The 570983-nt window shown below is 43.5% G+C and overlaps 10 protein-coding genes, 3 long non-coding RNA genes and 2 pseudogenes across 39 annotated transcripts; 6 read left to right on the forward strand and 9 right to left on the reverse strand.

Annotated features, from left to right (window-relative positions):
• Positions 1–10154: 10154 nt before the first annotated feature.
• Positions 10155–123064, forward strand: top3b (DNA topoisomerase III beta). 5 transcript variants are annotated; one of them, XM_088377362.1, is made up of 19 exons: positions 10155–10311; positions 27949–28080; positions 33963–34069; positions 34157–34231; positions 34812–35005; positions 38543–38699; positions 38777–38890; positions 47261–47351; positions 47498–47652; positions 52793–52898; positions 55756–55902; positions 56023–56196; positions 57583–57711; positions 60520–60669; positions 93736–93836; positions 112782–112983; positions 115812–115999; positions 122185–122368; positions 122825–123064. In XM_088377362.1, the coding sequence occupies exons 1-19, from the start codon at positions 10242–10244 to the stop codon at positions 122905–122907; spliced, it is 2559 nt and encodes an 852-aa protein (XP_088233488.1). In that variant the 5' UTR covers positions 10155–10241; the 3' UTR covers positions 122908–123064. The 5 variants fall into 5 exon arrangements, with proteins under 5 accessions (XP_088233488.1, XP_088233486.1, XP_088233491.1 ...); XM_088377360.1 differs by having other exon boundaries at positions 122185–123064; XM_088377365.1 differs by lacking the exons at positions 112782–112983; positions 115812–115999; positions 122185–122368; positions 122825–123064 and adding exons at positions 99656–99779; positions 99845–100266.
• On the reverse strand, positions 18934–20576 carry LOC148398443 (interleukin-17A). The gene is made up of 3 exons (XM_088376559.1): positions 20266–20576; positions 19934–20109; positions 18934–19387 (listed from the first exon to the last, which is right to left on the reverse strand). The coding sequence occupies exons 1-3, from the start codon at positions 20278–20280 to the stop codon at positions 19159–19161; spliced, it is 420 nt and encodes a 139-aa protein (XP_088232685.1). The 5' UTR covers positions 20281–20576; the 3' UTR covers positions 18934–19158.
• LOC148398444 (uncharacterized) lies at positions 66858–67587 on the reverse strand. The gene is made up of 3 exons (XR_015858757.1): positions 67503–67587; positions 67270–67417; positions 66858–67127 (listed from the first exon to the last, which is right to left on the reverse strand). It is a non-coding gene; the product is annotated as an uncharacterized LOC148398444 (long non-coding RNA).
• A 1490-nt stretch (positions 123065–124554) lies between the features above and the next one.
• On the forward strand, positions 124555–131290 carry LOC148398445 (uncharacterized). Its single transcript, XM_088375390.1, has 3 exons — positions 124555–124560; positions 130078–130476; positions 130577–131290. Exons 1-3 carry the CDS (start codon positions 124555–124557, stop codon positions 131213–131215), a joined length of 1044 nt encoding a protein of 347 aa, XP_088231516.1. The 3' UTR covers positions 131216–131290.
• Positions 131291–134522: 3232 nt separating this feature from the next.
• stxbp1b (syntaxin binding protein 1b) lies at positions 134523–250164 on the forward strand. Of its 7 annotated transcripts, XM_088376292.1 has the most exons (21): positions 134523–135019; positions 135678–135754; positions 141807–141856; positions 141942–142023; positions 159281–159357; positions 164884–164962; positions 167295–167398; positions 168095–168243; positions 172072–172156; positions 172684–172814; positions 183892–183999; positions 184146–184206; positions 189831–189896; positions 190743–190823; positions 192737–192875; positions 196355–196464; positions 201367–201468; positions 210839–210924; positions 220690–220847; positions 225686–225804; positions 249282–250164. In XM_088376292.1, exons 2-20 carry the CDS (start codon positions 135718–135720, stop codon positions 225793–225795), a joined length of 1815 nt encoding a protein of 604 aa, XP_088232418.1. In that variant the 5' UTR covers positions 134523–135019; positions 135678–135717; the 3' UTR covers positions 225796–225804; positions 249282–250164. The 7 variants fall into 7 exon arrangements, with proteins under 7 accessions (XP_088232418.1, XP_088232417.1, XP_088232415.1 ...); XM_088376291.1 differs by lacking the exon at positions 134523–135019 and having other exon boundaries at positions 135539–135754; XM_088376289.1 differs by lacking the exon at positions 134523–135019 and having other exon boundaries at positions 220693–220847.
• A 1705-nt stretch (positions 250165–251869) lies between these two features.
• Positions 251870–273395, reverse strand: noxa1 (NADPH oxidase activator 1). Of its 6 annotated transcripts, none has more exons than XM_088376299.1 (17): positions 273238–273395; positions 273001–273149; positions 269506–269666; positions 267116–267198; positions 266208–266316; positions 265758–265874; positions 265303–265410; positions 262879–262938; positions 262753–262790; positions 261938–262076; positions 261773–261841; positions 258596–258683; positions 257720–257829; positions 256590–256750; positions 256272–256380; positions 255603–255726; positions 251870–254260 (listed from the first exon to the last, which is right to left on the reverse strand). In XM_088376299.1, the coding sequence occupies exons 3-17, from the start codon at positions 269629–269631 to the stop codon at positions 254172–254174; spliced, it is 1530 nt and encodes a 509-aa protein (XP_088232425.1). In that variant the 5' UTR covers positions 269632–269666; positions 273001–273149; positions 273238–273395; the 3' UTR covers positions 251870–254171. The 6 variants fall into 6 exon arrangements, with proteins under 6 accessions (XP_088232425.1, XP_088232426.1, XP_088232423.1 ...); XM_088376300.1 differs by having other exon boundaries at positions 251870–252112; positions 269506–269684; XM_088376297.1 differs by having other exon boundaries at positions 269506–269684.
• A 26568-nt stretch (positions 273396–299963) lies between these two features.
• On the reverse strand, positions 299964–351853 carry dpp7 (dipeptidyl-peptidase 7). 3 transcript variants are annotated; one of them, XM_088375224.1, is made up of 13 exons: positions 351600–351853; positions 350675–350798; positions 350456–350595; positions 344146–344309; positions 337815–337950; positions 337135–337216; positions 336127–336293; positions 330157–330217; positions 329081–329199; positions 311722–311878; positions 300530–300594; positions 300393–300463; positions 299964–300313 (listed from the first exon to the last, which is right to left on the reverse strand). In XM_088375224.1, exons 1-13 carry the CDS (start codon positions 351678–351680, stop codon positions 300202–300204), a joined length of 1479 nt encoding a protein of 492 aa, XP_088231350.1. In that variant the 5' UTR covers positions 351681–351853; the 3' UTR covers positions 299964–300201. The 3 variants fall into 3 exon arrangements, with proteins under 3 accessions (XP_088231350.1, XP_088231352.1, XP_088231351.1); XM_088375226.1 differs by lacking the exons at positions 330157–330217; positions 336127–336293; XM_088375225.1 differs by lacking the exons at positions 329081–329199; positions 330157–330217 and having other exon boundaries at positions 351600–351851.
• A 356-nt stretch (positions 351854–352209) lies between these two features.
• On the forward strand, positions 352210–357038 carry LOC148398449 (uncharacterized). Its single transcript, XR_015858478.1, has 3 exons — positions 352210–352573; positions 356212–356329; positions 356445–357038. It is a non-coding gene; the product is annotated as an uncharacterized LOC148398449 (long non-coding RNA).
• A 14103-nt stretch (positions 357039–371141) lies between these two features.
• On the reverse strand, positions 371142–428490 carry ehmt1a (euchromatic histone-lysine N-methyltransferase 1a). 8 transcript variants are annotated; one of them, XM_088375272.1, is made up of 22 exons: positions 428337–428490; positions 424030–424156; positions 423641–423723; positions 422665–422854; positions 422426–422562; positions 419890–420033; positions 416967–417232; positions 416804–416869; positions 415723–415811; positions 415499–415605; positions 411374–411496; positions 410223–410324; positions 408389–408493; positions 401399–401553; positions 396986–397153; positions 374954–375098; positions 373961–374038; positions 373742–373857; positions 372521–372607; positions 372358–372436; positions 371924–372099; positions 371142–371688 (listed from the first exon to the last, which is right to left on the reverse strand). In XM_088375272.1, exons 2-22 carry the CDS (start codon positions 424115–424117, stop codon positions 371595–371597), a joined length of 2598 nt encoding a protein of 865 aa, XP_088231398.1. In that variant the 5' UTR covers positions 424118–424156; positions 428337–428490; the 3' UTR covers positions 371142–371594. The 8 variants fall into 8 exon arrangements, with proteins under 8 accessions (XP_088231398.1, XP_088231393.1, XP_088231395.1 ...); XM_088375267.1 differs by having other exon boundaries at positions 424030–424153; positions 427829–428490; XM_088375269.1 differs by having other exon boundaries at positions 371924–372006; positions 427829–428490.
• On the reverse strand, positions 391374–392172 carry LOC148398451 (uncharacterized; annotated as a pseudogene).
• A 17193-nt stretch (positions 428491–445683) lies between the features above and the next one.
• Positions 445684–492278, reverse strand: arrdc1a (arrestin domain containing 1a). Of its 3 annotated transcripts, none has more exons than XM_088375081.1 (8): positions 492038–492263; positions 484578–484688; positions 483394–483444; positions 479284–479438; positions 478721–478903; positions 462277–462453; positions 454026–454545; positions 445684–445805 (listed from the first exon to the last, which is right to left on the reverse strand). In XM_088375081.1, exons 1-8 carry the CDS (start codon positions 492153–492155, stop codon positions 445768–445770), a joined length of 1353 nt encoding a protein of 450 aa, XP_088231207.1. In that variant the 5' UTR covers positions 492156–492263; the 3' UTR covers positions 445684–445767. The 3 variants fall into 3 exon arrangements, with proteins under 3 accessions (XP_088231207.1, XP_088231208.1, XP_088231209.1); XM_088375082.1 differs by lacking the exon at positions 492038–492263 and adding an exon at positions 491555–491943; XM_088375083.1 differs by lacking the exon at positions 462277–462453 and having other exon boundaries at positions 492038–492278.
• Positions 492279–502768: 10490 nt separating this feature from the next.
• nelfb (negative elongation factor complex member B) lies at positions 502769–547801 on the reverse strand. The gene is made up of 13 exons (XM_088376102.1): positions 547563–547801; positions 540705–540865; positions 535959–536058; positions 522649–522879; positions 522333–522518; positions 519149–519261; positions 518969–519071; positions 516825–516920; positions 516581–516723; positions 509116–509222; positions 507288–507429; positions 507040–507148; positions 502769–503496 (listed from the first exon to the last, which is right to left on the reverse strand). Exons 1-13 carry the CDS (start codon positions 547674–547676, stop codon positions 503338–503340), a joined length of 1764 nt encoding a protein of 587 aa, XP_088232228.1. The 5' UTR covers positions 547677–547801; the 3' UTR covers positions 502769–503337.
• Positions 523318–524070, forward strand: LOC148398454 (uncharacterized; annotated as a pseudogene).
• Positions 547802–553663: 5862 nt separating the features above from the next.
• On the forward strand, positions 553664–559002 carry fgf17 (fibroblast growth factor 17). The gene is made up of 5 exons (XM_088377486.1): positions 553664–554194; positions 554291–554327; positions 554517–554694; positions 555664–555770; positions 558590–559002. The coding sequence occupies exons 1-5, from the start codon at positions 554163–554165 to the stop codon at positions 558890–558892; spliced, it is 657 nt and encodes a 218-aa protein (XP_088233612.1). The 5' UTR covers positions 553664–554162; the 3' UTR covers positions 558893–559002.
• On the reverse strand, positions 554852–557954 carry LOC148398456 (uncharacterized). Its single transcript, XR_015858832.1, has 4 exons — positions 557632–557954; positions 555644–555736; positions 555424–555519; positions 554852–555146 (listed from the first exon to the last, which is right to left on the reverse strand). It is a non-coding gene; the product is annotated as an uncharacterized LOC148398456 (long non-coding RNA).
• Positions 559003–570983: the final 11981 nt, after the last annotated feature.

Raw genomic sequence — 570983 nt, forward strand, 5'->3', positions numbered from 1 at the left:
AAATGACAAAATTGAAAGAATGATGAATGGCCGGTGTGCGACAGAGGGCGAAGTGGATGTATGTGCAAGAATGGTTTACAGGAAGGACACTTAGAGATAAAACCGGTAGAGGTGCCAGAGAGCAGAAAAAATGACTTGGGACTTACTTGAGACTTGAAGGTTAAGACTTGAGACTTACTTGAGACTTGCACATGTGTGACTTGGTCCCATCTCTGGATCAAACAAATCTATCAACCCTAATAGGTGCCAGAGAGCAGCAGGAGGAAAACAACCAAGAACCCGGCCAAAGGTGATCCCCAAGGCCGAAAGACGGGATGGAAAACAACAGCCCCCACACACACCGAATCGCCCATACTCAGCACCCACCCCCACGGAACCAGCTCTCACCGAACCAGCACCCACTTCCATGGAATCAAACTCTCCTGCGAACTTGCCACACCCCCTGACTCATCACCCATCAAACTCGGCCCACACTGGCATGTGCAACTGAATATAAGCTGACCAAAGATCCTTGAACGTTGCCTTTTCTGAATGTAGACTTTCTGCTCTTGAGCATGGTCGCACGAAAAAGGCTTTCCTGAAAGTACTTTCCTGAAAACAGAGCTTTCTCAACAAGAATTGTGATTGAACTCAACCAACCTGTGTAAGTCTAAATTCTGTTTCGGTGTCTTAGCCTTTTCCTAAAACTGAAGAAATAAAACGAGCACGCAGTGAGTAAATTGGATAACAGGTGATTGGCTATAGCTTTTGCCGTGAGGCGCAAATAGCACGCTTCCCAAATTGTGGACCAAATCCAACAGTCAGAATTTGAAAGGTCCAAGTGGGATCATTTAATCCGATTTCACTCCTTGCTCGATTGCACAACAATGCTGTTTACTCGCTGCCGGTCAGAGTAAAACCACCAGCGGCCACCTTACGTTTCCAATCACTAAATCTGTCTAATTCGATTACAATGATTTCTCTGCCTTTACACGTTATTGTCTTCCTCTACGATAAAAATGCAAATGTTAACGGCATGCAGTTGGGAATGAGTTTGGGAAAATTGGGAAAATTTAATTTTGATGTTCTGTTTAAAGCTACGTATATCTCTGAGGGCTACTTAAATACTGTATTGGCCCAAATATAAAACAGTGTTTTTTGCATTGAAATAAGAGTGGGGGTCGCACTACATTCGGAGTCTAGACATTAAAGTCAAAGTCTGCTTTATTGTCAATTTCTTCACATGTCAAGACACACAAAGAGATCGAAATTACGTTTCCCACTATCCCACGGTGACAAGACATATTACACAATATACCGTAATTGCCGGACTATAAACCGCACCGGATTATAAGCCGCACCAGCTAAAATTCAGGGATATTTCAGTTTTTTTCTTACATAAGCCGCACCGGACTATAAACCGCACGTGCACACGAGTTTTTTACAAAGAAAGACAATACATAGAAAGCCTTTTTAACGTTTTAATAACATACTTGAACATGTCTTTCTAAACATTGCCTGTGACGCAGCAGTAGTACCGCAGCAACGCGGAAGTGTGCACGTGAGTTATTAGCAAAGAAAGACTGGACACAGAACGTTTTTTTAAAGCTTTAATAACATGCCTTTCATTACATAACACATAACATTTCTTTCCAAACACTGCCTGTGACGTGGCAGTAATACCGCAGCAACACGGAAGTAACACAGCAAAGTCATTGAGACGCGGCGGTAACACAGCAGCAACACAGCAGCAACACGGTAGCACAGCACTAACAGGGCTGGTTAAAAAAAACATACTAGTAAAAGTAAAAAAAGAGCCGTCTTCATCTTCCTCCTGTGCACTGAAACCATCGAAGTCTTCCTCCTTAGTGTCCGATTGGAATAGCGTTAGATATCCTTCGCCTCACACTTTCTCAGTCTCTCTTTCGTTGTCGGTTTTATGCATTTCTTCGAGTGTGAAGTGGGTCTGTTCATGCTAATCTTATTCATGCACGAAGCTCTAAATTACATTAAACTAGCGAGCGACACGTATAGCTTAAAAGCGGGATCGTATGCATTTCTTTTGTCTCCCATAATGACGGTTTGTGTATAAAAGCTTCCTGTCTTTGTGTGAATGCGGGTGTGTGCGTGATGCGCGAGACGATCACGTCTTCTTCGGCGCATTATCTCTTCTTCGTCTGTCTCGCTCTTGCTTCCTGCTAGAGCGCCCCCTGGAGACCGGAGGCCGTAAAAATCCATAAGTACGCTCCAGAGTAGACACAAGATAACAACATCGACTGCCTTTGGCTTAAAAGCGGCATCATATGCATTTCTTTTGTCCCCCATGACGACGGTTTGTGTATAAAGGCTTCCTATCAGTAATGTCAGTAATGTCCGACTTGATCGCGTTCTGCGTGATGCGCGAAATGTAAACGTAAACTAGCGCGTCTTTTTCGGGCATTATCTCTTATTCGCCTGTCTCGCTCTTGCTTCCTGCTAGAGCGCCCCCTGGAGGCCGGAGGCCTAAAAATCCATAAGTACGCCCCGCCGCCGTTTAAGGTTCAAAGTAACCTTCTGAATAAAATTAAAAGTTCACATTCATTACAACTTGTTTTTGGTGAGCAAAATGTCAGAAGAATTGAATTTAAATGCTGATTTATTGGGTTTTAATACAATGCAGATGGTCCAAACAGCGCCACTGCTTTGTGTAATCTCTGACTGATATGGCAGAGTAAGAAAAAGGGTTTAGAGCACAGGTGTTTCAAGACTACAGTTACAGTTAGACTTCACTTTGATAGTTAATACAGTTATTGCAATTTTGCTGTTTTATCACAGTAGATTGGTTTATTTACATTCTTCTGCTGTTGCCTTTGCAAGACCAGTTCATATATGCGTTATCGCGAATTTACACGACATTCAGGTGTGTTCGGCCATCCACGGTGGGGGGGGGGAAGGAATAACATACCAGCTCTGCAGAACCCCTGAAGCCGACTCACCGAACCCTTGGGTTCGATCGAACCCAGGTTAAGAACCACTGCCATAGTGTCAGGTGTCAGGAACTGTGGCAACGCAACATGGCTGTCCCTTGCCTTCAGGCGCGAGGGGCTCCGCGAGGTTTGCAGTACTTCCGTGTTGTTGCACGTCACGCCACGATTGGTTAGACCAGGGTACGGCACTTTAACTTGCTTTGCGTGGGTTTTCTTGGTGTTGAAATTCTTCTTGGTTGTCGCATGAAAATGGAGATTAACTTCGCTGTTCTTCTGAAATCACTGGTATATTTTCTGTTGTGGTCACATTTTGAGGGAAGAGAGACGGATTTCTTTATCAGCTGATGGATGAAGGCGTGGCTCACCTGTCAGATTTGACAGGTCAGTCACGCCCTCTGCTGTCCATTCACCTCTCCAGAATGCTGTTCCAGGTTGTAGAGAGCATATAGGCTCCCTCATCCCTGTTGATGGTCCTCGGGTCCCGCTTGCAGAGGGCGTGACTCACCTGTCAAATCTGACAGTTGAGCCACGCCTTCATCCATCAGCTGATAAAGACGCGTCACTATCACATCTGTGACACTCTGATAAAGGCGGAAGAAACCGCCGAAACATGTCAGGTAATGAACCTAAAACAATTTGTTTGATATAAAAGAAACCAGTGAAGTGATTAAAAAAAGGAAAAACAAGATGAACTTAGTACAATTATTACGAAAAAGTCATGGAGAGAACTGCGTCAAGGAATTTCACAGGTCCCCAACTGGCATCTTCATTAAATAGTACCCGCAAAACACCAGTGTCAACATCTACAGTGAAGAGGCGGCTGCGGGATTCTGGGCTTCAGGGCAGAGTGGCAAAGAAAAAGCCATATCTGAGACTGGCCAACAAAAGAAAAAGATTAAGATGGGCAAAAGAACACAGACATTGGACAGAGGAAGACTGGAAAAAAGTGTTGTGGACAGATGAATCGAAGTTTGAGGTGTTTGGATCACAAAGAAGAACGTTTGTGAGACGTAGAACAAATGAAAAGATGCTGGAAGAATGCCTGACGCCATCTGTTAAGCATGGAGGAGGTAATGTGATGGTCTGGGGTTGCTTTGGTGCTGGTAAGGTGGGAGATTTGTACAGGGTAAAAGGGATTCTGAATAAGGAAGGCTATCACTCCATTTTGCAACGCCATGTCATACCCAGTGGACAGCGCTTGATTGGAGCCAATTTCATCCTAGAACAGGACAATGACCCCAAACACACCTCCAAATTGTGCGAGAACTATTTAGAGCAGAAGCAGGCAGCTGGTATTCTATCGGTAATGGAGTGGCCAGCGCAGTCACCAGATCTGAACCCCATTGAGCTGTTGTGGGAGCAGCTTGACCGTATGGTACGCAAGAAGTGCCCATCCAACCAATCCAACTTGTGGGAGCTGCTTCTGGAAGCGTGGGGTGCAATTTCTCCAGATTACCTCAACAAATTAACAGCTAGAATGCCAAAGGTCTGCAATGCCGTAATTGCTGCAAATGGAGGATTCTTTGACGAAAGCAAAGTTTGATGTAAAAAAACCTTATTTCAAATACAAATCATTATTTCTATTCTTGTCAATGTCTTGACTCTATTTTCTATTCATTTCACAACGTTTGGTGGTGAATAAGTGTGACTTTTCATGGAATACACAAAATTGTTTGGGTGACCCCAAACTTTTGAACGGTAGTGTATGTCCCTACTGCAATTTCTCGATGCACTCGTATGCTCTGAATGTTTTTTTATCTTCCAAGACTTTTTAAATAACACACATTCCGGGTTAACGCAATTCCCTAATTTTGGACCCCAAAATCCTCGTAGAATCGAGGCTTAGGTGAATATGATTCAGGCTCTTGATTTTAAATTGGCCTTTGCAGTGTGTCAGCAGAGTATAAACACATTTAGACAACCTACGTGGGACTGGAGATTGTCTTCATCACCGTATATGTTGTAGTTTCATGGTTGTGGGATACATTTGTTTAGATCCATGGTCACTACAGTTGTCCTTGTGTGTGCGTGTATGTTAGGAAGCGGACAGCAGTCTGTCACTGGAGTAGAGAGTGCAGATGATGGCAACAGTTATTGGCAGATACGAGGAAAGGCTAATCATCCATGCCAGCGTGGGACAGCAATTAAGTGTGGTCAGGCTATACGCATCACACACATGAAGACTGGCCGCAACCTTCATACACACCACTTCAGCTCCCCCTTATCTAATAATCAGGTTTGTTATATGTTCATGTGATATGGACACAATTTCATATCCTGATATGCTGTAGGTCAGGGGTTCTTGACCCTGTTCCTTGAGGGCCAGTGTCTTGCATGTTATAGTGTAAGTCAGCAACACATCAGATTCAAATACAGGAGGTCCTCGGTTTACAACGTCGATCCGTTCCTATGTATGCGACGTAAACCAAATTTTTGTACAAGTTGGAACATTAATAAAACAGTAATAGAAATAAAATTAAACAGTACAGTAATAAAAGTAATAAAATTAAAGTAGGAACAGTAAAAAAAACATAATGCTATATACGCGAGAGAGACGATGCAACAGTCCAAAACGGCATATGTATACCATTTGAGTGGGTAACCCCGTCTTCCTCTGTCCACAGCCGCTTTCGTGGTGTGTTCTTCCGCCGCACGCACCAACTCGTTCCCTAGTACGATGCTTATGACGCAAAAAAGGTCGCTTAGGTCTAAAAAAGGCTTTAAATATGTATATGAGATGAAATACGAAAAAATAATATAAATAATATAAAAAAGGATATATGCGACGTGTGTCGTAAACACGAAACGTCATAAACTGAGGACCCCCTGTAATCAGATAATCAGCGAGGTCTGCAGAAGCTGGAGAACGACTCTAATCTTGTTGTAGGTTATGTTCTATCCCGCTAATGACTGGCCTGCTTTATGAAACCCGCAACCGGGGTGAATACAGCAAATGTCCTCAAGGGAGCTGTCACCAATTTAGAACTTGTTGGCCAAATCACTTGAGAGCGTTGTCGATCACAAGTATTGATGACAGTAGCACGCTGTAAACTTGAATGTAAACTTCAAAATAAACCTTGGCATACCAGATAATACATAGGTGTTAATTACCTTACTTTGCTTTTATTTTGAAGGTTTCCCAGCAGCGTTTGGTGGCGTGACAGCTATCTTGACTCGTAGTTCGGACTTGTTTACCACCAACTAATAAACAAAATGCCATCCCCAAATCATCTTATATTGCTAATTCACGACGCAAAAATTATTTATTACAAATAAATACATAATTCGGCTGTCTTTGGCCGATATATTTAACAGGTTTTGAAAAAAGATGGTTTTAGAATAAACTCGAATGCAATATGTGTTTGTCGTAATTATTGAATTATCAGTAGAATACTTGATTCTAAAACCAATTTACTCTAAGAATATTCAAGGTATGAGTTATATACATCATTGTTTGCATCCGTGTTCCTCTGGCGGTGAATCTAGTAATTCAGGGTGTTGTTAACATGTTACAGCTAAATATTAGCCATGCTGCAGTTACATCAACCTTCATTCATTACTGATACAAGTTAGTGTCACGTTCAATGTATAGAGCTTTTAAAGATTTTTCACTCACAAACTAATGCATGTTAAGGGCATGTGAGTTTCAATAAATCAATATGGCAAAGTGGCTGAGTATCTGATGATGACTAGTGGCATATTATGTCATACAATTTACTCAACTGCTCTGTCTACAGGAGGTCAGTGCATTCGGAGAGAATGGCAAGGGCGATGACCTGGACGTTTGGACAGTGCATTGTGATGGTGTCCACTGGGAGCGCAATGATGCTGTGCGATTCAAACATGTAGGTACCAATGTTTTCCTGAGTGTGACAGGTGAGCAGTATGGCCCCCCCATCCGTGGCCAACGGGAAGTACACGGAATGACCTCAACAAACCAACATAACTGGTGGCAGGTTATGGAAGGCGTCTTCATCCAGCCAAGCAAGGATCCACTCTATCAATCAACCCATCACGGTGAACTCTAAAATCAAAAGCAATCGTCACAAAATGATGGCTGCCCCTTGGTAAATTATTTCAGTTGAGTGATGATTTATTTTTTTTGTTCATGTTCTCAAGGAATTGCGATGAGTTTTATGTAGAGATCATGAATAAAGATGTGCAATCCCAAGGGAATTTGAGCATTTATGGTGAAATGGCTGCTATATATATGGCACATCCATGAAAATGAAATCAATGTTTATTTCAACAGACCTAGGGTTTGAGCTCAAATATCCATCTCTAAGCTCCGCCTTTGCATGTACTGGCAATACAAAGTCTTGATTACATTAGTGCATCCCAAAGAGATACGTGGGTGAGCAATAACTCACTGACATGAGCAAAGATAGCCTGATCAACCTCCACAAACTGGTGTTGTCGGCATATTTTGTGACGTGTGACCTCCAACCTGTGACATGTATACCAGTGGTTGGAAAATTACGGAAGAGAAAGGAAGAGTCTGACGCTCCCATATGTACTGTAGGTGTCGCTTCAAACCTTTTGCTGCTGGGAAGGATAAAATAAAGCCCCAGTTTGAATATTTATTTCATGTGTGCTTAAATCACTGGAGTACGTTCACAGTTTGCCACTCAATACAGTTCGGAGCTGAGAACACAGATCTGAAAAGATAACAGTTCTGTCAAATGAGGGCATTTTGTTAAACCGTCATTCTTGATCCTTGATGTATTCTTGATCCTTGATCTATATTGCCTCCTGTATGTTACAGCCATTGTATCTGGACACCTAGGAACAGGAAAAATCTAACAGTGATTCTTTGATATGTCATTTGCATGTGTTTTAGAAAAAATCTGTGAATTTTAAATAAAACAAAAACAATGGTTTATGAAATTTTCTTAGATATTTTTTCAGAAAAAAAATTTCCACAGTTAAGATCAGCGGCACAATTAGACCGACACATCATGAAATCTCAAGATTCTCTGATTAGCCATGCATGTGCGATTAGCAAGTGAGTGACCAGGCCTTGCGCTATCTGACCTGTAGTTTGGCGATCCTATTTACTATGCACTCCATAATTACTATTGGACAATATCCCTTGGCACAGCTGAATGTCTCTCACGGCACCTGGTGTGCTGCGGCACAGTGATTGTCAAACACTGCAATAGAGCATTCCTTCACAACACAGACGTTGGAAATTTTGGGTTTTGGAAATAGTTTCATGTTGTATGAAGTATGCTATACATATAATTAGCTCAATTATTTTATATGAAACTCTTTCTCTCACAATTAGAGAAATTGATACTATATTAACTAAAATGCTCCAATGTTAGAAATACATTCTGTAGCTATAATAAAATTTCTCCTGAAGGAAGGTCTTTATTAGAATTCAGAATCAAATAACATAAATTGATGACAAACATGGTTATGCCTGTATAAATTCTGTATTTCAAATAAAATAAGAGAGCTTCAATTTAAAGTACTACGCACTGGTTAGCACGTCTGCCTCACAGTGCAGATGTTGTGGGTTTGATTCTGGCTCCGGCCTCCCTGTGTGGAGTTTGCATGTTCTCTCTGTGGCTGCATGGGTTTCCTCCGGATATTACGGTATCCTCCAACATTCTAAATGGTAGGCCAGTTGTCAACTCCAAATTGTCTGAGAGTGTGAATGGTTGTTCGTTAATGTGTGCCCTGCGATTGGCTGGTGACCGTTCAGGGTGTACTGCCCAAAGTCAGCTGGGATAAGCTCCAGCACGTCCGTGAACCTCGTGAGGACAAGCGGTTCAGAAAATGGATGGATGGATATTCATCCTCGCAATTATGTACTCTCCAAGTTCACTGGCATGGAAGACAAATACACCTTCTGTGGGAGGGATTGGGAGACGATTCTACATTTCTTTTGAACTTGCTCTGTGTCATTGAAAGTTTGAAGAGATTTTGAGAATCTAGATGTGCTAAAATTGGTCATTCCATTGCAATTCATTCAAAATATATAATAAATTTTTTTGTACATGGTCAGAACTTTGTAAACAATCTTATGCAAGTTTTCCTTGTACACTTGCACAAAATAATGTTTAAATCCCTTCCAAGTTCTCAGGTATTTCTAGTTGAGTTTGATATTTATGTAAATTCTTTGAAATTAATGAGAAAAAACAAGGACATTTGTACAAGTACATTGCGGTTTCCAAGTGAATTGACTTCAGTTGATCTCGAACGAAAGTTTACTATACCTTTTGTTTTTGTAATTCTGTTTGTATGTTTGTGTGAGTGTGCGTTGCTTAATGTGCCCTATTTTTTGTTTGTTTATTTAAGTGTGTCGCCACAGCAGATTAATCGTTTTCATTTCACTCTGTCCTCTATATCTTCCTCTGTCACACCAACCACGTGCACATTCTCCCGGATCACATCCATAAACTTCATTTTTGCTTCCCTTTCATATACCCTGGGTCCCTCCTCTTCTATCTGACTTTGTCTCCAAAGCCTCCCACCTGGGCTGTCCCTCTGATATGTTCATTCCTAACATCATCTTCATCTCTGCCATCTCCAGCTCTGCCTTCTGTCTTTCTGTTAGTGCCACCGTACAAGCTGAACAACGTAGCTGGTCGCAATACTGCCTTGAAGAGTTTTCCCTTCACCCTTGCAAATATTATTCGATCACAAATCACTCCTGCCACCTTTCTCCACCCACTCCACCCTGCCTGCACTCTCTTTTCCACCACTCTGCCACACTCTCTATCACTTTGGGCAGTTGACCCCAAGTATTTAAACTTATCTACTTTCACCACCTCTACTCCTTGTAATAGTTTTGTTCCACTGAGTTTCTCGAATAAATTGTTGGGGATATGATACTAGAGAGAGAGTTGTTATTTAGGGAAGAGTTTAATCAAATGGTCTTTGAGGCTTCTGTCTTTTTATTCATTGGTTATTTCAATATGTACAATTTTATTATAATGATAATAATTTTCCTCCATATATTATCAAAATTAACTTGGTTGATTTTCTTAATGGCTATACAACATTTTATAGATACATCGTGAAATTATTTCCAATTTGGTCAGGAGGTGATGCACCATAAAACAAATGTCCCAAGAGTTAAGCGGTTCGGAAGCTGAATGAATGAATAATTATAATGTACCATACCCCCAGACCAGCAGATGGGAGTAATGCATTTTTAAGGAGGCTGCCAACTGTCAGTTAAATTAGAGTAAGAATCAGCCGAAGAAGATAGCCTTCAATTCATTGTAACGATTACCAGCAGCTATTCGTATTGCATTTAGTAAAGTTTATGCTAAGAAATAAGAAATGAGGACCGTTCTGATGGTGGCAGAAAAGCCTTCCCTGGCTCAGTCAATTGCCAGAATTCTCTCTAAAGGTCTGTACAGCAATAATAATAATAATAATAATAATTTGTATTACAAAGTTAGGCATTTCATATGTTGGATATGTTGGGTGAACACAAATGTGCAATTCTTTCCTATGCACTTTCTAGCCAGGTCACAAAATTTCGGAAATTTTCGTCTCTCAATTTCTAACTGAAAACGTTTTGGCAGCTTTTATTCTTTTAAACAAAGACGTTATAAATATGATTTAAATTAGGGGGTTTGTTGTTTGTGGTGCAATTGCTTGAGGGAGAGAAGGGAGTAACAGACACACCAAGCCGTCTTCCTTTTTCACTCGGTCAAGCCAGCCGCTCCTGAATTTCAAGTGTGCCCTTATTTTAGGCATTGCGGTAAAAGAGAGCGAAGGAAAAGCAGAGCAGTGCGATACCATATAAATATATAAATGATGGTGTAGGTGTGCACTTGCTTGCTTTGTTTTCCGACACCGTGAGTTCGCGTCCCACGTATGACGGTGTGAACGTGTGTGTGAGTGACGGTGCGAGTGAGACGAAAATAAATATATATATATATATCCATCCATTTTCTGAACCGCTTAGTCCCCACGGGGGTCGCGGGCGTGCTGGAGCCTATCCCAGCCGTCATCGGGCAGTAGGCGGGGGACACCCTGAACTAGTTGCCAGCCAATCGCAGGGCACACAGAGACAGACAACCAATCGCACTCACACTCACACCTAGGGACAATTTGGAGTCTTCAATCGGCCTACCAAGCATGTTTTTGGAATGTGGGAGGAAACCGGAGTGCCTGGAGAAAACCCACGCGGGCCCGGGGAGAACATGCAAACTCCACACAGGGAGGGCCAGAGGTGGAATCGAACCCGCACCCTCCTAACTGTGAGGCGGACGTGCCACCAAGCCGCCTTTATATATATATATATATATATATATATATTGGTAGTACCGAACCCCATCAGTTTCATATGCGCATTCACCGAACCCCTCTTTGGAGGAATTGTGTTTTCACCGGAAAAAATAACAGGTGTCAGGAACTGTGGCAACGCAACATGGCTGTCCTTCAGGCGCGAGGGGCTCCACGCAGTTTGCAGTACTTCCGTGTTGTTCCACGTCACGCCACGATTGGTTAGACCAGGGTACGGCATTTTAACTTGCTTTGCGTGGGTGTACTGATCTCCCTGTGCGTTATGTACTTCATGTACGTTGTCACAGTTCATCAGCCAGCCAAACTCATGTATAGAACACTTGAGCCAGGATTCAGAGCGTCTTGCTCCCTTTATTTCAATTCAGTGTTAAACACAATGGGTGAAACTGCAAGTGAAACAACAAACACACTTAGTTTCTTCTATAAGTTTTCTTCTTATCTTATAAACAATAATTAAGTTATCCAATAAAACAATGATAACTTACAGCCGTTGATTCCGTGAGCATAAGGAGAGGAGAAAGTTTCGCTTAGATGACGCGAGTAAGGCCAACGTCTCTCAACTCATCAGTTGTCAAGTCGCTTCAATAAAAACATGCGCAGCTTCCGGTGCGTTTCAAAATACATTTCCGGTTTGCTTCCGAACGACAAATAACCATTGTGTATGCTTCTTTACATAGAAAACATTTCTTACATCATGAAAACAATTCTGAGGGCAGAACACTCCCCGTCTGGCATGTAATGCCACTAACCTTTGAAACTACTTTCCTTTTTCTCAGTCCACTTTTAATCCGCCTTTTCCATGAGAAGGACCACTTCAGAAATGGGCCACAGGTAAGTTTTTGAGATGCCTTGGGATGATGTCCTCACCTCAACCTTCCGGACCTTTCCATCGCTGCTCTCGGGGGTGGATATGACCATAGCCATCGGCCACTCATTCCTTGGCACTTGAGTTTGCTTTAGCAGCACAATGTCCCCAGGTTGAAGATCGCGGTGTGGCCTGTGCCACTTACGTCTTGGATGAAGAGTGCTCAGGTACTCATTTCTCCAACGGTTCCAGAATTCGTTCGCCAGCACCTCCACTGGCCTCTCAGAAGGTCTTTTCCCGCAAACTCGCTCGGAGGAGCAAGCAGGCCTGGCTTCTGTGTCAGTAGCATGGAAGGAGACAGCAAGACTGAAGCAGAGGGGTCTGATGAAATAGGGACCAACGGCCTGGCGTTGATTATTGCCGACACTTTCGCCGTCAGCGTGCACAGGACCTCATGTGTCAGGCGAGTATGTTTGTTTTGGAGAAGCATGGAATCTAATATTCTTCGTGCCACCCCAATCATGCGTTCCCACACACCTCCCATGTGGGAAGCGTGTGGTGGGTTGAACTCCCACGTGCAGTCTTTGCTGTGGAGATAATTCAAGATCTTGTTCTGCTTTTCATGTGAGGGCCTCGTCCCTAGTTCTTCACTAGCAGCCACGAAATGTGTCTCTCTGTCTGACCTGAACTGCTTTGCTGGGCCCCTGACGGCAAAGAATCTCCGTAGCGCATTTATGCAACTGGCAGTATCCATCGATTCAATAATTTCAATGTGTACTCCTCTGGTGCATATGCATGTGAACAGAATGGCCCATCTTTTGCTTTCTGCCGCACCTCCACGAGTGCGTCGGGTCACCACTGTCCACGGTCCAAATACATCCAGCCCCACATAGCTGAAGGGTGGAGAGGTGTCGAGTCGCTCCGGAGGGAGGTCAGCCATTTTTTGCACTTCCACCTTCCCTCTCAGCTTACGGCATGTCACACAGTGATAGAAGATAGAGCTGACCAGCCTTTTGCCAGCGACAATCCATAGTCCAGCTGCCCTGATGCCAGAGGCCAGTTTTTCAGGTTCAAAAGCTTTCATCACAGTCACACTGTTTGATGCAATTTTGTGCAGCTTCAAATTAGACTCGGCGAGTGAGGCACAGGTACGTTTCAGCAGGTCTATGGCAGCAGACTCGGTGGGCAGTGACACGAGTCCATCATCAATGTAGAAATGTCTATGAACAAACTGTTGTGTCACCTTGCTTCACCTTTCTTGGCAGCACGCCGTAGTCCATAGATGGCTACTGCAGGCGATGGGCTGTTGCCGAAGACGTGTACCCGCATGCGGTACTCTTGAACCTCTTTAGACAGGTCATTGTCTTTGTGCCACAGAAATCTGAGGTAATCTCTGTGCTCATGCCTCACCAGGAATCCATAAAACATCTGCTGGATGTCCGCAGTGACAGCAATGAGATCTTTGCTGAAACGCAGCAGCACGCCAAGCAGAGTGTTATTCAGGTCGGGCCCTGTGAGAAGCACTGAGTTGAGGGAGAGGCCGTTCGGTTGGGCGTTTGAGTCAAACGCGACCCGTATTTGCCCAGGCTTCTGGGGATGGTACACACCAAAAAAGGGCTGGTACCAGCATTCTTTTGTGTCGTCAATGGATGAGGCAATCTCTGCATGGTTGTTTTCAAAAAGCTTTTCCATGAAGGAGGAAAACTGCTCTTTCATCTCAGCGTTTTTTCTCAAAGTGCGCCGTAGAGAGCTGCGACGAGACAGGGCTTGCGCTCTGTTATTTGGGAGCCGAGGTCGAGGTGACTTAAATGGTAGGGGAGCTACCCAGTTATTCCTTTCATCCTGGGCGACTTCTTTTTCCATAATTTTCAAGAAGAATTCGTCCTCAAAGCACATGGCACACTTGTTGTCACTGTCTGTTCGTTGGAAAACAGTCTGCCCGAGCTGATCCTCGACTGGCAATGCTTGTCCTCCCCGCCGTAGCATGGTTTCTCTTTCACACTGATGCTGTTTTGGCAAGGAATGAGAAGTGACGGACGTCCATTTTGAAGCACAAGAGTTTTGAAGACGCTCAGGGTTGGCTTGTGGGCGTTGTCCAGGCAGACTTCGCCTATAATGACCCAGCCTAAGTCCAGGCGCTGGGCAAAAGGTGCGTTATGAGGACCGTTGACTTGATCTCTCACTTTGTGTGCACATATCATATCTCCCCAACAGGATCATCATCTCTGCATCAGGATCCAGCTTGGGAATGAGAGGAGCGAGATGTTTCAGGTGTGCATGTGTGAGGGTTACCTCTGGAGTTGGAATTTCAGATTTGTTATTCATTATTTCATTGCACTCAATGAGAGGTGGAAGGTCTAGGCACACACCTCCGTTCACTGCTTCGATCTGAAAGCCCGCTGCCTTCCTGCCGATCATCTCTGTGGTGCCGGCGCAGGTCTTCATCAGGTAAGGGGAGAGGCTGCTCTTGACTTTGAAAAGGTGGAAAAATTCAGAGCGGGCCAGTGAGCGGTTGCTCTGATCGTCAAGTATGACATACATCTTGACAGAGCGATCCGGCTGTCCCCGAGGGAAGACGCGCAGCAGGCACACCTTTGAGCATGAATGTGGGAGGTTGCCCTTGCCACAAACTTTAGTGCATCGTGACGTCACTTTGAGTGGGGAATTGCCTTGTGCCACTGTGTCTATTTGTGGAAGGGCCGATTGATCGGGAGGCAGAGAGGTGTCTGGGTGCATCGCAGAGCTGTGTCTTTGGCTGTCCCACTTACCACATTTCAATGATGCCTGACAATCCTTGGCAAGGTGGTTTGGGGCGCAGCATTTAAAACAGCGTTTATGTTCTTTAAGAATGTCTTTTCTTTCCTGTAATGTTTTTGCTCTAAATGATCTGCATTTTTCCAATGGGTGTGTTTTCTTGTGCACAGGGCAATAACGAGCCGGATCATTGTTTTCCTTTCCATCGTCCGTAGAGTTTAAGGTGTTTGCATCAGTGGTACCAGACACGTCTGTTTTGCGCACAGATACAGCAGTCTTAAATTCACTTGGCTTGAATGGAGCTTTCTCACCTTTGCCGTACGGCTGGCTACTGATGGACAGGCTGAAGTTTGGGTCGTTTCGAGCCTTGGCTTGGCCATACACAAAGTCCACAAAAAACGAAAAGGGAGGGAAAGATGTCCTGTAGCGCTCCTTGTACTTTGAGCCCACACTGAGCCATTTCTCCTGCAGGCCTGAAGGTAACTTCTCCACAATAGGCTTTATCCCACGAGGCATGTCGGGGTATGCAAGGCCAGGAAGATATCCATCGTTTTTGGCTGCTAATAGCTCCATGAGGAGATCACTGAGCAACCTTAGCTTCGTGTTGTCTCTAGCAGACAGACAGGGAAAATCGTCCACTCTTTTGAACGGGGCATTTTCAATTATTTCTGGTGCGCCATAGCATTCATGCAGTCTATCCCAGGACAGTTGTAGAGCAGCTTTGGGCTTGGTGACTTAAACAGCACGGATCCTCTTTACATGTTCAGACGAGTCTTTACCGAGCCACTTCACCAAGAGGTCCAGCTCCTCACTATATGATAAACCTAAGCCTTGTGTTGCATTTAGGAATGAGGACTGCCATGCCCTAAAATTCTCTGGCATATCATCAAATTTTGTGAGGCCAGTAGTCACTAATTCTCTGCAACCAAGAAACTTGGCAAAGTCTATCATGTGTGGAGGGCTAGCATGAGGAGGAGAATACCGACCTTATTGCATATGTGGACTGTCAGGTGGCTTTGGGGCAGATGTGTGCCTTGCTGCATGTAAAGACTGAGTCGGGGTTCCGATGTCACTCTGAAGAGGCCTGAGGTTATCACGCAAAGGCCTGAAGTCATCCATGCGTGGTGGTTTCGTACGTGTGGGTGATGACTGTCGTAGGAGGCTGTACTCCCAAGGTCTGACTGGACCATGAAATGGGGGGGCCATAATACGGAGTGTTGATTGCCTCTTGGAACTGCTCCTTTACCTCACGTTCCTCATTCACTGATGGTCTGCAGACGTTGTGTGAGGACTTCTCCTCAGCTGCCGCAGGTGGTGGACTATGCGTGGGTTCGTGGCGCCAGACTCCACTGTAGGCTACAAGGGACTGTGCGTTGAGCTGTGTTTGGCTTTGCACATAATCTTCAGTGCGTTTTTGAGCCACATGTGCTGGCAAATGACTTTTTATGCTTAGCACATCTTCATTTTCTATAGCTGCAGCTGCTTCCAATACTTCTGCTCTCACCCGTGCCACTTCTGCTTCCTTTTCAATTTCTAATTCTTCTAAATCTATGTCTAGCCTAGCTCGTTGCCTTTTAATTTCCAACTGCTTCCTTGAATAGGCTACCTTGGTTGCCGCTGCTTCAGCCGAAGCTCTGGCTCTGGCAGCTGTCTCCAGAACGGAATTGTAGGATGACGAGTGCTTGGTGTTAGCACTAGCTCTCGATCGACTGTGGACTGATGACTTGGAAGATGAAGGTCGACGTGAATTCTCTTCAAAGTCCACCGTCTCCATGTCGATAACACTGGATACATCTTCGGCGGCCATGTTTGAATCTTTTGTTGGTTCCTCAACTCACTGTGGTACGGCTTTTCACTGTACTGATCTCCCTGTGCGTTATGTACTTCATGTACGTTGTCACAGTTCATCAGCCAGCCAAAGTCATGTATAGAACACTTGAGCCAGGATTCAGAGCGTCTTGCTCCCTTTATTTCGATTCAGTGTTAAACACGAGTGAAACTGCAAGTGAAACAACAAACACTGAGTTTCTTCTATAAGTTTTCTTCTTATCTTATAAACAATAATTAAGTTATCCAATAAAACAATGATAACTTACAGCCGTTGATTCCGTGAGCATAAGGAGAAGAGAAAGTTTCGCTTAGATGACGCGAGTAACGCCAACGTCTCTCAACTCATCAGTTGTCAAGTCGCTTCAACAAAAACATGCGCAGCTTCCGGTGCGTTTCAAAATACATTTCCGGTTTGCTTCCGAACGACAAATAACCATTGTGTATGCTTCTTTACATAGAAAACATTTCTTACATCATGAAAACAATTCTGAGGGCAGAACAGTGGGTTTTCTTGGTGTTGAAATTCTTCTCGGTTGTCGCATGAAATCGAACCCAGGTTAAGAACCACTGTATAAGATGTATCAGTCCATATAGGTCCCAGTCCATATAGGATTATCCTGCACTGTCCAATTTATTGTTCTTGCTTGTCTGAGACAAAAATCAAATTTACACAGGATGGTCTGAGTCTGAATCCAATTCTTGTTGAAAGGCACACAAAGATGGGGGCCAGTTCGTCTTCCATAATCATTCCTTGGCGGCCCTTGTAGTTGTTCTCGTTCTTCTCCCTGCTCCTTGGTTTGTTTTCTCCAGCTCCTGCAGATATGATACTCACACCCGTTCCCCATTGGTTCTCTCCGTCAGCTCTTTTTATCATTTTGTAGCACTTCTGGCCGACTATTATGTTTTGTTACTTATGTCCTTGCTATCCGTATCATCCCTCATACCCAAGCTCATTGTCTCACATTCTGCGCAAACATTCATTTTCTCTGTCCAACTTCAAAATGCCGCACATTGTTCCTTGTTAATTGTACAAAAACCTCTAGCAGTACAAACAAACATCAAGCAGGAAAAGAAAGCATCAGGCAGTAGCTATGATTCTAAAACATTATTTGGAGCCATTGAGCCATATGTATCGTCGATGAACGTTTAGAAGTCATTCAAATACATTCCCAAAAGATGTCTAATAAGAGAAGTTGTACAGGTAAAGTGATTTCAGTATTAGAATATATATTGGTGCATTTTAATCAATAATTGTGTGTATGTAAATGTATGCTTTTGCCCTTTAATAAAATATATATATAATATATATTGATTTTCTAGCTAACTGGGAATCTGAAACTCATAGTCATATGCAAAAGTTTGGGCAGCCCTGATCATTTTCATGATTTTCCTTTATAAATCATTGGCTGTTCAGATCAGCAATTTCAGTTAAATATATCATATAGCTGACACACACAGTGATATTTGAGAAGTGAAATGAAGTTTACAGGATTTACAGAAAGTGTGCAATTATTAATTGAACAAAAGTAGGTAGGTGCATAAATTTATATAATATATATATATATATAGCATAAATTTACATATATAAATTCCTTGCATACATAGAGAGAGAGAGAGAGAGAGAGAGAGAGAGAGAGAGAGAGAGAGAGAGAGAGAGAGAGAGAGAGAGAGAGAGAGAGAGAGAGAGAGAGAGAGAGAGAGAGAGAGAGAGAGAGAGAGAGAGAGAGAGAGAGAGAGAGAGAGAGAGAGAGAGAGAGAGAGAGAGAGAGAGAGAGAGAGAGAGAGAGAGAGAGAGAGAGAGAGAGAGAGAGAGAGAGAGAGATGAAAAATGGATCTTTAAATGTGCTTAAGTAGGGCTTAAGCTTAACTGACAATGTTTTCTCAATATAAGTATAAAGTATAAGTACAAAATAATTCTGTTAAACCACAATTCATTCGTTAATTATCATCAAGAATGATTTATTTTGTCTGATTTAAGTTATTTTTTTGACCACTTGGGTTTTTACCTTAATTATCTGAGGGGTACCACTCACTCACTCACTCACTCACTCACTCACTCACTCACTCACTCACTCACTCACTCACTCACTCACTCACTCACTCACTCACTCACTCACTCACTCACTCACTCACTCACTCACTCTTTTTCTCTGTCTTTTTCTGACCAACTTGATGAAATACTGTACTGATTGTTAAAACATTTTTCAAAATGATGGTTAATGAACCATTGATTACATGATTAAAAAAAAGATCAAATCAGTATATTAAACGCTTGACAGCACGTTCGCCATGACACATTGCGTAATCAGATTGCAATGAAAAAAGAGATTCATTTGAGTGAGGCTTTTATTTCTTTGACACCAGGTAGGATAGTCTAAATGTGAGAAAATAACTAAGGATTTCCAGTAATTTATATTTTCAGTGTATATTGAAACTTTTAAATGAATATAAATTCACTATAATTAAATTACAACCCTTACATGAATCCTCTCAACAGACACATGCATCACAATCAGCAATGCCATTAGATGACAATGGTACCACATGCCCTGCTTAGCTTTGCCTGGCGATAGCACATATACATGCTATAGTGATTAGTTCAAACTCTAAGGAGTAACTTGCCGTTGGTAAACAGCTGGGGTTCTTCTTGAGGACGGGCATCCACAGGGCTATTGGTATGGTCTCAAGACCAAAAGCATTGTCCAGCCCTCTGCAGGAGTGGCTTGTGTGGCAACTGGCTTCATGGATCACTTGAGGTACCCGGTTCACATCAATGTTTTTACTATGTATAGGGATCAGAGTAAAACCAGAAATACGTAATGAGCATTCATGTACAAATTTTAATCAGGGATGTCTTGTGCCTTTAATGGCTTTCAATGTATTTTTTATGCTGATTTAAAGATGTTTTTACTTTTTCCTAGCACATCAGATTTTTGAAATATTCTTATTTTTGTTTAGGACCTGTAAGCGCTTGTGCAATACGGATTTTACCATGCGTTATAATTTACTGTATAGTAATGACATTTCAGGTAAAAAACATTTTGCTGTTTTTAACCCTTAATAAATATTACCAAATACAGGATTATATATTATCGACCCTGAACAGGATAAGCAATGTTGAAAATGGATGGATTATTGTTATGATGATGATTGATGACGACGACGACAATGAAAGCCTGATGTGATAGAGAAATAATGAGAGCATATTCGGAATCAACACATACACTTTTCATCTAGAAAACTTTACTTGCATCTCTCATTTAAAAAAAAAAAATGTTGACAAGTGTTAAAAAACAGTCTAATCTTTCAGGCTGAGACAAGTACTCACACATAATTCCAGGGGGCAATACTGCGCTCATTGATGTCGCTGGGCATATTGACCAACTGGCTGCTGTAATCATGCAAGCTGTATGTACAGATTGATTCATCAATACATTGGCTCTGTGGTGGCATAGCCAGGCACCAGTGGACAGCCAGCAGGTATAGCAAAAATACACGCAGCAGCTGCACACAGAAAAAGAATGGAGCTAAATTTTGTGGTTATTCCGTTGCAATATATACTTTGTGCTGTGATTGTTGTATTAGTTCCCTTCAACCCTGCACACAATAAGGAGTATAGATGATGGATTTCTGAACAATAGTAATGTAAATCTCACATACCTGAATCCTTTCCATTAGTGATTTTCAGGGGTAAGACAGGACACTCTAATCCTAGATTATTAAGCCTTGTTGATGATGTTTTAGCCTGTTTTTTTCTCTTTGTCTTGGTTTCTTTGTCCCTCACCACATCCTTTTGCTGGAGTTTTGAGAATTGTTCTTGATGTAACCCTTTTTATATGTATGTGTATGTGTACATGTGTGCAAGTCGCATGAATTTTAAAAACGTTTTGGTGATTTGTCATCAGCGAGTCTGAATTGTTGGTGAGGGCACACGTTGGCCACTCTAGTTCACATTCACGTCCTTTGTCAATTAATATTCAACCTTGAGGGAATAATTGTATTCACAGAGGATGTAAGAATGTAGCAAATGAAAGAGCCCTCTTCACTACCCCCTCACAATCCTGGAAATGAACATAGAGTATCTCATCAATAACTCTAAATCAGCCTTGGGTCATTCTAATGAAGGGTAATGTGTGTGTGCAAAAAGTTTCCTTGCCCACCTAGACTAGTGCCTTCAAGCTTAGGTTCTCTACCATCTGCTGGAACACTTCATCCAGTTTGGGGGTAACTGCTCCTGAATGCCAAGTGACACTACTGTTGCCTTTACCCTCCACACTTTCTCCAGTTCTTCAGCCCTTTACATTTCTCCAGATTTTAGTGTCCCTTTTTTTTGGATGTTGCTGTCATTCTGTATTATTACACCTAACATGACTGCTGTCCTCTCATGTTTATTATCCACCTCTATATCAGGCTGGTTGAATATCACCAGTTTGTCAGTTTGGATCTGTAAGTCTCACAGGATCTTGGCCTGGTTGTTCTCAACTACTTTTGGAGGTATCTGCAATCTTGATTCTGTTATTGATGTGCCGGTACACTAATTGTGCTACCTCGCTATGCCCCTCCATTTATGCCTTGCCCACGTGCATTCACCCTGCTGTGATATGCTGCACCATTTCTGTGTCTTCTTTGCACAGCCTACACCTGGGTTCCTGTCTGATGTGGTCTATTGGTCATGTTTTTAGGGCAGGTTTTTGTGCTACCATGAATAGTGCCTCTGCACTGACTTTCAGTCCAAGTTTTTCCAGCCACTGATATGTTTTCTTGATGTCAGCCACTTCTTCAATTTGACAGTGGTGCATGCCATTCAGCGGCTTCTCTTTCCATGACTGTCTGGCACCTGCGTGAAGCTGGCCCCCCACCCCACGCAAAATTTAAGGAAAATAGTCTGTTTTGTTTGTGCTTCGTTTGTGCTGGATTGTGCCGTAAAATGTTTAGTTTGTGCTGCAATGTTTTTTAGTTATGAGAGATTATTTTTTTAGGTCATCCAGAGTTCACTCCATATGAACCCAAAACGATACCGTTCGTTTGTGCTGGTTTGCGCTGCAAAAACGTCTGAGCAATGTGCTACACTGAGGCTAGCTGACGCGCACATAGGAAAAAAACACTGCCGTCCAGGGATCGCAACAGCGGCGATGAGCCTTGATAACGATTGGTCGACAAGAAATCCAGACAGGTTAATTAAAGGCCATGGCATAAAAAATTGTCTTTAATCGTGCCTTGAATGTTTCTACTGAGGTAGCAGTTCATATATCTATCAGTAGGGCATTCCAAAGCTCTGGATACCGAATAGAGAATGCTCTAGACCAGGGGTGTCGAACTCGTTTTTTTCGCAAGCCACATTGTAGTCTTAATTTCTTTCGGAGGGCCATTATGACTGCCAACCCAAATAAATGTATGTACACCTCATATTATATACAGAATAAGCGACAAAACAAACTGACAAATAACCAGTTTTCAAATCAGACTAGTAAAACCTGGTCAAATATTAAAAATATCTATTTTTAAAAGTGAAGACAATTTGTAATTTTAGCAATGACACATAAATTTAATGCACAATTTGTATCTGCCCCCCGGGCCTTGAGTTTGACACCTATTCTCTAGACCCTGTGGACTTCTTTTTGGCCCTCGGGGTCACTTAAAGACTAGCGTTTTGCGAGTGACGGTTACGGGATGGAACGTAAGGTACAACAACTAGGTCGACGAGATATGAAGGTGCTAAGCCATGCAGTGTTTTATAGGTTAACTAGAAAATGCAATTTCTGGAGAAATTGCGTGTGAAGGCGAAGACTTTAAATAACTTCTTGGGGAATGATGCCGAATGATGTTGAAATGAGTTGAATTACTTGAGAAATATGGAAAATAGAAGTGTAAAACGAAATTTTGGAGAATTTGTGGTGAAAATTTGTAATTTTTAGTAAGTGGGAAGTTGTGGAATACGTACGAAAATTATAAACAGTTGAAAATTTGAATGCGTTGAATCGGTTGAAAAATGTAGAAATTAGAGTTGAAAAATGAAATTTTGGAGAATTTGGTTGAATTTCAAATTTGAAAGTTTAGAATTTTCGGTAAGTGGGAAGTTGTGGAATAGGTAGGCAAAAGATGAAGAGTTGAAAGTTGGAATGGGTTGAATTGGTAGAGAAATGTAGAAATTAGAGTAGCAAAATGAAATTTTGGAGAATTTGGTTGAATTTCAAATTAGACATTTTCGGTAAGTGGGAAGTTGTGGAATGGGTAGGCAAGAGATGAACAATTGAAAGTTCGAAGGGGTTGAATTGGTTGAAAAATGTAGAAATTTGAGTAGAAAAATGAAATTTTGGAGAATTTGGTTGAATTTCAAATTTGAAAGTTTGGAATTTTTGGTAAGTGGGAAGTTGGGGAATAGGTAGGCAAGAGATGAACAATTTGAAAGTTGGAATGGGTTGAATTGGTTGAAAAATGTAGACATTAGAGTAGAAAAACGAAATTTTGGAGAATTTGGTTCATCCATCCATCCATCTTCTTCCGCTTATCCGGGGTCGGGTCGCGGGGGAAGCAGCTTCAGGAGGGACTCCCAGACTTCCCTCTCCCCAGCCACTTCATCCAGCTCATCCCGGGGATCCCAAGGCGTTCCCAGGGCAGCTGAGAGACATAGTCTCTCCAGCGCATCCTGGGTCGTCCCCGGGGTCTCCAACCGGTGGGACATGCCCGGAACACCTCCCCAGGGAGGCGTCCAGGAGGCATCCTGATAAGATGCCCGAGCCACCTCATCTGGCTCCTCTCAACGTGGAGGAGTAGCGACTCTACTCCGAGTCTCTCCCGGATGACCGCGCTTCTCACCCTATCTCTAAGGGAGAGCCTGGACATCCTGCGGAGAAAACTCATTTCGGCCGCTTGTATCCGGGATCTTGTTCTTTCGGTCACGACCCATAGCTCGTGACCATAGGTGAGGGTAGGAGCGTAAATCGACCGGTAAATTGAGAGCTTTGCCTTTTGGCTCAGCTCTCTCTTCACCACAACGGACCGGTACAGGGTCCGCATTACTGCCGACGCTGCACCGATCCGCCTGTCGATCTCGCGCTCCATCCTCCCCTCACTCGCGAACAAGACTCCAAGATACTTGAACTCCTCTACTTGGAGCAGGATCTCATCACCGATCCGGAGAGGGCATTCCACCCTTTTCCGATCGAGGACCATGGACTCTGATTTGGAGGTGCTGACCCTTATCCCGACCGCGTCACACTCGGTTGCGAACCGTTCCAGCGAGAGCTAGAGATCACGGCCTGAAGAAGCCAACAGCACCACGTTATCTGCAAAAAGCAGAGACGCGATGCTGAGGTCCCCAAACCAGACCCCCTCAACGCCTCGGCTGCGCCTAGAAATTCAGTCCATAAAAATTATGAACAGAATCGGTGACTAAGGGCAGTCTTGACGGAGTCCAACCCTCACTGGGAACGATTCCGACTTACTGCTGGAAATGCGGACCAGACTCTGGCATCGGTGATACAGGGACCGAACCGCCCTTATCAGTTGGCTCGACACCCCGTACTCCCAAAGCACCCTCCACAGAACCTCCCGAAGGACACGGTCGAATGCCTTCTCCAAGTCCACAAAACACATGTGGACTGGTTGGGCGAACTCCCATGCACCCTCGAGGATCCTGCCGAGGGTGTAGAGCTGGTCCACTGTTCCACGGCCAGGACGAAAGCCACACTGCTCCTCCTGAATCCGAGGTTCGACCTCCCGACGGACCCTCCTCTCCAGCACCCCTGAATAGACCTTACCGGGGAGGCTGAGGAGTGTGATTCCCCTGTAATTGGAACACACCCTCCGGTCCCCCTTTTTAAAGAGGGGAACCACCACCCCAGTCTGCCAATCCAGAGGCACTGTCCCCGATGTCCACGCAATATTGTAGAGGCGTGTCAGCCATGACAGCCCCACAACATCCAAAGCCTTTAAGAACTCCGGACGGATCTCATCCACCCCTGGGGCCTTGCCACCGAGGAGTTTTTTAACTACCTCAGTGACTTCGACCCCAGAGATTGGAGAATCCGCCTCAGAGTCTCCAGGCCCTGCTTCCTCAATGGAAGGCGTGTAGGTGGAATTGAGAAGGTCTTCGAAGTATTCTCCCCACCGACTCACGACGTCCCAAGTCGAGGTCAGCAGCACGCCATCCCCACTGTAAACAGTGTTGACGTTGCACTTCCCCCTCCTGAGACGCCGAATGGTGGACCAGAATTTCCTCGAAGCCGTCCGGAAGTCATTTTCCATGGCCTCACCAAATTCCTCCCACGCCCGTGTTTTTGCCTCAGCAACCGCCGAAGTCGCGTTTCGCTTGGCCATCCGGTACCTGTCAGCTGCCTCCGGAGTCCCGCAGACTAAAACGGCCCGATAAGACTCCTTCTTCAGCTTGACGGCATCCCTTACCGCCGGTGTCCACCAGCGGGTTCGGGGATTGCCGCCACGGCAGGCACCAACGACCTTACGGCCACAGCTTCGGTCGGCCGCCTCAACAATGGAGGTGCGGAACATGGTCCACTCAGACTCAATGTCCCCCGCCTCCCCCGGGACGTGGGAAAAGCTCTGCCGGAGGTGGGAGTTGAAGCTCTTCCTGACAGGAGATTCTGCCAGACGTTCCCAGCAGATCCTCACAGATCGTTTGGGTCTGCCAGGTCGGACCGGCATCTTCCCCCACCATCGGAGCCAACCCACCACCAGGTGGTGATCAGTTGACAGCTCCGACCCCCTCTTCACCCGAGTGTTCAAAACATGCGGCCGCAAATCCAATGAGACGACTACAAAGTCGATCATCGAACTGCGGCCTAGGGTGTCCTGGTGCCAAGTGCACACATGGACACCCTTATGTTTGAACATTGTGTTCATTATTGAAAATCCGTGTCGAGCACAGAAGTCCAATAATAGAACACCGCTCGGGTTCAGATCGGGGGGGGGGGCGTTCCTCCCAATCACGCCCCTCCAGGTCTCACTGTCATTGCCCATGTGAGCATTGAAGTCACCCAGTAGAACGATGGAGTCCCCAGAAGGAGCGCTCTCCAGCACTTCCTCTAGGGACTCCAAGAAGGGTGGGTACTCTGAGCTGCCGTTTGGTGCATAGACACAAACAACAGTCAGGACCCGTCCCCCCACCTGAAGGCGGAGAGAGGCTACCCTCTCGTTCACCGGGGTGAACCCCAATGTGCAGGCGCCCAGCCGGGTGGCAATAAGTATACCCACACCTGCTCGATGCCTTTCACCGTGGGCAACTCCAGAGTGGAAGAGAGTCCAACCCCTCTCGAGAGGGCTTGTACCGGAACCCAAACTGTGCGTGGAGACTAGTCCGACTTTATCTAGTCGGAATTTTTCTGCCTCGCACACCAGCTCGGGCTCCTTTCCAGCCAGAGAGGTGACATTCCATGTCCCAAGAGCCAGCTTCTGTAGCCGGGGATCAGACCGCCAAGGTCCCTGCCTTTGACTGCCGCCCAGCTCACACTGCACCCGACCCCTTTGGCCCCTCCCATGGGAAGGGGGACCCACGTTTCCTTTTCGGGCTGTGCCCGGCCGGGCCCCATGTGCGAAGGCCCGGCCACCAGACGCTCGCCTTCGATCCCCGCCTCCAGGCCTCGCTCCAGTCTGGCCCCTCACCTAGGACCCGTTTGCCATGGGTGACCCTACCAGGGACATGAAGCCCCCGACAACATGGCTCCTACGATCATAGGGGCACGCAAACCCCTCCACCACGATAAGGTGACGACTCACGCATTTGGTTGAATTTCAAATTTGAAAGTTTGGAATTTTTGGTAAGTGGGAAGTTGTGGAATAGGTAGGCAAAAGATGAAGAGTTGAAAGTTGGAATGGGTTGAATCGGTAGAGAAATGTAGAAATTAGAGTAGAAAAATGAAATTTTGGAGAATTTGGTTGAATTTCAAATTTGAAAATTTGGAATCTTTGGTAAGTGGGAAGTTGTGGAATAGGTAGCTAAGAGATGAAAAATTGAAAGTTGGAATTGGTTGAATCAGTTAAAAAATGTAGAAATTAGAGTAGAAAAATGAAATTTTGGAGAATTTTGTTAAATTTCAAATTTGGAATTTTTGGTAAGTGGGAAGTTGTGGAATAGGTAGGCAAAAGATGGACAATTGAAAATTGGGATGGTTGAATCGGTTGAACAATGTAGAAATTGGAGTAGAAAAACGAAATTTTGGAGAATTTGGTTGAATTTCAAATTTGAAAATTTGGAAATTTTGGTAAGTGGGAATAGGTAGATAGAATGGGGATGGAAGTCCACACCGCCACACGCCTGGAAGTCCACACCGGTGCTGGGAGCCATGTGGCGGTTAACTATTTATGTTATAGTTATTTGATATATTTAATTTCGTGGAGCAACTTGTATATGTTTGTATCGTTACAGTTCAGTAGTTGTTGGCTCGTTGAACTCTTGTTTTGTTAAATAAAGAGCCGTTTACCAAACCCACGTCTTTCCTTGTACTTTGTTAACGCTACAATATAGTTATATACTAGATCTGTGTAATAACGACGAGGCTGAAGTCAGGGTGCACGTGCGGCGTTGTTGACAAAGGACGAGGAATTTGATCGATGGATTTAATGATTTGGAGTGACACAGATGGTTTGATAATATTATTCCTCATATAATAGTTATTTGATATATAATTTATATACCGTTATATGGGCCTGTAGAATATTTTGAAGTGCAAGCGCCGTCAGCGGCGCGCACCCATTGTTGACAAAGGACCATCGATGGATTTAATGAATTGGAGTGACAGAGATGGTTTTATAAACGTGTTATTTATGTAATAGTTTTATTTAATATCTGTGAATGTTACGTCAGGCCCGTTCCCAGCTCTTCGTTTGTGTTTATGTCACGTTAGCATACCTATAGTTTAGCCTGTTGTTGCGCATTCATGTCTGTTCTTGGTGTTGGATTTTGTCGAATAAATTTCCCCCAAAATGCGACTTATACTCCGGAGCGATTTATATATGTTTTTTTTCTTCACGTTATTGTGCATTTTATGGCTAATGCGACCTATATTCCGGAGCGACTTTTAGTCCGAAAAATACGGTATTTAACTTATCCGCCTTTTGGATGCGCTACCCGCCAATATCAAATTTCTTGTTTTGTCATTGCTTACAGTGCTTAATAATTGCCATTTTTGACATTGTTTTGATCAAGTTTTTTAAACACCTACTTTGATTTATCCTGTCCAACAATTTGATTTCCTTGATGCTTTTTATGTTTTTTCTGAAACCCGGTTTGTAGATGCAACCACATAAATTATCCATGGTAATCATCATAAGGTCATGCATTCTTGATCAATACACCAATGCCTTTTTTTTCTCCTTTTTTATGTTTAGGAAATTGTACGAGCCGGAAGGGTCTCAATGCATCATGTTTTGTGCATGAATTCACTGGAATCTTCCAGGGCCAATCTGTACATTATAAGATGACTTCTGTTTGTGGACATGTGATGAGTCTGGATTTCATTGGTGGGTATTATTTGCATTCTATCATTCTAATCCTTATTTTTATATATATATATATATATATATATATATATATATATATATATATATATATATATATGCGACTATATATATATATATATATATATATATATATATATATATATATATATATATATTGTTAGAGAATTTCTCACTCAAACAATATTTTGCAAGAACCACACGGGAGACAAGCAAGTTCTTTTAGACACCTGCAGGTGGAGAGTTCACTCACTCCAGAATGAAGTCTGAACCCTCGTTCCTGCGAGGGGATATTTATTAAGAGAAACAGAGTGGGGGTTTGGGTAAACTGGCTAAAGCCCTTGTCCTCTAGTCTAAACATGTCAGGGGATGTTTTATGACCTTGTGATAAGGAGGACAAGGTAAGGTATTTATTACCTGTTGCATTCCAACATAATCCTATGATAAAGATAACCTGGAAAACCCTAACATCTATATATATATATTATTTTTTTATTTGATGCCCATTTAATCTTTAAATGTTTTAATAGTGTAAACACCTAGTTGTTTCAAATAAGTTTGTGTTGTATTGGTAGCATAGTGTTATTTTTGTATCATGCTGTCGGAAATGTGAACCGAACTCTGGCATTGATGGTACAGGGACCGAACCGCCGTTATCAGTTGGATCGGCACCCCGTACTCCCGAAGCACCCTCCACAGAACATCCCAAGGGACACTTTCTCCAAGTCCACAAAACACATGTGGACTGGTTGAGCAAACACCCATGCCCCCTCGAGAATCCTGCCGAGGGTATAGAGCTGGTCCACTGTTCCACGGCCAGGACGAAAACCACACTGCTCCTCCTGAATCCGAGGTTTCACCTCCCGACGGACCCTCCTCTCCAGCACCCTTGAATAGACCTTACCAGGGAGGCTGAGGAGTGTGATTCTGCTGTAGTTGGAACGCACCCTCCAGTCCCCCTTCTTAAGAGGCGAACCACCACCTAAGTCTGCGAATCCAAAGGCACTGTCCCCGATGTCCACGCAATGCTGTAGAGGCGTGTCAGCCATGACAGTCCCACAACATGCAGAGCCTATAAGAACTCCGGGTGGATCTCATCCTCATCCTTGCCTTTGAGTTTTTTTTTTAAACTACCTCAGTGACTTCGACCCCAGAGATTGCTTCCACAATGGAAGGCTTGTCGGTGGAATTGAGGATGTACCGAGTCGAGCTCAGCAGCACGCCATCTTAACTGTAAACAGTGTTGACGGCGTACTGCTTCCCCCTCCTGAGACGCCGGACGGTGGTGTAGAATTTCCTCTAAGTCGTTCGGAAGTCATTCTCCATGGCCTCACAAAACTTTTCCCATGCCCGGGTTTTTGCCTAAGCAACCGTCGAAGCCGCATTCCGCTTGGCCATCCAGTACCTGTCGGCTGCCTCCGGAATCCCACAGGCCAAAACCGCCCAATAGGACTCCTTCTTCAGCTTGACGGCATCCCTTAATACCGGTGTCCACCAGCGGGTTCGGGGGTTGCCGCCACAATAGGCATTGACTACCTTACGGCCACAGCTCTGGTCGGCTGCCTCAACAATGGATGCACAGAACAGGGTCCTCTTGGACTCAATGTCCCCCGCCTCCTCCAGGATGTGGGAAAAGCTCTTCCTGACAGGGGATTCTGCGAGACGTTCCCAGCAGAACCTCACAATACGTTTGGGTCTGCCAGGTCGGACCAGCATCTTCCCCCACCATTGGAACCATGATCAGTTGACAGCTCTTCACCCAAGTGTCCAAAACATGCGCCCACAAATCCGATGACACAACTACAAAGTCGTTCATCAAACTGCGGCCTAGGGTGTCCTGGTGCCAAGTGCACATATGGACACCTTTATGCTTGAAGATGGTGTTCATTATGGACAATCCGTGTCGAGCACAGAAGTCCATTAATAGAACACCGCTCGGAATCAGATCAGGGGGGGGGCATTCCTCCCAATCACGCCCTTCCAGGTCTCACTGTCATTGCCCATGTGAGTATTGAAGTCACCCAGCAGAACGATGGAGTCCCCAGAAGGAGGGTTCTCCAGCACTTCTTCCAAGGACTCAAAAAATGGTGGGTACTCTGAGCTGCCGTTTGGTGCATAGACACAAACAGTCAGGACCCGTACCCCCACCCGAAGGCGGAGGGAGGCTACCCTCTCGCTCACCGGGGTGAACGCCAATGTGCAGTCGCCCAGCCGGGGGGCAATAAGTATACCCACACCTGCTCGACGCCTCTCACCATGAACAACTCCAGAGTGAAAGAGAGTCCAGCCCCTCTCAAGAGGACTTGTACCAGAACCCAAACTGTGTTTGGAGGCAAGTCCAACTTTGTCTTGTCTGAACTTTTTTGCCTCACACACCAGCTCGGGCTCCTTTCCAGCCAGAGAGGTGACATTCCATGTCCCAAGAGCCAGCTTCTGCAGCCGGGGATCGGACCGCCAAGGTCCCCGCCTTTGGCTGCCGCCCAGCTCACTTTGCACCCGACCCCTTTTTTCCCTCCCACAGGTGGTGAGCCCATGGAAAGGGGGACCCACGTTTTCTTTTCGGGCTGTGCCCGGCTGGGCCCACGGGCAAGGCCCGGCCACCAGACGCTCGCCTTTGAGCCCCAACTCCAGGCCTTGCTCGAGAGGAGGGCCCCGGTGACCCGTGTCCGGGCGAGGGAAAATGAAATCCATTTATTGTAGACATCATAAGGGGTTTTTGTGAGACGTGCTTTTTACTGGCCCTTCATCTAGGACCCTTTTGCCATGGGTGACCCTGCCAGGGTTATAAAGCCCTAGTCAAAAGTCAAAAAGTCAAAGTCTGCTTTATTGTCAATTTCTTCACGTCAAGACATACAAAGAGATCGAAATTACGTTTCCCACTATCCCACGGTGACAAGACATAGTACACAATATACATACAAGCAAACAACACAAAAAATAAAAACAAGAATGCACAAACAATGAATAAATAAGAGCGATGAATAAATAATAAATAAACAAATAACATAATAATTAAGAGGAGCAGACAGCAGAATATAGCGCAAAAGTAGAGGACATTACGTAGGAGGGGGGAGAGAGTTCAGGATCCTAACAGCCTGGAGTATGAAGCTGCTTGTGAGTCTGGTGGTGTGGGAGCGCAGGCTCCTGTACCTCTTCCCAGAGGGCAGAAGATCAAACAAAGAGCGAGCGGGGTGACTCACATCACACACAATTGTGGTCGCCTTGCGGGTGAGATGGGAGGTGTAAATGTCCTTCAGGGAGGGGAGTGAAGCACCAATAATCTTACCAGCTGTGGTCACTACGCGCTGCAGGGACTTCATGTTGTATTCAGTGCAGCTACCACCCCACGCAGCGATACAACTGGAGAGGATGCTCGGAATGCTGCCACGTTAGAATGAGGTCATGATGGCCGGAGGAGCACTTGCTTGCCTGAGTTTCCACAGGAAGTACCAGCGGCGCTGAGCTTTCTTCGCCAGTGATGCAGTGTTGGTGGTCCAGGAGAGGTCCTCACTGTTGGGCACTCCCAGGAATCTGGTGCTGCTCACTCTCTCCACCACAGCACCATTGATGGTCAGTGGCAGGTGTTGGGTGCGACCCTTTCGGAAGTCAACAACAATCTCCTTGGTCTTGTTGACGTTCAGTAGGAGGTTGTTGTTCCTGCACCACGAGGCCAGAAGGTCGATCTGCGACCTGTATTGAGTCTCGTCGCCCTCGGTGATGAGACCCACCAGAGTCGTGTCGTCGGCATATTTCAGCACGCGGTTGCTGCTGTAAGTTGCAGTGTCAGCAGGGTGAAGAGCAGCGGACTGAGCACGCAGCCTTGGGGGGCCCCCGTATTCAGCGTGATGCTGGTGGAGATATTGTCGCCAACACGTACTACCTGAGGCCTCTGACAGAGGAAGTCCAGTAGCCAATTGTGGGCCTCAGTACCTACATCAGTAGGTACTGAGGTCCAGCTTGTCGAGTTTGCAGATGAGTTGCTGTGGTACAATGGTGTTGAATGCAGAACTGAAGTCCACAAACTGCAATCTCACATACAAGTCCCTTCTCTCCAGGTGGGTGAGGGTTGAGTGGAGGGCAGAGCAGATGACATCCTCAGAGGAGCCCTCACCCACCTGGAGAATAGAGACTCGTATGTGAGCTTGCAGTTTGTGGACTTCAGTTCTGCATTCAACACCATTGTACGACAGCGACTCATCTGCAAACTCAACAAGCTGGGCCTCAGTACCTACCTCAGCAATTGGCTACTGGACTTCCTCTGTCAGAGGCCTCAGGTAGTACGTGTTGGCGACAATATCTCCGGCAGCATCACGCTGAGCACGGGGGACCCTAAGGCTGCGTGCTCAGTCTGCTGCTTTTCACCCTGCTGACGCATGACTCACTGCAACCTACAGCAGCAACGGCGTGCTGAAATATGCCGACGACACGACTCTGGTGGGTCTCATCACCAAGGGTGACGAGACTCAATACAGGTCGGAGGGCGACCTTCTGGCCACGTGGTGCAGGGACAACAACCTCCTGCTGAATGTCAACAAGACCAAGGAGATTGTTGTTTACTTCCGGAAGGGTCACACCCAACACCTGCCACTGACCATCGAAGGTGTTGTGGTGGAGAGAGTGAGCAGCACCAGATTCCTGGGGGTGCACATAAGTGAGGACCTCTCCTGGACCACCAACACTGCATCACTGGCGAAGAAAGCTCAGCGCCACCTGTACTTCCTGCAGAAACTCAGGCCAGTAAGTGCTTCTCCGGCCATCATGACCACATTCTACCGTGGCACCATTGAGAGTGTCCTCTCCAGTTGTATCGTTGTGTGGGGTAGTAGCTGCACTGAATACAACATGAGGGCCCTGCAGTGCATAGTAAACACAGCTGGTAAGATTATTGGTGCTTCACTCCCCTCCCTGAATGACATTTACACCTCCCATCTCACCCGCAAGACGACCACGATTGTGTGTGTTGTGAGCCACCCCGCTCGCTCTTTGTTTGATCTTCTGCCCTCTGGGAAGAGGTACAGAAGCCTGCGCTCCTGCACCTCCAGACTCACAAACAACTTCATACTCCAGGCTGTTAGGATCCTGAACTCTCTCCCCCCTCCACCCCCGGCTGCATAACGTCCTGTACTTTTGCGCTATATTCTGACTGTCTGCTGTATGCACACTTGCTCCATTTTTGCTCATCTTATTTATTTATTTATTTGTTTATTCATTATTCATTCATCGCTCTTATTTGTTCATTGTTTGTGCCTTCTTTTTTTTACTTTTTGTGCTGATTACTTGTATGTATATTGTATAGTCACCGTGGGATAGTGGGAAACGTAATTTCGATCTTTTTGTGTGTCTTGACGTGAAGAAATTGACAATAAAGCAGACTTTGACTTGAATTTGACTTTTGAACCGCTCCTCCTCATTTGCCTTATCAACATTTTATGTTTCTGAATGTTGAGGATTAATTTTCAGTACCCACACATATAGACATTTCCTTCTGGCATTTAATTCCTTAGTTTTTCACTCACAAAGTAGTGGCAACACTACATATCACCTTGTCTAGATAAAGTATGCATGCATAATGCCTTTATTGTGACACTGACAACTGGCTGGTTGGCCAAAGATTTCATCATGTACACGCCTTAATCACCTGATGTTGAATGGTTGGTTCAGATGTTGGTTGATGTTGCTTCAGATGTTGGGTGGTCTTGAAAAGTCTTTGGGCTACCTTCAAAATTACATACTTGTAGCAGCAAAACAGAAGAATATGAACACAAAACAATTCACATAACATAACGAAGTCCATTTCCTGTTGGCCTATATGGTCATTCTTCCTTTAACGAGAACAACAGTCTTTTAGGTATTATAGCATTAACTGAAAATTTTTCTTTTTTAAGCTAAGTACAACAACTGGGATAAGGTGGACCCTGCAGAACTTTTCAGCAAAGCCCCAACAGAAAAAAGGGAGGTCAACCCCAAGCTCAACATGGTGAAATTCCTCCAAGTATGTTCAATGCATGTCTGATGCTGCGCTTAAATCAGAGTGTTTATTGCACTTTGTATCTGACACTTTTCTATATTCTTTTATTAGGTTGAAGCCAGAGGCTGTGACTACTTAGTTTTATGGTTGGACTGTGATAGAGAAGGCGAGAACATCTGTTTTGAGGTCAGAACATTTCATTCCACATCATTTGCGTTTTTGCATGTTCTTTCATGTTGTGTGTTAGCAGGTATGGAGTACAATGTATATGTTGTTGTAAAACACTAGAACAGGTGAGAGCTACTTCTTGGGTACTGATTTATGCGAGGGGCTACATGTTTTGCCAGTGTTTACATGATGAAGCTCTATTGTGCAATATTCCAGGGCAGTGTGGCTCAATGGTAGTCTCGAAGGTCATCTCCAGGTTTGTAGGTCTGAACCCTGACAACCATGTCAAAGTATCCGTGAGCAAGACACTGAACCCTAATTTGCTCCCTGTGGACCCGTGTATTTTTAATATTTTAAATGTAGATTTTCATTTAGAATTTCAGTTACAAGACTGTGGATATATTTCTTAAGTTGATAATGTCGAGTGGCCCCTGTGTTCAACTGCTATTCATACATGAGAATGAAAGTGTTGGTACCCCTCTGGTAAAGATAGAAAAAGCCACACCATAAAACAAAAGTAATGGTACATAAAAAAATGAAAATGAATCAATGAAAATCAGGGGCTATTTTTTTAATTATGGTCTAATCTTTTTCCAAGGTTATGGAGTCTGTACAGCCAGTGATGAAAGGGGCCGTTCTGGAGCAGACAGTTTATCGTGCCAAATTCAGCTCAATTACTGACACTGATATCTGGAAAGCTATGAATCACCTTGGAGAGCCCAACCGCAATGAAGCCCTTTCAGTGGATGCACGCCAGGAACTGGATTTACGCATTGGCTGCGCCTTCACTCGGTACATTCTCTTCAGAATCCTTCAGATTACAGTAAAGGGATCAAACATGTTTTAACTGTGGACATGTGACTGAAACCATTATATACCTGTACAGTGGAGCCTCGGTTTTCAAACGTCCCGGTTCTCGAACAAATCGGTATTCGAACAAAAAATTTGAGATTTTTCTGCTTCGGATGTCGGATGAAATTCGGTTGTCGAATCTCGCGAGATGAGCCGAGAGGACCCGCATACCAACTGACTCCGTTCGTTATTACATTCTTGTTACTCTGAGAATTGCATCAACTCTTATCATGCATCCAAAGGAACCAAGTGGGAGCAGAAAAGCCATCCTAAAACACAAAGACGCTCTTAAAACAGTGCGACAGTGAGCGCCCAGCACGCTGCGGTTGCGCGATCGGACCAAATTAAGCTCCTTGCGCACGAAGTCCACTTAAATTTTGGAAAGTACATCAGGACATTAAAAATATTTCATAAATTTGAGCGAAGGCTCTGTCACAATAATGCGACCAGGGCGGTGTAGTCACGCGGTCGGCGACGCGCTACGGTTGCGTGTTCGGCGGCGTGCTGCGGTTGCGCGATCGGACCAAATTAAGCTCCCTGTGCACTGAGGTCTACTTAAATTTTGGAAAGTACATCAGGACTTTAAAAATATTTTCTAAATTTCAGCGACGGCTCTATCACAATAACGCGATCAGCGCGGTGCAGTTGTGTGGTTACGCTACGGTTGCGCGTTCGGCGGTGCACTGCAGTTGCGCTATCAGACAAAAATGCACGCAAAAAAAATGCTTAAAAAAGGTGTTTTTTTTTTGCTTGGAACGGATTACATGTTTTTCCATTATTTGTAATAGGGAAACATGATTCGGAATTCGAATGATTCACTTCTTGAACAGCCTTCTGGAACGGATTGTGGTTGAAAACCGAGGCTCCACTGTATATCAGTTTACATAATTGTCCCATTTATTATTAATTTGTTTACTTTTGGCCTCCCATAGGCTCAACACCTATGGGAAGGACCAAAGGGGTTGGGTGCAGAGTGAGCTGGGCGGCGGCCAAAGGTGGGGAGCTTGGCGGTCTGATCCCCGGCTACAAAAGCTGGCTCTTGGGACATGCAATGTCACCTCTCTGAGAGGAAAGGAGCCCGAACGGGTGTGCGAGGCAGAAAAGTTCGGACAAGACAAGGTCGGACTTGCCTCCACACACAGTTTGGGTTCTGGTAGAGTCCTCTTGAGAGGATCTCTCTTCCACTCTGGAGTTGCCCACAGTGAGAGACACTGAGCAGGTGTGGGCATACTTATTGCCTCCTGGATGGGCGCCTGCACCCCGGTTAACGAGAGGGCCTCCCTCCGCCTTCCTGACTTGTGTCTTTGCACCAAATGGCAGCTCAGAGTACCCACCCTTTTAGGAATCCTTGGAGGAAGTGCTGGAAAGTGCTCCTTCTGGGGACTCCATCGTTCTGCTGGGTGACCTCAATGCTCACGTGGGCAATGACAGTGAGACCTGGAAGGGCGTAATTGGGAGGAACAGCCCCCTCAATCAGAACCCGAGCGGTGTTCTATTACTGGACTTCTGTGCTCGACATGGATTGTCCATAATGAACACCATGTTCAAACATAAGGATGTCCATGTGTGCACTTGGCACCAGGACACCCTAGGTCGCAGTTCGCTGATCGACTTTGTAGTCGTCTCATTGGAATCGCTGCCACATGTTTTGGACACTTGGACGAAGAGAGGGGCAGAGCTGTCAACTGATCACCACCTGGTGGTCGATCCACGCTCCTACCCTCACCTATGGTCACGAGGTATGGGTCATCAGTCTGAATCCTTGAAAGCAGTCTCACTTTCGCCTCTTGCAAGAGCCTTTTTAGTGAAAGAAAGCAGGGTGGGGGTGAGTGTGAACAGGTTTCAGGGTTGCCTCTGCACACTGGTTCAGTCAGTGCAGACGGGTCTTATCTCTGTCTTACAAGGTTTTCCACAGATACTGGTCAAGCATGTTTGGACAACTAGCTAAGCAAGGACGTTTTCACAACACACAAAGAAGGTGGAAAGTTTTAACATCTCAAGAGTTTTGGCAAGCACTAACACAATTACTGATTCTTAGTCAGCACTTCACAATAATCATAAGATCAAAACAAGTTGTCAACCATTTCCCTCTTGTTTATCATATGATTATTCCTTCCTCTGTAACAAGCATAAGCAAGAAAACATAAACACAGTATCATTGTATGTATCACTTACTAGGGATCATTTTCAATGATAAATTCATCAAGTCCCTGTAATGCATGTTTGTTTACACAGCATCCTCACAGTCATTGCAATCTTTCTTTGGTGTGATATAGTCATCACTTTTGACATGCCTCATGTGTTGTATTTGTACCTGTGTTACGGTAAAGGACACAGACCTTGATACTGCAGACTTTAAACATTGAATAACCTAAGGTGTAAATAAGCATAACAATACCAGAACAGCAAACACAGATTACAGATTTTAACATCCGCTGCCACCAGATAACCAGAGGTTAATTATGAGAAATCCCACTGTTGTGGGACTCTATCTTCTGAGAGGTTGCTGCCATGTCACTATGTGCAACTAACTGTTCTTTTTCTGTACTTGGCCAACGGTGTGTATGGTTTGGTCCTCTTGTACCAGTTGTCCTGCTGTTATCTCTCTTGTGCTCCTTCAGAATACAACAAAGGACAGCTTGGGTTGGTACAAATCGCGTGTCATTATCTCCTAGTATGTAGGTGCAATAGGAAGTCCTAATAATGTGGCATACGCCACCTAGTGCTGCAGTCACCAAGTTCAGGACCTTCCTGTTTTGTAATATCATTAGTCTAGTAGCCTGAATCTCTCTATTTTGTCCATCATTGACCTGCAGAGAGAGGTTCAGTAGTGAGGGGTCGTCAGCAAGACTTGGAATGGTTCCTCCCACCGTGGGCTGGCCCAGTTTTTCTTTTTGACGACTTCAATGTAGTAGACCCAGTCTACAGGCTTGATTGGATTGTCGACCTGTGAGGGAGAAAGATCAGAGGGCAGTAGACTTGCATTTGACACATCTTTCTGTTTTAGCATTCTGATCTTGTAATCTGCTAAGGTCTGTTCTTCATCTGCTTTTTGGATACCTGCAGTGAATACAGGTAGTCTAAATGGTATCCCATGGATGGTTCTAAAGGGTGTCAACCCTTCTGAAGTGGGGGTGATTCTCATTTAGAGTTTCACAAAGTCTATGTCAGTTTTAAGCTGAAGCGTATGTTGTCCTGAAAAATGTGACATAAAGCATTTCTTTCTATGCCCAAAGAGTAACAGCAGAAATAGAAACATTCTTACCGAGGTTGTCATAATTCATGCATGAAAGGGTTCATACATTATCTGTAACACTAATCTGACATGGATTGTATCCTTGAATTACATGACTTCCTATACATCTAAATAGAGTGCGCTAATGAATACAATCGTTTTCGTTCTTTTAGTCTGAGGATAATAGTTGAATACAGTATATGAAGTTTAAGCCTCCTTTCTGAATGCCAAATTGTTTTTAGGTTCCAAACCAAATATTTCCAAGGAAAGTATGGAAATCTGGACTCTTCTTTAATATCATTTGGACCCTGCCAGACTCCAACTCTTGGCTTCTGTGTAGAACGCCATGACAAAATCCAGTCTTTTAAACCAGAGAACTACTGGATTATACATGCGAAGGTACACCAAATGTGAACCTTTATTATCAGTAAATATGGTGGTAGTACAGTATATTGAGAAGCATTTTCTTTTGCCAGGTGTTCAAAGGGAAGGATAACCCATTGACTCTTGATTGGAACCGGGTTAAGGTCTTTGACAAGGAGGTGGGCCAAATGTTTGTAAACCTGGCCAAGATATCCAAAGAAGCCCAGGCAAGTACAAACACACATAATTCCTTTAAAATTGATGTTTTCTGGTGAATGTTTGCCACTTTTCTACCGTATGCTTAGAAAATATTCCAAGTAGGGCTGTCAATTTAACATGTTAGATTAATTACCGCAAATTAACACACTTAAAAAATTAATATAATTAATCTTGGGTGGCAAGTCAATGAGCATGCAATTTGAACGTGCGGGACCTGCATCTTGCAATGGTCCTGTGCCCACTAGCTGTACGATATCTGAGATTTTGGGATCATCAATCCAGAAGATCTTTAGAAAATATGTACCATATTTTTCGGACTATAAGTCGCGTTTTTTTTTCATAGCTTGGGTGGGGGCGACTTATACTGAGGAGCGACTTATATGTGAATTTTTTCACAAATTTTCAAAATAAAAAAAAAGTGAAACCGCGATAAACGAACCACGATGTAGCAAGGGATTACTATAATTTAAATTTCAAGTCACGTCAGCGGCGCGCTGCATTGCGGCAGTTGTTTACATAAAGGACAAAGATTCGATCACGGGATGACAAAGATGATGTAGCGCCCCACGTACGACCGGCAATATTAGTGGCTTTGTTTGTAAGTGACACGGAGGACGAAGAGTTTGAAGGATTTAATGATTTGGAGTGACACAGAAGGTTTGAAAAACTATTATGGCTTTTACGCATGCCCAGTCCTACTCTACGGAGCTCTCTTTCACCTCCGTGGATGGAAGTTGGTGGCCGGCGCTTGGCCGGGTGGCTGCCCGGGGACGGTAGATGGGGCTCGGACATGGCTTTTACGCACGCCCGGTCCTACTCTACGGAGCTCTCTTTCACCTCCGTGGATGGAAGTCGGGGGCCGGCGCTTGGCCGGGTGGCTGTCCGGGGACGATGGTTGGGGCTCGGAGATGGCTTTTACGCACGCTCGATCCTATTCTATGGAGCTCTCTTCCACCTCCGTGGCCGGAAGTGCCACCTCTGGGGATGGAAGTCCACGCCGCCACATGCCTGGAAGTCCACGCCGGTGCTTGGGGCTGTGTGGCGGTGAACAATTTATGTTATAGTTTTTTGGTATATTTTATTTCGTGTAGCAATTTATATATGTTATCATTGCAGTTCAGTAGTTGTTGGCTCGTTGAACTCTTGTTTAAATAAAGAGCCGTTTACCAAATCCACGTCTTTCCTTGTACTTTGTTAACGCTACAATATAGTTCTATACTAGTTCTGTGGAATAACGACGAGGCTGACGTCAGGGCGCAGTTGTTGACTTAAAGGATGAGGAATTTGATCGAGGGATTTAATGATTTGGAGTGACACAGATGGTTTGCTAATTTGTATATCGTTAAATGGGCCTGTGGAATATTTTGAAGTGCAACCGCCGTCAGCGGCGCGCACCCGGCCGGCATTGTTGACATAAAGAACGATCGATGGATTTAATGAATTGGAGTGACACAGATGGTTTTATAAACGTGTTATTTATGTAATAGTTATTTGAATAACTCTGAATGTTACGTCAGGCCCGTTATCAGCTCTTCGTTTGTGTTTGTCACGTTAGCATACCTATCGTTTAGCCTGTTGTTGCTCGTTCATGTCTGTTTTTGGTGTTGGATTTTGTCGAAATAATTTCCCCCAAAATGCGACTTATACTCCGGAGCGACTTATTTATGTTTTTTTTCCACGTTATTGTGCATTTTATGGCTAATGTGAACAATATTCCGGAGTGACTTTTAGTCCGAAAAATACGGTATTCTGATATTTCTTGGCCCAGTCTCGACGTTTCAACATGTATGTCTCTTTCAGTCGTGGTCGTTTGTACCACGTCTCTGAGCACCAAACACTGTGATATAGGGTGTTTATCTCCTTCGGCCCTACCATCCCTCATTATATAGATACACATCACTTCATATGCTTGTATCGAGTAAGCATTCAAGCTTATATTCAAGCTGCGTGCTCAGTCCATTGCTCTTCACCCTGCTTACGCATGACTGCACTGCGACCTACAGCGACAACCGCATAGTGAAGTTTGCTGACGACACGACTCTGGTGGGTCTCATCACGAAGGGCGACGAGACTCAGTTCAGGTCAGAAGTTGACCTTCTGACCACGTGGTGCAGGGACAACAACCTCCTGCTGAACGTCAACAAGACCAAGGAAATCGTTGTTGACTTCCGGAAGGGTCACACAAAACACCTGCCGCTGATCATCGACGGTGCTGTGGTGGAGAGGGTGAGCTGCACCAAGTTCCTGGGGGTGCACATCAGTGAGGACCTCTCCTGGTCCGCAAACACCGCGTCACTGGCAAAGAAAGCTCAGTGCCGCCTGTACTTCCTGCGGAAGCTCAGGTGTGCATGTGCTCCTCAAGCAGTCCTGTCTACATTCTACCGTGGCACCATTGAGAGCGTCCTCACCAGTTGCATCGCTGTCTGGGGTGGTAACTGCACTGAACAGAACTTGAAGGCTGTCAAACGCACCTCTTTCAATAAGGTGCCCTCGGCTTCCCGGTAACGGGTTTGTCTTAGCCGGGTTCGGAGATTCGTCCGTAATCTAACCACCCGAGTTAAATTAACTCCACCGAAATCAATCTAATTTCTGTACGACGCCAATCCCTCTCAAGTCACCCGAAGCTCGAGCCGAGTAACTCAATTCGAGGCAAGACTTCGAAGTGACCGCATCGTATTGATGGCTCCCCGCTACTGTTTGAAGTTCTTATTATGTTACGGATATTTTTAGATGTCTTTGTTAAGACCTCAGGGATTCGTTTGTATAGCGCACCCTAGCACTAGTTTTGCCGAAGTAAATGTTGATATGGGTCCGTTCCACTTGGTCGCTCAAGTAGCAAGCCGACCAACTTGTTTATTCGAAAGAGAATCGAATTAATAAAAGTGTGACAATAATAGCATTTGAGAAGAAAGTTAATGCACTTTATATTATTAATTCTCACTTCTTATACGTAGATCCAGCACTTACTTGTCGGAGTGCTTCAACCCACTCGATTGCTTTAAAAAGAATAATAACTCTCTTAAAACGAATCAAAATGTCCTACTCTAATTAGATTTGCCCAGTAATTAATTTGGAAGGCAAGTCTATTTTTCGATCGTGTCCTGTTTAACTTTTGACGCGGCCCGACAAAATTAGGAACTGGCCTGCGCCCGACGGACAATCGAAGTACTTTTATCCTTCACCAAATCAAACAATCGGATTTAACCACCGTCGTTATTTTATTTAGAGGGAGTAAATTTTCAAACGAATTAACATTTAACGAAATTCACTCTTCCCTTAAATAATTACGAAGGCTATTTAATTCTCTAACATGTTCGGAGTTACTTTTTACGCGGCCCGTCAAAAAGGGAAACGGGCCTGCGCCCTTTAAAGAATTAAATTACTTTAAATTCTATACCAAAACAATAATCCGATTTAAACACTTCCGTTAATTTATTCAGACGAAGCAAACTGTCAAACGGATTGAAATTCACTCGTGTCTCAAATAACTACGAAGGTTATTTAATTCTCTGAAATTGTCTGATGTTGCTTTTATTTATTATGGTCCTATGTTATACCATAATAACCACCCGCACATTAATCAAATTGTCAAATCAACCCCAAACAATCGATTGCACATTCCGTACAGATTAGCGCACAACGAAGTAGATGAATATACAAAACATATTTATTGAAGAAACATGAAATAGAATTACAAATCTCAATTACTCCAGAAACCGAACAATTTCACTCACTGATACCCGTGTTAATAAAATCATTCAATCCCAGAACAATTCGATTGCAAAACACAGTTCATGAAAGAGGGAAAAAGTAGATACCAGTTGGGTGCTATTTTTGGTGGAAGCAAAGTCGAGTGATCAGTTCGATCTTACTTATAAAATCCAAATTAGAGAAACAGGTTGGCCTCGAGGGGACCGACGACCCGATGGCTATTCCCCCCCTCGCGTAAATACAGAAAAGTCGTTCCCCTCACCTAGTTCCTCATGCAAAGTTGTCCAGTCCAATTCTTTTGAGTAAATCCAAGTTAATCCAAGCAAACGATCCTGCGTCTCACACAAAGATTCCGGGACTTTGGAAAAAATCTTGAAACTCCTTCGGGCTTCTTCACGTATGAGCGCTCTTTGGGGGAAAAAGCCCCGTAGCTGCCCCTGCAGGTCTTTTTATAGACTTCTCTGTTCCCCCCCCCCCCCCTTTCTTTCTTCTGGTACCTAAACCACCCTATAGGGTAAGATTGCCCAGTTTCCCACGCTCCCATAGGGTAAGATTGGTCAGTTTCCCACGCCCGTACACCTGTTGCCTTTCAGCAGCTGTTTCCGCCCTGACCACGCATTACTTTCCACCAAATATACAGCTAGCCCCTGGTAAAACCTTTCACTTCCTCTTTTCTTCACTTCCTGTTTCATGAGGATAACTCTTTAAAGTTACACTTCAATTAACTCTGAAATAAAAATTCAAACCTTTGATCTATTTCTTTAAACAATTTATGTCACGCCACTATTCTCACAGTGGCGGGCCCCTTGATCGAATTGACTAACAATATTGCTTTAAGCTGTTACAGAATACATTTTTAGCCAAGCAAAGAAATCAAAAAGTAAAAATCACATTTGTGCTTCTCCAAACAATTTATGTCACGCCACTATTCTCACAGTGGCGGGCCCCTTGATCGAATTGACTAACAATATTGCTTTAGGCTGTTACAGAATACATTTTTAGCCAAGCAAAGAAATCAAAAAGTAAAAATCACATTTGTGTGGTTCTCCAAACAATTTGTGTCACGCCACTATTCTCACAGTGGCGGGCCCCTTGATCGAATTGACTAACAATATTGCTTTAAGCTGTTACAGAATACATTTTTAGCCAAGCAAAGAAATCAAAAAGTAAAAGTAGCTGGTAAGATTATTGGTGCTTCGCTCCCCGCCCTGAAGGACATTTACACCTCCCATCTCGCCCGCAAGGCAACCTCGATTGCGAGTGATGTGAGTCACCCGGCTCACTCTTTGTTTGACCTTCTGCCCTCTGGGAAGAGGTACAGGAGCCTGCGCTCCCGCACCACCAGACTCGCCAACAGCTTCTTTCTCCAGGCTGTTAGGACCCTGAACTCGCTACCCCCTTCTGCGTCGCGTGCGGCACTGATGCGCTATTTTCTGGAATGTCTGCTGTACGCTCACTTGCTCCTTTTTGCTCCTCTTATTTATTTTTTTGTTCTGTTATTTATTCATTATTTATTCAGCACGCTGTTGTTTACTTGTTTACTTGATTGTCTATTGTGGGCCATATCTTGTCACCGTGGGATAGGGGGGAACGAAATTTCGGTTTCTTTGTGTGTCTTTGGCATGTGGAGAAATTGGCAATAAAGCTGACTTTGACTTTTGACTTTGACTTTGACTTATACAGAAGGGAGTTGGAAAATATGCATAAAAATGATCAAATGGTCAAAATACACACTTTCCTAATAATTGTGCACACAGTGTAGTCCAGACACCTTCGCCTAGCTTGTTTTGATTTTATTTGTTATATACCGTAATTGCCGGACTATAAACCGCACCGGATTATAAACCGCACCAGCTAAAATTCAGGGATATTTGAGTTTTTTTCTTACATAAGCCGCACCGGACTATAAGCCGCACGTGCACACGAGTTTTTTACAAAGAAAGACAGTACATAGAAAGCCTTTTTAACGTTTTAATAACATACTTGAACATGTCTTTCTAAACATTGCCTGTGACGCAGCAGTAGTACCGCAGCAACGCGGAAGTGTGCACACGAGTTATTAGCAAAGAAAGACTGGACACAGAAAGTTTTTTTTAGAGCTTTAATAACATACCTTAACATTTCTTTCCAAACACTGCCTGTGACGCGGCAGTAATACCGCAGCAACACGGAAGTAACACAGCAAAGTCACTGAGACGCGGCGGTAACACAGCAGCAACACGGTAGCACAGCACTAACAGGGCTGGTTAAAAAAACATACCAGTAAAAGTAAAAAAATCATCTTCCTCCTGTGCACTGAAACCATCGAAGTCTTCCTTCTTAGTGTCCGATTGGAATGGCGTTAGATATCCTTCGCCTCACACTTTCTCAGTCTCTCTTTCGTCGTCGCTTTTATGCATTTCTTCGAGTGTGAAGAGGGTCTGTTCATGCTAATTTTATTCATGCACGAAGCGCTAAATTACATTAAACTAGTGAGCGACACGTATAGCTTAAAAGCGGCATCATATGCATTTATTTTGTCCCCCATAATGACGGTTTGTATAAAAGCTGCCTGTCTTTGTGTGAGCGCGGGTGTGTGCGTGATGCGCGAGACAATCAAATAACAACCTAGGACGTCTTCTTCGGCGCATTATCTCTTCTTCGTCTGTCTCGCTCTTGCTTCCTGCTAGAGCGCCCCCTGGAGACCGGAGGCCGTAAATATCCATAAGTACGCTCCAGAGTAGACACAAGATAATGTCATCAACATCGACTGCCTTTGGCTTTAAAGCGGCATCATATGCATTTCTTTTGTCCCCCATGATGACGGTTTGTGTATAAAGGCTTCCTTTCAGTAATGTCCATCTTGATCGCGTTCTGCGTGATGCGCGAAATGTAAACACAAAATAGCGCGTCTTCTTCGGCGCATTATCTCTTCTTCGCCTGTCTCGCTCTTGCTTCCTGCTAGAGCGCCCCCTGGAGGCCGGAGGCCGTAAAAATCCATAAGTACGCCACGCCGCCGTTTAACGTTCAAAGTAACCTTCTGAATAAAATGCATTAAAAGTTCACATTCATTACAACTTGTTTTTGGTGAGCAAAATGTCAGAAGAATTGAATTTAAATGCTGATTGATTGGGTTTTATTTTACTTGATTGTCTATTGTGTGCCATGTCCTGTCACCGTGGAATAGCGGGGAACGAAATTTCGGTTTCTTTGTGTGTCTTTGGCATGTGAAGAAATTGACAATAAAGCTGACTTTGACTTTTGACTTTGACTTTTAATACAATGCAGATTGTCCAAACAGCGCCACTGCTTTGTGTAATCTCTGAGTGACATGGCAGAGTAAGAGAAAGGGTTTAGAGCACAGGTGTCAAACTCAAGGCCCGGGGGCCCAGATACGGCCCGCCACATCATTCCATGTGGCCCGCGAAGACAAATTGTGCATCAAATTCGTGTGTCATTACTAGAATTGCAAATTGTCTTCACTTTTTATAATATCTGTTTTTTTAAATATTTGACCAGTTTTTACTCGTCTGATTTGAAAACGAGTTATTTGTCAGTTTGTTTTGTAGCTTTTACTGTATATAATAGTGTTAAGAGTAAAAGTGATCGTCATCACAAAAATCACGAAAAAAATCTTATATAAGCCGCACCTGACTATAAGACGCAGGGTCCAAAATTTTGGAAAAAAGTCGTGGCTTATAGTCCGGAAATTACGGTAAGCTAATCAGTGCACTTTATTTACCATTGTTTTGGTTTCTTTACCACTGATAATCAGAACACAAAATTTGCACACTCGCCTTGCAGGTAATTTACTTGCAGTTAACTTCAAGCTATTCTCACTCAAACAGTATATTTTATGTTTTGCTACAATAATGAATAGCTAGTTGGTAGGTAGAAAAGCTCATACAAAACATAATATTACTCTTAGTGTAAAATTTCTATTACGGTCCACAATAATTATTTGAAAATAACTGAAATCATAGAAATAATTGTAAAGAATCGATCCTACCCGTTTGATACTCACAGTAGCATTGATTCTATTGATACAAGGATTGATCTGCACCCACCTCCCCACTAGTCAATTGCAAACATTACTCAGCATTTCCCCAAATGTCGCACTTTCATTCTAAATGACTTACCATGAAAGAATATTCTGTTCATGAATATTCTTTTTTCTTCTGCAGTACCTTAGTCTCAGATACACGGATTATATGAACAATCACAAAATAGTTCACAACATGGTTGGCAGTCATGCATTGTCCACCAGAATGTAGCAGTGAGTAAACATGAGCCGAAGTGATTAATCAACATGCCTATTTTAGCTGTGGTGCAAGTCTAACCAAATTATTTGATTTTAACAAACACAAAATTTCAAGTGGTAAAACACACGTTTTACTAACATGCACACACACAACTAACACCTCTATTTTGGAACATGAAATAAAGGGAAAAGATTTAATCTTAAACAGTGGTATCCATGTTTCCTCCAATATTTATTTGGACTTTGATTTGACATTGCTTCATTAGTCCCACACAGGGAAATTCCAGTATAGACCAGCCAACAGCAGTTAGAAAACAGTGGAGCTGCTGTGAGAGGCTGCTGCTCATCCAGGACTGGAAGTTGTGGTATAACTTTGTATATGTCAGGGTACTTCTTTGATACTCTCTAATCTGCACCCCCAATATAGGTGGAGTCGGTGACTAAGAAGGAGAAGACGAAGCAGAGACCCCTGGCTTTAAATACCGTTGAGATGTTGAGAGTGGCAAGCTCTTCCCTAGGTATGCTGCACCAATTTAGCCTACGAATAAAGTAGCCCAGTTTAAACAAAATTGTAACATATGTAAAACAATGTATAATGTTTTATTCTTGTCTTTACTGTTACATGTGTGGTCTTAGATATCTATATATATTTTTTATGTCTCAGGTATGGGTCCTCAGCACACTATGCAGATTGCTGAACGTTTGTACACACAGGGTTACATCAGCTATCCTCGGACAGAAACGACCCACTATCCAGAAAACTTTGACTTGAAAGGAACGCTTAAGCAGCACACCAACTCTCGTTTGTGGGGAGAGGAGGTGAGAGATTTTGGCCTTATGACGGCGGTCGATAAGGCCGGGGGTCGCGGTGTTACCATGAACCCTTTTCATTATGAAGTTATACAGACAGAAAAAAGCGTATCTAATAAATCAAGCAATGCACTTTTTGCATGCACCTCTGTTGCAGACATTGGTGGTGGGGCCCCAATGTGTGGTCTCTGTGGCATCGTAGCGTGTATGCTTCAAAATGCAACAGTGTTAGGGAGAAGAGCCAGGGGCTCTGAACAGAAATTTTGTATGACTATTAATGTATTATTTTATTCTAGACATAAAATAAGACGACGACTACATTAAAAAAACACCGGGATATGCTAACGTCTGATGTCAGCCATGACAAAGAAATTGATGTTAAAAAACAAAATTAATAGCAGAAATGTTATTTGCTTATTTTTGCACTATTTCGCACCACAGCGTACAGAATACAGAGTTCTACACAATAATAGGACTCAAAATGATTTACATTTAATTTAACTTTGCTGAGGAACTGATTTTTTTCTTCCAAAACGCTTATCCTCATGAAGATCACGGGCGTGGTGGAGCCTATCCCAGCAGTCTTAGTACTAGGCGAGGTACAACCTGAAATGACAGCCAACTGCAGGGCACACAGACAAACAACCATTCACACACACAGCCACATCTACGGATAATTTAGAGTGGACAACTGGCCTACTATGCAGGTTCTTGTAATGTGGGAGGAAGCCGAAGTCCCCAGAGAAAATCCATGCAGCCACGGGGAGAATGTGCAAACTCTACCGGAAGGCTGAAGCCAGAATCGAACCCTGCATCTCTGAACAGTGAGGTGGACGTGCGAATTAGCGTGGCACCGTGGTGCTGACTCTTTGTGTTGTTAAACATATTTCATTACATAAAAGAAAAAAACTGCTGCTTACAATGTTTATATGTAACTGCAAAATTGAAATGAAAAGAAACAGAGTGAAAAATGAATACTGTAATTTCTGATCACTTTAAATTTACCTTCCACATTTACATATCCCAATTAGCAATATTCCCATTTTGATTTTACACTTTCACACTGATAATTTTCTGTCAGTACCAAAATAATCTATTAATACCGCAAAAGACCTCAGTTTATGTTTGAAGCAGTTCATTTGGGTCATTGATTTTAATGTAAATTGTGAATAGTGCACTGAAATGCGAACAGTTTTTGACACAGAAATATTGAGGTATGGTACTTGTCGGATCTAAGTACCATCAGACATGAATCCACACGCTGAAACAAAGAGGAGAAGACAACCAGGATTGGTTTTACTCACGAGGAGAATGACGGAGAAAGCTCAGTTACAGTCTCCATCAATTCTGAGGTCTTACTCTGCGTACTCCTCTTTTTAATGCTTTGGTTTCCCTGGTTACAAAGGCGTTGCTACACTAAAAGGAGGGGGGTTTGGAGCTGTAGCAACGCTGCCTATCTAAAGAATGTAGTGTGGTGTGATCCGGCATTAAATTGTTGACCCGTGACCCCAGCACTGGAATTGCAGTCTCTCTCCTGTTTCCTCAACCGGTTGGCTACTCCATGGTTGGCTGACTCGTCCTTGACAAGATAACTTGAAGCACGTTGAATGCCGCTTTCCTGTGGAACAATGCAACTAAAACTTTGCTAAGTTTATCCTCTTGGTAAACTAAGACAACACACAATAATAATGAGTAAATAACCCTAAACACTTCAACGCACATTAAGTACCGTATTTTTCGGACTATACGTAAGTCACGTTTTTCTTCATAATTTGGGTGGGGGGGCGACTTATACTCAGGAGCGACTTATATGTGAATTTTTTCACAAATTTTTACTTGATCATTAACACTTGACTTACTAGTATAGTTGATCACTTCACATGTTATTTTCACTTTAAACCGCATGAGGGCGCACTTTGGCTGTGGAATAATTGGAGCCTCACTGACAATGAGTTCCATTCACTGACTTCCGAAGTCGGGAGATTTAATGATTTGGAGTGACACAGATTATGCAATAAACCTGTTATTTATGTTATAGTCATTTGATATATGGGGGGGGGGGGGGGGGGGGGGGGGGGCGATCCAGGGCGCTTGCGTGTGTTGGCTCACATGTTGAGCTCTTGATTTCTGAAATAAAGAGCCGGTTACCAAACCCACGTCTTGCCTGGTACTTTGGTAACGGTACAATATAGTTATATACGTAGATCTGTGGAATAATTGGAGCCGCCAACTGCCAACGAGGCTGACGTCAGCGGTGCATGTAGGTCCGGAATCTTTGACACAGAGGATGAATATTTCGGTGGATTTAATGATTTGGAGTGACACGGATGATTCGTTAAAATTGTTGTTTATATTACATTTATTTGATATATCCAGTCTGACGTTAGCGGTGCATGTAGTTCCGGTGTCAACAGCTGTTTTTTTTTTTTTTTTTTTTTTAAGTGACACAGAAGACGAAGATTCTGATGAATTTATTGATTTGGAATGACACGGATGGTTTGATAAAATTGTTGTTTATATTACATTTATTTGATATATCTAGTCTGACGTCCGCGGCGCACGTATGGATGGTTCTATAAAATTGTTGTTTATATTATAGTTATTTCATATATAGTTTATATATTGCTATATGGGCCTGTAGAAAAATTTGAACTGCAACGCACCACTGACGTCGGACTTGTTTACATAAAGGAGGACCAACTCGATCGATGGCTTTAATGATTTGGAGTGACACAGATGGTTTGATAAAAGTGTTATTTATGTTATAGTTATTTGAATAACTGTTATTGTTACATCAGGCACGTTCTCAGCTTCTCGTTTGTGTTTATGTCACGTTAGCATACCGTATCGTTTAGCCTGTTGTTGCTCGTTCATGTCTGTTCTTGGTGTTGGATTTCGTCTAATAAATTTCCCCCAAAATGCGACTAATACTCCGGAGCGACATATATATGTTTTTTTTCACTTTAATCTGCATTTTATGGCTGATGCAACGTATATTCTCGAGCGACTTTTAGTCCGAAAAATACGGTAAATGTGAGGCAATTTATATTCAGTTCCTTAAACAAACATTGAGTAAATATGGGATAACTTATATGCAACTACTTTAAACTGTATGTCTTATCCATAACACTTACCAAAGAAAAACAGTTCTGATCAACAACAATCTATGAATCAAAACTACAGAGTTAACAAAAAGGAAAGAAGTTCCTTTGAACTCAACAAAGAACATTTTGCCTGTGTGAAGGAGCTCTGCTCATAGCTAGTGAAGGCCTCTTACAGGAACAAACAGAAAGATAAGAAAAGGACAGGAAGGATACATAAAACTGATTGGGGGGTTTAAAGACATCCCTGGAACTAGATAAGAAGAACTTTGTTGAACGAAAGGAGTTCAACTCGTAAAATATAAGGCCCCAGGTCAGGCAGGCCAAAGCTTCACCGCTAAATTATTCCAACAGTACTGGTATGCCATGCAACACTCGTGGCAAACCCCCGGAGGTGGATGAGATCTGCCCAGAGTCCCTCAAGGTTCTGGATGTTGTGGCACCGTCATGGTTGACATGCCTCGACAAAATCACATGGACATCGAATCACATGGATTGGTACACCGAGGTAGTTGAGGGGCACCGGAGTATTTGTTCCAACTACTCTGGATCCGTTTAGTCCCGGAATGTTTGATTTGATCCACATTGTAAGGCAGTAAGTTGAATTAGTTTCAAGTGAGGATTGGACTCTGCAAAGACTGCCCTTTCCCACAGATTCTTTTCATAAGCTTTGTAGACAGAATTTGTAGGCACACCCAAGGCGTTGAGCGGGTCCGGTTTGGTGGAGTCAGTATTGCGTCTTTGCTGTTTGCGTCAACCGAAATCTTCAACTTTCACTGGAGCGGTTCGTAGCTGAGTAGTCGGAATGAAGATCATTACCTTCAAATCTGAGACCATGCTCCTCAGTCGGAAAAGGGTGGAGTGCCCTAGAGATGTGATCCTGCCCAGAGTGGAAGTTAAAATACACTAGTCTTGTTCATGAGTGAGTGAAGGATGAAAGGGAATATGGACAGGCTGATCGTTGCAGCATCGGCATCGGCTCTGTCTTAGTTTGTTGTTTTAAAGAAGGAGCTGAGCCAAAAAGGCTACGCTCTTGATTTACCGGTCAATCTAAAAGTTAAAGTTAAAGTCCCAATGATTGTCACACACACAACTGGGTGCGGTGAAATTTGTCTCTGCATTTAACCCATCCCCGAAGGGAGTAGTGAGCAGCAGCGGTGCCGCGCCCGGAAATTATTTGGTGATCTAACCCCCCAATTCCAACCCTTAATGCTGAGTGCCAAGCAGGGAGGCAATGGGTCCCATTTTTATAGTCTTTGGTATGACCCGGACAGGGTTTGAACCCACAACCTTCCAGTCTCAGGCCGGACACTCTACCACTAGGCCACTGAGCCTAATCTACGTTACGAAAGGTTAAAATCCTGCCAACACGTAGCTGAACACAGTTTTCTCCCCAGTCCGGGGGCTCTCTCTTAAAGATAGGGTGAGAAGATTGTTCATCTGGGAGGAGATCCTTGAAGAGCTACTGATCTGCTATGTCTCCCTGTTGACTTGGGAGAGCCTTGAGATTCTCCCAGCAGAACTGGGGACGTTTGGGCATCCCTGTTAAAGCTGCTGCCCCGCAACTCAACCCTGGATAAGATGAAAGAAATGAATGAATGTATACTGGCAACCTGTTTTAAGATTTTTATATTACAAATACCTTTTCTCACCTAAAAATTGCATCTTTTCTGTAAGATGTAGACATACAGTGTAGCTCTGGTATCAAATCTACAGCAGTCCGTCTTCAATCCTGTTCTACGAGGGCCATTGTCTTGGATGTTTTATATTACATTTCTTTGTGTTTGCAACACTTCTAATTCAAATGATCATATAATCAGGAAAGTCTGCAAAAGCTGGAAAACAACCATGGTCATTTGAATCGGGTCTGTTGCAGCAGGGAGACATAAAATATCCAGCACTCTACAGCAAATAAAAAGGGATTGGTGTCATTGGCCCTCACCAATGATTTTGGAGGGGGATGTTAAATTGTAATGTGTACATTATTTATCATGACTACATGACAACTGTATAATCAAAATTATATGAGGCTGTTTTTTAATTACTAGGTGAAAAATCTTCTATCAAATGGTATAATCCATCCCAAGAAAGGAGTTGATGTTGGCGACCATCCGCCTATAACTCCCATGCGTGCTGCCTCAGAAGAAGAATTGGGTGAGTCTGAGCTAATAAACATCAGATGAAAATATCTGGGACACCTACACTGAGACAAGGACACCCGGACAAATGTGTTAATGCACTTGTGAGCTTAATTGATGTGTTCTGTTGATGTTTGTGCTCTTTTAAAGTCATACTAAGTAAGATTCAAGAAGTTTATTGGCCATGTTTGGGCATGCCAAACAAGGAATTTGACTCCGGTAGATCTAAGCCTCTGTTCAACATTTAGGTGACTAACAACATTCAGGACATGTCCGAAAATTGACAATTATTCTCAAACATCCCCTGATCTTAAACTCCCAGGAGGGCAAGGAAAAACTCAAAACTCCTCCTCGGGGAAATGAGAAACCTTGAGAGGACACATTGTACACGTAATATAGACAATTCAAAGATAAAGCGTCGAGAGCAGGAAGTTATTGCACAGCAATGACTCTGAGACTTTATGAGTGGTGTGAGTTCATCGGAGCGACAGCCTGGGGAAGGAAGCTGTGTCTGCTGGATTTGGCGTACAGCGCTCTGTAACCCTGTCCGGAGGGGAGCAGTTCGAACAGACTGTGACCTGGGTGAGAAGGGTCTGTAGAGATGTTTCTTGCATGTTTCCTGGTCCTGGACAGGTACAAGTCCTGGATAGATGGGAGGTTGGTCCCAATTATCTTTTCTGCAGTCCTGATTGTCCGTTGCAGTCTATGCTTGTCTTGTTTGGTGGCCAATCCAAACCAGACAGTGATGGACATGCAGAGGATAGACTGGATGATGGCAGTATAGAAGGTCTTCAGCAGCTCCTTTGGAAGGTTGAACTTCCTGAGCTGTCTCAGAAAGAACCGCCTCTGCTGGGCCTTTTTCCGGGCAAAGTCTATGTGGCTGGTCCATTTCAGGTCCCGAGAGATTGCGGATCCCAGGAACTTGAAGGTGTCTGTGGAGGGAATAGCATTAGTGAGGATAGTGAGAGGTGGAAGTGGTGAAGGGTCTATCCTGAAGTCCACTGTCATCTCCACGGTCTTGAGCGGGTTCAGCTCCAGGTGGTTTTGGCTGCACCAGTGGACCAGCCGCTCCACCTCCTGTCTGTACGCAGTCTCGTCACCGTCCCGGATCAGTCCGATAAGAGTGGTGTCATCTGCATACTTCAAGAGCTTCACAGAAGAGTCGCTCGAGGAGCAGTCATTGGTATAGAGCAGTGCTTCTCAATCATTTTCTGTGATTGGGAGAAGAAAACATTTTGCGCCCCCTCATGTTATTAACATTAAAGAAAACAAAAAATAAATAAAAAAGAAAGACTAACTTACAATAAAGAAGAACTTTAATAACATTGTTTTTTAGTCTGTAACAGATCAGATTCAAAGTGCATCACTTTGCCTGAAATTAAAAAATAAATTATAACAACATTAACTCAGGAGCACAATATATAAAACATTTTAACCTTCAAAACAAAAATGAATAAAACAATTTCTGCAGTTTTTTTAATCAAAATGAGGCAACATGATGGAGACCATATCCATGGCTGCAGGTAGTATCAGCTCTTCTGCAATGGTGTGTGTTTTTTTTTTTTTTTTTTTTTGCACTGAGCAATTTGGCCTGACCGTTTGTCTCCATAACATCTGACACACCTCCTCCTCGCGGATCTGGAGTGCAGGCGCGGCTTCTGAAAGAGAGAGAGTAGATGATAACGATGATGGAGGTGTGGACAGAGGGGTTGTGGGTGGAGGTGTGTATGTTGATTGTACTGCAGGAGGTCCTGTTGTGTGGGTGGACCATTCAAACCTGCAGTAAAACCTGTTTAGCTGGTTTGCAAGCCTTGGGTTCTCTACAGGACGGGGGTTGGTTTCTTGAAGCCCGTAATGCTCTGCAGGCCTTTCCACACTGTTGAGGGATCAGGATTGGCAGCGAGGTGTCTCCCCAGGCTCTCCCCATAAAACCTCTTGGCTTTCCTGATCTCTCGGTTCAGTGTGTTCCTGGTCTGCCTTAACAGGTCCTGGTCCCCACTCCTGTAGGCCTCCTCCTTGGCTTTGCGCAGCATCCTGAGGTTTGGTGTAAACAAAGGTTTGTTGTTGTACGTGCAGAAGGTCTTAGTCTGCACACACAAGTCCTCACAAAACAGAATATTATCGTTTTTTAGGACAAATACGTATGTGTTTTTAATAACTGTTATTTATAGGAGCATTTCTAGGTAACTCAATGACACTGTACAAAGTATAAAACTGTCATGCACCGGTGTCGTCCAGCCACGCCCTCTTGTCACCGCGATCGCTGTCACCTGTCGCGGGCTGATTGGGAGCGCCATATTAGCGCGGCCAGCGCAACAATTCATGTCAGCTTGTCTCGTGATGTCTGCGTGCACACCGGTCCCTTCCACAGCTGCTCGACTTCGAGATCACCCGTCTGCCACGTCCAGTCCTCGCCAGTGCGAAGCCCAGGCAACAGCTCCTTCACCTGGCTTGCCATCCGGCTAACCACCCCCCGACGACCGCAGCCTCGCCCGATTGTCGCTTCAGCTCCCCAGCGTTCCCCTCTCCCTCCACAATAAAGACTGCTTCACTTGCATTTGGCTGTACTGTCCGATCTCTCACAAAAACAGTAATGCAGTACAATAACTGCCTGGGATTAATGTCAATTAAAATCAGCAAGAAGATAAAGTGAGCAAAAATAAGATACAATAAATACACAAGGTTAAACAGAGTAAGCTTTTATCAGTAAGTAGCGTTTGAGTCTGGATTTGTAAAAAGTAGATTGTACAGCGCAGATTAGGTGTTAAGGGTTTCATATGCGCAGGCCGAAGCAACTAAGGGCTCTGGCCCCCAAGTTCAGCTTTCAACTGTTTCACACTAATAAACAGCTCTGCTATTTTTTCTTTCCAAAGGAAGTGACGGCTGGCGCCTTTATGAATATATCACAAGACATTTCATTGCCACAGTCAGTCAAGACTGCAAGTATCTACAGACAACCATTGTTTTCACCATTGGAACAGAAGCTTTCACATGTAGCGGAAAAACCCTGATCTCATCAGGTAAATGATTTAATACAGACAATTGTTTTCACCAATGACAGCTTTACCATTGCCTGAAACACTTGATATTTGGGATTATTTTGTTGAAGAATTTAACACAAAAAGTTGTTTTATTTACAGGTTTTACTGCTTTGATGCCATGGCAGGGTATTCCTCTTGAAGAAGCCCTGCCTATCTGTGAAAGTGGAGACATTTTCACAGTAGATGAGATCAAGTTGATGGAAAAACAGACTAGTCCACCAGACTACTTGACTGAGGCCGAACTCATCACTCTTATGGAGAAACACGGCATTGGTAATTCTCAGCACTGCCTGCGTGCTCCAAATGTTTTCATTCATTTGTGTGATGTGGCTCTGAAAAAAAGTAACAACAGCTTTGTTGACTTTTGTTCATGTAGCTAATGACAGAATGTGGTGGCAATAAACCGCATAATATCAACCCTGGAATAGAATTATGGTACTCCTTGATAGACTATATTTTATCCTTTTAATATTTACACCGGTTGACAATGACCCATAACTTGAAGCTTTATCACAATGTCCATCCATCCATCCATCCATCCATCCATCCATCCATCCATCCATCCATCCATCCATCCATCCATCCATCCATCCATCCATCCATCCATCCATCCATCCATCCATCCATCCATCCATCCATCCATCCATCCATCCATCCATCCATCCATCCATCCATCCATCCATCCATCCATCCATCCATCCATCCATCCATCCATCCATCCATCCATCCATCCATCCATCCATCCATCCATCCATCCATCCATCCATCCATCCATCCATGCATCTCTCCCTCCCTCCATGCATCCCTCCCTCCCTCCATGCATCCCTCCCTCCCTGTACCGCTTTGTCCCCACGCTTCGTCCCTTCCGTACTGCTTATCATGAAGGTCACGGGCGTGCTGGAGCCTATCCCAGCAGTCTTTGGGCAGTAGGGGGGTACGCTCTGAACTAGTTGCCAGCCAATGGTAGGGCACACACAGACGAACAACCATCGCACTCGCACTCACACCTACAAGCAATTTGGAGTGCTCATTCAGCCTACCATGCATGTTTTTGGGAAGTGGGAGGAAACCAGAGTGCCCGGGAGAACATGCAAACTCCACACAGGGAGGGCCGGAGGAGGAATCAAAACCGCACCCTCTGAACTGTGAGGCGGACGAGTTAACCAGAGTGCCGCTGTGCCGCCATTATAACAATCTCTTCGTGATATTTTTTGTGCTAGTAAGATGACCAGGAGGTTGATTCCTCAGTTAGCTTTGAGTGATAATACCACAAATATGTCTATTTTGTCAAGTCGTAAAGTCTCCCTCTGGTTTGTTATGAACTGAACTCTTTTGGTTTCAGCCAGTCCCTCATCAACCTTCTCCAGTTAGCGGAAAATATTTTTTTCTCAGATGAGATGTTGTGACGTTACCTGAACTGCCAGCGTTTGCCTCGAGGACTATTTAACGTGTGCAATAACTGACCCAGATTCTAACGTTGGCCACAATGCAATGTGAAATTCTACTTTAGGTGGCCTAACAATAACTTGTATTTAGAAAATAATACACTTTTAATCTTCGTAGCTCAAGTCCATTCATCTCTATTACTTTGTAATAATGTCACTAAATTCCAAGCATTGTAATTGAACAATGTGTGACTCTGCTATTTTGCACCTGCAGGTACTGATGCCAGCATCCCTGTCCACTTAAACAACATCTGTCAAAGGAACTATGTGACAGTAGAGAATGGACGCAAGTTGAAGCCTACCAACTTGGGCATTGTTCTAGTACATGGGTATTACAAAATAGGTATACGGCCTCAGATTATGTCAAGCCTTCTCTTTTTTTTAAAACATGTTTTTATTGACAGAAGATTCAAATAAATTTGTAAGCGTACAGCAACATTTATCAATATTACTCCACAGAGCTGAAATACCAATTTCAATGACATCCAAAGACAACCACACCAAAACAACACATAGACCTCTCAATTACCCAAACACAACAGCAAAAAAACAAATTTATAATAATAAAACAATTCACAAAACACTATCTGCAGTTAGTGAATAAGTACGCTAGGCGACACACGCTCGGGGAAGCCCTTGATGGAGAGCCTTCTTTCCGAAGACCACAAACAAAATTAGATTTAAAACAAATAAAAAATTACACAAGTAGCAAAGGTCAAAGTGAGTAGGAAAAAGAAAAACCTGTATACATTTGACATCATTTCAATCTGTACCATTACCAGTTTTAGCATCACAGGTTATTTCATTTTATAATGCACCATGACCTAGTACGTATATACCGTAATTGCCGGACTATAAAGCACACCGGATTATAAGGCGCACCAGCTAAGATTCAGGGATATTTCAGTTTTTTTCTTACATAAACCGCACCGGACTATAAGCCGCACGTGCACACGATTTTTTTTACAAAGAACGACAGTACATAGAAAGCCTTTTTAACGTTTTAATAACATACTTGAACATGTCTTTCTAAACATTGCCTGTGACGCAGCAGTAGTACCGCAGCAACGCGGAAGTGTGCACGCGAGTTATTAGCAAAGAAAGACTGGACACAGAAAGTTCTTTTAAAGCTTTAATAACATACCTTAACATTTCTTTCCAAACACTGCCTGTGACGCGGCAGTAATACCGCAGCAACACGGAAGTAACACAGCAAAGTCACTGAGACGCGGCGGTAACACAGCAGCAACACGGTAGCACAGCACTAACAGGGCTGGTTAAAAAAACATACGAGTAAAAGTAAAAAAATCATCTTCCTCCTGTGCACTGAAACCATCGAAGTCTTCCTTCTTAGTGTCCGATTGGAATGGCGTTAGATATCCTTCGCCTCACACTTTCTCAGTCTCTCTTTCGTCGTCGCTTTTATGCATTTCTTCGAGTGTGAAGAGGGTCTGTTCATGCTAATTTTATTCATGCACGAAGCGCTAAATTACATTAAACTAGCGAGCGACACGTATAGCTTAAAAGCGGCATCATATGCATTTATTTTGTCCCCCATAATGACGGTTTGTATAAAAGCTGCCTGTCTTTGTGTGAGCGCGGGTGTGTGCGTGATGCGCGAGACAATCAAATAACAACCTAGGACGTCTTCTTCGGCGCATTATCTCTTCTTCGTCTGTCTCGCTCTTGCTTCCTGCTAGAGCGCCCCCTGGAGACCGGAGGCCGTAAATATCCATAAGTACGCTCCAGAGTAGACACAAGATAATGTCATCAACATCGACTGCCTTTGGCTTTAAAGCGGCATCATATGCATTTCTTTTGTCCCCCATGATGACGGTTTGTGTATAAAGGCTTCCTTTCAGTAATGTCCATCTTGATCGCGTTCTGCGTGATGCGCGAAATGTAAACACAAAATAGCGCGTCTTCTTCGGCGCATTATCTCTTCTTCGCCTGTCTCGCTCTTGCTTCCTGCTAGAGCGCCCCCTGGAGGCCGGAGGCCGTAAAAATCCATAAGTACGCCACGCCGCCGTTTAACGTTCAAAGTAACCTTCTGAATAAAATGCATTAAAAGTTCACATTCATTACAACTTGTTTTTGGTGAGCAAAATGTCAGAAGAATTGAATTTAAATGCTGATTGATTGGGTTTTATTTTACTTGATTGTCTATTGTGTGCCATGTCCTGTCACCGTGGAATAGCGGGGAACGAAATTTCGGTTTCTTTGTGTGTCTTTGGCATGTGAAGAAATTGACAATAAAGCTGACTTTGACTTTTGACTTTGACTTTTAATACAATGCAGATTGTCCAAACAGCGCCACTGCTTTGTGTAATCTCTGAGTGACATGGCAGAGTAAGAGAAAGGGTTTAGAGCACAGGTGTCAAACTCAAGGCCCGGGGGCCCAGATACGGCCCGCCACATCATTCTATGTGGCCCGCGAAGACAAATTGTGCATCAAATTCGTGTGTCATTACTAGAATTGCAAATTGTCTTCACTTTTAATAATATCTTTTTTTTTTAAATATTTGACCAGTTTTTACTCGTCTGATTTGAAAACGAATTATTTGTCAGTTTGTTTTGTAGCTTTTACTGTATATAATAGTGTTAAGAGTAAAAGTGATTAAGTCATCACAAAATACACGAAAAAAATCTTATATAAGCCACACCTGACTATAAGCCGCAGGGTCCAAAATTTTGGAAAAAAGTCGCGGCTTATAGTCCGGAAATTACGGTAATCTTTTTTACTCTTTCTTGACAATTAAAAGTCCCGTTAAATTGTCAACCATCATTACATACTATCACAGTTTTCACATGGACTAATTTTGATCATGATAGACTTGAAACATTGCATTAGTAGGATCGATTTCATTTGTTAAATACAGTAATTTGAAACCGTGAAGATCCTCATAATTGTGCGTCTCTGTCATAGACTTATTAACCACCATGACCTATGTATATAATCTTTTTTACTTTTTCTTGACTGTTAAAACTCCAGTTAAATTGTCAACCATCATTACATGCTATTAAAGTTTGCACATAGACTAATATTGATCATGCTAGACTTGAAATATTGCATTTGTAAGATCGATTTGATTTATTAAATATGGCAGTTTGAAACCGTGAAGGTCCTCATGCATGTGCATTTCTTTCATAGATGCTGAGCTGGTACTACCAACCATTCGCAGTGCTGTTGAAAAGCAACTGAATCTAATTGCACTTGGTAAAGCCCACTTCCAGCAAGTACTCCAGCATGCATTGGATATCTTCAAGAGGAAGTTCCACTATTTTGTGGATTCCATCTGTGGTAAGTACCACAAATTAAACCCACATCTGACATAAATTTGCTCAAGGGCTTTTTTTTCTGATGAAGTTTATGGCAATTTCAAATGGGCAGCGCCAGCATTATACTGTCACTCACATTTGTAGAATCCAAGTTCAGTCAAAAGATAAATGCCCCTGCGGTTGTTCAATTAGGATTTCAACCAGTCCTGATTAGACATACAGTCACAAAACATTTTTAGGAGACAACTTTGCCCTTGAACTCCAGACTTCATGCAATTGTTGACTGCAAAGAATTTTCATTGAAATTGATGGCCCCTTGTCAGGTTTGTTCCCAGTTCTTTATCTTTAATGCTCGATATGCTAACAGTAATTACCAAGAGGCAGCCTTCACAGTTTAACTACTTAATGTATGCCAGAATTATTGAGACACAGCTGTGGAGCCTTCTCTGCGAGATGCGGAAGAAGGTCTAACTCCCACCACCAGGGTTCCTGCTCTTATACTACTCTGGGCCGCCCTCCTGCAAGGAAGTGACTCTGCCGAGCCTGTGTGATAATGTGTGACCTTTTAGTCTTAACTGAGAGCGACCTCTACGTATGTGCAAAGAGTGTCAGAAGAGAAAGCTAATGAAGCAAGAGAAGGGTTACAGCGATATAACGACATAGCTCAAGCTACCTAGCTAATCACATGTGCCAAAGAGGCCTATTCTAACAATCCACCTGTTTGAGTGACCTTACTGGTCACTCAACTAAACTTGAGCTTTTGATGAAATATATGCATCTCCCCCTGTTGAACTTGCCTAACTGCCAGACCATCCCACCCTCTGTTTGTGCGTGCAAGAATCCTACTTATATGTCCACGTGGCCCCCTACACGGCAAGGCTCTTACCATCAGGTCCGTCCCCTCGGACCTTTTATTGAGTTGCCACTAACTTCAGGGCCACTAGTGTGGTGCATTACAGAATGGAAACGTCTAATTAGTACAACAAAAATGTGCATATAATGTAGTGAGTATGTGTCATTTATTGGCGTACCCGGTGCGAGCGATGAAATCTGTGGAGCACCATGAGCAAGCAAAACAACTATACATATACTCATCATCAGTTATCGTGGCCTCTACATCTGACTAATCACACAACATCATCCTCCTCGACCACATTCTCCAATCCGGGAACCGGAGGGACCGGCAAAATCTCGTGCCTGCCCCACTGGGCGGCCTGGAATGTCGGGGGCCTTCCATGATCACCCACTAGACGCTCGACGGTCCTAATGATCAAGACACTAATACAAGGAACACAGCAACAACCACAAAAGACAAACGCTCCCAATATCATCCCACCAGAAATAATTACATTACTGACTACCCCTTTCCACTTCCGAACCATTTTTCTAACATGTCAGTAAACTAGTTAGACACACCAGAGTATGATTTTAATTCATTAGATAGTTCCCTCAATCCCTTCAACGCTGAAGTGAAGCTTCCATTAAGAGCCGTATTGTTGGGGATATAGGTAGTACAGTTTTCTCCAAACATCGAGCAAACGCCCCCACGCTCAGCCAAAATAGAATCTAACGCTACCCTATTCTGATATGGCATTAGCGAAGTGGCTGTTAATTGCGTATGTATGGCACCAAACCCAGCCCTTGTAAAATTTGTCAGACGTTGTACATTGTAGTGAATATAATTTATTCGATCGACATTTTTATAAGGGGTAATCCAATAATATAGACTCACACCCTGCTGCAATTTGATCTGCCAGTTTGTATTCATTAGGGACACCCATTGGTACCCCAATAGCATCAATATAAGCAGGACTACCATAGTACGGGTCACTAAGAGCTCTCGTAACTCTCTTCATCAATTGGTTTGAACCCGATGCAAATATTGACAACAATTGCCTTATCTCCCCGACCCCCACTTCATAAATCTTTATTGGTGATAGCAATGGAACCAGACCACATGTCCCACTCCAATCAGAAGACAGATATCCATATAGTGTCCCTCCCCTGCAATACCACTAGATGTCATTCCTTGCCACCAACAGTTTGGTGGCGTCCTCATTACCTGTCATATTGATTGTGTGTTCACAAACTTGAAGGGGGAGGTCACCCATCGGCCGAAGTTTAGCTCCCCGATTCCTCATCACACAGGTCATTTCTTGCTGGAGTCTTGGAGCGAAGACTGGCGGAGTGTAGTTCATCGGGGACATGGGGTACACCATATCCCACCCAATAGATTCATCTTTAGGTGTAATGTGACTCATGACGTTTACCATACATACCCTAGCATTAGACCGATTTACCAACACATTTTTATCTTCCATAGCTGATGGAACTAACACAAGTGTGGGCCTGCTTGTTGAACACACAACACAATTAGATTCACTAGGGTCGTGTACAGCGGACCTCATCATTTTCAACCATACATTTTTTGCAAAAAGCCCGTTTCCCGTGTACCTCTGTAACCCGACGAAATTACATCTGTGTTGTTCATCTGGGCATCTCTTACCACACTTCGCAATTTACCCCCTTGCTCTGCAATTTTCATTAATTTCATGGGGTCCCTCCCAGCTGTATCTTCCCCAATAATCAGATAAAACGACCGGCCAGTTTTATCCCCACATGAGCAAGCCTCAAGTGTTGGCAACCTGTCAAAAGGGTTCCTTGTCAAATTAGTAATGGTTAACAACATCGGGTTCAATTTCAAGGGGTTATTTGCATCAAACTGCCCACGCATAATAGACAAGGAGTCTTGTATCACTCCGAGCCAAAAACCATTGTGATTCCCCCAATACCCATTATCTTTAGTCGCTGTGGGGGAAGTGGACTGTAAAACATCACAGTAATAAGGACACCACCCCTTGTTTGTTTTTCCTGATTCCAACCTACTCGGCCCCCCGTGAATAAACCCACATAAATATACATCATAATATCTCCAAATCATGTCAGACCCACCACAATCCATTACATCACACAAATCAAAATGATAGTTGACAGTTTCCCCATAAATGTAATTCAGAACCAGCCACCAATAAGTAATCAAACACTCATCCTTTTCATTAACTTGAAGATGCACTGAAGACAACATACCATAAAAAATACACGTAAACAATATATTTACAACGACAGGTTTACAATTCTCCATCTTCTTGCCCGCCCCCCCGTTTCTTTATCTTCCCCAATTAAAGCGTATGTAAAGCACCTTTAAGAAGTTTTAAAAACCACTCAAAATGTTCGATTATATGTTAAGGATCGGACAGTACAGCCAAGTGCGTAGCGACGGACTTTATTGGAAGGGGATGATGGGAACAGCTGGCGCTGGAGCGGCGATCGGGCTGGAGAGGACAAACGATTCTGCGGGGGTTTCGAATAGTCAAGCGAGTCAAGTTTCTCCGGGACTGATGAGCGAAGCAGCATCAAGGGACAAACTGGCACTCGGGTCTGCGCTGGCGGCGCTGATATAGCGCTGTCCATGAACCCGTGGCAGGTGACGGTGATTCCACTGACATGGGGGCGTGGTCCCGTCGCAGGTGGCACCAGCACGTGACAGAACCCCCCCCACAAGGGACGGCTCCCGACGTCCCCAGGAACCGAAAACAACAAAACAAAAAAAAGGAAGGCAATACCCCGGGCGGCCAGGTGGAGGGGTCAGCACACCGCTGAAACGTCCGACACCTCGCCAGACGCAGGATCGACGGGCGCGGGGGCAGAAGACCCCGGTACCGGTGGGCAAGACCTCCCCGGACCCTCACCCCTGGTCCCCTCGTCCCTCCTCGGGCGCCCGCGCCGAGGACCCGGTTGGTCCGGATGACAGCGATGGAACTCCGTGATGAGCGAACGGTCGAGTATCCAGCGGCTCGGAACCCAGGAGCGGTGCGCGTCGTCATAACCCTCCCAATCCACGAGGTATTGTAGGCCCCGACCACGCCGCCGCGATCGGAGCAGGGAGCGGACAGCGTAAGCCGGGCCCCCATCGACGAGCTGGGGCGGCGGCGGCGGAACGGGCGCCGGCGCCAACGCGCTCTCATGGATGGGCCGTACACGGGACACGTGGAACGTGGGATGAACCTTCATGGAGTCTGGAAGGAGCAGACGGACTGCGGCCGGGCCAATCACCTTCTGGATAGGGAACGGTCCAAGAAAGCGGGGCGCCAGTTTGCGGGATCCCGCTCGCAGCGGCAAATCCCGCGTCGAGAGCCACACACGCTGCCCCACTCTGTACTCCGGAGCCGGCGTCCGGTGCTTGTTCGCCTCGTGGGCGTAGCCTGAAACAGAGCGGAGAAGAGTGACCCGGCCCCTCGCCCAGGCACGATGACAACGGCGGACACAAGCCTGGGCCGACGGGCACGCCGCACCACGCTCCTGGTGGGCGAACAAGGGTGGCTGGTACCCGAAGACGCAGTGGAAAGGCGAAAGTCCCGTGGCCGAGCTGGGAAGGGAATTGTGAGCATACTCTACCCAGGGAAGCTGTTGGACCCACCCGCGCTGGTCCCCGGCGGCCATGCATCGGAGAGACCTGCCCAGTTCCTGGTTCAGGCGCTCCGCTTGACCGTTGGACTGAGGGTGAAACCCCGAGGAGAGGCTGGCCGTGGCGCCGAGGAGTCGGCAGAACTCCGTCCAGAAGGTGGAAGCGAATTGAGGTCCTCGGTCTGACACGATGTCTTGTGGGAGACCGTGGTGACGAAACACCTCCCGCACCATGATGGACGCCGTCTGCTTCGCAGATGGGAGCTTAGGCAGAGGGATGAAATGCGTCATCTTGCTAAAACGGTCTACCACCGTGAGGACCACCGTGTTTCCCTCTGAGGGGGGGAGGCCCGTGACAAAGTCGATTGACAGGTGAGACCAGGGACGCTGGGGAACCGGCAAGGGTTGAAGCAGCCCGGCCGGAGGACGAGTAGACGTCTTGTAGCGGTTACAGATTGAGCAGGCTCTGACGTAATCGCTGGTGTCCACTTGCCAGGTGGGCCACCAGAAACGCTGTGCCACCACGTACCTCGTGCGTGCAGCGCCGGGATGACAGGCCAGGCGTGAGTCATGCGCCCATTGCAGCACGGCCGATCGCAGGCCTTCAGGGACGAACAGGCGACCCTCCGGGCAGTTGCTGGGGCCGGGTTGATCGCGTGATGCGGCTTCCACTTGGCGTTCGATCTCCCATGTAAGAGCCGCCACCCGAACCGAGCTCGGGAGGATAGTGGGAGGCGGACCCTGTCCCTCCTCCCCACCAGGAAACAAACGCGACAGGGCGTCTCCCTTCGCGTTACGGGAACCCGGTCTGTAGGAAAGAGAGAACTCAAACCGGTCAAAGAACAGAGCCCACCGTGCTTGTCTCGCGTTCAGTCTCTTGGCCGATCTCAGATACTCCAAGTTGCGGTGGTCGGTCCAGACAATGAACGGAGTGGTGGCGCCCTCCAGCCAATGCCGCCACTCCTCCAAAGCCAACTTGACGGCGAGGAGCTCCCGATTACCGATGTCATAGTTCCGTTCTGAGGCTGACAAACGGCGAGAAAAGAAGGCGCACGGGTGGAGACGATCGTCTTGGCGGCTACGTTGAGACAACACCGCCCCGACACCCACGTTCGAGGCGTCCACTTCGACCACGAACTGTCTGTCGGGATCGGGGACTCTGAGGATGGGAGCGGATGTGAACCTCCTCTTAAGCTCCTGAAATGCCTGTTCCGCCCGTTCTGTCCATTTGTATGGGGAGGCGGGGCTGGTAAGGGCGGTGAGTGGCGCGGCCGCCGTGCTGTGTCCACGGATAAAACGGCGATAAAAGTTCGCGAAACCTAAGAATTGTTGCAGCCGCTTGCGTGTCTCGGGAACAGGCCATGACGTGACCGCATCCACCTTCCCAGGGTCCATTTCGATGGATCCCTCACGCACCACGTAGCCGAGGAATTTGACAGAGGAGGCGTGGAACTCGCACTTCTCTGCCTTCACGTAGAGCGAATTCTCTAGGAGGCATCGCAGCACCGCCCGAACATGCTTGATGTGCTCAGGAAGCGAGCGGGAGAAGATGAGGATGTCGTCCAAATAAACGAACACAAATTTGTCCAGCATGTCTCGTAACACGTCGTTTATCAGGGACTGGAAAACTGCTGGGGCGTTGGTGAGCCCAAACGGAACCACCAAGTACTCGTAGTGTCCACTCGGGGTGTTGAAAGCCGTCTTCCACTCGTCTCCCTCCCGGATGCGGATCAGGTGGTAGGCGTTGCGAAGATCCAGCTTTGTGAAGATGGTGGCACCCTGAAGGCTCTCAAAGGCGGAAGAAAGAAGAGGCAGAGGGTATCGGTTCTTTACAGTGATCTCGTTTATTCCCCGGTAGTCGATACACGGACGGAGAGTGCCCTCCTTCTTCTTCACGAAGAAAAACCCCGCTCCCGCAGGTGAAGAGGACGGCCGTATGATACCGGCTGCCAGGGACTCCCGGATGTATTCCTCCATAGCCCGGCGCTCAGGAGCGGACAGGGAGTAGACGCGTCCCTTGGGAGGGAAGGTGCCGGGCAACAGGTCGATGGCGCAATCGTAGGACCGGTGTGGAGGGAGAGAAGCGGCCCTGGCTTTACTAAAAACCTCCTTGAGTTCGTGATAAAATGCTGGGACATTGGAGATGTCGGGACTGTACCTGGGCGGGGCTCTGCCGAGTGGGCTGGTGGCCGCCTTCAGGCACACTCGATGGCAGCGTTCACTCCACTGCCGTACAACCCCCACCTCCCAGTCCAGCACCGGGTTGTGCTGCCGCAACCAAGGGTGCCCCAGTATGAGCTGCTGTCCTGGGAGGGAAAGAAGAAAAAACTGGATGGTCTCGTGGTGATTGCCGGAGAGCAGTACCTTAACCGGTTCCGTCACGAAAGCCACCTCGCCAATCAGACGGCCATCAATGGCACGCGCGGGAATGGACGGGCTCAGAGGGAGGAAGCCGACACCCCACTGACGCGCCAGGCCAATGTCCATGATGTCCCCCTCCGCGCCGGAATCCACCAAGGCCGCCACGTTCTGGTCGCCCGCTGCAAGCTGGACACGTGCCTGTAGCGTGAGCGTGCTGGGACTGGGAGAGCCGGTGCTGGTCGAGCTCACGCGGATCCCCCGACGCCGCGTGAGCTCCGGCCTTTTAACGGGCACCTCGCCACCCGATGACCCCCTTCCCCACAGTAAAAACACAAGCCCAGTGAGAGGCGTCGACGGTGCTCCTCCGAGGGAACCCGAGCCCCTCCCAGATCCATGGGCTCGGCAGGTGGTGTGGTTGACGGGTCCCCAGCAGACGGAGGAATGTGGCCACGCGGATTCCGCGGGGACCTCGTCTCCCGATCGCGCCGCCGCGTCCGGATCCGCCGGTCTACTCGGGCCGCCAAGTCCATCGCGCCCTTCAGGGTTCGCGGGCGATCGTAAGACACCAGTTCGTCTTTCATATACTCAGCGAGGCCGTTTAGGAATGTGCTAATGAGCGCTGGCGCGTTCCATCCGCTGCTGCCGGCCAACGTCTGGAACTTAAGGGCGTACTCCGCGACCGATCGGCTACCCTGACGCAGCGTCGCCAGTTCCTCGGCGGCGTCTTCGGCGGCGGATCCCAGGTCGAACAGGCAGAGCAATTCCTCTGCGAAGGCGTCGAAGGAATCGCATGCCGGGGCCATCCTTTCATACTCTGCCAAACCCCATAGCCGCGCCTCGCCCGTGAGGTGGGTTAGAACGAACCCGACCTTGGCTGATTCTGACGCAAACGTGACGGGCTGGAGGCTGAATATTATGCGACAGTTGGTCACAAACGCCCTCACGTGCTTGGGATCGCCGTTGAACTTTTTGATGTTGCCGAGGCGGGGCTCCGGGACGTCCACGAGCCTCCTGGCCTCGGCAGACGGGCGGTGCGGGGGTGCCGTGACAGCCGGGGACGCAGCCACCGACAGTCTCTGGAGGGCTTGGGCCATCTCCTGCTGCTGCAGCTGTTGTTGCTGACCAACCTCGATCAGGTGCCGGATGTCGGCGGACAGGCTGCTGATGGCGGTCTCGGCTCGCTCCAGTCGGCTCAATGCCGTCTCGTCGTTCGCTGGCTGCATAGCGTTGGCCAGTCTGTACTGTTAAGGATCGGACAGTACAGCCAAGTGCGTAGCGACGGACTTTATTGGAAGGGGATGATGGGAACAGCTGGCGCTGGAGCGGCGATCGGGCTGGAGAGGACAAACGATTCTGCGGGGGTTTCGAATAGTCAAGCGAGTCAAGTTTCTCCGGGACTGATGAGCGAAGCAGCATCAAGGGACAGACTGGCACTCGGGTCTGCGCTGGCGGCATTGATATAGCGCTGTCCATGAACCCGTGGCAGGTGACGGTGATTCCACTGACAGGGGGGCGTGGTCCCGTCGCAGGTGGCACCAGCACGTGACATTATATTCACCTGTATCCAAATAATATTATAGAATTTGAAATAAAATTGCATTCGTGAGCCAAACGCAGTCAATTTGTGTGTATTTCTCGATCTTTCCTGCCTCTGTCATGAACCGCGCCATTCTGGATCACATGCTACCGTGACGTAGATGATAGGACTCCCCCCATTGTTTACCGATTGATAGCGCAAAGATCCATAAAATTTCCTGGTTTTTTGTCTCCAATACTTCACATATAAGCATAATAGAGACAATGGAGCCCCCCCAAGTTCACCCACCCCCCCTCGAAAGTGCCAAGACAGAGCCGTGCAATTGCCAAAAGGGAGATTCTTGGGGTATGAAAATGTTACCTTAATGTCATTTGAAAAATAAAAAAGTTTAGGCTTATAACTATAGGTGTAACTTCGGTAGTAACATTCTGTGTGCAAAGGGAAAATAAGAATTAGCACACCAAAGTAATAATCCTTCATGGGTTTTCCCAGTCCTAAAAATTAATTTTCCTACTGTTTTCTACCCTATAAAAAATATGTTTGCCGAAAATATTATTAAAAGAAATTTTCATTGCAACTTTCTTATAATTTATTAAATTGGACACCCAAAACAATATCAGTATATAGCCATTGATTTTCTCCAGCTGTACCTTCCGCGCCTTCGTTTTGCGATGCTTCAGTCGCTGGGGTACTTCTCACTGGTTCAAATTGGTAGCCTTGTACCCCAAGAAAGAAATCATACTCTTCTTCATTTTCAGCAGAAGGTGAAGAATCATCTGAGTGAGATTCGTCAGACGACATCGCTTCCACTTCTGTATCCGCCATCATGCATACATGGGCTAAGTAACTCGGCAACGCTCGGCCTCCTATAATCTACGTCACAGTCACTTCGGCAATTTCCGGGATGAACTTCAACGATCACATACAAACCGTTGATTTTTCATCGATTACTCCTCAATTCGCAATTTTATTCAAAAATTCACAACAGTTTCCAAAAATGCAAGTCCATCTTTATCAAATACATTTTGGGACCCCATAGTGTCTTTACATGCCCTTTAAAGCCAAGTTGGCTCAAGTCTCTCGAAGTGTGTGTTCCAAAGGTTGTGTTGTCACCAACAATGCGACTTGTGCCAATACCTACCGTGTTTTCCGGACTATAAGTCGCACCAGCCATAAAATGCCCCAAAAAGTGAAGAAAAACATATATAAGTCGCTCCGGAGTATAAGTCGCATTTTGGGGGCAATTTATCCGACAAAATCCCACACCAAAAACAGTCATGAACGAGCAACAACAGGCTAAACGATAGCAACAACAGGCTAAACGATAGGTATGCTAACGTGACAAACACAAACAAAGAGCTGAGAACGGGCCTGACGTAACATATAGAGTGATTAAGGACAACTATTACATGAATAACATGTTTATAAAACCATCAGTGTCACTCCAATTCATTAAATAGCAACAACAGGCTAAACGAAAGGTATGCTAACGTGACAAACTCAAACAAAGAGCTGAGAACGGGCCTGACGTAACATATAGAGTGATTAAGGACAACTATTACATGAATAACATGTTTATAAAACCATGGGTGTCACTCCAATTCATTAAATAGCAACAACAGGCTAAACGATAGGTATGCTAACGTGACAAACACAAACAAAGAGCTGAGAACGGGCCTGACGTAACATATAGAGTGATTAAGGACAACTATTACATGAATAACATGTTTATAAAACCATCGGTGTCACTCCAATTCATTAAATCCATCGATCGTTCTTTGTCAACAATGGGTGCGCACGGCTGAGGGCGCTTGCACTTCAAAATATTCCACAGGCTCATATAACGATAGATAAACTATATTTCAAATAAGTATAATACAAGCCAATAATATTATCAAACCATCCGTGCACTTTAATTCCATTAAATCCATCGATCAAATTCCTCGTCCTTTGTCAACATCGCCGCGCGTGCACCCTGACGTCAGCCTCGTCTTTATTCCACAGATCTACTATATAACTATATTGTAGCGTTAACAAAGTACAAGGATAGATGTGGGTTTGGTAAACGGCTCTTTATTAAACAAAGCAAACTTCCAAGCGTGTGGCGGCGTGGACTTCCAGACAGACCGGGCGTGCGTAATGGCCATGTCCGAGCCCCGCGCATCGTTCGCGGACAGCCACTCGGCCGAGCGCCGGCCCCCGACTCAGTAGAGTAGGACCGGGCGTGCGTAAAAGCCATAATAGTTTTTCAAACCTTCTATGTCACTCCAAATCCTTAATTCCTTCAAACTCTTTGTCCTCCGTGTCACTTGGAAATGATCACCGCTAATGATGCCGGTAGTCCTTATGTGGGCACGTTTGTATGTAAACAACCGCCGCGCCGCGCTACTGACGTCACTTGAAATAGTAATCCATTGGTACATCACGGTTCTCCAAACTTTCTTTCTGCTGCTCGATTACTGTTTTCAGCTGCATATTTTACAACTTGGAGTTTGTAACCTGCAAAATATGAGTTTCTTTTTGGTGCCATTTTTCTTAAGCCCACCCAGTTGATGAGTCACGGCCAACGGTGAAATTTAGAGCGCCCTCATCCAGTTTCGTCTGAAAATATAATTTTTTTTGGTTGTTTTATCAAAGTCAAAGTCTGCTTTATCGTCGATTTTTTTTTATATATACTAAGACACACAAAGAGATTGAAATTCCGTTTCCACTATCCCTCGGTGAGATAGTACACATATGCATACAAGCAACACAAAAAAAAACCAAGAAGGCACAAACAATGAATAAATAAGAGTGTTGAATAAATGATAAATAAACAAATAATAATAAATAATAATAATAAATATAAGAGGAACAAAAATGGAGCAAGTGTACATACAGCAGACAGTGGACTTGGATGTGGTGCTTTAAAGTGTTAATTGCTTTATTTGATGTTTTCTCTATTTTTTATGTTTTGAATATGTTCAAGATAAAGATATAAAAGCATGTGAAGTGATCAACTATACTAAAAATAACATGGGAAGTGGTCAACTATACTTGTAAGTGATGTCTTAATGATCAAGTAAAAAAACATATATAAGTCGCTCCTGAGTATAAGTCGCCCCCCCACCCAAACTATGAAAAAAAACGCGACTTATAGTCCGGAAATTACGGTACTCTTCCTTGTTTCTGCCGTGTCTAGCCAGACACGCAAAGAGTGAGTTCTAGACTCAGCCACCTTGAATGGACCCGCCCAGTGTGGCTCACTCCATTCCCGGCGCAAAACCCATGAACCCGGAGGCACCTCTGGGGGATCGGGACTGGAATTATCAGAGTGAAGGAGGTCAGTATTCTGAAAAGAAAGAAACTGGACAGCAGCATGCAATTCTTTCAAATGTTCGCGTCGGACTTTATCTGTGATTTCACAACACACCCCTGGTGCATCTGCCAAGGACGGTGCAGCTGGCGCCGAGTACGTGGTGGAGCGCATTGAAAACAATGCAATGGGGAGTGCGTCAGGCCATTTCAAATTTGTAGAGCTAATTATCTTCGCCAACTGTCCTTTTAGTGTCCGATTCGCTCTCTCTACTAGCCCTTGCGACTGTGGGTACATTGCTGAGCCCGGACTTCTTGAAATCCCAAACATCTCCTTTATCTCATGCAAGTCTTCCACTGTAAAATGAGTGCCGTTATCAGATCGAATTGTCAAAACGGGGAATGTGGCTGTGTAATAACCAATTGATCACCTCAGCCAACCTTGTCGTCTTACATTCAAGATTCAAGAGTTTTTTTATTCGCCATGTTTGAGCGTGCCAAACAAGGAATTTGACTTCGGTAAATCACAGCCTCTGTTCGACATTTAGGTGGCTAACAACAACACTCAGGACATGTGAAGAACGAAAGATATTCTCAAACATCCCCTGATCTTAAACTGATCTTAAACTCCCAAGAGCGCAAGGAAAATCTCAAAACTCGAGAAGAGACCACAGATGGGAGGGTCCCTCTTCTAGGATGACCAGGCTGCAATGGATGCAGAGAGGACACATACTAGTACAAACAGTGTAGACAAAAAAGGTGTGGAAAGCGGGATGTTATTGCACAATAATGACTCTGAGACTCTAAGAGTGGTGTGAGTTCATCAGAGCGACAGCCTGGGGGAAGAAGCTGTCTCTGTGTCTGCTGGTTTTAGTGTACAGAGCGCTATAACGGCGTCCGGAGGGGAGTAGTTCAAACAGGCTGCAACCTGGGTGCGGAGGGTCTGTTGAGATGTTAATTGCACGTTTCCTGGTCCTGGACAGGTACAAGTCTTGGATAGATGGGAAGTTGATTCCAATTATCTTTTCTGCAATCCTTATTGTCCGTTGCAGTCTATGCTTGTCTTGTTTGGAGGCCGATCCAAACCAGACACTGATGGAGGTGCAGAGGACAGACTGGATGATGGCAGTGTAGAAGGTCTTCAGCAGCTCCCGCGGCAGGTTGAACTTCTTGAGCTGTCTCAGGAAGTACAGCCTCTGCTGGGCCTTCTTCCGGACAGAGTCTATGTGGCCGGTCCATTTCAGGTCCCGAGAGATTGTGGTTCCCAGGAACTTGAAGCTGTCTGATGAGAGAATAGTATTACTGCGGATAGTGAGGGGTGAAAGGGGTGAAGGGCCTCGCCTGAAGTCCACTGTCATCTCCACGGTCTTGAGCGGGTTCAGGTCCAGGTGGTTTTTTAAAGACAAAAGAATTGACAAGGAGAAAACATTTCTCTTTTACAATCTGCCTCATCGCAGCCCTCCTGGCTAAACTGACCGCTTCCTTTCACACGATAGTTCGCCACACATTTGGCTGCTAGATCAGCAGTGTTGCCATTTACAACAATAGTTCCAGTTTTTTGATGTCCCGAACATTTCAAAATGACCACACGTTCCGGCATTTTAATAGCTTCTTCCAACCATCTCATCAACGTTTGGTGTTTAGTTGGGATCCCCTTAGTTTTTAAGTACCCAGTTTTCATCCAAAATTTTAGGTCATAGTGAGCCGCGGCAACTACATATACCGAGTCACTATATATGGAAACAATGTCCCCTTGAGACAACTCAAGCGCCCTGCACATCTCCTCTGCTGCTTGTGCAGATAATGAGGCAGGCATCAATGCAGCCTCAACAGTCACAAAAGGCTCCAAGTCAAACTCATCCACTTGTTCAACCACAGCGTATGACGCAACAAGAGAACCCTCCCTATCCCTGTGGCTGTGTCCGTCAACAAACAAAATTGTTGAACCCTCTATAGGTCTTGTCCGTCAAATTGGGAAATCTCTCTGTGGGGTGCCATCCGCCAAATCAGAGGTCATTTGTTTCTCACAGGCCTGAAATGAGATCCTTGGGTTGTCCAAGACAGCCAAAACTGTCAATTTTCGTTTAGCACTCAAAATAAATTTTTGACTGTTTATGAAAGACACAACTGCGAGAACTACAACCGGGACACCCCTAGTCACTTTCAGAGCGCGCACAATAGCACACATCATTTGAATGCAATGCGGATGTCCCTTCTCCGGGTCATCCAAGGAGCAGCTGTAGTATCTCAGGACCTTTCGGCCCAGAGGCCCCTTTTGCCATAATATTGAATTAACAAAATGGCAGTCGACCTCTACCTCAAGATAGAAGGTTGAGGTTGGGTCAGGTTTGTGCAATTCGGTGGCCAATTGAAGTCTTTTCCTGATTTCTATGAACGCCTCATCTGCTGTTGGTGTCCAATCCAATTTAGCCTGCAGTGTGGTAGCCCCCGCAGAGCGAATGAGCTCTCATAACGGGGCCACAATCGCAGCATAGTCACTGACGTAATTTTTGCTGAAAATCGTCATACCCACGAACTTCATCATTCCTTGAACCGTAGCTGGACGTGGGTGTTTAAGGATATCTTGACGGTGTGAGGTTGACATGCCAACACCTGTACCTGATACTGTGCGTCCCAAAAAGCTTACTCTTGGTCGACAGAGCTGAAGTTCGTCCCTTGAAACCTTCAGACCTTTAGAATGAAGGTAGATCAACAACGCAATGGACAATTCAGCAGTTCGTGCCTCTGTGGGGCCGGCAATGCAAATGTCGTCTACATACACCAGAATCACACAATCTTCCAAACATCGGTGTTTAAATTTCCCTAGCACATGCAACAGCACATCATTAAACAGCGCAGGCGAATCAGAGAAGCCCTGTGGCAGTCTTGTGTAAGTGTACTGTTGTCGTTTGAATGTAAAAGCGAAGTATGGCCTTGACTTTTCCGCAAGTCGTATGCAGAAAAATGCATTCGAAAAATCCATAACAGTGAACCACTTATGCTCTGATGACAAATCGGCGAACATTGTGTATGGATTCAGGATCACAAATGTTACATGTTTGACATGCGCATTTATAAGTCTCAGATCATGAACCAATCAAGCATGTGGTTTACCTGTTTTTTCAACTGGATTTATGGGAGTATTGTAAGGTGATAACCAGGGAACCAAAACACCTGCTGCGAGCATCCCCTGGATTGTCAATTAATTTTTTTTAGTCATGAGACTGCTGATCGGGTATTGAGCGCGATAAATTGGTGCTTCTGTGTCCAGTACAACCACAACTGGCTCCGCGTCACAATAACCTACATCAAAAGGCCCCTTCGCATACACCCCCTCGGGCACAGAAGATATCATATGTGCCGCTATCACGGAGTCAGTTCCTTCTCGCCCATGAGTCCGTGAGCGGATCACTCTATCAAGTTTTGCCTCTATCTTCTCACATACCAAGATTCTAAACAAGTCAGCCGCCTTGGAATGTTCCAAAACATCCTCAGCTGGAGAACAATCAGTTTGTTGCAATGCTTGCGCCATCATAGGCTTGGGCCTGCTCACCCTCCGCCACAAGAAGTGTTATGTGAGGTGCCATTTCAGGATTTATTTTGTACAATTCAACCAGCTCCATATTCCACCTTGGGTGAGCAGCCACATCTGCTTTCCCAATTACAACAAAATATTGTTTAATTTTTTTAGCTCTGCCTCTCCCACGACCCCCCCCCCCCCCCGCCACCATAGTCAAGAGTTTGTGTCAATTGCAATCTTGAACCATCCTTCTCCTTTTTCTCAAGTTGTTCTTTCAACACTTGCAGCTGCATGTTTTTTATTTTGCGATCAATGAATAGAATAGAATAGATCTTTATTGTCATTGTCACACATGTACAAAATAAAATAGAATAAAATAAATAGAATAAAAAGATAAAAAATACAAGCTAAAAACCACACAGAAGAACATACCTCAATTTCCGGACTATAAGTCGCGTTTTTTTTCATAGTTTGGGTGGGGGGGGCGACTTATACATGTTTTTTTTTCACAAATTTTTACTTGATCATTAAGACATCACTTACAAGTATAGTTGAGCACTTCCCATGTTATTTTTAGTATAGTTGATCACTTCACATGCTTTTATATCTTTATCTTGAACATATTCAAAACATAAAAAATAGAGAAAACATCAAATAAAGCAATTAACACTTTAAAGCACCATATCCAAGTCCACTGTCTGCTGTATGTACACTTGCTCCATTTTTGCTACTCTTATATTTATTATTATTATTTATTATTACCGTATTTGCCGGTGTATAAGTCGACTCGGTGTATAAGTCGACCCCATAAAATTCGACGGAAATTTACGATTTTATGATATATCCTTTATATCCATTATATTAAACTTCAAAATTCAATCAGAAATATGCGAAATGTATTGACGAAATGTGTAAAAAATCCGGGAGGCCGTGCCCATGCGCAGTGGCCGGAAATAGCTCCAGCCGAGCGGATCGGCTGTTTATAAGCACCGCGGAGGAGATCGCGGAGCCTCATTCGACTTCCAGCGGCCGGCGAGCTCGCGCATGCCGCCCGGCACCACCGGAAGGCCGGAAATAGCTCCAAGCCGAGTGGATCGGCATTTTATAAGCACCGCGGAGGAGATCGCGGAGCCTCATTCGACTTCCAGCGGCCAGTGCACTCGCGCACGCCGCCCGGCACCGCCGGGAGGCCGTGCACACGCGCCAAGTGGCCGGAAATAGCTCCTGCCGAGCGGATCGGCTCTTTATAAGCACCGCGGAAGAGATCGCAGCGCCTCATTCGACTTCCAGCAGCCGGCGAGCTCGCGCACGCCGCCCGGCACAGCCGGGAGGCCGTGCGCACGCGCCGGATGGCCGAAAATAGCTCCGGCCGAGCGGATCGGCACTTTATAAGCACCGCGGATGAACAGCTCTTGCGCCATAAAGAGTCCGCCTCGGCTGGTTCCCCATGTCGGCCAGAACAAGTGAAAATTCAGCCTCTTCCCCTGGAAGTCTGGCCAAGTTTGGTGAATATTTTCTAAGTGCCAACGACTCAACCGCCGTAAAGTGTCCGCCTCGGCTGGTTCCCCATGTCGGCCACCACAAGTGAAAATTCGGCCTCTTCCCCTGGAAGTCTGGCCAAGTTTGGCAAATATTTTCAAAGTGCGAACGACTCAACCGCCATAAAGTGTCCGCCTCGGCTGGTTCCCCGTGTCGGCCACCACAAGTGAAAATTCGGCCTCTTCCCCTTGAAGTCCGGCCAAGTTTGGCGAATATTTTCTAAGTGCCAACGACTCAACCGCCGTAAAGTATCCGCCTCGGCTGGTTCCCCATGTCGGCCACCACAAGTGAAAATTCGGCCTCTTCCCCTGGAAGTCTGGCCAAGTTTGGCAAATATTTTCAAAGTGCGAACGACTCAACCGTCGTAAAGTGTCCGCCTCGGCTGGTTCCCTGTGTCGGCCACCACAAGTGAAAATTCGGCGTCTTCCCCTGGAGGTCCGGCTAAGTTTGGCGAATATTTTCTAAGTGCCAACGACTCAACCGCCGTAAAGTGTCCGCCTCGGCTGGTTCCTCCGGTCGGCCAGAACAAGTGAAAATTCGGCGTCTTCCCCTGGAAGTCTGGCCAAGTTTGGCGAATATTTTCTAAGTGCCAACGACATTCATTTAGACATGGGGATTGAATGTTTACGTACCGGTAGTTATTGTCGCTGCTTGACGCGCGATGAGTCGCACATTCGCTCAATACCCAGTACTTCCCCCTAGCAGTCATCGTCGCTGCCTGGCTTTCGATGTCAGTTATTGAGGTGAGAATATTTGAAATTGTTGCTGAGGATGCGTGTTAATGCGACGAACGCTTTATAATGATTCAGTTTCTCGCTGTTTGATGAGCCTGACGGACGCACACCCACGCACAATGAGATGCATGAGAAACGGCCTCGGTTACCATCACATTTGAAGCAATGAATACGAAGTTAAATTTTATGACTCGGTGTATAAGTCGAGGTCGATTTTTTTCGGTCGATTTTGGATCAAAAAAGGTCGACCAATACACCGGCAAATACGGTATTTGTTTATTTATCATTTATTCAACACTCTTATTTATTCATTGTTTGTGCCTTCTTAGATTTTTTTGTGTTGCTTGTATGCATATGTGTACTATCTCACCGAGGGCTGGTGGGAACGTAATTTCAATCTCTTTATGTGTCTTGGTATATGAAAAAAACTCGACAATAAAGCAGACTTTGACTTTGATAAAACAACCAAATAAACAAAACAAAAAACTACATCTGAAAAAAATTATATTTTCAGACGAAACTGGATGAGGGCGCTCTAAATTTCACCGTTGGCCGTGACTCATCAACTGGGTGGGGTTAAGAAAAATGGCACCAAACAGAAACTCATATTTTGCAGGTTACAAACTTCAACTTGTAAAATGTGCAGCTGAAAACAGTAGTCGAGCAGCAGAAAGAAAGTGACTTTGATAAAACAACCAAATAAACAAAACAAAAAACTACATCTGAAAAAAATTATATTTTCAGACGAAACTGGATGAGGGCGCTCTAAATTTCACCGTTGGCCGTGACTCATCAACTGGGTGGGGTTAAGAAAAATGGCACCAATCAGAAACTCATATTTTGCAGGTTACAAACTTCAAGTTGTAAAATGTGCAGCTGAAAACAGTAGTCGAGCAGCAGAAAGAAAGTTTGGAGAACCGTGATGTACCAATGGATTACTATTTCAAGTGACGTCAGTGGCACGGCGCGGCGCAGCGGTTGTTTACATAAAGGACAAACGTACCCACATAAGGACTACCGGCATCATTAGCGGTGATCATTTCTAAGTGACACGGAGGACAAAGAGTTTGAAGGAATTAAGGATTTGGAGTGACATAGAAGGTTTGTAAAACTATTATGGCTTTTACGCACGCCCGGTCCTACTCTACTGAGTCGGAGGCCGGCGCTCGGCTGAGTGGCTGTCCGCGAACGGTGCATGGGGCTCGGACATGGCCATTACGCACGCCCGGTCCTATGCCATGGAGCTCTCGAGTCTGGAAGTCCACGCCGCCACACGCTTAGAAGTTTGTTTTGTCTAATAAAGAGCCGTTTACCAAAACCACGTCTATCCTTGTACTTTGTTAACGCTACAATATAGTTGTATACAAGATCTGTGAAATAAAGACGAGGCTGACGTCAGGGCGCACGCGCGACGATGTTGACAAAGGACGAGGAATTTGATCGATGGATTTAATGGATTTAAAGTGCACGGATGGTTTGATAATATTATTGCTTATATTATAGTTATTTGAAATATAGTTTATCTATCGTTATATGAGCCTGTGGAATATTTTGAAGTGCAAGCGCCCTCAGCCGCACGCACCCATTGTTGACAAAGAACGATCGATGGATTTAATGAATTGGAGTGACACCGATGATTTTATCAACGTGTTATTCATGTAAACGTTTTCTTTAATAGCTCTATATGTTACGTCAGGCCCATTCTCAGCTCTCCGTTTGTGTTTGTCACGTTAGCATACCTATCGTTTAGCCTGTTATCGTATCAAACGATCGATGGATTTAATGAATTGGAGTGACACCGATGGTTTTATAAACATGTTATTTATATAATAGTTGTCCTAAATCACTCTATATGTTACGTCAGGCCCGTTCTCAGCTCCTCATTTGTGTTTGTCACGTTAGCATACCTATCGTTTAGCCTGTTGTTATTGTATCAAACGATCGATGGATTTAATGAATTGGAGTGACACCGATGGTTTTATAAACATGTTATTTATGTAATAGTTGTCCTAAATCACTCTATATGTTACGTCAGGCCCGTTCTCAGCTCCTCATTTGTGTTTGTCACGTTAGCATACCTATCGTTTAGCCTGTTGCTATCGTATTGAACGATCGGTGGATTTAATGAATTGGAGTGACACCGATGGTTTTATAAACATGTTATTTATGTAATAGTTGTCCTTAATCACTCTATATGTTACGTCAGGCCCGTTCTCAGCTCTTTGTTTGTGTTTGTCACGTTAGCATACCTATCGTTTAGCCTGTTGTTGCTATCGTTTAGCCTGTTGTTGCTCGTTCATAACTTTTTTTGGTGTGGGATTTTGTCGAATAAATTGCCCCCCAAAATGCGACTTATACCCCGGAGTGACATATATATGTTATTTGCACTTTTTGGGGCATTTTATTGCTGGTGCGACTTATACTCCGGAGCGACTTATAGTCCGGAAAATACGGTACCCACTTATCACTGTTGTTTAAAAAATGGCACAAATGCTTTCCCCAGCTCTCCAGAGATAATGAGTTTGGGTCCACAATGCCATCTAATGCATTCTGTATCTTCTTGGGTTGAGTTTTGTAAATTGCCTGCTTCATCAGAGACTATAGTGTGCCCGACAACGGGTATTCACCTGTCTAAGCCTTCCATAAAAGGCGAACACGTTCAAAATACTTGGCAGGGCTTTCCCCCTTCTCACACCCGACTTCCCCCATAGCTTTGGTAGAGGGCCGGCAAGGGTACATCAATTGAACTGCATCCCACACACATTGAGAAATTGGGGAGAAAGGTTGATTGTCCCTTAAATTTGCAGTGTTAGCTTGCTTCTCAAGAACCTGCAAATCTCCTGGTGTCATATGCGCTAAAAGACATATATGTACTGTTGGATTTTGTCCACAATTTAGGGAGCACGCTATCTGCGCCTCACGGCAAAAGCCATTGCCAATCACCTGTTATCCAATTTACTCAATGCGTGCTCGTTTGATTTCTTCAGATTTAGGAGAATGCTAAGACACTGAAGCAGAAATTCGACTTACACAGGTTGGTTGAGTTCAATCACAATTCTTGTTCAAAAAGCTCTGTCTTCAGGAAAGTACAATACAGCGCTGGGCCTTTTTGGCGACAATGCTTAAGAGCAGAAAGTCTCCGTTCAAAAAAAGGCAACGTTCAAGGTTCTTTGGTCACCTTATATTCAGTTGCACATGCCAGTGTGGGCCGAGTTTGATGGGTGATGAGTCTTTGGGGCAGGACAAGTTCTAAGGAGAGTCTGATTCCATGGGAGTGTGTGCTAGTTCGGTGAGAGCTGGTTCCGTGGGGTTGGGTCCTGATTATGGGCGATTCGATGTGTGGGGGCTGTTGTTTTCCTTTCCGTCTTTCAGCCTTGACGATCATCTTTGGCTAGGCTGTCTCCCTCTGGCACCTGCTGGTTTTATCTCCAAGCGACCTTCCTGTAAACATTCTCCTCCATTCTTGCACATACACTGTTCCACCTCATCCATTCATTATTCTTTCAATTTTTACATTTTGTACGGAATTATGTGAGCTTTTGGCTGTGACATCATCTATGTATTTATTAATGTTCCCTGACTATGCAAAGTTTGTACTCACCACTTACCATGTTTTTGTTTGTTTGTTCTTTTGATCTCCATGTACTTGCTTACGTCATCATATTCTTAGTTTAATCATGCTTTCAACCATATCTTTTCTTTGTAAGGCAAAATATTTCCCTCTGTCCAGAACGTTTAGTAGTAATCGAAAACTGGTGTCTAGCATTAGTCAAAACATAAGATACAATCAGTACTGAACATTTTTAGACGACTTTGGCAGTGTCCGTGATTTAGAAAATCATCAGGCATGCATTAAACAGTTCCTTAAGGGTCATTAAGCTATTCAGGCAATATATCAAAAAACATTTGTTATTTTAAAGTGCTTAGAAATATATATCAGATCCTAAAGTTATAAGTTTCTCATTACCACTTATCAAAAATGTCTAGTTATGTCTTCTTTATTGATTTGGTGTGTAGGTATAACTATATGCTTAAAATGTTTCTTTTATTTATTTAATATGTGAATATACTTGTTTGCTTATGTACTTTATTCAATGAGGTTTGAGCATATCTGTTTTGTAGCTCGGCAGGACTTATTTTATTTCGACCCCATTCCTTCACTACATCTCCCAGTGCAGCGTTCGTAGGCAGCACCAGTTTACAAAAAGCTGCTGCCCATTTTGTCCCCCCTCCTGAAGGAGGGGGCAACTGGCTATGCAACATATTAGCCTCAGTCAACGAAAGAGGATTATATTGTCTAGTGTTGCATGTTGAGCTAGGAATAATAAAGATGTGGACTATAGAGTTGGTTCTTTATTGGCAAGATCTTGGGTTGTTTAATGGCGGCCAATGCATGAGGCACGACAGCAGATGACACAACTGCTTCCTTCTCCACGTCAGCCTCTTTTATACTGCCTGGAAAGGCGGGAACTTGTCACATGACCATTTGGTACCTGAGTGTGGAGGGCGTCACCCCCCTGTGTGTGCGTGGGTGTGTGCGTGCCTATGTGTGTGTGTTCATACAGTTATGTGTGTTGTATTCATGTTCTGATTGAGCAGTTATGTCTATATAAACTAATAAAGAGAATTGTACAGATCTAAACGTACATGAGATTGTCTAACCTAACAGAACATGTACAAATTGCTGTTGCCTCTCTTCAATCCCCGTTTTGACCTAGAAAGAGGTCAACAACAACAAAAAAACATGCTCCAGGAGTGACAGCGAAGAGAGCAAGAGCACAAAAAACTAGCACTAAAAGAGTAAATGATAGGGGACGGGTTGGGATCGTGAAGGGTGATGCATGATAAAAACAACAAACAATGACAGCAATAATTCCCAGTGAAGGCGAGGTTTTGCCCCAATACTCCAGTTCAATTTTAGTGCGTGAGTGAAAAACCTGCAGCAAGATGTTATAATGCAGGAAAAGTCTCACACGGTCCCTCTGCCTTAGGTGACCAGAATGTTATCAATAACAACAGTTCAAGACAAAAATTGCTCGTGATTGTTCAGCCATTGGGGGCTTGGCATGCCCACTGGTGGAGTGCGAGCACAATTCTCACCCCCTTCGCAGCTCTGCTCTGTCCGGGGTGAACTTGGAAATGTCTGCCGCGTGGTAGTTTTCTTCAGTGGCTCAGGGTGGACTACCTGGCCACCAAGGGGGAAGAGGATTATTCTGCCTCTGTTTGAACTGGGGGCGGGGATGCTGTCGATGATGGATCTGGTTCCTTGCAGGAACCCTTCACTGGGGCGCACTGGGACAGACGTGTCTCCTTTGCCGGTCAGCCGGATGGTATGTGAGATGCGCTCCACCACTTTATAGGGTCCAGTCCACGCAGGCTCCGTCCCCCTCCTTCTTGGGACCTTCAGCCAGAATATTGGGGTGATCTGGACCACAGTCTTTGCTTCCGTATCCGCAGTAGTTTGCTGAGCAAATCCCCATCTGGATCCACCACCGAAAGAGCAGCAGCACGTCCGGAAAAACAGTAAAAACAGCACCTTTTCTGCAACCTTTGCATTAGTCATTTGAGATGATTCTTCTGCTCCTCTCATCACTGTGTGTTGAATTCTTATATGTCCTGTTAAGACTCCAAAAACAATTACATTTGACAAAACATTGAATCTTACAGTAGACTAAATTATTCTACTCCCCCCTCTGTTCCTCCCCCCCACCCTTTTGACACATTCACGTAATGTGTCAATAGCATCGTTGGGGAGCGAAAGGGACCAGCAAGGTGTCCCGGACACATTATCATACCCATCCCGGCTGGACTAGATGGTGCTGTCTTGTCCAGCCACAGGAAACGGGCCTTCTCTATTGAACCATTTGACGTCAATGGTGCCCTTGAGTAATCATCAAATCCTATTCATCTCAATTTGTACTATACTTACAGGCGAGAGGAATTTTATCTTCAATTGTGATCACGTCACCTCCACATCAACCTACCTAGGCCATTCATATGCGCGCACACACGTACAAACTCACAGACACAAAGGCGCCCATTCATTCACCATCACAGCCACTGTCCCACAACATTTAACTTCATGATGGCCGTGAGCAGGCAGACATCGAAGTCCACCGGGCCTCAGTTACAGTCGTACACATCCCATGTCGTACATGCATTCCCTGCCTGTCCTCATTCATTCTTCCATCATCCTGTCTTAATCTCACTTGCTACCACACCCTCAGCACACACCTGGAGTGGGTACGACTCCACTCCGCACGCAGCCACTTCAAGAGAAGCAAGAGGGGGGGCCCGGCATTTCCATACTGATTTATCCCAGCCTGGCCAGTACTGGGACAATCAATACCGTCGTCCCCCACCCGCGCCAACCCAGCAAATAGCTACTCGCAGAGTCCAGAGCCCCGCACCTATATCAGTCTGCCCCACAATCAAATTACAATATTAATCGCCCCACCCACATTCCAACATCCGTGGAGACAATGGAACAGAACGGTCCAGGTGCAACACCACAGGAGCCGGCTCATACAGCCTTTTCACAAGCAAATTACCACAATACCACACTCCCCCTTCCACAGTGAAGACAATGGAAGGCAGAAAGGCACAGGTGAGACACTGGAGGAGCAAGCTCCTGCAGTCCTTTCGCAAGCCAATTACAACAATCGCTCTCCTCTCCCCCTCACGGTCCAGCAGCAATGGAGACAATGGAAGACAGAAAGGCACAGGTGAGGCCCAACACACAGCCCCCCTTCCATCACACCAGGCCAACTCCGGGGCCAGTGCCACGCCCGCACAGAGGCAACAAGAGAGGGAAAAAATATCAAAAAATAACAAACAACAAAAGCCCAAATCAGTTATGTCTGCCGGGAGGTTCACAACGGCCAAATGATTACATACACATTCAAAAAATGCCGGGAGAAAACACAGCGGCTAAACGGTCACACATTCAGAAAATGCCGGGAGAAAATGCAGCGGCTAAATGAGCACACATCCACATTCAACAAATGCCGTGAAAAAACGCAGCGGCTAACTGATAACATACACATTCAAAAAATGCCGGGAAAAAATGCAGCGGCTTACTGATCACACATACACATTGAAAAAATACTACGGCCAAAATTTTACAAATGACAAACCACAAGACGCAGGTCTCGGAACCACATCGACGACCGCCGAACGCAAAGGCCGGGTACAGTCAACGGCCAAAATTTCACAAATAACAAACCACAAGACACAGGTCTCGGAACCACATCGAAACCGGCATAATTTTACATCAAAACATGACGAACAACGGGACACACACAACAACAGCGCATATGTAACCCAACAAATAACCAAGTCCCCTCCACAGACGTCAGTCTTATTTTACCAGGAGAACAAGTTCATGTACACAAACCCGTTGAACTCATGGCAAAATACAAAAATAATAAATACTGCCCGGAAAGGCGGGAACTTGTCACATGATCATTTGGTACCTGAGTGTGGAGGGCGTCACCCCCATGTGTGTGTGCGTGTGTGCCTATGTGTGTGTGGTCACACAGTTATGTGTGTTGTATTCGTGTTCTGATTGAGCAGTTATGTTTATATAAACTAATAAAGAGAGTTGTACAGATATGAGCATCTAAACGTTCATGAGATTGTCTAATCTAACATAACATGTACAAATTGCTGTTGCTCTCTCTTCACTAGAAATGATTCTGCCCGTTCTATCAGTGGATTCAACTAACGGGTCTTGGAAATGCCTGTTTTAGTCATCATCTCTTTTCGCATTCATTGGTCTAGTAATAACCCGTGATGCACGTGTCTTAGATACCGAAGGTTCACCTCTGTACGCATCAGGCATGCTTGGCTTCATGCCCGATAAAGGATATGCAGTGAAGCCAGCGCTAGACCGTCCCTTATCACGTTTTTGTTGTTTTAATGGCGTACTAGTGGGGTCTCTATGAGTCTTATCTGGTTGTCTCAATGGCACAAAACAATTGGCAGTCGCCCGGCCCATCCGTTTGTTGTTACATCCTGTACCAAAAACACTTTCTCATCCGATGCACCTTCTTCTGCCACAATTTTGTAAATATCTCCTTTTCGGAGAGGAATAGTATTATCATCGCCGCAATCTATGTTGCCTGTGACTGTTACTAAATCGTCGACAAATGGTTCATCCAGCTCCATACAATGTGGTCCCCCATCGTCACTGTCATCCAGCCCAATGCAGGGCCTTCATCCCTCTTTTCTTTTGTCAATTCTCTCATTTTGTCACTTAGATGGCGTACCGTTTCAGATAAGGTGGCCAGTTCATCTTTGTAGTTCCCTTGGCCCCACACTCTGTAGTGATTGGGCCTTCTATCTCACACGTCAGAGTCCCTTGCTTAATGTCAATCACAGGTGCTTGCATCACATCAACAAGCAAATGACCCTGGGCCTTCAGCACCTCAGGGCCACGCTATACAATAATTTGACGGTTACTTCTACCAACTATCTGCCCTTCCCCTCGTTGAGCGGAACCTTCAAGCTCACTTTTAATTTCATCCCCCTCACAAAAAGCTGGATGTGTAAACACATCCCGACAAAATCTGATCAAATCCTGTATGTTTCCGACCCTCTTTTGTTTTCTCGCCTTCGATCCCCTAAGTTTGCTTTGATCATCTCATTGATGTTCTTTGTTTCTTACCTCCCTTAAAATGGCCCTTCTGGCCTCCTTATTTGGAGGTTCCCCCTCCAGGGGACCGACCCCTCCCAACTCACAACAACATCAATTTTCTCCCCTAGCGTTCTCTTTCCACCTTCTGTCACTCTATTTCTCGCCGCCATTTTTTGACTGCACTTGCAATCTCTCCTACACTTTTTCCCAAGTCTTTCACTTAAAATTTACACCAAAGTAATGATAATTCGATTACCAACGGTCAAATGTATTTAATTTAATTTTATTTTTTTAACCTCAAACAATAATCGCAAAACAAGTCAAAAGTATACAATGAATTTTAACTTGAGCAGACCTCACACAGTGGCCTTGACCACACACGGAAATCACAGAGCTCTTTTAACTTGACCACACCTCATACAGTGGCCTTGACCCCACACAGAAGTCACGAGCTCTTTTAACTTGACCAGACCTCACACAGTGGCCTTGACCTCACACAGAAGTCACGAGCGCTTTCAAAAAACATAAACGTCGATCATTCTGGCATTTACCATCACTCACACTATTTTATGTTACTACAGTATTTTTAGTAGTTCTTAGCAGATTTTTGATCACACACAAACACAATCCTCGTTCTCAGAAATTTCAACAATCTACCTCCATAGGGTTAGGCAGAAAATTTTCTTATCAAAAAGAAGGTATTCTGGTCACCTTTTGGGCCCAGTCAAAATTGTTGAAATTTCCGCGGGGATGTTAGTGATGTTGTACAAACAGGATCAGCGAGCACAAGACCACGGGTCACGGCACCATCTGTTAGGTTTGTTCCCAGTTCTTTATCTTTAATGCTTGATATGCTGACAGTAATTACCAAGAGGCAGCCTTAACAGTTTAACTATTTAATGTATGCCAGAATTATCGAGACACAGCTGTGGAGCCTTCTCTGCGAGATGCGGAAGAAGGTCTAACTCCCACCACCAGGGTTCCTGCTCTTATACTACTCTGGGCTACCCTCCTGCAAGGAGGCGACTCTGCCTAGCCTGTGTGATGATGTGTGACCTTGTAGTCTTAACTGAGAGCGACCTCTACGTATGTGCAAAGAGTGTCATAGAGAAGAGAAAGCTAATGAAGCAAGAGAAGGGTTACAGCGATATAACGACATAGCTCAAGCTACCTAGCTAATCACATGTGTCAAAGAGACCTATTCTAACACCCTGTATGCTGGTGGACTAATTCCACCAAAATATACAAGTGTAAATTAATTATCCCTCCATGTACTGTATCAAAATTAGTTGAGTACTATTTTTAATCCTGAATTTAACACTGAAAGTCAAAACCCAAGTCACGTCTTGATTTAATTTTAAATCCATTGGAGTTACGCATAAAATGGCAAAGAAAACCACAAACAACTGTATTTGCATGAAGTGGGACCACATTAAAGTATTTTACGTGCTTTACATTTAAGCAAGTATGATCCAATTTCCCTCACAAGATAAATTAAGTATTTACCATTTACTGTACCTACAACGTGTATCATATCTAGCTGTCTGAGTAAAATGCCTGGAGTCAATGGTTCTCAAATTGGGGTACAAGTGCCCGTGTGGTGGAAGCTCACAGGGTACTTGAGATTTTGAAACATTTGGATGGGTGGATGGTTATGGATGGATGGACGGACAGACTGACGGACACTGATGACACAGGGCTCAGTTTATGTCTTTTTTTTTCCCTGTCCAAAAATGTGTCACGCTGGTTAGGGGTACTTAACTCTTTAAATGCCAAGCATTCTCAGAAAAGAAAACCCCTTAAATCCAAGCCAATTTTGAGCATTTTCACTCATTTTCCAAGGCCTACAGAATATTGTCTGCTGGGGCTATGTAAACATGGGTAGGACCGAATGAAAGATTAGACTCTGTTCTTTCAATTTGATAATAGTTTCACTCAAATCAGCAATCTTAGAGAAATTGAGGAGATAATTAGGTTTTAGTGCGAGACCTTTTCTGCACAACTGACTGACAATAATATTTTTTGGTTTAGTAAAATCTCAACAGCCCTTCTCTTCTATAAAACATGAACAAAAATAATGAAAATTAGTTTTGTGAGTCGTCACCTTACCGTGGTGGAGGGGTTTGCATGTCCCAATGATCCTAGGAGCCATGCTGTCTGGGGCTTCATGCCCCTGGTCGGGTCACCCATGGCAAAAGGGTCCTAGGTGAGGGGCCAGACAAAGCACGGCTCAAAAAGCCCCTTATGAAGAAAAACATATGGACTCAGATTTCCCTCGCCCGGACGCGGGTCACCAGGGCCCCCCTCTGGAGCCAGGCCTGGAGGTGGGGCTCGAAGGCGAGCGTCTGGTGGCCGGGCCTTCGCCCATGGGGCCCGGCCGGGCACAGTCCAAAAAGTAAACGTGGGTCTCCCTTCCCATGGGCTCACTACCTATGGGAGGGGCCAAAGGGGTCGGGTGCATTGTGAGTTGGGCGGCGGCCAAAGGCAGGGACCTTGGCGGTCCGATCCCCAGCTGCAGAAGCTGGCTCTTGGGACATGGAATGTCACCTCTCTGGCCGGAAAGGAGCCCGAACTGGTGTGCAAGGCAGAAGAGTTCTGACTAGACATAGTCGGACTTACCTCCACACACAGTTTGAGTTCTGAAGAAAAACATATGGACTCAGATTTCTCTTGAGAGGGGCTGGACTCTCTTCCACTCTGGAGTTGCCCACAGTGAGAGGCGTCGAGCAGGTGTGGGCATACTTATTGCCCCCCAGCTGTGGGGTTCACCCCAGTGAACGAGAGGGTAGCCTCCCTCCGCCTTCGGGTGGGGGGACGGGTCCTGAGAGTTGTTTGTGTCTATGCACCAAACAGCAGCTCAGCGTACCCACCCTTCTTGGGGTCCCTGGAGGAAGTGCTGGAGAGCGCTCCCTCTGAGGATTCCATTGTTCTACTGGTTGACTTCAATGCTCACGTGGGCAATGACAGTGAGACCTGGAAGGGCGTGATTGGGAGGAACCATGTGGACCATGTTCCGCGCCTCCATTATTGAGGTGGCCAACTGGAGCTGTGGCCGTAAAGTCGTTGGTGCCTATCATGGCGGCAATCCCCGAACCCGCTGGTGGACACCGGCGGTAAGAGATGCCGTCAGCTGAAGAAGGAGTCCTATCGGGCTGTTTTGGCCTGCGGGACTCCGGAGGCAGCTGACAAGTACCGGGTGGCTAAGCGGAACGCGGCTTCGGTGGTTGCTTAGGCAAAAACCCGGGTGTGGGAGGAGTTTCGCAAGGCCTTGGAGAATGACTTCCGGACGGCTTCGAGGAAATTCTCGTCCACCATCCGGCGTCTCAGGAGGGGGAAGCAGTGCAACGTCAACACTGTTTACAGTGGAGATGGCGTGCTGCTGAACTCGACTCGGGACGTCGTGAGTCGGTGGGGAGAATACTTCGAAGACCTCCTCAATTCCACCTTCACGCCTTCCATTGTGGAAGCAGGGCCTGGAGACTCTGAGGCGGACTCTCCTATCGCTGGGGTCGAAGAAAAAGCTCCACGGTGGCAAGGCCCCGGGGGTGGATGAGATCCGCCCAGAGTTCTTAAAGGTTCTGGATGTTATGGGGCTGTCATGGCTGACACACCTCTACAACATTGCTTGGACATCGGGGACAGTGCCTTTGGATTGGCAGACTGGGGTGGTGATTCACCTCTTTAAGAAGGGGGACTGGAGGGTGTGTTCCGATTACAGGGGAATCACACTCCTCAGCCTCTCTGGTAAGGTCTATTCTGGGGTGCTGGAGAGGAGGGTCAGTCGGGAGGTCAAACCTCAGATTCAGGAGGAGCAGTGTGGCTTTCGTCCTGGCTGTGGAACAGTGGACCAGCTCTACACCCTCGGCAGGATCCTCAAGGGTGCATGGGAGTTCGCCCAACCAGTCCACATGTTTTGTGGACCTGGAGAAGGCGTTCGACCGTGTCCCTCGGGAGGTTCTGTGAAGGGTGCTTCGGGAGTGCGGGGTGCCGAACCAACTGTATCACCGATGCCGGAGTTTGGTCCGCATTTCCGGCAGTAAGTCGAATTTGTTCCCAGTGAGGCTGCCCTTTGTCACCGATTATGTTCATAATTTTTATGGACAGAATTTCTAGGCGTAGCCGAGGTGTTGAGGTTTTGGGGATTTCAGCATCGCGTCTCTGCTTTTTGCAGACAACGTGGTGCTGTTGGCTTCTTTAGGCCATGATCTCCAGCTCTCACTGGAGCGGTTCACAGCCGAGTGTGAAGCGGTCGGAATGAGGGTCAGCACCTCCAAATCCGAGTCCATGGTCCTCGGTCGGAAAAGGGTGGAATGCCCTCTCCGGACCGGGGATGAGATCCTGCCCCAAGTGGAGGAGTTCAATTATCTTGGGGTCTTGTTCACGAGTGAGGGGAGGATGGAGCGCGAGATTGACAGGCGGATCAGTGCAGCGTATGCAGTAGTGCGGACTCTGTACCGGTCCGTCGTGGTAAAGAGAGAGCTGAGCCAAAAGGCAAAGGTCTCAATTTACCAGTCGATTTACGCTCCTATCGTCACCCATGGTGACGAGCTATGGGTCGTGACCGAAAGAACAAGATCCCGGATACAAGCGGCCGAAATGAGTTATCTCCGCAGGGTGTCCGGGCTCTCCCTTAAAGATAGGGTTAGTCGCTCGGTCATTCGGGAGAGACTCGGAGTAGAGTCGCTACTCCTCCACGTTGAGAGGAGCCAGATGAGGTGGCTCGGGCATCTCATCAGGATGCCTCCTGGACACCTCCCTGGGGAGGTGTTCCGGGCATGTCCCAACGGTAGGAGACCCCGGGGACGACCCAGGACGGGCTGGAGAGACTATGTCTCTCAGCTGGCCTTGGAACGCCTTGGGATCCCCCGGGATGAGCTGGATGAAGTGGCTGGGGAGAGGGAAGTCTGGGAGTCCCTCTTAAAGCTGCTGCCCCCGTGACCCGACCCCGGATAAGCGGAAGAAGACGGACGGACGGATGGCAAAGACATTTAATTACATATTTGATAATGTGCGCAAACAGCAACATTTTCACATTTGACAACCTATTAACAAATCTTGAACCATTTACTGAGACGTTTCCGTGTGTGCTCTCATGCGTGTACGTGTTTTGCTATTTACAAGGGATGTATTTATGCGTCACTGTATACTCCATCAGAATACTCATCAGATGTCAGAGATTCATCTGAACTGTGGCACAAACAATTGCCATTCACTATGTGAATGCCCGAGCCTTCGGTGGCTTTTGAAGCAGACTTCGTGTCTGTCGCGTACTCACATCCATCTCCTCTAAATTCGCTTCATTGTATTGCGTTACCGCACTCACGAAGAGCAATAGTTTGCTCGATTGTAAGCTGCTTAAGAGCCGATCGCTTTCGTTTTGCCATTTTCTACACCACACTCTCCATTGTGCTCCCATTTGGGCTGGACTTTCGGTTACATCACCTCTCTATGAGCCAGCAAGAGCAACTCTGGTCTAAGTTAACAACGACAATGCGCTATAGACTTGATTTTAAGTGGAGAGGTGACTGAGAGTCTATCTACCCATTAAGAAAATTTAAGTTGACGAGAATACTCGTAGATGGGGATATTCTGTAATTAATGTCAATGACGAGTATTCTCGTTGCTGGCATACAAACAGTTAAAAATATTTTACAAGGGAAACATGGCTGAAAAAAGGTTCAGTGGCCTAGTAGTAGAGTGTCCGCCCTGAGACTGGAAGGTTGTGGGTTCAAATCCCAGCTGCTATTGGAGCTCTGTACTGAGGTGCATAAGGTGGGGCACAGCTCTGGCTCGGTTCTGGTGGAAAAGATTTCTCGCACTTATTGGCACCCGAATTTAAAAGACATTTGCAAGTACCATGTGGAGACATGTCCAGCTCAGTGGCCCAGTGGGCGACTGTCCGCCCTGAGACTGGAAGGTTCCCGGTCGGGTCATATCAAAGACTATAAAAATAGGACCCATTGCCTCCCTGCTTGGCACTCAGCATTAAGGGTTGGAATTGGGGGGTTAGATCACGAAATGATTCCCGAGCGCGGCACCGCTGCTGCTCACTGCTCCCCTCTCCCCCAGGGGATGGAACAAAATCACATGGGGATGGGTTAAATGCAAAGGACAAATTTCACCACACCCGGATGTGTGTGTGACAATGATCATTGGGACTTTAAAACCACTGTTTTCAGTCATCAGTGACACAAATTATCTTCGTATTATGCTTTTGCCATTAGATTTGAGCCTGGCTGTATTGTATTATTTTGTGACCTATGGTGACAAACAACAAGGAGGCAACACAAATTGAGCCCTGCATCCAAAAGGTTTGGAATTGTCTCGAGATGCTACAATGTGGCAGAGCACAACTTTTGGCAAAATGAAGCGCTTTAGATAACCTCTTTTTCTGATAATATTCTTACTCAACAAAACAAACATAACACATTACTAAAAAATGAACAATAAAACATATTATACACAATCAGGAGGTCAATTATCACTTACATTTGTGATAACACTCATACACAACAAAGTTTTCCGCCCAAAAAAAGAAAAATGTAAGAGATACAGATATACAGTAAAAGACTTTCTGTGGATATTTTTCACTAAGAAGTTCTTTATTTAACTTCAATATAGTTACTTGCCACCAAGATACCACAAGTGCCAAAATAATTAAATTGTCTCATGCTATTGCCTAATCTTCCCTCTGGACACCTTTGCAGCCAGAAATGCTACATTGACTGTCATTAAAACCACAGTCTAACCGTCTAAAACCATGCATTCTATCATCTCAAAATGTAATTTTGAAATAAAAGGAGTCATATTTGATATTTCTGGTGATTTACACATTTCAGATAACAACAGTATCATTTTAGGCAGGCTTGTGAAGCTCTACAAGTTTAAGAATATAAACTCATTATGATTTTATTGCATTTTGTTTGCATGTCCAGATTTGTGCAGATGTACCAAGGCAAACTCCTTCTTGAAATTCAATAATATGCTTTCCTAATTTGCAGGTATGGATGAATTGATGGAAGTGTCCTTTTCACCAATTGCTGAATCAGGCAAGCCAATGTCTCGCTGTGGCAAGTGCCGTCGATTCATGAAATTCATCCAGGTAAGCATATTACCTGCTATATATAAATCAGTGGTTCTTAATCTTGTTGGAGGTACCGAACCCCACGAGTTTCATATGCGCCTTCACCGAATCCCTCGTTTGTGAAAAAATATTTTTTTTAAATTCAAGACATAGATGTTTTTTACTAATGCACAAAATGAACTGTGCATGAACATCACCTTGTTCAAAGAACAAAACCAACAACGCATGAACTCGCAACAAATTACATACTGGCAAATCAGAAGCTACACGATAAAACAGGTTTGTTCGGACCTCCTCAGTGGGGACTCTGTCGAACCCCTGAGACCGCCTCACCGAACCCCTAGGGTTCGATCGAACCCAGGTTAAGAACCACTGGTATAAATATATATACAGTGTGTGTGTGTGTGTGTGTGTGGGTGTGTGTGTGTGTGTGTGTGTGCGTGCGTCGGTGAGTAAGCGTGCGTGTGTGTGTGTGCGTGTGTGTACACACAATGAAATCTATTAATTCAAATGAATAAGGAGAAAATCTTTTGTTCATATAGTATAAGATGTACCAGTCTATAAACCGCAGGTGTTTTAATGTTTAATTACCAATTCTAAGAGAATACATTAATCCCTCGCTACTTCGCGGGTCACCTATCGCGGCCTTGGTGCAGTGCGGATTTTTATGATTGATTGATTGATTGATTGGTTGATTGATTGAACATTTATTGATCCCGGGGGTGGGGAAATTCAAGCCCCAGCAGTATGCATACCACAGAGCGGGTATACAAAAGACACACAGATGGCATGAACGCAACTCAATAGGCTCTCATAAGGCTGCCACACAACGGTGCCACAAAGAAAGCCAGAAAGTGCGAAAGATAAAAGCCATCAAAGCAAAGCAAAGCAAAGCAAAGCAAAACAAATACACAAAGGAAAAAAAAGTAACAGCGGCCAACCAGCACCCCTCAATATCAGAGAACACCCCAAAACACACAAAATAGCCTCCACGGGGTCCATAGACAGGTGTAAGGGCAGTCCAGTTCAACGGTGCCCAATGGACCGTGGTCGTGAATCGGTGAAAACATCACAAAGCGGGCAAACGTGTGAGCAGCGTCCTGGGCACCCAGTCGGGGCACGTGCTGATGGTCACCACGGGGCGAGCACGGCGAACGTTTTTGGTTCCGATGAGCATGAGGGAGCAGACTCCCCACAGGGATCGCGGCTGCGAGGCCAAGGTGAGGGACCCGGTCAGCACCTTGCAGGAAGCCGTCGTAGAGTTGCACCGGTCTCGACCGATGTGCGCAGCTATCCCGGTCCCAGGGGAAAATATATATATATATATACATATATATATATATATATATATATATATCCGATCCGAAGCGATACCGAGGTGCGGTAGAAAGCACCAGCATCGCCGAATGGACAAAAAGACAGAAAGAAAAAGGAGAAAAGAAGGAAATAAAGAGAAAAAAAGAACACTGCTGGGAGGCTGCCACTCACGTCGGCGCCGTACCAAAAACAAAAACAAAAAAAACAACAAAAAAACAAATGTGAAAACAAATATTGCGGATCTATTCGGTGCCATCCATCCATCCATCCATCTTCTTCCGCTTATCCGGGGTCGGGTCGCGGGGGCAGCAGCTTTAGGAGGGACTCCCAGACTTCCCTCTCCCCAGCCACTTCATCCAGCTCATCCCGGGGGATCCCAAGGCGTTCCCAGGCCAGCTGAGAGACATAGTCTCTCCAGCGTGTCCTGGGTCGTCCCCGGGGTCTCCTACTGGTGGGACATGCCCGGAACACCTCCCCAGGGAGGCGTCCAGGAGGCATCCTGATAAGATGCCCGAGCCACCTCATCTGGCTCCTCTCAACGTGGAGGAGTAGCGACTCTACTCCGAGTCTCTCCCGGATGACCGCGCTTCTCACCCTATCTCTAAGGGAGAGCCCGGACATCCTGCGGAGAAAACTCATTTCGGCCGCTTGGATCCGAGATCTCGTTCTTTCGGTCACGACCCATAGCTCGTGACCATAGGTGAGGGTAGGAGCGTAAATCGACCGGTAAATTGAGAGCTTTGCCTTTTGGCTCAGCTCTCTCTTCACCACAACTGACCGGTACAGGGTCCGCATTACTGCCGACGCTGCACCGATCCGCCTGTCGATCTCACGCTCCATCTTCCCCTCACTCGTGAACAAGACTCCAAGATACCTGAACTCCTCCACTTGGGGCAGGATCTCATCCACCACATTCCACCCTTTTCCGATCGAGGACCATGGACTCGGAGGTGCTGACCCTCATCCCGACCGCTTCACACTCGGCTGCGAACCGTTCCAGCGAGAGCTGGAGATCACGGCCTGAAGAAGCCAACAGCACCACGTCATCTGCAAAAAGCAGAGACGCGATGCTGAGGTCCCCAAACCGGACCCCCTCAACGCCTCGGCTGCGCCTAGAAATTCTGTCCATAAAAATTATGAACAGAATCAGTGACAAAGGGCAGCCTTGGCGGAGTCCAACCCTCACTGGGAACGAATCCGACTTACTGCCGGAAATGCGGACCAGACTCTGGCATCGGTGATACAGGGACCAAACCGCCCTTATCAGTTGGCTCGGCACCCCGTACTCCCGAAGCACCCTCCACAGAAACTCCCGAGGGACACGGTCAAATGCCTTCTCCAAGTACACAAAACACATGTGGACTGGTTGGGCGAACTCCCATGCACCCTCGAGGATCCTGCCAAGGGTGTAGAGCTGGTCCACTGTTCCACTGCCAGGACGAAAGCCACACTGCTCCTCCTGAATCCGAGGTTCGACCTCCCGACGGACCCTCCTCTCCAGCACCCCTGAATAGACCTTACCAGGGAGGCTGAGGAGTCTGATTCCCCTGTAATTGGAACACACCCTCCGGTCCCCCTTCTTAAAGAGGGGAACCACCACCCCAGTCTGCCAATCCAGAGGCACTGTCCCCGATGTCCACGCAACGTTGTAGAGGCGTGTCAGCCATGACAGCCCCACAACATCCAGAGCCTTTAAGAACTCCGGGCGGATCTCATCCACCCCCGGGGTCTTGCCACCGAGGAGTTTTTTAACTACCTCAGTGACTTCGACTCCAGAGATTGGAGAATCCGCCTCAGAGTCTCCAGGCCCTGCTTCCTCAATGGAAGGCGTGTAGGTGGAATTGAGGAGGTCTTCGAAGTATTCTCCCCACCGACTCACGACGTCCCGAGTCAAGGTCAGCAGCACGCCATCCCCACTGTAAACAGTGTTGACGTTGCACTGCTTCCCCCTCCTGAGACGCCGGATGGTGGACCAGAATTTCCTCGAAGCCGACCGAAAGTCATTCTCCATGGCCTCACCAAACTCCTCCCACGCCCGGGTTTTTGCCTCAGCAACCGCCGAAGCCGCGTTCCGCTTGGCCATCCGGTACCTGTCAGCTGCCTCTGGAGTCCCGCAGGCCAAAACGGCCCGATAGGACTCCTTCTTCAGCTTGACGGCATCCCTTACCGCCGGTGTCCACCAGCGGGTTCGGGGATTGCCGCCATGACAGGCACCCACGACCTTACGGCCACAGCTCCGGTCGGCCGCATCAACAATGGAGGCGCGGAACATGGTCCACTCAGAGTCAATGTCCCCCGCCTCCCCCGGGACGTGGGAAAAGCTCTGCCGGAGGTGGGAGTTGAAGCTCTTCCTGACAGGAGATTCTGCCAGACGTTCCCAGCAGACCCTCACAGAGTGTTTGGGTCTGCCAGGTCGGACCGGCATCTTCCCCCACCATCGGAGCCAATCCACCACCAGGTGGTGATCAGTTGACAGCTCCGCCCCTCTCTTCACCCGAGTGTCCAAAACATGCGGCCGCAAATCCGATGACACGACTACAAAGTCGATCATCGAACTGCGGCCTAGGGTGTCCTGGTGCCAAGTGCACACATGGACACCTTTATGTTTGAACATGGTGGTCATTATTGAAAATCCGTGTCGAGCACAGAAGTCCAACAATAGAACACCGCTCGGGTTCAGATCAGGGGGGCCGTTCCTCCCAATCACGCCCTTCCAGGTCTCACTGTCATTGCCCACGTGAGCATTGAAGTCACCCAGTAGAACGATGGAGTCCCCAGAAGGAGCGCTCTCCAGCACTTCCTCCAGGGACCCCAAGAAGGGTGGGTACTCTGAGCTGCCGTTTGGTGCATAGACACAAACAACAGTCAGGACCCGTCCCCCCACCCGAAGGCGGAGGGAGGCTACCCTCTCGTTCACCGGGGTGAACCCCAATGTGCAGGCGCCCAGCCGGGGGGCAATAAGTATACCCACACCTGCTCGACGCCTCTCACCGTGGGCAACTCCAGAGTGGAAGAGAGTCCAGCCCCTCTCGAGAGGGCTTGTAGCGGAACCCAAACTGTGCGTGGAGGCTAGTCCGACTATATCTAGTCGGAATCTTTCTGCCTCGCACACCAGCTCGGGCTCCTTTCCAGCAAGAGAGGTGACATTCCATGTCCCAAGAGCCAGCTTCTGCAGCCGGGGATCAGACCGCCAAGGTCCCTGCCTTTGGCTGCCGCCCAGCTCACATTGCACCCGACCCCTTTGGCCCCTCCCACAGGTGGTGAGCCCATGGGAAGGGGGACCCACGTTTCCATTTAGGGCTATGCCCGGCCGGGCCCCATGGGCGAAAGCCCGGCCACCAGACACTCGCCTTCGAGCCCCGCCTCCAGGCCTGGCTCCAGAGGGAGGCCCCAGTGACCCGCGTCCGGGCGAGGGAAAACAAAGTCCATTTATGTTTTTCATCTTAAGGGGCTTGGGTGAGCCGTGCTTTGTCTGACCCCTCACCTCGGACCCGTTTGCCATGGGTGACCCTACCAGGGGCATGAAGCCCCTGACAACATGGCTCCTAGGATCATAGGGGCACGCAAACCCCTCCACCACGATAAGGTGACGACTCGCGGAGAGGTCTATTCGGTGCATCGCAGCTTTTTGCGGCGTCACTTGGAGCATGAGGCTTTGTCTGCCCATATGATTTTACAGCACACTATTGGCCGGTAGGAGACGAATGGGAATATGTTGATCTGTATCCTTGCCGATAAGAGCAGCTCGAACCAGGCTTTATCTCAATCTCCTATACGTATCCAGTTGTTTACTCCATTTTTGTCAGCAAAATCGGCAACATCTCTGAATTGCACTTTGTTTTGTTGTCACAAATGAGGCAGGACAACCAAATGCAACATGGGCTTATTTGGGCAAAGTTTAAAGGAAACAAGGTGGTCTGGAATGCCGGCGAAGCAGGACTACGAGGCAAGCTGACGAGCAGGTCAGCGAGCTTGCATCATGCATCATCGAAGCAGAAGGGCATAGCAAGCTTTTTAAAGCTATTTAAGAAGTGTTTAAAGATACAATAAAGTGTTTAAAAGTTATTACTTGTACTTTATTGTATTTAAAAATAAAATTATAAAAGTCTTGTGTGGATGCCCTCGCGCTGGGCTGCGGGGGTGCCTCAGCCGGTCAGCACCGCAAGAGCGGAGCGTAGCCGTGACACGTTCACACTTTAAAATGTTTAAAAATACAATCAAGTGTTTAAAAATAAAATTATAAATGTCTTGTGCGGATGCCCTCACGCTGAGCAGCAGGGGTGTGTCAGACTGTCAACACTGCAAGAGCAGAGCGGACCCGTGACGGTTAAAATGTTTTAATACCGTAATTTCCGCTGATCATCGACGGTGCTGTGGTGGAGAGGGTGAGCTGCACCAAGTTCCTGGGGGCGCACATCAGTGAGGACCTCTCCTGGTCCACAAACACCTCGTCACTGGCAAAGAAAGCTCAGCGCCGCCTGTACTTCCTGCGGAAGCTCAGGCGTGCATGTGCTCCTCAGGCAGTCCTGTCTACATTCTACCGTGGCACCATTGAGAGCGTCCTCACCAGTTGCATCGCTGTCTGGGGTGGTAACTGCACTGAACAGAACTTGAAGGCCCTGCAGCGCATAGTGAATACGGCTGGTAAGATTATTGGTGCTTCGCTCCCCTCCCTGAAGGACATTTACACCTCCCATCTCGCCCGCAAGGCAACCTCGATTGCGAGAGATGTGAGTCACCCGGCTCACTCTTTGTTTGACCTTCTGCCCTCTGGGAAGAGGTACAGGAGCCTGCGCTCCCGCACCACCAGACTCGCCAACAGCTTCTTTCTCCAGGCTGTTAGGACCCTGAACTCGCTACCCCCTTCTGCGTAGCGTGCGGCACTGTTGCGCTACTTTCTGGAATGTCTGCTGTACGCTCACTTGCTCCTTTTTTTTGCTCCTCTTATTTATTTGTCTGTTGTCATTTATTCATTATTTATTCAGCACGCTGTTGTTATACTTGTTTACTTGTTTGTCTGTTGTGGGCCATGTCTTTTCACCGTGGGATAGGGGGGAACGAAATTTCGGTTTCTTTGTGTGTCTTTGGCATGTGGAGAAATTGACAATAAAGCTGACTTTGACTTTGACAAGCCGCGACTTTTTTCCAAAATTTTGAACCCTGCGGCTTATAGTCAGGTGCGGCTTATATAAGTGTTTTTTCGTGATTTTTCTGATGACTTGATCACTTTTACTCTTAACACTATTATATACAGTAAAAGCTACAAAACAAACTGACAAATAACTTGTTTTCAAATCAGATGAGTAAAAACTGGTCAAATATTTTAAAAAAAGATATTATTAAAAGTGAAGACAATTTGCAACTCTCGTAATGACACACGAATTTGATGCACAATTTGTCTTCGTGGGCCACATAGAATGGTGTGGCGGGCCGTATCTGGACCCCGGGCCTTGAGTTTGACACCTGTGCTCTAAACCCTTTCTCTTACTCTGCCATGTCACTCAGAGATTACACAAAGCAGTGGGCGCTGTTTGGACCATCTGCATTGTATTAAAACCCAATCAATCAGCATTTAAATTTAATTCTTCTGACATTTTGCTCACCAAAAACAAGCCGTAATGAATGTGAACTTTTAATGCATTTTACTCAGAAGGTTACTTTGAACCCTGAGGCTTAAATGGCGGCGCGGCGTACTTATGGATTTTACGGCCTCCGGCCTCCAGGGGGCGCTCTAGCAGGAAGCAAGAGAGAGAAAGGCGAAAAAGAGATAATGCGCCGAAGAAGACGTGCTAGTTTGTGTTTACAACATTTCGCGCATCACGCAGAACGCGATCAAGACGGACATTACTGAAAGGAAGCTTTTATACACAAACCGTCATTATGGGGGACAAAAGAAATGCATATGATGCCGCTTTTAAGCTAAAGGCAGTCGATGTTGATGACATTGTGTTGCGGCACCCTTTTCTTTATTTTGTGGTCCCGTCTACTCCGGAGCTATACGTGTTGCTCGCTAGTTTAATGTAATTTAGCGCTTCGTGCATGAATAAGATTAGCATGAACAGACCCTCATCATGGAAAATGCTAGAAGAAATGGATAAAAACGACAACGAAAGAGAAACTGAGAAAGTGTGTGGTGAAGGATATCTAACGCTATTCCAATCGGAAATTGAGGAGGAAGACTTCGACGGTTTCAGTGCACAGGAGGAAGATGAAGACGATGAAGCTCTTTTTTTTACTTTTACTTCAACCAGCCCTGTTAGTGCTGTGCTACCGTGTTGCTGCTGTGTTACCGCCGCGTCTCAGTGACTTTTACTGGTATGTTTTATTTAATCAAACCCTATTAGTGCTGTGTTACTTCCGTGTTGCTGCGGTACTACTGCCGCGTCACAGGCAGTGTTTGGAAAGAAATGTTAAGGTATGTTATTAAAACTTTAAAAAAGTTTTCTGTGTCCAGTATTTCTTTGTTAATAACTCGTGTGCACACTTCCGTGTTGCTGCGGTACTACTGCTGCGTCACAGGCAATGTTTAGAAAGACATGTTAAAGCATGTTATTCAAACTTCAAAAAGGCTTTCTGTGGACTGTCTTTCTTTGTAAAAAAACTCGTGTGCACGTGCGCCTTATAGTCCGGTGCGGCTTATGTATGTAAAAAAACTAAAATATCCCCGAATTTTAGCTGGGGCGGTTTATACACCAATGCAGCATATACACCGGAAATTACGGTAAGCGTTTAAAATACAATTACATATTTAAAAGTACAATAGAGTGTAGAAATCATATGTTGTACTTTTTATTCTTGGGAAGGAAGTGAAACCAAAATTTGGGATGGAACTTGTCCAAATCTATGAGAAAAAAAAAAAGACTTACCGTATTTTCCGGACGATAAATCGCTGTTTTTTTTTTCATAGTGTGGCTGGGGGGTGCGACTTATAATCAGGAGGGACTTATATGTGAAATTATTAACACATTTTTCCTTGATCATTAACATTACTTACTTACTAGTAGTTTATCACTTCACATGTTTTCACGCATGAGGGCGATCTAGGCCTGTCGAATAATTGGAACTGCAACTGAATATGAGTCTGAATCCATCCGCTGACTTCCAGAGTAAGGTGAGTTGTTTATAACACAGGACACAGATTGACAAAGAGGACGAAGATTTCTATGGATTTAATGACTTGGAGTGACACGGATGGTTCAATAAACTTATTTATGTTATAGTTATTTGAAAAATACAGGACCGTCTCAGAAAATTAGAATTAGAATAAAGTTCTTTATTTTCTGTCATGCAATTAAAAAATAAAAAATGTCATACATTCTGGATTCATTACAAATAAACTGAAATATTGCAAGCCTTTTATGATTTTAATATTGCTGATTATGGCATACAGCTTAAGAAAACTCAAATGTCCTTTCTCAAAATATTAAAATCTCATGAAAAAGTATACTAGTAGGGTATTTACCTAATCACTTGAATCATCTAATTAACTCGAAACACCTGCAAGGGTTTCCTGAACGTTGAAAAACACTCAGCTTGGTTCAGTAAACTAAATCACACGTATGGGGAAGACTGCTTATCTGACTGCTGTCCAGAGGACCATCATTGACCATCAGGGGAGTAAGACACAAAAAGAAATTTCTCAAAGAGCAAGCTGTTCACAGAGTGCAGTATCAAAGCACATCCACAAAAAGTCTGTTGGAAGGGTGAAATGTGGCAGGAAACGCTGCACAACCAAGAGAGATGAGTCGCTTCCAGAATTTGGGTGAGCTTCAAAGACAGTGGACTGAGGCTGGAGTCCAGGTATCAAAAGGCACTGTTCACAGACGTGTCCGGGAAATGGGCTACAATAGCCGTATTCCCATGGTCAAGCCACTTCTGAACTCAAGACAACGGAAGAAGCGTCTGACTTGGGCTATGGAAAAGAAGCACTGGACAGTTGCAGAGTGGTCCAAAGTCCTCCTTTCAGATAAAAGCAAGTTTTGTATTTCATTTGGAAGTCAAGGCGCCAGAGTCTGGAGAAAGGCTGGAGAGGAGCAAAATCCAAGTTGCTTGAAATCCAGTGTGAAGTTCCCACAGTCAGCGATGGTTTGGGGAGCCATGTCAGCTGCTGGTGTTGGTCCACTGTATTTCATCAAGTCCAGAGTAAATGCAGATTTTAGAGCACTTACATGCTTCCATCTGCTGAAAAGGTCTATGGAGATGGTGATTTCATTTTCCAGCATGATCTACCTGCCCACAGTGCCAAAACCACCAGTAAATGGTGAACTGATGGCATCACTGTCCTCGATTGTCCTGCCAATTCCCCTGACCTGAACCCCATAGAAAATTCGTGGGGTATTGTGAAGAAGAAGCTGAAAGACACCAGACCCAACAATGCAAATGAGCTAAAGGCCAGCATCCTGGGCATCCATAACACCTCAGCAATGCCACAGGCTGATTGCCTCCATGCCACGCCACATTGGTTGCAGTAATCCGTGCAAAAGGATTCCCAACCAAGTACTGAGTGCATTAATGGACATTTTCAGATGTTTAATTTTGTTTTGCTGATATAAATCTTTTTTTTACTTGGTCTGAGGAAATATTCTAATATTTTGAGATATGATATTTGAGTTTTCTTAAGCTGTATGCCATAATCAGCAATATTAAAATAATAAAAGGCTTGCAATATTTCAGTTGATTTGTAATGAATCCAGAATGTATGACATTTTTGTTTTTTTAATTGCATTACAGAAAATAAAGTTAAAGTCCCAATGATCATCGTCACACACGCATCTGGGTGTGGTGAAATTTGTCCTCTGCATTTAACCCATCCCCATGTGATTTTGATCCATCCCCTGGGGGAGAGGGGAGCAGTGAGCAGCAGCGGTGCCGCACTCGGGAATCATTTGGTGATATAACCCCCCAATTCCAACCCTTAATGCTGAGTGCCAAGCAGGGAGGCAATGGGTCCCATTTTTATAGTCTTTGGTATGACCCGGCCGGGGTTTGAACCCACAACCTTCCAGTCTCAGGCCGGACACTCTACTACTAGGCCACTGAGCTGGTAATAAAAATAAAATAAAGAACTTTATCACAATATTCTAATTTTTTGAGACAGCCCTGTAGTTTATAGTGTAGCAACTTGTATATAGTTAAAATTCTGTAGTTTCCGATTGCGGTAAGAGAGAGCCGGGGCATGTTGTTAAAGTGAGGGTACACACACTATGTCTTGGCGCGTATGTTGAACTCTTGTTTTGTGAAATAAAGAGCCGGTTACTAGCCCACGGCTTGCCTGGTACTTTGGTAATGCTACAATATAGTTATATAGGCCTGTAGAATAATTGGAACCACAACTGACGATGAGTCTGACGTCAGCGGCGCATGTACTTCTGGAGTCAGCAGCGGCGTTGTTTATAAGTTTCACAGAGGGCGAAGATTTCAGTGGATTTAATGATTATAAGTGACACGGATGGTTTGATAAAATTGTTATTCATGTTAAATTTGGTTGAATAACTGTTAATATGTTACGTCAGGCACGTTCTCAGTTCCTCGTTTATGTAAAGTTGGCATACTGTATCGTTTAGCCTGTTGTTGCCTATTCATGTCTGTTCTTGGTGTTGTATTTTGTACTCCGGTGCAACTTACTACATATGTTTTTTTCTTTATTATGCATTTTATGGCTGGTGCGACTTGTACTCCGGAGCAGCTTGTGCTCCGGAAAATACGGTATTTTGAAATGACTCACAGCTAAAATTACAGTACTCAATTTGCGTCCTTGACCTGATTGAAGATTAATTCTGTTCCACTTGCGTCTGAATTTAAAGTAGCTTTAATCGTCATTGACCGGCTGTGACATGTCCGTAGCGAATTGTCATTTTTATTCAGTGTCAAGTACCTTAAAAGCCTAAGCCAAATGAAAGACATGGGGGGACTGGCAATGAATCATCATTTACTTATTTGAGGCAGGTTGACCAAACAAATCAGTTATTGCCAATACCAAATTAAAAGATTTTAATATTTGTCAAGGGGGATAGATTATTTTCTTTTATTGTAAGAAACAGCATTTTGTAATAGTGACGTTTATATGGTCAGGGCCAACAGGATGCTGTCACTTTTATCGTAGTAGACTCCAGGTAAAAAGCAAACCACTGTGTTTAATTTAAAAAAATACCATACCTTCTTAGTAAGAAGTTCCTACACAAAATACTCCTTGGCTCCACAGCTTAGAAAGCACATAATAGAACGTGCGTGCGTGAGTGCGTGTGTGCGTGCGTGTATATATAATTTTTGTAGTACAGTGATCCCTCGCCATTTCACGCTTCATCTTTTGCGAATGTGCTACTTCGCGTCTTCATAATTGATAGGAGAACCGTCTTTAAATACACGCTGATAGCGCGGCGTGTGACTCTGAGCAATGTGTTTCACTGCGGACGTGACTGAGTTGAAGTGCAGGAGGCGGCATCCAGTCACGCGCGAGGGAAAAAGCACCAATAGTGCAGAAGGAGTCGCGACACGTGACAATATCACATGTTTTTTCTTTTATTGACTGTAAAGGTACAATCCATGCACAGAACAACGTGGGAATGATTATTAAGGGAAAGGTAAAGGTTAATATAGTGTCAAAGTATTGGGGAGGGTTTAAAAAACTTTAATTTTGTGTATTGGACCCCAACACAACAGGTGTTCTGCCCTCAGAATTGTTTTCATGATGTAAGAAATGTTTTCTATGTAAAGAAGCATACACAATGGTTATTTGTCGTTCGGAAGCAAACCGAAAATGTATTTTGAAATGCACCGGAAGCTGTGCATGTTTCTGTTGAAGCGACTTGACAACTGATGAGTTGAGAGCCGTTAGCGTGACTCGCGTCATCTAAGCGAATCTTTCTCCTCTCCTTATGCTCACGGAATCAACGGCTGTAAGTTATCATTGTTTTATTGGATAACATTATTATTGTTTATAAGATAAGAAGAATACTCATAGAAGACACTAAGTGTGTTTGTTGTTTCACTTGCAGTTTCACTCGTGTTTAACACTGAATTGAAATAAAGGGAGCAAGACGCTCTGAATCCTGGCTCAAGTGTTCTATACATGAGTTTGGCTTCCTGATGAACTGTGACAACGTACATGAAGTACATAACGCACAGGGAGATCAGTACACCCACGCAAAGCAAGTTAAAATGCCGTACCCTGGTCTAACCAATCGTGGCGTGACGTGGAACAACACGGAAGTACTGCAAACTGCGTGGAGCCCCTCGCGCCTGAAGGCAAAGGACAGCCATGTTGCGTTGCCACAGTTCCTGACACCTGTTATTTTTTCCGGTGAAAACACAATTCCTCCAAAGAGGGGTTCGGTGAATGCGCATATGAAACTGATGGGGTTCGGTACTACCAATATATATATATATATATATATATATAAAGGCGGCTTGGTGGCACGTCCGCCTCACAGTTAGGAGGGTGCGGGTTCGATTCCACCTCTGGCCCTCCCTGTGTGGAGTTTGCATGTTCTCCCCGGGCCCGCGTGGGTTTTCTCCGGGCACTCCGGTTTCCTCCCACATTCCAAAAACATGCTTGGTAGGCCGATTGAAGACTCCAAATTGTCCCTAGGTGTGAGTGTGAGTGCGATTGGTTGTCTGTCTCTGTGTGCCCTGCGATTGGCTGGCAACCAGTTCAGGGTGTCCCCCGCCTACTGCCCGATGACGGCTGGGATAGGCTCCAGCACGCCCGCGACCCCCGTGGGGACTAAGCGGTTCAGAAAATGGATGGATATATATATATATATATATATATATATATATATATATATATATATATATATATATATATATATATATATATATATATATATATATATATTTATTTATTTATTTATTTTCTTCTCACTCGCACCGTCACTCACACACACGTTCACACCGTCATACGTGGGACGCGAACTCACGGTGTCGGAAAACAAAGCAAGCAAGTGCACACCTACACCATCATTTATATATTTATATGGTATCGCACTGCTCTGCTTTTCCTTCGCTCTCTTTTACCGCAATGCCTAAAATAAGGGCACACTTGAAATTCAGGAGCGGCTGGCTTGACCGAGTGAAAAAGGAAGACGGCTTGGTGTGTCTGTTACTCCCTTCTCTCCCTCAAGCAATTGCACCACAAACAACAAACCCCCTAATTTAAATCATATTTATAACGTCTTTGTTTAAAAGAATAAAAGCTGCCAAAACGTTTTCAGTTAGAAATTGAGAGACGAAAATTTCCGAAATTTTGTGACCTGGCTAGAAAGTGCATAGGAAAGAATTGCACATTTGTGTTCACCCAACATATCCAACATATGAAATGCCTAACTTTGTAATACAAATTATTATTATTATTATTATTATTATTATTATTATTATTATTATTATTGCTGTACAGACCTTTAGAGAGAATTCTGGCAATTGACTGAGCCAGGGAAGGCTTTTCTGCCACCATCAGAACGGTCCTCATTTCTTATTTCTTAGCATAAACTTTACTAAATGCAATACGAATAGCTGCTGGTAATCGTTACAATGAATTGAAGGCTATCTTCTTCGGCTGATTCTTACTCTAATTTAACTGACAGTTGGCAGCCTCCTTAAAAATGCATTACTCCCATCTGCTGGTCTGGGGGTATGGTACATTATAATTACCGTATTTGCCGGTGTATTGGTCGACCTTTTTCGATCCAAAATCGACCGAAAAAAATCAACCTCGACTTATACACCGAGTCATAAAATTTAACTTCGTATTCATCGCTTCAAATGTGATGGTAACCAAGGCCGTTTCTCATGCATCTCATTGTGCGTTGCACTTAGAAAATTTGAACCGGGCGGCGTGCGCGAGTGCGCGGCCCGCTGGAAGTCGAATGAGGCGCCGCGACCACCTCCGCGGTGCTTATAAACAGCCGATCCGCTCGGCGGGGGCTATTTTCGGCCACTTGGCTCGTGCGCACGGCCTCCCGGATGTGCCGGGCGAGTGCGCGAGCTCGCCGGCCGCTGGAAGTCGAATGAGGCGCCGCGACCACCTCCGCGGTGCTTATAAACAGCCGATCCGCTCGGCGGGGGCTATTTTCGGCCACTTGGCTCGTGCGCACGGCCTCCCGGATGTGCCGGGCGGGTGCGCGAGCTCGCCGGCCGCTGGAAGTCGAATGAGGCGCCGCGACCACCTCCGCGGTGCTTATAAACAGCCGATCCGCTTGGCGGGGGCTATTTTCGGCCACTTGGCTCGTGCGCACGGCCTCCCGGATGTGCCGGGCGGGTGCGCGAGCTCGCCGGCCGCTGGAAGTCCAATGAGGCGCCGCGATCTCCTCCGCGGTGCTTATAAAGTGCCGATCCGCTCGGCTTGGAGCTATTTCCGGCCTCCCGTTGGTGCCGGGCGGCGTGCGCGAGCTCGCCGGCCGCGATCTCCTCCGCGGTGCTTATAAACAGCCGCATGCGCACGGCCTCCTGGAATTTGAACACATTTCGTCAATAAATTTCGCATATTGAATTTTGAAGTTTAATATAATGCAACAATTGAGCTCGACTTATACAAAGGATATATCATAAAATCGTAAATTTCCGTCGAATTTTAGGGAGTCGACTTATACACCGAGTCGACCTGTACACCGGCAAATACGGTATTCATTCATTCAGCTTCCGAACCGCTTAACTCTTGGGACATTTGTTTTATGGTGCATCACCTCCTGACCAAATTGGAAATAATTTCACGATGTATCTATAAAATGTTGTATAGCCATTAAGAAAATCAACCAAGTTAATTTTGATAATATATGGAGGAAAATTATTATCATTATAATAAAATCGTACATATTGAAATAACCAATGAATAAAAAGACAGAAGCCTCAAAGACCATTTGATTAAACTCTTCCCTAAATAACAACTCTCTCTCTAGTATCATATCCCCAACAATTTATTCGAGAAACTCAGTGGAACAAAACTATTACAAGGAGTAGAGGTGGTGAAAGTAGATAAGTTTAAATACTTGGGGTCAACTGCCCAAAGTGATAGAGAGTGTGGCAGAGTGGTGGAAAAGAGAGTGCAGGCAGGGTGGAGTGGGTGGAGAAAGGTGGCAGGAGTGATTTGTGATCGAATAATATTTGCAAGGGTGAAGGGAAAACTCTTCAAGGCAGTATTGCGACCAGCTACGTTGTTCAGCTTGTACGGTGGCACTAACAGAAAGACAGAAGGCAGAGCTGGAGATGGCAGAGATGAAGATGATGTTAGGAATGAACATATCAGAGGGACAGCCCAGGTGGGAGGCTTTGGAGACAAAGTCAGATAGAAGAGGAGGGACCCAGGGTATATGAAAGGGAAGCAAAAATGAAGTTTATGGATGTGATCCGGGAGAACGTGCACGTGGTTGGTGTGACAGAGGAAGATATAGAGGACAGAGTGAAATGAAAACGATTAATCTGCTGTGGCGACACACTTAAATAAACAAACAAAAAATAGGGCACATTAAGCAACGCACACTCACACAAACATACAAACAGAATTACAAAAACAAAAGGTATAGTAAACTTTCGTTCGAGATCAACTGAAGTCAATTCACTTGGAAACCGCAATGTACTTGTACAAATGTCCTTGTTTTTTCTCATTAATTTCAAAGAATTTACATAAATATCAAACTCAACTAGAAATACCTGAGAACTTGGAAGGGATTTAAACATTATTTTGTGCAAGTGTACAAGGAAAACTTGCATAAGATTGTTTACAAAGTTCTGACCATGTACAAAAAAATTTATTATATATTTTGAATGAATTGCAATGGAATGACCAATTTTAGCACATCTAGATTCTCAAAATCTCTTCAAACTTTCAATGACACAGAGCAAGTTCAAAAGAAATGTAGAATCGTCTCCCAATCCCTCCCACAGAAGGTGTATTTGTCTTCCATGCCAGTGAACTTGGAGAGTACATAATTGCGAGGATAAATATCCATCCATCCATTTTCTGAACCGCTTGTCCTCACGAGGTTCACGGACGTGCTGGAGCTTATCCCAGCTGACTTTGGGCAGTACGCCCTGAACGGTCACCAGCCAATCGCAGGGCACACATTAACGAACAACCATTCACACTCTCAGACAATTTGGAGTTGACAACTGGCCTACCATTTAGAATGTTGGAGGATACCGTAATATCCGGAGGAAACCCATGCAGCCACAGAGAGAACATGCAAACTCCACACAGGGAGGCCGGAGCCAGAATCAAACCCACAACATCTGCACTGTGAGGCAGACGTGCTAACCAGTGCGTAGTACTTTAAATTGAAGCTCTCTTATTTTATTTGAAATACAGAATTTATACAGGCATAACCATGTTTGTCATCAATTTATGTTATTTGATTCTGAATTCTAATAAAGACCTTCCTTCAGGAGAAATTTTATTATAGCTACAGAATGTATTTCTAACATTGGAGCATTTTAGTTAATATAGTATCAATTTCTCTAATTGTGAGAGAAAGAGTTTCATATAAAATAATTGAGCTAATTATATGTATAGCATACTTCATACAACATGAAACTATTTCCAAAACCCAAAATTTCCAACGTCTGTGTTGTGAAGGAATGCTCTATTGCAGTGTTTGACAATCACTGTGCCGCAGCACACCAGGTGCCGTGAGAGACATTCAGCTGAATAGAAATAAAGGGAGCAAGACGCTCTGAATCCTGGCTCAAGTGTTCTATACATGAGTTTGGCTGGCTGATGAACTGTGACAACGTCCACGAAGTACATAACGCACAGGTAGATCAGGACAACAGGAGATTCATGTGCAACCATGACTCACTTTTGTTTTTCGCAATGCATGATGTCCCCCAGGTTAGTGTAGTGTGGCAATTATCTTGACGGACACTTTGCATTGCTTTGAAAGATAGACTATACTTGATGAATTTGTTGAACCATACTGGTTGTACACAGCACTCTGCCAATATGTTTAAATACGTTTTAGTACGACTAGTAAATTACAATGTCGCATCGCTTCCCAGCATTACGGCAACCGTGGTCAGGGGGTATCACTGAATAGCTGTCGTACCCGCGAGGCTATTTTATTTCAAAATAGGTTGTTCCGTTAATGTTTTAGAGTACGTTTACGCATCAATAACCAACGGAATCATAAATAAGCAACGCCATTGTGTTAAATCAGTCTTTAGTCGGTTCCGATCACTTTTAAGGGAGAGAGTTTGAGAAACGTGATTGTTTACAGGGGGCTGACACAACACTTTGCCGAGGCTCATGGGAGTCTGCAAGCTGAGGCTCATGGGAGTTTGCGGGTGGCTAATGCTACAATGATAGCTTCTATACACACGAGGCTATTTCATTTCAAAATAGGCTTCTCCGTTAATGTTTCGAGTAAATTTACGGATCGATATGGAAGGGAAACATAAGTAAGCAGTACCAATGTGTTAGATCGAACTTTAGTCAGTTCCGATCATTTTATAGGAGATAGTTTGAGAAACGCGATTGTTTACAGGGGGCTGCCATGACACTTTGCTGAGGCTCATGGGAGTCTGCAAGCTGAGGCTCATGGGAGTTTGCAGGTGGCAAATGCTATAATGATAGCTGCTATACGCACAAAGCTATTTCATTTCAAAATAGGCTGCTGCGTTATTGTTTCAAGTAAATTTACGGATCGATATGGAAGGGAAACATAAGTAAGCAGTGCCAATGTTTTAGATCGAACTTTAGTCAGTTCCGATATTTTATAGACAATAGTTTGAGAAACAAAATTGTTCAAAGAGGGCTCATTGATTATTGGCTAGTGGATGCATACCGCAACACAGTCAACATCAGTTTGTTGCAGTATAGCTTCTATTTTATGCGGCTTTTAATCGGGTGCGCCCTATATATGAAATCATTTCTAAAATAAAAAAATCAATTAGGGTGTGCCTTATAATCCAGTGCGCCTTATGGTGTGAAAATTACGGTCCTGTTTCCACTTAGCAGAATTTCGTTTTTTCGCAGTAAATGCGTTCCAAAACCACCCGCGAAAAAAACGAAATTCCGCTCAGTGAGAGATCACTGTATAAAGTATTTAATACTTGGAATAATATGAAATATAGAATAATTATAATGTTGGTTTATTAATCTCCATTTTTTTATCTTGCTCCCAAGTTTGTTTCATTTACTTTATTCAGTCGTTTGCTGTAACTGACCACTTTAGATATAGTATATATATATTTTTTTTAATCTCTAGAACAGTAGTTCTTAACCTGGGTTCGATCGAACCGTAGGGCTTCGGCAGAGCCTCCACTGCGGACACACCTGATTTATTGTGTAAATTCATGATGACGCATATCTGAATTGGTCTCGCAATGGCAACAGCAGAAGTCACGCTGATTTGTAGGTATGTCATTTGTTGTGAGTTCATGCATTGTGTTGTTTTTGTTCTTTGAAAAAGGTGATGTTCCTACACGGCTCATTTTGTGCACTAGTAAAAAACATCTATGTCTTGAATTTGACAAAAATATATGTTTATTTTTCACTAAAGAGGGGTTTGATGAATGCGTGTATGAAACTGGTGGGGTTCGGTACCTCCAACAACAAGGTTAAGAACCACAGCACTAGAACTTCTAAATTTCTTTGTAATTTAAATTGCATTACATATAAAATGTATTGTTGTTTACATCAGCCTAACATGTTTGCAGGCCAAACCCAGTCGACTCCACTGCTCCCACTGTGATGAGACATATAGTCTACCCCAGAATGGAGCCATCAAGCTATTTAAAGAACTTCGCTGTCCACTGGATGACTTTGAGCTCGTGCTGTGGACGTCTGGCACCCGAGGCAAAAGTTACTCCCTGTGCCCCTATTGCTTCAGCAACCCGCCTTTCAGGGACATGAAAAAAAGTAAGAATACTATATTACTTAGTCTGTAGAGTTTATGGAATTGCTGTTTTTATTTCCATAAGTAATTGCGGTCCTTCTCTGGGTCGATGGCCCCCTACACGGAATTGCATACGTATTGATAGGGTTATTCTATTAAGTAACAATAATACATGCACCAGAAAGAGACAGGAGACCAACCTGAGCCACCAATACCTGTTGCGCAACAAGGGAAAGTGGAGCTCTCGGCTCTCTAAGGTCTTTCGAAGTTCCACTTCCCTTGTACTGCGTTTTATTGCATTTGACCTGGTAAGAGGCGGTTCCAAGTTTCACGATACCCTCCCATATGGAAATGTGTGTGCGTGTGCATGTCTTGTATGTGTGCATGTCCGGTGCGTGCTTGTGCGTGCGTGTACGCGTGCGTGCTTGGGGCAAGAAACCTGTCATGCTTTGAGAAGTTACAACAAGCATGTGTTTTTATATGACAACATTCGTCCAATGTTTTGGTGTGCTTGTATGGAGGTGAATCACATCTTTTATCATATCGTAAGTAGGCAATGTCTCCTTTCTCACATGCTGCTTTCACTTGTGAAATCAGGTCTTTTTGCGTGAATACCTTCTGTCCTCTTATATCTATATATTTGATCCCTTGAGATATTCTGCATTTTGTAGAATCCTTGTTTTAGCTTTACTTTTTAACAAGTTTAATAACAATTTGCCTGGGTCTGGCCCTTTCAGGTTTAGGTCTAACTGTGTGATGTCCACATCAGGTTGTAGTTTTTTGTTAAAAAAAGAAAAATAGAATCAATACTTTTAAATCAGTGTCTTCCCATGTTTCACCTGGTGTCTCTTCAATTCCATCATTCACCAAGTTATTTCGCTTTTGTCAGTTAATAAGAGTTGACTATCACACAATTTATAGATTTCCGTTTGCATATTTTTGTCTATCATCTGATTTAGTTTTTGTAATTTTATTGTCATCAACCTTCTGTGTGAAGTGTTTACTGGCTTTTATCACAAAGTGCAGTTCCTTTGTGATATTATCAAGTCGTGCATTATATACTATATATTACCGCAATTTTCTGACTATAAGTCGCATCGGAGTATAAGTCGCACCAGCCATAAAATACACAATGCAGTGAAAAAAAAACATATAAGTCGCACCGGAGTATAAGTCGCACTTTTGGGGCAAATTTATTTGTCAAAATCCAACACCAAGAACAGACATGAACCAGCAACAATAGGCTAAACGATACGGTATGCTAACGTGACATATACACAAACGAGGAGCTGAGAACGGGCCTGAGTAAACACCGATGGTTTGATAAACGTGTTAAGTATTACATAAATAACACGTTTATCAAACCATCTGTGTCACTCCAATTCATTAAATCCATCGATCGTCCTTTACGTAAACAATGCCGCATATGTGCCACATATGCGCCGCTGACGTCGGACTCGTAAGTTGCATTTCTAATTATTCCACAGACCCATATAACTATATATAAAGTATATTTGAAATAACTATCATATAACAACAATATTATCAAACCGTCTGTGTCACTCCTAATCATTAAATCCATCGATAAAATTCCTCGTCCTTTATGTCAACAACGCCGCGTGCGCGCCGCACAGATCTAGTAAACAACTATATTGTAGCGTTAACAAAGTACCAGGAAACACGTGGGTTTGGTAAACGGCTCTTTATTTAACAAAACAAGAGTTCAACGAGCCAACAACTACTGAACTGTAACGACAAAAACATATACAAGTTGCTACACGAAATAAAATATATCAAATAACTATAACATAAATACGTTTTTTAAACCTTGTGTCACTCCAAATCATTAAATCCTTCAAATGTGGGGCCCTTCGTCATCCCGTGATAGAATCCTTTGTCCTTATGTAAACAACCGCTGCGCTGCTGACGTCACTTGCAGGTCAAATGACAGTAATCCCTTGCTACATCGCGGTTCATTTATCGCGGTTTCACTACATTTTGAATTTTGAAAATTTGAGAAAAAAATTCACATAAGTCGCTCCTGAGTATAAGTCGCCCCCCCCTCCCAAACTATGAAAAAAAACGCGACTTATAGTCCGACAATTACGGTATATATTATACTGAGCTGGTAATAATATATATTATATAATCATTGACCAACTCAGTGGCCTTGTGGTATGAGTGTCCGCCCTGAGACTGGGGGCTCGTGGGTTCGATCCCTGGCTGAGTCATACCAAAAGACTATAAAATGGAACCCAATGCCTCCCTGCTTAACACTCACCATTAAGGGTTGGATTGGGGATGCTGTGAAGAGCTGCGCCCCACAGTCATTATAAGCAATGTAAAGCTTCTACTATGGAAGCTCGTCTGAGGACAACCTAACTAACTAATACAGTCCAGTATCATTTTAACAAAACCTTGTTTTTATTTTTGTTGTTGGAGTGTTTCATTTACCTGTGTAAATATGTAGTAATCCTCAGGCTTTTGTTATCATGTTTGCTTTGGTGTCATGTTTTGGTGCTAGCAGCTGGTGCTGGACTCACTGAGTCGACCGCTGCCTTTCGCTACTGGTGCCTGGGGTTGCCATTATTGGGGCCTGGTGAATCGGGTTACCGCTTGGCTTTCTCATCCCAAGAGCTCTCTGCTCACCCGCCGCTCTAGCTCGAAATGTTGCTCCTTGCCGCTCACCGCTAGCTTCTCACCTCGCCAGATTACCATGATTAGGATTATTTCAGATTTTATTGAATTAACAAATATTTTAGGTTTCATATTTGTTTACATAATGTTTTATATAATCGAAACATTGTCCATAATTCATGTTACCTTCTGTGGTCCTACCCAATTCTCCTAGATGTAGGATGCAATGAATGTACCCATCCTTCCTGCCAGCACTCTCTCAACTCCTTGGGGATTGGACAATGTGTGGAGTGTGACAGTGGAGTTTTGGTGCTGGATCCAACTTCTGGGCCAAAATGGAAGATGTCCTGTAATCGATGCAATGTTGTTGTTAATTTCTTTGAACATGCGCATCGAGTGCAGGTAAGATATGAATGGTTTTATGTTGTCCTGTAAATGATCTTTTATTCTCTATATCCCTGTATTAAATGCAAAATGTATACAGTAATGATAATTTTAAACTTTTTCTCAGCACAATCATGAAAGGCTTTAAATGAGGTGGTGGGTCACAAACATTTACCTTGTCGTATTTGCTAAAAGGAAGACATCATGAAATTTCTCCCACAATTTAAAGGTGTTTTAATTGCATGTGCCCTGCGAGCATTTTGACGTCTACGTCTATATTCTAATCCAGGGGTGGGCAATTAATTTTTACAGGGGGCCGCATGAAAAACCTGAGTTGTGTCAGAGGGCCACACCTACGATAACTTAAACCTGCTCAATTTTCTTCCATTGTAAAATGCATTAAATTATTTATTTTAAATAGTTAGTACTGGTAATTAGAAGAATACAATTATTCTGTTTATGTTTATATTAAGCTATGTGAAATTGTGGTGTAAAGGTCAAATAAAAAAACAATCATTAATCAGTACAATTTATTCTTAGCGTCTTTAACTTTTCCTCAAATGACAAAGCCGCTGCATCTCTGGTTGTGAAGTTTGATAAAAAGTCCTTGTTGGGCTTTCAGTTTTGCTAGCAATGCATTAGCCTCTGATGCGCCCTGTTTATCAGACAGATGTATTTTTTTCTCATGCTTGGTCGTGCAGTGGCGACCTGTGTACCACAAATCAGGCACATGGCTTTACCTTTCATTTCTGTAAAGAAATACTTGGCAGTCCATGTCTTGTTGAAAATACGGCGCTCCTTGTCAACTTTTCTTTTCTGAGGGTCAGCACACGTTTCTCGGGCAGCATTACTTCGCACTGTTCACCTTCACGCACAACTCACATACACGTACGCTATACGGAAAGTCAAAGTCAGCTTTGTCAATTTCTCCACATGCCAAAGACACACAAAGAAACCGAAATTTCGTTCCCCCCTATCCCACGGTGACAAGACATGGCTCACAACAGACAAACACGTAAACAAGTATAACAAAAGCGTGCTGAATAAATAATGAATAAATAACACAACAAATAAATTAATAAATAAGTGGAGCAAAAAAAAAAGGAGCAAGTGCGCGTACAGCAGACATTCCCCAAAATTTTGACTTACCAATTCTAAGCTTAATCATTCTGTCATTTAGTCTTGCATCCTGTTTGTCATTTATTTCCTTGGACATCATGTCAAAGGTCTCCAGATCAGTCATGGGCACCGTCCACTCTCCGTGTCACATTCTGAATGAGAGTTGAGGCTCCTCAGCCCAGGGATTGCCAGAAGGGGCTCCACGATGACCTTCAGAAACTCTGAGAATAAAGAGAAATTGAAATACAATACTCACTTAAATTACTGCAGCTATGACCTCTTTTTAAATGACTAATGCCAACAACCGCTCCCTGGCCCAAGATTCAAGATTCAAGAGTTTTTTATTCGCCATGTTTGAGCGTGCCAAACAAGGAATTTGACTTCGGTAAATCACAGCCTCTGTTCAACATTTAGGTGCCTAACAACAACACTCAGCACATGTGAAGAACGAAAGATATTCTCAGACATCCCCAGATCTTAAACTCCCAAGAGGGCAAGGAAAAACTCAAAACTCCAGCTATGGGAAATGAGAAACCTTGAGAAAAGTCCACAGATGGGAGGGTCCCTCTTCTAGGATGACCAGGCTGCAATGGATGCAGGGAGGACACATAGTACAAACAGTGTAAACAAAAAGGTGTGGAAAGCAGGATGTTATTGCACAGTAATGACTCTGAGACTCTAAGAGTGGTGTGAGTTCATCAGAGCGACAGCCTGGGGGAAGAAGCTGTCTTCTCCAACCATCCCACCCTGCCCGAAAACCTTAACCATCATCCCAGTGCCGAAGAAGTCGTCCATCTCCAGCCTGAATGATTACCGACCAGTGGCCCTCACTCCGGTGATCATGAAGTGCTTTGAGAAGCTGGTTCTTCAGCACATCAAAGATTGTCTCCCCCCACACCTTGACCCCCACCAGTTTGCATACCGGACCAACAGATCCACAGAGGACGCCATCGCAGTAGCCCTCCACTATGCGGTGAACCACCTGGAGCAGCAGCAGAGCTATGTCCGGATGCTCTTTGTCGACTACAGTTCGGCATTCAACACCATCCTCCCGGACAGACTCACCACAAAGCTGGACACCCTCGGACTCCCCTCTCTCACATGTGCCTGGGTTAATGACTTTCTGACCAACCGAACCCAGGCTGTGAGAGTTGGCCCCCACCTCTCCTCCACCTGTACGCTGAGCATCGGCTCCCCACAGGGCTGTGTGTTGAGCCCCCTCCTCTTCTGCCTCTACACTCACGATTGCAGACCGGCTCACAACCGGATTGTCAAGTTCGCCAACACTGTGGTCGGTCTCATCTCCAAGGGCGATGAGGCAGCCTACAGAGAGGGGGTCCTGAAGCTGGCTGACTGGTGCTCAGAGAACGATCTCGCTCTGAACACCAAGAAGACTAACGAGATCATCACAGACTTCAGAAGGCATAGCCCTGAGCCAGCTCCCCTCTTCATCAACGGCGAGCAGGTGGAGAGGGTCCACAGCGTCAAGTACCTGGGCGTCCACATCTCTGACCGGATCTCCTGGTCAGAGAACATCACCACCATCGTCAAGAAGGCCCAGCAACGGTTACACTTCCTGAGAGTCCTCAGGAGGTACAACCTCAACACCAACCTGTTGCTGACCTTCTACCGCTCTTCCATCAAGAGTCTGCTGATCTACTGCATCACAGTATGGTTCGGCAGCTCCACCGCCGCTGACAGGGAGAAGCTGCAGAGAGTGGTGAAGGCAGCTCAGAGGATCATTGGCCGCCCTCTCCCCTCCCTTACGGACATTTACACTGCCCGCTGCCTCAGCAGAGCTAAGGCCATCTCAGCGGACAGCTCCCACCCTGGCTCCGCCCTATTTGACCTGTTGCCCTCTGGAAGGCGCTACAGGCAAATGAAGGCCAGGACAAACAGACTCAAAAACAGTTTCTTTCCCAAAGCCATCGTCGCCCTCAACTCCAACCGGCACTGATGACACTTTCCTCCATGCACTACTACCGCACTTTATCCACACTACTGTTTCCTATTCTTCATTTACTTTCCTATTATTCATTTACTTGACTATGTTCCTTACTGTATCCCTCCTTAGTTTGTGGTGCTCCTAAGGACGGGGACACCGGGGCATCCTTCTTCTTCTGTTGATTATTTATTTGTATCTATTTATAACATGACTTGTACTTTTATCTACCTCTCATGCACTGAATGGAGGCCTCCAATTTCATTGTACTATGTCGAATGACAATAAAGGTTTTCTGATTTCTGAAAAAAAACTCTTACTTTTTCCTGTTATGGGCATTTCACACTTACTTCCTCGCTGTTGAAGAATGAAGCAATTAACATTTCTCCAATGATAAACTTTGCCCTGTTTGAAAAAAAATTGTGGCATTCTGTTTGTGCCTTTGAATGTGGTGCAAATTAATTCGGCTGTTGTACATATCCAATCACGTTATTTTAAAATAGTACTGATAAAATTGCTTGTTCTACAAGTTGTTATCCAAATGATGAAAATGTACAGGGTAAACCTGAGTTTTATTTTGCACTTTGGCATCTCCCATGTTTTCCGGAGTGTGAAAGTCAAGGCAATGACATGTCATAAATGCAAGTTCCATATTGAAGATTGCAATTACAACATACACTTTTTGCATATGCGTGACAGTAGCTAAGCATACATAAGTATATTCAAACTACCAATAACAGATCAATTTCCAAAGATAACGCAAGGCAGTTGCGATAAATTTTACAATCAAGAATAAATCAAAAATCAATCTGTACCTTGTGAAGTCCGGTCAGTTTTTAATACAGATGCTCCTCTTATCTCAAGGCTTGGAGTCTGAAAAAGGGAAAGGGAAAGGGAAAAAGAAGATGTCTGATTTGACAATTCACCCATTAACTGCTGTTAATAACATGACACAACACAATTTTAACTTTTGAAGTGATTTTGCCTTAGAGTTCCAAGGCCTGTTGAGCGCAAAACAAAGTTAGGTGCACATTTTAATGACATCAGAAGATAAACACCTACTTTTTCACGTGCCACTCCTTGAGCTAAATCTGGAGTCACAAATCACTACATGGGTAAAAAAGGGAAATTACATCTTTGCCATGCCATCATCTCAAAGCTCATCCAGAGTGTCTGCTGTACGCGTTTTTACGCTCCTCTTAATTAATTATTTATTTATTTATTGTTGTGTTATTTATTCATTATTTATTCAGCACGCTTTTGTTATACTTGTTTACTGTTTGTCTGTTGTGAGCCATGTCTTGCCACCGTGGGATAGGGGGGAACGTAATTTCGGTTTCTTTGTGTGTCTTTGGCATGTGGAGAAATTGACAATAAAGCTGACTTTGACTTTGACTTTGAGTGAATGGTTTTGTAACTTTTTGGTACCCTGCGAATCCCTCCCCCCCTAGTCGTTATTTTATTTTACTTATTTTATTTTGCTCCACTTGAGCTATTTTTTGGGCATACACTATCTAATGTATTTAATTCAATCCCCCACATAGTCAGACAATCTACAAGTAGACGCATGGTTCAAATTGATAATAGTTTAAAATTCTGTACATTATTTATACAACTTATAGCTGGTTCAGAGTTTTATATTTTAATTTTGTCATCTATTTTAGGTTATTCCATAGCCCTAATATCAGGTTACAGAAATAAACACACTTCACACGAATAAATGTTTTTTTAAAACAAAGCATCACAACTTCTGTACATTATTTATACAACTTACAGAATAGTTTTGGGTTTAATATTTTATATTTGATGGATTTAATTTTGTCATATATTTTAGGTTATTCCATAGCCCCAATGACGCTTTACACGGATCAATGGTTGTTTAAATCATATTTTTTGGGGGTTTAATATGATCATATTTGATGGATTTAATTTTGTCATCTATTTTAGGTTATTCCATAGACCTAAAATCACGTCACAGAAATAACCACACTTCACATGGATCAATGGTTGTTTAAAACAAAGCAACACGACTTCTGTACATTATGTATACAACTTACAGAATGGTTTTGGGTTTAATATTTAATATTTGAATATTTATTTTTGTTGTCTATTTTAGGTCTATGTGTAGACCTAAAATAGACGTCTATTTTAGGTCATTATAGACCTAAAATAGACATCTAAATTAAGTCTATGTGTAGACCTAATATAGACATCTAAATGAGGTCTACATATAGACCTAATATAGACATCGAACAGGTTTCAGAAATAACCACACTTCACCCGGATTAATGGTTGTTTAGAACAAAGCAATGCAACCTCTGTTCATTATTTATACAACCTACAGCTGGTTTATGGTTTAATATTTAATGGATTTAAATTTGTCATCTATTTTAGGTCTATATATAGACCTAATTTAGATGTCTATTTTAGGTCTATATATAGACGTAATTTAGACGTCTATTTTAGGTCTATAAAATAACCTAAAATACATGTCTATATCAGTTTACAGAAATAACCAATTCACATGTATAGATCAATATGCTTGTTAAACACAAATCCAAGCAACATCTGTACATTATTTATAAAACTTACAGCTGGTTAAGACTTTAAAATTTTGAAATATGATCATATTTGATGTTTTTAATTTAGACATCTATTTTAGGCCTATACCGAATCCAATTTTGGACGTCTAAATTAGGTCTATACAAGACCAGAAGTCTAATAGATGTCTATGGCTGACAGGGTCTTTTATTGTTTTTGTTGTGTCTGATGTTTATATTGTCTGTTGATTTATGTATTTAATTCAACTGAATTTGCCCCCCGGCATCAATAACCTGCCTATTGACCTACCTAATCATTTCCTTTTAAAACCCCGCAAGAGAGTCCACGTCTCAAAAACTCCACCATCCGGAAATTAGGACTACCCGCTGACTTCCCCACATCACAGCTCTTCGGTGGTTGTGCGCAAATTTCCAAGATACGCATGTCTGTCAGAGGTCTGAATGCAAGAGTTGCTTCACCTTGAAAGTGCGCAAGGCAGGCGTTTAAGAAAAATTACTTGGGCGCAAATGGGAGAATATACCCATTGGTGAGTGAGCTATTCTATAACACTTAATAAAGCCTGCATTTCTTATTTCCGCAGGTTGCTCAAGAGAATTGCAATGCCTGTGATGCTTCCCTGGTCACAGTAGACTTCAATAAAGCCCGCAGCCCACTGTCTGCTGGTGATACCCAACACACCGGCTGTGTTTTCTGCGATTCACTCTTCCAGGATCTTGTGGAGCTTAAACACGCAACCATGAGGCACCCCATGCACCGGAGTGGAGGTACAAGACGAGGGCGAGGCAGGGGACGTCGTGGCGCCCCAAAAAAGCCAAAAGACAAAATGGCTGAATTGGCAGCGTACTTTGTATAGTGTATTACTCTAGCGTGTCATCATTTCATTTTATTTTTGTACTCAACATAATTTCACATACTGCGGGTATATTATCTTCGTAATACTTCAAGTTGATGTTTCCTAGCTGGTGTGTGGAGACATAAAAGTGGCCCAGTAACAACTGGCGTAACTGTTTTTCAATTTATTGTTTTATATTCAGGTCCTATAGGTGGTTTTTTTTCATATAAATGTTTACTGTAATTATTTGCTGCAAATTGATAAGAGTTTTTAGGCTGATGCTAATTATGTTATTTGGCAGAAAAGAAATTAATCTGAATATTAATTCAGACAAACATTACAGATGAGCAGTTCAGAAGATGGATCGATGGAATACCTTATTTTTTAGGTCTCCTATGTATCTCAGTACAGCATTTTCCCTTCATTGCCATGGAGCATTCATGTTCTGAAAGGAATTCTGTCGCCTACTGAAGGCCATCGCGAACCACCGACCACCTGTCCTTTTCCCGCAAGCAACCATCCACGTCCAAGCACCTGTCACCATCCTCTGTTAGCACTGCTTCTCTGTTGCACCTGCCAATGTACCAGTCTTCCAATTCCTTTTTTGTCAATAAAAAGATTTGACTCACTTGGTCATTCTGCCCAGTTTCTGACAAAAAGTGTATGTTGAACTGGTTTCCCTTCGCTTAGATCCTTATTTAAAAAGCAACTCTTCTTTAACAGGGCAATTTTCTTCTTAAAATGCATTGTTTTATCTCAATGAGATGTCTCGGTCTGAACACTCAGGGATGCCATATAAAAGATTACTTGAAATGAAGAATACAGACTGTAGAAATTAGGTTCCAAGGTCCTTGTTAGCTAGAAAATCAATATGCTCATATTAGAATAAGAATAAGAAAAGCAAAAACATTAGTAACAAAACATAATAGTTTGCCGGAACTATTACAAAAGTTTGAAAAGTCAAAGTCTGCTTTGTCAATTTCTTCACATGCCAAGACACAAAAAAATCGAAATTACGTTCCCACTATCCCACGGTGACAAGACATAGTACACAATATACGTACATAAAAGTAAACAACACAAAAAATAAAAACAAGAAGGCACAAACAATGAATAAATAAGAGTGATGAATAAAAAATAAATAAACAAATAACATAATAAACTAGAAAATACAATTTCTGGAGAAATTGCGTGTGAAGGCGAAGACTTTGAATAACTTCTTGGGGAATGATGCCGAATGATGTTGAAATGAGTTGAATTTCTTGAGAATTGTGGAAAATAGAAGTGTAATACGAAATTTTGGAGAATTTGGTTGAATTTCAAATTTGGAATTTTAGTAAGTGGGAAGTTGTGGAATAGGTAGGCAAACGATGAACAGTTGAAAGTTGGAATGAGGTGAATCGCTTTAAAAATGTAGAAATTAGAGTAGAAAAACGAAATTTTGAAAAATTTTGGTTGAATTTCAAATTTGGAATTTTTGGTAAGTGGGAAGTTGTGGAATAGGTAGGCAAAAGATGAACAGTTGAAAGTTGGAATGAGTTGAATTGGTTGAAAAATGTCGAAATTAAAGTAGAAAAACAAAATTTTGGTAAATTTCGTTGAATTTCAAATTTGAAAATTTGGAATTTTTTGTAAATTGGAAGTTGTGCAATAGGTAGAAAAAAGATGAACAGTTGAAAGTTGGAATGGGTTAAATCTGTTGTAAAATGTAAAAGTTAAAGTAGAAAAACGAAATTTTGGAGAATTTGGTTGAATTTCAAATTTGAGCATTTGGAATTTTTTTGTAGGTGAGAAGTTGTGGAATAGGCAGGCAAAAGATGAACAGTTGAAAGTTGGAATTGGTTGAATCGGTTGAATAATGTAGAAATTAGAGGTGAAAAACAAAATTTCGTGAAATTTTGTCGAATTTTTAAACGTGAAAACGTGAAATTTTTGAATTTGGCAATTTTGGGAATGTCGAGAATCATTCCTAATGTGGTTTGAATGCTGAGTGATGTGAATTTAAAAGTGGAATGACGTAAATGTGAAATGTCCAATCTGCCATTAAGAATGAATGGGGAAAAATTTGTCGTAAATTCGCGAATTTTGCAAAATCGGAAGATTTTCGTAACAAGAAAAATGGAAGTGCTCATCTCGTGAATATTTGGAATACGTCAAAAGTGGAATGGAGTGAATCGGATGAATTATGTGGAAGAAGAAGCGGGACAAAAAAGTGTGGAGAATAAAATAGAATAACTAGAAAATGCAATTTCTGGAGAAATTGCGTGTGAAGGCGAAGACTTTGAATCACTTCTTGGGGAATGATGCCGAATGATGTTGAAATGAGTTGAATTTCTTGAGAAATGTGGAAAATAGAAGTGTGATACTAAATTTTGGAGAATTTGGTTGAATTTCAAATTTGAAAGTTTAGAATTTTTGGTAAGTGGGAGGTTGTGGAATAGGTAGGCAAAAGATGAACAGTTGAAAGTTGGAACGGGTTGAAACGGTTAAAAAATGTAAAAGTTAGAGCAAATCTTGAATCCCCATAGAGAATGAGTGGGATTTAAAAGAAAAAGCAATCGCGCCAAAATTTTTTGAAATTTGTAACAAAGCGAAAAAAAACGGCTTCAGGAGGTTCACTTTTGGGGTTAAAATGTTGAAACGGGTTCAATCGGTCAATAAATGCAAAAGTTAGCGCCTAATGTAACTATTTAGGGCAGTTAATGTTGAAATAAGGTCACTTCCGGTCTATTTGGGTCACTTCCGATTTGATTAGAGGAATTTCCGGTCTAGCTAAGGTCACTATCGGTTTATTTGGGGTCACTTCCGGTTTAAAAAGGTCACTTCCGGTTTGATTTGGGGTCACTTCCGGTTTACTTGTGGTCACTTCCGGTTCATTTGGGGTCACTTCCGGTTTGATTTGGGTCACTTCCGGTCTATTTGGGTCACCTCCGCTTTGATAAGAGGCACTTCCGGTCTAGCTGAGGTCACTTCCGGTTTATTTGGGGTCACTTCCGGTTTAAAAAGGTCACTTCCGGTTTAAAAAGGTCACTTCCGGTTTGATTTGGGGTCACTTCCGGTTTGATTTGGGGTCACTTCCGGTTTACCTGAGGTCACTTCCGGTTTGATTTGGGTCACTTCCGGTCTATTTGGGTCACTTCCGGTTTGATAAGAGGCACTTCCGGTCTAGCTGAGGTCACTTCCGGTTTATTTGGGGTCACTTCCGGTTTAAAAAGGTCACTTCCGGTTTAAAAAGCTCACTTCCGGTTTGATTTGGGGTCACTTCCGGTTTGATTTGGGGTCACTTCCGGTTTACCTGAGGTCACTTCCGGTTCATTTGGGGTCAATTCCGGTTTGATTTGGGGCACTTCCAGTTCATTCCGGGTTCATTGGGGCACTTCAGGGTCAATCCAAGATGGCCGCCACTCTGGAAGTGGGGGTCAAGGGTTGAATTGTGGAAGTGGGGGTGAAGGGGGTGAATATGGTAAGCATAAGGTGAACTAAGTGAATAAAGTTGGAATGGGTTGAATCGGTTGAAAAATGTAGAAATTAGAAGGGAAAAACTAAATTTTGGGAAAATTTGGTGTGAATTTCAAAATTGAAAATTTGGAAATTTTGGTAAGTGGGAAGGTGTGGAATAGGTAGGCAAAAGATGAACAGTTGAAAGTTGGAACGAGTTGAATCGGTGGAAAAATGTAGAAACTAGAAGTGAAAAACTAAATTTTGTGAAATTTTGCAAAATTTTGTACAAATTTTAAAAGTGAAAACGTGAAATTTTTGAATTTGGCAAGTTTGGGAATGTCCCCAATGTGATTTGAATGTGTTGAAATAAGTGAATTTCAAACTGGAACAACAAAAATGTGAAATGTTGAATCTGCCATTAAGAATGAATGGGGAAAAAAATGCCACAAAATCGTGAATTTTGTGAAAACGGAAAATTTTTTGAACGAAAAAAATGTAAGCACCCATGTCATGAATATTTGGAATAAGTGAAAAGTGGAACGGAGTGAATCGGTTGAAGTATGTGGAAGTAGTTAACGGACAAAAAAGTGAGCGGAATAAGTAGAATAATAATAATAATAATAATAATAAAGGACAGCAATAACAATAGTGTAAAGGTCTTCACCTTCACACTAATAATAACTAGAATTTGCAATTCCTGAAGAAATTGCGTGTGAAGGTGAAGAGGTTGAATAAATACTTGGGGAATGCTGCAGAATGATGTTGAAAAGAGTTGAATCGGTTGAAAAATGTAGAAATTACAAGGGAAAAAGGAAATTTGGGAAAATTGGGTGTGAATTTCAAAATTGAACATTTGGAATTTTGGGTAAGTGGGAAGTTGTGGAATAGGTAGGAAAATGATCAACAGTTGAAAGGTGGAATGGCTTGAATAAGTTGAAAAATGTAGAAATTAGAGTAGAAAAACAAAATTGAACAGTTGAAAGTTGGAACGAGTTGAATCGGTTAAAAAATGTAGAAGTTAGAGCAAATCTTGAATCCTAATAGAGAATGAATAGGAATTAAAAGAAAAAAAATTTGCGGCAAAATTTTTTGAAATTTGGAACAAAAGGAAAAAAAACGGCTTCAGGAGGTTCACTTTTGGGGTTAAAATGTTGAAACGGGTTTAATCGGGCAAAATTTGCAAAAGTTAGCGCAAATGTATGTATTTAGGGCACTTAATGTTGAAATATTGTCACTTCCGGTTTGATTTGGGTCACTTCCGGTCTATTTGGGTCACTTCCGGTTTGATTAGAGGCACTTCCAGTCTAGCTGAGGTCACTTCCGGTTTATTAGGGGTCACTTCCGGTTTAAATAGGTCACTTCCGGTTTAAAAAGCTCACTTCCGGTTTGATTTGGGGTCACTTCCGGTTTACCTGAGGTCACTTCCGGTTCATTTGGGGTCACTTCCGGTTTGATTCTGGTCACTTCCGGTCTATTTGAGTCACTTCCGGTTTGAATAGAGGCACTTCCGGTCTAGCTGAGGTCACTTCCGGTTTATTTGGGGTCACTTCCGGTTTAAATAGGTCACTTCTGGTTTAAAAAGCTCACTTCCAGTTTGATTTGGGGTCACTTCCGGTTTACCTGAGGTCACTTCCGGTTCATTTGGGGTCTTTTCCGGTTTGATTTGGGTCACTTCCGGTCTATTAGGGTCACTTCCGGTTTGATTAGAGGCACTTCCAGTCTAGCTGAGGTCACTTCCGGTTTATTTGGGGTCACTTCCGGTTTAAAAAGGTCACTTCCGGTTTAAAAAGGTCACTTCCGGTTTGATTTGGGGTCACTTCCGGTTTGATTTGGGGTCACTTCCGGTTCACCTGAGGTCACTTCCGGTTCATTTGGGGTCAATTCCGGTTCTATTTGGGGCACTTCCAGTTCATTCCGGGTTCATTGGGGCACTTCAGGGTCAATCCAAGATGGCCGCCACTCTGGAAGTGGGGGTCAAGGGTTGAATTGTGGGAGTGGGGGTGAAGGGGGTGAATATGGTAAGCATAAGGTGAACAAAGTGAATAAAGTTGGAATGGGTTGAATCGGTTGAAAAATGTAGAAATTAGAAGGGAAAAACTAAATTTTTGGAAAATTTGGTGTGAATTTCAAAATTGAAAATTTGGAAATTTTGGTAAGTGGGAAGGTGTGGAATAGGTAGGCAAAAGATGAACAGTTGAAAGTTGGAACGAGTTGAATCGGTGGAAAAATGTAGAAATTAGAAGTGAAAAACTAAATTTTGTGAAATTTTGCAAAATTTTGTGCAAATTTTAAAAGTGAAAACGTGAAATTTTTGAATTTGGCAAGTTTGGGAATGTCCCCAATGTGATTTGAATGTGTTGAAATAAGTGAATTTCAAACTGGAGCAACGTAAATGTGAAATGTTGAATCTGCCATTAAGAATGAATGGGGAAGAATTTGCCAGAATTTTGTGAATTTTGCGAAAACGGAAAATTTTTTGAACGAAAAAAATGTAAGCAGCCGTGTCATGAATATTTGGAATCAGTGAAAAGTGGAACGGAGTGAATCGGTTGAAGTATGTGGAAGTAGTTAAGCGTCAAAAAAGTGAGCGGAATAAGTAGAATAATAATAATAATAATAATAATAATAATAATAATAAAGGACAGCAATAACAATAGTGTGAAGGTCTTCACCTTCACACTAACTAGAATTTGCAATTCCTGAAGAAATTGCGTGTGAAGGTGAAGAGGTTGAATAAATACTTGGGGAATGCTGCAGAATGATGTTGAAAAGAGTTGAATCGGTTGAAAAATGTAGAAATTACAAGGGGAAAAGGAAATTTGGGAAAATTGGGTGTGAATTTCAAAATTGAAAATTTGGAATTTTGGGTAAGTGGGAAGTTGTGGAATAGGTAGGAAAATGATGAACAGTTGAAAGGTGGAATGGCTTGAATAAGTTGAAAAATGCAGAAATTAGAGTAGAAAAACAAAATTGTAGAGAATTTTTGGTAAGTGGGAAGTTGTGGAATAGGAAGGAAAAAGATGAACAGTTGAAAGTTGGAACGAATTGAATCGGTTAAAAAATGTAGAAGTTAGAGCAAATCTTGAATCCTAATAGAGAATGAATGGGAAATAAAAGAAAAAAAATTGCACCAAAATTTTTTGAAATTTGGAATAGGAAAAAAAACGGCTTCAGGAAGTTCAATTTTGGGGTTAAAATGTTGAAACGGGTTTAATCGGGCAAAATTTGCAAAAGTTAGTGCAAATGTATGTATTTAGGGCACTTAGTGTTGAAATATGGTCACTTCCGGTTTGATTTGGGTCACTTCCGGTCTATTTGGGTCACTTCCGGTTTGATAAGAGGCACTTCCGGTCTAGCTGAGGTCACTTCCGGTTTATTTGGGGTCACTTCCGGTTTAAAAAGGTCACTTCCGGTTTAAAAAGGTCACTTCCGGTTTGATTTGGGGTCACTTCCGGTTTGATTTGGGGTCACTTCCGGTTTACCTGAGGTCACTTCCGGTTCATTTGGGGTCAATTCCGGTTTGATTTGGGGCACTTCCGGTTCATTCCGATTTCATTGGGGCACTTCAGGGTCAATCCAAGATGGCCGCCACTCTGGAAGTGGGGGTCAAGGGTTGAATTGTGGAAGTGGGGGTGAAGGGGGTGAATATGGTAAGCATAAGGTGAACAAAGTGAATAAAGTTGGAATGGGTTGAATCGGTTGAAAAATGTAGAAATTAGAAGGGAAAAACTAAATTTTTGGAAAATTTGGTGTGAATTTCAAAATTGAAAATTTGGAAATTTTGGTAAGTGGGAAGGTGTGGAATAGGTAGGCAAAAGATGAACAATTGAAAGTTGGAACGAGTTGAATCGGTGGAAAAATGTAGAAATTAGAAGTGAAAAACTAAATTTTGTGAAATTTTGCAAAATTTTGTGCAAATTTTAAAAGTGAAAACGTGAAATTTTTGAATTTGGCAAGTTTGGGAATGTCCCCAATGTGATTCGAATGTGTTGAAATAAGTGAATTTCAAACTGGAACAACAAAAATGTGAAATGTTGAATCTGCCATTAAGAATGAATGGGGAAAAAAATGCCACAAAATCGTGAATTTTGTGAAAACGGAAAATTTTTTGAACGAAAAAAATGTAAGCACCCATGTCATGAATATTTGGAATAAGTGAAAAGTGGAACGGAGTGAATCGGTTGAAGTATGTGGAAGTAGTTAACGGACAAAAAAGTGAGCGGAATAAGTAGAATAATAATAATAAAGGACAGCAATAACAATAGTGTGAAGGTCTTCACCTTCACACTAATAAAGGACAGCAATAACAATAGTGTGAAGGTCTTCACCTTCACACTAATAATAATAATAATAATAATAAAGGACAGCAATAACAATAGTGTGAAGGTCTTCACCTTCACACTAATAATAATAATAAAGGACAGCAATAACAATAGTGTGAAGGTCTTCACCTTCACACTAATAAAGGACAGCAATAACAATAGTGTGAAGGTCTTCACCTTCACACTAATAATAATAAAGGACAGCAATAACAATAGTGTGAAGGTCTTCACCTTCACACTAATAATAATAAAGGACAGCAATAACAATAGTGTGAAGGTCTTCACCTTCACACTAATAATAAAGTAGAATAACAATGTGTGAAGGCCTTCGCCTTCACACAATAATAATAAAGGACAGCAATAACAATAGTGTGAAGGTCTTCACCTTCACACTAATAAAGGACAGCAATAACAATAGTGTGAAGGTCTTCACCTTCACACTAATAATAATAATAAAGGACAGCAATAACAATAGTGTGAAGGTCTTCACCTTCACACTAATAATAATAATAAAGGACAGCAATAACAATAGTGTGAAGGTCTTCACCTTCACACTAATAATAATAAAGGACAGCAATAACAATAGTGTGAAGGTCTTCACCTTCACACTAATAATAATAATAAAGGACAGCAATAACAATAGTGTGAAGGTCTTCACCTTCACACTAATAAAGGACAGCAATAACAATAGTGTGAAGGTCTTCACCTTCACACTAATAATAAAGGACAGCAATAACAATAGTGTGAAGGTCTTCACCTTCACACTAATAATAAAGGACAGCAATAACAATAGTGTGAAGGTCTTCACCTTCACACTAATAATAATAATAATAAAGGACAGCAATAACAATAGTGTGAAGGTCTTCACCTTCACACTAATAATAAAGGACAGCAATAACAATAGTGTGAAGGTCTTCACCTTCACACTAATAATAATAATAATAAAGGACAGCAATAACAATAGTGTGAAGGTCTTCACCTTCACACTAATAATAATAGAGAATGGTGTAGAATAACATATGTGTGAAGGCCATCGCCTTCACACAATAATAGAGAATGGTGTAGAATAACATATGTGTGAAGGCCATCGCCTTCACACAATAATAATAATAATAGAGAATGGTGTAGAATAACATATGTGTGAAGGCCATCGCCTTCACACAATAATAATAATAATAGAGAATGGTGTAGAATAACATATGTGTGAAGGCCATCGCCTTCACACAATAATAATAGAGAATGGTGTAGAATAACATATGTGTGAAGGCCATCGCCTTCACACAATAATAGAGAATGGTGTAGAATAACATATGTGTGAAGGCCATCGCCATCACACAATAATAATAGAGAATGGTGTAGAATAACATATGTATGCCATCGCCTTCACACAATAATAAAGGACAGCAATAACAATAGTGTGAAGGTCTTCACCTTCACACTAATAATAAAGGACAGCAATAACAATAGTGTGAAGGTCTTCACCTTCACACTAATAATAAAGGACAGCAATAACAATAGTGTGAAGGTCTTCACCTTCACACTAATAAAGGACAGCAATAACAATAGTGTGAAGGTTTTCACCTTCACACTAATAAAGGAAAGCAATGACAATAGTGTGAAGGTCTTCACCTTCACACTAATAAAGGACAGCAATAACAATAGTGTGAAGGTCTTCACCTTCACACTAATAATAATAATAATAATAATAATAATAAAGGACAGCAATAACAATAGTGTGAAGGTCTTCACCTTCACACTAATAATAAAGGACAGCAATAACAATAGTGTGAAGGTCTTCACCTTCACACTAATAATAAAGTAGAATAACAATGTGTGAAGGCAAAGCCTTCACACAATAATAATAATAAAGTAGAATAACAATGTGTGAAGGTCTTCACCTTCACACTAATAATAATAATAATAATAAAGTAGAATAACAATAGTGTGAAGGCCTCGCCTTCACACTAATAAAGTAGAATAACAATGTGTGAAGGCCTTCACCTTCACACAATAATAATAATAAAGGACAGCAATAACAATAGTGTGAAGGTCTTCACTTTCACACTAATAATAAAGGACAGCAATAACAATAGTGTGAAGGCCATCGCCTTCACACAATAAAGTGAATGGAGTAGAATAACATATGTGTGAAGGCCATCGCCTTCACACAATAATAATAATAATAGAGAATGGTGTAGAATAACATGTGTGAAGGCCATCGCCTTCACACAATAATAATAATAATAATACAGAATGGTGTAGAATAATACATATGTGAAGGCCATCGCCTTTACACAATAATAGAGAATGGTGTGGAATAACGTGTGAAGGCCATCACCTTCACACAATGATAATAATAATAGAGAATGGTGTAGAATAACATGTGTGAAGGCCAGCGCCTTCACACAATAATAGAGAATGGTGTAGAATAACATATGTGTGAAGGCCATCGCCTTCACACAATAATAATAATAATAAAGTGAATGGAGTAGATTAACATATGTGTGAAGGTCATCGCCTTCACACAATAATAGAGAATGGTGTAGAATAACATATGTGTGAAGGCCATCGCCTTCACACAGTAATAATAATAATAGAGAATGGTGTAGAATAACGTGTGAAGGCCATCGCCTTCACACAATAATAGAGAATTGTGTAGAATAACATATGTGTGAAGGCCATCGCCTTCACACAATAATAATAATAATAAAGCGAATGGAGTAGAATAACATATGTGTGAAGGCCATCACCTTCACACAATAATAGAGAATGGTGTAGAATAACATATGTGTGAAGGCCATCGCCTTCACACAACAATAATATTAGAGAATGGTGTAGAATAACATATGTGTGAAGGCCATCGCCTTCACGCAATAATAATAATAGAGAATGGTGTAGAATAACATATGTGTGAAGGCCATCGCCTTCACACAATAAGAGGAGCAAAAATGGAGCAAGTGTGCATAAAGCAGACAGTCAGAATATAGCGCAAAAGTACAGGACGCTCCGCAGAAGGGGCAAGAGATTTCAGGATCCTAACAGCCTGTAGTATGAAGCTGTTGGTGAGTCTGGTGTTGGGGAGCGCAGGCTCCTGTACCTCTTCCCAGAGGGCAGAAGATCAAACAAAGAGTGAGCGGGGTGACAAACATCACTCACAATCGTGGTCGCCTTGCGGGTGAGATGGGAGGTGTAAATGTCCTTCAGGGAGGGGAGTGAAGCACCAATCGTCTTACCAACCGTGTTCACTATGCGCTGCAGGGCCTTCATGTTGTATTCAGTGCAGCTACCACCCCAAACAGCGATACAACTGGAGAGGACGCTCTCAGTGGTGCCACGGTAGAATGTAGTCATGACGGCCGGAGGAGCCCAGCGCTGTAACTCTTTTTTTGAACCCAAAGACTCAATGAGAACAAATTGGATCAAATTCAACCCACCTGGTGTGAGTATGGCTTTGTTGTGTTAGTGTGAATACCGTTCTTAAACAGAAAAAAATGAATAGTCAATTGGTATTAGTTTGATGCCGCAGAGTACGATTGGGCACCCCCTGTCACGGATCAGAATGGAGCAGGGCGACCAAATCCAGCTTGGACCAGGATTTATTGAGGGAAAAGGGAATTGGAATGGAGAATGAAGGGAAACAGACAGGAGAAATAACATAACGACCTAACTAAACCAACAACTGGACTGACCGACAGACTGGCTAACAGAAACAGAACTGAAAGACGTGAGATGGAGACAAAAAACAAGAAGACATCAATGATCCGTCAGGGGAGTAAGGGACAGCCAGGATTTAAATACAAGACAGGTAACAAGAGGCAGGTGACTGTGCCTACATTGATTGTGAGGTAAGACAGGAGTGCAGGGGCGACGCGAACAGAAACCATGGTAACATATAGACATAATAAAGCAACTGGGGATGAGTCGTGACAACCCCTTTGAATTTTCCAACAAGACAAAGAAGAAATAAGGCATCATGTCAGATGGATACTGCAGTGCGTGGTTACAAACGCAGCCCTGTGCCGCTTTCTAGTGGTGACATGAGAATTGCAGGTAAAGGTTACGTCCTGCACAATCTCAAGTGGGTAAATAGCATTTAGGGTTAGCCAGTTCAGGGTCTCTCTCTCTCTCTCTCTCTCTCTCTCTCTCTCTCTCTCTCTCTCTCTCTCTCTCTCTCACTCACTCTCTCTCTCTCGAGATCCGAGCGTAAGAACAAGCACTAAGAACGGTGTTGTCAGCGGAAAAAAAACTGATCACACTGATCATGGGCACACAGGAGGGGAGGGGCGTGCACACAGACAAAACTATGACAATATGGACATGATCGGGGACGAGTCGTGACACTTGCAAGGAAAGACAAATGCACCCATCCAGTTTATGATTGCTTGAAAGTGTTATCGGTTCCTGGTTGCGTAGTGTCCTGTACTTATTTATTGTGTTATTTGTTTATTTATTATTTATTCATCACTCTTATTTATTCATTGTTTGTGCCTTCTTGTTTAATTTTCTTGTGTTGTTTACTTGTATGTACATTGTGAACTATGTCTTGTCACCGTGGGATAGTGGGAACGTAATTTCGATCTCTTTGTGTGTTTTGGCATGTGAAGAAATTGACAATATAGCAGACTTTGACTGGTTGGAGACTTCTAATTACCGAGGTAATTGCGCGCTGTTGTGACCATTCGCCTATAGGGGAACAGAGCCAACAGAGTCATTAGCGGTTAATTTGCGGATTCAAGACGGACCCAAAAGGAGACGGTCGCAGTAACAGAAAAGAGAGACACGAGGAGACTCGCGCGGAGACAGAGGCTCGCAGACGCGAGGTAACGAGTTGACATCAGCATGAGCAGGAATAAAAATATTTTTTCTAACAAAGATGTCTGTGTCACGAGTCATTTTCCAATCACCACCCACTCGGTGGCCGGTCCGGACGGGCGCCGGGACGGACCCACGCCTCTCAGAAAATACACATGGTCTTGACAGGCATCCTGTATGTGCAGCATACCCATCTTTACCCATCTTTTGATAAGTGCTATCGCTTAATTTGTATTGGTAATGATTTTAGGTTTTTCATAATCTATAAATTGTAATTTTACACTATTCTAATAGCCCATCTTCGCCCCTAAAATAAAACTATTATGGGAAAAGTGAAACGAGATGATGAAACATGCAATGTAATGTAAATTTTTCCAAGTCAGCAAAGTGTATCTGCGAAATAATGTTATAATGCCCATTCGTCACGGTAAAGTCTTGATCCTATGAGATCTGGCTTTGAATGGAAAGCTTAAATCAATTGTACCCGGTGGGTGCTACCCACCGGGTACAATTGATTTAAGCAGCAAATAAGCGAGGCATCCTCAACCGATCGCTCACGTTGCCACATCCAGTTAGATTACGACATCGCCGTAGGACTCGGAGCTTGACGGGGGGATGTCGTGTTGTATGTCTGTGATTGTAATTCGGTTTGCTTTTTTCCGTTAGCCACAGTGCGGCAGAGAAGTGGACGCGCGTCCGGTCAGCTATGGCACCTTTTGGACTGAAAGCCGTTGTTGGAGAAAGTAAGGAGTGTTTTTCTTGTTAATTCTTTGTTATTTGATCAACACCGACGAAGCACCTTCAAGCAGTACAACCAACAAATAAGTTAAATATCAAACGAGTGAAAACTAAAACTTTCCACAAATTATATTCACATTTCAAATTGTTGTATCTTTCATTTTGATTCGTCGTGGTTACGTTTTTATATTCATATATATAATTCACAATATATTCATGCATTCATGCATGCATTCATTCATTCATTCACCTTCCGAACCGCTTAACCTTACGGGGCTCGTGCTTGCATTATTGTCATAAAGTGGCTCAAAATGTTTTACAAAACAGACTACGTGCCATGTTTTATTACTAGTATATCTTAAACATTAATTTTGTTTCCGTAATAAAATTAGTACAATTATGTATTATTTTTGTATTTTTGTTATAGTCCAATAAAACACCAAATAAACAGCCTCCAAAGGATCGTTTCAGATATTGCCAAGTGTTGAGGGAGGAATTGTCACTGGTAAAAGATCATTGTATGTAGGTTGTTTTAAAACATATTTAACATCTTAAAGAATCTTCATTACTGATACAGGGCACCTCCATTTTATTTGATATTCATCCATTTTTTATATCACTTAAACTGTCCAGGGTCACGGAGAGCTGACAGGTGAAAAGCAAACTTCAAATTTGATTTCATTTAATTTAATTCAATTTAGTACAAAAAGTTCCAATGTAATAAAAGTTATTTATAGACATTTTGCATTTGCAAGTCTCATCGAGACCATGTCTGTAGACCAAATCCAGCATTGTTGCCGATATTGTCGTCATTAAAACATGTCATGCCAGAATCTTACTCCTCTCCAAAAGTCACTTGTAACATTTGAGACAAAAATAGTATAAGTGCACTTCTTTCAGAGGTTTAGTTTGTGTCTGTTTCTGAGGCCTGTTGTTTTCCTGTGACGTTGTCAGATGACACAGAACCGCCCTGAAATAGTGATGCGAGTGTTGTATGGGCTAAGAGGATTTGAAGCAGATTAGAGGCGGGGATTGCGTTTACCCTCCATAGAGGACAGACTGGATTGTTAAACCCCAGTGATGGAAACTGGGACACTCCTTATCTGTATGTCCATCCACCCAAGTACAACAAATTGTGAACCATCAGCAGTATTCTTTTTTTGCTCATTTGCTTTTTGTTTGAAGTTCAAATCTACTGCTGTCCAAACTGCGTCGAGGCTTGAGGTTGTCTCTCTCAATGTATCAACACTCAGCAATCTGTTCAGACTCAAACCTGCCTTTTATCTCCAGATGGGTAGACTCCTATTCTCATACCCCCAGTTGGCATTGTGGTACAGCTAGTGCAAAAAGACATGTTTAACCAAATACTTTAGCGTTTTCTCAGAAGTTGTCACCTTCCTATTGTTGCAAAGTTGCAAGCCGCTTTTACAAGAGTTAGTTCAATGGTTCTTAACCTGGATTCGATCGAACCCTATGGGTTCGGTGGGTCGGTCTCAGGGGTTCGGCAGAGCCTCCACTGCGGAGGTCCGAACACGCCTGTATGTCGTGTAAATTTGTGATGACGCAGAAGTCACACTGATTTCCTGATATGTACCCATCCATCCATCCATCCATCCATCCATCCATCCATCCATCCATCCATCCATCCATCCATCCATCCATCCATCCATCCATCCATCCATCCATCCCATGTTAGGTTAGTTGAAATGGGTGAGAGTTAATAATGCTCTGTAGACTCTGATTGACTGGATTGTATCCATCAAATATTGGAGTCACCTTTCTGTATATGGTTGTTTCTGTTGTTGATCACAACAAGAAGCTGGATGTAGGGGCATTGTTGAGGCAACAAGGAAATACGTACATGCTATCTCATCTTAAAGAAGTCTGAGGGCCCTTTATTGATAGACTGACATCCATGCACTTGGCATAAAAACAGGTATAACTTGTTTTTTGTGCCAGCGCGGGTCTAGTCTAGTGTGTTTGGGGCATTACAGCGCACGGAGTTGCTTCTCCCCAACACTTGATAATTTGGTAACAAAGTCGATTGCATTTGGCATATAAACAGATGCATGTTTATTTTCATGCCGGGTTCTGTCAGTGTGTTTGTTGATTGCATTTGGCATGTACAGTGGGGAGAACAAGTATTTGATACACTGCTGATTTTTCAGTTTCCCACTTGCAAAGCATGTAGAAGTCTGTAATTTCTATCATAGGTACTCTTCAACTGTGAGTGATGGAATTTAAAACAAAAATCCAGAAAATCAAATTGTACGATTTTTAAATAATTAATTTCCATTTTATTGCAGGAAATAAGTATTTGATACATCAGAAAAACAGAACTTAATATTTGGTGCAGAAACCTTTGTTTGCAATTACAGAGATCAGATGTTTCCTGTAGTTCTTGACCAGGTTTGCACACACTGTAGCAGGGATTTTGGCCCACTCCTCCATACAGATCCCCTTCAGAGCCTTCAGGTTTCGGGGCTGATGGTTTTCTTTGAGACTGTGGTCCCAGTTCTATTCGGGTCATTGACCAGGTCCTGCCGTGTAGTTCTGGGCTCATTCCTCACCTTCCTCATGATCATTGATGCCCCACGAGGTGAGATTTTGCATGGCGCCCCATACCGAGGGAGACCGAGGGTCGCGGCTGGGTCTTCCAGCATGACAACAACCTAAAACACACAGCCAGGGCAACTGAGGATTGGCTCCGTAGGAAACATCTCAAGGTCCTGGAGTGGCCTAGCCAGTCTCCAGACCTGAATCCAATAGAGAATCTTTGGAGGGAGCTCAAAGTCCGTGTGGCCCAGCGACAGCCCCGAAACCTGAAGGCTCTGGAGGAGATCTGTATGGAGGAGTGGGCCAAAATCCCTGCTGCAGTGTGTGCAAACCTGGTCAAGAACTACAGGAAACGTCTGATCTCTGTAATTGTAAACAAAGGTTTCTGCACCAAATATTAAGTTCTGTTTTTCTGGTGTATCAAATACTTATTTCCTGCAATAAAATGGAAATTAATTATTTAAAAATCATACAATGTTTGTTTTAGATTCCATCACTCACAGTTGAAGAGTACCTATGATAGAAATTACACACTTCTACATGCTTTGCAAGTGGGAAAACCTGAAAAATCAGCAGTGTATCAAATACTTGTTCTCCCCACTGTAAATGGATGCATGTCCATTTTCATGCCAGGTTAAGTCAGTGTGTTTGAGAAGTTAGTAGACGCGCTGATGCGCCCCCCAGCGCATCTCACAATTTGGTGACAAAAAGTAGACTCTATTTTATATTACTAGCAAGGAATTCTGTTGTGCAGCGTAGGTGATGTAGCATAATCTTGGTGGATTTGATGGAGGCACAGTAAACAGATTCGGTGACCCGCAGATTTGTGTGGTGGATGTCAACTATTTTATTCACAAATATGACAACTACATAGGACAATCCCTCAGAATCCATCCATCCATCCATTTTCTGAACCGCTTAGTCCCCACGGGGGTCGCGGGTGTGCTGGAGCCTATCCCACCCATCATCGGGCAGTAGGCGGGGGACACCCCGAACCGGTTGCCAGCCAATCGCAGGGCACACAGAGACAAACAACCATTTGCACTCGCACTCACACCTAGGGACAATTTGGAGTCTTCAATCGGCCTACCAAGCATGTTTTTGGGATGTGGGAGGAAACCGGAGTGCCCGGAGAAAACCCACGCGGGCCCGGGGAGAACATGCAAACTCCACACAGGGAGGACCGGAGGTGGAATCGAACCTGCACCCTCCTAACTGTTAGGCGGACCTGCTACTCAGTGCTCTACTGAGCCGCCCCCCTCAGAATCCTTGTGTGAATAAATTAATGAGCAATATGGGTAAAATGCATCATGAGAAACAAAATGCCTAAAGAATGTCGTCTTCTAATTAGTGACCATGAAAATTTCACAGACTTTACAAAATCTCAGTCTGAAGACTCGGCTGAGACTAAAAACTCTTAACCTGGGTTCGATCGAACCCTAGGGGTTCGGTGAGTCGGCTTCAGGGGTTCGGTAGAGCTGGTATGTCATTGCCAGGGTCTTTTCCAAATCTCAAAGTCTTCAGATGTACACATTGCATTAATTGATGCACGCCACTTTGTAGGATGCGACCATTTTCTTCTTTAAAGAAGGGGTGGTTGCAGTGTATTAATACATTCTAAACTGATGATTGATTATTACATTTACGCACACTATGAAGAAAATATAAGGGATATTTATAATATAATACTTAATTTATAATTGATAGATTCATTTGGGTGGAAGGTGGGGTGGCAATACCTTTTAGTGGGGTTGGCAACTGCCACCCATCGCCACTCTGTAAAATCGTCTATGTACTTGACCCTTTTCTTTTTTGTTTGGAAACCCTTGCAAATCACCACTAAATTTTCAGAGGCCGACATTTGGAGTTGTCCAAGTCGATGATTCAAAATGGCTATTACTCAGTTACCGTAATTTTCGGACTATAAGCTGCACCGGACGATAAGCCGCACCAGCTAAGATTCGGGGATATTTTAGTTTCTTTCTTATAAAAGCCACACCGAACTATAAGCCGCACGTGCACACGAGTTATTTACAAAGAAAGACGGTACACAGAATTTAAACTTTTTAAAGTTTTAATAACATACCTTAACATTTCTTTCCAAACACTGCCTGTGACGCGTCAGTAATACCCCAGCAACATGGAAGTTACACAAAACTAATAGGGCTGGATTAAAAAAAAACATACCGGTAAATGTCACTGAGTCGCAGCAGCAACACGGTAGCACAGCACTTACAGGGCTGGTTAAAAAAACATACAAGTAAAAAAAAAAAAAAAGAGCTTCATCATCTTCATCTTCCTCCTGTGCACTGAAACCATCGAAGTCTTCCTCCTCAGTGTCCGATTGGAATAGCGTCAGATATTCTTCGCCACTCACTATCTCAGTCTCTCTTTCGTTGTTGCTTTTATGCATTTCTTCTAGCATTTTCCATGATGAGGGTCTGTTCATGCTAATTTTATTCACGCACAAAGGGGCAAGTTACATTAAACTAGCGAGCTACACACAGCTCCAGAGTAGACGTGACTGGGAAATAAATAAAGAAAAGGGTGACGCAACACGATGTCATCAACAATGGGCCAAATCGACTGCCTTTAACTTAAAAGCGGTATGATATGCATTTCTTTTGGCCCACATAATGACGGTTTGTGTATAAAAGCTTCCTTTCAGTAATGTCTGTCTTGATCTCGTTCTGTCTCTTCTTTGTGTGATTTATACGGCACTATTTGCCTGGCGGATGGACATGCGATCAACACACCACTTTTCTCCCCAGTGAACGTGTCATATACCCCTCCGCCTAGCAAAGCGTGCCGCACAACAGCGATCCACAGCCTTTTTCCGAGTGTATAAAAGTGATCAGGTCATCACAAAAATCACTGAAAAAATCCTATAACCCTATATAAACCGCACCGGACTATAAGCCGCAGGATTCAAAATTTGAGAAAAAAGTCGCGGCTGATAGTCTGAAATTTACAGTACTTTCCATATATTAAAACCATAGTTTTTAATTTTAAGAAATATTTTGTCATTCCATTTATCTAGTTGCAAGCGGCACGGTGCTGAACTGGTTTGCACGTCCGCCACACAGTTCAGATGTTTAGGGTTCAATTCCGTCTCCAGCCTTTCTGTATGGAGTTTGCATGTTCTTCCCATGCCTGTGTCTGTTTTCTACGGGTACTCCAGTTCCCTCCCATATTCCACAGTAGGCCAATTGACCACTCCAAATTATCAATTATTATTGCCGATATAGGCTCCAACATGCCCGCAACCCATGAGAGGATAAGCTGTTCAGAAGATAAACGAATGGAATGAATTCATCTAGTTGCATTTATATTAATATTGAATGGTGCCAATGTGCAAAAGAAATCCTAATTTAAGTCACATTGTCTCACATTATTTCTCACATTCCATTGACGGTGATAGACATCAAAGATCCTTTTTACCCGGAAGTTAATAAATAAATAAATAAATAAATAAATAGTTGTGTACCTCTCATGTTACAGAGATAATGAACGGTGTCATCAAGAAGGCAAGAGAAAAAGGAAAATGGAAAGTAAGTGCATGTTTTTTTTTTCGATTCCCAGAGTATTTAAGACCATAAATCCCCCATTATGAAGAGTTCTGTCTCTTGTTTGTAGGTGCTTGTGGTGGACAAGCTAAGTATGAGGACGATTTCCTCCTGCTGCAAGATGACAGACATCATGTCAGAGGGAATCACCAGTGAGTACCATTGGTTTTACCACTAGAAATTCATGTGACAGACAATACATTTATTTTATAGTTTACTTGAGGATTGATGAGGTCATAGTATTATTTTTGTTTCTCTTCACGCTTACTCTGCTACGTGAGCTCTGCAGCTGTCTGACCAAGGCTGCAGCTTCAGGGTATTGGGGCACATTTGCTCAATAATTTGGCTTGAAAATGGAATTTCACAGCACCTCAAGACATGTTATCTGCTTCTTTTTTCCCCCACCTTTGGGTATTGAGTCATGTTTATTATCTAGTGCAGGAGTTGCAACCTGCGGCTCCGGAGCCGCATGCGGCTCTTCATTCTGATTGTAACGGCTCCCTTTGGCCCTGAAAAAAAAACCAAAAAAACCCACAAATAAATGGTATTTCTTCATTCATTTTATTCATATTATTCATATTATTATTATTATTAATTCTGGAGCAGGATGACGAGAACTTTGTGTCTTATGGCCAGTTGGCGTATCACACAGATCTTGTTTGTGTGGAAGCCCTCAATCTTCAGTTGTAAAGTTGTAGGAAGCGATGGAAGCATCTTTTATTTTAGGACCTTATTGCTAAAATAAAAGCCTCTCCAAAGTATCGTTTTCAGCCTGGACATGTCAGACAGTATCCAGTTTCCAGGGCTCACCATGAGGAGGTAAACGAAATGAGCTCCTACCGCACACCTGCTTGGTGTCGTAGTGCTCACACCCGTTTAATAGACAGGCCAATAAATGCCGCTCTGCACTTAGTGACAGGTTGCCTTCGCCACACACTAACGGATGAACTGTGCGGACATCCAACTAGTAAGAGAGCCACACTGTCTCTGGCTCACCAAGCGCAGGAACCTGGTTACTTTTGTTTTCAAGATGGCGGCGCGTGCACACGCAGCGGCCACTCTCTGTCCCGTCAGTACGGTGATTTGTTCGTGTACTTAGTGTTCGTCCGACAGTCTTATGTGTTCGTCTCGTCGTGCTTTATCGTGCTACAAGTACAGCAGGCAGGTTCTGCTCGACATCGGCAGAAGTGGGTTTTGCGGCGTTCTGGACTTTGAAGCGTCGACATTAAAGGCGCTCGGACTGCTACGTCCTGAAACATCGCCGACCTCACCCGCTATTCCTCCCCCTGTTGGGAGCCGTCGGAAACGGTGTGCGAGGAGGCAGAAGAGGGGCGAGCGCGGAGGCGTCCGGGCCAGGCTGGCGGCCAACCCAACGCGCCCGGCGGTGCCCTCCATTCTTCTGGCGAATGTTCGATCGCTGGACAACAAAATGGATTACGTTCGCCTGCTGAGGTCTACGAACCGGACGGTGCGGAACTGCTGTGTGCTCGTGTTTACCTGGTTGAGTGACAACATTCCGGACTCTGCCGTGCATCTGGAGCGGCTAGCGTGCTATCGGGCGGACCGTGCCATTGTACGAGGGGGAAAGTCGCGAGGAGGTGGAATATGCGTCTACATCCAAGAAGAATGGTGCCGGGACTCTGTGGTGGTATGTAAGCACTGCTCGCCACTTGCGGAGTTTGTGATCATTAAGTGCCGCCCTTTTTATTTGCCGAGGGAATTTACCGCGATTCTGCTAGTCGCGGTATACATCCCGCCTTCCAACATCGAAGGCGACAGGATCGCGGCGCTTGGTGAACAGCAAAGAGCGCACCCTGACGGTTTCACCATCTTCGCTGGAGACTTCAATCATGCCAACCTGAAGTCTGTTTTCTCGAGGCTTCACCAGCATGTTACTTTTCCCACACGTGGAGACAGCTTCCTGGACCTAGTCTACTCGGCGCAAAAGGGAGCTTTCAAAGCCACCCCCTCCCCCATCTGGGACTTTCTGACCATCTCACCGTTTTGCTTTTGCCCGCATACAGACAATTGGTAAAGGCATCCAGGCCGGTTCGGAGGCGGGTTCGGGTGTGGCCTGAGGGTGCCTCCGATTTAGACTTAGTGACTGCTTCGACACCACTGACTGGGACTTAAGCAGGCAGCCACCTACAACGATTGGACGGACATAGAGGAGTATACTGACTCTGTTACCTCTTACATCACGAAGTGCATCGACGATGTGACTTGCTCGAAATCCGTCGTCACTCGCGCGAACTGGAAGCCGTGGCTGACGGGGGCTGTCCTCAGACTGTTGAGGGCCAGGGACAAGGCTTTCAGAGCGGGGGATGAGGCTGGCTTGAGGACAGCGAGGGCCGACCTGTCCCGAGGCATCAAAGAAGCGAAGAAGGCGTTCTCGTGCAAGGTCTCCACCCACTTCAAGGACAGCAAGGACGCACGTAGCCTTTGGCGGGGCATTCAGACCATCACGGACTACAAGCCCACGCCGAGGAGCTGTGAGGGCGACGTCCGTCTGCTGAACGATCTTAACCGCTTCTTTGCTCGCTTCGACGCCCAGAACAGCACTTGCCCGCTGAAGACCACTCCCCCCCCCACACGAGCAGCCCCTGCGCCTCTCTGCCGACGGTGTGAGGAGGGCGCTTGCCGCTATTGACACCCGTAAGGCGGCGGGCCCTGACAACATCCCGGGTCGAGCGCTGAAGGACTGCGCTGGGGAGCTGTCGGGTGTCTTCACGGACATCTTTAACGTTTCCCTGCAGCAGGCCATCGTCCCCTCGTGTTTCAAGGCTGCCACCATCGTTCCTGTGCCGAAGAAACCTGCACCGTCCTGCTTCAATGACAACCGCCCCGTGGCACTGACGCCCATCATCATGAAGTGCTTTGAGCGGCTTGTCAACCGATTCACTCCGTTCCACTTTTCAATTATTCCAAATATTCATGACACGGTTGCTTACATTTTTTTCATTCAAAAAATTTTCCGTTTTCACAAAATTCACGATTTTATGGCAATTTTTTCCCCATTCATTCTTAATGGCAGATTCAACATTTCACGTTTTTGTTGTTCCAGTTTGAAATTCACTTATTTCAACACATTCAAATCACATTGGGGACATTCCCAAACTTGCCAAATTCAAAAATTTCACGTTTTCACTTTTAAAATTTGCACAAAATTTTGCAAAATTTCACAAAATTTAGTTTTTCACTTCTAATTTCTACATTTTTCCACCGATTCAACTTGTTCCAACTTTTAACTGTTCAGCTTTTGCCTACCTATTCCACACCTTCCCACTTACCAAAATTTCCAAATTTTCAATTTTGAAATTCACACCAAATTTTCCCAAAATTTAGTTTTTCCCTTGTAATTTCAACATTTTCAACCGATTCAATCCATTCCAACTTTATTCACTTTGTTCACCTTATGCTTACCATATTCACCCCCTTCACCCTCACTTCCATTATGCTTTCACAATTCAACCCTTGACCCCCACTTCCAGAGTGGCGGCCATCTTGGATTGACCCTGAAGTGCCCCAATGAACCCGGAATGAACTGGAAGTGCCCAAAATCAAACCGGAATTGACCCCAAATGAACCGGAAGTGACCTCGGGTAAACCGGAAGTGACCCAAAATCAAACCGGAAGTGACCCCAAATCAAACCGGAAGTGACCTTTTTAAACCGGAATTGACCTTTTTAAACCGGAAGTGACCCCAAATAAACCGGAAGTGACCTCAGCTAGACCGGAAGTGCCTCTATTCAAACCGGAAGTGACTCAAATAGACCGAAGTGACCCAAATCAAACCAGAAGTGACCCCAAATGAACCGGAAGTGACCTCAGGTAAACCGGAAGTGACCCCAAATCAAACCGGAAGTGAGCTTTTTAAACCGGAAGTGACCTATTTAAACCGGAAGTGACCCCAAATAAACCAGAACTGACCTCAGCTAGACCGGAAGTGCCTCTAATCAAACCGGAAGTGACCCAAATAGACCGGAAGTGACCCAAATCAAACCGGAAGTGACAATATTTCAACATTAAGTGCCCTAAATACCTACATTTGCGCTAACTTTTGCAAATTTTTCCCGATTAAACCCGTTTCAACATTTTAACCCCAAAAGTGAACCTCCTGAAGCCATTTTTTTTCCTTTTGTTCCAAATTTCAAAAAATTTTGGTGCAATTTTTTTTTCTTTTAATTCCCATTCATTCTCTATTAGGATTCAACATTTGCTCTAACTTCTACATTTTTTAACCGATTCAATTCGTTCCAACTTTCAACTGTTCATCTTTTGCCTTCCTATTCCACAACTTCCCACTTACCAAAAATTCTCTGCAATTTTGTTTTTCTACTCTAATTTCTACATTTTTGAACCGATTCAACCCATTCCAACTTTATTCACTTTGTTCACCTTATGCTTACCATATTCACCCCCTTGACCCCCACTTCCAGTGTGGCGGCCATCTTGGATTGACCCTGAAGTTCCCCCAATGAACCCAGAATGAACCAGAAGTATCTCAAATCAAACTGGAAGTGACCTTAGGTAAACCGGAAGTGACCTTAGGTAAACCGGAAGTGACCCAAAATCAAACCGGAAGTGACCTTTTTAAACCGGAAGTGACCTTTTTAAACCGGAAGGACCTCAGCTAGACTGGAAGTGCCTCTAATCAAACCGGAAGTGACCCAAATAGACCGGAAGTGACCCAAATCAAACCGGAAGTTACCGTATTTCAACATTAGGTGCCTTAAATACCTACATTTGGGCTAACTTTCACAAATTTTGGCCGATTAAACCCGTTTCAACATTTTAACCCCAAAAGTGAACCTCCTAAAGTCATTTTTTTTCCTTTTTTTCAAAATTTCAAAAAATTTTGGCGCAATTTTTTTTCTTTTAATTCCCATTCATTCTCTATTAGGATTCAAGATTTGCTCTAACTTCTACATTTTTTAACCAATTCAACTCGTTCCAACTTTCAACTGTTCATCTTTTGCCTTCCTATTCCACAACTTCCCACTTACCAAAAATTCTCTCCAATTTTGTTTTTCTACTCTAATTTCTACATTTTTGAACCGATTCAACCCATTCCAACTTTATTCACTTTGTTCACCTTATGCTTACCATATTCACCCCTTGACCCCCACTTCCAGTGTGGCAGCCATCTTGGATTGACCCTGAAGTGCCCCCAATGAACCCAGAATGAACCAGAAGTATCTCAAATCAAACCGGAAGTGACCTTAGGTAAACCGGAAGTGACCCCAAATCAAACCGGAAGTGACCTTTTTAAACCGGAAGTGACCTTTTTAAACCGGAAGTGACCCCAAATAAACCGGAAGTGACCTCAGCTAGACCGGAAGTGCCTCTTATCAAACCGGAAGTGACCCAAATAGACCGGAAGTGACCATATTTCAACATTAAGTGCCCTAAATACCTACATTTGCGCTAACTTTTGCAAATTTTGCCCGATAAAACCCGTTTCAACATTTTAACCCCAAAAGTGAACCTCCTGAAGCCGTTTTTTTCCTTTTGTTCCTAATTTCAAAAAATTTTGGCGCAATTTTTTTTTCTTTTAATTCCCATTCATTCTCTATTAGGATTCAAGATTTGCTCTAACTTCTACATTTTTTAACCGATTCAACTCGTTCCAACTTTCAACTGTTCATCTTTTGCCTTCCTATTCCACAACTTTCCACTTACCAAAAATTCTCTACAATTTTGTTTTTCTACTCTAATTTCTACATTTTTAAACTTATTCAACCCATTCCACCTTTCAACTGTTCATCATTTTCCTACCTATTCCACAACTTCCCACTTACCCAAAATTCCAAATTTTCAATTTTGAAATTCACACCCAATTTTCCCAAATTTCCTTTTTCCCTTGTAATTTCTACATTTTTCAACCGATTCAACTCTTTTCAACATAATTCTGCAGGATTCCCCAAGTATTTGTTTAACCTCTTCACCTTCACACGCAATTTCTTCAGGAATTGCAAATTCTAGTTATTATTCTACTTATTCCGCTCACTTTTTTGACGCTTAACTACTTCCACATACTTCAACCGAATCACTCCGTTCCACTTTTCACTGATTCCAAATATTCATGACACGGCTGCTTACATTTTTTTCGTTCAAAAAATTTTCCGTTTTCACAAAATTCACGATTTTGTGGCATTATTTTTCCCATTCATTCTTAATGGCAGATTCAACATTTCACATTTTTGTTGTTCCAGTTTGAAATTCACTTATTTCAACACATTCAAATCACATTGGGGACATTCCCAAACTTGCCAAATTCAAAAATTTCACGTTTTCACTTTTAAAATTTGCACAAAATTTTGCAAAATTTCACAAAATTTAGTTTTTCACTTCTAGTTTCTACATTTTTCCACCGATTCAACTCGTTCCAACTTTCAACTGTTCATCTTTTGCCTACCTATTCCACACCTTCCCACTTACCAAAATTTCCAAATTTTCAATTTTGAAATTCACACCAAATTTTCCCAAAATTTAGTTTTTCCCTTCTAATTTCTACATTTTTCAACCGATTCAACCCATTCCAACTTTATTCACTTTGTTCACCTTATGCTTACCATATTCACCCCCTTCACCCCCACTTCCACAATTCAACCCTTGACCCCCACTTCCAGAGTGGCGGCCATCTTGGATTGACCCTGAAGTGCCCCAATGAACCCGGAATGAACTGGAAGTGCCCCAAATCAAACCGGAATTGACCCCAAATGAACCGGAAGTGACCTCAGGTAAACCGGAAGTGACCCCAAATCAAACCGGAAGTGACCTTTTTAAACCGGAAGTGACCTTTTTAAACCGGCAGTGACCCCAAATAAACCAGAAGTGACCTCAGCTAGACCGGAAGTGCCTCTTATCAAACCGGAAGTGACCCAAATACACCGGAAGTGACCCAAATCAAACCGGAAGTGACCCCAAATGAACCGGAAGTGACCTCAGGTAAACCGGAAGTGACCCCAAATCAAACCGGAAGTGACCTTTCTAAACCGGAAGTGACCTTTTTAAACCGGAAGTGACCCTAAATAAACCGGAAGTGACCTCAGCTAGACCGGAAGTGCCTCTAATCAAACCGGAAGTGACCCAAATAGACCGGAAGTGACCCAAATCAAACCGGAAGTGACCCCTACTCAAACCGGAAGTGACCCCAAATCAAACCGGAAGTGACCTTTTTAAGCCGGAAGTGGCCCCAAATAAACCGGAAGTGACCTCAGCTAGACCGGAAGTGCCTCTAATCAAACCGGAAGTGACCCAAATAGACCGGAAGTGACCCAAATTAAACCGGAAGTGACAATATTTCAACATTAAGTGCCCTCCTGAAGCCGTTTTTTTCCTTTTGTTCCAAATTTAAAAAAATTTTGGCGCAATTTTTTTTCCTTTAATTCCCATTCATTCTCTATTAGTATTCAAGATTTGCTCTAACTTCTACATTTTTTAACCGATTCAACTCGTTCCAACTTTCAACTGTTCAATTTTGTTTTTCTACTCTAATTTCTACATTTTTCAACTTATTCAAGCCATTCCACCTTTCAACTGTTCATCATTTTCCTACCTATTCCACAACTTCCCACTTACCCAAAATTCCAAATTTTCAATTTTGAAATTCACACCCAATTTTCCCAAATTTGCTTTTTCCCTTCTAATTTCTACATTTTTCAACCGATTCAACTCTTTTCAACATCATTCTGCAGCATTCCCCAAGTATTTATTCAACCTCTTCACCTTCACACGCAATTTCTTCAGGAATTGCAAATTCTAGTTGTGTGAAGGCGAAGGCCTTCACACATTGTTATTCTACTTTATTATTATTATTATTATTATTATTATTATTATTATTATTATTATTATTCAACTTATTCCTCCCACTTTTTTGACACCTAACTAGTCCTACATGCTTCAACCGATTCACCCCATTCAAACTTTCACACATTCTAAAAATTCATGGCATGCTTGCTACCATTTTATTTGTTCATAACATTTACAGTTTTTGTGTAATTAGCAAATTTGTGACTTTTAAATCCCCATTTATTCTTAATGGCGATTTCAACACGAGCCACTTTCCCGCGTGGGTTCGAATTCTACATGTGTCACATCTGGCGTCTCACCATTACACAAACTCACACGACACTGGCTGCAATTTTTTCGTCATAAACATTTATCGTTTTTGCAGAATTAGTACATTTGTGGTGTAAAATTACGTATTCATTCTTAATGGCGCATTCAACATGAACATTCTTGACATTAAGGACATTACACCACTTCAAAAAAGCAAACGAAATAGCTCACTTGGTAACGCGGGCACTTATTAACTCGAGCCGCTTCGCTGTGTGAGTTCGATTCCAACTGCGGGCACTGCTTTTTTTTGCTTTTTATTCACTGCTTAATATTTTTAACACTTATGATTTGTAACTTGTCATTTTACCATTTATTTTAATAATAATTTATTTTCCTTTTTATTCTTCCCGCTTATCATTTTTAATGCTTATCATTTGTAACTCTCAGCATTTTCCCATTTATTGAATAATAATTTGATTTCCTTTATATTCTTCCCGCTTATCATTTATATCGTTTATCATTTGTAACTTTTGTCATTTTCCCATTTATTTTATAATAATTTAATTTCCTTTAATTCTTCCCGCTTATCATTATTCACGCTTTTCATTTGTAACTCTCGTCATTTTCCCATTTATTTTATTCATAATTTATCATTTATTTCCCTTTATATTTTCCCACTCATCATTTTTCCTATTTATTTTATTTATCATCCTTTATCATTATTTATTTCCCTTTTTAATTATACCACTTATTTTTCCCATTTATTTCACTCATCATCATTTCTCATCATTTATTTCCCTTTTTATTTTTCCTGCTTATCATTTTAACACATCATTTTACCCATTTACTTTATTCATCATCATTTATATTCATTAATTGCCCTTTTTCATTTTTCCTGTCTTTCATTTCGAAAAAAGTAGAATAACAATAGTGCGAAGGTCTTCGCCTTCACACGCAATTTCTCCAGGAATTGCAATTCTAGTTATTATTATTATTAAACAACTTATTCCGCCCGCTTTTTTGGCACCTAACTAGTCCTACATGCTTCAACCGATTCACCCCGTTCAAACTTTCACACATTCCAAAAATTCATGGCATGCTTGCTACCATTTTTTTTGTTGATAACATTTACCGTTTTTGTGTAATTAACAAATTTGTGACTTTTAAATCCCCATTCATTCTTAATGGCGATTTCAACACGAGCCATTTTCCCGCATGGGTTCGAATTTTACAGTGGGCGGAATTTATTTTCGAAAAAAGTAGAATAACAATAGTGTGAAGGTCTTCGCCTTCACACGCAATTTCTCCAGGAATTGCAGAATGCTAGTTATTATTATTAAACAACTTATTCCGCCCACTTTTTTGGCACCTAACTAGTCCTACATGCTTCAACCGATTCACCCCGTTCAAACTTTCACACTTTCCAAAAATTCATGGCATGCTTGCTACCATTTTTTTTGTTGATAACATTTACCGTTTTTGTGTAATTAGCAAATTTGTGACTTTTAAATCCCCATTCATTCTTAATGACGATTTCAACACGAGCCATTTTCCCGCGTGGGTTCGAATTTTACAGTGGGCGGAATTTATTTTCGACAAAAGTAGAATAACAATAGTGCGAAGGTCTTCGCCTTCACACGCAATTTCTCCAGGAATTGCAGAATGCTAGTTATTATTCAACTTATTCCTCCCACATTTTTGGCACCTAACTAGTCCTACATGCTTCAATCAATTCACCCCGTTCAAACTTTCACACATTCCAAAAATTCATGTCATGCTTGCTACCATTTTTTTTGTTCATAACATTTACCGTTTTTGTGTAATTAGCAAATTTGTGGCTTCAAATTCCCTATTCATTCATAATGGCACATTCAACACGAGCCATTTTCCTGTAGTGTGTTCGATTCTCACATTGGGCGTCTTGTCATTACACAAATTCACACGACGCTGGCTACCGTTTTTTTTCTTCGTTCTGAACATTTACCATTTTTCCATAATTAATATATTTGTGGCATAAATTTCCACATTCTTACTTAATGGCACATTCGACATGAACATTCATCACATTAATCAAATTCCACCATTTCAACAAATAGAAACTGATTAGCTCAGTTGCTAGAGCATCAGACTATGACATGAACATGAAATTATGTGAAAATGTGAAAAAATGATTTTGTGTTTGGTCGATCTTATGTTCAAAAATAAATTTCACTTCACTTCACATTGAAGGAGGTGGACGTGCGTTTCAACGTGTGTTTCAATTAACATTTTGTATCCTATCAGTTGCACACACTCATCATCTTACTATCAAGCTGCCCTTATCAAATGCTTTTTTCTTTTCTTTTTTTCTGGCGTAATCCATCCACCCTACCAGGGATGAGAATCTTCCGCGGATTTCCGTGTTTTTTTCCGTCGGGAGTATCATTTTCGTAAATCGTGTAGATCCGTTGAGAAAAGTGTTTTTATATGGAGGGGGGCAAGTAGTACGGGATCAGGATGGGCATGGCTCGAGAGCAGCGTCATCTTACCACTCGGAACACAAAGACGCTCTTAAAGCAATGCGACAGTGAGCGCCCGGAGTGCTGCGGTTGCGCGATCGGACTGAATTAAGCTCCCTGCGCACTGAGGTCCACTTAAATTTTGGAAAGTACATCAGGACTTTAAAAATATTTTCTAAATTTCAGCGACGGCTCTGTCTCAATAATGCGATCAGCGCGGTGCAGCTGCGCGGTCGGCGACGCGTTACGTTTGCACTGGAAAGTACATCAGGACTTTAAAAATATTTTCTAAATTTCAGCGACGGCTCTGTCTCAATAATGCGATCAGCGCGGTGCAGCTGCGCGGTCGGCGACGCGCTACGTTCGCACGTTCGGCGGTGCGCTGCAGTTGCGCGATCGGATAAAAATGCGCAAATGAAAAAATGCTTAAAAAAGTCTTGGAACGGATTAAAAAAGATCCTTTATTTGTAATGGGAAAAATAGATTCGGAATTCGACCGATTCGCTTTGCGAACCTCCTTCTGGAACGGATTGCAGTCGAAAACCGAGGCTTGACTGTATTATATTCACCTTGGTAGCCCACCAAGCAGGAATATTTTTTTCACAAAACTGTTGAAATTGAGTGATGAAATTAATGGTTTTGGAGTTACTATACTGCCAAAATCCAGGAGTTTCCAGGGAGCTTTTCCCCCTCGTTGCCTGTGGACCCTGTGGCCCCCAATGGGGGTCTGTGGGCCCTGTGGCCCCCAATAGGGGCCTGTGGCCCCTGGCCCACTGCGGCCCCCAGACCCCGGCTACTTTTCAGTGTTTTTTTTCAATTGCCGTTCTCATCCCTGACCCTACCCATGAACATGGCTAAAATCCTCTTTCTTCAAAGTTGTTACATAACTTTTCAATAATAGTTTCCAACATGCAAATTCAAATATTCAACCCGCATATTTTCTTAATCCTGATTTTAATCTTTGATTCCTTTTTCCTTCTATCATAAACTGGTCTCACGTAAATAATTTCTTTTTCCTCTTCCCATCTCTCACTTCACACGTCTGTCACACCCCCTTCTACATTGCTAGTTTTTTTTTATTGACTTCCAGTGTTTATCATCAAATTAAGTTCCAAAATCCTTTGTAATAAACTGGAATGTAATTCAACATTCTACCAACATGGTTGTATATGCGGCAAATGTTATATTTCAATCTCAAAGTCAAAGTCTGCTTTATTGTCAATTTCTTCACATGCCAAGACACACAAAGAAATCAAAATTACGTTCCCACTATCCTACGGTGACAAGACACAGTTCACAATGTACATACAAGTAAACAACACAAATAAAACAAGAAGGCACAAACAATGAATAAATAAGCGTGATGAATAAATAATAAATAAACAAATAACACAATAAATAAGTACAGGACGCTACGCAGAAGGGGGAAGAGAGTTCAGGATCCTAACAGCCTGGAGAATGAAGCTGTTGGTGAGTCTGGCGGTGCGGGAGCGCAGGTCCTGTACCTCTCCCCAGAGGGCAGAAGATCAAACAAAGAGTGAGCGGGGTGAGTCACATCACTCACAATTGTGGTCGCCTTGCGGGCGAGATGGGAGGTGTAAATGCCCTTCAGGGAGGGGAGTGAAGCACCAATAATCTTACCAGCCGTGTTCACTTTGCACTGCAGGGCCTTCATGTATTCAGTGCAGCTACCACCCCAGACAGCGATACAACTGGAGAGGACGCTCTCAATGGTGCCACGGTAGAAAGTAGTCATGACGGCCGGAGGAGCACTTGCTCGCCTGAGTTTCCGCAGAAAGTACAGGCGGCGCTGAGCTTACTTCGCCAGTGACGCGGTGTTGGCGGACCAGGAGAGGTCCTCACTTATGTGCACCCCCAGGAATCTGGTACTGCTCACCCTCTCCACCACAGCACCGTCGATGGTCAGCGGCAGGTGTTGGGTGTGACCCTTCCGGAAGTCAACAACAATTTCCTTGGTCTTGTTGACGTTTAGCAGGAGGTTGTTGTCCCTGCACCACGCGGTCAGAAGGTCAACCTCCAACCTGTACTGAGTTTCGTTGCCCTTGGTGATGAGGCCCACCAGAGTCGTGTCGTCAGCAAACTTCACGATGCGGTTGTCGCTGTAGGTCGCAGTGCAGTCATGCGTCAGCAGGGTGAAGAGCAGCGGACTGACCACACAGCCTTGGGGGGCCCCCGTGCTCAGTGTGATGCTGGCAAAGATTTTGCCGCCAACACGTACCACCTGAGGCCTTTCAAAATTGCTATATCCTTACTGCACCGAGATAAACTGTTAAATATATCTTTAAAAACAAACAAAACCAATCAATGCTCTTGCACAGACTCTTAAAAGTGGCACCCAAATGCCAGATTACAAATCAAACCTCCTTCTTCACTCTCACATTTTTTGATAAAACAGTCTACTTATCTAGACACTGTGGAGCCACACAGTACTCCAAATATTTCCTCATTAAAATTTTAGGCATTTTGTGTAGAGCACCATTGATTTCTAATTATTGACCTAATTTTATCCTTATTTTAATCCCAATCATGAATGCCCCCTACTTAATACTTTACTTGGTGTTCTTTTAATAAAAAGTTCCCCCTTGCAATGCCATTTTTATTTATTGTTTTTAACTCTAAGTGATTCAAATCTTTGACTTATTCTTACATGTAACCCACCTTGTATAGTCTAATGTCCTAATTGATCAATAATTCCTCCTAAATTTAACACGTGCATTCACAATTTAATATTATCCAATTCTACAATCTCACATTTTTTATGAGTGCTGGGCACTCTCCCCGTTGGACCAGTTTCTGTCCACAACCCTCAGATTATTCTATCATTTCAAATTTTTACATTTAACAGTGCAAATCTGATAAACCATTGTCTAGCACACAATTTCCATGCACCATTTTAGCCCAATTCCATCATTTATAACAAACTGGTACACAAAGACAAACATAGATAACACACACACGGGCCCACAACATAGACAACACGACTCACAACATGGCAATCTACCCAGCCGATGACAAGTGCGTGTGTGTCTGGGGGGGGGCATCTGAAGTGCGGAGAGCCTCGCCACCACCATGTCACACAATGCGACACCCCACCTCTGTCCTAAATATGCATTTGCGGCCACCTGACCGTTTGGCCCAAACTTTAGAGCCACACCCTTTTTAAAACAAAAATAGTTACAGTTTAACCCCACCGCACAATGGAATACAAACTTCATGCTAATTATATATATCCATTCTTGATCAAATTCTTGTTAAGCCATTTTTCTGACTCCAACTCACATGCCAAATAAAAAAAAATCAACAATTTTATACAAATCAACTTGTTGTTTTTCATGAACCACAAATCATCACTTCCACCCCATGAAATGCAGCACCACAACTAATCACTCACTTCTCCAGCTGCGTCGCTGTCCCATTTAACAGCCAAGCCTGCTTTCCACGTAATATCAACATAGACACACTTTAACAATTATGTAGCGACCAGGTTAACCCAGTTACCCTTAGCACTAGACAACAATATAACTATTAAGGTTGCCAGGCATCCATCCTGCTATATCAACGATGCCTTCACTTTTTTTTTTCTTTTTTTTTTCTATCACGAGTCCCTGACTCGTATTGGCGGCCTGGCCGATCTAATTGACCCTGACCTTAGGCAACAGTACAAAGTCCCTAAGCGTCTACTATTGAGGCCACTCCAGTGCCCGTATGCTAGCCATTGGCATCCCACAAGTTTCAGCGGTGTGAGCGCTCTTTGCTGATCAGACAAAGTCCTCATCACCTTTCTCTTTTGCAAAAAGAAATCATCCATACAATCATAAATGCATATACAACCACCATTCCTGAACACAGGGCTAAAATTATAAATTTTTAATTTTACTTTGCTTTCACTCCACAATATCGCTGAACTGGGAGATTTTATTGAAAAAAAAGGTTCCCCCTTACCTTTTGTGCCGATCGGACTGCAATATTGTTGAGCAGGAGCAGAGAAGGAAAAATCCTTCCTGGAGCATGCACTTTTCTTTCTGAAGAAATCACGTCGGGGTCACCATTTGTTTGATTTGGTCCACAATTTGGGAAGCGCGCTATCCGCGCCTCACGGCAAAAGCCATAGCCAATCACCTGTTATCTAATTGACCCACCGCGTGCTCGTTTTATTTCTTCAGTTTTAGGAAAAGGCTAAGATACCGAAACAAAATTTGGACTTACACAGGTTGGTTGAATTCAATCACAATTCTTGTTCAGAAAGCTCTGTTTTCAGGAAAGTACATTACAGTGCTGGGCCTTTTGTGCGACCATGCTCAAGAGCAGAAAGTCTCCATTCAGAAAAGGCCACGTTCAAGGTTCTTTGATCAGCTTATATTCAGTTGCACATGCCAGTGTGGGCCCAGTTTGATGGGTGATGAGTAAGGGGGTGTGGCAAGTTCACAGGAGAATTTGATTCCATGGGAGTGGGTGCTGGTTCGGTGAGAGCTGGTTCCGTGGGGGTGGGTGCTGATTACGGGTGATTCGGTGTGTGATTGTTTTCCATTCCGTCTTTCAGCCTTGGCGATCACCTTTGGCCGGGTTCTTGGTTGTTTTCCTCCTGCCGCTCTTCCTCTGGCACCTCTACCATTTTTATCTCCAAGTGTCCTTCCTGTAAAGCATGTCATTTTGTACGTAATTATGTGAGCTTTTGGCTGTGACATTATCAATTTATTAATGTTCCCTGACTATGCAAAGTTTGTACTCACCACTTACCATGTTTTTGTATGTTTGTTCTTTGATACCCCATGTACTTGCTTACGTCATCATATTCTTAGTTTAATCATGCTTCCATCATGCTTTTTTGAACATGTTGATTTAGTTGTCTTATTGGCATAACGTGAAATTATGTAAAAATGTGAAAAAAAAGATTTTGTGTTTGGTCGATCTCAGGTTCAAAAATAAACTTAAACTTCAACTTACAAAAAAAAAAAACAACCATATCTTTTCTTTGTTAGGCAAAATATTTCCCTCTGTCCAGAACATTCAGTAGTAATCAAAAACTGGCGTCTAGCATTAGTAAAAACATAAGATATAATCAAGCACTGAGCATTTTTAGACGACTTTGGCAGTGTCCGTGATTTAGAAAATCATCAGGCATGCATTAAACAGTTCCTTAAGGGTCATTGAGCTATTCAGGCAATATACCAAAAAACATTTGTTATTTCAAAGTGCACAAAAATACATATCAGATCATAAAGTTAGAAAAACCTTTGTCATTTAATATGTGAATATACTTGTCTGCTTATGTACTTTATTCAATGAGGTTTGAGCATATCTGTTTTTGTAGCTAGGCAGGACTTTTTGTATTTCGACCCCATTCCTTCGCTACCTATCCCACAACTTCTCACTTACAAAAAATCCCACATTTTCAGTTTTGAAATTCACACCAAATTTTCCTAAATTTCGTTTTTCAACTCTAATTTCTACATTTTTCAACCGATTCAACCGTTCCAACTTTCAACTGTTCATCTTTTGCCTACCTATTCCACAACTTCCCACTTCCCAAAAATTCCAAATTTCCAATTTTAAAATTCACACCAAAATCTCAAAAAATTCGTTTTTCAACTCTAATTTCTACATTTCTCAACCAATTCAACCTGTTCCAGCTTTCAACTGTTCATCTTTTGCTTACCTATTCCACAACTTCCCACTTACCAAAAATTCAAAATTTTCAATTTTGAATTTCACGGCAAATTCTCCAAAATTTATTTTTACACTTCTCATTTCTACATTTCTCAAGTAACTCGTTTCAACACCATTGTGCAGCATTCCCTAAGAATTTATTCAGTTTCTTCGCCTTCACATGCAATTTCTCCAGAAATTGCATTTTGTAGTTTACTTTTAAAACTGCTAAGCTGCAGCTAAATGTTTTATTCATATGAAAGTGCGGTGGCTATTATTTTATTTTTACACAAATATAGGAAATACTTAAATAGGCCTATAGTTCACAGTTTCATCTATTTCAAAGTACACCTACAAATGCACATTGCATTTATGTTGTTATATTCAGTGGTTGTGACAGGTAAAATAAATAAAAGAGGAAAACTTTTAGAAGTTTACAAGTGCTGTTATTCTTTGCGGCTCCCGATGATTTTCTTTGGGTAGAAGAGGGGGCAAAATGGGTCTTATGGCTCTTTTGATAGTAAAGGTTGCAGACCCCTGATCTAGTGAATAAAGTGATATACAGCTAAGTGCTCGAAGAGGGTGCTAGTGCATATACAGTAGCCCAAGAGTCTGGGGAGACAATAAAACATGTAAACTGCCATGGAGACCAGTTAAGACTCACCGCAATAAAGTCAACTCAAACGACAAACTTGTGCATACATTGATAGAGTAATATCTCAAAATATTACAAAACATCAGGAATGTCATAAAATAATGAATCAGTGGCCTGAGGAGGGCAGCTCGGTGGAGCATTGGTTATCACGTCCGCCTCAGCGTTAGGAAGGTGCGGGTTCGATTTCCACTTCCGGCCCTCCCTGTGTGGTGTTTGCATGTTCTCCCCGGGCCCGCGTGGGTTTTGTCCACATCCCATAAACATGCATGATAAGTGTCAGCCTCAGCAATATATAGGAGCGGCAAAACATAAGTAGGCTATTAGATATCATTTGTTGAGAGAATAAAGAATGTGGTGCTTCCAAGGAATACATTGATCTGTGGACTGATCTTTTTGGGAGATGTTGGCCAAAGCATCAGTGAAGATGCTTATGGTGAGGAGGTGGAGCCTGTCTGTCTATTCGAGATTCATCATATCAGATTTTTAATAATAGATTGATACTTAAAACATTGTTCTTTTTTGCAGTTGTAGAGGACATAACCAAGCAGCGGGAGCCTCTGCCCAGCATGGAGGCCATCTATCTGATAACACCCTCAGATGAGGTAATAAGAAATCTGTGAAAAAACAAAGAAACCATAGTTTCAAAAGATATATACGTATATATAGTATGTGTATATATGTATGTATATCTCTCCCAAAACTTGCAAAATAATCACAAATTGAAACGGAGTCTCATGTTTGTTTTGCGCAGTTTATTACATGTGCTTAAAAATTCTATACAAAATACAATATCAAAATATTTTTAAATTAATTTTAGAAATGGTGCAAAAATCCCCTTTCGTCTCATGAACTCAATCTCGTGATGTTGTGGGGTTTGTGTCTCGTCCTATCCCTAAGAGATATATACACTGTATACATATATACACTGCTCCCCACCCTGGACAAAACCCACAGCGCTCGTCCTGAATCTGATATTCGACTTCCCGATGGACCAACCCATCCAGGCTCCAGCATCCCTGAATAGACCTTACCAGAAAGGCTGACGACCTCTGTAGTTGCCAGCACCCTCCGGTCTGCCTTCTTAAAAAGAGGGCCCATCACACCTTTTTACCAATCCAGAGGCACTGTCCCCAATGTCCATGCGATGTATAGAGGCGTGTGAACCAGCTTTGCCATCAAGGAGGTTTTTAACCACCTCGGTAACTTCAGCCCCAGAGATAGGAGATCCCAGCTCATTTAGATCACAATTCCAGATTGCCCACGTGAGCATTAAAATTCCCAAACAGAACAAGGGAGTCTCCAGTTGGAATGGGATCCAGCACACCTTCCAAAGACTTCCAAAAGTGTGGGAACTCTGAGCTCTTGTTTGGTATGCAGTAATCCCTCGTTTATCGTTGATAATTGGCTCCTAGACCACCCGCGATAGGTGAAAATCCACGAAGTAGTGTCATCCTCTCATTTTTAACATACATACATTTTTTGTATCAATAAATGTATATATTAAACCATATAAGTGCATAATCTTATCATTAGAACATTAACTAACATGTAAATACTATATTAATAGTATAAATGACATACAGAAAATAATGTATAAATAGTATAAATATAATACGTGTGTGTGTGTACGCGTGTGTGTGTGCAACATGTAGATGTAGCTCAAGTATACATTCTGTAAATGTTTTTAGAAGTATTTTATTATAACTTTTTTATAAGATACAAGTGTACATACTGTAAATATGTTTTTAAAACTCTTTTTTTATAATATTTTTTTTTTAAAAACAAGGAACAACATTGTAAATATGTTTTTAGAACTTTTATTATTATTAAAAAAATAATAAAACAAGGTACAAGTGTACGTAGTGCAGTTGTGTGGGCACTCCCTGCCTTCTGCTGGCATGCGGGCAACTTTCGTGCCATAATTCCTAAATTTTTATTTTGAATGTTTTATTTTTTGGGGGGAAAGCCGCAATGTACTGAAGCCACGATAAATGTACACGATATAGCGGGCTATTACTGTATAGGCACAAACGATAATCATTAAGGTGGAGGGAGGTTACGCTCTCATCCATTAGGGCAGTGCTTCTCAATCATTTTCTGTGATGCCCCCTGAGGGAGAAGAAAACATTTCACGCCCCCCCATGTTATTAACATTAAAGAAAAAAAAAGAAAGGAAAAAGAAAGATCAACTTACAATAAATAACTTTATTAATAACATTGTCTTTTTAGTCTGTAAGAGAACAGATTCAATGTGCATCACTTTGCCTGAAATTAAAAAATGAATTATAATTATTGAAACTATAGACATTCTTGACCAACTGCCATTTTATGTTGAAAAAAATACAATAAAATAATAATAAACATACATGATATTAAATTAAATACCAGCAATAAATAATATTCAATTCAAAGTAATCAGCAACATTAACTCAGTAGCACAATATATACAATATTTTAACCTACAAAACAAAAATGAATAAAACAATTAGTGCTGTTTTTTTCAATCAAAATGAGGCAGCATGATGGAGACCATATCCACGGCTGCAGGTAGTAGCTCTTCTGCAATGGTGTGTTTTCTTTTGCACTGAGCAATTTGGTACGCTGCTTTATATGATGCTTACAGTGCTTGCTGATTGACAGAAGTAGCATTCACAAAGTGGGATGATTGATGGCAATATTCAGCCCGTTTTCGCTGAAAAACCTCAAGCCTCTTATCAGCGTGATTGGGGTGCAATGACTTTAAGTGCCGCCTTAATTTATTTGGCTTCATACTGTCCGCTGCCAACATTGTAAGGCACAGTAAACACACCGGTATTTCCTCGTCTCCCATCGTAGTCACACTGAAGCCGAGCGCTACGTACGCTTCGTCATATTTCCTTGTCTTAGCTTTCGTGTGACTCTCAATTCTCTTATATCCGTCTCTCTGTGCCGTTCTTTTCATCCATCTATCCATCCATCTTCTTCCGCTTATAAGGGGTCGGGTCGCGGGGGCAGCAGCTTTAGGAGAGACTCCCAGACTTCCCCCTCCCCAGCCACTTCATCCATCTTATCCCGGGGGATCCCAAGGCATTCCCAGGCCAGCTGAGAGACATAGTCTCTCCAGCACGTCCTGGGCCGTCCCCGGGGTCTCCTACCGGTGGGACATGCCCGGAAGACCTCCCCAGGGAGGCGTCCAGGAGATATCCTGATGAGATGCCCAAGCCACCTCATCTGGCTCCTCTCCACGTGGAGGAGCAGCGGCTCTACTCAGAGTCTCTCCCTGATGACAGAGCTTTTCACCTTATTTCTAAGGGAGAGCCCGGGGATAAAAAGTGCAGTGGGACACCATGGAAAAATATTTAACAAGGTTGAAAAGAACCTGCCGTGAGTCATCACTTTATCGTGGTGAAGGAAACTCATTTCGGCCGCTTGTATCCTGGATCTCGTTTTTTCGGTCACGAACCATAGCTCGTGACCATAGGTGAGGGTAGGAGTATAATCGACCGGTAAATCGAGAGCTTTGCCTTTCGGCTCAGCTCTCTCTATACCACGACGGACCAGTACAGAGTCCGCATTACTGCCAACGCTGCACCAATCCGCCTGTCGATCTCGCGCTCCATCCTCCCCTCACTCGTGAACAAGACCCCAAGATACTCCTCCACTTGGGGCAGGATCTCATCCCCGATCCGGAGAGGGCATTCCACCCTTTTCCGACCAAGGACCATAGACTCAGATTTGGAGGTGCTGACCCTCATCCCGACCGCTTCACACTCGGCTGCGAACCGCTCCAGTGAGAGCTGGAGATCACGGCCTGAAGAAGCCAACAGCACCACGTCATTTGCAAAAAGCAGAGACGCGATACTGAGGTCCCCAAACTGGACCCCCTCAACGCCTCAGCTGCGCCTAGAAATTCTGTCCATAAAAATTATGAACAGAATTGGTGACAAAGGGCAGCCTTGGCGGAGTCCAACCCTCACTGGGAACGAATCCGACTTACTGCGGAAATGCGGACCAAACTCTGGCATCGGTGATACAGGGACCGAATCGCCCTTATCAGTTGGCTCGGCACCCCGTACTCCCGAAGCATCCTCCACAGAACCTCCTGAGGGACACGGATGAATGCCTTCTCCAAGTCCACAAAACGCATGTGGACTGGTTGGGAGAACTCCCATGCACCCTCGAGGATCCTGCCGAGGGTGTAGAGCTGGTCCACTGTTCCACGGCCAGGACGAAAGCCACACTGCTCCTCCTGAATCCAAGGTTCGACCTCCCAATGGACCCTCCTCTCCAGCACCCCTGAATAGACCTTACCAGGGAGGCTGAGGAGTGTGATTCCCCTGTAATTGGAACACACCCTCCGGTCCCCCTTCTTAAAGAGGGGAACCACCACCCCAGTCTGTCAATCCCCAATCTCCACGCAATGTTGTAGAGTCAGCCATGACAGCCCCACAACATCCAGAGCCCTTAAGAACTCCGGGCGGATCTCATCCACTCCCGGGGCCCTGCCACCGAGGAGTTTTTTAACTACCTCAGTGACTTCGACCCCAGAGATGGGAGAGTCCGCCTCAGAGACTCCAGGCCCTGCTTCCACAATGGAGGGTGTGTAGGTGGAATTGAGGAGGTCTTCAAAGTATTCTCCCCACCGACTCACGACGTCCCAAGTCGAGGTCAGCAGCACGCCATCCCCACTGTAAACAGCCTTGACGGTGCACTGCTTCCTCCTCCTGAGACGCCGGATGGTGGACCAGAATTTCCTCGAAGTCATTCTCCATGGCCTTGCCAAACTCCTCCCACGCCCGGGTTTTTGCCTCAGCAACCGTCAAAGCCGCGTTCCGCTTGGCATCCTGTCAGCTGCCTCCGGAGTCCCGCAGGCCAAAACGGCCCGATAGGACTCCTTCAGCTTGACGGCATCCCTTACCGCCGGTGTCCAGCGGGTTCGGGGAGTGCCACCACGACAGGCACCAATGACCTTACGGCCACAGCTTCGGTCGGCTGCCTCAACAATGGAGGCACGGAACATGGTCCACTCGGACTCAATGTCCCCCGCCTCCCCCGGGACGTGGGAAAAGTTCTGCTGGAGGTGGGAGTTGAAGCTCTTCCTGACAGGGGATTCTGCCAGACGTTCCCAGCCGACCCTCACAGAGCGTTTGGGTCTGCCAGGTCGGACCGGCATCTTCCCCCACCATCGGAGCCAACCCACCACCAGGTGGTGATCAGTTGACAGCTCCGCCCCAGTAACCCGCGTCCGGGTTAGGGAAACGAAGTCCATTTGTGTTTTTCGTCATAAGGGGCTTGGATGAGCCGTGCTTTGTCTCACCCCTCACCTAGGACCCTTTTGCCATGGGTGACCCTACCAGGGGCATGAAACCCCAGACAACATGGCTCCTAGGATCATAGGGGCACGCAAACCCCTCCACCACGATAAGGTGATGACTCACGGCAGGTCCTTTTCAACCTTGTTAAATATTTTTCCATGGTGTCCCACTGCACTTTTTATCCCCTCCACTCTGCTGCGTGTGCGTATGTTCTGTGCGCTCTACACTGTAGAGCAAATACTCCTTGTGCACACTCTTACAGTGATACCGCCACTCCCACCTACTGCAGTGGATGTCTAATTACCCTTTAATCTAGTACAGCCAAAAGAAAAGCATGTTCCCTGGTGTCACACGCGCCCCCCTTTGTAACGCACCGTGACCCCACAGGGGGGCGCGCCCCACTATTTGAGAAGGACTGCATTAGGGTGAACCCCAATGGATGGATGGATGGATGGATGGATGGATGGATGGATGGATGGATGGATGGATGGATGGATGGATGGATGGATGGATGGATGGATGGCCAAAATATTACTTGTCCCAAAAGCCACAGGTTTATATCCTCCAGAATGGAGTTTTTCTATGCGACTAAATACATATAACACCCTTTTACCCTCAAAGCACTGGGAACCTGATCACTGCTTTTTCACTCATGGTGCCTGCTTAATTTGGTGGGAGAATGCAGGAACGCAAATAGTTATATTAAATGTTTCGGACTTGTTATTCCACATAGTCATCACTGGATTTCCTTATGTAAACAAAGTGTGTCTTTATTAATAGTCTAAAAGTGACTACTTTTTACTCAAGCTCATGAGAAATCATATCTGTTCACAGTCCGTTGAGGGTCTTATTGAGGACTTCAGAGATCCACGGTCTCCGAGGTATAGAGCAGCCCATGTCTTCTTCACTGACAGTGAGTAACAAATGCATGTGTAATACATTCATCTTGTAATACATTTGTTAGAGTGGTGCTCACTCTAACATATCTGCAAGAACCACACAGGAGACAGTATGCCCTTTGAGCACTTGCAAGTGGAGAAATCGTTCGTCACTGTGCATACAGCGATGTTCGAACAAATTCTGACTTTGGATTCTTGCAAGAGCATATTTATTGAGAGAAGCAGGGTGGGGGTGAGATTGGACATGGTTGGTGGTCACCGCAGCAACTGTTTAATCGGTGTGGAGGGTCCCTGCTCATTGTTTTACAAGGTCATGGAAACAGAAACTAGTGGAGCATTTTATATGACTAACTAAGCAAGAATGTTTCCACACCATTTGGAAAGTTTCAACAACTGAATGGTTAAACTTTTCAGAGTCAAGGAAAGGTAAAAGGTTTAAACAAAGTTAATAATTCTAGTCTACATTCCAACATAATCATACGATCAAGATAATTTGTCAACCCTAACAACATTCATCTTGAAAGAAATACATGCAACAAATGGTTTATTTTATAATAACAGTATACTAAATAGCGGCACAGTGAGGTACTGATTAGCAAGTCCGCCTCACAGTTCAGAGGGTGCGGGTTCAATTCCACCTCCGGCCCTCCCCGTGTGGAGCTTGCATGTTCTCCGGATGCCTTGCGTGGGTTTTCTCCGGGCACTCAAGTTTCCCCCCCACTTCCCAAAAGCATGCATGGTAGGCTGATTGAGCACTCCAAATTGCCCGTGAGTGCGAGTGCAGATGGTTGTTCGTCTCTTTGTGCCCTGTGATTGGCTGGCAACTGGTTCGGGGGGGTCCCCCGCCTACTGCTCAATGACTCCTGGGATAGTACATATTACATAAATAACACGTTTATAAAACCATCTATGTCACTCCAATTCATTAAATCCATCAAACGTCCTTTATGTCAACAAAGCCGTCCGGGTGCACGCCGCTGACGGCGGTTGCACTTCAAAATATTCCACAGGCCCATATAGCGATATATAAATTATATATCAAATAACTATTATATAAGCAATAATATTATCAAACCATCTGTGTCACTCCAAATCATTAAATCAATCGATTGTCCTTTATGTCAACAATGCCGGCCGGGTGCGCGCAGCTGACAGCGCTTGCACTTCAAAATAATCCACAGGCCGGTATAACGATATATAAATTATATATCAAATAACTATTATATAAGCAATACTATTATCAAACCATCTGTGTCACTCCAAATCATTAAATCCATCGATCAAATCCTCGTCCTTTGTCAACAATGCCGCGCGTGCGCCCTGACGTCAGCCTCGTCGTTATTCCACAGATCTAGTATAGAACTATATTGTAGCGTTAACAAAGTACAAGGAAAGACGTGGGTTTGGTAAACGGCTCTTTATTTAACAAAACAAGAGTTCAACGAACCAACAACTACTGCTGTAACGATAAAAACATATACAAGTTGCTACACAAAATAAAATATAACAAATAACTATAACTTAAATACTTCACTGCCACACGGCCCCAAGCACCGGCGTTGACTTCCAGGTGTGTGGCGGCGTGGACTTCCATCCCCGGAGGTGGCACTTCCAGCCACGGAGGTGGAAGAGAGCTCCATAGAATCGGACCGGGCGTGCGTAAAAGCCATGTCCCAGCCCCATCCACCATCCCAGGACAGGCACCCGGCCGAGCGCCGGCCCTCGACTTCCATCCATGGAGGTGAAAGAAAGCTCCGTAGAGTAGGACCGGGCATGCGTAAAAGCCATAATACTTTTTCAAACCTTCTGTGTCACTCCAAATCATTAAGTCCTTCAAACTCTTCATCCTCTGTGTCACTGACAAACAAAGCCGCTAATGATGCCGGTAGTACGTGGGGCCCGTCGTCATCCCGTGATCGAATCTTTGTCCTTTATGTAAACAACCGCCGCGCCACGCCGCTGACGTCACTGAAATTCAAATTACAGTAATCCCTTGCTACATCGTGGTTCGTTTATCACGGTTTCACTTTTTTTTTTTAATTTTGAAAATTTGTGAAAAACTTCACATATAAGTCACTCCTCAGTATAAGTCACCGCCCCACCCAAACTCTGAAAAAAAACAATGCAATTTATAGTCTGAAAAATACAGTAATCTTTAATATTTTACAATAATGCTTCTTGACTGCTGGGGTCACTATTAGACTAAACCTCAACCTTTTGGTTAAATGGAGCTTTTTGTCTGTGGACATGTCTTAAAATGAAACACAATTCACTGTTAGCATTAATTGATTTGCTGAGTGAATATTAATTAAATTAAATACATATTTTGTGTTTGTTTTATTACAGCAATTCCAGACTCCATGTTTGGACTCTTGACCAACTCTCGCGCCTCCAAAGCCATGAAGGCCTTGACTGAGATCCATGTAGCCTTTCTGCCCTATGAATCTCAAGTAAGAAAGTGGCAGTACATTGACTTATGTTAGTATTATCTGAGTCAAGAAGAAATCACAATGGTGGTTATATTTGTATTCAAATTGTATGTACTGTATATAGTGTAGGTACTCAATATATGTATATGTTTGCTACAGCCCTTTGTTCATCAAAACTCATTGAATTATTTAGCAATTGTGACACTATTGGTTTGTTGCAAAAATGTGACAGCAGCTGTGACACAAATCACATGTAATTTTAATAACAGGGGTTTAACAAAAAAAAACTTTGCAGTAAAATCACTATACATTAATTAATGCTCATCATCCTTGTGAGTTTCGTTTTTTTTTACCGTGTGACAGGCTCATTCCCCTCCTCGTTACAGTTGTAGCGGGCGGGATATCTTAGTAGGAATTCCCATATCATGGATGGATGGATGGATGGATGGATGGATGGATGGATGGATGGATGGATGGATGGATGGATGGATGGATGGATGGATGGATGGATGGACAGACGAAGGGGTGGGCAGGCTGATGGGTGGGTGAATGGACGGACGAACGGACGGATGGATGGACGGACAGGCGATTCTTTCATGCCATAGCAATAACAAATTAACCGTGAACAGATTGCATGTGTACACTTGAAGCGTCGATCAATGAACATTTTGAAGACCATTTGGATGGATGGTTGAATCCTCTTTCCCTTTGGGCCAGGTTTTCTCCCTTGACAAAGTAGATGCATTTCAGGACTTCTACAGCCCTTTTAAAGCTGATGTGAAGAACAACATGCTTGAAGGGTGTGCTGAACAGATTGCAACCCTCTGCGCTACACTGAAAGAATATCCTGGAATTCGATACAGAGGGTGAGACCAACAATCCTTTTCACCATGGGGTATACATCTCTCTCTCTCTCTCTCTCTCTCTCTCTCTCGCTCTCTCTCTCTCTCTCTCTCTCTCTCTCTCTCTCTCTCTCCATCCTTAAACAGAAAAAACGTATAGTCAATTGGTATTAGTTTTATGCCGCAGGGTACGATTGGGCACCCCCTTTGAATTTTCCAACAAGACGAAAAAGAAATAAGATAAGGCACCATGTCAGATGGATACTGCAGTACGTGGTTACAAACGCAGCCCTGTGCCGCTTTCTAATGGTGACATGAGAATTGCAGGTAAAGGCTACGTCCTGCACAATCTCAAGTGGGTAAATAGCATTTATTGTCTTTCTCATAGACCAGTTCAGGGTGGCCCCCACCTCCTGCCCGATCTCTCTCTCTCTGTCTCTCTCTCTCTCTCTCTCTCTCTCTCTCTCTCTCTCTCTCTCTCTCTCTCTCTCTCTCTCTCTCTCTCTCTCTCGCTCTCTCACTCTCGCTCTCTCTCGGATAAAAAACTCACCATTTACAGATTTTCGTTTTTACTTTTGTTATCGTTTGTTATTATTTTGTTATTTGTTGTACGTGTAAGAAACTAAAGAAAGAAATCACAAAGTGAGCAAATACCTTTTAACACCATTGAGCAACCATTGTACCAACATCTAAGTCAAGTGAGTAATTAATGCAGCATGAACGCCAAATATAAACTATGATTTGATAAACATCATGTAAATCACTCATTTGGGTAATAAAATGGTGTTAGAGAATGCAGTTTCCTTGCTCTCTCTAGTAGCACAATGAATACATGTTTGAGTGGTCACTTGCATCCCCAAACCAGCTAAACTAGATGATGTTAAGCACTGTTAGCACTGTCATTATCTGTTTTTTTGATGTTGTGGGTCCAAGGGAGACCTATTTGGAGTGGTGGCTTGCATTGAGCAAAATGCAAAATTTCTCCGGATATCCCAATTTGCTCCCACATTCCAAAAACATACATGGTAGGCCGATTGACCACTCCAAATTGCCGGAACATGAGATTGTGAGTGTGAATGGTTGTTTGTCTCTATGTGCCCTGTGATTGGCTGGCAACTAGTCCAGAGTGTATCCGCCTACCGTCCAAAGACTGCTGGGATAGGCTCCAGCACGCCCGTGACCTTCATGATAAGCAGTAAAGATGAATGAGTGAAAAAAGTGATGAATACAGAAAAAATGCATACCCGAAGAGGTCACTCTTCTCATCCAGGGGAAAAGCAGTGATGCTTGATCTGTTTGTTTTTTGTTTAAATTGCATGCAGAGCTATGAGCGCTTTTAGCACTGAATGACCATGATAGTTTTACTACCGTAATTTCTGGACTTTAAGCCTCACCTGATTATAAGCCGCACCAGGAAAAAAATCGCTGAAATGTTTTTTGTTCATAAATAAGACTACAAATTCTCGTGTGTTATTCTTTCCCATTCTTGCTTGATGAACCGCTTCAGTTGTTCAACAGTCCGGGGTCTTCATTGTTGTATTTTACGCTTCATAATGCGCCACACATTTTCAATGGGACAGGTCTGGACTGCAAGTGGGCCAGGGGAGAACCTGGACTCTTTTACTTCGAAGCCACGCTGTTGTAACACATGCAGAATGTGGCTTGGCATTATCTTGCTGAAATAAGCAGCGGCGTCCATGAAAAAGATGTCGCTTGGATGGCAGCATATTTTGCTCCAAAATCTGTATGTACTTGCCAGAATTTATGTTGCCTTCACAGAAATGTAAGTCACCCATGCCATGGGAACTAATGCACCAACTTTTCGTTGATAACAGTCCGGATGGTCCGCTTTGTCTTTGGTCCGGAGGACACAACGTCCAGTGTTTCCAAAAACAATTTGAAAAGTGGACTCATCAGACCACAAAACACTTTTCCATTGTGCATCAGTCCATTTTACATGAGCTCGGGCCCAGAGAACCCGGCGGCGTTTCTGGATGTTGTTCATATACGGCTTTTGCTTTGCATGGTAGAGTTTTAACCCGCACTTACTGATGTAGTGACGAACTGTATTTACTGACAGTGGTTTTCTGAAGTTTTTGTGAGTCCATTTGGTGATATCCTTTACACACTCGTCTCGGTTTTCAAGGCAGTGCCGTCTGAGGGATCGAAGGTAGCGGTCATTCAGTCTTGGTTTCCGGCCGTGGTGCTTACGTGCAGTGATTTCACCAGATTCTTTGAACCTTTTGATGATATTATGGACCGTAGATGTTGAAATCTCTAAATTCCTTGCAATTTTGCTTTGAGAAATGTTGTTCTTAAACTGTTCAACTATTTTCTCACGCAGTTGTGGACAAAGTGGTGAACCTCGCTTGCTTGTGAATGACATGTTTGACATGAGCATGTTTGGGGAAGCTCCTTTCATACCCAATCATGGTACCCGCCTATTCCCAATTAGCCTGATCACATGTGGAATGTTCCAAATAGGTGTTTGATGAGCTTTTCTCAGCTTTCTCAGTATTTTTTGCCACCTTTCCCAATTTCTATTGGATGTGCTGCATCCATGAAATTCCAAGTTAATTATTATTTGGCAAAAAAAAATTAAGTCTATCAGTTTGAACATTAAATATGTTGTCGTTGTCGTGTATTCAATTGAATATGGGTTGAGAAGGATTTTCAAATCGTTTTATTTTGTTTTTATTTACATTTTACACAATTTCCCAACTTCAACCCAATCCGGTTTGTAAAAGCCACATGTGCACGGGTGTTATTTACAAAGAAAGATGGTACACAGAAAGCCTTTTTAAAGTTTTGATAACATACCTTAACATTTCTTTCCTAACACTGCCTGTGACGCGGCAGTAATGCCGCAGCAACACGGAAGTAACACAGTGCGAATAGGGCTGGATAAAAAAACATACCAGTGAAATTCACTGAGACGCGGCGGTAACAAAGCAGCAACACGGTAGCACAGCACTAACAGGCCTGGTTAAAAAATATACCAGTAAAAGTCACTGAGAGCCGTCCTCATCTTCCTCTTGTGCACTGAAATCATCGAAGTCTTTCTCCTCAGTGTCCGATTTGGAATAGCGTCAGATATACTTCGCTACACACTTTCAGTCTTTCGTTCGTTTTCGCTTTTATGCATTTCTTCTTGCATTTTCCATGATGAGGGTCGGTTCATGCTAATTTTATTCACACACAAAGCACCAAGTTACATTAAATTAGCGAGCAACATGTATAGCTCCAGAGTAGACGTGACCAGGAAATAAATAAAGAAAAGGGTGACGCAACAAGATTTCATCAACAATAGCCCAGTGCCCCTTATTGACCGGTAGAAACCTCTACAGTGCATGTTAAAAGCCAAATCGACTGCCTTTAACTTAAAAGCGGCATCATATGCATTTCTTTTGTCGCCCTAAAATGAGGATTTGTGAATAAAAGCTTCCTTTATAAAAACTTCCTTTCTTCAGTAATGTCAGTCTTGATCTTGTTCTGTCTCTTCTTTGTGTGAATTATACGGCACTATTTGCCTGGTGGATGGACATGCGATCAACACACCGCTCTTCTCCCCAGTGACCGTGTCACATATCCCTCCGCCCAGCTAAGTGGTGCCGTACAACAGTGGTCTACAGCCTTTTTACCAGTGTATAAGTGATCAAGTCATCACAAAAATCACGAAAAATCCATGGATACACTGCACCGGACAACAAGCCGCAGGGTTCAATATTTGAAAAGTAGCGGCTTATAGTCCGGAAATTACGGTATTTTGGGGAACACTACATTTGGGGGAAAAAACTCTCCCAAAATGGTACTGTAACTATTTTATTTATTTTTTTTGCGTGTGTTATTCAGAGAGTACAAAGACTGTGCCGTTCTGGCCCAAATGCTACAGGACAAGCTGGATGGCTACAAGGCTGATGACCCCAGCATGGGGGAGGTGGGAGATGTCGATAAACACAAAGAAGCAAAAGTAGAAATGTTTTTTCAAAATATTAACCTATGAAGCAAAAGTAAAGTCAATATAGAAGTAAATGTTAAAAATACCTACATACATTTACATTACCCACACATACTACCTTGAAGAAACAGTAATAAGTTGATAACATTTATGATGAGCTGCCACAATGTGGACACTATGCAAAGATTTGTCCCTCTATACATCAGCAGGATGTTTGGAGGCTGTGATAAATTTTTTAGGTACTTAATCTGTTAATCCTAATCTTTTGTATTCTACTTCCAAAAAGAATGTTGTGGTATTTACCAATATCTTCCTGTCTGACAATTGTTTTGGAAATACATATTATATTACACATTCTTACACAGTAGTATACGCACAGCCTTTTGAAGTACAGACTTGGTTCTTCAAAATTATCAGTGATTACAGTTTGTTGTTTTGATATGATTTTACTCTCCCGAATCCCTGTGTAATGTATATCATCTTGTTTCTGTGCCGGTTTTCTCCAGGGACCTGATAAGTGTCGGAGTCAACTTATCATTCTGGACCGAGGATTTGATCCAGTGTCACCGCTTCTACATGAGCTCACTCTTCAGGCAATGGCCTACGACCTGCTTGGCATTGAAAATGATGTCTACAGGTATATAGGCATGCACGCACGCAGGCATAGGCACACACAGAATTCAGATAAGAATTTGGATCCCTGAAAGGTTTGCAAGTTCTTTTAATAATCAATAATGAAGTATGCCCTTATTTATATAAAATGAATTTATCAAAGAAAATTTGTTTAGTTTAGGGCGTATTTCCAGTGATCCCTCATTTATTGCTGATAATTCGTTCCAAGACGATAGGTGAAAATCCGCGACGTGGAATCAATATTTTTACGATATCCGCAGTTTTTTTAAACACTTAATTGCATTCTTAAACACTTTTTAAAATGTTAACATTAAACTTTCACTAAAACTCACAAAGGTACAAAAACAAAAAAAAACTACCGCAAACACGTCACGGCTCCGCTCTGCTATTGCCGTATTGGCGCTGGTACGCGGGGTGCGCATATCCAATACGGAGATGCTCGCGCGAAACAGTGTTGATCGCTGCCGCCTGTGCCCTTGTTACCGGCTGATTAGGGCGCGTATTTAAATCCCGTAAGCCCGTCAGTCTGCGGTGGTTCGTCTGCCTCGATACACGTATGTCTGCTACCTGGTTTTGCTATGCTACCCAATTCCCGGTTGCCTGATCCACTGTGGAGCGCGATGCGTGTTTCCTGATTCACTGTTTTGCGAAACCCTGTTTTTATGGTCTGCTCTGGATTCTGTTTGGCTTGACCTTCTGTCTGGCCCCGACCACGAGATTGCTATGCCCGTCTGCTTCAATGACATACGATGTGCGCTCCCTGACTGGCTCGTCAGCTTGTCTTGTTGTCCTGCTGTGGCGGCATTTCAATCCTCCTTGTCTCCTTTAAACTAAAGAGCCTGTGTTGCATTTGGTTGTCCTGCCACGTTTGTTACAAAACGAAGCACAGCCACAACCAGAGATGCTGCTGGTTGTGCTGATGCAAACGAAGGGCAAGAGTAGATACGTAGCGGGAGGCTGAGATAAAGCGCGGTTAAAGGCCTAGACCTAGAGACATCCCTTTTTTTTTTCAATTAGAACGGAATTTGATAGAATGTATAAAGAGAACACATTTGCCGCATTGGAAATTAAAAATGGACACCGATTACTAAGAATAAAGCTAAAATTAAATGCCAGTTTATCGCTCGGGTTCCGCACGCAGCCACACTGGTGGCGCCATTACTGTGATGTCACAAGTTGTACATCCGGATCTCAACAAACCCAAACAACATGGCAGATGAAAGCGACAGCTCCGTTTCTAGCGGCAATATTAGCATCATTTTTATCCGATTCAAAAACCTCTTTTGACGCAGAATATGATGAATCTAGCAGTTCACTTGGGCTGAGCTGAGCACGTTTTCTGAATTGTGCCCCTCCCGTCACTCTGGTTAGGTTGGCATAGTAAAAAGTGCTCTTGGGGGCTTTAGAGTGCCGAGTTGATCTCGGCACATGAAGAAATGACCACCTGCAACGTTTGGTTTAGGTTTTATAAGCATTTTTAATTTTACTGCTTAAATCGCATTTTCTCGACGAGCTGAGCACGTTTTCTGATATGTGCCTCTCCCGTCACTCTGGTTACGTTGGCATAGTAACAAGTTCTCTAGGGGGCTTAAGTGTGCCGAGTTGACCACGGCGCATGAAGAAATGACCATCTGCAGCCTTTGGTTTAGGTTTAAATCTCATTTTTAATTTTATTGCTTAAATCACATTTTCTCGACGAGCTGAGCACGTTTTCTGAATTGTGCCCCTCCCGTCACGCTTCGACAGATCGAAATTACGTTTCTCACTATCCCAGGGTGACAAGACAGAGTTCACAACGCACATACAAGCAAACAACACAGGAAAAATAAAACAAGAAGTCAACATCAATGAACAATAAGAGTGATAGCACGCTAGCCGCTCCCAATGCACAGCAGAGTCCGGAAAGATGACAGTCAACCAGGCCACTGTGAACACGAGCACACAGCAGGCACGCACTGTCCTGTGTTGTGCTCGATTTGGTTCCCCCGTGAGATTTTGTTCCCCCTGCCGCGGGAGCGCGCACAGCTTGTTTGGAAAGCGAAAAACCGATGCCGTACGGCGTCCGCCGGCGTCAGCACTATGTTGTTTTCAATAAAAACATGAAGAATTCACGTTTGCGTCAGTCAATTTTAATTTTTATAAAGGATTATTCTCATTTGATGTCTTTAAATTCATCCGCGTTCTGCCATTGAAGCGGGGTGCATTCAAAGACCAGTCGTACAGACGGAAAACTCACTCACTTCACCAAAAAGCAACGATATAATTACGTGAGCTCTATGCATAAACCTCGATGCAAAGAAACTCCTCCTTTTGGGTACCGTTACATGCTACAAGGAGTATATATTACAAAGGAGACTTTATTCTTAATTGTAATCATCATTCATCCATCCATCCATCCATCCATCCATCCATCCATCTTCTTCCGCTTATCCGGGGTCGGGTCGCGGGGGCAGCAGCTTTAGGAGGGACTCCCAGACTTCCCTCTCCCCAGCCACTTCATCCAGCTCATCCCGGGGGATCCCAAGGCGTTCCCAGGCCAGCTGAGAGACATAGTCTCTCCAGCGCGTCCTGGGTCGTCCCCGGGGTCTCCTACCGGTGGGACATGCCCGGAACACCTCCCCAGGGAGGCGTCCAGGAGGCATCCTGATAAGATGCCCGAGCCACCTCATCTGGCTCCTCTCAACGTGGAGGAGTAGCGACTCTACTCCGAGTCTCTCCCGGATGACCGAGCTTCTCACCCTATCTCTAAGGGAGAGCCCGGACATCCTGCGGAGAAAACTCATTTCGGCCGCTTGAATCCGAGATCTCGTTCTCTCGGTCACGACCCATAGCTCGTGACCATAGGTGAGGGTAGGAGCGTAAATCGACCGGTAAATTGAGAGCTTTGCCTTTTGGCTCAGCTCTCTCTTCACCACAACGGACCGGTACAGGGTCCGCATTACTGCCGACGCTGCACCGATCCGCCTGTCGATCTCACGCTCCATCCTCCCCTGACTCGTGAACAAGACTCCAAGATACTTGAACTCCTCCACTTGGGGCAGGATCTCATCCCCGATCCGGAGAGGGCATTCCACCCTTTTCCGATCGAGGACCATGGACTCGGATTTGGAGGTGCTGACCCTCATCCCGACCGCTTCACACTCGGCTGCGAATCGTTCCAGCGAGAGCTGGAGATCACGGCCTGAAGAAGCCAACAGCACCACGTCATCTGCAAAAAGCAGAGACGCGATGCTGAGGTCCCCAAACCGGACCCCCTCAACGCCTCGGCTGCGCCTAGAAATTCTGTCCATAAAAATTATGAACAGAATCGGTGACAAAGGGCAGCCTTGGCGGAGTCCAACCCTCACTGGGAACGAATCCGTCTTACTGCCGGAAATGCGGACCAGACTCTGGCATCGGTGATACAGGGACCGAACCGCCCTTATCAGTTGGCTCGGCACCCCGTACTCCCGAAGCACCCTCCACAGAACCTCCCGAGGGACACGGTCGAACGCCTTCTCCAAGTCCACAAAACACATGTGGACTGGTTGGGCGAACTCCCATGCACCCTCGAGGATCCTGCCGAGGGTGTAGAGCTGGTCCACTGTTCCACGGCCAGGACGAAAGCCATACTGCTCCTCCTGAATCCGAGGTTCGACCTCCCGACGGACCCTCCTCTCCAGCACCCCTGAATAGACCTTACCAGGGAGGCTGAGGAGTGTGATTCCCCTGTAATTGGAACACACCCTCCGGTCCCCCTTCTTAAAGAGGGGAACCACCACCCCAGTCTGCCAATCCAGAGGCACTGTCCCCGATGTCCACGCAACGTTGTAGAGGCGTGTCAGCCATGACAGCCCCACAACATCCAGAGCCTTTAAGAACTCCGGGCGGATCTCATCCACCCCCGGGGCCTTGCCACCGAGGAGTTTTTTGACTACCTCAGTGACTTCGGCCCCAGAGATTGGAGAATCCGCCTCAGAGTCTCCAGGCCCTGCTTCCTCAATGGAAGGCGTGTAGGTGGAATTGAGGATGTCTTCGAAGTATTCTCCCCACCGACTCACGACGTCCCGAGTCGAGGTCAGCAGCACGCCATCCCCACTGTAAACAGTGTTGACGTTGCACTGCTTCCCCCTCCTGAGACGCCGGATGGTGGACCAGAATTTCCTCGAAGCCGTCCGAAAGTCATTCTCCATGGCCTCACCGAACTCCTCCCACGCCCGGGTTTTTGCCTCAGCAACCGCCGAAGCCGCGTTCCGCTTGGCCATCCGGTACCTGTCAGCTGCCTCCGGAGTCCCGCAGGCCAAAACGGCCCGATAGGACTCCTTCTTCAGCTTGACGGCATCCCTTACCGCCGGTGTCCACCAGCGGGTTCGGGGATTGCCGCCACGACAGGCACCAACGACCTTACGGCCACAGCTCCGGTCGGCCGCCTCAACAATGGAGGCGCGGAACATGGTCCACTCAGACTCAATGTCCCCCGCCTCCCCCGGGACGTGGGAAAAGCTCTGCCGGAGGTGGGAGTTGAAGCTCTTCCTGACAGGAGATTCTGCCAGACGTTCCCAGCAGACCCTCACAGAGCGTTTGGGTCTGCCAGGTCGGACCGGCATCTTCCCCCACCATCGGAGCCAACCCACCACCAGGTGGTGATCAGTTGATAGCTCCGCCCCTCTCTTCACCCGAGTGTCCAAAACATGCGGCCGCAAATCCGATGACACGACTACAAAGTCGATCATCGAACTGCGGCCTAGGGTGTCCTGGTGCCAAGTGCACACATGGACACCCTTATGTTTGAACATGGTGTTCATTATTGAAAATCCGTGTCGAGCACAGAAGTCCAACAATAGAACACCGCTCGGGTTCAGATCAGGGGGGCCGTTCCTCCCAATCACGCCCTTCCAGGTCTCACTGTCATTGCCCACGTGAGCATTGAAGTCACCCAGTAGAACGATGGAGTCCCCAGAAGGTGCGCTCTCCAGCACTTCTTCCAGGGACCCCAAGAAGGGTGGGTACTCTGAGCTGCTGTTTGGTGCATAGACACAAACAACAGTCAGGACCCGTCCCCCCACCCGAAGGCGGAGGGAGGCTACCCTCTCGTTCACCGGGGTGAACCCCAATGTGCAGGCGCCCAGCCGGGGGGCAATAAGTATACCCACACCTGCTCGACGCCTCTCACCGTGGGCAACTCCAGAGTGGAAGAGAGTCCAGCCCCTCTCGAGAGGGCTTGTACCGGAACCCAAACTGTGTGTGGAGGCTAGTCCGACTATATCTAGTCGGAATCTTTCTGCCTCGCACACCAGCTCGGGCTCCTTTCCAGCCAGAGAGGTGACATTCCATGTCCCAAGAGCCAGCTTCTGCAGCCGGGGATCAGACCGCCAAGGTCCCTGCCTTTGGCTGCCGCCCAGCTCACATTGCACCCGACCCCTTTGGCCCCTCCCACAGGTGGTGAGCCCATGGGAAGGGGGACCCACGTTTCCATTTCGGGCTATGCCCGGCCGGGCCCCATGGGCGAAGACCCGGCCACCAGACGCTCGCCTTCGAGCCCCGCCTCCAGGCCTGGCTCCAGAGGGGGGCCCCGGTGACCCGCGTCCGGGCGAGGGAAAACAAAGTCCATTTATGGTTTTCATCATAAGGGGCTTGGGTGAGCCGTGCTTTGTCTGACCCCTCACCTAGGACCCGTTTGCCATGGGTGACCCTACCAGGGGCATGAAGCCCCCGACAACATGGCTCCTAGGATCATAGGGGCACGCAAACCCCTCCACCACGATAAGGTGACGACTCATCATTCATCCATCCATTTTATTACTCAGGTATTTTCAAAGCAAATTAATATTGTTGCATTTATTAATTTGCTTTAAAATGACAGCGCAATATAATTAAAAGCTGACACTCTAGCAATGTCAAACGTGTTCATTTAAGAAAAAGCCACACACGTTTTGTGATCAAATCTTTCATAACGACAATGATTTGAGTGAATTGATTTGAATGAATAATTGAGAAGACATTTCAGTTCTGAAGGCTCCTTTTGTCCCAAGCAAAGTGAAAGGTGGTGGGATAAAAATTGTAACAGGAACGCTATATTAAATGTCAAGCCGTGAATATTTGTGCCCCCCTCCCATTTTGAGAACGGTGAGTCCTAGACTCCAGCTGTTTTTTTTCTGTCTTCCTGGGGGTCTGCTCAGGTAGTGTGGAAAATTTGAACAGGTTCCCTCATTCCTAGCCCAAGTTACAGGGGGGGGAACATATCCTCACGGGCCCCCCCCCCCTTATTTTGAGAACGGTGAGTCCTAGACTCCAGCTGTTTTTTTTTTCTGTCTTCCTGGGGGTCTGCTCAGGTAGTGTGGAAAATTTGAACAGGTTCCCTCATTCCTAGCCCAAGTTACAGGGGGGGGAACATATCCTCACGGGGCACCCGTGAGGATATGTTCTCTCCCTGTAACTTGGGCTAGGAATGAGGGAACCTGTTCAAATTTTCCACACTACCTGAGCAGACCCCCAGGAAAACAGAAAAACAACAGCTAGAGTCTAGGACTCACCGTTCTCAAAATAAGGGGGGGGAACATATCCTCACGGGGCACCCGTGAGGATATGTTCCCCCCCTGTAACTTGGGCTAGGAATGAGGGAACCTGTTCAAATTTGCCACACTACCTGAGCAGACCCCCAGGAAGACAGAAAAAAAACAGCTGGAGTCTAGGACTCACCGTTCTCAAAATGGGAGGGGGGCACAAATATTCACGGCTTGACATTTAATATAGCGTTCCTGTTACAATTTTTATCCCACCACCTTTCACTTTGCTTGGGACAAAAGGAGCCTTCAGAACTGAAATGTCTTCTCAATTATTCATTCAAATCAATTCACTCAAATCATTGTCGTTATGAAAGATTTGATCACAAAACGTGTGTGGCTTTTTCTTAAATGAACACGTTTGACATTGCTAGAGTGTCAGCTTTTAATTATATTGCGCTGTCATTTTAAAGCAAATTAATAAATGCAACAATATTAATTTGCTTTGAAAATACCTGAGTAATAAAATGGATGGATGAATGATGATTACAATTAAGAATAAAGTCTCCTTTGTAATATATACTCCTTGTAGCATGTAACGGTACCCAAAAGGAGGAGTTTCTTTGCATCGAGGTTTATGCAAAGAGCTCACGTAATTATATCGTTGCTTTTTGGTGAAGTGAGTGAGTGTTCCGTCTGTACGACTGGTCTTTGAATGCACCCCGCTTCAATGGCAGAACGCGGATGAATTTAAAGACATCAAATGAGAATAATCCTTTCTAAAAATTAAAATTGACTGACGCAAACGTGAATTCTTCATGTTTTTATTGAAAACAACATAGTGCTGACGCCGGCGGACGCCGTACGGCATCGGTTTTTCGCTTTCCAAACAAGCTGTGCGCGCTCCCGCGGCAGGGGTAACAAAATCTCACGGGGGAACCAAATCGAGCACAACACCTGTTCGTGGATCCTATCAGGCGAACGCAACCCATCTTGTCGTCCCGCGAACGAACGTACGCCAGGAGAATGAAAGGCACGATTGGGCGAGCTGGGTTGGCCGCAAGCCTGGCCCGACGTCTCCGCGCTGGCCCCTCTTCTCTTTTTGTTTACATTCATTGAAGCTAAACGCGTACAACTTGAGACGTCATGAGACGTCACTTCCGGCTGGCGGCTCGGCGCAGTCAAACTCGTCTGCGCGGCAAATTTAAATTATATTTTTCAGAGCAACAGCTTCCTTTTCGTTGTTTCGATCGTCAATTTATATTTATAAGCCCATAAGCTAACTAAAACCGATTTATACATATACCGGTGTCTCTGGGCCTTTAAAACTGCTCTCACAGCTCTAAGCCAATCAGAGGCAAGGGTACAGATCAACATGTTCCCATTGGTCTCGTCTACTCTACCGGCCAATCGTGTGCTGTAAAGTCATATGGGCAAACTAAGCCCCGCGCTCCGAGTGACAAAATCCGCGAGGCACCAAATGTAGCCGCAATATTTGTTTTCATAAAAAACAGAGATGAACCGAGGCTCCAATAGGTGAAGCGCGAAGTGGTGCGGGATCACTGTACCTTGAATAATGTTGCTTAACATGCATTGTCCCCTTTTAATGAAATTGACACATATTCAGTATCTTCTGTGTGATACACCTGAACACTCCCACAATGACACACAATTGAGGACAAATAGTCTTGGTTCATCAGAAGTGAGGATTTTGTCTCACCGAACACAAAGCTTCAGGTATCAAGATACCGTTACCATGCTTGTTTGCCATAGTCTGCATAGGGTCTTACCTAATTAACCAGGAACAAAACATGCATATTGAAAATGAGGGAATTTACTATGGGGTTTTTTTTTGTTTGTTTGTTTGGTTTTTTTTGAGTGGTACATTTTGTAAAATTTGACATGAATTTTAAATTGGATTTTTTAAATTTTCGTAAATGGGATGTTTTGGAATAGGTAGGCCTAAGATGAACAGTTACATTTGGAATGAGAAAAATACAAGCGCGCGTGGTGTGAATATTTGGAATGAGGTGAATCGGATGAATTATGTGGAAGTAGTTAAGCATCAAAAAAGTGGGTGGAATAAGTAGAATAATGAAGTACATGAATAACGTGTGAAGGCCTTTGCCTTCGCACAACAATAAAGTTAATGACGTAGAACAGGGGTGTCAAAATCTTTTCACATTGTGGGCCACATACGGCCTCGGTAGATGTCAAGTAGGCTGGGCCAATAAAATGATACCATACTTTACAAACAACCAAAATATATCTTTCGTTTTTTTTTTTGGTGTAAAGAAGCACAAGAACATTAGGAAAATGTTGAAATTTAATGAACATTCCTTTTACAAAACATTAATAGCATTACATTAACATTAACAGAACTTAAAACATTAACAGTAATGCACTTTAAGATTAAACAAGATTTATAAAGAAAGACATTTTTAAACCATTTACTCATGTGCATATAAAATCCAAATTTAATCCCTGCCTACACTTTACAAACTAAGAAGAGTGCTATTAAATGTGTAAAGAAGAAAGCATTCACATGTCCTGTAAATGTGGAAACTTCATTCATGAAACACACATACACATACAATACATATTGAACATTCATGGAGTTGCATGAACAGCAGAAATTCACCATACTTTTTTGTAGTGAAGTTGCTGACTAACATTAAACTGCACACTTTTTTAATCACCACAGTAAGGATTCATCTTCACAGAGCTGTATTTTTTTCAATGCAAACAGGCAGCATTTTAAAGGCATGAGACTAGTCTCGACTTGTTTTTGTTCCTGATACTTGCCATCTTTTGGCCTGTACAAGTGCATCAATACCAGGTGTCATGTCCTGACTAGCTGTCACTTTCAGAATGTCATTAAAGTGCTTGTTTGTGAGCCTTGAACGCATTTTTGTTTTATTGATATTCATTACTGAGAAAATTTGTTCACAAAGGTAGGTTGTCCCAAACATGCACAAACTTAGCAGCCAGGGCTGTTACCGTATCGGCCCGAATATAAGACAACCCTGATTATAAGAGACCCCCTCTTTTTCAAGACTCAAGTTTAAAAAAAGACTTTTTGAACATCAAATTTAATTTTTATACAGAAAATAATTACAGTACAGCTGAAACAAATGATTATAACAATATATTCGAGAGAAAAAGCATGTTATTTTGCCCCATTCAAATCATGCTAAAACTGTCTCACATCTTAATATTGAAACATTTGAATATGTAAACTAAACTGCAATCACATTTGTAAATTAATGGCTTCTGGTTTTTGAAATGTAAATAATCCTACTGTTTCTCAATTTTCTGTTATCTCTTCTATTATTTTCTTCTCTTTTCTATCTTACTGCTATCTTTTATTTATTTTTCTTCGTGCTACCGCTATTTTTATTTTTATTCTTCGTGACAGGGGTTCGCAGTAAGTTCAGCATTCGCTTTAAAGATATCTGCGCCATCTTGCGTTGTGAGTGGGTATAATGTCTAGACCCCGAATGTAAGACAACCCCCACTTTTTCAATCTTATTTCAATGCAAAAAAACACCGTCTTATATTCGGGCCAACACGGTAATTTGGGGTAACCCTCGTAGTAGATACTGATAAAATTTGTCCAGACCTACGGAGGCAAACTTGCCCTTCAAATCTGCATGTCTTCGGCTGTTGTGGTGTCCATCATTGGCACCAACTCAAGAAACTCTTCAGTAACAGTCAATGTCTCATCAACTCCACGAATAAATACAAATAAATAATTGTACCCTAGTCATAATATTTTGGCCACAGGAGGGAGCCAACCAGTACATCTTTATTTGAACCCAATGTACAATGTTTGTTGTTTTACCTTACATTTGACCTTTTACATTAAGCCACATAGTCAAGCCTTTCGCGAGTCTGCGTGGTGCATACGCCGCACACCACGACCACGGCCAGGGGGCTCCAGGGAAAATCTTGCCGAGGGCACCAAATTGCTCAGGGCCGCCACTGTTGATGCTAATGCTATTTCGCTGGCAATCAGGTAGCTGGCTTTTACCCCTGCTTCACTGACTTGTCAGCTCTGGATGAAAGTTGACTGCTGTTTCCTTAGACCTGCCTGCAATTTGTTGATCTTATCTCTTCTCAGTTGTCCTTGCGAGCCGTCATCTTTTTCGCTGTGAAGAGTCTCGTAGTGGCGTTGAATATTATATTCCTTCAATACCGAAACTTGTTGCAAACACACCAAGCACAAAAGGTTTTCCGTGCTTATCTATAAATAAATAGGACGTGGTCCATTTTTCATTGAAAATTCTACACTCCGTATCAATGCTCTACATTGTAGAATAACATAAGTGTGACTATTAGTAAACACAACGGTAGCAGTGAGCAATGAAATTCTTGTGTAACACATCCTGCCCGGTCATGGGAACTGATTGACAATATTGTATACCTTGAATGTTCTTAGTTGTGGGAGAAACTGGGGAGCGCCAATCAAGACATATGATCCTGCAGTTTGTAATTGTAATCTGTATGGTTTCATTGTAATGTAACAGAGTATTCGTTATACCCACCGTGTGTTACCTTACTCAATGCAACTACTCATTGTATACATTTCGATGTCAGGTTTGAGACCAGTGGAATGGGGGAGACTCGAACAAAAGAAGTGTTACTGGATGAAGATGATGACCTGTGGTTGACTCTGAGACATAAACACATTGCTGAAGTTTCAACGTGAGTGTATATTACCCTTTTTGACATGGTAATGTGAAATATTTTTGAAGGAGCAAGTATAACAGTAGAAATTACCGAAGCTTACTTTTGTATTTCTTAATGGATATGCTAACATGATTTATGTTGTTTTTGTCTTGTTTCCGTAGGGCTGTGACTCGCTCTCTGAAAGAATTTTCCGCCAGCAAAAAAATGAACACAGGAGAAAAGGTAGATGAAAAACATCCACATTACTTAGAACAATCTTTCTCGTTATTTGACTGTATTTTAGTCTATTTTATTCACGTGCACAAAGGTGAAGGAATCATGAATAATTAGGGACATAATGTAGCTGGAAGAGTTTCAAAGAAATGTTGGTATGCCATTGCCACCAGCGCAGATAAAGTGAAAATCTATAAAGGTCAAAAGTCATTGATGAAAATATTTATCTTCAGTTGGAGTTTTCGCTTATTGACTGGGTTGAATTGCATGTTACGTACTCCTCTGCGCTTGTGGGAGTACTTTCCATGCAATGCAGCTTCCTCTTCTGGCCCTAGTTAAGAGATTAAAAATGTAAAGAAACAGTTGTGTCCCCTTGTTTGATTGATGGCCAACCTAATCTCCAACAGCCTATTTTTTTAGTAAAAATCTTGTTAGTTCCATAGTCCAACTTGGTGAACACACCATTGTTGGCATACAAAAGCCAAACACATTTTTCATGTTGAATCTGAAACTTTTTTGTGTGGTATTGTAGAATGGAAAGTCTGTAAAATGGGTACATATTTGTAAAGAAGTACAACCAAACGAGTTTGGATTAGCTAGTGGCCAATTCAGGGTGTAACTCTATGTGCAACTTTCTTTTCATGTAGTCCATCGGTGTCCGATGATGACGTTGTGTCTGTTCTCAGCGATGACTGCGCATGTGGCTCCACGATCCGAAGCTAGAAGTGCATAAACGCCCGCAGGTGCTACATTTAAAATCTGCATTTTGGGTCGAGGTGGATGCTGCTCTGTGACGTCTCTCCCTTGATGGAGCTAAACGCTGTCGCCGATCCCTCTCGAAGGCAGTGGCTGCTTTGGAATCGAGAGACCTCTATTCCGTTCTGTCACGAGCATGCACTTCCAAATGGCGTGGTTGAATATCACTCTACTTCAGATTGTTTTTCAGAGTGTCTTTGTACCTCAGTTTGGGGCGTCCTCGTTGCCGTGAACCCTCTTCCAGCTCATCATACATGACTTGTCTGGGTAAGCAGCTGCCTTCCATTCGTATCACATGGCCTGTCCAACGCATCTGAGCCTTCAGCAGTATCAACTCTATACTGTTTGAGCCAGCTCTATCTAGTACTTCCTTTTGGTGACTCTGTCCTGCCAGGCGATGTTCATAATCCTGCGCAGAGACTGTTATGGAATTGCTCAAGCTGTTTGATATGCTGACGGTATAGGGTCCATGTCTCACAGCCATACAAAAGTGAGGAGAGGACCAAAGCTTTGTAGATCTTCAGATTTGTCGACTGTGCAATGCCTTTCTGCTGTAGGACCTTCACTCTGAGTCTGCCAAGTGCTTGGCTAGCTTTCTGGATCCTGGAAGTGATGTCCTTGTCCAGCGATCCATCCGCAGAGATTGTGCTGCCCAGGTATTTGAAACTGTCCACACCGTTCAGCTGGGTTCCGTCAATGGTGATGGTTGGCTAGGGCCGTGTAGTGTTCGGGGATGGCTGGACTAGGACCTCTGTTTTCCCAAGGCTGATTGTCAGTCCAAACAGCCTGACGGCCTCTGCGAAGTGGTCGACAATGATCTGCAGGTGGCTCTTCCTGTGTGCCATGAAGGCACAGTTATCGGCAAACTGCCTCCAAGATGGGTTTCTCAAGAGTCTTCGTCCAGGCAGAGAAGCGGCGGAGGTTGAAGAGGGATCCGTCAAGGTGATATTTTATGTAGACCCAAAGGTCCAGATCTTTCACCGCATGGAGCAGGACTTGTGTAAAGAACAGTTTGAATAGAACGGGTGCAAGCACGCAGCCTTGCTTTACTTCGTGGGAAATGGCAAAATTGTTCGAATGTTTTCCATTTGAGAGGGCCTGCCGTGTTGTCATGAAGGAGGCGTATGAGCTTGGTGAATTTTGGTGGACAGCCGAGTTTGAGAAGTATAGACCAGAGAGCCTCTCTATTGACCATGTCGAACGCCTTTGTCAAGTCTATGAACACTGAGTATAGGTCCATCTGCTGTTCGATGCACTTCTCTTGAATTTGTCGCACAGTGAAAATCATGTCAGGTACGGCCAGGTCGAAATCCACACTGGGCCTCAGGCAGGTTTTCTTCAGAAATAGTTTGATGAGCTTGTTGAGGAGTATTCATGCAAGGATGTTGCCGGCAATAGATAAGGAAATTCCTCTGTAGTTTCCACAGTCTGCCTTAGCTCCTTTGTTCTTATATAATGCCACTATGGTAGCATCTCGGAGTTGCACAGGCATGTCTTCTTCCCATATTGCACAGAGGACGTCCTGGAATGCTTTGAAAGCAGAGGGTCCCAGAGCCCTGAAGATTTCTGCAAGGAGTCCATCTTTCCCTGGTGCGTTGCCACAGCTCATCTGCTTTATTGCGGCTCTGACCTCGTCCTCTATAGATGGAAGGTTGAGTTCCTCTTGTGGAGGCTTTTGTGGTATCTGCTGCTACACAGACTGGTTGACAGTGGATGGTCGGTTGAGTAACTGGCTGAAGTGCTCCTCCCACCTTGCACTGATTTCCTCTTTGTCCTTGATGATGGTAGAACCGTCTGCAGAGAGTAGAGGGGCTGTTCCTGATGCTGAGAGACCGTATATAGCCTTTATTGCATTGAACAGCATTTTGGAGTTGTTGGTATCAGCCTAAAGCTGCACTTCATTGGCTTTCCTTTCCCACCACTGGTTCTGCATATTGTGAAGTTCTCTCTGTGTTTTGGCTTTGCAGTCTTTAATATCTGTCACGTCTTGAAGAACAATTAGGATGATTTTGCCAGTCGATAAAGGCCTTCCTCTTCTCGTCCAGCAATGCCTGCACAGCTTCGTCATTTTCAGCAAACCAATCTTGGTAGACCCTCTTCACCCTCAGTGACCACTTCCTTAAATTGGTTCCACTTATCTTCCGGTGTGCCTAACAGTGGCCCTCTGTCATTGATTTTGTCATCCAGATTGGATTGGAATTCTTGACGGTAGCTGTTGGATAGAGGGCGTGCGATGTTGAAGGCATGTCTGACAATCTTTGGGCCTTGGCGGTGTTGAGGGACTACATGGATGTTAAGTTTTGCTCGCATAAGTCTGTGGTCTGTCCAACAATCTGCACCGCGCATTGCCCTTGTCGAGAGAACATATTTGCTGTCACACATCATTTGGTGATGATGTAGTCTATGAGATGCCATTGTTTGATCGCGGGTGCATCCACGTCGTTTTGTACTTATCAGGCTGCCTGAATGTCGTGTTGGTCAGCTGCAGGTCGTATTCAGCAAACTTATTCAATAGAAGCAAGCCATTGCTGTTCATTTTCCTTATTCCATGCTTTCCTATCACACCTTTCCACTGGTCACTGTCCTTGCGAACTCTGGCATTGAAATCGCCCAGCACTAAAAGCTTGTCACTAGAGGGTGTGGCGCGCAACAGGGCATCCAGGTCAGTATGAAATTGCTCTATCACTTCTGCGCTGGTCAGTGTTGGGGCGTAGGCGCTTGTTACTGATAGGGAGGTGGAGCTTCATGAGTCTCTCACTGATGCCTGTGGGGAGGCTAGGAATCTGTCTGAGAAGGCTGGTCCTGATGGCTAATCCAACACCATGTATTCTGTCTTCGTCTTGAGGTTTCCTTTCCATAAAAAGGTATATCCACTTCCTGTTTCAGACACTGATCCTTCCTCTGCAATCTGGGTTTCACTGATTGCGGCAATATTGATTCGGTATCTTGCCAGTTTTTTGGCTACGAGTGCTGTTCTTCTTTGAGGTCTTGTGACAACATCATCTCTGTCCATAAGTTCCAAGTTCCTATAATAAGCTTCTTTTTCTGTTTCGTTGTGGTCGACCGCAGGTGGGTAAATCTTGCCAACCGCGGTTAGCTGGCCAGATTGGTTAGGGCAGGAATTTCTTTAGGGCACCTTTTTTAGCCCCCTCCCTTACTAGGGTGAGCAGTGCGACCCTAAAGAGGCTGCTCAGTCGTCTAGGATGCTGCCCGGGTTCTCCGCTGCCCTGAGTCGAAGAAACAACGACCACTTTTTTACCTACATGCAGGCTTGTGACTAGTGACTTCCAGTGGTTACCTACACCTGCCACTGTTGCCACTCCTCCATCGCCATAAGACTTTGAGTGTGTGTCGGGAATCTGAGTAGCATAGACACCTATGCATGATGTTGATTTAAGTGGGAGAACTGTTGCACGGGGGCAAACCCACTCTCTCCACAGAAGAAACCTTGACCCAGTGGTACGGAGAACCGTTACGCTTAGAGACCTCTCCTGCCGCAGTGGATGGCCGCGACGTCTTTCGTGCTCTGTCACGCCCTTAGCATTCCACAATGCCTTGCTGCAGCGCCTTCCCAGCCGTTGAACCCTTGGAGGGTTTCCTCCGCCTGGTCTGCTGTAGCTGTCTTGTCTGTCGTTCGGGTGAGCATATCCCTAGATTGATTGCCTGCCAAGGCTATCAAGTTCCAGCTACCCGGTTTAGTGAGCCATGCTTTGTCTGGACGGTTACCTAGGACCCTTTTGCCATGGGTGACCCTACCAGGGGCATAAAGCCCCAGACAACATAATAATAATAATATTTCATTAAATATGTATAGCGCTTTTCAAAAACCCAAAGACGCTTACAGGGAACAAGGCAAAGACATACAGGAGGGGAGGGGGACGGGGAAGAGACAATGGGATAAAATTAAGAAGAGGAAACCAGTTATGGGTAGCGGAGGTCATAGGCTTGAGAGAAGAGGTAAGTTTTTAGACGGGACTTAAATATGGGGAGTGTGGGTGAGTCACAGACAGACTGAGGGAGAGAGTTCCAGAGTCACGGTGATGTGCAGGAGAAGGCTCTGTCACCGAAGGATTTGAGTTTAGATTTTGGGATGGCTCTTAGGATCATTAGGACACACAAACCCCTCCTCCACGATAAGGTGATGACTCACAGAGGGACTATGTACAACAATAAATCAATTAATCAACAACTAATACCATACTGTACCTCATGGGTAGGCAACTCTGGTCCTCGAGGGCTGGCGTCCTACATGTTTTCTGTCTCCCTCTTGCAACACAGCTGATTCAGATGGTCAGATAATTAGCAAGGTCTGCAGAAGCTGGATAACAATCCTGTTCATTTGAATCATGAATCATCAAGGACCAGGGTTGCCTACCCATGCTGTACCGCTCGGTGGTCACCACCACAATTTCCGCCACTCTATTGATGAGGCTCACCCCAAAGACCACAATGTCCACCTCCCCCTCAATTGCATCAGAATCCTTGTCTAATATATTGAACATTTTGTGTTATATAACATTTACTCAGACTCATTTGTCATGTTAAACACGTCAAATGAAATGTGCTATGTTCTAAGTGTTGTTTCCAATCTAGATGTAAATACCTGTAGCTAAAATGTCCTGTCCTAAATACCCTGGTCGCTTGTCTCATACTTATTTTAATATGGCACCTGATTTATTTTATCAGTATACAGCAAGAATAAAGAAGGAAACACTAGCCTCCATATTCTAATACTATCTGAGGTGAATATTCAGATAACATCATCAAATAGATATGGTCACTGCTAAAGGACTGCACAGCAGTACACATGCCAACAAGAAGGTCAGAAGAGAACTCATAAAATGTTATCACTCATTACTGTCACCGTTGTCTTTCAGACCACAATGAAGGAACTGTCACAGATGCTGAAGAAAATGCCTCAGTATCAAAAGGAACTAAGCAAAGTAAGAAAAGCAATTGTTAAAAATTTTCATGTTTACCGTTGCTGCCTTCACATATAAAATGGTACCGTATTTTCTGCACTATAAGGTGCACCAGATTATAAGGCGCACCTCCATTGAATATTTTATTTTAGAAATTATTTCATATATAGGGTGCACCGGATCAAAAGGCGCATAGAATAGGAGCCACTGCACTGAACTGGAGTTGACTAGGGTTGCAGTATGCATCCACTGTGTTGTGCTGTGCTAAAGGGAATGTCAACACAGTCAATGAGGTAAAGTCCAGCTCCTTTTCTGTATAAAAGTGACACGGTTTGGCTTCTTACTTGGTCCAGCAACCCCACTCATTTTTTATGATCATAAACTTTCTTTAGTTTAAAAGAAAGAAGCAGGAGTGCGTTGATGCGTAATGCTTTCATTAGCTTCTTAACTTTGGTGTCTATGTGCTATGGTGAAAGGGTATGGGGGTGGTTCACTGTATGCCTCAATTCACTGTGATTGCCTCCCGATAGGCTTACCCGTATGTCAATCAAGCGATGGGATTAAAGTGATTCTGTTTGGCTCCTTACTGGGTCCAGCAACCCCACTCATTTTTGCTGGTCGTAAACTTTATTTTGTTTAAAAGACAGAAGCGAGTGCGTGCGTTGATGCGTAATGTGTTGATTAGCTTCTAAGCTTTTGTGTCTATGTGCTGCAGACAGGGAGGGTTTCATTGTATGCGCAGCCGTTTTTAAGTGAGCCTTATAGCGCGGGAAATACGGTAACATATTTATGTTCAACGTACAAATGTTTGTATTTCAAATTGTGTCTTGTTCTCAAACATCTACTTTAATGATCTTTTTTTCTTAGTATTCAACCCACCTTCACCTGGCTGAAGATTGTATGAACCGCTACCAGGGAACGGTTGACAAACTCTGCCGTGTGGAACAGGTTATTAAAAAAAAAAAAAAAAAAAAAAATCACTAGTACCGTGTGCAATGATGAACGTGAACTTTGATCAGCGGTGGGTTGAGTGGCCGTAAATTGTACGCAAGAGAATCTAAGCCAGGGGTGTCAAACTCATTGTTCTCACGGGCCACGTCGTAATCAAAGTTTCCTTCGGAGGGTAATTATTATTGTCAACGTCTTCTATATTAAGTATAGGCTACCAAAAAAAACTTGATGAATACCGTATTTGCCGGTGTATGAGTCGACTCGGTGTATAAGTCGACCCCCTAAAATTCGACGGAAATTTACGATTTTATGATATATCCTTTGTATAAGTCGAGCTCAATTGTTGCATTATATTAAACTTCAAAATTCAATCAGAAATATGCGAAATTTATTGACGAAATGTGTTCAAATTCCGGGAGGCCGTGCGCATGCGCCAAGTGGCCGGAAATAGCTCCCGCCGAGCGGATCGGCTCTTTATAAGCACCGCGGGGGAGATCGCAGAGCCTCATTCGACTTCCAGCAGCCGGCGAGCTCGCGCACGCCGCCCGGCACATCCGGGAGGCTGTGCGCACGCGCCAAGTGTTCGGAAATACCTCCCGCCGAGCGGATCGGCTGTTTATAACCACCGCGGAGGAGATCGCGGAGCCTCATTCGACTTCCAGCAGCCGGCGAGCTCACGGCCTCCCGGCTGTGCCGGGCGGCCGAAAATAGCTCCGGCCGAGCGGATCGGCACTTCATAAGCACCGCGGATGAAATCGCGGAGCCTCATTCGACTTCCAGCGGGCCGCGCACTCGCGCACGCCGCCCGGTTCAAATTTTCTAAGTGCGAACGACTCAACCGCCGTAAATTGTCCGCCTCCGCTGGTTCCCCGTGTCGGCCACCACAAGTGAAAATTCGGCCTCTTCCCCTGGAAGTCCGGCCAAGTTTGGCGAATATTTTCTAAGTGCCAACGACTCAACCGCCGTAAAGTGTCCGCCTCGGCTGGTTCCTCCAGTCGGCCAGAACAAGTAAAAATTCGGCCTCTTCCCCTGGAAGTCTGGCCAAGTTTGGCGAATATTTTCTAAGTGCCAACGACATTCATTTAGACATGGCGATTGAATGTTTACGTGCCGGTAGTTATTGTCGTTGCTTGACACGCGATGACTCGCACATTCGCTCAATACCCAGTACTCCCCCCTAGCAGTCATCGTCGCTGCCTGGCTTTTGATGTCCGTTACTGAGGTGAGAATATTTGAAATTGTTGCTGAGGATGCGTGTTAATGCGACGAACGCTTTATAATGATTCAGTTTCTCGCTGTTTGATGAGCCTGACGGACGCACACCCATGCACAATGAGATGCATGAGAAACGGCCTTGGTTACCATCACATTTGAAGCGATGAATACGAAGTTAAATTTTATGACTCGGTGTATAAGTCGAGGTCGATTTTTTTCGGTCGATTTTGGATCGAAAAAGGTCGACTAATACACCGGCAAATACGGTAACTAGTTTTGAAATCCAAGAGTAATAAAAACAGTTCAAATATTTTAAAAAGACAAATGATAATAAAAATAGCTAGCAATATCTATTTTTTTTTAAAAATAAAGACAATTTGTAATTTTAGTAATGATACAAAGTCGATGCAAAATTTGTCTCGCGGGCCACATAAAATAATGTGGCGGGCCGCATCTGGCCCCCAGGCCTTGAGTTTGATACGTATGATCTAAGCTAAAAGTCGGTGTGGTTCTTTTTTCTATCTAGTCAAACCAGTGATGTACCTTTCTAAAACGATCATACATTTGTATGGTAACTTGGTTACAAGCGCCCCTCTGAGTACAACCATACCGACACTGACCCCTGTTATAAAAACAAGTTTTACACATCTGGAGCAAATTACTGACCTCTTGACCCTTTTCTTCCATTCTGAAAGGACCTTGCAATGGGCACTGATGCAGACGGTGAGAAGATAAAAGATCCCATGAGGCTTATTGTACCAATCTTACTGGACACCAATGTCAGTGTCTGTGACAAGATTCGGATCATTCTGCTTTACATCTTCCTCAAGAATGGTCAGATGTGTACTTAATCTTTTCTCTTTTTATATTGTCATACTGTACTGCATAATCAGAATCTAAGACATGCTTGACCCAATTAAATGCACATTTTATAATTTTTAAATTGCTTATTTTGTATACTCTTTTACTATTATTCTGTCATTGCCATAATCAATAAACAGTCAAGTCAAGTTTATTTGTATAGCCCTAAAACAATTGTCAATTATTCTCAAAGCATCCCCTGATCTTAAGCTCCCAAAAGGGCAAGGAAAAACTAAAAAAAAACCTACCAAGGGAAAAATGAGAAACCTTGGGAAGGGACCACAGATGGAAGGATCCTCCGTTCAGGATCACCAGGCTGCAATGGATGCAGAGAGGGCACATAAATGAATATGAATAATATGAAAATCAATGAAAAAGTGGATGTCCAAGTCAAAGCGAAGAGCTGCCGGAGGCGCCCTCGATTGTCCTGGCAGTGGAGGAGGGTAAGCTGCGGTTCCCTCATCCTGAATTGGTCCACTAGAATCCAGTTAGCCGCTGTCAGCTTGGGTGTCACCTAACCACCTCCCCAGCCGGGGAGGGGTGGAGGGAAGGGGGATAGGGAGAGGGAGCGAAAACAAACATCAGCCGAATCAGCCACCACAGGTTAATTAAAGGCCATATCATAGAAATGTGTCTTTAAACGTGTCTTAAATGTTTCTACTGAGGTAGCAGTTCTAATATCCATTGGTAGGGCATTCCAAAGCTCTGGAGCCCGAATAGAAAATGCTCTAGACCCTGCAGACATTTTCTTGGCCCTCGATGTCACTAAAAGACTAGCGTTTGTCAAACGAAGGTTACAAGACAGAACATAAGGAACAACTAGGTCGACGAGATATGAAGGCGCTAAGCCATGCAATGATTTATTGGTTAATAGAAGAACCTTGAAGTCACATCTTAAATAGACCAGGAGCCAATGTAAGTTGGCTAATATTGGGGTAATGTGATCAAATTTTCTTGTCCGTGAGAGCAGCCTTGCAGCAGCATTTTGTACTAACTGTAGACTTTTGATGCTGGACTTAGGAAGACCAGAGAATAATGCATTACAGTAGTCCAGGCGCGACGTGATAAACGCATGTATAATAGTTTCCGCATCACCGGTCGAGAGGATCAGACCAATCTTAGCAATATTACGAAAGTGAAAAAACGCAATTCTGGTTATACTCTTAATGTGCTTTTGAAAGGAGAGCGTTTGATCAAATATTAGATTAGTTACAGTATCGCTCTGAGTGATAGTACGGTTATCTATAGTTATAGTGGTTTCCTTAAAAGAGTGTTGATAACGAGGTGTACCAATTATCAACATCTCAATTTTATCTGGGTTAAGACGAAGGAAGTTGAGAGACATCCATTGCTTGATCTCCGCAAGGCACGCCTCAAGATTACAACAGTCCCGCGGATCTGTCATCGATAACGGCATATATAATTGGGTGTCATCTGCGTAGCATTGAAAACTAATATTGTATTTACATATTATGTCCCCAAGCGGAATCATATAAATATTAAATAGAATTGGTCCGAGTACCGATCCCTGTGGAACACTACACATAACATTATAGAGCTCAGAAGACGTATTGCCATGGACCACTCGGTGCATCCTGTCTGATAGATAGGAATAGAACCAGCCTAGTGCTGACCATGAAATACCAAAGTCAAAGTCAGCTTTATTGTCAATTTCTCCACATGCCAAAGACAAAGACCAACACAACTTTTAAGACGCTTTAATACAATATGGAAGTCTACAGTGTTGAAAGCAGCACTAAGATCGAGTAGTAACAATACCGATGAAGTGTTTGAATCCATAGCTATGAGGAGATCATTAGTCACTTGAGCAAGTGCTGTCTCAGTGGAATGATTAGCTCTAAAACTAGACTGAAAAGATTCATATCGATTATTGGCGACTGTGTAATCAACAGACGGTCCCAAAATTTGAAATAATTCTTTAAATAATTTGGCTGGAAGCGGGTCAAGTAAACATGTTGTTTGTTTAGCCGCAGTAAATGTGTAAGCCTTTCAAGGGACACGCTTTTAAAATTTGAGAGGGTTATTGCATGATCGTCAGCGCCGGTAATCGGCGGTCTCGACTGAGCGATTGGAATGGTCATCTTGATCTCATCCCTAATGGATTCAATCTTTTGAGCAAAAAAATTCATGAACTCGTCAGCTGAGTGGAAGGAGCTATCGGGGGTCGGCTGGCATAGTATTAGCTTTGCCACTGTATCAAATAGGTATTTAGGATTGTTTTTATTGAGATTAATGACTTGCGAAAAATAACGAGTTTTTGCTAAGATAAGCGCATCTTTATAATTCAGGAGGCTGTCACACCATGCCTGATGGAAAACCTCAAGTTTGGTAAAACGCCATTTGCGCTCATGCTTTCTACATAATTGCTTAAGCGTACGTGTTTCATCTGTGAACCACGGAGTAGGCAATCTACGGCGAGTTTTCAGACGTAGCGGCACCACATAGTCGATGGCATTTAACAATGTCGCATTGAATTCATTTGTAAGATTATCAATAGAGCCGATATATGCGGGAAATATGGCAGTTGCCGGCGACAGTAACTCGGATAGCGCAGTTGCAGTCATGGAGTTAATATTACGGCTGCTATAATTCTGATTGCTCTCTTGTCTTTGACAAAGAACTAAAATTTCAAATTTTGTTAAGTAATGATCAGACAAAACAGTAGTGTATGGCAGTACTGATGTATATGAGGTTGCCAGTCCTCGGGATAATACCAGATCTAAGGTATTTCCATTCCTATGCGTTGCTGCCTGTACGACTTGCGTAAAACCAAACGTATCAGTTAAAGTCTGAAACGCTGAAGTAAGTGGCTCTGACGGTAAATTCATGTGGATATTGAAATCGCCCATGATTATTATATTATCCTTATTTGTCACTAGATCAGCCACGAATTTTAAAAATTCATCCAGGAAGCCAGAGTAAGCCCCGGGTGGACGGTAAATAACAGCAAGGTAAAATGACGGTGAAGCGTTGGATCGGACAGTGAGAACTTCAAATGTTTTAAATACGTTAATTGAAATCTAAGATCGGAATTTGAGACGAGGGCAACACCCCCACCCTTTTATCAAGGACGCGCCACATGCGAGCTCACAAAATTTGGAGGCGAGGCCTCATTAAGCGGCAGCAGTTCATTAGGTTTTAACCAGGTCTAACAGCCCAGGTTATCCAGGTTAAACAGCCCAAAAGATTAGAGACTTACTTTCTTTGTAAGTAAGCTAACTCACAAATTCAGCGCCGTTATTTTTGTATTCATATACTATCCGAAGTTTGGACCTCTTTTGTGATACTTAATAATTTCCAGGATTTCTCCCACCACACACACCTCACTATAATTGTGAATGTTTACACATGTTTACAATGTTTGTTTATATCTCAACTGTGCATGTGTGTGCATGTGTGTGCATGTGTGTGCATGTGTGCGTATGTTTCAGGTGTGACAGAAGAAAACCTATGTAAGTTGCTTCAGCATGCCAGCATCCCACCAGAGGACAGTGACATAATTTCCAACATGGCACACATGGGTGTGCCTATCATCTCTGAGGTATCTTGTGTTCTAAAATCCCCTTTTAAGTATGAAACAGGCAATCTTGATGTATTTTACACCTGATACCCTAAACCAGTGTTTCCCAACCACTGTGCCGCGGCACACTGGTGTGCCGTGAGAGACGTTCAGCTGTGCCGTGGGATTGTCCAATATTAATTACGGAGCGCATTGTAAACAGGATCGCCAAACCACTGGTCAGTTCGCGCAAGGCCTGGTCAGCCACTTGCTAATCGTGCATGTGTGGAGAATCGGAGAATCTTGAGATTTCATATTGTGTCGATCTGATTGTATTGCATCGGCACATGCAAGTTTATATGTGTGTTGCTGTGTGCTTTTGCTAACAGTGACAGACACTATGACGGTTGTGGTGCGTTTGTGGTCCAATGGAAATCAGAGCATGCAGTTCAACCGGAGAACCTGGATTGGTTATTTTTCACATACGTAAAATAAGCAGTCAAGTCGAGATTCCTCGACTGTGATAGCCACTCAGCTGCTGTCAAAACAGCAGAGTGTCTTTAAAAGTGACTTTGTTCTTATTGTTGCAATATTTATAGACCTAGTCTAAAACAGTAAAAAAAATCACGTTGATTCTTTTATTTTAATCACAATCACTTTAAATAGTTTATTTCTTACACCGTCTAAAACCTTTTTAAAAAAAACTGTCACTTTTATTTAAAAAAGGAATACAATTTAAAGAATATTTAGTATTTATTTCTATTAAATTATTCGACTCTCCATACATATATAGGAATAGGACTGTACGTACTTACTTGTACTAAGTTCATTTTGTTTTTCCTTATTTAATCACTTCACTGGTTTCTTTTATATCAAACAAATTGTTTTAGGTTATTCACCTGACATGTTTCGGCGGTTTCTTCCGCCTTCATCAGAGTCTGATGAAGGCGGAAGAAACCGCCGAAACATGTCAGGTGAATAACCTAAAACAATTTGTTTGATATAAAAGAAACCAGTGAAGTGAGGACTGTACGTGTTTCGTTGTAATATAACTGATTTTAATATAGGAGCTTAACAGATTTTTGTTGGCGGTGTGCCGCGAGATTTTTTCCAATGAATAGGTGTGCCGTGATTGAAAAAAGGTTGGGAAACACTGCCCTAAACACCTGAAACAGGCATAGTTGAATTTGGGAACAATGTGTGCTTGAAATCCCTGCATTCTTCTAACAGGAAGTAGATGGAAAGCAGAGACACATCCAGGGTTGGCTTAGCATCTGTCTCACTGAAGAGATAAACACAATAAGAATACTTCTATAATGCAAACCCCAGTTCCAAGTTGGGATGTTGTGTAAAATGCAAATATAAAAAGATTACCATGATATTCAAGTGGGCTGACATCTGGAAGGTCACCCAGCAAAGGCCATAATTCTGTCTAGAATGTGGAATCTATCTCACCCAGATAGTTTCCACCAAAATCCGTTTCAGCAAGTAGGTGTAGATTCTCGAACCACTCATCGTCTGACATCTGCAAATGTGTTGCACAACGCCCGGAGCACTGCAGAAGCTGGCCAACAAGCTTGATGCAGAGCCAATGTCGACAAGACCCAGGGTCCGGAGCTTCATGGAGTACTCCTACCTCACCTGGATGTATGCCACTCAGACCGCTCTCAGGCAGCTTGACACCATCCAGAAAAAAGCCTTAAAAATTATTGGAGTGGATAAGGACCTCACCCTACAGCAGTATGCTATCAGCAACCTGAGCCACTGAAGAGTGGTTGCGACTGAAACTGTAAACTGCACACCCTCAGCTCCCCAGTGGAGATCAACGTTCTACTACCCCTACCCCACATCCCAGGTCGCATTAGCCAGAGGACACTACCAAGCAACACCTTGGAAATCCCTAAGCCAAACACCAAATTACTCAGTAGTAGCTTTCTCCACTCAGCAATTATGATATGGAACAGCCTTCCCTCTGCGATTGTTGGAGACATAACATAATGCTGAACAAACACTTCCTCAGTATAGGACTGTAGTAATCCTTTAAACCTCAAGGACATAATTAATGTTAAAACTGTTTTGGGGGGGCAAAAATTCTCACGTTTTACTAAAGTGCCAACAGCAGAAGAGGAAGGTTGAAGAATTATCAAAAAACCATTAGGACCATTCCATAGCTTCACAGGTAATTGGAAACACGTGAGCGTCATGACTGAGTGCAAACAAGGATGTTGTGAGGTTCACCACTTAGTGAACAAATGTGTGACAAATTTGTCCAACAGATTAAGAACAAGGTATCCCGACATATAATTCCTAGGGATTTTGAGATTAAATTGCCTGTGGTTCATAATTTTGATAATTTGGAGAAATATTTGCTTGTAAGTGGCAAGGTCACTTACAAATTGTTTTCGGGAATTATAGATAAGGCGTCAAAATAGAGCATGGATTGTTTTTAACAAAAAGTGACAGCAGCATCTGTGATGGTATGTGGGGGTGTTAGTGTCCATGGCATGGGTAATTTGCGCATCTGTGAAGACATCAATAAAGTTAAGTTAAAGTCCCAATGATCATCACACACACATCTGGGTGTGGTGAAATTTGTCCTCTGCATTTAACCCATCCCCGTGTGATTTTGATCCATCCCCTGGGGGAGAGGGGAGCAGTGAGCAGCAGCGGTGCCGCGCTCGGGAATCATTTGGTGATCTAACCCCCCAATTCCATCCCTTCATGCTGAGTGCCAAGCAGGGAGGAAATGGGTCCCATTTTTATAGTCTTTGGTATGACCCGGCCGGGGTTTGAAACCACAACCTTCCAGTCTCAGGGTAGACACTCTGCCACTAGGCCACTGAGCTGATAGTATATGCAGATTCTGCAAGAATGTATTCTGCCATCCATTCAACATGTTTTCATGGATGGCATTGCTTATGTCAGCAAGACATTGACAAACCACATTTTGCACGTGTTACAATAGGTGGCTTCGTCGTAAAACAGTGTGAGGATGTGACTGGTCTGAGAGTTCAGACCTGTGCCCCATTCAAGGGTGCAGAGAGAGCTGGGTGGCGGCCAAAGGCGGTCCGATTCCCGGCTACAGAAGCTGGCTTTAGGGACATGGAATGTTATCTTTCTGGCAGGGAGACAGCTGGAGCTGGTGTGCAACACAGAGAAGTTTCGAAGATGGCCGACCTGGCAGACCCAAACTTATTGTGAGGGTTAGGGGTTAGGGTTAGGAATGTCTGGCAGAATGCTCTGTCAAAAAGAGTTTCATGTCCGGCAGCAATTTACCCCCATGCCCAGAAGGCGGACAACATTGAGTGTGACTAGATCAATTTCCGTACCGCCATTCTTGATGCAGTCAATCGGTTGGTGTCTGTCGTGGCGGCAATCCCCAAACGCACTGGTGGACAACAGAAGTAATGGATGCCATCAAGCTGAAGACCTATCATTCCTTTTGGTCTGTGGGACTGTGGAACGCAGCTGTGGCAGTTGCTGAAGCAAAAACCTGGGCATGGGAGGAGTTTGGCAAGGCTATGGAAATCAACTTCTGGATGGCTTAGAGGAAATCCTGGTCCATCCGGTGTCTCAGGAGGGGTAAGTAGTTCACCATTCACACTGTATAGTGGAGATAGGATGCTGCTGACCTCAACTCAGGATGGTTTGAACCGGTAAGGAGAATACTTTGAAGATATACTCGATTTCACTGACATGCTTTTCATTTTGGAAGCAGAGCCTGGAGACTGAGGTAGGCTTTCCTATCTCTGGGGTTGCTCACCGAGGTGGTTAAAGAACTCCTCGGAGATGGATGAGTCTTCATGTGCTTTGTGGACTTAGAGAAGTACTTCGACTGTCACTCGGGGAGCTCTGTGGGGGACGCTTCGAGAATACGGAATACCAAACCCACATATAAGGGCAGTTCGGCCCTTGTCAGAGTTTGAGCCACATTGAGTAAGTAAGTCGGATTTGTTTCTGGTGACAGTTAGACTCCGCCGAGGCTGCCCCTCATTCTTCTGTTCACAACTTTTATGGACAAAATTTCTAGGCGCAGTAAGGCATTGAGGGTGTCCAGTTTGGTGATGTCAGTATTGCCTCACTGCTATTTGCAAATAATGTGCTGTTGGGTTCTTCAAGCTGTGATCTTCAACTCCTACTAGAGAGGGTCGCAGCCAAGTGTTAAGCAGGTGTGATGATCAGCACCTCCAAATCTAAGACCGTCGTCCTCAGTCGAAGAAGGGCAGAGAAATGCCCTTTCTTGGTCAGTGATGAGATCCTGCCCCAAGTGGAAGAGGTACCAGGGTCTTGTTCAAGAGTGAGGGCAGGATGCAGTGGGAGATCGACATGCGGATCAGTGCAGAATCTGCCGTGATGCAGACTATGTATACGTGGTAGTGAAGAGAGAGCTGAGCCGGAAGGTCAGCTATGTTTCTATCCTGCAACTATGCATCATGAGCTGTGGGCCGTGATCGAAACAAGATCCCGGACACAAGCGGCCAACATGTGGTTACTCCGCATGGTGTCCAGGCTTTTCCTTGGAGATACTAGGGTGAGAAGCTTGGTCATCCAGGAGTGACTCAGAGCCGAGACACTGCTCCGCCAAGTTGAGAGGAGCCAGATGAGGTTGCTCAGGCATCTGATTAGGATGCCTCGTAGGGTGAGGTATTCTGGGCATGTCCCGCTAGAAGGAGGCCCCGGAGATGACCCAGGACACGCTGGAGGGATTGTGTCTCTTGGCTGGCCTTGGAGCAGCTTAGGATCCCCGGGATGAGCTAGACAAGAGGGAAAATTGGGCTTCCCTCCACGCAACCCGACTCCAGATAACCAGTAGAAAATTAATGGATGGATGGATGGATGGATGGATGGATGGATGGATGGATGGATGGATGGATGGATGGATGGATGGATGGATGGATGGGTTCGTAGTAATCATCATAAAAAATTCTAATGATTCTATTGCAGGCCACTTCCAAGAAAACCAAAAAGCCTGATCGTAAGGAGCGAATCAGTGAGCATACCTACCAACTCTCAAGATGGACTCCTCTCATCAAGGATCTCATTGAGGTGGGTCGTTTAATGCAATATGATTTTGTTCTTAAAATGGATAAGTGATATTGAGAACTACCAGAGGTGACAATTCACCAAATTTTGGCAGTCCGTCCTTTGTCATTGGCTTGGACAACCGACTTCATCGTTAGTCTGTTATTATTTATAAAGTAATACAGATGAATAAAGTTTTTTTTAAACACACACAACGTTTGTGACGAAATAAAACAATGTGGTACAACAATAGCATTGTGGTTTGTGGAACTGAGAGGCATAATCAGCTTCCTTTATCAGATGGGACTGACACAAAATAAGGAGCAGCAGACTTGGAGAATTGGGAGCAAGGAAGTCGGAGTCTCTTGTGAGTGGACTGAAATGTTAACACCGTGTCAACAACAGTTACAAAAGTAATGCAGTTTAGCAACTTACATCTTATAGTTTTATAATATTATAACAGTTACCAATCAATCAATCAATATTTTTAATTACCAAGTTTGAGCATGCCAATCAAGGAATTTAACTCCGGTAGATCTCGGCCTCTGTACAACATTTATGTAGCTAACAACATTCAGGACGACATGTGCAAAAATTGTCAATTATTCTCAAACACCCCCTGATCTTAAACTCCCAGAATGGCAAGAAAAAACTCAAAACCCCTACTAGGGGAATGAGAAAAATTGAGAAGAGACCACAGATGGGAGGATCCCTCTTCCAGGATCACCAGGCTGCGATGGATGCAGAAAGGACACATAGTACACATGATACGGACAATCTAAAGGTAAAGCATCGAGAGCAGGATGCTATTGCACAGTAATTTCTCTGAGACTCTATGAGTCGTGTGAGTTCATCAGAGCGACAGCCTGGGGGGAGAAGCTGTGTCTGTGTCTGTTGGTTTTGGCGTACAGCGCTCTGTCACGCCGTCCAGAGGGGGCCGTTCGAACAGACTGCGACCTGGGTGAGAAGGGTCCATAGAGATGTTACTGGCATGTTTCCTGGTCCTGGACAGGTACAAGTCCTGGATAGATGGTTGGTCCCGATTATCTTTTCTGCAGTCCTGATTGTCCTTTGCAGTCTGTGCTTGTCTTGTTTGGTGGCCGATCCAAACCAGACAATGATGGAGGTGCAGAGGATAGACTGGATGATGGCAGTATAGAAGGTCTTCAGCAGCTCCTGTGGCAGGTTGAACTTCCTGAGCTGTCTCAGAAAGTACAGCCTTTGCTGGGCCTTCTTCCGGACAGAGTCTATGTGGCTGGTCCATTTCAGGTCCCGAGAGATTGTGAATCCCAGGAACTTGAAGGTTTCTGTGGAGAAAATAGCATTACTGTGGATATTGAGGGGTGGAAGTGGTGAAGGATCTCTCCTGAAGTCCACTGTCATCTCCATGGTCTTGAGCGAGTTCAGCTCCAGGTGGTTTTGGCTGCATCAGTGGACCAGCCGCTCCACCTCCTGTCTGTACGCAGTCTCGTCACCATCCCGGATCAGTCCGATGAGAGTGGTGTCGTCTGCATACTTCAGGAGCTTCACAAAAGAGTCACCTGAGGAGCAATCATTAGTGTAGAGAGAAGAGCAGTGGAGAGAGGATGCACCCCTGGGGGGCGCCAGTATTGGTGGTCCGGGTGTTGGCTGTGATGTTCCCCAGCCTCACATGCTGTCTCCTGTTGGTCAGAAAGCTGCTGATCTACTGACAGGTGGAGGAAGGCACCGCAAGCTGGACGTTGTCAGGAGCGATGGTATTGAACGCCAAGCTGAAGTCCACAAACAGGATCCTGGCGTACGTCCCTGGGGTGTCCAAGTGGTGCAGGATGTAATGCAGTCCCTTGTTGACCGCATCGTCGACCGACCTGTTTGCCCGGTACGCAAACTGCAGGGGGTCGAGCAGGGGGCCCGTGATGTCCTTCAGGTGGTTCAACACTAACCTCTCAAAGGATTTCATGACGACAGATGTCAGGGCGACAGGTCTATAGTCATTCAAACCTGTGATGGCGGGCTTCTTGGCCACCGGTACGATGATGGAGCTCTTGAATCACAAGGGCACCTCACACAGCTCCAGGGAAAGGTTGAAGATCTGTGCAAAGGTGGGCGCCAGTTGTTGAGCACAGACTTTCAGGCAGGAGGGTGACACGCCATCTGGGCCTGGTGCCCTCCTGACCTTTTTTTTCCGGAATATCTGACACACCTCCCCCTCGCGAATCTGAAGTGCAGGTGCAGCTTCTGTAAGAGAGAGAGTAGGTGATAACGATGATGGAGGTGTGGACAGGGGGGTTGTGGGGGAGGTGTGTATGGTGTTAATGTCGATTGTGATGCAGGAGGTCCTGTTGTGCGGGTGACCGTTCAAACCTGCTGTAATATTCTTTTAGAATATGTTCGGACTGCCAGTCCAGTAACGTTAGCCTATCGTATTGGGTATCTACCAAATGTCTTGCCTGATTGGTCCGTAGCATTAAGATGACGCAGCACGTAGTGACGTAGCCGGATGTTGGAAGCATACGCCTTCCTGAATGCCACATGTTTTCCTGCTCCCGCAATCTTCATTAAAAGATTAGTTTGCATGTCGTCGTCCTTCTACATTTCGTACCTAGCGTGAGTACAGAATATTACATGGTGTCAGAGTAAAACACGAAGATAATAGAAGAGAAGAAAGGATAAGATGGACATCGCTGGAGTCCCTGCACCAGTCATGGACTGGCATGCTAGCAATCTGCCCGAAGCATGGCGCAAGTTCAAACTCCACGTTTCTTTGATGTTTTCTGGTCCGTTCAAGGCGAAAGAAGAGGAAGAGCGGTGCAGCTACCTACTTCTCTGGGTCGGTGACAAAGGTAGCGCTATCTACTACACTTGGACACTCACAGAACGTGAACAGAAGGTACTGAAAACATACTATGATGGCTTTGAAGCATATGTTATGCCGAAAAATAATGAGATTTTCGCACGTTACACATTTTCCGAGAGGAAACAGGCAGCAAATGAGCCACGAGAACAGTTTTTGACAGAGTTGAGACTGCTTGTGCAAGATTGCAATTATACAAATAGAGAGGAGATGCTGAGAGACCGGCTCGTTTTTGGAATTTACTCACCCAAAATCAGAGAGAAGCTACCGAATGTAGGCTCCACCCTAACGCTGGAGAGAGCAATAGACATTGCCAGGTCGCATGATATGGCACAGGCACAGCTGAAAACCATGGCTAGCGGCAACACATTCCCACAAACTGTTCATGCAATCAGTTGGAAGACTTCAAAGAGTTCTCCATGGAAAAAGTGGCAGGACAACACAAAGGGACACGTAGAGCGCAGTTGCACCCCTAGACCAGCGGACGGAGCCAGAGAACCACAGAGAAACACAACCTGTGGCTTCTGTGGTTTCCAGCCTCACAAAGACAAGAACCTTTGTCTAGCCAAAGGTAAACAGTGCAAATTCTGTTCCAAGTGGAACCATTTTGGATCTGTGTGTCGTTCCAAACAAGGAAAGGGAGTACATACAGTAGATAAACATACGTCAGACATGAATGCAGACAGTGAGGACCTGTTTATTGACACTTTAACACAAGCAAGTACCACCAATGAAACAGAGCAAGCTTTGGCAGATGTGCAAATTGGCCCATACAGGACTGTATACTTAGCTTCAAGCTAGACACTGGGGCCTCAGCTAATGTCATTCCCACACGCACCTTCAGAGGACTGGGAATACAGCCCACGTTGCAACCCTCCAATCACCCACTGTATGGCTACGGTAGTGAACGTCTCACTGTCAAAGGCAAGTGCAACATGAAGTGTAAATACAAGGACAAGGAGGTGATGCTGAAGTTCCACATCGTCGACACGCAGGCACCTCCCATTCTAGGACTGAAGGCATGCCTGGACTTTGGACTCAAACAGCTCATCCTGTCCGTATCTAGCAAACCCGAGATCCCGATCATCGACGAGTTCAAAGACGTTTTCACTGGAATCGGACTGTTTCCTGGTGAGTGTAAAATTCACATTGACCCCAATGCAGTCCCGTAGTCCACCCACCTAGGCGAGTCCCACACGCACTCCGTGGCCGCCTCAAAGAGGAATTTCAAAACATGGAAAAACAGCAGATCATCGTGAAAGTCACGGAACCAACTGAGTGGGTCAGTTCAATGGTCGTAGCCAAGAAGCCACGCACCGGCAAGCTGAGATTGTGCCTCGACCCGAAAGATCTCAACAAGGCCATCAGGCGACCGCACTACCCCTTACTTACGCTCGAAGATGTCACGTCCAAGTTGGCAGATGCCGGCTTCTTCAGTGTTATGGATGCCAGGTCTGGTTACTGGGCAATCAAACTCACAGAGGAGTCTTCCAAACTGACCACATTCAACACGGTGTTCGGTCGGTACCATTTCCTCCGTCTATCGTTTGGACTGATATCGGCCCAGGACAAGTTTCAACGCAAGGTTGATGAGACCTACGCAGGCCTCCAGGGAGTGACCGCGATCGTAGATGATGTGCTAATCTACAGGCGCACAAAAGAAGAACACGACAGCAACCTCCGCGCAATGCTGAAGCGCTCCAGAGAGCGGGTAGTAAAACTCAACGCAGAGAAGAGCACGATCTGCGCCACAGAGGTCAGCTACTTCGGGCACCGCATCTCCAAGGATGGAATCAGGCCCGATCCAGCCAAAATCGCTGCTGTGAGAGACATGGAGCCGCCCAAGGACAAGGGTGAGTTAGAGACAATCCTTGGCATGACCACAAGCCATTGGAGTCTATCATGTGGAAACCTCTCAACGCAGCGCCTCCAAGACTACAGAGGATGATGCTTCAGTTACAGAGGTACGACTTCAGCATCATCCACCGTCCAGGCAAAGACATTCCTGTAGCGGACACCCTCTCCAGGAAGTCCCTGTCTGACAAGGACGACAGCCTGCGGGAAGGCATGGATATGCAGGTTCATACAGTCTACAGTAACCTGCCAGTCAGCGATGCCAGACTGAAACAGGTCAGAGCCGAGACTGGAAAAGACATTCAGCTCATGGCGCTAAGAGACACTATCCAGAACGGTTGGCCTGAGGAGAGGAGAAGATGCCCTCAGAGCATAGCACGTGCTGGATTTTGTCCCCAATTTAGGGAACGCGTTATCTGCGCCTCATGGCAAAAGCCTTTGCCAATCACCTGTTATCCAATTTACTCACTGCGTGCTCGTTTGATTTCTTCAGATTTAGGAAAATGCAAAGACACTGAAGCAGAAATTAGACTTACACAGATTGGTTGAGTTCAATCACAATTCTTGTTCAAAAAGCTCTGTTTTCAGGAAAGTATAATACAGCGCTGGGCCCTTCAAGAGCGGAAAGTCTCCATTCAGAAAAGGCAAAGTCCAAGGTTGTTAGATCAGTTTTATATTCAGTAGCACATTGTGGGCCGAGATTGATGGGTGATGAGTCTTCGGGGTGGGGCAAGTTCGAAGGAGAGTCTGCTTGCATGGGAGTGGTGCTGGTTATGGGCGATTCGGTGTGTAGGTGGGGGCTGTTGGTGTGTGTGTGTGTGTGGAGGGGGCTGTTGTCTTCCATCCCGTCTTTCGGCCTTGGCGATCATCTTTGGCCGAGTTCTCGGGTGGGGGCTGTTGTCTTCCCTCCCGTCTTTCGGCCTTGGCGATCATCTTTGGCTGAGCTGTCTCCCTCTGGCACCTGTGGTTTTATCTCCAAGTGACCTTCCTGTAAACATTCTCCTCCATTCTTGCACATACACTGTCTCACCTAATTCTTTCATTATTCTTTCAATTTTGTCATTTTGTACGAAATTATGTGAGCTTTTGGCTGTGACATCATTCATCTATTACTGTTCCCTGACTATGCAAAGTTTGTTCTTCTGATCTCCATGTACTTGCTAACGTCATCATATTCTTAGTTTAATCATGCTTTCAACCATATCTTTTCTTTATTAGGCAAAATATTTCCCTCTGTCCAGAACGTTCAGTGGTAATCAAAAAGTTGGCGTCTCGCATTAGGCGGCATATGACGTTTAGTCAAAACACAAGTTATAAAACAGAAGATATAATCAAATACTGAACGGTCACGACGACTCTGGCCGTGTCCATGATTTAGAGAAAAACATCAGGCATGCATTACACAGTTCTTTAAAGGTCATTAAGCTATTTGGGCAATATATCAAAAGACATTTATTTTGCAGTGCACAGAAATACATATTGAATCGTGAAGTTGTAGCAACTTCTGTTATTATCGTATTATCAAAGAATGTCTAGTTATGTCGTCCTTATTGGTTGATTACGTGAGTGTACTTGTCTGCTTATATAGTTTATCCAAAGAGATGTGAGCCTATCCGTTATTGTGGCTAGGCTGGTTTTTTGTCTTTTGACCCGATCCCTTCACTCGCAATCTTCATTAAAAGATTAGTTTGCATGTCGTCGTCCTTCTACATTTCGTACCTAGCGTGAGTGCAGAATATTACACCTGCAGTAAAACCTGTTTAGCTGGTTTGCGGGGGGTTGGTTTCTTGTAGCCTGTGATGCTCTGCAGAACTTTCCACACTGTTGAGGGATCAGGATTGGCAGAGAGGTGTCTCTCCAGGCTCTCCCCATAACACCTCTTGGCTTTCCTGATCTCTCGGTTGAGTGTGTTCCTGGTCTGCCTGAACAGGTCCCGGTCCCCACTCCTGTAGGCCTCCTCCTTGGCTTTGCGCAGCATCCTGAGGTTTGTTGTTGTTGTATGCGCCGAAGGTCTTAGTCTGCACACACAAGTCCTCACAAAAGCTGATGTATGAGGTCACAGTAGCGGTGAGTTCATGCAGGTCTGAAGTTGCAGCTTAAAAAAATAAACAATCGGTGCAGTAAACGCAGGCTTGGAGGTCCTGCTTTGACTCCACTGTTCATTTCCTCACCGCAGGCTTAGAGGTTTTTAATTTCTGCCTATAGGTTGGGATCAGATGAACTAGACAGTGGTCTGAGAGTCCTAAAGCTGCACAGGGCACAGAGCGGTATGCATCCTTTGTTAGGGTGTAGCAGTGGTCCAGAGTCTGTGTCCCTCTGGTGGGACACGTTATTTGCTGTCTGTATTTGGGGAGGTTGTGTGCGAGGTTCGCCCTGTTAAAATCACCCAAAACCATGATTATTGAGTTTGGTAGTATTTTCTCCATGTCTGTTACCTGATCAGCCAGCAGCTGCGTGGCTTCGATCGCACGTGCGTGTGGTGGAATGTAAACGGCCGCCATTAAGCTCGAGGAGAACTCACGAGGTGAATAAAACGGAAAAGTGTTTCTAGGAGAGGGCTGCAAGACTCTTTCAACACCGTGACATCAGTACACCAACGTTCATTAATATAGAAACATAGACCACCTCCCCTTGCTTTTCCTGAGAGCTCCATGCTGCGATCAGCGCGGACTAGCCTAAATCCAGGCAGCTGCACGGCATGATTGGAGACGAGTTCGGAGAGCCACGATTCAGTAAAGCACAGGGCAGCGGATCCGCTAATGTCCGGGTTCCATGGGATGAGAAGCAGCAGTTCGTCCATCTTGTTCGCCAGGGAGCAGACATTTGCCAGATGAACTGATGGTAGGGGAGAACGGAACCCTCTCTGCCTCAGCTTCACGAGGGCCCTGGCGCGCTTTCTACGCCGCCGTCTTCGGCATGCTAGCTTGTAGAGCGCCCCCGTGCCGGCTAAAATCTCCGTGAAACAGTCTGGGTCAGAGAAAACTGGAGAGAAAGTACCAGGAGAAGACTGTCCGATGTTCAACAGTTCTTCTCTGGTAAAAGTGATCCAGGATGGGCAGCAGAAGACACAGAAAACACACAAAATAAGACAAAGTAGCAGAGAGCGAGTCACCGAGGTGGCCATCCGCGGCGCCATCCTGAAGTTAAAACTACTAAGTCTTGTAATGCGTTACACATTTTGGTACAGTTACCGAGTCTCGCAACATATTAAAATTCCTGGCACAAGTTTAAGCAATTTATAATGATTTTATCAGATGAATTTCTTACTTTGATAATCACGAGGAGCACTTCTTTAGTTACCTGAACTGGTCAACCAACTTTGCAGGATATTCCCTCCCCCCCATATTTTGCTTTTTTCAGAGGCTTTATTACCATTCACACTACTAAAATAACTGTCATGGTTTAGTTGTCATTGTTTGCGACACCAATCAATGTTTTAAAATTCCATCCATCCATTTTCTTAACCGCTTAGTCCCCACGGGGGTCGCGGGCGTGCTGGAGCCTATCCCAGCCGTCATCGGGTAGTAGGCGGGGGACACCCTGAACTGGTTGCCAGCCAATCGCAGGGCACACAGAGACAGACAACCAATCGCACTCACACTCACACCTAGGGACAATTTGGAGTCTTCAATCGGCCTACCAAGCATGTTTTTGGAATGTGGGAGGAAACCGGAGTGCCCGGAGAAAACCCACGCGGGCCCGGGGAGAACATGCAAACTCCACACAGGGAGGGCCGGAGGTGGAATCGAACCCGCACCCTCCTAACTGTGAGGCGGACGTGCTACCTAGTGCCACCGAGCCGCCAAATTCAAAAATCAAGTTTTAAAATTCAAAACATATTTTCAAAATGCAAGCAAGAACAAACCTAAGTAAAATGTAGCAAATAAATTGTGAAGAAACGTGTCAATTTAATTCAGTTCAGATTTACAAGCGCAACGAAAAGTCAAAGTCTGTGTTTTAAATAAATTTTTTGCAACTGTAATATTATCAATTGCAGTATATCTTAAATGGTGATCATTCAGATTGGCTGAAAAAGTTAGTTAAGTTAAAGTCCCAATGATCATCACACACACATCTGGGTGTGGTGAAATTTGTCCTCTGCATTTAACCCAACCTCGTGTGATTTTGATCCATCCCCTGGGGGAGAGGGGAGCAGTGAGTAGCAGCAGTGCCGCGCTCGGGAATTATTTGGTGATCTAACCCCCCAATTCCAACCCTTGATGCTGAGTGCCAAGCAGGGAGGCAAGTCCCATTTTTGTAGTCCTTGGTATGACACGGTTGGGGTTTGAACCCACGACCTTCCAGTCTCAGGGCGGACACTCTACCACTAGGCCACTGAGCTGGAAGGGAGTAAAAGTCCAAACTGCCTCTGAGCGGAGCGGAAGACGTGCGCTGTTCGACTACGTCATGCTATGGCAACTCCAGTTAGACAAACGACTTTATGCCCCATAAAATGTGTTCATACTTTCATTCTAATCTGTCTGTCAGTCTATCTGTCCGTCCGTTTTGTTTGACAAATTATCTTTTATACATCTATCATTGTTGTGTGTAAATTAATTTGAGTATGTATGTATGAGTATTTTATTTGTGGTTCACTGTCTGGCAGGTTATTAGCAGTGTGTCAGCTGAACAGCCATTATTGGTAGTTTAAGTATGAGTTAGAATAAAATCTGTCAAAGTCAGGACATTTACCTTGTGTTCCAACAGGATGCCATTGAGGATAAACTTGACATCAAGCAATACCCATACATTTCCCAGAGACAAGCATCAGCGAAACACAATGCTCCATCAAGGTTAGTATATCACAGTATTATATATTTTATATCCAGTTGATAGGAGTGCAATTGAAAAAATATCCATACATCTATCTTCTTCTATCTTCGTCCTACATGCTTCAACCGATTCCTCTCACTTTTTTGGCACCTAACTAGTTCTACATGTTTCAACCGATTCACCCCGTTCAAACTTTCACACATTCCAAAAATTCATGGCATGCTTGCTACCATTTCTTTTGTTGATAACATTTACCGTTTTTGTGTAATTAGCAAATTTGTGACTTTTAAATCCCCATTCATTCTTAATGGCGATTTCAACACGAGCCACTTTCCCGTGTGGGTTCGAATTTTACCGTGGGCGGAATTTATTTTCAAAAAAAGTAGAATAACAATAGTGCGAAGGTCTTCGCCTTCACACGCAATTTCTCCAGGAATTGCAGATTGCTAGTTATTATTAAACAACTTATTCCGCCCACTTTTTTGGCACCTAACTAGTCCTACATGCTTCAACCGATTCACCCCGTTCAAACTTTCACACATTCCAAAAATTCATGGCATATTTGCTACCATTTTTTTTGTTCATCACATTTACCGTTTTTGTGTAATTAGCAAATTTGTGACTTTTAAATCCCCATTCATTCTTAATGGCGATTTCAACACGAGCCACTTTCCCGCGTGGGTTCGAATTTTACAGTGGGCGGAATTTATTTTCGAAAAAAGTAGAATAACAATAGTGTGAAGGTCTTCGCCTTCACACGCAATTTCTCCAGGAATTGCAGATTGCTAGTTAGTGTGAAGGCGAAGGCCTTCACACTATTGTTATTCTACTTTATAATTATTATTATTATTATTATTAAACAACTTATTCCCCCCATTTTTTTGGCACCTAACTAGTCCTACATGCTTCAACCAATTCACCCCGTTCAAACTTTCACACATTCCAAAAATCCCATTCCAACTTTGAAATTCGACCAAATTCTCCAAAATTTCGTTTTCTACTCTATTTTCTACATTTCTCTACAGATTCAACCCATTCCAACTTTTCACCCTTCATCTTTTGCCTACCTATTCCACAACTTTTCAAATTTGAAATTAAACCAAATTCTCCAAAATTCCGTTTTTCAGCTTTATTTTCTACATTTTTCAACCGATTCACCCCGTTTCAACGTCATTCTGCAGCATTCCCCAAGTATTTATTCAACTTCTTCACCTTCACACGCAATTTCTTCAGGAACTGTAAATTCTAGTTATTTTTGTACTTATTCCACCCACTTTTTTGACGCTTAACTACTTCTACATACTTCAACCAATTCACTCCGTTACACTTTTAACTTATTCCAAATATTCACGACACCGTTGCTTACATTTTGTTCATTCAAAAAATTTTGTTTTCACAAAATCCACAAATTTCCGGCAAATTTTTCCCCATTCATTCTTAAGTGCAGATTTAACATTTCACATTTACATTGTTCCAGTTTAAAATTTACAGAATTCAACACATTCAAATAACATTGGGGAGAGTCCCAAACTTGTCAAATTAAAAAAATTCACGTTTTCATGTTTAAAATTTGCACAATATTTTGCAAAATTTCGCAAAATTAGATTTTTCACTTCTAATTTCTACAAAATTCAACCTATTCTCCTCGTTCAAACTTTCAACTGTTCATCTTTTGCCTCCCTATTCCACACCTTCCCACTTACCAAAATTTCAACATTTTCACGATTAAAATTTGCGCAAAATTTCCTTTTTCACTTGCTGTTTCTATAGTTTTCAACCGATTCAACCCATTGCAAAGCATTTACATCCTTCCAGTTTGAAATTCACATCATTCAGCACATTCAAATCACATTGGGGACATTCTCAAAATTTCTAAATTCAAAAATTTCACGTTTTCACGTTTAAAATTTGCACAAAATTTCCTTTTTCACTTCTAATTTCTACATTTATGAACCGATTCAACTCGTTCCAACTTTCAACTGTTCATCTTTTACCTTCCTATTCCACACCTTCCCACTTACCAAAATTCCAAATTTTCAATTTTGAAATTCACACCAAATTTTCCCAAAATTTAGTTTTTCCCTTCTAATATCTACATTTTTCAACCAATTCAACCCATTTCACATTTATGTTGTTCCAGTTGGTAATTGACGTAATTCAACACATTCAAATCACATTGGGGACATTCCCAAACTTGCCAAATGTAAAAAAATCACGTTTTTACGTTTAAAATTTTCACAAAATTTCGCAAAACTTCGCAAACTTTCACAAATTTTCAAAAATATACCATTTTCATTTGTAATTTCTAGACTTCACCCAATTCAACTCGTTCCAAATTTCAACTGTTCATCTTTTGCCTACCTATTCGACACCTTCCCATTTACCCAAAATTCCACATTTTTACGTTTAAAATTTGCGCAAAATTTCACAACACTTCCTTTTTCACTTACGGATTCTACAGTTTTTCAACCGATTCAACCCATTCCAAAGCATTTACATCCTTCCAGTTTGAAATTCACATCATTAAGCACATTCAAATCACATTGGGGACAGTCCTAAAATTTCCAAATTAAAAAAATTCACGTTTTCACGCCCTGGAGGCGGGGCTCGAAGGTGATTATTCGCCCATGGCACAGCCCGAAAAGGAAACATGGGTCCCCCTTCCCAGGGGCTCACCACCTGTAGGAGGGGCCAAAGGGGTTGGGTGCAGTGTAACCTGGGTGGCGGCCAAAGGCAGGGACCCTGGCGGTCCGATCCCCGGCTGCAGAAAATGGCTCTTGGGACATGGAATGTCACCTCTCTGGCTGGAAAGGAGCCCGAGTTGGTGTGCAAGGCAGAAAAGTTCCGACTAGACAGTCGGACTTGCCTCTAAACACAGTTTGGGTTCTGGTACAATCCCTCTCGAGAGGGGCTGGACTCTCTTCCACATTGGAGTTGCCCACGGTGAGAGGCGTCGAGCAGGTGGGTATACTTATTGCCCCCCGGCTGGGCGCCTGCACATTGGGGTTCACCCCCGGTGAGCCTCCCTCCGCCTTCCGGTGGGGGGAACGGGTCCTGACTGTTGTTTGTGTCTATGCACCAAACGGCAGCTCAGAGTACCCACCCTTCTTGGAGTCCCTGGAGGAAGTGCTGGAGATCGCTCCTTCTTGGGACTCCATCGTTCTACTGGGTGACTTCAATGCTAACGTGGGCAATGACAGTGAGACGTGGAAGGGCGTGATTGGGAGGAACGGCCCTCCGATCTGAACCCGAGTGATGTTCTATTGTTGGACTTCTGTGCTCGACACGGATTTTCTATAATGAACACCATGTTCAAACATAAGGGTGTCCATGTGTGCACTTGGCACCAGGACACCCGAGGCCGCAGTTCGATGATCGACTTTGTAGTCGTGTCATCGGATTTGCGGCCGCATGTTTTGGACACTCGGGCGAAGAGAGGGGCGGAGCTGTCAACTGATCACCACCTAATAGATGAATATGTACCATTCCAGTGTTCACCTCTCGGCACAACGAAGGCTGTTGGCCAGCCGAGTCAGTAGAGGAGCACATCTTTTAAAATATGCTGGTGCCCAAACGCTCTGTGAGGGTCTGCTGGGAACGTCTGAAAGAATCCCCTGTCAGGAAGATCTTCAACTCCCGCCTCCGCCAGAGCTTTTCCCACGTCCCAGGGCACACGGGGGACATTAAGTCCGAGTGGACCATGTTCCGAGCCTCCATTGTTGAGGCGGCCGACCGGAGCTGTGGCCGTAAGGTCGTTGGTGCCTGTCATGGCGGCATAGCGGAGTGCTATCCGGCCGTTTTGGCCTGCGGGACTCCGGAGGCAGCTGACAGGTACTGGATGGCCAAGCGGAACGCAGCTTCGGCGGTTGCTGAGGCAAAAACCCGGGCGTGGGAGGGGTTTCGCGAGGCCATGGAGAATGACTTCCAGATGGCTTCGAGGAAATTCTGGTCCACCAACCGACGTCTCAGGAGGGGGAAGCAGTGCAACGTCAACACTGTTTACAATGGGGATGGCGTGCTGCTGACCTCGACTCGGGACGTCGTGAGTCGATGGGGAAAATACTTCGAAGACCTCCTCAATTCCACCTCCACGCCTTTCATTGTGGAAGCAGGGCCTGGAGGCTCAGAGGCGGACTCTCCAATATCTAGGGTCGAAGTCACTGAGGTAGTTAAAAAACTCCTCGGTGGCAAGGCCCCGGGGGTGGATGAGATCCGCCCGGAGTTCTTGAAGGCTTTGGATGTCGTGGGGCTGTCATGGCTGACACGCCTCTACAACATTGCGTGGACATCGGAGACAGTGCCTCTGGATTGGCAGACTGGGGTGGTGGTTCCCCTCTTTAAGAAGGGGGACTGGAGGGTTTGTTCCAATTACAGGGGAATCACACTCCTATGCCTCCCTGGTAAGGTCTATTCAGGTGTGCTGGAGAGGAGGGTCCCTCGGGAGGTCGAACCTCAGATTCAGGAGGAGCAGTATGGCTTTCGTCCTGGCCGTGGAACAGTGGACCAGCTTTACACCCTCGGCAGGATCCTCGAGGGTGCATGGGAGTTCGCCCAACCAGTCCACATGTGTTTTGTGGACTTGGAGGAGGCGTTCGACCATGTCCCTCGGGAGGTTCTGTGGAGGGTGCTTCGGGAGTACGGGTTGCCGAGCCAACTGATAAGGGCGGTTCGGTCCATCTATCACCGATGCCAGAGTTTGGTCCGCATTTCCGGCAGTAAGTCGCATTCATTCCCAGTGAGGGTTGGACTACGCCAAGGCTGCCCTTTGTCACCGATTCTGTTCATAACTTTTGTGGACAGAATTTCTAGGGGCAGCCGAGGCATTGAGTGGGTCCGGTTTGGGGACCTCAGCATCGCGTCTCTGCTTTTTGCAGACGACGTGGTGCTGTAGGCTTCTTCAGGCCGTGATCTCCAGCTCTCACTGGAGCGGTTCACAGCCGAGTGTGAAGCGGTCGGGATGAGGATTAGCACCTCCAAATCCGAGTCCATGGTCCTCGGTCGGAAAAGGGTGGAATGCCCTCTCCGGATCGGGGATGAGATCCTGCCCCAAGTAAAGGAGTTCAAGTATCTTGGGGTCTTGTTCGCGAGTGAGGGGGGGATGGAGCGCGAGATCGACAGGCGGATCGGTGCAGCGTCGGCAGTAATGCGAACGCTGTAGCTGTCTGTCGTGGTGAAGAGAGAGCTGAGCCAAAAGGCAAAGCTCTCAATTTACCGGTCGATTTACGCTTCTACCCTCACCTATGGTCATGAGCTATGGGTCGTGACCGAAAGAACGAGATCCCGGATACAAGCGGCCGAAATGAGTTTCCTCCGCAGGGTGTCCGGGCTCTCCCTTAGAGATAGGGTGAGAAGCTCGGTCATCCGGGAGAGACTCGGAGTAGTCGCTACTCCTCCACGTTGAGAGGAGCCAGATGAGGTGGCTCGGGCATCTCATCTCACCGGTAGGAGACCCCGGGGACGACCCAGGACGCGCTTGAGAGACTATGTCTCTCAGCTGGCCTGGGAACACCTTGGGATCCCCTGGGATGAGCTGGATGAAGTGGCTGGGGAGAGGGAAGTCTGAGAGTCCCTCCTAAAGCTGCTGCCCCCGTGACCCGACCCCGGATAAGTGGAAGAAGATGGATGGATGGATGGATGGATGGATGGATGGATGGATGGATGGATGGATGGATGGATGGATGGACGTTTTCATGTTTAAAATTTGCCCCAAATGTTGCAAAATTTCACAAAATTTCATTTTTCCCTTCTAATTTCTACAGTTTTCAACTTATTCATCACGTTCCAACTTTCAACTGTTCATCTTTTGCCTACCTATTCCACACCTTCCCACTTACCAAAAATTCTAAATTTTCAATTTTGAAATTCACACCAAATTTCTCAAAAATTTAGTTTTTCCCCTTCTAATTTCTACATTTTTCAACCGATTCAACCCATTCCAACTTTATTGACTTTGTTCACCTTATGCTTACCATATTCACCCCCTTCACCTCTACTTCCACTATGCTTACACAATTCAACCCTTGACCCTCGCTTCCAGTGTAGTGGCCATCTCGGATTGACCCTGAAGTGCCCACAATAAACCCAGAATGAACTGGAAGTGCTCCAAATCAAACCGGAATTGACCTCAGGTTAACAAGAAGTGACCTTTTTAAACCGGAAGTGACCCCAAATAAACCGGAAGTGACCTCAGCTAAACCGGAAGTGCCCTAAATTAAACCGGAAGTGACCTACATGAAAATCGAAGTGCCCCAAATTGAACTGGAAGTGACCCAAATGAACAGGAAGTGACCTTTTCAAACCGGAAGTGACCCGAAATAAATCGGAAGTGCCTTAAATTACACCAGAAGTGCCCCAATTAAACTGGAAGTTACTCTAACGATTCAATCCCTTTCAACATTTTAACCGCAAAAGTGAACCTCCTGAACACGTATATTTCATCTGAAACCGTATATTTCGTTTCGTTGCAAATTTTAAAAACGTTTGTTTTTGCAGTCCCATTTACTCTCTAAGGGGATTTAACATTTGCTTCGACACTTTTCAACCGATTCAACCCGTTCCAACTGTTTATCTTTTGCTTACCTATTCCACAACTTTCAATTTACCAAAAAATTCCAAATTTTCAATTTTCAAATTTACGACAAATTCTCCAAAATTGTGTTTTTCACTCATAATTTCTACATATTTAAACCGATTCAACCCGTTCCAACTTTTAACTGTTCACCTTTTGCCTACCTATTCAATAAATTCACACTTCCCATAAATTCCACATTTTCAATTTTGAAATTTACACCAAATTTTCCAAAATTTCGGTTTTCCCTTCTAATTTCTACATTTTTTAACCAATTCAACCCGTTCCAACTTTAAACATCATTCTGCAGCAATCCCCAAGTCGTTTTTCAACGTCTTCGCCTTCACACGCAATTCCTACAGGAATTGCATTTTCTAGTTATTCTACAAATTCCGCCCACTTTTTTTACGCTTAACTAGTTCCACACACTTCAACCGATTCACTCCGTTCCACTTTTAACTCCTTCCAAAAATTAATGACACCGTTGCTTACATTTTTTTCTTTCCAAATATTTTCACAAAATTCACAAATTTTCGGCAAATTTTTCCCCATTCATTCTTAATGGCAGTTTCAGCATTTTACATTTACGTCGTTCCAGTTTGAAATTCATATCATCCAACACATTCAAATCACATTGGGGGCATTCCCAAACTTGCCAAATTCAAAAAATTCACCTTTTCACGTTTAAAATTTGCACAAAATTTTGCAAAATTTCACAAAATTTCGTTTTTCATTTCGAATTTCCACATTTTTCAACCGATTCAACTCGTTCCAATTTTCAACTTTTTTCAACGTTCATCTTTTCTCTACCTATTCCACATCTTCTCACTTACCAAAAATTTAAAAATTTCACGTTTTCAAATTTATAATTTGCACAAAATTTCACAAAATTTAATTTTTCCCTTCTAATTTCTAGTTTTCAACCGATTCAACCCGTTTCAACTTTGAACATCATTCTGCAGCTTTCCCCAAGTATTTATTCAACTTATTCGCCTTCACGCTCAATTTCTCCAGAAAATGCTATTTCTAGTTATTAATATTATCTGTTACCCCATCACTATTTTGTTTGTTTCCTAGAATGGGACTCATGAGTGCATCTCAGGATGCACAATCCTATTTTGGATTAACACTACAATCAGTTCACATTCATACTTCCTCAATGTCTGGATGTTGTCATAGTAACATTCATGTTTTTATTCACTAAGAAAAGAAAATTGTCTATTTTCCTTATATTCAGCAAAGTACATGTATTTCAGGTCATGAAGGGTTTTGCCAATTTGCTCTCATTTAGCATGTTTGCTCGTCGCTGACAAATGCAGCAGGTGATGAATGCAAATATTTTTGGACAGAACTGTATTCTATGGATTTTTTTCTGCATGTACAAACTGAATTCGGTTGAAGTCGGGAAATTGTGTAAAATGTAAATAAAAACAAAATATAATGATTTGAAAATCCTTTTCAACCAATAGCCAATTGAATACACTACAAAGACCACATATTCAATGCTCAAACTCATAAACTTTATTTTATTTTTCAAATAATAATTAACTTAGAACTTCATGGCGACAAAATATGCAGTAGAAGTTGGGAAAGGGCATGTTTACCACTTCGTTACATCACCTTTCCTTTTAATGACACTCAATAAATGTTTTGGAAGAGAGGAGACTAATTCTCTTAACTTCTCATGTGGAATTCTTTCCCATTCTTGCTTGATGAACCGCTTCAGTTGTTCAACAGTCCGAGGTCTTCCCTGTTGTATTTTACGCTTCATAATGCACCACACATTTTCAATGGGAGACAGGTCTGGACTGGAAGCGGGCCAGGGGAGAACCTGGACTCTTTTACTTCGAAGCCACGCTGTTGTAACACGTGCAGAATGTGGCTTGGCATTATCTTGCTGAAATAAGCAGCGGCATCCATGAAAAAGACGTCGCTTAGATGGCAGCATATTTTGCTCCAAGATCTGTATGTACTTTTCAGCATTTATGTTGCCTTCACAAAAATGTCATCTATGCCATGGGAACTAATGCACCCCCATACCATCACAGATGTTGGCTTTTGAACTTTGCGTTGATAACAGTCTGGATGGTCCGCTTCCTCTTTGGTCCAGAGGACACAACGTCCAGTGTTTCCGAAAACAATTTGAGAAGTGGACTCATCAGACCACAAAACACTTTTCCTTTGTGCCTCAGTCCATTTTACGAGCTCGGGCCCAGAGAACCCGGCGGTGTTTCTGGATATTGTTCATATACGGCTTTTGCTTTGCATGGTAGAGTTTTAACCCGCATTTACTGATGTAGTGATAAACTGTATTTACTGACAGTGGTTTTCTGAAGTTTTCCTGAGCCCATTTGGTGATATCCTTTACACACTCAAGTCGGTTTTTAAGGTCGTGCCCTCTGAGGGATCGAAGGTCACGGTCATTCAGTCTTGGTTTCCGGCCGTAGCGCTTAAATGCAGTGATTTCACCAGATTCTCTGAACTTTTTGATAATATTATGCACCGTAGATGTTGAAATCCCTAAATTCCTTGCAATTTTGCTTTGAGAAATGTTGTTCTTAAACTGTTTAACTATTTTCTCACGCAGTTGTGGACAAAGTGGTGAACCTCGCCCCATCCTTGCTTGTGAATGACTGAGCATGTTTGGGGAGGCTATTTTTATACCCAATCATGGTACCCAATTAGCCTGATCACATGTGGGATGTTCCAAATAGGTGTTTGATGAGCTTTTCTCAGCTTTCTCAGTATTTTTTGCCACCTTTCCCAACTTCTACTGGAAGTGTTGCAGCCATGAAATTCGAAATTAATTATTATTTGGCAAAAAACAATAAAGTTGATCAGTTTGAACATTAAATATGTTGTCTTTGTAGTGTATCAATTGAATATGGGTTGAGAAGGATTTTCAAATCGTATTTTGGTTTTATGTACATTTTACACAACTTCAACCCAATCCGGTTTGTAACTGTAAGCTGTGACTACTGTGTAATTTTCGCAGATGAGCCTTCAATATGAAATATTGTGTTTTGGCTGCATGAACATACAATTCGATCTCTCGGCACTTGTTTACTCACCTTTCTTGCATGTGTATGGTCTGGTTCAGTGTGTGATGTATACTGTATTTATTATTTCTGTATTTATTTACATTTATACTGTATTTATACAGTATAAATGTAAATAGATATTTATGTCATGTTTCTCTTTTTTTCTTTTTATCTAGTAGTGCCCGCTATGGTAACTGGCACAAAAACCGGGGCCCCACAGAGGTAAAGACGGGGCCAAGGGTTATTGTCTTCTTTGTTGGAGGAATGACCTACAGTGAGATGCGCTGTGTGTACGAGGTCACCCAAGCCAATGGCAAATGGGAGGCCCTAATTGGTAAGTTCTCAGATAGTTACAGGCCTACCCTACAATTTTTTATCCATTACTTTTGGTTGTAAAAGGCCTGCACTTATCTAGCACTTTATCTACACCATATGGTGCCAAAAGCACTTTACAATGATTCACATTCATCCATTCCAAGACACACATTCATACACCAATAGGAGGCTGCTGCCATCCAAGGCACTGCCAGATCTACTGGGAGCAAATTGGTTGTCGTGTTCATAGATGTAAAATTCCTCAGTCCCCAAGTTTATACCTGTGAAAGACCTGTAGAAAGAAAGGGTTATAGATATTTTTCACTAGTTTTCTGACACTGAGCCATGATAAGTTGTGACCTGGCAACTGTGATGTCATTTTCAGTCGACAGCAAGTGGCATATTGGCTTCCCCCTCTGAGATGGCTAAAAAAATAGAATCTTGCTGCTAAACATTAATCACAACTTTTTGTTTCGACTAGTTTGGGTACATACAACATTGTAATGCCTTCGACGTGGTCGAAGATGAAAAAAGTAGCGGGTGCAACTTAGTTGCTTTTATTGAACTCAAAATAACTTACACATTCATACATGAGCTGCTGGCAGCCGCAACTCACACCCATCCACTCTACACTCGCACACTCGTGCCCCCGTTCCGCGTCATTTTCTGCCCAACCGGGCCCCCCGCCCTCACATTTCCCATAATGCACAATAACAAACTGTCTTCCCTTTATGAAACTGCCTCCTTATTATGAAACTGCCCTCCCCTTTATGAAACCCTCGACCCCGAGGGGTCAACAAACAAAGTCCTCCGGCGGTCGCGGTCTTCACCTCGTCCTCTGAGGGCAGTCTGGCCTGTTTCCATCTCCAGCCGGCTGAGGGGGGACATCCATGGACGATACCGTCTCAAATACGGGCACATCACTGCCCTGGTATGGGACTAACCTGTCTCGATGCAGGGCTACTCTCCTACCCCGATGGGGAACTGCCACTCAGTACACCACCTCCCCCACCCGCTCGAGCACTCGTTATGGTCCATCCCAATGGCAGTCTAACTTGGGGTAACGCCCCTTCTTATGCTTAGGTGTGTACATCCAAACTAGCTCATCGACCAGAAAGCTCCGCCCCTTGCTGCACATATCATAGTTCAGCTTTTGGCACACGCCGGCTTTCTCGAGCTGGTCCCGAGTAAATGCATGCGCGACCTCCAACTGGTCCTGCAGCATCCGAGCATACTCCAACCCTGGCTGCCCCTCACAGCTGTTTGGGAGTCGCCCAAAAGCCATCTCCACTGGCTTCCCGGCCAAGCATCAGCAGAGCAGGGGTGCAGTTAGTTCAACTTTGGACAGCTGAACAATAGGCCATCAGCATCAGCGGAATGTGTCGGTCCCAATCACGCTGGTGTTTTGAGGTGAGGATGGCGAGCTGCTGCTGCATGGTGCAGTTAAACCGTTCCACCAAGCCATCACTCTGTGGATGCAAAGGTGTTGTGCATGTCTTCTGCATGTCCAGACGTTCACAAAGGGCAGCAAAAACCTTGGACACAAAGTTCCTGCCCTGGTCACTGTGGAGAATATCTGCAGTTCCAAACCGGCAGAACATGCCCCGACCTCACTTGCGACACCCCCCCATGCCGACATCGCTAGCGTCTGTGCCAGGCAAGTTTGGATCCAGTGGCGCAAGGACAGGAGCACTCGAGAGGGCTCTTCTTAGGTTGGAGAATGCCTCCTGACAGTCCGGCATCCACACAAAGGGTTGGTTGTCTCGAAAAAGATGAAACAATGCACAAAAATCCCTTGACGAACCGTCTGTAATACGAGGCAAGCCCGAAGATTTGACTTTCTCCTCCAGCGTACCGATGCTCTCTCCATTCACTCGGTGGTCCAGAAACTCCACTTCCCGCTGTGTAAAGTGGCACTTCTCTGGGTGCAGTTTCAGTTGCAATTCTCCCTAGCACCAGCCTCAGAGAATTAAAAACGGCTGCGAAGGTCCGGACATGAACTAGAACATTGTCTAGATACACCAAACATTCTTGCCGGGGAATGTTTGCAAGCACGGTGTCCATCAAACGCTCAAACGTCCCTGGGGCATTGCATAGTCCAAAACCCATGACCTTAAACTGCTAATGTCCTTTGATGGTACAGAATGCTGTCTTAGGTCTGGACTCAACGGTGAGGGGGACCTGCCAGTAGCCACTGCGCAAGTCGAGTGACGAGAACCATGCAGACACTGAGACCAGATTCAAATTCTCATCTATCCTCGGGAGCGGGTAGCAATCCTTCCTTGTCACTTTATTGAGTGGCCTGTGATCCACACAGAACTGTGGTCTGCTGCTGTTTTTTCGTGGGACCATGACCACACCAGCTGCCCACGGGCTGTTGGACAGCTCGATGATCCCTGCCTCCAGCATGGCGCGGACCTCCTGATCTGCAGTCTCCTGTCGGGCCAGAGGCAGACACCGCAGACGCACCTTGACAGTTCCCGCCTCACCAGTGTTGATGTGATGCTCAACCAAGTGAGTGAGGCCCCCCCTCATTCTCACTGAGGGCAAAGATGCTCTCAAACTCCCAGAGGACCTTCCACAACTGCTCCTTCTGCTCAGCAGTAAGCCCTTTGCAGTTCCTTTACCAGATGGACCGGATTGCCCCAGTTCGGTCCTTTGCTGCCACTGACAATTCTGGGCTGGACGACTTTGCTCCCCCCAGCATGCGGTCCATCATAGGGTGAGCAAATTCTACTCGGCTTGCCGTTGACTGCTGAGGGGAGTGGTGTAGTGCGGACCCGACCAGCAGGTTGTCCATTGTAAGATCTGTTGTATTGATGGTCACCCCCTCATCTCTGCCTTGCGATGCCGTAATCATCTTCATTTGCAGACCATTTGGCAGGATGAGCACACCAGCTCCCAAGTCCACCACACACTTTGCAGCTCTCAAGAAGTCCCGACCCAGAATACAAGGGTCACTCACATCCGCCACCCAAGCTGAGTGCGTTGTTAACAACCCGCACAGGACGAACTCAAATGTACGTTTGCCCCTCATATGAGCTGTTTCTCTAGTCACTGTCTTCAGCTTAGTCGAGGCTGGTCCTAAAATGGTTCCCACTGGAACCATGTCGGGCCTCACAATTGTGGCTGAAGACCCAGAGTCCACCAGGGCTGCGCAGGAAACATTTGCAATCCGCACACGAACATGACTGGGGTTCCCGACATCTGTCCAACCCACAGTTACAACAGCCTCGTCCTGGACATGGGGGCCCCCACATGCGGCTCCTTTGAATGCAGGTTGCTGTTCCCGGTCCACAACTGGCAGGGTCGGCGTCGTCACGGTTACATGGACCCCTTCTCGTTTCCCTGCTGATTCCTCAGGCAGCTCCGCAGGAGATGACCTGGCTGGCCACACCCCCAGCAGACAGTGAAGCGTGCTCGTCGACTGCTCTTATCCTCATGCTGTGCAGTTGTGCGGGCATTAATTGCGCACACCAGCTCCTCCACCCACGTCGGTCTGCACCGCTCCTCCGCTGCCAACGACGTTGCAGACACAGGGCAGATTGCTGTCTGCAGGGCTCCCTGGACTCTCTCTTTCCATGGCGAAAACAAGCACCACCCCCAGGAATGCCGGGTGGTTGAGCTGTACATGCAGGCGCAGCTCATCTGGTCTGAGAGATTGGACAAACTGGTCACAAATCAGTTTATTCTGGACCCCATTTGGCACACCAACCCAGGGTCTCAATCTCATGGGCAAGACAGCGGAGCGGCTCTCCCGGGCAGCGATCACGTTGCTTGAACTCATAGTGTAGAAGGCTCTCAAATTAAATTCTCCAAAACACCTCTGCAAAGAGCCCACTAGCGTGCCGTAGTCAAGTCAGCTGTTCCGCTTTCACCTTCTCCGACCAACCAGCAGCATCAGCCACCAACTCAAACTGTGCTTGATAGGCCTCCCAACTTCCTTTCCCAGAAAACTTTGGCGCCTTCATCACTGGCCATGCAAGCCCTAGGGCGCCGCCATGCGCATGCACCCCCGGACAAACCGCGGCAACACCCGCCACAGCGTCGTGACGCAGACCCGTCATGGCGGCCTCACACTCCTTCGGGCGCGAAACTCCAGCCTCGACGCGACCATGCTCTGCAGCTCTTGGCATTGGCATGTCAACAACACATGACATGGCGTCCTTCTCCACCAGGGCCGCTGCATGGTCCGGCTTCTTCCTTCACCACTCGTCGATAGATGAGATCGTTGAACATCTTGACACACGCCGGGTGGACAGCAGATAAATCCTACTTTTGACACCAAATGTAATGCCCTCAACGTGGTCAAAGATGAAACCAGTAGCGGGTGCAACTTAGTCGTTTTTATTGAACTCAAAATAACAACTTACGCATACTTACACGAGTTGCTGGCGGCCACAACTCACACCCATCCACTCCATACTCGCACCCTCGTTCCGCTTCATTTCCAACCCCCCCCCCGTCACACGTCCCATAATACACAATAACAAACATTACAATATTCTTGCAAATATTTTTGGGGGGTTGCTACACAAAAACCATACACATGAAAAAACAATCCAGAAAAAATTCATAGAAATCCTCTAAAGTAAAATCGATTTAAAACGACGGCGCCCAGCTTTACTGGAAAGGGCGATGCCAAATGAGGTTTTACCGGAAATACGACTAGTTCGTGCTTCTAGTCCATGGTGTATTCTCTGTGACAAGAAACAATAAGCAGGTTTTTTCTAAGGTTGGATAGTAAAAAAATACTGCACCCATTTTTCTTAATAAAACGGTGCATTTTGTTGGCTTTCATCGCACTTTGCAGTTGACTCTGCATTAATTTTGAGCAAAGGTGTTTGTCTTTTGAAGGTTCCACCCACATCCTTACACCTCCGAAATACCTGAAGGAACTGCAGCACCCAGATTTCATGGACCCCAATGCACCACCTGAGACCACCGGGGAGCAGTCAACCCAATGATACATGGCGGTAAATGCTCTCGTTTGTGGATCGCTATACTGACATTTCTACATGCAGTACATTTACCATATTCATTTAACAAACAACAGTAGTATTCCTTTACAACCTAAATCCTCATTCTTCTTTGGGTATACAATTGTGTAGTAAAGAAAATTCAAACTTGAGACCATCTGTCAAACACATTTGATGAACGTTCCCAATGCAGAATATCTGAAGGTGTTGAAAGGTGTTAATGCCTGCAAATAGGGGGAATTTCATTTTCTGAAGTTCTAAAAGCTGTCAGGCAGGGAACAAGGCGGAGGACTCGGATGAGGAGTCTTTCTTTTCACAGATTTATTCCAACAGAAAGATGACAAAAAGACAACTCAAAGCGCCTCTTGCGAGGGAAACACTCGGCAAAAAGTCCAAACAAACAGCGTCGCACTCGGGCGAGACAAAAAGGGCTATGGGGAACAAGGCATTAACAAAAGGCGTCGCTCTGTGGCGAGACAGAAAGGAGGAATCTTACTAGGAATTCGTACGGCAAGGAATCGCTGGTGGTCGGGACGAGGCAAGACACACTGGCACAAGACAAGTGGAAGACACGGACTAAATACACACAAAAGGGCTGGGACACAGGTGCTGACAATTAGTGTCAACCACACAGGTGCACACAATCGGGATCAGGGAATACAAGGCAACAGAAACAGAGGAAGGAACCACGAACTGAAACGGAAGGGATGACTAAATAAAACAGGAAGTGAAGTCACGACACAGACAAGACAGAAATCCGGAAAATAAACGTGACTGCATGACAAAAGCTAACAAGAAACTTGGAGTATGTTACGCTCACGGCTTCATGTTATTGCATCCTGATAAGATGCCCGAGCCACCTCATCTGGCTCCTCTCAACGTGGAGGAGTAGCGACTCTACTCCGAGTCTCTCTCGGATGACCGAGCTTCTCACCTTATCTCTAAGGGAGAGCCCAGACATCCTGCGGAGAAAACTCATTTCGGCCGCTTGTATCCGGGATCTCGTGATCTCATAGCTCGTGACCATAGGTGAGGGTAGGAGCGTAAATCGACCGGTAAATTGAGAGCTTTGCCTTTTGGCTCAGCTCTCTCTTCACCACAACGGACCGGTACAGGGTTCGCATTACTGCCGACGCTGCACAGATCCGACTGTCGATCTCCCCTCACTCGTGAACAAGACCGAGGGAATTTACTGCAATTCTGCTAGTCGCGGTGTACATCCCGCCTTCCAACAACGAAGGCGACAGGATCGCGGCACTTGGTGAACTGTTCCAGGCTGTCAGTGAACAACAGACAGCGCACCCTGACAGTTTCACCATCTTCGCTGGAGACTTTAATCATGCCAACCTGAAGTCTGTTTTCCCGAGGCTTCACCAGCATGTTACTTTTCCGACACGTGGAGACAGCTTCCTGGACCTAGTCTACTCTGCGCATAAGGGAGCTTTCAAAGCCACCCCCCTCCCCCATCTTGGGCTTTCTGACCATCTCACCGTTTTGCTTTTGCCCGCATACAGACAATTGGTAAGGCATCCAGGCCAGTTCTGAGGCAGGTTCGGGTGGGGCCTGAGGGTGCCTCCGATGCACTTCGTGACTGCTTCGACACCACTGACTGGGACTTGTTTAAGCAGGCGGCCACCTACAACGATCAGACGGACATAGAGGAGTATAGTGACTCTGTTTCCTCTTACATCGCGAAGTGCATCGATGATGTGACTCGCTCAAAATCCGTCGTCACTCGCGCGAACTGGAAGCCGTGGCTGACAGGGGCTGTCCTCAGACTGCTGAGTGCCAGGGTCAAGGCTTTCAGAGCGGGGGATGAGGCTGGCTTGAGGACAGCGAGGGCCGACCTGTCCCGGGGCATCAAAGAAGCGAAAAAGGCGTTCTCGTGCAAGGTATCCACCCACTTCAAGGACGCACGGAGCCTTTGGCGGGGCATTCAGACCATCACGGACTACAAGCCCGCGCCGAGGAGCTGTGAGGGCGACGTCCGTCTGCTGAACGATCTTAACCGCTTCTTTGCTCGCGTCGACGCCCAGAACAGCACTTGCCCGCTGAAGACCACTCCCCCCCCACACGAGCAGCCCCTGCGCCTCTCTGCCGACGGAGTGAGGAGGGTGCTTGCCGCTATTGACACCCGTAAGGCGGCGGGCCCTGACAACATCCCGGGTCGAGCGCTGAAGGACTGCGCTGGGGAGCTTCACGGACATCTTTAACGTTTCCCTGCAGCAGGCCATCGTCCCCTCGTGTTTCAAGGCTGCCACCATCGATCCTGTGCCGAAGAAACCTGCTTCAATGACTACCGCCCCGTGGCACTGACGCCCATCATCATGAAGTGCTTCGAGCGGCTTGTCATGGAGCACATCAAATCCGTTCTCCCCCCCACCATTGACCCTTTCCAGTTTGCGTACCGTGCCAAGAGGTCCTCTGAGGATGCCATCTGCTCTGCCCTCCACTCGGCCCTCACCCACCTGGAGAGTAAGGACTCATATGTGAGGTTGCTGTTTGTGGACTTCAGCTCTGCCTTCAACACCATTGTGCCGCAGCGACTCATCTGCAAACTCGACGAGCTGGGCCTCAGTACCTCCCTCTGCAACTGGATACTGGACTTCCTCTGTCAGAGGCCTCAGGTGGTGCGTGTTGGCGACAAAATCTCCGCCAACATCACGCTGAGCGTGGGGCCCCCCAGGGCTGCGTGCTCAGTCCATTGCTCTTCACCCTGCTGACGCATGACTGCACTGCGACCTACAGCGACAACCGCATAGTGAAGTTTGCTGACGACACGACTCTGGTGGCTCTCATCACGGAGGGCGACGAGACTCAGTACAGGTCGGAAGTTGACCTTCTGACCACGTGGTGCAGGGACAACAACCTCCTGCTGAACGTCAACAAGACCAAGGAAATCGTTGTTGACTTGGTCACACGAAACACCTGCCGCTGATCATAGACGGTGCTGTGGTGGAGAGGGTGAGCTGCACCAAGTTCCTGGGGGTGCACATCAGTGAGGACCTCTCCTGGTCCGCAAACACCTCGTCACTGGCAAAGAAAGCTCAGCGCCGCCTGTACTTCCTGCGGAAGCTCAGGCGTGCATGTGCTCCTCAGGCAGTCCTGTCTACATTCTACCGTGGCACCATTGAGAGCGTCCTCACCAGTTGCATCGCTGTCTGGGGTGGTAACTGCACTGAACAGAACTTGAAGGCCCTGCAGCGCATAGTGAATACGGCTGGTAAGATTATTGGTGCTTCGCTCCCCTACCTGAAGGACATTTACACCTCCTATCTCGCCCGCAAGGCAACCTCGATTGCGAGAGATGTGAGTCACCCGGCTCACTCTTTGTTTGACGTTCTCCCTTCTGGGAAGAGGTACAGGAGCCTGCGCTCCCGCACCACCAGACTCACCAACAGCTTCTTTCTCCAGGCTGTTGGGACCCTGAATTCGCTACCCCCTTCTGCGTAGCGTGTGGCACTGTTGCGCTACTTTCTGGAATGTCTGCTGTACGCTCACTTGCTCCTTTTTTTTGCTCCTCTTATTTATCTGTTGTGTTATTTATTCATTATTTATTCAGCACGCTGTTGTTATACTTGTTTGTTTGTCTGTTGTGGGCCATATCTTGTCACCGTGGGATTGGGGGGAACGAAATTTCGGTTTCTTTGTGTGTCTTTGGCATGTGGAGAAATTGACAATAAAGCTGACTTTGACTTTGAACTCGCTACCCCCTTCTGCGTAGCGTGCGGCACTGTTGCGCTATTTTCTGGAATGTCTGCTGTACGCTCACTTGCTCCTTTTTTGCTCCTCTTATTTATTTATTTGTTGTGTTATTTATTCATTATTTATTCAGCACGCTGTTGTTTACTTGTTACTTGATTGTCTATTGTGAGCCGTGTCTTGTCACCGTGGGATGGGGGGAACGAAATTTCGGTTTCTTTGTGTGTCTTTGGCATGTGGAGAAATTGACAATAAAGCTGACTTTGACTTTGAACTCGCTACCCCCTTCTGCGTAGCGTGCGGCACTGTTGCGCTATTTTCTGGAATGTCTGCTGTACGCTCACTTGCTCCTTTTTTTGCTCCTCTTATTTATTTATTTGTTGTCTTATTTATTCATTATTTATTCAGCACGCTGTTGTTTACTTGTTACTTGATTGTCTATTGTGAGCCGTGTCTTGTCACCGTGGGATGGGGGGAAACGAAATTTCGGTTTCTTTGTGTGTCTTTGGCATGTGGAGAAATTGACAATAAAGCTGACTTTGACTTTGAACTCGCTACCCCCTTCTGCGTAGCGTGCGGCACTGTTGCGCTATTTTCTGGAATGTCTGCTGTACGCTCACTTGCTCCTTTTTTTGCTCCTCTTATTTATTTATTTGTTGTGTTATTTATTCATTATTTATTCAGCACGCTGTTGTTTACTTGTTACTTGATTGTCTATTGTGAGCCGTGTCTTGTCACCGTGGGATAGCGGGGAATGAAATTTCGGTTTCTTTGTGTATCTTTGGCATGTGGAGAATTGACAATAAAGCTGACTTTGACTTTTGACTCCAAGATACTTGAACTCCTCCACTTGGGGCAGGATCTCATCCCCGATCCGGAGAGGGTATTCCACCCTTTTCCGATCGAGGACCATGGACTCGGATTTGGAGGTGCTAACCCTCATCCCGACCGCTTCACACTCGGCTGCGAACCGTTTCAGCGAGAGCTGGAGATCACGGCCTGAAGAAGCCAACAGCACCACGTCATCTGCAAAAAGCAGAGACGCGATGCTGAGGTCCCCAAACCGGACCCCCTCAACGCCTCGGCTGCACCTAGAAATTCCGTCCATAAAAATTATGAACAGAATCGGTGACAAAGGGCAGCCTTGGCGGAGTCCAACCCTCACTGGGAACGAATCCGATTTACTGCCGGAAATGCAGACCAGACTCTGGCATCAGTGATACAGGGACCGAACCGCCCTTATCAGTTGGCTGGGCACCCCGTACTCCCGAAGCACCCTCCACAGAACCTCCCGAGGGACACGGTCGAACGCCTTCTCCAAGTCCACAAAAAACATGTGGACTGGTTGGGCGAACTCCCATGCACCCTCGAGGATCCTGCCGAGGGTGTAGAGGTGGTCTACTGTTCCATGGCCAGGACGAAAGCCACACTGCTCCTCCTGAATCCAAGGTTCGACCTCCTGACGGACCCTCCTCTCCAGCACCCTTGAATAGACCTTACCGGGGAGGCGGAGGACTGTGATTCCCCTGTAATTGGAACACACCCTCCAATCCCCCTTCTTAAAGAGGACTACACCAGTTTGCCAATCCAGAGGCACTGTCCCCGATGTCCACGCAATGTTGTAGAGGCGTGTCAGCCATGACAGCCCCACAACATCCAGAGCCTTTAAGAACTCCGGGCGGATCTCATCCACCCCCGGGGCCTTGCCACCGAGGAGTTTTTTTACTACCTCAGTGACTTCGACCCCAGAGATTGGAGAGTCCGCCTCAGAGTCTCCAGGCCCTGCTTCCTCAATGGAAGGCGTGTAGGTGGAATTGAGGAGGTCTTCGAAGTATTCTCCCCACCGACTCACGACGTCCCGAGTCGAGGTCAGCAGCACGCCATCCCCACTGTAAACAGTGTTGACGTTGCACTGCTTCCCCCTCCTGAGACGCCGGATGGTGGACCAGAATTTCCTCGAAGCCGTCCGAAAGTCATTCTCCATGGCCTCACCGAACTCCTCCCACGCCCGGGTTTTTGCCTCAGCAACCGCCGAAGCCGCGTTCCGCTTGGCCATCTGGTACCTGTCAGCTGCCTCCGGAGTCCCGCAGGCCAAACGGCCCGATAGGACCCTTCTTCAGCTTGACGGCATCCCTTACTGCCGGTGTCCACCAGCGGGTTCGGGGATCGCCGCCACGACAGGTACCAACGACCTTACGGCCACAGCTCCGGTCGGCCGCCTCAACAATGGAGGCGCGGAACATGGTCCACTCAGACTCAATGTCCCCCGCCTCCCCCGGGACGTGAGAAAAGCTTTGCCGGAGGTGAAAGTTGAAGCTCTTCCTGACAGGAGATTCTGCCAGACGTTCCCAGCAGACCCTCACAGAGCGTTTGGGTCTGCCAGGTCGGAGCGGCATCGTCCCCCACCATCGGAGCCAACCCACCACCAGGTGGTGATCAGTTGACAGCTCCGCCCCTCTCTTCACTAGAGTGACCCAAGGTCCCCGCCTTTGGCCACCGCGCAGCTCACTTTGCACCCGACCCCTTTGGCCCCTCCTACAGGTGGTGAGCCCATGGGAAGGGGGACCCACGTTTTCTTTTCGGGCTGTGCCCGGCCGGGCCCCATGGGCGAAGGCCCGGCCACCAGGCGCTCGCCTTCGAGTCCTACCTCCAGGCCTGGCTCGAGAGGGGGGCCCCGGTGACCCTCGTCCGGGCGAGGGAAAACTAGGTCCATATATTTAACTCGTCATAAGGGGTCTTCTGAGCCGTGCTTTGTCTGGCCCCTCACCTAGAACCCTTTTGCCATGGGTGACCCTACCAGGGGCATAAAGCCCCAGACAACATGGCTCCTAGGATCATTGGGGCAGGCAAACCCACCATGATAAGGTGATGACTCACAAAGGGGATTTTCTATTTTATCTATTCATTTTTGAAGGAATAATGGAATAACTAATGCTTTCCAAAATGCCCACATTTGATGAGGAATATGGCTTCGCCTCCTCCGCTCCTTTCAAGTCTTGTCACTTGAGCGAGCAATCACAATTTGTACATTGGAAATTACCTTCTGGGCGGCTCGGTGGCGCACTGGGTAGCACGTCCGCCTCACAGTTAGGAGGGTGCAGGTTCGATTCCACCTCCGGCCCTCCCTGTGTGGTGTTTGCATGTTCTCTCTGTGTCCGTGTGGGTTTTCTCCGGGCACTCCGGTATCCTCCCACATCCCAAAAACATGCTTGGTAGGCCAATTGAGCATTCCAAATTGCCCCTTGGCGTGAGTGCGAGTTCGGATGGTTGTTCGTCTCTGTGTGCCCTGCTATTGGCTGGCAACCAGTTCAGGGTGTCCCCCGCCAACTGCCCGATGACGGCTGGGATAGGCTCCAGCATGCCCGCGACCCCCGTAGGGACAGAGCGGTACAGAAAATGGATGGATGGAAATTGCCTTCTCCTGGCTTGTTTTGATTTGATTTGTTAAATAAGCTTTCCAGTGCAACCTTATTCACCATTGTTTTGATTTCCTTTCTGCTGACCTTATCCTGACAATCAGAAATAACACAAGAGGAATTGCACACTGCTTGTGGTTAGTTCACTTGCAGTTAACTATTCTCACTCAAACAGTATATTTTGTGCTGTGCCACAACATTACTGGAATCAAAGAAATAAAAACAAATTATCTATACTGGCCATTTGAATATAATAGAATAGGATAGAATAGAATAGAATAGAATAGAATAGAATGTCCTTTATTAATTGTACTAAGTTCATCTTGTTTTTCCTTTTTTTAATCACTTCACTGGTTTCTTTTATATCAAACAAATTGTTTTAGGTTCATTACCTGACATGTTTCGGCGGTTTCTTCCACCTTCATCAGAGTGTCACCGATGTGATAGTGACGCGTCTTTATCAGCTAATGGATGAAGGCGTGGCTCACCTGTCAAATCTGACAGGTGAGTCACGCCCTCTGCTGTCCATTCACCTCTCCAGAATGCTGTTCCAGGTTGTAGAGAGCATATAGGCTCCCTCATCCCTGTTGATGGTCCTCGGGCCCCGCTTGCGGAGCTCAATGGCCTCCCTGATCCAACGCTGATGTTTGTTTTCTTCAGTGCGGATGACTCTGGCCTTTTCCCAGTCCATGATGTGGTTTTCTCTTTTACAGTGATCGGTTATGGCTGACTTGTAGTGTTCCTGTTCTGCTTGTAGTTTTATTGCTCTTGTTTGTCTTGTTGCTGTCTCCTACTCACACTCCTTCTTGTGATCTATTTTTCTTGTGATGAAGTTCCTCCCTGTCTCCCCGATGTATGATTTATTGCATGATTTGCATGGAATTTCGTATATGGAATTGCATTTGTTTTCCGGGTTAACTTTGTCTTTTGGGTGGACCAGTATTTGACGGAGTGTTGTATGTGGTTTGATAGGTGTGGTTATGTTGTATTTTTTCATGGATCTTTTGATGCGTTCCGTAATTCCTCTCACATACGGCAACGTCACCATTCCGCTGGGTTCTTGTTTCCGTGTTTGTGTCTTTCTTTTCCCCTGTGTTTTGTATTTTTTGTTTTTTACCTGTTCTGCACCTTTGGTTATTGCCCATTGTGGATACTGACATTTTTTGAGTGCGTGTTATATGAATTATTCTTCCTGTGTTATGTCCTCCGGATCCGTAATTATAGTTGTGCGTTTGTATAGTGTTCTGACTACTGACAGTTTATGTATAGTGGGATGTTCTGATGTCCAGAGGAGGTATTGGTCGGTGTGTGTGGGTTTTCTGTGTACTTTTATTTTTATGTCTCCGTTGTCTGTGTGGTGTATGTTGATGTCTAGAAAGGCTATGGATCGATCTGTTTCTTCTTCATGGATTAATTTGATGGTGGTGTCTATGGTGTTGAGATGGTCTGTGAGGTGTTGTGTATGTCCTGTTTTTGTTTTTTCTAGAATGTCATCGACGTAGCATCTCCATAGCGTGGGTTTGTATGTGTCCGGAGCTGTTAAGAGTGCCTTTTGTTCTAGATCTTCCATAAAAAAATTGCACATGATGGCAGAAAGAGGGTCTCCCATGGGGAATCCCTCTTTTTGCCTGTAGATTGTGTTTCTGTATTGGAAGTATGTGGAGGTGGCGATGAAGTGGAGTAGTTGGGTGATGTCCTGTGCTGTTAGATTTGTGCGTTTCTTGAGTGTCCTGTCTGCTGATAGTCTGTCATGTACTATGTGTATGGTGGCCTGTGTGGGTGTTTTTGTGAAGAGTGAAAGGGCGTCGTGTGATATGAGCATTTCATCTCTCTGTACCTTTATGTGTGTGAGTTCTGTGGCAAGTTGTTTCGAGTTTTTGCAGTGTCGATCCGTGAGTCCTAGTAGTGGTTTTATTATTTCTGTGAGTGCTTTTGAAAGGTTGTATGTGACTGACCCTATGCTGTCTACGATGGGGCGGAGAGGTGTACCTGGTTTATGGATTTTTGGTGTGCCATAGATTCTGGGGATGATGTTTGCTGTGGGTATGAAGTGATTATATGCCTGTTTGTTTATTTTATTTTCAATGAGTAGTGGTGTTGGATTCTGTCCACAATTTAGGGAGCGCGTTATCTGCGCCTCACAGCAAAAGCCTTTGCCAATCACCTGTTATCCAATTTACTCACTGCGTGCTCGTTTGATTTCTTCAGATTTAGGAAAATGCAAAGACACTGAAGCAGAAATTAGACTTACACAGGTTGGTTGAGTTCAATCACAATTCTTGTTCAGAAAGCTCTGTTTTCAGGAAAGTGCAATACAGCGCTGGGCCCTTCAAGAGCGGAAAGTCTCCATTCAGAAAAGGCAAAGTCCAAGGTTGTTAGATCAGTTTTATATTCAGTAGCACATTGTGGGCTGGGATTGATGGGCGATGAGTCTTCGGGGTGGGGCAAGTTCGAAGGAGAGTCTGCTTCCATGGGAGTGGTGCTGGTTATGGGCGATTCGGTGTGTTGGTGGGGGGCTGTTGGTGTGTGTGTGTGGAGGGGGCTGTTGTCTTCCATCCCGTCTCTCGGCCTTGGCGATCATCTTTGGCCGAGTTCTCGGGTGGCTCCTTCTGGCACCCACTGGTTTTATCTCCACGTGACCTTCCTGTGAACATTCTTCTCCAATCTTGGACATACACTGTCGTACCGCATTCAACCGTATCTTTGCTTTGTTAGGCAAACTATTTCCCTCTGTGCAGAGCGTTCAGTAGTAATCAAAAACTGGCGTCTAGCATTAGTCAAAACATAAGATACAATCAAGTACTGAACGGTCAAGACGACTCTGGCCGTGTCCATGATTCAGAGAAAAAACATCAGGCATGCATTCCACAGTTCCTTAAGGGTCATTAAGGTATTTAGGCAATATATCAAAAGTCATTTGTTATTTCAAAGTCCTCAGAAATATATATATCAGATCATAAAGTTATAAAAACCTTTCTCATCACCACTTATCAAAAATGTCTAGTTATGTCTTCTTTATTGATTTGGTGTGTAGGTATAATTATATGCTTCAAATGTTTCTTTTATTTATTTAATATGTGAATATACTTGTCTGCTTATGTACTTTATTCAATGAGGTTTGAGCATATCTGTTTTTGTAGCGAGGCAGGACTTTTTGTATTTCGACCTCATTCCTTCACTCCCTCTGTTGACCTCAGTTTTACTGAGGTCACCAAAATCGTTGATGCCACCAGGGTCCCTCTGTTGGCACACCACGTCCCTCTGTGGAGCCGCTACAAGTCCCTCTGTGGGGCCGCCAATGAGTGAGAAAAATAAATATAGATAAAATTCATACCCAGACATTTGTAAAAGATGGAGAGTGGAAAGGCAATTGGCCTAGACGACATTCCAGTGACAGCATGGAACTATCAAGGAGAGATGGCAGGGGAGATTTTTTAAAAAGCGAGAAGTTCCCCGGAAAGGTGTTGACTTCTATTTCTTAATTCAGACCACGGCGATGCGCAAAACTGTAGTAGCTACAGAGGTGTTGTTATGTTGATTAAGCAAAGCATGAAGTTATCGGAAAGAATGTTAGAAGCGAGGCTTGGAAATCTACTGGCCAAAATAATGGAGAGTGTGGCAGAGACAAAGATAGGACATGCAGATGGTTGGTGGTACAGAAAGATATGGAAACGATCGCTTTGCAGTCGCGGCCCCTAACAGGAGCAGCCGAAAGAAGTGGAAGATGAGAAAGAAAATGTGAAAGAGAAATACATAAACAAATAACGAATTACATACGTAAAACAAATAACGAAATACATACATACATATATAGTACATACATATAGACAGACAGACATCGAACAATTGCCCATTCGGCCACTCAGCCCTTCAGTCAGTCACTCAATGAATCACTCAATCAATAAACCAACCAATCAATCAATCAACCACCCAATCAATCAATCAATCAATCAATCACACAGGTGTTAACTAATTTGTAATTGTATTGCAAGCAATTCAAACTCTAATGGAATATGATGATGTCCATATCTGTTTTATCAAATTCTAATCCTACTTTACCTTTGTATAAGGCACAGGTGTCAAACTCAAGACCTGGGGGCCAGATGCAGCCCGACACATGATTTTATGCAGCCCCCGAAGACAAATTGTGCTTTTTATTCATGAGTCATTACTCGAATTGCAAATTGTCTTCACTTTTAATAATATTTTATTTTTAAATATTAGACCAGTTTTTATTTGTCTGATTTGAAAGCGAGTTACTTGTCAGTTTGTTTTGTAGCTTTTACTCTATATAATATGAGGTGCTCACACATTTATTTGGGTATGACAGTCATACCGGTCCTCCGAAAGAAGCTATGACTACACTGCGGCCCGTGAACAAATGAGTTTGACCCCCCTGGTACAAGGGATAGCCTTCTCATTGATCAATCACGTATCTTAAATCATGCTTTTCCTCCTTTGAAGCGACTATGTACTTCAAACCCAAACGGCACCATTTTATAGGGAAAAAACTTGTTGAATCTATTTGTTTTCGACATAATACTACCGCAATCATCTTAAATTTGTTCAGTTTATCAATCCCTTCCATTGTTTATCCTGCAAATGAATCACGTGAATAATGTGTTATTCAAACTTTAACGTTCATAATCCACCTGTTCCCAATTTGTTTGGAGTCTGTATGTTATTGTTCTAATTTTTTACATTTAATACTCTCCCACCTATTTGATCCTATCTTGTGAAGGTCTACAGTTTATTATGAGCTATTTTGAAACTCTTCACACTTGTTACCAGGCTTTGGCTCCATCTCATGATGTTGTCTCCCATTCACTTCATTTCTGCCGAGCTGCTTCTTCTCCTCCATCCAGCATGTTGAAGACTTAAAAACCATCAAATCTGAAAACACTTAAAATCTCACCATTCCCCCCTTTGTTTTTTTTTTTGTTTTTTTGTATTTTTCTACCTCCCCCTTTTGACGCATTCGTTATAAAGTAAAAATAACAATGTCCATGGTGACATACCCATCGTCAGCTGGACTTCGGTGTACCTCCAGATGCCATCCTCGCCTGGAATCACCAATTCTCAGTCCCTGAAACTCGACTGGCAGCATCTTACATGGCTGTATGAACAAAAGCCACCACCCACCTGTAGCTGCGCATGCAGCTCTCCGTACAATAAACATCCATAATACCAAAAAATAAAATTCATAATGATAAAAATAATCCACACATGGGCGCATGTCAAACGCATGAAATAGAAAATTGGAGCCTGCCCAGCCTGTCATGAAACCGATCACATTTACAAACTCATTATGAAAAGTAAGGGGTTAGTTGTTAATGCATGTTCACAGACATGACACAAAATTCTCCAAGACTGCAGTTGACAACCTGCAAAGTAAAGCAAGTTTAACAAATAAAGCACAATCTGCTCCCTGGGTTGCTGTTAGAGGCTGCAATACAATTAGGTAAAACATCAAAACAAAGCAAGTCATCACAAATTCCGTCACATACATTTCGTCACACTGTCAGGTAAGTCCAGAGTTGTTGTCATACACTGTCTTGGCTCAGAGTCTTGATTGTCAATGCTGGTATAGTCACGTCTGGTCATAATCTTGAAATGGGCCTTCTCCATTGAAGTCTTTTGTTGTCAATGGTGCCCCAGAGTAATCCTAAACCCATATTTAGTCCAAAATGAGCCCTGATCAATCTTGCTTTTTTCAAATCTGTAGTATCTTTATATTTTTCAGGTGAGAGGAATGTTATCCTCTGCTGTGATCACATCACCCCAACCTTGAATCATGTTAACCATTTACAATACAGAAACCCCATCCCAAGTACAGACTTGACATTCATACAGCATTACAGACAAACTGTCATCCCACAACACACACATAAAACATACAATATTACATTGTAAAAAGAACCCTCCCTATGCAAAATTTTCTCCTCAATTAAAATTTCCCTTTTTATTTCAAATATTAATATTAGAATTAATATCTAATTGTCTGGTCTCCTGTCCTCACATCGTTTGCCAATATGCATAATACTGGAACATGATTTAACTCCCCCTTTAGTTTGCTCACATCTCACACTTAGACTATTTGACACTTTGTGTTGAGCTGTAACTTCAATATTTCCACCTTCTCATATTTCTTCCACTAAACAGTTCCATTTTGCTTTCAGTTTAAATTCATCCCTCCAAATAACTACCTCTGGCAAAAAACCAAAAATTTTTAGAGCACTCCCTTTTACTGTCACCTTGTTCCTTCATTCATCTCCTCACAAGCATTACTGACTCTCCTAAGAAATGATACTGAAAATAATGTTTAAAAAATATACACAGCTTCCTCCTGCCACTTACACTATAACCTTGGATTATCGTTCTCATTTTTGTTGATGCCAATTCTTAGAATTAAAAAGAAATACTTACTCTTGATAATTGAGTGACGCTATATCACAAATTTTGAAAACCTTCTTCCATGTTCCCCCTTTGTTCCTATCAAAACCAATTAGAAATATTTTTGCTGTCATGATCATCATTGTGGCCCTCACACTTATTGTTCTTGTATTTTAAACTGGCAATTTTTGTACATTTGGAGCTCTTTGAGACTTGCTTGTGGGCTATATAAATAAATTTGAATTGCCTTGACTTTATTATTATTCAACTTCTTCTGCATTCCTCTTCCTTTTATTTTAATCTTAACTACTTCCACATAATTCATCTGATTTACTCCATTACACTTTTAACCTCCTAGATTCAAATTCAAATTTCACATCCTCACTTCCAACATTGCGGTAAAATTTTGCAAAGTTTCATTTTTTCCCTTCTAATTTCTTCTAGTTTTCCTTTTTTCTTCTTTTTTTTTTTTCCACTGACTCAACTCATTTCAATTTTTTTTTTAACTGTTCATCTTATGCCTACCTATTCCAAAACTTCCCACTCCCCAAATTTCAAATTTTCAACTTTAAAATTCACGCCCAATTTTACAAAATTCTTTCTATATTTTTATCAATTTTCTAGCCAATTCAACACGTCCATCCATCCATCCATCTTCTTCCGCTTATCCGGGGTCGGGTCGCGGGGGCAGCAGCTTTAGGAGGGACTCCCAGACTTCCCTCTCCCCAGCCACTTCATCCAGCTCATCCCGGGGGATCCCAAGGCGTTCCCAGGCCAGCTGAGAGACATAGTCTCTCCAGCGCGTCCTGGGTCGTCCCCGGGGTCTCCTACCGGTGGGACATGCCCGGAACACCTCCCCAGGGAGGCGTCCAGGAGGCATCCTGATAAGATGCCCGAGCCACCGCATCTGGCTCCTCTCAACGTGGAGGAGTAGCGACTCTACTCCGAGTCTCTCCCGGATGACCGAGCTTCTCACCCTATCTCTAAGGGAGAGCCCGGACATCCTGCGGAGAAAACTCATTTCGGCCGCTTGTATCCGAGATCTCGTTCTTTCGGTCACGACCCATAGCTCGTGACCATAGGTGAGGGTAGGAGCGTAAATCGACCGGTAAATTGAGAGCTTTGCCTTTTGGCTCAGCTCTCTCTTCACCACAACGGACCGGTACAGGGTCCGCATTACTGCCGACGCTGCACCGATCCGCCTGTCGATCTCACGCTCCATCCTCCCCTCACTCGTGAACAAGACTCCAAGATACTTGAACTCCTCTACTTGGGGCAGGATCTCATCCCCGATCCGGAGAGGGCATTCCACCCTTTTCCGATCGAGGACCATGGACTCGGATTTGGAGGTGCTGACCCTCATCCCGACCGCTTCACACTCGGCTGCGAATCGCTCCAGCGAGAGCTGGAGATCACGGCCTGAAGAAGCCAACAGCACCACGTCATCTGCAAAAAGCAGAGAAGCGATGCTGAGGTCCCCAAACCAGACCCCCTCAACGCCTCGGCTGCGCCTAGAAATTCTGTCCATAAAAATTATGAACAGAATCGGTGACAAAGGGCAGCCTTGGCGGAGTCCAACCCTCACTGGGAACGAATCCGTCTTACTGCCGGAAATGCGGACCAGACTCTGGCATCGGTGATACAGGGACCGAACCGCCCTTATCAGTTGGCTCGGCACCCCGTACTCCCGAAGCACCCTCCACAGAACCTCCCGAGGGACACGGTCGAACGCCTTCTCCAAGTCCACAAAACACATGTGGACTGGTTGGGCGAACTCCCATGCACCCTCGAGGATCCTGCCGAGGGTGTAGAGCTGGTCCACTGTTCCACGGCCAGGACGAAAGCCACACTGCTCCTCCTGAATCCGAGGTTCGACCTCCCGACGGACCCTCCTCTCCAGCACCCCTGAATAGACCTTACCAGGGAGGCTGAGGAGTGTGATTCCCCTGTAATTGGTACACACCCTCCGGTCCCCCTTCTTAAAGAGGGGAACCACCACCCCAGTCTGCCAATCCAGAGGCACTGTCCCCGATGTCCACGCAACGTTGTAGAGGCGTGTCAGCCATGACAGCCCCACAACATCCAGAGCCTTTAAGAACTCCGGGCGGATCTCATCCACCCCCGGGGCCTTGCCACCGAGGAGTTTTTTGACTACCTCAGTGACTTCGACCCCAGAGATTGGAGAATCCGCCTCAGAGTCTCCAGGCCCTGCTTCCTCAATGGAAGGCGTGTAGGTGGAATTGAGGAGGTCTTCGAAGTATTCTCCCCACCGACTCACGACGTCCCGAGTCGAGGTCAGCAGCACGCCATCCCCACTGTAAACAGTGTTGACGTTGCACTGCTTCCCCCTCCTGAGACGCCGGATGGTGGACCAGAATTTCCTCGAAGCCGTCCGAAAGTCATTCTCCATGGCCTCACAGAACTCCTCCCACGCCCGGGTTTTTGCCTCAGCAACCGCCGAAGCCGCGTTCCGCTTGGCCATCCGGTACCTGTCAGCTGCCTCCGGAGTCCCGCAGGCCAAAACGGCCCGATAGGACTCCTTCTTCAGCTTGACGGCATCCCTTACCGCCGGTGTCCACCAGCGGGTTCGGGGATTGCCGCCACGACAGGCACCAACGACCTTACGGCCACAGCTCCGGTCGGCCGCCTCAACAATGGAGGCGCGGAACATGGTCCACTCAGACTCAATGTCCCCCGCCTCCCCCGGGACGTGGGAAAAGCTCTGCCGGAGGTGGGAGTTGAAGCTCTTCCTGACAGGAGATTCTGCCAGACGTTCCCAGCAGACCCTCACAGAGCGTTTGGGTCTGCCAGGTCGGACCGGCATCTTCCCCCACCATCGGAGCCAACCCACCACCAGGTGGTGATCAGTTGACAGCTCCGCCCCTCTCTTCACCCGAGTGTCCAAAACATGCAGCCGCAAATCCGATGACACGACTACAAAGTCGATCATCGAACTGCGGCCTAGGGTGTCCTGGTGCCAAGTGCACACATGGACACCCTTATGTTTGAACATGGTGTTCATTATTGAAAATCCGTGTCAAGCACAGAAGTCCAACAATAGAACACCGCTCGGGTTCAGATCAGGGGGGCCGTTCCTCCCAATCACGCCCTTCCAGGTCTCACTGTCATTGCCCACGTGAGCATTGAAGTCACCCAGTAGAACGATGGAGTCCCCAGAAGGAGCGCTCTCCAGCACTTCCTCCAGGGACCCCAAGAAGGGTGGGTACTCTGAGCTGCTGTTTGGTGCATAGACACAAACAACAGTCAGGACCCGTCCCCCCACCCGAAGGCGGAGGGAGGCTACCCTCTCGTTCACCGGGGTGAACCCCAATGTGCAGGCGCCCAGCCAGGGGGCAATAAGTATACCCACACCTGCTCGACGCCTCTCACCGTGGGCAACTCCAGAGTGGAAGAGAGTCCAGCCCCTCTCGAGAGGGCTTGTACCGGAACCCAAACTGTGTGTGGAGGCTAGTCCGACTATATCTAGTCGGAATCTTTCTGCCTCGCACACCAGCTCGGGCTCCTTTCCAGCCAGAGAGGTGACATCAATTCAACACGTTTCAAATTTAAACATAATCTTGTAGCTTTCCCCGAATTTTTATTCAGCCTCTTCGCTTTCACACGCAATTTCTACAGAAATGAATAATTCTAGTTATTATTGTTAATCATCTGTGGCCCTCGTAAGGACAAGCCGCACCAGTAATGGATGGATGGATGGATTGTTAATCCTAACCCCAAATGCCTATCATAAATTGCCATTTAAATCAATTGTCGCAAGGGTCATGTCAATGTATTTGTTATTTAAAGCCCTACTGTATTACTATTTTGCCGACTATCCAGAATTCCAACTTTCTTATGGCCCCTCACCCCTTCAAGCTGAAATATGCATCCTATAAGTCAGTCGCAGTTGATGTGTAATTAAATTCTGTTGTTTTGATAAAGGTCAATTAAGTTTAGCAATTCAGCCTTCTGTTGCCCGAATCCAAATTTTCACTGGTCCAATTATAAAATTTCATTATTTCAGTTAGATTAATTATGTCTTCGAAATGCTAAGTTACATATAAAAATTTATGATTCAAATGATTTAATTTCTATTGATCAATGTCCACTTTGCAAAGTTTCTGATCACGCTGTTGTGTAATTTGTCAGTGCATCTTCACTGTCCCTATCTATGTATTTTTTTTTTTTTTATCCCCGTTTCAGTGTCAATAAGCAGCCTTATTATTCCCACTTTTATCAAAACTCCTCAGTTATGTCTGCCCCAGCACCCAAACACACTTCCATCCCTTTTGTCCCACACTCCACCAACTTTGTAATGCTTCAGCAGTCTTTAGCAATGTGTCCAGTTTGACTTCATGTGACTCGTGCAAGTCTTTAGCAGCCTCTCCTCTTAGATTCTCATGATGATGATTCAGGGCTGGACCGTCCGCCATTCTCAAATGCGTCCATCTTGTCTTTGTTCTTTCAGTCCATTTTCTTTTTGATCTGCAACTGTGTGTATTCCACCAACTATATGGTTCTTGTCCTGTGAAGAGCTGTGCTTGCCCCCTTCAAGCATGATAATAGTTCCTGTTGTTCTCCCAAAGGTCAAAGATGTCTCATGACCAGGGACAGTCCTCTGTTGATTTTGAGGCAGCCAGTAGAGTACAAGGACTCAGTTCAGGACTTGTGCCATGCGCTAGGGCAGAACACACTGGGACGCAAATTTCACAAAACTATCTTCGTGTTATCAGTCTTCATGTGTAGTATTTGTTCCTTACACCCCAAATCTTCCCATTAACATATTGTATCCTATCAGTTGCGCACACACATCATCTTACTATCAAGCCGCCCTTATCAAAAGCTTTTTTTTTTTTTCGAGTAATCCATCCACCCTACCCATTAACACGGCTAAAATCCTCATTCCAGTGTTTATCATCAAATAAAGTTCCGAAATCCTTTGTAATAAACTGTAATGTAATTTAACAATCTACCAACATGGTTGTATATGCGGTGAATGTTATTGTTCAATCTATAGGTCATACAGCGCCTGTGTTCCAACTATGACACTCCTCCTTGGTTTACCATCTCATAAGTTATTGTTGTCAGCAGCGCTAAATGATAGTGCTTGAAAGTGAATGTCCTATCGCCCAATTTAAAACACATGCCGCATTTGAGCGAGTATTTATTCATTTATTTGCCATCCTCATGTTAGCTGGCATGTGTCAGAATTAAAATGTAATTTTGCTTTTAATTTTAAGTCTTTCAAAATTGCTATATCCTTACTGCACCGAGATAAACTGTCAAATATATCTTTAAAAACAAACAAAAACAATCTATGCTCCTGCACAGACTCTTAAAAGTGGCACCCAAATGCCAGATTACAAATCAAACCTCCTCCTTCACTCTCACATTTTTGATAAAACAGTCTACTTATCTAGAAACTGTCATTACATACGAAATAATGGCCTGCAAATTAAATATAATGTCGTTGCTCTGGTCCCTCAAAACATGTAACTAGGATTTGGACAATTATTAACCCCCATCAATTGATCAATTTTCTCCTCACTAAATTCCTAGCCTGTTAATCTATCTGCATAAAGAAGACATTTACAATGCAGGGGATAAGAGAATAACAAGGAACACCTTAACAATAAACACAAGGAAAACCTAACAATAAACAAAATAAACCCAAACCACAATCAAAACCAAATAAACTCGGCCCATGACCTATGTAGACCAACACAGTACTCCAAATATTTCCCCATTAAAAATTTAAGCCTTTTTGTGTAGAGCACCATTGATTTCTAATCATTGACCTAATTTTATCCTTAATTTAATCCCAATCACGAATGCCCCCTACTTACTTTACTTGGTGTTCTTTTAATAAAAAGTGCCCCGTTGCAATGTCGTTTTTATTTGTTGTTTTTAACTCTAAGTGATTCAAATCTTTGACTTATCCTTACATGTGTACTTGTATAGTCTTATGTCATAACCAATCAATAATTCCTCCTAAATTTAAAATCTGCAATCATAATTTAATCTTATCCAATTCTACAATGTATGTTCTCTCTTACTCTCACATTTTTATGAGGGCTGGGCACTCTCCTCGTTGGACGAGTTTCTGACCACAACCCTCAGATTATTATATCATTTCTAATATTTACATTTAACAATGCAAATCTGATAAACTGATAAACCATTGTCTAGCACACCGTTTCCGTGCACCAATTTAACGCAATTCCATCCTTTATAACGAACTGATACACAAAGACAAACATACACATAAACAAACACACGGGCCCACAACATAGACATGACAATCTTCCCAGTTGATAACAAGGGTGGGGGGGGGGCAACTGAAGTGCGGAGAGCCTCGCCACCACCACGTCGCACAATGTAACCCCCCACCTCTGTCCAAAAGGTGCATTTGTGCCCACCTGACCGTTTGGCCCAAACTTTAGAGCTGCACCCTTTTGAAAACAAAAATGGTTACAGTTTAACCCCACCACACAATGGGATATAACCTTCATGCTAATTAAATATACATTCTTTATCAAATTCTTGTTAAGCCATTTTTCTGACTCCAACTCTCATGCGAAATCAAAATAAAATCAACAATTTTATACAAATCAACTTATTGTTCTTCATGAACCACAAATCATCACTTCCATCCCATGAACAGCACCACAACTAATCACTCACTTCTTCAGCTGCGCCGCTGTCCCATCTGACAGCCAAGCCTGCTTTCCACACAATATCATCATAGACACACTTCAACAATTATGTAGCGACCTGGTTAACCCAGTTACCCTTCGCCCTAGACAACAATATAAGTCTCTAAGGTCGCACTATTGAGGTCGCCAGGCATCCGTCCTGCTATATCAGCGATGCCATCACCATTTTTTTTTCTTTTTTTTTTTTCACGAGTCCCCGACTCGTATTGGTGGCCTGGCCGATCCAATCGACCCCGACCTTAGGCAACAGTATAAGTTCCTAAGTGTCTACTATTGAGGCCACTCAGGTGCCCATATGCTAGTCACTGGCATCCCACAAGTTCCAGCGGTGTGAGCGCCCTTTGCTGATCAGACAAAGTCCTCACCACCTTTCTCTTAATTCACCACGACTCGGACATCCCAGATGTCCCTCGCCTTAGACAGCCCTATAATGTTCTAAGGTCACACTATTGGAGTCGCTCGGCATCCGTACTGCTATATCAGCGACGCCTTCACCTGTTTTTGTATTTTAAATTTTTCCACAAATCACTTTTACCAAGTTCCACACAAACACACTTCTATACAACCACCATTCCTGAACACAGAGCTGAAATTATTAATTTTTGAATTCCGCTTTCACTCCACAATATTGCTGAACTGGGAGAGAGAAAAAAAAGTTTCCCCCTTACCTTTTGTGCCGATCGGACTGCAATACTGTTGAGCAAGAGCGGAGAAGGAAGAATCCTTTGTGGAGCATGCACTTTCCCTTCTGAAGAAATCACGTCGGATGGTCACCATTTGTTGGATTCTGTCCACAATTTAGGGAGCGCGTTATCTGCGCCTCACAGCAAAAGCCTTTGCCAATCACCTGTTATCCAATTTACTCACTGCGTGCTCGTTTGATTTCTTCAGATTTAGGAAAATGCAAAGACACTGAAGCAGAAATTAGACTTACACAGGTTGGTTAAGTTCAATCACAATTCTTGTTCAGAAAGCTCTGTTTTCAGGAAAGTGCAATACAGCGCTGGGCCCTTCAAGAGCGGAAAGTCTCCATTCAGAAAAGGCAAAGTCCAAGGTTGTTAGATCAGTTTTATATTCAGTAGCACATTGTGGGCTGGGATTGATGGGCGATGAGTCTTCGGGGTGGGGCAAGTTCGAAGGAGAGTCTGCTTCCATGGGAGTGGTGCTGGTTATGGGCGATTCGGTGTGTTGGTGGGGGGCTGTTGGTGTGTGTGTGTGGAGGGGGCTGTTGTCTTCCATCCCGTCTCTCGGCCTTGGCGATCATCTTTGGCCGAGTTCTCGGGTGGCTCCTTCTGGCACCCACTGGTTTTATCTCCACGTGACCTTCCTGTGAACATTCTTCTCCAATCTTGGACATACACTGTCGTACCGCATTCAACCGTATCTTTGCTTTGTTAGGCAAACTATTTCCCTCTGTGCAGAGCGTTCAGTAGTAATCAAAAACTGGCGTCTAGCATTAGTCAAAACATAAGATACAATCAAGTGCTGTGAACGGTCAAGACGACTCTGGCCGTGTCCATGATTCAGAGAAAAAACATCAGGCATGCATTCCACAGTTCCTTAAGGGTCATTAAGGTATTTAGGCAATATATCAAAAGTCATTTGTTATTTCAAAGTCCTCAGAAATATATATATCAGATCATAAAGTTATAAAAACCTTTCTCATCACCACTTATCAAAAATGTCTAGTTATGTCTTCTTTATTGATTTGGTGTGTAGGTATAATTATATGCTTCAAATGTTTCTTTTATTTATTTAATATGTGAATATACTTGTCTGCTTATGTACTTTATTCAATGAGGTTTGAGCATATCTGTTTTTGTAGCGAGGCAGGACTTTTTGTATTTCGACCTCATTCCTTCAGTGGTTTGAGTAATGCTTTAAGTTTATTTTTCTTGTCTTCTGTTGGGTCATTTTGTACTATTTCGTAAGTGTCATCCTGTAGTAACTGTTGCATTGACTCTTCGTAAGTGTCTGTGTCCATAATTACTGTTGTTCTACCTTTGTCCGCTGGGAGGATTGTAATGTCTTTATTTTTTGCTAGTGTGATCATTGCATTTACTTCCTGTTTTGTAATGTTACTGGGTGGTGATTTAGCCGTTTTTAAAAATACCTGCAACTTCATTGCGTAGTGCTGCTTTTTGTCCTGGGTTATGTATTTTTTCGCATGCTAACTCCGTGGCTAAAATGAAATCATCGACGGGTATGTTTTTGGGTGTGATCGCGTAGTTGAGTCCATTTGCTAGTATGCTGCGTTCTGCCTGGGTGAGTTTGTGGCATGACATATTGTGAATCCATTTATCGTTGATATGTGTGTGGTCCGGTTGTGCCTTCTTTTGTGCGATGAGTCTGTCCAATTTCCCGATGTGTCGATTTTTTGTGGCGGCGAATTCCTGTTAATGTATATTATCTAAATGTCCGTGTAGTGTTGTTTCTGTGTTATTGTCCAGGGCATACCGGTGTTTGAATTGTTCCGTCAGTCGCTGTAGTTCATCGTTGATGTTGTTGAGTTTGTTGGTTGTGCAGCGTATCTGTTCTTTGACCAGAGTCATCCGCACTCTTCTGATAATCCTTTCCGCATTCCTGGTTGGAATTGGGTTCTTGATTGTCAGGCTGGCCGGCGTTACGTCTTCGTCTCGGCAGCGTAGATTGAACCTCAGGTGTTTCCTGTAGCGGGCTCGTTTTTTTGTCAGCTTTTCGAGGAGGCGAAATTCCTTGACGCAGTTCTCTCCATAACTTCTTCTTAATAATTGTACTAAGTTCATCTTGTTTTTCCTTTTTTTAATCACTTCACTGGTTTCTTTTATATCAAACAAATTGTTTTAGGTTCATTACCTGACATGTTTCGGCAGTTTCTTCCGCCTTCATCAGAGTGTCACCGATGTGATAGTGACGCATCTTTATCAGCTGATGGATGAAGGCGTGGCTCACCTGTCAGATTTGACAGGTGAGTCACGCCCCCTTTATTTCTTATATTGATGCGATATTGTTATTCACATTAGTATCAATTCTGTCGGTACTACAATAGCCCTACTGTGGCCCACTGCAACCTCTGAAAACCTCAGAAAATGATTCTTTCCGTGGCTGATTTAAAGTTGTTTGCTCAACCATTAACATTGCATCGTCAAAGAGAGTTAGATGACTACATTGGTCAATAACTTGAAAAAAATCAGTAAAATAAGACCCATGTGTGTTGAATGATTTGTAAAAAAAAACCTTGGCAGTTAATATTTGTCTTATGTTTCAGGAGCAACTGGAAATGGTCACTCTTTCCTCAATTTAAAAACCTCCAAAAGACTCGTAGAAGAAAGAAAACACTGAAGAGAATTTTTGTGTTGCTTCGAAGCAGCCAAATGGATGGTTTCCCCACCTACATCTACTCGCAGATCTCTACAAATACAATATTTATATTCTCTATGTACCATATAAAGCACTTTTAAACCTTTTTTCTGTCAATAAATATGAATTGTGTTTGGTCAAAGTTTATTTAGCTAGAATATTTTTTGTTTATCTGTTTATTTTATTTATTTAATTAATAATTTAATTTACTGTGCAGTGGTGTTTATTTCTTAATGTGAAATAGTTTAGATTAGAAATGACATCTCTTCATCCACCAGCTGATGTAATGCATGTTTTTTTCAGTGGAAAGGTGTTGAATTATTCAAATTATATAAATAAATGGTCTAGTTGACTTTACAGTGGTCATAAAAGGAACCAACTATGACAGTTTGAATACTAAACTAGAAAATACTGCAGTTAAATGTTATGTTGATTCAAAATACATATTTGGGTGGCCATTTTCATACATAGATACCAACTTCAGCTGTTATGTTTGATCATTTTCAAGAAAGTTTGTGTAAGGGTTTTGTTTTTGACAATTGATGTTATCGTCTTTCATTTTCTCTGTTTTCCTGTTTCCTTGATTATGTCAATTGTAATGCTTCTGATGTCAGTATTGTCTGTTTATTTGTATTCTAGATGCAAAAAGTCCTGATGAATAATCTAGTTGAGGAAAAACGCTATCATTAAATCAATGTTAGTATATTACTGTAACATTCCTCCCGTTTGACGTGCATATTCAATGTGACACTTTTTAGAGGCACTGTATGAATTAAATACTTTAAAACTGAGGTATTGTTCTTTCTTTTTTTATTAAGTTCTCATTCTTCATTTTTACTGCACGTGATGAATTTGACAATCAAATAGTCAAGTAAAACAACAACACAGCCTCTCGCCCAATGAGGGCACCACTTGATTGTAGTTGCTGAAATTCCATCATAGTTCATAGTAGCTGCAGCTTTGTAAAATTCCTGTATTAGTATCCTCGGATGGATGCACAGGAGTAATGGAGTTCTGCTAAAATAATTTACATTAATCGCTAAAACGACAGTGGCCAAGAAAATATAACAAAACTGCAAGAACACAAACCTGGTTGTTGGTCTTCTGTAAGTCTTGTATAGTTCTACAAAGAACAACCACTAGGACTTTTTCTTCTTTTTCAACATTATAAATATAACTCTTGGTCTTTACAAAAATAATAATTGTTTTTATGACTCAACATTATTATATGAACGCTCACGTTGAGGATCTCATTGTACTGTATAAGCTGTATTTCTTGTACTGCAAGTTATTGTCTTGGGAAAATACAATAATTAATTAAATCATTTTCATTTACAGTAGGCTTTACAGTATAAACATCTATTACAAATAAACCGTTACTCTACCGGCCTTCCTCAAAAAGTTGATTTGGTTTTGATGAAAACACATCAAATAAAACAACTGGTTTCACATTACTTATTTATTTCTTTGCGTCCTTTTCTACTTGTCACTGTCCAATTTTGCCACACTTAGTAAAATGGAATGTATCAGTCCAGGGGTCGGAAACCTTTTTGGTTTGGTTTGGACAGACCCATAAATGCCCATTTTTTAAAAATAATTTCCCGTGAGAGCTATGCCATTTAAAAAAAAACGATAGGTTAAATACAATTAAATGCATGTATTTTAATTAAGACCAACGATTTTTTGAGTGTACTAATGTATTCTTTTTAATAACGTTTTTAACGTCGCCAAAAGCCATATCTGGCTCGCGAGCCATAGGTTCCCGACCGCTGTATTAGGAGCGCACCTGTCTCCACCTTTACGATTTAACATGAGCTTTCTTCTTAGGAAGTAGATGTTTTTATGTGTGTTCCTCTAACTTACACAGATCAGCTCTTGTTATGGGCCAGTCATTGATGATTTCTTTCAACTCACCTAATATTCCAATAATTATGAAGACATCATCAACAGACTGATTGAAGACTTGGTTCTGTCACGTGCTGGCGCCACCTGCGACAGGACCACGCCCCCCTGTCAGTGGAATCGCCGTCACCTGCCACGGGCTCATGGACAGCGCTATATCAGCGCCGCCAGCGCAGACCCGAGTGTCTGTCTGTCCCGTGATGCTTCGCTCATCTGTCCACAGATTCGAATCCACAGAACTGCTTGTCCACCCCAGCCAGATCGCCGCTCCAGCGCCAGCTATTTCCATCATCCCCTTCCACAATAAAGTCTGTCGCTACGCACTTGGCTGCACTGTCCGATCCCTTACAGTTTCAGGATTTTCTTACATTTCTGTCTTCTATTTGTTTGGCTCCTCTAAAAGGTGAACAGTCAGCTTCTTTTAAATTAAAAATATAAAATGTTACTAAAGATAAGATACATTTTTGCTATGTGTTTAATTAAACAAACTAACATTTTATTGCACTTTTTTTTTAAAAATTGTACAAAATAGAAAATTACAAGAAATTATGCCTTTAATAAATCAATTAAATGTTACCAGATATAATAAAAATATGAATTATTAAAATGTTTTATTAAGATTTTACAATTTTGTTCCCAGTTACAAGCTGAAATTTATTTCATATATGCCCATAAATGTGAGTGTGGATAGTATGCCCAGTGTTGGGCTGGGAACCAGTTCAGGGTGTCCCCCACCTACTGCCCGAAGTCAACTGGGATAGGCTCCACCACAATCGGGACCCTCGTGAGGAGAAGCGGTTCAGAAAATGGATGGATGGATGTTTGAACAAATTAGCACTGTAAATCAGAGTTCAAGAGAGGAAAACGAGAGAAAAAAAAATCAAAATTAACAAAGAGGAGCAAGAAGAATTAAGTTGAAATCAGCTTCACACATTCCATTGCATAATTGGGTAGCAAAATTTGAAATAATGTCATTTTTAGAAACCTTTTGTATTAGAGGGCAATAAGAACATGCAAATCAATTATTTCATATTAAACAAATGAGTTAAAACAACCCTAACAACATTAGTTATGCAGAAAAGTGAAACGAGTAAATCTTAAGTTGTTACAAATGTGTGTCTTAAGTTTCGGTTTTACTTATTTGCAATGACATGCTTTCAGAGATTCTTTTCTCAAACAGCTTAATCTAATTACCGTATTTGCCGGTGTATTGGTCGACCTTTTTCGATCCAAAATCGACCGAAAAAAATCGACCTCGACTTATACACCGAGTCATAAAATTTAACTTCGTATTCATCGCTTCAAATGTGATGGTAACCAAGGCCGTTTCTCATGCATCTCATTGTGCGTTGCACTTAGAAAATTTGAACCGGGCGGCGTGCGCGAGTGCGCGGCCCGCTGGAAGTCGAATGAGGCGCCGCGACCACCTCCGCGGTGCTTATAAACAGCCGATCCGCTCGGCGGGGGCTATTTTCGGCCACTTGGCTCGTGCGCACGGCCTCCCGGATGTGCCGGGCGGGTGCGCGAGCTCGCCGGCCGCTGGAAGTCGAATGAGACGCCGCGACCACCTCCGCGGTGCTTATAAACAGCCGATCTGCTCGGCGGGGGCTATTTTCGGCCACTTGGCTCGTGCGCACGGCCTCCCGGATGTGCCGGGCGGGTGCGCGAGCTCGCCGGCCGCTGGAAGTCCAATGAGGCGCCGCGATCTCCTCCGCGGTGCTTATAAAGTGCCGATCCGCTCGGCTTGGAGCTATTTCCGGCCTCCCGTTGGTGCCGGGCAGCGTGCGCGAGCTCGCCGGCCGCGATCTCCTCCGCGGTGCTTATAAACAGCCGCATGCGCACGGCCTCCCGGAATTTGAACACATTTCATCAATAAATTTCGCATATTGAATTTTGAAGTTTAATATAATGCAACAATTGAGCTCGACTTATACAAAGGATATATCATAAAATCGTAAATTTCCGTTGAATTTTAGGGGGTCGACTTATACACCGAGTCGACCTGTACACCGGCAAATACGGTACTTAGTGCCAGACTTAGTGCCAGTGACTAATGTAATACATCAGGGGTGTCAAACTAATTTTTTTCGCGGGCCACATTGTAGTTATAGCTTCTTTCGGAGGGCCATTATGACTGTCAACCCAAATAAATGTATGAGCACCTCATATTATATACAGTAAAAGCTACAAAACAAACTGATAAATAACTCGTTTTCAAATCAGACGAGTAAAAACTGGTCAAATATTTAAAAAAAAAAAGATATTATTAAATGTGAAGACAATTTGCAATTCTAGTAATGACACAAATTTGATGCACAATTTGTCTTCGCAGGCCACATAAAATGATGTGGCGGGCCGTATCTGGCCTCCGGGCCTTGGGTTTGACACCTGTGTAATACATGAAACAGCTTGAGGAATTGTCAAACTATTGAATGGTAAAATTAAAAGAGACAACTGAAAAAAAAGGTTGCTTGATGATTGAATGAAATCCAGATAAAATCTTCTGTGGACAAATGAATATTTTTTAAGAAGGGAAGCTGTGCTTATTTATAACAACTTGACATCGAACTCTGAACATGGAACAGCTAACAAATTCAATTAATACTACAACACATGCCAATTTGCTTCCCTCTTAGGTTCTAGGCGTGGTAATCTTGGTGTTTAGGGTGTAAGATTACATTTTTGTGTGATTAACAAACAAAAACAGACAAATCATAACATACTTAAAGAACACCCACTGTATTGCGCCATCTTAGTGGTTTAAAAAAAGTAAAAGGAAAAAAAGAAAACAAAAGAGAAACAGTGTTTTGCACGGTTGAACTGAAGGGCGTAATGACACTGATCTGAACTCAAACAAATATTATTCAGCACAGCTCAATTTTTAAAACTCAAGACATCACAAGATTTCATTTTCCCTCATGGCAAAGCTGCTGGGGAAGATGCCTATTCTCCCTGCACAATGTCCCTCCAACCACTCGTCGTTTACTATAAAGAAAACAGAAAGAGGCACATACTGTAAAAACTAAAGATAATGCAGCCCTACACTCAAGAGACAAAAATATTGCAGCAGGCTCTTTTTAAGAACCAAACAGGTAGTAACTGATCTTAAACACAATATTTGATCCAAGCAAGATATTTTGTATAGGTTGGAGAAAAGCAAACTATGAATAGTTTGGTCAATGACCTTTCTGTACCAACATTGTGATTTTTTTTTTCTTTGTTCAGTTATTTAATTAGTCTTAAGACCTGATTTGTTAGTTTTTTTTATTTTGGGAAAATGCTTTATCTTAGTTTATTTTTATTAGTTTTAGCATTAGCTTTGGGTTGTTTCTTTAATATATGGAGTATTTCGTGAGTGCAAAATAAAATATAGTGTAATAAAGTCGATGAGAATTCTTAAACGACTGTTTGACCTTCTTTCTTCTGTACGGTCATTAGAAATAAATGCATTAAAGACAAAAAAGTCCCAATGATCGTCACACACACGTCTGGGTGTGGTGAAATTTGTCCTCTGCATTTAACCCATCCCCATGTGATTTTGATCCATCCCCTGGGGAAGAGGGGAGCAGTGAGCAGTGAGCAGCAGCGGTGCCGCGCTCGAGAATCATTTGGTGATCTAACCCCCAAATTCCAACCCTTGATGCTGAGTGCCAAGCAGGGAGGCAATGGGTCCCATTTTTATAGTCTTTGGTATGACCCGGCCGGGGTTTGGACCCATAACCTTCCAGTCTCAGGGGGGACACTCTACCACTCGGCCACTGAGCTGGTTTTAAAATGAATACCGAAAGCATGTATGATATTAATTGACAATGATGAAAACAGGACATTTTTGCTTCAACTATAGTTAGTTTTACAAATGTAAGCGGTAAATAGTTTCAATTAGCTATTTTTTCAAGAATTTTTGTGACTATTTTATTTCATTTTATTTATTTATAATTAAAATGGTTTTTTTTCAACTCTAGTTTTAGTAATTTTGTTACTTTTCGTTAACTATTATTTCTTTGTTCTATACTGTACTTCAGTTCGGAGTAGAAGAACTTCACTGGCCTGCCCTAAAGCCTACTCCTTATGTCTGTTAACTGTCAACTAATATCCATCCGTTAGGACAAGTTAGTTAGGTCCAAACGTCCAGTGGTATTGTTTGCTTTTTTCTGGATGAACAGAAGTGCTCCAGAGATTTTTAGAAACACTCATAAGAAGAGTGGAAGTTCTGTAACTAAAAATAACTCCATGAGTTATTATTTTTTCAATTCCTGAAGATACAATGTATTTGTGTGAGAAAACTTTTTTCCATGAAACGTTGCAAGAATAAATCGCGGTATTGTACCTTCACAAAGGATGTCAATGGTATCCCCTTCGCTGAACTCCAAATCCTCTTGACCCTGAGCAGCATAATCATATAGTGCCACCATTTGGTAGAGGATGGTATGGTTGCGCAGAGAGTCTTCTGCCTGAATTAGAAGAGTGCACACGCTGTAAAGCTAAACATTCCTGCTCGGTAGACATTCATCAGTACATTTAATTAGTTATCTGTGTATGTTTGGAAAGTTTGGAAGCTGACAATCACCTTCTGTTAGAAGGCATCACTGTTTTTTTCTTCATTGCATTTTTTGCCACATTTACGGCCAATGCAAATACAAGAATATAAAGTATTGTCACTCCAAGAATGCAAGAATGGAATGACTTTTTTTTCATGTAACTTTGTTTTGGGGTGTTCTTGCACCTTGAGAATTGCTGAAGTATTCTTGAGCACATGACATGCTGCATTTGGCAGATCATATGAGGACTTAATTCTATATGTCCTGGTCAGAACAAGCTTTGTCCTTACCGTCTTCAGAAGAAGAACATGGTTATCTCAGAACAGAACAATAATGCAGCAAAAAAACCCAAAAAAAAACCCTTTTGTGTGGTACTACTTTCTGTCTTGCATTATTGAGTGGAAAACAAAAGCAAAGAAGTTTTCAGAACTTCAATGTAGATTTATTCAAATCTTTACCTGACACCACAAAGTTGTTCTGCCAGACTCAGAGAACTCTTGTATGGTCCTCCCTGGCTCTAATTCCCATTCAAGTGGTACAAGTACCCGAGAGCCATGCTTCCTATGTCTAATGAGAAACAGAGCAGCATTTAAGGGAGTGGTATGTTCAGGAAAATACTGTAAAGATAAACCGTTTCTAGACTTCAGGTGTATTATTTTTCTAACTAATCTTGTAGGACTTTTTCCCAATAGACAAAACACATTTGAGTTTGAAACAAAAAAAAAAGCTAATAACATACGTATATGACAATTTAAGGCAACAAACTGGACAGTTACCTGAGGCGCAGAGAAGATGCTGGCTGGTCCAATTGTTGAGCAATTTCTTCCTTGAGTTCATGGTATGATGCATTTGAAGGTACTGACAGTGCCATGGTGTATGTATAGTGAACTTTTACAACCACAGAGTCTGTTTCTACTTCTTGGACTGAGGTGACATCCTGTGAAAAAGAAATAATCATAAATAGAAAACATCATCCGATAACATATTCAGGTTTGGAGAGTAACGGGATAAACGTACCAGCGTTATAAAAGAAAAAAAAAAGTAACCATATTCCATTACAGTTAGAGGGGAAAACACGGTAATCAGATTACAGGTACATTTATTAAAAATTGAGTCATTCCATACCAACTGGACCAGATTTTAGAAGTGTTCCCAATTCAAGTTATGGATTTTCCTGATTATTATCATATATAATATGTATTATATGAAAATAATTATGTTACAAACAATATATTATGTTGAATTGTCCGTCCGTCTGCCTGCCCGCCCGTCCATCCATTATCTGTACTGCTTGTCCCCATGGGGGTCGCGGGCGTGTTGGAGCCTATCCCAGCAGTCATCGAACAGTAGGCGGGGGACACCCTGATCTGGTTGCCAGCCAATCGCAGGGCACTCAAATAGACGAACAACCACCTGCGCTCACACTCAATTTCGGGGTGGTCAATCAGCCTACCATCCATGTTTTTGAAATGTTGGAAGAAACTGGAAATAAGTGGAGTAAACCCACGCAGGTATGGGAAGAACATAGAAACTCCACACAGGAAGGCCGGAGCTGAATCGAATGCACACTGTGAGGCAGATGTGCAAACCAGTGCGCCACCGTGATGCCCTACATTGACATGTAGTCTGAAGTATTGTATACTTACGTTACAAACTACATTTTTTGACAGGTAACTAGTAACTGTTCATTTTAAAAGTAACCCTCGCAACCCTACATACACTATGAATTATGTCACAAAAACCCTCTATCATACTGTATTGATTTAACAAGTCCGCAGTTTAATTTCAGTACCTTAGTACCTTAGATACTAGAATTTAGGATGTTCCTGTTCCCCCGCTCTAACGAAAGGTAACCATTTATCCAGGTTGGGCAATTGAGAACAGATTCTCACTGAATGCAACTTACTTTACTGCTGGCTGAACTGGCTGTGTACTTAGGAGGGTCTGGGGCTGGCAGTTCAGTATGGGTAGCAGTTGAGTAGGATGGAGGCGGTGTTTCTGAAGAAAACTGTCCTCCTGCAAAATGCAATGTAAAGGAACACTACAGTAATGGGCAGATGATATTCACATTCACAATAACACCAATTATTGAAAGACAAATTATAAAGTGAACGGTTAAGATAAAACATTAATTACATTCACTTTACAAGACCATTATAGTGTCTGTGACATTTTAACACAGCACATTAAATATTTTAGGATAATAAATGTGGTTTTGTACAGAATTACCAATTATGTATAGAGTATGTTAAGGTGTCAGTCAGTTGTGTGTACCACCACAGTATCATTAAATCGGCGGACCTCAAGGCTACTACATGTAACAACCTCCAATTATGTGTAATAGTGTAAGTAAAATTAAATGCTTCTAAACTAAACATGTTTTAAACATTGTACTCCTACGTGTTCGTTGTATATGAATGTAATGTTTTCCATAGTAATGAGATTTAACTGCTTTCAATGGAGATTGAGGGCATATAACAATAAGGATCTAAAATTAATGTCACGGTATAAGTCAATTCTCTTCACAGTTATGGGGCATTTAGAAAAGTAGAGATTAAAATGGAACTATTTCTGAATGGGCCATTTAAATGTGAAAGTTAAACATTTCCCATTATAGAGGTTCAGAAAGTATCATTATTATTCTCCTGTTCATTAAAATGTTGCATTTTCATGGAAACATGTCTGCGTTTTCTTTGATGGGGCTGGCATGGCTCAGGTGGTAGAGCGGCTTTCTCCCACCCCAAACGTTGGTGAGCCCGTATTAAGATGAAATTGATTTTACCCCAACTAGTAGCTGCTGTTGGAGACCATTTTTGTGGACGAGAGGGTGGCTTCAGACCAGGAGGGAGGGGAATCCCAGTAGCAAGTGTCTGAAAGGTTAATAAAGCAAAAAAAGTACAAGCTGTTTTTTTTGTTTTGTTTTTTCTACAAAAAGAACAACAATGATGATGGGTATATTTGTCCAACTGGATCTATTTCCACTAATCAACCTGTGATTCATATATCTTTGAGTTTGTTTTGTTGCTCTTGGAGCTGTATATAGGTCAAAGCAAATACTTAAATTGTATCAGCACTCTTTCAATGGCTGATAAATTACCAAAATAAAAGATTGTTGTCGCTATGACAGCAACAAATTCTAAACCTCATTGCTTTTTTCCCTCAAATATTTACTCATTTTGAAAGTGATGCCGACAACACAAGTTTTTAAAAAATGGGCATATTAACTACTGTGCCCCCTTTCCTTTTAACAACATAATTGTTTGCTGAGTCCGTGGGTACATTTCATATGCATGTTGTATTTTTTATATTGCCCAAATTTTGAATTTGTAGAATGGACCATTGAGGGGCTGACTGTTTGGGTGACTTGGATTACCGTATTGGCCCGAATATAAGACGACCCTGATTAAAAGACGACCCCCTCTTTTTTAAGACTCGAGTTTGAAAAAAGACTTTTTGAACACCAAATTTAATTTTCATACAGAAAATAATTACAGTACATCTGAAACAGATGATTAAAACAATATATTCGAGAGAAAAAGCATGTTATTTTGCCTCATTCAAATCATGCAAAAACTGTCTATCACATCTTAATATCTGAAAATTTAAATATGTAAACTAAAGTGCAATCATATTTGTAAACGAATGGCTTCTGGTTTTTGAAATGTAAATGAACCAATCTACTGTGACAAAACAACAAAATTGCAATAACTGCATTAACCATCAAGGTGAAGTCTAACTGTAACTGTAGTCTTGAAACAAATCTGAATAAGGAAAAACATGCAATAAAATAATGCAAACTGGTTTAAACTTGAGAGTAGCTGAGACCTCTCTCTTTCTTCTTCGTGACAGGAGTTTGCTTTGGCCTGGAGAGTTAAAGGCACAGAGACACCGGTATGTGTATAAATCGGTTTTAGTTAGCTTATGGGCTTATAAATATAAATTGACGATCGAAACAACGAAAAGGAAGCTGTTGCTCTGAAAAATATAATTTAAATTTGCCGCGCAGACGAGTTTGACTGCACCGAGCTGCCAGCCGGAAGTGACGTCTCATGACGTCTCAAGTTGTACGCGTTTAGCTTCAATGAATGTAAACAAAAAGAGAAGAGGGGCCAGCGCGGAGACGTCGGCCCAGGCTTGCGGCCAACCTAGCTCGCCCAGCCGTGCCTTCCATTCTCCTGGCGTACGTTCGTTCGCGGGACGACAAGATGGGTTGCGTTCGCCTGATAGGATCCACGAACCGGACAGTGCGTGCCTGCTGTGTGCTCGTGTTCACAGTGGCCTGGTTGACTGTCATCTTTCCGGACTCTGCTGTGCATCGGGAGTGGCTAGCGTGCTATCACTCTTATTGTTCATTGATGTTGACTTCTTGTTTTATTTTTCCTGTGTTGTTTGCTTGTATGTGCGTTGTGAACTCTGTCTTGTCACCCTGGGATAGTGAGAAACGTAATTTCGATCTGTCGAAGCGTGACGGGAGGGGCACAATTCAGAAAACGTGCTCAGCTCGTCGAGAAAATGTGATTTAAGCAATAAAATTAAAAATGCGATTTAAACCTAAACCAAACGCTGCAGATGGTCATTTCTTCATGCGCCGTGGTCAACTCGGCACACTTAAGCCCCCTAGAGAACTTTTTACTATGCCAACCTAACCAGAGTGACGGGAGAGGCACATATCAGAAAACGTGCTCAGCTCGTCGAGAAAATGCGATTTAAGCAGTAAAATTAAAAATGCTTATAAAACCTAAACCAAACGTTGCAGGTGGTCATTTCTTCATGTGCCGAGATCAACTCGGCACTCTAAAGCCCCCAAGAGCACTTTTTACTATGCCAACCTAACCAGAGTGACGGGAGGGGCACAATTCAGAAAACGTGCTCAGCTCAGCCCAAGTGAACTGCTAGATTCATCATATTCTGCGTCAAAAGAGGTTTCTGAATCGGATAAAATGATGCTAATATTGCCGCTAGAAACGGAGCTGTCGCTATCATCTGCCATGTTGTTTGGGTTTGTTGAGATCCGGATGTACAACTTGTGACGTCACAGTAATGGCGCCACCAGTGTGGCTGCGTGCGGAACCCGATCGATAAACTGGCATTTAATTTTAGCTTTATTCTTAGTAATCGGTGTCCATTTTTAATTTCCAATGCGGCAAATGTGTTTTCTTTATACATTCTATCAAATTCCGTTCTAATTGAAAAAAAAAAAAGGGATGTCTCTAGGCCTTTAAGTTCAGCATTCGCTTTAAAGACATCTGGCGCCATCTCGTGTTGTGAATGGGTATAATGTCTAGACCCCGAATGTAAGACGACCCCTACTTTTTCAGTCTTATTTCAATGCAAAAAACACTGTCTTATATTCGGGCCAATACGGTAATTAAATTGGCTCAAATGCAATAAAAAATGTGTCTGCATAAGAAAATCAATCCTCTTCTTGTTAAGAGTATCAAAATTTACTTAAATGGCACAGATAAAAAATCAAGGGATTTTTTTACAATAATTAAAATGTGTGATTAACTATGAGTTAATAATAAAAAAATTGGACTTAATCACAATTAAATATTTTAATTGCTTGACAGCACTCCTGCTTTTTTAATGTAGTGCCGCCTGAGGCATCACAGTTTCCCGGCATTATGTATAGATATTTCTCTAAACCTTTTGAGGATATCTTGGGCTGTAGATGATGAAATCCCTAAATTCCTTGCAAATGTGTATTGATAAATGTTTATCTTAAATTGCTGGACTATTTTGTCATACAATTGTTCACTAAGTGGTGAACCTCACACCATCCTTGCTTGTAAACATCTGAGCTTTCAAGGGATGCTATTTTTAGACTCGATCACTCAACTGTCTGTACACCTGCGTAATGTTCTGAAATTTGAAGCCTGAATTGTGGCAAATAGGCTCCCTGTCAGTTATGGGCCCTTCATCAGTCATCATTTTTCTATTATATAAACTAATTAATTACACTCTCAGTTTTGCCTGTGGTCATCTTGATATCTGCCGGCTTGAGCAGAGACATTGGCACAAGTCCTCTCTGAAAACAAAAGGCTTTAAATCAGCAACTGGAGGTCTTTAATCAAATCTTTAATTTGTATTTTATTGATTTTATTATATTTTCTTTTTCTCTTACCTGTCCATCATATATGACAGTTGCCATCCCGTCCTTGTCCTGATCTTCATATAAAAATACCTTAGAACCGCCTGGCACTGTCAAGTGGCCTGGGCCTCGAGCCATGTAAGGGACTGTCATACACATGTAGCGGCACTCCCTGTCAAGTAGTGACATTTAATTAAACAAATGGATATATGTCATGGCAATGTTAATGTTCACTGTTATATGAATTCCAAGTACTTCTAAGAAGGCTGTCAAATCAAAAGACAGAAGAACCATCCTTTCATCCATCCATTTTCTGTCCCCACAGGGGTTGCGGGAGTGCTGAAGCCTATCTCAGCCGTCATCGGGCTGTAGGCGGGGGACACCCTGAATCGGTTACCAGCCAATTGCAGGGCACACAGAGTCGAACAAGCACTCGCACTCACACCTACAGGCAGTTTGGAGTGCTCAATCAGCCTATCATGCATGTTTTTGGGAAGTGGGAGGAAACTGGAGTTCCCGGAGAAAACACACACAGGCACAGGGAGAACATGCAAACTCCACACATGGAGGGTCGGAGGTGGAATCGAACCTACAACCTCTGAGTTGTGAGGCGGACGTGCTAACGAGTACCCCACCATGCCGCCCTAGAGGAACCACCACACTGTTATTTGGAGGAGACCAAATTGCTTCGTCAATGTTGCACCCATAGAGGAACACACACTTTTTGCAGTGAAAGGGTCCACCACATAGGTTTTTTTCACATTTTTTTTTTGCACAAGTGGGTTTCTCACACTGCCCCCCTGTGTCTGGGCTTTGGCTGTAAGTTCTCTTTAAAATATAATACTCACTTAGCACCATCTACTTTGGGTTGATAATAACCAGGTTTCTGTTGAGAGGGTGTAATAACAGACAGTAGTTAGAGTGGATGGTATTGAAAATACCAATGACAGTAAAATATAAAACTCCACTCTTACCTGTAACCTGAGAGGTTCAAATCCACCAAAATCATCGTTGGGAATCATGGATGAAATGACCTTTTGGTAACAAGAAAAATAAACATTTCTATGTCTTTTATACTATATTATAATTTTTCTTTTTCATTTTTATTCAATTCAGACACTTCCAACATTAAATATTTGATTCTTTTGACAGAATCAATGCTTTTAATCTACCACATACTGTATGTATAACGAATATGAACATCACACACAATAGTTCATTTTAAGTCTAGGTGTCAGCAGTGACATGTTTTTTGTTTGAAAATAATTTTTCCAATAATAATGTTATTGGTACAAGTGTTGTAGTCAAGACCATGCCAGTGGAGACCAAGACATTACTGCGACTAAAGACTTTGTGTTGTCCCATTGCTATACATTGTGAAGCGCTTTGTTACATGCGCAGCTGTTGTAAAATTTGCTGTATAAATAATTTTTTAGTGTATTGTATTGTAAAGAGAGTATCAAGAACGAGACAAGACCAAGACTTTTGGAGGGCAAGACCAGGACAAGACCAAGACTTTTGGAGGTTGAGACTGAGACAGGACCAAGAGTACAGTCCCCCCAGTCTCTCAAAGTTGAAAAAAAATAAGGAAAGAACAAAATGACCGGTATTTTTATTCTCATTACTCCATATATATCCATATATATTTGCTTATTTGGAATAAAGAAGTCAACTTTCACTTTGAATTTACTGCTTTTAAAGAGTCTTTAACAATACCCTTACTTTATTGTTTATTGTCTTTGAATAATTTTTTTAAGCAATATTTATTAAACAAATTTGATGAACTACATTAATTTAGTGTTATTGGCTGGACATAAAAGCATAAATGTTAGTCTCTTGCCACATATTCATGATTAGAAGTCAAACCCACACTGTAAAGAATTTCTCTGTTAAATGGCACTAAATTATACGCAGCATAATGTCAGAATTTAACCATTCAGGATTCCCACCCTTTTCTTGAAATTCTTTTTTAGGACTTTTCCAGGACTTCCTGGGACTTTTTCTTCTGCTACAGTATCTGTCATCACAACATACATTAATAAATTCCAATTCCTGTTTAATATTTCTTTTCAAAGTTTCTTGTATTTGCCTTAAATTGCATACCTTCTTGTGGTTTTACCTTAAGATTATCACAAACGCATCCAGCAACATGCCGTACTGCCTGTGCAAACTAAAAAAATTAAAAATGAAGAGCAACATGTGCCTCCGACACTCTGTTACTAGATATTGATTGGGAAATGAAGCAATACTGTAAAATTTGCTAACCATCTGATGTTCTCATCTTTGTGTCAAGACTGTCTTGTATTCACTAAAACAGTGCACCTGCAATTCCATTAGTTCGTTTTAATGGAAGGCATTTATTAAGGTTTTTTTTTTTTATCAATTATTATTTCCTGTCAAGCAGTGGAGATAGGAATGTGGTAACTGTCTCCACTTATTGTCAGAAAACACTCTTTTATGTTTGTGAATGGTAGTGGTTGTTCTTAACCAAGCATTCATTTTTAATCTGCATGTGGGGATGAATATTTAACATGATTTTACAATTATTATAAAAAACAGCAAAACAGTAAAGTAAAATGTGCCTCCGATGCCCTGTTACTAGATATTGATTGGGAAATGAAGCAATACTGTAAAATTTGCTAACCATCTGATGTTCTCATCTTTGTGTCGTGACTTCTTGTATTTGCCTTAAATTGCATACCTTCTTGTGGTTTTACCTTAAGATTATCACAAACGCATCCAGCAACATGCCGTACTGCCTGTGCAAACTAAAAAAATTAAAAATGAAGAGCAACATGTGCCTCCGACACCCTGTTACTAGATATTGATTGGGAAATGAAGCAATACTGTAAAATTTGCTAACCATCTGATGTTCTCATCTTTGTGTCATGACTGTCTTGTATTCACTAAAACAGTGCACCTGCAATCACATTGGTTTATTTTAATGGAAGGCAATTATTAAGTTTTTTTTTTATTTATCAATTATTATTCCCTGTCAAGCAGTGGAGATAGGAATGTGGCAACTGTCTCCACTTATTGTCAGAAAACACTCTTTTATATTTTTTTAATGGTAGTTGTTGCTCTTAACCAAGCATTAATTGTTAATCTGCATGTAGGGATGAATATTTAACATGATTTTACAATCATTATAAAAAACAGTAAAACAGTATTTTACAATTATTGTAAAAAGAACAGTCTGTTGTAAATGCACCCTACATTTTCTGAAATTGTGTACCTTTTCATTCTGCAGCAAAACTAAAGCAATTGATCTGTGTTGCAAACCTTTTGCAAGAGAGTGTATACACCTGTAAAAAGGTATCAGTTATTCTGCAGTACTTTTGGTACTTTGATTGGAAATGGGCCATGATGTCTGAGGGGCAAATGAAATCTCTGCATACCTTTGATTTTCCTAAGAAGTCTCTCTGCTTGAGTTGTTCCACATCCTTTTTCCTGGGACGAAACACCACGCCCTCAGGTACATTGAGAGGTGCAAGGGTTTCCTTTCTCTGTATTGTAAACGCAAACATGCTTACTTACTCAAATGAATAACCTCTCTTTTTTAGTTAGCAAATAATGAATAATATGATAAAAAATACTAGTAAAGCATATTTCTTTTATTTACATAACTATACATTTTCTCTTAACTAAATGTGCTTGATTCTGTGTACTAAACAATTTTATGCTCTGTGGTGAATACTCTAAGACTTTACTGGTTTGTTTATGGTTTTGTTTTGAACATAGAATAACTGGTTTTGAGGCGAAAACGAGTAGGGGTTTCAAGAAAAATATTTAACAACTGTGGAAAACTGGAATTGGTATGCTGCCCTTTCACATGAAAATGATTGACACTCACCAGGACACTGTCCAAAGTCATTTCTAAATTCCCCCCTTGAGTTTGTGAGATGAGAATATCTCTGGCTTGATCCCACTGGTCCATTCGGCAGTACACAGCTGCTGCATTATGTAACACCTGGGAGAGATTTCAAGATTAGATTGATGCCTTCTCATGCCAAGATTTTAGAAGCTGTAACACTAATTAATTGATTACAAAAGTGTTCATGCTTTGATTTTCTGTGGTTTGGGACATGAATGAAACAATTTAACCCTTTAATTAAAACTTCTTGTCAACTTTATTTCATTTTTCCTCAACGCCTCTTCTTATTTGAGACGTGTGACTTTTGTAAGAAATCATACGACAGCTTTAGTGAACTGAATGCAAATTTAAGTGAGCATGGATTGAGATCTGAACTTGGAAAAAAAAGTACATATGTTGGGAAATTGTGTGTGCAGACTAATGTCACACCTGCCAGCTGTAGAGTTTATAACGCAGCCCAAGTTGTCTATAGTCAATGACCATATTTCCTCTCAAGTGTGTCTGTGCCCAGACACAGTCAGACAGAGCCTCGTCCAACCTGCAGAAGAACCGAATAGAGTCATGAACCATTATAACACAAAGCCTCTCAATTATCAACTAATCAATCAAAACTTCATTCATAGAGCGCTCTTCATCCAGTAATTGTAACTTCAAGTGTTTTACAGAATAAAATTATGCAGTATGTACTGAGATATTTTTTTATTGCAAATCCTGCTAGACATGACAAGGAACTAACAAACAAATGACAGCCTCAGACATCCAAGAACAGTAAGCCAGACGAGCCAGACCCCATTTTTCTCAGCAATATTGTTCTGATGGTGGGTGGAATTCCTTGCTCAAGGGCACAACAAAAGTAGCCAGGGTGATGTGTGTCAATTAATTTAATTTATTAACACTTAAAATCTGGAAAGATGCTGAGACAAAGGTTGGTACACCCTTAGGACCAGACATGCTAAATTAAAATTATTTTCCCAGACTAATCGGGGGACCATAGGCCAAACACTATGGCATTTTTGCCTCAGAGACAGAAAATAACGTGAAAACACCGCAGAGATGTCAACGTATTCAAGTTAGGCAAGCTTAAAATATTGGCAACGTAAGCATCAGCAGTCATTGTTCCTATTTGAAAGATGAGGAGGTCATCGAAGTATTCCTTCATTTACAGTGTAAGATGTAAAGTACACCCTGCTAAATATTCTCAGGGTAAGTATACCTGTACACTCAGTGGAGAGTAACAAAATGACAATTGCACATTGGCAATAAAATTAACTGACAAAACACCCACGAATTTTGAACATTGAACAAAGTACATAAAATAATTATAGTCTTTGTCCTACCTGTCAAGCTGCATCATTACTGCTGCTCTCTGGAAGAATGCAACTGCGAGATGTTGATCCTTGACAATTGTGTGATCTAAAGCCTAAACAGACAAAACAGGACATGGGTGAATATTGCTGGTATTTTCTTTTTCAATGCCTACACATCTGTCTGTCCAACACAGCATATGGCATTTGTAAGATGAAGAAGCTTTGAATGCAAAAAGCAGGATGATACATCTTGTTTAAACACTGACACTTTTTGGAACTATTTGGAACAAAATTGTGTCCTAATGATCGGGAGATTACAAATTACTGATTTGCTTGTACTACTACATGCATTTCCCAGTTCACGAGTCAAGAGGTTGTTGAAGAAAACACATCCGCAATGAAATTTAGGACACACTTTATACAGTTGTATGCAAAGTTTTGGGCACCCCTAATCATTTTCAAGATTTTCCTTTATAAACCATTGATCAGCAATTTCAGTTAAATATATCATAAAGCAGACAAACAGTGATATTTGAGAAGTGAAATGAAGTTTATATACCGTATTTTTCGGACTATAAGTCTCATTTTTTTCATAGTTTGGGTGGGGGGGCGACTTATACTGAGGAGCGACTTATATGTGAATTTTTTCACAAATTTTCAAAATTAAAAAAAAAAAGGAAGAAAAAAAAAGTGAAACCCCGATAAACGAACCGCGATGTAGCATGGGATTACTGTAATTTGAACTGTAATTGACATCCGCGGCGCGGCGGTTGTTTACATAAAGGACAAAGATTCGATCACGGGATGACGAAGATGACGAAGGGCCCCACGTACTACCGGCATCATTTGCGGCTTTGTTTGTAAGTGACACGGAGGACAAAGAGTTTGAAGGATTTAATGATTTGGAGTGACACAGAAGGTTTGAAAAACTATTATGGCTTTTACGCACGCCCGGTCCTACTCTACGGAGCTCTCTTTCACCTCTGCGGATGGAAGTCGGGGGCTGGCGCTCGGCCGGGTGGCTGTCCAGGGACGGTGGGTGGGGATCGGACATGGCTTTTACGCACGCCCGGTCCTATTCTACGGAGCTCTCTTCCACCTCCGTGGCTGGAAGTCGGGGGCCGGCGCTCGGCAGCTGGCTGTCCAGGGACGGTGGATGGGGGTCGGACACTGCTCCTACCCACGCCCGGTCCTACTCTACGGAAGTCCCAGCCACCTCCGTGGCTGGAAGTGCCACCTCCGGGGATGGAAGTCCACGCCACCACACACCTGGAAGTCGACACCGGTGCTTGGGGCCGTGTGGCGGTGAACTATTTATGTTATAGTTATTTGATACATTTTATTTCGTGTAGCAACTTGTATATGTTTTTTCGTTACAGTTCAGTAGTCGGCTCGTTGAACTCTTGTTTTGTCAAATAAAGAGCCGTTTACCAAACCCACGTCTTTCTTGGTACTTTGCTGACGTCAGCGGAGCACGCACGGCGTTGTTGACAAAGGACGAGGAATTTGATGGATGGATTTAATGATTTGGAGTGACACAGATGGTTTGATAATATTGTTGGTTATATGATAGTTATTTGATATATACTTCATATATTGTTATATGGGTCTGTGGAATATTTAGAACTGCAACTCACGACGAGTCCGACGTCAGCGGCGCGGCGCATACATGGCATCGTTTACATAGAGGACGATTGATGGATTTAATAAATTGGAGTGACACAGATGGTTTTATAAGTGTGTTATTTATGTAATAGTTATTTGAATAACTCAGAACGTTACGTCAGGCCCGTTCTCAGCTCTTCGTTTGTGTTTATGTCATGATAGCATACCTATCGTTTAGCCTGTTGTTGCTCGTTCATGTCTGTTCTTGGTGTTGGATTGGATTTTGTTGAATAAATTTCACCCAAAATGCGACTTATACTCCGAAGCGACTTATATATGTTTTTTTTCACTTTATTGTGCATTTTATGGCTAATGCGACGTATATTCCGGAGCGACTTTTAGTCCGAAAAATACGGTAGTTTAAAAGTAATGGTGGTACGAAATCTTAATGAAATCCTAATGAAATGTATTACGGACCTTTCTGTTTGACAAAAGTAATGGAAAAAATGCCCCTCCCAAAAGAGGTCTCTCATGATTATGGCATTCAACAAATATAATTTAATTATATATAATTCATATAAATAATCGTAATCCCAAAAAAGCTCTCACATAATTATGGCAACAAATATAAATAATTTTAGTAATCGTAGTTAACATAGAACAGGCAAAATTTAGTCTGGCTTCATGTCAGCCCATGAGATCTCTGGCTTCAACTTGGCTTCAACTTTAACTACACCTATACTGTATCTATCTATGTATGTCTGCTCATCATGTTTTCTCTTATAAGACCTTTTATACCGAAGCATGTAACTCACCATAAGGGCAGCATCCAGCTGCCCCAGACAAATGTGTGCTGATGCAGCATTGAAGAGAGTACGATATGTTGGTTCGGTGATCTGGTCCAGCTTTTCCAGAGCTCCTTGCCAGTCCTTGTTGTCCATTGCATGCACAGATTCATTCCACAATTGCAGTAACTCTGTATAAAGCATTTTTGCTGTTAAGAACAAAAACAGCAATTGATTAACATTTTATCTTTAGCAAATGTAAACAACAATACATTGGATTGACAAGCAATGTTGTGTTTGTATAGCACCCAGTCATATGGAAAACTGTGGTATTATTTGCATTCTTCGCCGACAGAGATTCGTGCTTCGTCGTCAGGGCTTTTCGAGAGGGTTACCCCAGGCAGGATGTTCTTCGCCAGTGTTTTGCCAATGCCACTCTCCCATTCAAAGTGTCATTGGTGACTGTGTGACCGGGGACCCCGCACCCTGGCTTTAAATTTGCTTTTGTCCTAATCAGCTTCTTTTTTTCTTCCGATGAGTGCCTAGGATCTTTTGTTTATCCATTTTTGTTTCATAAAAGTGAAAGTAAACTATTTGGAATTCTAGGATCTATTGGCACTAACCAGTGATTTTAATCATATATGTAATTAACTTTGATGGTACCGTTAACAAACGACGTGGCTAACCATGTTTTGAACGATGCATATTTTAAGGGGAAGTCAACCCCAAAACATTTTTTATTACAATAAACACGAATCCACAGTTTATTTTTGCGCACAGATATTGAATGACTTTTTAGCTTAGACACTAAGTATGTTGCTCTCACGTCAAAAATCTCTCGTGGCACTTACATTTGTTTTTATGACTTTGACTGATGTCATGTATTTAAAGGAAAGAATCCGGTCACTTTTCAAAATAAAATATTTCATGTGTTTTTCAGCCCTTTGTAATAAAAAAAACCTGATAGTTTCTTTTTTTCCCCGTCATGGTCCAAGGGTTCCTGCGGCCCGGTGGTGGGGAGTTGCTGCCTTAAAGGGCTAGAGACATCCCTTTTTTTTTTCAATTAGAACGGAATTTGATAGAATGTATAAAGTGAACACATTTGCCGCATTTCAAATTAAAAATGGACACCGATTAGTAAGAATAAAGCTGAAATGAAATGCCAGTTTATCGATCGGGTCCCGCACGAAGCCAAACTGGCGGCGCCATTACTGTGACGTCACAAGTCGTACATCTGGATGTCAACAAACCCAAACAACATGGCAGATGATAGCGACAGCTCCGTTTCTAGCGGCAATATTAGCATCATTTTATCCGATTCAGAAACCTCTTTTGACGGAGAATATGATGAATCTAGCAGTTCACTTGGGCTGAGCTGAGCACATTTTCTGAATTGTGCCCCTCCCGTCACTCTGGTTAGGTTGGCATAGTAAAAAGTGCTCTTGGGGGCTTTAGAGTGCCGAGTTGATCTCGGCACATGAAGACATGACCACCTGCAACGTTTGGTTTAGGTTTTATAAGCATTTTTAATTTTATTGCTTAAATCGCATTTTCTCGACGAGCTGAGCACGTTTTCTGAATTGTGCCCCACCCGTCACGCTTCGACATACTTTTCAAAGTCAGTCTCAAAGTCAGTCTCAAAGTCTCCTTTATTGTCAATTCCTCCGCATGTCAAGACACACACAGAGATCGAAATTACGTTTCTCACTATCCCAGGGTGACAAGACAGCGTTCACAACGTACATACAAGTAAACAACACAGGAAAAATAAAACAAGAAGATGAACAATAAGAGTGATAGCACGCTAGCCGCTCCCGATGCACAGCAGAGTCCGGAAAGATAAGACAGAGTTCACAACGCACATACAAGCAAACAACACAGGAAAAATAAAACAAGAAGTCAACATCAATGAACAATAAGAGTGATAGCACGCTAGCCGCTCCCGATGCACAGCAGAGTCCGGAAAGATGACAGTCAACAAGGCCACTGTGAACACGAGCACACAGCAGGCACGCACTGTCCGGTTCGTGGATCCTATCAGGCGAACTCAACCCATCTTGTCGTCCCGCGAACGAACATACGCCAGGATAATGGAAGGCACGGCTAGGCGAGGTGGGTTGGCCGCAAACCTGGCCCGACGTCTCCGCGCTGGCCCCTCTTCTCTTTTTGTTTACATTCACTGAAGCTAAACGCGTACAACTTGAGACGTCATGAGACGTCACTTCCGGCTGGCGGCTCGGTGCAGTCAAACTCGTCTGTGCGGCAAATTTAAATTATATTTTTCAGAGCAACAGCTTCCTTTTCGTTGTTTCGAGCGTCAATTTATATTTATAAGCCCATAAGCTAACTAAGACCGATTTATACATATACCGGCGTCTCTAGCCCTTTAAGTCTAGTCCAGTGGTTCTCAAACTTTTTCAGGCTAGCGCCCCCTTGGCTCCCCAGTGAATTCCTAGCCTGTTCTATTCAGTGATGCAACGCTGTGATTTCAAAGGGATGTTGTAGACAGATTTGTAGAAACAAAATGCTGCATATTATTATTCATCTGTTGTTAACCATCCATCCATCCATTTTCTATACCGCTTGTCCCCACGGGTGTCGCGGGCGTGCTGGAGCCAATCCCAGCAGTCATCGGGCAGTAGGCGGGGTACACCCTGAACCGGTTGCCAGTCGATCGCAGGGCACACACAGACGAACAACCATCCGCAATTGTACTCACACCTAGGGGCAATTTGGAGTGCTCAAATGGCCTACCAAGCACGTTCTTGGGATGTGGGAGGAAACCGGAGTGCCCGGAGAAAACCCACACGGGCACAGGGAGAACATGCAAACTCCACACGGGGAGGGTCGGAGGTGGAATCGAACCTGCACCCTCCTAATTGTGAGGCAGACGTGCTAACCAGTGTGTCACCGAGCTGCCACTGTTGTTAACCAATGCTGATAATTACAGCGAGAAATAATTTTATGTGTCTTCACATAAATGAGATTAATTAGTACAGTACCAACAATAAATATGGTCAAAGATAATGTGATCAAATTGATCATTCCAGAAATATGTATCAAGCTGGGATGCATTGGCACAACCAGTATTCAGAGTAGCTCACTCCTTTGAAAAGATTGGTGACCTCTGCTGTGCAAAATAAAAATTACGGAGGAAAGGAACAAAACTGTCCATAAATTAACAATTTGTGGAAACAATGGGCTCTAACAATTATATCTGCTTATAATGTCAGTATGGAAACAAACACAATAGAAAAGAATAAAGTTAATAATGATGAATGGAAAACACAATTGTGATTGTACTTGTTAGGGATTTATATGACAGCTCAGTCAACAAAGATGTATTCACTCCTTGTTTGCGTTTGATCATAACATACATTTGAAAGAAAATATATACATAACAGCATCATTAGGTGCTTTTTCAGGATTAAAAAGGATAGACAGTGAATAATTGACATGTAGTTAGTTCACTGGACACAATCAAAGCTGGTTTAACATTTATTGCACAAATTAAATATTTTTTACCTTCTGGTGTGAAGAGCTGACTTTGAATTAAAATGTCTTGCTGCCTTGTGATTTTCTTCCGGGGAAACAGGGAAGTAAGAATTACTGAAATAGGTCTACACCTCTAAGTCTCCAGCCTGTTGCTACAAGGAAGTAATTTAACCACATTCCTTTAAGGCAGAAAAAGTTCGTTAGTTAGTTCACTGGACACATTAAAAGTAGGTTTAACATTTGTTGCACAAATTAAAGACTTTTTACCTTTTGGTGTGAAGCGCTGACTTTTGAATTAAAATTTCTTACTGCCTTGTAATTTTCTTCCATGTAAACAGATAAGTAAGAATTACTGAAATAGGTCTACACTTCTAAGTCTCCACCCTGCTGCTACAAGGAAGTAATTTACTCGCATTCCTTTAAGGGCACCTGGAGAGAAAAAAACTTTGGAATTAACCTGTCCACATGACATGAGCACAAGAGAGCTAAACCTGCTCATCCTGAACATCTGCATGCTTATTAGTGTTGGACAAGTGCTGGGCATTCTGTCCTAGGGACGGAACAAACAAGGGATTAGGAAGTTAAAAATAAAAAAAAAGATGGACTGAGGACTGACAGGTTTTCATCCGTTCTTGTAATCATTCCTATCCGTGTCAAGTGCTGACGAAACTCTCAGTCTGTCTTCCCTTCAATGAACCCTGGTCCAAGCTGCATTTGGTGGCCCTGCGCCGCTCATTTCTGACAGTAAATATGTGCAGTTCAAGGCTTTTACATTTTCATTTTTTTTTTTAACCTTTATTTACCCAGGCAAACAATTAAGCACAAGTTCTTATTTACAACTGCGGCCTGACAAAACAATGGCTCATTGAGGGGGGGTGGGGGATGGAGTGCTAAAAAATAAATAAATAAAAACAAAGTTATATAAATACACAATCAAAAATAAAGAACAACAACCAAGAACAATAAAACTATACAATATAACAACATATTTAAACTAACAGCTGCAAGAGTCAGTTAACACTTGTTGCAATTTATGTTTGAAAACTGTAAATGATGTGATGACAGTGAATTTAAGGGTATTTTGCATAGTATTCCAATCATAAGCTGCAGAGAAATGGAAGGAGTTTCAACCAAAAACTGTACGTACTTTGAATTTAATAACTGGGCCTTAGATTGAGGGAACATTGATGATGGTGCAGGAGGGAGGAGAGATAGGGAGGTAACATGCTGAGTATGGATTTGTAAATGAGGTGAAACCAATGGTGAAGTCGTCGGGTGTGGAGTGATGTCCAATCAATTAATTTATACAAATCACAGTGGTGAGTGGAGAAGTGCGCACTTGTGACGAAGCGGATAGCGGAGTGGTGAAGAGGGTCCAGCTTATTGAGAGTGGATTGGGATGCCATCCTATAGATGATGTCGCCATAATCAAAAATGGGCAGGATGGTCATTTTGACAAGAGAGTGTCTAGCTGCACGGGTGAAGGAGGCCTTATTGTGATAGAGGAAGCAAAGACGAGATTTGACTTTTGACTGTAGGTGTTTTATGTGGGTAGTGAAGGAGAGGGACGAGTCCAACCATAAACCAAGATATTTGTAACAATTTACAAACTCGAGTTCAGTGCCATCTGTTAGAGTGGTTCTCACTCTAACTTATTTTGCAAGAACCACACGAGAGACAGTGTGCCTTTTTAAACACTTCCAAGTGGAGAGTCATTCCATTCATTGGTGCGGAGAGATTAAGGGCGCTCGGACTGCTTCATCATGGAGCGACGCCGGACTGGCCTGCTCTTCCTCCCCCGGTTGGACTGCGTCGTGAGCTCGGACTGCTCCGTCCTGGAGCATTGTTGGGATGCGTCGGCAGCGGGTCTGCGAGGCAGCGGAAGAGGGGCCAGCGCGAAGACGTCGGGCCAGGCTTGCGGCCAAACCAGCTCGCCCAGCCGTGCCTTCCATTCTCCTGGCGTACGTTCGTTCGTGGGACGACAAGATGGGTTGCGTTCGCCTGATAGGATCCACGAACCGGACAGTGCGTGCCTGCTGTGTGCTCGTGTTCACAGTGGCCTGGTTGACTGTCATCTTTCCGGACTCTGCTGTGCATCAGGAGCGGCTAGCGTGCTATCACTCTTACATGTTCATCTTCTTGTTTTATTTTTCCTGTGTTGTTTACTTGTATGTGCGTTGTGAACTCTCTTGTCACCCTGGGATAGTGAGAAACGTTATTTCGATCTCTTTGTGTGTCTTGACATGCAGAGGGATTGACAATAAAGGAGACTTTGACTTTGACTTTGACTTTGATTCCTCGCTGTGCATACAGTGATGATCGAATGAGGTCTGACTAAGGCCTCTTGCAAGAGCATTTTTATTGAGAGAAACAGGGTGGGGGTGTGAGTGGACAGGATGGGGTGAAACCCCTGGCCTCTGATCAAATCATAGCAAGGGGGTGTTTTACGATGTTGAGTAAACAGAACAACTTTGATTGCGTCCTCTGCAGCTGGTCAATCAGTTCAAAGTATCAAAGTCAAAGTCAGCTTTATTGTCAATTTCTCCACATGCCAGAGACACACAAAGAAACCGGAATTTCGTTCCCCCCTATCCCACGGTGACAAGACATGGCTCACAACAGACAAACAAGTAAACAAGTACAACAAAAGCGTGCTGAATAAATAATGAATAAATAACACAACAATAAATAAATAAATAAGAGGAGCAGAAAAAAAAGCAGCAAGTGCGCGTACAGCAGACATTCCCGAAAATAGCGCAACAGTGCCGCACGCTACGCAGAAGGGGGTAGCGAGTTCAGGGCCCTAACAGCCTGGAGAAAGAAGCTGTTGGCGAGTCTGGTGGTGCGGGAGCGCAGGCTCCTGTACCTCTTCCCAGAGGGTAGAAGGTCAAACAAAGAGTGAGCCGGGTGACTCACATCACTGGCAATCGAGGTTGCCTTGCGGGCGAGATGGGAGGTGTAAATGTCCTTCAGGGAGGGGAGCGAAGCACCAATAATCTTACTAGCCGTATTCACTATGCGCTGCAGGGCCTTCAAGTTCTGTTCAGTGCAGTTACCACCCCAGACAGCGATGCAACTGGTGAGGACGCTCTCAATGGTGCCACGGTAGAATGTAGACAGGACTGCCTGAGGAGCACATGCACGCCTGAGCTTCCGCAGGAAGTACAGGCGGCGCTGAGCTTTCTTTGCCAGTGACGAGGTGTTTGCGGACCAGGAGAGGTCCTCACTGATGTGCACCCCCAGGAACTTGGTGCAGCTCACCCTCTCCACCACAGCACCGTCTATGATCAACGGCAGGTGTGTTGTGTGACCCTTCCGGAAGTCAACAATGATTTCCTTGGTCTTGTTGACGTTCAGCAGGAGGTTGTTGTCCCTGCACCACGTGGTCAGAAGGTCAACTTCCGACCTGTACCGAGTCTCGTCGCCCTTCGTGATGAGACCCACCAGAGTCGTGTCGTCAGCAAACTTCACTATGCGGTTGTCGCTGTAGGTCGCAGAGCAGTCATGCGTCAGCAGGGTGAAGAGCAATGGACTGAGCACGCAGCCCTGGGGGGCCCCCGTGCTCAGCGTGATGCTGGCGGAGATTTTGTCGCCAACACGCACCACCTGAGGCCTCCGACAGAGGAAGTCCAGTAGCTCCCTTTTGCACCGAGTAGACTGGGTCCAGGAAGCTGTCTCCACGTGTCGGAAAAGGAACATGCTGGTGAAGCCTCGGGAAAACAGACTTCAGGTTGGCATGATTGAAGTCTCCAGCGAAGATGGTGAAACCGTCAGGGTGCGCTGTTTGCTGTTCACTGACAGCCTGGTACAGTTCACCAAGCGCCACGATCCTGTCTCCTTCGATGTTGGAAGGCGGGATGTATACCGCGACTAGCAGAATCGCGGTAAATTCCCTCGGCAGATAAGGTGATGATCACAAACTCCACAAGCGGCGAGCAGTGCTTACATACCACTACAGAGTCCCGGCACCATTCTTCTCGGACATGGTATCTTAGCACTTTGTTCTACTACTTTGTTAAGACAGGACAAGCTAGGTTAATTATTACAGGTTACATTCCAACATAATCATAGGATCAAACTAATCTATCAACCCTAACACATCCCTCCTGTTTATCATATGATTATGTCACCCCTGTCAACAAATACAAGCAAGAACATATAATGAAGAAAGAAGAATAGTAAAAATAATAATAAAAAAGGATCAATAAAAACCACAGAAACAGTACATCATTGTATCCATCACTTGCGAGGTATTTTCGATGGTCAAATCATTAAGTTTCTGTAAAACATGCTCGGCTAAACAGCATCTACGCAATCTACATTTTGCAACACATTATAGTCATCACATCCGTCATGTCTGACTCATGTCGCACTTCAGCTACGGTAGAAGACACAGATCCTGATACAGCTGACTTCAAACATGAGATAACACAGGTCGTAAATGAGCACAACAATACCAGCACAACAAGCATAGGAGTCACAAGTTTCAACAGCACTTGCCACCAAGCGCCAGAGAATAGCATTTGAAAAGAAACCCCATTGATGTGGGACTTTGTCTTTTGACATGGCCTGCTGTAAGTTCTTCAGTGAGTTCACGGCGTCGTTGATTAACTCCTGAAATGTATGTGCAACAGGAAGTCCCAATGATGTGGCACACGCCACCTTGCTCTGCAGTCATCAAGTCCAAAACCATCCTGTTTTGCAAGACCATTAGTCCAATAGCCTGAATCTTTCTGTTTTGTCCATCATTGACTTGCAGTGAGAGATTCACAAAGAATTGAAAACGATAGTTCAGTGTCTCGATGAAGAGTGATTGTTTTCCAACTCCAATCCAAGGAAAAAGCGCATGAACGACTTTGTCTCCGATGGACCACACGTTGTGGCTGTCAGGACATTCGCACCCCAGACGGGGTAATGTGGTTCAAAGGCTGCAACAGCCCTGCGTCGACGTCCAGAAGAGTTGTGTGCTGTCGTCAGCTGATGATGTTGTATCCTGTAGGGGTGGTCGGTCACCCACACTCGTGCACACACTCGTGTTCAGGTGGCGGGCAGCATCAGACAACTCCTTTGACCACAAAGCCACGAGCCATTCTGAATGAAGCAGGTCCCGTCCGATGGTGCAGCCATGTTGGTAGGAGAGCCCTTATGCCTTGAAATGGCTCTCCCATCCTGGTACCCAGTGGTGATGTCCAAAGCTCCCATCCAGTTTCTTCCTGGAGAGCAGTCGTTAATGGATTCGTAGGTTTCATTTTCTTGGATGAAACACGTGTAGTCCATTCCAGGTAGCCTTTTTGTTGAGGCCACTTGTGGGATCTGTCGTCCTTCAACAGTCACATTGAGATTAATCCAAAAGAGTTCGATCACAGGTTCTTTTCTGAGTCCAGGGCGGTAGGGGTGGCATCACCGACTGTGACAGCACGGTGTTAAAATCCAACTCCTCCCACAGAGGCCATGCATTTCGCTTCAGCGACAGTCATTGTTCTGGCCTCCAGGTGAACTTGCATGGAGGAAGGGGGGGAGTTTGGAACACACAGCATCCCTCCTGTGTGTGTGATCTCAGTGAACGTCACACACCGGTACCAAGTGTTGGTTTCGTTTGGGTTTCTGGGGTCCCATGACCAGTCCTCAAAGTTCTCATCATGTGACCATCTTTTACCTCGGTCGACATTGTCACTTGGTCTATTCAAGATTCAAGAGTTTTTATTCGCCATTCGGCTCATTCGGATGAGCCCATAGACCATAGCACGCTTCAACCACAACGCAGCAGAGGATCCACCTGGCAGGTCGAGCCCCTGCTACTAGGATGGCAGAGACACCGATATTTCCCATTGCCTAGTCAGAGTGGGGATCTTATGGATTCCATTCTTCACCAACATTGAGATGCTCCGCCCTAAACGACGAGGCCCCTTTGTAGTCAGACTTCCCCCCACTCTGAAAATGGGGTACAGCACTCTCTGTTACATCCAGTGGTTGAGGTGAAACTTTGCTGGGCCTTCCAGCAATGTTCAGTGCAGTGCGGGTAGTCAGCAAGACTTGGAATGGCCCCTCCCACCATGGCTGGCCCAGTTTGTCCTTTCCAGTCTCCTGGCTTGGAGCAGTTGTTGACCTGTGGGGAAGAAAAATCAGGCGGCAGTAAATTTGCATTTGACACATCTTTCAGTTTGAGTACTCTGCTCATGCTATCTGCCAAGGACTGTTCTTCGTCTGTTCTTTACAACTCTTGTAGTCAATTTTATTGCCCTTTTGAACTGGGCAGATAGGAGTGTTTGCGGGAAGAGTTTGAGCACTTCCTAATGATTCCTCCTAACCAAAGACCATTTATGACAGGGGCTATCCCATTTATTGCCTCCTGTTTTAAAGGAGATTCTCTGATCTTGGTTGGATTTGTACTGGGGTAATGGACATTAAAAGTCCTACATCAGATGGGCCCTTTGTCCACAGTTTTTCAGGAAGCCCAGCCAATTCCCCCTCCTCCTTTTCATTCAAACAAGTGTTGATTAGCCAGGGAAGTGCATAAGCGCGTGCCCTTAACAGCTACACCACTTCCTCATAGCTTATTTAGTCACTTTTCAATCATCTTCCGATTGCTTCAAGCAAAAGTTTGAAAAGCTTGAGAAAAATTTAACTTAATGGTATGACAACAAATGTATTAGAGAATCCATATGTTGTAAAGTGTTGTATTATTACTATCTTTCGCTATCTGTCCTACTCCCTCCCTCCTTCTGAGGCTTGGCAACACCCATGCCTCACACTTTGTCGAACTTTTTTTTTTTTGGAAGATGTGTCCTTTACTACATATGATTCTATCATAATTTAATTTGACTTTCTTTCCAAAACGCTTCTCAATTTCCCAGTTCACACATCTTCTGCATGTGTTACTGGTTCTCCAGTTTTTTCTCTAGTTAATTATCAATCCAAAAGCAACTTTTTTTTTCTCAGCATTTGTTGGATTTTGTCCACAATTTAGGGAGCGCACTATCTGCGCCTTACGGCAAAAGCCATTGCCAATCACCTGTTATCCAATTTACTCACTGCGTGCTCGTTTGATTTCTTCAGATTTAGGAAAATGCTAAGACACTGAAGCAGAAATTAGACTTACACAGGTTGGTTGAGTTCAATCACAATTCTTGTTAAGAAAGCTCTGTTTTCAGGAAAGTACAATACAGCGCTGGGCCCTTCGTGCAACCATGCTCAAGAGCAGAAAGCCTCCATTCAGAAAGGCAACGTTCAAGGTTCTTTGGTCAGCTTATATTCAGTTGCACATTGTGGGCCGAGTTTGATGGGTGATGAGTTTTTCGGGTGGGGCAAGTTCGCAACAGAGTTTGATTCCGTGGGGTTGGGTGCTGATTATGGGCGATTCGATGTGTGTGGGGGCTGTTGTTTTCCATCCCATCTTTCGGCCTTGGCGATCACCTTGGCCGTTTTCCTCCTGGTGTTCTCCCTGTGGCACCTCTGCTGGTTTTATCTCCAAATGACCTTCCTGTAAACATTCTCCCCCATTCTTGCACATACACTGTCGCACCTCATCCATTCATCATTCTTTCAATTTTGTCATTTTGTACGGAATTATGTGAGTTTTTGGCTGTGACATCATCAATTTATTGATGTTCCCTGACTATGCAAAGTTTGTACTCACCACTTCCCATGTTTTTGTTTGTTTGTTCTTTTGATACTCCATGTACTTGCTTACGTCATCATATTCTTAGTTTAATCATGCTTTTAACCATATCTTTTCTTTGTTAGGCAAAATATTTCCCTCTGTCCAGAACGTTCAGTAGTAATCAAAAACTGGCATCTAGCATTAGTCAAAACATAAGATACAATCAAGTACTGAACATTTTTAGACGACTTTGGCAGTGTCCGTGATTTAGAAAATCATCAGGCATGCATTAAACAGTTCCTTAAGGGTCATTAAGCTATTCAGGCAATATATAAAAAAACATTTGCTATTGCAAAGTGCTCAGAAATATATATCAGATCATAAAGTTATAAAAACCTTTCTCATTACCACTTATCAACAATGTCTAGTTATGTCTTCTTTATTGATTTGGTGTGTAGTAGCATTATATGCTTAAAATGTTTCTTTTATTGATTTAATATGTGAATATACTTGTCTGCTTATGTACTTTATTCAATGAGGTTTGAGCATATCTGTTTTTGTAGCTAGGCAGGACTTTTTGTATTTCGACCACATTCCTTCACATTCAACTTACTCAAAATCACTCTTTCTTCAAAGTCGCTCTACTAATTTTCCATAGTAGTCTCCAACAACTTCAACCATTCAACCTGTATTTTCCTTTCATTTAGGCAATCATTCATCAATGCTCATTTGCATCTCACACACAGTCTCCAAAAAGGAGTCCTTCTATCACATTGGTCCCAATTTATCCAAGCTTTCCACACAACATTCATATACCATTTTCAACTCATGGTTCCTGACTCAACACAAAAAAAACTGCTGGCAAATTAATCAGAATATTTCTCTTTGTTTTTTACATTTAAAGAACTCAATCTCTCAGATTTAGCTCACATATAGAAGTTTGTATAATCTTATAACACAACTGTTAGAGATTCACTCAGTCCAACTTATTTTGCAAGAACCACACGGGAGACAAGTAAGTCCTTTTAGACACCTGCAGGTGGAGAATCCATTCGTCGCTGTGCGTACAGCGATGTTCGAATGGAGGTCTGACTCTCGGCTCCTGCAAGAGCATTTTTATTAAGAGAAACAGGGTGGGGGTAAGAGTGGACTGAATAGAGAAAGCCCTTGACCTCTAGTCAAAACATAGCAAGGGGTGTTTTACGACTTTGTGTAGGATGGGACAAGGGAGGTTATTTATCACAGGTTGCATTCCAACATAAGTATAAAACTAATCTAGCTGGGTTATTTATTACAGGTTGCATTCCAACATAATCATACGATAAAGATAACCTGGAAAACCCTGACAACAACCAATAAATTATTCCTATTAAATGGAGCATTGCAATGTCTTAAATTCACAATTTTGCCTCACCCAATTCCTGAAAGCATGTTCTGTTGTTTTCTTTCGAATTTCTAATGAGGGCTCGACACTAACACGCACTAGTGTGGATCAGTTTCTGCCCGCAAATAGATTTCTTTCTTTTCCTCTCATTTTTATTTTTCAAAATTGTTTCTGTTTTATGGTGCAAATTGGATAGACCACAGTCTAGCAAATTTCTTTACACTAAAGGTTTAGCCAATTTTCATCATTTGAACACATACGCACACACATGCACAGCTCTCGCACGCGAAGGGTAGGTCCCGGCACCAATGATTCGTCACAGGCTGGCCATTTCCTGCAGTCGATCACGAGCTGGTCCCGCCCACGCACGCGAGGACAGCACATTCTAATTTTTTATTTATCTTTTAGAAGCAAGTTGTATTTCTTTACCACTTGATTTGCAAATATTAACTTAAGTGTACACACACAATTTGATCTCTGGTCATTTGTCATTGGGCATACAAACAGCATTGTCATACTTCTTGTATGGACAGGAGCTCTAATAATCTAAAAAAATGTTCTAATAATCTGACAATGACATGTTTTGCTGTATGGACATCTATTATTTCTTTCTTTGTATGAGCATGAGCGGTCAAAGGGGAGGAAGCTTGTCCTACTATAAATTTGACTTTTCCTCTGCCTCTTCCTCCGCCCTTTGATGGGTTTTGTTTTTTGTGACGACACTCTCTTGACCAGTGTCCAGTTGTCTGAATCTGATGGGGGTTTTGATTTGAATGGTGGCTTGCGACCTTGTTGGCCTCTAACTCTTCCTCTGCCCCTTTGGGAACTTTGGAAGAAGACTGTTGTTTCTTCATCTAGATCATTACCATCATCATCTTGATGAAATACATCAGAACTTTCGCCTTTTTTTATCACTTTGTCAGCGTCTCCATGGTTGTTGTAATAAAAGCAGTGTCCACATGTTTTGCTGTCATATGGGGGAGGCTTCAGGTCTTTTAAATTTGGATAAATTATTTGCATAGGAGCAGAAGCTCCTTTTGCCCCTTTGCTTGAGCCGCGGCTTGAGCTGCGGCCTTGCACCTACGGACTGGGGCCTTATTGTGTTCTGGTCTGACAAACACTTGTGACCTCATCAGTTTTCATCTTTATATGTTTTGTCTCTTAAATTTGTTCTCTTCTCTCTTGTGAAGCTTTCAACCACACTCTAGCACATTTCAATTCTCTCCCTTTTCTTTCCTTTCTCAGTTACTTTTCTTCCCAGCGACACTCTCTAAAACTTCTACCACTTCTTCCACATTTCAACTTTCAATTTTCCTTGTACTCTATACTTTTTCTTCCACTTCGGCATGTATGTATTGCATACAATTAGAAAATCTACTCGCCATATACCTCTCATCTTCAAGAGCTAGAGATTTACCGTTTTTATTTCCCACCTTAATTTTAGTAGTTTTAGTTTTTTCAAAATTTTTTTCAAGTTTTTTTTTCTTTGAGGATCCTCAATGCAGGTTTAAATTGACCTTTCAACAAATTACTAGCCTGTGTTATTGCCGTGGATCAATGCCAGAACTGCTTTTTAGTCAATTTATCCTACCAGTCACACTCTCAACCACACAACTTTCATGCAAACAGCTTGGAAAAACGGACAAAAAAGAACTTACGCCTTTCTTCAATGAAGAAAAATAAGCTCTGTTTATCTTAACCTGCTCCTTCCACTGGGTCTTGGACCCAAGCTGTTTCTTGGCTCGGAAAAACCAAAGCCGTATCTCATAGCTCGGACAAACCAAAGCCGTATCTCATAGCTAGTACAAACCAAAGCCGTATCTCATGGCTAGGAAAAACCAAAGCCGTATCTCATGGCTAGGACAAACCAAAGCCGTATCTCGTGCACTTTTAACTTTAGGGCTTTTACTTACTTGTCCCCTGGTTCGTTGCACTTCCGGATCCCGTCAATCCACTGCTGTCAGACGAAGGCAGACCTAAGATGCTGGCCCAGCAAAGAATTTTCTTCCCAGGTCTTTCTTTTCTAGGTCTTCCTAATGGACGCTGGCTTGTCGACAATGCAGCACGTCATCCTCTGTCCACCAGCAGCGGGTATGAGGGTCCCGGGTTTCGGCACCAAAATGTTAGAGTGGTTCTCACTCTAATTAATTTGGCAAGAACCACACGGGAGACAGTATGCCCTTTTAAACACTTGCAAGCGGAGAGTCATTCGTCACTGTGCATACAGCGATGATCGAATGAGGTCTGACTCAGGCCTCTTGCAAGAGCATTTTTATTGAGAGAAACAGGGTAGGGGTGTGAGTGGACAGGATGGGGGTGAAACCCCTGGCCTCTTGTCAAATCATAGCAGGGGGTGTTTTACGATGTTGAGTAAATAGAACAACTGATTGCATCCTCTGCAGCTGGTCAATCAGTTCAAAGCATCTTAACACTTTGTTCTACTACTTTGTTAAGACAGGACAAGCTAGGTTAATTATTACAGGTTACATTCCAACATTATCATAGGATCAAACTGATCTACCAAACCTAACACCATCTGCACAAAATATTTTAGGGGTATTGTTGGGAGCACGAGACCGGTTAAAAATTATGCATTTGGATTTCTTAGTGTTAAGAAGGAGGTGGAGATTATGGAAATATTGTTCAACGGAGGTGAAGCTAAATTGTAATGAGGATGCTGCAGAATGGAGAGAATGACCTTCAGAGTATAGGATAGTATCATCAGCATAAAGGTGGATCTTTGAACTGCCGACATACTTGACTACATCATTAATGTAAATGGAGAACAGCAATGGGCCTAGGATCGAGCCTTGAGGAACCCCTTTGGAGATGGTGAGAGGGGCAGAAAGAATATTTTCCAATTTAATTTGCTGGAGTCGATTATTTAGGTAGCTGGCAAACCAATCACATAAGTGTGATGACAGGCCAATAATAGAGAGCCTCTGCAGGAGGATGGAATGGATGACAGAGTCAAAGGCTTTAGTCAGGTCAACGAAGGGAGCAACACAAATCTGCTTGGAATCCAGGGAAGTAGTGATATGATCTAGGACCTTCAAAGTAGCTGTCATGCATCCATAGCCAGATCGGAACCCAGACTGCAGTTCGGACAGGATGTTGAGGCCAAAAAAGACTGAGCTGTTTGTTGACCAGTTTTTCTAAGACCTTAGCCAAGCAGGGCAGGATGGAAATAGGTCTATAACAGTTGGGGTCAGAGCCAGAACCCCCTTTAAAGAGTGGAGTAATCAATGCGGATTTCCTGTGTGGAGGAAAGACAGACAACTCCAGGGACATATTAAAAAGCCGTGAGATGGGGGCAGCAATAATGGGAGCAGCAGTTTTTTAAAAATCTTGGGCCCAACTTGTCGTAACCTGCCGTCTTATGAGTGTCCAGCTTAGAGAGTTCCTCAAAAACTTCTGAGGTCAGGATGGGTCTAAAGCATAAACTCACCGAGCTAGAACACATAGATGAATGTAAAATGGCAGCGGTGGGGGGTATGACTGGGAGGTTAATAGCTGGATTAACAAAATGTTGATTTAAAAGAGAGGCCATAAGAAACTTATTGGTAAAAACAGTGTCACCAAAAGTCATAGCACTGGGAAATAGGGGAGGTGTCAATTTATTTTCCATAGCTTTGACTGTTTTCCAAAATGTTTTGGTGTCAGAGGAACAGGATGCAAATATATCCAGAAAATAGGTCAAGCCAAGTCAAGTTTATTTGTATAGCCCTGAATCACAAGCAGTCTCAAAGGGCTTCACATAGACAAACAATTGACAATTATTCTCAAAGCATCCCCTGATCTTAAGCTCCCAAAAGGGCAGGGAAAAACTCAAAACACCCCTACCAGGGGAAAAGTGAGAAACCTTGAGAAGGGACCACAGATGGAAGGATCCCCCTTTCAGGATCACCAGGCTGCAATGGATGCAGAGAGGGCACATAAATGAATATGAATAATATGAAAATCAATGAAAAAAGTGGATGTCCAAGTGAAAGCGAAGAGTTGCCGGACGTGCCCTCGATTGTCCTGGCAGTGACTTCGAGGAGGGTAATCCGCTGCAGTTCCCTCATCCTGAATTGGTCCACGAGAATCCAGATAGCCGCTGTAAGCTTGGATGTCACCTAACCACCTCCCCGGCCAGGGAGGGGTGGGGGGAGGGGGGATAGGGAGAGGGAGCGAAAACAAACTCCAGCCGAATCGGCCACTACAGGTTAATTAAAGGCCATATCATAGAAATGTGCCTTTAAACGTGTCTTAAAGGTTTCTACTGAGGTAGCAGTTCTAATATCCATTGGTAGAGCATTCCAAAGCTCTGGAGCCCGAATAGAAAATGCTCTAGACCCTGCAGACATTTTCTTCGCCCTTGGTGTCACTAAAAGACTAACGGAACATAAGGAACAACTAGGTCGGCGAGATATGAAGGCACTAAGCCATGCAATGATTTATTGATTAATAGAAGAACCTTGAAGTCACATCTTAAATGGACCAGGAGCCAATGTAAGTTGGCTAATATTGGGGTAATGTGATCAAATTTTCTTGTCCGTGAGAGAAGCCTTGCAGAAGCATTTTGTGCTAACTGTAGACTTTTGATGCTGGACTTAGGAAGACCAGAGAATAATGCATAACAGTAGTCCAGGCGCGACGTGATAAACGCATGTATAATAGTTTCCGCATCACCGGTCAAGAGGATCGGACCAATCTTAGCAATATTACGAAAGTGAAAAAACGCAATTCTAGTCATACTCTTAATGTGCTTTTGAAAGGAGAGTGTTTGGTCAAATATTACCCCGAGATTAGTTACAGTGTCGCTCTGAGTGATAGTACTGTTATCTATAGTTATAGTGGTTTCCTTAAAAGAGTGTTGATAATGAGCTGGCTCAATTATCAACATCTCAGCTTCATCTGGGTTAAGACGAAGGAAGTTGCTTGATCTCCGCAAGGCACGCCTCAAGATTACAACAGTCCCGCGGATCTGTCATCGATAACGGCATATATAATTGGGTGTCATCCGCGTAACATTGAAAACTAATATTATATTTACGTATTGTGTCCCCAAGCGGAATCATATAAATATTAAATAGAATTGGTCCGAGTACCGATCCCAGTGGGACACCACACGTAACATCATAGAGCTCAGAGGATGTATTGCCATGGACCACTCGGTGCGTCCTGTCTGATAGATAGGAATAGAATCAGCCTAGTTCTGACCTTGAAATACCAACTGTTGGGAAAAATATACTTTTTATCATTGGATTCTATGTATCTACTCATATGTGCAAGATCTTCCACAGTATGTGACAGTTTGACCTCATGATAATGACTTGTGAGCATATGGCTGGCTAAAGAGCACATGACCGGGGTCATGAATCCCGTGATACAATAAACTCCTTCGTTAGCTAGGCATGACCAGATCATGAGTATTATGGTATGACTAAATTAGACAAATGTCTTATTTAATCTAAAGTCATGGGAACGCCACGGATGTATGCATCTCAGGGGCACTAAGACCCTCCTGCTTAACTTTGTTAGTCATTAGATGACGATACTGCTCTCTCTATAATAGCATCCCTGTTGTTCTGTGGTCATGAGATGTAATTATGAGATGTCCTTGCTGTTTAAGAAACTATGCATTCATGTAGACTCCCCCCATTGTTGTTCCTCAATAAAAGGCACAATCAAACTGGAGGAAGAATGCGAATCTCAGCCACACTTGCTGTGTGTCTGGTTTGCGCCCCTCTGCAGAGGTTGCTGGTCATCGAAGACATCTTCTGCCCCTGTGAGATTCTTTTCAGATAAATGTTGTGAACCCATCACCAACACAACTTTTAAGACGCTCTAATAAAATATCGAAGTCTACAGTGTCGAAGGCAGCACTAAGATCGTGTAGTAACAATACCGATGGAGTGTTTGAATCCATAGCTATGAGGAGATCATTAGTCACTTTAGCAAGTGCTGTCTCAGTGGAATGATTAGCTCTAAAACCAGACTGAAAAGATTCATATCGATTATTGGCGACCATGTAATCAATAAGCTGCTGCGCTACTACGTTTTCAAGAAATTTTGCTATGAATGGGAGGTTTGAAACTGGCCTAAAATTACTGAGACAGTCCGGGTCAAAATTTTGTCGCTTAAGTAGCGATTTAATGGTCGCGGTTTTAAAGGCTGTTGGCACTATCACAGACGAGACAGACAGACAAATTATATGTAAGACAGACGGTCCCAAAATTTGAAATTATTCTTTAAATAGTTTGGCTGGAAGCGGGTCGAGTAAACATGTTGTTTGTTTGGCCGCACTAACCAATTGTATAAGCCTTTCAAGGGACACGCTTTTAAAATTTGAGAGGGTTATTGCATGATCGTCAGCGCCGGTAATCGGCGGTCTCGACTGAGCGATTGGAATGGTCATCTTGATCTCATCCCTAATGGATTCAATCTTTCGGGCGAAAAATTACATGAACTCGTCAGCTGAGTGGAAGGAGCTATCAGGGGTCGGCTGGCGTAGTATTAGCTTTGCCACTGTATCAAATAGGTATTTAGGATTGTTTTTATTGAGATTTTGCAAAGATAAGCACATCTTTATATTTCAGGAGGCTGTCACGCCATGCCTGATGGAAAACCTCAAGTTTGGTTAAACACCATTTGCACTCATGCTTTCTACATACCGTATTTTTCGGACTAAAAGTCGCTCCGGAATATAGGTCGCATTAGCCATAAAAGGCACAATAATGTGAAAAAAAACATATATAAGTCGCTCTGGAGTATAAATCGCATTTTGGGGGAAACTTATTCGACAAAATCCAACACCAAGAACAGACATGAATGAGCAACAACAGGCTAAACAATAGGTATGCTAACGTGATATATACACAAACGAAGAGCTGAGAATGGGCCTAACGTAACATTCTGAGTTATTCAAATAACTATTACATAAACAGCACGTTTATAAAACCATCTGTGTCACTCCAATTCATTAAATCCATCGATCGTCCTGTATGTTAACAATGCTGGCCAGCTGCGCGCCGCTGACGGCGCTTGCACTTCAAAATATTCCACAGGCCTATATAACAATATATAAATTATATAGTAAATAACTATTATATAAGCAATAATATTATCAAACCATCTGTGTCACTCCAAATCATTAAATCCATCGATCAAATTCCTCGTCCTTTGTCAACAATACCGCGCGTGCGCCCTGACGTGAGCCTCGTTGTTATTCCACAGATCTAGTATATAACTACTATATTATAGCGTTAACAAAGTACAAGGAAAGATGTGGGTTTGGTAAACGGCTCTTTATTTAACAAATCAAGAGTTCAACGAGCCAACAACTACTGAACTATAACGATAAAAACATATACAAGTTGCTACACGAAATAAAATACATCACGGCCCCAAGCACCGGCATTGACTTCCAGGCATGTGGCGGCGTGGACTTCCATCCCCGGAGGTGGCACTTCCAGCCACGGAGGTGGAAGAGAGCTCCATAGAATAGGACCGGGCATGCGTAAAAGCCATTTCCGAGCCCCATCCACCGTCCCCGGACAGCTACCCGGCCGAGCGCCGGCCCCCGACTTCCATCCACGGAGGTGGGAGAGAGCTCCGTAGAATAGGACCGGGCGTGCGTAAAAGCCATGTCCGAGCCCCATCCACCGTCCCCGGACAGCCACCCGGCCGAGCGCCGGCCCCCGACTTCCATCCACGGAGGTGTAAGAGAGCTCCGTAGAGTAGGACCAGGCATGCGTAAAAGCCATAATAGTTTTTCAAACCTTCTGTGTCACTCCAAATCATTAAATCCTTCAAACTCTTCGTCCTCCGTGTCACTTACATACAAAGCAGCTAATGATGCCGGTAGTACGTGGGCCGTGATCGAATCTTTATGTAAACAACCGCCGCGCGCTGACGTCACTGGAAATTCAAATTACAGTAATCCCTTGCTATATCGCGGTTCGTTTATCGCGGTTTCCCTTTTTTTTTTTTTTTTTGAAAATTTGTGGAAAAAATTCACATATAAGTCGCTCCTCTGTATAAGTCGCCCCCCCACCCAAACTATGAACAAAACAGCGACTCATAGTCCAAAAATTACGGTAATCGCCTAAGCGTACGTGTTTCATCTGTGAACCACGGAGTAGGCAATCCACGGCGAGTTTTCAGACGTAGCGGCGCCACAGAGTCGATGGCATTTAACAATGTCGCATTGAATTCATTTGTAAGATTATCAATAGAGCCGACATATGCGAGAAATATGGCAGTTGCCGGCAACAGTAACTCGGATAGCGCAGTTGTAGTCATGGAGTTAATATTACGGCTGCTATAATTCTGATTGCTCTCTTGTCTTTGACAAAGAACTAAAATTTCAAATTTTATTAAGTAATGATCAGACAGTAGTTATATTGTTATATTTGAGGTTGCCAGTCCTCAGGATAATACCAGATCTAAGGTATTTTCATTCTTATATGTTGCTGCCTGTACGGCTTGCGTAAAACCAAACGTATCAGTTAAAGTCTGAAACGCCGAAGTAAGTGGCTCTGGCGGTAAATTCATGTGGATATTGAAATCGCCCATTAGTATATTATCCGCATTTGTCACTAGATCAGGCACGAATTCTGAAAATTCATCCAGGAAGCCAGAGTAAACCCCAGGTGGACGGTAAATAACAGCAAGATAAAATGCCGGTAAAACGGTGGATCGGACAGTGAGGACTTCAAATGTTTTAAATACGTTAATCGAACGAGGCTTAAATCTAAGATCAGAATTTGAGATGAGGATGACACCCCCACCCTTTTTTCGAGGACGCGCTACATGCGAGATCACAAAATTTGGAGGTGAGGCCTCATTAAGCAGCAGCAGTTAATTAGGTTTTTACCAGGTCTCGCAAAGACCAAAAACGTTTAGATTATGTTCCGTGATGAGGTCATTAACGAGAACTGCTTTCGTATGAGGCGATCTAATATTCATAAAACCGAGTTTAAGTGTAATCGGTCGATCAGGGTTCGTATCTATCGAAGGATTTTTAAATGATATGCGAGTAAGATTGTGTTCTCTAGGCCTGACATCACTTCTCAAATGTTTATTAGCGCGGTGGGATGATACGACCGTTGGAATTTGATAGTAAATGTTAGAGATTTGCTCACTCCAACTTATTTTGCAAGAACCACACGGGAGACAAGTAAGTCCTTTTGGACACCTGCAGGTGGAGAGTCCATTCGTTGCTGTGCGTGCAGCGATGTTCGAATAGAGCTCTGGACTCTCCTTCCTGCAAGAGGATATTTATTAAGAGAAACAGAGTGGGGGGATGGGTAGGCTGAGTAGAAAGCCCTTGTCCTCTAGTCTAAACATCTCAGGGGATGTTTTACGATCTTGTGATAAGGAGGACAAGGTAAGGTATTTAGTATTACCTGTTGCATTCCAACATAATCCTATGATAAAGATAACCTGGAAAACCCTAATATCTCCCACCTGTTTTATCATATGATTATGCTACCCCAAACAACAAAGACAAGTAAAAAAAAACACATACATATGTATAATGAAGAAAGAAGAATAGGAAAAATAAAAAACAACAAACAATGATAGCAACACTTTCCAGTGAAGATGAGGCATTACCTTAATACCCCAGATCAAACCTATTGTGTAAGCGAAAAACCTGCTGGCCAGATGTTATTAGCAGGAAAATTCTTACACGGTCCCTTTGCCTAAGGCGACCAGAATGCTATCAATAAAAAATAAAAATAAAAACTAAGAAACAGTACATCAGCGTATCCATTACTTGCGAAGCATATTTGATGGTCAAATCAACAAGTTTCCGTAATACATGCTCAACAGAACAGCATCTACGCAATCCACGTCTCATTATCATTATCACATCTGTCACGTCTAAGAAGTTGTATATGTGCTCGTGTTCCCGTCAGGTGATGATGTTCTAGTTTGTAGGTGTGGTCTGTCACTCACACTGGCGCACACACTCGTGTCCAGTTGGCAGGCAGTATCGGACAACTCTCGTGACCACAAAACCACGATCCGTTCTGAACAGGCACGTGCACTCATAGGATGCAGGTGAGGCAGTGCCTCTGAACTTCTGGATGAAGTAGGTCCCGTCCGATGGTGCAGCCATGCTGGTAGTAGAGCCCTTACACCTTGAAAACGGCTCTCTCATCCTGGCACACAGCGGTGATGTCCAAAGCTCCCATCCAGTTTCCTCCTGGAGAGCAGTCGTCGTTAATGCATTTGTGGGTCCTGCAACCTTGGATGCAACATGTGTAGTCAGCAAGACTTGGAATGGTCCCTCCCGTCGTGGCTGGCCCAGTTCCTTCTTTTGATGACTTTGATGTAGACCCAGTCTCCTGAATTGATGGGGTTGTCGACCTGTGAGGAGGAAAGATCAAGCGGCAGTAAATCTGTCTTTGACACAGTTTGAGCGTCCTGATCATATAATCTGCCAAGGACTGCTCTTCATCTGTTGTTTGCAACTCTCGTAGTCAATTGTCGTGCCCATTTAACTGGCAAATAGGAGTGTTTGCGGGAAGAGTTTGAACACCTCCTAATGATTCCCTTTAACCAAAAACTATTTATGACAGGGGCGTTCCCATTTATTGCCTCCTGGTTTAAAAGAGATTGTTTTATCCATGCCTTCTTTCTCCTCACACGCTCGCACCCACACAGGGTGTGCGCACACACACACCCACACATCTGCACGCACACATACACAAAACGGCATACAAAGTTCAGACGAACGACAACAGACAATTTTACAGAGATTACGCACAAACACAGAACACACAAACAAAGGGATTCTAATCCATCTCTCATGTAGCTTCTTTTGATAGAATCTCCTATCGGTAACTGTATAGCAGACGTTTTAGCATATAATCCCATACTCTGCTCTCTCGCTTCTACTTTTTCATGCCGGTGCAGTCACAGGTGGCCCCTATTGCAGTCATTGTCTTGTTAACTGTCGCCTTGTGACTCCTATGCATGATTGTATGAATGTCAAAAACTGGACGTACCTAACTTTCTGACCATCCAACCTCCACTGTGGTACAAAAAACCTTACTATTGTATTGAGTAGGTACATTGAGCAACCTAGCTTCCTCCTGACTGCCAAATGTCCTGTTCTAAAATTTATATAACTCGACCTCTACGTCTTAAGCTTGATGAGCCAAAATATCAGATCTTGCTCTTGTTTCCTACCGTTTTAGCCTATTTGTTTTATCCAAATCCGTTCAATCTCTGATTATAATGCTTTTCTCTGTAGCCCTACGTATTTTTCAAATTTTTATTTATTTATTTATCAAATCTCCTCAGTTCTGTCAAACTCAGTGCACAATGAACCTCCCTTCCACTTTGAACCAAGCTTCACCAAATTTGGTAACGCCGTAGCAAGGAGTGCTATTTGGTTGTCGGACACTCCAAGTCCATATCTTTTTGCCGCACTTCACCCTCTCAAGTTGGTGTTCTTTTGTTGTTGCTTCAGAGCGACCCCATCCATCACTCTTGAATGAGTCCATTGTTCAAATGAGTCAATTTTCATCATTGTGAGTTCCTCCGCTTTTCACTGTCTTTTCCCTCCCCGAGGATGTTGTATTTCCTCCGGAGTGTACTTGTCCTCCTCCAAGCACAACAGCAGTCTTTTCTTGTCCTTCGCCAAAGGTCAAAGGTGCTTCAGAGCCAGGCACCATTTTGTAGTTGTTCACGGCTGCAGGCGAAGTCTCGGATTGGGTTTCAGGGACCCTGACACTGAGAATGACAGGCTGGGACATCAAACTTGTAAGACTATCTCCAAATGTAGCTGCTTCCATCAATTTGCTGGTAACGTTTGTTTACCAAACTTCAAATTCTTCTAATAACAGCGGTCTCGTTTTTATATCGTAAATCCTGCAACTCATCCTATTTTTGAGCTACATTTTATCTATAGTTCCAATTTAATCGGACAGTATGTTGTCTTCAGTATCATTATTGAAAATCAACTCATCGAGGTCTGCGTTCCACATCAAACCCTGATCTGTATGTCTTGACCTCTCACATGTTATTGTCATGCTTGCTCAAAAATGTGACTTAAGAGTATGGTGCTGTGAATTCTCAATCTCCCCAATGAAATTGGATCCCACCTCGTAGTTCTTATCGTTCTCATGTTCCTGTTAGCCTGCAATTGTCCAAATCAAAAAATGTTTTCTTTTAACTGTCTTTCTTTTGAACCTCTAAATCTCTCGTGTTGCTAACCTATCTACACCAGAACAAAACATTTACCACAATATAACACCAAATGTATTCAAAAATTCATTGTCATAAAGTGTTGTATTATTACTATCTTCCACTATCTGTCCTACTCACTCCCTCCTTTTGAGGCTTGGCAACGCCCATGCCTCACACCTTGACAAACTTTTTGGGAGAATGCGTTCTTTACTACATACGATTCCATCATCATTTAATTTGACTTTCTTTCCAAAACGCTTCTCAATTTCTTAGTTCACACATCTTCTACATGTGTTACTGGTTCTCCAGTTTTTTTCTAGTTAATTATCAATCCAAAAGCTACGTGTTTCTTTCTAACATTCAACCTGCTCAAAATCATTCTTTCATCAAAGTCGCTCTACTAATTTTCCATAGTAGTCACCAACGACTTCAACCGTTCAACCTTTCATTCAGGCAATCATTCATCAATGCTCATCATATGCATCTCACACAGTCTCCAAAAAGGAGTCTTCCTATCACATTGGTCCCAATTCATCCAAGCTCACCACACAACATTCATATATCATTTTCAACTCAGGTTTCCTGGCAGAACAATCCACCAGTCCAAAAAAACTTAACTAAAACAAACAACTGGCAAATTAATCTGAATTTTTTTCTTTGTTTTTAAATTTGAAGAACTCAATCTCTCAGATTTAGCTTGCATTTAGAATTTTGTATAATCTTATAACACAACCAATCAATTATTCCTATTAAATGTAGCATTGCAAAATCTTAAATTCACAATTTAGCTTCTTCCAATTCCTGAAAGCATGTTCTGTCGTTTTTTTTTTTTTCTTTGAATTTCTCATGTGGGCTCGACACTTAACATGCACTAGTGTGGATTAGTTTCTGCTCGCAAACAGATTTCTCTCTTTTCCTCTCATTTTTTTTTTGTCAAATTGTTTCTGTTCTGCAGTGGAAATTGAATAGACAACAGTCTAGCAAATTTCTTTATACTAAAAGTTTAGCTAATCTTCATCAATTTGGGACTTTAACTTTAACTTTAACACATACGCACACACATGCACAGCTCTCGCGTGCGGAAGGTAGGTCTCAGCAACACTGATTCGTCACAGGCTGGCCATTTCCTGTGGTCGATCATGAGCTGGTCCCTCCCATGCACACGAGGACAGCACATTCTAATTTTATTTATCTATCTTCTAGAAGCAAGTTGCTTTTCTTTACCACTTGATTTGCATATTTTAACTTTAGTGTAACACAATTTGATCTCTAGTCATTTGTAATTTGCCACCTCAAAAATATTATTATTATTAAACTCCTCTTGCCCCTCGCTTGAGCCGCGGCTTGAGCTGCGGCCTTGCACCTGCTCACAGGGGCCTTATTGTCTCCTGGTCTGACAAACACTTGTGACCTCATCAGTTTTCATCTTTCTAGCTTTTGTCTCTTGAATTCGTTCTCATCTCTTTGTGAAGATTTCAACCACACTATAGCACTTCTACCATTTCTTCCACATTTCAAATTTCCTTGTATTCCATACATATTCTTTCACTTCAGCATGTATTGCATACAATTAAGAAATCTACTTGCCATGAACTTCTCATCTCAAAGAAGAGCAGAGCAAGAGATTTACCGTTCTTATTTCCCATCTTAATTTTAGTAGTTTAAGGTTTTACAATTTTTTTCAAAATTTTTTTCTTTGAGGATCCTCAATGCAGGTTTAAATTGACCTTTCAACAAATTACTAGCCTGTATTAATGCCGTGGATCAATGCTAGAACTGCTATTTAGTCAATTTATCCTACCAGTCACACACTCAATCACACAAGTTATCCCTGCCTACGCGAAGTCCTCCTTTTTAAAAAAAGGAGCTGCTTCATCCAGTGAGGGGACTCTACAACACCCCCCACCTTCCCTGGGAACTAAAGACAACAGTCCTTGTCCCCAGCCCTGCCAACGCAAAGTCCTCCTTCTTTAAAAAAAAAAAAAGGAGCTGCTTCATCCAGTGAGGGGACTCTACAACACCCCCCACCTTCCCTGGGAACTAAAGACAACAGTCCTTGTCCCCAGCCCTGCCAACGTGAAGTTGTACTCTTTAGAACAGTGGTCGTCAAGTAATGATCCACGGATGTACTGAGATTTTAAAACAGTTTGAGAACCACTGCTCCAAAAGAGACACCTCATCCAGAGGGGGACTCTACAACACCCCCTCCTTCCACAAAACTTACTTTTTCCTGTGCACTTCTACCTTTTTACGCGTTTCACAAACAACAACACAATCACACAACTACAGGCCTTTAACTTACTTGTCCCCTGGTTCGTTGCACTGCCGGGTCCCGTCAATCCACCTCTGTCAGACGAAGGCAGACCTAAGATGCTGGCCCAGCGAAGAATTCTCTTCCCAGGACTTTCTCCTCCAGGTCCTCTTAATGGACGCTGGCTTGTCGACAATGCAGCACGTCCTCCTTCGTCAGCCAGATAGCGGGTATGAGGGATCCCGGGTTTTGGCACCAAAATGTTAGAGTTTTTCTCACTCCAACTTATTTTGCAAGAACCACACGGGAGACAAGTAAGTCCTTTTGGACACCTGCAGGTGGAGAGTCCATTCGTCGCTGTGCGTGCAGCGATGTTCGAATAGAGCTCTGGACTCTCCTTCCTGCAAGAGGATATTTATTAAGAGAAACAGAGTGGGGGGATGAGTAGGCTGAGTAGAAAGCCCTTGTCCTCTAGTCTAAACATGTCAGGGGATGTTTTACGATCTTGTGATAAGGAGGACAAGGTAAGGTATTTATTACCTGTTGCATTCCAACATAATCCTATGATAAAGATAACCTGGAAAACCCTAACAGTAAATATTTGGTACACATGTAATAATATCTGAAACAGGCACCGTTTCATCAGCGATACCGGTCAGGGTGGAGTGATTGGATTTGTCTACCACCTCAGTAGAAAGTGTGTTCACGTGTACTGTAGCACTATTCAAACTGTGACGCTCTAGTCTACATAAGGAGCTATGTGCATGCTGGAAGTCTTGCCTAGTGCTAGTTAACTTTAACTTAACAGACTCCAAACCCATCCTAACAGGTGGTCTAGTCACCTGTGCCCCGGCCTGCTCTAAAGTGACCCGTCATGAGTGGTTCAAACAGTAATCTATATTCCTAGAAAGAGTGAAGGCGTCTTCGCGGTTAGGCAGGTCGGGGCAGCCCCAGAAGGAGGGCCAGTTATCTATAAAATACAGCCCCTGCTTTTTACAGAACCCAGCCATCCATCGATTAAGGAAGACTAATCTACTAAACCTATCATCAGTGCCTCTCCCAGGCAGGGGGCCAGAGACAAATACTCGATGCCGACTCATCTTTCTGGCAAGATCACAAGTCATCGCTATGATTTTCTTTGTGATCTCTGATTGCCTCATCCTAACATCATTGGCGCCGACGTGTATCACTATGTCCGAGTAGCTAGTGTTGTTGGAACTACGCTGTTGACTAGGCCTATTGCGAGTCAGCTCCCTAAGATTAGCTTCTATGTCGGGTGCTCTGCCCCCAGGAATACACATTGCCGTGGCTGGATTTTTAAGCGTGATATTTCGGGGTCACCTATGACCAAGATGCGAGGGCCAGTAGACCGAGATGACTTTGGACGGCTATGCGTCTTACCTGGCTCATCGCGATTAGCAAGCCGCTTGGGGCTAATGCTAACTGGGCTAGCGGGCTGACTACAGTCCGCGTCTGTGTCCGCCACATCTACTGTTATCGCACTATTCTGCTCTAGCTGGTGGACATGTCCCTCTAGCAGGGACAACCTCTCTAAGAGAATGGTGCAGTTGGTGCACAAAGCCATACAAACCTCTTGATCCGCAGCCATTCTTACGTGTCCTATGATCGACGGTAGACAAACGGCCACGAAGCCTCCGCTGAGAGCCAGACAGCGACATGGACGAAATGGCAGGGATGGTCTGTCCGCGACGCTCAACAGTAGTAAACTCCCAAAAGTGGAGTAAAAAACTTAACAAAGGGAATGAGAGGAGCTGCTTTGATTGGTGGCAAATCAAGCCGACTGTGTTCACACCCACAAGTCTTTAGCTGCACTTTGGTGTTTCTGATTGCCTGTGTACATTTGTTTATATATTGCCGAAAAGCAAGCCAATCACTTGGAGGCTGGGAGGAACGGGCTTTCCGCCATAAAGTGTTCTTTTGACAGATTAACACAGCCAGATCTTGGGAAAACCAGGGACTGCACCGGTCTTTGATTCGTAGTTTAATGAGCGGAGCATGTTTATTGATGATCGGTCCAAAAGTTGATTTGAAGTAGGACCAGGTAGCATCTACAGTGGAAAAAGTCTTAATTTTTTACCAGCACACTGCAGCAATGTCCTGGAGAAAAGTGTCTTGGTTAAACATTTTCAGGGAGCATTTATAGACCATCATGGGTGGGCGTTTAACCGAAGCATGCAAGCAATACCACAATGATCACTCAGATCTTGGCTAAAAACACCAGACTTATAGTTAGAGGGAGCGTTTGTAAGGATAACATCTAGCAGTGTGGCAGAAGAAGGAGATTTCAGGTTATGTCTAGTGGGTTCAGATATAATTTGAAAGAGGTTTAGGGCATCAAATTGTTGCACAACCAGTTCCGGTGGGTTAGTCATATCCCAATTTAGATCACCTAAAAGAATGAACTCAGAGGAGATATGTGGGGCCAAGAGTTCACTGAGGGTAGTTAAAGATGAGATAGGGGCAGAAGGTGGTCTGTAGCACACAGCAACAGAAAGGCAGAAGTTATTAGACAGTTTTATCTTTAGCACTAATAATTTCAATTGCTTAGGGACAGACCTTGATAGGGAAACAGTACATTGCAGATGGTCTTTAATATATACAGCAACATCACCCCCTTTGGTGGCTCTGTCCTGACGGAAAACAATGTAACCTGGTATAGAAATTACAGAATTGCCAGTACTTTTTCTAAGCTATGATTCTGAAATAGCAAGAACATCAGGAGTAGCAGTATGAATCCATGATTTCAACAAATCAAATTTTCATTGTCCACACCTTGGCTGTATTTGCAATCTTGCATTTATTCAATTCATCCTTCACTGTAAAGGAAAATGTGTTTTTGGGAGTTTGCAAACATATTTTTTAAGGTTGTGTTAAACTTATAATCATATTAATATCTAGTATTGAAGTGCTCGTGTGGATTGGTGGGGGCCGAGGAATGTGCAGGCAAACTGCATGAACTTGTTTTCTTGGAAGTGTTGTGTATAGGCCCAGACAGGGAGTACCGGACGAGATAATCTCAAGGTCGGTGAGGATCGAGAACAACAGCACGTCTATGAGACTGGCCTTCGAGGGGAAAACTCAACCGTCTGACCTCATCGACACCTGGACTGGGGAGGAGATGGCCCTCAACCAATCATCTCACAATATTTTGCATGCTTTAATATTCATATTGTGTTTCTTTAAAACTGGGCAACCCGGAAGAAAGTGTCGTCTTTTGGTGGTCACAAAAACGCACAAGCTTTAGTGTGAGGGACCCGGGACCCAGGCCTGTATTCGTGCGCTTTGTCAGGAATAAATAATTGGTAAATTTGGTCTGATTGATCTACTGGTCTTCTCTTTGACAGAACGAACTCGCAAAATTGTTAGGTGCGCCAGTGTGTGGATTAGGACATAGCAATTTATGAGTTAAGTGTTGATCGCAATTTGGAGTCAGATCAATAACTAGAATCCGTAACCTAACAACTGTATTTCAAAATACCCTCAGCTGTAATATCTTATTTGTAGATGTGGCAGGGAAATACGTTTTAATGACCATCTAAAATCAGAAGTAAAGCCAGACAGACTACAGATACTTTATTTAAATGTTAAAAAAACATGGTGTTGTAAAAGACAAGACCTTATCATTATTTTAGATTGATTAAAAAAAATTAACAGACTATATTAAAAAGAACACATTTGCACAAAGGTTTTTACTGGACAGTGACATGCAGAGTTCGTTGCTTTCATTCTCATTTTCATTAAAGAAATGTTGAAAATCTAAGTTGAAGTAAAAAACACATCTAAATATCAAAGCAATTGTTGTATTCTGGTCCTCTCTAACTCCACCCACTGTGAGATGAGGTCTGCTTCAGCCTTCCTGGCTTCAATAACTGATGCTGGATCAGCAATATTGGAGCCTCTATGATTTAAAAAAATATGATGTTAAGATTTCAAGGGCTCACGGGGTATGACTTTGCGAAAGAAGCAGTTTGCTATACCTTAAATCAAGATGATGGGCTCCCCCAGCAATGTTGATAGCTATCAATGATGGACTCAAAGACTTTCGCACCTTAAAGAAAATAAAGCTTTAGTTTTACATTGCACTCAAGTCTCACATATATGTTAAATCCCTTACCCCTCCATTTGCCCATGGGTCCAGGTCACCATTGGAGAAAATGATGTTGCTTGCTCTGGAAAGAGCTGAACAAAAGCAGACACAAGATCACAAATACATCCATGTCTTCTATAACTAGAGTAAAATTGCAATCATCTGTCATATATATATAGACACAAAGACAAATTCTTTTTATCAAGTACAAAATGACCTTGTGAATATCATGTGAAATCTAAGTCACTAGGATTTTCATTTTTAAGCATACTCTTATCTCTCTGTCATATTTTGCAAGTATTATGATTTGCTGGGCTAACCTGAGAGCACAGGCACTGTATTTCATGCCATGTCATGAGGGACTGTATGTTGTATGACAAAAAACGTCCGTGGGTATTTGAATTGTTTTAGGAGGAAAGGAAAATTCCTTGTATCCTTGAAAACTCAATTTTAAATATGAATTGAAAGGAAATAGAGAATATAAATTAGTAAAAGTAAAATTAGAATCTTAGTAGTTCTCCAAAAGTCTGGGCCATTTCCATTCCAATTCCATCAAACAGTGATTCACTTGAGATTGACTCTGCCTGTCAGCCCATAGTCGTTGGTAATGCCTGGCCACGCATATGTAATCATAATTAAGCATTGTGTTTCACATAATGGTAGTAGGAGGTAACATTATTCACCAGAGTGCATTTTGAGGCTAGCATGAGCTCAGCTATGGTGCAAGTTTTACAAAACGATTGGTGTCTAAAAATCATAAGATAAAAAAAAAAAACAAGGGTAAACACATCTTTTTACATCTTTGCATACAACAAACAACTTTTCATTTTGGACCATTAAATAATTGTGTCCATTATGGGAGAAGTCCTCGCCAACCAGTCGTCTGGGGGGAGTCCCTCATGCGCCAAGTCACTTTTATTTGTTATTGGGTCAAGTCACGTTTTCAGAGCGTTGACATCTAAAGAGATGTTGCTATTTTCAAGCTGGAAATACAGTATAATAGTAGGGTTGGTTGTACAGTACATAGTAAACAAAGTGTTTACTACTGGAAAAAGAAAAAACAGATCAAATTCAAAGAAATATTTGGAGTGGCCACAGGTTGTGTGAAGCAGAAGTGCAACTAATGAATGAGATCCCTCAATTTTGAATTGTTGTATTGAGTCAACTTTATATTTTATTTACCGTATTTTTCGCACCAAAAGGCGCACTGGATTATAAGGCGCACCCTCATTGAATTTTTTATTTCAGAAATTATTTCATATATAGGGCGCACCATATTAATAGGCGCATAAAATAGAAGCTACACTGCAACAAACTGAGGTTGACTAGGGTTGCGGTATGCATCCACTAGCCAATAATAATGAGCCCTCTGTAAACAATCGCGTTTCTCAATCTACCTCCTATAAAATGATCGGAACTGACTAAAGTTCGATCTAACACCTTGGTACTGTTTACTTATGTTTCCCTTCCATATCGATCTGTAAATTTACTCGATACATTAACGGAGCCACCTATTTTGAACTGAAATAGGTTCGTGCGTATAGCAGCTATCATTATAGCATTAGTCACCCGCAAACTCCCATGAGTCTCAGCTCACAGACTCCCATGAGCCTCAGCAAAGTGTCGTGGCCCCCTGTAAACAATATAAAAGTGATCGGAACCGACTAAAGAGTGATTCAACACATTGGTGCTGCTTATTTATGATTCCGTTGGTTATTGATCCGTAAACGTACTCGAAAACATTAACGGACCAGCCTATTTTGAAATGATACAACAGCTATTCAGTGACGCCCCCTGACCACGGTTGGCATAATGCTGGGAAGCGATGTGACCTTGTAATTTACCAGTCGTACTAAAACGTACTGAAACATTTTGGCAGAACGCTGTTTACAACCAGTATGGATCAACAAATTCATCAATTGATCCACATGTAAGGCGCTCTGCATTATAAGGCGCACTGTGGCTTTTTGAGTAAATTTTAAGTTTTTAAGTGCGCCTAATAGTGCGGAAAATACGGTAAGTGTTTTTGTATTGCATTTTTGAATAATGCACATTTACTAATGTGCTTGACCTTTTTTCTTTTGAATTGTATTTATCATGCACACTTCAATAAAAATGTGGATTTCCAATCCTTTCATCTTTGTGGATTCAACTGATTAGTCATGCACTACAATTTTGTAATGTCTTTGGCTTATGGTTTATTTCCTGGGGGAGCAGCTGCAAGAGACTTATAAAGTTGAGTCTGAGTCTAACTGTTGATAGTTTTGGTAATTTGTCCCAGTCTTTAACTGAATGTTTTGGTATGATGGTAGTGAAGCAGTTCAAGTGTGGAACTCAATCTTGACAACACTTTCAGAAAACGGCCCATATACTATAACAATGGCAATAAAAAATAAATAAATAAAATAACGGCAGTTCTTGCCTGTGTTAGCCTCTTGAGGGCACCATGTGCATGCATGGAGTACAGTAATTCAAGTTTATTGGCCATGTTAGGGCATGCCAAACAAGGAATTTGACTCCGGTAGATCTCAGCCTCTGTTCAACATTTAGGTGACGAACAACATTCAGGACAAGTGTGAAAATTGACAATTATTCTCACACATCCCCTGATCTTAAACTCCCAGGAGGGCAAGGAAAAACTCAAAACTCCTACTAGGGGAAGTGTGAAACCTTGAGAAGAGACCACAGATGGGAAGATCCCTCTTCCAGGATGACCAGGCTGCAATGGATGCAGAGAGGACACATAGTACACGTAATATAGACAATTGTGTGTGTGTGTGCTTGCACACAGGGCGCTGTGATGTGAAGTGCAGTGGTTTTGGAGTAGTAGTGCATGTTGCATGCTTCTTCCTGCTTGCTACCTTCTGCTTTCAGCTACTGCCGCCGGCTAGCCCCCTGTTTCCGGGGGCGAAAAGAGGAGCCGAGTGCGTAAGTCTCCTCAGCTGGTACATAGCCTCTCCACCGTCAAGACTTCTGCATGCCTCCTTGTGGCCACACACGGTAACTGGGTGCCTCACGGCTCCAGGCCAAATTGCAGGGGATCGACCGGGGGAACAAAAGTGGGCCCCTAGGCGTGATGCACAAGCCCACCGGCACGTGGATATCCTGGCGCCCGCTAACCACTGTCCTAGCTATGGGTGAAATAGCACCGCCGCTGCCTTGTGGGTATCGTCTGGAACGAAAAGGCTAAGGGAGCAAACCTCGACAGCGAAGCCTGGACTCTGTATGCACATCAAGAGAGAAGGCTAAACTCTTTCCATCTGCGTTGCCTGAGACGCATACTGGGCATCACCTGGCGGGACAGGATCACAGACAGTGCAGTCCTGGAGAGTGCACAGCTCCCCACGATGCTCTCCCTGCTGAAGCAGCGGCGTCTCCGTTGGCTGGGCCATGTCTGTCGGATGGAAGACGGTCGTATGCCAAAAGACATCTTATATGCAGAGCTAAAATCAGGCAAAAGGCAAGTAGGCCGCCCATTGCTCAGCTACAAGGATGTCTGCAAACAAGACCTCAAATCCTTCAACATCAACCCAGCCACCTGAGAAGACGTCGCCCAGGATCGCCACAAATGGCAACAGGCTCTCCGAAACGGGCTGCAGGTCTACGAAATCACCCTGGCTCAACATCGAGAAACGAAAAGGAAGTTGAGGAAGCAGCAAGCCACCATGCCCCCACCTTCACCGGATCTGGCCCACACCTGTAACATCTGCGGCCGTGTTTGTCTCTCACGGATAGGACTCACCAGCCACAGCAGACGCTGTGCAAAGAACACCTAACCTCCAGACACAAAAAATCTATGGTCTTTCGAGACTGTGATGCCGATGATGATGATAGACAATTCAAAGATAAAGCATCGAGAGCAGGATCTTATTGCACAGCAATGACTCTGAGACTCTATGAGTGGTGTGAGTTTATCAGAGCGACAGCCTGGGGGAAGAAGCTGTGTCTGTGTCTGCTGGTTTTGGCGTACAGCGCTCTGTAACGCCGTCCGGAGGGAAGTAGTTCGAACAGACTGTGACCTGGGTGAGAAGGGTCTGGAGAGATGTTACTTGCAGGTACAAGTCTTGGATAGATGGGAGGTTGGTCCCGATTATATTTTGTGCAGTCCTGATTGTCCGTTGCAGCCTATGCTAGTCTTGTTTGGTGGCCGATCCAAACCAGACAGTAACGGAGGTACAGAGGATAGACTGGATGATGGCAGTATAGAAGGTCTTCAGCAGCTTCTGTGGCAAGTTGGAACTTCCTGAGCTGTCTCAGAAAGTACAGCCTCTGCTGGGCCTTCTTCCGTGCAGAGTCTATGTAGCTGATCCATTTTAGGTCCTGAGAGATCCCAGGAACTTGAAGGTGTCTGTGGAGGGAATAGCATTAGTGAGGATAGTGAGAGTTGGAAGTGGTGAAGGGTCTCTCCTTAAGTCCACTGTCATCTCCACGGTCTTGAGCGGGTTCAGCTCCAGGTGGTTTTGGCTGCACCAGTGGACCAGCCGCTCCACTTGCTGTCCGTACGCAGTCTCTTCACTGTCCTGGATCAGTCCGATGAGAGTGGTAACGTCCGCAAACTTCAGGAGCTTCACAGAAGTGTCGCCTGAAGAGCAATCATTGGTGTAGAGAGAGAAGAGCAGTGGGGAGAGGACGCACCCCTGGGGGGGCGCCAGTTTTGGTGGTCCGGGTGTCTGATGTGATGGTCCCCAGCCTCACATTCTGTCTCCTGTTGGTCAGGAAGCTGGTGACCCACTGACAGTTGGAGGCAGGCACCGCGAGCTGGATGAGCTTTTGAGGGGTTGTGGGTGGAGGTGTGTGTGTTGATTGTACTGCAGGAGGTCCCCGTTGTGTGGCTGGACCGTTCAAACCTGCAGTAAAACCTGTTTAGCTGGTTTACAAGCCTTGGGTTCGCCACAGGACGGGGGGGTTCTTGAAGCCCGTGATGGTCCGCAGGCCTTTCGACACTGTTGAGGGATCAGGATTAGCAGCGAGGTGTCTTCCCAGGCTCTCCCCATAACACCTCTTGGCTTTCCTGATCTCTCGGTTCAGTGTGTTCCTGGTCTGCCTGAACAGGTCCCGGTCCCCACTCCTGTAGGCCTCCACCTTGGCTTTGCTCAGCACCCTGAGGTTTGGTGTAAACCACGGTTTGTTGTTGTTTTACGTGCAGAAGGTCTTAGTCTGCACGCACAAGTCCTCACAAAAGCTGATGTATGATGTCACAGTATCAGTGAGTTCATGCAGGTTTAAAGTTGCAGCTTCAAAAACACCCCACTCCACATTAGGTATGAGCGCGGATGGGTCTGTGTGCCCTGCGATTGGCTGGCAACCGGTTCAGGGTGCCCCCCGCCTACTGCCTGATGACAGCAGGGATAGGCTTCAGCACACCCGCGACCCCCGTGGGGATAAAGTGGTACAGAAAATGGATGGATGGATGGATATTGTTACAATATCCACACAAGACATTTATGACCCTTTTATCAAGTGTAAACATGTCTGGCTCCTCTCTGCTCTTGTGTGCTGGCCAGCTGACGCGCCCCCGCGGCCCAGCGTGAGGGCATCCACACAAGACCTTTATAATTTTATTATTATACACTCTATTGTACTTTTAAATATGTCATTGTATTTTAAACACTTTTTTAAACATTTTAAAGTGTAAAAGTGTCACAGCTCTGCTCTGCTCTCGCTGTGCTGGCCAGCTGACACGCCCCCGCGGCCCAGTGTGAGGGCATCCACACAAGACTTTTATAATTTTATTTTTAAACACTTATTTTTAAACATTTAAGAAATTCAAAGTGTAAACGTGTCACGGCTCCGCTCTGCTCTTGCCGAGCTGACCGGCTGACGCAGCCCAGCGCGAGGACATCCGCACAAGACCTTTATAATTTTATTTTTAAACACTTTATTGTACTTTGAAACACCTTATTGTATCTTTAAACACTTTCTAAAAAGCTTTAAAAAGCTTTCTATGCCCTTCTGCTTTGATTGACCAGCTCGTCATCTTGCCTCGTCGTCCTGCTCTGCAGTCATTCCAGCTCTCCTTGTCGCCTTTAAACTTTGAGTGAGCCCGTGTTGCAGTGAGAAGCCTGTCGGGAGGCAATCACTGTGAACCGCATCTCCTCACCGCAGCAAGTTTGGCTGCGCATACACAAGCTCGGCACCAAAGCTAACAAGCTAATCAACGCATTACGCATCAACCCCTGCACTCGCTTTTTTCTTTTAAACCAAAGAAAGTTTATGACCATCAAAAATGTGTGGGGTTGCTGGACCAAGTAAGAAGCCTGGCACCAAAGCTAACAAGCTAATCAACGCATCACGCATCAACACACTCACTCGCTATTTTCTTTTAAACCAAAGAAAGTTTATGACCATCAAAAATGTGTGGGGTTGCTGGACCAAGTAAGAAGCCAAAATGTATCCCTTTGATACAGAATGAGAGTTGGACTTTTTTTTACCTCATTGACTGGGTTGACATTCCCTTTAGCACAGCTCTATCGAGTGGCTGGAGAACGCAACCCTAGTCAACCCCAGTTGTATGCAGTAGCTTCTATTCAATGCGCCTTTTAATCTGGTAATCTATATATGAAATAATTTCTAAAATAAAAAATTCAATGAAGATGCGCCTTATAATCAAGTGTGCCTTATAGTGCAGAAAATACTGTAACATGGATAATAGCTCAAAGCGTCATTTGGGTCGGATTTCAAAATGTAGATGTATGATTTTCATACATGGTTGTCAACAAATATTTCAATCAATCAAGGAGTAAAAATGGCTAAACATGCAGTAAACACTTCATCGGTATTGTTACTACTTGATCTTAGTGCTGCCTTCGACACTGTAGACTTTGATATTTTATTCGAGTGTCTTAAAAGTTGTGTTGGTATTTCAGGGTCAGCACTAGGCTGGTTCTATTCCCATCTATCAGACAGGACGCATCAGTGGTTCATGGCAATACGTCCTCTGAGCTCTATAATGTTAAGTGTGGTGTCCCACAGGGATCGATACCCGGACCGATTCTATTTAATATTTATGATTTCACTTGGGGACATAATACGTAAATATAATAAAGTGGAGCCTCAGTTTTCGAACGTCCCGTTTCTTGAACAAATCGCTATTCGAACAAAAAAATTGGAGATTTTTTTGCTTCAGATGTCGGACGAAATTTCGTTGTCGAATTTCGCGAGATGAGCCGAGAGGACCCGCATGCCAACTGACTCCGTTCGTTATTACATTCTCATTACTCTGAGGATTGCATCAACTCTAATCATGCCTCCAAAGGAAGCAAGTGGGGGCAGTAAAGCCACCCTAAAACACAAAGACGCTCCTAAAGCAATGCGACAGTGAGCGCCCGGCACGCTGCGGTTGCGCAATCAGACCAAATTAAGCTCCCTGTGCACTGAGGTCCACTTAAATTATAGAAAGTCCATTCGGACGTTAAAAATATTTTCTAAATTGTAGCGACCGCTCTGTCACAATAATACGACCAGCGTGGTGCAGTTGCGCAGTCGGCGGCGTGCTACAGTTGCGCGTTCGGCGGTGCGCTGCAGTTGCGTGAGCAGACAAAATTAAGCTCCCTGCGCACTGAGGTCCACTTAAATTTTGGAAAGTACATCAGAACTTTAAAAATATTTTCTAAATTTCAGCGACGGCTCTGTCACAATAATGCAACCAGCGCAGTACAGTTGCGCGGTCGGCAATACGCTACGGTTGCGCATTCGGTGGTGTGTTGCAGTTGCGCTTTCGGACAAATGTGCACAAATGAAAAAATGCTTTAAAAAGGCGTTTTTTGTTGTTGCTTGGAACGGAATTTTTTTTTCCATTATTTGTACTGGGAAAACATGATTCGGAATTCGAACAATTCACTTCTCGAACAGCCTTCTGGAACGGATTGTGGTCAAAAACCGAGGCTCCACTGTATTAGTTTACAATGTTACGCGGATGACACCCAATTATATATATGCCGTTATCGATGACAGATTCGCGGGACTGTTGTAATCTTGAGGCGTGCCTTGCGGAGATGTCTATATATACGTATATATATATATATATATATATATATATATATATATATACATATATATATATATATATATACATATATATATATATATATATATATATATACACACATACATACACACACATACATACATACACACATATATACATACATACATACACACACATATATATATATGTACATATATATATACTATATATTATACATACATACATATATGTATGTGTATATATATATATATATATATATATGTGTATGTGTATGTGTATATGTATATATATATACATACATACATACATATATGTATATATATACATGTATATACATATGTATATATATATGTATATATACATATATATGTATATATATATATATATATATATACATACATACATATACATACACATATATATTATTATACATTTTAGATATATTATTTATATATACCGTAATTGCCGGACTATAAGCCGCGACTTTTTTCCAAAATTTTGGACCCTGCGGCTTATAGTCAGGTGCGGCTTATATAAGATTTTTTTCGTGATTTTTGTGATGACTTGATCACTTTTACTCTTAACACTATTATATACAGTAAAAGCTACAAAACAAACTGACAAATAACTCGTTTTCAAATCAGACGAGTAAAAACTGGTCAAATATTTCTAAAAAAAGCTATTATTAAAAGTGAAGACAATTTGCAATTCTAGTAATGACACACGAATTTGATGCACAATTTGTCTTCGCGGGCCACATAGAATGATGTGGTGGGCCGTATCTGGCCCCCGGGCCTTGAGTTTGACACCTGTGCTCTAAACCCTTTCTCTTACTCTGCCATATCACTCAGAGATTACACAAAGCAGTGGCGCTGTTTGGACAATCTGCATTGTAATTGTACTAAGTTCATCTTGTTTTTCCTTTTTTTAATCACTTCACTGGTTTCTTTTAAATCAAACAAGTTGTTTGATAATAACTTGTTTGATATAAAAGAAACCAGTGAAGTAATCTGCATTGTATTAAAACCCAATCAATCAGCATTTAAATTCAATTCTTCTGACATTTTGCTCACCAAAAACAGGTTGTAATGAATGTGAACTTTTAATGCATTTTATTCAGAAGGTTACTTTGAACCTTAAACGGCGGCGCGGCGTACTTATGGATTTTTACGGCCTCCGGCCTCCAGGAGGCGCTCTAGCAAGAAGCAAGAACGAGACAGGCGAAGAAGAGATAATGCGCCGAAGAAGACGTGCTAGTTTTTGTTTACATTTCGCGCATCACGCGATCAAGACGGACATTACTGAAAGGAAGCCTTTATACACAAACCGTCATCATGGGGGACAAAATAAATGCATATGATGCAGCTTTTAAGCCAAAGGCAGTCGATGTAGATGACATTATCTTGTGTCTACTCTGGAGCGTACTTATGGATTTTTACGGCCTCCGCTCTCCAGGGGGCGCTCTAGCAGGAAGCAAGAGCGAGACAGACGAAGAAGAGATAATGCGCCGAAGAAGACGTGATCGTCTCGCGCATCACGCACACACCCACGTTAACACAAAGACAGGAAGCTTTTATACATAAACCGTCATTATGGGGGATAAAATAAATGAATATGATGCCGCTTTTAAGCTATACGTGTCGCTCGCTAGTTTAATATAATGTAGCACTTCGTGCATGAATAAGATTAGCATGAACAGAACCTCTTCACACTCGAAGAAATGCATAAAACCGACGACGAAAGAGACTGAGAAAGTGTGAGGCGAAGGATATCTAACGCCATTCCAATCGGACACTAAGGAGGAAGACTTGGTTTCAGTGCACAGGAGGAAGATGAAGACGGCTCTTTTTGTACTTTTACTGGTATGTTTTTTTTAACCAGCCCTGTTCGTGCTGTGCTACCGTGTTGCTGCTGTGTAACCGCCGCCATTACCGCCGCGTCTCAGTGACTTTGCTGTGTTAATTCCGTGTTGTTGTGGTATTACTGCCGCGTCGCAGGCAGTGTTTGGAAAGAAATGTTAAGGTATGTTATTAAAGCTTTAAAAAAAACTTTCTGTGTCCAGTCTTTCTTTGCTAATAACTCGCGTGCACACTTCCGCGTTGCTGCGGTACTACTGCTGCGTCACAGGCAATGTTTAGAAAGACATGTTCAAGTATGTTATTAAAACGTTAAAAAGGCTTTCTATGTACTGTCTTTCTTTGTAAAAAACTCGTGTGCAAGTGCGGCTTATAGTCCGGTGCGGCTTATGTAAGAAAAAAAAAGAAATATCCCTGAATTTTAGCTAGTGCGGCTTATAATCCGGTGCGGCTTATAGTCCGGCAATTACGGTATATATAATATTATTATATTATATATAATAATATATATATATATATATATATATATATATATATATATATATATATATATATATATATATATATATATATATAATATTATTATATTATTTTTTTAGTGGGTAGATCTTTGTGACATGGTCATTTCAAAAATAGCTCGCAAGCTGAAAATGTTTGGGCACCCCTGGTCTAGAGCATTTTCTATTCGGGCTCCAGAGCTTTGGAATGCCCTACCAATGGATATTAGAACTGTTACCTCAGTAGAAACATTTAAGACACGCTTAAAGACACATTTCTATGACATGGCCTTTAATTAACCCGTTGTGGCCGATTTGATCGGAGTTTGTTTTTGCTCCCTCTCCCCACCCCCCCTCCCTCCTGGGGAGGTGGTTAGGTAACCACAGCTGACAGCGGCTATCTTGATTCTCGTGGACCAATTTAGGATGAGGGAACTGCAGCGGATTACCCTCCTCGAAGACACTGCCAGCACAATCGAGGGCACATCCGGCAGCTCTTCGCTTTCACTTGGACATCCACTTTTTCATTCATTTTCATATTACTCATATTCATTTATGTGCCCTCTCTGCATCCATTGCAGCCTGGTGATCCTGAAAGGGGGATCCTTCCATCTGTGGTTCCTTCTCAAGGTTTCTCATTTTTCCCCTGGTTAATTTTTTTTTTGTTTTTCCTTACCCTTTAGGGAACTTAAGATTCGGGGATGCTTTGAGAATTATTGTCAATCGTTTGTCTATGTGAAGCCCTTTGAGACTGCTTGTGATTCAGGGCTGTACAAATAAACTTGACTTAACTTAAACGTAAAACTGATGGACAGCAATGGCATTATGTTTCTGATTGCTAAATAACAATATTGTAAATTCTTTCAGTACAGTACTCACCATCACCCCAGAACTGGATTTTGAGCCAGTCTGGTCGCGGGATCACACCCCAGCGTTTGAAGCAGTACCGCTGGCGTTCTTCCTCAGTGAAGGTCATTGCTGGAAACATGTCTGTGATGTTGTTGCTCTCATAGCAGAGATTTATTTCTGTGCATGCCTGCAACACGGATACATGTAGCAAACTGTACTTTAAGAATTCACTTAAAAAATACAACATTTTTTCTCACAGCAATAGGAAATAATATGGAGACCAGTCTTGAGGAATCACAAGCCAGTTTGGGGAAATGGTTAGGGTTGTGTCAGTAAGTGCATCCGACATAAAACCAAATAAGCAAATTACAAACTTGACTTCAATGTCAAATTGATCCAGCAGCTCACGTGATAATAACCATCAACAGTGCTGTTGAGCCCCAGGGTGCAGGTAGAAATCGGGCGACTGTTGATTGATGAAGAAAGAGGGGTAAAACTGTTTAGGAGACAGAAGAAAAAGAGGTTTAGGAGTGTTGAATTGAGAATTAGAAATGAAAATCAGGGCACAATGGCAGGCAAAATTAGAGAGAGGATTGACCTAAACCAGAGGAGAAACATGACAAGGGCTTAAGGAGTTTGTGAGAGTGAAGGAGACCAAATGGAATGGCACCAAGACTAGAAGCATTGAAGAGGGTTTAAACTGTTATCATATTTTGAATTAAGCGGAGGAATGGCATAGGAGTGATTCTGAAAAAAGTAAAAAAGTCAGAGGGTGATTGTTGTAAAAATTGAATTTGAAGAATTTGAAGCAATCTAGGACAATTAAAAACAAGACAAAATTATAATAAAATGTGACAAAAGCTAGATGGAAGAGAGTTTGAGCTAATGAATGTGGAAGATGAAACAGAAAAAACAGGAATTGTGAGTGGGTGGGAGAAATGGGACGAGGTGGAAAAAAAATCTAGAAATGTGGAAGGGTGTAGTATAAAGGAGAATGAGGGTCAGGCACAGCAAACAGAGTAATTGTGTGAATGAAAGGATGATCAGTAGAACTACAAGATGAATAGATGGAGAAGGTACAGGTGTCACCCAGTATCAGCTGATCTTAGGGGCATAACGATTCACTTAAGGCAGTGCTTCTCAATCATTTTCTGTGATGCCCCCCCAAGGGAGAAGAAAACATTAACATGTTATTAACAGTAAAGAAAAACAAAATATAAATAAAAAAGAAAGATCAACTTACAATAAAGAATAATTATTAATAACTATATAAATATATAATAATTGTTTTTAGTCTATAACAGAACAGATTCAATGTGCATCACATTGCCTGAAATTAAAAATAAATTATAATTATTTAAACTATAAACATTCTTGACCAACTGCCATTTTATGCTGGAAAAAATACAATAAAATAATAATAAACATACGTATGCTTCGTCATATTTCCTTGTCTTAGCTTTCGTGTGACTCTCAATTCTCTCATCTCCGTCTCTCTCCGCCGTTCTTTTCAACCCTGTTCAATATTTTTCCATGGTGTCCCACTGCACTTTTTATTGCCTGCTCTGTGCTGTGTGTGCGTGTTCCGTGCGCTCTACACTGTAGAGCGACTACTTGCGCACACTCTTCCAGTGATACCACCACTCCCACCTACTGCACTGGATGTCTAACTACCCTTTAATCTAATACAGCCAAAAGAAAAGCATGTTCCCTGGTGTCACACGCGCCAATATTTCAATCATTTGTTCTTTTCAACTTTTGTTCGTACCTCTGAGTTGACCAACATAGTACATAGCTTAGTGAATAAGAGTGAATAGTGAAGTTTGCTGACGACACGACTCTGGTGGGTCTCATCACGAAGGGCGACGAGACTCGGTACAGGTCGGAAGTTGACCTTCTGACCACGTGGTGCAGGGACAACAACCTCCTGCTGAACGTCAATAAGACCAAGGAAATCATTGTTGACTTCCGGAAGGGTCACACAACACACCTGCCGCTGATCATCGACGGTGCTGTGGTGGAGAGGGTGAGCTACACCAAGTTCCTGGGGGTGCACATCAGTGAGGACCTCTCCTGGTCCGCAAACATCTCGTCACTGGCAAAGAAAGCTCAGCGCCGCCTGTACTTCCTGCGGAAGCTCAGGCGTGCATGTGCTCCTCAGGCAGTCCTGTCTACATTCTACCGTGGCACCATTGAGAGCGTTCTCACCAGTTGCATCGCTGTCTGGGGTGGTAACTGCACTGAACAGAACTTGAAGGCCCTGCAGCGCATAGTGAATACGGCTGGTAAGATTATTGGTGCTTCGCTCCCCTCCCTGAAGGACATTTACACCTCCCATCTCACCCGCAAGGCAACCTCGATTGCGAGAGATGTGAGTCACCCGGCTCACTCTTTGTTTGACCTTCTATGCCCTCTGGGAAGAGGTACAGGAGCCTGCGCTCCCGCACCACCAGACTCGCCAACAGCTTCTTTCTCCAGGCTGTTAGGGGCCTGAACTCGCTACCCCCTTCTGCGTAGCGTGCGGCACTGTTGCGCTATTTTCTGGAATGTCTGCTGTACGCGCACTTGCTCCTTTTTTTTTTTCTGCTCCTCTTATTTATTTATTTATTTGTTGTTATTTATTCATTATTTATTCAGCACGCTTTTGTTATTCTTGTTTACTTGTTTGTCTGTTGTGGGCCATGTCTTGTCACCGTGGGATAGGGGGGAATGAAATTTCGGTTTCTTTGTGTGTCTTTAGCATGTGGAGAAATTGATAATAAAGCTGACTTTGACTTTGACTTTGAATGTCTCTCTCTTACAGTACAGTTTTTTTAAATTCTCTTTTTATTCCATTTTTACAGATCCAAACCAACAGTGCATACACAACCCATCTGCTCTTACATGTCACAAATATCACTGACTGTATTCATCAACATCAACAAATTCCGGTTGATAAGGATCTTATTTTCTTGCATACCACTGAAGTTCAAACTTTCAACATTCAGAACAATAAACCTTTGGGGTGTACAAATAGTCCTCAAAATGAAAATAAAGTGCAAAAACCAGAAGTATATAAATGACAGTCTAATACTTGACATATTGCAGCCACTTCTCCCATTTTTTGAAGAACATATGCTTCTTAAGTCTTAGTGCAAACGTTACTCTTTCCATTTTAAATATCCCATAGACAATGTCAATCCATTCATTTACAGTCGGCTGTCAATTTTCAGCCATTTCCTTGTTATTGCTTTCCTGGCTGCAGCGCTCAATATCAAGAATACATATTTATCCTGAGAAGATACATTTTCCAATTGAAAAGAACAAAAACACACAAATTCTACCGTACTTTTTGGACTAAAAGTCGCTCCGGAATATAGGTCGCATTAGCCATAAAAGGCACAACAACGTGAAAAAAAAAAACATATATAAGTCGCTCCGGAGTACAAGTCGCATTTTCGGGGAAATTTATTCGACAAAATCCAACACCAAGAACAGACATGAACGAGCAACAACAGGCTAAACGATAGGTATGCTAACGTGACATAAACACAAACGAAGAGCTGAGAACAGGCCTGACGTAACATTCGGAGTTATTCAAATAACTATTACATAAATAACACGTTTATAAAACCATCTGTGTCACTCCAATTCATTAAATCTATTGATCGTCCTTTATGGAAACGATGCCGCGTATACGCCGCGCCGCTGACGTCTAAATATTCCACAGACCCATATAACGATATATAAAGTATATATCAAATAACTATCACATAAACAACAATATAATCAAACCATCTGTGTCACTCCAAATCATTAAATCCATTGATCAAATTCCTCGTCCTTTATCAACAATGCCGCGCGTGCGCCCTGATGTCAGCCTCGTCGTTATTCAACAGATCTAGTATATAACTATATTATAGCGTTAACAAAGTACAAGGAAAGACGTAGGTTTGGTAAACGTCTCTTTATTTAACAAAACAAGAGTTCAACGAGTCAACAAGTACTGAACTGTAACGATAAAAACATATACAAGTTGCTATACGAAATAAAATATATCAAATAACTATAACATAAATAGTTCACCACCACACGGCCCCAAGCACCAGCGTTGACTTCCAGGTGTGTGGCGGCGTGGACTTCCATCCCCGGAGGTGGCACTTCCAGCCACGGAGGTGGAAGAGAGCTCCATAGAATAGGACCGGGCGTGCGTAAAAGCCATCTCCAAGCCCCATCCAACATCCCCGGACAGCCACCTGGCCGAGCGCCGGCCCACGACTTCCATCCACGGAGGTGAAAGAGAGCTCCGTAGAGTAGGACCGGGCGTGCATAAAAGCCATGTCCGAGCCCCATCCACCGTCCCCGGACAGCCACCCGGCCGAGCGCCGGCCCCTGACTTCAATCCACGGAGGTGAAAGAAAGCTCCGTAGGACCGAGCATGCGTAAAAGCCATAATAGTTTTTCAAACCTTCTGTGTCACTCCAAATCATTAAATCCTTCAAACTCTTCGTCCTCCGTGTCACATACAAACAAAGCCGCTAATGATGCCGGTAATACGTGGGGCCCTTCGTCATCCCGTGATCGAATCTTTGTCCTTTATGTAAACAACCGCCGCGCCACTGACGTCACTTGAAATTCAAATTTATTTATTTTTTTTGAATTTTGAAAATTTGTGAAAAAATTCACGAGTCGCTCCTCATCATAAGTCGCCTCCCCACCCAAACTATGAAAAAAAAACGCGATTTATAGTCCGAAAATTACGGTAATTTGAAAGGAATATCCCTGTGGATCACCTTTTGTAATATCTTATGAACCTCCACCCAGAATGGACCAGAACACAAGTGATTCTCCTCTTGGTGTCCACATTGACTCCAACAAGCCGCTGAGCTAGTCCAATGTCTATTCTGTGAAGGTGTGAGAAAAAATCTCACCAGGGTTTTCCAACAAAACCCTCGCCATACATCCGAGTGAGAAGTCTTCCACTGCATCAGGGACAACTTTTCCCAACCTTCTCCAGAAAAAGACACGTTTACTTCTCGGTCCTATCTTTGTTTGATATACTCTGTCCCCTTTCTGTTGATGTAGACCAGTGGTCCCCAACCTTTTTGGCGCCACGGACCGATTACGTGTAAGAAATATTTTTGCGGCCCGGCCTTTATATAAATAAATAATATATTTAGATAAACTAATAATACATTTATAATAAATATATAAGCATGACGAAATAAAATTATATGACTGGCACAAAAACAAGTATAAAGGACATAAAAATAAAACTCACCATTACATTGATTTAGTGGGAGCACTGAGCTTGTTTCTCTGAAACGAGCTGGTCCCATCTAGGTGTAATCGGAGATAATGACACCCGAAGTGGTTAAGGTTTGTCTTTATATGCAGGATGCTTGGTATCCATGTGCCGAAGCAGTTTTGAAGGCTTCATTGCCTCGTTAGCTAGCCTTTTGCCACATATTATGCAGAGTGGGCTTGGCGCATGTCGAAGTCTCCTGTGGCGATAAATCCATATTTTAAGTAGGACTCCAGAAATGTTCTTTTAAATGCAGCTTTCCTTTTCTTAGAAGTCGTAGCCTCTTCTTCTTCCGTCTCCTCATTGGGCTTTTTTCCCTTTCCAAACATCTCTGTCTTGCTCATTTTTGCTTGCTTCGCGGGCTTGACTGAGGTGACGTGTCACGTGACCGAGACGAGCGTCTTGATCTGAACCGACAGATGTAATTGGGAGAGAATCGCCAATTTTTTAAAATATTTTTCAAAATAAATTCTTACTCATTTTTGCTAGCTTCGCGGGCTCGACTGGGGAAACATGTCACGTGACCGGGACGAGCGTCTTGACCTGAATTAATTGATCGTTGATAAAATATATATTTTTTTTTTCCTGTGCGGCTTGGTGGTTGGGGACCACTGCTGTAGACAATTATAAACCCTTTAAATTGTTTACTTGGTTACTACCCTTGATAAGCATCCACATAAATCCCAATACAGTAATCCCTCGCTACATCGTGGTTCGTTTATTGCGGTTTCACTACATCGCAGATTTTTTCCCAAATTAAAAAAAATTGAATTCAAAATAAAACTTCTAATTTGGGGAATTATGGCACGAAAGTTGCCCACACGCCAGTAGAAGGCAGGGAGTGCCCACACAATTGCAGTGTGTACACCTGTACCTTTTTATTAAAATTGTTATAATAACAAGAGTTCTAAAAACATATTTACAGTGTTGCACCTTGTTATAGAAAAATTTGTTAAGAATTCTCCACGTTATGTTATTCAGTCGTGCTTTGATTTGAGGTGGGGTGCTTTATTTTGAAAGCCGTTTTCAGGCGATACCACTTCCTGTTTCACGTTCGTGTACATACATGTTACAGTGGTACAGCAGTCATTGACGATGTAAGTGGGTCTCCTAACAAGAGAAATGAACGATCACATATGTCTAACCTTTAGGACAATGTAGTGTTGCTCCAAATGTTGGTTTACATTCTTTTGGAGGTCCGTTTTTGCGTGTTAGCACGATCATGAATTAGCATCTTTCCGCTAACTCGTTAGCCTGCCCAGTACTTCTTGTTAACATGTTACACGCACACACGTATAATATTTTTTGGACTATAAGTCGCGTTTTTTTTTCATAGTTTGGGTGGGGGGGGGCGACTTATACTCAGGAGCGACTTATATGTGAAATTATTCACACATTTTTACTTGATCATTAACACATTACTTACTAGTATAGTTGATCTCTTCACATGTTATTTTCACTTTAAACTGAATGAGGGCGCACTATGGCTGTGGAATAATTGGAGCCTCATTGACAATGAGTTCCATTCACTGACTTCCAGAGTCAGGAGATTTAATGATTTGGAGTGACACAGATGGTTCGATAAACTTGTTATTTATGTTATAGTTATTTGACATATATGATCAGCCTCCAAACAAGACAAGCACAGACTGCAACGGACAATCAGGACTGCAGAAAAGATAATTGGAATCAACCTCCCATCTATCCAGGACTTGTACCTATCCAGGACCAGGAAACGTGCAAGTAACATCTCTACAGACCCTTCTCACCCATGTTGCAGTCTGTTCGAACTATTCCCCTACGGATGGCGTTATAGAGCCCTGTACGCCAAAACCAGCAGACACAGAGACAGCTTCTTCCCCCAGGCTGTCGCTCTGATGAACTCACACCACTCTTAGAGTCTCAGAGTCATTGCTGTGCAATAACATTCTGCTCTCCACACCTTTTTTGAATTGTCTGTATTATGTGTACTATGTGTCCACTCTACATCCATTGCAGCCTTGTCATCCTAGAAGAGGGATCCTCCATTCTGTGGTCTCTTCTCAAGGTTTCGCCTAGTTGGAGTTTTGAGTTTTTCCTTGCCCTCCTGGGAGTTTAAGATCAGGGGATGTTTGAGAATATTTGTCTATTTTCGCACATGTCCTGAGTGTTGTTAGTCACCTAAATGTTGACCAGGGGCTGTGATGTACCGAAGTCAAATTCCTTGTTTGGCATGCTCAAACATGCCGAATAAAATTTCTTGAATCTTGAATATAGTTTATTTAGAGTAGCAACATGTATGTAGTTAGACTTCAGTAGTTTCCGATTGTCTAGCGAGGGTGTGAAGGCAGCAGGGGGGTGACGGGAAGAGCGAGCCAGGGCGCTTGCTTGGAGCACACACACATATGTTGCTCTTTTTTTGTGAAATAAAGAGCCGGTTACCAAACCCACGTCTTGCCTGGTAATTTGGTGATGCTACAATATAGTTATATACGTAGATCTGTGGAATAATTGGAGCCGCAACTGATGACGAGGCTGACGTCAGCAGCGCACGTAGGTCCGGAGTTAACAGCTGGTTTTTTTTTTTTTATTGACACAGAGGATGGATTTAATGATTTGGAGTGACACAGATGGTTTGATAAAATTCTTGTATATATTACATTTATTTAATATATCTAGTCTTATGTCAGCGGCGCACCTCGTTCCGGAGTCAACAGCTGTGTTTTTTTTTTTTTTTTTTTAGGAAAGCAGACGAAGATTCCAATGGATTTAATGATTTGGAGCGACACGGAGGATTCGATAAAATTGTTGTTTATATTGATATTGTTGTTATTTGATATATAGTTTATATATTGTTATATGGGCCTTTGGAATAATTTGAACTGCAACTGACGACGAGTCCGACGTCAGAGGCGCGCCGCACACGCGGCGTTATTTACAGAAAGGACGACGAATTCGATCGATGGATTTAATGATTTGGAGTGACACAGATGGTTTGATAAACGTGTTATTTATGTTATAGTTATTTGAATAACTGTTAATGTTACCTTAGCTCCTCGTTTGTGTTTATCACATTAGCATACCGTATCGTTTAGCCTGTTGTTGCTGGTTCATGTCTGTTCTTGGTGTTGGAGTTTGTCAAATAAATTTCCCCCAAAATGCGATTTAAACTCCGGTATATATATATATATATATATACATACATACATATATATATATATATACATACATATATATATATACATACATATATATACCTTGGGGAATGGCTAACCCAAGGGCGTACGATCCTGATCCAGAAGGATCCATCAAAGGGTACAGTCCCATCCAACTACCGGCCAATCACCTGCCTCTCCACAACATGGAAGCTGATGTCGGGCATAATATCAGATAAGATCAGCAGGCACATGGATCAATACATGAGCACTGCTCAGAAAGGGATTGGTAAAAATACCAGAGGAGCAAAACATCAACTCCTGGTGGATAGAACAGTCACCCAAGACTGCAGAACTAGACGTACCAACCTGAGCACTGCCTGGATTGATTACAAGAAAGCATATGACTCAATGCCACATACTTGGATCACTGAATGCTTGAGGCTGTACAACATCAATGGGACTCTGAGAACCTTCATCGCCAACTCGATGAAACAGTGGAAAACCACACTTGAAGCCAATGGCAAGCCACTTGCACACGTGACCATCAAATGTGGTATATACCAAGGAGACGCTCTGTCCCCAATGCTGTTCTGTATAGGACTGAACCCCCTCAGCCAAATAATCAACAAGACGGGCTATGGATACCAACTCAGGAATGGGGCCACCATCAGCCACCTCCTCTACATGGATGACATAAAGCTGTACGCTAAGAACGAGCGGGACATTGACTCCCTGATCCACACTACCAGGATCTACAGCTCTGACATCGGAATGTCATTCGGACTTGAGAAATGTGGCCGCATGGTGACTAAAAGAGGAAAGGTAATCCACACAGAGGGGGTCTCACTCCCAGAAGGAACAATAGCAGACATTGAGGACAGCTACAAATACCTTGGAATTCCACAGGCAAATGGCAACCTTGACGAGGAAACAAGGAAAGCAGCCACAGCCAAATACCTCCATCGAGTAAGGCAAGTCCTAAGAAGTCAGCTCAATGGCAAGAACAAGTCCCTAGCCATTAACAGCTACGCCCTACCAGTAATCAGATACCCTGCAGGAATCATACGGTGGCCAAAGGAAGATATACAGACCACAGATATCAAGACACGGAAGCTCCTAACCATGCATGGAGGGTTCCATCCCAAGTCCAGCACCCTGAGACTGTACACGAGCCGTAAAGAAGGAGGCCGAGGACTAGCGAGCGTGAGAGCCACTATCCAAGATGAAACGTCCAAGATCCATAAGTACATCAGGGATAAGGCCCCAACGGATGACGTGCTCAGTGAATGTCTCAGACAATGGGCATCAAAGGAAGATGAGGTGCTGGAGGGACCATCATGGGAGGACAAGCCCCTACATGGGATGTACCACCGAAACATAGCTGAAGTAGCTGATATCCAGAAATCCTACCAATGGCTAGAAAGAGCTGGTCTGAAGGACAGCACAGAGGCACTGATCCTGGTTGCACAAGAACAGGCCTTGAGCACCAGAGCAATAGAGGCCCAAATCTACCACACCAGACAAGACCCCAGGTGTAGATTGTGCAAAGAAGGTCCTGAGACAATCCAGCACATAACTGCAGGGTGTAAGATGCTGGCAGGTAAAGCATACATGGAGCGCCATAACCAAGTAGCTGGAATAGTGTACAGGAACATCTGTGCAGAGTATGGACTGGAAGTCCCAAGATCCAAGTGGGAAACACCTCCAAAGGTGGTAGAGAATGACCAAGCCAAGATCCTCTGGGACTTCCAGATCCAGACAGACAGAATGGTAATGGCGAACCAACCGGACATTGTGGTAGTGGACAAAGAGCAGAGGAAAGCCGTTGTGGTTGACATAGCCATCCCAAATGATGGTAACATTAGGAAAAAGGAACATGAGAAACTTGAGAAATATCAAGGGCTCAGAGAAGAGCTGGAGAAGACCTGGAGAGTTAAGACTTCAGTGGTACCTGTGGTCATTGGAGCACTAGGGGCAGTAACCCCCAAACTGGAGGAGTGGCTCAAACAGATCCCAGGAAAAACATCTGACATCTCAGTCCAGAAAAGTGCAGTACTAGGAACAGCAAAGATACTGCGTAGAACCCTCAAGCTCCCAGGCCTCTGGTAGAGGACCCGAGCTTGAAGGGAAAAAGATACCACCCACGGGGGGTGAGGAAAAAGTTTTATATATATATACACATATATATATATACATATATACATATATATATACACATATATATATATATATATATATATATATATATATATATATATATATATATATATATATATATATATATATATATATATATATATATATATATATATATATATATATGTTCCTTTTTTCCTAATGTAGGAACATAAGGAACATGAAAGATTGAGAAATATCAAGGGCTCAGAGAAGAGCTGGAGAAGACCTGGAGAGTTAAGACTTCAGTGGTACCTGTGGTCATTGGAGCACTAGGGGCAGTGACCCCCAAACTGGAGGAGTGGCTGAAACAGATCCCAGGAAAAACATCTGACATCTCAGTCCAGAAAAGTGCAGTACTAGGAACAGCAAAGATACTGCGTAGAACCCTCAAGCTCCCAGGCCTCTGGTAGAGGACCCGAGCTTGAAGGGAAAAAGAGACCACCCACGGGGGGTGAGGAAAAGTTATTATATATATATATATATATATATGTATATATGTATATATATATATATATATATACATATATATATACTTTTTTCCTCTTTATTGTGCATTTTATGGCTGATGCAACTTGTACTCACAGCCAGAAAAGAAAACGTGTGTCCCCCTTCTCATGAGCTCACCACCTGTAGGAGGGGCCAAAGGGGTCGGGTGCAAAGTGAGCTGGGCGGTGGCCAAAGGCGGAGACCTTGGCGGCCTGATCCCCGGCTGCAGAAGCTGGCTCTTGGGACATGGAATGTCACCTCTCTGGCTGGAAAGTAGCTCGGGCTGGTGTGTGAGATAGAAAAGTTCAGACTAAATAAAGATGGACTTGGCTCCACACATAATTTGGGCTGTGGTACAAGCCCTCTTGAGAGGGGCTGGACTCTCTTCCACTCTGGAGTTGCCCACAGTGAGAGGCGTCGAGCAGGTGTGGGCATACTTATTGCCCCCTGGCTGGGCGCCTGCACATTGGGGTTCACCCCGGTGAACGATAGTGTAGCCTCGCTCCGCCTTCCAGTGGGGGAATGGGTTCTGACTGTCGTTTGTGTCTATGCACCAAACAGCAGCTCAGAGTACCCACCATTCTTGGAGTCCCTGTATGAAGTGCTGGAGAGCGCTCCTTCTGGGGACTCCATCGTTCTACTGGGTGACTTCAATGCTCACGTGGGCAATGACAGTGAGACCTGGAAAGGCGTGATTGGGAGGAACCCCCCCCCTATCTGAACCCGAGCGGTGTTCTATTATTGGACTTCTGTCCTCGACATGGATTTTCTATAATGAACACCATGTTCAAGCATAAGGGTGTCCATGTGTGCAATTGGCACCAGGACACCCTAGGCCGCAGTTCGATGATTGACTTTGTAGTCGTGTCATCGGATTTGCGGCTGCATGTTTTGGACACTCGGGTGAAGAGTCAAAGTCAAAGTCTGCTTTATTGTCAATTTCTTCACGTCAACAAGACACACAAAGAGATCGAAATTACGTTTCCCATTATTCCACTGTGACAAGACAACTGATCACCACCTGGTGGTGGGTTGGCTCCAATGGTGGGGGAAGATGCCGGTCTGACCTGGCAGACCCAAACGCTCTGTGAGGGTCTGCTGGGAACGTCTGGCAGAATCCTCTGTCAGGAAGAGCTTCAACTCCCACCTCCGGCAGAGCTTTTGCCACGTCCCAAGGGAGGCGGCAGAGCTTTTGCCACGTCCCAAGGGAGGCGGAGGACATTGAGTCCGAGTGGACCATTTTCCGTGCCTCCATTGTTGAGGCAGCCGACCAGAGCTGTGGCCGTAAGGTCGTTGGTGCCTGTCGTGGCGGCAATCCCCGAACCCGCTGGTGGACGCCGGCGGTAAGGGATGCCGTCAAGCTAAAGAAGGAGTCCTATCGGGGCGTTTTAGCCTGCGGGACTCCAGAGGCAGCTGACAGGTACCGGATGGCCAAGCGGAACGTGGCTTTGGCGGTTGCTGAGGCAAAAACCCGGGTGTGGGAGGAGTTTGACGAGGCCATGGAGAATGACTTCCGGATGGCGTCAAGGAAATTCTGGTCCACCATCCGGTGTCTCAGGAGGGGGAAGCAGTGCACCGTCAACACTGATTACAGTGGAGATGGCGTGCTGCTGACCTCGACTCGGGACGTCGTGAGTCGGTGGGGGAAAGAAGACCTCCTCAATTCCACCTACACACCTTCCATTGTGGAAGCAGGGCCTGGAGACTCTGAGGCGGACTCTCCAATCTCTGGGGTCGAAGTCACTGAGGTAGTTAAAAAACCTCTTGGTGGCAAGGCCCCGGGGGTGGATGAGATCTGCCCGGAGTTCTTAAAGGCTCTGGATGTTGTGGGGCTGTCATGGCTGACACGCCTCTACAACATTGCGTGGACATCGGGGACGGTGCCTCTGGACTGGCAGACTGGGGTGGTGGTTCCCCTCTTTAGGAAGGGGGACCAGAGGGTGTGTTCCAATTATAGGGGAATCACACTCCTCAGCCTCCCTGGTAAGGTCTATTCAGGGGTGCTGGAGAGGAGGGTCCGTCGGGATCACTGATATCACTGCTTCTTTCCACAAGGGAGGCACCGCGTTATGCTCCAATATTTAATTAAATTTTGACTGCAACAGAGGTGTCACTAATGTTGCACTAATTCGGTCCTGCTGCCTTATTAGGTATAAAGTGCACTATAGCCGAGGTGAATTCTTTGTCAGAGATTCTGGCTACCAGACTTTCCTTCTGCTTGTCAGTCAACCTGGGCAAGTACCGTATTTTTCGCACTAAAAGGCACACTGGATTATAAAGCGCACCCTCATTGAATTTTTTATTTTAGAAATCATTTCATATATAGGGCGCACCGGAGTAAAAGGCACATAAAATAGAAGCTATACTGCAACAAACTGAGGTTGACTAGGGTTGCGGTATGCATCCACTAGCCAATAACCAATCAGCCCTCTGTAAACAATCGCGTTTCTCAAACTATCTCCTATAAAATGATCGGAACTGACTAAAGTTCGATCTAACACATTGGTACTGCTTACCTGTGTTTCCCTTCCATATCGATCCGTAAATTTACTCGAAACATTAACAGAGCAGCCTATTTTGACATGAAATAGCCTCGTGTGTATAGCAGCTATCATTATAGCATTAGCCACCCGCAAACTCCCATGAGCCTCAGCAGAGAGTAAACAATCGCGTTTCTCAAACGATCTCCTATAAAATGATCGGAACTGACTAAAGTTCTATCTAACACATTGGTACTTCTTACCTGTGTTTCCCTTCCATATCGATCCTTAAATTTATTTGAAACATTAACAGAGCAGCCTATTTTGACATGAAATAGCCTCGTGCGTATGGCAGCTATCATTATAGCATGAGCCACTCGCAAACTCCCATGAGTCTCAGCAAAGAGTAAACAATCGCGTTTCTCAAACGATCTCCTATAAAATGATCGGAACTGACTAAAGTTCGATCTAACATATTGGTACTGCTTATCTGTGTTTCCCTTCCATATCGATCCGAAAATTTACTCGAAACATTTACAGAGCAGCCTATTTTCCCATGAAATAGCATCGTGTGTATAGCAGCTATCACTATAGCATTAGCCACCCACAAACTCCCATGAGCCTCAGCTCGCAGACTCCCATGAGCCTCAGCAAAGTGTAAATAATCTCAAACGTTCTCCTATAAAATGATCGGAACTGACTAAAGTTCGATCTTACACATCGGTACTGCTTACCTATGTTTCCCTTCCATATCGATTTGTAAATTTACTCAAAACATTAACGGAGCAGCCAATTTCGAAATGAAATAGCCTCACGGGTACAACAGCTATTCAGTGACGCCCCCTGACCACAGTTGCCATAATGCTGGGAAGCGATGTGACCTTGTAATTTACTAGTCGTACTAAAACGTACTGAAACATTTTGGTAGAGCACTGTGTACAACCAGTATGGATCAACAAATTCATCAATTGATCCATATATGAGGCGCACCGGATTAAAAGGCGCACTGCCGGCTTTTGAGAAAATTTTAGGTTTTTAAGTGTGCCTTATAGTCCGGAAAATACGGTAAATTTTCTTCGGTCATGCTTTTAATTCATCCTCTGGTGTTTGCGGTTGGGGATATAACTTCTGATAATATTTCCAAAGCAATGTTGTATTTCATTCACTTTATAACGCATCATGTTTGAAGTTGGGTATTTTATTTTATTAATAGTGTTTGTCTCTTGCTTTAGTCCATGGGTCACCAACCTTTCTTAATCCGAGAGCTACTTCCTGGGTACTGATTAAGGCAAAGGGCTACCAGTTTGACACACAATTCTGAAATAGCCAATTTGCTTAATTTGGCTTTTACTATGTGTTATTATTGTCATTTCCAGTTCACATGTAAGTGTGATTTTAACAAGAATAGCAAAAATACAGTCAAACCTTGGTTTTTGACCACAATCCGTTCCAGAAGGCGGTTCGAGAAGCGAATTGGTCGAATTCCGAATCTGGTTTTCCCATTACAAATAATGTTTTTTTTTTTTTAAATCCGTTTCAAGACAAAAAAAACCCCGCCTTTTTTAAGCAGTTTTTCATTTGCGCATATTTGTCGGATCGCGAAACTGCAGCGCACCGCCGAACGCGCAACCGTCGCGCGTCGCCCACCGCGCAGGTCGCATTATTGTGACAGAGCCGTCGCTGAAATTTAGAAAATATTTTTAAAGTCCTAATGTACTTCCCCAAATTTAAGTGGACCTAAGTGTGCAGGGAGCTTAATTTTGTCCAATCGCGCAACTGCAGCGCACCGCCGAAGCGCAACAGTAGCGCGTCGCCGACCGCGCAACTGCCCCGCCCTGGTCGCATTATTGTCACAGAGAGGTCGCTATAATTTAGAAAATATTTCTAAAGTCCTGATGTACTTTAAAACTTTTAAGTGGACCTCAGGGCGCAGGGAGCTTAATTTGGTCCGATCGCGCAACCGCAGCGCACCGCCGAACGCGCAACCGTAGCGCGTCGCCGACCGCGCAACTGCACCGCGTTGGTCGCATTATTGTGACAGAGCCGTCGCTAAAATTTACTACATATTTTTAAAGTCCTGATGTACTTTCCAAAATTTAAGTGGAACTCATTGCGCAGGGCTCTTAATTTGGTCCGATCGCGCAACCGCCGCACGCCGGGCGCCCACTGTAGCATTGCTTTAAGAGCGTCTTTTTGTTTTAGGATGGCTTTACTGCTTCCACTTGCTTTCTTTGGAGGCATGATTAGGGGTTAATACAATCCTCAAAGTAACGAAAATACAATAACAACGGACTCAGTCGGCATCCAGGCCGCGCGGTCGGGTTTTCTCGGGTCTTCCCGGCTCATCTCGCGAGGTTCGACCTCCGAATTTTGTTTGACAACCGAAGCAAAAATATCTCGAATTTTTTTGGTTCGAATTCCAATTATTTCGAGAACCGGGACGTTCGAAAGCCGAGGTTTGACTGTAAAATAAATAGATGCAGCTCACTGACAAGTGCCGCTATTTTGAGCTAATTTTAGAACAGTTCTGCGGGCGACTCATGCGGTCCTCACGGGCGACCTGGTGCCCGCGGGCACCGTGTTGGTGACCCCTGCTTTAGTCTATATGCTAATAGTTCATCGGCTTTCCCATCTCCTTCATAGTATCATTGCTTCGTGAAATACAGACTTTTGATGACATGCACTGAGAGCCCCCTTCTCGCCATGTCCCCCGTAGCCCCCTCTCTTGAGTTGTACAGCACCGGTCCAGCTGCGGAGAAAACTCTAAGCTTGGCCGGGAATAGGGTTTGGAACCTGGTGTTATTTTCCTTTAGCACTTCCTTCGCCTCGGCATATTCCCCGTGTCGCTTTAAACACCAAGCACATAGTCTTGGTCTGAGTTGATTATTTTCCAATCCAGTTGGAAGCCCTGCTTCTGCTATGCCAACTTCACCAGCTCATTTTTTATCCTGTTGCTCGTCACCTTAGCGACAATACACGCGTGTCTGAGGGGTTTTGACATTAATGCGCGTTGTGCTCTTGTGATACACAATTCACACATTTTGACACACAAAAGTTGATGTGCAGAGGAGTGTTCCATTCTACACACTGCTTGATAATGTAGATGTAGAGCAAAGAACTGGTCTATGCAGCCCCTTCCTCTCCTGAACCCTGCTTGTTCCTGCCGTAGCTTCTGTTCAATAGCGGAATCGATTTTGTCGAGTAAAATCCTGCAGAAAACCTTATGGTACTGACATCAGTGTTATGTCCCTCCAGTTGTCACAATTTTGGAGGTTTCCTTTCTTGGGGAGTTTGACTATCAGGCCCATGTCTCAGTCTTGAGGTAGTACTTCCTTCTCCCAGATGAATTTAAAGAGATCAGTAAGATCAGTAAGAGAACATTGCAAATTAAGGCGCTGTAAAAATTAACTCAAGTCAATGCGCAAACTTTTCAAACTCGGCCCATTGAGCTATCTATTTCATTTACCAAGCACACTTCACCAATACATATGTGGAGTTCAAATCTTCCCTTCCTAGTGTATTCAGCTGATTCGTCATACACTACAATTTTGTAATGTCTGAAAATTCAAAATCTTTATTTGGGGACCTTTATTAGATATGACATTAAAATGTGATTAATTAACTACAAATCTTGTAATAAGTTAATAAGAAATTGAAAACAGTTTTGTTTATAACACTTAAACCTACTGGGGTGAGTATTTTAATGTTGGTCATGTTGTATTTTGTTTATATGAAAGTTGAGATCCATCACAGAAAATTGATGGATAGAAAATTGGGTCTCTGCAATCCAAATCAAAATATTGTGGATGAAATTATTATAATACCTGATAGTCCCAGGCCATGCTGTCAAAGCCAATCCCACACCCAGTGGGATCAGAACACTCCACATACAAACTGTACACATCATAACAGGTCAGCAAGCCAGTTGAGTTGTACAGAATTGCTGTAGGGTGAAACATCCAGAAACTCAGTTGAAGCAGTAATATCCGGGACATGCAATACATTGTACCACCACTGTATTATACTTTACATCGACAATTATCTCCATCCTCTACTCTTACTAGAGATTAACAAACTGGTCTGTTTTTTTTTTTACTGTGAACATGAAACGTACCACATATTTAGAGTTTGAAAGTATATCGGATACGCAAAATGCAGTGCTACATATTTCGAGTCAACAAATTACTGTCAAGGCGGCACAGTGGTTGGCACGTCTGCCTCACAGTTCAGAGGGTGAGGGTTCGATTCCACCTCCGCCCATCATTGTGTGGAGTTTGGACATGGTAGGCATGGTAAGCTGATTGAGCACTCCAAATTGCCCGTAGGTGTGAGTATGAGTGTGGATGGATGTTCGTCTCTGTGTGCCCGGCGATTGACTGGCTACAGGTTCAGGGTGTCCCCTGCCTACTGCCCATTGACTGGTGGGGTAGGCTCCAGCACGCACGCGACCCCCATGGGGACAAGCGGTATGGAAGATGGATGGAAATTACTGTCAAGGCTTTTTGCATAAGACAGCTTTTTTTCCACTACCTAGTTTATCACAGCTGTGCTGTACAACTATACCCAAACAGCCTCAGTTTGGAGTGGTTGAAACACCAACCAATATGGTTGTTACGTAGGCATATTATGTGATTTTGCTCTAGGATACTGTATATCTGTGACAACAGCATTACAAAAATACATGGGCCTGTCTCTGTCAATTGCACCAGGGCAACAGTTTTTTGTGCTGCAATCATTGCGACCAGTCCTGGAACTGACAGACTTTGATAGCTAATGTCCAAAACTAATTTTCAGTGAACTGGGCACATTTTCTATCTTTTAGAGCTGAAGTCTGTCAGTTATGGGTCCATTAAATTGAAGTTCCACAGTATAATTTTAATCAGACAATGCATTACCATACCTGAAGTATCCCTCAGACTGGTAAGCAGATCAGATCCACGAAGCATGGTTTCACAACCCACCTGACAAAAAGTGAAAATGTACACAATATCACAGCATACAAATGTACTATGTTCTGCCTTTCAGGCGAGTCGTACGTAATTTGTTCACTGTTTACACTCTTATTTTGTAAACGATGCTTTATTTTGGCAGGAGTGATGCTTTATTTTGTCGGATGTGATGTAAACCAGAAAGTGTCCGTGCCTCGTTTGACGCGTGCGAGGGGAGTGAGTTGCGCAGTTGAGGAAGGAGAAGCGAGAGAGCACATCGTTTCATGCCCAACTTGGGAGAAACTCCGACAGAGGCAAAGAAAAAAAACTATATAAGTCCCGCTGGACTACAAGTCACATTTTTGGGGGAACTTTATTTGACAAAATACAACACCAAGAACAGACACGAATAGGCAACTACAGGCTAAACGATACGGGATGCTAATGTTACATAAAAACAATCGAGGAACTGAGAACGCCTGACGTAACATATTAACAGTTATTCAAATAACTATAACATAAATAAGTTTATCAAACCATTCGTGTCACTCCAAATCAATAAATCCATCAAAATCTTCATCCTCATTCACTTATAAACAACGCCGCTGCTGATTCCGGAAGTACATGCGGCACTGAGGTCAGACTCATTATCAGTTGCGGTTCCAAATATTCCACAGGCCTATATAACTAACATGCCGTGTTCAGGCAGTCCGCAGATATATCCAGACGGGAGACGATTTGTCGGTCTACAGTACCTTTATTGTCATTGATCTCTCTGCATACACCCTTCGTTCATATACTTCCTACTTTCTGTCTCTCCGTCTCCTTTATATGTCTCCTATTCAACAGGTACATCTCTAAAGTTAAAGTTAAAGTCCCAATGATTGTCACACACACAACTGGGTGCGGTGAAATTTGTCTCTGCATTTAACCCATCCCCGAAGGGAGCAGTGGGCAGCAGCGGTGCCGCGCCCGGGAATCATTTGGTGATCTAACCCCCCAATTCCAACCCTTAATGCTGAGTGCCAAGCAGGGAGGCAATGGGTCCCATTTTTATAGTCTTTGGTATGACCCAGCCGGGGTTTGAACCCACAACCTTCCAGTCTCAGGGCGGACACTCTACCACTAGGCCACTGAGCTACACATCTCTATAACATGTTCTCGCTATATTAACTATATATAAACGATATATCAAATTTCTATAACATAAATAACAAGTTTATCAAACTATCGGTGTCACTCAATCATTAAATCCATTGAAATCTTCGTCCTCTGTGTCACTTATAAACAACTCCACTGACTCCGGAAGTCAGTGGATGGATTCAGACTCTTCGTCAGTTGCAGTTCCAATTATTCCACAGGCCTCGAGCGCCCTCACGCGGTTTAAAGTGAAAATTACATGTGAAGTGAAAACTACCAGTAAGTAATGTGATCAAGTAATAATGTGCTAATAATTCCACATATAAGTCGCTCATGTTTATAAGTTGCACCCCCAGCCAAACTATGAATAAAACTGTGACTTATAGTCCGGAAAATACGGTATATGTCTGACACTTTTCTAGTTTCACTCTGTTATTGGTGGCAAGATATCCTAATAAAGCTACAAAACGAACACCTTGCGTCATCAGTTAGGAGTTACTAGCTCGCTGTCTGGCTTGGACAAAGCTAACACTCGTCTTAGCGAAGACAGTACGGTGCGTGTCACACACGCACGCACACACACATAGCACATTAGCACAGTTGAGAGGGTGCGGGTTCGATTCCACCTCCGGCCCTCCCTGTGTGGAGTTTGCATGTTCTCCCCGTGTCTGCGTGGGTTATCCCCAGGAACTCCAGTTTCAAACTCCCACATCAACATGCATGTTACGCCGACAGAGCACTCTGATTTGCCCATTTGCCCAGTTCGGGGACCAGTCCCCCACCCCCGAACTCACCACCTTCTAAAGAGGTGCCATTGAGAGCATTCTCACCAGCAGTCTCTCAGTCTGGTATGGTAACTGCCATGTTGCTGACCAGAAGGCACTACAAGGGCTGTGAGAACAGTAGAGAAAATAAGAGGATCAGCCCAACCATCCATACAGGACCTGTACTCATCCAGCTGTCACAGAAGAGCCATCAACATCATTAAAGACCCCATCCACCCCGCACACAAACTGTTTACGCTCCTACCAACTGGAAAGCGCAACAGAGGTATACGCTACAGGACCACCAGACTCAGCAACAGTCTCTTGCCACAGGTCATCAGACTGCTAAAGTCACTCCCAAAATTGTGAACATTAGCCGCCCCCACAGTGGGAAACGTAATTTCGATCTATTTGTGTCTTAAACCAGAAGTGACCCACATCAAACCGGAAGTGACCCAAATCAACAGGAAGTGACACAAAATAAACCGGAAGTGACCTCAGCTAAACAGGAAGTGACCTATACTAAACCGGAAGTGACCCAAATAAACCAGAAGTGACCCGAATCAAACCGGAAGTGACTTTATTTCAACACAAAGTGCCCCAAATAGCTACATCTGCGCTAAGTTTTGCAATTTTTGTCCGATCAAACCCGTTTCAACATTTTAACCCCAAAAAAGAACCTCCTGAAGTCGTATATTTCGTTTTGTTCCAAATTTCAAAAAATGTTGGTGCAATTGCTTTTTTTTTTAAAACTCTCATTCATTCTCTTTGGGGATTCAACATTTACTCTAACCTCTACATTTTTTAACCGATTCAACCCATTCCAACTTTCAACTGTTCATCTTTTGCCTACCTATTCCACAACTTCCCACTTACCCAAAATTCCAAACTTTCAAATTTGAAATTCAACCAAATTTTTCAAAATTTCGTTTTTCTACTCTAATTTCTACATTTTCGACCGATTCAACCCATTCCAACTTTATTCACTTTGTCCACGTTATGCTTACCATATTCACCCCCATTCACCCCCACTTCCACTATGCTTACACAATTCAACCCTTGACCCCAACTTCCAGTGTGGCGGCCATCTTGGATTGACCCTAAAGTGCCCCCAATGAACCCAGAATTAACCGGAAGTGCCCCAAATCAAACCGGAAGTGACCCCAAATAGACCGGAAATGACCTCAGGTAAACCGGAGGTGACGCCAAATCAAACCAAAAGTGACCCAAATAAACCAGAAGTGACCTTTTTAAACCGGAAGTCACCCCAAATAAACCGGAAGTGACCTGAGCTAAACCGGAAGTGACTAATAAAACCGGAAGTGACCGAAATAAACCGGAAGTGACCTCATTTCAACAAGTGCCCTAAATGAAACCGGAAGTGACCTAAATTTAACATTTGCTCAAACTTATACAATTTTCGTCCGATTCAACCCGTTTTAACTTTTTAACTCCAAGGTAAACATCTTGAACCTGTAGTTTTCGTTTTGTTCTCAATTTCAAAAATTTGGGGTGGAATTATTTTGTTAAATTTTCATTCATTCTCTATGAGGCATTCAACATTTGCTCTAACTTCTACATTTTTGAACCGATTCGACCTGTTCCTACTTTCAACTGTTCATCTTTTTCCTACCTATTCTACAACTTTCCACTTACCAAAAGTTCAAAATTTTCAATTTTGAAATTTACACCAAATTCTTCAAAATGTTGTTTTTCAACTCTAATTTCTACATTGTTCAACCGATTCAACCCGTTCCAATTTTCAACTCTTCATCATTTCCTAACTATTCCACAACTACCCGATTAACAAAATTTGACAAGCTTTCAATTTTGAAATTCTCTACAAATTCTCCAAATTTTCTACATTTCTCAAGTAATTCAACTCGTTTCAACATCATTCGGCAGCATTCCCCAAGAGGAGGTGAAGACCTTCACACTATTGTTATTGCTGTCCTTTATTATTATTATTAGTGTGAAGGTGAAGACCTTCACACTATTGTTATTGCTGTCCTTTATTATTAGTGTGAAGGTGAAGACCTTCACACTATTGTTATTGCTGTCCTTTATTAGTGTGAAGGTGAAGACCTTCACACTATTGTTATTGCTGTCCTTTATTATGAGTGTGAAGGTGAAGACCTTCACACTATTGTTATTGCTGTCCTTTATTATTATTATTATTAGTGTGAAGGTAAAGACCTTCACACTATTGTTATTGCTGTCCTTTATTATTAGTGTGAAGGTGAAGACCTTCACACTATTGTTATTGCTGTCCTTTATTAGTGTGAAGGTGAAGACCTTCACACTATTGCTATTGCTGTCCTTTATTATTATTATTAGTGTGAAGGTGAAGACCTTCACACTATTGTTATTGCTGTCCTTTAGTTTGTGAAGGCGATGGCCTTCACACATATGTTATTCTACACCATTCTCTATTATTATTATTATTGTGTGAAGGCGATGGCCTTCACACATATGTTATTCTACACCATTCTCTATTATTAGTGTGAAGGTGAAGACCTTCACACTATTATTATTGCTGTCCTTTATTATTATTATTATTGTGTGAAGGCGAAGACCTTCACACTATTGTTATTGCTGTCCTTTATTATTAGTGTGAAGGTGAAGACCTTCACACTATTGTTATTGCTGTCCTTTATTAGTGTGAAGGTGAAGACCTTCACACTATTGTTATTGCTGTCCTTTATTATTATTATTATTATTATTATTATTATTATTGTGTGAAGGCGAAATCAAACCGGAATTGACCCCGAATGAACCGGAAGTGACCTCAGGTAAACCGGAAGTGACCCCAAATCAAACCGGAAGTGACCCACATCAAACCGAAAGTGACCATATTTCAACATTAAATGCCCTAAATACCTACATTTAAGCTAACTTTTGCAAAATGTGCCCGATTAAACCCGTTTCAACATTTTAACCCCAAAAGTGAACCTCCTGAAGCCGTTGTTTTTTCCTTTTGTTCCAAAATTTCAGAAAATTTTGGCGCAATTGCTTTTTCTTTTAATTCCCATTCATTCTCTATGGGGATACAAGATTTGCTCTAACTTCTACATTTTTTAACCGTTTCAACCCGTTCTAACTTTCAACTCTTCATCTTTTGCCTACCTATTCCACAACTTCCCACTTACCAAAAAATCCAAACATTCAAATTTGAAATTCAACCAAATTCTCCAAAATTTAGTATTACACTTCTATTTTCCACATTTCTCAAGAAATTCAACTCATTTCAACATCATTCGGCATCATTCCCCAAGAAGTGATTCAAAGTCTTCGCCTTCACACGCAATTTCTCCAGAAATTGCATTTTCTAGTTGTTAATTGATATTCAAACGCAAATCCATCAAAATCCTCATCTTCTATATCCGAAATAAAACAGTTGGGCAAGTTCGCCATTAAACATGACAAGTTCCTTCTTGTTCTCCCCTCGGAGTCAAACTCATTGTCGCGCAGCTCTTTGGCAATGTTCCCAGCTTTCCAGAAAGCTTGAATAGTGCCTCGTAAGCATGTCTCTTTGTCAATACCATTTTAAAGGGTCCAAAAGCTGTTTGCTTTGCACAAACTGATCGTATTCATCAATGGCGGTGGAGAGACACCTGTATTATGTACAGTCTGATTGGTTACGGTTACCGCCCCGATCTACAGAAAATGTAATGTACTCTGATTGGTTCATCGGGTCTACATATTACATCGTTTATAGATTTTGGAATGAGGTCCACACAAAAGGTGCACCTTATTAAAAGGTTTTTTTTTGAGAAAATAAAGGCGTTTAAGTGTGCCTGATGGTGTGGAAAATACTGTAAACAAACAAAAAGTAAAGTTGAATTTGACTTATTTATTGAACTGTTTGTCACCCACTTTCACCTCATGGGATTTATTTTTTTTCTACTAGATAATCACGGTTTGCTCGAGGACATTTTTTTTATCCTTTCCCGTCCCAATCCCGTCATTGGGATCATGTGAGTACTGCAGGATTCCTCACTCATCCTCTACCCTAGCACCGTATAAAACAATGAGTACCTTCACTGGATTTGCAGGCATCTTGCCCATGAACTGAGTGCTGTAAGGGTAATCCAACATGGCCATGAGTGTGAATGCATTCCTCAGAAAGCCATTTAGCTGGTGGATGTCCTGAGCAGATGATGGACGCTTACACAGGGCGAACGTGGACTGAATTTTACTGTACTCTAAAAAAAAACAAGATATAAATTACACATTATTACATTTAAAGTCTAAAAACACCAAATTCAAATGTATCTGGTTTTTATTTCACAGGGGTGTCAAACTAATTTTTATCGCGGGCCACTTTGTTTCACACACAGTTTCCCTCAGATTGCTGTTATGACGGTGACACCAAATGTTTGTCTCATATAACTGCATATACACCACAAAGTGATGGATTGCTCGTTTTTAAATAAGACATTATAGTTTGTTCAATTATTGCTCAAATTACTGTAAAAAGGGTAACAAAATATCCATCAATTTTCTGAACCGCTTAGTCCCCACGGGGGTCGCGGGTGTGCTGGAGCCTATACCAGCCGTCAACGGGCAGTAGGCAGGGGACACCCTGAACCGGTTGCCAGCCAATCGCAGGGCACACAGAGACAAACAACCATTTGCACTCGCACTCACACCTAGGGACAATTTGGAGTGCTCAATCGGCCTACCAAGCATGTTTTGGGGATGTGGGAGCAAACCGGAGTGCCCGGAGAAATCCCACGCGGGCCCGGGGAGAACATGCAAACTCCACACAGGGAGGGCCGGAGGTGGAATCAAACCCGCACCCTGCTAACTGTGAGGCGGACGTGCTACCCAGTGAGTCACCGAGCCGACCGGTAACAAAATAATTATTGCAAAATCTCAATATGATTTATCACACACGCCATTTTGAAAATTTGGTAGAGATTTTAGCAATGATTATGGAAGTTGACATGATCTGCTTTCGCGGGCCACATAAAATGGTATGGTGGGCTGGATCCAGCCCCCGGGCCTTGAGTTTGACACCTGTGGCATAGTGACATAAATTACCTTGCCGTTCACCTAATTCTTTCAGCTGATGAAAAGCTCCTTTTACTGCATTTCTGCATTTTTGAGAAATGTTTTCAAAATCCTGTTTAAGAAAAATAAAACAAAAGCAATGTTTGAAAAAATACAGGGAGTTGATGGCAATTGTAATAGTCTACAAATAGAGTTCTGTTTGCAAGAAAATCCAGTTTTATAGCCATTTTTAAAGCACGAGGACAAATTGCGATGGCTGATTTTGCGTCATTGAAAGGTGAGTTTGAAAGACAGGGGCAAACCAGCACTGTCCATAACAATAACAAGTAGACACAGGCAAAATAAACTCCTGTAGACATATTTGAAATGTCATTGATGGCAAATATTATCGCAATAAATGAATATACAGTATACACTAGATTTCATTACTTTTGTTCATTTGTATTATCACATCATTTCACGCTGATTCCACCGGATACTCTCGTGCAATTGATTTGCACATCAGTTTGTTCGAAGCGTATTTCCACTGTTATACATAATCAAAATCAACAAAAACCTAGTGAAATGATTTGTAGGTTACCGTTTTAACTGGACAAAAAAAGCTAATCGCTGTTACTGTGGTGGTAAAAATGTAACAATCATAATGATGAAAACAATAATAATTATAAATGATACTGATAATGATAAAACAGCATATCCATCCAACTTACAGCAGTGACATCTCTAAAAAACTGCCTTGGATCATCCAGCCCAGCAGTTGACAGTATGGGTGCACTAGCAGCAAGAGCTCCAGCCACAAGATTTGGATACTTTATTCTCATATAGACAGAAAGCATTCCGCCATAACTGAAGAGAATAATGAGACAGATAAATGTTAGGGTAAACTTTGAGTAACTGAAGAGAATAATGAGACAAATTCATGTTGGGGTGAACCTTTACAAAAGTAGGATATAAAACATTTTAGTATTTTTATTACATATTTGAGTTAATGTTTGTGCTGCGGGAAATTGTTGAGATTTTTTTGTCACTCAAAGACATTTTTTAACACAAATACTAGATTCATAGTTCGCTCCATTTCAAACTTTAACAAAGTTTAATAAATACCTCTCTCACAGTCTCTGACACACAAAGGCAGAATGTGAAGGTAGAATATTGTGTATTTTCTGAAAGGCGTGGTTCCATCCCGGCGCTGGGTGGTTATGGGAAAATTACTTCTCATGACACAGGGATCTTAGTTAGAAAAAAAATTATTCCTGCTCATCCTGATGTCTCCTCGTTAACTTTTATTTGCGCACCTCTGTGTCCGCACGAGTCTCCTCGTGTCTCTCTCTGCTCCCGAGACCCTCTCCCTTTGGGTCTGGCTTGAATATGCAAATTAACTAATCGCAAATGCCTCTGTGGGCTCTGTTCCCCTTGAGGCAAATGGTCACAATAGGGGCAATTACCTTCCTCTCCAGCAAGAAACCGATAACACCTTCACGCAAACATAAACTGGGTGGGGGCATGCAACTCTGTCTTCTCTCCTTGGAAGGCGCCACGAGGTCTACATGCATGTCAATCACTTTTACTTACCAGACTGTAACTTTAAGGTTAAGTTGTAAATTCACTATTACAGGACTGTCACAGAAAATTAGAATACTGTGATGAAGTTCTTTATTTTCTGAAATGCAATTATAAAAACAAAAATGTCATACATTCTGGATTCATTACAAATCAACTGAAATATTGCAAGCCTTTTATTATTTTAATATTGCTGATTATGGCTTACAGTTTAAGAAAACTAAAAAATCCTATCTCAAAATATTAGAATATTTCATCAGATCAAGTAAAAAAAAGGATTTATAACAGCTTTACAAAATCAAACATTTGAAAATGTCCATTAATGCACTCAGTACTTGGTTGGGAATCCTTTTGCATGGATTACTGCATCAATGCGGCGTAGCATGGAAGCAATCAGCCTGTGGCATTGCTGAGATGTTTTGGATGCCCAGGATGCTTCAATAGCTGCCTTTAGCTCATTTGCATTGTTGGGTCTGGTGTCTTTCAGCTTCTTCTTCACAATACCCCACAAATTCTCTATGGGGTTCAGGTCAGGGGAATTGGCAGGCCAATCGAGGACAGTAATGCCATGGTCAGAACACCATTTACTGGTGGTTTTGGCACTGTGGGCAGGTGCCAGATCATGCTGGGAAATGAAATCATCATCTCCATAGAGCTTTTCAGCAGACGGAAGCATGTAGTGCTCTAAAATCTCTTGGTACACAGCTGCACTTGCTCTGGACTTGATGAAACACGGTGGACCAACACCAGCAGCTGACATGGCTCCTCAGACCATCGCTGACCGTGGGAACTTCACACTTGATTTCAAGCAACTTGGATTTTGCTCCTCTCCAGCCTTTCTCCAGACTCTGGCGCCTTGACTTCCAAATGAAATACAAAACTTGCTTTCGTTTGAAAAGAGGACTTTGGACCACTCTGCAACTGTCCAGTGCTTCTTTTCCGTAGCCCAAGTCAGATGCTTCTTCCGTTGTCTTGAGTTCAGAAGTGGCTTGAACATGGGAATACGGCTATTGTAGCCCATTTCCCGGACATGTCTGTGAACAGTGGCTTTTGATACCTGGACTCCAGCTTTAGTCCACTGTCTTTGAAGCTCCACCAAATTCTGGAAGCGACTCTTCTTCACAATGCTGTTAAGGCTGCAGTCATCTTTCTTGGTTGTGCAGCGTTTCCCGCCACATTTCCCCCTTCCAACAGACTTTTTGTGGACGTGCTTTAAAACTGCACTCTGTGAACAACTTGCTCTTTGAGAAATTTCTTTTTGTGTCTTACCCTCCTGATGGAGGGTGTCAATGATGGTCCTCTGGACAGCAGTCAGATCAGCAATCTTCCCCATACTTGTGATTTAGTTTACTGAACCAAGCTGAGTGTTTTTCAAGGCTCAGGAGTTAATTAGATGATTCAAGTGATTAGTTGAATACCCTAGTGGTATACTTTTTCATGATATTCTAATATTTTGAGATAGGACATTTGAGTTTCCTGAAGCTGTATGCCATAATCAGCAATATTAAAATAATTAAAGGTTTGCAATATCTCAGTTGATTTGTAACGAATCCAGAATGTATGACATTTTTGTTTTTTTAATTGCATTTCAGAAAATAAAGAACTATCACAATATTCTAATTTTCTGAGACAGTCCTGTATATGGGTATATAAAAATATACCTCAATATCCATGTAATTAGTACTGCATGTTGTTTCCACCCCTTGATGTAAAAAATGCCAAGGGTCAAACCCCATAATTCATTTCAATAAAATGCCAAAAAAATGTTCATGGTACATATTTTTATGTAATCATAGATCTAGTTATCGCTAATTATATTAATAATTGTGCTGTAATTGTACAGAATGCTGACATGTTTTCGCGGCAGTCTTCTAACAATTACCTGATCACAAATTTCCTGAATCAAAGACTATAGCATGTGTAACAAATGTAAAGCAATGAATGGAGCTAGTCTTTTTCCACCCAATCCTAGCAGTATCCCTCATTTGCCACATAGTCAGGGTGTTCCAAATGCAGTATGCCTGAACGCCATATTTGACATTGCAGAAACAGAAATAGACTCGTTGCGGACAGTGCAAGACATTGTAAACTCACACTGTAAAATCACACTTCGGGCCCTCACGGATGATTTAGTCAGCCGTGCATCATGTAACAGGAGCATTTGAGGACTGCCTGCCAACCCCCGATTTTGTGTACTAGTGAGAAACTCAACACACCTGCACCGTTCAATTGCGATAGGCATGCGATGAAATCATTTTTACAGGGATGAGAATAGCAAATGTGAAAAAGCACGGAAAAGTGGCGGGGGGGGGGGGGTATATATGCTGTCACGGCGGGCGGGGGAATGTCCGCGAGAGTTACCGAGGCTAACATTGCCCGGCCAGCTAGCCGGCCGCTCCCCCCATGTGTAAAAAAACAATTTTCTCAAAGGATTTACATGATTCACGAAAATACTTCAGATGGAAAAAAAACACAGAAATCCGCGGATCCGCGGAAAATTCTCATCCCTGTTTTTAAGATATTTATTATAGTTTGTTTAATTGTGTTATTTCAACAATAATTCATCATCCCATGCTGTTGTCATATTAACGAATGAAATACCATGACATCCACCATGTACGAAGCGTCAAATTTGTCTGCTTGCACCTCAATCGAATGCTATACCATCAGAGCTACATAATTTAGTTAGCCTGGTATGTATTCTTTAAGAAGGGGGACAGAAGGGTGTGTTCCAATTACAGGGGAATCACACTCCTCAGGATCCTGGTAAGGTCTATTCAGGGGTGCTGGAGAGGAGGGTCTGTTGGGAAGACGAACCTTGGATTCAGGAGGAGCAGTGTGGCTTTCGTCCTGGACGTGGAACAGTGGACCAGCTCTACACCCTCGGCAGGATCCTCGAGGGTGGATGGGAGTTCTCCCAACCAGTCCACATGTGTTTTGTGGACTTGGAGAAGGGAGGTTCTGTGGAGGGTGCTTCGGGGGTACGGGTTGCCGAGCCAACTGATAAGGGCGGTTCGGTGCCTGTATCACCAATGCCAGAGTTTGGGCCGCATTTCCGGCAGTAAGTTGGATTCGTTCCCAGTGAGGGTTGGACTCCGCCAAGGCTGCCCTTTGTCACCGATTCTGTTCATAATTTTTTTTGGACAGAATTTCTAGGCACAGCCGAGGCGTTGAGGGGGTCCGGTTTGGGGACCTCAGCATCGCGTCTCTGCTTTTTGCAGACAACGTGGTGCTGTTGGCTTCTTCAGGCCGTGATCTCCAGATCTCACTGGAGCGGTTCGCAGCCAAGTGTGAAGCGGTCGGGACGAGGGTCAGCACCTCCAAATCTGAGTCCATGGTCCTCGGTCAGAAAAGAGTGGAATGCCCTCTCCGGATAGGGGATGGGATCCTGCCCCAAGTGGAGGAGTTCAAGTCTCTTGGGGTCTTGTTCACGAGTGAGGGGAGGATGGAGCGCGAGATCGCCAGGCGGATTAGTGCAGCGTTGGCAGTAGACTTGGACTTGGAGAAGGGAGGTTCTGTGGAGGGTGCTTCGGGGGTACGGGTTGCCGAGCCAACTGATAAGGGCGGTTCGGTGCCTGTATCACCAATGCCAGAGTTTGGGCCGCATTTCCGGCAGTAAGTTGGATTCGTTCCCAGTGAGGGTTGGACTCCGCCAAGGCTGCCCTTTGTCACCGATTCTGTTCATAATTTTTTTGGACAGAATTTCTAGGCACAGCCGAGGCGTTGAGGGGGTCCGGTTTGGGGACCTCAGCATCGCGTCTCTGCGCTTTGCAGACAACGTGGTGCTGTTGGCTTCTTCAGGCCGTGATCTCCAGATCTCACTGGAGCGGTTCGCAGCCAAGTGTGAAGCGGTCGGGACGAGGGTCAGCACCTCCAAATCTGAGTCCATGGTCCTCGGTCAGAAAAGAGTGGAATGCCCTCTCTGGATAGGGGATGGGATCCTGCCCCAAGTGGAGGAGTTCAAGTCTCTTGGGGTCTTGTTCACGAGTGAGGGGAGGATGGAGCGCAAGATCGACAGGCGGATTAGTGCAGCGTCGGCAGTAATGCTGACTCTGTACCGGTCCGTCGTGGTAAAGAGAGAGCTGAGCCAAAAGGCAAAGCTCTCAATTTACCAGTCGATTTACGCTCCTACCCTCACCTATGGTCACGAGCTATGGGACGTGACTGAAAGAACAAGATCCCGGATACAAGTGGCCAAAGTGAGTTACCTCCACAGGGTTGGATGGGTTGGATGGATGGGTTGGATGGATGGGTTGGATGGATGGGATGGGGGGACCTAGTGAATGACCTATGGGTCGTGACTGAAAGAACGAGATCCCGGACACAAGCGGCCGAAATGAGTTTTCTCCGCAGGATGTCCGGGCTCTCCCTTAGAGATAGGGTGAGAAGCTCGGTCATCCGGGAGATACTCGGAGTAGAGTCGCTACTCCTTCACGTTGAGAGGAGTCAGATGAGGTGGCTTGGGCATCTCATCAGGATGCCTCCTGGACGCCTCCCTGGGGAGGTGTTCCGGGCATGTCCCACCGGTAGAAGACCCTGGGGACGACCCAGGACGCGCTGGAGAGACTATGTCTCTCAGCTGGCCTGGGAACACCTTGGGATTCCCCGGGATGAGCTGGATGAAGTGGCTGGGAGAGGGAAGTCTGGGAGTCCCTCCTAAAGCTGCTGAGCCTGCGACCCGACCCCGGATAAGCGGAAGAAGATGGATGGATGGATGGATGGATGGATGGATGGATGGATGGATGGATGGATGGATGGATGGATGGATGGATGGATGGATGGATGGATGGATGGATGGATGGATGGATGGATGGATGGATGGATGGATGGATGGATGGATGGTATGTATTCTACTTTTTGTCACCAAATTGTTAGATGTGCTGTGAGGCACGTCAGGAATGCCTGGTGAGGCATAAGATGTGTACAAAATTTGTAAACACTATCAGTGCACGAACACGAGTGCAGAGTAATTTTGTTACCAAAATTTCGGATGAGTCGGGGGCAAGGAAACTGCAATGGACAACCATGAGAGGCACACCAAGGTCCCAAATATGCTAGACTAGACTTGGGCAGAAACAAAAATGAAGTTAAGCCTGGCTGCAGTCTACCAAAATAGGGCCCATAGAGTTGTATTTTCAGTGAGTCAGTCTAAGAGAAACTAAAATATAGTTTGTAATTTGGCATGGCACCTATTTGAGCCCAATATCTAGTTCAGGAATAGGGAACCTTAGTCCTACAAGAGCCATATCCTGCCTATTTTCCGTCCCGCCAATACTGAATCAGGTGTGATGCAGCAGGGAGAAATGGAAATCAGCCAAAGTATGGCTATCGTACGACCGGGGTTCCCTACCCATGTTCTAGTTGAATCCTTTAAATAATCAATCAAAAACCTAAAATTAACAGTATTTAATATATAGGTAGAATAATTAAATGTCAATACAACCTTCTGTAACATCTGTGGAGATTTAGAGTGGATCTTACCTTCCACCAAAAACAATGACCGGACAATCTGTGGCTGACATTTGAAGTTTCAACACACTGATCATGACAGCATAATCTGCAATTGCCTGTTCCACTGTCAACAGGCCAATCTGAGGTATGTTGAAGGAGTCATTGCCAAAAGGGAGAGACTTGCCGTAGTACCTCTGTGAGGGGAGAACATGATTGTTGTGAAAGTTAAATGACAATAAGAGTAATACTGTAATACGTGCAAGACAATGAGTTGTGTCGGAGCAGAGGGAGAAACTGAAGCTGGTAATCATGTGAAATGAAAAGATGCCCGAGACAGTTTTTTGCCTTGGGTACCCTATGTATTTAGATGTACACTTTCAAGAAGAAGTCTAACTAGCAAAAAAAACGATGGTTCATGATATGGATGACGATAACACGCCACCAATGTGGTAAGAAGGCCAACTTTAAAATAAGTTGACAGTCTTAACCCCTAAACCTGACCTCTAACCCTATCCCTGTATTCCTAACCCCTAACCCAAGCCTAACCGTAGTTTGAAACTCAAAACTCAATTTAAAATCCACTTTGAAACCCTAACCCTCGGTTTAAAAGCTCATTCTATTTTAAAATCAGACTACAACACTTAAACAATAAAATATACCACTGTCAGTGCACGAACACCAGCGCAGAGTACTTTTTGTTACCAAAATTTCGGATGAGTAGGGATGAGGCAACTGCACTGGAGAACCAAGCGAGGCACACCAAGGTCCCAAATATGCTAGACGAGACTTAGGCTGGCACAAAAATGAAGTTACACTTGTTTTTATGCCGAGCGCAAGGGCAGCAGTCTACCAAAATAGGAGAGACATATCACGGAAAATCCAAATTGTTTGCTTTTAAATTCTTTTTCTTGTGTATTTGGACTCTCCAAGACTGTAGAAAAGTGTAATCTATCCCTCCAGGTGCTGCAAAGATACTTTTATATTCTGTTTGTTTGTTTTTTTCTTACCCCGTTTAGTTTTCTCCGTTTTCTGTTACGTATTTTTATCAATTACATCACATCCGTTGGTGTGGGGCAAACCAAACAAGGTAATGGGTAATGCCAAAAGGTTTCGCAAATCCGCCATCTTTATTACTCGGAGAGACTTTTGTAGTCTAAACCAGGGTCCCCAACCACCGGGCCACGAACCATGGGTCACTTGGTACCGGGCCGCCAAGCCTCACAGAAAATAAAAATGTTTTTTTTTTGATGGACGATCAATTAATTCAGGTTAAGACGCTCGTCCCGGTCACGTAACATGTTTCCCCAGTCGAGCCTGCAAAACTAGCAAAAATGAGAATTTATTTTGAAATATATAAAAAAAAAAAATGGCGATTCTCCCCCAATTACATCCGTCGGTTCAGGTCAAGACGCTTGTCTCGGTCATGTGACATCTCACCTCAGTCGAGCCCGCAAAGCAAGCAAAAATGAGCAAGAAACAGAGATGTTTGGAAAGCTTCCTCGGAAAGGGAAAAAAGCCCAATGATGAGACGGAAGAAGAAGAGGCTACGACTTCTAAGAATCGGAAAGCTGCATTTAAAAGAACATTTCTGGAGTCTTACTTAAAATATGGATTTATCGCCACAGGTGACTCTGACGCGCCAAGCCCACTCTGCATAATATGTGGCGACAGGCTAGCTAACGAGGCAATGAAGCCTTCAAAACTGCTTCGGCACATGGATACCAAGCATCCTGCATTAAAAGACAAACCTTAACCACTTCGGGTGTCATTGTCTCCAATTACGCCGAGATGGGACCGGCCAAGGTGAGTGCTCCCACTAATCCAACGTAATGGTGAGTTTTATTTTTAAGTCGTTTGTACTTGTTTTTATGCCAGTCGAATCATTTTATGTCATCGTATTTATATACCGTAATTTCCGGACTATAAGCCGCGACTTTTTTCCAAAATTTGGGACCCTGCGGCTTATAGTCAAGTGCGGCTTATAGAAGATATTTTGTGATTTTTGTGATGACTTGATCACTTTTACTCTTAACACTATTATATACAGTAAAAGCTACAAAACAAACTGACAAATAACTCGTTTTCAAATCAGACGAGTAAAAACTGGTCAAATATTTAAAAAAAAAAGTTATTAAAAGTGAAGACAATTTGCAATCCTAGTCATGACACACGAATTTGATGCACAATTTGTCTTCGCGGGCCACATGGAATGATGTGGCGTGCCATATCTGGCCCCCGGGCCTTGAGTTTGACACCTGTGCTCTAAACCCTTTCTCTTACTCTGCCATAGTAAGCCAGTCTGTTAGGACCCTGAACTCGCTACCCCCTTCTGCGTAGCGTGCGGCACTGTTGCACTACTTTCTGGAATGTCTGCTGTACGCTCACTTGCTCCTTTTTTTGCTCCTCTTATTTATTCATCTGTTGTGTTATTATTCATTATTTATTCAGCACGCTGTTGTTATACTTGTTTACTTGTTTGTCTGTTGTGGGCCATGTCTTGTCACCGTGGGATAGGGGGGAACGAAATTTCGGTTTCTTTGTGTGTCTTTGGCATGTGGAGAAATTGACAATAAAGCTGACTTTGACTTTGATATCACTCAGAGATTACACAAAGCAGTGGCACTGTTTGGACCATCTGCATTGTATTAAAACCCAATCAATCAGCATTTAAATTCAATTCTTCTGACATTTTGCTCACCAAAAACAAGTTGTAATGAATGTGAACTTTTAATGCATTTTATTCAGAAGGTTACTTTGAACCTTAAACGGCGGTGCGATTTTTACGGCCTCCGGCCTCCAGTGGGCGCTCCAGCAGGAAGCAAGAGCGAGACAGGTGAAGAAGAGATAATGCGCCGAAGAAGACGCGCTAGTTTGTGTTTACATTTCGCGCATCACGCGATCAAGACGGACATTACTGAAAGGAAGCCTTTATACACAAACCGTCATCATGGGGGAACAAAAGAAATGCATATAATACCGCTTTTAAGCCAAACGCAGTCGATGTTAATGACATAATCTTGTGTCTACTCTGGAGCGTACTTATGGATTTTTACGGCCTCCGGTCTCCAGGGGGCGCTCTAGCAAGAAGCAAGAGCGAGACAGGCGAAGAGATAATGCGCCGAAGAAGACGTGATCGTCTCGCGCATCACGCACACACCCGCATTCACACAAAGACAGGAAACTTTTATACACAAACCGTCATTATGGGGGATAAAAGAAATGCATATGATGCCGCTTTTAAGCTATACGTGTCGCTCGCTAGTTTAATATAATTTAGCGCTTCGTGCATGAATAAGATTAGCATGAACAGAACCTCTTCACACTCGAAGAAATGCATAAAACCGACGACGAAAGAGAGACTGAGAAAGTGTGAGGCGAAGGATATCTAACGCTATTCCAATCGGACACTAAGGAGGAAGACTTCGATGGTTTCAGTGCACAGGAGGAAGATGAAGACGGCTCTTTTTTTTACTTTTACTGTTATGTTTTTTTTAACCAGCCCTGTTAGTGCTGTGCTACAGTGTTGCTGCTGTGTTACCGCTGCGTCTCAGTGACTTTGCTGTGTTACTTCCGTGTTGCTGCGGTATTACTGCCGCGTCACAGGCGGGAAATAAATGTTAAGGTATGTTATTAAAGCTTTAAAAAAACTTTCTGTGTCCAGTCTTTCTTTGCTAATAACTGCTGCGGTACTACTGCTGCGTCACAGGCAATGTTTAGAAAGACATGTTCAAGTATGTTATTAAAACGTTAAAAAGGATTTCTATGTACTGTCTTTCTTTGTAAAAAACCCGTGTGCACGTGCGGCTTATAGTCCGGTGAAATATCCCTGAATTTTAGCTGGTGCGGTTTATAATCCGGTGCGTTTTATAGTCCGGCAATTACGGTATTTATTATAAATGTATTATTTATTTATATAAATGTATTATTTATTCATATAAAGGCCGGTCCGCGAAAATATTTCTGACACGTTACCGGTCCGTGGCTCAAAAAAGGTTGGGGACCACTGGTCTAAAACACTCAAGGATGCCAAAGTGGAGAGATCAAAATGTTCTGTTGTCGGCTGCATCAATCCACACAAATCAATGCACCGTCCCCCAACATCAGAACCTCTCTAAAAAGTGCCTGGTCAAATTTCATTTTTCAAGCAGTGTTCCCATGTCTGTGGGCAAAGTCCTGCTTGTTCAAGGACGAGTGTTTCAGAAATCTATTGTCACTATAGAGAAAGATTGGCTGAAAGACTTCATTTCGTTGATAGTTCATTTCATTCAATCTATGGAAACGACGGACACAGTAAAGCGGTAAGCCTGAGATGACACAAAAATAATATATTGTATTTCACTTTAATAATAAAGGATGAGAACGGCAAATGAAAAACCCACTGAAAAGTAGCCGGGGTCTGGGGGCCGCATGCCCCACTGAGGGGGCCGCAGTGGGCTGGGGACCACAGGCCCCCATTGGGGGCTGCAGGAGCCACAGGCCCCTATTGGGGGCCACAGGGCCCACAGGCCGCAGAGAGCCAGGGGCAACGCCATGGAGGGGGCTCAGGGGGAAAAGCTCCCTGGAAACTCATGAATTTTGGCCGTACAGTAACCCCAAAACCATGAATTTCATCACTCAATTTCAAAATATTCCTGCTTGGTGGGCTATCATGGTGAATATAATACAGTCAAGCCTCGGTTTTCGACCACAATCCGTTCCAGAAGGCGGTTCGAGAAGCGAATCTGTCGAATTCCAAATCTATTTTTCACATTACAAATAATGGAAAATTTGTAATCCGTTCCAAGACTTTAAGCATTTTTTCCTTTGCGCATTTTTGTCCGATCGTGCACTCGCAGCGCACCGCCGAACGCGCAACCGTAGCGCGTCGCCGACTGCGCAACTGCACCACGCTGGGTGCATAATTGTGACAGAGCCGTCGCTGAAATTTAGAAAATATTGTTAAAGCCCTGATGTACTTTCCAAAATTTAAGTGGACCTCAGCGTGCAGGGAGCTTAATTAAGTCCAATCGCGCAACCGCAGCGCGCCGGGCGCTCACTGTCGCATTGCTTTAAGAGCGTCTTTGTGTTCCGAGTTGTAGGATAACGCTGCTCTCGAGCCATGCCCATCTGAAGCAGTTCCTGATCCCGTTGGACTTGTCTATTTCCCTGGCACGATCCTCGTCTTTTTTTTCTAAAACTTTCACCATGCTGGCTAAAACTTTTGCTAATTAGGCAAATGAGTAGGCAAATGATGTGACGAAAGTAGCGCCAAAATGCTGCCGAAAATAAGGCGGCTGTTGTCGCAACACTGCTGCCAAAAAATGACACCCCCCCATAAAAATTACCACGCCCCTCCCAAAAATGACCACGCCCCCCACTAAAAAAGAGCTGTCCTCTTTTTCAGAAACCCAAATCTGTTCATCCTAATATTGCGTGTCTATGCACTCGTTTTCCTAGCATTAGTGTCAGTCTTTCTGCTGAGTTTGGAGCTGTGCTCTCTGATTTCACTACTTGTGATTGTATTTTGAGTAGTTGCATCAGATAAATTGCATCGAAGGTGCTGTATTAATCTTGGGGGAACACAACAATGTGTTAAATGCATTTGTTAGCTTCTCGCTAACGCTAGCGCTAGCATTAGCTTACTCCGTAGCTTGACTGCAGTGCTTGTTTACAAGACGTGTTCATAAATATTGTGAGGGGATTTATTTTGTTACGTATTATGTATGTATGGACAAGTCTTCTGCCGTTGATATTTTTTAATCAATCAAAAACGTTTCCAATCAAAAACGCAATCTCTGCTAAAACTACAAATATGTTCAACCGGAAACGGAGGTGCACATCTTGCGGCCTGGAGGGAGTGGGGTGTGAAGTATCTCATTTGCATTTAAAGAGACCGCACCAAAACGGCTTGCTCTGAGCTGCACCTCAGAACAAGTAGAAAAGAGGGACGAGGAAAACGAGGAATTCAGACAAAAGTATCGCTGTTCCACTTTATATAGACCACAACTGAATGAGTAAAACGTAAAACTATAGAATTTATTACCGTGATACTTACACCTAACCCTAACCCTCATCATAAAAAAAAAATTAACCCTACACCCTTGTTTGAAACCCTAACTTTAATTTGAAACTAATTTGAAATCCTAACCCTATGATACAAAAAAAAGAAAAGTCTGCAAAATAGAGAGGTTGCGAAAGGTGAACCGCAATATAGCAAGAAAGCACCATGATCTCGTCCCCAAAATTGATATAATCTACAGTAATTTATGCCAGTGTCACATATGGATGGGGAAGCCAAATAACCATGGTTGTCTATTCTTAGCTTTCAACACACAAAAACAAGTGATGTACCATTTCTTACATGTTCAGCAAATATGACCAAGGCTTCTTGCTGAGCAGCCAATTCGCTAAGAAATCCAGAGTTTAAGGCAAACTCCCAGATGTCCCCCTCATTGCCAGTGTAGAAAAAAACTGGACCATATCCAATCTTCCAGTATTTATCTGCAGAGGTAAGCAGGACAGAAATCAAGAACCATTATTGGTTTTTTGAAAAGTAAAAATGTCATTAGTCAAAACTTACCATTGATCAGGTATCGCTGAAAAAATGTCCCATTCCACATGGAATTAAAGTTGAAATGGTCGAGGCTCTGGGCAAAATACTTTTCTTTGAAAAGGGGTTGTGTCTGGTATCCATGTATTCCTGTCTAACAAAACACAGATCATTTGTTCATTGTAATGTGCCAATTTGCACCAAAACGGTAATAGAATATGGTAATTGAGTAAAATGGTAATCAGGTAGAACAGTAATCAAGTAATGCAGTAATTGAGTAATAAAACAATACAATGATCGAGTAATACAGTAATAGAGTAATCGAGTAACACAGTAATCAAAGAAGAAAATAGCCCCAAACAGATCATAAAAATATCTCTGCAACACCTGGAGGGGTAGATGACACTTCCCTACAATCTTGGAGACGCCAAGTGCACAATAAAATAAATATAAAAGAAAAAAAGTCTATTTTCCATGATATGTATGTCACAATAAAACCCGCTTTTTATTGATTATTTCTTTGTAATTTATTTCTTTTTACATATCTCTTACTTATCTATTGCTATGTGTAATTATCTGCGGTATTAAGGAGTTATCGATGTTTTTTTGGGGGGGGGGGGCTGTGGAACTAATTAAACGAATTACAGTGTATTCTTATGCGAATATTTGATCCAACATACTATATTTAAACATATGAAGTAGGTACCGGAACGAATTAAATTCGTATGTAGAGGTTTGACTATATCTCGGCGGTCGTAATGGCCAAATCCAAACATTTGCAGTTGAACCCTGACTCCATGAAATCAGGTTTCCATCGGTTGATAAACCTCCAAGCAGCAAATGTGTAATTTCAGAAATAGCACTCCAGTTTCAAAGGTTGTAAGCAGGGACGATCAAATAATGCCGTACGCCTGTGCAAAAAGTGAAATAAAAACGACCGTGAAACTCATATTACCTTAGCACTGCTGTGTGACAGCGTTGGAATAAGATCTGCAGTTAACATCGTCAACGTTAATGCTACAAAAGCGGACTTCATGTTGGAGACAGACGCCTTTCCGTCCGTCTCATTTCTTTCTTGACGTCTCGTTGGTCACCGAATCATGCTCCTTCACGTGTTACTATTACAGTTGTTAAATTGAGAAGACGCCGACAGATGACCACAGTCAACAGTCTCTCGTGCTAGAAAAACGTTTTTACTGTCTTCACGTGACTAAATGCATTTGACAAAATTGAATAGAATTTAGGGATTACAAATGCTGTTGACTAATATCACGGAATGACTGAAACAAAATTGAGTATTTATAGAAGACTAGTATTTAAAGAAAATCCACTTTTTTAGCTTTTTTTTTTTAAATATACATTTTATTGTGCACTTGGAGTCTCCATTTTAGAAATGTTTAATCTAATCCCTCAGAGTGCTGCAGATATTTTCTAATTTAGACTACAGATTTATATGCTTTTATGATCTGTTTGGGGGATATTTTTTTAATCTGTTCAATTTGATCTATTCTCTATTGTGTATTTTGAATTATTAGAGTGTCAGTCTTTGCAGCGAGACAGCCAAACAAGGTAATGGGTGTGGCCAAACGGTTTCGCAAATTCGCCATCTTTATTACTCGAATGGAGTTTAGTTGTCCAAACTCCAGGATGCCGAAGGTACATGTGGAGAAATCAAAATGTTCCGTAGTTGGATGCATTAATCCACACATCTCATTACACCGCCCCCCACCATCAGAATCTCAAAGAAGTGCCTGGTTGAGTTTCATGTTTCCCACATCTGTGGGCAAAGTCCTGTTTGTCTGCGCGAAGCATTTCAAGGACGAGTGTTTCAGAAATCTCCGTCAATATAGAGAAGGATTTGCCGAAAGACTTCGTCTCATTGAAGGTTCAGTTCCTTCAATGTATGGAAACTACGGACAAAGTAAAGCGGTAAGCTCGTGATGACTATAATGGTAAACTGTATTTTCCCCTTGCGTTTGTATGATGCCCTCGTTTTTATAGCATTAGCATCAGTGTTTCTGCTGATTTCAGCCTGTGCGCTCTGTTTTCAATTGTGGATGTATTTTGAGTAGTTCTATCAGATGAACTGCATCTAAGGTGGTGTTTTATTCTAGGGCAAACCCGGGCAAAATACGTCCCGCGGGCCATATCCGGCCCTTTGTGCGTCTCTGTCCGGCCTGCAATCATAAATTACATTTGATTACAACTGAATAAAAAAAAAAATCTGTGTCGTACATGCAACTGTTCTGCTTTTATTTTGAAAGGTGTCGCACTTCCGTGAAGTGTGCGTGCATGTGAGCTGTGCGTGTAGGTGAACAGCGCGAAGTAATGCTGCTCTCAAAATGTGTGCTGACACAAAGAAAAGAAAAGTTGACAAAGAGTGCCGTGTTTTCTACAAGACATGGACTGCCAAGTATTTCTTTACAGAACTGAAAGGTAAAGCCGTGTGCCTGGTTTGTGGCACACAGGTCGCTGTGTTTAAAGAATATAATTTGAGTCGTCACTACATGACCAGGCATGAGAAAAAATACATCTCAAGATTCAAGGATTCAAGATTCAAGAGTTTTTTATTCGCCATGTTTGAGCGTGCCAAACAAGGAATTTGACTTCGGTAAATCACAGCCTCTGTTCAACATTTAGGTGACTAACAACAACACTCAGGACATGTGAAGAACGAAAGATATTCTCAAACATCCCCTGATCTTAAACTCCCAAGAGGGCAAGGAAAAACTCAAAACTCCAGCTAGGGGAAATGAGGAACCTTGAGAAAAGACCACAGGTGGGAGGGTCCCTCTTCTAGGATGACCAGGCTGCAATGGATGCAGAGAGGACACATAGTACAAACAGTGTAGACAAAAAAGGTGTGGAAAGCAGGATGTTATTGCACAGTAATGACTCTGAGACTCTAAGAGTGGTGTGAGTTCATCAGAGCGACAGCCTGGGGGAAGAAGCTGTCTCTGTGTCTGCTGGTTTTAGTGTACAGAGCTCTATAACGGCGTCCGGAGGGGAGTAGTTCAAACAGGCTGCAACCTGGGTGCGAAGGGTCTGTTGAGATGTTACTTGCACGTTTCCTGGTCCTGGACAGGTACAAGTCTTGGATAGATGGGAGGTTGATTCCCATTATCTTTTCTGCAGTCCTTATTGTCCGTTGCAGTCTGTGCTTGTCTTGTTTGGAGGCCGATCCAAACCAGATAGTGATGGAGGTGCAGAGGACAGACTGGATGATGGCAGTGTAGAAGGTCTTCAGCAGCTCCTGCGGCAGGTTGAACTTCTTGAGCTGTCTCAGGAAGTACAGCCTCTGCTGGGCCTTCTTCCGGACAGAGTCTATGTGGCCGGTCCATTTCAGGTCCCGAGAGATTGTGGTTCCCAGGAACTTGAAGGTGTCTGATGAGAGAATAGTATTACTGCGGATAGTGAGGGGTGAAAGTGGTGAAGGGCCTCGCCTGAAGTCCACTGTCATCTCCACGGGCTTGAGCGGGTTCAGGTCCAGGTGGTTTTGGCTGCACCAGTGGACCAGCCGCTCCACCTCCTGTCTGTACGCAGTCTCATCACCGTTCTGGATCAGTCCGATGAGAGTGGTGTCGTCTGCATACTTCAGGAGCTTCACAGAAGAGTCACTTGTGGAGAAATCGTTGGTGTAGAGGGAGAAGAGCAGTGGGGAGAGGACGCACCCCTGAGGGGCTCCAGTGTTGGTGGTCAGGGTGTCAGATGTGATGCTCCCCAGCCTCACACGCTGTCTCCTGTTGGTCAGGAAGCTGGTGATCCACTGACAGGTGGAGGCAGGCACCGCGAGCTGGATGAGCTTCTGCTGGAGGATGTCAGGAGCGATGGTGTTGAACGCCGAGCTGAAGTCCACAAACAGGATCCTGGCGTACTTTCCTGGGGTGTCCAGGTGTTGCAGGATGTAGTGCAGTCCCATGTTGACCGCATCATCCACCGACCTGTTTGCCCGGTAGGCAAACTGGAGGGGGTCCAGCAGGGGGCCCGTGACATCCTTCAGGTGGTTCAGCACTAACCTCTCGAAAGATTTCATGACCACAGATGTCAGTGCAACAGGTCTATAGTCATTCAGACCCGTGATGGCGGGCTTCTTGGCCACTGGAACGATGGTGGAGCTCTTGAAGCACGCGGGCACCTCACACAGCTCCAGGGAACGATTGAAGATCCGTGCAAAGGTGGGCGCCAGCTGCTCAGCGCAGACTTTCAAGCAGGAAGGTGACACGCCGTCTGGGCCCGGTGCCTTCCTGATCTTTTGTCTCCGGAACATCTGGCGCACTTCCTCCTCGCGAATCTGGAGTGCGGGCGCGGCCTCTGCAAGAGAGAGAGTCGGTGACCACGGTGATGGAGGTGTGGACAGAGCAGTTGTGGGGGGAGGTGAGTATGTGGATTGTGCTGCAGGAAGTCCCGTTGTGTGGGAGGACCAATCAAACCTGCAGTAGAACCTGTTTAGCTGGTTAGCGAGCCTTGGGCTCTCCACAGGACGGGGGGTTCGTTTCTTGAAGCCCGTGATGCTCTGCAGGCCTTTCCACACTGTTGAGGGATCAGGATTGGCAGAGAGGTGTCTCTCCAGGCTCTCCCCGTAACACCTCCTGGCTTTCCTGACCTCTCGGTTCAGTGTGTTTCTGGTCTGCTTGAACAGGTCCCGGTCGCCGCTCCTGTAGGCCTCCTCCTTGACTTTGCGCAGCCTCCTAAGGTTCGGTGTAAACTAAGGTTTGTCATTGTTGTACGTGCATCTGTCTGATAAACAGCGTGCAACAGAGGCTAATGCATTGCTGGCAAAACTGCAAGGCCAACAAGGACTTTTTATCAAACTTCACACCCAGAGATGCAGCGGCTTTGTCATTTGAGGAAAAGTTAATTTGAGGAAAAGTTAAAGAAGTTAAGAATAAATTGTACTGATTAATGATTGTTTTTTTTATTTGACCTATACACCACAATTTCACATAGCTTAATATGAATATAAACAGAATAATTGTATTCTTCTAATTACCAGTACCAGCTATTTAAAATAAATAATTTAGTGCATTTTACAATGGAAGAAAATTGAGCAGGTTTAAGTTATTGTAGGTGTGGCCCTCTGACACAACTCAGGTTTTTCATGTGGCCCCTTGTAAAAATTAATTGCCCACCCCTGTTCTAGGGGAACACAGTAATATGTTAAACGCATTCGTTAGCTTCTCGCTAACGCTAGCTTTTTTTGTGTGTGTGTTTGTTTCTCACACACATTTACACCGTCATATGTGGGAATCGAACTCACAATGTTGGCACAAGACATCAGCGACTCCCGCATTAGCTTACTTCTTAACTTGGCTGCAGTGCTTTTTTGTTAGTTGTTCATAAATATGAGGGGATTTTATTTTGTTACGTGGCATCTCAGATGTAGCTTGTGTCGTCAGCAATATAAAAACGGATTCTTTCCTTTGTTGCTGCTATGTGTTATGCTCCTGTTGTGCTACATTTAGCACATTCCCAGGGTTATATTTTTTGTACATTATTTTTGGTTATTGTACTGCAATCCTTGATATTGTTTGTGGGATGTTAAAGTTGTTCACTGTTTTGTTTTTCAGAAGGCTACACCAAAGAAGCCCTCATTTACTCACACAAGCTGTCAAACAAAACCCCAAATGTGCTCAGTTGGGACACAGCTTTCAATGAAAACCCTCCAGCCACATGTCAAAAGTACAGGTTAGTGCATCTACAAAACTGTACATTGTACTACAATAACCCATAGAAATCTTTTTTTGTATCATCTAGCCTGTGAATGTATTGTTAATGTTTCATTTTATATTCCTACCCAAAGGCATACAAGTGGCATTGAGGAAGAAACGCCCAAAAAGAAACCCTGTTTTGAGCGCACCAGTGGTGGTGAAGACAGAAGAGTGAAGCAGAAGGCACCTCTACAATGAACATACCAATCCCACAGGATCCCAAATATATTCCCGAAGTCTCTACAAGTACTTTGTCAGAGGTGCCTGACCATGTGTAAGCAAAGCTATCCCAGCAAGTATTTTATGTAAATACATGCAGAAATCAGTTGTCGATTGTGTATGTTAATTTTTCCCCATATTTCTGCAATAGAATGGACTGTTCAACACCAGCCTACAGAAGGGCTACGTATGTACTATATTGTCTATGAAAAGTGCCTTTTGGAAAAAAATTTCAATGTGCCCTTGCATGACAAGGGCGCGGACCAGAAAAGTTGGAACTTTGTTTGTATAGAGCAGAAATGTCTTAACGGTGTTTACGTTAGAAAATGGAATAGTCAGCCACCACATGGAGGAACTCCAGCAGGGAATTTTCCAACTTTCAGTCGCTGTGTATTCCAATGAGGGCTCATTTTTCCAAGAAGAAAAAGTCACGAATTTACAATAAATGCTTCAAATTTGTAACTGTGCATTATAACAATGTTTGTGTATTTTTTTTATCTTCCGGGCAATGAGGCTAGCAATAGCAATGTTCCAGCACAACATCTACAGAAGACATGCCAGAATATATATTGAGCCAGATATTACATGTGGAAGTCAACACAGGCTGGAATAATAGAGATACTTAAAGCACAAAATGCCATACTTGGCGGTGACACGAGGGCTGATTCTCCAGGTATTATCATTACAATTTTTTTATTTTTGCTAAACACAGAAGTTTCAATTGTAGTCATACTGTGCTCAAACGACACTCAGCAAAGTTTGGACTCTACACTATGATGGAGCTGAGGAAGAAAATAATTGATTTGCAACTCATTCAAGTAATAAAAAAAAATATTAAACTGAGATTAGACATCTGGTGTTCGTGTTGCACTTGCAGAGCAATGAAGTGGATGGGTGTTACGACATGGAGCTTGAAGGTCTGAAACACAGCTTTGGGTTCTGGAATGGTCACAATTTGTCTTTGCACAGTACGGTGATCCCCAGTTTTTGTGGGAGATGCGTTCCAGAACCACCTGCAAAAAAACGAAAATCTGCTAAGTAGATAGGGCATATACATTACTTAAAAATTTAAACACCTATGTATTGAAATTTCCAACACATAGTGGGTTTTAAATATTACATTGGACTGACTAAAATTTTGTTTAATCTTATTCTATGTATAAGGCTTTATTTGGCTGCACTGCATTTTATTGAAAATGCTCACCGTGGTGTGTGTGTGTGTGTGTGTCTGTGTGTCTGTGTGTGTGTGTGTGTGTGTGTGTGTGTGTGTGTGTGTGTGTGTGCTTGCACACAGGGCGTTGTGATGCTAAGTGCATTGGTGTTGGCGTAGTAGTGCTCGTAGTTAGTGCATGTTGCGTGCTTCTTCCTGCTTGCTACCTTCTGCTTTCAGCTACTGCTGCCGGCTAGCCCCCTGTTCCCGGGGCGAAAAGAGGAGCCGAGTGCGTAAGCCTCCTCAGCCAGTACATAGCCTCTCCACTGTCAAGACTTCTGCATGCCTCCTTGTGGCCACACATGGTAACTGGGTGCCTCACGGCTCCAGGCCAAATTGCAGGGGATCGACCGGGAAGCAACAGTGGGCCCTTAGGCGTGACGTACAGGCCCACCGGCGCGTGGATGTCCTGGCGCCCGCTAACCACTGTCCCTGCTATGGGTGAAATGGCACCCTTGCTGCCTTGTGGGTATCGTCTGGACTGAAAAGGCTAAGGGGGCAAACCCCGACAGAAAACCCAGCTCGGACTCCGTTAGGCAGACTCATGCTTTAAAAAAGCATTGTTCTGGCAACTCCTGCACCCAACCTGATGCCAAATGTAGAATAGAATAGATCTTTATTGTCATTGTCACACATGTACAACGAAATTTAAAAAGTGCCAACCGATCAGTGCAAAGCTAAAAAAAAATAAAAATACAATAAAAAGTTAAAAAATACAAGCTAAAAACCACACAGAAGAACATACACAAACATGATCATTTTAGCGACATTTAATGTGACTACCGCTGAGAGGGGAGCCCTGCTGCCTGGGAAACTCAAGGCTTCCATAAAACTTGCCCAGGCAGTTACCGGTCATAAGCCCTTTCTTATTGGCGTAGAGTATGGGTGCCAGGGGCTACCTCTGACGGTGGGAGATGTTCGGTCTCATTGGACAGCTACCGCCCGCCTCAAGCTGGACAGCCCCCAGCCAATAAGGTGCTTTCCCGCCACAGCCTGCCTGCTTCATCGGGTGCTTAGAGCTCAGGGATCTATTCTAACAAGTGGGCTGTAAATTCATGCACCAAGCAGCACTACGCCTGGAGTGCTGGAATGTCAGGACTATGATACCCGGGCTCAGCGACAACCTACAAGAAATTAATGATGTCCGTAAAACTGCAGTTATAAACAACAAACTTCTGAAGCTTAGAATTGACATCTCGACCCTCCAGGAAACACGACTCCATGGATCTGGCTCACTCAAGGAAAAGGACTATACCTTCTTTTGGCGGGGGAAGCCCCCGGAGGAAACCAGGGAATACGGAGTAGGGTTCGCTGTCAGGAACACACTCCTGGGAGCAGTGGTACCACCCACAGGCGGCTCTGAGAGAATCCTGGCTCTCTGCCTCAATACAGCCATGTGACCTGTCCACCTAGTGAGTGTGTACGCTCCAACACTTAGCTCCCCCCATGAAATAAAAGACAGGTTTTATGATGAACTCGAACCGACTCTTAAAATCATTCCTAGCCGTGAACAGCTCTACCTACGTACTTGGTGACTTTAATGCTAGAGTCGGAGCCGATCGTGACTCCTGGCCATCCTGCTTGGGACACCATGGCATCGGTAGGCTGAACGAAAATGGGCAGCGACTTCTGGAGTTCTGCACATATCACCACCTCTGCATCACCAACACATACTTCCAGACCAAACCCATTCACAAAGTCTCTTGGAGACATACACGCTCAGGTCACTGGCACCAGTTAGACCTGATCATAACACGCACTTCTGATTTCAGAGGCATCCTTCAAACACCCAGTCTCCACAGTGCAGTCTGCGACACAGACCACTCCCTTGTGCTCTGTAGAGTCAAGCTACAGGCAAAAAACCTACACAGATCCAAACCAAAGGCAGCCCCCCGCATCGACAGCAGCAAAACAACTGACCCAACCAAAGCTATAGCCTTCCACTGTGCCTTAGAGGTCTCCCTCCATGACCCACCTCTGTCCAGCTCCGCCCAGCAGTACTGGGATGGCTTGAGGAATGCCATACACAGCACGGCCCTGTCAGTCTTTGGCAAAAAGCAGGGAAAGCCAAACGACTGGTTCGATGCCAATTTAACATCATTGGCACCAATCCTTGAAGAAAAACGGATCGCACTCACAAATTACAAGCACACTCCAAACACCAACACGCTAGAGGCCCTCCGATCTTCTAGGGGGAAACTCCAACAAGCCGCTAGACGTTGTGCCAATGACTATTGGCTACAGCTTTGCAGCAACATTCAAGCAGCTGCTGACACAGGCAACATCAGACTCATGTTCGACGGCATCAAAAAGGCACTTGGACCATCACCCCGCACAATCGTCCTGTTGAAATCAGCTTCGGGAGAAACCATCGCTGAAAGCTCTAAGCAGCTGGACCGCTGGGTGGAACACTACACAGAGCTCTATGCCAGGGACAACAGTGTCTCTGATACAGCCCTCGGGCATGTAGGGCACCTACCTGTTATAGAAGAGCTCAACATGGAACCAATGACTGAGGAGCTAAGCAAAGCAATTAACAGCCTGCCCAGCGGAAAAGCTCCAGGCACCGATGGGATGACAGCCAAAGTCCTCAAGTGTGGGAAGCCTGCTCTTCTGCATAGACTGCACAAGCTCTTATGCCTGTGCTGGAAAGAAGGCTCTGTCCCACAGGACATGAGAAATGCTAACATCGTCACCTTGTACAAAAACAAGGGAGACAGGAGTGACTGTAACAACTACCGTGGCATCTCCCTACTCAGCATTACCGGTAAGCTCTTTGGTCGAGTTGTACTAAATAGACTCCAAGTCCTCGCAGAGAAGCTCTTCCCAGAGTCACAGGCAGGTTTCAGAGCAGGAAGATTAACTCTGGATATGATCTTCAACCTGAGACAGCTGCAGGAGAAGTGCAGAGAACAACATAAACCTCTCTACATGGCCTTCGTTGACCTTACCAAGGCTTTTGACCTGGTGAGCAGGAGCGGCCTCTTCCAACTGGTGGAACGGATAGGTTGCCCGCCAAAACTCCTCAGCATCCTCCAGTCCTGCCACACTGACATGAAATGTACTGTCCAGTACGACGGGTGCACTTCTGAGCCCTTTAACATCCGCTGTGGTGTCAAACAGGGATGCTTGCTGGCACCCACTCTGTTTGGCATATTCCTCTCTCCTCCTGCGCCAAGCCTTCGGAACATCAACTGAGGGAGTTTACTTACACACCAGGACAGACGGCAAACTATTCAACCTATCCCGACTGAGAGCAAAAACCAAGGTCAGACCACTCACCATTTGGGACATGTTGTTTGCTGATGATGCAGCATTGGCAACACACACTAAGGAACACCTGCAAATTCTCCTAGACCGGTTCAGCCAAGCATGTCAGGACTTCAACCTGACCATCAGCCTAAACAAAACCAAGACAATGGGCCAGGGTACCACTGTCCCACCCTCCATCACCATCAACAACTACACACTGGAAGCTGTAAGCAGCTTTATCTATCTTGGGTCTACTATCACCTGCAATTTGTCACTCGATGCCAAGGTCAGCAGCCGGATTGGAAAAGCAGCTTCTACCTTTGGAAAACTGACACCCAGAGTATGGCAGAACAGCAAGCTCACCATCCATACAAAGGTGCAAGTGTACAGGGCCTGTGTCGTCAGTACACTCTTGTATGGCAGCGAAGCCTTGACTCTATGCACATCAAGAGAGAAGGCTAAACTCTTTCCATCTGCGTTGCCTGAGACGCATACTGGGCATCACCTGGCGGGACAGGATCACAGACAGTGCAGTCCTGGAGAGTGCACAGCTCCCCACGATGCTCTCCCTGCTGAAGCAGCGGCGTCTCCGTTGGCTGGGCCATGTCTGTCGGATGGAAGACGGTCGTATGCCAAAAGACATCTTATATGCAGAGCTAAAATCAGGCAAAAGGCAAGTCGGCCACCCACTGCTCCGCTACAAGGATGTCTGCAAACAAGACCTCAAATACTTCAACATCAACCCAGACACCTGGGAAGACGTCGCCCAGGATCGCTACAAATGGCAACAGGCTCTCCGAAACAGGCTGCAGACCCACGAAATCACCGTGGCTCAACATCGAGAAACGAAAACGAAGTTGAGGAACCAGCAAGCCACCGTGCCCGCACCTTCACCGGATACGGCCCACACCTGTAACATCTGTGGCTGTGTCTGTCTCTCACGGATTGGACTCACCAGCCACAGCAGACGCTGTGCAAAGAACACTTAACCTCCAGACACAAGAACTCTATGGTATTTCGAGGCTGTGATGCCGATGATGGATGATGGATGGATGTATTGAAATTTCCAACACATAGTGGGTTTTAAATATTACATTGGACTGACTAAAATTTTGTTTAATTTTATTCTATGTATAAGGCTTTACTTGGCTGCACTGCATTTTATTGAAAATGCTCACTGTCTGCAAGCTACAACTTCATCTGGAGAACCCATGTACCGAATGTCTTGTCCCAAGTCCAAGAAGGGAGAAAGAACAGCCCAGCCGATCAAAACACTAGTTACCTTGAGTAAGTCTTAACTGCATGTGTGCTGAGCTCATTTCAATAAATCAAATTTGTTCTAGTGGCTTTATTTTCATAAATATGTACAGTATCTCACAAAAGTGAGTACACCCCTCTCATTTCTGCAATGTTTTAATTATATCTTGTCATGGGACAACACTGAAGAAATTACACTTTGATTCAATGTTAAGTAGACACTGTAGAGCTTGGATAGCAAAGTAAATTTATTGTTACTTCAAAGAAACTCAAAATACAACAATGGATGTGTAAAATGCTAGCAGCAAAAGAGTACACCCCAACTGAAAATGTCAAAATTGGACCCAAATGTCAATATTTTGTGTGGCCACCATTAATTTCCAGCACTGCCGTAACGCTTTTAGGCATGGAGTTCACCAGAGCTTCACAGGTCATCGCTGGAATCCTCTTCCATGATGACATCACAGAGCTAGTGGATGTTGGAGACCTTGCGCTCCTCCACCTTCTGTTTGAGGATGCCCCACAGATGTTCAATAGGGTTTAGGTCTGGGGACATGCTTGGCCAGTCCATCACCTCCACCCTCAGCATCTTTAGGAAGGCAGTGGTCATCTTGGAGGTGTGTTTGGGGTTGTTATCGTGTTGGAATATTGCTCCGCGGCCCAGTTTACGGCGGGAGGGGATCATGCTCTGCTTCAGTATTCCACAGTACCTATTGGCATTCATTGTTCCCTCAATAAACTGTAGCTCCCCAGTGTCAGCAGCATTCATACAGCCCCAGACCATGACGCTCCCACCACCATGCTTGACTGTAGGCAAGAGACATTTGTCTTTGTACTCTTCACCTGGTTGCCGCCACACACGCTGGACAGCATCTGAATCAAATATGTTTATCTTGGTCTCATCAGACCACAGGGCATGGTTCCAGTAACCCATATCCTTAGTCTTGTCCATCTTTTTTAGAAGAGGCTTTTTCTTGGGACGACAGGCATGCATACCAATTGAATGCAGTGTGCGGCGTATGGTCTGAGCACTGACAGACTGACCCCCCACCTCTACAACCTCTACAGCAATGCTGGCAGCACTCATACGCCTGTTTTCCAAAGCCAACCTCTGAATATGACGCTGAACGTGTGCACTCAACTTCTTTGGTCGACCATGGCGAGGCCTGTTTTGAATGGAACTTGTCCTCTTAAACCGCTGTATGGTCTTAGCCACCGTGCTACAGCTCAGTTTCAGGGTGTTGGCAATGTTCTTGTAGCCTAGGCCAGGGGTCTCAAACTCAACTTACCTGGGGGCCGCTGGAGGTAGAGTCTGGGTGAGGCTGGGCCGCATCAAATTGTAATCCACAAAAGTAATCCATAAAAAAGGTCAACTGATCCAATCTTCTCAATTTGAACAAATTAATAGTCAGAACAAGCAGAACATGAAGAACAGGAACAGTTCTTCAGAACATAGGCTTCATTTCTACTTCCTCCTACTCCTTGCTGCCAGAGACTTGGCAGCGCTTCCTCTCACACAGCTGAGCCACATTTGGCTTGAGGGAGGAGGCAACTGAGACCCTCAGTATGGCTTTAAGATGCCCATCTTTAATTCTGGACCTGTACTTTGACTTATTGAAGTTCATTGTGGAGAAGAGCTTTTCACACAGATAGGTGCTGCCAAAAAGACACATGGTCCGCTTGAACATCCTGGAAAGCTCAGGGAAGCTGGGGGGCAGTTCTCTCAAAAATTGTCCAAGCTCCACTGTTCTTCCACTCACTTCCCTGAACTTGGCTTTGAGTTCAGTGTTGCACTGCAGGTCAATTAGCTCCATCTGCAGAACAGGGGGGGCATCCTCAACATCAAAGGAGAAGGGGTCAGCAAAAATGTTAAAAGTGGCTGTGTGTCTTGAAGTCTGCAAACCTGTGATCAAATTCTTCTTGTAGCTTCCCAATGGTATCAGCATACTTCTCACCACTGAATGCTGTGCCTGAATCCATGAGTGTCTTGCAAGCTGGGAAATGGCAGAGGTTTTTTTGAGAAAGGTGGGCTTTCCATAACACAGGTTTCCTGGAGAATGCTCTGACATTGTCATATGCAGCACTGACAAGCTGGCCCTGGCCTTGTAACTTCTTATTCAGTACATTCAACTCCTGTGTGATGTCAACAAGAAAAGCTAAGTCCATCAGCCATTTAGGATCACTTAGCATAGGAACAGGCATCCCATCCTTCTCGATGAAGGCTTTCACCTCTTCTCTCAACTCAAAAAACCTCTTCAAGACTTTCTCCCTGCTGAGCCAACGTACCTCGGTGAAGTACAGCACGTCCTCATATTCCGACTCTATTTCTGCCAAAAAGTCGCGGAACTGTCGGTGCTTTAAAGCCCTGGATCTGATATGGTTGATCATTTTCACGACGTCAGACATCACCTTGTCAAACCCCAGGATTTTGCTGCAAAGGGCCTGCTGATGGATAATGCAGTGCAGAGCAATGGCATCCTCCACACCCTCCTCTTCCAGTTTTCTTTGAACAAGTGCTACAAGTCCGTTTTTTTTCTCCCCGTCATTGATGGCGCTCCGTCGGTAGTTATTCCGGCCAAACGTTTCCATTCTAAGCCGGCATCCTCAATGGAATCACACAGCTGTCGGAATATCTCCTGACCGGTGGTCTGGCCATGCATTGGAATCACTGAGAGCAACTCCTCCGTAACTTCAAAATTGTTGTCAACACCACGGAGATATATTGCAAGCTGCACCGTGTCAGTGACGTCTGTGCTCTCATCAAGAGCCAGCGAGTATGAGTGGAAATGTTTAGCTTTCTCACGCAGTTGATCGTAAATGTTACCCGACAAATCAGAAATACGCTCTGCCACTGTGTTGGCGGAAATACTGATGTTACCAAACAGCTCCTTTTTTTCCCGGCAGACAATACTTGCAGCCTAGATCATGCACTGTTTTACAAACTCGCCGTCTTTGAAGGGCTTTCCAGCTTTTGCTATCATTTCACTGACAACATAGCTAGCTTTCACAGCGGCTTCGTTCTCTTTGCTTGTTTTTTTGAAAAAAACTTGTTGCCTCAGTAGAGATGATTTAAGTTTGGCGACCCGATCCTCTCGCTCATCTCCCAGGTATTTTGCATACTCCTCAGCATGTTTAGTTGAGTAATGACGTCTGATGTTAAACTCTTTGTTAACAGCAACTTTACCCATGCATATTAGACAGGTTGCGACATTCCTGTGCTCAACAAAAAAATATTCCGCCTCCCACTTCTCCTGAAATTGCCTGTGCTCATCCGCAACTTTTCTCTTCACGGCAGGTTTTGAAACAGACATGACGGGGGCTGACAAACAATGTACAGCACTAGGTGACAGTGACAAGATATTTCCCTCCACTCGCTCATTCAAACATGTCAAAGTGCTAATTCGCCAATTGCTAATTCGCCCAGTTGTCATGAGCCTGAGCTACGGGAGCCCATACGTGTCAAAAAAAGTAAAATGGTCTACATAAAGATGGCCTAGGCCCTAGGTCTAGGCCCTAGGCCATCTTTATGCAGAGCAATAATTCTCTTTTTTAGATCCTCAGAGTTCTTTGCCACGAGGTGCCATGTTGAACTTCCTGTGACCAGTATGAGAGTGAAAGTACCTAATTTAATACACCTCGTTACACTAACTAGTCGCATTACACAGAGAGGAAACATGCCTAATTGGTCCCAATTTTGCCTTAATTTTGAGATTTCCAGTTGCGTTGTACTCACTTTTGTTGACAGCATTTTACACATTTGTCGTTGTATTTTGAGTTACTTTGAAGTAGCAATAAATTTACTATGCTATTCAAGCTCTACAGTGACTACTTAACATTGTATCAAAGTGTCATTTCTTCAGTGTTGTCCCATGACAAGATATAATTAAAACATTGCAGAAATGAGAGGGGTGTACTCACTATTGTGAGATACTGTATATTAAAAAATAATTATGAGAAAAGACCCTAAAATGACAAAATAAATAAAAGTAATGCCACAAACAGCAGTGCAAAGGAACCAAGTTTAAAAAAAATAAATTGTAAACAAAGTGATTATCTATTTTTGCAGATTACATGGATGACATATTGGAGCTAGTCTTTGAACAGTTTTACCATGACCAATCTCCCTCACTTTAGATGGGGTTTATAAAATGGCCATCCCATGAACTCTCAGCATCCACAACCTGGCAAGGCAACAGTGGTTTCTGACTACATCTCCCGCTTCAATCCAGGATGACAAGACAGCAGGACTATGCGCATTCTACATCCTGGATATCCCTAGCAACAAGACAGAAAGCACCTGGATGCACAGTACCGTTACAGGCTGGACTACAAAAAGGAGAAATTACTAAAAGCTTAATAAATATAATTATCATTAAAGTATTTATTGTTCAAATGTTATTTTTAACCGATCCAGGGTGACCCCCGCCTACTGCCCGATGATTGCTGGGATAGGCTCCAGCACGCCCGCGACCCCCGGGGACAAGCGGTATAGAAAATTGATGGATGGATGTTATTTTTAAAATGTTTATTCTTTGTACTTAAAAAATGTGTGATGTAACTGATGTATTTAATATAAATATCTATTAAAATAAATAATGATAAAGAATCATTTATTGTACAATTCCACTTAGATGTAATGGGTCACACTGCTTTATAAACATTTATTGCATTCTGGAGTGAATACCCATTGAGACAGATGCACTTGATCTGTTTTCTAGCTGTCTTGGCATAAAACATACATGCATCTGAAAAGTATTTACTCATTTTATGTTACAGCCACATCCCAAAATTGATTTTTTTTTTTTACACACGACATTCCATTGTCAATGTGAAGTGTATTTTTTGTGTGTGCAAATTTAGACATCACATGCTCATAAATATTTACAGTCTTTGCTCAATACTTTGGCACCTTTTGCAGTAAATATAGCATCAAGATTTTTTTAATTTGATGCCACAATCTTGGCACACCTTTCTTTACAAAGTTCTGTCCATTCTCTTTGCAGCAACTCCCAAGCTCCATCAGGTTGGATGGGGAGCGTCGGTGAACAGTATTTCAAGATCGCTTTAGAGTGGTTCGATCGGATTCAGGTCTTGACTCTGGTTGAGCCACGTAAGAACATTCACAAACTTCTTATGAAGTCACTACTTTGTTGTCTTGACTTAGGGTCGCTCTTCTGTTGGAAGGTAAACCTTCACCTCAGTCTGAGGTCTTGAACACTCTTGACAATATATCGAAAATATATCAATATTGGTCGATGCAATATGTATATGTCAAAGACATGCTATAGGTTTCTTATGGAATTGTATACTTTTATCTGAATTTGACTAGTTTAGATCGGCAGCCAGCTCTAGGAAGAGTACTGGTGGTTGGGAACTTGATCTATTTACTTTGGATGGAGGTCGCTGCACTCAATGGAAGCTTCTTTACCCTTCCTCAGATTTGAGGCCGACCACTGAGGCTTCCAGATGCTTTAAAGATCAAGTGTGAAATAAACTTGACCAACCATCTTTTGGGTAATACTAACAGCTAAAATTATTCTAAACACAAATTAATTAGTTTTTTGTTTAACTCAACCTACCCAGGCTCTTAATTAAACCCATAATAGCGCACTTAACAACAAAATGCACTTTTACACCAATCTCTGGTAAGCTTTGTCATTTAAAAAATTAACTAGGAAGGGGGGGGGGGGGGGGGCGTGACACTCTGGGGTGTTGGGTGCAGAATATTGTGAAAAAAACCCATTCCATTCGAGGTCCATTTAGTGTGAAAAAAAATGAAGCACTGAGAACACTTTCCTGCATGCTTATGTTTTCAGGACAATTCATCATGTCTTTAACTAGAAAAGTCAAATATACATAAAAACATGAACAAAACTGTTTTTATTATCTTAAACATTGCTGGCCTCTGGTAATAACCTGCATTATCAAAGAGAGCAAGCCATTTTCAACATAAAGGGAAATGTGCTTTTGGGAGTTTGCAAACATATTTTTAAGGTTGTGTTAAACTTATAATCATATTAATATCTAGTATTGGAGTGCTCGTGTGGATTGGTGGGGGCCGAGGAATGTGCAGGCAAACTGCATGAACTTGTTTTCTTCGAAGTGTTGTGGAATAGGCCCGGATAGGGAGTACCGGAGGAGACCACCTCAAGGTCGGTGAGGAACGAGAACAACAGCACGTCTATGAGACACGGCTTCGAGGGGAAAACCCAACCGTCTGACCTCAGCGACACCTGGACCGGGGAGGAGATGGCCATCGACCAATGTCTGTTTTTGTGTGTACAAATGTCCGCTGTCAGCCGGGCTATAAGCTCACTGACAGGAGTGCGATGATTTTTGTTTGTGTTGCCGAGTGTGTGTGGTGGACAGTCAAGTTTCAAGGACTTGGGGTGATGGTCCTGGGGCCCAGATGGTAACTAGTGGTTCCGTGGGCTTGTCTACAATGAGTGTGGTGATGAGAGGGGACGCTTTGCAGGTTCCTTTTGATACGTAATGACACATTGGGTGAATGTGTCAAAGGGGGAGTGGTAAAATAGAAATGGGTGAGTAGGTTTCAATGTGTAATTGTGATATACAATTTTTTTTCCAAATTCACTTGCTTTCAAGCTTTAACAGGACATGCCAGAATTCACCCAGCAATGATGGAAGGAGCAGAGGAAGACCAGTGACATCTGGTTGTGGTGTGTAGATGACAAATTATAGGATCGCTTGCCAAAGAATGCATCAGGTATCTGTGCCCTCGTGTCGTTGATAATGCCTGTGGTGGTTGTCCCCATTGAAATACAGAATCTCAATTGGAACCTGGAGTCCCCACTGGCGGGGCTCCTGAAGCAAGCAAAAGAGACGTTTTGCCCCAGTGGTTGAGCGACGACGATCCAACATATATTGACACTATAGGAGTGCCCCGGGGTGTGCCAGATAAGTATAAACTCGTTAATCAAGTGTTCTCGGGATTCGAAAGTATCTTCCTATGGATCACTCCCAATAAAAATGTAGACCGTACTAATTACTTTCATTACAATGTCCAACGACTGGGTAATTATACAGCTGAATCATTCGCCGCAGTTCATGAACAATTGGCTGCAACGTCGTTAATGGCGTTCCAAAATAGAATTGCGTTGGACAGGCTATTGACTAAGGAACATGGTGTGTGTGGAATGTTTGGTGATGCATGTTGTACTTTCATCCCAAACAACACGGCACCAGGAGGCCGACTGACCAGGGCGTTGGAAGGACTAAGGACACTGAACAAAAAGATGAAAGATCATTCAGGCGTACACACCGATATTTGGTCTGATTGAATGAAAACGTTCGGAAGCTGGAAAGGCCTCATCATGTCTGTGCTTGTTGCTGTAGCTATTTTTATTACAATTATGATTTTATGCGATTGTTGTTGTATTCCATGTATTAGGTCACTCACTGTCCGGTTGATCGAGAAAACCGTTGGCCCGTTGCCACCGATGGGGCAATATGCCCTGGTGACTCAACATGAGCAGCGGGGGGAAGGAAGGATCGACAGCGCGCTGGTAGCTAGCTGTTTGCTAGGGTAACGGGTGATGACCTCATAAATGAGGTCATGAGAGGGAATAAAGGGAAATGTGCTTTTGGGAGTTTGCAAACATATTTTTAAGGTTGTGTTAAACTTATAATAATCATATTAATATCTAGTATTGGAGTGCTCGTGTGGATTGGTGGGGGCCGAGGAATGTGCAGGCAAACTGCATGAACTTGTTTTCTTCGAAGTGTTGTAGAATAGGCCCGGATAGGGAGTACCGGAGGAGACCACCTCAAGGTCGGTGAGGAACGAGAACAACAGCACGTCTATGAGACACGGCTTCGAGGGGAAAACCCAACCGTCTGACCTCAGCGACACCTGGACCGGGGAGGAGATGGCCATCGACCAATCATCTCACAATATTTTGCATGCTTTAATATTCATATTGTGTTTCTTTAAAACTGGGCAACCCGGAAGAATTTGTCGTCTTTTGGTGGTCACAAAAACGCACGAGTTTTAGTGTGAGGGACCCGGGACCCAGGCCTGTATTAGTGCGCTTTGTCAGGAATAAATAATTGGTAAATTTGGTCTAATTGATCTACTGGTCTTCTCTTTGACAGAACGAACTCGCAAAATTGTTAGGTGCGCCAGTGTGTGGATTAGGACATAGCAATTTATGTGTTAAGTGTTGATCGCAATTTGGAGTCAGATCAATAACTAAAATCCGTAACCTAACAAACACTATACTGTAGGGCCTGGACTCAGCGGGGGTAGGGATTTTTGGCAACTATTTTCCAGAAAATGAATAAAATATGTCCTAAATAGTAATTGCAGAGTTATATAGCTCTTTATCCACACCATATGCTGCCCAAAAATAATTACAAAGCCAGACATTCAATTATTTGAAAAAATAATAGCTAATGGCCATGATCATAGATAAGACAACAGCAAGAGTGTTTATGTTTGGCTTACTTCATCATAACTCATTGAATTCTTTAGCAATATTGACACGGATTGGGTTGTTATTTGTAACATCAGACTCGTCGCGATGATACAGGCCACGTGTCATTTTATAACCTGGACTTTAACAAAGACACCATTGCAGGACTCCCTCTTCAACACCACAGTAAAGGCTCAATCTACTGATGTCTATTCAAGCTGCCTGCCTGAATCATTCATGTTAAGTTTCCTTTTTCCTGTTTCTGTTAGCATTTTAAAATGTTTGGGGCAAATCGGCACCTTGTTGCGTTGTTGGCGTTTAGACTAACAACCGGGGTGTGTGTGTGTGTGGGGGGGGCGGTGTTGGGATCAACGTGCATTTGTTTGCTTTACATTAAATCACCAGAGAAGACTTGCTGGGTGCCACAAAAAGATTTATAGTAGATTAAATACATCAGGTATGATTTCATGTGTACAGTCTCTACACATCTTAAGATCTGTCAACTGGTGCTTTAAGTTTGTGTCATAAGTGGACTTGCAGTACAGAAACCTTCAAAACAAAATGCTGGTTCCGGTCACGACATCATATAAATTCCATTATCAATTTGTCGGACGGGTGAACGAATTACTACCCATTTGTGCACAGCTCTATTAATTTGTATAAAAAAAAAAAAAGCACGCACGTACGCTCGCACGCACGCACGCACACACACACCTATAGTATAGATTTGTGACAAAAATGTGAAATTTGCTAACTTGACATAAGAGGCTTAGGCCTGACGCCAGCAATATGGAAAATGGTACATTTCATATGTACAGCAAGGGACAGAAAAAAACCTCCTGTTATATTACAATGTGGTCGTCCATCTTTCATCTTCCAGAATAGTACCGACACTTCGGTGAACCACACTCGCAGTTGAAATATTTACTCTTCACCATCCAGTAGTGCTCACCGTAGTCAAACCTGATGAAGAGAGGTAATGAAATATGTGCTCTCAGTTTTAACAGTCTAAAAAAAGTTGGCACATTTTTTAAAAAAAATATTAATATAATATAATATAATATAATATAATATAATATAATATAATATAATATAATATAATATAATATAATATAAATATATATCATTTTTTTTCTGTACTGATTCAGCAATGTACACAATAGGTCATTAGGGCTCAACAGACAGTTTTATCACTCACCCGATTTGGTCACCAGCTTTAATGGTTCTGCTGGAGAAGAAAGCAATCCTTGGAAACCGCAAATCTTGATGCATGGTGAATACCTTCAGGGCCAATAGGTTGGGCTCACATAAATGGTTAATGAAGCGGCCAATGTTACCAAAAAGTCTTGCATCAATGCAATGTATGTCATCTACCTGCACAGGATGACAAGGACAACAAGCTTTACTTGATCTCAATGTGCTGATTAGAAAAACTGCCAAATTAAGCCAAGGGCTGTAGGGTGCACCAATTGGGGTGCACAGATTTCATAATGGTACAGAAAAAAAATCTGAGATTGCACCATGCAAAACCTGCTGATGGAGAACAGAAAAAAATTCTCCTTAACTCTAGTAAAGCCTCACTTAATGAACATGCATAAAATGGTCTGAGCTAATCAAAAAGCATCAACCCACCTTATCGTTTAGTGTAAAGAGAAAAGAATCATTCTCTCTTGTGTCAGCTTCTGTGTCACTTATGATCTCACCAACATATCTGCAAAAATGACAGTTTTATACAGTTCATGTTAAAAAATAAGTCACCAAATTTATTATGTGAATTAAGAAACATTTTCCTCACTCGCAAATAAATGTCCCTCGTGGAACATCCTGCATGAGTCTCACTCCCCAGCCCATTTTCTCTGTTTTGAAGAGCTGAAGTCGGACTCTAGGAACAAGGAGTTATTTAATTAATAATTTCATGAGTTAACATTCAGAAAAGGTCACCTACAAAAAAAACTGAAAGGAATTCTGTGGTTGATATTATTCCACATGCTACGAGACACTTTGGTTGTTTCATTAAACCATGTATGAAATGAAAAATTATTAAACGCTCATTGTTTCATCGCACGCTGTTGCCGCTGGTGATTTGCTGTTTGCAAAGAAAAGTAATGCTGTTTTTTTTAGGGTCTGGACCTGGGCGCATACTCCTGAAACACACATCAAGGACTGGCAAAACGTTTTTGATTTGATAGACCTCTTGTCCTATGTATCCTGGTTGTGAGGGTCTTTTACAGCTGCTAGATATAATTATTTCTATTTTGTCTGGTCCCTCACCTTGGATCTCTTTGCCATGGATTACCCTGCCAAGGTCATAAAGTCCCACACAACTTAGTTCCTAGGATCAATGGGGCGCATGATAAGGTCACGGCTCAGAGAGGGGATATTTTACGAACTTTTGGGAACTAAAGCCACGCATTTACAGAGTTCCTCCTCCTGAATCTGCCTTCTAGCACAGTAAGTTCATGTTCAAGTATATGTACTGCATGTGACGCACACCTAAAATATTTAATGAAGTCACGTCACCAAGTGCACAATCCTTTTGGTGTTGATGTTAGTAATGTGCCTTACTTGTGTGTGGTAAGATTGTGACAGAGCATAATGAAAGTAAAATGTTGTGGGGAAAATTTGGGTGGTTGTTGTTAAATATTGAACTGAATGAAAATGAAAATACAAAACTCCAAAAACCATACAAACATATGGGGGCAGCAAGCCGTGAGTTATTTACAAAGTAGAGTTCAAATGTTCTACAAGATACAAGCAATCAACATAATAAGAAAACAATAAAATGAACACAAAAATATGCATCTATAAATGAGAGCCATCTGATATGTGATCAATTCAAATCGTGAGGTGGCGAGAAATTACCATACGATTTAATTAAATATGTAGGATCAAATGAAGAAGTATTATTACAATAAGATGTTCGACCAATAAAAAGTAACTACAAAGGAACAAAAAGATATTGCCCACAAGTGTACACTATAAGCCAATTGCTTGAAAACATTTTAGATTGTCTCACCTCAGTCCATTTTGAACAACTCGGTTCTTGCAGGTCCTCCAACATGAGCAAGCATGGTTACACTCAAAGAGCACTGGAGGATCTTGCTGAGCAAAATCCAGTAACAGGCGGCCATCCTACATACAGACATGTAAAATTGCTACTAATGACATAATCAAAGTAGAATGTGGCATGAGCACAAAATAAAACTGAGGAAACATTTTGTTGTGTCAGACTTACACTATCATACCAAGATTGCAGACTGAGCTGACCACAAGTGCAGGTACTGGATGAGCAGTCATCAGTGCAGCTGCAATGCTAAATGAGACAGTTAAAGAGCCGTTACATAACCTTCATAAATGATGAAATTGTAAATTGACTCTTGTCTCATCAGGGATTTGAAAATAAGTGACTTTAGCTGCACCCAAGATTATAAAACTAACCAAAGATGTGGCATTACCATAAGCAGTAATAATCAGCACTAACGTCCATGAAATTATGGTCTGTCGGGTCATATAAAAATGGAATTTAAAACTGTAAACTATAGTGGTAAAGCTAAATTACAATTTTTAAAATATTGTCACGGGCATACATACATTACTTTCTGACTGAAGAGGATATTATGATTGGTAGAATTTCCAATCTGGATTGTTTGTCAGAATTTACTGGCGATTGCATACTGTACATCTATTTTCCTCCACTTATCCAGAAGTGAGTCATGGGCGAAAAAATCTAATTAGGCATGGCCTGACTTCACTTTTTCTGGCCATCTATTCCAGGGGGACACCAAGGCGTTTTAAGGCCAGATGTGAGACATGCTTCTTAAGTGTGTCCCAACTAGGTCTCCTCCTGGTTCGACATGCATGGAACATTTTACCAGGATGAAGACTGTTGAAATGGGGATGGCTAGTGACTGTCATCTCGTACAAAAATGGCAATTCCGTGTCCAAATCAAATGACGGTATAATGGTGCAGTGCTGTGTCCCGTGTTGTAATAACATAGATTACATTGCTACAACTATATCTTACTATTGCGTTCCTCTGATAGAAAAGAGTACAGTAAATGGCTGGCACTGAACTGGTCAATTGGTTCACTAATCGTAAAAAATAAGTTTAAATGTGGGCTAGCACCAGCAGCTAACACTAGCTAGCTAGCGCTGTGTTCTTGTTCTGTTCAAAGTTTCTTCATTTATATTATTGTCATCATTTCATTATTCAATGCTGAAATCTTACCCGCAGGTGAGTTATGTCCTTGCTGACATTTACTTGGGAAGTGACACAGTTGTCTGGTATGTATTTGAAGTTTCCAGGATATTGTTCATTGTCAATCCCATTAACACAGTTTATGGGAACTGTCTCATACCCCCGAGAAATGTCCCTAAAAGAGGGAAAGTTATACAGGTATCATTTTAAGAACAGACCGTAGTCATCTCAAATCTTTATCAAAATGTAAATTCCACAATTTCAGCCAAACATACTTTAACTGTAAATGTGGTGTTGTAATATCTATTATTTATTAGCTCACCTGCTAATTTCGTTACTTTGCCCACTTACAAATTAACAGTGTAAAGGTACGCTTTAAGGTGAATATAGTGAACCCCTGCCTTACCATCCAACTTAACGGAGACATATCATGGAAAATTCACTTTTTTTGCTTTAAAATGTATTTTCTTGTGTATTTGGAGTCTCCAAGAGTGTAGAAAAGTGTAATATATCCCTCCAGGTGCTGCAGAGATACTTTTATGATCTGTGTGAAGGCTATATTTTATTCTGTTCAGTTTTCTCCATTTTTGATTATGTATTTTTATCTATTACATCATATCCGTTGGGGCGGGACAAATCAAACAAGGTAATAGGTGTTGCCAAACGGTTTTGAAAGTCCGCCATCTTTATTACTCGGAAAGACTTTTGTAGTCCAAATAACTCAATGATGCCGAAGTGGAGGGATCAAAATGTTCCGTCGTTCAAGGCATCAATCCACACAAATCATTGCAGTACCCCAACATCAGAATCTCAAAGAAGTGCCTGGTCAAATTAAATTTTTCAAGCAGTGTTACAACATTTGTGTGCAAAGTCCTGCTTGTTCAGGGACGAGTGTTTCAGAAATCTTTTTACAGTGTAGAGAAGGTGTTCGTATCTCGAAAAGTTCGTAAATATAGGCTTTTTTTAAGTAGAGGTACCACTGTACCTTTAATTTATATACAGTGATCCCTCGCTACCTCGCGGTTCGTTTATCACGGTTTCGCAGTATTGCAGATTTTTTTTCTGGCAAAAAAAAGTTGTTATAATAAGAGTTCTAAACACACATTTGCAGTGCTGTACTTTGTTATAAAATAGGTTGTTATAAGACTTCTGAAAACATATTTACAGTATTGTACCTTGTTATAAAAAGTTGTTATAATAATAAAATTCTGTATAATTTATACTTATGTATACTTTAGCAACATCTCAATATACATCTACAAAATGCGCATAGCGCTGCTATGGTAACTTGTGACCACTAGAGGTCCCTGTTTAACCAAGGTTAACAACAGAACGTTACATCTACATATTTACACATGCACCCACACACACACACGCATATATTTATATTTTCAATCTTTATACAATATTTTCTGTATGTAATATATACTATTATTGTATTATTTACATTTTTGAAACTATTATTTAATGTTCTAATGATAACATGCACTTGCCGTATTTTTCGGAGTATAAGTCGCGGTTTATTTCATAGTTTGGGTGGGGGGTGACTTATACTCAGGAGCAACTTATATGTGAAAGTATTCCCAAATTTTTACTTGACCATTAACACATTACTTACTTACTAGTATAGTTGATCACTTCACATGTTATTTTGACTTTAAACCCCATGAGGGCGCACTATGTCTGTGGAATAATTGGAGCCTCACTGATAATGAGGTCCATTCACTGACTTCCGGAGTCAGGAGATTTAGTGATTTGAAATGGGATTGGCTGAAAACAGCTTTCAAAATAAAGCACCCTACCTCAAATCAAAGCACGGCTGAATAACATAAATAACATGGAGCATTCTTAACACATACTGTAAATATGTTTTTAGAACAGCATTTATTATTATAACAATTTTAATAACAAGGTACAAGTGTACATACTGTAAATATGTTTTTAGACTTAGACTTAGACAAACTTTATTGTCATTTTGTCTGCACCATGTGTTCGTTGCATACGGCTTACAACAAAGTAGTGATATTGCAGTTGAATAGAAGTAACATATCCTATCAAATATATATATATATATATATATATATATATATATATATATATATATATATATATATATATATATATTAAAAATAAGTATAAAGTGCAGCAGTGATAATTATGCAATAGTGCATGTAGGCAAAACAGTATTTAAGAGTGTGCAGAGGAATGCTAAACCATGTATTAAACTTCTATTTAAAGGGTTTATACAAGTTCAGTAAAGTTGGTAGTGCGAGATAGTGCAAGATAGAGGTCCGTAGTGTCATAAAGTACAGTTCTGTGAATGTGTGATGCAGAGTCCAGTTTAGAGCTCAACAGTTCTAGTGTTCAACAGTCTGATGACAGCAGGGAAAAAGCTGTTGCAGAACCTGGTGGACCTGCAGCGGATGCTGCGAAACCTCTTCCTAGAGGGCAGCAGGGAGAACAGTCCATGGTGGGGGTGTGATGGGTCATTGATGATGTTACGGGCACGGGACATGCAGCGCTGAGATGAAATGTCCTGAATGGAGGGAAGAGGAGCCCCTATGATCCTCTCTGCTGTCCTCACCACTCTCCTCATGTTCTTCCAATCGGAGGCTGTGCAGCCTCCACACCACACAGAGAGACAACTTGTCAGAATGCTCTCTATGGTGCTCCTGTAGAACGCCCTCATGATGGGTGGGGGCAGTTGGGCTCTCCTCATCCTCCACAGGAAGTACAAGCGCTTCTGTGCCCTCTTGACCAGTGCCGTGGTGTTTACAGTCCAGGTGAGGTCTTCTGTGATGTGGACCCCCAGGAATTTGGTGCTGCTGACCACCTCCAAAAACATTTGATGACCGCAACTCCAGCAGGCGCTGGCGGTCATATACTAATCTACTGGATGGATTAACTGATCTTTGTGTTGTTTGTAGCGTCCTAGGCGGCATATTTTGTAGAAATGCTCGCAGATTGTCGAGAGCCGTAGCAGCCGCAGCCGTCTAGGGCGCCGCCATCTTGAATTTTTTAGAACTGTTTTATTAGTATAACGATTTTTCTATAACAAGGTATAACACTCTTAAATGTGTTTTTAGAACTCCTATTATTATAACAATTTTTTAATGAAAAGGTACAAGTGTACGCACTGCAATTGTGTGGGCACTCCCTGCCTTCTGCTGACGTGTGGGCAACATTTGTACAATAATTCCTCAATTTAAAAGTTTTATTTTGAATTTGTTTTATTTTAAATTTGGGGAAAAAAAATCCGCGATGTAGCGAAACCGCGATAAACGAACCGCAATGTAGCAAGGGATTACTGTAATTTGTACTGCAACTGACTACGTCAGCGGCACGGCGCACACGCGGCGTTGTTTACAGAAAGAACAAAGAATTCAATCGATGGATTTAATGATTTGGAGTGGCACAGATGGTTTGATAAAATTGTTGTTTATATTATAGCTATTTGATATGTAGTTTTCAGGACTGTCTCAGAAAATTAGAGCATTGTGTGAAAGTTCTTTATTTTCTCAAATGCAATTAAAAAAACAAAAATGTCATACATTCTGAAATCATTACAAATCAACTGAAATATTGCAAGCCTTTTATTACCGTAATATTCGGACTATAAGTCGCAGGGTTTTTCATAGCTTGGGTGGGGGGGCAACTTATACTCAGGAGCGACTTATATGTAAATTTTTTCACACATTTTTAAAATTCAAAACTCTGCGATGTAGTGAAACCGCGATAAACGAACCGCGATGTAGCAAGGGATTACTGTCATTTGAACTGAAAGTGACGTCAGCAGCGCGGCGGTTGTTTACATAAAGGACAAAGGATTCAATCACGGGATGACGAAGATGACGAAGGGCCCCACGTTTAAAGGATTTAATGATTTGCAGTGACACAAGGTTTGAAAAACTTATTTATGTCGTAGTTATTTGATATATTTTATTTCATGTAGCAACTTGTATATCTTTTTATCGTTATAGTTCAGTAGTTGTTGGCTCGTTGAACTCTTGTTTTGTTAAATAAAGAGCCGTTTACCAAGCCCACGTCTTTCCTGGTACTTTGTTAATGCGACAATATAGTTATATATTAGATCTTTGCGGCGCGTGTGCGGCGTTGTTGACAAAGGACGAGGAATTTAATTGATGGATTTAATGATTTGGAGTGACACAGATGGTTTGATAATATTGTTGTAATATGATAGTTATTTGAAATATACTTTATATATCGTTATATGGGTCTGTGGAATAATTAGAAATGCAACTTACAACGAGTCCGATGTCAGCGGTGCGGCGCATATGCGGCATTGTATACATAAAGGACGATCGATGGATTTAATGAATTGGAGTTCTTCTTCTTATCGTGGCTACAAGGCAGTTAGTTACAAGGCTTGGCGAGATGTGGTCCAGCCACAGCTGAACACATTTCTGTCCCTTCTCAATAAACTCTGCTAAGTCCGGTGCGGTGCAGGGCGGCTAAGATTGTTCGTTTTGCAGAGGAGAACCCTTCGATGTTCACAGAATTGTCAATGCTGGTCATGAGGAGGTTCCTCGTTTCCAAGATCGACCTTTGTGTCTATCTCCAGGCATGATGTTGTTTTCTGTTCTGTAGCTTTGTGGCTTGTCGCTTGCAGCTTGCAGCTTTCAGCGTAGCTTGTAGCGTAGCTTGCAGCGTAGCTTGTAGCGTAGCTTGGTAGCGTAGCTTATAGCTGTGTTGTAGCTTGTAACTTTGCTTAGCTTCATAAATTGGAGTGACACCGATGGTTTGATAAATGTGTTATTTATGTAATAGTTATTTGAATAACTTTGAATGTTGCGTCAGGCCCATTCTCAGCTCCTCGTTTGTGAATATGTCACGTTAGCATACCGTATCTTTTCGCCTGTTGTTGCTGGTTCATGTCTGTTCTTGGTGTTGGATTTTGACAAATGAATTTGCCCCAAAAGTGCGACTTATACTCTGGTGCGACTTATATGTTTTTTTTCACTTTATTGTGCATTTTATGGCTGGTGCGACTTATACTCCAGAGCGACTTATAGTCCGAAAAATACGGTATTTTAATATTGCTGATCATGGCTTACAGGTAAAGAAAAGTCAAAAATCCTATCTCAAAATATTAGAATATTTCCACAGACCAAGTAAAAAAAAAGATTTATGACAGAAAAAAAAAATCAAACATTTGAAAATGTCCATTAATGCACTCAGAACTTGGTTGGGAATCCTTTTGCATGGATTACTGCATCAATGCGGCGTGGCATGGAGGCAATCAGCTTGTGGCATTGCTGAGGTGTTATGGATGCCCAGGATGCTTCAATAGCAGCCTTTAGCTCATTTGCATTGTTGGGTCTGGTGTCTTTCAGCTTCTTCTTTACAATACCCCACAAATTCTCTATGGGGTTTAGGTCAGGGGAATTGGCAGGACAATCGAGGACAATAATGCCATCAGTTCACCATTTACTGGTGGTTTTGGCACTGTGGGCAGGTGCCAGATCATGCTGGAAAATGAAATCATCATTTCCATAGACCTTTTCAGCAGACGGAAGCATGTAGTGCTCAGAGGGCAAAGCTCCCTGGAAACTCCTGGATTTTGGCAGTATAGCAACCCAAAAACCATTAATTTCATCACTCAATTTCAACAGTTTTGTTAAAAAAAATGTCCTGCTTGGTGGGCTACCAAGGTGAATATAATATATCAAAATGGCACAATCTGCAACTGGCTACTAGACTTCCTCTGTCAGAGGCCTCAGATAGTACGTGTTGGCAACAATATCTCTGCCAGCATCACGCTGAGCACGGGGGCCCCCCCCAAGGCTGCGTGCTCAGTCCGCTGCTCTTCACCCTGCTGACACATGACTGCACTGCAACTTACGGCAGCAACCGCGTGCTGAAATATGCCAACGACACGACTCTGGTGGGTCTCATCACCGAGGACGACGAGACTCAATACAGGTCGGAGGTCGACCTTCTGGCAACGTGGTGCAGGGACAACAACCTCCTGCTGAACATCAACAAGACCAAGGAGATTGTTGTTGACTTCTGGAAGGGTCGCACCCAACACCTGCCACTGACCATCGACGGTGCTGTGGTGGAGAGAGTGAGCAGCACCAGATTGCTGGGGGTGCACATCAGTAAGGACCTCTCCTGGACCACCAACACTGCGTCACTGGCGAAGAAAGCTCAGCGCCGCCTGTACTTCCTGCGGAAACTCAAGCGAGCAAGGGCTCCTCCAGCCATCATGACCTCATTCTACTGTGGCACCATTGAGAGCGTCCTCTCCAGTTGTATCGCTGTGTGAGGTGGTAGCTGCACTGAATACAACATGAAGGCCCTGCAGCGCATAGTGACCACAGCTGGTAAGATTAATGGTGCTTCACTCCCCTCCCTGAAGGACATTTACACCTCCCATCTCACCCGCAAGGCGACCACGATTGTGTGTGATGTAACGTCCTGTACTTTTGTGCTATATTCTGACTGTCTGCTGTATGCACACTTGCTCCAATTTTACTCCTCTTATTTATTATGTTATTTGTTTATTTATTATTTATTCATCGCTCTTATTTATTCATTGTTTGTGCCTTCTTGTTTTTACTTTTTGTGTTGTTTACTTGTATGTATATTGTGTACTATGTCTTGTCACCATGGAATAGTGGTAAACGTAATTTCGGTCTCTTTGTATGTCTTGGCATGTGAAGATATTGACAATAAAGCAGACTTTGACAATCAATTCTGGAGTTTTTCCTTTTGATGAAAACTGAAAATTTGTTGAATTTTTTTTGTATCTATCTATCTATCTATCTATCTATCTATCTATCTATCTATCTATCTATCTATCTATCTATCTATCTATCTATCTATCTATCATTGAAGATTTATTCTTTAACGATATCATGACAACAGCCTAACATTAGCTTACATGCAACATCATGTTACCCACATGCTTGTAAAAGTAAAAACGTACCTTTGTGTTTTTTTGTTTGACTAAAAGTCCCTCCGGAATATACTAGGTCGCATTAGCCATGAAATGCAGAATAATGTGAAAAAAAACATAAATAAGTCGCTCCGGAGTATAAGTCGCATTTTGGGGGAAATTTATTCGACAAAATCCAACACCAAGAACAGACATGAGTGAGCAACAACAGGCTAAACGATAGGTATGCTAACGTGACATAAACACAAACGAAGAGCTGAGAACGGGTCTGACGTAACATTCAGAGTTATTCAAATAACTATTACATAAATAACACGTTTATAAAACCATCTGTGTCACTCCAATTCATTAAATCGATCGATCGTCCTTTATGTCAACAATGCCGGCCAGGTGCGCGCAGCTGACGGCAGTTGCACTTCAAAATATTCCACAGCCCCATATAACGATATATAAATAATATATCAAATAACTATTATATAAGCAATAATATTATCAAACCATCTGTGTCACTCCAAATCATTAAATCCATCGATCGTCCTTTACGTCAACAATGCCGGCCGGGTGCGCTTCAAAATATTCCACAGGCCCATATAACGATATATAGTAAATTACATATCAAATAACTATTATTTAAGCAATATTATCAAACCATCTGTGTCACTCCAAATCATTAAATCCATCGATCAAATTCCTCGTCCTTTGACAACAATGCCACGCGTGCGCCCTGACGTCAGCCTCGTCGTTATTCCACAGATCTAGTATATAACTATATTGTAGCGTTAACAAAGTACAAGGAAAGACGTGGGTTTGGTAAACGGCTCTTTATTTATCAAAACAAGAGTTCAACGAGCCAACAACTACTGAACTGTAACGATAAAAACATGTACAAGTTGCTACATGAAATAAAATATATCAAATAATTATAACAAATAGTTCACCGCCACACGGCCCCAAGCACCGGCGCCGACTACCAGGCGTGTGGCGGCGTGGACTTCCATCCCCGGAGGTGGCACTTCTAGCCACGGAGGTGGCAGAGAGCTCCATAGAATAGGACCGGGCGTGCGTAAAAGCCATGTCCGAGCCCCATCCACCGTCCCCGGACAGCCACCCGGCCGAGCGCCGGCCCCCGACTTCCATCCACGGAGGTGAAAGAGAGCTCAGTAGAGTAGGACCGGGCGTGCGTAAAAGCCATAATAGTTAGCTTCTGTGTCACTCCAAATCATTAAATCCTTCAAACTTTTCGTCCTCCATGTCACAAACAAAGCCGCTAATGATGCCGGTAGTACGTGGGACCTTTTGTCATCTTCGCCATCCCGTGATCGAATCTTTGTCCTTTATGTAAACAACCGCCGCACCGCTGACGTCACTTGAAATCAAATTACAGTAATCCCTCGTTACATCGCGGTTCGTTTATCGTGGTTTCACTTTTCTTTTTTTTTGAATTTTGAAAATTTGTGAAAAAATTCACATATAAGTCACTCCTCAGTATAAGTCGCCCCCCCCCCCACCCAAACTATGAAAAAAAATGCGACTTATAGTCCGAAAAACACGGTACATTTATTGACACAAAAAATGTACAGATGAGAAGTTGACCCTACTTCGCGGATTTCACTTATCGCGGGGTGGTTTTGGAACTAATTATCCGTCGGCAACGAGGGGTTAGTTTATTTGCTTGCTCAAGGACGAGTGTTTCAGAAATCTTTTGTCAGTATAGAGAAGGTGTTTGTATCTCAAAAAGTTCGTAAGTATAGGCCTTTTTTAAGTAGAGGTACCACTATAACTTTAATTCATATATTTGTTGCAATGACAAAAAAAGTTCATATATTATTTATGTATTCTTAGAAAAATTACTCAGCCACTGAATCTTTTGTTATTTTTCCCTTCATATTTTACCGTTAAACCAGGGGTGTCCAAACATTTTGCAAAGTGGGCCAGATTTGGTTAGATGAAAATGTATAGGGGCTGACCATTCACGCCGATATTCCTCGAACCATTACAATTGTAAATGAACTTGTAAATATGAAACTATATCCTTTGCTGTCTGCAGATAGGTTGATATTGAATGACGTCATAATATGGCGCCACGGATGGCCGCCTTGGTGACTCGCTCTCTGCTACTTAGTGTTATTTTGCGTCTTCTGCTCCCCAACCCGGATCACTTTTAGCCAAGAACTGTTAAACATCGCACAGTCTTCTCCTGGCTTCTTCGGTTTTCACTGACCCAGGCAGTTTGACGGTGTTCTACAAGTTCTGCCGGAGACAACGGCAGACCACATCCCCGACCACGCCGTACAGCTGCCTGGATTTCGGCTCCTACGCGCGGATCACAGCACGGAGTGCACGGGAAAAACAAAGGGAGGTGGTCTGTGTTTCTATATTATGAAGGTTGGTGTACTGATGTCACAGTGTTGAAAGAGTCTTGCAGCCCTCTCCTGGAGACACTTTTCATAAACTGTCGGCCGTTTTATTCACCACGGGAGTTCTCCTCGATCGTAATGGCGGCTGTTTACATTCCACCACACGCACGTGCGATCGAAGCCACGCAGCTGCTGGCTGACCAGGTAACAGACATGACGAAAAAACAACCAAACTCACTGATCGTTGTTTTGGGTGATTTTAACAGGGCGAACCTTACACACAAACTCCCCAAATACAGACAGCACATAACGTATCCCAGCAGATGCACACAGACACTGGACCACAGCTCCTCCGTAATAAAGGACGCATACCGCTCTGTGCCCCGTGCAGCTTTAGGACTCTCGGACCACTGTCTAGTTCAGGGGTGGGCAAACTTTTTGACTTGCGGGCCGAATTGGGTTCTAAATTTTGGCCGGGGGGCCGAACCAGGAGCAGATGGATGTAGTGTTTGTGTGAAGTAATAGAAATGACATGTAAAGGTTATTGCATAAAGGTTTTTACTTTTAGTAGGTAGTAAAGCATGGATATTCAAAAAAAGCTTTTTGAAAACAAATGCATTTATTCACAGCATTAAAAAAATATTTCATCAAAAAACTACTATCAGTGATTCTCATTAAATACGACCCTGTTATTATGAATAATAGTTTCCATCACTTCAGCGCCTGCAGGTCAGATTTATGAAATATGTTCATCTAATGAGGCGAAATCCCATCAAACAGCAAACATTCTGACCAAATACATCATCTTGAAGAATCAATGAAAGAATACATCTAAATAAAGTAATAAAGAAATCAATAGTATTGTTGGTCTCCCTTTTTTGCTAGTGCATCATGGTCTGGAGTAAAATTTGTTGTGGTAATTCTTAGGATACAGCCGAGGTGTCGGTCCGTGAACTTAGATCTGTGATGGGCTTTGTTGACGTTCATGTGGCTGAACGTCTGCTCACACACATAGGTCGAGCCAAATTGTCGACTCTTTTTTAACATTCGTCACTCAGTGTCCACCTTTCTTTTCCTCGGACCACTCATTTTAATGGAAGGATTCCAGGGGAAGGTTTGTGGGTGGCATTAGCGTAAAACTTTACCTGAAAGCTCAGCGCGCGAATTACGAGATTGCTGACGTCACAGCCCACACTCGAAATTCGGCACTGATGGAAATAGAGTGTGGAATGCGCCGGGTCCGTACTACTTTTAAAGTCCCATTGATCATCGTCACACACATCTGGGTGTGGTGAAATTTGTCCTCTGCATTTAACCCATCCCCATGTGATTTTTATCCATCGTCCGGCGGAGAGGGGAGCAGTGAGCAGCAGCGGTGCCGCGCTCGGGAATCATTTGGTGATCTAACTACTTAGTACATACACGCACTCGTGAGCGTGCATCGAGCTTTCTGACAAGGCTTTCAGGAGTAAATGCACAGGCGGCTGCTTCCCCATCTACTTGGGAAATATTGATGGTAATTGCAGGGAAAATGACCCCAAAAAAAAGTTTAATAATACAATTTATTCAGGTTTAGCAGGCTGGATTAAACAGACCCGTGGGCCGGATGTGGCCAGCGGGCCGTAGTTTCAAGATTCAAGATTCAAGATTCAAGAGTTTTTTATTCGCCATGTTTGAGCGTGCCAAACAAGGAATTTGACTTCGGTAAATCACAGCCTCTGTTCAACATTTAGGTGACTAACAACAACACTCAGCACATGTGAAGAACGAAAGATATTCTCAAACATCCCCAGATCTTAAACTCCCAAGAGGGCAAGGGAAAACTCAAAACTCCAGCTATGGGAAGTGAGAAACCTTGAGAAAAGTCCACAGATGGGAGGGTCCCTCTTCTAGGATGACCAGGCTGCAATGGATGCAGAGAGGACACATAGTACAAACAGTGTAAACAAAAAAGGTGTGGAAAGCAGGATGTTATTGCACAGTAATGACTCTGAGACTCTAAGAGTGGTGTGAGTTCATCAGAGCGACAGCCTGGGGGAAGAAGCTGTCTCTGTGTCTGGTGGTTTTAGTGTACAGAGCTCTATAACGGCGTCCGGAGGGGAGTAGTTCAAACAGGCTGCAACCTGGGTGCGAAGGGTCTGTTGAGATGTTACTTGCACGTTTCCTGGTCCTGGTCAGGTACAAGTCTTGAATAGATGGGAGGTTGATTCCAATTATCTTTTCTGCAGTCCTTATTGTCCGTTGCAGTCTGTGCTTGTCTTGTTTGGAGGCCGATCCAAACCAGACAGTGATGGAGGTGCAGAGGACAGACTGGATGATGGCAGTGTAGAAGGTCTTCAGCAGCTCCCGCGGCAGGTTGAACTTCTTGAGCTGTCTCAGGAAGTACAGCCTCTGCTGGGCCTTCTTCCGGACAGAGTCTATGTGGCCGGTCCATTTCAGGTCCCGAGAGATTGTGGTTCCCAGGAACTTGAAGGTGTCTGATGAGAGAATAGTATTACTGCGGATAGTGAGGGGTGAAAGTGGTGAAGGGCCTCGCCTGAAGTCCACTGTCATCTCCACGGTCTTGAGCGGGTTCAGGTCCAGGTGGTTTTGGCTGCACCAGTGGACCAGCCGCTCCACCTCCTGTCTGTATGCAGTCCCATCACCGTTCTGGATCAGTCCGATGAGAGTGGTGTCGTCTGCATACTTCAGGAGCTTCACAGAAGAGTCACTTGCGGAGAAATCGTTGGTGTAGAGGGAGAAGAGCAGTGGGGAGAGGACGCACCCCTGAGGGGCTCCAGTGTTGGTAGTCAGAGTGTCAGATGTGATGCTCCCCAGCCTCACACGCTGTCTCCTGTTGGTCAGGAAGCTGGTGATCCACTGACAGGTGGAGGCAGGCACCGCGAGCTGGATGAGCTTCTGTTGGAGGATGTCAGGAGCGATGGTGTTGAACGCCGAGCTGAAGTCCACAAACAGGATCCTGGCGTACTTTCCTGGGGTGTCCAGGTGTTGCAGGATGTAGTGCAGACCCATGTTGACCGCATCATCCACCGACCTGTTTGCCCGGTAGGCAAACTGGAGGGGGTCCAGCAGGGGGCCCGTGACATCCTTCAGGTGGTTCAGCACTAACCTCTCGAAAGATTTCATGACCACAGATGTCAGTGCAACAGGTCTATAGTCATTCAGACCTGTGATGGCGGGCTTCTTGGCCACTGGAACGATGGTGGAGCTCTTGAAGCACGCGGGCACCTCACACAGCTCCAGGGAACGATTGAAGATCCGTGCAAAGGTGGGCGCCAGCTGCTCAGCGCAAACTTTCAAGCAGGAAGGTGACACGCCGAATTTGCCCATATCTGGTCGAGTTCATCTGATCCCAGCCTACAAGCGGAAATTAAAAACTTCTAAGCCTGCGGTGAGGACTGTGAGGAAATGGACAGTGGAGTCAAAGCAGGACTTCCAAGCCTGCTTTGACTGCACGGATTGGGGTGTTTTTGAAGCTGCAACTTCAGACCTGCATGAACTCACCGACACTGTGACATCATACATCAGCTTTTGGTGAGGACTTGTGCATGCAGACTAAGACCTTCTGCACGTACAACAGCAAACCGTGGTTTACACCAAACCTCAGGATGCTGCGCAAAGCCAAGGAGGAGGCCTACAGCAGTGGGGGCCGAGACCTTTTCAGGCAGGCCAGGAACACACTGACCCGAGAGATCTGGAAAGCTAAGAGGAGCTATGGGCAGAGCTTGGAGAGAGACCTCTCTGCCAATCCTGATCCCTCATCAGTGTGGAAAGGCCTGCAGAGCATCACGGGCTTCTAGAGACCTATGAAGAACCCAAGGCTTGCAAACCAGTTAAACAGGTTTTACTGCAGGTTTGAACGGTCCAACCACACAACGGAACCGCCTGCATCACAAGCAACATTCACACCTCCCCGCACAACCCCCTTGTTCACACCTCCATCGCCATTATCACCTACTCTCTTTCAGAAGCTGTAACCACACTTCAGATCTGCGAGGAGGTGTGTCAGATGTTCCGGAGACAGAAGGTCAGGAAGGCACTCGGCCCAGACGGCATGTACCCCTCTTGCCTTAAAGTCTGTGCTGAACAGCTGGCACCCACCTTTGCACGGATCTTCAACCGTTCCCTGGAGCTGTGTGAGGTGCCTTCGTACTTCAAAAACTTCACCATTGTACGGCCATCGGCCAAGAGCCCACCATCACAGGATTGAATGATTACAGACCCATCGCCCTGACATCTGTGGTCATGAAATCCTTTAAGAGGCTGGTGTTGAGCCACCTGAAGGACATCACGGACCCCATGCTCGACCTCCTGCAATTTGCCTACCGAGCAAACAGGCCAGGGGATGATGCGGTCAACATGGGTCTGCACTACATCCTGCACCACCTCGACACCCCAGGGACGTACACCAGGATCCTGTTTGCGGACTTCAGCTCGGTGTTCAACACCATCGCTCCCGATATCCTCCACCAGAAGCTCATCCAGTTCGCGGAGCATGCCTCCACCTGTCAGTGGATCATCAGCTTCCTGACCAACAGGACAAAGCAGGTGAGGCTGGGGACCATCACATCTGACACCCGGACCACCAGCACTGGCGCCCCCCCCAGGGGTGTGTACTCTTCCCACTGCTCTTCTCTCTCTACACCAATGATTGCTCCTCAGGCGACTCTTCCGTGAAGCTCTTGAAGTATGCGGACGACACCATTCTCATCGGACTGATCTGGGATGGTGACGAGACTGCATACAGACAGGAGGTGGAGCGGCTGGTCCACTGGTGCAGCCAAAACCACCTGGAGCTGAACTTGCTCAAGACCGTGGAGATGACAGTGGACTTTAGGAGCGACCCTTCGCCACTTCCACCCCTCACCATCCTCAGTAATGCTATTCCCACCACAGACACCTTTAAGTTCCTGGGATCCACAATCTCCCAGGACCTGAAATGGGCCAGCTACATTGACTCTGTCCGGAAGAAGGCCCAGCAGAGATTGTACTTTCTGAGACAGCTCAGGAAGTTCAACCTGCCACCGGAGCTGCTCAAGAATTTCTACGCTGCCATCATCTAGTCCAGGGGTCACCAACACGGTGCCCGCGGGCACCAGGTCGCCCGTGAGGACCGCATGAGTCGCCCGCAGGACTGTTCTAAAATGAGCTCAAATAGCGGCACTTGTCAGTGAGCTGCATCTATTTATTTTACAGTCGGACCTCGGTTTTCGAACGTCCTGGTTCTCGAACAAATCGGAATCCGAGAAAACCCGACCGCGCGGCCCGGATGCCGACTGACTCCGTTGTTATTGTATTTTTGTTACTTTGAGGATTGTATTAACCCCTAATCATGCCTCCAAAGAAAGCAAGTAGGAGCAGTAAAGCCATCCTAAAACACAAAGACGCTCTTAAAGCAATGCGACAGTGAGCACCCGGCGCGCTGCGGTTGTGCGATCGGACTAAATTAAGCTCCCTGCGCACTGAGGTCCACTTAAATTTTGGAAAGTACATCAGGGCTTTAAAAATATTTTCAAAATTTTAGCGACGGCTCTGTCACAATAATGCGACCACCGCGGTGCAGTTGCGCGGTCGGCGACGCGCGACAGTTGCGCGTTCGGCAATGCGCTACAGTTGCGCGATCTGACAAAATTAAGCTCCCTGCGCACTTAGATCCACTTAAATTTTGGAAAGTACATCAGGACTTTAAAAATAGTTTCTAAATTTCAGCGACGGCTGTCACAATAATGCGACCAGCGTGGTGCAGTGGGCGACGCGCTACGGTTGCGCGTTTGGCGGTGCGCTGCAGTTAATAATAATAATAATAATAATTCATTAAATTTGTATAGCACTTTTCAAAAACCCAAAGACGCTTACAGGGAACAAAGCAAAGACATACAGGAGGGGAGGGGGACGAGGAAGAGACATTGGGATAAAATTAAGAGGAAACCAGCTATGGGTAGGGGAGGTCATAGGCTTGAGAGAAGAGGTAAGTTTTTAGACAGGACTTAAATATGGGGAGTGTGGGTGAGTCACAGATAGACTGAGGGAGAGAGTTCCAGAGTTGACGAGGTGATGTGCAGGAGAAGGCTCTGTCGCCGAAGGATTTGAGTTTAGATTTTGGGACTGTCAGACGTGAAGTATTGGAGGATCGGAGGGGACGGTTGGGGCAGTAGGGGACAAGGAGGTCGGATAGGTAAGTGGGAGCCAGGTGGTGAAGGGCTTTGAAGGTGAGGAAGAGTATCTTGAAGATGATACGCTCCTTCACGGGGAGCCAGGGAAGAGAGTGGAGAACAGGAGTGATGTGTTCATGGGACCGGGTGTGGGTAAGGAGGCGGGCAGCAGAGTTTTGGACTAGTTGAAGTCTATGGAGTGAGTGAGCAGTGATTCCAGTGAGAAGGGAGTTGCAGTAGTCAAGCCGGGATGAGATGAAGGCGTGGATGAGGGATTCAGCGGCAGGGAGAGAGAGGCAGTGCCGGATTTTGGCGATGCGTCGGAGGTGGAAGTAGGTTGTCTTAACAACTGAGCTAACATGAGGGTGGAAGGACAGTGTAGGGTCAAAAATAACACCAAGGTTGCGTGCCAGAGGGGAGGGATAGATGCTTGAGGAGTCAATGGTGAGTGTGATGGATCCAGTTTTATTAAGGGAGGATTTAGTGCCTATGAGGAGGAGCTCTATTTTGTCACTGTTGAGTTTGAGAAAGTTGTGGGTCAGCCATGTTTTTATTGTAGAGATGCAGGTTTCAAAGTGGGTGAGGGGAGGGTTTTGGGTTGTGAGGTCCCTATATAGAGCTGGGTGTCGTCAGCGTAGCAGTGTAAGTCCAGATTGAGTTTGCGGATGACATTACCAAGGGGAAAAAGGTAACAGATGAATAGGAAGGGGCCAATAACTGAGCCTTGAGGGACCCCCTGTGTAACTGGGGAGAGGATGGATGTGTGGCCGGAGAGAGAGATGAACTGGTTTCTGTTGGCGAGATAGGAGGTGAGCCAGTCGAGCGCAGTGCTCTCAACACCTAGTTGGCGTAGCCTTTGAAGGAGGATGGAATGGTTCAGAGTGTCAAAGCCTGCACAAAGGTCGAGTAGTAATAGGATGTTGAGGGCACAAGAGTCTGCAGAAATGAGGAGATTGTTGGAGACTTTAACAAGAGCTGTTTCGGTGCTGTGAAACGGGCGGAATCCGGACTGGAAGGGTTCATAGAGGTTGTTGGACTGTAGATGGGTGTGGAGTTGAGTGGAGACAATGCGTTCAAGGGTTTTGGAAAGGAATGAAAGGTTGGAGATGGGACAGTACTTGGAGAGATTGACTGGGTCCAAGGTGGGCTTTGTGAGGACGGGGGTGAGCTGCAAGCTTAGAGACAGTGGGAAAGTGGAAAAGGGATAGAGACTGATTAAAAAGGGTGGTGAGGTGAGGGAGGAAGACAGGGAGGCAGGCCTTAGTTAAGGTTGTTGGAAGGGGGTCGAGAGAGCAGGTGGTTGTCTTGGATGCGGTGAAGATGTCTAGGATGGTGGAGGAGTCGACAAGGGAGAAGGCAGTGAGATAGGGGAAGGGCGGGAGGTCAAGAAGGGGGGCAGGAGAGCAGGGGATGTGGGGGAGGAGGAGTTATTGATGGTGTCGGTCAGAGAACTGTTGATTTGGGTGATTTTGTTGTTAAAGTTGACAAGGAAGGAGTTACAGAGGGCGGGTGAGGAGGGTGGCTTGGTGCCCAGTGGCTGGAGCAACTTGTTGACGGTGGCGTATGCGGGGATTCCGGTTGGTGTAATTAATGAGATGAGAAGTAAGCAGATTTGGCAGCAAGAAGAGCATCACGGTAGGAGGAGAGGTGTTGTTTGAAGGTTTCAGCATGGACAGTGAGGCGGGTGTGGAGGCGTTCGAGTTGACGGCCAGTTTGTTTCATGGAGTGGAGTTCCGGGGTATATCAAGGGGCAGAGTTAGTGAACGTAACAGAGGAAGTTTTCCAATCAAGGGAGTCAGGAAGGATGTTGTTGAGCATGGTGGCGAGGTCATCAGGGGAGGAAGAAGTGGGGTCGGAGGGAAGGGCAGAGGATAAGAGCTGGCAAAGCGTGATTGGGTTTATAGTGTTGTTGAGGTATGAAATGGTGCGTTTTGTGGAATTATGAGGCGAGGGTAGAGGGGCGGAGAAGAGGATGCAGAGATGATCTGACAGTGGAAAGGTGAGAGGACGGGGGTTGGATGTGAGTGGAAAGGAGGAGCATACTATATCCAGGGTGTGGCCTTTGCTGTAGGAGGGGAAGTTGATGTGCTGGGTGAGATGGAAGCAGTCCAGAAGTTGCGCGATCGGACAAATACCAGCTCAGTGGCCTAGTGGTAGTGTCCGGACTGACACTGGAAGTTGTGGGTTCAAACGCCGGCCGGGTCATACCAAAGACTACACAAGTTGGCTTTCACAGCCGTATCTATTTGCAACAAACTTTCAGGGAAAACGGTACAAAACCACGGTACAATAAGCGCAGTGGACTGAAGATTGCGGTACCATAAACGCAGTGGACGGCCGTGATTTGTAACTCAGCAGTGATCATGCTCAGCCTTGCGCCGCCACTTCCGGTCAGAAAACGGATCACGCGACCAGTGCTTCTCACACATTCTGTTCTGGCTGGTGGTAACCACGGAAACACTTCATGCACAGTGCCACGCGGCACTTGGAGCACGCACTGGACGGACGTGACTTGCAAGTCGGCAGTGCGCACTTTCGGCCTTGCTCCGCCACTTCTGCCCAGTACTCCATGCCGTCAAAGCGGGAGTCATCGGCAACTGTGCACAGGCGCGGTCTGCCCACTCTCCGAGCTCGAGTGACGCCTGGTGCTGCAAGCAGAGTTCGGGCCACCTCGCGTCGGAAGTCAAGCAGAGATATCCCGCCGTGCTCATCCAGCCGGTGCAGCACCCATGCATTGAAGACGGCCACGTCCAGCATCCAGGTGAATATCGGCCACCACCACTTCTTCCGGCGCATGTTGATACGGTAGAGCCCGATGCTCTGGTCGGCGCGGTCCGTGCCGCCCATGCTGCGGTTGTACAGCTGGACAACAAATGGCTGGTCCACTGCCACCTTCTTCTTCTCCTTCGCTGACCAGCGTGACGCCTTCTGCAGAGGATGCTCGGCGGCGAGGGTGGAGGCGATGGTGACCACGGCGTTATCCTTCCACCGAGTGAGCGCAATCTTGTTTGACGTGTCGTACACGACAGACACGGCACCAGGCGGCTTGCTCTTCATAGCCTTCTGATCTGTGATCGGGCAGGAGCGCGGGATGCGGTTTTCTCGGATAGTCCCCGTGCAAGCGTAGCCCCGCCTGCGCAGCTCTGCAACTAGTGGGAGGCCGGTGAAGTAGTTGTCGATGCAGACGTGTAGCGGAAGTGCACGCACAGCATCGGGGAGGTCGTCCAGAAGTCGAAGGAGCGTGCCACCACCCTTGCCGAACTTGCGTTCCACTTCAGAGGCATCTCCACTCGCCCCCTGGTAGATGTCGAAGCGGAGCAGGAAGCCGTTGGTCCCACTGTTCAGGCACCAGGCCTTGAAGCCGAACCGCACTGGCTTGTTTCGGATTGCTTGCTTGCATCCGTGTCTTCCAAAATATTCAATCATTGCCTCGTCCAGATCAACATTGCAGTCTATTGGATACGCCTCCCTGAACCGAGCGTTGAGGATGTCCATCATGGGACGCAGCTTTGTCATCCGGTCGCTGAGGTTCAGGTGTGCGTTGTCGGCGCAGTGAATGTAGCGGATGATCTCCTCGAACCTGTTGTGTGATATGGCCCCAGCGACGAGGGCTCACTGGAGATCATCTGTGCTCCAATAGTGTCGGCGACTGGGGAGAGAGTGGTAACCCGAGAGTACCAAGATCCCCAACACGCGCTTCAATTCTCCGATGGTGAGCTGGAAGTTGGAGTCAGTCACTGCCGCATACTTGATGGTCTCTCGAACAAGGTGAGGATATACATCAGAAAGGAAGAAGTCCAGCTTCTGATTTGCGCTTTTTCCAACGACAATCGTGGGGGCGGCGAGAGGCCTGGCGTCCGGGAATTTTGTCAGGCGCAGACTACACACTGACTGCGGGGGGAGCAATGAAGATTTCATCCACAGCTGCGTTTTCATCTTCACCTTCGATTGCATCGAGGACATCCAGCACCGATTTTGTACCCATAGACGCCCATAGTCTATATATAGATGATTTGCATAAAATAATACATGGAGGAAATACATCTGGGCGAATCAGCACTGCAATCACATCAGTCAATAACCATTATATGATAATTGTTCCCTAAAAGTTTCACCCCCCTATATCAAATCTATCATAATATCCCGGAGCTCACCTTTGATCATGTTCCATCGTGAATCGCAACCGTCCGGCTTCACTCACCTAGCACGACTGACTCATACACTGGGCAGATGGCGGCGATTCCGGTTTCGACAGGTCAAAGACTGGTTATAACTGTATACAACTGGCACGAATGCTTGTCGTCATTTGAGGATGACAGATGTTACGGAAATTGGAGCATCTATATATAGACTATGGGCAGAAACGAGGTTGGAATTGGGGGGTTAGATCACCAAATGATTCCCGAGCGCGGCACCGCTTCTGCTCACTGCTCCCCTCTCCCCCAGGGGATGGATTAAAATCACACAGGGATGGGTTAAATGCAGAGGACAAATTTCACCACAGCCAGATGCGTGTGTGACAACGATCATTGGGACTTTTATATGCGCAAATGAAAAAATGCTTAAATAAGAGGGTTTGTTTTTTTTGTCTTGAAATGGATTACAATTTTTTCCATTATTTGTAATGGGAAAAATAGATTCGGAATTCGACCAATTCGCTTCTCGAACCGCCTTCTGGAACAGATTGTGGTCAAAAATCAAGGTTTGACTGTAGTTTTGCTATTCTTGTTAAAATCACACTTACATGTGAACTGGAAATGACAATAATAACACATAGTGAAAGCCAAATTGAGCAAATTGGCTATTTCAGAAGTGTGTGTCAAACTGGTAGCCCTTTGCCTTAATCAGTACCAGGAAGTAGCTCTCGGTTTAAGAAAGGTTGGTGACCCCTGATCTAGTCTAGCCACCTCCATCACTGTCCTGTTTGGATCGGCCACCAAACAAGACAAGCAAAGACTGCAACAGACAATCAGGTCTGTGGAAAAGATAATCAGGACCAACCTCCCATCTATCCAAGACTTGTACTTGTTAGTTAACTGAATGTTCTTAGTCACTTAAATGTTATACAGAGGCTGAGATCAACCTGAGTCAAATTCCCTGTTTGGCATGCACAAACTTGGTTAATAAAGCTGAATCTGATTCTGATAGCAAATGAGAATCTGTTGTCAATTACACTACCAGAAAAGTTAAAGATTAAAAAAATAATAAATTAAACACAAATGAACAATTTTATGAAACTTGATTTTTTTTTATTAGATGGATTAAGTTTGTTTTATTATTGTTGTTGTTGTATTAATAAGATGGGTGATATTGGTGTTTGTGACTGCAGAAAACAGGCCAGGTTGCATCATGACATATTTTTAATCCAAATTAAATAATTCTCCATTTTATCTTTTTTATTTCAACTTCATACCCAACAAATTACTTAATAATCACAAAATAATAATCCATCGTCTTTTTGTTGTTTGCGATCACTGTGAGATGGCAGTGCGGACGCGTTGTAGTGTGTAGTTAGTACAAAGTAGACAGCTCTCACCAGTAGTCAGTTTTTTTTTTTTTGCCTTTCCCTGTGCAGCGTCTCTGATTTTAGCGTCACCTTAGTCCTTGGTGTGTGGACATTTAAATGAGCAAGTATCTGTCACTGAGTACCTTGCAAACGGACACTTGTGTGCGCGTGAACTGAGAAGGGACGGAGGAGACACGCTCGCAAACGATCATGAGCACTGGCTCATGTGCACGTTCCCGTTAGGACGAGTTTCATTTCTGTGCCTCGCTCTGGAGCGCGCAGGTCCCCGCGACAGTGCCAGCGGGCCACTTGTCATTGATTTTATGACACAATGCTTCGGGCCAGTTTAAATTTAGACGCGGGCCGCATTTGGGCTGCGGGCTGGACTTTGGATATAGCTGCGTTAAACACAAGTGGCGGAAAAAATTGCCTTCTTGGGTCAGCCGTACCCATTCAAACTGTGGATGTGTCGCCCAGTGAGGAGTATAATGCAAATAAAAAATGTTTTAGCACCAATGACATGAACTTGCTCATCCTTCCTTGTCTGTTATCTTTCCCCTAATGTCTATTCAAGTCGGCAAAACTTCTCTCTCCTTCTTGGAGCTGCAACAAAGCTAAATGCTAAGGCTCGTTTGGCTAATGCTAGCTGGCGGTTATGTTCCCGTCGCCAATGCATGTGCTTTGAAAATAGGACATACATAGCTTGCTGCTTCTAGAAAAAGGAAACTACCAATCCGGAGGCACTGTCCCCAATGTCCATGTGATGTTGCAGAGGCATGTCAACCAGGAAACACCCACACAATACTGAGCCTTAAAAACCTTCAGAAGGATCTCAGATGGATTTCACCTACAATTGTGTCAAATATCAGACTATTTTTTTTTTCAATTTTAACCTGACTTTTCAAGACAATCAATTTTACTAACAGTCAATGTATACTGAACCAAATTCCATGACCACAAAACGTGATAAAAAACGAACTGTGGATTTCAGGAACCATTCCACCACTAAGAACAGGTGGCAAATTCAGGTCAAATAAAGCTTGTCACACAATTCAGGGTTACTTCTCCTTCCATTACTTGTTACTAAAATAAGCATTTCATTTGTGCGTACACATAAGCACTCACCTTAAGAGTATCTGCTCTCCAAGACAGTCCTGGTTCATCCTGGTATCAATCATATTTTTGCTTGCATTAATGGCCACCCATACATTTGAGCCATTGATGCAACACTCCAAAGCAGTTTGTCCTTCTTTGTTCTTGTGATTCAGGACAATTCCATTAGACAAAAACAACCTGAAAATTAAACTGAAATCTGAGACGTACACAGATTTTGACGCTCTCAATCTGAAAGCCACAAAACTCCAGTGTGAAAATATATTGAAATGGGCTGAAAGTGAGTAAAACCTTGATTTTACGCGGATTTTGGCGTCCAGAATTTGGAAGTCGCTTTAATCCCAAAAGCGTGTTATTTAGAAAGTCTTGAAAGCATATTTTTAGGCAGCAGAAGGCAACCTTTGTCGCGTTAATTTACGTCAGGCAGGTCCGTTCGCCATTCGTCACCGTGAATGCTTCTCCTACATCGACGTTTGTTGACATTTATATTAAAAGAGAAGCAATATGCAGATGACAACATCAAGCAGATTGAGTAAGTCACTCTGATATGTGAATTCGATGGAAGAGAGATTAAAGCAGACACTTCTACATTCTACTACATGGACTTCAGGGGAAATGTAAGTCAAATGAACCCTTACCAATTTCAATTGAATGCATAACGACGTGTCAACAATTCATATAAACAGATTATTTCGTTCAGACAATAAAAATTTAAGTTGTTACCTGCTGACAGTTTCGACTGATACTCCAGTCTTCTTCAGAGCCGTCATTCAATGTGCTGCTGACGTGTCATTTACCGTAATTTCCGGTGTATAAGCCGCGACTTTTTTTTCAAAATTTTGAACCCTGCGGCTTATAGTCAGGTGCGGCTTATATAAGATTTTTTTCGTGATTTTTGTGATGACTTGATCCCTTTTACTCTTAACACTATTATATACAGTAAAAGCTACAAAACAAACAGACAAATAACTCGTTTTCAAATCAGACGAGTAAAAACTGGTCAAATATTAAAAAAAAAAAAAGATATTATTAAAAGTGAAGACAATTTGCAATTCTAGTAATGACACACGAATTTGATGCACAATTTGTTTTCGTGGGCCACATAGAATGATGTGGCGGGCTGTATCTGGCCCCCGGGCCTTGAGTTTGACACCTGTGCTCTAAACCCTTTCTCTTACTCTGCCATGTGACTCAGAGATTACACAAAGCAGTGGCGCTGTTTGGACCATCTGCATTGTATTAAAACCCAATCAATCAGCATTTAAATTCAATTCTTCTGACATTTTGCTCACCAAAAACAAGTTGTAATGAATGTGAACTTTTAATGCATTTTATTCAGAAGGTTACTTTGAACCCTGAGGCTTAAATGGCGGCGCGGCGTACTTATGGATTTTTACGGCCTCTGGCCTCCAGGGGACGCTCTAGCCGGAAGCAAGAGCGAGACAGGCGAAGAAGAGATAATGCGCCGAAGAAGACGTGCTAGTTTGTGTTTACAACATTTCGCGCATCACGCAGAATGCGATCAAGACAGACATTACTGAAAGGAAGCTTTTATACTCAAACCGTCATTATGGGCAACAAAAGAAATGCATATGATGCCGCTTTTAAGCTAAAGGCAGTCGATGTTAATGACATTGTGTTGCGGCACTTTTTTCTTTATTTCGTGGTCCCGTCTACTTGGTGCATGAATAAGATTAGCATGAACAGACCCTCATCATGGAAAATGCTAGAAGAAATGGATAAAAACGACGACGAAAGAGATACTGAGGAAATGTGTGGCGAAGGATATCTAACGCTATTCCAATCGGAAATTGAGGAGGAAGACTTCGACGGTTTCAGTGCACAGGAGGAAGATGAAGACGATGCTCTTTTTTTTACTTTTACTTTAACCAGCCCTGTTAGTGCTGTGCTACCGTGTTGCTGCTGTGTTACCGCCACGTCTCAGTGACTTTTACCGGTATGTTTTATTTAATCTAACCCTATTAGTGCTGTGTTACTTCCGTGTTGCTGCGGTATTACTGCTGCGTCACAGGCAGTGTTTGGAAAGAAATGTTAAGGTATGTTATTAAAACTTTAAAAAAGCTTTCTGTGTCCAGTATTTCTTTGTTAATAACTCGCGTGCACACTTCCGTGTTGCTGCGGTACTACTCCTGCGTCACAGGCAATGTTTAGAAGGACATGTTAAAGCATGTTATTCAAACTTCAAAAAGGCTTTCTGTCTACTGTCTTTCTTTGTAAAAAACTCGTGTGCACGTGCGGCTTATAGTCCAGTGCGGTTTATGTAAGAAAAAAACTAAAATATCCCGGAATATTAGCTGGTGCGGCTTATACACCGGTGCGGCTTATACACCGGAAATTACGGTATCCATTGGCTGGCTCGGCAGGATTGTCAAAGTCCGCCGAGCCGGTCCCTCCTCCGCCTTTGGTGGCCTTCAGAGAAGGGAATCCCAGGTGCGTGATAGAATATACGCCCCCTCACCTCTGTTGATGGTCCCGCTTGCTCGCTTCCTTATTTCTATGGCCTCCTTGATCCACCTCTTTGGTTTGTTAGATTCTGTTATTATTTTTCCCCCATCCCAGTCCATGACGTGGTTGTTTCTTCTGCAGTGGTCTATAATGGCTGATTTTAGATTTCCCTGTTCTGCTTTTTCTTTTTGTGTCTGTGTAAATCGCCCCACTGTCTCCTTTTTGCATTCTTTTTGATGTTCCTTTTTCCTTATGTTGAATGACCTGCCTGTTTCCCCAATGTATATTTTGTTGCATGACTTGCATGGTATTTCGTAGATAACATTGCATTTTTGTTAGGGTGTCATTTTATCTTTGGGATGTACAAGTAGTTGTTGGAGTTTGGTGTATGGTTTGATGGCTGTATTGATGTGATGCTTTTTCATTGCCCGTTGTATTGGTTCAGTTATCCCTCGGATGTATAGCAAGATTACAATGTCTGGTGTTTTCTCAGTCTGTTGTGTGCATTTTGTTTTCCTTTACCTTGTCTTGTCCTCTTTGTTTTTGACTTGTTTTCCTTTGTTTATGGTCCATCTTGAATACTGGCAGAGTGTGAGTGCTTGTTCAATGTGTCTTTCTTCCTCCTGTCTGTCTTTCTCTTCCGTTATGATGGTGGTCCGTTCGTATGATGTTCTGACGACTGCTAGTTTGTGCGCTGTAGGGTGTTCTGATGTCCAGAGGAGGTACTGGTCCGTGTGAGTGGGTTTTCTGTACATTGTGATCCTGATGCTGCCGTCGTCTTTGTGGTGGATCTTCATGTCCAGGAAAGATATGGTCCGGTTTATTTCCTCTTCGTGTGTGAATTGTATGTTGCCAGTGTTGTCCATGGTGTTCAGATGGTTTGTGAGCTCTTGAGTGTGTCCAGTTTTAATTTTTTCCAGGATGTCATCGACGTATCTTTTCCAGAATGTGGGTGCAGTGTGGATGGCTTTGGTTTCCAGGTCCTCCATGAAAAAACTGCTCATTATTGCAGATAGTGAGTCCCCCATTGCAAATCCTTCTGTCTGTTTGTATATTGTGTTTTTGAAATGGAAATAGGTGGATTTGGAAACGAAATTTAGCAATGTGCTGATGTCACTCACTGTCAGGTTTGTGCGGTTTTTGCGGGTCCAGTCTTCCTTGAGGCGTTCTTGTACTCTGAAGAAGACTGGAGTATCAGTCGAAACTGTCAGCAGGTAACAACCTAAGTTGTTATTGTCTGAACAAAATAATCTGTTCATATTATTATGAAGACATGATGAATCTAATCGAAATAATGCCAACAATTCATCTTATATAAAGCCCCTCAGAACGCATCGTGTTTGCATATGTTGGTGACTGGTGAAAGGAAATTGACGTGACAGGGCACTTCAGCTGGAGAGAAGCTGCTCATTTCTCTTAAATCAGCCACGGAGAGGCTGTGATATGTTGAAGTAGTCATAAGTAGAGATGGCCATGTAAATTTTGGCGCCAATTGATTGCTGTTTTTGGACATTTGAAGCGATTGTATGTACAATGATTTTCAATGGGGAAATTGTGATCGCTTCCTTCCGTGACATAGTCAGGATGATGTGACAAATCAAGCAGATGCTGCCCAAAAAGTGGGTGTTAGTAAGTCCACCGCCAATCTGTTCCAAAATACCGTTAAATCTCTTTTTTTTCTCAGGGGGTAATCTCTTTTTTTTTCTCAGGGGGTAATTGGAGTACTGACATCATTTTTTAATACAATCCTATCACATAAGTGCCAATGTTGGGCTCGCTTTACCGTCCCTTTAAAACAAGCTTAATAGGGGCTCTTGAGTAGTCTAAGTCCTTTAGGCACCCCTGCTCTAAACGATGACTCAATTATTAAAATAGTGGTCAATTAATCAATTCATTTTGACAGCTCTTGTTCCAGTTATGGTCATGCATAGCCAAATAAAGCTTTCATAGTATACTCACATTACACATTCTAGATGGTTTTCTCTGGCAGCAACATGAATTGGCAGGTCTCCATGAGCATTGGCAGCATTTTGGTCACAATGTGCATCCAGCAAAGCCTGGGTGAGACGAGCACACCCCGACAAAGCTGCCCAATGCAAGCAGACGTTCTGTTCCTATAAAAGAGACAGTATTTACATAATCTATGCATAATAACCAAGATAGGAACATAAATGATTCTATAGTTAATAAATACATATAGAACAGGGCTCAAGAGTGTGCATTGTGTTAGCAAATGCAGCCAACTTTTCAGTGTGTGCATGTAAAAATGTTATTCATTTGATCTCATGTGAATGCATATTTTAATGCTACGACTAGTACTTGGGGAGGAAAAAAATAATGCAAAGGCGTTCCCACTGCATCTGTCTGCAAAACTGCACATACAAGGAGGAAGCCAGTCTGTGAACTGCATCATGTTAAATAGTTCCAGTATAAAGTAAATAAATAAATATCAGCATCTGGGTGTGTACCTTGCCCAATTTACCTAATGACAGTCGATCTTTCAGACGGCTCAGACACCAGAGCCTATTTGTCTGTTTTTGAATACCGCGCATGCACAGGTCCCTTCTCCCCACCCTTCCTTGTTGTTTTTAGGAAACGCCTCCACACTTACATGCACGAGCGCCATATTTGAAGTTGTCTTCTCAAAGACGTCAAAAATCTTTTTTTATGAGAACTGAAGTGGGAGCCACAGCAATGTGTACATACTCTTATTAGTTTCTACAAACTTATATACTTTATCATATCAATCAATGTGTAAATACTCTTATTAATTTATACAAACATAGTTGCTCCATCAGAGCACAGACACAGCACACAGACCTGGTAACTTTCCAGTACACATAAGGCACAGCTCAGTAACTCCATGACACATAAATCTAAAACATTCCGTAGATAACAGGACATTCAGGCGATAACAGAACAAATGTCTGCCTTATGAGGACACTATAAAGACTTCTGACCGGAACTATGACATTGTTGTTTCATCTGCTGAAGTGCATTGTGCACTGACTGCCGTAAAACAACCCAAGATCTTGCAAATAAAGAACCAACTGTTACTCCACATCTTTGTTTTCCTTGCTCGACGACGGATATCTTGAATAAAACTGAACAGAACTTTCTTCATCATCAAGTTCATCAGCCATTTTCACGCAGCGGTCAAGCAGGGAACACAACAAAGCCAGCGTGTCCAAAATTTGCTGAATTTTAATCACAATACGCACATGCGCAGCACTTGGCGCAGTGATGGGAGCAAGCATGGATAAAATAAAGCTTTTTGCCTTTTGATGCAGCTAGCACAGCCTTCTGCTGGGCAATGACAGTGAGACCTGGAAGGGTGTGACTGGACTGTCCATAACAAACACCATGCTCAAACAGAGTCCATATGCGCACTAGGCACCAGGACACCTGAGGCCGCAGTTCGATGATCTACTTTGTTGTTGTGTCATCTAATTTGCGGCCGCATGTTTTGGACACTCTGGTGAAGAGAGGGGCGGAGCTTTCAACTGATGATGGTGGTGTGTTGGCTCTGATGGTGGGGGAAGATGCCGATCTGACCTGGCAGACCCAAACATACTAAAAGGGATTGCTGGGAATGGCAGAATCCACTGTCAGTAGTAGTTTCAACTACCACCTCTGGTAGAACTTTGACCATTTCCGGGGAAGGCGGGAACAGTGAGTCTGAGTGGACTCCATTGTTGAGACAGCCGATCAAAGCTGCTGCCATAAGGTGGATGTTGCCTGTCGTGATGGCAATTCCCGAACCCGCTGATGACTAGCAGTCAGGGATGCCGTAAAGTTAAATAAGAAGTCTTATCGGACCTTTTTGACCTGTGAGACTCTGGAGGCAGCCGACATGTATCAGCTGGCCAAGCGGAACACAGCCTTTGCAGTCGCTGTGGCAAAAACCCGGGCACGAGAAACGTTTGGTGAAGACATGAAAAATGACTTCCAGAAGGCTTCAAGGAAATTCTGATCCATTGTCTAATGTGGAGGAAGCAGTGCACCGTTAACACCAACTAGAGGAATCGCATGCCTCAGCCTCCCTGGTAAGGTCTATTCAAGGATGCTGGAGAGGGGGGTCCATCGATTGATCGAATCTCATATTCACGGGTAGCAGGGTTTTTTTTCATGCTGGCCATGGAACGGTAGACTAGTTCAACACCCTCAGCAGGGTCCTCGAGGGTAAACGGGAGAGGGGGTGTTGGAATAATTTAACCCTTGGCCTGCCAGAACTGGGGCCTTATACAGTGGGGGAAATAAGTATTTGACCCCTTGCTGATTTTGCAGGTTTGCCCACTTACAAAGAATGCAATGATCTACTATTTTAATCATATGTATATTCTAACAGTGAGAGACAGAATCCCAAAGAAAATTTCAGAAATTCACATCATATGAATTTATAAAAATTGATAACCGTCTGATGAGAAAAAACAAGTATTTAAACCCCTGGACAAACAGCAAGTATTCTGGCTCATACAAGCCAGTTAGTCTTTCTTTAAGACACAGCCCCAATCCCAACCAATTATCTACATCAAATACACCTGCCTCACCTCGTTACCTGTATAAAAGACACCTGTCAACACCCAAACAACCAGCATCCAACATCACCACCATGGGCAAGACCAAAGAGCTTTCTACGGACATCAGGCACAAGATTGTTGATCTGCACAAGGCTGGGATGGGCTACAAGAGAATCGGAAAGCAACTTGGAGAGAAAAGATCAACTGTCGGTGCAGTTATCAGGAAATGGAAGAAGCACCACACCACCGCCAACCTCCCTCGGTCTGGGCCTCCACACAAGAGCTCACCTCGTGGGGTCTCCCTGATCATGCGAATGGTGAGGAATCATCCCAAAACCACAAGGGGGGAACTGATGAATCAACTGAAGGCAGCTGGGACCACAGTTACAAAAGAAACGGTTGGTAACACACTACGCCGTCATGGATTGAAATCCTGCCGCGCACGCAAGGTCCCCCTGCTCAAGAAGAAACATGTACAGGCCCGCATCAAGTTCGCCATTCAGCACCTGGACGACTCAGAAGAGGCCTGGAATAAGGTGATGTGGTCAGATGAGACCAAAATAGAACTTTTTGGCCTCAACTCAACTCGTCGTGTTTGGAGGGCAAAGAACACCGAGTACAACCCAAAGAACACCATCCCCACCGTCAAGCATGGTGGTGGCAACATCATGCTTTGGGGGTGCTTTTCAGCCAAGGGGACGGGACAACTCCATCGTATTGAGGGGAGGATAGACGGGGCCATGTATCGTAGAATTCTGGACCAACATCTCTTTCCCTCAGTGAGAGAGCTGAAGATGGGTCGAGGATGGGTGTTTCAGCACGACAACGATCCTAAGCACACCGCCAAAGCAACAAAAGAGTGGCTGAAGAAGAAGCACATCAAGGTTCTGGAGTGGCCTAGCCAGTCTCCAGACCTGAATCCAATTGAAAATCTTTGGAGGGCGCTTAAAATTCGAGTTGCCAGGCAACAACCTCGGAACCTGAATGATTTGGAGGCTGTCTGCAGGGAGGAGTGGGCCAACATCCCTGCCGAAATGTGCACAAAGCTTGTCACCAACTAAGAAAAACGTTTGACATCTGTGCTGGCCAATAATGGCTTTTCTACAAAATATTAACATGCTGTTTGTCCAGGGGTTCAAATACTTGTTTTTCCTCATCAGAAGGTTATCAATTTTTATAATTTCATATGATGTGATTTTCTGGAATTTTCTTTGGGATTCCGTCTTTCACTGTTAGAATGTACATATGATTAAAATTATAGATCGTTGCATTCTTTGCAAGTGGGCAAACCTGCAAAATCAGCAAGGGGTCAAATACTTATTTCCCCCACTGTATTTTACGAGTTGAACTCTTTTCGTTTAACTAAGTTCTTCTTATCTAGTCCCAGGGATGTCCTTTGACCCCCAATCAGTTTTATGTATCCTTCCTGTCCTTCTCTTATCTGCTTGTTAACTGCTGTAAGAGGTCTTCACTAGAGATGAGCAGAGCTCCTTTGCACACGCAAAATGTTCTTTGTTTAGTTCAAAGGAACTTCTTTCCTTTTAGTTAACTGTAGCTTTGATTCATAGATTGTTGTTGATCTGAACTGTTTTTCTTTGTTTGCCATATACAGTTTGAAGTAGTTGCATATACGTAAGTTATCCCATATTTACTCAATGTTTGTTTAAGGAACTGCATACCAGTTACCTTGTATTTACTTAATGTGTGTTGAAGTGTTTAGGGCTAGTTACTCATTATTATTGTGTGTTGTGTTAGTTTACCAAGAAGATAAACTTAGCAAAGGTTTAGTTGCATTGTTCCACAGGAAAACGGCATTCAACGTGCTTCAAGTTATCTGCTCACAGTCCAGGATGAGCCAGCCAACCATGGAGAAGACAACCGGTTGAGGAAACAGGACAGACTCTGCAATTCCAGTGCTGGGGCCCCCGGCCGACAATTAAAGGCTAAATCACACCACACTACATTCCTTATCTAATCAGCGTTGCTACAGCCACAATCTCCCCTCCCTTTAGTGTAGCAACGCCTCTGTAGCCAGGGCAACCAAAACATTAAAAAGAGGGGCATGTGGCGTAAGGACTCAGAATTGATGGAGATTGTAACTGAGTTTCCTTTCTCTATCGTTCTCCTCGTGAGTAAACCTATCCTGGTTGTCTTCTCTTTCTTCCAGCGTGTGGTTTAATGTCTAATGGTACTTAGACCTGACAGGGGGGTTTCCAACCCGTTGATAAGGGCAGTTTGGTCCCTATAAAACCGATATGAGTTTGGTCCGCAGTAAGTCGAATTTGTTTCCAGTGAGGATTTGACTCTGCCAAGGCTGCCCTTTGTCACTGATTCAGTTCATGACCTTTATGGATAGAATGTCTGGGCACGGCCAAGACGTTCGGGATATCCGGTTTTGCTGTTGCAGTATTTTTGCAGATGATGTGGTATTATTGGCTTCTTCAATCTGTGATCTGCAACTCTCAGTGGAGCGGTTCGCAGTAGATTGAAGCAGTTGGGATGAAAATCAGCACCTGCAAGATGCCTTCTCCGGGTTAGGTATTAGATCCTGCCCCACGTGGAGGGATCTTGGTGTCTTGTTCACGAGTGAGGGCAAGATGGAGCGGGAAATCGACAAGCGGATCGGTGCAGTGTCTACTGTGATGAGGACTCTGTACTGGTCCGTCGAGGTGAAGAAAGAGCTGAGCCGAAAAGCTGCGTTGCGGTTTCTTTGCAATGGAGCCACGACTGCAATTTACACCCGCGGCAAACAGCTGCGTTGCGTCTCCGGAAATCTCCGCTCATGAGACCATAAGATCAAGGGGGTTCACGCAATCAAGAGTTGAGTTTACACAATAACAACCATGTAAGGGTGAGCTATTTGTGAACAATAGCCATCCTTTTGTTCATATTGATATGCTTTTGGAACATTATTTGCATGACTTTGGCTCTTCTACCATGGGTAAGTACGTTTTGTGTTTATGTAGCGTTATTTTGTTTAATTTATTTTTAAGTTCATGTTAAATTTATTTCAAGCTGTTTTTTTGCGTTTTAAATGTCCGACTCATGCCAAGCTATGTAGTTAGCTGAAATGAAAGCTCTGTAGGTTGTAGATATGAGATATGTTTTCATGAAATTAATATATCAGATCTACCTTGTACGCCGACGCACGATTTCCTGTCTGAGCCGTGTAAATTCTTCATGCATGCTGTATCCAAAAGAAATAGAAGGCTTGCGGAAGGCAAACGAACAGTTGCCACGTTCCGCTGACGTACTGCAGCAAGTGTGAATTGACTCCTTGACTCCAATGCTTTCTATTCCTTGCGGCATTCCGAAGAAGACCACAGCCGTTCCGCACCCAGTGGGAATTAGGCATTACCCTCAACTGTGGCCATGGGCTCTGAGTCGTGGCCAAAAAGACAAGATCCCGGATACAAGTTGCCGAGATGAATTTCCTGTGCATGGCTCTCCCTTACAGATAAGCTCAATCATCCAGGAGGGACACTCAGTTGAGCCGCTGCGCCTCTGGATTGAGGGTAAACAGATGAAATGTCGGGGGATCTTCTTAGGATGGCCCCCTGGATATCTCCCGAGTGACACACTTAACTTGCTGTCACATCCGTGTGATTCTGTACTGTTGAGAATATAATTGACAGTTAACAAAACCACGTCCCCAAACAGTTGAGGTCCATCAAGCTCCTATCCGGTCCATAGATTTACACTAACATTAATCCAGATATTTTCTGTCAGCAGCCATAAAACATGATATGCTAACCTGCGTTTTCAAGCAAGCGCACTGGATATTTTTGCCTCCATCTTAGCTACACCCCAAAAATGATGCCACATTGTTCCCAAACTCTAAAGGGAAGAGTTAATGAGGCAATGCTTCACTATCCAGTTAGAAAGAGTTACCAACTCAGCAGTAAAAGAGCATGATTGAGCCAGAAGGCTTTGCTGGTTGTATTTGAGATACTTGTCATGGGGTTATCTCAGACTAATCTTGAGACCTGTATGTTTTTGCCTCAATAGTTGTAAAATTAGCTTTTCGGTATATTTTAATGTTAAGAATATTTCTTTCCACTGCGTATCATACCTTTTGTCTCAATCTAGAAGCACTTGTAATGGTCCAAAAACACTCAATTACATGCTCTGGTGTGTTCCTTTCCATTGTAAGTGTCCGGAAAAAAGTCAGACCAAGAGCCAATTGAGGAGGGGTGGGACTTCCGTGAAAGGTCAACTGTGCCTTGAACTTGAATGCTAAATGAAGGCAATGTTTCATTGAGACTCACAATTTCACATAAAAGGGAAAAAACTGTAAAAAAAAAAAAAAAGATGTCCCATATCCCGTTTGTGTTCATGTATTGTTTGGAGTAAGTCATAATTCACGGTAGGTTATTTGATATATGAGAAGTGTGGAAAAACTGCAAAGATAAACACTGTCCAAAATTACCTTATCTCTGATGTTAACGTCTGCCCCGTTTTCGAGCAACAGGTAGAATACCTTCTTGTGCTTGTGCTCTATTGCCCAGGTGATGGGTGTCCATCCTCCATCATCCTGTTCAAGCACAAGTTACACTATGAATGTAAAACTGAAAAGATTCATACTCATACAATTACTTGATTTCATAAAATTATCATTGAGATGGATAGACGATAGCATGCAGAGCTGAGTATTTTATGTGGTTTCTGGGAGCAGTTATTACCGTAATTTCCAGTGTATAAGCCCCACCGGTGTATAAGCCGCACCAGCTAAAATTCGGGGATATTTTAGTTTTTTTCTTACATAAGCCGCACCGGACTATAAGCCACACGTGCGCACAAGTTTTTTTTTACAAAGAAAGACAGTACACAGAAAGCCTTTTTGAATTTTGAATAACATGCTTCAACATGTCTTTCTAAACATTGCCTGTGACGCAGCAGTAGTACCGCAGCAACATGGAAGTGTGCACACGAGTTATTAACAAAGAAATACTGGACACAGAAAGCTTTTTTAAAGTTTTAATAACATACGTTAACATTTCTTTCCAAACACTGCCTGTGACGCGGCAGTAATACCGCAGCAACACAGAAGTAACACAGCACTAATAGGGTTTGATTAAATAAAACATACCGGTAAAAGTCACTGAGACGCGGCGGTAACACAGCAGCAACACGGTAGCACAGCACTAACAGGGCTGGTTAAAGTAAAAAAAAAGAGCTTCATCGTCTTCATCTTCCTCCTGTGCACTGAAACCGTTGAAGTCTTCCTCCTCAATTTCCGATTGGAATAGCGTTAGATATCCTTCGCCACACATTTCCTCAGTATCTCTTTCGTCGTCGTTTTTATCCATTTCTTCTAGCGTTTTCCATGATGAGGGTCTGTTCATGCTAATCTTATTCATGCACCAAGTAGACGGGACCACGAAATAAAGAAAAAAGTGCCGCAACACAATGTCATTAACATCGACTGCCTTTAGCTTAAAAGCGGCATCATATGCATTTCTTTTGTTGCCCATAATGACGGTTTGAGTATAAAAGCTTCCTTTCAGTAATGTCTGTCTTGATCGCATTCTGCGTGATGCGCGAAATGTTGTAAACACAAACCAGCACGTCTTCTTCGGCGCATTATCTCTTCTTCGCCTGTCTCGCTCTTGCTTCCGGCTAGAGCGTCCCCTGGAGGCCAGAGGCCGTAAAAATCCATAAGTACGCCGCGCCGCCATTTAAGCCTCAGGGTTCAAAGTAACCTTCTGAATAAAATGCATTAAAAGTTCACATTCATTACAACTTGTTTTTGGTGAGCAAAATGTCAGAAGAATTGAATTTAAATGCTGATTGATTGGGTTTTAATACAATGCAGATGGTCCAAACAGCGCCACTGCTTTGTGTAATCTCCGAGTCACATGGCAGAGTAAGAGAAAGGGTTTAGAGCACAGGTGTCAAATTCAAGGCCCAGGGGCCAGATACGGCCCGCCACATCATTCTATGTGGCCCACGAAGACAAATTGTGCATCAAATTCGTGTGTCATTACTAGAATTGCAAATTGTCTTCACTTTTAATATCTTTTTTTTAAATATTTGACCAGTTTTTACTCGTCTGATTTGAAAACGAGTTATTTGTCAGTTTGTTTTGTTGCTTTTACTGTATATAATAGTGTTAAGAGTAAAAGTGATCAAGTCATCACAAAAATCGCGAAAAAAATCTTATATAAGCCGCACCTGACTATAAGCCGCAGGGTTCAAAATTTTGGAAAAAAGTCGCGGCTTATACACCGGAAATTACAGTAAATGTAGTACAATTTGTCTACCTGACAGTTGATGCACTTGGATGACCTGGTGAGCAGATGTTGCACGATGCCATAATGTCCCAGTTTAGAAGCCAGATGCAGACAGGTGAAACCCATTACATCCTGATGTAAGAATATGAATAAACGAAATGGGACAACTGAAAGGATATATCCTCACATTAAAGACAAATGAATTGAAAATGGTGGCAACAATATAAATCACTCACTCTCCCTCCTTTCCCCTCCCCCCTCACTCTCTCACACTCACACTTACTCCCCCTCTTTCTCCCTCTCGCACTCTCTCCCTCTCATGCTCTCTCTTTCCCTCCCTCGCCTCCCCCTCTTGCGCTCTCTCCCTCTCTGTCTCCCCCTCTCTTTCCGCCCCAACTGAAAGAACATTTCATCACATTAAAGACAAATTGAAAATACTGACAATACAGTATACTAAATCACTCACTTTCACTCTCACCCTCCTTCTCCCTCCCTCCCTCCCTCACACTTTCTCTGCCCCCTCTCTCTCTCACTCTCTCTCGCACTCTCACTCTCTCTGGCTTGCTCGCTCGTTCTCCCCACACATGTACACAGACAATTGTATATAATAAGATAAATATATATACACACATACTGTATAGGTCAGACCTGGGCAAATTACGACCCGCGGGCCACATCCGGCCCTTTGTGCGTCCCTGTCCGGCCCGCAAATTATATTTGATTATTACTTAATTTAAAAAAAAAAAAAAATTGTGTCATGCGTGCAATACAACTGTTTTGCTTTTATTTTGAAAGGCGTCGCACTTCCGTGTAGCGTACGTGTATGTGAGCTGTGCGTGAAGGTGAACAGTGCGAAGTAATGCTGCCCGAGAAATGTGTGCTGACCCTCAGAAAAGAAAAGTTGACAAGGAGCGCCGTGTTTTCAACAAGACATGGACTGCCAAGTATTTCTTTACAGAAATGAAAGGTAAAGCCGTGTGCCTGATTTGTGGTACACAGGTCGCTGTGTTTAAGGAATATAATTTGAGTCGCCACTACACGACCAAGCATGAGAAAAAATACATCTGTCTGATAAACAGGGCGCATCAGAGGCTGATGCATTGCTAGCAAAACTGCAAGCCTAACAAGGACTTTTCATCAAACTTCACACAGTGTAAGTACAGTACATTTTAAGTACCAACCTTGTGGTTTATAGATGCTCCAGCCCTAATCAGGTACTTTACTGTCTCTAAATGGTTATTTTCACAAGCTGCCATCAGGGGTGTTCTCTGCGCTTCATCAAGCATCTCCAGGTTGGCTCCAGCCTACAAACACACACAAAGTTTTAAACCCAAACAACATGTGTTAAAATTTTAGAACCACAGAATAAAGATTAACATCTATGGTTTGATGAGGTGTATAAATTTTTCTATGATGGAACCAATGCAAATTCTTTACTCGTCATGTAATTACCACGTAGTTTGGCGACAGATTGAACACAAAACAAACATTTTTGGGGGGACTGCTTTGTGTAACACAATTTTTTGTGTCATTTTAAACAGAACAACCAAATATGGAGGGATTTTTCTTACAAGACATAGACACCCCTCCGTGAGTCGTCACCTTATTGTGGTGGGGTTTGTGTCCCCTCATGATCCTAGCAGGGTCACCCATGGCAAAAGGGTCCTAGGTGAGGGTGCCAGACAAAGCACGGCTCACAGATCACTGATGATGATTAATAAAAAGGGATTCCATTCTCCCTCGGTGGGTCACCGGGGCCCCCCTCTGAAGCCAGGCCTGGAGTTGGGGCTCGAAGGGGAGCGTCTGTTGGCTGGGCCTTCACCCATGTGGCCCTTCAGGGCACAGCCCGAAAAGGCAACATGGGTCCCTCTTCCCATGGGGTCACCACCTGTGGGAGGGGCAAAAGGGGCCGGGTGCAGAGTGAGCTAGGCAGGGGCCAAAGGTGGGGACCTTGGCGGTCCGATCCCCGGCTACAGAAGCTGGCTCTTGGGACATGGTATGTCAAAGAGCCTGAGCTAGTCAGAAAGGTTCCAACTTGACTCTGAGGTAGACTGAGGTGGTGCTGTTGGATTCTTCAAGACGTGATCTCCACCTCTCACTGGAGCGGTTCGAGTGGGAAGCGGTCGGCATGAAAGTCAGCACCGCCACATTGGTCCTCAGTCGGAAAAGGGTGAAATGCCCTCTCCGGATCGGGGATGAGATTCTGCCCCAAGTCAAGGAGTTCAAGAATCTTGGATCTTGTTCAGGATGGAGCGCGAGATCGACAGGCGGATCGGTGCAGCATCTGCTGTGATGCGGACTCTGTACCAGTCCGTCGTGGTGAAGAGAGAGCTGAGCCAAAAGGCAAATTACCTCTCGAATTGCCTCTCGATTTACCAGTCGATCTATGCTCCTACCCTCACCTATGGTCACGAGCTATGGGTCGTGACTGAAAGAACAAGATCCCGGATACAAGTGGCCGAAGTGAGTTACCTCCGCAGGGTTGGATGGGTTGGATGGATGGGTTGGATGGATGGGATGGGGGGACCTAGTGAATGACCTGCAGAGAGCTGGGACCATGGTAACAAAGAGTACCATCAGTAACACACTACGTTGCCAGGGACTCAAATCCTGGAGTGCCTGAAGTGTCCCCCTGCTCAAGCCAGTACATGTCCAGGCCCGTCTGAAGTTTCCTAGAGAGCATTTGAATGATCCAGAAGAGGATTGGGAGAATGTCATATCGAATGTCAAACTTTGGTCCCAGCTCTCTGCAGGTCATTCATTCGGTCCCCCCGTGTGGTTCTGGGATTTTTGTTCACCGTTCTTGTGATCATTTCGACCCCAAAGGGTGAGAGCTTGCATGGAGCCCCAGATCAAGGCCATTACTGAACAAATACTGTATTTTTCGGACTAAAAGTTGCTCCGGAGTACAAGTCGCATCAGCCATAAAATGCACAATATAGAGGAAAAAAACATATATAAGTCGCACCGGCGTTTAAGTCGCATTTTGGGGGAAATTTATTTGACAAAATCCAACACCAAGAACAGACATGAACCAGCAACAACAGGCTAACGATACGGTATGCTAACGTGACAAACACAAACGAGGAGCTGAGAACGGGCCTGATGTAACATTAACAGTTATTCAAATAACTATAACAAATAACACGTTTATCAAACCATCTGTGTCACTCCAAATCATTAAATCCATCGATCAAATTCGTCGTCCTTTCTGTAAACAACGCTGCGTGTGCGGCGCGTCACTGACGTCGGACATGTCGTCAGTTGCAGTTCAAATTATTCCACAGGCCCATATAACAATATATACACTATTTATCAAATAATAATATAAACAACAATTTTATCAAACCATCCGTGTCACTCCAAATCTTTAGATCCATCGGACTCTTCGTCTTGGGTCACACAGCTGTTGACACTGCTGGAAGGAACTACGCTGACGTCAGACTAGATATATCAAATAAATGTAATTTAAGGAACAATTTTAACGAACCATCCATGACACTCTAAATCACAGGTGTCAAACTCAAGGCCCTGGGGCCAGCTACGGCCCACCACATCATTTTATGTGGCCCGTGAGGACATATTTGCATCAAATTCATGTCATTACTAAAATTGCAAATTGTCTTCACTTTTAAAAAATCTATTTTTTAAACTACAAGTTTTCACTAGTCTGATTTGAAAATGAATTATTTGTCAGTTTGTTTTGTAGCTTACATTGTATATAATGAAGTGTTCATACATTTATTTGGGTTGACAGTCATAATGGCCCTCCGTAGGAAACTATGACTACAATGCGGCCCGCGACAAAAAATGAGTTTGACAGCCCTGCTCTAAATCATTAAATCTATCGGAATATTCATCCTCTGTGTCAATAATTTATTTTATTTATTTTTGTTAAATCACACAGCTATTGACGCCGGAACTACGTGCGCTGCTGACGTCAGACTAGAGATATCAAATAAATGTAATATAAACAACAATTTTAACAAACCATCCGTGTCACTCCAAATCATCAAATCCATCGGAATATTCATCCGCTGTGTCAAAAAACAAAACAAAAAAAACCTGTTGATTCCGGACCTACGTGCGCCGCTGATGTCAGCCTCGTTGTTAGTTGCGGCTCCAATTATTCCATAGATCTACGTATATAAATATAATGTAGCGTTACCAAAGTACCAGGCAAGACGTGGGTTTGGTAACCGGCTTTTTATTTCACAAAACAAGAGCTCAACATATGAGCCAACACATGCAAGCGCCCTGGATCGCTCTTCCCGTCTCCCTCCCCCCTGCTGCCTTCACGGCCTTGCTAGACAATCGGAAACTACTGAAGTCTAACAACATACACGTTGCTACTCTAAATAAACTATACGTCAAATAACTATAACAAAAATAACAACAAAAAGAACCATTTGTGTCACTCCAAATCATTAAATCTCCTGACTCCGGAAGTCAGTGAATGGAACTCATTGTCAGTGAGGCTCCAATTATTCCACAGCCATAGTGCGCCCTCATGCAGTTTAAAGTGACAATAACATGTGAAGTGATCAACTATACTAGTGAGTAAGTAATGTGTTAATGATCAAGTAAAAATTTGTGAAAATTTTCACATAAGTTGCTCCTGAGTATAAGTCACCCCCCCACCCAAACTATGAAAAAAAACGCAACTTATAGTCTGAAAAATATGGTACTTATTTTCCACCATAATTTGCAAATAAATTCTTTAAAAATCAGACAATGTGATTTTTAGGATTTTTTTTTATTTTGTCTCTTATAGTTGAAGTGTACCTATGATGAAAATTACAGGATTCACTCATCTTTCTAGTGGGAGATCTTGCACAATTGGTGGCTGACTAAATATTTTTTAGCCCCACTGTACGTATGTACATACATACGCGTGTACGGACTGACGGACGGGTGGACTGATGGACAGGCGGGCTGGCGGATGCATGGACAAATGAAATGTTAAAACTCTGCGACAAACTTGAGCTGCATCTTTCATGCATGAAAATTTTAGATGTGTGTCATATGCACAGCAAAAACAATGCGACAGTAGCTATTTATGAATGCTTTGGCTTCTGTGATATCACATCTCCAGAAATGCCCGAAGATGAGCGGGTGCTAGATTCAAACAGCAGATGGCACATTCTGAATTGTACAAAGTATTTAGTGATTAAAGTGCTGTATACCTATGATCTTATCACTTTTTAACAAGAGTTACTCATTGAATTCAAGAGGTCTCAAGAACTTTTCAATGTTTGTTGCCTGACCTTTAACAAACCGAGGAAAGCAGTGAGACTCCTCCTCACCTGAATTAGCATATGGCAAATTTCTTCATGCCCTTCAGTTGCAGCAGCATGTAAAGGTGTTCGTCTGTTTTGGTTATCCATCAGACAGTTGGGATCCTTTCCATCAACTGCAATAGACACATTTGGTAGTTGACACTATGCATAATGGCACTAAAACATTCCGTGAAGTCAGACAGCTTGTATCGCTCATAAGATGAAAAAAAAGAAAACAATATTGAAGTTACCTAATAGATGAATGACCCTCTGGAGCTGTCCTTCTTCTGCAGAAATGTAGAGCTGTCCAGTAGGGTAATTCACTTTTGTTGATTTCAGGCTACAAAAACATGAAGCTCAATAAATTGCCTATGAACTGTCAAGTGCAAATTAGTTTCCAAGGCAGTGCATGTTTCCAAAATACAGTAATCCCTCGTTTACCGCGGTTAATTGGTTCCACGCCCACCCACTATATTTGAAATCCGCAAAGTAGAGAACATACATTATTACAATATCCACACAAGGATTTTATGAACTTTTATTTAATTTTTAAACACTTTTATGTACTTTTATGTATTTTAAAACACTTTTGTAAACATTTAAAGTCAAATTGACTTTTAGAAATATTCTTATTCATTTAAATAAATAAGAAAATAAAGAAAATAAAAGAGTAAATATATTGTTACAATACATATATCCACACAAAACTTTGATTAACCTTTATTGTAGTTTTAAACATTTTATTGTTTATCAAACACTTTTTTTGCATTTTTAAACACTTGCAAAGGTTTTAAGTCAAGAAACATTCTTGTTTACTAACGATTTAGTAAACACTTTTGTTAACATTTTAAAGACAAACTGACTTTCAGAGACATTCTTATTTACTAACTACTTAAACACTTTTGTAAACATTTTCACAAAAATCTCAAAGTAAATATAGCTTCCGTGATGAAGCTCAGGTCTGATATGTTGAGACAGACAGTGCAGGAGGCTGAGCTAAATTGTAGTTAGAACTGCTAAGCCAATCAGCTGCAAGGACACAGCTCAACATGTTCCCATTGGCCATTAGTGTCATATGGTCAGACAAAGCCGCACTCTCCAAGCTCCAAGTGAGGCCCGATGTCGCTGATGGTGGAGGGTTGCACTTGCCTGTCTTGTTGCCTGTCTTGTGTGCTTTATTCCGGCATATGACGATATGAATGTGGGTGTGAGACATAAAAAAAAAAAAAAAGTTCCGGAAAAAATCCACGATAGCGCGAGGCCGCGATAGGTGAAGAACGAAGTAGTGAGGGATTACTGTAATGAAATGCTGTATATCAAATGTAACCTTACTTTTCATCATCTAGTCCCATCAGTATACGCTCTAGTGATATGTTAGAACTTCTGCCTGCAGAAACACTGTAGCAATTGAACAAATCCAAAGAAAATTAGATCGTATTGCCTTCTTGATAGGTTTTTGATTAGATGATTAAAAAGAAAACAAATCAAATTTTACCTGCTGAAGTTCAGCTCTCTGCTCTTTTGTGGTTCGCAAGTCTTTTTAGCCCTGAGCATCTGCGTAGCAGGTCTTGGCAGAAGAGATGGATGTGGTGGTTCCTTGTTTGACCTTTGAAGGGAGAATGAGGGCATTGTGACCTCTTTCGCCCGACTGGCATCCATTCCACAGTGAGGACAAAACTTGCGATTCTTTAAAACGGAGGCACAATCTCTGTGAAAGCGGTGTGAAATGCTACCATGAGGCTGGCACTCCATGAAGGTACCCTATGGGAAAATCAGCACAGCAAATGAATAGGAATCTACAGTACCACCAACAAAATATTCATTTTAATTTCTGTATAAAGTGGAACCTTGCGAACTGGAGCGTCACAATTTTTTTGCATCTACTTACGTACCAATTTTAGACTTCCGAACCGACGCTGCAGCCACCCACCCCACCCCCAAACTTTGCTCTTCCATTCCCTGTTTGTCTCAGCGTGTTAGCAATGTAAAAAACGTACAGAATATGTCTCCTAAGACTACTGATATGAAACTCAAAATCATAAAGGAGTATGGCGAATACATGCATATTATTGAGCTTGCGAAGGAGTATGACCGGTGTTGTGCCAGAGGAGATACTCTCTGCTGCAGGAACACGCACGCATTGAGTCAAAGGCGGAGGTTGTTCCCGTGCAGCGGACAGTACCAGCTTCTTTTCAATAAAAACATGAACACACTTTTGTGTTTGTCAGTTTCCATCTTTAGAAGCTAGGTTCCTTTACTTTTATTTTATTTTTTTAAGGTTTCACTTGTATTCTGTCTACAGTCCTGTCTACATTCTACCGTGGCACCATTGAGAGCGTCCTCACCAGTTGCATCGCTATCTGGGGTGGTAGCTGCACTGAACAGAACTTGAAGGCCCTGCAGCGCATAGTGAATACGGCTGGTAAGATTATTGGTGCTTCGCTCCCCTCCCTGAAGGACATTTACACCTCCCATCTCGCCCGCAAGGCAACCACGATTGCGAGTGATGTGAGTCACCAAGCTCACTCTTTGTTTGACCTTCTGCCCTCTGGGAAGAGGTACAGGAGCCTGCGCTCCCGCACCACCAGACTCGCCAACAGCTTCTTTCTCCAGGCTGTTAGGACCCTGAACTCGCTACCCCCTTCTGCATAGCGTGCGGCACTGTTGCGCTATTTTCTGGAATGTCTGCTGTACGCTCACTTGCTCCTTTTTTGCTCCTCTTATTTATTTATTTGTTGTGTTATTTATTCATTATTTATTCAGTACGCTGTTGTTTACTTGTTTACTTGATTGTCTATTGTGGGCCATGTCTTGTCACCGTGGGATAGCGGGGAACGAAATTTCGGTTTCTTTGTGTGTCTTAGGCATGTGGAGAAATTGACAATAAAGCTGACTTTGACTTTGATTCTGTGTGAAGTGCGTTCAATGACCAGTCACACAGACGGAAAACTCACTAATTGCGCCAAAAAGTAACGACGAGTATGTGAGCACAATGCAAGCGGGTCGTGGAAGCATACAATAATTTATTAGCCTGACTTGTTCTGTGTCTTGTCAGGGTATTTTTAGCAAGTGTAGAACATTAGAACTGGTTCCCCCCTCCTCAAGCAAACCTCGGAGGTCAAGAATAAAGTGACATTTATTTTTTGTTATAAAGGTTTGAAAAAGCAAAAATAAAACTGTTGTTTTGGTTTTCTGTGTGTTTTACACAGAGTAATAGGGCCAAAAGTGTGACTTTTGGGATAGTCCAGCACACATTATTTGCTTTTACATTGATTCCTTAGGGCAGGCATGTCCAAAGTCCGGCCCGCGGGCCAAATCCAGCCCCCGGTCAGATTTCATACAGCCCGCAGCTTAAATAATGTGTTATTTATGGCCCACCTGTACTGTCAAACCGAAAAAAAAAAAAAAAATCATGAAACTTGAAACTGTAATTCCTCCTATTACCAAAAGGTGGAAGCACCACCCTTCTCCGCTCATTTCTGCCATGGCGACTGCAAAGAAAATGAGGAAAGTTGACATTGAGGGCCGTCGCTTTCAAGAGAAATACTTCTTCACTGAAAATCAAGGCAATTGTGTTTGTCTAATTTGAAAAGAGACGGCTGTCTTGTTTAAGGATTTCAACCTAAAGAGACGCAGACTAGACATGCTAACACATACGACAAGATAATAGGGAGTGACCGCGCTGATAAAGTAAAGCAGCTCCAAGCTGAACTGGCATCACAACAGCGATTCTTCACACGGGGCTGTGAGTCAAAACTAAATATTACTAAAGCAAGCTACAAAGTGGCCATGTTAATACTGTTGATCTTATGAACCTGTAGACGTGACACGAACTATTACTTTCTGAAAGATATTGTAAATGACGAGCAAAATTCACTTATTTTAAGTTTTAATAATAACAGACAACTTTGCATTGCTTATAACTCCTGTTTAAAATGTTCATGAGGCAAAAATAATTTTAAACTCATGTAAATTTAAGGTATTTTATTCAGTTTGTCCAATGTTATGACTTATCAGATATGAATGCAAGGCAGAATGTGTGTTTTTAGAGTTGTTCACATCTGCCTGAGTGGCTTATATTTGGTTATTTTGTCATTTGAAAAATAAAAACAATTGTGACAATGAAATGTGTTTTATAACAGTTCAGATTTGCATGAAAATGTTTGTAGTTAAAAAAAGTCCGAAAAAAATTATTGGCCCCCGGGCCCCTTCACTTTATCAAATCTGGCCCTCCTTGTAAAAGGTTTGGACACCCCTGCCTTAGGGAAACGTTGCTTCTATTTAAAAATGTTTCTAGTTACAAACCCAATTGCAGAACCAGTTAAGTTTGTAAGCAGAGGTACCACTGTATTCAGTTTTCTTGCACTAAGATGGGAGAAAACTATAGTATATTTGTAACGCTTTGAGATTCTCCTCACCACACTACAGAAGAGTCCACAGCCGGGGCAGCATTGGTGTTTAACCATGCTGGCCCTGTGATTCTCACACAAAACCAGCAAATGGACTAAATTGGAAGGCCTCATCTTTTCACGCTTCATCACATGTCTCTGACAACGACTCAGCTGAGGAGAGAAAACAAGATGCTGTTTATGATCAAAATTGTTAAAAGTTATAATATACTTGAATATTAGCATAAAAATTTATTTTAAAAAATAAAGATTACATTCACAGCCACCCACGCACCCTCATGTAGTGTTCTGTTATTTGACGATTGTGCTGTACTGTTGAGAAGAATGAAAAAAACTGCAAAAATCAAGGCTTGCATGCATTCATTTGGCACAAGGAGACCTTCACCACTGGATACATGTGGCGAGGAAAGCCAACAAGCAGTATTTTGAATTTGGATTTAGGAGGAGCAGTGTGTTTTTTGTCCTGGCTGGGTCGTCTTTCTCAGCAGTGTCCTCAAGGGTCCATGAAAGTTTGCTCAACCAGTCTTCTTGTGTACTGTGGAATCCCTCTGAGAGTCGTGTGTGTGTGTGTGTGTGTGTGTGTGTGTGTGTGTGTGTGTGTGTGTGTGTGTGTGTGTGTGTGTGTGTGTGTGTGTGTGTGTGTGTGTGTGTGTGTGTGTGTGTGTGTGTGTGTGTGTGTGTGTGCGTGCGTGCGTGTGCGTGTGTAGCAGACCTTGCTAATTATCTGACCATTTGAATCAGGTGTGCTGCAACAGGGAGACATGGAAAACATGCAGGAAACCGGCCTTCGAGGACCGGAGTTGCCTACCCATATTTTAAAGGCCCAGAGACACCGGTATATGTATAAATCGGTTTAAGTTAGCTTATGGGCTTATAAATATAAATTGACGATCGAAACAACGAAAAGGAAGCTGTTGCTCTGAAAAATTTAATTTAAATTTGCCGCGCAGACGAGTTTGACTGCACTGAGCCGCCAGCCGGAAGTGACGTCTCATGACGTCTCAAGTTGTACGCGTTTAGCTTCAGTGAATGTAAACAAAAAGAGAAGAGGGGCCAGCGCGGAGACGTCGGTCCAGGCTTGCGGCCAACCCAGCTCGCCGAGCCGTGCCTTCCATTCTCCTGGCGTACGTTCGTTCGCGGGACGACAAGATGGGTTGCGTTCGCCTGATAGGATCCACAAACCGGACAGTGCGTGCCTGCTGTGTGCTCGTGTTCACAGTGGCCTGGTTGACTGTCATCTTTCCGGACTCTGCTGTGCATCGGGAGCGGCTAGCGTGCTATCACTCTTATTGTTCATCTTCTTGTTTTATTTTTCCTGTGTTGTTTACTTGTATGTGCGTTGTGAACTCTGTCTTGCCACCCTGGGATAGTGAGAAACGTAATTTCGATCTCTTTGTGTGTCTTGACATGCGGAGGAATTGACAATAAAGGAGACTTTGACTTTGAGACTTTGACTTTGAAAAGTATGTCGAAGCGTGACGGGAGGGGCACAATTCAGAAAACGTGCTCAGCTCGTCGAAAATATGCGATTTAAGCAATAAAATTAAAAATGTGCCTAAAACCTAAACCAAACGCTGCAGATGTTCATTTCTTCATGCGCAGTGGTCAACTCGGCACTCTAAAGCCCCCTGAGAACTTTTTACTATGCCAACCCACAGTGACGGGAGAGGCACAATTCAGAAAACGTGCTCAGCTCGTCGAGAAAATGCGATTTAAGCAATAAACTTAAAAATGCTTATAAAACCTGAACCAAACGTTGCAGGTGGTCATTTCTTCATGTGCCAAGATCAACTCGGCACTCTAAAGCCCCCAAGAGCACTTTTTACTATGCCAACCTAACCAGAGTGACGGGAAGGGCACAATTCAGAAAACGTGCTCAGCTCAGCCCAAGTGAACTGCTAGATTCATCATATCCTGCGTCAAAAGAGGTTTCTGAATCGGATAAAATGATGCTAATATTGCCGCTAGAAACGGAGCTGTCGCTATCATCTGCCATGTTGTTTGGGTTTGTTGAGATCCGGATGTACAACTTGTGACGTCACAGTAATGGCGCCACCAGTGTGGCTGCGTGCGGAACACGATCGATAAACTGGCATTTAATTTTAGCTTTATTCTTAGTAATCGGTGTCCATTTTTAATATCCAATGCGGCAAATGTGTCCTCTTTATACATTCTATCAAATTCTGTTCTAATTGAAAAAAAAAAGGGATGTCTAATGGGGAAATTGTGATCGCTTCCTTCCATGACGTCATCAACCAAGACATGGAGTGGAGGGGTGTATGGCCTTATTCCTCATTAAAAGTGGGCATTTTAAAAGGTATTTGTTGTTTCATTATTTCTCCAAAATGAATGGGTAAAATAGAAAATGCTAACTTTTAGCATTTCACTGAAGAAAAAATAATACATACACCGGACTTGTTAGTGAAAAATGAACCATCTTCGCTTTTGTGTCTCTTTAAGGATTCATAAATAAAATAATGAGAAAATGTGTTGTAGGCAGTGTGGAAATGTCACTCCAAGTGTTTTGCTCATGTTGTGTTTTTACCATTCCGTCCATGCTCTCCACAGCCATACAGGTCTGATCCTGTTCGGACAATCTGCCTCCACAGGGAGGAGTCTCAATACGACAGCAGCACAATGGTACCTCCTCAGCCAGGTCTAAGTCTGTCACCTCAGTAAGGTCTTGTCAAAATGCAAAGATATAGTTTACATCTATACAAAATTGTTTTTAGTATTGATGGAACACGAATGCAGTAAAATAATGAGCTCTGGCAGTTACAGTACCTGTTGAGTGTGGTAAAAGCAGCTCTTCCTGACTTTTCAGACCAAGACAGTCTAAATTCAGCTCTGTGTATTCAAAATTGTTTGCTTCCCCAGATTGGGTTTCAGTCAAAGATTCACGTCTCATACTTGAGGTGTCTCCTGATTTTGTAATCCCATCTTCTCTAAAATGGCTCATCTGCACAGCGTCGTACTAATAATACAAAAACAAAAATGTGTGTTGATAAGCATATGGGGGCTAGATTGAATTTCCATCCACCAATATTCAATAAGCAACTATTCAGCGTCACAGGTAACTGGAGCCAATCTCATCTGACATTGGGCAAAAGGCATCCTTTACTGGCCACCGGCATACCGATCACAGGGCACAAAGATGGTCACATTTACACAATTATTGAAGGGAACCAAACAGACGCTGCCTACACCCTATACCGGGGTTTTTAAACATTAAACATGAAGTATTCATGTTTAATGTATTCATAAAGACCGTCCAGGCCTCTGATGATGTAAAGTTTGACTTGCCTTACATCCATACGAGCAGTGTTACTTCAGTTCCCACTCAGTGACTGTATGAAACTAAGGTGTAAATGGCTGTTTGTCTCTATGCTGTATGTGCCCTATGACTGACTGCCGAGGAGTCCCGATGTCAACTGGGACCTCATGTGCCTAGCAGTTAAGTCTTTCAATTTGTGAAAGAAACAGCTAAACCTGGTTATGTCAAGTTACTTTCTATCTAGTTCATCAGAATTCAGAAATAAGAATATAATTATAAAAGTGTTGAAACAACACAGGGATGCGTATAATTTTTATAAATCAAGAAAGCCTGTGGAGAAATTGTGGCGTTTGACCGATCACTATGCAAAACAATCTAGGCAACACAATGTTGTGTAGCTTTGATCTTGTAAACAAAATTTGAGAAGAAGAATCTTTTTAGGACACAAAAAGCCTTCAAACTACTTTTCAGTGTACACAAACTTACATTTTTCAGGTGTTTCAAAGGCTTTGCTTTCTTTTTAGAGACAAAGTTGTAGAGTCCCATCTTTCTTTTCTTCTTCTTCATAGCTATGAAGAAAAAAATCATAAATGTAAGCAGCCATTGGAAAAAACAATGGTGATTTATTACCCGAAATGTTCAGTCAGCTACTATGACTGCAGAAACGCTGTGATGGACTCAGGTGCCCAGCTCGGTAGTGTGTAAAATTGCAAGTTAAAAACATTGGCTAATAAGACATGATATGACATACTATGTAATATGATGTATATGATATAATACAATACATGATATGATGTATATGATGACATATGACATGATATATGAACAATATTAAGTACTACTGATTAACCAGAGAACATTGGATGAAACAAAACCTGAGTGAGGTTTAGCGGAGATGACGATGGCTCTCTTTTCATCTTTAACACAAATCTCTGTGACCTCAGGTGATACTGAAGTGTCCATGTCTGTCAAGATCAAATTGGTTCTCTTCCCAGCAGACTTCTGACAGAAGAAAGCAATGAACATACATTAATGCATATACCGTAATTTTCGGACTATAAGTCGCGTTTTTTTTTTCATAGTTTGGGTGGGGGGGCGACTTATACTCAGGAGCGACTTATATATGGTTTTTTTTCCCACAAATTTTTACTTGATCATTAACACATCACTTACAAGTATAGTTGACCACTTCCCATGTTATTTTTAGTATAGTTGATCACTTCACATGCTTTTATATCTTTATCTTGAACATATTCAAAACATAAAAAATAGAGAAAAAATCAAATAAAGCAATTAACACTTTAAAGCGCCATATCCAAGTCCACTGTCTGCTGTATGCACACTTGCGCCATTTTTGCTCCTCTTATATCTATTATGTTATTTGTTTATTTACTATTTATTAATCACTCTTATTTATTCATTGTTTGTGCCTTGTTTTTTTTTGTGTTGTTTACTTGTATGCATATTGTGTACTATGTCTTGTCACCGTGGGTCGTGGAAACGTAATTTCGATCTCTTTCTGTGTCTTGGCATATGATGAAATCGACAATAAAGCAGACTTTGACTTTGATGAAACAACCAAATAAACAAACGGTTTGGAGAACCGTGATGTACCAAAGCATGACTGTAATTTGAATTTCAAGTGACGTCAGTGGCACGGCGCGGCGGTTGTTTACATAAAGGACAAACGTACCCACGTACGTACTACCGGCATCAGCTTTGTTTCTGAGTGACACGGAGGACGCAGAAATTCAAGGAATTAAGGATTTGGAGTGACATCGAAGGTTTGAAAAACTATTATGGCTTTTGCGGACGCCCGGTCCTACTCTACTGAGCTCTCATTCACCTCCGTGGGTCGAAGTCGGGGGCCGGCACTCGGCCGGGTGGCTATCCGCGGACAGTGCATGGGGCTCGGACATGGCTTTTACGCACGCCCGGTCCTATTGTATGGAGCTCTCTTCCACATCGGTGGCTGGAAGTCCACGCCGCCACACGCTTGGAAGTTTGTTTTGTTAAATAAAGAGCCGTTTACCAAACCCACGTCTTTCTTTGTACTTTGTAAACACGACAATATAGTTATATAGTAGATCTGTGGAATAACGACGAGGCTGACGTCAGGACGCACGCGCGGCGTTGTTGACAAAGGACGAGGAATTTGATCGATGGATTTAATGATTTTAAAGTGCACAGATGGTTTGATAATATTGCTTATATAATAGTTATTTGAAATATAATTTATTTCATTTATTTCATTTATAAGGGCCTGTGGAATATTTTGAATTGCAAGCGCCGTCAGCCGCGCGCACCCATTGTTGACAAAGAACGATCGATGGATTTAATGAATTGGAGTGACACCGATGGTTTTATAAACGTGTTATGTAATAGTAGTCTTTAATAACTCTATATGTTACGTCAGGCCCGTTCTCAGCTCTTTGTTTGTGTTTGTCACGTTAGCATACCTATCGTTTAGCCTGTTGTTGCTATCGTTTAGCCTGTTGTTGCTCGTTCTTAGTGTGGGATTTTGTCGAATAAATTGCCCCCCAAAATGCGACTTATACTCCGGAGTGACTTATATGTGTTTTTTTTTCACTTTTTGGGGCATTTTATGGCTGGTGCGACTTATACTCCGAGCGACTTATACTCCAAAAATTACGGTAACAATTTCCCCCAAAAAAAAAACTAGGTCAAATTTCACCCAGTTAAAAGATCAAACTCAAAAGATCAAGGAAGAAGCAGCAAGATGAAAAAAGTGAAAAACAAGCCGAGTGCCCCTAATGCCGACGTCAGACTGCTCAGATGTAGCACGATAATGAGCCGACAGACATGTCGCAGACAAACAAAGCTTGTCGTGGCCGATTTTCAGTTGTCTTGACGTGTCAAAGCCCGTGTGACAATTACTGCTCAATTACTTTGTCAATTGTGGTAACGCTGTTATCGTTACTAACAGTGGAATGTGGCACATTATTATGATGCTTGGGACGCGTCGACACGCAACACTAAAAGCCTTCTGGCTTTCCACGGACTAACTTTTGACTTACGACGCTTCGTGTCAGCCAATCAGCTTCGGGAATGTATTCTGTGCCACGGTGGGCCAAAAACATAAACAAAACAATGATCATTGTCGCCGTCCGTGCTCATCCGCTGTACTCTTCTTTGTACTTATACCTGGATAAAAATAAACGGGAGCAGGCTTGGTGGACTTTGAATGAGGAGTATGTTTTTCTCAGTTCGTTTTTCAGCCGTCCGACTGTACGAAAACGCAACATTGATTACATTATAATAGTGAATTGTTGGCCACTATGTGCTGTAACGTTTTTTTTTCTCTCATCAGAGGAGTTTCGCCGTAAAAAATGTTTAAAAGTGTGCGGTGTGCGCGTTTGGCTGATGTGAACAATTATCTGAAAGTTGTGTAACAATTGATTATTTATTTTATGCTTATTTTACATTGTTCAATAAATATTAAGTTAAATGAAGGTCTATGTTGTTATACTCTATGCAACTGTATTGACATGCTAAAAAATCTGAATTATTTTACATAATCAAACCTAATGCAATAATTACTTTCCCTATTAACTAGTTACATTTGTGAAGGAGTAATTGAATTACTTTTTTGAACGATAACTAGTAACTGTAACTAATTACATTTTGGAAGTAATTTGCCCAACACTGTTTACTGGTGGTTCTCACTGTCACACAGAAGCACAGACAACCTTAGCCTAAAAATATGGCATTACATTTTCCTTCGGTATAACATGGGGCCAGCGTTTGACAGTGAGATAAGTTAGAAAAAACAATGTGTTTCAAGCATGTATTGTATTCTCTTAGATTTATTATTTATTCTCAGTTCACTTTCTTGCACGTGAAAATACGCTTGGTGACAGATCATCTGCTCTCGCATATCCCAGGAATTCTGAATCATAATATCTTGAAGTCATACAGTCATACTCTAAAACCCGATATTGAGACATTTACCGAACATGAGGATGAACAGTCCGGCTTTACTGACACTCGTAACGAGCTTCTTCTTGGAGTATGGCGCTAAACCAGTGGTTCTTAACCGGTAGCACAACCCCCCACCCCACCCCCTCAGTCTATGTTCGGTAATGTTCAGCTGTGAAGTAGTTCAGACCCCCTGATCCTTCTTTTTTATATATATATATATATATATATATATATATATATATATATATATATATATATATATATATATATATATATATATATAATTTAAAAAATATTGTGATAATAATCGAGGTCGAAAGATATGGAAAAACTAAATCATGATGAAAATGTTTGCTATATTTCCCAGCCTTCCCGCAAGGACAGAGGTCTGAAAGTCGCTTATTGGTTATCGGAACTTTTTTCTGCCAAATATTGGAATCTGCATCGGCCTGAAAAATATCCATACGGTCTCGAGAGCACAGTTTAGCTAAGTCTATTGCGAAGCATTTTATCAGTGTGATAGTAACGGTATGTCTTTTCACTTTGCATGTCAATATTAAATTCACTCACGCAAGTGTTTATTTATCGAACATTGCACAACCATGTCCTTAGGACTCAGTCGGTTGAAATGCTCATGGGGCACAAAAGGCAAGGTCAGATCAATTCATCAGATATTTGTGAAAATTGGAATTCTGCTAAACTTTCTTCAAAAGCACATTAGTAGGTTCTTACCTCATCTCCACGTGTTCTCGTATGCGTATTTTCAAATGACGGATGTTTTGTATTGGATGTGTGAGCGTCTGAAGTTCCGACGGATGCTGCAAGATGCACATCCGTCGGAAGTCGAGTCGTGACTTGTCCAGTTGTGCTAAGTAACATGCTGCCGGAATATCCAAACCTTCTTAGAGGGGAGCCAGCAGGCCGTGTGCTGACTCTGTGGAACGGAGTTGCTTTTAGACTTGACCTGTCATCATGCTTGACACTGGTTCCCATGCCTATCCCTAAATCATTGAAGGGTCCCCCGTCTGGCCGAGGACCCTCCGCTGCTCCATTACGGTCCATGAGATGAAGAAACTCAACTGCTGTTCAAACAAATATTAATCTACTATGTGACTATAACTACACAAACATTTGCAGCAGGGTGTTCAGCCAATGGTCGGACTCTGAACTGAACTGTATGGAAAGTTGGACAGCGCGTCTCCCTAGCTATCTAACAAGCGTAACCCTGAAGTATTCTCACCGGTCTGTGGAGGTTGTGGTGGCGGGTAACGGGTACGATTTGGTTGCGATATTTCCCGATGTCTTACAAAATTAACCAAAACAGACCTTGTTCAACAGCATTTGTAATTTACTTTTTCATACATGCGCAGTTCTGTGATATTTTTCTTCTTCTTCTTGTGTAGTTTATTTTGTAGTTGTCAAACCACCGTTTAGGCCCATTACTGCCGTTCATTGGACTGGAGGGTGAAACAGTAAAGTCGGGCAGCAAATTAACATGTAAATACTTATATCGTTCTCATTCACCCTGTTTCCTTGATAAATAACACATTCACTGTTTCTGAATTTTGGTCATTGTCCCAAGAAAATATTTTTTTACCTAAACCTGTTCCCCAAATGTATATTGCGGCAGAAGTCAGAAACATAACTTTAATCTCTCGCTGACTGCCAACAAGTGAGTGAAGATTTGGTGAACAAGGGAACAAAGACAATACTACGCAACAAGGAATACAAAGTATAAACATGTTTAATAGCTAATTCACTCAGAATTTTGATTATTGTTTCATTCCCAAGAAAAGCAAGTTTATTTTCCTTTTGCACCTATGTTAAATGGTTAATGTAGTACGATGTCAATGGACTTGTGTCTTTTTTATCATAAACTCTGCATTCCATCAGCACATCCCAACTGCCATAAGGGTGTTTTCTATTTTATAGAATGTGCAGTTCAATGTACAGAACTGTCTCAGAAAATTTTAATATTGTGATAAAGTTCTTTATTTTCCGTAATGCAATTAAAAAAACAAAAATGTCATACATTCTGGATTCATTAAAAATTAACTGAAATATTGCAAGCCTTTTATTATTTTAATATTGCTGATTATGGTTTACAGCTTAAGAAAACTCAAATATCCTATTTCAAAATATTAGAATATCGTGAAAAGTATACTAATAGGGTATTCAACTAATCACTTGAATCGTCTAATTAACTCGAAACACCTGCAAGGGTTTCCTGAGCCTTGAAAAATACTCAGCTTGGTTCAGTAAACTAACTCACAAGTATGGGGAAGACTGCTCATCCCACTGCTGCCCCGAGGACCATCATTGACACCCTCCATCAGGAGGGGAAGACACAAAAAGAAATTTCTCAAAGAGCAAGCTGTTCACAGAGTGCAGTTTCAAAGCACATCCACAAAAAGTGTTGGAAGGGGGAAATGTGGCAGGAAACGCTGCACAACCAAGAGAGATGACCGCATCCTTAACAGCATTGTGAAGAAGAGTCGCTTTCAGAATTTGGGGGAGCTTCAAAGACAGTGGACTGAAGCTGGAGTCCAGGTATCAAAAGCCACTGTTCACAGACGTGTCCGGGAAATGGGCTACAATAGCCGTATTCCCATGGTCAAGCCACTTCTGAACTCAAGACAATGGAAGAAGCATCTGACTTGGTCTATGGAAAAGAAGCACTGGACAGTTGCAGAGTGGTCCAAAGTCCTCTTTTCAGACGAAAGCAAGTTTTGTATTTCATTTGGAAGTCAAGGCGCCAGAATCTGGAGAAAGGCTGGAGAGGAGCAAAATCCAAGTTGCTTTAAATCCAGTGTGAAGTTCCCACAGTCAGCGATGGTTTGGGGAGCCACGTCAGCTGTTGTTGTTGGTCCACTGTGTTTCCAGTCCAGAGTAAGTGCAGCTGTGTACCAAGAGACTTTAGAGCACTACATGCTTGCGTCTGCTGAAAAGCTCTAAGGAGATGATGATTTCAATTTCCAGCATGATCTGGCACCTGCCCACAGTGCCAAAGCACACAGTAAATGGTGTACTGACCATGGCATTACTGTCCTCGATTGGCCTGCCAATTGCCCTGTCCTGAACCCCATAGAGAATTATTGGGGTATTGTGAAGAAGAAGCTGAAAGACACCAGACCCAACAATGCAAATGAGCTAAAGGCCGCTATTGAAGCATCCTGGGCATCCATAACACCTCAGCAATGCCACAGGCTGATTGCCTCCATGCCACGCCACATTGATGCAGTAATTCATGCAAAAGGATTCCCAATCAAGTACTGAGTGCATTAATGGACATTTTCAAATGTTTGATTTTGTTTTGCTGTTATAAATCTTGTTTTTTTTTTTTACTTGGTCTGAGCTGACTTCGACTTTGACTTTGAAATATTCAAATTTTTTGAGATAGGATTTTTGAGTTTTCTTAAACTGTAAGCCATAATCAGCAATATTAAAAGAATAAAAGGCTTGCAATATTTCAGTTGATATTTAATGAATCCAGAATGTATGACAATTTTTGTTTTTTTAAATGCATTACAGAAAATAAAGAACTTTATTACAATATTCAAATTTTCTGAGACAGTCCTGTAGTTTGCCTGCTCCAAAGAGAAGTGACAAAAGATTATTTTCAATTCACACCCTTCCAATGGTGTAATAATTCAGGGGTCACTAACTCTGGTCCTCAAGGGCCCACTACCCAGCCTGTTATAGATGCATCCCCACTGCAATACACCTAAACACGTCGCATTTTGATGATGCTCGAGCCATGCGACTGTTTGTGGCCAAGGTTGCCAAATCCTTTTTCTCCCATCAAATTAAGTCAAAGTCAAAGTCAGCTTTATTATCAATTTCTCCACATGCCAAAGACAAACAAAGAAACCGAAATTTCGTTCCCCCCTATCCCACGGTGACAAGACATGGCTCACAACAGACAAACAAGTAAACAAGTATAACAAAAGCGTGCTGAATAAATAATGAATAAATAACACAACAATAAATAAATAAATAAGAGGAGCAATTGAAAAAAAAGGAGCAAGTGCGTGTACAGCAGACATTCCCGAAAATAGCGCAACAGTGCCGCACGCTACGCAGAAGGGGGTAGCGAGTTCAGGGCCCTAACAGCCTGGAGAAAGAAGCTGTTGGCGAGTCTGGTGGTGCGGGAGCGCAGGCTCCTGTACCTCTTCCCAGAAGGCAGAAGGTCAAACAAAGAGTGAGCCGGGTGACTCACATCTCTGGCAATCGAGGTTGCCTTGCGGGCGAGATGGGAGGTGTAAATGTCCTTCAGGGAGGGGAGCAAAGCACCAATCTTACCAGCCGTATTCACTATGCGCTGCAGGGCCTTCAAGTTCTGTTCAGTGCAGTTACCACCCCAGACAGCGATGCAACTGGTGAGGACGCTCTCAATGGTGCCACGGTAGAATGTAGACAGGACTGCCTGAGGAGCACATGCACGCCTGAGCTTCCGCAGGAAGTACAGGCGGCGCTAAGCTTTCTTTGCCAGTGACGAGGTGTTTGCGGACTTGTTTACAAGTCAAGTCAAATCAAGTTTATTTGTATAGCCCTAAATCACAAACAGTCTCAAAGGGCTTCACATAGCCAAAAATTGACAATTATTCTCAAAGCATCCCCTGATCATAAGCTCCCAAAAGGGTAAGGAAAAACTCAAAAAACTGCCAGGGGAAAATGAGAAACCTTGAGAAGGGACCACAGATGGAAGGATACCCCTTTCAGGATCACCAGGTTGTAATGGATGCAGAGAGGGCACAGGTAATACATAATATGAAAATCAATGAAAAAATGGATGTCGGAGGTGCCCTCGATTGTCCTGGCAGTGTCTTCAAGGAGGTTGAGCTGCAGTTTCTTCATCTTGAATTGGTCCCCGAGAATCCAGCTAGCCGCTATCAGCTTTTGCGCCACCTAACCCCCTCCCCAGCCAGGGAGGGGGTGGGCAGAGAGAACAAAACAAACTCCGGCCAAATCGGCCACTCCAAGTTAGTTAAAGGCCATCTCATAGAAATGTGTCTTTAAATGTGTCTTAAATGTTTCTACTGAGGTAGTAGTTCTAATATCCATTGGTAAGGCATTCCAAAGCTCTGGAGCCCGAATAGAGAACGCTCTAGAACCTGCAGACATTTTCTTGGCCCTCGATGTAACTAAAAGACTAGAGTTTTGCGAACGAAGGTTACGAGACGGAACATAAGGAACGACTAGGTCGACGAGATATGAAGGCGCTAAGCCATGCAGTGATTTATAGGTTAGTAGAAGAACCTTGAAGTCACATCTTAAATGGACCGGGAGCCAATGTAATTTGGCTAATATTGGGGTAATGTGATCAAATTTTCTTGACCGTGAGAGAAGCCTCGCAGCGGCATTTTGCACTAACTGTAGACTTTTGATACTGGACTTAGGAAGACCAGAGAATAATACATTACAGTAGTCCAGGCGCGACGTGACGAACGCATGTATAATAGTTTCCGCATCCCCGGTCGAGAGGATCGGACGAATCTTAGCGATATTACGAAGGTGAAAAAATGCAATCCTGGTTATATTCTTAATGTGTTTTTGAAAGGAGAGCGTTTGGTCAAATATTACCCCGAGATTAGTTACAGTATCACTCTGAGTGATAGTACGGTTATCTATAGTTATAGTGGTTTTCTTAAATAAGTGTTGATAACGAGTAGGACCAATTATCAACATCTCAGTTTTATCTGGGTTAAGACGAAGGAAGTTGAGAGACATCCATTGCTTGATCTCCGCAAGGCACGCCTCGAGATTACAACGGTCCCGCGGATCTATCATCGATAACGGCATATATAATTGGGTGTCATCTGCGTAGCATTGAAAACTAATATTATATTTACGTATTATGTCCCCAAGCGGAATCATATAAATATTAAATAAAATCGGTCCGAGTACCGATCCCTGTGGGACACCACACGTAACATTATAGAGCTCAGAGGACATATTGCCATGGTCCACACGGTGCGTCCTGTCTGATAGATAGGAATTGAACCAGCTGAGTGCTGACCCTGAGATACCAACACAACTTTTAAGACGCCCTAATAAAATATTGAAGTCTACAGTGTCAAAGGCAGCACTAAGATAGAGTAGTAACAATACAGACGACGTATTTGTCTCCATAGCTATGAGGAGATCATTAGTCACTTTAACAAGTGCTGTCTCTGTGGAATGATTAGCTCTAAAACCGGACTGAAAACCGTCATATCGATTATTAGCGACCATGTAATCAATAAGCTGCTGCGCTACTACTTTTTCAAGAAGTTTTGCTATGAATGGGAGGTTTGAAACTGGCCTATAATTATTGAGACAGTCCGGGTCAAGATTTGCTCGCTTAAGTAGCGGTTTAATAATAGCGGTTTTGAAGGCTGTTGGCACTATCCCAGAGGAAACAGACAGATTGATTATATTTAAGACGGACGGTCCTAAAATTGGAAATAATTCTTTAAGTAGTTTGGCTGGAAGCGGGTCGAGTAAACATGTTGTTTGTTTAGCCGCACTAACCAATTTTGTAAGCATTTCAAGGGACACGCTTTTAAAATTTGAGAGGGTTATTGCATGATCCCCAGCGCTAGTAACCGGCGGAGCGATTGGAATGGTATTCTTGATCTCGTCCCTAATGGACTCAATCTTTTGAGCAAAAAATTTCATAATCTTGTCAGCTGAGTGGAAGGAGCTATCGGGGGTCGGCCGGCGCAGAGTTAGCTTTGCCACTGTATCAAATAGGTATTTAGGATTGTTTTTATTGAGATTAACGACTTGCGAAAAATAACGAGTTTTTGCTAAGATAAGCGCATCTTTATATTTCAGGAGGATGTCCTTCCATGCCTGATGGAAAACCTCTAGTTTGGTTAAACGCCATCTGCGCTCATGCTTTCTACATAATTGTTTAAGCGTACGTGTTTCATCTGTGAACCACGGAGTTGGCCATCTACGGCAAGTTTTCAGACGTAGCGGCGCCACAGAGTCGATGGCTTTTAATAATGTCGCATTGAATTCATTTGTAAGATTATCAATAGAGCCGCTGTATGCGAGAAACATGGCAGTTGCCGGCGACAGTAACTCAGATAGCGCAGTTGCAGTAATGGAGTTAAAATTACGGCTGCTATAATTCTGATTGCTCTCTTGTCTTTGACAAGGAACTAAAATTTCAAATTTTATTATGAAATGATCAGACAGAACAGTAGTGTATGGCAGTACTGCTATATTTGAGGTTGCTAGTCCCCGGGATAATACCAGATCTAAGGTATTTCCATTCTTATGCGTATCTGCCTGTACGGCTTGCGTAAAACCAAACGTATCGATTAAAGTCTGAATTGCCGAAGTCAGTGGTTCTGACGGTGAATTCGTGGATGTTGAAATCACCCATGATAACTATATTATCTGCATTTGTCACTAGATCAGCCACAAATTCTGAAAATTCATCCAGGAAGCCAGAGTAAGCCCCGGGTGGACGGTAAATAACAGCAAGATAGAATGACGGTAAAGCAGTGGATCGCACAATGAGAACTTCAAATGTTTTAAATACGTGAATTGAGTGAGGCCTAAATCTAAGCTCAGAATTTGAGATGAGGGTGACACCCCCACCCTTTTTTCGAGGACGCGCCACATGCGAGCTCACAAAATTTGGAGGCGAGGCCTTGTTAAGTGGCAACAGTTCATTAGGTTTTAACCAGGTCTCGCAAAGACCAAAAACGTTTAGATTATGTTCCGTGATAAGGTCATTAACGAGAACCGCTTTCGTATGAAGCGATCTAATATTCATAAAACCGAGTTTAAGTGTAATTGGTCGATCGGGGTGCGAATCTATCGAAGGATATTTAAACGGGATGCGAGTAAAATTGTGTTCTCTCGGCCTAACATCACCTCTCAAAAGTTTATTAGCGCGGTGGGATGAAACGACCGTGGGAATTTGATGGTGAATATTTGTTACACATGTGAAGTTATCTAAAACAGGCACCGTTTCATCAGCAAGACCGGTCGGGACGGAGTGATTGGATTTGTCTACTACCTCAGTAGAAAGTGTGTTTATGTGTACTGTAGCACTATTCAAACTGTCGCGCTCAAGTCTACACGAGGAGCTATGTGTATGCTGAAAGTCTAGCCTAGCGCTAGTTAACTTTAAGTTAACAGACTCCAAACCCATCCTCACAGGTGGTCTAATCACCTGTGCCCTGGCCTGCTCTAAAGTCACCTGTCATGAGTGGCTCAAACAGTAATCAATATTCCTAGAAAGAGTGAAGGCGCCTTGACGGTTAGGGTGAAGGCCGTCCTTCCTCAGCAGGTCGGGGCGGCCGCAGAAGGAGGACCAGTTATCTATAAAATACAGTCCCTGCTTTTTACAGAACCCAGACATCCATCGATTAAGGGAGACTAATCTACTAAACCTATCATCAGTGCCTCTCCCAGGCAGGGGGCCAGAGACAAATACTCGATGCCGACTCATCTTTCTGGCAAGATCACAAGTCCTCGCTATGTTTTTCTTTGTGATCTCTGATTGTCTCATCCTAACATCATTGGAGCCGACGTGTATCACTTTGTCTGAGTAGCTAGTGTTGGTGGAACTACGCTGTTGACTAGGCCTATTGCGAGTCAGCTCCCTAAGATTAGCTTCTATGTCGGGTGCTTTTCCCCCAGGAATACACATTACCGTGGCTGGATTTTTAAGCGTAATGTTTCGGGTAATGGAGTCACCTATGATCAAAGTGCGAGGGCCAGTAGATCGAGATGACTTTGGACGGCTATGCGTCTTACCTGGCTAATCGCGATTAGCAGGCCGCTTGGGGCTAATGCTAACCGGGCTAGCGGGCTGACTACAGCCCGCGTCTATGCCCGCCGCAACTACTGTTATCGCACTATTCTGCTCTAACTGGCGGACACGTCCCTCTAGCAGAGACAACCTCTCTAAGAGAAGGGTGTAGTTGGTGCACGAAGCCGTACAAACCTCTTGGTCCGCTGCCATACTTTGTGTCCGAAGAGCGACGATCGTGTGCACTTGGCACCAGGACACCCTAGGCCGCAGTTCGATGATCGACTTTGTAGTCATGTCATTGGATTTGCGGCCGCATGTTTTGGACACTCGGGTGAAGAGAGGGGCGGAGCTGTCAACTGATCACCACCTGGTGGTGGGTTGGCTCCGATGGTGGGGGAAGATGCCGGTCCGACCTGGCAGACCCAAACGCTCTGTGAGGGTCTGCTGGGAACGTCTGGCAGAATCTCCTGTCAGGAAGAGCTTCAACTCCCACCTCCGGCAGAGCTTTTCCCACGTCCCGGGGGAGGCGGGCGACATTGAGTCTGAGTGGACCATGTTCCGCGCCTCCATTGTTGAGGTGGCCGACTTGAGCTGTGGCCGTAAGGTCGTTGGTGCCTGTCGTGGCGGCAATCCCCGAACCCGCTGGTGGACACCGGCGGTAAGGGATGCCGTCAAGCTGAAGAAGGAGTCCTATCGGGCCGTTTAGGCCTGTGGGACTCCGGAGGCAGCTGACAGGTACCGGATGGCCAAGCGGAACGCAGCTTCGGCGGTTGCTGAGGCAAAAACCCAGGCGTGGGAGGAGTTTGGTGAGGCCATGGAGAATGACTTCCGGATGGCTTCGAGGAAATTCTGGTCCACCATCCGGCGTCTCAGCAGGGGGAAACAGTGCAACGTCAACACTGTTTACAGTGGGGATGGCGTGCTGCTGACCTCGACTCGGGACGTCGTGAGTCGGTGGGGAGAATACTTTGAAGACCTCCTCAATTCCACCTACACGCCTTCCATTGAGGAAGCAGGGCCTGGAGACTCTGAGGCGGATTCTCCAATCTCTGGGGTCGAAGTCACTGAGGTAGTTAAAAAACTCCTCGGTGGCAAGGCCCCGGAGGTGGATGAGATCCGCCCGGAGTTCTTAAAGGCTCTGGATGTTGTGGGGCTGTCATGGCTGACACCCCTCTACAACATTGCATGGACATCGGGGACAGTGCCTCTGGATTGGCAGACTGGGGTGGTGGTTCCCCTCTTTAAGAAGGGGGACCGGAGGGTGTGTTCCAATTACAGGGGAATGACACTCCTCAGCCTCCCTGGTAAGGTCTATTCAGGGGTACTGGAGAGGAGGGTCCGTCGGGAAGTCGAACCTCGGATTCAGGAGGAGCAGTGTGGCTTTTGTCCTGGCCGTGGAACAGTGGACCAGCTCTACACCCTCGGCAGGATCCTCGAGGGTGCATGGGAGTTCGCCCAACCAGTCCACATGTGTTTTGTGGACATGGAGAAGGCGTTCGACCGTGTCCCTTGGGAGGTTCTGTGGAGGGTGCTTCGGGAGTACGGGGTGCCGAGCCAACTGATAAGGGCGGTTCGGTCCCTGTATCACCGATGCCAGAGTCTGGTCCGCATTTCCGGCCGTAAGTCGGATTCGTTCCCAGTGAGGGTTGGACTCCGCCAAGGCTGCCCTTTGTCACCGATTCTGTTCATAATTTTTGTGGACAGAATTTCTAGGCGCAGCCGAGGCATTGAGGGGGTCCAGTTTTGGGACATCAGCATCGCGTCTCTGCTTTTTGCAGATGACGTGGTGCTGTTGGCTTCTTCAGGCCGTGATCTCCAGCTCTCGCTGGAACGGTTCGCAGCCGAGTGTGAAGCGGTCGGGATGAGGGTCAGCACCTCCAAATCAGAGTTCATCGTCCTCGATCGGAAAAGGGTGGAATACCCTCTCGGATCAGGGATGAGATCCTGCCCCAAGTGGAGGAGTTCAAGTATCTTGGAGTCTTGTTCACGAGTGAGGGGAGGATGGAGCGCGAGATCGACAGGCGGATCGGTGCAGTGTCGGCAATAATGCGAACCCTATACCAGTCCGTTGTGGTGAAGAGAGAGCTGAGCCAAAAGGCAAAGCTCTCAATTTACCGGTCAATTTACGGGAGGAGTTTGGCTAATAACCATGCTTGAAAATTCCCTGAAGAAAGCTACAATAAAGGTTACTCAATATATATTATCCATGATGTGTTGGAAAATTGATGGAGCTGCACTGATTCCAAAAGGAAGCCTGTTGTAGACAAACAGTCCTTTGTGAGTATCGATAGTTGTGTACATTTTGGAGCCCTTACATAGCACACTGATTCCAAAAGGAAGTCTGTTGTAAACAGTCCTTTGTGAGTATTGATAAATGTGTACTTTTTGGAATCCTCGTCTAACATTGCATCAGTTAAAGAGTGTGTGTGTGTGTGTGTGTGTGTGTGTGCGCGCGCGCGCGCGCGTGTGTGTGTGCGCGTAAGGGGTGGAATGTACAGATATTTGTATTATAATGGAAGCCAAATTACAAAGCAGGCCAAAAATAACTACCGGTGTGAACCCCAGGAGAGCTTCAGGCCCGGATGGAATACCAGGAAAGGTGCTCCGAGGATGCACCAACAAGCTGGCAGGGGTCCTCACCAAAAGATTCAACCACTCACTATCACAGGCCACTGGCCCTCCCTGTCTAAAAACATCATCAACACCCATTATCACAAAAGGCTTTTGAGAAAGTGGTTGCTCAGTACATCAAAGCAAACCTGCCTACCACACACAACCCCCACCAGTTTGTATACAGAGCAAACATATCCACCGAAGACTCCATTGCCATAGCTCTCCACTCAGCACTAAGCCACCTGGATCGCCAAGGAAACTATGTGAGGATGCTATTTGTTGACTACAGTTTAGCTTTCAACACCATCATCCTGGACATCCTCATCAACAAACTGATCCTCCTTGGCCAACCCATCTTTACCTGCAGATGGATAAAACACTTCGTTACAGACCGCCAATAAACAGTCAAATTTGGGCCTCACCACTCCCCACCATAACATTCAGCACTGGCTTCCCACAAGGATGTGTACTGAGTCCCTTACTGTAGTCACTGTACACCCACAACTACACTCCATTCCACCCCTCAAACTCCGTCATCAAATTTGCAGATGACACCACTGTAGTCGGGCTCATCTCTGGAGGAGACCAGTTTGCCTACAAGGATGAGGTTGAGAGACTGCCAGCGTGGAGCCAAGAGCATAACCTTAATCTGAACACCACAAACACAAAAGAACTCATCCTGGGCTTCCCCAACACAGCACAGACATGGCCCTACTCATTATCAACGGCACCTGTGTTGAAAGGGTCCACTCATTCAACCTCCTGGGCGTGCACATCTCCTGGACTGTTAACACGACGACGGTCGTCAAGAAACCACAACAGCAACTCCAGTTCCTGAGAGTGGTCAGTAAAAAACATCTTGAGAAGCAGCTGCTCGCAACCTTTTACCAAACAACCATCAAGAGCATCCTAGCATACCACATCATGGTGTGGTACGCTGGGCACACTGTCGCGAACAGAACAGCGATGCAGAAAGTGATTAACTCAGACAATCTCGGGCTGCCCTCTTCCTCTCTATATTTGACCAAACCTTGGTGCCCATCATGAATCTTGTCTATGATCTCTTTTTTCATTGAACTGGGAATAGTAATATGATTACCTCTGGTAATCAACCCCTTTACCAATGACAGCTCTCCTCTCACTTGGTAAAAGTCTTTAATTGACATAGGTATCTGTTTTTCATACTCAGGCCATCCTGACTGAATAAACTCCCTCACTAACTGAAGCTGGGGGTCCTCTGCAGTGTGTTCCTTTATCTTTTCGATTGTTTGCGGGGTAGCTGGGAAATGCCTCAAGATGGAGTTGATGTGTGCAGCAACATTATTACTGTACATGTCATCCCACACCCCTTGAGTAGGACCTCTGGAAAGAGCATCTGCCACAGCTAGTGTCTTTCCGGGAGAATATACAGCCTCTGTGTTAAATCGCTTGAAAATCATGAGAAGTCTCTGGCATCTTATGGGAACATTATCCAGGTCCTTGTTGTTCATCAGTGGTACTGATGGCTTGTGGTCTGTGAGACGCTTGAAATGTTCCAATCCAAGCTAGAATGTTTCAAAGTTTTCGGATGCCCAAACACTGGCAAGGCATTCTTTTTCTATTTGCGCGGATCATTTTTCAGCACCTTTGAGCATCCTGGAACAATATGCAACAGCTTTCTAATCCTCCCTATAACTGCTGGCATTGACAGACACCACTGCCAGTCTGGTTGCATTGTACAAGGTAAGTACAGGTGATGACATTAAAGCTGTCAGGGTTTTCCAGATTATCCTTATCGTATGATTATGTTGGAATGCAACCTGTAATAAATAACCTGGTTAGATTAGTTTTATGCTAATAGTAGAATGTAACCGGTAATAAATAACCTAGCTTGTCCCATCCTACACAATGTCGTAAAACACCCCCTAATATGCTTTGACTAGAGATCAAGGGCTTCAACCCTATCCAGTCCACTCTTACCCCCACTCTGTTTTTCTTAATAAATATGCTCTTGCAGGAGGGAGAGTCAGACTTCATTCAATCATTGCTGCATGCACAGCAACGAATGGACTCTCCACCTGCAGGTGTCTAAAAGGCCTTGCTTGTCTCCCGTGTGGTTCTTGCAAAATAAGTTGGAGTGAGCACAACTCTAACAAAAGCCATCTTCAATCTCTGTAATGCTGACTTGTGCAGGTCCCCATTGCCATTCCACTGTCCCTTTTAGGAGCTCATACAGTGGCTGACCTTTGGTGGATAAGTCTGAGAGAAACTTGGTCATGTGCATAGTTCACCATTCCCAAGAACCTCCTGAATTCAGATACATTTTGAGGTTGTGGAAAGTCATTTATGCCAGCTACCCTCTTCTCATCAGGTCTGACGCCATTCTTATTTAAAAACATGTCCCAGGAAACAAATTTGCCGCTGTTTAAATTTGCATTTGGTTTTGTTTAATTTTAGACTTGATGCTTGAATCACTTTCAGACCCTTCTCCAGGCATCTGTCTCTTCAGTTTTGCCATGAACAAGGATGTCATCCATGTAGACTTCGGTTCCCTCTAGTCCATAGGTGTCAAAGTCAAGGCCTGGGGGCAGATACATATTATTTTATGTGGCCCCGAAGACAAATTGTGCACCAGCTTCGTCAATACTAAAGTTACAAATTGTCTTCACTTTTAAAAAAATACAGATATTGCTTGCAATTTTTTGTTACCATTGATCTTTTAAAAATATTTGAAGAGTTTTTATTAGTCTCCGGTTTCAAGCTTAGTTATTTATCAGTTTGTTGACGGTCGTAATGGCCCTCTGAAGGAAACTATGACGATGATGTGGCCCGTGACAAAAATGAGTTTGACACCCCTGCTCTAGCCCTCAAGTCAAGGGTCTCTGCCATTTTCCTTTAGAAAATTTCGGGAGCAGTTGTTATCCTAAATGCATACCTCCAAAAAGGGGTAATGAAGGTGGTCAGTTTGCAGCTTGCTTTGTTCAATGGGGTCTGATAAAATCCACTTGCTGCATCCAATGATGAGAATACTTTTGAACCCGAGAACCTTGGCATAATTTCCTCGACTATTGGCAATACGCACTTTTCACGTTTTACAGCTCTATTCAATCTTCTTAACTCTGTGTAACATCGAACCTCTTTTTTGTTTGGCTTTAGGACTTCAACCATGGCAGCACACCACTCTGTTGGCTGTGTTACCTTCTCTCTGATGCCTTCTATTTCGAGTTGCATCAGCTCATTCTTCACTAGTACTAGTGGCAGTGGTACTCTTCTCGCACAGGGGACTGCATATGGCTGGGTATTCTCGTTTAGAATGATTTTGACAGGTTCTAGCTTTAAAAGACCATTTCTTCCAAAAACTGCCTTTACTTGGTCTAATCTCTGGACAAGACCCATTTTCACAGTTTCTGGTCAGCTGAGCAGACAACTGCAGTTACCCTCCATTACATACACAGGAATATTGTATTCTTTACCCTGTATACATCTGAGCTACCCCCCTGAACCGACAAAGGGACTTTTTACTTTACTTAATTTATGGGATGTAGAGAGCCTCTTGAAAGTTATTTCATTTATAACAGCCACATAAGCCCCTGTATCAATTTTAAATGTGAGTGGCACCTTCTCTATTTCAAGTGTAACAGTCCAATTATACGAGTTGGCCTGCTTGCTGACTTCGCCCAGAAACTGTCCCTCGTTCTCAGTGACTTCATTCACTGCTTTAGTATGACACACTCGTGCCGAATGTCCTCTTTTGTTACACTTTTTACATGTAGTTTTGTAAGCAGGACATTTACCCCTTTCCTGGCACTGAGCGCCACAACTTCTGTTTTTCTTTCTGTCTGTGGCTTTACCTCGTGGCTCGTTTTGTTTTCTCCCATCATAGTTAATTTTTTAATGCGGACATCATTTTTAAGTCCATAACTTTTACATTACTACCAAATTACTAAATGAACGTTTGCTGCCATGGCGTGTAGTCTTCTTTTGAGCCTTCATAGCTTTACTTGGAAATTTTAAAGCAAGTCGTCAAATATAATATTTTAAAGAACAGTGCAAATGAAAAATGCTGCAATAATTAAATCTATACTTCAGTTACCATTTCTGCACTGTTTGCATAGTGTGTATTTAAGTCATTTTATTTTTCTTCCAAATTTACATTTTTCACAAAGTTACCCTATGTGCCTTAATTTGCTAACAAGCTGCTAAGAATAGTTTTTTTTTTTAGATAGAGTCCCCGAGAAAAAAACAAATACATTTGGTTTTGTCAACAGTGCAAAACATCCACACTGAGTTGATCCGTGTCACAGATCAAGCCAATCCTTTGTTCATGGAAGCATAATCTGTTTCTGTGGTGAAATACATTGAAGAGATGTTAATCATGAATCATGAGTAAAATATGTGACAGTGTTTGTGGAAGAATATTTTATTGAGTCTTTCAATTCTAAGTGAAAACAATTTTATTTCACTTCATGATTTAACTGTTAAAGATTATGCTCTCCTACGAATCAACTTTCCTATATTGAGTATTTATTAGTTCACAACAATTAAAACTGGCTAAGATGAATTTTCCAAGACATTGAACAAGGGCACCGCATACAAACAATCATCTGACCTTATAGACTTTTAATCCAATTTAAAAATAAATTAAATGTGTGCTGACCTGTTCTAGTTTAAAATGTATGTATGTATTAGAAGGGGGGGGGAAAGCAAAGTACATAAGTACATTAAAAATACCAATTTCCTTTATCAGAAAACAAACCTGATCCGACTGTAAGCATGTATTAGGATTATTGGTGCTTCATTCCCCTCCGTGAAGGACATTTACTCGTCCCATCTCACACGCAAGGCGACCATGATTGTGAGTGATGTGAGTCACCCCGCTCACACTTTGTTTGATCTACTGCCCTCTGGGAAGAGGTACAGAAGCCTGCGCTCCCACACCACCAGACTCTTCAACAACTTCATACTCCAGGCTGTTAGGATCCTGAACTCTCACCCCCCTCCACCCTCGGCTGCATAACGTCCTGGCCTTGGGCCACGTTGGCTGCCTTGCACTACTCCTCCCGGACATTTGCGCTATATTCTGACTGTCTGCTGTATGCACAATTGCTCCATTTCGACCATGGTGCTCTTATTTAATTATTATTTATTCATTGCTCTTATTTATTCATTGCGTGTGCCTTCTTGTTTTTACTTTTTGTATTGCTTACTTGAATGTTTGTTTGTCAATATGATGTAAGATAAAATTATATATATTGTTGTCAGTGCTGCATTCACATCTTCTAGGAGACTTTCTTTCTATGACTCAATGCCACATACTTGGATCACTGAATGCTTGAGGCTGTACAACATCAATGGGACTCTGAGAACCTTCATTGCCAACTCGATGAAACAGTGGAAAACCACACTTGAAGCCAATGGCAAGCCACTTGCACACGTGACCATCAAATGTGGTATATACCAAGGAGACGCTCTGTCCCCAATGCTGTTCTGTATAGGACTGAACCCCCTCAGCCAAATAATCAACAAGACGGGCTATGGATATCAACTCGGGAATGGGGCCACCATCACCCACCTCCTCTACATGGATGACATAAAGCTGTACGCTAAGAACGAGCGGGACATTGACTCCCTGATCCACACTACCAGGATCTACAGCTCTGACATCGGAATGTCATTCGGACTTGAGAAATGTGGCCGCATGGTGACTAAAAGAGGAAAGGTAATCCACACAGAGGGGGTCTCACTCCCAGAACAATAGCAGACATTGAGGACAGCTACAAATACCTTGGAATTTCACAGGCAAATGGCAACCTTGACGAGGAAACAAGGAAAGCAGCTAGAGCCAAATACCTCCATCGAGTAAGGCAAGTCCTAAGAAGTCAGCTCAACGGCAAGAACAAGTCCCTAGCCATTAACAGCTACGCCCTACCAGTAATCAGATACCCTGCAGGAATCATACGGTGGCCAAAGGAGGATATACATACCACAGATATCAAGACACGGAACCTCCTAACCATGCATGGAGGGTTCCATCCCAAGTCCAGCACCCTGAGACTGTACACCAGCCGTAAAGAAGGAGGCCGAGGACTAGCGAGCGTGAGAGTCACTATCCAAGATGAAACATCCAAGATCCATAAGTACATCAGGGATAAGGCCCCAACGGATCACGTGCTCAGTGAATGACTCAGACAATGGGCATCAAAGGAAGATGAGGTGCTGGAGGGACCATCATGGGAGGACAAGCCCCTACATGGGATGTACCACCGAAACATAGCTGAAGTGGCTGATATCCAGAAATCCTACCAATGGCTAGAAATAGCTGGTCTGAAGGACAGCACAGAGGCACTGATCCTGGCTGCACAAGAACAGGCCTTGAGCACCAGAGCAATAGAGGCCCAAATCTACCACACCAGACAAGACCCCAGGTGTAGATTGTGCAAAGAAGGTCCTGAGACAATCCAGCACATAGCTGCAGGGTGTAAGATGCTGGCAGGTAAAACATACATGGAGCGCCATAACCAAGTGGCTGGAATAGTGTACAGGAACATCTGTGCAGAGTATGGACTGGAAGTCCCAAGATCCAAGTGGGAAACACCTCCAAAGGTGGTAGAGAATGACCAAGCCAAGATCCTCTGGGACTTCCAGATCCAGACAGACAGAATGGTAATGGCGAACCAACCGGACATTGTGGTGGTGGACAAAGAGCAGAGGAAAGCCGTTGTGGTTGACATAGCCATCCCAAATGATGGTAACATTAGGAAAAAGGAACATGAGAAACTTGAGAAATCTCAAGGGCTCAGAGAAGAGCTGGAGAAGGCCTGGAGAGTGAAGACTTCAGTGGTACCTGTGGTCATTGGAGCACTAGGGGCAGTAACCCCCAAACTGGAGGAGTGGCTGAAACAGATCCCAGGAAAAACATCTGACATCTCAGTCCAGAAAAGTGCAGTACTAGGAACAGCAAAGATACTGCGTAGAACCCTCAAGCTCCCAGGCCTCTGGTAGAGGACCCGAGCTTGAAGGGAAAAAGAGACCACCCACGGGGGGTGAGGAGTAAATTATATACATATATATATATATATATATATATATATATATATATATATATATATATATATATATATATAAATAATATAATATATATAATATGTAATATGTCTTGTCACCGTGGGATAGTAGGAAACACAATTTCGATCTCTGTGTGTCTTGACGTGAAGAAATTGACAATAAAGCAGACTTTGAAGAAAAAAAACAATTTATTGCCAATACATCTATCAGTTGATGTAGTCACGCTAGCACGGTTCCTGTTCCTCCACTCAGTTTAGGTGTTACAACTTTCGTCATAGGAAGGAGGAGCGTCTGAAAAACAAAACATGACATAGGCCGTTAATTTGTGGAATACATTCTTGTGTAGCCCACTATTAGATGGATTAGATAAAATGATGGCTACTATTGAGGGAATCAATTCAATCAATTTTCTTTTCTCCTTATAAAATGTTTCCTGTGCCACTGGCGACCCATACAATCCCAAAACATGACTGATCCAACCCCATGCTTGACAGTTGGGCACAGGCTCTTCACATTAAAATCTGTGCCCTTTCTTCTCTAAACATACACATTCACAGACAACCATTTGCACTCACACTCGCATCTACGGGCATTTTGGAGTGGTCAATTGAAACCGGAGTACCTGGAGAATAAACACGCAGGCATGCGGAAAACATGCAAACTCCGCACAGGAAGGTTGGAGCCAGAATTGAACCCTCCACCTCTGAACTGTAGATACACATGTTGGTAGACATGATAACCAGGGCTCCACCATGTTGCCTAATTATTATGAGTGTTAGAATAATTGTATGGAGAAGCACTGGTATCTTGGCTTAAACAAAGATCTCTGTCTAATTCCAGAGAGTTCTTAGACTCCTTTCCTTTCTTATCTTTTTGTATGTGCCTGTGAGAGGCCCTCACTACTTATGAATAGAACAGCTTTGTTCTTTGTTTTAGTTCAAAAGAAGTTCTTTCTCTTTTAATAAATCTTGTAGTTTTTAGTCATAAACTGTTGTTGACAGGGACTGTTTTTCTTTGATATAAAGTGTAAGAGAAAAAACATACATGTTGAAGTAGTTTCACATAAGTTATAAAGGTAAAGACCCAATGATTGTCACACACACATCTGGGTGTGGGGAAATTTGTCCTCTGTATTTAACCCATCCCCAAGGGGAGCAGTGAGCAGAGGGACCGCGCTCGGGCATCATTTGGTGATCCCATATTTACTCAATGTTTGTTTAAGTAGACTTCATTCAAGTTACGTATCTCATATTTACTTAATGTTTGTTAGAGTGTTTGCACGAGAGGTATCCGATTATTTACTCATTGTGTGAAGGCCATCGCCTTCACACAATGAGTAAATGTTATTCTACACCATTCACTTTATTATTGTGTGAAGGCGATGGCCTTCACACATGTTATTCTACTCCATTCTCTATTATTATTATTGTGTGAAGGCGATGGCCTTCACACATATGTTATTCTACACCATTAACTTTATTATTATTATTATTATTATTATTATTGTGTGAAGGCGATGGCCTTCACACATATGTTATTCTACTCCATTCACTTTATTGTGCGAAGGCGAAGAATTGTTATTCTACTTTAGAGCTGGGCCTCAGTACCTCCCTCTGCAACTGGATACTGGACTTCCTCTGTCAGAGGCCTCAGGTGGTGCGTGTTGGCGACAAAATCTCCGCCAGCATCACGCTGAGCACGGGGGCCCCCCAGGGCTGCGTGCTCAGTCCATTGCTCTTCACCCTGCTGACGCATGACTGCACTGCGACCTACAGCGACAACCGCATAGTGAAGTTTGCTGACGACACGACTCTGGTGGGTCTCATCACGAAGGGCGACGAGACTCGGTACAGGTCGGAAGTTGACCTTCTGACCACGTGGTGCAGGGACAACAACCTCCTGCTGAACGTCAGTAAGACCAAGGAAATCATTGTGGACTTCCGGAAGGGTCACACAACACACCTGCCGCTGATCATCGACGGTGCTGTGGTGGAGAGGGTGAGCTGCACCAAGTTCCTGGGGGTGCACATCAGTGAGGACCTCTCCTGGTCCGCGAACACCTCGTCACTGGCAAAGAAAGCTCAGCGCCGCCTGTATTTCCTGCGGAAGCTCAGGCGTGCATGTGCTCCTCAGGCAGTCCTGTCTACATTCTACCGTGGCACCATTGAGAGCGTCCTCACCAGTTGCATCGCTGTCTGGGGTGGTAACTGCACTGAACAGAACTTGAAGGCCCTGCAGCGCATAGTGAATACGGCTGGTAAGATTATTGGTGCTTCGCTTCCCTCCCTGAAGGACATTTACACCTCCCACCTCGCCCGCAAGGCAACCTCGATTGCCAGAGATGTGAGTCACCCGGCTCACTCCTTGTTTGACCTTCTGCCCTCTGGGAAGAGGTACAGGAGCCTGCGCTCCCGCACCACCAGACTCGCCAACAGCTTCTTTCTCCAGGCTGTTAGGGCCCTGAACTCGCTACCCCCTTCTGCGTAGCGTGCGGCACTGTTGCGCTATTTTCGGGAATGTCTGCTGTACGCGTTTTTACGCTCCTCTTAATTAATTATTTATTTATTTATTGTTGTGTTATTTATTCATTTTTTATTCGGCACGCTTTTGTTATACTTGTTTACTGTTTGTCTGTTGTGAGCCATGTCTTGTCACCGTGGGATAGGGGGGAACGAAATTTCGGTTTCTTTGTGTGTCTTTGGCATGTGGAGAAATTGACAATAAAGCTGACTTTGACTTTGACTTATTGATATTATTATTATTAGTGTGACGGTGAAGACCTTCACACTATTGTTATTGCTGTCCTTTATTAATGTGAAGGTGAAGACCTTCACACTATTGTTATTGTTGTCCTTTATTAGTGTGAAGGTGAAGACCTTCACACTATTGTCATTGCTGTTCTTTATTATTATTATTATTATTATTATTATTATTGTGTGAAGGCGATGGCCTTCACACATATGTTATTCTACTCCATTCTCTATTATTATTATTGTGTGAAGATGGCCTTCACACATATGTTATTCTACTCCATTCACTTTATTGTGTGAAGGCGATGGCCTAGTTATTGCTGTCCTTTATTATTATTATTATTATTATTATTATTATTATTATTATTATTATTAGTGCGAAGGTGAAGACCTTCACACTATTGTCATTGCTGTCCTTTATTATTATTAGAGTGAAGGTGAAGACCTTCACACGATTGTTATTGCTGTCCTTTATTATTATTATTAGTGTGAAGGTGAAGACCTTCACACTATTGTTATTGCTGTCCTTTATTATTATTATTATCATTATTAGTGTGAAGGTGAAGACCTTCACACTATTGTTATTGCTGTCCTTTATTAGTGTGAAGGTGAAGACCTTCACACTATTGTTATTGCTGTCCTTTATTATTAGTGTGATGGTAAAGACCTTCACACTATTGTTATTGCTGTCCTTTATTAGTGTGAAGGTGAAGACCTACACACTATTGTTATTGCTGTCCTTTATTATTATTGTTATTATTATTAGTGTGAAGGTGAAGACCTTCACACTATTGTTATTACTGTCCTTTATTAGTGTGAAGGTGAAGACCTTCACACGATTGTTATTGCTGTCCTTTATTATTATTATTATTAGTGTGAGGGTGAAGACCTTCACACTATTGTGAATGCTGTCCTTTATTATTACTGTGAAGGTGAAGACCTTCAAACTATTGTTATTGCTGTCCTTTATTATTATTATTATTATTATTATTATTATTATTATTATTATTATTATTATTATTAGTGTGAAGGTGAAGACCTTCACACTATTGTTATTGCTGTCCTTTATTATCAATATTATTATTATTATTAGTGTGAAGGTGAAGACGTTCACACTATTGTTATTGCTGTCCTTTATTATTATTAGTGTGAAGGTGAAGACCTTCACACTATTGTTATTGCTGTCCTTTATTATTAGTGTGAAGGTGAAGACCTTCACACTATTGTTATTGCTGTCCTTTATTAGTGTGAAGGTGAAGACCTTCACACTATTGTTATTGCTGTCCTTTATTATTAGTGTGAAGGTGAAAACCTTCACACTATTGTTATTGCTGTCCTTTATTAGTGTGAAGGCGAAGGCCTTCACACTATTGTTATTCTACTTTATTATTATTATTATTATTATTATTATTGTGTGAAGGCGATGGCCTTCACACATATGTTATTCTACACAGTTCTCTATTATTATTATTATTTTTGTGTGAAGGCGATGGCCTTCACACATATGTTATTCTACACCATTCTCTATTATTGTGTGAAGGCGATGGCCTTCACACATATGTTATTCTACACCATTCTCTATTATTAGTGTGAAGGTGAAGACCTTCACATTATTGTTATTGCTGTCCTTTATTATTATTATTATTAGTGTGAAGGTGAAGACCTTCACACTATTGTTATTGCTGTCCTTTATTAGTGTGAAGGCGAAGGCCTTCACACTATTGTTATTCTACTTTATTATTATTATTATTATTATTATTATTATTATTAGTGTGAAGGTGAAGACCTTCACACTATTGTTATTGCTGTCCTTTATTATGTGAAGGCGATGGCCTTCACACATATGTTATTCTACACCATTCTCTATTATTGTGTGAAGGCGATGGCCTTCACACATTGTTATTCTACTTTATTATTATTATTATTGTGTGAAGGCGAAGGCCTTCACACATTGTTATTCTACTTTATTATTATTAGTGTGAAGGTGAAGACCTTCACACTATTGTTATTGCTGTCCTTTATTATTATTATTATTATTAGTGTGAAGGTGAAGACCTTCACACTATTGTTATTGCTGTCCTTTATTATTAGTGTGAAGGTGAAGACCTTCACACTATTGTTATTGCTGTCCTTTATTATTATTATTATTATTAGTGTGAAGGTTAAGACCTTCACACTATTGTTGTTGCTGTCCTTTATTATTATTATTATTATTATTAGTGTGAAGGTGAAGACCTTCTCACTATTGTTATTGCTGTCCTTTATTATTATTATTAGTGTGAAGGTGAAGACCTTCACACTATTGTTATTGCTGTCCTTTATTATTATTATTATTAGTGTGAAGGTGAAGACCTTCACACGATTGTTATTGCTGTCCTTTATTATTATTATTATTATTAGTGTGAAGGTGAAGACCTTCACACTATTGTTATTGCTGTTCTTTATTATTATTATTATTAGTGTGAAGGTGAAGACCTTCACACTATTGTTATTGCTGTCCTTTATTATTATTATTATTAGTGTGAAGGTGAAGACCTTCACACTATTGTTATTGCTGTCCTTTATTATTATTAGTGTGAAGGTGAAGACCTTCACACTATTGTTATTGCTGTCCTTTATTATTATTATTATTATTCTACTTATTCCGCTCACTTTTTTGACGCTTAACTACTTCCACATACTTCAACCGAATCACTCACTACACAAATATTCATGACACGGCTGCTTACATTTTTTTCGTTCAAAAAATTTTCCGTTTTCACAAAATTCACGATTTTGTGGCATTTTTTTCCCCATTCATTCTTAATGGCAGATTCAACATTTCACATTTTTGTTGTTCCAGTTTGAAATTCACTTATTTCAACACATTCAAATCACATTGGGGACATTCCCAAACTTGCCAAATTCAAAAATTTCACGTTTTCACTTTTAAAATTTGCACAAAATTTTGCAAAATTTCACAAAATTTAGTTTTTCACTTCTAGTTTCTACATTTTTCCACCGATTCAACTCGTTCCAACTTTCAACTGTTCATCTTTTGCCTACCTATTCCACACCTTCCCACTTACCAAAATTTCCAAATTTTCAATTTTGAAATTCACACCAAATTTTTCCAAAATTTAGTTTTTCCCTTCTAATTTCTACATTTTTCAACCGATTCAACCCATTCCAACTTTATTCACTTTGTTCACCTCATGCTTACCATATTCACCCCCTTCACCCCCACTTCCACAATTCAACCCTTGACCCCCACTTCCAGAGTGGCGGCCATCTTGGATTGACCCTGAAGTGCCCCAATGAACCCGGAATGAACTGGAAGTGCCCCAAATCAAACCGGAATTGACCCCAAATGAACCGGAAGTGACCTCAGGTAAACCGGAAGTGACCCCAAATCAAACAGGAAGTGACCCCAAATCAAACCGGAAGTGACCTTTTTAAATCGGAAGTGACCCCAAATAAACCGGAAGTGACCTCAGCTAGACTGGAAGTGCCTCTAATCAAACCGGAAGTGACCCAAATAGACCGGAAGTGACCCAAATCAAACCGGAAGTGACCCCAAATGAACCGGAAGTGACCTCAGGTAAACCGGAAGTGACCCCAAATCAAACCGGAAGTGACCTTTTTAAACCAGAAGTGACCTTTTTAAATCGGAAGTGACCCCAAATAGACCGGAAGTGACCTCAGCTAGACCGGAAGTGCCTCTAATCAAACCGGAAGTGACCCAAATAGACCGGAAGTGACCCAAATCAAACTGGAAGTGACCCCAAATGAACCGGAAGTGACCTCAGGTAAACCGGAAGTGACCCCAAATCAAACCGGAAGTGACCTTTTTAAACCGGAAGTGACCTTTTTAAACCGGAAGTGACCCCAAATAAACCGGAAGTGACCTCAGCTAGACCGGAAGTGACTTTCATCAAACCGGAAGTGACCCAAATAGACCGGAAGTGACCCAAATCAAACCGGAAGTGACCCCAAATGAACCGGAAGTTACCTTGGGTAAACCAGAAGTGACCCCAAATCAGACCGGAAGTGACCCAAATTAAACCGGAAGTGACCTTTTTAAACCGGAAGTGACCCCAAATAAACCGCAAGTGACCTCAGCTTGACCGGAAGTACCTCTATTCAAACCAGAAGTGACCCAAATAGACCGGAAGTGACACAAATCAAACCGGAAGTGACCCCAAATGAACCGGAAGTGACCTCAAGTAATCCGGAAGTGACCCCAAATCAAACCGGAAGTGACCAAAATAGACTGGAAGTTTTAATGTTGATATGTGTGCAAATCTTCTCATTATTTTATATAAACATAACTGCTCAATCAGAACACGAATACAACACACAGAACTGTATAAACACACACACACACACAGGGGGGTGATGCCCCCACACTCACAGATACCACAACTTTTGCCTTCCTATTCCACAACTATTTATGTTATAGTTATTTGATATATTTTATTTCGTGTAGCAACTTGTATATGTTTTTATCGTTACAGTTCAGTAGTTGTTGGCTCGTTGAACTCTTGTTTTGTTAAATAAAGAGCCGTTTACCAAACCCACGTCTTTCCTGGTACTTTGTTAACGCTACAATATAGTTATATACTAGATCTGTGGAATAACGAGGCTGACGTCAGCGGCGCACGTGCGGCGTTGTTGACAAAGGACGAGGAATTTGATCGATGGATTTAATGATTTGGAGTGACACAGATGGTTTGATAATATTGTTGTTTATATGATAGTTATTTGATATATACTTTATATATCGTTATATGGGTGTGTGGAATATTTAGAACTGCAACTCACGACGAGTCCGACGTCAGCGGCGCGGCGCATACGTGGCATCGTTTACATAAAGGACGATCAATGGATTTGATGGATTGGAGTGACACAGATGGTTTTATAAACATGTTATTTATGTAATAGTTCTTTAAATAACTCTGTTACATCAGGCCCGTTCTCAGCTCTTTTGTGTTTATGTCACGTTAGCATACCTATCGTTTAGCCTGTTGTTGCTCGTTCATATCTGTTCTTGGTGTTGGATTTTGTCGAATAAATTTCCCCCAAAATGCGACTTATACTCCGGAGCAGCTTATATATGTTTTTTTTTTTCACTTCATTGTGCATTTTATGGTTAATGCGACGTACATTCCGGAGCAACTTTTAGTCCGAAAAATACGGTAGGTGGAAGTGAAAATGACAGGATGACATGGATGAGAAAAAAAGAGTAATTGGGATCAAATTCAGCATTTGAATGTACCGAATGCTGCTTGCTATATTTTGTTCGTAAGCTTTCGCAGTTTTACTGCTAAGTATTGCTCCATAACACAATGTACAGTATATACAGGGATATTGTAGCGATGGTGAAGCCGCACACCTTCGGTCATGATTTGATTTTAGCATGTTGCCACTGGATGGAGGTGAGCAACGGCAATGGGGGGGGGGGGGGGGGGGTCCTCCGCACGACGGAAACATGCTATAATCTAATTCATAAAATATATTTGTTTAGCTTGCTTCCAGACTTGGAAACGTAATTTCAGTGTTTGTGATGGGCCGCATGAGTGCATGGTGTCATTACGCTGGCGTGGGTACACTGCTGCGTTCATCACGTTCTGAAAAATTAACAACTACTGCACAGTCACAACGTATTAAGACATGTTTTGTATCTGCATTGTTATTTTAATGTAAAACCTAATAAGGATCTAAATTCAACCAACCACTTCACTTACTCCTGTGTGCACAGCCTAAAAAATAAAAAACTAACCTTGTGGGTAGGCTGAGCTCCTGTAGTCGGGGGGCAGGCTAACAGGCGTTAATGCTGGGCTAATAGTGTTCTCATTAAAAGGACGAGCTGGGGTCCTGGTGGAACCACTAATTAGAATTCCTTCAGGGTCTGTGCTTGCCGGGTTCTGATGACTGTCAGAGAAAGAGAGGCCAGGAGCATAACTAAATCCACTTGGTGACACAAGTTGGGAGTGCCGCTGGTTTGTGAAGCTGCCCCTCATAGGTGTACCACCTTCAGCGCCTTGGTGACATTCAGTCGGGGGAGCAGTTGGAGTATTGGCATACGAAATTCTGGACCGAGGAGCAGGACGAGGAGTTGGTTTTGGGGCACGAAGCGGTGCAAACAATGTAGTGACAGAAGGTGAGGCAGATGATGTGACTTCAACGTCGGTAGAAGGGAGACGAGCTTCATTTTTGGATGGGTGATACTTCTTGTCCAACGAGACATTTCCTATGTAGAGGGGTAACGTCAAGAGGACATTCGGAGACTTTAAGTTGACCTGGTTAAACAGAAATGAATCAGTGTCAAGTCACCTCAAATTACTTTTTCGTAGCTAAATTAATTGGAGAAAAATACAGGGATACAACACCATAGAAAACACAATTTAAGAAAATACAAAGCCTCTGGATTACTCAGTTTGGAAAGTACACAAGATAAACGTTATGTGAATTAAACCAGCGCGTGCAGTGGGGAGGTCCTCTTAGTGTCCGAGCGCAGGCCCTTTGGGCACTGATGGCCTTTTGTCCCATTTTTTTGTGCATGTGTGAAATCCAATTTTTGCATCCATCCATCCATCCATCCATCCATCCATCCATCCATCCATCCCTCCCTCCCTCCCTCCCTCCCTCCCTCCCTCCCTCCCTCCCTCCCTCCCTCCATCCATCCATTTTCTGTACCGCTTGTCCTCACGCAGCTCGCGGGCGTGCTGGAGCCTATCCCAGCAGTCATCGGGCAGTAGGCGGGGGACACCCTGAACCGGTTGCCAGCCAATCGCAGGGCACACAGAGGCGAAGAACCATCCGCACTCTCACTCACACCTATGGGCAATTTGGAGTGCTCGCTCGGCATACCAACCATGTTTATGGGATGTGGGAGGAAAACCCACGTAAGCACGGGGAGAACATGCAAACTCCACATAGGGAAGGTGGGAGGTGGAATCGAACCCGCACCCTCTGAACTGTGAGGTGAACGTGCTAACCATTGCGTCACCGTGCCGCCCGCCATTCTTTTCTTTAAAAAAAAAACAATTTAAACAACTTCAACAAAATCATTAAACTACGCTCGATCATAAGATCCACGCAGACAACATAATACTATGAGACGCTACGCTCTTTCAAAGGTGAGCTGCCACTGCACCTGCCATCGCTAAGTCTAGGGGTGTCCAAACTTTTAGCAAGGAGGGCCAGATTTGATAAAGTGAAGGGGCCTGGGGGCCAATAATTTTTCCAGACTTTTTTTAACTACAAAAATTTCATGCAAATGCACACTGTTATAAAACAAATGTTGTCCCAATTGTCTTTATTTTTTAAATAACAAAATAACCAAATATAAGCCACTCAGGCAGATGTGAACAACTCTAAAAACACAAATTCTGCCTTTCATTCATATCTGGAGAGTCAGATAACATTGAACAAACTGTATGAAATACCTTAAATTTACATGAGTTTAAAATAATTTTTGCCTCATGAACATTTTTAAACAGGAGTTATAAGTAGCGCAAAGTTGTCTGTTATTATTAAAACTTAAAACAAGTGAATTTTGCTCTTGTCATTAACAATATCTTTCGGAAAGTAATAGTTTGTGTCACGTCTACAGGTTCATAACATCAACAGTACCATGGCCACTTCGAATTATTTAATATTAGGTAATATTTACTTTTGATTTACTTTTGACTCGCAGCCCCGCATGAAGAATCGCTGTTGTGATGCCAGTTCAGCTTGGAGCTGCTTCACTTTATCAGCTCGGTCACTCCCTGTTAGCTTGTCGTTTGTGTTAGCATGTTTGTGTCCCTAGGTTGAAATCCTTAAACAAGACAACTGTCTCTTTACAAATTAGACCAACACAATCGCCTTGAATTTCAGTGAAGTACTGTAATTGCCATTTCTCTTGAAAGTGACGGCCCTCAATGTCAACTTTTGTTTTCTATGCAGTCGCCATGGCAGAAATGAGTGGAGAAGGGTGGTGCTGCCACCTTTTGGTAATAGGAGTAATTACAGTTTCACGTTTCATGATTTTTTTGTATTCAGTTTGACAGTGCAGGCGGGCCATAAATAATACATTATAAGACCGTAGCTGCGGGCCGTATGAAATCTGACCGGGGGCTGGATTTGGCCCGCAGGCCGGACTTTGGCTAAGTCGGTCGCTGCTCGCTTCGTTATTATTGTTTTGTTTAGTAGTCTCGCAGAAGACCCACATAAAATTCCAAGCGTTTAATGCAGACAACTCACACATACTGTGTATCGTAATTTAATAGTACACATTAGCACAAGCTGATTGTTTGAGCTAACTTCAATCAAAATCTAGTGACGAGATGCAGTAGGGATTTTGGAATTTTGGGGCTAGGACCATGTTTTAGACATGCATATTTTGTCTCTCTCTAGCTCACTCTCATGTTCACATTTTCCTATAGCGCATGCGCCTGAAAAAGCTTGATTCACACAGCTTGATTCATGCGGGTGCAAATGCCACTTATTATTTCCATGTATATTCCCAATTTTTTATTATTGTGACATTATTCACCAATACAGAACAATTAACTGCCATATATTAGCAACGGGCGGGATAGTCTATTTCTATTGTTTTTGAGAAAATGCTGTGATTATTTCTTATTTCTTTATTTCCCCCATTATCGCTGAACATTTTAAACAGGCACTGCACGGCCGGGCCACAGTGTAAAAAATAAGTCTTTGGTCAAAATAAAAACAAAGATGTTACAAACTTCAACTGACAATTGTTCCTTTTGTTTTTAAAACTGAGTAAACAGCTCAGTGGAAAGACTCGTGCTGACTATGAAGGTGTGTTCAACGAGGGTCGGAAAATAAAGCTCTACCGTACTTTCACGTTTATTAGGCGCGGGTTAACGTCTTAGAGTTTCTTCAAAATGTGCGGCGCGCCCTATCATGCGGTGGTCCCGATGTGTGTTGTTGTTGTAAGGCGGACGTACTAAAGAGCGCCATGAGAACGTTATAGGGAGAAATGGGGGCGTGGATTTGCAGTACGCCCCGCCCTGTGTGTGTGTTGTTGTTGTTGTAAGGTAGACGTAGTAGAGAACGCCATGAGAAAGTTGAAGGGGGAAGTGTGGGCGATGGAAGTGTGGGCGTGGATTGTATATAAAAGAACGGGTACATGCGTCATGCAAAACAGCGTTGTTATGACAACAGTAAAAATGGCAAAGAGACACGCGTATCAAGCACAGTTCAAACTGAAGGCCATTAGCTACGCGGAAGAGCATGGAAATCGAGCAGCCGCGAGATAATTTGAAATCAACGAATCGATGGTTCGCAAGCGGAGGAAGCTGGAAAACGAGCTCCGACAAGTCAAGAAGACGCATCTGAGTTTTCGTAGACATAAGGCGAGGTGGCCCGAATTAGAGGAAAGTCTCGAACACTGGATCATCGAGCAAAGAACTGCAGCAAACGCATCGCCGACAAACACATCCAGCCCAGCCACATCACCAACATGGACGAGATGCCACTTACTTTCGACATCCCGGTGAATCACACTGCGGAGAAGAAAGGGACCAAGATGATCGCGATACGCACAACGGGATGCAAAAAGTCGTCTTTTACTGTTGTGCTTGGCTGCCATGCTAATGGACAGAAACTGCCGCCTATGGTGATTTAAAAAAAAAAAAAAAAAAAAAGAAAGAAAAAGACTTTGCCTAAAGAGAAGTTTCCAGCAGGAGTCATCATTAAGGCAAATGAAAAGGGTTGGATGGATGAGGAAATGATGACTGAGTGGCTGAGGGAGGTGTATGTGAGGAGACCAGGTGTTTTTTTTCCACCAATCACCATCGCTGTTGATCTGTGACTCTATGCGTGCCCATCTCACAGCTGATGTGAAAAAACTGGTGAAGCAAATGAACGCCGAGCTTGTTGTCATTGACAAAGCAACTCCAACCGCTGGACATCGGAGTGAACCGGCCGTTCAAAGTAAGGCTGCGAGCGACGTGGGAGCAATGGATGACCGATGGAGAGCACAGTTTCACTAAGAGTGGAAGGCAGCGCCGGGCGAGTTACGCCACAATTTGCGAATGGATTGTGGATGCTTGGGCTAACATGTCTGCTGGCACTGTTATGCGAGCTTTCGTAAAAGCCGGCATCATAGCCGAGGAGCCACACGCCACGGAAAGTGACAGTGAAGAAAGTGAACCTGGCATGTCAGTTGGAGATTTCAATGCGGAAACAGAGGATGATGACTTCGATGGGTCCAATTGATGACCATTACCGGTAATAAAAATGTGAATACCAAACTCGGTTTTGCTCCCGCTTCATTTTTAAATACGCACACTTGTATGCTTGTGTGTGTGTGTGTGTGTGTGTGTGTGTGTGTGTGTGTGTGTGTGTGTGTTGTTGATAAATGTAAATGAGAACGTTTACGGAAGTGTGGGTGTGGATTTGCAGTGTGTGCGTGCGTGGATTGTATATATAAGACTCACGCCCTATGAACCGTTGCGCCCTATGTGTGTTAAACACAGTCATGGCACACGACTGAGACTGCGCCTTTTATTACAGTGCGTCGTTTGAACATGAAAATACGGTACATGAGTAGTAGATAGCATTAGGTCTACTGTATCGTTGGTTTGTAAGGTACGCCTCCTTGCTGAGTTGGAGCTCTGATGTCAGGAAGATGGTTGATTAAATTTCGGAGAGATACAAATTCTCACATTTCTGGTAGAATTTGCTATATACCGTAAATTCCGGATTATAAATCGCGTTTTTTTTCATAGTTTGGGTGGGGGGGCGACTTATACTCAGGAGCGACTGTTATTTTTAGTGTAGTTGATCACTTCACATGCTTTTATATCTTTACCTTGAACACATTCAAAACATAAAAAATAGAGAAAACATCAAATAAAGCAATTAACACTTTAAAGCACCATATCCAAGTCCACTGTCTGCTTTATGTACACTTGCGCCATTTTTGCTCCTCTTATATTTATTATTATTTATTATTATTTGTTTATTTATCATTTATTCAACACTCTTATTTATTCATTGTTTGTGCCTTCTTGGTTTTTTTGTGTTGCTTGTATGCATATGTGTACTATCTCACCGAGGGATAGTGGGAACGTAATTTCAATCTCTTTGTGTGTCTTGGTATATGAAAAAAAAAAATCGACAATAAAGCAGACTTTGACTTTGATAAAACAACCAAATAAACAAAACAAAAAACTACATCTGAAAAAAATTATATTTTCAGACAAAACTGGATGAGGGCGCTCTAAATTTCACCGTTGGCCGTGACTCATCAACTGGGTGGGCTTAAGAAAAATGGCACCAAAAAGAAACTCATTTTGCAGGTTACAAACTTCAAGTTGTAAAATATGCAGCTGAAAACAGTAATCGAGCAGCAGAAAGAAAGTTTGGAGAACCGTGATGTACCAATGGATTACTATTTCAAGTGACGTCAGTGGCGCGGCGCGGCGCGGCGGTTGTTTACATAAAGGACAAACGTACCCACGTAAGGACGACCGGCATCATTAGCGTTGATCATTTCTAAGTGACACGGAGAACAAAGAGTTTGAAGGAATTAAGGATTTGGAGTGACATAGAAGGTTTGAAAAACTATTATGGCTTTTACACATGCCCGGTCCTACTCTACTGAGTCGGGGGCCGGCGCTCGGCCGAGTGGATGTCCGCGAACGGTGCATGGGGCTCGGACATGGCCATTACGCACGCCCGGTCCTATGCCATGGAGCTCTCGTGTCTGGAAGTCCACGCCGCCACACGCTTGGAAGTTTGTTTTGTTTAATAAAGAGCCGTTTACCAAACCCACGTCTATCCTTGTACTTTGTTAACCCTACAATATAGTTATATACTAGATCTGTGGAATAAAGACAAGGCTGACGTCAGGGCGCACGCGCGGCGATGTTGACAAAGGACGAGGAATTTGATCGATGGATTTAATGGATTTAAAGTGCCCGGATGGTTTGATCATATTATTGGCTTATATTATAGTTATTTGAAATATAGTTTATCTATCGTTATATGAGCCTGTGGAATATTTCTAAGTGCAAGCGCCCTCAGCCGTGCGCACCCATTGTTGACAAAAAACGATCGATGTATTTAATGAATTGGAGTGACACCGATGGTTTTATAAACATGTTATTCATGTAATAGTTGTCCTTACGTCAGGCCCGTTCTCAGCTCTTTGTTTGTGTTTGTCACGTTAGCATACCTATCGTTTAGCCTGTTGTTGCTATTTAATGAATTGGAGTGACACCGATGGTTTTATAAACATGTTATTCATGTAATAGTTGTCCTTAATCACTCTATATGTTACGTCAGGCCCGTTCTCAGCTCTTTGTTTGTGTTTGTCACGTTAGCATACCTATGGTTTAGCCTGTTGTTGCTATTTAATGAATTGGAGTGACACCCATGGTTTTATAAACATGTTATTCATGTAATAGTTGTCCTTAATCACTCTATATGTTACGTCAGACCCGTTCTCAGCTCTTTGTGTTTGTTAAGTTAGCATACCTATCGTTTAGCCTGTTGTTATGGTTAAGCCTGTTGTTGCTCGTTCATGACTGTTTTAGGTCTGGGATTTTGTCGAATAAATTGCCCCCCAAAATGCGACTTATACTCCGGAGCGACTTATATGTTTTTTTTCACTTTTTGGGGCATTTTATGGCTGGTGCGACTTATACTCCGGAGCGACTTATAGTCTGGAAAATACGGTATATATATACACATTAGCCATTGCAGCACAACATGCGCTTTAGGCTACAGTCCATGGCTGTTCCAATGGAAGGCGAACATTAGTCCTCTGTAGTGTTTTTTTGTTGCCTTAAGTGCAGGGGACAAATCGTGGCTCTAATGAAACTCTGGGGGACCCCACCATCCCCAGTGCCATTTGCACCTATGAACACAGCAGTCTTGTTCTTTTATTCAACTTTAAATAGGTTTTACCACCCTCTAACATTGATATTATATTGATTGAACTACCACGCAAAATGTACTTACTATATAGGGAAATGCACCAACAGAAATGGTTAGCCTGCGTTTGGTCTGATTGCAGCATTAGAACGCTAAATTTCAGAATGACTCTCATACAGAAACCTACTTTGAAATGTCGCAGCCAACAGAGCTCTTCTCCGTCTGTGTAATTTCACAATAGATATGCAGCCAATTCAGGGACCCAACTATTTATGTGCAAGCAATTAGAATGAAAATTTCTGGTAATATGTCACATAATTGTCAGTTTCTAAAGCTAGGGTAAAAACAGGCAACTTACGAATATAGCCTCTGCACAGAAATTGTTAGGGTTGATAGATTAGTTTGATCCCATGCTTATGTTGTAATGTAACCTGTAATAATTAACCTAGCTTGTCCTGTCTTAACAAAAGTAGTAGAACAGAGTGCTAAGATCTTTTGAACTGATTGACCAGCTGCAGAGGAAGCATTCAAAGTTGTTCTGTTTACACAACGTCGTAAAAGACCCCCTGTTATGCTTTGACCGGCAGGCCAGGGGCTTCAACCCCATCCTGTCCACTCTCACCCCCACCCTGTTTCTCTCAGTAAAAATGTTCTTGCAAGAGGCCTGAGTCAGACCTCATTCGATCATCGCTGTACGCACAGCGACGAATAACTCTCCATTTGCAAGTGCTTAAAAGGGGCATACTGTCTCCCATGTGGTTCTTGCAAAAAATAAGTTAGAGTGAGCACCACTCTAACAGAAATACTACCTTATTTTGCCAACTTTAGCAAATGGCAGGCCGAAGTCCCTGTCAGACATCGTAATGGTAAGGTAATTGATGTGGAGCTGTTGAGTATTATTTAGCACGTTTTCTTATTTTCTTCTCAGATCAAGATTATGCAACCACTTTGTATTGGTCAATCCCATAAAATTCCATAAATACTTTAGGGACTGTACTGTGACAAAATGTGGAAAATTTTGTGGTACGACTACCTTTGAAAACCACTGTAGAGTCTTTGTGTTGGGGGAGTCAAAAATAACTAAACCAGTGGCTTTGTAGGGAAGCAAAATAAGAAAATTGTTCTCTTACTTTAACATAGTATTCAATCTTTATGAGGTCACAGCCAACAAGGGATGACTGCGGAAGAGGAGGAACAATGATCTGCTCCTTCCACTCTATCTCCTTGCCAGCCTTAACTTGTCCCCCCTCCAACTCTGCAATGACCCTCACGTCATGGGTGGTTTTTTTTGTCTGATAGGTCACTCTCTGAAACAAAAGGACATAGCGATTTACAAACTTAACTTACTGAATAAGAGTCACTTCAAACCATCATGTTTTAATCTATCACATTACTGAAACTTTAAGTTCCTTATTGAAAGTGAATGAATGAATGAATGAGTGAATGAATGAATGAATGAATGAATGAATGAATGAATGAATGAATGAATGAATGAATGAATGAATGAATGAAAATGTATTTATTCACACCATCGTTAGTATTTTTTTCATATACATATAACATGACATTTTAATAGCATGAGGAAAAGGGTCCCCGATTGAAGCTAAGCTTATATACCGGAGCCCAGACGGACGGACGGACTGACAGACAGACAGACAGACACTCAATATACACACATACACACTCTCAACCCAGCTAACTATGGAAATGTGGATTTAATTATAGGTTTGTAAAAGAAAGCTAAAAAGATGTTTTTTTTTAAATTAGAGGTAGATGGCATGACCTTTAAGGCTTCATCCATTTTGTTCCAAATCTGAGGTCCCATACAAGCAACACTCATACTGGTGCGCACACATCTGCAGTATTTCCCTGGGATGTGTGTTTTAACTCACGTCTGATGGGAATGCTGGGCTCTAGTGATGGATGGGCTCTGCATAGTATGTGGTTTCTCTTGTTCACAACTTGAAACATAACATTATGAAATTCATTTAGCTCAGGTCAAGGTAAAGACCCAATGATTGTCACACACACATCTGGGTGTGGTGAAATTTGTCTCTGCATTTAAACCATCCCCAAAGGGAGCAATGAGCAGCAGCGGTGCCGCACCCGGGAATCATTTGGTGATCTAACCCCCCAATTCCAACCCTTAATGCTGAGTGCCAAGCAGGGAGGCAATGGGTCCCATTTTTACAGTCATTGGTATGACCCGGCCGGGGTTTGAACCCACAACCTTCCAGTCTCAGGGCGGACACTCTATCACGAGGCCACTGAGCTGGTAGTCTTAGTAACTCAAAATGGCGTAAGAGAGGGAGGGCTGGAGAATTAAACAGAGCCCTAATGACTTTCTTTTGTCGAGATTGAAGTTTATTAAGGTGAAGAGAGAAGGTGTTGCCCCATATGACATTGCAATAGTTAAGATGAGGTTCAAATAGAATTTTGTATAAAATACGGAGTACTGACTGAGGGAGGAAATGTCTGACTTTGTAAAATAAACCAACATATTTTGATCATTTAGATACAAGGTGATCTATGTAACATTTAAAGTTGAGTGAGTCATCTATGAAGACCCACAGGAATTTTGTGGCATGGACTCTTTTTATTTCTTCCCCACTAATGACAATTTGGCAGCGATCTATGATTTTAATCTGTTTATTTGAATTAAAAATCATGTAATTGGTTTTACTAATATTTAAAGTCAATTTATTGCATCTGAACCAATCATAGACTTTAATTAGTTCTGTATTTACAGAATCTTGTAAGATTTCTAAACTTTCGTGTGATGCAAATGAGTTAGCGTCATCAGCAAATATAATTTTATGAAAGATTGTGGAGGAGTTTACAAAATCATTTATGTATAAAATAAATACTTTTGGCCCCAAAATAGATCCCTGGGGGAGCCCACAGGTTGTAGGATTGCAAGAGGATTAATTGTCATTTACATGGACATATTGTTCTCTCTATTGTCCAACTTTTAAACCAGTGCGACACCTCTTATACCATAATGTTGTAATTTGTGTAATAAAATGTCAAAATTAATGGTATCAAAAGCCTTTGATAGGTCCAAGAAGATACCAATGCCACATTTCCCCTCCTCAATGCAGTGTCACGAGTGGGCGCCGCCGGCCGTACCCCTCTATCACCCTGATCACCGGCACCTGGCGCTCATCAGGAGGGCTATATTAGCGCGACCAGCGCAACTCCAGCTTGTCTCGTCATGTCCTTGTCCGCATCGATCTTAGAAAGCTTGACTCCCCGTTTTCTGGTGATTCGGTCCTTGTCTTGTCAGTCTTGTCCCGCTTTTGCAGCAGCAGTCGCCCGCTCCAGAAGCGTCCTGTCATCCAGCCACCCACGCCCAGCAAATACAGCCTCGCCCGTCCACCGCTCAAAGACTCCATCGATCCCCTTCCCTTTCACAATAAAGTCTTGTCGCTCTGCACATGGCTGTACTGTCCAATCCTTATAGTACAAGTCGACCATCACCATGCAGCCAGCAAGTGATCAGACAGCATTGTTCTGACTGGAGCAAGCGGAGACTGCCGTCAGCAGCCTGTCGGCAGATCTCCGCACCCTGATTTTTATTGGCCAATAACGGCAACAGCAAATAGAGCAGCAACGGCAAGAAATGTCGCAGATCCTGGGCAGCCTCCAAGAGCTGTCATTCCATAATTCACCCATAGACGCTGCCTCGGTTGCACCGGCGCCCATCTCCACTCCTACGTCCCGCCCAGTCCCAGAAGCCAGACAACTCGATGTACCGGGGCCCCGCCTGGGTGACCTCGAGAAGTTCAGCGGTGATCCCAAGTATGTCCGGGCTTTCGTGACGGACTGCCGCATCATGTTCGGTCTTCAGCCAGTCACCTTTGCTTCCGAACCAGCCAAGGTGGGGTTCACTTTGAGCCACCTCACGGGTGAGGCACGTCTGTGGGGCCTGGCCGAGTATGAAAGAGGGTCCTCTGCATGTGACACGCTGCCTTCGTGGAGGAACTACTTCGGCTGTTTGATCTGGGCTCTGTCACTGAGGATGCAGCCGAGGAGCTGGCGATGCTGCGCCAGGGTCGTTGCTTGGTGGCTGAATACACCCTAAAGTTCCAGACATTGGCAGGAAGCAGTCATTGGAACATCCCGGCCCTGGTAAGCACCTTCCTCCATGGGCTCGCGGACTGTATGAAGGACGGGATGGTGGCATACGATTGCCGTCGAACCCTGGAGGAGGCGATGGACCTCGCAGCCCGAATAGATCGGCGGATCTGAACACGGCGGCGCGAGTGTGAGCAGAGAGCATCGTGAGAAACACGCCGCCATTTCCCCTCATCAGGGTCAGAGCCACCAACCACACCACCAGCTGAGCCAAAGGAGCTGGGGCGGGTCCACCTTCCCGCGGAGGAACGCATTCGACGCCTCACACTGGGCTTATGCTCATATTGTGGCAAGGAGGGTCATCGGGTTATTCAATGTCTGTTAAAAGACCAAGGGCTCACGCAGCGACAGGGAATCCGTGTGAGTTCGATGGGCGCTCACTCTCCCGGAGCCAGCACGTTCACGCTACGGGCTCACCTTCGGATCGCTGTGGGTGACAGAGACGCGACAGCCTTGGTGGATTCCGGAGCGGAGGGCAACATTATGGACCTGGGGCTGGCTCGTCAATGGGGAGTGAAACTCCTCCCTCTGAGCCCTTCCATCCCTGCCCATGCCATTGATGGTCGGCTGATAGGCGAAGTTACTTCCATCACGGAGCCGGTCGGGTTGCGGATTTCCGGTAACCACCATGAAACCATTAAGTTCTTTCTTCTGCCACTCTCAGGACAGTGGCTCATTCTGGAGCATCCCTGGTTGCGCCAGCACAACCCCGTGCTGGACTGGGAGGAGAGAATTGTACGGCAGTGGAGCGATCGCTGCCACCGTCTTTGCCTGAAGGCAGCCACTAGCGCGTCCGGAGAGTCGCCGCCCAGTCCCCATCCCGACCTTTCCAAGGTACCGGCTCGTTACCATGAACTCACAGGCGACTACGCTTCCTCCTCACCGCTCTTATGATTGCGCCATTGACTTGCTACCCGGTACCTCTCCTCCCAAGGGCCGCGTATATTCCCGGTCCGCGCTGGAACGGAAGACCATGGAGGAGTACATCCGGGACTCCCTGGCGGCAGGGATCATCCGACCCTCCTCATCGCCTGCAGGAGCGGGATTTTTCTTTGTCGGGAAGAAGGATGGTACGCTCCGCCCGTGCATAGACTACCGGGGGCTAAATGACATCACGGTTAAGAACCGCTACCCGCTGCCTCTCCTCTCGTCCGCCTTTGAGAGTCTCCAGGGCGCAACCATTTTTACCAAGTTGGATCTCCGTAACGCATACCACCTGGTACGCACGAGTATTTGGTGGTCCCACTCGGACTTCCAGGCCCTCATCAATGACGTGCTAAGGGACATGCTCAATCAGTTCATATTTGTATACTTGGATGACATTCTCATTTTCTCCCGTTCGCTTCCCAAACAGATCCAGCATGTCAGGGCAGTGCTGCGACGCCTCCTCGAGAACTCCCTGTTTGTGAAGGCGGAGAAGTGCGAGTTCCACGCCCCCTCGGTCAAATTCCTCAGCTATGTGATTAGAGCGGGATCCATCTCGATGGATCCCGAGAAGGTGAGGGCGGTCACATCATGGCCCATGCCAGAGACCTGCAAAAGACTGCAGCAATTTTTGGGCTTCGCAATTTTTTATCGCCGCTTCATCCGCGGATACAGCACAGTGGTTGCTCCACTGCTCTCACCAGCCCCGCCTCTTTGTACAAATGAACGGAGCCAGCGGACTAGCCTTCGTAGAGCTGAAGAGGCGCTTTACAACTGCCCCGATCCTTTGGGTGCCTGATCCCATGAGACAATTTGTGGTCGAGGTCCGACGCCTCGAACGTGGGCGTCGGAGGGGTGCTGTCCCAGCACTGCAGCCAAGCAATCGTCTCCATCCGTGCGCTTTCATCTCACGCCGCTTGTCATCCGCAGAACGTAATGACGACATCGGCAACCGGGAACTCCTCGCTGTCAAGCTGGCTTTGGAGGAGTGGAGACATTGGCTAGAGCAGGGGTCTCAAACCCGTGGCCCTCAGGACAATGTTTTGTGGCCCCCTGCCTGAAATCAAATCTTTGTGTTAGTGCGGCCTGCGCATTGTTTCTCACATGCATCTGGGGGTTTTATATTTTTTTTAACACCTGTGGGCTCCTGTAGCTCAGGCTCGTGACAACAGCGCGAATTAGCAATTGGTCACTTTAACATGTTTGGATGAACAAGTGGAGGGAAAATATATCTTGTCACCTAGTGCTATACGGTTTTTGTCAGCCCCAGTCATGTCTTTTTCAAAACCTGCTGTGAAGAGAAAAATTGGCGATGAGCACAGACAATTTCAGGAGAAGTGGGAGACGGAATATTTTTTGGTTGAGCACAGGGGCATCCCAACGTGTCTAATATGCATGGATAAAGTTGCGGTGCACAAGGAGTATAACATCAGACGTCATTACTCAACTAAACATGCTGAGGAGTATGGAAAATACCTGGGAGATGAGCGAGAGGACCGGGTCGCCAAACTTAAAACATGTCTACTGAGGCAACAAGACTTTTTCAAAAAAAGCAAGCAAAGAGAGTGAAGCGGCTATCAAAGCTAGCTACGTGGTGAGTGAGATGATTGCTAAAGCTGGGAAGCCATTCAAAGACAGCATGTTCATCAAACAGTGCATGTTACAGGCTGCAAGTATAGTCTGCCTGGAAAAAAAGGCTCAGTTTAGTAACATCAGCTTTTCAGCCGACACAGTGGCAGAGCGCATTTCTGACATGTCAGGCAACATTTATGATCAACTGCGTGAGAAAGCTAAACATTTCCATTCATACTCACTTGCTCTTGATGAGAGCACAGATGTCACTAACATGGCGCAGCTCGCAATATATATGTCCGTGGCTTTGATAACAATTTTGAAGTTACGGAGGAGTTGCTCTCAGTGATTGCAATGCATGGCCAGACCACTGCCCAGGAGATATTCCGCCAGCTGTGTGATTCCATTGAGGATGCCGGCTTACAATGGAAGCGTTTGGCTGGAATAACTACCGACGGAGCGCCGTCAATGACAGGGAGGAAAAATGGACTTGTGGCGCTTGTTCAAAGGAAACTGGAAGCGGAGGGTGTGGAAGATGCCATTGCTCTGCACTGCATTATCCACCAGCAGGCCCTTTGCAGCAAGATCATGAGGTTTGACAATGTGATGTCTGACGTTGTGAAAATCATCAACAGATCCAGGGCTTTAAAGCATCGGCAGTTCCGCGACTTTTTGGCGGAAATAGAGTCAGAATACGAGGACGTGCTCTACTTCAGCGAGGTACGTTGGCTCAGAAGGGGGAAGGTCTTGAAGAGGTTTTTTTGAGTTAAAAGCAGAAGTGAAAGCCTTCATGGATAAGGATGGGATGACTGTTCCTGTGCTAAATGATCCTAAATGTCTAATGGACTTAGTTTTTCTTGTTGACGTCACACAGGAACTGAATGTACTGAACAAGACGTTACAAGGTCAGGACCAGCTTGTCAGTGCTGCATATGACAATGTCAGAGTATTCTCTAAAAAACTTGTGTTATGGAAAGCCCAGCTTTTCCAGACAAACCTCTGCCATTTCCCAGCATGCAAGGCACTCATGAATTCAGGCACAACATTCAGTGGTGAGAAGTATGCTGATACCATTGGAAAGCTACAGGAAGAATTTGATCAGAGGTTTGCAGACTTCAAGACACACAGAGCCACTTTTCAGATTTTTGCTGACCCCTTCTCCTTTGATATGGAGGATGCCCCCTCTGTCCTGCAGATGGAGCTAATTGACCTGCAGTGCAATACTGACCTCAAAGCCAAGTTCAGGGAGGTGAGTGGAAAAACAGTGGAGCTTGGACAATATTTGAGAAAACTGCCCCCCACCTTCCCTAAGCTTTCCAGAATGTTCAAGCGGACCATGTGCCTTTTTGGCAGCACCTATCTGTGTGAAAGGCTCTTCTCCACAATGACCTTCAATAAGTCAAAGTTCAGGTCCAGACTTAATGATGAGCACCTTAAAGCCATACTGAGGGTCTCAGTTGCCTCCTCCCTCAAGCCAAATGTAGCTCAGCTGTGTGAGAGGAAGCGCTGCCAAGTCTCTGGCAGCAAGGATTAGGAGGAAGTAAATGAAGCCTATGTTCTGAAGAACTGTTCATGTTCTGCATGTTCTGCATGTTCTGACTTGTTAAGATTGAGAAAATTGGTTCAGTTGACCTATTGTTTTGAATACTTAAAGCCTTTTTTTTGGTGGAATATTTGATGCGGCCCAGCCTCACCCAGACTCTACCTCCAGCGGCCCCTAGGTAAATTGAGTTTGAGACCCCTGGGCTAGAGGGCACCGCCTCGCCGTTCAATGTTTGAACAGACCACCGCAACTTGGAGTACCTGCGATCGGCTACGAGGCTGAATGCCAGGCAAGCCCGGTGGGCTCTGTTTTTTGATGGTTCTAAATTCTTATTCTCCTACAGGCTGGCTTCCCGCAACGCCAAGGCAGACGCCCTGTCTCGCGTGTTCCCTAGTGGGAAGGAGGAGCGGGGGCCGGTCCCCACCATCCTTCCGAGCTCCGTTCGAGTCGCGGCCCTGTCATGGGAGATTGAGCGCCAGTTGGAGGCCGCTTCGCGCAATCAACCCGGGCCCAGCAATTGCCCAGAAGGTCGCCTGTTCTTTCCGGAAAACCTGTGGGCGCCTGTCCTGCAGTGGGTGCACGACTCGCGTCTGGCCTGTCATCCCAGGGCTGCCCGCACGAGATATGTGGTAGCCCAGCGGTTCTGGTGGCGCACCTGGAGAGAGGATGACCGCGAATACGTTCGGGCCTGTCTCATCTGTAACCGCTGCAAGGCGTCAAATCGTACTTCGGCCAGATTACTCCAACCGTTGCCCGTTACCCGGCGCCCCTGGTCCCACTTGTCGATTGACTTTGTCACGGGCCTTCCGCCCTCGGAGGGGCACACAGTGGTTCTTACAGTTGAGGACCGCTTTAGTAAGATGACCCATTTTATTCCCCTGCCTAAGCTTCCGTCGGCGAAGCAAACGGCGTCCATTATGCCGTGGGAGATCTTTCGTCACCACAGTCTCCCGCGGGATATCGTGTCAGACCGAGGCCCACAATTCGCAAGTCAAGTCAAGTCAAATTTATTTGTATAGCCCTTAAACTGTCTCAAAGGGCTTCACATAGACAAAAATTGACAATTATTCTCAAAGCATCCCCTGATCTTATGCTCCCAAAAGGGCAAGGAAAAACTCAAAAAAACCCTGACAGGGGAAAATGAGAAACCTTGAGAAGGGACCACAGATGGAAGGATCCCCCTTTCAGGATCACCAGGTTGTAATGGATGCAGAGAGGGCACAAGTGATACATAATATGAAAATCAATGAAAAAATGGATGTCGGAGGTGCCCTCGATTGTCCTGGCAGTGTCTTCAAGGAGGTTGAGCTGCAGTTTCCTCATCTTGGATTGGTCCCCAAGAATCCAGCTAGCCGCGATCAGCTTTTGCGCCACCTAACCCCCTCCCCAGCCAGGGAGGGGGTGGGCAGAGAGAACAAGACAAACTCGAATCGCCCACTACAAGTTAGTTGAAGGCCATCTCGTAGAAATGTGTCCTTAAACGTGTCTTAAATGTTTCTACTGAGGTAGTAATTCTAATATCCATTGGTAGGGCATTCCAAAGCTCTGGAGCCCGAATAGAGAATGCTCTAGAACCTGCAGACATTTTCTTGGCCCTCGGTGTAACTAGAAGACTAGCGTTTTGCGAACGAAGGTTACGAGACGGAACATAAGGAACGACTAGGTCGACGAGATATGAAGGCACTAAGCCATGCAGTGATTTATAGGTTAGTAGAAGAACCTTGAAGTCACATCTTAAATGGACCGGGAGCCAATGTAAGTTGGCTAATATTGGGGTAATGTGATCAAATTTTCTTGTCCGTGAGAGCAACCTCGCAGCAGCATTTTGTACTAACTGTAGACTTTTGATGAGGGACTTAGGAAGACCAGAGAATAATACATTACAGTAGTCCAGGCGCGACGTGACGAACGCATGTATAATAGTTTCCGCATCCCCGGTCGAGAGGATCGGACGAATCTTAGCAATATTACGAAGGTGAAAAAACGCAATCCTGGTTATATTCTTAATGTGTTTTTGAAAGGAAAGCGTTTGGTCAAATATTACGCCGAGATTAGTTACCGTATCACTCTGAGTGATAGTACGGTTATCTATAGTTATAGTGGTTTTCTTAAATAAGTGTTGATAACGAGTAGGACCAATTATCAACATCTCAGTTTTATCTGGGTTAAGACGAAGGAAGTTGAGAGACATCCATTGCTTGATCTCCGCAAGGCACGCCTCGAGATTACAACGGTCCCGCGGATCTATCATCGATAACGGCATATATAATTGGGTGTCATCCGCGTAGCATTGAAAACTAATATTATATTTACGTATTATGTCCCCAAGCGGAATCATATAAATATTAAATAAAATCGGTCCGAGTACCGATCCCTGTGGGACACCACACATAACATTATAGAGCTCAGAGGACGCATTGCCATGGACCACTCGGTGCGTCCTGTCTGATAGATAGGAATAGAACCAGCTTAGTGCTGACCCTGAGATACCAACACAACTTTTAAGACGCCCTAATAAAATATCGCAGTCTACAGTGTCAAAGGCAGCACTAAGATCGAGTAGTAACAATACAGACGACGTATTTGAATCCATAGCTATGCGGGGATCATTAGTTACTTTAGCAAGTGCTGTCTCTGTGGAATGATTAGCTCTAAAACCTGACTGAAAAGAGTCATATTGATTATTAGCGACCATGTAATCAATAAGCTGCTGCGCTACTACTTTTTCAAGAAGTTTTGCTATGAATGGGAGGTTTGAAACTGGCCTATAATTACTGAGACAGTCCGGGTCAGGATTTGCTCGCTTAAGTAACGGTTTAATAATAGCAGTTTTAAAGGCTGTTGGCACTATCCCAGAGGAAACAGACAGATTGATTATATTTAAGACGGACGGTCCTAAAATTGGAAATAATCCTTTAAGTAGTTTGGCTGGAAGCCGGTCGAGTAAACATGTTTGTTTAGCTGCACTAACCAATTGTGTAAGCATTTCAAGGGACACGCTTTTAAAATTTGAGAGGGTTATTGCATGATCCCCAGCGCTAGTAACCGGCGGAGCGATTGGAATGGTATTCTTGATCTCGTCCCTAATGGACTCAATCTTTTGAGCAAAAATTTCATAAACTCGTCAGCTGAGTGGAAGGAGCTATCGGGGTCGGCTGGCGTAGCTTTGCCACTGTATCAAATAGGTATTTAGGATTGGTTTTATTGAGATTAATGACTTGCGAAAAATAACGAGTTTTTGCTAAGATAAGCGCATCTTTATATTTCAGGAGGCTGTCCTTCCATGCCTGATGGAAAACCTCAAGTTTGGTTAAACGCCATCTGCGCTCATGCTTTCTACATAATTGCTTAAGCCTTCTGGACAGAATTCTGCCGGCTCCTCTGCGCCACAGCCAGCCTCTCCTTGGAGTTTCACCCGCAGTCCAACGGGCAAGCAGAGCACCTTAACCAGGAGCTAGGTAAGTCCCTCTGATGCATGGCCGCTGGAGATCAGCACGGGTGGGCCAAACAGCTCCCCTGGGTGGAGTATGCGCATAATACCCTTCCAGTGCATCTTTGAATACTAGCCGCCCCTGTTCGCCCACCAGGAGCGTAGTGCTGCGTGCCCGTCCGCCCTGGGCTGTGTCCGCCGCTGTCACCGGGCCTGGGCAAGAGCCCGGGTCTCTCTCTCCGCCGCGTGGGACAGCGCATGTGGCTCTCGATACAGGACTTGCCATTACGCTAGGGATCCCGCAAGCTGGCTCCCCGCTTTGTTGGTCCATTCCCTATACGTAGGGTGATCATCCGCTTGTGCCTCCCAGGTTCCATGAGAGTCCATCCCACATTCCACGTCTCTCGTGTGAAGCTCGTGTTTGAGAGTCCGCTGGTCTCGGTGTCTGCTGCGCCGCCACCCAGGCTCGTCAAGGGGGAGCCGGTCTACGCTGTCCGTTCCTTGCTCCGGTCGCGCCACCGCGGCCGGGGTTTCCAATACCTCGTGGACTGAGAGGGTTACGACGACGCACACCGCTCCTGGTTGATGAGCCGCTGGATCCTCAGCCCGTCACTCATCACGGAGTTTCACCGATGGCAACCGGACCAGCCAAGCCCTTGGTGGGTGCGTCCGAGATGGACGGAGTCCTGATCCCTCCCGCCCGCCCGTTCCGGTGGGTTGGGGGGGTGTTCTGCTGTCTCCTGGGGATGTCGGGGGCCGTCCCTTGGGGGGGGGGGGGGTTATGTCACGAGTGGGCGCCGCCGGGCACTTGGCCACGCCCCTCTATCACCCTGATCACCAGTACCTGGGGCTGGCTCATCAGGAGGGCTATATTAGCGCGTCCTGCGCAACTCCAGTTGTCAGCTTGTCTCGTCATGTCCTTGTCCGCATCAATCTTAGAAAGATTGACTCCCCATTTCCTGGTGATTCAGTCCTTGTCTTGTCAGTCCTGTCCCGCTTTTGCAGGAACAGTCGCCCGCTCCAGAAGCGTCCCGTCATCCAGCCACCAACGCCCAGCGAATACAGCCTCGCCCGTCCACCGCTCCAAGACTCCATCGATCCTCTTCCTTCACAATAAAGTCTGGTCGCTCTGCACATGGCTGAACCTTACATGCAGTCATTTTTTTTTTTTTTGGACAAGATCAATCATTGGCATAAATGTCGTACTCTTTTTTTTCTAAAACCACACTGGAAAGGAACAAGAATATTCAGCATGTCAAGGTAGCCACATAGTCTATTGTACACAACCTTCTCCATCACTTTAGAAAGAACTGGTAAAATAGAAATTGGTCGGTAGTTACTCAGGTCATTTTTGTCTCCTGCTTTAAAAATTGGGATGACCTTGGATATTTTTAACTTCCTGGGTACAGTCCCAGTAAGTAGGGAAAGATAAATACAATGGGCCAAAGGCTCTACAATAATGTGCGCAACAAAATGTGAGCTCTTTAAGTTAGAAATGATCTTAAAAGGTTCAGTACCATCAGCAGGTGCCATGTAAAAGGAATGAGCATAATTACCAGTGAGAAACTGTTTAAAAGATAATCCGTGTGGTTGTTTGATTTGCTTACTGAGGTTTAGACCTATTGAGGTAAAGTAGTCATTTTAATTTTGTGCTAGAATGGCAGTGGTGTCATCAATATCAGGGAACGTAGTCTCCTCTTTAAGACTTAATTTAGCACATTCCAGGTCTCCTTGCAGTCCCCCTTCGATGCCTGTAAGAGCTGTGTGTCGTGTTGTCTTTTGCTTTTTCTTATAAGTGCAAGTTTATCTTTATAAGATATATATTTGTCGTTATTAAGGCTAGAAAGATTTTTCGTGTATACTTTGTTCAGATTATTTTTACGTTTGATAGATTTTAGGATTCCCTTTGTTATCCAGGGGCTCTAGAGCAGGGGTGGGCAATTAATTTTTACAAGGGGCCACATGAAAAACCTGAGTTGTGTCAGAGGGCCACACCTACGATAACTTAAACCCGCTCAATTTTCTTCCATTGTAAAATGCACTAAATTATTTTAAATAGTTGGTACTGGTAATTAGAAGAATACAATTATTCTGTTTGTATTTATATTAAGCTATGTGAAATTGTGGTGTATAGGTCAAATAAAAAAAATCATTAATCAGTACAATTTATTCTTAACTTCTTTAACTTTTCCTCAAATGACAAAGCCGCTGCATCTCTGGGTGTGAAGTTTGATAAAAAGTCCTTGTTGGGCTTGCAGTTTTGCTAGCAATCCATCAGCCTCTGATGCGCCCTGTTTATCAGACAGATGTATTTTTTCTCATGCTTGGTCGTGTGGTGGCGACTCAAATTATATTCTTTAAACACAGCGACCTGTGTACCACAAATCAGGCACACGGCTTTACCTTTCATTTCTGGAAAGAAATACTTGGCAGTCCATGTCTTGTTGAAAACACGGCGCTCCTTGTCAACTTTTCTTTTCTGAGGGTCAGCACACATTTCTCGGGCAGCATTACTTTGCACTGTTCACCTTCACGCACAGCTCACATACACGTACGCTACACGGAAGTACGACGCCTTTCAAAGTAAAAGCAAAACAGTTGTATTGCACGCACGACACAATTATTATTTTTTTTAATTAAGTAGTAATCAAATATAATTTACGATTGGCCTCATGCGGGCCGGAAAGGGACGCTCAAAGGGCCGGATGTGGCCCGCGGGCCGTAATTTGCCCAGGTCTACTCTCGAGGGTAGGACTGCATCCAATAGTCTTCTCTGGAATGGTGATATTCACTGAATCTTGAATAATCTTGATTAAAATGTCATATGCTTCATTAGGAATCCTACAAGTGTAGACTGGATCCCAGAACTTTGTGAGTGTACAGCAAAATGTTGTAATATTCTTACATTTACAATTTTAGTATTTATTCTAGTGATTGGAGGTGAAGACCGCTTACTTGAGCCCCAAAATAATACAATGAGAAAATTATCTGTAAACCTCCTATTGCCAATTTAGTACTTTGTATGTTTGTTATAAAATGATCAATGATTGTTTTTGATGACTTGGTCACACTAGTAAAGCAATTAATAGTGGGGAAGAAAGAGGAGGAATGAATAGTGTTAATGAAGTCTTGTTTAGCTCCATCTTCCTTGGATATGTCAATATTGACATCACCAAGGAGGATGCAGTCTTTTTTCAGGTTGTTTACTTTGTGCAAGAGATCATTCAGCTTGGAACAGAAAGTGTTTAAAGGAGAGTCTGGAGGGCATTAGATAACACCAGCAATGACAGATTAGCATTATTCTTGATCTCTATAAAAATAAAATCACAATGTTCATCTTCCAAGGTGAGATCACACATCTTTACTTGGAATGTGGTTTTAACAGAGACAAATCCCTTCACCTGTCCTATTGGGTCTGCAACATTGCGTGGACATCGGGGACGGTGCCTCTGGTTTGGCAGACTGGGGTGGTGGTTACCCTCTTTAAGAAGGGGGACCGGAGGGTGTGTTCCAATTACAGGGGAATCACACTCCTCAGCCTCCCTGGTAAGGTCTCCATCGGGAGGTCGAACCTCGGATTCAGGAGGAGCAGTGTGGCCTTCGTCATGGCCGTGGAACAGTGGACCAGCTCTACACCCTCGGCAGGATCCTCGAGGGTGCATGGGAGTTCGCCCAACCAGTCCACATGTGTTTTGTGGACTTGGAGAAGGCGTTCGACCATGTCCCTCGGGAGGTTCTGTGGAGGGTGCTTCGGGAGTACGGGGTGCCAGGCCAACTGCTAAGGGCGGTTCGGTCCCTGTATCACCGATGCCAGAGTTTGGTCCGCATTTCGAGTAGTAAGTCGGATTCGTTCCCAGTGAGGGTTGGACTCCGCCAAGGCTGCCCTTTGTCACCGATTCTGTTCATAATTTTTACGGACAGAATTTCTAGGCGCAGCCGAGGCGTTGAGGGTGTCCGGTTTGGGGACCTCAGCATCACGTCTCTGCTTTTTGCAGACGACGTGGTGCTGTTGGCTTCTTCAAGCCGTGATCTCCAGCGTTCATTGGAGCAGTTCGCAGCTGAGTGTGAAGCGGTCGGGATGAGGGTCAGCACCTCCAAATCCAAGTCCATGGTCCTCAGTCGGAAAAGGGTGGAATGCCCGCTCCGGATCGAGGATGAGATCCTGCCCCAAGTGGAGGAGTTCAAGTATCTTAGGGTCTTGTTCACGAGGGCAGATTGGAGCGCGAGATTGACAGGCGGACTGGTCCAGCATTGGCAGCAATGCGGACTCTGTACCGGTCCGTCGTAGTGAAGAGAGAGCTGAGCCAAAAGGCAAAGCTCTCGATTTACCGGTCGATCTATGCTCCTACCCTCACCTACGGTCACGAGCTATGTCGTGACCGAAAGAACGAGATCCAGGATACAAGCAGCCGAAATGCATTTCCTCCGGGTTCTCTCTTAGGGATATGGTGAGAAGCTCGGTCATCCGGGAGAGACTCGGAGTAGAGCCGCTGCTCCTCCACGTTCAGAGGAGCCAGATGAGGTGGGTCGGGCATCTCATCAGGATGCCTCCTGGACGCCTCCCTGGGGAGGTGTTCCGCGCATGTCCCACCGGTAGGAGACCCCGGGGACGACCCAGGACGCGCTGGAGAGACTATGTCTCCCAGCTGGCCTGGGAACGCCTTGGGTCCCCCGGGATGAGCTGGATGAAGTGGCTCGGGAGAGGGATGTCTGGGAGTCCCTCCTAAAGCTGCTGCCCCCGCGACCCGTTCCCGGACAAGCGGAAGAAGATGGATGGATGGAATTTTATCAAACCATCCGTGTCACTCCAAATCTTTAAATCAACGGAATCTTTGTCTTGTGTCACTTAAAACACACACACACACACACACACACACACACACACACACACACACACACACACACACACACACACACACACACACACACACACACACGGCTGTTGATGCTGGAAAGACTACGTGCGCTGCTGACGTCAGACTAGATATAGCAAATAAATGTAACGTAAAGAACAATTTTAACACACCATCCGTAACACTCTAAATCATTAAATCCATCGGAATATTTATCCTCTGTGTAAAAAAAAATAAAATGAAAAAAATACACAGCTGTTGACGGCGGACTACGTGGGCTGCTGACGCCAGACTAGATATATCAAATACATGTAATCTAAACAAGAATTTTAAGGAACCATCCGTGTCACTCCAAATCATTGAATCCACCGGAATATTCATTCTCTGTGTGAAAAAAAACAAAACAATAAAAACAGCTGTCGATTCCGGACCTACGTGCGCCATCAGCCTCGTCCTCAGCTGCGGCCCCAATTAGTCCACAGATCTAGTACATAACTATATTGTAGCTTTACCAAAGTACCAGGCAGGACGTGGGTTTGGTAACCGGCTCTTTATTTCACAAATCAACAGTTCAACATATGAACCAACACACGCAAGTGCCCTGTATCGCACAAGTACAAGTCGCCCCCTCACCCAAACTATGAAAAAAAACACGATTTATAGTCCGAAAAATACGGTAACTGTCTTCGTAGATTGATGTTTCAATACCATTCCACTGCTAGAAGAATATCATTGCCATTTTAAATTAGTTTGAGTAAATTCCATGGCATTTGTGGTCTTTTAGTGCTGCTATTTTGAAATATTCATGTCAAACAGAACATGGGGTTAGTAAAATCACATATTTTATGTATTCAAAATAAAAAAGTGTGGGTTTTTTGTGTTTACATTTCCTTACTTATATGATAATGCTGCTGTGATAATGTTGTCACTGATAATAGTGAAATCAAATGTCCTTGTCATTTCGTCTTGAAATTACACATGTCACATTATTGACATGCAATGATGAAAACGCTTGTGTAATTCTGCTCAACTGCTTCATGGCAAATAAAATAAAACAATACTGAGAGGTGAAAATTTGGCAGGAGAGTATTTGATGCAAGTAGAGGAAGTTTTACCTGCACCAGAGAGGCCTTTATATTGCTTGTTCTCTTCTCTGATTTATTGTGGACGACAGCGGACAGTTGAATAACCTGGCCTGGTGTGTAACCCTTCTTGTCAATCTGGGCTTTCAGTGTCACTGTGCCTGTTTTTAATAGCATGTAGCTGAATTCCTGGAGGACTGAAGAGGAGCAGGGACCCTGCAAAGAGCAAGGCCATTACATCACATTGGTGGCATATTTGTTAAACTACATTTACTTCCATATCTCTAAATCCTGCACTGTATGGGCCTGTACATGCTTGCTTCAAAAACAGATTTTAATTTCAATAAGACTATTTTTATTCACCTGGTTATATAAAGGATGAGAAACGCAAGTCTCTAAACTGCACTGTGTGACTAAGTGTCTGAACTTTTTTTCGTGACTATGCTTAAGATGTGTGATTCAACGAACACCCTTGACACTCTGTGGGTGATACAGAGCTCAATATCTGCAGTCGTCTCAATGAAAGCTAAATTGTCCAATACCTTTGTCCAAATTGTGTATTCTTAAAGCAAAAATAAATAGAATTCATGGCTCACCCATATGTCTGAAATTTTGTTTAAGTTGAGAGGGTCCAATAGATAGAATTCTTTTGCTGTGCTGTAATCTTTGGAAAAGCGTGGCGTGTCAACAAAAGCTCTTATTCTGTAAACTATTCTACCATAGTTGCCCTCGAACGATGTTGGAGCAGATTCTGTGGAAAAACATAAACAGAGAAAGGCACTGTGATTATTAAAACTATTTTATATTGAAAGTAGTAACTTCAACTACAGTAGTTTGGGTTGAGTAATTCTCCAATACTAAACACAACACAAAACTCACGTTTGAAATGGCAAATGGCTCACAAGGGTGGAGGGATGAACATCAGCCACTTTGACTGCATATGGGATGAAATCTAAAGAGTCTCTAAACGTTTACAAGAACACAATAAGTAGCTAGATTTGTCACTAGTCACTGTTTTGGGTAGTCATTAGAGGGGTCAGACTAGTCACTAAATACTATAACTACAGTTGCTAATTGTTCTGGCTCTGTTCAGAATTATTCACACATTCCCTCCCTGCTCACTATAGGAATCTTTATATACTGGACGACATAGTTCGTTCATTAGTCAACCAAAAACTAGTTTTTGAGTGCACTGTTAATTACGTGATTGCTGTTGAGTAATCACAGCATACAAAATCAATATCAGCTTGTGTAATAGCCATTGAACATTTTATTTTTCAAAGTTGTCTGTTTTGCAGAATACTACTACTCAAAAATTACTTTGTGAAAAACAGTGTTTGATGCCATGAATGCAACACTCGCATAGCCTACCCACATTGCTAACAGTGTTGTTTTTAAGTGTAGCTAGTGGTGCTAAAAACAGGAGTAGTGGCATCTTTGAAATGTAAAATGAAATGAAATGCATGAAAACCATCTATTTAACCCTGTCTGGACTGATAAAATACTTGCTCATTTTACCATCAAGTTACTATATAGTACGAGTGGGACGGGAGGAAAGGTGGGTGAAATGTCTTGCCCAAGAAAACACGACGACACATGACTTAGACCAGGGGTCTCAAACTCAATTTACCTAGGGGCCGCTGGAGGTAGAGTCTGGGTGAGGCTGGGCCGCATCAAATATTCCACAAAAAAAAGGCTTTAAGTATTCAAAACAAAAGGTCAACTGAACCAATCTTCTCAATCTTAACAAGTCAGAACATGCAGAACATGAACAGTTCTTCAGAACATAGGCTTCATTTACTTCCTCCGAATCCTTGCTGCCAGAGACTTGGCAGCGCTTCCTCTCACACAGCTGAGCTACATTTGGCTTGAGGGAGGAGGCAACTGAGACCCTCAGTATGGCTTTAAGGTGCTCATCATTAAGTCTGGACCTGAATTTTGACTTATTGAAGGTCATTGTGGAGAAGAGCCTTTCACACAGATAGGTGCTGCCAAAAAGGCACATGGTCCGCTTGAACATTCTGGAAAGCTTAGGGAAGGTGGGGGGCAGTTTTCTCAAATATTGTCCAAGCTCCACTGTTTTTCCACTCACCTCCCTGAACTTGGCTTTGAGGTCAGTATTGCACTGCAGGTCAATTAGCTCCATCTGCAGGACAGAGGGGGCATCCTCCACATCAAAGGAGAAGGGGTCAGCAAAAATCTGAAAAGTGGCTCTGTGTGTCTTGAAGTCTGCAAACCTCTGATCAAATTCTTCCTGTAGCTTTCCAATGGTATCAGCATACCGTAATTTCCGGACTATAAGCCGCACCGGACTATAAGCCGCACCAGCTAAAATTTGGGGATATTTTAGTTTTTTTCTTACATAAGCCGCACCGGACTATAAGCCGCACGTGCACATGAGTTTTTTACAAAGAAAGACAGTACACAGAAAGCCTTTTTAAAGTTTTAATAACATACTTTAACCTGTCTTTCTAAACATTGCCTGTGACGCAGCAGTAGTACCGCAGCAACACGGAAGTGTGCACTGCTTTGTGTAATCTCTGAGTCACATGGCAGAGTAAGAGAAAGGGTTTAGAGTCCTTTGACGCAGGTCACGTAGCATGCATTCCTACTAAAGCTCATAATAGTCACAAGCAACACAGCCAGAATAAGCAGCAGCCATAGTAGTGTTTCAAAATAGTATTTTTGTTGTTGTTTTTTTCTTCAAGATACCGCACAACAATGGTCCACAGCCTTTTTACGAGTGTATAAAAGTGATCAAGTCATCACAAAAATCACGAAAAAAATCTTATATAAGCCGCACCTGTCTATAAGCCGCAGGGTTCAAAATTTTGGAAAAAAGTCGCGGCTTATAGTCCGGAAATTACGGTACTTCTCACCACTGAATGTTGTGCCTGAATTCATGAGTGCCTTGCATGCTGGGAAATGGCAGAGGTTTGTCTGGAAAAGCTGGGCTTTCCATAACACAAGTTTTTTAGAGAATACTCTGACATTGTCATATGCAGCACTGACAAGCTGGTCCTGACCTTGTAACGTCTTGTTCAGTACATTCAGCTCCTGTGTGACGTCAACAAGAAAAACTAAGTCCATTAGACATTTAGGATCATTTAGCACAGGAACAGTCATCCCATCCTTATCCATGAAGGCTTTCACTTCTGCTTTTAACTCAAAAAAACCTCTTCAAGACCTTCCCCCTTCTGAGCCAACGTACCTCGCTGAAGTAGAGCACGTCCTCATATTCTGACTCTATTTCCGCCAAAAAGTCGCGGAACTGCCGATGCTTTAAAGCCCTGGATCTGTTGATGATTTTCACAACGTCAGACATCACATTGTCAAACCTCATGATCTTGCTGCAAAGGGCCTGCTGGTGGATAATGCAGTGCAGAGCAATGGCATCTTCCACACCCTCCGCTTCCAGTTTCCTTTGAACAAGCGCCACAAGTCCATTTTTCCTCCCTGTCATTGACGGCGCTCCGTCGGTAGTTATTCCAGCCAAACGCTTCCATTGTAAGCCGGCATCCTCAATGGAATCACACAGCTGGCGGAATATCTCCTGGGCAGTGGTCTGGCCATGCATTGCAATCACTGAGAGCAACTCCTCCGTAACTTCAAAATTGTTATCAAAGCCACGGACATATATTGCGAGCTGCGCCATGTTAGTGACATCTGTGCTCTCATCAAGAGCAAGTGAGTATGAATGGAAATGTTTAGCTTTCTCACGCAGTTGATCATAAATGTTGCCTGCCACTGTGTTGGCTGAAAAGCTGATGTTACTAAACTGAGCCTTTTTTTCCAGGCAGACTATACTTGCAGCCTGTAACATGCACTGTTTGATGAACTTGCTGTCTTTGAATGGCTTCCCTGCTTTAGCAATCATCTCACTCACCACGTAGCTAGCTTTGATAGCCGCTTCACTCTCTTTGCTTGCTTTTTTTGAAAAAATCTTGTTGCCTCAGTAGACATGTTTTAAGTTCGGCACCCGGTCCTCTCGCTCATCTCCCAGGTATTTTCCATACTCCTCAGCATGTTTAGTTGAGTAATGACGTCTGATGTTATACTCCTTGTGCACCGCAACTTTATCCATGCATATTAGACACGTTGGGATGCCCCTGTGCTCAACCAAAAAATATTCCGTCTCCCACTTCTCCTGAAATTGTCTGTGCTCATCGCCAATTTTTCTCTTCACAGCAGGTTTTGAAAAAGACATGACTGGGGCTGACAAAAAACGTATAGCACTAGGTGACAAGATATATTTTCCCTCCACTTGTTCATCCAAACATATTCAAGTGACCAGTTGTTAATTCGCGCTGTTGTCACGAGCCTGAGCTACAGGAGCCCAAAGGTGTTAAAAAAAATATAAAACCCCCAGATGCATGTGAGAAAAAATGCGCGGGCTGCACTAACACAAAGATTTGATTTCAGGCAGGGGGCCACAAAACATTGTCCTAAGGGCCGCAATTGGCCCGCAGGCCGCAGGTTTGAGACCCCTGACTTGGACAAAACAGGATTCGAACAACTGACACTCTGGTTAAAGAACAATTGCTCTACCTCTGAGCCACAGCCATACCATGCTAGTGGGACCCCACATTGACTGTCTGCAATTATTTACAGTATTAGCACACACCATGGGAATGTATTCCTTTTACAGTTCCTTGGGGTTGTTAACTGTTTTTCAAGATCTATAATTATAGATGTAGAGCTCTTACCTGGAATAAGAAACTTGAACGGAAAAGTGTGAAGTCCTTGTTTCAGAGTTCCTGTATGCAATGGAAAGAAATGGAAGACAGCATCAAAACAAAAACTCGATGTTAATAGATTCTGGGCTGTGGAATTTAGAAAACAATTGAAAACAATTAATTTAGTTAATTTGGCTGCAAGCTAAATTCTCACGGTATTGTGAGTTCAAAAAACCGTGAGATTCCATCTTGTCCCCAGCACGCTGATTTTCTCAGAGCCAAAACACTGGTGGTGCAAACCAAACAAAGCAACACTGTTTGCTGTGTGAGGCTGTGACGAAAACAAGAATCACCGAGGCCAGGGGAAATGAACAAACCAAACTTGGGGACAATTGCATGGACGTTGCAATTAATTCTATTCTCGCTGTTTTCAAAACGCCCTTTATCCACATATTTACATTAGACAAATGACAATTATCACAAAATGCCATGATGTCAGAACCCTAAAGACATCAGCTGGTCAAAACAAGGTGCATGCCGGTGACAATATAGTCATCTTTTGTTGTGATGGTTTTAGAATCGACCTCTTTGGCACTCGTAATGAGCTCGGTAGCTTGAGCTATGCCGTTATCTTGCTGTAACCCTTCTCTTGCATTCCCTTTTCCATGAAACTCTTTGCACATAAATACATATTAGTTGATTTCAGTTTAGACTGCAAGGTCACACATTATTACACAGACTAGACAGAGTAGGTGTAGGTGTAGCCTTGTAGGTGGGCGGCCAAGAGTATAAAGGTAGGAATCCTCGAGGTGGGGGTTAGACCTTCTTCCGCAATCTTGCAGAAAAGGCTCCACAGCTGTGTCTTGGCATACATTAAATAGTTCAACTGAGAAAGCAGCCACCTGATAATTATAATTATAGAATAGCAAGCATTAAAAATAAAGAACTGGAAAAATATGATAATTAGTTAAAGCAATAGTTTGTAGATGTGCACAAATTGCCGCATCGCACAAACATCTCGAAGCATTGTACTGTATGTTTTGCCTTTCCTGAGCAGATCACAGTGGAGTGGTCCCAGATTGATAATGTGAAGACTTCAAGCGATTCACAGATTAAGCTGGTATACCCACAAATAATGTCTACAAAGCACATGTACTAAAAATAAATAAAAAGTATTAAAAAATGATGTATTATCTGAGGGCGGGCTACCATACCTTTGTCTGCCACAGACACCGTATTGTTGAAGTACTGTTCCTCCTCTGTCCATGTTGTTTCATTTACTTTGTTGGTGATGCCACAGAAACCATTGCAGTTCACCTTAACAGCTGAAAATGACAAATTACATGATATAGATTGAGAGATAGCTAGACAGATAGATATCGTGAATCCCGGACTATAAGTCGCTCCAGAGTACAAGTCGCACCAGTCATAAAATATATAATAAAGAAAAAAAATCATATACCGTAATTTATGGAGTATAAGTCGCGGTTTTTTCATAGTTTGGGTGGGGGCGCGACTTATACTCAGGAGCGACTTATATATGTTTCTTTTCACAAATTTTTACTTGATCATTAAGACATCACTTACTTACAAGTATAGTTCACCACTTCCCATGTTATTTTTAGTATAGTTGATCACTTCACATGCTTTTATATCTTTATCTTGAACATATTCAAAACATAAAAAATAGAGAAAACATCAAATAAAGATATTAACACTTTAAAGCACCATATCCAAGTCCACTGCCTGCTGTATGTACACTTGCTCCATTTTTGCTCCTCTCATATTTATTATTATTATTTATTATTATTTGTTTATTTATCATTTATTCAACACTCTTATTTATTCATTGTTTGTGCCTTCTTGGGTTTTTTTGTGTTGCTTGTATGCATATAGTGGGATAGTGGGAACGTAATTTCAATCTCTTTGTGTGTCTTGGTATATGAAAAAAAAAAAAAGATCGACAATAAAGCAGACTTTGACTTTGATAAAACAACCAAATAAACAAAACAAAAAACTACATTTGATAAAAATTATATTTTCAGACGAAACTGAATGAGGGCGCTCTAAATTTCACCGTTGGCCGTGACTCATCAACTGGGTGGGCTTAAGAAAAATGGCACCAAAAACAAACTCATATTTTGCAGGTTACAAACTTCAAGTTGTAAAATATGCAGCTGAAAACAGTAATCAAGCAGCAGAAAGAAAGTTTGGAGAACCGTGATGTACCAATAGATTACTATTTCAAGTGACGTCAGTGGCACGGCGCGGCGTGGCGGTTGTTTACATAAAGGACAAACGTACCCACGTACGGACTACCGGCATCATTAGCGGTGATCATTTCTAAGTGACACGGAGGACAAAGAGTTTGAAGGAATTAAGGATTTGGAGTGACATAGAAGGTTTGAATAACTATTATGGCTTTTACACACGCCCGCTCCTACTCTACTGAGTCGGGGGCCGGCGCTCGGCCGAGTGGCTGTCCGCAGACGGTGCATGGGGCTCGGACATGGCTATTACGCACGCCCGGTCCTATTGTATGGAGCTCTCTTCCACATCGGTGGCTGGAAGTCCACGCCGCCACGCACTTGGAAGTTTGTTTTGTTAAATAAAGAGCCGTTTACCAAACCCACATCTTTCCTTGTACTTTGTTAACGCTACAATATAGTCATATACTAGATCTGTGGAATAAAGACGAGGCTGACGTCAGGGCGCACGCGCGGCGATGTTGACAAAGGACGAGGAATTTGATCGATGGATTTAATGGATTTAAAGTGCACGGATGGTTTGATAATATTATTGCTTATATTAAAGTTATTTGAAATATAGTTTATCTATCGTTATATGAGCCTGTGGAATATTGTGCAATAAGTGCAAGCGCCCTCTGACGCGCGCACCCATTGTTGACAAAGAACGATCGATGGATTTAATAAATTGGAGTGACACCGATGATTATGAATTGGAGTGACACCGATGGTTTTATACACATGTTATTTATGTAATAGTTGTCCTAAATCACTCTATATGTTACGTCAGGCCCGTTCTCAGCTCCTCGTTTGTGTTTGTCATGTTAGCATACCTATCGTTTAGCCTGTTGCTATCGTATCGGACGATTGATGGATTTAATGAATTGGAGTGACACCAATGGTTTTATAAACATGTTATTCATGTAATAGTTGTCCTTAATCACTCTATATGTTACATCAGGCCCGTTCTCAGCTCTTTGTTTGTGTTTGTCACGTTAGCATACCTATCGTTTAGCCTGTTGTTGCTATCGTTTAGCCTGTTGTTGCTCGTTCATGACTGTTTTTGGTCTGGGATTTTGTCTAATAAATTGCCTCCCAAAATGCGACTTATACTCCGGAGCGACTTATATATGTTTTTTTTCCACTTTTTGGGGCATTTTATTGCTGGTGCGACTTATACTCCGGAGCGACTTATAGTCCGGAAAATACGGTACAGTAATCTCTCACTACATCGTGGTTCGATTATCACGGCTTCAGCACATCGCAGATTTTTTTCCCAAAAAAAACAAAATTCACAAATTCCAAATAAACCATCCAAATTGAGGAATTATGGCACGAAAGTTGCCCACACGCCAGCATAAGGCAGGGAGTATCCACACAATTGCAGTACGTACACTTATATCATTTTATAAAAAAAAGTTGTTATAATTTAATAAGAGTTCTAAAAACATATTTACTGTATTGTACCTTGTTGTAAAAATTGTTATAATAATGGAGTTCTAAAAACATATTTACAGTATGTCGTACACTTGTACCTTGTTATAAAAAGTTGTTATAATAAGAGTTCTAAAAACATATTTACAGTATGTATACTTTAGCTACATATACATGTCACACACACGCACGCACACGCACACGCACACGCACGCACGCGCGCGCGCGCACACACACGTATCATATTTATATTATTTATACATTATTTTCTGTATGTCATTTATACTACGTATCAATATAGTATTTACATGTTTAAAACTATTATTTAATGTTCTAATGATAACATATGCATTTGTATGGTTTAATATATACTTATTGATATACAGACAATGTATGCATGTTAAAAAAAAGGGTGACACTACTACGTGGAGTTTTACATATCGCGGGTGGTCTTGGAACCAATCATTCACAATAAACGAGGGATTACTGTATAAATCACCCCGGAGTATAAGCACTTTTGGGGAAAATTTATTTGACAAAATCCAACACCAAGAACAGCCATGAATAGGCAACAAGCTGAACAGTATGGTACGCTAACGTTACATAAACACATAAACGAGGAACTGAGAACGTGCCTGACGTAACATTTTAAAAGTTATTCAAATAACTATAACAGACAAAAAGTTTATTGAAGCATCTGTCAAATCATTAAATCCATCAAAATATTTATCCTCACTTATAAACAACGCCGCTGCTGACTCCGGAAGTACATGCGGCGTTGACGTCAGACTCATCGTCAGTTGCAGTTCCAATTATTCCATAAACTGTATATCAAATAACTATAACATAAATAACAATTTTATCGAACCGTCCGTGTCACTCCAAATCATTAAACCTCTCGAAATCTTCGTCCTCTGTGTCACTTAAAAAAAAACACCGCTGCTCACTCCGGAAGTACATAGAATAGAATAGAATAGAATAGAATAGAATAGAATAGAATAGAATAGAATAGAATAGAATAGAATAGAATAAAATAGAATAGAATAGAATGCTCTTTATTGTCATTTTACAATGCAATTGTACAACGAAATTGGAGAGCTTCTCCCTTTCCAGTGTAATAAGAATGAAGAAAAGAAATCCCAAAAAATAAACATTACAAAAATTAAGAAGTATAAAGGAAGTATAAAGAATAAAAGTGAAAGAATCTTATTTACAGTATGTACAATGTGACTATTTATGTATATTAACATGAATGAGGTATGTACAGGAAGTAAATAATAAATAGTTATTGCACGTAGTGTTAACAGCAGCAGTGACAGTGAAAGTATAAAGGTGCATTGGTGTATTATAGCTGGTGTTGTTTCCTCTCAGAGTTCAGTGTGGTGATGGCTCTTGGGAAGAAACAGTTTTTCAGTCTGGTAGTCCTGGTACTGATGCATATGTAGCGCCTCCCAGAAGGAAGCAGCCCAAACAGCTGGGGGCCGGGAATGTGTGTTGTCCTTGATGATATTGCGAGCTCTGCTGATGCACCGGGTGTTGTACTTATATGTCCGTCAGGGAGGGGAGAGGGCCAGAGTGTCCGGCTTTGTGACCAGAATGTCCGGGATGATTGTGTTGAAAGCTGAGCTGTAGTCCACAAAGTGCATTCTCGCGTAGCTCTGCTGCTGTTCCAAGTGACTCAACACAGCAAGCAGAGCTATGGTGATGGCGTCCTCCGTCGATCTGTTCGCCCGGTATGCGAACTGGTGGGGGTCAAGTGTGGGGGGAGGCAGTCCTTGATGTGCTGGAGAACCAGTCTCTCAAAGCACTTCATTATTGCCGAGGTGAGGGCAACAGGGCGGTAGTCGTTGAGGCTGGTTGGGGGTGACTTTTTCGGTATGGGGATTATTGTGGCTGACTTCAGGAAGGTGGAGATGACTGCTTGGGCCAGCGAGAGGGTGAAGATCCTGCAGAATATCTGGGAGTGCTGGGCTCTGAGCACTTTACCAGGTACTCCGTCTGGACCGGGAGCCTTCCTGGGGTTTACTGCCTGGAGCCCACGCCTCACCTCCTGCTCCTCTACAGTGAGTGGAGGGCTGCTGGGATCTGATGGGGGTGGGGGCAGGGCTACAGCAGGTGAGTGAGTCTGTGGTGATTCAAAGCGGGCAAAGAAGCAATTAAGCTCCTCTGCCAGCGACTCACTTGGGTCTGACGTCACATCACAGCCCCTGAAGTTGGTGATGGTCTGGATGCCCTGCCACACATCTCGTGCTCTGTTGCTGGCGAGGTGGGACTCCATCTTCCTCATATAGTCCGCTTTGGCTTTTGTAATCCCTTTCTTCAGGTCAGCCCGAGTTGAGCTGTAAAGGGCTCTGTTGCCTGACCTGAAGGCAGAGTCGCGGGCCCTGAGGAGTGAGCGGACCTGGCTGGTCATCCAGGGTTTCTGGTTGGGAAGGACCTGGATGGTTTTGTCCATGGATACAGTTCCCACACAGAACTTGATGTAGTCCAGAACTGTCCCTGTGAACACAGCCAGGTCTTGGTGGTGAAATAAGTCCCAGTCCGTCTTTTGAAGGCAATACTGGAGTTGGCTGTGTGCATTTCCAGGCCAAGTTGTTACAATCCTTGTGGTGGGCCTGGATCTGCGTCTGAGTACTGAAATCCCCCAGTAGAACGATGGAGTCCCCAGAAGGAGCGCTCTCCAGCACTTCTTCCAAGGACTCCAAAAAGGGTGGGTACTCTGAGCTGCCGTATTGTGCATAGACACAACCAATAGTCAGGACCCGTCCCCACACCCGAAGGCGGAGGGAGGCTACCTTCTTGTTCACCGGGGTGAACACCAATGTGCAGGCACCAAGCCGGGGGGCAATAAGTATACCCAGACCTGCTCGACGCCTCTCACCGTGGGCAATTCCAGAGGGGAAGAGAGTCCAGCCCCTGTCGAGAGGGCTTGTAACAGAACGCAAACTGTGTGGAGGCAAGTCCGACTATGTCTAATCGGAACTTTTCTTCCTCGCGCACCACCTCGGGCTCCTTTCCAGCCAAAGAGGTGACATTCCACGTCCCAAGAGCCAGCTTCTGCAGCCGGGGATCGGACCCCTTAAGTTCCCGCCCTTGGCCGCGACCCAGCTCACTTTGCACCCAACCCCTTTGACCCACAGGTGGTGAACCCATGGGAAGGGGGACCCACGTTTCCTTTTCGGGCTGTGCTCGGCCGGGCCCCATGGGCGAAGGCCCAGCCGGGTGCAGCCCAGATGCTCGCCTTCAAGCCCCATCTCCAGGCCTGGCTCCAGAGTGGGGCCCCGGTGATTGGCCACCGGGCGAGGGAAAACTAAGTTCATATATTTTCTTCATGAGGGATTTTTGTGAGCCGTGCTTTGTCTGGCCCCTCACAGAGGACCCTTTTGCCATGGGTGACCCGACTGGGGGCTTGAAGCCCCAGACAACATGGCTCCTAGGATCATTGGGACACACAAACCCCTCCACCACGATAATATGACGACTCACTGATATATATATATATATATATATATATATACAGAGAGAGAGAGCGACAGAGAGAGAGAGAGAGAGAGACAGTAAGCTTGAGATACGCGATGCTCGCTCAAACGAAGAGTGAGCGGGGTGACTCACATCACACACATATACATACATATATACAGAGAGAGAGAGAGAGAGAGAGAGAGAGAGAGCGAGAGACCCACAGTAATCCCTCACTACTTTGCGCTTCACCTATCGTGGCCTCGGTGCATCGTGGATTTTTATGAAAACAAATATTACGGATATATTTGATGCATCGCGGCTGTTTGCGGTGTCACCTGGAGCGTGGGGCTTTCTCTGCCCATATGACTATACAGCACACTATAGGCCAGGAGAGAAGACGAGACAAATGGGATCATGTTTATCTGTATCCTTGCCGCTGATTGGCTTAGAACTGTAAGAGCAGTTCTAACCACTCTTTATCTCAGCCTCCCACAGTTGCGCTACGTATCCACTCTTCCACTTTGTTCACATCAGCAGAATCTCATATTGGCACTTCCTTTTGTCACGAACAAGGCAGGACAACCAAATGCAACACGGGCTCACACAAAGTTTAAAGGGGACAAGGAGGGCTGGAATGCTGGGCCGCATATACTCCTTTTGAATATTAAAATGACCATTAGCTACTGAAGAGAGAGCAACAGCAATGTGTACATATTTTGTGAGGTTAGACAATCTCATATACGTTTTAATGTTGCATATGTGTGCAAATCTTCTCATTATTTTATATAAACATAACTGCTCAATCAGAACACGAAGACAACACACACACACAGACGCACGCGCGCACAAACGCACGCACGCACGCACGCACACGCACACGCACACGCACACGCACACGCACACACACACACACACACACACACACACACACACACACACACACACACACACACACACACACACGCAGGGGGTGATGCCCCACACTCACAGATACCAAATGGTCAGGTGACATTGTCCCGCCTTTTCTGGACAGTATAAAACAAGCTGACCTGGAGAAGGAAACTGTTGTTTCATCTGCTGCCGTACCTCGTGTACTGGCCGCCATTAAACAACCCAAGCTCTTGCCAATAATGAACCAACTCATACTCCACATCTGTTTTTCCTGGCTCAACAACAGACATCCCAAACAACATGCAACACGACTTAGCTACAAATTGTTAATGCCCTTTATTCGGCAAACCTGTAGTGTTTTTTCCCAACTGGGATGCATTAATTAAAAAAAAAAAAAGTTTCTATTTTAAAGATAGTACTCCCAATAGTAATTCTAAATATAAAACTCAACCCATGCATATCACTAGGATCCCTCAACAAAAAATAAAAGTATATTCTGCTACCACCAGTAAAGCATTGTCTAGCCAGCCGTCTTTCGTTCCGCAGTAAATTCAACTGAGGTTTCACTTCCTTGTTTTGCGACACACTATTTTCCCCTCTCGATGACAAGAAAACCCTGAGTAACCTGTGTACTGACTTACCTTTACATAGAAGCTTTTGGCCCGCCTTGATCGTCACGGCTCCTGTGATAGACTCTCCAGGGGTGTAAAGTTCTTTACTGTTGTCAAATGTGATCTGAAATAATTCAATTTTGCCCATGTTTGTCCCGATCCGACAAGACGGCGACAGTCACCTGTGCGATCCAACCCGTTTCAAGACCGCCCCTTTGGGCACGTCACAACATTCTCAAGGTGGCTTGAGTCACCACCACGGTATCCAACCTGCGTGAAGCTGGTGAAGCCCCACCCCACGCAAAATTATAAAAATTATATTATAAAAAATAGTTTGTTTCGTTTGTGCTTCATTTGTGGTGGTTTGTGCCGTAAAAAGTTTCGTTTGTGCTGCAATGGTGTTTTAGTTATGAAAGATTATTTTATAGGTCATCCAGAGTTCACCCAGCCCCCCATCTGCTCCAAATAAACTCAAAATGGTAGCTCTTGCACATTTAATTTATAATGATGACGTCACTCAACCCCCCCCCCCCCCCCTTACTTCCAAATGGACCCAAAATGGTACCGTTCGTTTGTGCTTCGTTTGTGCCGGTTTGTGCCGCAAAAACATTCGTTTGTGCTGCTACGGTTTCGTAGGTATTACACATTTAATTTATAGCGATGACGTCACTCAGCCCCTATTTAGCTCCAAATGGACCCAAAATGGTACCGTTCATTTGTGCTTTGTTTGTGCTGGTTTGTGCCGCAAAAACTTTCGTTTGTGCTGCTACGGTTTTGCAGATATTACACATTTAATTTATAGCGATGATGTCACTGTATTTCGTCGCTTATCTCAAGGTCCTGGAATACCCCTGATGCAGGACGAATACTGACTGTTCTTAGCTTTTTTGTTTTCTTTAGCGCACAGAAAACTTTCTTACACTTTTCACTGCGGGAAATGGCTTTTAGTACAAGGATATTTCTGTAAATATGTTTTTATCGTGCTCATTGATTATTTCCTTGTTATAAATAAGCCTATATGATCATTTTTTTTAAATTACATCAGACGTGAAAAAGGCTCACCGCAATCTAAATACATGGTGAGTCTATGTCCGTTTCAAAACATTAACTAATGCAACAATTAATACATGTATGTGAAGTTGATGACAGCCAGAAGAAGAAATTTGAAAACGTGAAAAATAACTATTTGTCAAAGGGAACATTGTCAACACTGTTTTTCAACAATTCAAACAATGCCTCACTGCACTGTGTAGAACACAGAATGTGGGAAGATCTTAGTATGTACTGCTGCTGCTTTCACTCCACTTCCCAGGTCATTCATTATACAACTCCCAGGCATATGCAGTCCTCCTGCAGTTTGCCACATAATGCCCAAGAAAATCTTGGGTCAGTCCTGGTTCAAAGGCAATGACTGCTCTCAAAGTAAAAGTCTCCTCTTTTAGCTCCAGACTGGAGGGAAATTCAAGCAAGGCAACTTCCTTGCAACTACTACCAAGGTCAGCTCCCAGATTGTAGCTGTGGGAAACATTCCCTGAACACAGAGCCTTGCCTGTACTCTTGTCCTGTGTTTTGAATGCACAGGGAAGGATTTTCAATTGGCCTGAGGCAGAGAGTGTCAGGAAGGAGTCCTTCTACAGGACTGTCTCAGAAAATTAGAATATTGTGATAAAGTTCTTTATTTTCTGCAATGCAATTAAAAAAAACAAAAATGTCATACATTCTGGAGTCATTACAAATCAATTGAAATATTGCAAGCCTTTTATTATTTTAATATTGCTGATTATGGCTTACAGCTTAGGAAATCTCAAATATCGTATCTCAAAATATTAGAATATCATGAAAAAGTATACTAGTAGGGTGTTCAACTAATCACTTGAATGGTCTAATTAAGTGGAAACACCTGCAAGGGTTTCCTGAGTCTTGAAAAACGCTCAGCTTGGTTCAGTAAACTTAATCACATGTATAGGGAAGACTGCTGATCTGACTGCTGTCCAGAGTACCATCATTGACACCATCCATCAGGATGGTAAAACACAAAAAGAAATTTCTCAAAGCACATCCACAAAAAGTCTGTTGGAAGGGGGAAATGTGGCAGGAGACACTGCACAACCAAGAGAGATGACCACAGCCTTAACAGCATTGTGAAGAAGAGTCGCTTCCAAAATTTCAGGGAGCTTCAAAGACAGTGGACTGAAGCTGGAGTCCAGGTATCAAAAGCCACTGTTCACAGACGTGTGCGGCAAATGGCCTACTATAGCTGTATTCTCATGGTCAAGCCACTTTTGAACTCAAGACAACGGAAGAAGCGTCTGACTTGGGCTATGGAAAAGAAGCACTGGACAGTTGCCGAGTGGTCCAAAGTCCTCTTTTCAGACGAAAGCAAGTTTTGTATTTCATTTAGAATTCAAGGCGCCAGAGTCTGGAGAAAGGATGGAGTGGAGAAAAATCCAAGTTGCTTGAAATCCAGTGTGAAGTTCCCACAGTCAGCGATGGTTTGGTGCGCCATGTCAGCTGCTGTGTTGGTCCACTGTGTTTCATCAAGTCCAGAGTAAATTCAGATTTTAGAGCACTACATGCTTCCGTCTGCTGAAAAGCTCTATGGAGATGATGATTTCATTTTCCAGCATGATCTGGCACCTGCCCACAGTGCTAAAACCACCGGTAAATGGTGTACTGACCATGGCATTACTGTCCTCGATTGGCCTGCGAATTCCCCTGACCTGAACCCCATTAGAGAATTTGTGGGGTATTGTGAAGAAGAAGCTGAAAGACACGAGACCCAACAATGCAAATGAGCTAAAGGCCGTTATTGAAGCATCCTGGGCATCCATAACACCTCAGCAATGCCACAGGCTGATTGCCTCCATGCCACGCCACATTGATGCAGTAATCCGTGCAAAAGGATTCCCAATCAAGTACTGAGTGCATTAATGGACATTTTCAAATGTTTGATTTTGTTTTGCTGTTATAAATCTTGTATATAATAGCTTCTATGTCGGGTGCTCTGGCTCCAGGGATACACATTACCGTGGCTGGATTTTTAAGCGCAATGTTTCGGGTAATGGAGTCACCTGTGACCAAAGTGCGAGAGCCAGTAGACTGAGATGGCTTGGGATGGCTATGCGTCTTAACAGGCTCATCGCAGTTAGCGAGCCACTTGGGGCTAATGCTAACTGGGCTAGCGGGCTGATTATAGCCCGCATGCGTGTCTGCCATATCTACAGTTATCAAGTTATCAGCTACAGCTTCTCTGCTGTTATCGCACTCTTCTGTTCTAGCTGGCGGTTTACATGATAGCTAAGAAAAATCTACACGCAAACTGTCAACCCCTCCAGGTACCTGAGAAGAAACTGAAGATGGTCATGGCTGATAAGGAACTGTACAAGGTGCGTGCTGTGTAGGTGAAAAGGCAGATCTGGCAGGACAACCAAGCTCTATTTGGGGATGAGGTTTCACCGCTCCTAAAGCAGTATATTGTGGAAAAAGAAGCAGCTCTCTTCAGCAGTGATCTTTCTATTCTGCACAATTTTTTCAGCCCATCGCCAAAAATGCGACATCAAGGCAAAGTAGGTGTTAATAGCGATCAACTGAATCACATGAACACAGGATCCTGCACAAGTGTTTAACTGTCCTATTTGTGTGTGTGTGTGCGTGCGTGCGTGCGTGCGTGCGTGAGTTAGGTGGTCCTGAAGCTGACCGAGATGATTGGGAAGAACGTTAAGCTTTATGATATGGTGTTGCAGTTTTTGCGAACACTGTTTCTACGGACACGAAATGTCCACTACTGTACTCTTCGAGCAGAATTGCTAATGTCTCTCCATGACTTAGACATAAGTGAGATTTGTTCTGTCGACCCCTGCCACAAGGTAAAAAGGAATAGCACATTGTTTTCGTATATATATATATATATATATATATATATATATATATATATATATATATATATATATATATATATATATATATATAGTATGTGTATATATAGACGTGGATATAGATGTGTATATATATATATATGTGTGTATATATGTGTGTATATATATGTTTGTGTATATGTGTATATATATATATATATATATATATATATATATATATATATATATATATATATATATATATATATATATATATATATACAGTGCCTTGCGAAAGTATTCAGCCCCCTTGAATCTTTCAACATTTCGCCACATTTCAGGCATCAAACAAAGATATAAAATTTTTATTTTTTGTCAAGAATCAACAACAAGTGGGACACAATCGTGAAGTGGAACAAAATTTATTGGATGATTTAAACTTTTTTAACAAATAAAAAACTGAAAAGTGGGGCGTGAAATATGATTCGGCCCCCTTGCGCTAATACTTTGTAGCGCCACCTTTTGCTGCAATTACAGCTGCAAGTCGCTTGGGGTATGTCTCTATCAGTTTTGCGCATCGAGAGACTGGAATTCTTGCCCATTCTTCCTTGCAGAACAGCTCGAGCTCAGTGAGGTTGGATGGAGAGCGTTTGTGAACAGCAGTCTTCAGCTCTTTCCACAGATTCTCGATTGGATTCAGGTCTGGACTTTGACTTGGCCATTCTAACACCTGGATACGTCTATTTGTGAACCATTCTATTGTAGATTTGGCTTTATGTTTTGGATCATTGTCCTGTTGGAAGATAAATATCCGTCCCAGTCTCAGGTCTTTTGCAGACTCCAACAGGTTTTCTTCCAGAATGGTCCTGCATTTGGCTCCATCCATCTTCCCATCAATTTTAGCCATCTTCCCTGTCCCTGCTGAAGAAAACCAGGCCCAAACTATGATGCTACCACCACCATGTTTGACAGTGGGGATGGTGTGTTCAGGGTGATGAGCTGTGTTGCTTTTACGCCAAACATATCGTTTTGCATTGTGGCCAAAAAGTTATATTTTGGATTCATCTGACCAGACCACCTTCTTCCACATGTTTGATGTGTCTCCCAGGTGGCTTGTGGCAAACTTTAAACGACTTTTTATGGATATCTTTGAGAAATGGCTTTCTTCTTGCCACTCTTCCATAAAGGCCAGATTTGTACAGTGCACGACTGATTGTTGTCCTATGGACAGACTCTCCCACCTCAGCTGTAGTTATCCGCAGTTCATCCAGAGTGATCATGGGCCTCTTGGCTGCATCTCTGATCAGTCTTCTCCTTGTTTGAGTTGAAAGTTTGGAGGGACAGCCGGGTCTTGGTAGATTTGCAGTGGTCTGATACTCCTTCCATTTTAATATAATTGCTTGCACAGTGCTTCTTGAGATGTTTAAAGCTTGGGAAATCTTTTTGTATCCAAATTCGGCTTTAAACTTCTCCACAACAGTATCTCGGACCTGCCTGGTGTGTTCCTTTGTCTTCATGGTTCTCTCTGCGCTTTAAACAGAACTCTGAGACTATCAAAGAGCAGGTGCATTTATACGGAGACTTGATTACACACAGGAGCATTCTATTTATCATCATCAGTCATTTAGGACAACATTGGATCATTCAAAGATCCTCACTGAACTTCTGGAGTGAGTTTGCTGCACTGAAAGTAAAGGAGCTGAATAATATTGCACGCCCCACTTTTCAGTTTTTTATTTGTTAAAAAAAGTTTAAATTATCCAATAAATTACGTTCCACTTCACGATTGTGTCCCACTTGTTGATTCTTGACAAAAAATTAAAATTTTATATCTTGACGTTTGAAGCCTGAAATGTGGCGAAATGTTGAAAGGTTCAAGGGGGCCGAATACTTTCGCAAGGCACTTTATATACATATATATATATATATATATATATATATGTATATATATGTATATATGTAAATATACGTGTGTGTATATATATATATATATATATATATATATATATATATATATATATACATATACACACACACATATATCAGTGAGTCGCCACATTATCGTGGTGGAGGGGTTTGCGTGTCCCAATGATCCTAGGAGCCATGTTGTCTGGGGCTTCAGGCCCCTGGTAGGGTTACCCATGGCAAAAGGGTCCTCGGTGAAGGGCCAGACAAAGCACGGCTCACAAAAAACCCTCATGAAGAAAACAATTAATGAACTTAAGCTTTCCTTCGCCCGCTGGTGAATCACCGGGGCCCCGCTCTGGAGCCAGGCATGGAGATGGGGCTTGAAGGCGGGCATCTGGGCTGTACCCGGCTGGGCCTTCGCCCATGGGGCCCGGCCGAGCACAGCCCGAAAAGGAAACGTGAGCCCCCCTTTCCATGGGCTCACCACCTGTGGTCCAAAGGGGTCGGGTGCAAAGTGAGCTGGGCGGCGGCCAAGGGCGGAAACCTTGGCGGTCCGATCCCTGGCTGCAGAAGCTGGCTCTTGGGACGTGGAATGTCACCTCTTTGGCTGGAAGTCGACGCTGGTGCTTTGGGCCGTGTGGCGGTGAACTATTTACGTTATAGTTATTTGATATATTTTATTTTGTGTAGCAACTTGTAGATGTTTTTATCGTTACAGTTCAGTAGTTGTTGGCTCGTTGAACTCTTGTTTTGTTAAATAAAGACCCGTTTAACAAACCCACGTCTTTTCTGGTGCTTTGTTAACGCTACAATATAGTTATATACTAGATCTGTGGAACAATGACAAGGCTGATGTCAGCGGCTCACGCGCGGCCTTGTTGACAAAGGATGAGAAATTTGATCGATGGATTTAATGATTTTGAGTGACACAGATGGTTTGATAATATTGTGAATGATAGTTATTTGATATATACAGTGGAACCTCGGTTTTCGAACATCCCAGTTCTCGAACAAATCGGTATTCGAACAAAAAATTCGAGATTTTTTTGCTTCGGATGTCGGAAGAAATTCGGTTGTCGAACCTCGCGAGATGAGCCGAGAGGACCCGCATGCCAACGGACTCCGTTCGTTATTACATTCTCGTTACTCTGAGGATTGCATCAACTCTAATCATGCCTCCAAAGGAACCAAGTGGGAGCAGTAAAGCCATCTTAAAACACAAAGACACTCCTAAAGCAATGCGACAGTGAGTGCGCCTGGCGCACTGTGGTTGCGCGATCGGAGGTCCGCTTAAATTTTGGAAAGTACATCAGGACTTTAAAAATATTTTCTAAATTTTAGCGACCGCTCTGTCACAATAATACGACCAGCGCGGTGCAGTTGCGCAGTTGGCGGCGCGCTACGTTGCGCGTTCGGCGGTGCGCTGCAGTTGCGCGATCGGACAAAATTAAGCTCCCTGCTCACTGAGGTCCACTTAAATTTCTGAAAGTACATTAGGACTTTAAAAATATTTTCTAAATTTCAGCGATGGCTCTGTCACAATTATGTGACCAGCGCGGTACAGTTGCGGGGTCGGCGACGCGCTACGGTTGCGCGTTCAGGGGTGCGCTGCAGTTGCGCGATTGGACAAAAATGCGCAAATGACAAAATGCTTAAAAATGGGCGTTTTTTTTTTTTTTTTGCTTGGAACGGATTAAATTTGTTTCCTTTATTTGTGATGGGAAAACATGATTGGGGAATTCAAACGATTCACTTCTCGAACAGCCTTCTGGAACAGATTGTGGTTGAAAACCGAGGCTCCACTTTACTTTATATATCGTTATATGGGTCTGTGGAATATTTAGAACTGCAACTCACGACGAGTCAGCAGCGCGGCGCATACGCGGCATCGTTTACATAAAGGACGATCAATGGATTTAATGAATTGGAGTGACACAGATGGTTTGATAAACGTGTTATTTATGTAATAGTTATTTGAATAACTCTGACTGTTACGTCAGGCCCGTTCTCAGCTCTTCGTTTGTGTTTATGTCATGTTAGCATACCTATCGTTTAGCCTGTTGTTGCTCGTTCATGTCTGTTCTTGGTGTTGGATTTTGTGGAATAAATTCCCCCCCAAAACGCGACTTATACTCCGGAGCAATTTATATATGTTTCTTTCCACTTTTGCATTTCATGGCTAATGCGACGTATATACTGGAGCGACTTTTAGTCCGAAAAATACGGTAACTCTTTTAACCTCTTTCTAGTAAAAGTGGGGATTCTCAAATTAAAAAACTAAACCTTCAACTTGTCACAATAGTGGAATTAAGTATAATTACCAATTGTAGCCTAGTGAACACACAATAGTGTGGCAGGATATTGTACACTAGTTGTGAAATTCTACCTCTTTCTCACTCCATTACAACACAGCCAGACAATCAGAAACAGTTTTAATGATTGTGAACAGTTCTTGTCACCATCAAATTGTCTTTGCAGCGAGACAATTGTTTGAGATTATGAAAATTTTCAGTGAACATTTCTGCGACTATTTGCGATTTTGGGCCAACGCTAAAGAAATCATGCACTACATGCGCACACCCAAAACTTTGCAGCTCAGTGATATATGCCTTTAAAGTTTCAAAACTTTTACTGTTTTTATTTAAAATGTATTTGTATTTATTTAGTTTACATCCATGGTGCATACAGTAGCTAAATCTGCATGTTGGCGAACGAGCACTGTTATGCTGGAGTCACCAGATGCTTTTGTAGCAAAGATGTTTTGAACATGTTATAAAAGTCGCTGAAATAAGAAAAACTGTTTGCAACCTTTTGGGAACCTTGAAAAGAAAACAACATTCATTAAGTTCACAAAAAAGTGTCTTAACCTGGAAAGAGAGGTACTACTTGAGCTTGCTTGCGTTTAGACACGAAGCTGACAGAGTGAGGTGTGTCGCATTTTAAAATGGGGAAATTATTTTATGTCATTTCGTTTTGGAATAAGGCTTTAAACATAAATTTTGGAAAACATGAAATGCCGTGAATACTTTTTGGATGCATTGGAGGTACATAAAAAATTATTTACAATACTGCATACTGTTGGCAGATAGTTCTTCAAGAGATATTGTTTATTGTCTACTCTGGCAATGTAATCCTATCAATAACACTACTCACTCAAAATGTGTTGCAATTTATTCACATTTTGTACACTGGTGAGTGGTACCGTATTTTCCGGACTATAAGTCGCTCCGGGGTATAAGTTGCACCAGCCATAAAATGCCCCAAAAAGTGAAAACAACATATATAAGTCGCTCCGGAGTATAAGTCGCATTTTGGGGGGAAATTTATTCGACAAAATCCCACACCAAAAACAGTCATGAACGAGCAACAACAGGCTAAACGATAGCAACAACAGGCTAAACGATAGGTATGCTAACGTGACAAACACAAACAAAGAGCTGAGAACGGGCCTGACGGAGTGATTAAGGAAAACGATTACATGAATAATAGTTTATAAAACCATCGGTGTCACTCCAATTCATTAAATCCATCGATCTTTCGATACGACAGCAACAGGCTAAACGATAGGTATGCTAACGTGACAAACACAAATGAGGAGCTGAGAACGGGCCTGACGTAACATACAGAGTGATTTAGGACAACTATTACATAAATAACATGTTTATAAAACCATCTGTGTCACTCCAATTCATTAAATCCATCGATCGTTCGATACATAGCAACAGGCTAAACGATAGGTATGCTAACGTGACAAACACAAACGAAGAGCTGAGAATGGGTCTGACGTAACATATAGTTATTAAAGAAAACGATTACATGAATAACACGTTTATAAAATCATCGGTGTCACTCCAATTCATTAAATCCATCGATCGTTCTTTATCAACAATGGGTGCGAGCGGCTGAGGGCGCTTGCACTTCAAAATATTCCACAGGCTCATATAACGATAGATAAACTATATTTCAAATAACTATAATTAAGCAATAATATTATCAAACCATCCGTGCACTTTAAATCCATTAAATCCATCGATCAAATTCCTCGTCCTTTGTCAACATCGCCGCGCGTGCGCCCTGACGTCAGCCTCATCTTTATTCCACAGATGTAGTATATAACTATATTGTAGCGTTAACAAAGTACAAGGATAGACGTGGGTTTGGCAAACGGCTCTTTATTAAACAAAACAAACTTCCAAGCGTGTGGCGGCGTGGACTTCCAGACACGAGAGCTCCATGGCATAGGACCGGGCGTGCGTAATGGCCATGTCCGAGCCCCATGCACCGTTCACGGACAGCCACTCGGCCGAGCGCCGGCCCCCAACTCAGTAGAGTAGGACCAGGCGTGCGTAAAAGCCATAATAGTTTTTCAAACCTTCTATGTCACTCCAAATCCTTAATTCCTTCAAACTCTTTGTCCTCCGTGTCACTTAGAAATGATCACCGCTAATGATGCCGGTAGTCCTTAAGTGGCTACGTTTGTCCTTTATGTAAACAACCGCCGCGCCGTGCCACTGACGCCACTTGAAATCGTAATCCATTGGTACATTACGGTCGTCCAAACTTTCTTTCTGCTGCTCGATTACTGTTTTCAGCTGGATATTTTACAGCTTGAAGTTTGTAACAGTTGATGAGTCACGGCCAACGGTGAAATTTAGAGCGCCCTCATCCAGTTTCGTCTGAAAATATAATTTTTTTTCAGATGTAGTTTTTTGTTTTGTTTATTTGGTTGTTTTATCAAAATCAAAGTCTGCTTTATTGTCAATTTTTTTTCATATACCAAGACACACAAAGAGATTGAAATTACGTTCCCACTATCCCTCGGTGAGATAGTACACATATGCATACAAGCAACACAAAAAACCCCAATAAGGCACAAACAATGAATAAATAAGAGTGTTGAATAAATGATAAATAAACAAATAATAATAATAATAATAATAATAAATATAAGAGGAGCAAAAATGGAGCAAGTGTACATACAGCAGACAGTGGACTTGGATATGGTGCTTTAAAGTGTTAATTGCTTTATTTGATGTTTTCTGTATTTTCTATGTTTTGAATATGTTCAAGATAAAGATATAAAAGCATCAACTATATAAAAATAACATGGGAAGTGGTCAACTATACTTGTAAGTAAGTGATGTCTTAATGATCAAGTAAAAATTTGTGAAAAAAACATATACAAGTCGCTCCTGAGTATAAGTCGCCCCCCCACCCAAACTATGAAAAAAAAACGCGACTTATAGTCCGGAAATTACAGTAACTACTGAAATGCATAAATACAAAACAGCTAATATGAAAATATCAGAATCAGCTTATATCATTTGAGATGGGGTAGGATGCAAAGAGTTCTGGTTTCCCCCTTGAATACAAAAATAGCTGGAGACAATAAAGCAGAAATTCAAAAGCTGGAAAAACCTTCTGAAACATTCATACAATGAAATCTTAATAGAAATGATCATGCAAATAAACATTTAAAACTCCAAAGCCTAAATGTATGTTTCCAAGTCAACACGTCGCTATATATACATTCAGTCTTTATTGAAATGCTTCTATGCGTCTTCTATGTCACAGAGGTGTCGTCGGAGTAGAGGCAGTGGTGGGAACATTGACAGGATGCAGGCTGAGATCCAGGGATGGAGTTTCCTCTGGCACAGGAGGACTCTTCTTCTGGGCCTCAAGCTTCTCTATGAGTTGGCTGTATAGCTCCTTCACTGGATCGCTGCTCTATAATTATCAACCAACATTATAATAATAAATATTAGTTAGCCAATTTAATGGGTCTTTTATTTTGTTTCCATTCCAAAGTAGATAAAAACCGTTTGCCAAACACACAAGTGATGAACAAGCACATTTCGGTGAAACAAAGTTCAGCTGAACATGATGTTTACCGTGTTTTCCGGACTATAAGCTACTCTTAGCACAAGCTTTGAACCCTGCGGCTTGTAGTCCGGTGCAACACATCTATGGAGTTTTCGTGATGTCTTTCTTATACACTCGTTAATAAAAAGGTTGTGGACCGCTATTGTGCGGCACCGCTTGGCTTGGCGGAGGGATATGTGACCAGACACAGGGTCACTGGGGAAAAGAGTGGTGCCGCCAGGCAAATAGTGCTGCACAATTGACACGAACAAGAGACAAAATAAGATTAAAACGGATATCACTGGAGAAAGGAAGCTTTTATACACAAACCCTCATTATGGGGGACAAAAGATGACACTCTTAAGTTAAAGGCAGTCGATTTGGCTCTTAACGAAGGAAATAGAGCTGCTACCGTTACTGTAGAGGTTTCCTCTGGCCACTAGAGGGCATTGAGGTGTTGTTGATGACATCTTCTTGCATCACGCTTTTCAGTATTTTTTTACGGGTCATATCTTTATGTGTGGCTCATATCGCATCGCCAAATTTACCCCTGTAAATGGTCCCATTTTATTTATTATTAGTTGAGTGTTGCTAGTGTTTCCTGCACATTAGGTTTATTATGGTCATCACTGAGATGTATGCATGTTTTTATGTTTGCAGGGCTCCTTCATCTCCGTCAATAAACGTTATGTTAATAAAAGGTATGCGTCCCCAAAGAACCATCTTTTTTCTGACAATCCTCTTTGTGTATATTCTCTTATAAATCGTAAATCAACTTTAAAACACCGGCAGTTTACAGTCCGGTGTGTCTTATATATGAACAAACAAGATTTTCCCCTAATTCTATCTGGTGCGGTTTATAATCGGGTACGGCTTATAGTCCAGAAATTACAGTACTTACAAAACCAAAAGCCGGAATAACTGACGCGGATTCTACCTTTGGCCACAATGAGACGCGGGACTGTAGTTAAGGTCAAACTAAAAATTTAACTAAAAATAAAAACTTTTCTGCAAGTTACAAGAAATGAAATCAAAATGCAACATATACTCCAGACCAGGGGTCACCAACCTTTCTTAAACTGAGAGCTACTTACGGGGTACTGATTAAGGCAAAGGGCTACCAGTTTGACACACATTTCTGAAATAGCCAATTTGCTCAATTTGGCTATGTGTCATGTGTTATTATTGTCATTTCCAGTTCACATGTGTGATTTTAACAAGAATAGCAAAAATACAGTCAAACCTTGGTTTTTGACCACAATCCGTTTCAGAAGGAGGTTCGAGAAGCGAATCGGTCGAATTCCGAATCTATTTTTCCTATTACAAATAATGGAAACAATTTTAACCCGTTTCAAGACAAAAAAACACGCTTTTTAAAAAAGCCTGTTTTAACCCTTTTTTCATTTGCGCATTTTTGTCCGATCGCGCAACTGCAGCGCACCGCCGAACGTACAACCGTAGCGCGTCGCCCACCGCGCAACTGCACCGCGCTGGTCGCATTATCGTGACATAGCCGTCGCTGAAATTTAGAATATATTTTTAAAGTCCTGATGTACTTTCCAAAATTTAAGCTGACCTCAGTGCGCAGGGAGCTTAATTTGGTCCAATCGTGCAACCGCAGCGCGCCGGGCGCTCACTGTCGCATTGCTTAAAGAGCTTCTTTGTGTTCTAGGATGGCTTTACTGCTTCCACTTGCTTTCTTTGGAGGCATGATTAGGGGTTATATAATCCTCAAAGTAACGAAAATACAAGAACAACGGAGTCATTCGGCATCCGGGCCGCGCGGTCGGGTTTTCTCGGGTCCTCCCGGCTCATCTCGCGAGGTTTCATCCAACATCCGAAGCAAAAAAATCTAGAATTTTTTTGTTCGAATTCCGATTTGTTCGAGAACCGGGACGTTCGAAAACCGAGGTTTGACTGTAAAATAAAAAGATGCAGCTCACTGACAAGTGCCGCTATTTGAGCTAATTTTAGAACAGTCCTGCGGGAGACTCATGCGGTCCTCACGGGCGACCTGGTGTCTGCGGACCCCGTGTTGGTAACCCCTGCTGCAGAGCAACGCTTGAGCAGTGGAAAAAAAACATTTGACCATCAATCCACTATATATAAATAATGTTACAATAACAAATAATGTTTATTAATAATTTTCCAAGAATCAGTTTACTGAACAAAATGTAAAGCGAAAACTTTAGTCAAACCAAAAACCGTAAGCAAAAACCCGCGATTTAGTTTATTGTTCCACTCAATGTATATGTATGATATATTTACCTATATACTACTGCTGTCAGGTGATTAAGAAATATCGAATTAATCACAGGATTTGTGATTAACCCATTTAAGCCTGAAGTGCATTACCAAGTTTCAATCACTCGAGCCGAGAGCGCTGTTATGGATTTCTACCTTTAAAGTCGGGAAAGCGGATGCGTCCTTTTGGATTACTCTTTGGAATTGTTGATCTTATAGACCACACTGCCGACTTCAACCTAGATTGCTTGGCAGCGGCGGCAGCAGCAACAAGCTGCGCTGTGCGGATTCAATCCTCCGTGGTGGCGAATAAATTACGATTTGAGAGGCTTGTGGAATGGAGCCGGGGGAAGCGCCATTACGGACATTACTGGAGAAACCATTTTTAATGTGTGCGCATCATGTGTTGCAGACTGGTCGCAGAGGTTCTGCGCGACCCAATACGTTGGTCACGTGATGCAATGCGGCGGTTGTCTTCGCTGGCCCGCGCAATATAAATCAGCCTCAATTTTGTGCATATAGTCTACTTGTGCATAGAGTACCTATGTATTTATTTGTAAGCATTGGCCAATGTTTCTGTCATCGATTGTTGTTGATTAACTTTGCCAACCTGTTCGATATATGTCGCTAAGTACACCTGTAAATTTTCTTTTTCAGGACATACCAAACTGTATTTACTGACTGCACCATGTGAGTTTAATAGCTCTGATCGATTGTCCCTCTTTTCTCAGTTTCAAAATAGGTTTCTTCACAAAGGCTCTCTGGACATCAGTTTTGATTTACAGCAAATGCAGTTTTCACAGGTGAAACCCAAAGCCAAAAACAGCATCTGACAATTAGAAATACCCATCAGTCATGTGTTCCAATCATTTAAGCTCACTTGAAAAATAAAAGTTGTTTAACACAAATTCAGAATTTTTTTCTCATATTCACCTGAAACTAAAATGTATTCACTGTACAAGAGAAACAAATGCATTGATCTTGCTGTTACAATACTTTTGGCGATGACTATACATCTAAATTGGACAAAGCTATTAAAAGAATGAATGATTCTGTATTAATGGCCCCACAGATGAGTATTAGTACTTCAATCTCATGGACCAAACTCAAAGTGGCCCTCACATAACTCAGAAACTCAGAAATTGACTGAAAACGTAAACTAACCTGTTTAGGCGGTTCCAGTGTTTTCATCAGTGTTTCCATATATGAAGGCAACACCTTGTGGTGCAGGTGCAGCAGCATACGTAGACTATGTCTGTGAACATTCTCTTTACTGTTAAATGCAAGAAAAAAGCGACTTTAATTCAAATGTCAAAAAATGTACCAAAACAGGTAACAAGTTTATTTTTGCAATTGTTCAATGGGAAATTCAAGACAGGACAACATTCCATTATCGGGTAAGAAAAGCAAACCTGGAAAAAGTCGTCAGTAGGAAGCCATCAAAAACAACCAAACAAAATTCTTCTCCTCCAAACTCATCCGAGAGCAATGTGAGGTGTCCGGTAAGCAAGTGAAGGAAAATGTCACCAAAAGCCATGTCATTGTAAGTCTCCACTGAAGGGAAAGAAGACAGAGAAATGTTATGACAAGGTTTGTTCGATACCACTTTCTTTTTTTAGACCAAACCCAGTACGAGTACTCAATTCTCAAGTAGTCACTGACACTAAGTACCGATACCACTAGTACATTTGACATACATTTCCCCCAAAAAACAGTGACAGATAATAACACTGTCCTGCATGTTTTACATGTCTCCCTCTAACTCTAACACACCTGACACAAATGAGCTGAAATTGTTAAAAGTAGGGGAGGGGTGACTCATGCTGGGGCCCAAGGGCATCAATGAGCCTTGCTGTCGCCATGTCCGATAAAATATAACCTACATATTAATAAACTGAAATGGTGACAGGTTAACATACTATCACCACAATTGGGTGCTACATTGTTCTCAGTCTTTACATGTTTTTAGGAGTTACCTTCAAGCATACACATATTATACATATATATTCATATGTATTATGAATTCACTTTACAGGGCAGCTAACTTTAACCTTTGCTCCCTTGATTCTAGAAGAAATTTAGAATCTGTTTCCAATTCCAGAGTACAAAATATTTTTTAGTCTAAAAGTCACGTTCATTGTCTAAGGAATACATCCATCCGTCTGTCCGTCCAGTCATTGTACCGCCTGTCCCCACGGGACATCTGAACGTCGCATCTTTGACTTGGGTTAATTTAATTATTTATGCTTTATTTCGTCCTCAGACAAACATGACAACTAGACTCTGATTTATTGATTTCAATGTGAGTCTGATTATTCATGTGCTGCATCTGCTCATCTGACACAGAATTCAAAGAGTGACACAGAGCTTGTCCTCAGGAACAGATTGACAGACTTTCCGTCAGCATTGACGCAAGAAAATTGCAATAATTTCCATCCATAAGTAAGGAATCTGATTTAACACTCAGTAGCAAACGATGGGTTTAAGGGACAGCCCAGTCAATAACTTGTCACATCCGTTCCTAACATGGCACTGTAGATTAAATTGACACATGACAGAGATTTGCACACTGTAAACCAAGGGTGCTCAAACTTTTTCAGCTTACGAACTACTTTTAAAATGACCAAGTCACAAAGATCTACCTACTACAATAAAATAAATAAATAAATAAACAAATAAATAAATAAATGAATAAATAATATAGTGCGTGTATTTTTGTAACGCACTTAGAAAATGACATTGTGAGAAAAAAGTCCAACTCCCATTCCGTATAAAAGTGATACATTTTCGGCTTCTTACTTGGTCCAGCAACCCCACTCATTTTTGATAGTCATAAACTTTCTTTTGGTTAGAAGAAAAAAGCGAGTGCGTGCGTTGATAAGCTTAGAAACGTTGGCGGTTTGTGTGTGCGCGGCCGTTAAACATGCTGCCGTGAGGGGTTGTAGTCACTGTCTATTGCGCATGTGCGGTTCACTGTGATTGCCTCCCGACAGGCCTACCTGTATGTCAATCAAGCGATGGGCTGGATTCTAGCATACAGCAATTTTTAAAATTTTTTTTTAAACGTCATGCGATCGATCAGTAGTAGCTTGGCGATCGACTGGTCGATCGCGATCGAGGTATTGAGTACCCCTTCTGTAAGCGTTGTAGTTTTTAACTGATATTTGTATCTTCAGGGAATCAATAAGCAATGGTGTGTGCTCCTGTTCTCTACTTTGAAAAAACATGGTGGATTCTCACCTAGGGCAGGTAGCAACCTTTGTAAGGCATTCTTGTTTCTCAGCTTGGCAATGTGAAGAATGTAATAGAGACCCATTTCACAGGCCACTCTGTTCTCCTGCAGGTATCTGAGACAGATCCAACCAAAAATATGACAAAGGCTGAATTTTAAAAACAAATGTTTAAATCAAGTGTGCAAGGCATCATACGTTAGACATAAATTGAGGGAAGTTAAATAGCGCTTGGTATTGTTTTACGCTTTTTTTTTTTTACCTTCTGACATAACCAGCTTGTTCAAAACCAAATCATTTGTTGAGGGCTGGGTACAAGAGCAGACTTTAAGAGATCCACTAAAATGAAAATGCCTGGCAAGAAACCCAAAACAGGGAAACAAAAGCTGAAAAACCAAACACATGAAGAAATTATAATACCTAAAGAAAAAAAATCTCGGGTGGATAATTTTCTGCACGATGTCGAATTTGTCTTCAGTGGAAGCCCTCCGGTTCCTTCTGGGCAATACACATGCTTTCATGGTCAAATAATTTTGGGGTCATTACCCCACTGTCCACGTCCACTCAGTTCAGTGGGCCATCGGTGAAACACTGCTGACCAATGTTCCCCTTTGATTTTCTATCTGACTGAAGACTCACACATAGTACCTACTCACTGAGTATTAAATATACAGTGGAGCCTTGGTTTTCGAACGTCCCGGTTCTCGAACAAATCGGTATTCGAACAAAAAATTCTAGATTTTTTGCTTCGGATTTTGGACGAAATTTGGTTGTCGAACCTCGTGAGATGAGCCGAGAGGACCCGCATGCCAAGTGGCTCCGTTCGTTATTACATTCTCGTTACTCTGAGGATTGCATCAACTCTAATCATGCCTCCAAAGGAACCAAGTGGGAGCAGTAAAGCCATCTTAAAACACAAAGACACTCCTAAAGCAATGCGACAGTGAGTGTTAGATAAATTGTATATATATATGTTATCATGCGTTCTCTAATGAGTACTTATTAATAAGATTATTGCACAGAATGCTTGCTGTTTCGCCTTGCAGACGTCCACCAAACGGATTGTGAAAAACAACAAGTCAAACGATGCTGTCTGGACCTTCCTGACCTTCTATACCTCTGGGAATCCAAGAAAGTTGTTGATAGCTCAAACTATTTTGTTGATGTCTGCACATGGCATTTTGTCCTTGCATTCTTTTCTCATGGCGTCTTGTCTGTGACTTCTTGTTTCACATAGCATTTTGTCCTTGCATTCTTTTTATTTCTCATGACATCTTGTCTGTGACCTCTTCGTTCACATAGAATCTCGTTTCTTCTCTAATGAGACAAAGCCCACGCCTACTCCCCACCTATTAGGGGCTAGTCTCACATTGTGGATAGGGCATTCCAAATAAAAAGAGCGAAGAGTGCAAACAGATTTTTAGTGTAGTCAGATTGCTGTAAATCTGGATGCACTCCTCGCGAGAAAAAACTCAATATTCTGCCTCACTTGTTTTGTCTGCTGATCCTTTTCTTTTATACAGATATTCAGTCAGAGAATTTACCTGACAGAAATTGGGGGCTCGTCCGGAATCTCTTCAGACCAGAAGGGGTTCAGCTGACTTCTTCGACACAGGACAAGTCCTTGGCCAAGGCATATAAAGAAACCCTTTTCACGGGGCTGTCTCAATCAAGTCGGCTGGACACCGGAGTGGTTGACGAGATCATCCGAGTAAAAGAACCGGCAGACTGTGAGTATGAATATTGAGTCTGTTAAAAAGAATGAATGTGCAGTGACAAGAGGTCACTTAAAACCTTGACAATTCTAGGCCCTATCAAGTGCAATTAGAAACAGTTAAATCCCGCTGAGGTATCGTGGGGCCTCCTAACTTGAAGAGTTTGTTAAAATCCACGGGAGGGCGGACTCCTGATTTTTCTAATAAGGTACAGGTAACCGAGAGCAGTTAAATTCCGCAGAGACATTTTCGGGAGGGCGGACTCCCCTGCTTGCCTGTGAGATGATAAAAGTGCGCATTGTGTGTGTGTGTGTGTGTGTATGGTTTGACTGAGAGTGATCTCATTAGAGCTCTCCTCTATGTAAACACACAGGATTGTAAACAGTGGCTTTGTGTGGACGCAGAGGCAAGGACTCTCCGCTTCCTCCGGGAAGGTGAAAGGAGACTCACCACACATCAAACATTTAACCACTGTCCTGTGAATAAAGTTGGCTTTAGGACACTGTAGGTGCCATTCGAATTGCCAACTCCGAAATTTAGAAAAATAAACCATGGGAAAATCAAATAGCAAACAAAACCCGCTACCCCGACATGAATTAAACTGCAAAGGCTGGAAATTAATGAAAGGGGTCGACACCGAAAATATAAAATATCTTGACAAATGCATATTTTGGACAGAGGTGGTTGCATTATGCAACATGGCGGTGGCGAGGCTCTCCGCACTTCAGTTGCTCCCCCCACCCTTGTTATCAGCTGGGAAGATTGTCATGTCTATGTTGTGGGCCCGTGTGTTTGTTTCTGTGTATGTTTGTCTTTGTGTATCAGTTCGTTATAAAGGTTGGAATTGCGTTAAATTGGTGCACGAAAACGGTGTGCTAGACAATGGTTTATCAGATTTGCATTGTTAAATGTAAAGATTAGAAATTATAGAATAATATGAGGGTTGTGGGCAGAAACTCGTCCGACGAGGAGAGTGCCCAACTCTCATAAAAATGTGAGAGTAGGAGAAAACATACATTGTAGAACTGGATAAAATTAAATCATGATTGCAGATGTTAAATTTAGGAGGAATTATTGATTGGTTATGACATAAGACTATACAAGTACACATGTAAGGATAAGTCAAAGATTTGAATCACTTAGAGTAAATAAACAACAAATAAAAACGACATTGCAAACGGGCACTTTTTGTTAAAAGAATACCACAAAAAGGCTAAAATTTTAATGAGGAATTATTTGGAGTACTTGGGTTTATTTTGTTTATTGTTAAGGTTTCTTATCCCCTGCATTGCAAATGTCTTCTTGATGCGGATAAGTTAACAGGCTAGGACTTTAGTGAGGAGATAATTTATCAGTTGATGGGGGTTAGTAATTGTCCAAATTCTAGCCACATGTTTTGAGGGACCACAGCAACAAGATTATATTTAATTTACAGGCCATTATTTAGTATGATATGACAGTGTCTAACTAAGTAGACTGTTCTATCAAAAAATGGGAGAGTGAAGGAGGAGGTTTGTTTTGTAATCTGACATTTGGGTCCCATTTTGAAGAGTCTCTGCAAATTGTTTTTGTTTGTTTTTCAAGATATATTTAACAGTTTATCTCGGTGCAGTAAGGATATAGAAATTTTGCAAGACTTAAAATTAAAAATTAAAAAGCAAATTTACATTCTCATTTTCCAGATGAGAGGAAAATTGAAAGATAAGGAAGACGAAGAAAAGATAAAAAAAGAACTTGCTGTTGCACAGACAGGAAGATGATGACACAGTGTCAGCGCGAGCTTGCCTAAGGACCGCAGCTGAGAAAGTGATGAATGAAGATGAGAAAAATGATCAAATTACAAAGACAGATGTTGCGGCACGGCAAAGCGAACCATCCTGTCCATCTTTGTACCCCAAATTAAACAACTCATTGCTTTCTATAATTTGAGAGGTGAAGTACAACAGGTTTTCATGGCATCCTTAACCAAACATTGGGCAAGCGTTAAAGGCACCTGGAGTCCTTTTAATCTCCAGGGCCGTCCATTGGAATATAACGGGGTGCCATTACAAATACATATTGACCAACTATTGGGCAGGATAAAAATAAAATTCCAATGTAGAGGAAATTACACAGACATGGGCCGAATTAAACAAAAAGAAGATGAGTTGTTTGAAGACTTTAGACACAGACCAGACAGAGTGTTCAACTGATGTCTATGATCAACAACTCAAAAATGCTCTTTGGTGTGACCCTTACTGGGTATGCCATTGTTGCTGCTGACGGAGTTTTGGAGGCTGCTAATCTGCCATCCTATATGTCAGCACAGGCCGCTGAGCTCATTGCTTTGACTGGGGCATGCAAATTGTTTGCGAACAAATCCATCACTATCTGGACTGATAGTCAGTATGCTTTCGCTACAGTGCACGTTTATGCTCAGCAGTGGAGCAACCGTGGCATGATAACTTCTACGGGCAAGCCCGTCACCCATTCCACATTACTACTTCAACTTGTGGACGCTGTCCAGCTGCCCTTAAAGGTGGCGGTTTGCAGATGTGCTGCTCACACTGCAAGCTCTGATCCTGTTTCTCTCGGTAATGCTTTTGCTGACAGATCCGCTAAGGCCGCTGCAGAAGGCCTGCTCCATGTCCTCTCGCCTCTCACTGATCATGATTCGATGTCACACATCTCCCCTGATGTGTTGCTTGACATGCAGTCTCAGGGCCCCTTCCAGGAACGACTCTCTTGGGAAAAACGGGGTGCAACTAAAAACACTGATGGTCTTTTTTGTGTGACCTTTGGGCAAACCTATCTTGCCTCGTAACTTGTTCAAATGGGCTGCTATTTCGAGTCATGGGGTCACCCATGTCTCGACGGGGGGGTATGGTGAAACAAGTTGAAGCTATTTATACAACATACGGTTTTGCAGCTTTTTCACAAGGCAATTTAAGACCTCAGAGAGGAAAGTTCCCGACTCCATTGTATCCGTTTCAGACAATACATATGGTTTATATCCAATTACATAAATGTGAAGTGAAAGAATATTGTTTTTTTTTGCATTTATTTGTTTTCTGCATTTATCTCATTGTAAAAAGGTGATCTCCGCAGACCCAACCTAAGTACGGAAGGTGAGCAAAGTCTGGTAATAGTGCCTGATCCTGGTGCCAAGATCCAGGGTTGACACGAAAGCTAGCAGAAGCCAATTTCCAAGACACCAACCCGAAGCTCAGGGTGTTGACTCTGAGGAGATCCAAAACATGAGCATTAGCGAGTCATTCGTAAAGTGCTTTAATCGGGCTGTAGCCTGCGCAAAGTCTACCATGTGCTTTTGGTTGTTTTTGCTGGTTTGTGTTATTTTTTTGGGGGGGTTATTTTATTGGTAGAGTACCATGAGCCTCGAACATTCTTCTCTCAGGCAACTATCAACACTGATTCTAATCAATATGGCTCATGGGGAAAAATTGCTAGACATAAGCGCAACACTAAATCCCCTTTTGATCATGTTGGTTGTACTCCAGAAACCGTCCGCGTTCCAACTTGCGTGCCATGGCTTTTGTCCTGGAGTTACAATAATTCATTGATGTTTACTGTGGCTCCTAATACGTCTTCTTCTATTATTTTACCTTTGAAAAGTTTGAAAGGTTTTCAAAATGGTCACCACACTACTGGGGGTGAATGGCTCAGATATTGGTGGTATTTAACTGGCCACCCGGTTAGCACCGACTGGGGCACCCTTGTCACCACACAAACGTGAGATTATTGGCCCTCTGGTTCCAGTGAAGAGGCTGTGTTCTTCGCTAGACGAGTAACTTTGAAGAATCAGGGCACAAGCCTCCTTTTGACTCTTACACTCCCTGATGGTCAAATTCGTCCTCCAAATGCCACCTTATTTAACACTTCCTGTTGGGGTTTTCAACTGTGGGCTTGGTCCTCTGGAATTGATCCTCACTTTCCTATTGCTATTTGCATTAACAAAACAATGTCGATCGCGGACCGTCCCGTTATAAATAATTACACCCTGTCAGCAGGAGCAAAAATCACAAGTGTGCTCCTCACTGAGGTAGACAGCTATTTTTTAGCCTTCACGGGAATAAGCGGTCAAACCAACAACTGGCTTCTTATGGTTGAGCAAGCCGCAAAGATGGCTAACACCAGTTGCATTGCATGTATGGGTCCAAGACCTCTTTTGAAAATCATACCTGCAAATATAGTTCCTAGGTTTGCTGTTGTTTGAATGTTAAACTCATCCATTTCACCCACTCATGATTGTTTTAAATGGGATAAGGTTTACCCTGTTGCCTCTATGACAAAACGTAAACCCCTTATTTTCTCGATGTAGCTAAGGGTGATTTCACATGCATTAGATTAGCTGGTACTGGTGAGAACCTCGGCGCCCTAGCTACTCCATGGTGTGGGTCCATGATTAATGTCGCTGCCCCTTTTTTGCCTATTGCTCGTAGTGATATTTGGTTTTGGTGTAATAGTAACAAACTTTATTTTTTTGCTTCGGATTTTGGACGAAATTTGGTTGTTGAACCTCGCGAGATGAGCCGAGAGGACCCGCATGCCAACTGACTCCGCTCGTTATTACATTCTCGTTACTCTGAGGATTGCATCAACTCTCATCATGCCGCCAAAGAAACCAAGTGGGAGCAGTAAAGCCATCTTAAAACACAAAGACACTCCTAAGCAATGCGACAGTAAGTGCGCCTGGCGCGCTGCGGTTGCGCGATCGGACCCTGCGCACTGAGGTACATCAGGACTTTAAAAATATTTTCTAAATTTTAGCGACCGCTCTGTCACAATAATATGACCAGCGCGGTGCAGTTGCGCAGTTGGCGGCGCGCTACGTTGCACGTTCGGCGGTGCGCTGCAGGTGCGCGATCGGACAAAATTAAGCTCCCTGCGCACTGAGGTCCACTTAAATTTTGGAAGTACATCAGGACTTTAAAAATATTTTCTAAATTTCAGCGACGGCTCTGTCACAATAATGCGACCAGCGCGGTGCAGTTGCGCTGTCGGCGACACGCTACGGTTGCGTGTTCGGCGGTGCGCTGCAGTTGCGCGATCGGACAAAAATGCGCAAATGAAACTGGCATTTTTTTTGCTTGGAACGGATTGGTGGGTTCGATCACCAAATGATTCCCGACCGCGGCACCGCTGCTGCTCACTGCTCCCCCCCCTCACCCCCAGGGTACGGATCAAAATCACACGAGATGAGTTAAATGCAGAGGACAAATTTTACCACACCCAGATGTATGTGTGACGATTATTGGGACTTTACTTTATTTTACTTTATTATTTAGTTTATTTTTTTCCATCATTTGTAATGGGAAAACATGATTCGGAATTCGAACGATTCATTTCTCAAATAGCCTTCTGGAACGGATTGTGGTCGAAAACTGAGGCTCCACTGTATATTATATTAGGTTATTTAGTGTTAGTAATGCTCCTATTTCATCATGATTCGTTTAAGGTTGCAAATGGTCTCAAAGACATTCGTCAACAGTTTTAATGGTCGTCAGGTTTTCTTTTCGGAGAGAAATTTTGAACAGAAAAATAGTAACCTTTTGCAATTATTTGCAACCTGTTAGGACGCCTGACACAAAAAAGCATTCACTATGTGCGCAAACACTCGAGGTTCAGTGAGATACGGGTTTTACACTTCAACATTACAAAATACAATAAAATAATAAATACAGTACATCTTTCAGAATTAAATTAGTAAAGTATTTAATTTTGTAGACGATCGGTGATTATTTTTGTCAATTTTTTTTTTACCTGGTAAAGGCATCTGGCAAAGTGGTAGGATAGGAAAGTGACGTCTTTTCTTCACTCGGAAGTTTCTGCTCCACACTGTAAGTGTGGTCATCCACAACCACTGACATCATGGCAGGCAGAAAGCGGGTCATTAGCTCCAAATCCTATGTGTGAGTGTGTGCACAGGAAGAAAAAAAACATTTACAATATGTCTAACAGAACCAAACAAATCAAGTGTTGCAAGTAAGGTGACAATTGCATGTACCAAGCGAGGTTCTTTGAACACTTGACTGTCAATCATATCCCACGCTCCTTGACCAAGAGACAGCATCCTCAAAAGCAACATCAGATCGGGACTATCCTGATGACAAATACAGCAGCATGAGTTAACATTGTTTAATACACTGTTTAAGAAAAAGTTGGTTTTGAAAATGGCATTACAAAATAGACTTACAGTGATCCGTCGTTTATTGCTGATAATTGGTTCCAAGACAAATAGGTGAATATTGAATACGTAGGTGAAAATCCGCATTGTGGCGTCAATATTTTTACGATATTCACACAAGACTTTTGTAATGGTATTTTTAAACATTTTATTGTATTTTTAAAACCTTTATTGTATTTTAACTACTTTTTAAACATTTTAAAGTTAAACTGACTTTTAGAAACATTCTTTAGGGCTTCACTAAAACTCAAAGACACAAAAAAGCTACCGTAAACGTGTCACAGATCTGCTTTGCTAGCCGGCTGACGCGCCTTTGTGGTGGGCCGCGGGGGCATGCATATCCAATGCGAAGCTGCGCGCCCTAATCAGTGCTGATCGCTGCCAACTGTGCCTTTGATACAGGCTGATTAGGGCGTGTATTTAAAACCCGCAAGCCCGTCAATCTGCGGTGGTTCGTCTGATACACGTACGCTTGCCAGCAGGTTCTGCTATGCCACCTGATTCCCGTTTGCTTGATCCACTTTGTGGCGCGCCGTTTCCTGATTCGCTGTTTAGCGAAAGCCCGTTTTTATGATCTGCTCTGGACTCCGTTTGGCTTGACCTTCTGTCTGTCCCTAACCACAAGCTTGCTATGCCCGTCTGCTTCGATGATGCACGACGCAAACTCGTTGACTGGCTCGTCAGCTTGCCTCGTTGTCCTGCTCTGCAATCATTCCAGCCCTCCCTGTCCCTTTGTGTGAGCCCGTGTTGCATTTGGTTGTCCTGCCTTGTTCGTGACAAAAGGAAATGCCAATCAGAGATGCTGCTGATTCTGCTAACACGAACATAAGTGGAAGAGCGGATACGTAGCACGACTGCGGGAGACTGAGATAAAGAGTGGTTAGAACTGCTCTTACAGTTCTAAGCCAATCAGCGGCAAGAATACTGATCAACATGTTCCCATTGGTCTCGTCTCCTCTACCGGCTAATAGTGTGCTGTAAAGTCATATGGGCAGACAAAGCCCCGTGCTCCAAGTGACGCTGCAAAAAGCTGCGATACACCTAAATAATCGCAATATTTAATATTCCTAAAAACCCGCCATGCACTGAGGCCACAAAAGACGAACCGTGAAATAGCAAGGGATCACTGTATACTGTACATCAAAGGCCTACAGTTCAGGTAAAGAGTCTATTTCTAGAAATGTTGAACTTGATGTCAACATAAATAAACTAACATTAACTGAAGAATGATAAAACTATCCCAACCTTTCTGCAGTTTGAGGAAAGTTAAAGACAAGGACTTTTTAGTTCCATTTTAAATAGAATTATAGACCAACTTCACAAAGTTCCTGTTGTCCCATGTTGTCCAAAGTTGCTACAGTATGTAAACGACAACCATCTGCTCTTATCAGTCCCAAGTAAAATCAGCGCGTTTTGTTGGTTTTGGTGTCACGATTGTGTGATTTTATTACATACTAAGTGGTTTCTTTTTTAAGAACGTTAATTTATTTTGAGATTCGAGACTTTTTACAGCCAGAAAATCCTGCTAATTCCATGTTGACAATTTTTAGACTTTTGAAAGATTGGTTTAAGACATTTTAATGGTAATTAAGGCCTTGTTTTTAGGTTCATGGATTCATTGCCGTTTAAGGCCTTATCTCATAGTCATTGATCTAATGATGTAGTACTAAAGCCTACTAATGCAGACGTGTGTTTACAGGATTGAAGCGACAAAGGTTTTGTCACAACAAAAGTATGAAAAGACTAGCATAAATATACACAACGGCAGGTGCGGCAACAATTAAGGAGAGTTACAGCAATGTGACATATTGAACAAGCAATGGTTTTCCTCATTCAAAACAGTGCTGGATTTTATGAGGGTTGGCCCAAAAATAAAAGAGTGTTTCATAACCATGCTGCAGAAACTTGAACAAAAAGTGCTACCAATTAAGCACTTACAAAAATATGTGTAATGGCTTTCTCACCCTGGGTAAAGCATCCTGGCTGAGAAGCTCCTGCAGATTCCTCATGATGGTCAGCACCAGGGTGTTGGAAGCAAATGGGTCACACAGGATCATGGACAGGTCCCTAAAAAGTACAGAAGGCCAATGAATAAACCAAAGATCAGAAAAGCTATGCCTAGCCCAGTTCCTGTTTTTTTTTACCCAAGGACTTGCTCTTGTCCTTTCTTGACTCCATCTAAGAATCCTTGCAACTCTCTGGCCCGCTTTCCATCCACAAACTTCTCTCGGATGCAGGCATCTAAGCACCATGTGAACTGTTGCAATTCACAAAATGAAATCATTAAAAACAATATTAATTTAAACAACCTCCAAAGTACGTAATGTCTGCCTATATGACTATAAAAGTTTACATTGGCTTAACTAATAAAGAAATTAAGAACCATATAAAAAAAAACAACGTGCTATTCCTTCTTACCTTCTGGCAGGGGTCGACAGAACAAATCTCACACTACCGTTCAAAAATTTGGGGTCACCCAAACAATTTTGTGTTTTCCATGAAAAGTCACACTTATTCACCACCAAACGTTGTGAAATGAATAGAAAATAGAGTCAAGACATTGACAACGTTAGAAATAATGATTTGTATTTGAAATAAGATTTTTTTTACATCAAACTTTGCTTTCGTCAAAGAATCCTCCATTTGCAGCAATTACGGCAGCTCCCACAAGTTGGATTGGTTGGATGGGCACTTTTTGCGTACCATACGGTCAAGCTGCTCCCACAACAGCTCAATAGGGTTCAGATCTGGTGACTGCGCTGGCCACTCCATTACCGATAGAATACCAGCTGCCTGCTTCTGCTCTAAATAGTTGTCGCACAATTTGGAGGTGTGTTTGGGGTCATTGTCCTGTTATAGGATGAAATTGGCTCCAATCAAGCGCTGTCCACTGGGTATGGCATGGCGTTGCAAAATGGGAGTGATAGCCTTCCTTATTCAGAATCCCTTTTACACTGTACAAATCTCCCACCTTACCAGCACCAAAGCAACCCCAGACCATCACATTACCTCCTCCATGCTTAACAAATGGCGTCAGGCATTCTTCCAGCATCTTTTCATTTGTTCTGCGTCTCACAAACGTTCTTCTTTGTGATCCAAACACCTCAAACTTGGATTCATCCGTCCACAACACTTTTTTCCAGTCTTCCTCTGTCCAATGTCTGTCTTCTTTTGCCCATCTTAATCTTTTTCTTTTGTTGGCCAGTCTCAGATATGGCTTTTTCTTTGCCACTCTGCCCTGAAGCCCAGAATCCCGCAGCCGCCTCTTCACTGTAGATGTTGACACTGGTGTTTTGCGGGTACTATTTAATGAAGATGCCAGTTGGGGACCTGTGAGGCGTCTGTTTCTCAAACTAGAGACTCTGTCAGGGTTTTCCAGGTTATCTTTATCGTATGATTATGTTGGAATGCAACCTGTGATAAATAACCTAGCTTGTCCCATCCTACACAAAGTCGTAAAACACCCCTTGCTATGTTTTGACTAGAGGTCAAGGGCTTTCTCTATTCAGTCCACTCTTACCCCCACCCTGTTTTTCTTAATAAAAATGCTCTTGCAGGAGCCGAGAGTCAGACCTCCATTCGAACATCGCTGTACGCACAGCGACGAATGGACTCTCCACCTGCAGGTGTCTAAGAGGACTTACTTGTCTCCCGTGTGGTTCTTGCAAAATAAGTTGGAGTGAGCGCAACTCTAACAGACTTTAATGTACTTTATCTTCTTGCTCAGTTGTGCAACGCGGCCTCCCACTTCTTTTTCGACTCTGGTTAGAGCCTGTTTGTGCTGTCCTCTGAAGGGAGTAGTACACACCGTTGTAGGAAATCTTCAATTTCTTAGCAATTTCTTGCATGGAATAACCTTCATTTCTAAGAACAAGAATAGACTGTCGAGTTTCAGATGAAAGATCTCTTTTTCTAGCCATTTTGAGCATTTAATTGACCCCACAAATGTGATGCTCCAGAAACTCAATCTGCTCACAGGAAGGTCAGTTTTGTAGCTTCTGTAACGAGCTAAACTGTTTTCAGATGTGTGAACATGATTGCACAAGGGTTTTCTAATCATCAATTAGCCTTCTGAGCCAATGAGCAAACACATTGTACCGTTAGAACACTGGAGTGATAGTTGCTGTAAATGGGCCTCTATACACCTATGTAGATATTGCACCAAAAACCAGACATTTGCAGCGAGAATAGTCATTTACCACATTAGCAATTAGAACACACCGTTGTAGGAAATCTTCAATTTCTTAGCAATTTCTCGCTTGATTGGAGCCAATTTCATCCTACAACAGGACAATAACCCCAAACACACCTCCAAATTGTGCGAGAACTATTTAGAGTAGAAGCAGGCAGCTGGTATTCTATCGGTAATGGAGTGGCCAGCGCAGTCACCAGATCTGAACCCCATTGAGCTGTTGTGGGAGCAGCTTGACCGTATGGTACGCAAGAAGTGCCCATCCAACCAATCCAACTTGTGTGAGCTGGTTCTGGAAGCGTGGGGTGCAATTTCTCCAGATTACCTCAACAAATTAACAGCTGGAATGCCAAAGGTCTGCAATGCCGTAATTGCTGCAAATGGAGGATTCTTTGACGAAAGCAAAGTTTGATATAAAAAAAAATCTTATTTCAAATACAAATCATTATTTCTAACCTTGTCAATGTCTTGACTCTATTTTCTATTCATTTCACAACGTTTAGTGGTGATTAAGTGTGACTTTTCATGGAAAACACAAAATTGTTTGGGTGACCCCAAACTTTTGAACGGTAGTGTATATATTTAAAATTAATTATTTTTTTAGTGGGTAGATCTTTGTGACTTGGTCATTTCATAAGTAGCTCGCGAGTTGAAAATGTTTGGGCACCCCTGCTCTAAATAATGCAAATGTTAGATAATGATTTACACCACCGGCTGCAAAAGTCATCAATACATGTGTACATTTGGAATATTATTAAAAAATGTATTCCAATCAGGCAGTTATTAATACACATGACCACCAGCACTATGTATCACCTTAGCAGATTGAGTCTGACAATATTTTGGCAACACATAACACATAACATCACTGAAACCAGATTTAGGTTTTTTTTTGCTTGTTGCCACCAATGACTTCACGCATGTGTGCTTCTCTCGCTCATAGTGCTCCAGCAAGGTTGATCTTTACTTGATCCCTTTTTTTTTTTATGTCTATGAGCTCAGCTAAATTTCCAATGTGAGTTAGTGTTGGCTCGTGAGTGAACAATTCGTTGAAAAGAAAAAACATTTTTCAGTGAATGTGAGTGAATGGATCACTTCCTGAAGTGTAGTAAAAACAACGTGCTATTCCTTCTTACCTTGTGGCAGGGGTCGACAGAACAAATCTCACTTATGTCTAAGTCATGGAGAGACATTAGCAATTCTGCTCGAAGAGTACAGTAGTGGACATTTCGTGTCCGTAGAAACAGTGTTCGCAAAAACTGCAACACCATATCATAAAGCTTAACGTTCTTCCCAATCATCTGGGTCAGCTTCAGGACCACCTAACTCACACACACACGCACGCACACACACGCACGCACGCACACGCACGCACACACACAAATAGGACAGTTAAACACTTGTGCAGGATCCTGTGTTTATGTGATTCAGTTGATTGCTATTAACACCTACTTTGCCTTGACGTCGCATTTTTGGCGATGGGCTGAAGAAATTGTGCAGAATAGAAAGATCACTGCTGAAGAGAGCTGCTTCTTTTTCCACAATATACTGCTTTAGGAGCGGTGAAACCTCATCCCCAAATAGAGCTTGGTTGTCCTGCCAGATCTGCCTTTTCACCTCCACAGCACACACCTTGTACAGCTCCTTATCAGCCATGACCATCTTCAGTTTCTTCTCAGGTACCTGGAGGGGTTGACAGTTTGCGTGTAGATTTTTCTTAGCTATCATGTAAACACGGGTCATCAGCTTTTTTAAAATTGAGAGCTACTTCTTGGATTCTGATTATTGCAAAGGGCGACCAGTTTGACACACAAATGTGCTGAACTTACAGTAGACAATGTCATTGTTTTGAGTTTATGTGTGTTTCAATAATGTGGGTCAATAGCAAATTCTACTCAGAATTGCCTGGCTGTGTCCATTAACAAATTTTTGACAGTGATTTAAAAGAAAATCCGTTTTTCTTAACATAATTGCACAAGGGTTTGGAAGGGTTTTCTAATCCATCCTTTTAACACAATTAGCAAACACAATGAACCATTGGTCGGCTCTCAGCGGAGGCTTCGTGGCTGTCTACCATCGATCATTGGACACGCAAGTATGGCTTCAGATCAAAAGGTTTGTATGGCTCCGAGCTCCACCTGCACCCTTCTTTTTGAGAGGTTGTCCCTGCTAGAGGGACGTGTCCGCCAGCTAGAACAGAAGAGTGCGATAACAGCAGAGAAGCTGTAGCTGATAACTTGATAACTGTAGATATGGCAGACACGCATGCAGGCTGTAATCAGCCCGCTAACCCAGTTAGCATTAGCCCCAAGTGGCTCGCTAACTGCGATGAGCCTGTTAAGACGCATAGCCATCCCGAGCCATCTCAGTCTACTGGCTCTCGCACTTTGGTCATAGGTGACTCCATTACCCGAAACATTGCGCTTAAAAATCCAGCCACAGTAATGTGTATCCCTGGAGCCAGAGCACCCGACATAGAAGCTAATCTTAGGGAGCTGGCTCACAATGGGTCTAGTCAACAGTGTAGGTCCAACAACAGTAGTTACTCAGATATAGTGATATACGTCGGCTCCAATGATTCTAGGATGAGGCAATCAGATATCACAAAAAAAGACATAGTGAAGACTTGTGATTTCGCCAGAAAGATGAGTGGGCATCGAGCAATTGTCTCTGGCCCCTTGCCTGCGAGAGGCAATGGAGAGGTTAAGTAGAATATTATCGCTTAATCAGTGGATGGATGGTTTCTGCAAGAATCAGGGACTGTAGTTTATAGATAAGTGGTCCTCCTTCAGGGACCACCCTGAACTGCTGAGGAATGACGACCTTCATCCTAACCGTGAAGGCGCCACCACTCTTTCTAGTAACATAGATTAATTACTGTTTGAGCCATTCATGACAGGCCACTGGGTCACAGGTGGCTAGGCCACCTGCTAGGATGGGTTTGGAGTCTGTTAAGATAAAGTTAACTCGCGCTAGGCTAGATTCCCATCATGCACATAGCTCCATTGTCAGGAACGGATGGAGCAGGGCGACCAAGTGCAGCTTGGACCAGGGTTTATTGGCGGAACTCAAAATACAGACTCGGTAAACTGACATGACTTAACAAAACAACATGACTTCCCAACCAAAACATACTTGAAACCGACAGGAACCAAAAGGACATGAAGACGACACGACAACAAAACAACAATGATCCGACGAGGGGTGAGGGGCAGACAGGACTTATATACACGACAGGTAACAAGAGGCAGGTGGGAGTAATCAAACTTATCATGGGCACACAGGAGGGGAGGGGCAAGCACAGAGACGGAAACCAAGACAACCGACACATAGTGGACGGCCGGGGACAAGACGTGACATCCATTTGTAGACTAGAGCGTCACAGTTTGAATAATGCTACAGCATACATTGACACACATTCTACTGAGGTAGTAGACAAGTCCAATTACTCCGCTCTGACCGGTCCCGCTGATGGCACGGTGCCTGCTCCTAATAATAGTGCGCGTCTCACGGTCATCTCTTCCCGCTGCGCTAATAAACTTTTCAAAGGTAATGCCGGGTCTAGACAACACAATCTTACAGAGGACCAAAAAGAAGTCTGCAGGGTCTAGAGAAGGCCTTGCCAACCCGAGGCTCCCGAGCCGCATGAGGCTCTTTGCCTGGTTTCATGCGGCTCTTTTACGTTCATATCAATATTTATGTTTGTGGGGTTGGTGCGTGTTCGCTTTGCTTGAGTTCAATATACCGTATTTTCCGGACTATAAGTCGCTCCAGAGTATAAGTCGCACCAGCCATAAAATGCCCCAAAAAGTGAAAAAAAACATATATAAGTCGCTCCGGAGTATAAGTCGCATTTTGGGGGCAATTTATTCGACAAAATCCCACACCAAAAACAGTCATGAAATAGCAACAACAGGCTAAACGATAGCAACGACAGGCTAAACGATAGGTATGCTAACGTGACAAACACAAACAAAGAGCTGAGAACGGGCCTGACGTAATATATAGAGTGATTAAGGACAACTATTACATGAATAACATGTTTATAAAAACATCGGTGTCACTCCAATTCATTAAATCCATCGATCGTTCTTTGTCAACAATGGGTCCGCACGGCCGAAGGCGCTTGCACTTCAAAATATTCCACAGGCTCATATAACGATAGATAAACTATATTTCAAATAACTATAATACAAGCCAATAATATTATCAAACCATCCGTGCACTTTAATTCCATTAAATCCATTGATCAAATTCCTCGTCCTTTGTCAACATCGCCGCGTGTGCGCCCTGACGTCAGCCAGCCTTTATTCCACAGATCTATATATATATTGTAGCATTAACAAAGTACAAGGATAGACGTGGGTTTGGTAAACGGCTCTTTATTAAACAAAACAAACTTCCAAGCGTGTGGCGGCGTGGACTTCCAGACAGATCGGGCGTGCGTAATGGCCATGTCCGACCCCCGCGCACCGTTCGCAGACAGCCACTCGGCCGAGCGCCGGCCCCTGACTCAGTAGAGTAGGACCGGGCGTGCGTAAAAGCCATAATAGTTTTTTAAACCTTCTATGTCACTCCAAATCCTTAATTCCTTCAAACTCTTTGTCCTCCGTGTCACTTAGAAATGATCACCGCTAATGATGCCGATAGGCCTTATGTGGGCACGGTTGTATGTAAACAACCGCCGCGCTACTGACGTCACTTGAAATAGTAATCCATTGGTACATCACGGTTCTCCAAACTTTCTTTCTGCTGCTCGATTACTGTTTTCAGCTGCATATTTTACAACTTGAAGTTTGTAACCTGCAAAATATGAGTTTCTTTTTGGTGCCATTTTTCTTAAGCCCACCCAGTTGATGAGTCACGGCCAACAGTGAAATTTAGAGCGCCCTCATCCAGTTTCGTCTGAAAATATAATTGTTTTGGGTTGTTTTATCAAAGTCAAAGTTTGCTTTATCGTCGATTTTTTTTTTATATACAAAGACACACAGAGATTGAAATTACGTTTCCACTATCCCTCGGTGAGATAGTACACATATGCATACAAGCAACACAAAAAAAACTCAAGAAGGCACAAACAATGAACAAATAAGAGTGTTGAATAAATGATAAATAAACAAATAATAATAAATAATAGTAATAAATATAAGAGGAGCAAAAATGGAGCAAGTGTACATACAGCAGACAGTGGACTTGGATATGGTGCTTTAAAGTGTTAATTGCTTTATTTGATGTTTTCTCTATTTTTTATGTTTTGAATATGTTCAAGATAAAGATATAAAAGCATGTGAAGTGATCAACTATACTAAAAATAACATGGGAAGTGGTCAACTATACTTGTAAGTGATGTCTTAATGATCAAGTAAAGATTTGTGAAAAAAAACATACAAGTCGCTCCTGAGTATAAGTCGCCCCCCCACCCAAACTATGAAAAAAAACGCGACTTATAGTCCGGAAATTACGGTAGTATTTTCGTCAAACGCACATGAGGAGAAATTCCATAAACCAGGAGGGGCAAACCCATTCAAGTAAACAATTAGTGTCGATTTCACTCTCAAAATGGCAGGGAAAAAATGCAACTAAACGAAAATATGAAGATGAACACAGGACGTTTTTAACAGAGTGGGAAGGTTTATATTTTTTTGTTGAACATAATGGCAAGCCATTCTGCCTGATATGTCAGACGTCATTAGCGCATTTCAAAGCTTCAAATCTTCAGCGCCACTTCAGCTCACTCCATGCTAACATCGATAAGGACTTTCCAAAAGGGACTAAATTTCGGAAGCGCAAGTTGGACACTTTGAAGAGTCAGGCAGAAAAACAGGTACAGTTTTTCCCAAAAAATACGAAGCACTCAGACTGTCACGTTTGCATCGTATCAACTGGCTTGGAACATTGCAGAGGCTAAAAAGCCATGCAATGAAGGGGAGTTCGTTAAAAAATGCCTCAGTGGCGTTGTTTAAATCTTGTCTCCTGAAAACAACAAACTAAAACGAATGGTATCAGACATCCAACAAAAAAAATTGCTTCGAGTAGCAACAACGGAATACAAGCCAGATTTGAAGAGGATTGTTCAACGCAACTTGCATAGTTGGTGAAAAAACGCTATTGTAAATGATTATGTTTTTGTTTGTGGACTTTGTTGAACTGAGAGTTTGTGTGTGGGGGACAGTGCACACTATGTTCATTGTTGAAAATGACTGACCTGTGGTCAGTAGGAGTCAATTATCATGTTGGTGTGCAACATAATATCACACAATAAATTTGGCTGAGCAGAGGTGTGTGTGTCCCCTCCGTGAGTCATCACCTTATCGTGGTGGAGGGGTTTGCGTGCCCCTATGATCTAGGAGCCATGTTGTCTAGGGCTTCATGCCCCTGGTAGGGTCACCCATGGCAAACGGGTCCTAGGTGAGGGGCCAGACAAAGCACGGCTCACAAGCCCCTTATGATGAATAAAATGAATGGCAGCTCAGAGTACCCACCCTTCTTGGAGTCCCTGGAGGAAATGCTGGAGAGCGCTCCTTCTGGGGACTCCATCGTTCTACTGGGTGACTTCAATGCTCACGTGGGCAATGACAGTGAGACCTGGAAGGGCGTGATTGGGAGGAACGGCGCCCCCGATCTGAACCCGAGCGGTGTTCAATTATTGGACTTCAGTGCGCGACACGGATTTTCATTAATGAACAGCATGTTCAAACATAAGGGTGTCCATGTGTGCACTTGGCACCAGGACACCCTAGGCCACAGTTCGATGATCGACTTTGAAGTTGTGTCATCGGATTGGCGGCCGCATGTTTTGGACACTCGGGCAAAGAGAGGGGCGGCGCTGTCAACTGATCACCACCTGGTGGTGGGTTGGCTCCGATGGTGGGGGAAGATGTCGGTTCGACCTGGCAGACCCAAACGCTCTATGAGGGTCTGCTGGGAACGTCTGGCAGAATCCCCTGTCAGGAAGAGCTTCAACCTCCGGCAGAGCTTTTCCCACATCCCGGGCGAGGCGAGGGACATTTCGTCCGAGTGGACCATGTTCCGCACCTCCATTGTTGAGGCGGCTGACCGGAGCTGTGGCCATAAAGTCGTTGGTGCCTGTCGTGGCGGCAATCCCCGAACCCGCTGGTGCACACCGGCTGTAAGGGATGCCGTCAAGCTGAAGGAGGAGTCCTATCGGGCCTTTTTGGCCTGCTGGACTCCGGAGGCAGCTGACAGGTACCGGATGGCCAAGCGGAACTCGGCTTCGGCGGTTGCTGAGGCAAAAACCCGGGCGTGGGAGGAGTTTGGCGAGGCCATGGAGAATGGCCGGACGGCTTCGAGGAAATTCTGGTCCATCATCCGGCGTCTCAGGAGGGGGAAGCAGTGCAACGTCAACTCTGTTTACAGTGGGGATGGCATGCTGCTGACCTTGACTCGGGACGTCGTGAGTCGGTGGGGAAAATACTTCGAAGACCTCCTCAATTCCACCTACACGCCTTCCATTGTGGAAGCAGGGCCTGAGGACTCTGAGGCGGACTCTCCAATCTCTGGGGTCGAAGTCACTGATGTAGTTAAAAAACTCCTCAGTGGCAAGGCCCCGGGGGTGGATGAGATCCGCCCGGAGTTCTTAAGGGTTCTGGATGTTGTGGGGCTGTCATGGCTGACATGCCTCTACAACATTGCGTGGACATCGGGGACAGTAACTCTGCATTGGCAGACTAGGGTGGTGGTTCCCTTCTTTAAGAAGGGGGACCGGAGGGTGTGTTCCAATTACAGGGGAATCACACTCCTCAGCCTCCCTGGCAAGGTCTATTCAGGGGTGCTGGTGAGAAGGGTCCGTCGGGAGGTCGAACCTCGGATTCAGGAGAAGCAGTGTGGCGTTCGTCCTGGCCGTGGAACAGTGGACCAGCTCTACACCCTCAGCAGGATCCTCAAGGGTGCATGGGAGTTCGCCCAACCAGTCCACATGTGTTTTGTGGACTTGGAGAAGGCGTTCGACCGTGTCCCTCGGGAGGTTCTGTGGAGGGTGCTTCGGGAGTACGGGGTGCCGAGCCAACTGATAAGGGCAGTTCGGTCCCTGTATCACCGATGCCAGAGTTTGGTCTGCATTTCCGGCAGTAAGTCGGATTCGTTCCCAGTGAGGGTTGGACTCCGCCAAGGCTGCCCTCTGTCACCGATTCTGTTCATAATTTGTATGGACAGAATTTCTAGGCGGAGCCTAGGCGTTGAGGGGGTCCGGTTTGGGGACCTCAGCAGTGCGTCTCTGCTTTTTGCAGACGACGTGGTGCTGTTGGCTTCTTCAGGCCGTGATCTCCAGCTCTCACTGGAGCGGTTCGCAGCAGAGTGTGAAGCAGTCGGGATGAGGGTCAGCACCTCTAAATCCGAGTCCATGGTCCTCGATCGGAAAAGGGTGGAATGCCCTCTCCGGATTGGGGATGAGATCCTGCCCCAAGTGGAGGAGTTTAAGTATCTTGGGGTCTTGTTCACGAGTGAGGGGAGGATGGAGCGCGAGATCGACAGGCGGATCAGTGCAGCGTTGGCAGTAATGCGGACTCTGTACCGGTCCGTCGTAGTGAAGAGAGAGCTGAGCCAAAAGGCAAAGCTATCGATTTACTGGTCGATTTATGCTCCTACCCTCACCTATGGTCACGAGCTATGGGTCGTGACCGAATGAACGAAATCGCGGATACAAGCGGCCGAAATGAGTTTTCTCCGCAGGATGTCCGGGCTCTCCCTTAAAGATATAGGGTGAGAAGCTCGGTCATCCGGGAGAGACTCGGAGTAGAGTCGCTACTCCTCCACGTTGAGAGGAGCCAGACGAGGTGGCTCGGGCATCTCATCAGGATGCCTCCTGGACGCCTCCCTGGGGAGGTGTTTCGGGCATGTCCCACCGGTAGGAGACCCCGGGGACGACCCAGGACGCGCTGGAGAGACTATGTCTCTCAGCTGGCCTGGGAACGCCTTGGGATCCGTCCGGGAGTTCCTCCTGAAGCTGCTGACCCCGCGACCCAACCCCGGATAAGCGGTGGATGGATGGATGGATGGAGAGGTGTGTGTGTGTGTGTGTGTGTGTGTGTGTGTGTGTGTAAGAGGAAGGGATGGGATGGGGTGATGGTCATGTGTGCCCATGTGTACGATGTGGCTCTTTGCGGTAACACAGTAAAAAATGTGGCTCTGCGTCTGACTTGTTGGCCACCCCTGGTCCAGAGCATTTTCTATTTGGGCTCCAGAGCTTTTGAATGCCCTACTGATAGGTATTAGAACTGCTACCTCAGTACAAACATTTCAGATACGATTAAAGACACATTTTTATGCCATGGCCTTTCATTAACCTGTGGTGGGCGATTCGGCTGGAGTTTTTGTTTTCTCCCCAGTGACGTGTCACGTATCCCTCCGCCCAGCAAAGCGGTGCTGCACAACAGCGGTCCACAGCCTTTTTACGTGTATAAAAGTGATCAAGTCATCACAAAAATCACGGGAAAACAATCCTACACAAGCCCCCCATAATGACGGTTTGTGTATAAAAGCTTCCTTTCAGTAATGTCCATCTTGATCTCGTTCTGTCTCTTCTTTGTGTGAATTATACGGCACTATTTGTCTGGCGGATGGACATGCGATCAACACACCACTTTTCTCCCCAGTAACTGTCACATATCCCTCCGCCCAGCAAAGCGGTGCCGCACAACAGCCGTCCACAGCCTTTTTATGAGTGTATAAAAGCGATCAAGTCATCACAAAAATCACGGAAAAAATCCTATACAAGCCCCCCATAATGACGGTTTGTGTATAAAAGCTTCCTTTCAGTAATGTCCGTCTTGATCTCGTTCTGTCTCTTCTTTGTGTGAATTATACGGCATTATTTGCCTGGCGGATGAACATGCGATTAACACACCACTTTTCTCCCCAGTGACCTGTCACATATCCCTCCGCCCAGCAAAGTGGTGCCGCACAACAGCCGTCCACAGCCTTTTTATGTGTATAAAAGCGATCAAGTCATCACAAATATCACGGAAAAAATCCTATACAAGCCCCCCATAATGACGGTTTGTGTATAAAAGCTTCCTTTCAGTAATGTCCGTCTTGATGTCATTCTGTCTCTTCTTTGTGTGAATTATACAGCATTATTTGCCTGGCGGATGAACATGCGAATAACACACCACTTTTCTCCCCAGTGACCTGTCACATATCCCTCCGCCCAGCAAAGCGGTGCCGCACAACGGTAGTCCACAGCCTTTTTACGAGTATATAAAAGTGATCAAGTCATCACAAAAATCAGGGAAAAAATCCTATACGAGCCGCACTAGCCGCAGGGTTCAAAGTTTGAGAACGGCTTATAGTCCGAAATTTACGGTAGGTATTTTCACTCTCATACTGGTCACAGGAAGTTCAACATGGCACCTCATGGCAAAGAACTCTCTGACGATCTAAAAAAAAAAATATTGTTCTACATAAAGATGGCCTAGGCTATAAGAAGATTGCCAACACCCTGAGACTGAGCTGACCATACAGCGGTTTATGGTTTAAGTGGACAAGTTCCATTTAAAACAGGCCTCGCCATGGGCAACCAAAGAAGTTGAGTGCGCGCTCTCAGCTTCATATTCAGAGGTTGGCTTTGGAAAACAGGCGTATGAGTGCTGCCAGCATTGCTGTAGAGGTTGAAGGGGCGGAGGGTCAGTCTGTCAGTGCTCAGACCATACGCCGCACACTGCATTCAATTGGTCTGCATCGCTGTCATCCCAGGAAAAAGCCTCTTTAAAAAAAATTGGACAAGGAAGCTCGCAAAAGGGTTGCTGAAGACAAGCAGACTAAGGATTACTGGGTTACTGGAACCATGTCCTATGGTCTGATGAGACCAAGATAAACATATTTGGTTCAGTTGCTGTCCAGCGTGTGTGGCGGCAACCAGGTGAAGAGTACAAAGACAAGTGTGTCTTGCCTACAGTCAAGCATGGTGATGGGAGCGTCATGGTCTGGGGCTGTATGAGTGCTGCTGGCGCTGGGGACCTACAGTTCGTTGAGGGAACAATGAATGCCAACATGTACTGTGGAATACTGAAGCAGAGCATGATCCCCTCCCTCCGTAAACTGGGCCACAGAGCAGTATTCCAACAAGATAACTCCAAACACACCTCCAAGACGACCACTGCCTTCCTAAAGAAGCTGAGGGTGAAGGTGATGGACTGGCCAAGCATGTCCCAGACCTAAACCCTATTGAACATCTCTGGGGCATCCTCAAACGGAAAGTGGAGGAGCGCAAGGTCTCCAACATCCACCAGCTCCGTGATGTCATCATGGAAGAGGATTCCAGCGGCGACCTATGAAGCTCTGGTGAACTCCATGCATAAAAGGGTTACGACAGTGCTGGAAAATAATGGTGGCCACACAAAATATTGACATTTGGGTCCAGTTTTGACATTTTCAGTTGGAGTGTATTCACTTTTGTTGCCAGCATTTTACACATTCATTGTTGTATTTTGAGTTACTTTGAAGTAACAATAAATTTACTTTGCTATCCAAGCTCTACAGCAGGGGTGTCTAAACCTTTTGCAAGGAGGGCCAGATTTGATAAAGTGAAGGGGCCCAGGGGCCAATACTTTTTTCAGACATTTTTTAACTACAGAAATTTCATGCAAATACATACTGTTATTAAACAAATTTCATTGTCCCAATTGTCTTTATTTTTTTAAATGAAAAAATAACCAAATATAAGCCACTCAAGCAGATGTGACCAACTTTAAAAACACAAATTCTGCCTTTCATTCATATCTGAAGAGTCAGATAACATTGAACAAACTATGAAATAATTTAATTTACAAGAGTTTAAAATTATTTTTGCCTCATGAACATTTTAAACAGGAGTTGTAAGTAATGCAAAGTTGTCTGTTATTATTAAAACTTAAAACAAGTGAATTTTGCTCTTGTCATTTACAATATTTTTCAGTAGTTTGTGTCACATCTACAGGTTCTACTGGACTTCCTCTGTCAGAGGCCTCAGGTGGTGCGTGTTGGCGACAAAATCTCCGCCAGCATCACGCTGAGCACGGGGGCCCCCAGGGCTGCGTGCTCAGTCCATTGCTCTTCACCCTGCTGACGCATGATTGCACTGCAACCTACAGCGACAACCGCATAGTGAAGTTTGCTGACGACACGACTCTGGTGGGTCTCATCACGAAGGGCGACGAGACTCGGTACAGGTCGGAAGTTGACCTTCTGACCACGTGGTGCAGGGACAACAACCTCCTGCTGAACGTCGACAAGACCAAGGAAATTGTTGTTGACTTCCGGAAGGGTCACACAAAACACCTGCCGCTGATCATCGATGGTGCTGTGGTGGAGAGGGTGAGCTGCACCAAGTTCCTGGGGGTGCACATCAGTGAGGACCTCTCCTGGTCCGCAAACACCTCGTCACTGGCAAAGAAAGCTCAGCGACGCCTGTACTTCCTGCGGAAGCTCAGGCGTGCATGTGCTCCTCAGGCAGTCCTGTCTACATTCTACCATGGCACCGTTGAGAGCGTCCTCACCAGTTGCATCGCTGTCTGGGGTGGTAACTGCACTGAACAGAACTTGAAGGCCCTGCAGCGCATAGTGAATACGGCTGGTAAGATTATTGGTGCTTCGCTCCCCTCCCTGAAGGACATTTACACTTCCCATCTCGCCCGCAAGGCAACCTCGATTGCGAAAGATGTGAGTCACCCGGCTTACTCTTTGTTTGACCTTCTGCCCTCTGGGAAGAGGTACAGGAGCCTGCGCTCCCGCACCACCAGACTCGCCAACAGCTTCTTTCACAAGGCTGTTAGGACCCTGAACTCGCTACCCCCTTCTGCGTAGCGTGCGGCACTGTTGCGCTATTTTCTGGAATGTCTTCGTAATATTTAATATTAAGTAATTTTTACTTTTGATTTACTTTTGCCTCACAGCCCCACGTGATGAATCGCTGTTGTGATGCGAGTTCAGCTTGGAGCTGCTTGACTTTATCAGCGCGGTCACTCCCTGTTAGCTTGTCGTATGTGTTAGCATGTTTAGTCTGATGGTGTCTCTTTAGGTTGAAATCCTTAAACAAGGCAACAGTCTCTTTACGAATTAGACAAACACAATTGCCTTGATTTTCAGTGAAGAAGTATTGTAATTCCCATTTCTCTTGAAAGCGACGGCCCTCAATGTCAACGTTCCTGTTTTCTTTGCAGTCGCCATGGCAGAAATGAGCAGAGAGGGCTGGTGCTGCCACCTTTTGGTAATAAGAGGAATTACAGTTTCAAGTTTCATGATTTTTTTGTTTTTTTTAATTTAGTTTGACAGTGCAGGCGGGCCATGAATAATACATTATAAGACCGAAGCTGTGGGCCGTATGAAATATGACCAAGGGCCGGATTTGGCCCGCGGGCCGGACTTTGGACGTGCTTGCTCTACAGTGACTATTTAACATTGGATCAGTGTCATTTCTTCAGTGTTGTCCCATGACAAGATATAATTAAAACATTACAGAAATGAGAGGGGTGTACTTACTTTTGTGAGATACTGTATGTAAATATTGCATTAAAAATCAGACGTTTGTAGCTAGAAAGCTAGAAATTCATTTTTCACATTAACAATGTATAGTGCATTCCTGATTATCCTCATTGAACAGAATGGCGATTTTATTTTCAAAATAAGGACATTTGTAAGTGACCCCAAACTTTTGAACGGTAGTGTATATACGTACAACAAGCCGTCATCCGTACTGCTTGTCCCCATGGGGGGGGCGCGGGCGTGCTGGAGCCTAGCCCAGCCATCATCGGGTAGTAGGCAGGGGACACCCTGAACTCGTTGCCAGCCAATTGCAGGGCACACAGTGACGAACAAACATCCGCACTCGCACTCATACCTACAGGCAATTTGTAGTGCTCAACTGGCCTACCAAGCATTTTTTGGGATGTGGGAGGAAACTGGAGTTCCTGGGGGAAACCCACACAGGCACGGGGAGAACATGCAAACTCCACACAGGGAGGGCCGGAACCCGCACCCTCTGAACTGTGAGGCGGACGTGCTAACCAGTGCGCCACCAAGCAGCCCTGTGTACGTATATACATAGTAATATGTAAACATGTATACATGTATACATGTATACATGTATACATACATGTATACATACATACATACATACATACATACATACATACATACATACATACATACATACATACAGACAGACAGACTGACAGACTGACAGACAGACAGAGACGCACGCACGCGCGCGCGCACACACACACACACACACACAAACAAACACACTCACATACGATTGATACATGTGAGCTTTGCGCTTGTTTTTGTTTCTCCATCTACTAGATGTTAGAAAATAATTTTCTTTGCAGCAATGATTCTGATGGCTGGGCAATTCCAATTATTGAATCGCATTTTAAAAATAAAAAACTATACGTATATAAAAAGGCACTCTTATCCAGATCCTTGACGACGCGTAATGAGACATATTGTGTTGTGAATTGAAAAGCGATTGTTTTTTTCTTCACACCCCATTCCTATAGTTTTGTGTATTAATTTCTGTAAATCTGCTGTGCCTTATCATTTCATATTTTACAAGTCATATTAACGAAAAACCAAGCGGTGGCCTGAAATATTTGAACAATTTGAAAGTTATACTCATTACAAATGCTGACTTCTGTCTTTGGTTGAATTGTGTCATATAATCATTTTTTTCTAACATTTCAAACAAAAATATAAAGCATGTATCAATTACTTCTGTTATCGTATCAATCGAAATCGGTAATACGTAGACTTTCCTTTCCCACACATACCTTGGGTAAATGTTTAAGCACCTGCATCACCACCGGTTGAATGGATGACATTTTGACCAGTGGGAAGCTTTTCTCCAACAACTCTTCAAGCTTTCCATACCTGTACATGTGTGAAAAACAACAAACACATTGGGACTGGCACCATCAGAAACTGAATTTAATACCATAAATATAGTTCCTGTTATTCCTGTTCCTCTGTTATTCTGCTCTAACAAATGAGTTGATTATGATGTCATTCATGACTAGAGCTAGGGAACCACCCAAAAAAGTCATTACAAAGTTCTTGGCCTGTGGCTTTGTTGGCAAATTGTACCCCATCCCCCAAACAAACAATTACAGTCTCCATAAACGTCTGAGCGTCCAGCCTAGGCTCTTTTCCATGATTGTGGCAGACATTTTATCCACCTACATACTCCTGGACCCAAAAGCTGCTCACAAACTCTTTCTCCACTGCCAGCAATACCACTGAACCTTCAAAAAAATTCACCAAATTCAAAAAAACCTATGATTCACTTCATAGGTGTCTGATAAACTGAAGAATATATTATTTTATGCTAGTTGCACGCACTATTTCTTTAGTGTATTCTTGTGCGCGAGTCAGCAAGATTTGAATGATGCACAATTCAGCTGCAAGCATTACATAGTTTGTGAACGCTGATCATTCATGGACTTCCGTGCCTCTTATGAAACGCCATTGTTCACCCATCCATCCATCCATCCATCCATCCATCCATCCATCCATCCATCCATCCATCCATCCATCCATCCATCCATCCATCCATCCATCCATCCATCTGGTTAACAGCCAATCACAGGGCACACGAAAACGAACAACATTTAATTTTTTCAACATGTAAATGTTTTTTTTACTTGAGTGTTCAGTGCTTGGTGCTCAGGTACCAAGTGCAATATACGTAGCATAATGGAGTAGAGTAGACCACAACATTCATCTTTTTGGGAATATAACTGTGAGTGAACTATTTATTCAGAGCACACTGCAGGAAGGTTTGATTTATAGCATATACAATTTTGATCTGTTATAAGTTTATTTCTGGCCACACCTCTCACACCCCTGGGCCACACTTTGAGATCTACCTAAAATGGAAACTGTACTGCACTGTAGGGTTGTTACGATACTAGAATTTCAGTAGTCGGTACCAATACCTGAGCTTTTCCATGATTCTCGATACTAATTCGGTACCACGGTAAAAAACAACAGAATCCACTTAATTTTAAAATCACTAATCCATCTGTTATAAACAAGAAGGCTTGTGCACACATCCTCGCCATGTGCCCAAACGTACATTTGCATATTTGAGTCTTTGTCTGCGCACTTTGTCTATGTGTTTGACATTAAATACTTTTGGTAACCGTATAGCCCCAGCTGACTCATGCCGAAATGATGGCACGTAGGCATATTCGGGTTAACGTCTTTATAATGTAACGTGTCACAACAGTGATAGTAAAAGGACGAATCTATAATTGCTCCGGTTGCATCCGCCTCAAATGCAATAAATACTCTACACATGAATCTTTGAGCGATCTGGCTTCTCAACAAGCCGGCGTGTTGGACTTCCAATCCCACTTGCTGAATCCATTGTTATGAAAGACTGAAAGTTTTCTTCTTTTTCAGCACCGCTGACTACTGCTCTGTCCTGCTCACATGCGTATACTGCCCCCTTCAGTTCCGGCAAGAATCGACACAGCTCGCAGAGTGAAAAGTTAAATATTTGGTTCTGACGGTACCACAAAAAGCAGGTATCGACATATTTTTTGCGTGTTGGTACCGAATTGGAACCGGAAGTATCAGTTCTTGTAACAACCCTCCTGCACTGTACTGATTTTGTCCAAGGGATGACCATTGTAACCAAGAAGCAACTCTGGGACCACTAGATTGGTGGAATATTATTTTCTTTTGCACCAAAGGAGGATAGACCTATATAGGCTATTTATTTGTATCTGTATGTTTAATTTGGGAATCTCAGCTACATTTGACATAATCTGGATGGGTAAATGATTCACAAAATTAGCTGGAAAACAAATCAAGTCTAAATAATAAATCAATCTTATTTTTAAAAATGTTAGAATTATTTTCCATTTTCAATTTCACGGACCACCTGCAATACCACCACGGACTACTAAAGGACCACGGACCACCGGTTGACAATCCCTGCTGTACTGTAAAGTCTCATGCTACGTACAGACCGGGGATGTATTCAGCATTCCTGACAGCACGATTCCAAATAAATTCAATACAGTTCACACGGCCAGGCACTCTTGCATAATTGGTGTTTGAAGCATTCAAAGTGTAAATTCTGCTTCTTTGCCCATTCTACATAGTGAACTTTTGCCCGTGTCACGTTGGCAACAGCCAATTGAGGTTGAGAACGTACTTACCGTATTTTTCGGACTATAAATCGCGGGTTTTTTTTCCATAATTTGGGTGGGGGAGCGACTTATACTCAGGAGCGACTTATGTGAATTTTTTCACAAATTTTTACTTGATCATTAACACTTTACTTACTGACTGTCTGCTGTATGCACAATTGCACCATTACAACCAAATTGCTATTATTTATTCATTGTATGTGCCTTCTTATTTTTACTTTTTGTATTGTTTACTTGAATGTTTTGTTTGTCTGTGGACCAATTGGGTGTAATATGTCTTGTCTCCACCGTGGGATAGTAGGAAACGCAATTTCGATCTCTTTATATGTCTTGACATGTGAAGGAATTGACAATAAAGCAGACTTTGACTAGTATAGTTAATCACTTCACATGTTATTTTCACTTTAAACCGCATGAGGGCGCACTATGGCTGTGGAATAATTGGAGCCTCACTGACAATGAGTTCCATTCACTGACTTCCAAAGTTGGGAGATTTAAGGATTTGGAGTGACACAGATTATTCGATAAACTTGTTATTTATGTTATAGTTGGAGTGACACAGATTATTCGATAAACTTGTTATTTATGTTATAGTTATTTGACATATAGTTTATTTAGAGTAGCAACGTGTATGTTGTAAGACTTCAGTAATTTCCGATTTTCTAGGGAGGCCGTGAAAGCAGCAGGGGGGTGAAACGGAAGAGCGATCCAGGGCGCTTGCATGTGTTGGCTCACATGTTGAGCTCTTGATTTGTGAAATAAAGAGCCGGTTACCAAACCCACGTCTTGCCTGGTACTTTGGTAACGCTACAATATAGTCATATACGTAGATCTGTGGAATAATTGCCGCTGCCAACTGACAACAAGGCTGACGTCAGCGGCGCACGTAGGTCCAGAATCAACAGCTGGTTTTTTGGGGGGGTTTTGACACACAGGATGAATATTCCGGTGGATTTAATGATTTGGAGTTACACGGGTGGTTCGTTAAAATTGTTGTTTATATTACATTTATTTGATATATCTAGTCTGACGTCAGCGGCGCACGTAGTTCCGGTGTAAACAGCTGTGTTGTTGTTGGTTTTTTTAAGTGACACGGAAGACGAAGATTCTGATGGCTTTATTGATTTAGAGCAGGGGTGTCCAAGTCCAGTCCTCGAGGGCCGCATTCCTACATGTTTTCCAAGTTTCCCTCGTTAAACACACCTGTGCAGGAGCCTGATCATTGAATCAGGTGTGTTTAACGAGGGAAACTTGGAAAACATGGAGGAATGCGGCCCTCGAGGACTGGACTTGGACACCCCTGGTTTAGAGTGACACGGATGGCTCAATAATTGTTGTTAATATTATTGTTATTTCATACATAGTTTATATATTGTTATATGGGCCTGTAGAAAATTTTTAACTGCAACGCGCCGCTGACGTCAGACTTGTTTCCATAAAGCAGGTCAAACTCGATCGATGGCTTTAATGATTTGGAGTGACACAGATGGTTTGAGAAAAGTGTTATTTATGTTATAGTTATTTGAATAACTGTTATTATTATATCAGGCCTGTTCTCAGCTTCTTGTTTGTGTTTATGTCACGTTAGCATACCGTATCGTTTAGCCTGTTGTTGCTCGTTCATGTCTGTTTTTGGTGTTGGATTTTGTCGAATAAATTTCCTCCAAAATGCGACTTATACTCCGGAGTGACATTTATAGGTTTTTTCACTTTATTGTGCATTTTATGGCTGATGCAACGTATATTATGGAGCGACTTTTAGTCTGAGAAATATGGGACTACATCATGCACACAAACAAGAAGACACAGGCAAATTAAGTTGTTTTTTTAAACACACACACACACACACACACACACACACAATGTGTGCGGTGAAATAAAAACAATGCGATACAACAATAGCATAGCAGTAGCCCACAGAAGCTGAGGCCCAACATGGTATACATACAGTGCTACGGTGTTCTGCATCGTGAGGGTGGCACTATTCCTACTACTAAAGGCACGAGAATGGTCAGCATGGGGAGACTGAAAAAAGTGCCGCAGGTACTGTATGCTTGAACACTTTAAGAAGAAAATGAGCAAATTAACACCTGCAGACAATGGAAGTTACCCTACTGTGGTTTCCTGCAGGAGGCATCAGTGGCTATGTTTACATGGACACTTTTATTCAGGTTAAAATTCTAATCGGAATAAAAATGTACTGATCATAATTTTAATTCGAACTCTGATCGAATTGAAGAAATGTTGTACATGTAAACGTAGCTACTGTTATTATACACAACATAACGTGTGAGGAGAAATGCTTATAGCACCACCTGGCAGTCACTAAAGGACAAACTAAAACTTCAATGATCATACCGGTCCTCCTCCTTGCCCTCAGCAATCGTAGCCACTCGCTCCATCAGCTTTTCTCTGAGTTCATCAAAGACTGACTGGTGGAACTCCAATCTGGGTGTTCCGTGGAGATCCAGAAAAGGAAGGGCAGACTGGAGAGTTGGCAACAAAATGCCATTTTCCATCTATGGTCATAAGATACATCAAATTGTTATTATTAGTATCTTATCTTAGTATCTATTATTAGTAATGTCTAAACATGAGCACAAACTTAAAATCTTTTGTGATTGCCTTTTTTAATCATTGAAAATAAATATTTTAGTAACATGGCTATGATTCAGACTGAAACTTTAAAGTCCCAGAGACATCTTTTTTTTTTTTCCAATTAGAACGGAATTTGATAGAATGTATAAAGAGAACACATTTGCCGCATTAGAAATTAAAAATGGACACCGATTACTAAGAATAAAGCTAAAATTAAATGCCAGTTTATCGATCGGGTTCCGCACGCAGCCACACTGGTGGCGCCATTACTGCGACGTCACAAATTGTGCATCCGGATCTCAACAAACCCAAACAACATGGCGGATGATAGCGACAGCTCCGTTTCTAACGGCAATATTAGCATGATTTTATCCAATTCAGAAACCTCTTTTGACGCAGAATATGCTGAATCTAGCAGTTCACTTGAGCTGAGCTGAGCACGTTTTCTGAATTGTGCCCCTCCCGTCACTCTGGTTAGGTTGGCATAGTAAAAAGTGCTCTTGGGGGCTTTAGAGCGCCAAGTTGATCTTGGCACACGAAGAAATGACCACCTGCAACGTTTGGTTTAGGTTTTATAAGCATTTTTAATTTTATTGCTTAAATCGCATTTTCTCGACGAGCTGAGCACGTTTTCTGAGATGTGCCTCTGACGTCAATCTGGTTAGGTTGGCATAGTAAAAGGTTCTCTAGAGGGCTTTAGAGTGCCGAGTTGACCACGGCGCATGAAGAAATGAGCATCTGCAGCGTTTGGTTTAGGTTTTAGGCGCTTTTTAAATTTTATTGCTTAAATCGCATTTTTTCGACGAGCTGAGCACGTTTTCTGAATTGTGCCCCTCCCGTCACGCTTCGACATACTTGTGTTTACATTCACTGAAGCTAAACGAACGAACGGAAGAAGTCACTTCCGGCTTCTTCCCCAGTCTAGAAGGAGGCCGCTCGGTGCAGTCAAACTCGTCTGCGCGGCAAATTTAAATAAAATTTTTCAGAGCAACAGCTTCCTTTTCATTGTTTTGATCGTCAATTTATATTTATAAGCCCATAAGCTAACTAAAACCGATTTATACATATACCGGTGTCTCTGGGACTTTAAATAGCTTATTTTTAATTGAAAAACAAAAATCTGCATAATTGTTTGGGTCAATAACTATCGTATTTTTTCGGACTATAAGCCGCTTTTTTTCCATAATTTGGGTGAGGGAGCGACTTATACTGAGGAGCGACTTATATGTGAAGTTTTTCATAAATTTTCAAAATTAAAAAAAAAAGTGAAACCGCGATAAACGAACCGCGATGTAGCAAGGGATTACTGTAATTTGAATTTCAAGTGACGTCAGTGGCGCGGCGGTTGTTCGCATAAAGGACAAAGATTCGATCACGGGATGACGAAGGGCCCCACTACTACCGGCATCATGAGCGGCTTTGTTTGTAAGTGACACGAAGGACGAAGAGTTTGAAGGATTTAATGATTTGGAGTGACACAGAAGGTTTGAAAAACTATTATGGCTTTTATGCACGCCCGGTCCTACTCTACGGAGCTCTCTTTCACATCCGTGGATGGAAGTCGGGGGCCGGCGCTCGGCCAGGTGGCTGTCCGGGGACGGTGGATGGGGTTCGGACATGGCTTTTACGCACGCCCGGTCCTACTCTACGGAGCTCTCTTTCACCTCCGTGGATGGAAGTTGGGGGCCGGTGCTCGGCCGGGTGGCTGTCCGGGGACGGTGGATGGGGCTCGGACATGGCTTTTATGCACGCCTGGTCCTATTCTATGGAGCTCTCTTCCACCTCCGTGGCTGGAAGTGCCACCTCCGGGGATGGAAGTCCACGCCGCCACACGCCTGAAAGTCGACGCCGGTGCTTGCGGCTGTAACTATTTATGTTATAGTTATTTGATATATTTTATTTCGTGTAGCAACTTGTATATGTTTTTATCGTTACAGTTCAGTAGTTGGCTCGTTGAACTCTTGTTTTGTTAAATAAAGAGCTGTTTACCAAACCCACGTCTTTCCTTGTACTTTGTTAACGCTACAATATAGTTATATACTAGACCTGTGGAATAACGACGAGGCTGACGTCAGGGCGCACGCGCGGCATTGTTGACAAAGGACGAGGAATTTGATCGATGGATTTAATGATTTGGAGTGACAGATGGTTTGATAATATTATTGCTTATAATATTATTGCTTATATAATGGTTATCCATCCATCCATCCATTTTCTGAACCGCTTAGTCCCCACGGGGGTCGTGGGCGTGCTGGAGCCTATCCCAGCCGTCATCGGGCAGTAGGCGGGGGACACCCTTAACTGGTTGCCAGCCAATCGCAGGGCACACAGAGACAGACAACCAATCGCACTCACACTCACACCTAGGGACAATTTGGAGTCTTCAATCGGCCTACCAAGCATGTTTTTGGAATGTGGGAGGAAACCGGAGTGCCCGGAGAAAACCCACGCGGGCCCGGGGAGAACATGCAAACTCCACACAGGGAGGGCCGGAGGTGGAATCGAACCCGCACGCTCCTAACTGTGAGGCGGACGTGCTACCCAGTGCCCCACCGAGCCGCGATATAATAGTTATTTGATATATAATTTATATATCGTTATATGGACCTGTGGAATATTTTGAAGTGCAAGCGCCGTCAGCAGCGCGCACCCGTTGTTGACAAAGGACGGTCGATGGATTTAATGAATTGGAGTGACGCAGATGGTTTTATAAACGTGTTATTTATGTAATAGTTTTTTGAATAACTCTAAATGTTACGTTAGGCCCGTTCTCAGCTCTTCTTTTGTGTTTATGTTACGTTAGCATACCTATCATTTAGCCCAGGGGTGGGCAATTAATTTTCACAAGGGGCCACATGAAAAACCTGAGTTGTGTCAGAGGGCCACACCTATGATAACTTAAACCTGCTCAATTTTCTTCCATTGTAAAATGCACTAAATTATTTATTTTAAATAGTTGGTACTGGTAATTAGAAGAATACAATTATTCTGTTTATATTTATATTAAGCTATGTGAAATTGTGGTGTAAAGGTAAAATAAAAAAACAATTATTAATCAGTACAATTTATTCTTAACTTCTTTAACTTTTCCTAAAATGACAAAGCCGCTCCATCTCTGGGTGTGAAGTTTGATAAAAAGTCCTTGTTGGGCTTGCAGTTTTGCTAGCAATGTATCAGCCTCTGATGCGCCCTGTTTATCAGACACATGTATTTTTTCTCATGCTTGGTCGTGTAGTGGCGACTCAAATTATATTCTTTAAACACAGCGACCTATGTACCACAAATCAGGCACATGGCTTTACCTTTCATTTCTGTAAAGAAATACTTGGCAGTCCATGTCTTGTTGAAAACACGGCGCTCCTTGTCAACTTTTCTTTTCTTCGCGTTAGCACACATTTTGAGGGCAGCATTACTTCGCGCTGTTCACCTACACGCACAGCTCATATGCACAGCTCACATGCACGCACGCTACACGGAAGTGCGACGCCTTTCAAAATAAAAGCGAAACAGTTGTATTGTACGCACGACACAATTTTTATTTTATTTTTTTTAAATTACGATTGGCCTCATGCGGGCCGGACAGGGACGCACAAAGGGCCGGATGTGGCCCGCGGGCCGTAATTTGCCCAGGTTTGGTTTAGCCTGTTGTTGCTCGTTAATGTCTGTTCTTGGTGTTGGATTTTGTTGAATAAATTTCCCCCAAAATGTGACTTATACTCCGGAGCGACTTATATATGTTTTTTTCACGTTATTGTGCATTTTATGGCTAATGCAACCTATATTCCGGAGCGACTTTTAGTCCGAAAAATACGGTACATCTCTAACATTGATCTGACAGAACAAGCCGTTTAAAAATATGTTGTGTTGCTCAATCTACAGTCGTTTTAAAGTCAGTGCTTTATTAACTGTGAATGTTACGCGTAATCAATGAGCCCTGGCCAATAATGTGCCCTGTGGCAATGTCCCTTCACATTGGCGCACATAAAACCAAAGCATTGATTGGTGGAAATCAGTAGTTGCCTCAGAGTTGAATCTTTGGCAATATGTATAGGAGACATATCATGGAAAAGCCATTTTTTTGCTTTTACATTCATTTTATTGTGCACTTGGAGTCTCCAAGATTGTAGAAAAACGTAATCCATCCCTCCAGGTGTTGCAGGTGTTACTCGGTTCAGTTTTCTCCATTTTCTATTACAGTGGAGCCTCGGTTTTTGAACGTCCCAGTTCTCGAACAAATCGGTATTCGAACAAAAAGTTCGAGATTTTTTTGCTTCGGATGTCGGACGAAATTTCAGTTGTCGAACCTCGCGAGATGAGCCGAGAGGACCCGGATGCCAACTGACTCCGTTCGTTATTACATTCTCGTTACTCTGAGGATTGCATCAGCTCTAATCAAAGGAAGCAAGTGGGAGCAGTAAAGCTGATCATGGCGAAAAGTAGTGCGCAAAACGGTTGAATTTAAAAAAGAATGAATGGCAAAATATGAGTCCTGTGTGCGTGTGTCAGAGTTGGCACGGAAGTTTTGCATGTCAAAATTGACAATAAGCTCGATCCTGAAAAACAAAGACGCTCTTAAAGGAAGTGATGTTGCGAGAGGGGCGACTGTGCTTATCAAACAACAGCCACACGAACTTTGATTCAGTACGTGTACTGTATGTTATCTTTCATTAGAATTTCTGCAGGTTTTTTTTGTTTTTGTTTTTTGAAATTAAGAAAACGTTTCACTTATTTATGCAGTTTATGGAGTAAAATAATGAAAAAATGCTTTAAAAAAGCGTGGTTTAATTTTTGCTTGGAACAGATTAAATGTGTTTTCCATTATTTGTAATGGGAAAAAATAATTCATAAATCGAACGATTCACTTCTCGAACAGCCTTCTGGAACGGATTGTGGTCGAAAACTGAGGCTCCACTGTATGTATGTTTGTCTATTATGTCACATCCTTTTGGTTGGGACTCTCAAACAAGGAAATGGGTGTGGCCAAACAGCTTCGCAAATCCGACATCTTCATTACTCGAAGAGACTTGTAGTTTAAAAAACTCAAGTATGCCTAAGTGGACTTATTTATTTATTACTTATTCCTGATCGGACTCTGGAAAAATAGATTGGGTATTTAATAGTTTTGTGTTATTTTGTCATTTTTAAATGGTAGTTGTTGTGGAATGCTAACAGGAAGCTTCCGTCATGTAATACTGATAATGTTTACCGTTTGGAAATATTTTTACTTGGCAAGCAGAGACAGCGTAACTGTGACTTGAATGTGTGTTGAGCATTTTGCGTGCCATAAAGGATAGAGCTGTACAACCAATTTAAAACCAATTCCAAAGTTCTTGGGACGTTAAACATAAATAAAAACTGAATACAATGATTTGCAAATCATGTTCAACCTATTTTTAATTGAATACACTACATAGACAAAAGATTTCATGTTCAAACTGATAAACTATTGTTTTTAGCAAATAATCATCAACTTAATATTATGGCTGCAACAATTTATTATTATATGTTTTATATACACTTAATTATACATAATATATTTTATGTATAGTCCATATTTGATATAATAAGAATTTATTATTCATTTTAATGTAATTGTAATTAAATGTAATAATTGTGAGACTGCTGGTTTTAACTGCCTTGTTTAGGGTTAAAAATTAATTGGATAAAAACATTTTAGTGCTATCGCTCATCTCTTTGGAACTTTATACCTGATTATAAATTTTCTCAATTTTGAGGTCTTTGTACTTTTATGTGAAAACAAAATAGAAAGATTTACCCTTGGCTTTAAGTAATTTCCACAAACCAATGATTTTGGCTTGGTCCTATCATAATCACGCTCTAAAAATGCTTTAATTTGAATAGCTGTGGTTCAAAATCATTTTGGTCAGCCAATATATCAGTCGTAAAGCTTGACTTTTAAAATACACAGATTTTTTTTAAAACAAATTTCACTTACCTGTTACCCCAAAAGAGTTTGCTACAGTCATAGATACCATTCCCTCTAGAATTTTGATGATTTTGAAAGGGGTGGAAAGAACAGCCTGCTTGTCAGAACTGGACCCTAAGATGACTTTGGATATGTTTACTTACTACATCAGTTGATAATATACACTGGGTAATTAAAATCTGGTAAATTCCATACAAATAACTTGATTAGGTGACTCTGATTTTACTGTTTCTGGAAAAATGTACTGTTTGGTATAAACTAAACAAGTCTTGAGCAAAATTCCGAACCCAGAAATACAAATTTACTCCCATTCTCTCTCAGGGAAACAAAAATAGAAACAAAAACCCTTGACGGCATGTCAGGTTGAGGAGAACTTCCGGGTCGCAGTGCGTATCCTCGGGGTATCCTAAATAAACTATCAAGATGCCGTCTGTAAACACATACAAAACCTTGATTTGTAAATAAAATCGGACTGCAGCAATTTTGCATTTATACTTGCGGGCAGCTGTTGTAAATTGTGTGACGGGTGTATTTTTGTACTGTAAAAGTTCGCGGTAAAGATCTATTATATTGTATAGTCCAGCTATGAACACATCGGACACTACTGGGTTCATAAAGTCTTACAAAATAAAATTAACAATCTTAATGGCACTGCGAAATACTGTCGTTACCTGAAACTGATCAATAGCTTTCAGAGGTTCTGTGCAGTTGGTGAGAGTTTCTTTCAGGTCCTCGCCGTTCGATATCCCCAGCTCAGGCAAACCCCCGAACATTTTTGTTTCCATTTCTACATCGACTTTGTGATGCAGAATTCTAATGACTGCAAGGATTTATGGAATTGATAACCGCCCAAGACACACGAATGGTTTCAGCCACAAACTGACGAGAGTGGTTACTTAATCAATAGTTCGTCAGAAACGCAGCTTAATATTAGTTCCGCATTTAATTCATTCGTTTTAATGTGCGTATTGATTTAAAAAAAAAAAAGAAGAAATGCTGTTTCATTTCATAATACGTAAGGACCTTGTTTGAAAATTATTACTTGTGTGCGTGCTTGTGTGCCTTCCCGTTCATTCCGTTTTCAATTCTGACACAAATCAAACAAGAGTCTGGAAGGGTGGGGGTGGGTGGCTGAGTTCGGTAATCGTCAACGAGCAGGGGGGACTACAAAATACTATATTCTAAATACTATATTGTAGAACAATAAGAATATAATTCCGATCACAGCATATTCCGTGTCTTAAACATAATATTCTGACATACTGAGTGAAAGCATTTGTAAAAAAAAAAAAAAAATGGTTTAAAGTAAATTGTTTTGCTTGCCAAAGAAGTTCAAACATTTTTGTAAATGTGTTCACTATGTGCAGTTTGTGTCAAACAAGAAATGTATCAATTGTGTCGTCTATGTTTTGCATATTGTGTGGAGTCTTGGAAAGCTGTCAGAGATATAAGAATTTGTATTATGACATCGAATAAATAAATATCTGGCTTTTAAAAGGTTTTGAGCATCATATGGTGCAGATTATTTCTTTATACACACACGCACGCATACACACACACACACATTTATATATATATATATATATATATATATATATATATATATATATATATATATATATATATATATATAAAATGCATGCGTGTCTACGTGTGTGTTTATAAATGTGTGTGTGTGCGTGCGTGTGTGCGTGCGCGCGCGCGTGTGTGTGTGCGCGTGCGTGCGCGTGCGTGTGTGCAGAACTTGGTGGTGAATGATCTGAGGAGTTGGGGTGGTGGTGAACGTTAGGGTAACACAAATGGCAGGGAGGTGAAGAGGTCGGTAACATATTTCTGAAATGCACAGATTTGTCAGAAGTGTCTATACCTAGAAATACAACCAGCCACTGTATGTTTCTTCTCTAAACATTTGCTGCTCCTCAAGTGAGTTTAAAAATATTGCGTAAAGTAAAGGCCAAAATATGCTATGTGGCTATTATTGAAAGTCCTATTTTTATTGTATGCAGAGTCTGCTTTTGACTATTGGTGACAATGATGCGCATTGCTAAAATAATGCAATAATTGTTAGGTTTTCATAAAACATTAAAATGCCTTTTCATTCCTCCCTAGTTAGTGACATCCAACCTACAACTGACAAAATACAATTATTTTTCCCTTTCCTCACTAAAATATGAATTTTAAGTAATTTGTTTATTCTTTTACTAACAGTAGGCCAATGAGCTGATTAATATAATGCCATGGGCATCCAGCATTTCAAGATATCACTCCCCCTTAAAAAAAAAAAAAAAAAAATTGTAGCTTTAATTACAAAACTCAGCCCAGTTCGGAGGATACACTCTTTCCGGTGCAGACTTTGCTGTCTTTAACCTAGATAGTCATCCTGACATTGTGAGAAAATTCCCATCCCCAAAAAATGCGGTGTAAAATTATCCATGGACTGGCCGGGTCTGCATGCTGAAAGTCAAAGGGCACACAGAAGGCAGACTTAACACCTTGTTAAGTTTTACAACTGGCTCATTTGTTAATTCCACGCAGCGATTGCCCCAATGAGCTTTGAAGTGACCTTCCCACTCAAATACGACTCTGGGTACATACCAACAGCATGTAAGCACATAAGATTGTTTTCAGTGACCAAGTACAGTTAATCTGATCACAAAGTCTTTTAACCAATTTTAAATCCCAAATTATTTTTTAACTAGTATTGCTGCTTCACAAGGACATAGTTAAAGTACAATTTGGGGTTATTACAGAATGGTTATTTTGTACACCCAATATACTTAACTCCATTTAAAGTAAGCTATAATTTCCACGGACAATCTCCAGAATCTTGAAAATCTTATTTCAAGAAGAGTAAAGAGTTGTTTGGGAAAAGGAGACAAACTCCACATTGACTGTTCCTATTGGTGGAATGATATGGTGTCATTTGAAATAGTCACTGAAAATTTACCTACTGTTTGACACTACAGCATGAGGCATGTGACCAGAATTATTCAACTCAAGATGTAGAATCACAACAAAAAACATGTTACATTTACAATAGATACATTTTAAAAAGTTCCAACAGAAACCAACATGACCCATGTCGTTGGAAAGCACTCATACAAATTAACAAAATAGTGGCTTCACCAAAAGTGAACGAATGTTGTTGTTGAGTGATACACCTGAAAATTGGCAAAGTTGAAGAGGAGTGATGTTGTCTGGTTTATATAAAGCATACTGATTCCTTCCCAAAATGCATAAATGAATGTGTACATTGAAATACAAGTGACAAAGAATACAAGGCATTTCCTCAAAATATTAGTTTGTGTGTGTACACAAATGCTACCACCGTAGCATCTATCAGTAATAATAACAATAATGATAATAATGATGATAATAACACATAATAATACATTTGAACAGTGCGAGCATCTATCAATAACAATAATAATAATAAAGTTGAACTGATATGGTATCCCTTCATACATGAAATTACTCATGTCAAGTTAATATTTATGTAGCCTTAAATCACAGAAAGGTCTCAAAGAGCTTCACATACCCACAGGTGACAAATATTAATGGCATCCCTGATCTCATGAATGACGATTCAATTCAACAGGCATTAGAAGCACGGTTAAATCAAGTCGTAATGTTTTGCTCCACAGACTGTTTTAGTATGCTCAAAAGCACAGTCTAGCATTCTTAAGTACTTCAAGGCTCCATTCGTCAGACTGATCGCTTTACTGTGTCAGTGCCATCATATTTTCACACCATTTTCCTCACTGCTAGCCTTACATTTCTCCACAATGACTGCATATTCTCATGTAAATTTCGAAACTGCTTTATTATAAAAATGCCATGACTAGCCACCCCCTAGATTGCTGGAAAACTAGTTTGCGCCAGTACAACAGTGCCAGATTTTCTTTTACAGGCTGCTGTACTTCCTGTTGGGTACTGTGAATGTAAAAAAAATAATGTTTAGGTCCATTCAAACCGCAAGCTTCAGGTGACTTGAGAAGAGCACATAGTGAATCCTCAAGTTCTTTACTTTTAGTTTGCTCGTTCATAAAATGGACCACCCAGTCCTGAACCTTTGCCTCTATTTTTGCAGGGTCAGAAAAAGGAGGCCAGTTGCTCTTTATGGTCGAGGTTTTTACGACGATGTCAGAGCTGATTGGAGACCACCACTTGTTACTACAGTTGTAGGAGCCCCATGCCATAAACGGGCCTTTCTATGTGGAGTTTACATGTTCGAGCTGGGTCCTCAAACTTGCTCCCACTGTCCAAAAACATGTTAGATTAATTAAAAAGTCTTTTTTGCTGGTATTTGTGAATGTGTTTTAATGGTTGTTTATCTCCATAGCAACATTTCCTCTTTGTGGTAAAGCTAAAGTTTTGGGTCATTCTAATTCTTTTGTCTTGACATTTATATTATGTGTTTATATGAATGTTCCGAAGGATTTTAAATGTCACAATCAAACATGATGTGCCATGCAAGACTTTATGTTAACGGATTAGTTTTGGCTGAGTGAGATGCCAGCCAATCACCTCTAAGATCATTCACAATCCGTTCTGGCACACTGGCCAACATCAAATTTGTTCTGTATTTGTTTCAAAGTCAAAGTCTGCTCTATTGTCAATTTCTTCACATGCCAAGAAATCGAAATTACGTTCCCACTATCCCACGGTGACAAGACATAGTACACTATATACATACAAGTAAACAACATAAAAAAAAATAAAAACAAGAAGGCACAACCAATGAATAAATAGGAGTGATGAATAAATAATAAATAAACAAATAACACAATAAATAAGAGGAGCAAAAATGGAGCAAGTGTGCATACAGCAGACAGTCAGAATATAGCGCAAAAGTACAGGACGCTACGCAGAAGGGGGAAGAGAGTTCAGGATCCTAACAGCCTGGAAAATGAAGCTGTTGGTGAGTCTGGTGGTGCAGGAGCGCAGGCTCCTGTACCTCTTCCCAGAGGGCAGAAGATCAAACAAAGAGTGAGCGGGGTGACTCACATCACTCACAATCGTGGTCGCCTTGCGTGTGAGATGGGAGGTGTAAATGTCCTTCAGGGAGGGGAGTGAAGCACCAATAATCTTACCAGCCGTGTTCAGTATGCGCTGCAGGGCCTTCATGTTTCCATTCCATAGTTAAGCTGTTGTCACCTGAAAAATGTATTGTCTTTACAGGCAGTGCTTTTAACATTCTTAACTGTCATACAAATGTAAATAAAATGTAATTGTTGTAAACTGTCTTCGGGCCTGGTGGTACAATCTTAATCTTAGCTCTGCAGTTCTAATGAAAACATTAGTTGTGAAATAATCAGTGAGCTCAGCTTCTCCAGTGTTGAGTTTGTATGTTCTCAACGTGCATGCATGGGTTTGCTTCCACTTCCAACCACATTCCAAAACCATACTTCCCAGGTTAATCAAAGACACTAATTTGCTCATACAGTAGCTGCCAAGTTTGTTTCCATCATATGTACCCTAATATTAACTGCCGACAAATCTAATCAGTTAATAAGTGGATGGATAATAATACTCTTAGTGAAACAGTAGTTGCCTGAAGAGGTGTCAAACTCATTTTTGTTGTGGGTCAGTGTGTTCAAAGTGGTTAACAGTGTTTTCCTCAAAGTCCCTGGTTCAGAACTTGGTGCAGACCCTTCTGTATGGAGTTTGCATATTCTTCCAATGCTTTCTCTACAGGTTATCTGGCCTGTTTGTTCCAAAATCATGCATTTTAAGTTAATTAACAACTCTAAATTGCTCATAGATAGATACGTGTACTATATTAGTCAGTGACCAGTCCTCTTCTTGACACAACCTTAGCTGAGATTGGTTCCACCTCACCTATTTCAGGTGGGTTACAAAATGTATGAATATGAAGTTAACAAATTGGAAACAACTACAATACATTTAAATTCATAACATTATATTTGGTATTAGTCCTTAATGGGGTAGAACAGTTGCCTTATTTTGCTGCAAGCTACCTATCTGGTTCCCACTCAATAACTTTGAACAGTTGTCTTCATCTACGTATACCTGTCCTGTGACTGACTGGCAACCAATCCTGAGTGTATTTTGACGACTCAAAATCAACTGGGATGGGCTCCAGATCTCCGTGTCCCTGAATACGTTAAGCAATAAAGCAAATTAATGGCTGGGTAGATAATTTGAGTCAGTCAATGTCCTACTTGAGGCTAACTTTTTTTCAGTTGTGTTTGGTTTAGTAGGTCTATCTTGTATGGCGCGTCAACATTCCACACGAGGGCCTGATCTGAGATTACAACCCATGTCTCTGCATTTACACTTATCACTAGGGCTGTCTTTTGCTGTTTTTAAGGTAAATAAACATTAGGATACTGAGTTATACTACTCACATATTTAGATATTTAGAGTGATGACACTTACGACCGTATCTTTTCTATTTCTTCACAAATGGCCTTCATGGATCAATAAACTACTGCAATTATGATCATCTTCTTTTGAGTTTCCCATCAGTTCCCTCCTGGCAGGGGGATTGACTATGTCCTGTTCTTCTTTGGATGTTGATTGCATATTATGCAAGGATGAAACAGGGCTTTTGTCCACATGATTTGTTTTAATGTGAACTGGAAGTGTGACCGACCTGTTAACGTAAGATGAAAGGGAAGTGTGGCGGTAGTAGTAGGAGGAGTCTGCTTGCCACACCCATGTCTCCTGCTTTTAAATACAATGCAATACAAATGAGCGTGAAAGCTTGATGGGAGGGACAATTTGCGCTTGTATTTGAGGAAATTAATGTGTAATTAAAGCAACTGTTAACTTTCAAGCTGTTACAGTCTCACTTTCATTTTAGGAAAATGTGATTTTTCTGAGTACCCACTAAAGAAAGTTTTCAGGGCGGGACTTTACCTTTCAACATAAAAACAAGAAGAAAACAATTTCGACAGAGTGAAGCATTTCAATGCATGGGATTTACCCACACAGGTCTCTACTCGGATCAGTTTTATTTTATTTGACACTTAGCCAATGTGAAATGTCACCTTATCTGGACTAAAATGGATATAGTTGGATGGACCTTTGAGGAGTTAGATGGATTTTTGGAAGAGGACTCCAACACTCCATCAACTGGATCAGGTTTTTGACACATCTGAAGGGAAATCACAGTTCCGATTGCAGAGACTCCGATGGTGTGAATGGACTGGTGTGGACTGCTTTTCTGGGTTAAATTTCCGGCATCCATTTAGGACATATCTTCCTCAGAATCCACTTCTTTATTGTTTTCAACAGGGGGGAGAATGTATGGAATAAACGAGCGTTATATTTACATGTAAGTATACCGTGAACCTCATTATAACTCTTTGGTATTAGTCTTGGCTGTCAGTAAATTAGAATATTATAACTTTCTTTAAAATCTTTTCTGCAGATCATTTCAGTTTGTCATGCTTTGGAGCTATGTTAAGGTAAGAATCTAGACTCTAGCCTTTCATTATTAATTTTTTATGTAATCTAGACAAACATTTCATTTGATCAATTAGACGGTTCAGTTTCAAATATATATTAACACAACTTGAATAACCTCAGAGGTTGACTAATCCCAATTTAGATGGAAAAAAATTATAGATTTTATTTTTCCCTTTGCAAAACAACAGGGGGAGAATCATCCATTTCCTAATTTTAACCAGTACATGAGGACACAGGGCGCAGTGACGGACCAGGTCAGCCCCAGACAGGTCAGGATTTACCAGCTCTACAGCCGCACCAGTACAAAACACATCCAGATTCAGGGCAAAAGGGTCACCGCCACAGCTGAGGATGGAAATGTCTATGGTAAGAGCTCTCTCACTCTCTGACTTCATTCTGTTGGACCTATATACGACATTTTACATCGAGCAACAAAACATTATTAACCCAGAAGCATTAATTCACAAGATTAAAAACATTGTTTTAAACGTTTGTATTTCATGCTTAATATGTACTACTGTATAACTAACTATACAGCGAAAGTATACAGTCTATAATTTTGGAAGCTAACATAACAAATATGACATAACATAACAAATATGGAATCGAGGGATTTATGACTCGAGGAACATTATGACTAGACAACATTTTTGTTTAATTAATTATTTGACATTGACAGTGGATATGTATCTCACATTTATCAGTTAATGTATGAATGAGAATTTTGAGTAATTTATTAAATACAAACAATAGATCAATTCCACTCCTGCTGAGTAGGCTTTGTCCTTCAGCACAGTCAGGTTTCACCTCCAGCCATCCTGTAAAAACGCAACCCCCGCTGCATGTTAACCTATCTGCTGTATCCACAAAGCTATCGTCTAGCAAATTAGTGGCTGATAAGCAAAGTCATTTTTTTATGGCCTCAATACACAAAGTTATTGCAATTTACAAATTCACAACTGCCACAATTTGCTGCAAGTTGAAATGCATTAAAAACTTAAGTTATTTAGTTAATCAAGTGGCTTAGCTGTAGATGAAAGACAGGAATCTACTGTATGTGTACTTTGTCCATTACCTACCACTTTGATTACCTACCGGTATCAGTCAAGCTGGTTTTGCCACCCAACAGATTGTGCTTTACGTGTCCAAGGGCATATTGTTTCAATACACACCACAAGCATGCCATTGGCGCTTGAAAGTAAAAAAAAAAAAAAAAAGCCATTTATCCAGATCTAATAGATTCGGAACTTCCATCTAACTGAGTTGTCCGTGACAACTTTCAAGTTTGTACATAGTGATTCAAAATAATATGTACCTTTCTACATTTCTTTGCAGCTCGTCTCTTTGTTGAGACAGACACTTTTGGCAGCCGTGTCAGGATTAAAGGTGCAGAAAGTGGACGGTATCTCTGCATGAACCGGAAGGGAAAACTTGTTGGAAAGGTACTCTTATGTATGTATGTTATGTATGTAATGTAAATTGAGGCCGGCTGGGCTTACATATAAGATATTTCTTATGTGTCGTAGCATATTCTATCTACTGTATCCCTCCATCCATCCGTCTATCTGCTTAACCGCACGCCCCCCCCAACCGCCCTCCTGCTCGCCCGTCCCTCTGTCTGTCGGTCTGTCGACTGTCTGTCTTTCATTGGTTGTGTATTTTCGGATTTTTAAAATTTTATATATCACTGCCGTAGACAGAATCTCCGTGTTGCCAAAATAATCACTTTTATAGGAGAGGTACAGTTAAAACATATAGATAGAAAATCATATAGGTTTAGAACACCACTCGTCTAAAATGGCTTTCTGATTAATATTGCGTTTGTGGAACGTGAAATACTGTTTAAAATTTGCAGTATAGTAAGAGTAGTTTTTAATGAATACAAACAGCAAAACATCATGATTCCCCTTCCGAAGCCATTGTCTTCTACAAAATCATTAGGATATCTCTTAAAATAAAATTTTGTGTCACAGAACATGGCAGTGCCATCAGACCGACGAGTGTTTGTGTCATTTTGTACAGATAGGACAGAAAGCTAAAAGTTCGATGACTGAAAGCTAAATGTTATGTATGCTGAAGCTTGATTGAAAGTGATTGCGAAAGATTGACCTTTCACTTTTACTGTTTGCACTGTAATTTGTTGGCAAATAATTTCATTGTGACACAGGAAGGAAACGATAGCTTTGGATAGCACAAATAAAAAAAAGTGTAAAATAAAAACAAGTAGAAATGTGAACATGGGACAATCTCCCAAGGGAAAATAGTAGATGCACCACTGTAGGAATTTCAGTAAAGTCTTCCTATTTCCTTTAAGCCACAAATGTCTTCCACATCACAACAATTATCTTCACTTGCCATGAACTATTTCGGAAATGATCATTGGTGGCGCTAATGGTTCACATATTTCCCTTTGTTTAAAAAAAAAAAATGGTTTGGCCTGTGAAAAAAGTAATATATAAAATGTTTACAAATATGCGTGTCATGTGACTTGTTCAATTATATAAAATTTAGAGTGAATTAATGCCAAAATGTTCAAAGGTGGGAGACAATTCAACAAAGACCTATAACATTAACATGACAAGCAGCTGTGAATGTGAGAAACACTTGATAATTGTTCAGAATTATATACATATTTGCGTCAATGTGCCAAAACATGCAACTTGTTCAAAGACACGAACTTTTTTATTTCACAAGTGATACAATGATGTGAAAACTGAAGAAGTAGTTCTGAGAAATTCTAATCTGAGAAACATAACAAAGCCTGTGATTGGCTGGCAACCAGTTCAGGGTGTCCCCTGCCTACTGCCCGATGACTGCTGGTATAGGCTACAGCACGTCGTGGGGACAAGGGGTACAGAAAATGGATGAATGGATGGAAGTGTAACAAAGCAACTGAGAAAAAAAATGTAAGCAGCAAAATCCCCACATTTCTATCCACATCAGGGGGTGACTATTTTGCCACTTGCTCTCGACTGAAAATGACATCACAGGGCCTAAGCACTCAGGTAGCAATCAATCACGGCTCACTTATTTTCTGGGTTTGGTCATGTAATGTTTGCTCACTGAGTCCTTAAGCATTGTGATGTAACTTTCAGTTGACAGAGAGTGGCCACACCCTCAGATTGTCAGGAATGAGTGGAGCCAGGTGAACAAATGCAGCTTCAACTGGGGTTTATTGAAGGGAAAAGGGAGTTGGAAGGGAGGAAAGTGGGCAACGAAGACACAGGCAGGATGGAGACTCACAGCAAGCAAACAGACAGACCGACCAACAGAAGTCCACTTGGACACGGATAAAATTCTGACCGTGAGCCTCCAGACAAGACCGGGAGAAAATGACAACAGGACAGGAACACTGGGTGCAGCCAGGGACGGAACACAACAGTAGACACCGACTGGCAAAAATACACGGGCAGGGCTTAAATACACAAGGTAACAAGAGGAAGCAGGTGACAGACATTACAGTAACGAACGGGTGTGGCTGAGGGAAGTTGCCGGCCGAGCGTCTCTGGCACAGACAGATAAAGACAGGTGGATTTTGTTGCTTAATTCATATTCCACAACTCAATATTAATCAGAATACCACATTCAGACGAGTTGTGCCGCACAGAACATACTATTGTAAAAAAGAAAAAAATTAAACAAAAACCAAACAAAAAAACTGAACCTTCAACCATTAACATTGTGAACAAAATGTGAAAGACAATTTCAGCACTAGATTGGTTAAACACACACGCATGCACACACACGCACATACACACGCACACACACACACACACACACACACACACACACACACACACACACACACACACACACACACACACGCATACGTACGCGTGGACTGAATAATAGAATAGATTTGTCTAAATTATGAAATCTAACAAGTTTCAACAATTTCAGCACTAGATTGGTTAAACACACACGCATGCACACACACGCACACACATACACACACACACACACACACAACACACACACACACGCATATGTACGCGTGGACCGAATAATAGAATAGATTTGTCTAAATTATGAAATCTAACAAGTTTCAACATAGGTTTCAGCCTGACCCACACGATATGTAAATATAACTGTGATAACTGCTCAGGTGTTCCTGTACTCTGAATTGATTTGAAACTCATAGATGAGTTTTTATGAGTAAATATTTGATTAATACAAAGAATATTATTCCTTCAAAGAAACCTCTCTCTCTCTCTCTCTCTCTCTCTCTCTCTCTCTCTCTCTCTCTCTCTCTCTCATGCAGCCCACTGGTTGTAGCAGGGATTGTATCTTCACAGAGATTGTACTGGAGAATAATTACACAGCTTTTCAAAATGCCAAGTATGAGAGCTGGTATCTCGCATTCACAAGAAAAGGGAAGCCACTCAAAGCCTCCAAGACAAGAGAGAACCAGAGAGAAGTCCATTTCATCAAACGGCTCCACACAGGTTCACCACCCTTTCCCAATGCTGACCAAAGCAAACATTTTGAGTTTATTCGATTTCCAGTCACACATCGAGCAAAAAGGAACAAGAAATCATGTACTTTGGCAGCAAAAAATAAGTGAACTGGCAACAGCCGTAACATTTTTAAAAAAAGAACTATGGATTTTTTTGTACATTTTATGTAAAATATGGTTAGCATGTCACAAAACAAAATAAAATGTTCAGTTGTAAATACCAGTTGTAAATACAGATGTTGACTGAAGCAGATTAAATATATATTCAACTCTCCGGAGTGTCTTTGTTGGAGAATGTTCAAAGTCAAAGTCAAAGTCTCCTTTATTGTCAAATCCTTCACGTCAAGACATACAAAGAGATCGAAATTGTGTTTCCTACTATCCCACGGTGGAGACAAGACATATTACACCCAATTGATCCACAGACAAACAAAACATTCAAGTAAACAATGCAAAAAGTAAAAATAAGAAGGCACATACAATGAATAAATAAGAGCAACTTCCTCTGAGGATGCCATCTGCTCTGCCCTCCACTCGGCCCTCACCCACCTGGAGAGAAAGGACTCATATATGAGGTTGCTGTTTGTGGACTTCAGCTCTGCCTTCAACACCATTGTGCCGCAGCGACTCATCTCCAAACTCGACGAGCTGGGCCTCAGTACCTCCCTCTGCAACTGGATACTGGACTTCCTCTGTCAGAGGCCTCAGGTGGTGCGTGTTGGCGACAAAATCTCCGCCAGCATCACGCTGAGCACAGGGGCCCCCCAGGGCTGCGTGCTCAGTCCATTGCTCTTCACCCTGCTGACGCATGACTGCACTGCGACCTACAGCGACAACCGCATAGTGAAGTTTGCTGACGACACGACTCTGGTGGGTCTCATCACGAAGGGCGACGAGACTCGGTACAGGTCAGAAGTTGACCTTCTGACCACGTGGTGCAGGGACAACAACCTCCTGCTGAACGTCGGTAAGACCAAGGAAATCATTGTTGACTTCCGGAAGGGTCACAAAACACACCTGCCGCTGATCATCGACGGTGCTGTGGTGGAGAGGGTGAGCTGCACCAAGTTCCTGGGGGTGCACATCAGTGAGGACCTCTCCTGGTCCGCGAACACCTCGTCACTGGCAAAGAAAGCTCAGCACCGCCTGTACTTCCTGCGGAAGCTCAGGCGTGCATGTGCTCCTCAGGCAGTCCTGTCTACATTCTACCGTGGCACCATTGAGAGCGTCCTCACCAGTTGCATCGCTGTCTGGGGTGGTAACTGCACTGAACAGAACTTGAAGGCCCTGCAGCGCATAGTGAATACGGCTGGTAAGATTATTGGTGCTTCGCTTCCCTCCCTGAAGGACATTTACACCTCCCATCTCACCCGCAAGGCAACCTCGATTGCCAGAGATGTGAGTCACCCGGCTCACTCTTTGTTTGACCTTCTGCCCTCTGGGAAGAGGTACAGGAGCCTGCGCTCCCGCACCACCAGACTCGCCGACAGCTTCTTCCTCCAGGCTGTTAGGGCCCTGAACTCGCTACCCCCTTCTGCGTAGCGTGCGGCACTGTTGCGCTATTTTCGGGAATGTCTGCTGTACGCGCACTTGCTCTTTTTTGTTTTTTTTCTTTTTGTGCTCCTCTTAATTATTTATTTATTTATTTATTGTTGTGTTATTTATTCATTATTTATTCGGCACGCTTTTGTTTTACTTGTTTACTGTTTGTCTGTTGTGAGCCATGTCTTGTCACCGTGGGATAGGGGGGAACGAAATTTCGGTTTCTTTGTGTGTCTTTGGCATGTGGAGAAATTGACAATAAAGCTGACTTTGACTTTGACTTTGAACTTTATATGCTTATACTTATATAAAATATAAGCATATTTTCACTGCTGTTGCACTCAACGAGACACTAAGGGTGTTTTCACACTTGGTCCCTTTTCAGCCCTCTAAACCAGGGGTGTCCAAGTCCAGTCCTCGAGGGCTGCATTCCTACATGTTTTCCAAGTTTCCCTCGTTAAACACACCTGATTCAAATGATCAGTTCATCCTCACGTTCTGCAGGAGCCTGATCATTGAATCAGGTGTGTTTAACGAGGGAAACTTGGAAAACATGGAGGAATGCGGCCCTCGAGGACTGGACTTGGACACCCCTGCTCTAAACGAACTCAGATCGATGACTCAGCATTTTTTGTGCCTATGTGAACACGCCAACCGTACTCAGACCCCTTTAGGGTGTTTTCACACTTGGTCCCTTTCAGCCCTCTAAACGAACTCAGATCGATGACTCAGCATTTTTCGTGGATATGTGAACACGCCAACCGTACTCAGACCCCTTTAAAACGAACCGTACTGAGACCACCTCCTGAGGTGGTCTCAGTACGGTTCGCTAAAATGTCAACGGTACGGTTCACCTAATCTGTGCATTGTGAACACAAAGCGCACTGGGTTCACTTCGCCTTTTTGCACTGTATTGTAACCTCCGTGGCTTGCCGTAGATTGGTCACGTGACTGCAGGCGCAAAAACAAAACTGTAGAGAACAGAGAATCCAAAGTATGGTAGCAGCAACTCGTGGTCGTGGCCGTGGTTCTAATAGTAAACGTAGAGAAGCATGTGCCGTTCAAAGTTCTGCCACGGCACCTGAACGCGGCATAGTTTGGGGAGAAGACGAAACGGAATGTCTTTTGGAAATTTGGAACGAAGACAGCATTAAATCACAACTATCTACGACCCACCGTAATGCGAAAGTATTTCAAGAATTTTCTGAGAGAATGAAAGCAGCCGGTTTTGATAGAACTTCTATACAATGCAGAATAAAAGTGAAAACACTAAAGTATTTAGCTACTCGAGATAAAATGCAAAGAAGCAGGGAGTCAGGGGATATCAAAAACTACCCAGAATGCAGTGCAGTGGGAGTCTGAGAGCTCTAGAGGACCTAGTGTGAACAGAAAGAGGACTGAGGCCCCATCAAGGCTGAACTGAAACAGAAAGAGAACTCGGTCCTCTTTGAAATACACTCACAATGTGAACACAAAAAGAACTGAGTTTGTTTCCTCTTGGTCCACTTTTTGGTCCACTTAAAGAGGCCTGAGTTTGGTTCTTTTAAAAGGGTCCAGGTGTGAAAACACCCTAAGACTGGTCATCTGAGTCCAATGTTCTTTCTATACAAAATAAAAACTCTTATCAGTGACGAATACATCGTCACACAATTGCAATGTTTTGATATATACTTGTAGAAAATTTATTGTAATTCAGTCGAGTGAACAAAATATATTTTGATAGTTTTTTTTTTATTGTATTTGTGTTTTTGGGTATGGTGTTCATTCTGTGGGTCGCGATGGATGCTTTTACATACAAACCAGATTTGGTTGAAGTTGGGAAATTGTGTAAAATGTAAATAAAAACAAAATACAACGATTTGAAAATCCTTCTCAACCCATATTTAATTGAATACACTACAAAGACAACATATTTAATGTTCAAACTGATAAACTTAATTATTTTTTGCCAAATAATAATTAACTTAGCTGCAACACTTCCAGTAGAAGTTGGGAAAGGTGGCGAAAAATACAGAGAAAGCTGAGAAAAGCTCATCAAACACCTATTTGGAACATCCCACATGTGATCAGGTTAATTAGGTACCATGATTGGGTATAAAAGGAGCCTCCCCAAACATGCTCAGTCATTCACAGGCAAGGATGGGGCGAGGTTCACCACTTAGTCCACAACTGCGTGAGAAATTAGTTGCACAGTTTAAGAACATTTCTCAAAGCAAAATTGCAAGGAATTTAGGGTTTTCAACATCTACGGTCCATAATATCATCAAAAGGTTCAGAGAATCTGGTGAAATCACTGCACGTAAGCGCCACAGCTGGAAACCAAGACTGAATGACCGTGACCTTCAATCCCTCAGACGGCACTGCCTTAAAAACCGACATGAATGTGTAAAGGATATCACCAAATGGGCTCAGAAAAACTTCAGAAAACCACTGTCAGTAAATACAGTTCATCACTACATCAGTAAGTGCGGGTTAAAACTCTACCATGCAAAGCAAAAGCCGTTTATGCACAACATCCAGAAACGCCGCCGGGTTCTCTGGGCCCGAGCTCATGTAAAATGGACTGATGCACAATGAAAAAGTGTTTTGTGGTCTGATGAGTCCACTTTTCAAATTGTTTTTGGAAACACTGGATGTTGTGTCCTCCGGACCAAAGAGGAAGCACACCATCCGGACTGCTATCAACGCAAAGTTCAAAAGCCAACATCTGTGATGGTATGGGGATGCATTAGTTCCCATGGCATAAGTGACTTACATTTCTGTGAAGGCAACATAAATGCTGAAAAGTACATACAGATTTTGGAGCAACATATGCTGCCGTCCAAGCGACGTCTTTTTCAAGGTGATGTAACGAAGTGGTAAACGTGCCCATTCCCAACTTCTACTGCACGTGTTGCAGCCATGAAATTCTAAGTTAATTATTATTTGAAAAATAAAATAAAGTTCATGAGTTTGAGCATTAAATATGTTTTATGTATTTTGGTTTTATTTACATTTTACACATTTTCCCAAATTCAACTTCAAGGAAATACAATATGGAGTTTCACACTTCAAGTTTAAATGCACCTGTGCGTGTGTGTGTCTAATTTTCGAAGAATCCCACCCAAAGAACTAAGTGAACCTCATTAATAATGTAATCACTAATGTGATTAACTAATGTTATAAAAAACAGTTGCAGAAGGGGGACTTGTGTAGGATTGTTTTCCCGTGATTTTTGTGATGACTTGATCACTTTTATACACGTAAAAAGGCTGTGGACCGCTGTTGTGCGGCTCCGCTTTGCTGGGCGGAGGGATATGTGACATGGTCACTGGGGAGAAAAGTGGCGTGTTGATCGTACGTCCATCCACCAGGCAAATAGTGCCGTATAATTCACACAAAGAAGAGACAGAACGAGATCAAGATGGACATTACAGAAAGGAAGCTTTTATATAAAAAACGTCATTATGGGGGACAAAAGAAACACATTTTATACCGCTTTTAAGTTAAACGCAGTCAATTTGGCCCATTGTTGGTGACATCGTGTTGCATCACCCTTTTCTTTATTTCCCAGTCATGTCTACTCTGGAGCTATACGTGTAGGTCGCTAGTTTAATGTAACTTAGCGCTTCGTGCATGAATAAAATCAGCATGAACGGAAACTCATCATGGAAAATGCTAGAAGAAATGTATAAAAGCGACGACGAAAGAGAGTCTGAGAAAGAGTGTGTAGCGAAGAATATCTAACGCTATTGCAATCGGACACTGAGGAGGAAGACTTAATTGGTTTCAGTGCACAGGAGGAAGATGGAGACGATGAAGCTCTTTTTTTTACTTTTACTGGTGTGTTTTTTTAACCAGCCCTGTAAGTGCTGTGCTACCATGTTGCTGCTGTGTTACCGCCGCGTCTCAGTGACTTTTACCGGTATGTTTTTTTGAATCCAGCCCAATTTGTGCTGTGTTACTTCCGTGTTGCTGCGGTATTACTGCCGCGTCACAGGCAGTGTTTGGAAAGAAATGTTAAGGTATGTTTTTTTTTTTTCCTTCTTTGATGGCGCCGCTTGAGCGGCAGCCTGTTACAGCAGCTCTGACCCTTCTTCCCATCTTTTAGTGTTTTTTCTATGTTCTAGTGAGTTTTTGTTGTTTTCTCCTTCTCACGTTGTTGATTAGGCTAGTCCGCGGCTATGGATGTTCACATTGTAACATTTATAGTTTGCTCCTTACTGCTTTTGGAACTTTTTGGTGCGGCGTCGGGTGATCCATCCGTTGTCTACACCCGCGATCAGCTATTAGCCTGGCGCTACACACCCCTTCTCTGCGCGGTGCGGCCGGTGACCCCCAAAGAGATACGGCCACGGAGAAGAGGATGCCGAGCGGGAGTAAAGCGCAGGCAGCAGAAGAGACGGTTTAAACCGTGCTTGCCGTCATCATGGGGAACATAAGATCTCTTCAAAGCAAGATGGAAGAGCTAACGGCGCTAACCCAGATGCAGAGGGAATATCGGGAATGCAGTCTCGTGCATCACGGAGACGTGGCTGAACGATCTCTCGCCCGACTCACACTTCTCCCTGGATGGATTTCAAGTGGTGCGGGCTGACAGGAGAGCTACGGAGAGCGGTAAGAGGAGGGGAGGGGCACTTGCTGTGTTTGTGAACGATAGATGGTGCCATCCTGGACACGTCAGTATTAAGGAGCAGCTCTGCTCCAGAGACTTGGAGTTGTTGGTGGTTAGCATGCGACCATACTACCTCCCGAGGGAGTTTTCACATGTTATTGCTATAACTGTGTACATCCCTCCCTCGGCTATTGCTGCTACCGCTACAAACCGGATCTACATTATCGTTTCTAAACTTCAAACTCAGCATCCCCAATCCCTCCTCCTCATCTCCGGGGACTTCAATCATACTTCCCTGGCCTCTTCCCTCCCCACCTTTACGCAATATGTAAATTGCCACACCAGAAACAATAGTACTTTGGACCTGTTGTATGCTAATGTCAAGGATGCATACACCTCATCCCCCCACTTGGTCGCTCGGATCACAACCTCATCCATCTGGTCGCAGACTACACCCCGGTGGTGAAACAGAGTCCACCTGAGAGGAGGTCTGTGATTTTGTGGTCTGAGGAATCTACTGCCAGGCTCAGAGACTGCTTTGAGAATACAGACTGGGAAGCTCTCTGTAGCCCCCATGGCAGTGACATTGACAGCATGACCCACTGCATTACGGACTACATTAATTTCTGTGTGGAGACCACTGTGCCCTCCAAGTTGGTCCGGTGTTTTCCCAACAACAAACCCTGGGTGTCCTCCGAGATAAAGGCTCTGCTTATTTAGAAGAAGAAAGCCTTTAGTTCGGGGGGCGTGGTGGAGCTGCGTAGAGTCCAGACGAACCGGACAGTGAGTAACTGCTGTGTGCTCGTGTTCACTGAGACTTGGTTGACTGTCAACATTCCGGACTATGCTGTGCATCTGGAGCAGCTAGCGTGCTATCGAGCGGACCCGGCCATTGTAAAGGGGGGAAAATTGCGAGGAGGAGGAATCTGTGTCTACATAGGTGACGAATGGTGCCGGGACTCTGTAGTTGTATGCAAGCACTGCTCGCCACTGGCGGAGTTTGTGATCATTAAGTGCCGTCCTTTTTACCTGCCAAGGGAAATTACTGCGATTCTGCTAGTCGCGGTATACATCCCGCCTTCCAACATTGAAAGTGACAGGATCACGGCTCTTAGTGAACTGTACCAGGCTGTCAGTGAACAACAGACGGCGCACCCTGACGGTTTCACCATTTTTGCTGGGGATTTTAATCATGCTAACCTAAAGTCTGTTTTTCCGAAGCTTCACCAGCATCTTAATTTTCCAACACGTGGTGACAGTTTCCTGGTCCTGGTCTACACTACACATAAAGGAGCTTTCAAAGCCACCCCCCTCCCCCATATTGGACCTTCTGACCATATCACTGTTATGCTTATACCCGCATACAGACAAAGAGTGAAAGCATCCAGGCCGGTTTGCAAGCGGGTGAGAGTGTGGCCTGAGGGTGCCTCTGATGCTCTTCGAGACTGCTTTGACACAACTGACTGGGAAATGTTTAAGCAGGCAGCCACTTGCAACAATCAGACGGACATAGTGGAGTATACTGACTCTGTTTAAATCATGAAGTGCATTGATGATGTGACCCACACAAAATACATCGTCACTCGGGCTAACTGGAAGCCATGGCTGACAGGGGCTGTCCTCAGGCTGCTGAGGGCCAGAGACAAAGCCTTCAGAGCTGGGGATGAGGCTGGCTTGAGAACAACGAGGGCCACCCTGTCCCGGAGCATCAAGGAAGCGAAAAAGGCATTCTCTTGCAAGATTACCACTTCAAAGACAGCAGGGACGCACGGAGCATATGGCAAGGCATTCAGACCATCACAGGCTACAAGCCCGCGCCGCAGAGCTGTGAGGGCAACATCCCTCTGTTCAACGATCTGAACCGTTTCTTTGCTCGCTTCGACGGTCAGAACAGCACTTTTCCGCTGAAGACCCCTCCCCCTCCTCACGAGCAGCCCCTATTCCTCTCTGCCGATAGCGTGAGGAGGACGCTTGCCGCTATCAACACCCGTAAGGCGGCGGGCCCAGACAACATCCCAGGTCGAGCGCTGAAGGACTGCGCTGAGGAGCTGATGGGTGTCTTCACAGACATCTTTAACATTTCCCTGCAGCAGGCCATTGTCCCATCATGTTTCAACGCTGCCATCATCATACCTGTGCCGAAGAAACCTGCTCCATCCTGCTTCAATGACTACCGCCCCGTGGCACTGACACCCATCATTATGAAGTGCTTTGAGCGGCTTGTCATGGAGCACATCAGGTCCATTCTCCCCCCCCACCATAGACCCCTTCCAGTTTGCGTACCGAGCCAAACGGTCCTCTGAGGATGCCATCTGGTCTGCCCTCCATTCAACCCTCACCCACCTGGAGAGGAGGGACTCGTATGTGAGATTGCTGTTTGTGGACTTCAGTTCTGCATTCAACACCATTGTACCACAGCGACCCATCTGCAAACTCGACAAGCTGGGCCTCAGTACCTACCTCTGCAACTGGCTACTGGACTTCCTCTGTCAGAGGCCTCAGGTAGTACGTGTTGGCGACAATATCTCCGCCAGCATCACGCTGAGCACAGGGGCCCCCCAAGGCTGCGTGCTCAGTCCACTGCTCTTCACCTTGCTGACACATGACTGCACTGCGACTTACAGCACCAACCGCGTGCTGAAATATGCCGACGACACGACTCTGGTGGGTCTCACCACCGGGGGCGATGAGACTCAGTACAGGTCGGAGGTCGACCTTCTGGCCACGTGGTGCAGGGACAACAACCTCCTGCTGAATGTCAACAAGACCAAGGAGATTGTTGTTGACTTCCGGAAGGGTTACACCCAACACCTGCCACTGACCATCGAAGGTGCTGTGGTGGAAAGAGTGAGCAGCACCAGATTCCTGGGGGTGCACATCAGTGAGGACCTCTCCTGGACCACCAACACTGCATTACTGGCGAAGAAAGCCCAGCGCCGCTTGTGCTTCCTGCGGAAACTCAGGCAAGCAAGTGCTCTTCCGGCCATCATGACCTCATTCTACCGTGGTACCATTGAGAGTGTCCTCTCCAGTTGTATAGCTGTGTGGGGTGGTAGCTGCACTGAATACAACATGAGGGCCCTGCAGCGCATAGTGAACACAGCTGGTAAGATTATTGGTGGTTCACTCCCCTCCCTGAAGGACATTTACACTTCCCATCTCACCCGCAAGGCGACCACGATTGTGTGTGATGTGAGTCACCCCGCTCACTCTACAAAAGCCTGCGCTCCCGCACCTCCAGACTCACTAACAGCTTCATACTCCAGGCTGTTGGGATCCTGAACTCGCTCCCCCCTCCACCCTCGGCTGCATAACGTTCTGCACTATTCTGACTGTCTGCTGTATGCACACTTGCTCCATTTTTGCTCCTCTTATTTATTTATTTATGTTATTTGTTTATTTATTATTTATTCATCGCTCTCATTTGTTCATTGTTTGTGCCTTCTTAGTTTTACTTTTTGTGCTGTTTACCTGTATGTATATTGTGTAATATGTCTTGTCACCGTGGGATAGTGGGAAATGTAATTTCGATCTCTTTGTGTGTCTTGACATGTGAAGAAATTGACAATAAAGCAGACTTTGACTTTGACACGGCCATTGTTGGATATGTTTCGGAGGGGAACGATCAGGAATACAGGACGGTCATCAAGGACTTTGTCAGCTGGTGTGAGCTCAACTTGCTTCAGCTGAACACCAGCAAGAAGAAGATGATTGTGAGCTTCGGGAGGACAGCACCCCACTTCACTCTGGTGAACATCCAGGGATCGGACATTGAGGTAGTAGAGAACTACAAATTCCTGGGTTTTCGCTTTAACAACAAACTGGACTAGACTGATCACACCCACGCCCTGTACAAGAAGGGCCAGAGTCGCCTCGACCTGCTGAGGAGACTGAGGTCCTTCGGTGTGTGCAGGGCTCTCCTGAGGACCTTCTATGACTCTGTTGTGGCCTCAGCCATCCTCTACGCTGTGGTCTGCTGGGGTGGGGGCAGTACGGACCGGGACAGGGGGAGACTAAATAAGATGGTCAAGAGAGTGAGCTCTGTCCTGGGCTGTCCCCTGGACTCCAGAGAAGTTGTGGGTGAGAGGAGGACGTTAATTAAGCTGATATCCATCATGGACAACATCTCTCACCCCCTCCATGACATTGTGCGGTCCCTGAGCAGCTCCTTCAGCAGCAGACTATTACACCCATGGTGTAGGAAGGAGAGATTCCGCAGGTCCTTCAATCCCACTGCTGTCAGACTCTACAACATGCGTAGCAGCTGATCATGTGTTTCGTCTCTACCGCTACTAGTGGCACTTGTCTTTGTCCTTGTCTGTTATTTATCCACTTGTCTCTTGTATTCTTGCACTCTTGTATGCTGCTGTGACAAGTACATTTCCCCGCTGTGGGATAAATAAAGTTCTATCATCATCATCATTATCAAAACTTTAAAAAGGCTTTCTGTGTACCGTCTTTCTTTGTAAATAACTCTAGCAGGAGTACCGCAGCACACTTCCGTGTTGCTGCGGTACTCCTGCTGTGTGACAGGCAGCGTTTAGAAAGACATCTTAAACTATGTTGTTAAAACTTTATAACGGCTTTCTGTGTACTGTCTTTCTTTGTAAATAACTCGTGCGCACGTGCGGTTTATAGTCCGGTGTGGCTTATATAAGAAAAAAATAAAATATCCCCGAATTTTAGCTGGTGCGGTTTATAGTCTGGTGCGGCTTATAGTCCGAAAATTACGGTAAATGAATGGGCCTTCACACTTGAGTAAAATGGAATGGAGTGGCAATTTTATTGACAATGTACTGTACATGTATTATGTTTGAGGCAGTCCAACAAAATCCCGGATGAGTTTTGAAATTCTCCCCGGACATTTTTTTAGGGCTCAAAATTAGGACAAGAGGACATCTGGTCACCCTAACGTACTACGGCATTCGGAAACTGCAAGCCTAGTTTGAACTCTGACATAACCCGAGTATGCAACAGTGGGGAGGGAGATTATGCTTCTCTTTAGGAAATCTTTATTTTATAATACATACAGTAGTTTTTAAATAACGTGTATGCATTTATACACCTAAATATTATTATCAAAGCTATCTACTGCAATTTGACATTAGATTGCTGGTTTGAAATGTACTTTTATTATAATTATTCTAATAAACTTTTACTTTAAGACTTGTCTGGTGTTTGAATGTTTTATTCTTTTTTTTATTTTTGCACATGAAAACAGACAAATCAGACATTTGGTTAACAGCTTTATATGACAATACGTATGTGTGTTATACGTTATTTGTTATATGTGTTGGTGTCCCCCAAAATAACAAATGTATGCATATTGTGTAATGAGGTCACCTAATGGCCCAATGTCTTTGTTTCAGAGTCTTTTTATTTATTTCCGTATTTTATTGTTGTTTATATTTGTGTGCATTGTGCAATAAACCTATATAAACAGCAAGTCGTCAAATACACATTCCTGACACGCGATAATACAAAAAATGCATCATCTTTTCTCAGGTAATTTGAGCTCACAAACGTGTGTCGGCTGGGATAACAGTAATGCTGTCTGTAACTCACTCGTGAATCTTCGCGAACGACCAATCAGCAGCGAGCGTTAGATGGAAGAGGGACTTTACCGAATATACTGCTACGTTATTTCCGTTCACGTTGGATTCAGTGACGCAACTTCCCGTTCAAGAACCAGTCAGGGGGACGGCTGTCGCTGATGGTGTAATGGTACCCTCTCGCACATGACGGTGTGTAGTAAAGGGAAATGTGCTTTCGGCAGTTTGCAAACATATTTTTAAGGTTGTGTTAAACTTATAATCATATTAATATAATATCTAGTATTGGAGTGCTCGTGTGGATTGGTGGGGGCCGAAGAATGTGCAGGCAAACTGCATGAACTTGTTTTCTTCGAAGTGTTGTGGAATAGGCCCGGATAGGGAGTACCGGAGGAGACCACCTCAAGGTCGGTGAGGAATGAGAACAACAGCACGTGTATGAGACCGGGCTTCGAGGGGAAAACCCAACCGCCTGACCTCAGCGACACCTGGACGGGGAGGAGATGGCTAT

This window comes from Syngnathus floridae, chromosome 5, assembly GCF_059516105.1.
Source record: "Syngnathus floridae isolate MCC-2025c chromosome 5, RoL_Sflo_1.0, whole genome shotgun sequence".
Classification (NCBI taxonomy): Eukaryota; Metazoa; Chordata; class Actinopteri; order Syngnathiformes; family Syngnathidae; genus Syngnathus; species Syngnathus floridae.

Coding starts and splice junctions, on each gene's coding strand:
- top3b (XM_088377360.1), top strand. CDS start 10,242: ATGAGGACCGTTCTGATGGTGGCAGAAAAGCCTTCCCTGGCTCAGTCA. Junction 47,653..52,792: donor CTCGTTTGTGGGGAGAGGAG/GTGAGAGATTTT, acceptor TTTAATTACTAG/GTGAAAAATCTTCTATCAAA. Junction 112,984..115,811: donor TTTCAGGGACATGAAAAAAA/GTAAGAATACTA, acceptor CAATTCTCCTAG/ATGTAGGATGCAATGAATGT.
- LOC148398443 (XM_088376559.1), bottom strand. Junction 19,388..19,933: donor ATTGCCCCCTGGAATTATGT/GTGAGTACTTGT, acceptor CCCTATACATAG/TAAAAACATTGATGTGAACC.
- LOC148398445 (XM_088375390.1), top strand. Junction 130,477..130,576: donor GCAATAACAATAGTGTGAAG/GTCTTCACCTTC, acceptor AATAGTGTGAAG/GTCTTCACCTTCACACTAAT.
- stxbp1b (XM_088376292.1), top strand. CDS start 135,718: ATGGCACCTTTTGGACTGAAAGCCGTTGTTGGAGAAA. Junction 167,399..168,094: donor TTCTGCCCTATGAATCTCAA/GTAAGAAAGTGG, acceptor CCTTTGGGCCAG/GTTTTCTCCCTTGACAAAGT. Junction 184,000..184,145: donor CACATTGCTGAAGTTTCAAC/GTGAGTGTATAT, acceptor TTGTTTCCGTAG/GGCTGTGACTCGCTCTCTGA.
- noxa1 (XM_088376302.1), bottom strand. CDS start 273,300: ATGGAAGAAAATTACAAGGCAGTAAGAAATTTTAATTCAAAAGTCAGC. Junction 261,842..261,937: donor CTGTCATATATGATGGACAG/GTAAGAGAAAAA, acceptor TTTTGTTTTCAG/AGAGGACTTGTGCCAATGTC. Junction 255,727..256,271: donor GAACAACTTTGTGGTGTCAG/GTAAAGATTTGA, acceptor CTTCTAATTCAG/GCAGAAGACTCTCTGCGCAA.
- dpp7 (XM_088375224.1), bottom strand. CDS start 351,680: ATGAAGTCCGCTTTTGTAGCATTAACGTTGACGATGTTAACTGCAGAT. Junction 337,217..337,814: donor TTTTTAGAGATGTCACTGCT/GTAAGTTGGATG, acceptor TTTCTTAAACAG/GATTTTGAAAACATTTCTCA. Junction 300,464..300,529: donor ACCCATGGGCAAATGGAGGG/GTAAGGGATTTA, acceptor ATTTTCTTTAAG/GTGCGAAAGTCTTTGAGTCC.
- ehmt1a (XM_088375266.1), bottom strand. CDS start 428,158: ATGGACCGTAATGGAGCAGCGGAGGGTCCTCGGCCAGACGGGGGACCC. Junction 420,034..422,425: donor TGGAGAGCATGGACGGAATG/GTAAAAACACAA, acceptor TTCTCTCCTCAG/CTGAGTCGTTGTCAGAGACA. Junction 374,039..374,953: donor AGGACATAACTCACCTGCGG/GTAAGATTTCAG, acceptor TGTCTCATTTAG/CATTGCAGCTGCACTGATGA.
- arrdc1a (XM_088375081.1), bottom strand. CDS start 492,155: ATGGGCAAAATTGAATTATTTCAGATCACATTTGACAACAGTAAAGAA. Junction 483,445..484,577: donor GGTGTCTGTGGCAGACAAAG/GTATGGTAGCCC, acceptor CATTGCATACAG/GAACTCTGAAACAAGGACTT. Junction 479,439..483,393: donor GTTCAAGTTTCTTATTCCAG/GTAAGAGCTCTA, acceptor GTTTTTCCACAG/AATCTGCTCCAACATCGTTC.
- nelfb (XM_088376102.1), bottom strand. CDS start 547,676: ATGGAAACAAAAATGTTCGGGGGTTTGCCTGAGCTGGGGATATCGAAC. Junction 519,072..519,148: donor GGACAAGAGCAAGTCCTTGG/GTAAAAAAAAAC, acceptor TGTACTTTTTAG/GGACCTGTCCATGATCCTGT. Junction 503,497..507,039: donor CACTGGAACCGCCTAAACAG/GTTAGTTTACGT, acceptor TGATAATTATAG/AGCAGCGATCCAGTGAAGGA.
- fgf17 (XM_088377486.1), top strand. CDS start 554,163: ATGTATGGAATAAACGAGCGTTATATTTACAT. Junction 554,328..554,516: donor TGCTTTGGAGCTATGTTAAG/GTAAGAATCTAG, acceptor GCAAAACAACAG/GGGGAGAATCATCCATTTCC. Junction 554,695..555,663: donor TGAGGATGGAAATGTCTATG/GTAAGAGCTCTC, acceptor ATTTCTTTGCAG/CTCGTCTCTTTGTTGAGACA.